Below are 576,716 nucleotides of genomic sequence, written 5' to 3'. Positions count from 1 at the left end.
TCTTGTGACATCTAAGCAGGTAAATGATAAAATGCAAACTGGGATGAAAGCTTTTCACTATCAAATCAGTTTAATTTCCACTAAAATCCCCCATCATCAACCCTACCTTCTAATTTCATTGACATTTAAGATTATTATCTTAATTATACTAAATGAGAAAAATAACTTCCTCCTGGATATTATGGCAATTTATAGATAGAGAATATGAAATCAGAGATATCATTATGCAAACAAATGCAATAAATGAAGATTTCTTGCTCAGTTCCGCATTCTGAGGAATGGCAGAAATGTAGCACGGTGAACTGAGTAAGAAGAACTAAGGAGCCCTGACAAACGTATTCATAAAGTGCATCGTCTACAAAGTGAACAGGATTATAATCACATTGGTTTGTGATGTGATAGTTCCCAATAATCAACCATCTATATCCCCATAAACTTGTCTTCCCATTTCCTCTTTGCACTCTGTATCAGTAATGGCAAGATAAGGCAGCGTATCGAAGATACTGAATTTTCACAAACACAGAGATCAGGGATATATTGTGACACTTCCTCTTGAGGCCTGTGTAGAAGAATGTATGCATTTATAGTTTTGGGAAATGGGAGGTAACATAACAATAGTATTGTAATCATGTATCTATACAATAACAATACTTTTATGAATACTGTGCTTCCACTAAACTCATCTTTTTAAAAATTGCATTAACTCAGGGGTGCCTGGGTGGCTCAGTCAGTTAAGCATCGACTTCAGCTCAGGTCATGATCTCGCAGTTTGTGAGTTCGAGCCCCGCGTCGGGCTCTGTGCTGACAGCCTGGAGCCTGGAGCCTGCTTCGGATTCTGTGTCTCCGTCTCTCTCTACCCCTCCCCCACTTGTGCTCTGTCTCTCTATCAAAAATAAATAAAATGTAAAAAAAAAATTTTTTTTAATTACATTAACTCACTAATTTCACAAAGAAAATTAATTTCAGAAACTTCAGGGAAGGGGCGCCTGGGTGGCTCAGTCGGCTAAGCGTCCGACTTCAGCTCAGGTCATGATCTCACAGTTCGTGGGTTCGAGCCCCGCGTCAGGCTCTGTGCTGACAGCTCAGAGCCTGGAGCCTGTTTCAGATTCTGTGTCTCCCTCTCTCTCTGACCCTCCCCCGTTCATGCTCTATCTCTCTCTGTCTCAAAAATAAATAAACGTTAAAAAAAATTAAAAAAAAAAAAAAAAAGAAACTTCAGGGAAAAGTAATATTGGGTTTAACAACACAAAAAATATTTATCAGAATACATTTGCATTCTATTTTATGAAATCTTTCTTCAACCCTTGCTTTAACTCAACTATCTTCTCTCCCCCAACACCCTGCCTCTTAACCATCCTTCCTTACTTTCCAACTAGTTATCCCATCATTTCCTCCTTCCATCCTAGACAAATGGAAGGGGCATCTCTACACTTATCTGAAGCCAGTCCCATATTTAAACAAACCTTCTTCTCTCCCTGCACCTGAGGCCCTGTTCACCAATTGTCTCCTCTCTCTCCCTACCTTCAGCCCTTTCCTGGCCCTTGGTTTCTTGCCAGTAGCACTCAAACTCACTGACCTACTCTATGCTCTGTTGGAGCCTATATACTCTTTCACTCTTCTCCCAAACAAACTTTGTACCTTCCTTTCAATTAACAACACACAAGCTCAACCATCTCATGGTATCCCTCCTTTGTTAGGTCTCTTAGCAGCGTTTGGCATCAGCTGACTACTCTCTCCTTGAAACAACCCTGCCTTGTCTTCCATGAAGCCATAGGCACCTCGTTTTTCTTCTACTTTTCTTTTTTTTCTTTTTTTAGTGTTTATTTTTGAGAGAGAGAGACAGAGCACAAGCGGGGAAGGGGCAGAGAGAGAGAGGGAGACACAGAATCCAAAGCAGGCTCCAGGCTCTGAGCTGTCAGCACTGAGCCCAACACGGGGCTTGAACGTACAAACTGTGAGATCATGACCTGAGCCTAAGTCGGCCGCTTAACCGACTGAGCCACCCAGGTGCCCCCCGCTTCTACTTTTCTATACTCCTTATCAGTCTGTTTTGTTCATGCTAAATATGAGTCCTGCTAGGTCTGTGTTACTCCTGTTAAATGTTGGTGTCCCACCAAACCCTGTTCTAGGCCCTCTTTTCTTGAACAAGCTTGTCTATTCCCTTTGTGTCAATTACTACCTGTTAGGGCTGTCCCCTCAAAATTCATATGTTGAAGTCCTAATGCCCAGTACCTCAAAATGTGACTACAATTGAAGATATGGCCTTTAAAGAGGTAAGTGAATTAAAATGAGATCATAAGAGTGGTCCTCATCCAATATGATTGATGTCCTCATAAGAAGAGGAGATTCAGGCATAGGTAGACACAGACAAAAGATGATATGAAGACACAGGAGAAGATGACCAAGGACAGAGTCCTTCGTGAGAAATCATTCCTGTAGACACATTGGTCTTGGACTCCCAACCACCAGAACTGTGAGAAAGTACATTTGGCCACTCAGTCTGTGGAATTTGTTTGGCAACCCCAGCAAATTCGTACATGACCTCTGATTAGGCTGTGGCTTTTAAACTCATGATTGTGGTACCATCTCTAATCACCAGGTCATATCCCACTCCTGCTAGATCTCACCACATGTGTGTCTCAAAAATATTTCAAGAACTCACTGCTGGGGCATCTGGTTGCCTGAGCCAGAAAAGTGGTCACTGTGGTGGACCCTGTCTGTGCCCCATGTCAAACCCCTTCGCCCACCTCAAATTCCAGTTTTACCTCAAGTGGTTCTCTCAGCTTTTCTGCCTCAGAGTTTTCTCCAAAAGATTAAGAACTTGCTTAGCAGTTCTCAAGATCAGAAGAGTTATCCCTGGAAGCAACTACAAACCAAAGAGAGGAGAGTCAAGAAATAAAGGCTGGCTCCAGTGGTCCAGAGGGACACTTCTGAGGAGCTTTCAACATGGTTTCTCAGAGGATTCCCCACAAGATTGTATTCCAGATTTTATAGCAATAAACAACTCAGTAATGCACACTTTTTTTGGTTTTCCTCCTTCCTAGAGTTGGCTTTTCTCCTTTTCTGAATCACTCTCTATTCTCCCACTCTTACCTCCTGTGATCACTTCTTAAATAAATCTCATGAACCCCAGTCCTTGACTCAGACTTGCTTTGAAGGGAAACCCACATGAAGACAGTCAACGCCATTCTCTTAGTTTTCTCCTTTATCCATGTTATCTGGCTATTGATTATTGAATTCAGGTGATTCTATCATGCCTTTCAAATTAGTTTACTCTCTCCAAGCCCATTGCCTTTATCCTGGATTCAGGCCACCACCAACTCTTAATTGGAAAATGCTACAATCTTCTTACAAATCTCTTTGCCTTGTGATTTGCCCCTCACCAAATTGTTCTGGACAGGGAAGTCAGTGTGTGCTTTCTAGACTATCTAATCCTACTTGTTCACTCATAAAAACCTTCAAATATCCCCAGTTGTCTCTAGCATGGTGTTCTTAATATGATTTGCAAGGTCTTTTAGTTTTCCTCCATAGTTTCATCTTTCATTTCTCATTTGGTAGACTAGATCTATTAAGCTGTTTTTAGGTCTCTGACTAGCCATGCAATCTCTTGCCTCAGGGTCCTTGCACATGCTGCTTCCTCCTTTTGAAATACTTTTTTCCACCCTTCATCCACCATGACCATTCAACTTTACCATTCCTAATTTAATTGGCACTTACTCTCAAAAACCTCTGATGTTGACTTTTTTATTAGGTGCCTCTTCTGTGTGCTCTCAAGACATTTTATGCTATATTTTAATTGCCTGTTTATTTGCTTATGTCATACATTTAATGACAACTTTTGACGGTTTCTATTTCCCATCATGTCTCAAGTACTTCACAGATTTGAGGTCTTCAATAAATATTGGTAAAATAAATGAATCAATAAATTAAAAACACATTATTCAATGTTACTAAACATTTTTACAACAACATAAAATCTGGCAAACAAGTTTTCAAATCATATAGAAAGGTTGAAGCAAAACAGAAGGAAGATTAATAAATAGAAATTCTATAAAAAATCTAGGATGAAAATGCTATCTTCAGAAATCTTTGATACATTACTGCTGTAACCATGGATACATATCTCCACAGACTTTTTAAACCTATTACTTAGAAAGCAATTTTAAAAGCTTATAATACAGGGGCACCTAGGTGACAGTGTTGGTTAGGCGCCCGACTCTTGATTTTGACTCAGGTCATGATTTCACAGTTCACGGGTTTGAGCCCCAGGCTGGGCTCTGCACTGACAGCTCAGAGCCTGCTTGGGATTCTCCCTCCCTCTCTCTGCCCCTCCATCACTCTCACTCTCTCTGTCTCTCTCATAAATAAATAAACAAACAAACAAACAAACAAAAGCTTGTAATACAAAGCCAACATTTTCAGATGGAAATTAAGTCAATCCCATAAAACAGTAAACTTTGAAATGACTTTTTTTTTTTTTTTTAATTTTTTTTTTTCAACGTTTATTTATTTTTGGGACAGAGAGAGACAGAGCATGAACGGGGGAGGGGCAGAGAGAGAGGGAGACACAGAATCGGAAACAGGCTCCAGGCTCTGAGCCATCAGCCCAGAGCCTGACGCGGGGCACGAACCCACGGACCGCGAGATCGTGACCTGGCTGAAGTCGGACGCTTAACCGACTGCGCCACCCAGGCGCCCCTGAAATGACTTTTTAATGCGATGGTTTTAATTTATGACCTCAATCAATGGAATAATAAGGTGTTAAATAGGACTACCCTTTCCATAAGGCTGAGAAGTAAGGCTTTAACTTTATTTCTCACACTGATAGTGCTCTTTCTCTTCTCACTGCTTCCACCTCAGGTCCATGCTCTAAACTGGAAGCCTCCCTTGTCTGCCCACCACCCTACCCTCCCTACTTCCTGGTGAATCTAAGAGTCTTACTGGATGTCCTGGTGAACCGCCCTTCCCAGTTATCCACCATCTAAATACTGTGTAGTCACTGCCATTCCCTGCCCCTCCCCTTTGTTGGATACAAACAAATGACAGCACTTAAGTGCATGGTGTGCATTTGGGGTCAGCTTAGGGGAAGAAGTTGGTTTTCTGGGCAATCTACAGGGAATCTGTTGCACCTCACCACTCTGGGTAAGTGATTCCCATCCAAGAAAGACTTGAGAAGCACTGCCTGGTCGAGACTCTATCATCAAGGCATTGCTGCTGCCACAGAGGAGTTGTTTCCACGTGATCCAAATACTGTTCCTCAGCCTCTGAGCAACACTGTGCCATTGTTCTCAAGAGACAGGGCAGGGCAGGAACCAACTACCCTTCACCAAAATACCTAAGTTGTAGAAGCACTGTCATCACTAACTATATTTTAAAATAGCCACTATATTTAAAGCCACTACAGTACTCAGTCCCTTAAGACCGCATGATTACTTTGATTCCCAATTTAGCAAGCAGTAACTTTTATTATGAGTAAGTTCTTGGTTAACTCTAAGGAGTTAGGTAATGAAATCATACAAATTTCCAAAATACAATTCTTTCATTGATTCAGCAAATGTTTTTGGAGTGCCTATCATGTGCCTACCAGGCACTCTTCTATGTACTAAAGGGCCTTTGATGAACAAAAGAGTCTAAAATCCTTGCTTTCTTAGAGTTCATATTTTAATAGGAGTAGAATGAAATAACATAAAGTTGATTTATAAAAATACTTACGGGGCACCTGGGCGGCTCAGTCGGTTAAGCCTCTGACTTCAGCTGTCATGATCTCACAGCTCATGAGTTTGAGCCCCTCATCAGGCTCTGTGCTGACAGCTCAGAGCCTGGATCCTGGTTCGGATTCTGTGTCTCCTTCTCTCTGCCCTTCCCCTGCTCATGCTCATGCTCATGCTCATGCTCTGTCTCTCTTTCTCTCTCTCTCTCTCAAGAATAAATAAACGTTAACATTTTAAGAATAAAATAAAAATAAAAAACACTTATCATACAATAAGTCGCTGTGTAATTTTAAATACCATCTCCAAAGAATAAAATTTAAAGATTTGAAAATATGTACACATAATGTTTCCATGTTAAGTGGGAAAAAGACTAGGATACAAAACTATATATATTACATACACATATGTAATATATATATGACATAGCTCTCTCTATATGATTCCCAAGTTTATAAAAAAAATATTAATTAAAGTATATATAGACATAGATATAGCTTCCAAATATAGCTATATATAGATTTAGTGAGAAAAGAGAGTATAGATATACACTAAGAGTTACCAGTTTTATCTTTGGAGTCAAGTGACCAATAACATTTATCTTCTTTTTTATATCTCTTATACTTTCTAAATTTTCATGATGAATATCCTTTTAGTAGTAGTAAATGAATTTGTATTTTTAAATACAAAAAATTGGGCCAAGATAAAACTTGATTCATGATTGCCAAAGTTGGAATCAACCGAGATGTCCTTTAATGGGCGAATGGGAAAACGAAACTGTGGTAGGTCCAGACAATGGAGTATCATTCAGTGATTTAAAAAAAAAAAAAAAAAAAAAAAAGAGCTATTAAGCCAAAAGAGACATGGAGGAACTTTAATGCATATTGATAAGTGAAAGAAATAAATCTGAAAAGCTACATATTATGATTGCAACAATATGATATTCTGGAAAGAGTAAAATTATGGAGACAGAAAAAAAGATCATTGGTTGCTGATGAACAGATCAAAGCACAGAAGGATGAGCAGGCAAGGCACAGAGTGTTTTTAGGGCAATAAAACTATACTGTGTGATGCTGTGATGGTGGATACATGTCATTATATGCTGTTAAAACCCATAGAATGTGCAACACAAATAGCCCCTATGTAAACTGTATACTTTAGTTAATACTAATGTATCAATATCAATTCATCTATTATAACAAATGTACCACACTAATGCAAGATGTTAATAACAGGGAAAACTGGGGGGGGGGGGGGGGCAAAGGAAGCTTATGGAACCTCTCTGTCCTTTTCACTTATTTTACATGCACTTAAAACTGCTCTAAAATAAACCAATTAGTTTTTTTAAAGAAATAGGCTCAGATGAACTCTTACCATATTTACATTCCAGTGTACAAAACACGGCACAAAACAGTGGCTCCCAGATCTTGGAACTTCAGAGACCAGTAACATTTCCCCAGAAGGGTCAGAAAGAGACAGTTTTCCACTTCCCTTTGCTGAGGAAGTACATTAATTACACACATGGGTGCACTCATACATGTATATCCACACTTATTCTACATAATATTCCTTTAAGAGGAAGGACATTTTATCACCTAAAATTTAAAGGCATAGTCTTAAACTTTGAAAAATTCTGTTAAATGCAATCAACTTGGCCTTGCTCACGACCCAATCCATTTTTGTGAATTTTCTCATTTCGCTACGCCTTTGTGAATAACCAACCGCACCATGTGGGCTGGGAATCCCTGGTATGCAGCCCAGTGTTTTATCCAACTACAACTCAGGAAAGGAGAGGGATGTGCTACAAAAATCAGGACTCTTCAGCCTCGTCTTTCAGAGGATGGAGAGCCAATCTCCTGAAGCCAGCCATTCTTGAGCAGTTGGCTGGTTGCACGTTCCATACTGTCCTTAATCATTTATCAGAAAATCGTATCAAATGTGCAAATGCTAACCTCACATAGATAGTGAATTAGTGTTCCAAGGTGGTCATTGTTTGTGACCTTGAAGTTCTCACACCTGTTCCTGTAGACAGAACTAGGAGTGAATGTTCACAGACCAGACCCCCCAGTAAAAGCTTTAGAGTAGGGTTTGCTACAGAATCAATGAAGTGATGAAGGAGTACTGCCAGAGGAAACAGGTGTTGTTACTCACTAAAGAGCTCAAATAGGTACTCCCTGCTTCTCAACAAGAGAGGCTCAGAACTTCCAGCGCTGTGGTCCGCTGCTTCTTCTGTGGGCTCTCATCTGCGCCCCAGGCTGGCGGCCTCACAAGTGTGGCTTAGCAAGGATTCACCTCTATCTCTGTGAGGGAGTAGAAAGCCAGGGGCATTTGTGTTGAGGGACAGAGGTCACAGCCATCTGTTAGTTTTATGTCATTTTACACAATGACTAGAAATGGCCACATTTTCTTTGGGGCACAACATTCAGGGGATTCCTGATCCCGTCATCCAGCTAAATTCTCTTGGTACAAGCGTAGGGCAAATGGGGACTCCATACATACTGCAAGGCTTAGATGGCCAAGTCACTGAAGGTGGGAGGGGATGGTCACACACACCCTTCCTCTTCAATCCCAGGCAGGTAAGAACAGGCCCACATTCTTCCTGTCGCACTGGCACCAGAGACTAGAAATAAAGACTTTGAACTGTGTTTTGGGCTTCTCCTCAGGCACTTGAGTGTTATTCTGGGATGAAAGCAATGTGGCCATATCCTTTTATCTGACTCATTCTCTGCAAATTGATAAAGAGAAAATAGATGAACTCATCTGATTATTCCAGTTCCACAGAAATTACCCACAAATTAAAGAGAAACTTTTAGGTAGAAATCTTGAGGATTGTGTTGCAGAATAATGTATAATGCCTCTATGTATTAAATAAGAGAAAGCTGATCTTTTTTTCTGAAGGTTTTGGTCCTTCCAGAGGAGAGTAGTCTTACACAACTGATAATAGAGACTGTGATAAAATTTAATGCATCGAGGGGTGCCTGGGTGACTCAGTCAGTTAAACATCCAACTCTTCATTTCAACTCAGGTCATGATCTCATGGTTTGTGGGATGGAGCCCTGTCAGGCTCCATTCCAACAGTACAGAGTCTTTGTGGGATCCCATCTCTGCCCCTCCCCTACTCACCTTTGTGTGCTGTCTCTCTTTCTCAAAATAAATAAATAAATTTTTAAAAATTTAATGCATCCATTGTGCTCCTTTTAAATTATTTGACTTCACTCACTCACTGCTACCTGTGTTAAAATGACACCTCAGGGGGCGCCTGGGTGGCTCAGTCGGTTAAGCGTCGGACTTCAGCCAGGTCACGATCTCGCGGTCCGGGAGTTCGAGCCCCGCGTCGGGCTCTGGGCTGATGTCTCAGAGCCTGGAGCCTGTTTCTGATTCTGTGTCTCCCTCTCTCTCTGCCCCTCCCCCGTTCATGCTCTGTCTCTCTCTGTCCCCCAAAAAATAAATAAACGTTGAAAAAAAAAATGACACCTCAGTTTTGGGGGTGAAACTGCCAAGTTCTGTAACCTGACAAAGAGGCCTGGTACAAAATAACCCCATAGGGTTAATAAGTGACCCCTCAGTCCAGACAAAATCCTGGAAATGGAGAACATACCAGCACAGCGAAATCCAAGTTGGTAACCTGGGACTCTGCGACAAGGTAGCCAGAGTCCTTCTCTATACACACATTTAGATGTGAGCCCCAAGTCCCTTTTCCAAAACGATTTTTTTTTTTTCAATCTGTAGAAAAACTAGGAGAATACCACCACCTGCCTCTTCTGTCCTGGACCAATTTTCCTAATTCTCCACGTGTTGATTTGTTTGTACAGATTACTCCAGTGGGGTTTTTAGTCTTGGTGAGAAAAGATAGAGGACCCAGATTAAGCAACTTGCCTAAACCTGAGGAGCAGAGTCACTTTTATTATGGCCCATTGATACATCTTGGCTTGAAAGGGGCAAATGGGACATTTCCCTTCCTTTCCTCTTCTGGTAATTCCAGACCACTCCCTCTCCTGTCCTCTATCTTCCAGCTGTACTGGTGAATACCTCATCTGCATAGTTAAGAAATGACATGCTACTGTCTTGTTTGCCTATCTTGGTTTAACCTTCTCCCCAGATTCTTTCAGAGAAGGAACCACTAAAGTGCTGTGTCAGCGGTAAATATTAATTTTATTTTGTACGTTATGCTGTAACCTCCAGGTAAAATGGGAAAGGTAACATTTTTCTCAGCACTTCTCTTACCTTTCGGCCCTTTCAGGCACACATGTCAGGCTTCCAGGTTTTCTCTACTCTTCCCTCTAATACAACTTGCTTTCCAGAAAAATGAATAAATTGTTGACTCTTAAGTACAAGAGTGGCAAAAATCAGCCCCTTTCCAAAGACGTTTTCTTCAACAGAGAGCCAAAATCTCATTTTTTTTAATGTTTATTTATTTTTGAGAGAGAGAGAGCATGAGCAGGGGAGGAGCAGAGAGAGGAGACACAGATTCCAAAGCAGGCTCCAAGCTCTGAGCTGTCAGCACAGAGCCCAACTCGGGGCTTGAACTCACAAACTGTGAGATCGTGACCTGAGCTGAAGTTGGGCGCTTAACCGACTGAGGCACCCAGGCACCCCACACATATATACTAATATGTGCATTATATAAATGCCTGTCTTATACTAGTTATTATCAAAAAGTGTGAGAGTTACTTGCCCTCTGACTCTAAGTCACTAAATTCTTTTGATTCTTCTTATATAACTTCACTAACATCCAGCCCTGCTTTTCTATTCCCACCACTTTCCACATACGGTGGACTTTCATTTCAATTCTGAAATTCTGCAGTAATCACAAGGCTACATGACTGTAGTCTCACTTGTTCTTCTGGGTTTTTAGGGTTTCCGAAGCACAGCATGCCCCTATTTAAACTCATTTGTTATTTCTCAAACACTTGCCGGACAAAACCCTACTGTTCCTTAGCCTGGCCCTCTACCATCTACCCCATTTTCACCTTGTCAAGGTTTTCTCGTGCAGCTCTCAGACTTGCCCGCAGGCCTTCTACTCCTTTCCCACCTCTGTGGCTGTGCTCACACCTCTCAGCCTGAAATGGCCTCCTTGTTCATTCTCATCTAAGAATCACACCATCTTGGTTAAGTCCTGTCCTCCATCAATCCGCAGACCCTCCAACCTCCATAATGTGTCCACTGACTTCTCAGGACCTCACCTTCCTGGGAAGCCCTACATTGTATTATTTTTAACCCTTCATTGGCCATGTTGTCAGTGTCCTCATATTTTCAGTTATTATTTCCATTTTTATCTTACCTGATCAAAGAGATTGTAAGCCCACTAAAAGGTGGAATCTCAGGGTTTTTCTCACCATCCACAGCACCTACAACAGAGGTCTTGATAAACATGTTTTAATTGATGGACTTCTCCTATCATACACATGATGCTAAGATCACTGTGGCCTAAACTTAAAGAAATTGTATTTGGTTTATTTTTGATATTTGACTGTCCATCAAGTTTCATTTTCTAAATGAAAAGAAATTAATACTTATCATTCTTAAATTACATGGGAGCAATTAATTTTAACTTTCTAGCTAACTGTGCTACTGTGGATAATAATAACCTTGTCTCATTTAACTTGCTTTACCACTCTCTGCAGAAGGCTTTAATGATAAAAAAAAGTTTAGGTCATTGAAACAATAAATGTTCTGAAGTGTTCAGGGTGGAATAGGTGGCCTTGCTTGTATGATAGAGTTTCTTCTCACTAGAGGGATTGAACCACAGGGTTACATACGTACTTAGAAAAGCTAAGTGTAAAAGGAACTCAAGCATGGACGATGGTTGAACTTTGTGGATTTGCAATTCCAACCTTGAAATCCTATGATTGCAAATCCTACTTGCTGACTAAGCAAGTCCTGAACAACCAAGAACTACCTTTTCCTTCCCTTGCACCTTACCTCTGAACTATGTCGTGAAATTTATTCAGATCACAGTGGTTCATTACAGTCACAACAATAAAACTTAGAGTGGATGATAAATTATAAGACAACTAGCTCTTTAGTCTAGCATTCTATATATTATCTTCTGTATTTTTAAAAGATTATTGTATATAATTCTTAGTATCTTAGTCTAGATTTGTTCATACTTTACACAAAATGAAGGATTACTCTTTAAAATCTTAAAGTGTTAAGAATATGAATACCCCCAAAAAACGATAAAGTGAACCCTCATAGGAGGGACTGGATTGAAATCACAGTGGAGATACAGCCCACATTTTATATATCTCTGATTGAAATAGAAGGGTCACCACTAAGGTTAGTAACAAGTTAAGGATGTCTGCTCACACCAGTTCTATTCAACATTGCATTGGAAGTTCTAGCTAAGGCGATTAAGCATGAAAAAGAATTTAAAATATCCAGACTGAAAAAGAAGAAGTAAAACCATTCACAGATGACATGATCTTGTATATAAAAACTCCTAAGAAGTACACATACATAAATACTAGAGCAAATAAATGAGTTCAGCAAGGTTATAGGATACAAGGTCAATATACAAAACTCAATTGCCTTCTTATACATTAGCAATGAACAATCTGAAAATAAAATTTAAAAAAACATTTCTTTTCTTTTTTTTAAGTTTTATTCATTTAAGTAATCGCTACAACCCTTCGTGGGACTCAAATTCACGACCCCAAGATCGAATCACATGTTCTGACTGAGCCAGCCACGTGTCCCTAAGAAAACTATTTCATTTAAAATAGCTGCAAAATGGGGGCTCCCGGGTGGCTCAGTCAGTTAAGGGTCTGACTTTGGCTTAGGTCATGATCTCAGAGTTCATGGGTTCGAGCCCTGTGTCAGGCTTTGTGCTGACAGCTCAGAACCTGGAGCCTGCTTCAGATTCTGTCTCCCTCTCTCTGCCCCTCCCCTGCTCACGCTCTCTCTCAAAAGTAAACATTAGGGGGGGAAAAGGCATTCTTCTATCATAAATAAATAAATAAATAAATAAATAAAACACTTAGGAAAACACAGGTGCAGAGGTTCCTGGGTGGCTCAGTTAAGTTAAATACCTGACTTCGCCTTGGGTTATAATCTCACAGGTTGGTGACTTTGAGGCCCACATTGGCGGGCTCTGCACTGACAGTGACTGTTTGGGATTCCTCTCTCTCTCTCTCTCTCTCTCTCTCTCTCCCCCATCTCTCTCGAGCTTCCATTCTCTCTCTCTCAAAATAAATAAATAAGCTTAAAAAAAAAAAAGAAAAACATTGGTGCAAATCTTTGTGACATGGGATTAGACAATAGTTTTTTTAGATTTAACTATGGAAGCACAAGTAATGAAAGGAAAAAGGGCACCTGGGTGGCTCAGTTAGGTGTCCGACTTCGGCTCTGGTCATGATCTCATGAGTTCAAGCCCCACATTGGGCTCTGTGCTGACAGCTCAGAGCCTGGAACCTGCTTTAGATTCTCTGTCTTCCTCTTTCTCTGCTCCTCCCTTGCTCATGCTCTGTCTCTGTCTCTCTTTCAAAAATAAATAAACATTAAAAAATTTTTTTAACAGAAAGGAAAAAGAGATAAATTTGAATTTCAAAATAAAAAACATTTATGCTTTTAAAACGCTGTCCAGAAAATAGAGACAACCCATAGAATAAGAAAAAAATAGTTGCAAATCATGTATGTGATAAGACTCTAGAATTCAGACTATATAAAGAACTCTTATGATTCAACAGTAAAAAGACAAAAACTCAATTAAAAATTGGCAAAGAATTTGAATATACATTTATCCAAGAAGACTTACAAATGGCCAAAAAGTACATAAAAGGTGTTCAACATGATTAGTCATTAGGGCAATGCAACCCAAAACTAAAATGAGATACTTCACACCCACTAGGATGACTATAATAAAAAGATGAATGGTAACAAATGTTGGCAAGAATGTGGAGAAATTGGAGCCTTCATATGTTGCTTGTAGGAATGTAAAATAGTGCAGCCTCTTTGGAAAACAGTTTGATAGTTCCTCAGAAAATTAAACATAGTTACCATACGATCCAGCAATTCCTACACATATACCCAAGATGATTTAAAACATCTTTTTAAAAAAACTTGTACATGAATGTTCAGAATAGCATTATTCAAAATAGCCCAAAAGTGGAAACAGCTCAAATATTCACCAATGGGTGAATGAATAAACAATATGTGGTATATCAATACATTAGACTATTATTCAGCCATAAAGAGGAATGGATTATTGATATCTGTGAAAACATGGATGAACCTTGAAAACATTACACTAAGTGAGAGAAGCCACAAAAGATCATGTTTTGAAGGAAATGTCCAGAATAGGCAAATCTATACAGGCAGAAAGTAAGTTAGTGTTTGCCAAGGGCTTGGGAGGTGGGGAAATGAGGAATGACTGCTTACTGGCTTGGGGTTTCTTTTCAGGGTGATAAAAATGTTCTGGAATTAAGTACTGGTAGGGGTGCACAGTCTTGTGAATATACTAAAAAATAGTGAAGTGTATATTTTAAAGGGGTTGATTTTACTGTATGTGAACTAAAAAATAATAAAAGAAAAAAAGCAAACCACTTATTATGGTATTCAGAAAATATTTAGGGGTGCCTGGGTGGCTCAGTCAGTTAAGCGGCTGACTCTTGGTTTCAGCCATGGTCATGAACTCACAATTCGTGGATTCAAATCCCACATCGAGTCCCATATCGGGCTCTCCACTGAAGGCACAGGGCCTGCTTGGAATTCTCTCTCTCTCCCTCTCTCTCTGCCCCTCTTCTGCTCACACTGTCTCTGTCTCTCTCAAAAATAAATAATAAACTTTAAAAAAAGAGAAGTCTTAAGTCAGAGATTAATTTGATGACAGGAAACCCATTTATAGTTCTTGATTACCTTTTGATTACCTGTAGTCATTTGGTTACATGTCTGACATAATTTTAACAGGTGCCTCTCAAACTATCAGTAGTGTAAGACAAATTTTTTTAAATTTTCTGTCTGTCTCAGACCAATACTTTTCAAAAACACAACAAAAATAAATTACTAGCAGAACAAAATCAGCACACATAAACTCTCCCTAAATTGCTATGGCATTTCTTAAACATTTGCTCTCAATTGCTGTACTTACTTCATAATAGACTGGGTAAGAAACAGTGTATGAACTGGCACTCGTCCATGACCCACACTTTGGATAGCACTGCTTTAGAATGTATATTCCTCAAGGATGGGGGCTTATTTTATCCCCCTTTTTATCTCCTCAGGTAGGACAGAGTGGGCACAGGTAGCACAGATTGATTGCTAGCTAAATTGGATCAACTTATAGAGAGCAGCTTCAGTTTGAAATAAATAATTCAAACAACCAGGGGTGCCTGGGTGGCTCAGTCAGTTAAACATCCAACTTCGGCTCAGGTTATGATCTCACAGTTTGTGGGTTCCAGCCCCACGTTGGGCTCTGTGCTGACAGCTCAGAGACTGGAGCCTACTTGGAATTCTGTGTCTCCCTCTTTCTCTCTGCCCCTCCCCTGCACACGCTCTCTCTCTCCCAAAAATAAAATAAAAATATTTTTAAATTTTTTTAAAAATGAAAAAATAAAAATAACTCAAACAGCCAGTGAAAAGACTATTAGATACCAAATTCAGGCAACAGGGACTGGCTAAAATCAGCTTAACTAATCAGTAGCTGAAGAGTCATGGTCCATAATGATGGTATTGATTAATCTTCTACATAAATGATAATTATGCTTTTTTTTTTTCATTTCATACGTTTATACCTTAACTTCATTGAGTAGGGTGACATCTTTAGGAGATAAATTACATAATCAGAACAAAGCCAAAAATAGAGACAAAACCATTTTAGCTATAAAATGACAAAGAACTTGGAGCACGTGGGTGGCCCAGTCAGTTAAGCAGCTGACTTCAGCTTGCGTCGTGATCGTGATCTCGCTGTCCATGGGTTCAAGCTTCCCATCAGGCTCTGTGCTGATAGCTCAGAGGCTGGAGCCTGCTTCAGATTCTGTCTCTCCCTCTCTCTCTCTCTCTGCCCCTCCACTACCCCTGCTCGCATTGTGTCTCTCTCTCAAAAATAAATAAATTTTTTTAAATTAAAATTAAATAAACGAATAAATAAATAAAATGATAAAGAACTTCAGTGCTTTCATACACAAATTCATAGATTACTTACAGAAAGTGACTCGTAATGTTGAGGATAGCCCTAGGTTTTTTTGAGGGTGGGGGGCAAGTCGGAAACTTTTTTCAAACTCCCTTACCTGAAATGCTAGCAATTATGCAAGTGGCTACTAGGAGTTTTTATAACCATGAGAATGAGAGGTGTTTGAGAAACGGAATCTGGAATTGGGCTGGGGTGCTAAAGCAGATGTCATAATATAGGTTCCCCCCGCTACCCAAAAACAGAGCGTTCCTGTGAAAACTTTCATAAGCCCAAATGGCCTAAAATGAAAAGTATCACCCAATTTCCAAAAATTCACATTAACCCATTTTGCTTTTATGAAAAGCCGACACTAGTACAGTAATGGCATTTTTCGTAAAAACAAAAATCCTGTTTGGATTTCTTTTACTTAGGGACTCTCATAAAAGCAAAGTGGGGTCATTCAAACTTTTGGAAAGTGGCGAATACCTGTGCCCTTTTATTATTGCATAGGACACATAGAATAACAATTGTAAATCTCAACAAACCCCACCGCAAGAGAGGGTATTAGCTGAATGGTTCCCAAGGACAAGACTTTTTTAGGCTTACGAATGTTCCTAACTCCATCCAGGGCCTGAAAAAATGTGCAGCACTTACCTGATCCCCCTTTCAGCACTGGAGAGTGAACAAAACTTTCTTACAGTTACTCCTCTTTAAAGAAGGGGGGTGGTGGTGTGGGGGTGCAGCCTTAAGGGGAGCCACAACCACTGCGCCCAGGTTACAGTTATGACCCCATGTCCCAAAATGTCTGGTCACCAGCACAGCCTTTCGTCGAAGTACATCTCTTCTTTTTTGTTTTTTGGAGATGAAGTTATTCTACTTCCTGAATGAAAGAAATAAAGTGAGATTATGAGAGTCTGGTCAACTTTAGATTCTCACAAATTAACTCTTAATGAGGTACCTCTATGATTCCTCAATTGCCTTTCTCTTACAATATTTGACTGCCAAGGGATTTATGAGGCAAGTAAAATGGCTACTTAAAATTCCCTATATAAATATAAAGACAGAAACTTCCATAAGGATAGTGACTTAATACAATGTATTATGTCATAGGGCAGATAAAAAGTGGTATCCTGTCTTGCTTTACAGAAAAAATTGTATGTGGAAAGTGAAAAGTGCTAGTTATATTACCCAAAGTACAATTAGTCATCAACATTTTTATTGTGCTAGTTTGTTTCTCCTGTGAGACACACACATACAATGTATCTCTTGGCAAAGCAGCCATTGTTTTTAAGGCTAGCACAATTGCTAGCATTGCAGGTAAGAGAATTTTTTAAAACCTTTTTTAAACTCCCCCCATATATATATATATATATATATATATATATATATATATACTAATCATTCACCTTCAGAGAGGGATAGGGAGCCAATTTCAATTCTTTGCCTAAAAATAGGTAAGTAAAGGGCATGAATCAAAAATAAACTTATCCTGCCTTTCCTATAAATTGTACAGCAGATAACCCAGTAGTAAGGGGAGGAAGCATCTCTTTATAAAAGTATTTCCACTAATAACTGAAAACCATGATAGAATTAGGGTATTATCCTTTTATAACCTTCAATGAATGAATAAGTTGAGGAAATGAGTGTCAATATCTGCTATCACCAGATAAAGAAAAGGAGCCAGACATATGGGCCAGTGGAATAAAACCTGGGTCTGATGAAGCTCCTGGGTCCAGCTGCCAATGTTTAGGAAATACAAAAGACAAAAAAGAATGCTGAACTTCACCATGAGGATGCAATCACAAGAGTCCAGGCTGTAAGACGCTTCATGTTAAGTGGCCTAGGTTCTTCAACAGACAAACTGTAAGGCAAAAGATGCAATGGAGGATAAGTCTATAGAATAAAAGACACATAAAACATATACCAAATTTTTTCGATAGCCAAACTCAACTGTAGTATCTAAAGAAGCATACTGAAATGATACAATTCTAACGAAGGAAGTGATTACCATAAAAGCCAGGGTAGTAGTTACTTTGGAGAGAGGGGTGGGTGTAATTGGAACAGGTAACCTGGAGACGCTTTTGGAATGGCTGACATAGTTTTACATTTTGGCCAGAGTGGTAGTTAAAAGAGGGTTCAGCTTATAATAATTTGAAGCTGTACAATTCTTTGTGTGGTTTTTCTGGATCTGTGTTTTATTTTACAATGAAAAATAAAAAACATATATAAACCTTGTGATTAGAGAAAAAACAACAATTAAACTAATACATTTTTACTTGATACCTCATCATTCGGGGCGCCTGGGTGGCTCAGTCGGTTAAGCGGCCGACCTGGGCTCAGGTCATGATCTCGCGGTCCGTCAGTTCGAGCCCCGCGTCGGGCTCTGTGCTGACAGCTCAGAGCCTGGAGCCTGTTTCAGATTCTGTGTCTTCCTCTCTCTGACCCTCCCCCTTTCATGCTCTGTCTCTCCCTGTCTCAAAAATAAATAAAAAACGTTAAAAAAAAAAAAAAGATACCTCATCACTCACCAGGACAACGCCACACAGGCTCACTGAAATATTTTCCCTGCATGATTTACAGGTATTTCCTTCTCTAGAATGAAGGACTCATTCCTCTAAGTAGAAGTGGAGTTTTAAATTCTTTCCATATCTCCAAAGTATGCAGCTGAAACTGGCCCAGTGGTTAGTTTTCACATTCTGAGTTAAATATCAGCTTTACTAACAATTAAAGATCGTACAAATATTTTACAAAAATTCTGGGTAAAACCCACACATACCTTCCAGCTATAGGCTATAGCAATATACTGGCTTCCCAGCTTCTATTCCCACCCCCGTACAATCCTCCCCACACTACAATCATGACCATTTTTAAAACTCAATGAGCCTGGGTGGTTCAGTCAGTTAAACATCCAACTCTTGATCTCAGCTCAGGTCATGATCTCATGGTTGATGGGATCAAGCCCCAAGCTGGACTCTGTTGACAGCATAGAGCCTTCTTGGGACTCTCTGTCTCTATCTCTATCTCTCTCTCTCTCTCTCTCTCTCTCTCTCAAAATAAATTAAAATAAAAAACTTAAAAAAATAAAAGTAAGAATGACAGGAGCAATTCAAAAAAAGTCTGCTAGTTTCTTGTAAAATGAAATAGATCTACTCTATGACCCATCAGTTGCACTCCCACAGATTTGCCCAAGAGAAATGAAAGTACATGTTTACAGAAAGATTTTTATGAAATATCTTGCCACAGCTTTATTCATAATTGCCAAGCACCACAGACAGCCCAAATGTCCATCAATAAAATAGATACACTGTGGTAATGGAATACTATTCCACAATAAAAAAGAACAAGTTACTGATACTTACAACAACATGGATGAATTGAAAAAAAAGAAACATATTGGATGAAAGACATCATACACAAAAGAGTACATAATGTGTGAATATATTTATGGGAAGTTCTACAACAGGCTTCATTAATCTATGGTGGGAAAAAGTGAGCGTAGTACTTTCCTCTGGAGCAGCGGGTATGAACATTAACTGGAAAAGAGCACAAGGTTTTTGGTGTGGCAGTAAAGGTTTATATTTCTGTAGGGGTTTGATTTGCACAGGTGGAAGTATTTGTCAAAAGCCAGCAATTAGTGCATTTCATTTTATGTAAATTTTTTGCCAAAATAAAAGAACCAAAGACTGTAGCTAACGATATACATACTGAATTAATTAGAGGTAATCTACTGGGGTCTGTAAATTATTATAAAATACATTTAAAAGTCTGATAGATTAATGAATGGGCAAGTAAGTGGGTATGTGATAAAACAAGTTTGGGAAATGTTAATAGTAGAATCTATTTATGGGCATACAGGTATTCAATGTAAAATTCTTTCAACTTTGTTGTATGTTTAAAATTATCATAATAAAATGTTCGCCAGGGGGATCAAATGAGATCATTTCATTCCTTATTTCAAACCTAAGGAACCTCCTCATCTCATTCAGAATAAAATACAAACTCCTGATGCATGGCCTGCACTGCCTTGTATAGGCTAGGCCCTAGCGATCTCTTTGTTCTCAGTCAGTAACACTCCATGATTGTGTCATTCTGCTCCAATGACTTTGGCCTTCTGTCTGTTCTTCAAGATACACCAAGCTTATTTGTCCTCAAAGTACATACATATGTGTCTACCTGGAATGCTTATCTCCCAGACCTGCTCATTGCTACTCTTTCCTGATTACTCCCCGCTCAGCTGTAACCTCAGAAAGACCTCCCCTTACCAACCAATCAATTCTAACATACCTAACATCCCCATATCCATTCTTTCACACTGACCTAATTTATAGTTCACATACCACTTATCCTGATTAAAATTATTTATTCATTTGGAACGGCCTAAGGTCTAGAGTTCTTCCAAATATATGTTTCCAGACACGTAGCTAATATCTCCATGGAAATACTAGGAATTGCCTACATAACTAATCATGTAAGGAATATAACCAGTAGAAAAGAAAGAAATCAAAATGAAAAGAATCTACAACATGAAGAAGAAGTTAAAGTATGTATGATAATTATCCTTAATAATACACAGGAGCACAGTAGTAATAAGAATCAGGAAAAGAAGTCATAGAAGTTGAAGAAATATAATTGAACAAAAACACAATAAACTGGATAAATAGGATGGGTACTACTAGTGAATAAGCCAATAAACTGAAAGAAAAAGTAAAGGATCATCTCCCAGAAATTATCAGAAAAGTGTAAAGGGACTAAAAATATTTTTAAAAAGGGGCACTTGTGTGTCTCAGTCAGTGGAGCATGCAACTCTTGATCTTGGAGTTGTAAGTTCGAGCCCCACCCCATGTTGGACATAGAGATTACTTAAAAATAAAATATTTTTTAAAAAGATAAATAAAAATATAAAAGAAAATCTAAGAGATAGGGAGAACAGAAGTAGAAATGCCAAAATCTTAAAAATAAGATCACAAGGGGCGCCTGGGTGGCGCAGTCGGTTAAGCGTCCGACTTCAGCCAGGTCACGATCTCGCGGTCAGTGAGTTCGAGCCCCGCGTCGGGCTCTGGGCTGATGGCTCAGAGCCTGGAGCCTGTTTCCGATTCTGTGTCTCCCTCTCTCTCTGCCCCTCCCCCGTTCATGCTCTGTCTCTCTCTGTCCCAAAAATAAATAAACGTTGAAAAAAAAAATTTTTTTCAAAAAAAAAAAAATAAGATCACAAAAAGAGAGAAAATATATAATTTCTAAAAATATAATACAGCCTCAATTGATTGAGAAATCAACCCAGAAAACTTAATGATGTAATGTAAACATTGATATGAAAGAATAAATACCCACAAATAACTAAAGTAACTTTGAAAAAAGAGCAAAGGGGAGGACCTCCTTTCCAGATATTAAAATGTATTAGGATGATAGTATGATACAAGAAGAGAAAATGAAACAATGTACCAAAATATACAACTCAAAAATAGATTATTGTATACATGGGAATATGATGGAAATAAAATTAGTGGGGACAATAAGGACTATTGCAGTAGATGCCATTGGAAAGTGACTCACTGTATGGACTGAAGATCTAACACCATATACAACATGAGATCACAGATGGGTTACAGTCCCAAGAGTGAATGATCAAATGGTATGCTTTAGAGAGACTGATGGAGGAGAATGTCTTTATGAACAAGAGAAAGAACTTCTTATATAAAATCCCAGTTGTACAGCCATAGGTTAAATTTGATTAATTTGATTAGATCAAAAGTAAAAGTGTCTTTCCAACAAATAACAATGTCAATAAAGTAAGCAAATGAGTGGCAGATTGAGAGAAATTTGTGAATATTTACAAGGATCTAATATTTAAAATGAGAATTCTTTCAAAAACAAAAAAAGAAGACAAGTCTTAAGTTATGAACAGGCAATTCACAGAAGAAACCAAATTCATTAGCCATTAAAGAAATTCACACAAGGGAATTAAAAGCAAAAATGAACTATTAGGACCTCATCAAGATAAAAAGCTTCTGCACTGCAAAGGAAACAATCAACAAAACTAAAAGGCAACCGACAGAATGGGAAAAGATATTTGCAAATGACATATTGGATAAGGGGTTAGTATCCAAAATCAATAAAGAACTTACCAAACTTAACACCTGAAAAACAAACAATCCAGTGAAGAAATGGGCAGAAGACGTGAATAGACACTTTTTCAAAGAAAACATCCAGATGGCCAACAGACACATGAAAAGATGTTCAACGTCACTCATCATCAGGGAAATACAAATCAAAACCACACTGAGATACCACCTCACACCAGTCAGAGTGGCTAAAATGAACAAATCAGGAGACTAGCTGCTGGAGAGGATGTGGAGAAATGGGAACCCTCTTGCACTGTTGGTGGGAATGCAAACTGGTGCAGCCGCTCTGGAAAACAGTGTGGAGGTTCCTCAAAAAAATTATAAGTAGAACTACCCTACAACCCAGAAATAGCACTACTAGAATTTATCCAAAGGATACGGAGTGTTAATTCACAGGGGCATGTGTACCCCTATATTTACAACAGTGCTTTCAACAATAGCCAAATTATGGAAAGAGCCTAAATGTCCACCAACTGAAGAATGGAAAAAGAAGATGTGGTTTATATATACAATGGAATACTATTTGGCAATGAGAAAGAATGAAATCCTGCCATTTGCGGCAACATGGATAGATCTGGAGGGTATTATGCTAAGTGAAAGAAGTCAATCAGAGAAGGACAGATATCATGTTTTCACTCATGTGTGGAACTTGAGAATTTTAGCAGAGGACCATGGGGGAAGGGAAGGGGAAAAAATAGTTACAAACAGAGAGGGAGGGAGGCAAACCATAAGAGACTGTTAAATGCAGAGAACAAGCTGAGAGTTGATGGGGGAGGATGGGGGAGAGAGAAAAACGGGTGATGGGCATTGAGGAGGGCACTTGTTTGGATGAGCACTGGGTGTTGTATGTAAGTGATGAATCATGGGAATCTACCCCCCAAAACCAAGAGCACACTGTATACATTGTATGTTAACCAATGTGACAATAAATTATATTTTTAAAAAGAAATGTGTATTTAAACCACACTTTATATGCATTATATTGGCAAAAATTAGCAAGCAAGATAATGTCAAGTTTGGGCAGGGATATACAAATAGAGGAACCCCTACGCCCTACTGACAGGAGTGCAAACTGGTGCAGTCTTTCTGGAGAGAAATCTAACAATCCCACAAATTTGTAAGAAACATATTCAAGCATGCTCATCATAGCATTGTTTGTCATAAAAGCAAGTTGTAGACAATTTCAGTCTTCCTTCAAGGGAACTGATAAGTACAATGTGACAGTACACAGTAAAGAGTATTACACAATATTTAGAAACAGTTACATGGATAAATCTTATAACAAGAAACCAAGTTTGTTATTTTTTTAAAAGGAAAAACAAGATGGAGTCTACAAGACAATAGCACTTCTATAGTTTTTCTTTAAAAATGTACATAAAACAACCATACATAATTAGCAAAACCAAACAAATAAATGGATCAAGTCCACATGTAACATTTGCAGGGCTTGGAACAAGAATGCAGATAGAGGTCTGCCTATATTTAAAGATTTAAGAGCTATAAATCAAACTGATAAATTATTAAATAAAATGTTTTATGCTTTTACTCTGACAAATTTACCTGCCTAATGATAAAATTTAAAAGCATGGGTAAAGAGGGGCGCCTGGGTGGCTCAGTCGGTTAAGTGTCCAACTTTGGATCAGGTCATGATCTCAGTTCATGAGTTTGAGCCCACGTCAGACTCTATGCTGACAGCTCATGTTCTCTTTCCAAAATAAAAAAATAAAATAAAAAGCTTTTACCTAATATCAAGGTATCTCTCCACAAATATTTATTAATTAGGAGGAAAAGAAACTTTACAATAGAAAAGCCAGGCAGACACATCTTGATAAGGTGATGAGTATTAACTCCACCAGTAAAGGGACAAAGAGCTACAGTATGTTCCTGATAGGATACAATGGGAAGAACAGAGAATTACTCCTGCAATATTCTGCAAAAATGTAAAACCTGGCTATAATCATGACGACACAATGGATAAATCCCAACTGATTGAATTCTATAAAATAATTAGCTTATTGTGTTGAAAATATCAAGGAGTTGAAAGTGAAGGAAATTTTGAGGAACTGTTCTAGATTGAAGTAGACTGGAGACCTGGACAATGGGGTACAACACATTGTCCTGAACAGGATCCTTTTGCTATAAAAGGTATCACGGTAATGGGAAACTGAAATGCAGTCTCTGGACAAAAGATACAGGGGAGTTCTTTGTAATATGCTTGTAACTTTTCTACAAATTTGAAATAATTCAAAATTAAAATTAAAATAGGTAGATAGACATTTCTCCAGATTCCTTTACCTTGTTAATGCACACAACCTTTCTCTACATGATCAGAAGTATGAATTTGCCTATTTTAGCATTTTGGAGCTAAAAAGATAAAGAAATTAATGAGAGTGACACTTCATATGAATTTTTCTTATTACAAAAGTAATATATGGTTTTTACAGAAAATTAAGATAATACAGATAAACATAAAGATGAAAATCAGAATTATCCAAATCTTCCATCTCCCCCCAACCTCACACACACACCCCAGAATATTAACTTGGAAGTTCCAACTAGAGACCAAGGTACAGAGGTGCTTGGGTGGCTCAGTCTGTTAAGTGTTAGACTTTGGCTCAGGTCATGATCTCATGGTTCAAGAGTTTGAGCCCCACATGGGGCTGGCTGTCTGCTGTCAGCACAGAGACCGCTTTGGCTCCTCTGTTCCCCATGTCTCTGCTGGCCTACACCGGTTCTCTCTTTCTCTCTTCTCTCAAAATAAATAAATAAACTTAAAAAAATATTTTAAAGAATTAAAAAAAAAGATCAAGGTACCAAAGGTATCAGGTATAAAATTGAGTTATGAGACAGATTACTAAGATGAGAATTTCAAAGGAAATCTTTAAGAATTACATCTACAACTCTTGGCCCCCTTCTTGGATCAAAAAGAGTAGTCTGAGAGAAATCTGTGAGGAAAATTGCTTTGGAGAGACCTCCTCAGACAAGAGGCCACAGGCTCAGGGCCATAACCTGCATCACTTACTCCAGCTCCAGGCATGTTAAAAGCCCACAAGTCATTATGATCCATAATTAAATCCCCAATACCAAATTCCTGGATCTAGTACCTTCTTTAATTAAACAGCATGTCTGGACCAGACTAAAAAAAAAAAAAAAAAAAATGGTAATCGCCTCACAGTGACAGCTACTCAGACACTGACTGCTTCATGAGTTCAGCCTCTGCCGTTTGATCCCCACTGGGGTAAATCACTGACTGTCTAGGACAGGATTTTGCTTCGGTTTGTTGTGTTTTGTTTGTTTTTGTTCGCATTTTTGTTTTTGTAGTGGTGGTGCAATGTGGGGAAGAAAGAGAGATGTGAAGCCAAACTTCTCTCTTCTTGACTTTAGCAGGGCTGACAGATGATTTGCAAAACTCAGAGCCCAAGGGGGGAGAAGGAGGCGGTGCCCACATTAATGTGCAGGCAGACAACAGGGAGATGTGTAGGATGGCTTGTGCTTTGCAAAACTCAGCTGTCCCTCTGGCTGTTGTTGTCTGCTCACGCGCTATTTTTTTTCCATTCAGTAAAAATGAGAATAGAGGTAGTCTCCTGCAAGAAGCAAGAAAGAAGAAAGAGTGTTTATTGAGAGCTCTTCCAGGAAGGTTCCGCTTCCTGTTCACTCCCTGGTATAAATACCAGGGATATATAAATACCAGTCTGCATGGATCTGCAGACTTTCAACTGCTCAGAAGCCTAAAATTAGGGCTCCTTAGCTGCCTCACTTTTCTTTGACTATTGATTATTTTTTCTTTCTAGTTTGAAACTATAGTTCAAAGTTCTCTTCAAAGAGAGTATCAGTCAATACACAACCTCAGAATTATCAGACCTAGACTATTAGATAGATATGGTCAAAGGCCCTTCAGAGATTAGACACACATCACCATTATTGGATAGTGAAGTCATCCCATTGACCCTCAGGAATCTTACCTTATTACCATTTTCATGGAAAGCATGCCCTTTCTTCAGATCAAAAATCTTACTATACTGTAAGACCCTGGCCCACAGATTTACAGTCTTCAGGATGAAACATTAATCTCACACCAGCCTACTGAGCCCTTGTCTTACAACGCTCAGCTTATTCTGAACTCCTCAGTGAAGAGACTTTTCACATAAGCCACTGTCTGCCTCCTCTTGAACTCCTTACGGAGGCTCTGGCTTGCCCCCTTATATACTGGAAATGGTGCCACAGTTTCCATTTTACATATGTATCTTCTCCTAATCCTCCAGTTTTTAGGCTTCCCCTCAAATCTATGCCCAAAGTACAAAGGAAAATAGAACTTTATTGTCTCTTAAATAAATGAGAATCAAGTGACCAAGAGCTGACGTCTTTTTCGTGATTAATCATTGTGGTACCATTTCAACATGGGCTTTATTACAAACACCCTGTATCCTACACATACATGCACACGCGCCCACACACACGTATATCTTGGAGAAGGAAATAATTTTGACGTGGGCAGGGTTTTGGCACCTGAGGTAAAGGGCAAGGGAACTAACATGTGGAAAAGGCCTGATATGCGCCAGCTTCACACATGGCATGCCCCTACTTCAGTCCTCACAACAGCACTATGACAGAACAGTGGCCTCAAGGCCTATGGGGCAGGGCAACAACAACAGGCTGTCAACTCTGGCAGGTCTGCTTCAAATCCCGGCTCAGGCACTCGCTTGTGATGATTTCAAGCATATCATTTAACCACTTTCTACCTCATTTTCTCTTCTATTAAATGAGAAAATCATGCTTAGTTTATAAAATTTTAATTTTTTTTAAAATTTTTTTTTAATGTTTAGTTATTTTTGAGAGAGAGAGACAGAGCGTGAGTGGGGAAGGGGCAGAGAGAGAGGGAGACACAGAATCTGAGGCAGGATCCAGGCTCTGAGCCATCAGCCCAGAGCCTGACGCTCGAACTCCATGAATGCAAGATCATGACCTGAGCTGAAGCCAGACGCTTAACTGTCTGAGCCACCCAGGTGCCCCATAAAGTTGTTTTAAAAACCAAAAATAGGAGTGCCTATGTAACCAAGGCCACCTGATTCCTTAATTTAAGAGTCATTCAATGTTCGCTACCTTTTGACTGATACACGTGTGCTTGATTTTGCTTCTTCATGCAAGATTTTCCAAGTAAGGCATGTCAAGGGACAGGACAGGCCATAAGGACAGGATGGAGCAAATACTGTCTGGACCAGGAGATAGTTGCCTTTTATACCTCCCATTTCCCAGTACTTTCTTCCATTCTCATCGCTTCTGGTGCCAAAACACTTTTCCCAGATGCAAATTTTATAACCCAGTCATTACTACAGAACTTTGCTTTTAGGTACCTGTCAATTCATTTCCCCGGAATCTCTCAAACCACATCTACCTCGTTTATGTTAAATCACTGGATGGGTAAGGATAAGCACTGTCCATTGAAATAAAAAAAAAATGAATCCATACCTAACAGCAACAGCAGGTTATGGCAGGAGAGATCAAGCCTCTAAGTCACTACTAAGCATTTCAGGTCATCTTGGAATAAAATAGCACTTACTGGAAGTCTTACGATAAAACCTTTCCTGTCCTTTCACAAATGTGTTCTTCTTGTGAGGTGCTATCTCAGAATCGAGAAATGCAATAAATGTTTACTGAAAAGGCCTGGACCACATTCAGTACTTGTGCAAGCCTCGAAATTCTTAGTTGATTCGGTGTGTGGAGCTTCCACTGTTGCTTAATTGGCACACCCTTTTCAAATTCCTTAGAGACCTGCAAATCTGAAACCATCAGAGAAGGTTTATTTTGTTCAGTCCCATGTGCCAAAAAAAAAAAAAAAAAAAAAAAATTATTTCTCCTTCTTGGAAAATTCACGATCTCCTATACTCTAAGCCAAGTTAACAGGATAACGACCAGTCCACACCACGTGTTTTATGGGCATCTATGGCCTGCCCACCTGCTTGACAGCAATGCCTCCTGCTGCCTCCTCCAGCTCCTAGAACACTGTGCATGAGCTATGACCTCTGCCTCCCCAAAGCACAAAGAGTACAACTTAGAAAAGATGATACAAGCCTGATTTTACCCAGTGAGAAATTAACATAAGAGACTGTAGACACAAATCCCAGTTTGAGGACAGATATGGCAATAAAAACACAAAAAATGCCACAAAAACCACTTGTCCTCACAGTTCTCAGGACTTCTTCCTTGCCCTCGCCACCACCCCTCTCTTTTCTTTTGCACCCTCAGCCCCTGAACTGTATGCCCTTGCAGAGGTAGGAGCCAAATCAGAAGAGCAATTCCATCTGAAGCATCAGACTCATAGAGCATGAGACTCATGCAGGTAAGACGAGCTGCCCAAGATCAAATGAGAAGGTAGTTGCAGAATCAAGAGTTAAACTCTGATTGATCTGACTTCAAATCTTACTCTTTTTTCTGTAAGACACTGAGGAGAAGTGATATGAGAAGGAAAGAAGAAACCGGGCCTGCTCTGTGTCTGGACTTACTCAGGACCAAGTACTTCCAAAGTTAGAAAAGCAAAGTGCTGGTTACTTACAAGTCTTCCGCAAAATATCCATGCTCTTTTCTGATTCCACCTGAATTAGACCTGACCCCTGGGGATGTAAAAACTTCACCCATGCACTAGTCAACAATTATGAAAAATCAAGAATAACAGCTCAACAGTGGAGGTGATATTTAATCTGAGTCTTAAAAATGAGTCAACACTTACCAGGCAGTTGGGGAAAGAACATGTCAGATATAGCACCTTTCACTGGGAAAACACTTTCTGAACACTATTGCATTTAATACTAAAAAATGAAAAGAAAAAAATCGTGAGCCAAATGGGACTGTTATCATTATCCCCATTTTAAGATTAGCAAACTGAGGATGAGGTAGGCTGAGTTGGCACACTGAATACTTTTATGACACATTCGGGCAGTAGTGTATAGGGAACATATTGAGGAGGAAAGCTTTTTGTGTGTGTGATGTTAAAAATGATTTAAGAGGGGCGACTGAGTGGCTCAGTCCATTGAGCGTCTGACTTCAGCTCAGGTCATGATCTCGTGGTCTGTGAGTTTGAGCCCCGTGTCGGGCTCTGTGCTGACAGCTCAGAGCCTGGAGCCTGTTTCAGATTCTGTGTTGCCCTCTCTCTCTGCCCCTCCCCTGCTCATGCTCTGTCTCTCTGTCAAAAATAAATAAACATTAAAAAAAATTTTTTTAATGATTTAAGAAAAACAATTTAGGTGATAAATAAACTTTATCCAACCCTTTGGGAAGCAGGCAGCCTCTATTCCCAAGGATCCAGGGAACTGCAAACTGGGATGGAAACCAGGAAACTTTAATAGGATAAAGAATATGGAACAAAAAAGAGAAAAATAGAAAACAAATAAGGAATGATAAAATAAGTATAGAGTCCAGAGTTGGCTTGGCACACGGGAATCGGCTAACTGGATATACTGTGTTTCTGGCCAAAAGGAGCATTTACAGGGAGCAAAAGTTGTCTAAATTTCAGTGTATGGACGGGGCACCTGGGGCAGGGGTGGCTCCATCTTGGGCATAGAAATGCATTTCAACAATGCAACAATGCATTTCAACAGGTATCCTTCTAAGAAGAGACAGATGGAGGGGCGCCTGGGTGGCTCAATCGGCTAAGTATCCAATTTCGGCTCAGGTCATGATCTCACGGTCTGTGAGTTCGAGCCCTGCGTCGGGCTCTGTGCTGACATTTCAGAGCCTGGAGCCTGCCTCAGATTCTGTGTCACAGTCTATCTCTGGCCCTCCCCTGCCCACACTCTGTCTCTCAAAAATAAACGTTTTTTTAAATTTTTAATTAAAAAAATAAAAAAGAAGAGGGACAGAGACACCAGAGATGTGTTTCATGCATATGAACATGCATGCAGTAAGGATGCAGCCATCTACAAGGCAGGAAGAGAAGTCTCACCAGAAACCAACCTTGACAGCACTTTGATCTTGGACTTCCAGTCTCCAGAACAGCCAGAAATTGAATGTCTGTTGTTTAAGCCCCCCAGCCTGTGGTATTTTGTTACGACAACCCCAGTAGACTAGCACACTGCCTAGCAGTAATCAAAGCCAGCAGAGCACATGGAGCATTATCAATTACAGATACAAAGAGAAACCAGAATACGGAACAGTGATTGCCCCTGGCCCTGCACTTGCAGTGTGGTGCTGTTTCTAGAGTTTATACCATAACTCTGGAAGCCAACTGGTGAGGAAAATGGAGTGGTAGCACAGTTAATTTAACTTGTATCTACTTGAAATGAGCTAGATGTGAGGAATCCAGAGTATAATAGGACAGGGTGTACATGTAAATAAATAAATGGGATGCCGTATGAGAAGGGCTGTAATGAAGGCAGGGTAGATACAACTGGAACCAGGTTAATCTTTCTTTGAATTCCAGTGTTCTTATTTACGCTAACATTATGAACTAGAGTAAATTAACTAACCTCTCTCTCTCCAAGTCTGGATTTCTCATCTATAAAATGAGTTTCATACACACACCCCATAAAACCGTTGTGAGAACAGATGAGATATTTTATGCAAAGCAAATCCAAAGTACATGACATACGGTAGATACTCAATAAAGTATATATATTGTGATTATTGTAATTAGGTACAAGGTCTATCGAGGACAATCATAAAAGGATTCTCACCTCTACATGGATATCTCAAGGAAGTCTTCCCAGAGAGGCTAATATTTAATCTGAGTCTTAAAAATGAGTAGGAGTTTACCTGGCTGGTGGAGAAAATGTATTTGAAAACGTACAAGGAACCACACAGGTAAAGGGAAGAAGATATTGAAAATCACATTGCAAGTTGAGGGAACTGTACTTCATTCAACATGGTTGACCTAGAAGATGAAGAAACCCTGAATTAAGGTATGGTACAAACTGTGCTCAACGTAACAGTGTCTTGAATTTGATAGTTTATTCTGCTCTCACATAAAAGTCTGAGCAAGAATGACACCTCTGCTTGCTAGAAGCATCAAGGTCTCTGTTCCTTTTACCTTTGTCTTTATCCACATAGTTCAGTGTAGCTCCCCACCACGTGCATGTTTCAATCAGTGAATGGGAAGAAAGAGAGGGAAGAGGAGAGAACCTTTCCAAGAACAAAAGTCTGAAGCAGCACACACACCATGTACTCACGTCTTCTTTCGCAAAAAATGGTCACATAGACCCACTGAGCTTCAAGGGACCCTAGAAAATGTGGTCTACGTTGAGATGCCATCTTCCTATGCCAAAGTCTTACTTGCAGATTTTTATGCTCTGTTCTGAAACTGCTCAAAGTTCTGTGTAAGAACTCTGATCAGTAGCATTTCTGATGAGGTTGGCTACCTTTAATACATCCCTAACGTCTGCCACTAATTACTGGTTCCCCCAAAACTGGCTTCTCTCAGCCTGGCCAGAGCTGGACTAGAGCTGTGCCCGCAGCACTCTGCCCCTGTGTGCTCTCCAATCTCAGGCTTACTGTGAAGAGAGGGGGATTTTATCTCATTTAAACTTCAGTGAGAAGAGTAATTTCCAGATTGGGACTAATCTAGGAGAAACTGATAGGAAAAAACAAGTCAGGTTTTTTGAAATCAAAAAATAATTTTGCCCATAAAAATATAAATTTGAGGGGCGCCTGGGTGGCGCAGTCGGTTAAGCGTCCGACTTCAGCCAGGTCACGATCTCGCGGTCCGTGAGTTCGAGCCCCGCGTCAGGCTCTGGGCTGATGGCTCAGAGCCTGGAGCCTGTTTCCGATTCTGTGTCTCCCTCTCTCTCTGCCCCTCGCCCGTTCATGCTCTGTCTCTCTCTGTCCCAAAAATAAATAAACGTTGAAAAAAAAAAATTAAAAAAAAAATATATATATAAATTTGATTTTATCAAATAAAATGAAGAATCTAAATTCCTTTGGTTAAGTGTCCGGCTTCGACTCAGGTCATGATCTTATAGTTCCTGAGTTCCACCCCACGTCAGGCTCTGTGCTGACAGCTCAGAGCCTGAAGCCTACTTTGGATTCTGTGTGTGTGTGTGTCTCTCTCTCTCCGCCCCTCCTCTGCTCATACTCTGTCTCTCTCTTAAAAATTAATGAACATTAAAAAAATTTTTTTAACAAGGACCTCAAACACTCTTTAAGTTGGAACAGAAAGCGGGGTACCTGGGTGGTTCAGCCGGTTAAGCATCTGACTTCGGCTCAGGTCATGATCTCACGGTTAGTGGGTTTGAGCCCCACATCAGGCTCTGTGCTGACAACTCAGAGCCTGGAACCTGCTTCAGATTCTGTGTCTCCCTCTCTCGCTGCCCCCCCCCCCCCGACTCGTGCTCTGTCTCTTTCTCTCTCTCTCTCTCTCTCTCTTGCTCACTCACAAAAACAAATAAACATTAAAAAAAATTTTTTTCAGTTGGGACAGAAAGCCAATTAATAAATGAAAGAACTGTCCTAATTTAATTGCAATACAGAAAATCATCTAATAATATTGAAGTAGATGATCAAGCCTAATGGTCATAAGTTCATTAATTAAAGAAATGTTTACTATATTCAAGACTTTGTGCTCTATGGTAGGTGCTACGAGGAGTAAGAGAAAAACAATCTATTAGGACTGTATTTCTTTCTGTGTGCCAACAAAATTCTGTTTTTTGTTACAGAACTTAATATAGGCCTATCTGCTTAACTCGGTGGTTCTCAATCTGCCCCTGGAATCACCTTGAATGCTCTAAAAATACATATACCAGTACACAGATGACACTCTAGCACCAAGAAAACAGACTTTCTGGAAGTGAAGCGTGACAACCAAGTGTTGCTTATGTGCAGCCACTGTTGGGAACCACTGCCCTAACTGGACTATGAGCTCCTTGAGGGAAAAGACTGTCTTGGTCCTCCCTAAATTCATCACATTGCCTGTGACACAGAGACCCAAATTTTAGGTAAATGGCTGGATGGACAGATGGGTGAAAAGCTAGTGTTTCCTACTTTCAAGGTATTTATTATAAAGTAAGAAAAATACGCCTTGTACACAGATAGTTGAGTAGATACAAGCCAGCAGATGTTGCATGATTGCCACTGTATTTCACAACAGAGATTCCGATCTGGAAGAAAGACTAGTTAAATGCATATAATGGAACACTTTCATTCATAAGCCAAACAGGAAAGGCTTCAATTACACTGCTGATTAAGATCTACTTTTTAAGAAGAAGGAAGCGGTCATCACACAGGTTGTATCAGTTAGAAGGAATAAAAACGAAAATGCTATTAACAGTGAGGGAGTGCAAAGACTAAATCTTGGCAGTGAAATTCAGGGCTCCCATAAGCCCTTGCCCCATATACCTTCGTAGGGCAGACTGTTCGGTTTGACGTGATTTAGTTTGGTTTTAAGGTGACTCTCCTCCACTGTTATGATTATGTCCATGTCACCTGGCTGTTATAGTCTCTTGTACTCTAAAAGCAGTGCTTTCATCCAGCTAGATCATCTAGCATTTGGATATCAATCCTTCAGGGTACTTAGCCAGCATCATCCTGACCTAGCTCCACCACACCCGAGTAAGTGTCACTTAGCATCTGATAAGACCAAACACTACTCACAAGCGACTGGGCAAATTAAATGACTCATCTTAAATAATTGGAGCATTTATAATTAATACAGTGTAAATTAAATGAATGAATAAAACTATGGAAACAAATGATATTTGGACAAAAGTCTTCTCTTCTTGTCAGCTTGTGTATTTATGTTTGGAGGGGAAAGAGAAAACTCTTACCCTTTTCCCAGAGAGGAAGTGATCAGAACAATTTGAAATATTTTCCAGCATAAAATTTCATAACATGTATACTCAAAAACATCTCTAATATAATAGAAAACAAAAATTTGTTTTCTATTCAACCCAAAGCATAAGGCAAATGAAATTCGGGAGCAGAAATGGAAAAATAGGGTTAGAGCTAAACCCTAAGTGTTATTATCTCCCAAGAAGCAATGATTGTGTCTCCCATGCTTTTCAAGGTTTGTAAAGGGGTGTACCATGTTTCTAGAGTCTCCTCTTTCTTGGGAGTCAGACCAATCTGGGAAAGGCTCTAACTCCATTCTGACTCCTGACTGGCCAGAACCAAAAGGGAGAGTCAGAAACCACACGTAAGATCGCCTTTGGTGCAACCATCAGTGGCAACCTCCTAAACCAGCGGAGCTGACAACTGATCCTTATTATATCTTTGTCATTCCATGTGTCAATACCCGACTCTAGCACTCACAGAACTTTGTCCAGCAAAGCAACACTACTCATCTATTTGACCTTTCCTCCCTTCCAGGAGGCTAATCTTTCCTTGGTTCTCCTCCTTATTCACTGATTCCATATGTTTGTTGATTTTTTTCTCCTTTCTCAAATATTTGTTTAATTTTCTGCCCATTTGTCTCCCTTTGGGCCTCCAGAAATGGGTCTCTAGCCCATCTTCTCTCCATTTTTAGATTCATATCAAAGTCTTCAACTGCCTACAGTTCATCTTCACTTGAATATCTAAATATCCAAAACAAAACTTGATACCAGTTTATAAAATGTGCTCCTTTCCTTTTTTTTTCCATCTTAAATTCATAATCTTACCATCCATCAAGTAAGTGTTTCATACCAAATGGGTGGCCAACCCTTCCTGATTCCACCTTAGAATGTTGTAGCAGAATTAACCTCTTCTCTCTGTTTCCTCTTTCCATATCTTCCCCAGGCTCTCATCCCTCTTTGTTCTAATCTAGTCTAATACAATAGTCTCCTACTGATCTCCTGCTACTCTTCTTTTCCTCACTTCCAAGATCATCCTCCTGGGTTTTTCTTAAAGAAAAATCTGATTTAGTCACAAACCTATTATAAGTTTTTGCTGACTTTCCCTTGTATATAGGATTAAGTCCAAACTTAATCAGAAGGGCCATCCATACCAGGCTCTTCCCAATATGACCCCAACCTACTTCTCCAGATTCACTCTGATATGCCTCACTACACTCAAAAATGAATTTCTCTTCATCTCCCAAACTGGCCATGTCCTTGCTACTTTTTGCATGTGTTATGGCTCCTGCATGCAATGTCTGATCTTCCCCCACTCCACCCCCATCCCAACCTGGAAAACTTCTATTTTTTCATGAAGAAAAACATAGATCAAATTTCACCTGATAAAAAAGGCTTCTCTGATTTTCTCAGTGTCTATACCACCCCACATTTGACTAGGCTGGGCATATACTTCCAACAATTCAGGAGATATACTAGAACTAAGCTCCTTACAAAATATTTGTAAGGAATTGTACCTAACCAGCCTACCACTATATCCCCAGCATCTAACATTTTGCCCAGCAGATAGTCACTGTTCAGCTTATATATTAATGAATGAATCTCTTGCCCTCAGGCTTTAGAGCACAGATACAATAAGCAGGGTTGAGATAGGATATTTGGAGGGAAGGGGAGGCAAAAAGCTAGGCAAAGAGACAAAAATACAAGTCAGAACTTAATGCAAAAAATCTGGGCAGAGGGGAAACTGGGTTTGAAGTCTGTCAAAGAGACATCCTAGAAGGCCAGATAAGAGATAAGGTTCAAAGGCTCAGGTGCGGACAGAGAGGTAGTGGTTATTGGTGCTAATCCAGGTGAACACCCAGGCAGGAAGATCTCCCTCTGAGATCACCTAGCTCATTTACAAGTAATGCCTTGTGTTACAGTTTATCTGTTCACATGCCTGAAACACCCACCAAACTGTGTGTTCTTTGAGGGCAGCACCCTACATCGTTCATCTTTATATCTGAACTCCTGGTACCATGCCCACCACTTAGCCATAGTTTTGCCACAAACTTCTTGCTCTTCTGTGAACCCTTGAGTATAATAAATGATTGTGCAGGGCCTGAGTTCCACTGTTGGAACCATCAGTGAAGGCAGATGTGGAGATCGAAAAGCTGACATTATCATTGTGTTGGGTGAGACCATGCAAGTCCAAATCACAAGAAGCTTTTGATCCCAAGAAGCTTTTTTTGGCTCAGCTTTATTTTTAGGGCAATGACTCTGAACTTTGTGACCCAGGCCTATTTCTACCTCAGTATCAGTAGAGCTTTTACCTTTAGAAGAGGTGATTAATAGCTCAAGCTAAATAAAGAAGTTAATGAGGAATTCTTGCCATGATCTAGTCAAGGTCTTCTCTGGCAAGGTGACTTTGACACTGGCACTTATGATCTCTAAGAATATGTCCTGCCTGGTTAGACTCAGAATATACTCAGCTCTATGTTTTATTTTATTTATTTTTTTTTTTAATTTTTTTTCAACGTTTTTTATTTATTTTTGGGACAGAGAGAGACAGAGCATGAACGGGGGAGGGGCAGAGAGAGAGGGAGACACAGAATCGGAAACAGGCCCCAGGCTCCGAGCCATCAGCCCAGAGCCCGACGCGGGGCTCGAACTCACGGACCGCGAGATCCTGACCTGGCTGAAGTCGGACGCTTAACCGACTGCGCCACCCAGGCGCCCCTGTTTTATTTTATTTTTTAAAGTTTTTATTGAAATTCTAGTTAGTTAACATATAGCATAATACTGGTTTCAAAACTAGAATTTAGTGATTCATCACTTACATATAGCACCTGTTGCTCATCGCAAGTGCCCTCCTTAATGCCCATCACCCATTTAGCCCATCACCCACCTACCATCCCTCCAGCAACCCTCAGTTTATTCTCTATAGTTGTGAGTCTCTGATGGTTTGCCTCCTTCTCTTTTTTTCCCTTCCTCTATGTTCATCTGTTTTGTTTCTTAAATTCCACATATGAGTAAAATCATATGGTATTTGGCTTTCTCTGACTTATTTTGCTGCTTCCATCCATGTCATTGCAAGTGGCAAGATTTCAATCTTTTTGATGGCTGAGTAATATTCTACTGTATACACAATAGAATCCTCTTTATCCATTCATCAGTTGGTGGACTTTTGGACTCTTTCCATAATTTAGCTATTGTTGATAATCTTAGTCCTATGTTTTAAACTTTTTTTTTTTAACGTTTATTTATTTTTGAGACAGAGAGAGAGAGACAGAGCATGAACGGGGAAGGGGCAGAGAGAGAGGGAGACACAGAATCGGAAGCAGGCTCCAGGCTCTGAGCCATCAGCCCAGAGCCCGACGCGGGGCTCGAACTCATGTCTTAGTCCTATGTTTTAAAAGAACAACTTTTAGGGGTGCCTGTGTGGCTCAGTGGGGTAAGCACCCAACTCTTGGTTTTGGCTCAGGTCATGATTTGTGGTTCTTGAGTCTGAAGCCCACATTAGGCTCTACACTGACAATGTGAAGCCTGCTTGAGATTTTCTCTCTTTCTGTGCCCCTCCCCCACTCATGCTCTTTCCCTCTCTCAAAATAAATAAACTTTAAAAAAATAAATAAGAGAACAAATTTTAAAAGAGCAACACAAAATTATCTGCCTATTAGCTTTTCTGTATTCCACTTTGATACAAAGCAAATATGAGCTTCTTGGATAACTATTTTACATGGGTACTGTTAGTAGCCACAAAATTTGTACCTGACCTCCCATCAAAAGGTGGAGCCCACGTACACATCCTCTGAATCTGGGTGGGTCCATGATTCCTTTGACCAATAGCATACAGAAGAAGCAATGCCGTGTGATTTCTAAAGTGAAGTCATAAAAAGCTATGCCGTTTCTTCTTTGCTCAGCCTGGGAACCACCTGAGTCACGATAGAAGAAATCTGACTACTTCAAACCTACCATGCTAGAGGGTAGGCAGACAGACAGAGGCTCCATTGACAACTCCAGCTGAGCTGGTTCTTCAGCCATCACAGTCCCAGAGAGATGGGTGATGAAGAAGCTGCCTTAAAAGTAGATCTCCAGCCCTAGTCATTCAAGTCTCCTCCAACCATTTGAGTCATCCTAGCTGAAACCATAGAGCCATCTTTTCTGCGCTCTTTCCAAGTTTCTTACCAGACCTCATTTCACAGCCCAGGCTGCTGTAACACTACTCAATGTCCATAAGAAAACAAGGAGTCCAAGTCTGGGTCCACTGAAAGAAAAGAGAAGCTGAACTCAAGAGTCACGGGATTTCACATGTACATACGTGTAGGTCTGAGAATGAATGAGTATGTAGAAATGTGTGAAAGGATGAATACCAGATTGCTAACATTTGCCACTTGTGAGGATCCAGGGCAACAGGTTGGGGGAAGAGAAGGTGGGAAAATTATTAATCATTCACTTTTTAAATTTATCTTTATAATAAGTCATTCACACTAAACATACCTTACTTTTGCAATTTTTGAAGTGAGATAAAAGTCATTGTTTTAATCATTTTTAAAGCCTTAGAACATGCCAGATTTCTTTTTCCCTCTCCCCTCTACCCACCCTCCTATGGTGATGTCTGTTAATCTACTCTTGAAGTTCTGCATGCTACAGCACCTGAGTTAGAATTAGAAATGATAATAAAGAAGGTGTGAGGTCACTCAGAGGAGAGAAGCCATTCTATGTGACTGAGGTATTACTCATTACATACAAGTTTAGTCACTGAGGGCTCCTTCAACACAGTTTTTTGGTTTGTTTGTTTGTTTGTTTGTTTGTTTGTTTTAGTAAGCTCTACACCCAATGAGGGGCTTGAACTCACAACCCCTAGGTGAAGAGTCACATGCTCTTCCCACTGAGCCAGCCAGGTGCCCCAGCCACATATGGTTTCAGTCCATATCTACTAAGTGGAAATTTAGAAGGTCTCTGAGTACTTATTGTAATTTTCCACCTTTCTTGAGCAGTTGTGTGGAAAATACTAACATTTACAACTTGTTAGTAACTTGTAGACAAATACTCAGTTAACAGTAATCTCATTAAGACTATTAGAAATTGAGAGAAATCAATCCCAACTTTATAATCCACGTATAATTCCCTTTGCAAAAAAAAAAAAAAAAAAATACAAAAACAAAAAAACAAAAATTAAAACTAAAAAGAGAACAATTTTGTGACTGTACTGGACTCCATACACAATCTTCCTACCATGTAAGTCAGAAAGAGTTCATTTAAGGCCAACTACCTCCAAATACAATTCACATTTCTGGCAGATGTCCTCCAAGGTTTAATTGGTTTAAATCAACAACGTTAAACAGCATATCAGTACTTTTTATTAGTATGAAGTACACTTCACAAATACCCCCAGAAGGTTCTCTGGGAAGCTCTCAAACTCAGACATTTCACAAATGGATTTCTAAAATTTTTTTTATGGACAATTCTGCTTTGAAATTTTTCCAGGCTAAAATTGTCAAAGCCATGGTCTACAGTGTAGAACTTTGGAACCTTGTTTATTGATTTGCCCTTATCCTGGAGTAGACCCAGAATTGTTTTCTGAGAAAAATCTTTATACTTTCTACAGCACTCCACAGGCCTCTGCTATGCAGAGGTAGGTCAGTGCCTATTCAAGACAAAGTCTAAGTTCGGCACCTTAATTTTCTTAAGGGGGCATACTTTTTTCTCTTTGCTCAGTTGATTTTTAAAATAAATACTTTTTGAAGGATATGAGTTTTAAAAATTCATGTACTTCAATCAGTAACACCAAATAATTACCCCAAGGCATATGTCAAATTATAAAATGCCTGTCACTGGCCAACTTTTATTAACAAAGTGCAAGAAATAATATTCATGAAGTACTAATTAAGAGGAATAGAGTCCACTCAGCCCAATAAATAGTTTAAATATTTATCCTCAGATCAACCCAGACATTAAGAAAACTTATTTAAATTTTTGTTTGCTTTTTGTTTTTTGTACTATCCGCTTACAAGGAATTGTATTTACTACACGGTGCTTTGGCCCTATGCCCTCCATTTGCATTGAAGGGCACTATGGGAAATAGCTGTACCAAGCAAGCTGTTTTAATTTTAAGGCTGTTGTTGCTCATATTATTCATTCCAAGAGTCCGTGTTCTATTCTTACGCATTCTGTAACCTATTCTCAAGCATCCAAAATACTAAATTTGTGAGGAAATTTTCCTCAAAATTATAAGCAGAAGAATATTAACTTCTTTAGTTTTATCACTTTATTATTATTATTATTATTATATAGACGATATTTCTCTTTACTTGATAATATTTCCCTTTTGATTTTGATGAATCAGAAGTTTGGAACCAAATATAAATATGTGGTGGTTCTCTTATAGAGTTTTGAGGGACCTTGTAGCATATATTTTTGTATATTATTAACTTTTAAAAATTATATCTCAACATTCCATATCTCTTTTTACTGTAAATCAATGTATTTAATTTTTATGTTATTATACTGTGTGTGATCCAGTAAGATATCTCAAATCTTTTTTGAAAGGAAGTAAGTTATAATTTAATAAATGATCATGATCCTGCAATAAGAAATATCTCTAAGTATTTGCACAGTGGGTAGTATTTGGTAAGAAGCAGAATAGATAATGCTGATAAACACAGTGCTGAGCTAATCATAATAGAAATTCCTGAAGATACCACATATTTTTAAACAAATGAAAAATTACTAAAAACCATGATCTGATTTATATGAAAACAGTAATAGGTAGTATCTTAACCTTAAAAGGGAGTCAATTTACAGTTTTAGGAAAACATTTCATAGAAATGCAAGCTGGTGAAGCCACTCTGGAAAACAGTATGGAGGTTCCTCAAAAAACTAAAAATAGAACTACCCTATGACCCAGCAATTGCACTACTAGGCATTTATCCACAGGATTCAGGTGTGCTGTTTTGAAGGGACACAGGCACCCCCCGTGTTTATAGCAGCACTATCCACAATAGCCAAAGTATGGAAAGAGCCCAAATGTCCATCGATGGATGAATGGATAAAGAAGATGTGGTATATATATACAATGGAGTATTACTCAGCCATCAAAAAGAATGAAATCTTGCCATTTGCAACTACATGGATAGAACTGGAGGGTATTATGCTAAGCAAAATGAGTCAGTCAGAGAAGGACAAATATCATATGACTTCACCCATATGAGGACTTTAAGATACAAAACAGATACACATAAGGGAAGGGAAGCAAAAATAATATAAAAACAGGGAGGGGGACAAAACAGAAGAGACTCATAAATATGGAGAACAAACAAAGGGTTACTGGAGGGGTTGTGGGAGGGGGGATGGGCTAAATGGGTAAGGGGCACTAAGGAATCTACTCCTGAAATCAGTGTTGCACTGTATGCTAACTAATTGGGATGTAAATTTTAAAAAATAAAAAATGAAATTTAAAACAAAACAAAACAAAACATTTCAGTCAGTGTCCAGCCAAGAAAACAGAAAACACCCCAGTTATTTCCAACATGGGGATTTAATATAGGGAATTGGTGTCAGAAGACTGAAAGAGCAAAAAGACATTAGAGATAACCCAGACAGTAAAGACAGAATCAGTCGATTAGAATACATGGCTGGCATTTTTGACAGAAAACCACACTAATATTTTCCAATGTGTTAACATGACTGTACTTGATTCCATACAGTCTCTAGGTCTGTGCTGTCTTCTTCTCTCACTCTATCAAATTCTCCTTGTTAACAAATTGAACATTTTTTATTTGAAACCAGAAAACTTTTTTTTTTAAGATTTCATTTTTCTGTAATCTCTACACCCAACATGGAGTTTGAACTCACAACCCCAAGATCAAGAGTCACATGCTCCACTGACTAAACCAGCCAGGAACTCTTGAAAAAAGAAAGCTTTTCACTTATGTATACAAATTTATATCATACAATACTAGAAATATTTTTGTTTTGTTTTGTTTTGTTTTGTTTTGTTTTGTTTTGTTTTAACTAGGCTGCACACCCAACATGGGCTTGAACTCACAACCCTGAGATCAAGGGTCATATGCTCTACCAACTGAGCCAGCGAGGCACCACACCATAATACCAGAAATATTAATGGGAGAATAATGTTGGCTTACTGATGTCTGGTATTACTATAGGAGACCAAAAATATCTCGCTAAATTTATTCACAGAGAGCAATGGTGAGCCGTTGGGGATTTATAGTTAAAAACCTGGTATTTTTTTCTCTGTTATGGAAAGAGTGGGAAGTAGGCCATTTTTTTCTAACTTTTGTTAAAAGCTCACAAAATTTCTACCTGTTATGTTAAATAGATTATCCCTTATGAATATGCCAAGATATTTCCTAGTTTAGACTGGGAATGAAAAAATTTCCTAGTGCCTATAAATGCATACCCTCCGATGGAACAAGGGGCAGGACCACATTTCTGAGAGCAGGAAATGAGAAGACAGAGTCACTGCATCCAAGATAATTGTGGTACCTTTAAAATAGTCCCAGCTCCGGGTGAGGGAAGAGGTGCCATTGAAGATTTGTTCTACATTGGAGCCTATCATAAAAATAAAACCTGCCTTGAAAATCCACCAAACTTTTCATATCTGTACATAATTTCATAATAAAACTGATGATCGAGCAATTCTTTTGCTGAAATTTTAGAAGAACACAATGGTGAGGAAATGCGAGACAGCAAATGATTCTTGTGACCTAAAAAAAAAAACACAACACTACTAACTTAACAATACTAAATTAAAATTGAGGTGGCAAAGATTACCATGGGGTTTTTTTTTACCATGTTGATGTTAAAAGCCATGTAACTTTTTATTAATAGATAAATGCTGCAAAATTATATATAGTATTAACTGGAATTTTAGGAAAACATACAATCATGTAGAAGTGTAAGTATTTATTACAAGATTTTGAGATATAACTTCAGGATGAAATAAGCCTCAGGCCATAAATAGCACTTAAAACAGCTAGTAAAGTTTAAGAAGTGCATCTTCTATCACATCTCCTTAGACCAGATATAACAGATTTTTAATGCTAAGAGCACCAGTTGGTTCCATCATTTTAATTACTTTATCAGCAGTTGTAGTGACAATTCCATCTGCACATTCAAGCCAAATAATCAATTTGCATTTAGGTAGTGATGGGTTAAATATGGCTCATTAGTCAAACAAGTCATTGTAGAGATGTGCAGATGTTATTTCAAGGTATAAAACCCCTTTATCCTTGTTAAAATTTTCCCATTTACTTTTTTTTAATGTTTACTTATTTATTTTGAGAGTGAGAGCGTGTGCATGTACATGCGAGTAGGGGAGGGGTGGAGAGAGAGGAAGAGAGAGAATCCTAAGCAGGCTCCGTGCTGCTCAGCTCAGAACCTGACAAGGGGCTCAGTCTCACAAACCAGGAGATCTTGACCTGAACTGAAATCAAGAGTCGGATGTTCAAAGGTCTGAGCCACCCAGGCATCCCTTTCCCACTTACTTTTACAAGATAAATTCATAAACACAATGAAAAGCCCCTACCATTAGATGAAGAGAAGACCAAAGAATGAGTATTAAAAGTATTAAATACTTTTCCACAAGGTTATAGACTACAGTAGAAAAATAAGAAGCCATTGAAATTATACTTTTGAAGGATATTTAATGATGCAATGTTTAAAAATATGTGAAATCTACATTATGATTCCACGTTTGCTAAAGTGGAATATATATATATGTGCATATATATATGCATATAAATGCATACTCACACAAACACACACATACACACACGTGTGTGCATCTGAAAGAAAATATACCAAAATTTGTATAGTGTGCATCTCTAGTTATTGGAATTAATAGTAATTTTAATGTTCTTCTTTCCAGTTTGTGCATTTTTCAAACATTCCGCAAGGAACATATAATATTTCTTACATAAGGGGGGAAATGTGTTCAAATATAACTCAGTGAAGCCTCCCAACAATATGAATAAATGATATAGAGCAGAATTCTATATAGGACAGCACTGCCCTAGACTCCAGCCAGCAGTATTTTCCTAAAGAATTCCCTGAAAAACCTGATTGCAAAGTTTCACTTTTATGCTATGTACCCTGAAGATTTCAGGTTTGAATTGTGTAAACTTGTTCAAGGTGTAGAGTACCTCTTGTCTTGTTTTTTTGTTCTCAAAACACAGACACAGTTTCATTGCCTAATTTCTAAGGTACTTATGTGATGTCATATCCTAGTCACTGAAAGAAATATTTTAAATTTTCCATTAACAGGACATCCCATATAACACTATTCTATGTATTTTTTTTTAAGTTTATTTATTTATTTTGAAAGAGAGAGAGAGAGCGTGTGCAGGCGTGAACGAGTGAGGGGCAGAGAGAGGGAAAGAGAATTTCAAGCAGGCTCTGCACCATCAGTACAGCTTGGAGCCAAAGCGGGACTCGAACTCAGGAATTATGAGATCATGACCTGCGCTGAAAGTCGGAAGTTTAACTGCCTGAGCCACCCACACACCCCTATTCTATATATTTCTAGATTCCAAAGTTTAGTAAGAATTTAAAATTGAGTGAGGAAAACAACTAGGTTTCAGGGAAAAGGACCCATTATATGATATCATATTGGCTAAGATCATTAAGCTTAGCGAGCTATTTATGTTTTATCCTGGATTAACCTCTGGAGTGATGTGATAAAAACACATCACAGCTGCATTCTATTTAAACCTTTCAAATCACTTAAATATAGAATATCTCTTTCGATTTTCATAATAACCTTATTTGACAATAAAGGCAGAAGTTATTATTTTTCAAATTAGAAAACTGATACACGTGGTAATTAAAACTCTGGAATCCAAATTAAAAGAGTGACTTCAAAAATCAAGTTAAAGCAGAAGAATATTTAGTGAGTGGCTTTCATTGTTACATTTTTATGCGTCTCTGTCGAAGCGAAAAGGCAGCCTAAATGTCAGCCAAATGGTTAAAGAGTAATTTGCTTGCCTGTTAAGGGTAGTACTCTATCTAACAATAGATAATAGAAAGGCCTCTTTTTCTTCATCTATGAAATGATTTTGAACTATTTGATCAAGGGTCACGGCCTGGCGGGATAACGAACAGATTCAGGACATATTTCGTTTGACCTACAGAATCTTGGCTCACAGAAAATTTTACATTAAAAAAATCAGAGCTTTCCAGTTTCTCTTGAAATCTGAATGGTTGGTTACAACGTGACCCCCATTTGTGATTAGTAGCAAGAGTTGAGGTATGACTTCCCCCTTTTCCCAGGGCATGTACTTCTCAATTTCCCATGATCCGTACCACTTCCTATCACTCACACCTAAGCTGCTTCATTTACTTGCAATATTGCTGAAGTCCTATAGATATTGGACTCAGTGACCTCTATTTAATATCACCCATTTTGGCTCATCCATACATCCATTCATTCATTCATTTTATTAAGCAAAGCTTATGCACACAGTATTCCACAAGGTACTTAAAAGAAAAGGGTGACTGAAACATAACCTAGAAGCTCAAGGATCTCACCATTTGATGAGGATACGGATACATAAACAGATGACTACCTCTGTCTTTGGACCTTCATTCATTCCCTTGATACTTTCATTCGGTCTCATGCCTTTGACACCATGTATATGCTGATGCTTACCTCTGGTCTGGGCCTCTCCTCTGAATTCCAGTCTCTTCTAGCCAAATCCCTCATCAATAACTTCATTTGGACATCTACTATTCATTCAAACTGCATACGTATGTCCCGATCATGATCTTAGACCATAAATCCTCATTCCCACCCATCTCAAAGAATGATAATCCCATTCGTTTAGTTGCTGAGGCCGAAACCTTGACTTGAAGTCATCTACAGTTCTTCCCTTTCTCATCTATCCCATCAGCAGATCGTGTTAGCACAGGGAAGGAGCCTACAGGTCTTCACAGGGTGACACCTGGGAATGAACAGGACTCAGCTGGAGGAAAAATGAAAAAAGGAAGCAAAGTGTATTCCAGACAGAGGGGACCCCGTAACATAGTCATTAAAGTGAGAAATTCCAGGGTATCTGGAGGAACACCTCATAATTCAGCATAAATCAAGGGTAACTCATGGGAAGAGAGAAGCTGGAGATAGCTGCCGAGAGGTAGGTAGGGTTGGTTGGGATCGGGGAAGGCCTATCTCATTTCTCCTGTCACCACACGGTGCTGTGTCATCAAAGGATTTTAGGCAGGTAGGAAGGACATTTTTACATAAGGCCACGTGGAAGATGATTAGAACCTGAACTGAAGCAGCAATAATTTGGATTTAAATTAAGTCGGATTGAACATTGGTTAAATGTTGGAGAGGAAAGGCAACAGTGAAGGTGACTCCCATCGCATGGCCCCTGAATGGAAAATACAAGAGAAACGGGTTGAGGAAAGAAGACAACTTGGTGTCAGAAATGTTGAGCTTGTAACTCTGTGGGGCATCCATGGAGATGACTTACTGAGTTATCCATGAAATCTGAAGCTCGGGGGATACAGACTGGAGACGTGAGCTTGAGAATGATCAACAAATAAATGACAGTTCAAACCAGGACAACTACCGACTACATCTCCTTAGCCAAGTCACTTTATGTCTCAGTGCCTCAGTTTCCTAATCTGTAAAGTGGGGATTATCATGCCTGCTTCATACAATTGTTTTGAAAATTACTTAATAAAATTATTATACTTTCACTTAGTAAACCTTGATATATGTTAGATGTTTAAAAACTAAATTAATTGCTAAGATCACCTTGGAAGACCACACAGAACAGTGATTATTAACCTTTTCAGAGACATGAATACAGAGACAGAGAATCTACTATAAATTATGGACTTTCTCACTAGAAAATCACACATAACCAAACATGCAAAATTCTCCACAGTTTCAGGAGATCTGTGGACCCCTGAAGAACCTGTGTTTAAAAATTCTTGATGCCATGGGGCACCTGGGTGGCTCAGTCAGTTAAGTGTCTGACTTCAGCTCAGGTAATAATCTTGCAGTTCATGAGTTTGAGCCCCGTGTCAGGCTCTGTGCTGACAGCTCAGAGCCTGGAACCTGCTTCGGATTCTGTGTCTTCCTCTCTCTCTGGCCTTCCCCCACTTGCCCTCTGTCTTTCTCTCTCTCAAAAATAAATAAACATTAAAACCTTTTGTAATATTTAAAATAATTCTTCATGCCAAATGAGAAGAGGGAAAATCTGAGAATCAAACAAGGTGAAATCAACATTTAAGGAATGAATGGAGTAAGAGAAGACAAAACAGAGATGACCAGAAAACTAAAGAAAACACTGGATGGTCTTAAGGAGGATGTTGTGATAAATCTTGTCAAAGTTGGCAAACCTGTCCAATAAAATAGTTAGGGGTGCCTGGGTGGCTCAGTTGGTTAAGTGTCCAACTTCATCTCAGGTCATGACCTCGCATTTGTGAGTTTGAGCCCCGTGCTTGGCTCTGTGCTGACAGCTCAGAGCCTGGAGCCTGCTTTGGATTCTGTGTCTCCCTCTCTCTCTGCACCTCCCCCACTCGCTCTCTCTCCCTCTCTCTCTCTCTCTCTCAAAAAATAAATAAACACTAAAAAAAAAAAATTTTTTAAAGAGTTAAATGGCCATTGGCAACTTTCACAAATTGTGTCAATCAAGAAACCACAGAGTTTAGTTGAGGAGTGAAAAGTACATGAAAAAAACAAGACGACTCAAGGACAAAAAAAAGGAAGGAAAAGATGGAATGCAAGTCAAAGGGGAATTTCAGGTCAAAAAACAGCTGATTTTTTGTGTGTTGTATCTGTTTTGTTTTTTGGTTATAAGAATTTTTTAAATTGTTTCAGAGGGTATTTTGTTTGTCTGTTTTTTAGGGATGAGAAGGACTTTGGGTTTGTGGACTTAGGATCAGAGCCAACAGAAAGATTAAGGTGGGAAATACAGAACAGAGTAGGAGTGATTGATGAAACAACATTCCAGCCATAGAAATGGGAGGGAGGGATGGAACCAAGGGCTCCAAGAGAAGTTTGGCTCTGAGCAGAAACAGGAGTACCTCATCCTCTGAGGATGAGGAGAGGAGGCAGGGAAATACTTATATACTAGGAAGGGTGGGGCAGGCTAACAACTGATAGGTGGCCACAACTTTGTCGGTTAAGAGACAAGGCTCTCTACTGAGAGCACTGAGAGTCAAATGTGGAGGAGAATCATGGTGATTTGGAATAGAGGCTAACGGGGATGACAAAGAAATCTAATCAAACAAGTAAATTCTTTAAAAAAAAAAAATGAGTATATTTAACACGTAAGGTGACATTAGTTTCATTTGCACAATGCAGTGATTCGACAAGTTTATAGTGTATGCTGTGTTCACCTCAAGTGTAGCTACCATCTGTCCCCATGCATGGCTACTACAATATCCTTGACTATATTCCTTACGCTGTGCCTTTTATCCTGGTAATTTATTCATTCCACAACTGGAAGCCTGGATCTCCCTCTCCCCTTCACCCATTTTGCCCCTCCCCCCACCTTCCTCTCCTGTGCAAACCATCAGTTTGTTCTCTGTATTTACAGGGCTGATTCTGCTTTTCAAACAAGTTTGTTCTATTGCTCTGTGACAACCTGTGGGAACTCATTTCTCCTAAGCCTTTAAAATCTTGATTGTCATTACCAGAACGTACACCAAAGAAATATTTTGGCAGTTAGTCTTCCTGTTTCACTAGCAGCAGTATTTACACAGAATTATTGTAGTTTTACCATTAATATATTAGACTTACAAAATCGCAAAGACTAAACAAGACAATATGGATGTATATGTTTTATCCATATGATGGATAGGTGGGTGGATGGATGGATAGATGACACAAAGTATCAAAATTTTATTTGATGTTTTGATATGTTTGGGTACTGTGTTTATTTTAACCAGTTGTTAGGTTTTCAAACATTGATTTGTTTTATTTCTTGCTTGCATAACCATAAGGGAAGTCAGCTTATTAGAGCAATTTCCTCAAGAATTTTTTTGCCAATTAGAGGAAATGGAATTAATTTCATTTCCCAATGTCACTACTACCAAATTTAACGGTATCAAAAAATAAAACCTGAAGTATGTTCACATAATAAATTATATTAAAGAAAAGCGTTCTTGATTTCTCCGGACTCAAGCTATGGGTCACTTTCTAATGAATTATTATCTCAGGCAGATACTCTTATTAGGAGGTAAATTTTTCCCACTAGATTTAATGCTTAAAACAAGTTATCCCCTCCACCAACACACTTTTTTAAATACAAAAATCCCCTGAAATGGTTTCATCCGAGTTGTTTTTCTTTCTTCTTTTGGATAATGTGGGAAATAGGTTGCATATTTTTGCTTGGTGTTTGTGGAAATGTTTTAGACCTTTCTCCTCATGTAGAAATTGGTTTGGATTACAGTTACATAGATAAAGGGGAGAAGGAGACGAAAAGACAATCTAGTTTGAACTACCGAAAGCCTTAAAACGGCAAGAATCAGGAATTAAATCTGAAGGTGTTCAGGTTTCTCATGACATAGGAGGTTAAGCTCAATGGGCAGCTCCAAAAAAAAGGTCAGATTGTCTTAGAAAACATAGCGCTGTTCATCTGAAAAGGAAAACAGTTTATTTGTCACATTTCACAAGCTCTTCTGAAGATGAAACTAGTACGCAAATGGAGGGCTGTGCCTCCAATGCCCTTGTCCCATAGTGCCACCAAGCGGCACTATCATTTTACGAATATTGCTAAACGCCGGAATTCAGTTATTCTAGGAGTTCGACGCTGGGTGGCAGTAGACTTCTTTTTCAAGCGGCCTTGAAAACCCGCGTTGGAAATTATTCAGTCATATTCAAGGGTAATTATTCATTTAAAAAAAAAAAATGGGATAGCTAGGGGCACCTGAGTGGCTCAGTCGGTTAAGCGTCCGACGTCAGCTCAGGTCATGATCTCGCATTGGTGAGTTCCAGCCCCGACCGAGTTGGGCCCTGTGCTGACCGCTCAGAGCCTGGAGCCTGTTTCAGATTCTGTCTCCCTCTCTCTTTGCCCCTCCCCCACTCACATTCTGTCTCTCTCTCCTTCAAAAATAAATAAACATTTAAAAAAAAATTTTTTTAACTGCAATAGCTATAAATCTAGTTCAAAACTAAAGAAAATATACCACTGGGGTTTTTTTGTTTGTTTTTAAAATATTGCAACATAGTTTGGTCGCCTTTTTTAAAATGATCTAATTCCCATAATTCTAATCATCATACAGGCAAAATATTAAAGTAACTGCTTGTTTCCTTTATAAGCATGTCCACCCTAGATAACAGAATCTCACAAATTGTCTCTATGTCTATCAAAGTCCTGTTGTTAGCACTAAAAAAATCCAGCTGTAGCGACTCTTCAAACATAGTTACTGATTAACACAACTTGACTTAGAGGCAGAAATGAAAATTTTATGCAACTAGTTGGCTTAGGTTCACTTGTATACTGTTTTAACAAGTAAAAAAAAAAAAAAGAAAGAAAAGAAATATGGGGAGAGGGAGGAACCCTGTGACTATCATTCTCCTTCCCTTTTATCCTGCTTCTGCTAAGGACTCTTCTTAATTTCTCCTGTCTGTCAGAAAGGAAAGCAGTTTTGCCTTGAAACAGGAATACAAAATGCATAATTTAGGAGGTCTCCCTAAACAGCAAGTGCCACATAATACCCAGGAGTCCAACAGAGCCATGGCTTTTATAAAAAAATGTCTCTTCCTTAATATAAATAAAATCCAGATCTTCCCAATGGTGCAAAGATTGCCACACAAAAAAAAGGATAGCAGAGGCATGCAGCCCTATCTCAAACTGACGGATGAATTTCTCCTTAGGGAATTCACTTCCTACACCCGTCACCACTAGGTGGATTTGAGATGAGGAGAAAACGCCCTTTCACCTTTAACATCCTTGCCCAATTTTGGACAAAGGCCCTTCGTTTAATACCAACAAGTAACGCTGCAACAGGGCCAGCATATTTAAACAAGATTTGACTAAATAAAAAGGAGGAACGGTAGGAAGCTCCATCAGGGTGAGTGTGTGATAAGATTGAAATAATCCTTTGGTTTTTGAGTAATCACGAGGAGAAAATTAAACCATGTCCCCTCCCCCCACCCCTCCTGCTTATCTTAATTCCCTGCCGGAAAAGACTAGACCTTGGTAATCCCGAATCCTGGTGGAATCCTAGTGGATTCCTTAGGAGGTAGCATTGTAGGGTGGAAGGTGAAGGAAACTGACCTCTTTTTCTGTTTTGAAACTAAAAAGAGGTGGAAGATGTCCTCACTCATAACCCCCACAAATGAAAAAATTAAAAAGTAAGTCAGACTTTTGCTCAGAAGTGATTACATGATTTGGGTAAATTGCCCTAAAGGGGCTGTCACATGGGGTACAGAGGTAAATGTCTGAGCTGAGGTAGGTGAGAGCCCCAACAAGGAGAAGACCAGGCTTCATGTTTCCACAGGCCCCCACCCAGAAGCGCTTCCCCAAAGGTTGGCGGAGCCTCAGACACAGAGTGCACTGTGGGTGCCGGGGCCCCAGTGCTAAGCCTGAGAAACCTCAGCAGAGGCCCTTGTCGCTGCATTTACTACCAGAGCAGAACTCGAAAAACTCTGCCCACTTTGAGTGCCCCGCAGAGCCATCCTGGGTAACCAAAAGGTATACAGAACAACAGACTGAAAACTGCAACCTTCCCCAGATTCCCTGGACTAAATGAGACCCAGGTTTGTTAAGCAATGCAAAACATGTCTTGACAATTTATTAATATTGAACTTGTCTGTACTGAGGAATGGAGGGATGAACCAGGCAGAAAAGAGGAAAATATGGCATTTTTTCCTCCAGGGGTAAAGCAGAGCAAAGTGACTCTTGGCGTAGATGACAGAGCTTGCACACTGTGACAAGTACTCCTTGAAGCCTGGCTAGATCAGCTCCCAGCACTTAAGTGGTAAGCACTGTCTTCGATAAGCCCTACCTCCCACAAGCAGAGGCCAGTGTCTTTTCATGTGTTTAGCCTAGAGACCCAGAAGAGGAAGGGAATTCCTTCCTCCAAACATGTCAGTTCAGTGCCAGTCTGAAAAATCTCCTCTTTCCAGAGTGCCTGATATCAGGAATTATCACCCCTGAGATCATAGTCACCCACCGAGGTGTGGCTTCCCAGACCCCTCAAAGCCTCAAATCACCTTTATTCACACACTTCTTGTCCTAATCTTTAGTTCGTCCTGCAGTGATAATAGGGGAACAGCTGTGGAAAGAGGAAACAAAGCTTCCCTTCCCCACCTCAGCGCTATTAGAAACACATTGTTTTCAGGTTTGTGAATTTCTGGACGCGATGTTCACAATAGTTTCACAAGGTCGCTCTTTTTTTCAGATCTTGGAATTAATACTTCTTGAATTTAACATATGCAAGTATCCTGGAATTACAACAGACCCAGGAATGACTGACTAAACCTGGGAAGCTCTATATGACGAAGCACTTTCTGCTCCCCAGACAAGCCAGGGCCTTCCCAGAGAATGGCCTTCCCATACAATATTTACAGAGTTTAATGTTTCCTTGTGTAATGTGAGCACTGCACCCTAAAGATTGTCCTGAACTCTTCAAGATGCAGGTCCTAAGCCTTTGTAGGGAATGGCTTATTACTACTGTGAGTTCTGGCTTATTAACTATAATAATTATTTTGTTCACCTATACAAAATGTCAAATGTCATCTAATTGCTTAATCAGCATTTCAAGAAATAAAAAGCCATTGCCTGTGTAAGAAAGATTGATCTGATGAAATATCTTGGAGGCACTCCTCAGCACTAATTAAAATAATAGACATTGTCACATGGTGCAATTATTTTCCAGAAAACAGCTGACGTGTACACCCTATGCTTGGCAAAAATCCTGGCCAATTTCGCAAGAATGTTTATTCCAGAATGAGATCATCCTTTTAAAAAAGAAAAAGAAAGAGAGACAGACAGACAGGGTGGGACAGACAGGGAGAAGGGAGGGAGGGTGGGAAGAAAGGATGGAAGAAAGGAAGGAGGAAGGAAGGGAGAGGGGAAGATTTCTTAATAAATCAAGAGAGGATTTTAGATTTTACAGTTGTCTTTCTGCTTTCTGACCAGATACCTATCTAATCCTATAACAATATCTTGTTAATTACAGCAAGGACATTTTAGTACAAATAAACTTTTTTTTAACAGTTTAAAAAAACCTGAAAGTAGTTCAAAGAGTTACCAATATCTTATTTAAAATTCAAAATATAATGTTTGCTATCTATATTTAAATGAAAAAAATTTTAAGTCTTAACAATTTCAAGAAAAATGATACGAAATCATGAAAAAAAAATATAGAACAAATGGTCTGGGAGGTGAAATATTTCATTTTTACTAGAGAGATTCATTAATTTAAAATATTGTAAGCTCAAATTCACATTGAAGATTCATAGCATTAACATTTTTTCAAATTTTAATAATTTTTTTCTAACATAAATGACTTGAAGGGAAATTAATCAAGATGAAGCTATATCTGAAAGGCTCCTGGAAGGGAAAATGCAAAGTGAGTATTTACAAATAAAAACAAGCATTGTGGAAATGCAGAGTCATGGTTTACTCATTCCAGTTCTGTAGATGTATAGACTATATCTGTGAATGGTCTGTTCAGCCTTCATAATAGACTATACTCATACACGAACACAGCCACTCACATACCCATAGCAAGTGGGGCATTGTCAGACGCGAAGGAAACCAGTGCTGATGACATGTTGGTCCCTTATCTGGAAAGAAGCAATCATCAAGTGTTCTTCCTATCAGACTTAATTTGCTCCTGATTTCTGAATCTTACTAAAAGTCAAGAAGGATCATTTTTTTCCCTCTTCTTTTGATTCAGTCTGGAATTTTGACTAAAAAGTGTTTCTTGGTTTTTTTTCATTTTAGCTACCAATCTAAAAGAGGAGGTTATTTAGAATTTATTAGCTGCTCATATTTTAGCTTAATAAAAACTGGTATTTGGGTTTCTTAAGGGAAAGAAAGTTTGTAGCTTGCTTCAAATTTATTGTGGTCCTTGACATATTATTATTAAAATATGTTCACTTTTTTGTTAATTAGCATTCTGTTTTTCTAAATGGCAGGTTCTAGAGAAATATATTTGAATAGCACTCACTACTTCCAGTTTCTTGCCAACAGCAAAGTCAAATAGTGAGCATCCAAGATAGTGGCTTCACTATTCAATTTGGATGATCATATATAGTTTTAAGGTTTCACATATAGATTGCTTTAATTTTTTTTAATTTATTTTTGAGAGAGAAAGACAGAGACAGAGCACGAATGGGGGAGGGGCAGAGAGGGAGACACAGAATCTGAAGCAGGCTCCAGGCTCTGAACTGTCAGCACAAAGCCTGAGCAGGGCTCGAACCTCATGAACCATGAGACCATGACCTGAGCTGAAGATGGACGCTTAACCAAGGCACCCCAGGCACCCCAGGTTTGCTTTAAATGCTCATTCAACTAGCCATGTGCAAAAAATGCAGAAAGAATGCTGAATAGTTGGGTTAAACTGGGGCTTCCTGAACCTCCTACTTTATAGATTCTCTTTCAGAAAGTTTTTCAATTAATAGGGAAGAGATAGTATAGTCTTAATATAAAGGCATGAATATAAAAGGAACAAGCTTTTCTTTTTCTTTTTTATTTTTATTTTAGAAAGAGAGTACAATTGGGGGAATGAGGCAAATGGGGAGAGAGAGAGAGGAGAGAGAGAGAGAGAGAGAGAGAGAGAGAGAGAGAGAGAGAGAGAGAATCCCAAGCAGGGTCCATGCTCAGCATGATGGGGCTCGAACTCACAAACCCCGATATCATGGTCTAAGCTGAAACCAAGAGTAAAACACTTAACAGACTGAGTCACTCAGGCACCCCTTTTTTGTGAGTATCTAGTCTAGAAGATCATAATTGTTCCTGATAACTCTCTTTTAGGACTAAGCAAGATAAAATATTAACAACATCATGGCATTTTCTCTTTGCCATAATTTTATCCATACAAATAGAAACTGAGAAAAAAGAAATCTTTTCATTATATTAGTCAGTTTAAAATCAATCAATTATAACTATACCTTTATTAACCTTTTTTAGTCCTATTATTGTAAAAAAAATGGTTTCAAGAGATATACTTTTGATAGAACATCTTTAAATAATGTTAACCCTTCGATCTAACCATCCTCTTTTTCCCTGCATGAATGTATTTCATCACATTTTCTTATAAATTTTCATCTGTTTTTCTTCTCTGCAAAAAAAAAGATTAGCCCACTAATACTCTTTAAGAAAGCAGTAATAGACTTAAAAGCGTCAATACTAAAGATGCCAAATTACTTTTACACATTTATCTCTTCAGTCCAACAGGTACTGAATGTCTACCACACGCCAGGTGCTCTGTTAGGTGCTGGGGATCGCTGAATCCCCAAGCTGAATAAGATGCATGAGCCCTGACCTCAAGGAGGCAACCGTTTACTGGAGAAGACACCAGCAAACAACTAGAACACAATGCGATCTGTGTTATCCTGGAAGTAGAGCAGTTGAAACTCTTCAGTTGCAAGTGGCAGAAAGCATGTTTCCCACTGGCTTACGCAGTAAGAAAATGAATTGGTTCACACAACCAAAATCGAAGGAGGGACAGTGGTCCGTAGAGCTGGCACATAGTGTATCTCGATCCAGGGATTCAAGTGATGTTACTAGGATTGGTTTGGCTTCTCTCTCAGCTCGACCCTTATCTGCACTGGATTTGTTCTCAAGCTCCAATGATGGCCTGGGGCAACTCCCAGCTCGTTTCTCACTATGTAATATTTGGGGAGATTGCCCTTTTATTACTCAGTATTACCAGAAGGGTTCAATCTGTAAACTTAGTAATGTATATTTTGTGTTTCTCTCTTTCCTTACTGGCTCTGTACTTTGGCTTTCCGGGGTCATGTTTCTAAGTAAACTTCATGGACATAAGCCTTTGCTGCCGGTTCTGCAGTGGAGAGACCCAAGCTGAGAGTGGGATGTTATCCCAGCACACGCCGACTCCCAGTTACCTCTCTGATCCATTACAACAGACTTCCAACAACCATGCTTCCTTCTACTATATAGTCATGGTCCCTTGGTCACTACAACTAGGGACAGATGATAAACTAGGGACAGAAGCTTGATAGACAAGCTGGGTCACTAAGATTTTTTCCCCAGAAGTTGGGAAATGGATTGACAAAAAGTTGTTCCCTCACTCCCGTGAATCACATGTGTTGAAACTTAATGGCTCCCTTCTCTCCCATGTTGTGCTAGAGTGCATGCACAGGACCGATGGTTGAACACTCAGAAATTTTGTGCAGCAGCCTGTTGGGAGCTGGAAACATACCACGATGGAACACTTGCATTACCAAAATCAGCAACTGCGGCAAACCGAGCCTTTCCCCCTCCTCCCCTGCAGAGAGCCAGTTTTTACCAGCACACCACTGCCTTCTTACCTGTTGTCTCACACCTGAGAAATATTCATAAGGGTCCAGTTAGAGAACGAAGAACCGACCAGGCATTGTAGGTCAGGTAAAACCAAATAATCCCAAACAAAGAATTTGGTAACATGCTGGGGCACACAATGTTCAGCTGAGGCCTCTCCTGAAACGAAGACCTCTGGGCCAACAGAGCAGCTCCATTTCATCTTCTCACCCATTAGCAGGCCTAGAACGAAACTGGCCTGCCAGAGACAAGCCTTTGTCTGGCCCAGTTACCACCAGGAGACAAAGGAGACAAAGGACAAGTGGCAACAGAGATCCACAAAGTAAGAGACAAGAGACAAGAGACTGCTAACCACACTCAAGCCATGACTTCACGGCTGGATAAGAAAACTCAGTGTGAACCAGTCATTGTTCCCTGTTGCCAGGAAGGTAAACTAGCTCTCCTTCTATAAGCAGGAACATGCCACAGGAATAGAAAAAAGGATGGAATCGTTTCCACTGATATTGCTCCCTTCTAGAAAGAAAAGAAGGGTCAGCTCCTTGATAAAAATGTGAGCAGCTGGACAGCAGCCATGTTTTCTGCTCAAAGGTCAGAGGAGCAGAGGAAGCCACTGCCAAAGAGAATAATGAAGCAAGGTTTGCAAGATGAAGAGTGCTGTTGCTTTAGGTTCTTGGTGACTTTTGGTTTCTTTTGGAGGCCAGCAGATAAAGCCCTTAACTCAGTGTGGACAATGGTGTTCTATGAGCATTGGCCATTCTGTATTTATTAATGCCAGCCTGCTGTTTGAACAATTTTGTTTTTGAATGTGTTTAGTCAACACCCTACTATTAAATATTAAGGCTGTTTCCAATTCTTTACTCTAGCAAGATAGATAGATAGATAGATAGATAGATAGATAGATAGATAGAGTTAAAGAAAAATTATTCTGACACTTGTTAAAACTAGTAGAGATACCTGGGTCACTCAGTTGGTGAAGCATCTGACTCTCAATTTCAGCTTAGGTCATGATCTCAAGATTCAAGAGTTCGAGCCCCACATCAGTCTCCACGCTGATGGTGTGGAACCTGCTTGTGATTCTCTCTCTCTCTCTCTCTCTCTCTCTCTCTCTCTCTCTCTCTCCCTCTCTCTCTCTCTCTCACAAAATGAATGCACTTAAAAAATAGTAAAGAATTTAGTCAAGACTATTGTAATATGACTATTGCAATAAGAGGGAAAGAATGAGGCTCAATTCCAAATACAACAAGAACAAATGGTAATGGATAGCCAAGAAACAGAGTGAGGGGGTCAGTGAATGGGAAATTACTAAGAGGAGCTATCAAGGGTAGGAGGATTCTTGCTAAACTGACCTCACATGAATCTTGCTAAAGGCAAGCCTAGGATTTATACATCAAAGGTAGGGATGAGGAACTTAATCAGATATCAACAGTGATCAGATACCAAGGGTCAGGGAATTCTTGCTAAAGTAATGCATGCAGGCCCAGCTAGGACAAGACAGACAAGGAAAGCCAAGGTTATAAGGGCCTTAGCTGAAGAGAGTGCTCAGAGGAGCGTGACTAAAGTTCTATCAAAGACAGAGTAAGACTGAAAGACAATGATTTGATTAAAACAAATTCCCAATAATGGACTTCAGTGGAAAGACATGAAATTGTTTGTGGTTCTTTTTACAAAGTATCAATGGCTCTTGGAAAAACTTGAACCCACTTGAAATACAAATACATGAATGTAAAAGTTCCTCCATTTTTTTAACAGCACTTTCTTCTAATGCTTTATATATGTAAACATCTAAAATTCTTTAGCCAAAAGAAAAAGAAAAAGTCTAAGCACAGTCATCTAACTTGTGCATTTTATTAACAAAATGAATGTTTTCCTCATTTCACTGGCAGTGCTTTTGAAGCTTTTTGGGAATTGTGGCCAGCATGTCTATAACAGAGGTCACATATTCTTGTTTTATAAGTACACACTGGACATTATTTCAGATGAGATGGTTTCTACTTTCTAACCACTTGCTCCATTAAAGCCTAGACCACCACCACACACAGAAGAATTAGCTTCCTAGTAATAATGTTCTGCATAACTTTTTTCTATTTGACTCAGTCAGGAACAAGGTAACTTCTTAGGCAGAATCCATTGCTCATGGGAGTTTTCTGCCCGGTCACTGAACCATTCACTAGGTGTTTACCCAGTGAATTTCTTCATTCAACAACCTTCCCACGTGCCTAACATATAATCAAGTTGAAGAGACGCAGAGGATGCATGTTTAATAAGAAAGCCCTTAGTATCTTTGTCAGATAGAACATCTTCAAACCTCTAATAGAAAATGCAAACAGTTGAGAACAGTTATGATGTATAAATATGTATTTTACCCTACACAGACAAATCTAGCATATCACCAAAGGGCTCCACAAAAAAAATTCTGTGGCATGGGAAAACAATGGGTTTTGTTTTTTATTGAAATACTTCTGGTTTATCGTCCTAAAACAGAGAACAGTTGAACTGGGACAAAGGACAAGTAACTCACCCCATCTTGTGCATTCACAATACCTAATAATATTAGTCAACAACTTCTGAGTCCCGTCCATGTACCAGTCTCTAATTTTTGCACTTTTCATGTGTTTACTTTAATATTTTTTGAATTTTTAAAAAATAATTTATTGTCAAGGTAGCTAACATACAGTGTATACAGTGTAGTTTTAACTTCGGGAGAAGATTCCCATGATTCATCACTTCCATACGACATCCAGTACTCATCCCAGAACTTTTCATGTGTTTACAATTCCATGAGTTTAATTCAATTCAAAATTGATTCAAAGTGAGGATCATTAGTATCCCATTGTACAGATGAGAAAACTAAAGTACGAAGAGGTTAAGAATTTTGCCCAAAGTTATATAACAAGTAGAAGGTAGATGGAAGGTTCTAACTTAGACCTGATTCCAGACACCAAGCTCTTGGATATCTCAAGGATAAGAGGTAAATAATAAAGCTAAATTTTCCTCCATTACACATTAGGGATATGTGTCCCTTATCAAACCTTTAAAAATGGATTCATGTCTTTATCCCAATTGGTCTAGTTACTTCCAGTAGTCTCGAATCCGATGTCTAAAACATTTTATTTACAGTTTGGGTTTTTTTTTAATGTTTATTAATTTTGAGAGACAGAGCCAGAGAGAGAGAGAGAGAGAGAGAGAGATGGGGAGGTACAGAGAGAGGGGGAGAAAGAGTCCCAAGCAGGCTCCATGCTGTCAGCACAGAGCCCCACTCAGGGCTCTATCTCATGACCGAACCATGTGATCATGACCTGAGTCAAAATCCAGAGTGAGACGCTTAACTGACCAAGCCACGCAGGCACCCCTAAAACTTTTTGTTTAGACTAAACTCTAAAAAGTTAAATTATTCAAGCTTCAATGGTATTTGGGGATTTGTTTTAAAAGCTGGTCCTACATTTTGTAATGCTTAGATGTTAGGCACATTCAGAGTCAGTTTTGTTGTCCGGGATTGAAGCACCCTCATTTGCTAATAGGCCCTTACACAGCAGTTCCACCATCCTTTTTCCATGTAGTTCTTGGGCTTTCTACAACATCTCTCTATTCTCTTAAGATGCGCTTACTGGAACCACAAAGAATATTACAGACTTATACACAAAGAGGCTTTGTTGAAATGCAGGAAAGCTTTATTTTGCTTTTACTCTGCCTCAAATGATGAATCTTCTTGACCTTTTTAGCAATGGAGATTCAGATAGGCACTTCTTGGAAACCTCTGTCTCTAGGGTCATAATGAAATGTCTAGAAATGTGCTGTAATGGAAAGAACCCTAGCCTATAGGTGGGCAACTCACACCCAATTCCCTGTTTTGGCAATTTATAGACAGATGTGTGATTATAAGGAAACACATACTCAACTTCCTTGCTCACGAAATGGGAAATTTGATAGCAACTTCATTATGGTAGTTAAGAGCACAGCTACTGGATCCAAACTGGTATAAAAATCAATCAATAGAGATTGATATCTAGGAGTATAACCTTGGGCAATTTATTTCACCCTTGGGTTCCTTAATTTCTCATATGTAAATGAAAAGTATAGCCGTAATACCTACTTTCATGAATCAAACAATCGCTACAAACATCCGATGAGTTAATAAACGTAAAGAACTTATAAGCTAGAACATTGTCTGGGACAATGGTGTTAGCGATTGTTATATCATAAGGGTATTATGAGGATGAAGTGAGAAAACATGAATGTGTGGTGCCTGAACTGTAAGCATGCACCTAGACACTTGCATTCGCGCACTCACCTACATTGAGCACTTACAAAACAATCATTTTCTTCTGCCGCACACTTCTTCTCTTAAAAGCCTTCCATTTTGTGCAACTCCTTGGGGCTCCCTCTCCTTGCTAGATGGGATGTTGCCCCCTTCATGAATCATTTAATGAAGCCAATTAGATCTTCAAATTTGCTCCACGGAACTTTGTTTTTTAACACCATTAAACCACAGCTCAAACCTGTCACTGTTAACTCAGAAAAAAAAAAAGTGATCTGGAGTTCTGAGAAGACCCAGGATGTCACACAGGACTTGGGTCTGACTCCAAAGTCCAAGACTCTTTCCAGGACCCTTTACAACCTGCTAGTAAACAGATCATTTCTAAAAAGAGTGATTAAGTACTAGGATGAGACCTGCACTGTGTTTGGCACTTTAATTTTTCCAAATGCGTTTTCTTTCTCTTGCCTTGCCGCAGGTCCTAAGACTTGCATATGGATGGACCTCTCTTCAGGGGAAGGAAGTCCTGGCCCCAGGCAGGCTGCAGCTGCAAGCTGCTTTGTGTGCTGGGGCCAACTTTAAAAATACATACTTAAGATAAGCATCTCATTAAATCGCAAAGTAAAATAACAACTACCGTAAGTGCTTTTTTTATACTAAAAATCTTAGTAACTTTAGGCAAGTTAAAATCAGCTAAAGTTGGGGCGCCTGGGTGGCTCAGTCGGTTGAGCAAGCGACTCATGATCTCACGGTCCGTGGGTTTGAGCCCCACGTCAGGATCTGTGCTGACAGCTCAGAGCCTGGAGCCTGTTTGAGATTCTGTGCCTCCCTCTCTCTGACCCTCCCCCGTTTATGCTCTGTCTCTCTCTGTCTCAAAAATAAATAAACGTTAAAAAAATTTTTTTAATTAAAAAAAACAAATTTAAAAAATCAGCCAAAGTTGTCTTTTTAATAAAAACTAAGTTGTTGAGTGAATTAAGTGAAAAGCAAATAATGAAATGAAATCAAGTAAATGGTCTAACCCCCTCCATAAATTTATACGGGGGCAATCTGGGGGTGGGGGGGAAGCCTAAAAAAAGAAAAAGACCTAACTGACGCGTAATAATTACTTTCTCTTTCAGGAACTGCTAAAATAATTTGTGGCAGGAAGTCTTCCCTTGAATTTGTGCTGGGTCTTCGCCACAGCAAACAAACATTCTTTTACAGAAAAAACTACATAAGCAGCAAAATCTTAGCAGCCATCCATTGGTTCAACCATTTAAAAAAATTTTTTTTAACGTTTATTTATTTTCGAGAGACAGAAAGAAACAGAGCATAAGCAGGGGAGGGGCAGAGAGAGACACAGAATCTGAAGCAGGCTCCAGGCTCTAAGTTATCAGTACAGAGCCCAACGCGGGGCTCGAACCCACGGAACCCACGAACCGCGAGTTGACCTGAGCCAAAGTCGGCAGCTTAACTGACTCAGCCACCCAGGTGCCCTAATCATTTAAAATTTTTAATCAGATCGTCGCGGAAGGGAGTTTCCCTTATCGAAAGCCCCCGATTCACAGCTCAGCAGTAGGAATTCACACAGTTTCTAAGCTTGAGCAACCCTTAGAAAAGAAAGAGGGAAACAAAGATGTGAAAACTTATTTTCATTGACTCAATTAGAAAGTAGTGCAAAGTCTACTCACAAAATAATCTTGTTTAGGAAAACAGCAGTCTATGGAAGGACGAATTCTAGAGCCACGTGGAAAAGAATCATAACAAAGAAGGTGCTTCAAGGCAGTGCTTTTCAGACTCTAATGTGCACATGGGTCACCTGTGGGATCTTGTTAAAATGCAGATTCTGAGTCCGTGGGTCTGGGGTAAGGACTGACCTTCAGCCTTTCTCACAAGTTCCTGAGTGATACCAGTTCTGGTGATCCCAGAAACGTGTTCTGACCAGCAAGAGGTGAAGAGGCCGCACCTGTTGATTGCCATGGCCATACCCACTGCTAAGTTTAAAGAGGATTTTGTAAATTAATCTAAAGAATTCAGGCAGTTTTACATCTGAAAAGGTTAGGAATTAATCACTCATTCAATTAGCATTATTAAGCTTAGTATGTGCTAGGTCTTATGGTGGGTACTAAGCATTCAACAATAACTAAACCAAAACTGCCTTTGAAACACATTTCAACAGATGGAATGCAAAAGCAGATATGAAAATTCGGTCATGTTCATTAAGCCAAACACTAAAGAGATGTGCAAAAATGTAAAACAATGCCATTACATTCATTCACCAAAACATAAAATAATGGTCATTAAATGTTGTTTTGTTTTGGAAAATATCATTATTTTTACAAATATGTTATTTCTACTGTTCAATGGGTTCATTTTTTTTTTTAAGTTTATTTATTTTGAAAGAGACAAAGTGTGCCCCTCCCTCTTTAAGAGGAGGGAGGGGCAGAGAGAGAGAAAGAGAGAGGGAGAGAGAATCCCAAGCAGACTCTGTGCTCATGAACTGTGAGATCATGACCTGAGCCAAAATCAAAAGTTAGATGCTCAATCAACTGAGTCACCCAGGTACCCCTTGAATAGGTTCATTTAAAAATAAATAAATGTTTTTAAAAATTTTTAAATGCCTTTGATAAATCTACTTTTGACTATTCCCCCAAAAGAGCAAAATACATGGATTAGACTTTCATCAATCAATAAATAAGGGATCTTTCTTAATTCACAAATATGTTCCTTGTGTTAACTTTTTTCTGACATATTTCTAGGAATTCTGCTGGTCAAATTGTTTACATGTTGAAAATCATCGGCAATCCATTCCAATGAACTAACATTGGCCTATTTTGAATCAACTAGTGATAAAATTTAAAAACTTTTCAGATGCATGGCACAGTTTACTAGCAACTACATTATTGCGAGCATTAGTGGATTGTGTCAGTTAAAATTAAAGCAAATATGTATAGTAATGTGGCACGAAAATTTTCACCCAATTTGGCTTAGTGCAGCCAAGTGCTCCGGATTAAAGTCATGGCTTCTGCCTCAAACTTCTACGTATAGTATAAACAGGTGGTCATCAAAGATTTCACTTTTTTTCAGTAGCATCAAGTTCTATCCCTGCTGCGTATTAAATGGCAAAATAGAGTCACCAGGTAGGTTTTCAAGTTCCATCAGGTTGAACATACTAGGAGCATAGATGTCCCAATTGAAGTTTTTTTGTTTTGCCATAAGCAGTCCGACATGGATGGCTCTAAGCAAGCATAGAATAAATACAGGAAGGGCCCTGTCTGAGGAGTGCGGTGGCGAATAACAGCTGAACCAAGCGCAAGTTTTGGCTTACCAGATTTCACCTCTTCAGAAGATGCCAGCAGGTGGCAGCATTCATTGCAGTGTGCGTGACTGTAATTAGAGCAGAGGTTCTCAGAGAGAAGTGTCTGGTGCATTTGATTCAGAGGGAGTAGAATAGTGATAAGGATAAGGTGGGGGCAGTCGGTTTAGATTCAAAAGGCACTGGGACAATCTTATACTTAATTTTGTACTCAAAAGTGAAACAAACCTGGGGACATGGGGCGTTCTAACAAAAATCTTGGCTAGTAAGAATAAAAAGAAGTTACTATAGGGGCAGTTGGGTGGCTCAGTCAGTTGAGCGTCCGACCAGCTCAGGTCATGATCTCCAGGTTTGTGAGTTCGAGCCCCGCATCAGGCGCGGGGCTGACAGCTCGGAGCCTGGAGCTTGCTTGAGATTCTGTGTCTCCCTCTCTCTCTCTCTCTCTCTCTCTCTCTCTCTCTCTGCCCCTCCCCTGCTAGCGCTGTGTCTCTCAAAAATAAATAAATGTTGGGGTGCCTGGGTGGCTCAGTCGGTTAAGCGGCCGACTTCAGCTCGGGTCATGATTTCGCGGTCTGTGAGTTCGAGCCCGGCGTCGGGCTCTGTGCTGACAGCTCAGAGCCTGGAGCCTGTTTCGGATTCTGTGTCTCCCTCTCTCTGACCCTCTCCCATTCGTGCTCTGTCTCTCTCTGTCTCAAAAATAAATAAACGTTAAAAAAAAATTTTTTAATAAATAAATGTTAAAAAAAATTTTTTAAAGAAGTTACTCCAATTTTCAAAGAAAGAGGGACACAAGGACAGCACAGATTTTAACTGAGAAACAATGACTGAAGCATGATTCCTGAAATGTCTTCATGAACAACTTGCTTCACACATTATAGTTGTGCAGGATTTAACATAGTATCAAGTACATGGGGCTCCTGGATGGCTCAGTGGGTTAAGCGTCCAACTTCAGCTCAGGTCATGATCTCACAGTCTGTGACTTCAGGCCCCGCATTGGGCTCTGTGCTGACAGCTCAGAGCCTGGAAGCTGCCTCAGATTCTGTGTCTCCCCCTCTCTCTCTCTGACCCTTCCCTGCTTGCGCTCTCTCTCTCTCTCTCTCTCTCAAAAATAAACATTAAAAATAAAATAAAATTTAAAAAAATTTTTTTTTCAACGTTTACTTATTTTTGGGACAGACAGAGACAGAGCATGAACGGGGGAGGGGCAGAGAGAGAGGGAGACACAGAATCAGAAACAGGTTCCAGGCTCTGAGCCATCAGCCCAGAGCCCGACGCGGGGCTCGAACTCCCGGACCGCGAGATCGTGACCTGGCTGAAGTCGGACGCTTAACCGACTGCGCCACCCAGGCGCCCCTTAAAAATAAAATAAAATTTAAAAAACATGGTGTCAAGTACACAGTAAGAAAACTCAATAAACATCCATTTCCTTTTTTGACCCATCCTTACTACTGCAGATTTGCCCTGGGGCAACTGGCTACTTCATCAATTCCTAGGAGTTGCATTTTTGATTCTCATACTTTCCCCATAGAAAAGTCATTAAAAATGTAATAGCCAGGCAAGTCTGGGACATAGTGGCAGAAAAACCTGGCAGAGAGGAAATCAGGAATTAAGTTGTGCTTTCTGAGCAAGGTTTCAGACTAACAATAAGACTCACCATTATTCTATTTATTTTTGAGACAGAGAGAGAAAGAGAGAGAGAGAGGGAGAGAGAGATTGAGATACAGCCTGAGCAGAGGAAGAGCAGATAGAGAGGGAGACAGAGAATCCGAAGCAGGCTCCAGGCTCTGAGCTGTCAGCACAGAGCCCGACGTGGGGCTTGAACCCTCAAACTGCTAGATCATGACTTAAGTGAAAGTCAGAGGCTTAACCAACTGAGCCACCCAGGCACCCCAAGACTGACCATTATTCCAGTTGCCCCAGCCTCAGATCAATGTTCAATTGTAAAGGCTTCTCCTTCTTATCATTCGCTGGTCTCTCAATCTGTGCTCCCATACAGGAAGATATTCACCATGTGCATCATTGCTTTAAATCATAGAGTAACTTAAAAAAAAGAAATTCTTTCTTAACGTAAGAAAGTGGCCTGTATTTACTCGTTGAGATACACTGTGAAGAACTTAAAATATGGAGATTAAAAGCCCTGCTATTCTTCTTTTCCTACAAAATTCTACTTCATCATTAATGTGTAATATTCTTATTAGGAACAGATCTTAAAACTTAAAGACTAAATATATTCTAGGATAACGTCTCCTCTTTTTTGCACCTTGTGAATTTTTCATCTAAAGCAAACCAAAACATGAACAAATAGTGAATCATGCGCAGTTTGGGATGACTCAAATTTCTAAAGAATAGTTGTGCTAATTGTCATATATTATTTCCCAGGAAAAAAATGTGTAAGTTTGTGACCCAAACCACTTTTTAAAAATCCACCAAATTCTACTTTACTAAGGTTCAAAAGGGAAACTTAGAGCTAGAAGAGAAACATTAAGATAATATAATCTAACATTTTTACATGATAGAAGAGAAAACTTAAAGAGTTCAACAATGAAGGTTTATATTTTTAAATGTTAAAAATGTAATTTCGAAATATTCATGGCTATATCTATATATATATGAACATATGTTCATATATATATATATATATGTTCATATATATGTATATTAAAGTATTTGGTTTTGAATTCTTCCTTCTGTTTAGGAAAAAAGGCTAGATTGCTAATCACATTAATGTGAATTGCACTCCACTAGTAAGAGGTTTCATTACTTGAAATGGCTGTTTCATGAAATTCTCTCTGGCTCAGCCTGGCATACACTTAACTACAGCAAACTTAAAAAGAGACAATACCAGCATATATATACCTGTGTAGTTTGAAAAGAGAAGAACATGCTTAGAGTGGCACAAGAATTAAAAAGAGGAAAAAAGATGAAATGGACTATTATTGCATGTTTGTGGCAACACGAAGTACAAGCAAAACCCTTCTATGCCACCTAGAAATTAGAGGGAGGAAAGCACTTCTATGTTTTGTGGGTAACCACAAAGAAATTAAAGAGAACATTTTTCGGGACTTTAGGAAGCAGGTTTAATTTTCCCTAATATGCTTCTTTCCAGCTTTCCATTAATATAGCTTTTCCATGAATATAGTTGGCTTTGTTTTTAAACTTGAAATAGTTCAGTAAACTTAGGGGCGCCTGGGTGGCTCACTTGGTTGGGTGTCCGACTTCAGCTCAAGTCATGATCTCATGGTTCCTGGGTTCAAGCCCACGTCAGGTTCTGTGCCGACAGCTCAGAGCCTGGAGCCTGCTTCAGATTCTTTGTCTCCCTCTCTCTCTGCCCCTCCCCTGCTCCCTCTCTCTCTCTCTCTCTCTCTCTCTCAAAATATAAATAAACATAAAAATTTAAAAAAAAAAAAGAAATAGTTCAGTAAACTTGGAAGACCATATGCCCAATTTGGGGTAAAAGTTTCACTAACATGGTGTGAAGGGAGATGCAGGCACTATACAGCAAATGCTCCCACCCTCAAACAAAAACAGGCAAGCAATCCGGAAGGAGATGGGAACATACTTCAACTCACCTTCTCTTTCCCACGTCAACTAATTATCTTCAAAATGTAATAGCAGAATATATGCACACTCCCCAAATCCATAGAAACAGACTTGTCTAATGCACTCCATCCCTGACTAGACCACAAGTGAGGGAGTGGGCCCCAAAGTGGGATATAAAATTTCAAGGCAGAATGTGTTTGTACATTTCAGTGCATAATTTCTGTAAAAGCGAAATTTGCATTTTTGATTCATCAATGTGCTTTTCTCTTTACGTTTTGAGATACAGGACTTTCACCTTAGTCTTCCCCAAATAGCTGTTACAGGGTTACAAAAGAAATGCAAAAAGAAAACTGGGATAATATCAACAGTTTCATCCAAACATAGAATTTTGTACAAGACAATAAATACCCTTGCAAGTCGGTCACATTATAAGGTTTTACATCAGAAGAAGGAAAGTTCTTCTGGGTGCTGAGGGGGAAAAAAAGAAAGAGGAGCAAGATTTTCATATCATAAATATTGTTGTAATGTGGCTACTAAATTGAATGCAAAAGCCAAAAAACTTAAAGTTGAAACTGGCACATTTCTAAAACTCAAGTGTTAAACCAGCTCCATGAACCTCAGTTACATGAACGAAGTCTGCATTTGAGGTTAGGGAATTAGAGCCAAGGAAGTAAAGTTCTGCTTTCCCAAAGCTTCTTCGACCACATCCCACAAGTGTTAATAGGAAGTGTGGTGAACTTTAAATTTTAGTCACAGAGTCAAAATCATCAGAAATAAAACTTACTTTATTTTTCTGCAAATCAACTTAGTATCTATTTCAAGTTCCCATTCCACTAGGAGCCAGTCAACTCTGGGTTCCCTTCACCCCTTTAACCAAAGTTGTTTATGTAGCACCAAGGTGAAAGGCAGGACATCTCTCTTCAATGTTGACCATCCACATAGGCACCAGCTGAGATGTTCATCATCCAGTCTGGTCCCCAGGGCTTGAACATCATCAGTCCAGACATGGTGACAGTGAGACTTGACGCCACCCTAAGGCAAGGGCACTTGGCGTACTTTCTACGATCCCTGTGGGCCTGGACCCACTCGCCAGTCTTTCCTTCTTTAGGCAGACGCCATTTCCCAGAGCTCTGCTAATAAGATAGGATACAAGGATCCTATGCAGAATTCCAGTGATGATGTCCTCGCTTTCTGATTTTAGAAATATTTTTCTATTCTGAGTGGAGTAGGAGAAAATATCTTACCACCACTATTCAAACATTTTCTCCATATCTCAGTATTTCTCTAAAGACTCTAAGCTTTTAAAAGACAGCTTAAATAACTATAAGAAAAAAATATTATTTCTTTTTATGCTGCCACATCCCTTTCCTGAGCCAAGGAGTGCAGATTGGTCTATATGTTTGCGTGTTGAAACAATGAAGGGGAATAAAAAGAAATATGGATCCAATGGAGAATTGTTTCCAAAATGGTATCCCCATAATAGTAACATTTTCATTTTTTGTTAATCTTAGATTCTTTTTCTACCCTAAGGTTATTGTAGCAAGATTTTTTTTTAATTTTTTATTTACTTTTGAGACAGAGAAAGAGAGAGACAGACAGAGACAGAGTACCAGCAGGGGAGGGGCAGAGAGAAAGGAGACACAGAATCCAAAGCAGGCTCCAGGCTCTGAGCTGTCAGCACAGAGCCCAATTTGGGGCTCGAACTTGTGAAACTGTGAGATCATGATCTGAGCCTAAGGCAGATGCTTAACCAACTGATCCATCCAGGCGCCCCGGAGAAAGATTTTTTAATTTCCATATAAGTCTTTGTATTTCTTGAACCTTTTACAATTAATTTCTAAGATTGTTACATTTTAGAGAATGGGTTCTTTGAATGTTGTATTTTGACAAATAAAGTGAGGTTGTTTTTATGGCTAGTATACTACCTATTTTAGAAAGGAGTACAGTCCATCTCATGTTCAAAGATTATTTACTATAAATCCATTATTAATTATATTATTCTAACTGTCTGAAACCGTATTCTTTCTTGCTTGAACTGTTGGGTTGTTAGGGATCTTTTCATTGCAAATAACAGAAACCCAATTCAAAGTAGCACAACTCATTAAAGAAGTAGTGAGCTAATACAACTCTAATTTCCAAAATGTAAACTTCTTCAGCAAAGGCTGGATTTAGGGGTTCAAATGATGGAACTGGTACTGTCTTTCTTATTCCCTTAGCTTGGCTTGCTTTCCCCATTCCTCAGGCAGGCTACTTGGCAACGAGGTAGCTCCTAGGAAATCCAAGCTTATGTGGTCCTTGCATGCTATAATCCCAGGAATTTCTAGACACTCTTTCATTCTCCCAGCACCATGCCAAGACCAGATAAAGGATTCTGATTGACCCAGTTTAGGGTAAATGGCCCAACTTCAGCCAATCCTTGAGTTAGAAAGATAAACCACTCTGGGCGGTTTAGGTCACCTGCCATCTCTGGTCAAGTGTCACAGGCACAGCTCTTGAGTCAAGAATTCCACTGAGAGTGATATATTAAGGACCAGCATCCAAGAGAAAACTGTAAAGGAGCAGGGAAAACTGCACAGGAAGGGAAAGAAGCCTACAGTTACCGAAGCCAGATTAAGGGAGCTCTGAAGCATAAATTACACCACCAAGTTTGTCCTCCTCAAGCGAAAGGACCGAGACAACTCGGTTCCAATGCCCAAGGGCCAGCCTGTAAGGGGCTCAGGAGCAAAGCCTTAGCAGTTAAACGCACAAAACCTGGGAATGGACTCACGAAACTGGGAAAAAGGGATCCCAGAAGTCCAAGTGGGGCATCAAGCATCTGCCAAAGTTGCCCAGTCCTGTCTGGCCAAGATGCAGCCTCTTGACTGGCTACAACAGAGCATTCTGATGGGTTTGGGGAGCGGTGATTCCAAAATGAAGCGATGTGGGCAGAAAAAATATGTGCCCACTCTATTTTCCAAAGCCTGAGATATGAATGTTAAATTTTCCTGCAACTGTAGTATTTTTGTACATTTCTTTTTTCCTCCTAATAATTTTATACTATATGTGTTGATATCATTTTAGCCAGTGCATAAGAATTTATGACTGTTACAACTTGATTGTGCAGTATAGTCTGCATGATAAAAATTACTTTTTTAATCTTTCAGTATTTTAAACCTTGATATGTACATTGTTTGAAATCATTAATTCCATGTCTTTTTTCGATTTACCTTATGAATCTTTGTCCAATCACTTATTTTTAAAATTTGTGGGGGTTTTTTAGAAGTGCCCCTTGAAAACAGCATACAGATACTTTTTTACAACCTCCTTATTTGGCAAAACTTTGTGTTAATTGGGAAGTATAACCCACTTAAATTTATTATCAGGACTGATACATTTCATCTTATTTTATTATCTTGGGTTGTGCTTTTTTTTCTTCCTCTTGGCAGGCTTTTATGTCACTTCCTCTGTTTTCTGTCATTGCTATTTGGGTTGATTTTATCTTCTGCAGATTTGGAAGATTTCAGTCCTGTTTTAAGTTATATTGCAACTCTATTTAAAAATCATTTTTTCCATTCTTTGCTAACTTTCATATTCGATGTTTTAAAATACAATTAGCTATCTTTTTACTTTCTCCCGTTTAGCATTGTTCTCACTGATTCATAGTCTTCATCCATATTATCTGGACACTTAGGCTTACTTTATTGTGACTTAGTTTTATATATATTTTGGTTTATTTATTTTGAGAGAAAGAGAGCATGCGGGTGTGCGCACTCTCCATGGTGGGGGAGGGGCAGAGAGAGGGAGAAAGAGAATCCCAAGCAGGCTCCATGCTGTTAGTGCAGAGCCCCATGCAGGGCTCAGTCTCATGAACCGCGAGACCATGACCTGAGCTGAAACCAAGATTTGGACGTGCAACCACCTGAGCCACCCAGGTGCCTCAGTTTTATATATAAATTTTACATTATTCTTTTTAAAGAACAATTTCTGACATCTGCATTCATTTTCTATAACCAAACATACAATAAGTTATTTCAAAGTAGTATAATGGCTAATTTTATGCATTAAGTTGACTATATCACAAGGTGTTCGCATACAAAGTGTTTGATGAACATTACTATGGGTGGGTCTGAAATGATGTTTTTGGATGAAATTAACATTTGATTCAGTAGAATGAGTAAGGTAGGGTGTCCTCACCAATGCAGTGAGCCTCATCCAATCCACTGAAGACCTAAATAGAAGATAAAGATTGTTGAAGGGAGAATTCATTCTCTTTGCCAGGCTGTCTTCATGTTGGGATATCAGTCCTCTTTTGCCTTAGGACTTGGACTTGGACTAGAATTTAGAGCATCAGCTCTCCTATTTCTCAGGTCTTCAGACTCAGACTGAAACTCTGCCATGGCTTTCCCGGATCTCCAGCTTACTGATTCTTAGCCTTCATAATTGCATAAGCCAATTTCTCATTGTGTATGTGTGTGTATATATATACATGTGTATATATAATTCCAATTGGTTTTGTTTCTCTGGAAAACCCTAATATACCTACTTTTATGTTTGAATTCTTTCAGTGTATGCTGTAAGTCCATTTATATATATTTTATATAAATGTATACAAACACTTAGATGTGTTTTTTTATTAACTTACAGCCATCTAAAATATGTCCTCAAGTAATTTTTTTTTCAACGTTTTTTATTTTTATTTTTGGGACAGAGAGAGACAGAGCATGAACGGGGGAGGGGCAGAGAGAGAGGGAGACACAGAATCTGAAACAGGCTGCAGGCTCTGAGCCATCAGCCCAGAGCCCGACGCGGGGCTCGAACTCCCGGACCGCGAGATCGTGACCTGGCTGAAGTCGGACGCTTAACCGACTGCGCCACCCAGGCGCCCCTCAAGTAATTTTTTAAATAAAAAAGCATGTGGATAGTGTGTGTTCTGTGCCACTATATACATTTTTAAGTGTCTTCATGTTGCCTTTGCAGATAAACAGAAACTTGAGTCAATATAGAATTCTTGGGGAACAATTTTATTCTTTTAAAATTCTGTAGAAAAGATTACCTTGTAAACTGATATCTACTACTCTGAAAGAAAATTCTCAAGTCTTCTGACTTTTATTTCATAGGTAACATGTTTTATTTCAAAATAATTATACTTAAATTTTTTTAAGTTCTTTTGCTTTACCCTTAAAATGGAAATTTTTGCTGAGATATCCTTCTCTTTCCATTAGTTTTCTTTGTAACGTGGTGTCTTTTTTTTTAAGTTTTATTTATTTATTTATTTATTTATTTATTTATTTATTTATTTTGAGAGAGAGCACAGGGGTGCGGGGGGCGGGGTGGCAGAGAGAGAGAGGGAGATACAGAATCCCAAGCAGAGACTGTGCTGTGGGCACAGAGCCAGACATGGGGCTCAATCCCACAAACCATGAGATCATCACCTGAACAGAAATCAAGAGTGGGATGCTTAACTGACTAAGCCACCCAGGTGCCCCTGTAACATGGTAAGCCTTTTAAACCAACATAGTGTTAGGGGTTCTGCTCAGAAAAAGCATTGCTTGGCGGATTGATCGGTTGTTTTTTTCCTATTTTTAATCTTTGATTTTTACTTCTGATTTCCTACTCTTAAAATCTGTAATTTTTTTCTTTCCTTTTCTTTCTCTCTCTCTCTCTTTTTTTTTTTTTTTTTTTTTTTTTTTTTTTTTTTTTTTTTGTGCCACGAGGTGTGTTTTAATTTCATGAATCATACAAATAATTTGCTATAATATCCCAGGGCAAACTGGAGAATTTGGCAGTCCGATTGGGGGCGGGGGGGGGGGGGGTGGACTCAGAGACCCGCAGGCCGGTGGCATCGGCACGGAGGGCCCGGGTTCACGGTGCAGCTGGTCGCTCATGTCCATCTTGCAGGTGGCTCTTCTTCCTCCACGACGAGGGTGTCTCAAAGATGACAGGGATGGGGAATCCTTTAGGTTCTTAGGAAATTTCGCTCCGCTTCTCCTGCTCAATGGTCCCTTGGTCGGCAGGGTGTTCTGCGTCTCCGTTTTCTTCAGCTTGGTCTTATCCAAGCTGGCGATTTCCCCCATGTCTGGCTTGTCTGCCCTTTTCTTTTTTTTTTTTTTTTTTTTAAATTTTTTTTTTCAACGTTTATTTATTTTTGCGACAGAGAGAGACAGAGCATGAACGGGGGAGGGGCAGAGAGAGAGGGAGACACAGAATCGGAAACAGGCTCCAGGCTCCGAGCCATCAGCCCAGAGCCTGACGCGGGGCTCGAACTCACGGACCGCGAGATCGTGACCTGGCTGAAGTCGGACGCTTAACCGACTGCGCCACCCAGGCGCCCCTTGTCTGCCCTTTTCTTAAAGGGATCCCTGGAGTTCCGCCTCGAGCCCGGCGACTGGTGCTCCCACTCCCGTTGCTGCAGTAAGAGACCTCTTTCTTTTCTTTTTTAAAAGAAAAGCAGACTGCCACACACAGCATGCCATTCAGATATGTCTGGAGTCTTGGAAGCTTCACTATTCTACATTGTCCTACAAATGGACCCTGAGCGCTTGTTTAGACGTTCTAACAGGGGAACGCAGCTACTTGTATGCCCTTGACCAAAGAAAGGTCCTCCTCTGTCAGGGAAGGTCTTCCCCTTAGACCAAGTGTGTAGCTTCTGAAGAGATGCACATGGAGTGGTAAGAGAGGATGGGGACACCTGCCTAGCCAGCCAGATCAGCTGAATTAACCCTGGAGATCAATGGGGTGATAGATGTCACAGCCAGATCACCCTCACATCCTGAAAACCTATAATTTTTAATATGGATCATTGTTCTGTATTCCTGTATACCTACCTTCTTTTCTCCCATATTTTTTTTTTCTGTCTTCACATTCTAGAAAATTTTTTTTCAAGCCATTCTGCCATGTCATTGATTACATTCCCTGTTAAATCAAGTCTGCTTTTATGGACTACACTGTTGATTTTTAGTTCTATTGGATTTCTCATTTTCTTGACAATTTCCTCATCTCAGGCAGCTGATTTTATGTTTATCACATTTTTCCAGCACATTTCACACCACTATCTCTTTAGGCTAATTTTTATTCTCTTCTTCACTTTTATGTTGAAACTTCATAAAGACTATCTTTCCTGGCATTTTAATGATTTTACCAAAAGTTTTCCAAAACATTCTCCTAGTTCTAGTAGTAAAGCATTTCAACATATGCAACCCTCCTGATATTTCCATATCAGGAAAAACAATGGCTTCTCCTTGTCTTTACTTTTCTTTTAAAAGCACATATTAATTTTTTCCCCTTTTTAATTCTACTGAACAAGGAAACTTTTTATCCAGTCCTTATAAATGCCAACAGCCAGAGTCTTACTTGACCATGATCTTACCTCAGTCTCTTCTTTGGAATTAACAGAATTCCCTTCTTGGCTATTTCTGGGAGGCAACTTGATATGCAAATATACTGGTTTTATCTTCTTATAGACCTGAGTTGGAGGTCTTCTGAGACCCAGACTGCCAATTTCTTTGACCTTCTCATCCCACAGAATACACAAAATCCACAACCCAATGTTCTCCCAATCTCTTCCCTAAACAAGTTCATTTTCTTTCAGGGCTATATTTCTTTGTACACGATAAGCCACTATTGTTTTCACTACCTCACTGCCTAACACAATTACAAAACTCCATATATCCTGTCTTGTTGCTTATAAATGGTTATATAAAGATTGCATTCTATAAAGATGGGTACCAATGAACCAGGAAGGAGACTGGGATCAGAATAAGAATCATCCTCTGAATGCCTCAAAAATAATGTCTGGGTTATAGAAGGCCAGTTTTCCTCACTTTTTATCCATTGTTACAAAACCTTTTTTTTTCTTTTTTTTTGAGAAGGGAGCAGGTAATAGGTTTCTCCACTTACTTTCAAGGAAATAAATTTATTCCATTTCAGAAAGAAAAAATAATAAAGAACAAACAAAATAGAGGCACCCACATTGGCCTTGAATGATGAGCATGACTGTCAGTAGTGATTCTTCTTCTTTTGTTTTTAAGTTTATTTATTTATTTTGAGAGACACAGAGATAGCACAAGTGGAGGAGGGGCAGAGAGAGGGTAAGAAAGAATCCCAAGCAGGCTCCACATTGCCAGAGCATAACTCAATGTTAGGCTCAAACCTACAAAGCTGTGAGAGAGATCATGACCTGAGCTGAAACCAAGAGTCGCATGCTTAATCCACTGAGCCACCCAGGTGCCCCAGTTGTGATTATTCTTTCAATACTCTTTTTAAAAAGCTGCAGGCTTAGTTTTCATTGTTATGAGTTTCCATCCTTTACTGTGTCTTCTAACAATGAAGAAGTTCAGACAGTGAGAAATTCAGAGAATTACTGAAACAGTACCTGCTGGCCAGATGCCATTTAAAAAAAATTTTTTTTAACATTTACTTATTATTGAGAGACAGAGAGATACAGAGCATGAGCATGGGAAGGGCAAAGAGAGAGGGAGACACAGAATCCAAAGCAAGCTCCAGGCTCCAAGCTGTCAGCACAGAGCCCAACGCGGGGCTCAAACTCACAAACCGTGAGATCATGACCTGAGCTGAAGTTGGATGCTTAACCGACTGAGCCACCCAGGCTCTCCAACAGATGCCATTTAAATTGAAAACTCCAGGGGTGGCCTGGGTGGCTCAGTCAGTTAAACGTCTGACTTTGGTTTAGATCATGATCTCATGGTTCTTGAGTTCATGGGTTCATGGGTTCGAGCCCCACATCAGGCTCTGTGCTGACTGCTCAGAGCCTGGACCCTGCTTCAGATTCTGTGTCTCCCACTCTCTCTCTCTACCCTCCCCAGCTCGCTCTCTCTCTCTCTCTCTCTTAGAAGTAAACATTAAAAAAAAACTTAAAAAAAATTAAAACTCTTGTTCAATATTTAAGGCAAACTGAAAAATTAATTTATTTTATTTCTTTTTCTTCTTTCTTTTTTTTCTTGTAGAGCCATGATAATAGCCACCACTTGCTGGGTGTTTATTATCAGCGATGCACCGTGGTAGAGTCTTTATGTAAAACTGTCTAATTGTCATGACACTAAAAGGTAATTGCTACTCATCTCACTTTTCATAAAGAAATTAAAGTTCAATGAGTTTGAGTACATTGTCCAAATGACATGGCGAATAAATTGTAACACAAAGGTCCATAATCAGATGGCTTTGACTCCAAGCTCCATACTCTTGGCTTCCATGGTGATGTGCCACCTAACAAAGTATCCTGTAGTTATATGAACACAACCACCACCACCACTGCCCCTGCAACTGGACTTTCTTTGCATGTAAACTTTAGTATAATGAGCATTTTCATAGTAGGCCCACACAAACTGCCAATGAATCTCATAGTAATATATACATAGTAATATATACATAGCAAAATGCGAAAGCAATTGATAGTACAACTAATTAAAGTAAATCAACACAAAATTTTTGATCCATCATTAATGGTTGCGTAAGGATCTGAGCCTGTGATGTTGGTGCTGATGGTAGAGATAGTATTTTTTCAATGCATCACGTTAAATGAGTTATTTCCTGTATTCAACTTCCTTCCTTCACCAGGATTTAAGCTTGTTGATAAAAAGATGTGAACCATTTGAGGGAGTACAGTTTACGATCCACATATTTTCAGTTAAAACCCAAATTTAAAGTTAGAATGATTGAGTCCTGTCTATGAAACTATAAAATAGATTATTTGTGAAATAAGACTTCAAAAGAGCAGCTGTTTAACTCTTTACCACTTCTTTGTTGTTAGTTTTTAAAAATCTAAACTCTAAACAACTTCCACAGTGTGTTGTAAGAGTTTGAATTCCAATCTTAAGTATGTCGTTAGTGCTTTATAAGAGGGAGGCTAGAAATAAATACTCCATGTAAAATGAGAATAAGCATATGTTATTCTGAATCCATTCCATATAGTGTGGTAGGTCTTTAGAGAGAGATAGAAGGGATCTTAACTGGTTAAAGCCTCTCATTTCACCCATGACAAAACTATAACCCAAAAGGGCCCAAGAGATTTATCAGGAATAAAATAGAGATATCACTACAGACTCTGACGATATTGCAAGGTAATAAGGAAACGACTCTACATACATAAATTTGACAACTTAGGTGAAATAGATCAATTCCTTGAAAAATGCAGATTACCACAACTCACCCAGTATAAAATAGTTTGAATAGCCCTATACCTGTTAACAAAATTGAATTCATCATTTTGAAACTTCCAAAAAAAGAAATCTCAAAGCCCAGAGAATTTCTCTGGAGAATTCTACCAAATTTTCTACCAAAAATTGAAAGAGAATACTACATATTTTTTTTTACCAAACAGAAGAGAAAGAAAGATTTCTCAATCTATTTTATGAAGTTAATATTACCCTGATACCAAAACCAGACAAAAACAGTACCAAAAAAAAAAAAAAAAAAAAAAAAAACAACCTATAGATGAATATTTTTCATGAATATAAATGTGAAAATTTTAGCAAGTAGACTCAGTTATATCTAAAAAGACTTATATACCATTACAAAGTGGGATTTATTTCTGGGATCTAAGTCTGCTTCAATATTTAAAAATCAATCAATATAATTCACATATAAAAACTAAAAAGGAGCGGTGCCTGGGTGGCTCGGTTGACTAAACATCCAATTGCAGTTCATGGGTTTGAGCCTTGCGTCAGACTCTGTGCTGACAGCTCAGAACCTGGAGCCTGCTTTGGATTCTCTGTCTCCCTCTCTCTCTGCTCCTCCCCTCCTCATGCTCTGTCTCTCTCTTTCAAAAATGAATAAACATTAGAAAAAGTTTTTTAAAAACAACTAAAGAGGGGTGCCTGGGTGGCTGGGTCAGACAAGCATCTGACTCTTGATTTCAGCTCAGGTCATGATCTCACAGTTGTGAGATTGAGCCCCACATCTGGCTTCATGATGGACGTGGAGTCTGCTTAAGATTCTCTCTCTCTCTCTCTCTCTCTCTCTCTCTCTCTCTCTCTCTGTCTCTCCCCCCTCTCCCTCTGTTTTTCCCCCCACCTTGCATAAGCATGCACACGCATGCGCTTTCTTCCTTTCTGTCTTAAAAAAAATTTTTTTAATTAAAAAATTAATTTAAATAAATAATTAATTAATTCAAGAGGAAAAATCACACAATCATATCAAGTGATGCAGCAAAAAATTTTGGCAAAACTCACACCCATTTGTGATGAAAATTAAAAATAAGAAAAATAGGGCGCCTGGGTGGCGCAGTCAGTTAAGCGTCCGACTTCAGCCAGGTCACGATCTCACGGTCCGTGAGTTCGAGCCTTGCATCAGGCTCTGGGCTGATGGCTCAGAGCCTGGAGCCTGTTTCCGATTCTGTGTCTCCCTCTCTCTCTGCTCCTCCCCCGTTCATGTTCTGCCTCTCTCTGTCCCAAAAATAAATAAAAACGTTGAAAAAAAAAATTTTTTTTAAAAATAAGAAAAATAGAAATTAAGAACTTCCTCCACTTTACAAACAGCATCCATAAAAAAACTACAACTGCTATTATACTCAATAGTGGAAGATTGAATGCTTTCTTCCTCAGATGGGGAGCAGGGCAAGTATCCCATTCTCACCAGTTTTATTCAACATAATGCTAGAAGTTCTACCTGTTGCAATAAAGCTAGAAAAAAAAAGGCATATAGTCCAAAAAGGAAGAAATAAAATTGTCTGTCTTTGAAGATAAGATTTTTTACTTAGAAAATCACAAAGGCCCTAGAATAGAACTCCTATAACTAATAAGAAAGTCCAACAAGGTCACAGAATACAAAATGCATTTTGAAAAATCAATTGTATTTCCAGAAACCAGCAATGACTACATAAACAGTGAAATGAAAAATATAATATGGTTCAGGTCCCTGGATGGCTGAGTCAGTTAAGTGTCTGACTCTTGATTTTGCCTCAAGTCATGATCCTGTGGTTGTGAGACCGAGCCCCATGTTGGCTCTACGCTGGGCATGGTGCCTGCTTGAGATTCTCTCCCTCTCTCTCTCTGTCCCTCTTCCCTGCTTATACTCTGTGTCTCTCTCTAAAATAAATAAACAAATAAATATGTAATACAATTTACAATCTCTCAAAAAATGAAAATTTAAGTGTAAATCTAATAAAATAGGTATAGGATGTGTATGCTTAAACCAACCAGCTGGGGGAGGGGGTGGTTCCTGGGTGGCTCAGTTAAACATCTGACTTCAGCTCAGGTTCATGAGTTTGAGCCCCACATTGGGCTCTGTGCTGACAGCTCAGAGCCTGGAGCTGCTTCAGAGTCTGTGTCTCCCTCTCTCTCTGCCCCTCCCCTGCTCATGCTCTGTCTGTCTGTCTGTCTGTCTCTCTCTCTCTCTCTCAAAAATAAACATTGGGGAAAAAAATTTAAACCAACCAACTGGGATGAAAGATAAAGAGCTAATAAATGGGGAGACACATCATGTTCATGGGTGGAGATTCAACATAGAGCAAATATGTCAATTCTCCCAAAATTAATATAGAAATTTAATATAATTTCTATGAAAATCCTAGCAAAACATTTAGTGGATATAGACAAAATTATCTTAAAATGTAATATAATAGACAAAGAAACTAGAAAAGCAAAAATGGAAGGACAAAGCTATTCTAAAAATATGTATGGGAAGGCAAAGGAATTGGAATAGTTAGAACAATTTTGAAAAAAATGTATAGTGGGAGGAACGAGTCTACCCAATTTCAAGACATTTTATAGCTAAAGCAACTGAGATTGTGAGATATTAACAGTGGTATAGACACACAGAGCAATGGAACAGCATAAAGAACCCAGAAACAAACCACAAAAATATGCCCACCTGAGTTTTGACAAAGGTGCACAGGCAATTCAAAAGAGAAAAGAAAGACTTTTCAAACTGTGGTGCTAGAATGATTAGACACCCACAGGCATAAACAAACAAATGAATGACTAAATCTCCTAAGTTAAAAATAAACTCAAAATGGATCATGATCTTAAATGTAAAATGTAAAATATAAAACTTTTTTTTTTTAACATAGGAGGAAATCTTTGGGATCAGGACTAGGCAAAGAAGTCTTAGACTTGACACCAAAAGCATAACCTGTGAAGGAAACAATGATACATTGGTCCTTATCAAAATTAAAAACCTTTGTTCTGCAAAGACATGGTTAAGAGGATGAAATATCAAGCTGCTACCTGGGAGAATATATTTGCAAACTACATGGGCAAAAAAGGACAAACTATCTAAAATATATAGAGAACTCTCAAAACTCAAAATAAACAATCCAATTAGAATATGGACAAAAGGCATGAACAGAAACTTAACTGAAGAAGATAAAAACATGGCAAGTTAAGCACATAAAAATATGCTCAACATCATTAGCCCTTAAGAATGTGTACATTAACGGACTTCAAGCTGTATTACAAAGCTGTAATCATCAAGACAGCATGGTACTGGCACAAAAACAGGCACTCAGATCGATGGAACAGAATAGAGAACCCAGAAATAGACCCACAAACGTATGGTCCACTAATCTTTGACAAAGCAGGAAAGAATATCCAATGGAATAAAGATAGTCTCTTCAACAAGCGATGCTGGGAAAACTGGACACCAACATGCAGAAGAATTAATCTGGACCACTTTCTTACACCATACACAAAAATAAACTCAAAATGGATGAAAGACCTAAATGTAAGACAGGAAGCCATCAAAATCCTTGAGGAGAAAGCAGGCAAAAACCTCTTGGGCCCCAGCAACTTCTTATTCAACACATCTCTGGAAGCAAGGGAAACAAAAGCAAAAATGAACTATTGGGACCTCATCAAAATAAAAATCTTCTGCACAGCAAAGGAAAACAACCAGCAAAACTAAAAGGCAACCAACAGAATGGGAGAAGGTATTTGCAAATGACATAGCAGATAAAGGGTTAGTATCCAAAATCTATAAAGAACTTATCAAACTGAACATCCAAAAAACAAATAATCCGGTGAAGAAATGGGCCAAAGACATGAATAGACACTTCTCCAAAGAAGACATCTAGGTGGCCAACCGACACATGAAAAAATGCTCAACATCACTCATCATCCAGGAAATACAAATCAAAACTACAATGAGATATCACCTCACATCTCAGAATGGCTAACATTAACAACTCAGGCAACAACAGATGTTGGCAAGGATGCAGAGAGAGAGGATCTCTTTTACACTGCTAGCAGGAATGCAAACTGGTGCAGCCACTCTGGAAAGCAGTATGGAGATTCCTCAAAAAACTAAAAATAGAACTACCCTACAACCTAGCAATTGCGCTACTAGGCATTTATCCACGGGATACAGGTATGGTGTTTCGAAGGGGCACATGCACCCCAATGTTTATAGTAGCACTATCAACAATAGCCAGAGTACGGAAAGAGCCCAAATGTCCATCGATGGATGAATGGATAAAGAAGATGTGGTGTATATGTACAATGGAGTATTGCTCAGAAATGAAAAAGAATGAAATCTTGCCATTTGCAACTATGTGGATGGAACTAGAGGGCATTATGCCAAGCGAAATTAGTCAGTCAGAGAAAGACAAATATCATATGACTTCACTCAGATGAGGACTTTAAGAGACAAAACAGATGAACATAAGGGAAGGGAAGCAAAAATAATATAAAAACAGGGATGGGGACAAAAATATAAGAGACTCTTCAATATGGAGAACAAACAGAGGTTTGCTGGAGGAGTTGTGGGAGGGGGGATGGGCTAAATGGGAAAGGGACATTAAGGAATCTACTTGAATGTAAATTTAAAAAATAAGTTAAATAAAATATAAATAAAAAGAAGCTTAAAAAGAAGGTATAAATTAAAACCACAATGAAATATTATAACACACCTCTGAGAATGATTAAGATAAAAAATAGTGACACTAAATGCTGGTCACAGTGTGAAGAAACTGGGCCACTCAGATATCACTGGTTAAAATGTAAAATGGTACAGCCATTCTGGAAAGCAACTTAGCAATTTATTATTTTTTTTTCCATATATGAAGTTTATTGTCAAATTGGTTTCCATACAACACCCAGTGCTCATCCCAAAAGGTGCCCTCCTCAATACCCATCACCCACCCCCCCCCCAACCCCCTATCAACCGTCAGTTTGTTCTCAGTTTTTAAGAGTCTCTTATGCTTTGGCGCTCTCCCACTCTAACCTCCTTTTTTTTTTTTTCTTCCCCTCCCCCATGGGTTTCTGTTAAGTTTCTCAGGATCCACATGAGAGTGAAAACATATGGTATCTGTCTTACTCTGTATGGCTTATTTCACTTAGCATCACACTCTCCAGTTCCATCCACGTTGCTACAAAGGGCCATATTTCGTTCTTTCTCATTGCCACGTAGTACTCCATTGTGTATATAAACCACAATTTCTTTATCCATTCATCAGTTGATGGAATTTTAGGCTCTTTCCATAATTTGGCTATTGTTGAGAGTGCTACAATTTCTTTAAAAATTAAACATGTGGGGGGGCGCCTGGGTGGCGCAGTCGGTTAAGCGTCCGACTTCAGCCAGGTCACGATCTCGCGGTCCGTGAGTTCGAGCCCCACGTCAGGCTCTGGGCGGATGGCTCAGAGCCTGGATCCTGTTTCCGATTCTGTGTCTCCCTCTCTCTCTGCCCCTCCCCCGTTCATGCTCTGTCTCTCTCTGTCCCAAAAATAAATAAACGTTGAAAAAAAAATTAAAAAAAAAAATTAAACATGTGGGGCACCTGGATGGCTCAGTCAGTACAGCATGCTACCCTTGATCTCGGGGTTGTGAATTTGAGCCCCACGTTAGCTACAGAGACCACATAAAAATAAAATATTTTTTAAAAGTTAGAAAAAATAGGGGCGCCTGGGTGGCGTAGTCGGTTAAGCGTCCGACTTCAGCCAGGTCACGATCTCACGGTCCGTGAGTTCGAGCCCCGCGTCAGGCTCTGGGCTGATGGCTCAGAGCCTGGAGCCTGTTTCCGATTCTGTGTCTCCCTCTCTCTCTGACCCTCCCCCGTTCATGCTCGGTCTCTCTCTGTCCCAAAAATAAATAAACGTTGAAAAAAAAAAAAAAAAATTTAAAAAGTTAGAAAAAATAAACATGCAATTGCCATATGACCTAGTAATGACACTCCTGGGCATTTATCCCAGAGAAATGAAAATGTACCTTCACACAAATACCTATACAAGAATGTTTACAGGAACTTCATTTGCAACAACCAAAAAGTAGAAACAACCCAGATGTTTTCAATGAGTAAATCAACTGAAGCATCTGTACCAGCAAATACTACTTAGCAATATAAAAAATGAAACTTTGACACACACAACTACTTGTATGTATTTCTAGGGAATTAGGCTCCATGAAAAAAAATTTCAAAAGTTCACATACTGTGTGATTCCATTCATGTACCATCCTTAATGTAACAAAATTATAGAAATTGAGAACAGATTAGTAGTTGCCAGAGGCTAAGAAGAAGGGCATGAAGGGAAGAAGAGGATGTGGCTATTAAAGAAAAATAGAAGGGATCCTTTTGGTGATGGAAATGTTCTGTATCTTAATTGTATCAATGTCAATATCTTGGATGTAATATTGTAGTATAGTTTTACAAGATATTACCAGTGTGAAAAACTGGGTATAATAGTACACAATATTCTCTTTTACAACTGCATGTGAATCTACAGTTACCTCAAAATAAAAAGTATAACTTTTTAAGAAGGATAATAAGGAAGCATTATGAACAGTTTTATGATTATAAATTGAACAACTTAGATAAAATTGCAAATTCTTTGCAAAACATCAACTACCAAAGAGAAATAGATAAACTGAAGAGTCTTATAGGTATTAAAGAAATTGAATTTGTAGCTTAAAACCTTCTTACAAAGAAAACTCCAGGTCCAGCAGCCTTCACTGGTAAAGTCTAACAAGCATTTATGAAAAAAAATAATACCTATTCCACACAAATATACAAAAAAATTAAAGAGGATAGAACATTTTTCAACTCATTCTAAAATGTTAACATTGCTCTTAGGCAGTTTGTATGGCATCACACAAAAGAACCCAAATAGCCAAAGAAATCTTGTTTGAAAAAGAAAAGCAAAGCTGGAGGCTTCATAATTCCAGACATCAAGCTATATTACAAAACTGTAGTCATCAAGACTGTATGGTACCAGCACAAAAACAGATGCATAGATCAATGGAACAGAATAGAAAACCCAGAAATGGACCCACAACTATATGGTCAACTAGGCTTCAACAAAAAGAATATCTAATGAAAAAGAGTCTCTTCAACAAAAAGTATTGGGAAAACTGGACAGGAACTATCAGAATCCTAGAGGAGAACACAGGCAGCAACCTCTTTGACCTTGGCTGGAGGAACTTCTTATTAGACACATAACCAGAGGCAAGGGAAACAGAAGCAAAAATGAACTAGTGGGACTTCATGAAAATAAAAAGCTTTTGCACAATGAAGGAAACAATCAACAAAACTAAAAGGCACCCTATGGAATAGGAGAACATATTTACAAATGCATATCTGATAAAGATTTAGCATCTAAAATCTGTAAAGAACTTACCAAATGTTCATCGGCTGATGAATGGATAGAGAAGATGTGATACACACACACACACACAATGGACTATTACTTAGTCACCAAAAAGAATGGTATCTTGCCTTTTGCAATGATGTGGATGGAGCTAAAGTGTATTATGCTAAGTGAAATAAGTCAGTCAGAGAAAGACCAATACTATTTAATTTCACTTATATGTGGAATTTAAGAAACAAAATAGATGAACATAGAGGACGGAAGAAAAAAAGGAGAGAGGGAGGCAAACCGTAAGAGACTATTAATAATAGAGAACAAATTGAGGGTTGCTGGATGGTGGGGGATGGGCTAAATGGGTGATGAGTATTAAGGAGAGCACTTTTTGTGGGGAGCACTGGGTGTTACATGTTAATAATGAATCACTAAATTCTAATCCTGAAACCAATTTTACACTATATGTTAACTAACTAGAATTTAAATAAAAATCTCAAACAAAAACATAAATAGTAGATAAGGTAATTTGATAAACTGATAGCAGGTAAATTATTTCATAATATAGAATATATTCTGTTCTAAAATTATAAGAATAGTAAATGATCATGAAGATCCATTAATAAACATAAAATAAGTAAAGTACTGTGATCACATTACACAAATACCTATAGTATTTAGTATCTGTACAACAAAATGAAGGGGGTGCTGACTTATATTAACTGTCTTATTTCAAGGAACTCTAAAATGACACTAATTGTAAATGCATGATTTTTTTATCTCCTAAGAAAAAAGCTGCAAATTAAACCACAAAAGCAGGGTTACTCAGATAGAAATATATTTTTATACTATACATATTTAAACATCTCTTTTAGACATAGTAAAACATATATACCAATTTATATGCCAATTCCATAAATAAATCAAAGGGAAATTTACTGAAAAAAATAAACATTAAATATTATAAGTACTATTTAAATGTCATTAAAAATATAAATACTTAGGGATAAATCTGACCCCCCAAAATGTGAAAGTTTAAAACACTGAAAACTACAAAACATTGCTGATAAAAATTAAAAGCTTTCTAAATAAATGGAGACAAATACATTATTTATGGGGCAGAACACTCATTAACATACAAATACTCCCCAAATTGACCTGTAAATTTAATGCAATTCAAAATCCTAGTGTACTAATTATGGAAATTGACAAGCTGGTTCTAAAATTCATACAGGAACTCAAAAGACTTAGAATAGTCAAAATAATGTTGAAAAAGTAGAAGAAAGTTGGAAGGCTAGCACTACATAATTTCAAGATGTATTGTAAAACTATACCAGTCAAAAGTGTGGTATTATCATAGAGACAGAAAAAAGATCAATGAATAAAATAGACACTCCAGAAATCGACCCACACACATAGAGACAATTGATTTTTGACAAGCTGTGAAAGCAACTCAGTGGAGAAAAAGCAGTCTTTTTCATAAACAATTCTGGAGAATTGGATACCCATACATTAATAAAAGAAAAAAAGGACTTCAATCCATATTTTGTACCACTATATGTCAAACTTAACTCAAAAGGTATCATAGCTCTAAATTTAAACTTCAAATTACAAAAGTTCTACAAGAAAACATAGAAAATCTTTGTGAGTTCGAATTAGGCAACGAGTTCTTGGATACAATGCTGAAACCACAATGTAGTAAAAAAAAAATTTTCATAAATTAGACTTCATCAAACCTTCTGCTCTTCAAAAGAGGATGAAAAGACAAGCTTTACAGACTAGAAGAAAATATTTGAAAATCATATATGTGATAAAAGACTTCTATCCAGAATATGAAACTAATTCTCAAATTCAATAAGAAAACAACCTACTAAAAATGGACAAAATGTTTGAACATACATTTCATCAAATGGCAAATAAGCACATGAAAAGATACTTGTTACCATTAGACATTAGGGTAATGCAAAGTAAGTCACAGTGAGATATCACACCATACATACCAATTAGAGTGATTAAAATTAAAAAGACCATCCATACCAAATGTGGCAAGGATATGATGGAACTAGAGCTCTTGTAAGCTGCTGGTAGGAATATAACATAATATAACTTCTTTGGGAGAACAGATTGCTGTTTCTTAAAAAGTTATACATATGCTGACCATATGCTCCAGCCATTTCACTCCTGGGCATTTACCCATGAAAAAAGAAAATATATGTCCATACAAACAGTTCTACAGAAATGTTTTAGCAATTTTATTTGTATAACCCCAAACTGTAAACAACCCAAAGTGTATCAACAGAAGAATGCATCAATAAGTTGTGGTATATCTATACAACAGAATCCTACCCAACTACAAAAGGAATGTACTGCTGAGACACAGAACAACACGGATGAATTTCAGGATGATCATGCTGAATGAAAGAAGCACAGTAAAAAAGAGTACATACTGAATGATTCCATGTATTTATAACTCCAGGAAATGCCAACTAATGTATAGTGACAGAAAGCAGATCGGTGGTTGCTTAGCAATGCAGGAGTGAAAATGAGGGTCTACAGAAGGCCATGAAGAAACTTTCAGGGGTGATATATATTGTCACTACTTTGATTGTGGTGATGGTTTCATGGTATATACACATAACAAAACTTATCAAATTGTATACTTCATGTGTGGCTTATTGAATTATAATTCAATAAAGCCATTTAAAAAGAATGTGTGCATGACTCAATTCTGTCCAGTGAGAATCAAAGAAAAGGTTGCTGACAGTTTCTGGGAAAGTTTTTTGATCTTAAAAGAGCCCTAAGAAGTCAGTTTCTCTCTCTCTCTTTCTCCCTGTCTCTCCTTCTCTCTCTCTCTCTCTCTCTCTCTCCCTGTCTTTGTCTCTGCCTTTCTGTCTCAGTATGAAAGAAAGAATGTATGTGTAAGGTTTATAGGTACTACAATATAGGCAATATCAGATGTTATACCCTCCCATTATTTCTTTTCCTTCTTTTTTTTTTTTAACATTTTTTTTCAACGTTTATTTATTTTTGGGACAGAGAGAGACAGAGCATGAACGGGGGAGGGGCAGAGAGAGAGGGAGACACAGAATCGGAAACAGGCTCCAGGCTCTGAGCCATCAGCCCAGAGCCCGACGCGGGGCTCGAACTCACGGACCGCGAGATCGTGACCAGGCTGAAGTCGGACGCTTAACCGACTGCGCCACCCAGGCGCCCCTCTTTTCCTTCTTTTAACTACAGCACTCCATTTTTCCCCTAGCAAACAACCTCTCTGGTACTCAGGTCATGTCCTTCAGTTGAGACTCTCTTTGTTACTAAGACTAGAGGTATGATTCAAAGGGCATTATGAGATGATGGGCAACTGAGCACAGGTCCCTGAAGCTCCCCTCACAGCCCCCTCTCAATTACATCTCCAAACAAGAAAAAAGTTGGAGCAGGTAAGTGGGGGTACCTTGGTGGGTCACCTGAGGTCATGGATTCCAAGGTCTCCTAAAGGAAAGACACACCCTCACTCTCCTTTGTTTGGGGCATGCCTAAAACAAAGTTCTGAATTTCATGGTTCTTAGTGAAAGCTAGTCCTGGGAAACATTAACATTAACACCTTCATTCAAGAGTTACATATATTTATTTATGTGTTTATTTGCTTGGTTGGTTGGTTTTTTGTGGGTGTGAGATTGATCTAATCCAGACAGATAATATGGAGAAGAGCTGTACCCTTGAGATTAGTTGCTCCTGGACCCTGAGGCTAGGAAAGAGTCCTCATTTGCACCCAGGGATATCTGGGAGAGGAAAGACTTCCTTCCAGAGCTTCAGCTGGATGTTGATGATTGTCAGTTGCTTCACTACCAGCCCACAAGAGCGGAAACTTTCCCCCTCACAAATTTGCCACTGCATAAAAGACCCTAACTACTTGACCTGTACTTATAGGTCAGTGTATACAAAGTCTGAGGTCTGAGCAGGAAATGGAAAATAACTACTTGCCCTAGTAGTACCAATAAGCCAGAGAGTAAAACCAAGATAAACACTTCAAACAGGTGTTTCACTGAAATATAACTGTTGGCAGAGTCAGATGAAAACTTTTTAAAACAGTAATAAAGTCACTCAAGAAGATATAACTTAAATTTAAGAGGTTAACAGTTATATCTATGAAAGATGCTGTAACTAGAGGGAAAAAAAATCTATCCTTTACAAAACATGTAATAACTCCCTGTGTTTCTCAGCACTTCATGATTGAGATAACTAAAAGGAAATAACTAATTGAAATACTACATAACATCTTTTAAAAATTAATGCATTGCTGAAGTTGAGTGAAAGTCAGAAATTCATACATTCTCAAAACTAAAAGCAGGAATGAACAGCTGAGAAATTTCCTTTCTAGGCCTTGTCATTGAGTAAAAAGAGAAAAAAAAACTCTCCTGGGAATTCATAACCACTCACACTATATGTGGAGGTCAAAAACAGGGAGTAGTGAATTTAATTTAAGGTATTCCCAAGTTAATCATGTACCCAAAGTATAGGCAAAAAGAAATGTAAATATTCTTTGGAGTGCTCAGTTTGAAGCTTCAAGGAATTTCCAAAGATACAGTTTCAAAAAATGTAAACATTTTGTTATTTTAAACCCAGTTGCTAGATTTAAATAGCAAATGAGATGTGGTTAAAGAAAGAATCAGTGACCTGGAAGATGAATCTGAAGAGAGAATTAGTAAACTGGATGATAAATGTAAAGAAATTATCCAGAATGCACGAGAAGATATAAAGAGATGTTAAGAGATATTGAGACATAAATAACTTTATAATGGTGTTTATAATATTACTAGTAGTTATAACTAGCACATCCTTAATTAAAATTTCTGAAGAAGAGATGGAAAAAATGGAGGAGAGGCAATATTGGAAAACATAATAGATTAAGATTATTCCAGAATTGCCCGAAGATATTAAATTCTGAGATCCAGAAAGTCCTATTTAAAAGGCAATATAGGGGCGCCTGGGTGGCGCAGTCGGTTAAGCGTCCGACTTCAGCCAGGTCACCATCTCGCGGTCCGTGAGTTCGAGCCCCGCGTCAGGCTCTGGGCTGATGGCTCGGAGCCTGGAGCCTGTTTCTGATTCTGTGTCTCCCTCTCTCTCTGCCCCTCCCCCGTTCATGCTCTGTCTCTCTCTGTCCCAAAAAAATAAGTAAACGTTAAAAAATAAAAATAAATAAAAAAAAAATAAAAGGCAATATAATCCAAGTAGGACATATAAAAGTAGAGCACATTTACATTCATCACAAGGAAATCAGAAAAAAAGAAAAGAAAAAGAAAAGAAAAAAATATCAGGAAAGCAGCAATTAGGCTGATCCAGGCTGACTTTTTTTTAAAAGCAACAATGAATATTAAAGAGAGTACAATGAAATCCTTAATATGTGAAGAGAAAGTAACTCCTAATCTAGAATTACATATTCAATGAAACAATTTCTTAAGACAATGACAACCAATGACACTTAAAGAAATTCTAAAGTATAACATTTGCTACTTGAATATAGCCAGATTGCACAATGAGAAGAAAAAGTGATTCAAACTGACGGTGTTACTAACTTAGATGTCACTGTACTTCTATCGCAGAGGTTGAAGGGCTGGTGTTGCTATTTTCTAAAGTGATGTTTGAGCACAGACTTGAAGGACATGAGGGAGTGAACCATAAAGATCATTTCGAGCATGGAAGACAGCATATACATAAGGTCTGGGGTCAGTGTGGGGAGTATGCTTAGTGTGTTCAAGGAGCAACAATGACATCTTTCCTGGGAGAGAGAAAGCCACCAGCAGAGTGGTAGGAGATGAAATCAGAGTCATTAAACAACCACATTATGAAGAGCCTTTTTAGATCATTGTAAGGACTTTGGTATTGTTCTGAGTGATTGAGGAAGTCATTGGAAGATTTTGAACTGAGAAGTTACTTGATCTGACCAGGTGGATGAAATGTTTAGAAACGATTTAGGTTCAAAACCCCCAAAATTATTCTTCCATGGACTAATGTAATCTTGTACTTACGAGACTTTGTACTGATCTAGTTTGTTATAAGTATAGAATTTAAGAGGGAGTAGATAGCACACATGTCTTTTAGGGTATATTCTCTTCCCTATTTATAATCTCCATCTAACAGGCTTTTAAAAGGAACTGGATTACAGAATATTTAAGGTCACACTTAAATAATGATGCTTCCAAGAATTATACCATTCTATGCCCAACAGCTTCTCCTTGTCTCTGTCAGGATTAGTTAATTAGCTAAGAAGGGGTCTGTGTGTACCACTATAAACTGACCAGTTAAATTCTTTTTTTATAATAGTGACTTTGGATTTACATTATGTTCTAGATACTCTGGATTTGCTCCTCCAGATCCCCTCTCTATGTCTCTCCATCCTGCTTTGTATCTCTGGCTTCCATTTGGGTCCTCTTAATGGGAAACACTAGAGATGTGACTTAGGGAGAGAGGTTGGGTAGTATCTTCTATGGGCTCCTTCCCTGCCATGTGGTGAGCTATCCGTGGCCCTTTTCTCCAGTGAAGTGCCCAGCTCTTTTCTAAAACCCTTTTCTTACAGCTACGAGCCCTTTCCTGGTGCTAGGTAACCATTCTCTCGCCTTGATCTTGAAAGCCTAGTAGTGGTAAAGTCTCCCTGTTCTTGTTATCCCTGGGATGCTTTACCATCCCTCATTGGTTTCCCTTAACTTTGTCCCACCTCCGTCAATAATTCCTTCATAAAATTCTCCTTAATGACTCTGTTAAGGTACCATTTGTTTTCTGTCCTCACTCAGACTGACACACAGAGTAAGTTCAATCAGTTATATTTATCAACTTGGGTTTTCTTTTTATAAGCTTTACTTTTTTTAATTTTACGATGTCATATTTGAAAGTTTACATTTCTCATATTAAAAAATAACTAAATATGGACTCAACAATGATTTATTCAGTATAATACAATTCAATACAATGAGCTAAATGCAATGCCCTATGTACTAAAGAGGCAAATAAGAGAAGGATCTTAGGCAACTTTAGAGGTTGGTAAAGACTCCACTGAGAAGGTCAGTAGGACTTGGCCACCTCACTACTCCTTTCAACTCAGGAACTGTGGGTCTCACTGCATGACAGCCTCAAGATAACCAGGGTTAGCTGCTCCCACAGTGTCAGTCCAAACTTTCTTCAGGGCTCCCTTGCTTCAGCAGAGCTAATGGCATCTGCCTGCAACTGTGTGGGCATGCACACACATGCACACACATTTAAACTCAGAGAAGTTTGGCTGTAAGGATTATGTACGTGCTGTTAAAACAATTTGTTTACACGAAACGACTAATTTTAAAGCACACTGAATTGAAAGTTTTAAAAAACTGTTGAAACAGGGAAATGGTCAGTAGATAAGCAGCATTGTTTGAATTTGCACTTTAACAAGTCCTGATGATGCTTTCTATAAAAGTCTTGCTACCAATATGATGACTGGAGATCTATTATAATGGATATTATTATTACAATGAGTTCTGCCATATTCCTATGAAATCATGACTTCTGAATAGCTTTGACATCTAGATATGGAAACTTTCAGGAAATAGAAGCATCCTTCGTAAAAAAAAAATGGAATACTCATTAACCAGTCTGATTTTACTCAAACCAATTTTGTTGGTTTCATGTAGCCTCAGCACTCACCCTAGTTCACTGGGGACTGAGGTGTTCTGGACAAAGCACTTTCTGTACTAGACTCTTCTGCACCAGAATAGTCCTGCGCAAACTCGGATGAGTTGGTTTTCTAGCTCTGTCTCTTCATGCAAATCGATAGAGGATATCTATTGTAGGATGAGTTGTGTCCTGACCAAAATGCACATGCTGAATTCTGAACCCACAACAGCTCAAAATGTCACTATATTTGGAGACATAGTCTTTAAAGAACTAATTAAGTTAAAATGAGGTTATTGGAGTAGTCCCTAATCCACTATGACCGGTATCCTTATAAAAAAAAAAAAAGAGAGATTGGGACACAGATCACTGAGGGACCCATGTGAAGACACAGGGAGAAGACAGTTGTCTACAAGCCAAGGAAAGAAACTTTGGAAAGTATTAACAAAGCTGACACCTTGTTCTTGGACTCATAGCCTACAGAATGATGAGAAAAATTAATTACCACTCAGCCTGTGATATTTTATTATGGCAGCCCTAACAAACTACTATACCCCTTAATAGCTATTCTTGGTTTTAGTTTAGTGCGTTTCAGCTGGTGATTGGGGTCTAACCTCCTCCTAAGCTTCTCTTCTCTTCACTCCCCTCAACACTTGTCACACAGGAAGATTTGTTCCCACCCTCTAATCCCTTCACCTAAACTGTGACCTCCACACATCCCACTTCTCTTTTCTTCTGGCACCTTGCCCCCTTCATTAATCCTCTTTCTCTTATTAACTCTACTAACTCACTAAACTATCTTTCAACCCTTCCAAACTTCCTTTAACCCTGGCACTCCATGAATGTTAGTCAAATAAATGAAGAATCACACTGATTTCTCTTTCTTTCCTTCTTCTCGCTCCAAAATCTGTGAGATTCTTTTGCATTTACTGCCTTCTCCTCTCCATTTCCCACTCACATTTCACCCCCTACAATCTGGTTCTTGTCTCTCATCATTATAATGAAACGATTCCGTAAGGTAACCTAAGACCACAGCCACTGCTATTAGCACCTTTTTGAGAATAAAGTTTCCTTTTCTTTCAAACAGAGTGAGCAGGGTGAGCAGAATACAGACTGGTTTCTTTCCTTAGCTACACAACCATCTCATATAGCCATGCTCGGAATTTCATAATTTCCAAATTCAGTTATCTTATCTCATCCTCACTTTTCAGAACTGACTTCAGTATTTGACACTATGGAGCACTCTGATCCTGGAAGCTCTCTCTTCTCTGGTTTTCCAGGCCTGTCTTCCTGCTTTTGATGGCACCTTAGGCATCCTTAAGCATCTCCTGCCCCCACCCCTCCCAGGGGTGCTCCTGTGCTCCCTGGCATGTACCTGAGCTAGCTGTCGCTCTCGCTCTCTCTCTCTCTCTCTCTCTCTCTCTGTCTCTCTCTCTCTCTCTCTCTCTCTCTCTCTCTCTCACACACACACACACACACACACACACACACACACACTCACACACAGTCATCAATCCCAGAAATAATTAGTCCTCAAATTTCTGTCTTTGGTCTTCTCTTCCAACTCTCTTTGGTCACTAACATTTTAGAAATACTCTCATGATAACCACCACATCTCTGCAGTTCTCTCTTGATTTAGGGCCCCAATTCTATGTCTCTCTGAGTCAGGCTTGAATTCCCATTTGAGCATTAGTCACTTTCACATGGAGATTTCACTGGGTGTATCATACTTAACATATCTAAAACTGAATGTCTCCTATTCCCATAGATTCTTTCCAGGTGTGATGTTACTATTCCAATCACCCAGATTAAAAAAACTCAGAGCTGACTCTCCCTCTCCCTCTCACTTGAACTGCACATATAATCTGTAAACATGTCCTATTGGTCCTATCTTTTAAAAATCTCTTAAATTCTTCTCCTTTTCATTTCATTCGATAAATAGTTTAGTGTAGAGGTTAAGATCATGGGTGCTGGAGGCAAATCAACTGGATTCAAATCCAGGCTCCCCTGCCACATACTAGTTATGGAACCTTAGAACAGTTTTATTTGACTTCTCATCTGTAAAAATAGGAATAATAGCAACCTATCTTATATGATTGTTTGAGAATTAAATAGGTTATTGTGTGTGTAGCAATTCTTAATTATTTGCTCACTCAACCTGGTTCCTCTTTCTGAACACCCAGCCACACTGCATGTCCTGGGTCCCTTACATCTAAGTGGGGCCATGGAATGTGAGAAGAAGTATTGTGTCACTTTCAATTAAAGGTGGTTAGGGGCGCCTGGATGGCTCAGTCGGTTGGGCATCCGACTTTGTCTCAGGGCATGATCTTGCGGTCCGTGAGTTCGAGCCCCGCATCGGGCTCTGGGCTGACAGCTCAGAGCCTGGAACCTGTTTCGGATTCTGTGTCTCCCTCTCTCTCTGACCCTCCCTTGCTCATGCTCTGTCTCTCTCTGTCTCAAAAATAAATAAATGTCAAAAAAAAAAATTAAAAATAAATAAATAAATAAAGGTGGTTAAAGACCTACATTTCCTATGCTCTCTCTCCTGTTTTTGAGGCAACATTGGAAGCAACACGTAACAGTGTTGAAGTCAGATGATGGAAAAGTTCTGAATCTCTGGAGAATAGCTGCCCAGGTGAGACACCCAACCACAAGCTTCTTGCAGTGAATTTTGTGTGGAAGAGAAGTAAACTTTAAAACTTTTATTGTGTTAAGTCACGGAAATTTAGGGTTTTTTTTTAATAGCTGCTAGTATTATTTATTCCAAACATCATACAAGTACACTGGAAACAATGTCACAAATACTAAGTACTCAATAAATGATAGAGATTACTATTTCTACTACCACTATATTAGCTTGAGTCCAAATCATCTTTCACTTAGATTATAAAAAGATCACATAAAATGTCAGCTCTTTCTGGCCTGAGTAGTTCACTTATTTAGGACATACTTTGCTATAAAAGTCTTTTTTTTTGAAGGCTTTGTTTTGCCCAGTTATACGGTTGGTAAATTCCAGAAGGATTATTGTCTAGAAGCAGCAAAAGATTATTATTTTGTGATCTCTATAAAGAGGACAACAATAGATATTCCATTCCTTCTTTACTGCCTCAAGGACAAATGCAAATGATGCCAGGAGTTTCAGACCTTCACAAATTGCAACTTCTTTCCCCGCCACCTGCATCTCAGCCCCCTGCATGTAGATGTCACGTTGACTTAAATTCAAATCCTGGCTGTCCCACATCCTCTCCTTCCTGAGTCTCCCCATGTATAGGATATGCTTTTATGGCCAATTCTTTGGTGAAACAATATGTACTTCCCCTGTTTCCATCAGGCCCTTAGTTTACCTTTTTTAAGAATAGTCTTTTTGAACATTTCTTTATTATGTATGGAACATATTTTAAGTGCTATGAATGTGCTTTAGAGAGTTGATAGACAAAAAAGGTCAGCAGATCAGTGTCTGGGAATAAATCTAGATTTTTTTAATATTAATTATTACAACATGCAATTCTCTTTTAGGAAGTGAGAGTCTTTTTTTTTTTTTTTTTTTACAAACTGTGTTTTAAATTCAGACTTCATGCCTTTAAATCTCACCCTCTCCCCAATCTGTTTTTTTTTTCATCAATTCACCATCATATCTTTTTTTCATATTTTTTTCATTTAAAAACATTATTTGAGAGAGAGACAGACAGAGAGAGAGAGAGTACAAGCTTGGGAGAGGGGTAGAGGGAGAGAGAGAAGGAGAAAGAAAGAATCCCAGTCCAGCACAGGGCTCAACCCCATGAACCATGAGATCATGACCTCAGCCAAAATCAAGAGTTAGACGTTCAACCGACTGAGCCACCCAGGCACCCCCACCATCATATCTTATCCACTATTCCAACATCCACTAAATGCTACCTTCTTCATCAAGTTTTTCCTCTGAAAAAAAATAGTATTAATAATAACAGCCAACATAAATATGAATTTTCTGAGCATCCAGCATGCATCTCATTTGACCCTTACAATACCAGCATGAGGTGGGTATAATTATCATCCTGTCTTACAGGTGAGGAAAAGGAGGCTTAGAACACTGATGTTCCTTTTCCAGGGTCACACAGCTACCCAGGGCAGCACAAGAGTGAATGATTTTCTGGGAAGGACACAACCAAGCACGGCTTGACATTTGAATGTAGCACCTGACTCCACAGCCCAAAAGTATAAGCACCAGGCAATACTGCGAGCATCGTGGTATTTCTCCCTACCTACACCTATGTACTTGATACACCTCCATGAAAACATTCACCATACTCGTCTTATACTATCATTTCAAGCACTCCTTTGTGAACTCTTTGAAGGCAGTTATGGCAGTACATAAATACCCATTGGAACGGATAGAAAAGTTGCTAGTGTCTGTAAGACCAGTGACATTCCTCTTTTAATATTGTAATTTTTAAATTTTATTACTTTTTTAGAATTATGGCACTTTTTTTTTTTTTTTTTTTTTTAAGTAAACTCTATGGCCCAGCTTGGGGCTTCAACTCATGACTCAGAGATCAAGAGTCACACGCTCTACCAACTGAATCAGTCAGGCCCCCCAGTGATAGTCTTCTTTTAAATGTATTGCTGTCTCTATTTCAGTGTGTCTTCATTGCCAAGGGCATAAAATTCTGGATTCCTTATATAATCTTAAGAGGAAGATGATTTTCTTTGTCCTCTCAGGTTGGTTTTGCTCTTAGTGAAATAATCCATTGTACAAATTACTTTTGTCCTGGCTATTCCAAACGGGGTCATTCCTCCTTGCTTCACCTTATGAGTAGAGATTATATCTTCTTTTTGTTTTGTAACCACTTATATAGGCGAATGAGTGTCCCTTCAATAAGACTTGCTAACTGTGCAAGCACAGGACAGAACATGGCAGGCACTTTAATGGTGGTGAAATGAAATACTCCACTATCAGTAGAGAAAGATATTGCAAGGGTGAGTGTAAGCCCACTGTATGTCAACAGTGCAAGTGTTTATGCCCTTTAAACCTATAAGAAAATTAATTTCAGGTCTTTTTTCTTAGGATAAATGCTTACATTTGCACAGGATTTACATTCTTAATCTCCCCCTTGGTCTCTAGAACTTTGTGAGGTAGAATGGTTTATATTATAATGTAATATATATGTTATTGTTGTGTTTATACATCTTAGTCTGCTAACGTGGGCAGCTATAACAAAATACCACAAACTGGATGGCTTATAAACAACAAAAATATATTTCTCACACATGGGGACGCTAAAAGTCCTAGAACAGAGTGCCAGCATGGTCTGGTGAGGACTTTCTTCCAGGTTGCAGACTTTTCATTGTATTCACACATGGCAGAAGGGAGGCGCTAGGTCTCTGTAGTGTCTCTGTCTTTTTATCAACAACATCCAGAAGAATTTAATAATTTCTTCAGTTGTGATATATTTTTTAATATCCCTGAATGAATTGAAGGATAGGAAGTGGGGAGTCTAGCTTTTGTGGTGCTAAAGCTGCGTATTTGCTTTAGGAATCGGTTTATGGATGCCAAAGCATCTGCTTCTGGCACAACTTGTTCTGCAAGTCATTATAATAGCTTTCAAATAATTTGTTGATTTTTTTTTGGCTGGGGTGTGTCTTGTCTGACTGACACAGCTGTCACTGGTCAATTGATGGCCTTTTTGTGCCTCTGTTGACATGGAGGAGCGTGTGTACTCCTCAATGATTTCCCCATCAAAGCGATAGTCACTGGATGATGTACAGTCTCAATAGGTGGAAAAATTGTCCATGCTGTTAAGTTATTTCTGGGCTGTTCACCCAGGGTATTAAAGGATCTGACAAAGGATACGAATCAACAGCCAGATGAAGAGATACAGAGGCTAAGGAATGGGGAAAGGGAAAGAGCTCCCATGCCCTCTCCAGGCACGCCATTCTTCTCCCACCAACCTGGAGCCCCTGGAGTCCCTTGGAAGGGCACTCATCTAATCACGAGAACTATTCGCCTCCCCAAGGCCCCACCTCTTAATACCATTACTTTGGGGATTAGGATTTCAACATAAGAACATTCTAACTTTTGGACTATAGCAATACGACACATAAATGTAAAACATTATATAAAGCTCTTATATGGCACTATTTATAATATAAGCCGTAAATGTTATGTGTGCTGTACAGGTGGAGAAACTGAAGTTCATGCAAACTATTACTTGGCAAAAGTTGTATAGATAATTCAAGGCAAGCCGAGGACTCCACCTCAAGTCTGATTTCAAGTCTAGTGAAACCTTTCCATTTCATCTTGGCTCCCATAACCCAGAGCTGTGATTTGGATGTTTCTAAGCATGTTGAGGTAGCTTCCTGACCTGAAGAAAGTTATGCCCTTTATAGAAATACATTAATACCTGTTGTATCAGCAAGGTGGGTCTTAAGAGCTTGCAAGACTCAGACATACAGATCTGCATTTGTGAATTCCCTTCACACACTGTATAATTTCTCATTGCCAGTGCACACACCATACAGATCTCAACTTCAAAATTCTCTGGACACCAACATTTCCAATACTCAGCTTCATGAGAAGGGAAATTCATGTGATTTCGAAGACTTAATGACAAACATAGTACAACTTGCCCTTGCCAACAATTTTGATGTGTGAAATTCCACATTTAGGCATTTTTTCTTTGTAGCCTAACAATGGCAAATGCCCTCTGACACCTTAGGGTAGATGAATTTGTAAGAAACATTCCCTAAAGCAGGTATGTACAGGATGTAGAGAAAGTGTTGAGAAACAAAGCAGGGATATAGGAAGATCAACCGTTGAGCCAAAAAAGAGCAAACTGGGAGATTTACAGTTTTGCTTACTGTAACGCACTGATTTGTGTCCCCCTAAAAGATAATGTTAAAGTCCTAACCCCAGGTACTTATGAACACAACCTTATTTGGGCATAGGGTCTTTACTAGTGTAATCAATTTAAGATGAAGTCATATTGGATTGGGGTGAGCTCTAAATTCGATGACTGGTGTCTGGATAGGAGAAAGGAGAAAAAGATTTGGATATAAAGACACAGAGGAGACACAGAGAAGAAGGCCATGTGAAGACAGAGATAGATATGGGGGTGATGCCACTAAAAGCCAAGGAATGCTAAGGATTGTGGGAGGCTCTGGAAGCTAGCAAGAGGCAAAGAAAGATTCTTCCCTAGAGCCTTCAAAGGGAGCATGTCAATAACTTGATCTCTGACTTCTGGCCTCCAGAACTGTAAGAGAATAATTTTCCATTATTTTAAACTACCCAGTTTGTGGTAATTTGTTACAGCAGCCTCAGGAGACTAATATACCTGCTTAACACCTCATCCTCTATTTCCAGTGTATTCTGTGACAAAATTTCGAATTTGATCTTTGATTTAATCCTTTTCAATTAAATAATGTTCTTTAATTTTTGTTCTGATACATCATCCTGGCTGTCCCCATCTTTTCTTGCCCCCTTGGCTCTGCTCTTCTAACAAGCCTGCCTATACATTCTTTTATCAATGGGCTACCCTCCTCCTCCCCCACAGCGCACACACCCCTACACCAAGAGTGTGAATGCTCCTATCTGCCCCCTACAAGAAAACTACTCCCCTAACACTTTATTGTTTTCATGAGGTTTGCACTCTTTTTACTCATGTTAGTGGCAAAAATCATTTTACATTACACTAAATATCAACCTACTAAAATATAATATTGGCACAATTTCTAATAATGTCTTAAAAATAACATGGAGTTTCTTAAAAGTCATTGTCTTTAGTCTTTACAAATTCCCCGGATTCCAGTTGTTCAAACAACCTGTGGGAGCTAAATGAAATCGCTTGAAGGTAGATTGTTGGATGATCCCAGAGTCACTGTACAGACTCACCCCAAAGCCAATCACAGGGATCTCTACTCCTTTGCCAAACACTCCACCGAGAACATTCTTATAGCCTTGGGGAGGGAAGGGAGGGAGGAAAGGGGGCTGGGAGTGGGCGTGAAAACAATGGCCAACTTGCAAGGGCAATCAAATGCCCTAGCAACACTGCCTGGTGATTGCGTGATTACTAAGGTTTTAAAGTTAAATTTACGCAGTTGTCACTAGGTCAGTGGTGACTCCCCAGCCCTTGCCTAGCCCAGTGCGTGGCTTGTAAAACCCAAAAGCTAGCGAATGGTGGTCACAGCGGGGCTTAAAGGTTCTAGTAGTGGTCCCTCCAGAAAAAAAGAGAACAACTCCCTTCCCCCCGGGAACAATATTTCGTGATGAGCTGTGAACCAAAACTATTGCTACCACCATCGCTATAATTCTATCCACGGTAATTATCATAAAGGCCTGAGGACACCCTGCAGATAAAAGTTCTGAATAACTGTCATGACCAGGAGATTGAAGACCTCACCAAAAACCAGGTGTTCAGAATCCCCTGGACGGAAGTCAGTTATGACATCGCAATCCCAGTTTACTCTGTGAAGCGATTTCAGTGGAAATGAGACAACTCAAAAGGAATACATAGATGGGATTTATTTTTACACACAGCGTGCTTGGCTCCAGGCCGCCCCATCATCCCCTCCAGATGCTTGGGCCTGTCTTTAGGGGCTCTGGACCGCCAGACTCCAACGGCCTCGCAGCCGCCGCCGCCGCCGCCGCGCCGCCTGCTTCCCGGGACAATTCGGCCCGGCAGTCTCTTCCAGGGGGCGTCCCGGTCGGCTGTAGTCCTCGGGGCTTCGGGAGCGCCCGCCCGGGAGCGGGAGCCCCGCAGGGCACCCTGGCGTCCGGGCTGCCGAACGCGCGCCCCTAGTCTTGCGCCCCGTAGCGGCCCCGAGGGGCGGGAGCCGAGCTGGGCGGCGAGGCCGGGCCGGGGGCGCACGGCGCCCCCAGAAGTGCGGGCTTCCCCCACCCCCGGCGGCGACCCCACCTCCCGCCCCCGCTGCGTGCGCGCGGGTGTCCGTCTGTCTGTCTTCTCTCTCGACGTCAGTGGGAATTTCCAGCCAGGAAGTGAGAGAGTGAGCGAGAGAGAAAGAGAGAGAAGTGCACCAGCGAGCCGGGGCAGGAAGAGGAGGTTTCGCCACCGGAGCGGCCCGGCGACGCGCTGACAGCTTCCCCTGCCCTTCCCGTCGATCGGGCCTCTCGCCGCCGCCGCCGCCGCCGCCGCCCTCGGCCTGCGCCCCGCCGCCGGCCCCGCTCCGAGAGCCCCAGCGCAGCCCAGGCCGGAGCCGCCGCGGCCGGGAAGGCGGCACCGCCGCGGCCCGGCCACCGCGCGCCCTGCGCTTGCCTCCGCCCGCGCTGCGGACATGGCGCGGCGCTGACTGTGGCCCGGCCCGGCGAGACCGCGCGCCCGCTCGCCCGGACCCGACCCGCCCCGCACGGGACCCGCTCCGGCCCCGGCCGGCCGCCGCCTCTTCCTTCCCCAGCCCGCAGGCCCTCGCCTCCCGGGAGGGGAGCCCACAGGCGCAAGGAGGCCGAGCGCGGACTCGCCACCAGGGTAAGCCGAACTCGGGCAAGTGGGGGCCACGCCGGGGACTTGTGGCCCGAGCCCCGCCACCTACCCGCCCCGCACCCCCTAGCCCTGCTCAGACTTCCTCATTCCTGCGCTAACCGCTGGGCTAGACCGGACGCAGGACCAGGTTGACAGGAGTTGAGAGGCACATGGGATTGGCGACAGGGGCGAAAGGCACATCTGGACTTCGCAGGGGCCGGCTGGCCAGAGGGCCGCGGCTGCCCGGGCCGCCCTGTCTCCCCGCGTCCCAGCGCCGGGCGGGAACGGGAAGCAGGGGGGAACTCTTGCAAACTTTTTTAAAATCATCACCCCCACCCCTACCCCCTCCTTGGCGGGTGGGTTGGGGGTTGAGGTGCGCTTTGGAGAGGGGAAGGTGGTTGGTGCAGTGCTGAACCAGATTTCACCTAAGGGCGGTCCATGAAATGAAAGCAGAAGTGTATGTCAGTCCTCTTGACTGGGAAAGCCCTCCCCAGCACCCCCCCCCCCCCAATTGAATAAAACAGCCTTATTCCTTCATCCCCTACTTCAAAAAGAAGCCTCTGCTTCAAACGCACACCCCAACCAGGACATAATATATTCACCTACTATAGGATCTGTACCTTACTTTTCAAAAAATAAGGAGGCCCTGGTACTGACCCTACAGGGCCTGGCATCTGAGAAAAGAAATTACCTACTTAGAGCACTTTTTAGACACCGATTATGTAAAACACTTGGACATCGGCACCGGAGCACCGGGTGTCGTGCATGACCTCCAAAACAAAAATGATGATATAAACAAAGCCTAGCCTAAACACAAGTTTTCCTATAGTCTTTACAAATAGATACCAATGGAGATGTTTGCCCTGATTTATTGGTCTGTAGTGAAACCTAAATGGGACTTGATGACACAGTATTTGATTATCAAGATTTAAGACATTTTCATGGACTTTGTTAAGTAGGGTGTTTCAGCACTGCAGCTTATTAAATAACTATATTTAACTTAAAGATATTGTTATAAAGCCCATAATCTGAGAAAATGACTGTAGTATTACTAAAACATTTAATAACTCTGGCATACAAATGTTCTGTCAACTGGTGATCTTTGGTAAACCCTGAAGCTTGGGATTAAGATGTTCAGTGCTTATTTTTTTATAGCAAAGCATCTCAATTGAATATTCTTGAGTAATTTAAATTGCATAGTGTTTGTTAAAACTAAAAGGGAATCTTGATTAAAATAAAGTTCTTAGCTGAAGTATGTTGTTTTCCTAATTTTAATATTATGCTTTCTAGAGGTGAATCCTTTTACTGTTTGATGCAGTAAAGAAATTATGTAAATAATTTAAAGCAAAGTATTTTTTGAGCTTATGAACTTGGGAAGACAGGAAATACAAAGATTTGTTTCCTGTAGCATTTTACATTTATCGTGTAATTAAATTGCTAAGGGGAGCTAAACATGTATCATAAACGGAAACATGAAATCTCCTGAAACTACTCATCCATATTAATATACCTGCAACTCCTCAATGCCCTCTGGAGCTTGTTTAGATAAAATGTCTTCCTGGGCCACAGCCTACTGGACAAATGTGAACACAAAGAAAGGCTCATTATGTGTAGATTTAATGCTGGCACTGAAATACTGCTTGCTGTGAATAGTAAATCACTTCTAATGTGTTTGAAAGACTTTTTAAAGGAAATGCTATAATCCAATTAGGGCTTGGTGGGTTTGAAAATTAGGGTTTGAAAATCTGTTGTCTTTGTTTTCAAATTTCAGTTTGATCTAATGTTCAGCAGTTGTCATTCAGATGGGCTGAATAAACACCCTGTTTTTCAAATCGAGTTAGTAAATACTGGAGTATGTATACAAAAATAGTCCTTCCCCTTTGTAAGCACTGCTTTGATCTTTGTACTTCCTTCTTACTTCTGCCTCTTAAGCCCATCTGTGATGACTGAGTTGCCGATGGTAAACGCTCAGTCTGAAATAGGCAGAATTTTAGGTTTAGTGATCATATTTCTCGTATTTCTCTTGTCATGTTCCTTGGAACAAACTGAGGCTGGTTTAAGAAACTGGTATTTAGGCAGGTTGTTTTTACTACTGCTTTCAAACTTTCAGATAATTGATGAAATTACTGCCTTGACTTTCAGGGATGGCTCATTGTGGTAGATAGAAGATCTAGATAAGAAATCACAGGCTGCTGGAATCTTGGACTATCATTCAATCAGCAAGATCTTATTTTTTACCTAATTTATGAGAGGTATTCCCCCTGTTCAGAAGAGGTGAAAGTTCTGGCTTCTGGGGGGAAGTGGTTACTTCATAACCTTCAATTAGTTTGAACTTGGGAGAAGTCAGAACAGTATTGATGTTTTAAAATAATAAGTTTGAAAAATATGAGTTTTCGTATGGATTTTTGATAAAGTAGTCAAAATATCATCTTTTTCTTCATCAGAACTTCTTCGTAGATGTGCTGTTCTGAGCATAGAGATAACTGCAGTATAAAGTGTATCTGGAAATGCAGAATAGTTTAACCGACAGAATAAACATTCACATTACGCTCTTCAAGACTTCAGATTGAACAGGAGTCACATTAGCAGGAATGGATGTGTTGGAATCAATGGCTGTACAAAATTTCTCATTAATTTTCTTTTAGTACGGAGATTGATTGGTTTTCTGTTTATAGTATGAATCATCTATGGTGGCGTGATTGTTCTACGTTGTAAGAACAGAAGAAGGAAGAGAAGGAAAAAAAGAAATTTAGTGTTAGAGGACATTTTGAAACGTTCTCCTCTACGTCTACATTTGTGTCGGGTCAGAGCTAATTGACAACTGCTTCTTGGAGACCAGTAAACCACACTGAAGCGATTTATGCTGCTTCCTGAGAATTGATTCTCATTCGCACTCTTGCACCTCCCACAAATAACTGAACTCACCTGTAGTTGTCTCAGAGGTGAGCAGGTAAACCATCAGAAGCATATGCACCCGTATGAATTGACCCTGTCACTCCTTAGAACCCCAACGAGTTGACCATGTCACTCCTTAGAAGACCTTGAGGATTTTTAAGAACTAGAGGCATTCAGTCTTAAGAAGGAATGTTTGGACTTGTGGCACAGTTCTACAAGTTAGTTTGGCTCCTTGACCTTTGTTTTAAACAATAAAGATTAATATTTGAAACCACATAGTTTGGTAGAGTTAATAGAGTAACATAACTGAGACTCCTGTCTTTGTAATATTTCATTAATGAGTATCTAGTGCCTCGCTCTTAAATGAAAAAAAAAAAAAAAGCATTCTTTCCATGATGATAAACTTGCTTTATACTTTTGGTCTCTGCTGTATTAAGAGAGGGTGTTCCTGGGTGCAAATTAATGTCCTGTCTTTCCTATTTCACCTGAGGCTGATAGACCTTCCCTTGAAAATCAGCTAATTGTTTAGAAAATAACTTGTGAAATAGTGTTTGATTGCTTCACTACAAATAATTTAAAGCCTAACAGTTTTACACAAAAGTAATAAAAGATGTGATTTGTTAAAGATTATAGAATCCTCAAGAGTAAAGTATGAATGAAAATATTTGTTTAGAGTATTATTCATAAAAATATCATTGTATTTTAAATTTTAAAAAGAAATCAATTATTCTCCTCATTTTTCTGTAATAACTAATAGATTTAATTATTAGTAGTACAAGTTTCATCTCCTTTAATTTGTTGCCTATTTTTGCAATTAGAATAACAAAATGGATAGTTTAATTCCCCATTACAGACTGGCTTATTACTTTTTATTTATAGTTCACCATTGGGTCAAAAATCTTATAACCAGGTTTTATTCTGGCCCGTACTTTCAATAGATATTAATAAGTTCAAACTATTTATAGACTCCATTTCTTTAAATGGTGAAAAGAGATTCTGACTGGTGGAGCTTTAAAGAAGAAAGTAAGATTCTGTATGGCTTATTAAGAGGCTAATTATTTTTTTAAAAAGAATAGAAAGGAAAAAATAATAGGAAAAGAGCTATCTGAAAGAATCAAAATCCTATAGTTCCAGCTGAAAAGAAAACATATCTAATTTATACTGACAAAGGCCTGTCCGGCATTCAGCATTGTGCTTGTTGGCACATAGTAGGTAATCCGTAACAATTTTTTAGTGAATGAATGACATACGTTTTATTTTGTTTTGTTCAAAAGTAGGGCAACTGTTTTCTGCAAGGAACAAAAATTGCACTATTTTGCCTTATCTTCTGGGAAGAAAGAACCCCAAAACTAATTCTTGCTTCCTAAATACTATATTCTTATCTAAGGAGCACTTGAAATTTACTAGGACAAATAATTTGTTAAAAAGTATCCATCGCCTTCCAAAAGGAAAGCATTTCATTCTGAAAGATGAGTATATGAACTGGGGGAAAAATGGCTTTTAGTTTCCAAATTTTAAAGGCACTTCTGAAACAAGGTAATAAAGTAATTGAAATGATAAAAGATGCTTATGCATGTAAAAAATGTAACTTTTTGGCTACTCTAGAATTTCTCTGAGCTCCACTGAAACTGTAATTTCAATATTAGTATCTCCAAAGAAAGAAACAATGCTATACACACTGCTTTGTAATCCAGAGATTGTTAAGGCCTATTGAAATTAATCAATTAAAAAGTAAAAAAATGTGTTAAGCTATCCAGAATTAAATACTTACCACATATAAAAAATTGGGGGCGGGGAAAGTTACTAGCTGGAAAACCTTTAAGAATGAGGAGGCAGTTAGCAAGGTTTACTGTATTTTCCACTTTAATACTTTAATGATTTTGCAACACTGTAAAACCCAGGACCTCATTGTGTCAGGGTTTTGTTGATTATTTTTCTCTTGTAGCATTTTCAGAAAACTGTCCTTGAAACTCTAAATCTAATCAGCTATTCTGTATGAGACAGTATTTATGAAATGTACCTTCCAGACTAGGAAAGGGCACAAGGCCAACACTTCACAGTTCTGGTGTCCTGACCCCAGGGAGAGTTAGAGCCATTTTATTGGAAATTGCTGATTGCAGTCCACTCTGCTTTGCTGCCCACTTAATTCTGGTTTTGACACTGACCTCTCTTTGAACACTTACAAACATACATTCAGGCTTTAAAAATTAATTTTAAAAATTATTTACAAATATATGTATAATCAGTCATTTTTATTGTTGCCAACAAACTAAGGAAGGAAGAAGCTAAATGTTTACTTATATAACAAGTGCACTGTAAAGCTGTCATTGTTGAACAAAGTACTCATAGTCTGAGTGCCTGGGTGGCTCAGTTGGTTAAGCGTCTGACTCTTGGCTTCGGCTCAGGTTATGATCTCACAGTTTGTGATTTCAAGCCCTGCATTTGGCTCTGTGCTGGCAGCGCAGAGCCTGCTTGGAATTCTCTCTCTCTCCTCTCTCTCTCTCTCTCTCTCTCTGCCCCTCCCCCACTCATGCTGTCTCTGTCTCTCTCAAAATAAATACATACTTTAAAGAAACAAAAGTACTCACAGTGAATGGCAGCAGAGTTTGTTAGTTTAAATAATAAAATAATCCAAGTACTTTTCCTGTAGCTTCCCTGCGAGAAGTCTCTGTGGGAGGGATGAATTCTACTGTGTTGTATTATATAATCGGCTCAGTCTACATCTTCTGGGCGTGAAGAGAAGCATAAACAAAAACACAAAACTGTAATATTGTCCTCTTTATTAGTCAAAAATCTGTGGACAATTCATACACTCTATACTGGAAAATAAAGCTATGGATTTTTTGTAGGTTTGAGGCTCTTGATGTATGAGTATTTGTAGGTGAGATTTTCTTGTTTGTAAAAAATACAAAACCTGCATAAAGTTAAGCATGCCTCTATAGAAAGCATTTAGCATTAAAAAAATTCGATTGCTGTAATAAATGGCAGTCATTTATAAAAATTATTTGTTACTCATTATTGTTTATCATGTGATTTGGACTGAACATATTACACTGTCTTTCAATGTCGGGACATACCTTTCCCTCCAGAAGTCAGCTTTATCTCCAGAAATCAATTCTAACATATATCAAGCATGAAAGAAGAAAAATTAAAAGTGATGACAGAGTCCATAGTCAGTCTACCAATTTATTGGTTCTGTGCCCACGCCTGCAATTCAAAGAGTGCAAATAAATTACTTAATTGTCTTAGAAAATATGCCTTCCAAGATAAGAATTTTAGGAATGATGAGAATGACTCTTTTTTTAACGTTAACATGAATTCCTGACTCATGCTTTATTGATACTGGAAGGGTTTCTTTGTCTAGCAGTTCTTAACTTAGGTATAGGTTTATTTTTTAGGATTTAACCATTTATTCGTGTTTGATCATTAAGACTTGATTTATAAACTTCAGTGTTTTGTTTTTTGTTTTTTTTTAAACAGGGACTAAGAATGGTCGTGAGGTTGAAGGAAAAGAATCCCTTACAATTTATAGCATCTTGTATAATGCTGTCTAAATAATACAAGCACCTTTATGACTTATAAAGTTAAAATAGGAGGCGCCTGGGTAGCTCAGTTGGTTAAGCGTCCAACTCTTGATTTTGGCTCAGGTCACCATCTCACAGTTTGTGAGATCGAGCCCTGCCTCCGGCTCTGCCCTGTCAGCACAGAGCCTGCTTAGGATTCTCTCTCTCCTCCCTCCCTCTCTTCCTTTCTCTCTGCCCCCTCCCTCCTCATTTTCTAAATACATTTTCAAAATACATTTTCTAAAATAATGTTAAAATAAAGGTGATGTGGAAGGATAAGAGTATGAATGGTTTTTTATACAGAGGAAATCTAAGGTAGAAAGGAGCATGAAGAAAGTAAAGAATAAAAATTAAATTAAACTTAATGTTTTTAGTTCTCTTGGATATTGAGGAAAGTACTTAAGGGAATGCAAAAAACTACTGGTCTATATAAAATTAAAATTTAATATAAAATCTAGACAGTAGAAAGATTACTTTTAAAAATGTATTCACAATGCTAATTTCAAGCCAACCAGGAAGACTGGGAAAATACTTTTTGTTGGAGAGAAATTAGCAGGAGCCAAAAACATAGCCAATCTCATACCATAACCATTTATTTCACCTATTTATTATGCTGTTAATACATAGTAAGGGATGTAAGTTAAATACTTAACGTGTGTGTGTGTGTTTAACCTGTGAGTCTTAGAAATTTGGTCAAAATGAAGAATAATGAAAGCATAAGTAAAGTTTAGCAGGAAAGTCCTCCATAAAATTAGGTCCTGATTTTTATTTGTGACTTGAAGATGAACAGGATAAATTCTGTGTATCAGGAGGGGAGGGTCATAATGAAAAGAGAGAGAGATTGAAAAGAACTTTTCAATAGGCATTTCACTGTGGATTATCCTATTTTTGATTAATTGAAAACAATGGTTATCTCCCCCTTATTCTGAAAAAAATTTTAGAAGTCAGTTGTGATTAAGCAAACTTCAGTACACCTGGGAAATTAAAGTCAAAAGCATGGTATTTAGCAATTAAATGTATTTCCTTGCTTTCATGCCATAACATAGCATTCTTTTAATAAAATATCTTTATGGTTTCTTCCATGTGTTTACCGAATTTCCCATTTTAGACACTGAACCAAATTTAAACACACCTTAGAACATTTAATATTTCCTATTTTAAAACAGTACCTTAGGAGTCGCTGACCCTGATGTTCTTTTTTATGATGGACAGGGAAAGTATCCCATTTCTCTTAGAAGGTCTACTATAATAGCCAAATAGGAATTAGTCCACGTTGTTGAGAGTAGTTCAGTCCTGTGTTGAAATAGATGGATGATTTGGGGAGCAGTTGTGCTATAATTACTAAATACTTGTTAAACTGATGGAATCCAGTCATTCAAGGAAACCATAGAAACAATAATTTTATTGCCGAGTCACTTAAGTATATTCACATAGATACCCCCATCAGTATCCCAGTATCAAATCTATCGTCATCCTCATCCACCAAATTGCTACCTTTCCCCCACATTAAGCAATGCACTTGTTAGCCCGCTATGGCCCATTCAGTAGGTTCCCATGCCAGAAATCTAGGAACCTATTCTATATGCATACTTATCTCTTCCAATCACCAAGTTCTATTAATTCAGCCTCCTGCTCACCTCCAGAATCCATCCTTTCCTTATTGAATTTCTAGCTTTCATTTTTATGTTGCCTCCTAATTGTCTCCTTCTGTTCCATCTTTCATTCCAACATAAAGGTCAGCTTTCTAAAGTGCAAGTCTGATGATATCACAGTCTTTATGTTTCTGAAATGAATCTCCGTTGTCTTCACAAGCTGATTCCTGCACAGCTCACCTCCCACCCTTGCTCCTCACCCATCCTCTATTTCTCAAATCATCCACATCAATTTTCAGTTCCCTATCCACTGTGTTTTCACACTTTGAATGTCTCTGCCTGCACCCTCCCTGTGTGAGGAGCGCCCTTCCCTTCCTGGCCAACTAATCAACCTTCAGGCATGGTTCAGGCTTCGCCAATTTTCTCTCTATCCTCTATCCATTTTCTCTGATCTCCGCATAATAATGTGCTCTCAGTCCATGTTCTGACTTCTTATGTTTCCTAGACAGAAAATATCTTGAGGGCAGGGATTTTATGTTACTTCGCATGTACATAATAAGTTTGCTAAATGAGTAAGTAAATAACTAGACAGAATGTCAGCAGATACTGACTAGGTAGCTGTTGATTAAGCTGTGTGGCTCTGGGCAAATTAATTAATTTTTCTGTGTTTCATTTTCTCTCTGTGAAAAAATGAGAGGGTTAGGCTAAATGACCATCTACTTCTAAAATTATTTGTTTCTTTGGTATAATAGTATTATTCGGAAGACTTCAGATTTTCTTGCCTTATTGAGATAGGTCAACTTAAGGAAAATACATGTGAGAAAGTACAAAGACAATTTTTTCTTTTTTTTAACTTAGAGAGAGGGAGCATGCACGAGCAGGGGAGGGGCAGAGGAAAGAGAGAGAATCTCAAGCAGGTTCCACGCTCAGCATGGAGCCCAACATGAGGCTCAATCTCATGACCCTGGGATCACGACCTGAGCCGAAATCAAGAATCATATGCCCAACTGACTGAGCCACCCAGGTGTCCCTATTATTGATTGTCATTGTGGTAATATGAGGAACTGTTTATTTTTGGATTATGAGTTATCATATATGGTCTTAGTCTAGTTTCTTTTTGACATCAGGTGCTTCTGGGGTTACCTCTTTTCATTATAAATTAATGTCTGCTATGAACTTACATTCATATTTCTCCAAAGAAGTTGAAGGCAAGCTTGATACAGAAATTGTATATAAAGTTCAGTATTTTAATTCTGAATGGGTTCAAGTTCTCACTGATTATAACTTTATTTGCAGAAGGGAAAAAGGGGAGTGGTAGTAATGTAAGCTCAATCCTCATCTGTCAGAACAAGAACATAATGTCTAAAATCAATAATTTAAGGAAAAAGGTATAAACATAGTATTTGGAGACATGAAAAGAACCCCAGGAAAACCAAAAAGAGAAAGTTAAGAATGTAAAAAAGTCAGTCATTCTGAAAAGCGGGATTGGAGAAGAGGAGATGTGGGGTAGGGGAATCTGCTTTTTTTTATATAAGCTTTTCTGCCCTTACATAGTTGGATTTCTTTTTTAACCATTAATTCATTTGAATATATGTTGGGTCCTTTCCATATGCCGGGTTCTAGGTACTAGGAATACTGAACAAGACAGAAGTCCATAATTTCATGGAGCTTAGATCATGTATTTTCAGTTTAAAACATTTTCTCTTACATCAGCCTTTTTTTTTTTTCAACGTTTATTTCTTTTTGGGACAGAGAGAGACAGAGCATGAACGGGGGAGGGGCAGAGAGAGAGGGAGACCCAGAATCGGAAACAGGCTCCAGGCTCCGAGCCATCAGCCCAGAGCCTGATGCGGGGCTCGAACTCACGGACCGCGAGATCGTGACCTGGCTGAAGTCGGACGCTTAACTGACTGCGCCACCCAGGCGCCCCTACATCAGCCTTTTTAACATTGGAGAATCACATGACTAAAAGATGGCATTAATCATAAGAGTACAGCTTTAATGATTTACTTCAAAGTGAATACATTTAACTTAGGTGGTGCTCTAGAAAGAACGTTACCAGCATCCCAAAAGCCCTATTTCTGCCCCTTCATGGTCAGGACCCCTACCCTTCACTCTCATTTAAAGGGTTTCAATTAATGACTTTTAGATTATATGCATGTTGATTCCATGAGTCCACGTATGAATTCATCCACATACAATTGAGAATTGACTGAATGAATTCATTACTCCAAGGTGCTAACAATGAGCTTCACACAAGTAAGAACTGTGGTACAGTTAAAAGCCCTAACTAAGGTCAGTTCATTTCAGACTGTAATCACTAAACAAAATATGTTAGTAAATATATAAACCAAATCACATTTGATATTAATATGTCATTTATGAGTTTGAGTGAATATCTTGTTTATTGCCCAGCAGTCAAGGTCACTGACAAAGAGATGTGGGAGAAAGGAGTATTCACATCAGACCTTATCAGACATGGAGGAGAATGTAGTTCACTTTTTTCTTCCTGCTCACTTTATACATTGGCATCTGCATAAATTGAAGGATTTATCTGTGTGAGTGGTCAGTGTGGAAACGGCTTCATAACTAGATTCCAGGACTGAAAGGTCCCTGTATGAGGCCTGATTTTGATGCTTGCAGATCACATTTGTGTGTGGGTAATTGGAAGGTCATTGTTGTGCTCATTTCTTCAAGGAAACCCTTTTCTCCCTCCAGGGCAATTGTCACCTCATCCAGAGAACCAAGTGTTGCTGGTTCACGTAATTAGTCCTTTCCATTTAAAACATAAAGGATGCACTTTTATCAGCATTTGGGGATAAATAAAAATGAAGTCCAAACTGAAGTTGTCATATTCAAATTTAAGAGAACTTGATCAGTTTCTCTATATCTGGTCAAAATATTAATCTCTAATTCATAATTCTTGAGGTCTATTTCCTTTTCAACCTGAAAGTACAAATACTCCAAAATGGTACATAAGACGAAGATCAGACATGAAATTAAAATTTGGTTGCACTCCATTTTTTAAGTTAAGACTTAATTTTTTTTAGAGAAGTTTAAGGTTCACAGCAAAATTGAGGGTAAGGTACAAGAGATTTCCCATATACCCTTGCTCCTATACAAGCAGAGTCTCCCCATTATCAATATCTCCTTTCAGAGTGGTACATTTGTTACAAGGGATGAACCTACATTCACACATTGCAAGCACCCAAAGTCCATAGTTTATATATGGTTCATTCTTGGTGTTGTGTGTTCTGTGGGTTTGGGCAAATGTATAATGACATGTATCCATCATTATGGTTTCATACAAGAGTATTTTCACTGCCCTAAAAATCCCCTATCTTCCACCTATCCATCCCTCATCCCCTACCCCCACCATCATCCTCTATTTTTAGAAAAGAAATCTGTAATAAGTCAAATCCTTTTCTGATGCCACCTGAATGAAAGACCTCATACTTTGAGTAAATGTATTGAATTGGTTTTTATATGGAAATGGAAGGCAGCAGTAGCTCATGAGTGACTTCAGTTATAACATGTAAGGTTTTATCTAATATACTGTAATCTTTAGAGAAGTTCTCTAGCTATACAAATTTACATTCACCATATTTATCCTACTATGCTATTAATAAAAAGCAATTTTACTTAGAATGGAATCTGACATTTAATATATATGAACTCAATTATGATTAGAAAATGTCTAAAACATCTTTTTGATCCTATAAATTTCAGTCATCTAGATTAAGAAAACAAGCATAGGCAAAGATTTGATACTTATGGAACACATTGGAATGCATTCTGATCTTTCTAAGAAAATCCCTGTCCTCCATGGTTACGGAAGACACGATAGAGCAAGAATTTAGATGCTTCTCTCACAGAGTGAAACAGATTATATTTACTATGGTTTATTGATTCTAAGAGGTGCTTTTCTCCCCCCCAGTTTAGCATCTTGACTTAATTATATGTATTTGAGGATTTTCTAGATATCTTTCTGTCATTGGTTTCTAACTGAATTTTATTATGCTTAGATAACCTATCTGTATGCTTTCACTTCTTTACAATTTATTGAGTCTTGTTTTATGGTCCAGCATATGGTCTGTCTTTGTGACTGTTTCATGTACACTTGAAAAGAATGTGTCTTCCACACTCATTGGTGGAGTGTTCTCAGTTCTAATGCATAGAACTAAGTGCTTTTCAAAATCAAAGCATTTAGTTTTATTAATGATGTTGTTCTAAATTTTCTGTATCTTTACTGATGTTCTGTTGATTTGGTTTCATCATTTACTGAGAGAGGAGTGTTACAGATCTTTACTATAATTATAGATATTTCTGTTTCTTCCTTTAGTTCTGCCACTTTTTGCTTCTTGTATTTTGAAACTCTGTTAATATGTGCATACACATTAAGATCATTATTTCTCTGTCATGAATTAACCCTTTTATTCTTAAGAAATGTTTCTCTTCACCCCTGGTAATATTTCTTCTCCTGAGGTCTACTGTATGTGATATTTTAGTATACCCTGATTTTTTATGTTTAGTATTTCCATGGTATAACTGGCATAACTTTCCATCCTGATACTTTTAAACTATTTGAGTCTTTTATATTAAAGTGTAATTCCTATGAAACGCGTAGGCTTGGGTCTTGCTTTTTTTGTCCAGTCTGACTTACCTTTACTTTTCTTTGGGTTCATTTAGTTCATTTCCATTTAATGTTATTATTGTTGTGGTTGGGTTTAAGCTGCCATCTTGGTAGTTGTTAACTGTTTGTGCCATCTGCTCTTTATTCATTTCTTCCTCTTTTCTGGCCATCTTTGAATAAGTTTAGTTCTTACTTGTTTATTTATTTTTAAGTAGGTTTCACACCCAGCATGGAGCCCAATGTGGGGCTTGAACTCATGACCCTGAGATCAAGACCTGAGCTGAGATCAAGAGTTGGACGTTCAACTGAATGAGTCTCCCAGGCACCCCAGTCAAGTTTAGTTTTTAAATTCCATTTCATCTCCTTCATTGGCTATACTTTAAACTGGTTACCTTAGGGATTACAATATGCATCCTTGAATCTACCATAAATTAATGCAATAACATTCCTTACATATAATTTCTTACATATAATGTGAGAACTTGACAATGGTATACTTCCATTTGTCCTTTTCCCTTCCTCTGTGCTATTTTTGTTGTGCATTTTACTTCTGCATATGCTATAAACCCCAAAATATGTTGTATTTTTTTAATAACATATGAAAAAAAGCCTTATACTTACACACATTTTCATCATCTTTGGCATTTTTCATTCTTTCATGTAGATACAAGTTTCTGTCTGGTATCATTTTCCTTCAGCATGAAAAACTTTCTTTAACATGCAGCAGGCCTATTGATCATGCAATTCTCTCAGCTGTTGTTTATTTGAAAAATGTCAATTTCACCTTAATTTTTAAAGGGTATTTTTGCTGAGTATAGAACTGTACACTAAACTTTGTCTTTCAGCACTTCCATCATTTTTGATGAGAAGTCAGCCATCATGCTTATCATTATTCTCCCTTGTCCTTGGATGCTTTTAGTATTGTTTTCTTTAGCATTACTTTAGCATAGAATAAAAATATCTTTATTTTATTTTAGAGAGAGAGCATATGAGCAAGGTAGAGGGGCAGAGGAAGAAAAATAGAATCTTAGGTAGACTCCACGCTCAGCGTGGAGCCTGACTCAGGGCTGGATCCCACGACCCTGGGATCATGACCTGAGCTGAAATCGAGAGTTGGACGCGCAACCAACTGAGCCACCCAGAAGCCCCATCTTTTGTATTAATTTTTATCAGTTTAGTTGTGATATGACTAAGCATGTTTTTATTTGTGTTTATCCAACATGGGGATCTTTGAGATTCTTGGATCTATGGGTTGATTTTTTTTTTTTTTTAATCATATTTGTGAGGGCTACTGGGTGGATCAGTTGCTTAAACATCTGACTTGATTTCTGCTCAGGTCATGATCTCACAGTTTGTAAGTTTGAGCCCCACATCGGGCTTGGTGCTGACAGTGTGGAGCTTGCTTGGGATTCTCTCTCTCCCTCTCTCTCTCTGCCCCTCCCCTGCTTGTGTTCTCTCTCTCTCAAAATAAATAAATAAACTTAAAAAATTATTTTTAAATCATGTTTGGAAAATTCTTGGCCATTTCTTCAAATATTTTTTCTTCTCTCTCTTTCTAGGGCTCTAAATTACGCATATGTAAGACCACCTGATACTGTCTCATAGGTCACTAAAAGTATCTTAATTTCTTTCTGCTTTTAATCTCTGCACTTTAGATAGTTTTTACTGACTATTATTAAAGTTTATTTATCCTTTCTTCTATAGTTTTCAATATGCTGATCAGGTCACCTAGTGAAATCCCATTTTGATCTACAATTTTCCAGGGCCCCTGGGTGGCTCAGTTGGTTAAGTGTCCGACTTCAGCTCAGGTCATGATCTCACAGTTTGTGGGTTCGAGCCCCACATCGGGCTCTGTGCTGACAGCTCGGAGCCTGGAGCCTGCTTCGGATTCTGTGTCTCCTCTCTCTCTGCCCTTCCCCTGCTTGCACTCTGTCTCTGTCTCTGTCTCTGTCTCTCTCTCTCTCTCTCTCTCAAAAATAAACACTAAAAAAAAATTTTTAAGTAAATAAAATTTTCCGTGGTTCTTTTTCTTTTTTATTTCAATTTATCTTCCAGGATTCCCGATCCATATATTATATTCATCTTTTCCTTTATATTTTTGGACATATTGCTATTAATGGTTTTAAAGTCACTGGTTGCTAATTCCACAATTTGTGTCATTGTTTTCTTTTGAGTCATATTTTCCTACTTCTTCATATGTTTTGTCCTTTTTTATTGTCCATTGTGGGTACTACATTGTAGAGAGTATGTAGTTTGGTCTTCCTTTCAAGAGTGTTAAGGTTTTTTTTGGTAATAGGCAATAAATTTACTGGTGAATCACCTGTTTTTAAAAAGATGAGTTTAGAGTAGCCTTTATTCTTGGGTATGTTCTTTATTCCAATAGTATGATCTTTCTGGGGTCAAACCTGAATCCTCAGATTGTTCAGTGATATCTCTTCATCCTGGATAATTGGAACTTCAATGTCTCTTATAGGTTCTCAAAACTTCTGGAACCTCCATTTAGCTCTTAGATCCCTGACATCTATCTTTTTCCAGTAGGCTTTGCAGAGTCTGGTTCTGCACTAATACAGCGTAATATTTATTGATTGACCAGAGGTGACCCCTATGCATATTTCTGAGCCTTTTTTTCTGTGGAAATTCCTCATTTCTGATGCTCTGCCCAGAGAGATTGCTGTTCTGTTTGGACTCTACTTCCTTGTGTCATGGTTTGGAACATACTCAGTCAAACAGTGAATTCGGGGGTGCCTGGGTGGCTCAGTCGGTTAAGCGGCCGACTTCGGCTCAGGTCATGATCTTGCGGTCCGTGAGTTCGAGCCCCACGTCGGGCTCTGTGCTGACCGCTCAGAGCCCGGAGCCTGTTTCAGATTTTGTGTCTCCCTCTCTCTCTGACCCTCCCCCGTTCATGCTCTGTCTCTCTCTGTCTCAAAATAAATTAAAAAAAAGTTTAAAAAAAATTTTTTTTAAAGTGAATTCGGAGCTCACCTCAAGTGTTTCCATTCTCTTGTGGTGTATAGCCCAATGCTGTGTCTTGTCCAGTGTCTTCCATTATTGCTGCAAGTATTTTGTATAGTTTTACAGTTGAGTAGGGCAAGCTCAGTAATTGTTACCCTGACATGACTGAAACCAGAAGTCCACATTTTGACAAATCTGAAATTGCAGTGTTTTCTACCATTTATATAATACTAATTTTTAAAAAGTACTTAGGGGGCGCCTGGGTGGCTTGGTCGGTTGAGGGTCCAACTTCGGCTCAGGTCATGATCTCACGGTTCGTGGGTTCGAGCCCTGCATCAGGCTCTGTGCTGACAGCTCAGAGCCTGGAGCCTGTTTCAGATTCTGTGTCTCCCTCTCTCTCTGCCCCTCCCCTGTTCATGCTCTGTCTCTCTCTGTCTCAAAAATAAATAAACGTTAAAAAAAAAATTTTTTTTAAGTACTTAGTATTACTAATTTGGTGATACAAAGAAGTAAAGCCCGCGTGTCTGCTTTTTAGGCATTTATATCCACTTAAGAAGATTATATATATGTATGTATAGTTAAATTGCAGTAGAACAGTATGTTATCAAGGGTAAAATCACCAGTACACATAAGTGTGATAGCCCTTATGTGGACAACATACCTATAGGTTACAGAGAAAATACAGAGTTTCGGGGCAGAGGTCAGATTTGAGTAGAGGCTTAAGGAGTAGGTGATATTTAAGTTGGGAAGATGGCATTTCAGGATGCAAGGCTACTGTGAAACAAAATACAAGGTGGCAATGAGCAAGCCATTTTTGAATGATCAATCTGCCTATAATAAAGGGTTTGGGTTAGGACATAGTAATAGGTGATGTTTGTAATATGATTTAATGTAATATAATAAGCTGAGTGTTTGAGGGCTTTTGACTTTATCTTGTAAGTAATATGGAAATAATATGAAAGGTGCTTAAGGAAGAAGAAACACCACAATAAGGGAGAATCATAGGGAGACTACTACTGTCATTCAGAAGTGAGGCAGTGAAAGTTCAAGTAGGGTACAACAGTGGGAATGGATAGGAGGGGCAGATACAAGAAATTACACAAGGAAGAAATCAGCAGAAATCAGTTATTGATGGAGTATGTGTGAGATAAGGAGAAGGAAAGGAGGAAATGGTGACTGTGTATCTGAGAAAATGATATACTGGCAGAAATTGGAAAGTCAAGAACAGGGCCATTGCTGCAGGAATAATTAATTTGATTTTAGATATTAGAGAGTTGATAGTATTAAAAGATTGTAATTCGTTTTTGGGGAGCCTGGGTGGCGCAGTTGGTTAAGCATCTGGCTCTTGATCTCAGCTCAGGTCATGATCTCATAGTTTCGAGCCCCCCATTGGGCTCTTGTGCTAATGGTGCAGAGCCCTCTTGGGATTCTGTGTCTCCTTCTCTTTGCCCCTCCTCAGTTTGTGCGCTCTCTCTCTCTCTCAAAATAAATAAACTTAAAAAAAAACTTTAAAATACTATAATTTGTTTGGTTTTTTTTTAATTTTTTTTTTTCAACGTTTATTTATTTTTGGGACAGAGAGAGACAGAGCATGAACGGGGGAGGGGCAGAGAGAGAGAGGGAGACACAGAATCGGAAACAGGCTCCAGGCTCTGAGCCATCAGCCCAGAGCCCGATGCGGGGCTCGAACTCACGGACCGCGAGATCGTGACCTGGCTGAAGTCGGACGCTTAACCGACTGCGCCACCCAGGCGCCCCTATAATTTGTTTTTTAATCGTATCACTGTTTAAAGCTAGCAGCCATGTATTAATATTTACATTTTGTAGGTTTTAACAGTACTAATTTTATTTATGTTTACATCACAGTATTTTTGGCTAATGTACTTGTTTCCTTTGTGTTGGGAACTGAATAAGCAAATACAGTAAAAATGAGTACAAATTTGGGGTGGGGGGGGAGTTGTGAATAGGACCCTAACAAAGAAAATGTAATTACTGAATTACCACAATGACTAACCCATGCCATACACACCCTCCATTTCCCATGACACTTACCATGTTGCATTGGTTTTCCTTATTTGTCTTTCTACTTACTAAGCTGTCACATTAGTTGGCTTTTGCTGTATAAAAAATTACCACAAAGCTAATTAAAACACAAACATTTGTTATTTCTCTCAATTTGGTGGGCTCTGTGGGTCATCTGGTCTGGGCTGGCTCTGCTGCCCTCTGAAGTCTTCTGGTTGCTCATCTGATGCTGTTTGGTCTAGGGGTGCCTCAACCTGGACTGTGCCTCCCTGCCCCACACGATCTCTCATCCTCCAGTGGCGAGCTCAGGCTTGTTCCCTTGGCAGCAGTGTTCCACGAGAGCAAGAATGGTTGTTGCAAGTCTTATTGAAGCTTGCATTTAAAATTCACGCTTCTTTCTCATTCTGTTGTACAGACGCAAGTAACAGGCCTGCCAGGATTCAAGGGATGGAGAAATCGATTTTACCTTTTGTTGGGTAGAGTTGCAAAGAATGTTGGATCATTGTTTTCAGTCTACCACAACTGTAGGCTCTGGGAGTACACTCTTGTATATTTTGCTGTTTTTGGTAACTGACACATAGGAAGCCTAAATATTTTTTTAATGAATGACTAAATTAATGAAGGGAGCAATGCATTCAAGAAATATTTCAATATACTTTAGTTTAGCTTTGTTTTTTTTTTTTTAATGTTTATTTATTTTGAGAGAGTGAGTGGGGGAGGGTCAGAGAGAGAGGGAGACACAGAATCCAAAGCAGGTTCCAGGCTCCAAGCTGTCAGCACAGAGTCTGACGTGGGGCTCGAACTCACGAGCAGCGAGATCATGACCTGAGCTGAAGTCAGACACTCAGCCGACTGAGCCACCCAGACACGGCTCAGTATACTTTAGTTTTAAAGATATACATACTTTTATCATGTCATTAGTGAATTATGGTGTTTCCTATGGACATATTTCAAAAAGAGAGTCTCTTGATTTTCCTTCTATTCTTTGTAATTGAACAAAGGAGATATTTAAAACAAAACAAAATAAAAAGCAACTACTGCTTGAGGTATTATTGTTTGGCATTTTTACCTTCACATTTGATTATCTCAGGAAGAACTCACTTGAGTGCATTGTCACAGTCCTATTCTGCTTTTCGGGTTCTGCTATGAGTAGACTAGCTCCAAACAGAACATTCAGGAAGCCTGCAGCAAAGTGCTGTATTAAAATGAATAAAATTAGAGGTCAAGGAAAAGATCGCATCTGCCTCTTAGGTAAATGAACACATCATAGTCTGTGGAGTCAAATTAGCTAGCATTACTCTGTCAACCTCAGCAAATGACTTACTGTCTGTAAACCTCAGTTTTCTCATCTGGGACCCTATTTCTCAGGAATATTGTGAAAATTAAGTGAAAAATGTGAAGCACCAGCTATGATTCCTGATTTCTGGGAAGTAATCAATAAAGTTTAGTTCTTTCTACATGTGAACCAAAGTCACATGATGCCTTTCATCAGGGTTTCTCTTTCTTGGTATTATTGACATTGAGGGTCAGATGCTTCTTCATTGTAAAAGGCTGTCCTCTGCATTATGGGATGTTTAGCAACATTTCTAACCTCTACACACTAGACCATCCACCTAGTGTGACAGCTAAAGATGTCTCCAGACATTGCCAAATGTCCCTAGTGGCAAAATGCAAGCATTTTATTCAACAGTGGTAAGGATAGGGTTAAGGAGGGAATGTGGCAGTGTGCCTATAAATGTAGAATAGGAAAGAAAAGTACTTGATTCTTCTCAGACAAGATAGAGTACGTTCGGGGCGGCATGGCCGTAGACATTTGATTCTTCTCAGAATGCCTAAAACCTTCACTGTCTCTATTACTCTTCCTTCCTGTAATTTAATATAAACATATACTTATTATGCTCTAACAAAATGGTTAACATTTACTATGTCCCATTAACTATGTTAATAAGCTTTGCATGAGCTAATAGTTGAATGTTGTGTATGTATCTACCATCTCTGTTAGATTGGCATTCCATTGTGACAGGGACCTCACACCGGCTCCAACCGCAATGTGTTTGTACTTATGAGCTAGCACTTCTGCATTGGTCACATAGTCTCACTGCACTCAAATAAAACAATCCAGAGCTGAAGATGGATGAAGGCATGGAAAAATACGGAAAATGAGTTTATATAAATCTGAATGCGGTAGATTGCAAATACTGGTTTTTTTCAAAAACTTTTAAAAATCAGCTATTCTGAGAAAAGCAAACCCACCATTAACTTTTCTTTCATCATCATTAAGCCGATATCTCACAAGAAAGATGTAAATAAAAAGCCCCTTTAAAGTTAACCTTTTTCTATTATATTTATTATGAGGAGGATTCCAGTAGTGCTTAGAAATTTTTCGCTCATTTATACTTCATGTTTTATTCACTATATGTCATTAATTGTTAAAGATGTCACAGCTAAACTTCATGTTCAGCACAGCGTTTGATTTATCTCTTTTTTTTTTCTTAAAAATGTCTATTTCTAATCAAATAAATGAGTTAGAAAATTAAAACATTAGGAATGTATAACTTAGGGAGCAATAGTCTCCATGTCACTATATATGGATCCAAATTATTCTTTTTAACAGTTACATAATATATAAGGTGTGAGTGTAGCATAATTGTAATTAAACAATCTGCTATCAAAGGACATTTAGATTGTTTCCAGTTTTTTTTGTGTGGCAGTGCATATCCTTGTCCTTATTTATTGATTTATTTTTGCACGCTTACTCATATAATTCTTTAGTACAACTTTCTGGACGTGGAATTACAGAGTCAAAAGATAGTCACAGTTGAATGTTTCACATTGTATGTAGCACACATGTGTGTATGTCTTACAGTACACTTCCTCCAAAAAATTCCTCTAAAGAAAAAAACTCCAGGCATGCATGGGTGGCTCAGTTGGTTAAGCATCTGACTCTTGGTTTCAGCTCAGGTCATGATCTCACAGTTTGTGAGTTCGAGCCCCACACTGGGCTCCAAGTTGACAGCTTGGAGCCTCCTTGGGATTATTTCTTTCTCCCTTTCTCTCTGCCCCTCCCCCGCTTGCTCTCTCTCTTTCTCTCTTTCTCTGTCAAAATAGATAAACCAAAAAAAATGTTTTTTAAAAAGGAAAGAAACTCCAGCATAGCCTTTCTCTGTATCAATTTATCATGCAACAGAAAAATGGTGAAAAGTCACTCTTTTTCTTGTCATTCTTCCTCATACCAGGATAAAGTATTAAAATTACACCTAAGTAGTGTCTGTTATAGCTGAATATAAGCTTAAAAATAGAGACACGGGGCGCCTGGGTGGCGCAGTCGGTTAAGCGTCCGACTTCAGCCAGGTCATGATCTCGCGGTCCGTGAGTTCGAGCCCCGCGTCAGGCTCTGGGCTGATGGCTCAGAGCCTGGAGCCTGTTTCTGATTCTGTGTCTTCCTCTCTCTCTACCCCTCCCCCGTTCATGCTCTGTCTCTCTCTGTCCCAAAAATAAATAAACGTTGAAAAAAAAAAATTAAAAAAAAAAAAAAAAATAGAGACACTATCTTTCTGATTCCCACCCACATCCTCTGAATGGCACCTGAAATTCTGTTTTTCCGACTGCAGATTATGACCCATTAGACGGTCATGAAATCAATGGGTTTGAAAAGTTTTGTTTTTTTCTTTTTATGAAATCTAATAGAATAAAAAGAGTATGTTTTCTTACAGTGGGCCCTCAAAAAATGTGAATATATCTGATCCTAGAAAATGTCTCCGGTTATAAGAAAGGAAGTGGCCTTGGCCTTGCTGCCTTCACTAACAACTCTTTGTGCTGGCCTTTGGTGTCAGTGGTGAGGTTGTCACAGATGTGCAGAAAATAATCCATTAGGCATTTCATGTAGCGCTCGTCACATATTCGGAACATAGCCAGTTATAACATTATGCCTCTCGTGTGAGAAATACACACAATTCCCTGGAGAAGCTGTTTTTATTGCTAGCTAGTTACATTTTCTATTTCTCTTTCCACGGTGTGAAAATTTTCCTGAAAGCCTCAACCATTATAGGAGAGAGATGCAGAGCTTAAGCCCATCTTCTCACCAGTCAACCCAATATCTTCCTTTCTGTTTCAAGGTCCTTCCTCAAAAGCACGGAACTGTGCAAAGGGAAAGTGAGAGGAAGGGCTCAGGGAGTAGGGGGGCAGTAGGGGCTTTCCCTGGTCTTTCCTGATCCTTTAGTTCCAAAGACTTATTTGGTATTTCAAAACTTTGTAATAAAACCCTGCTTTTACAATTAATGCAAATAGTACTCAATGATTCATCCTTTCCAAATAATTCTTGGTTTCTTTTGACATTTTATTTTTAAATTATGAATTAACATTGACATCACTGTAGGATTACTATCACCTTAGCTCTTCACAGCGAACTTAACTATCTTACAAAGCTTGTAAAAATTCATATTTTAATCACCACCCGGGTATCTCTTGGGCTGCTGTTGGGCTTTTAAAACTGTGATCTTTTGCCACACATTTGCGCAAAAATCATGGGGACGATGTTGGCAAGAGGACTGTATTTACTTGGGTAGCTTGTCCTGTGCCTACAGGTTAGAGATCTTAATTAAAGTGTTTTTTTTTAATGTTTATTTTTATTTTTGACAGAGAGAAAGAGACAGAGCATGAGTGAGGAAGGGGCAGAGAGAGAGGGAGACACAGAATCAGAAGCAGGCTCCAGGCTTTGAGCTGTCAGCACAGAGCCCGATGCGGGGCTCGAACTCGCAGGCTGCGAGATCATGACCTGAGCTGAAGTCGGACGCTCAACTGACTAAGCCACCCAGGCACCCCTTAATTAAAGTTTTAACTACAGTAATGATCATGATAAGAATGAGTTTTAAAATCAGAGTGAGGGCCACTTGCTACTGAATCTATCCATTCAAAGTTCAGGAAACCATCCACAGATGTATGTACACATCTACACACCCATATATAATCAGAGTAACAGGTACTGAATGGATTCTGTCATTTTAGCAAGCCAACAGTCTCACCTCTGTTTTGAAGACCATGTGCTAAGATTGTTTGAGAGGATTCACGTAGTTAGCTCACCTTAACGGAAAACCTAAAGATAAAAAAAATTGTCTTATTATTTTTCTTGGAAGTTTGGAGTCCTGTAGTGTTCTAAGAATAAGGATTGTTCCCAAGAGTATTATAACTGGTATTAGCACTGTTTTTCAATGTAACACTTATTATTTTATTAGTATTCTTTAAATACCTGAAATTTATTATAGGGATTCTTTTCTTTTAAGTGTTTATTTTTGAGAGAGAGAGAACAAGTGGGGGAGGGACACACACACAGAGAGAGAGAGAGAGAGAGAGAGAGAGAGAGAGATACACAATCCGAAGCAGGCTCCAGGCTCTGAGCTGTCAGCACAGAGCCTGACGCGGGGCTCGAACCCACAAACCGTGAGATCATGACCTGAGCTGAAGTCAGACACTTAACTGACTGAGCCTCCCAGGCACCCCTATAGTGATTCTTGAATATAGATATATGCCTAAGTACATATAAAAATCCAGGCTTACAAAAAGAGTTGTGATTTGTTCTTTCAATAAGCATTTGTTAGCTAACTAACATAACTCCAAGCTCAACAAATTCTACTGTTTTCAAAGGTCCATCCCATCAAAACCTTTCATTTTACATATGAGGAAACAGAGGCCATATATCCAGAGTCACACACCCAGCAGTGGAAGAACTCTGGAATTTTTAATCACTTAATTCCTTTCTATGGTATCAGGGCAATTTTCCTTTTTTAAACTGCTTATCTTAATTGATTACAGTTATTTGTAAATCTTCAGCAGGAAGATTGCATTATAAATCTTTCTTATTTGAGACATATTTCTTTAAAATCTGCATGGAGTTCTTATTCTATAGGATGTAGCCTTTTCCCTTTTGCTGAAGCTGGACACTGCTTTGTATCCCACTAGCAATCCTCACAAGGCTTGTCCACTCCTTATAAGTCACAGAGGTCACTAGCAGGAGAAGATTTCATTGGAAGCCAGGATCCTCTTTGGAGGATTTTGTCCTTACTAGACTGTTAGGTAATGTAGTCATTAGGGTAAAGACTAGACTGTTGTAATGGCGAGACCCCACGATACACGAGGTTAAAGAACAAGGGAATTTATTTCTTTCTACATCACCACCAGCGTCAGCTGCCACTTATCATCATCTATGTGGTAGAGGCTGGGTCTTCTTCACGTCTAGGTCTTATCCAGCAGGAAAGAGAAAAAGAAACAAAACCACGAAGGAAGCATGTCAAGGACCTAGAGCAATAGACCTGGGAATGGCATGCAGTAGTTCCAATGGCCCACCGGTGAGCGTTTCATCAAATGGCCATCCCTAATTCTAAGGAAGTGTGAGGCAGGAGGACCTTCTCGGAGCTTCTTAGCTCAAGCAGCAGGTAGAAAACTTGGACACAGTTCTAGGACCATCACAGAATTCTTGAAAGGTTGGAAAATAATCTGCACAAAGAGCTAAGACTAAATCCTTCAAGTCTAGATGGTGACAAAAAGGAATGACCTAAGAATGTGAGTGTGTGTGATCTTTATGCAGAGGATGGATTGTACCAGACTCTAGGACACTGTTGTGAGCTTGACATAAGGATTTCGGATTGTACATAAGTGTGAATTCCTCGATGGTGCAATTTTCCTGCTGTTAGATTTAGATTCCAAAGAGGAACTACTCTTCTAAGGAAGATGTTCCCCTCCTAAAATCTTTTCAAAAGGATTATGTTTGGTCTTACTGGAATAATAAGGTTTACTCCTGCATGGTGGAATTCTTTTTTTTTTTTTTTTTTTTTTAAGTTTATTTATTTCGAGAGAGACTGTGAATGAGGTTTGGGGGGTGGGGGAGGGAGGGCAGAGAGAGGGAGAGACAGAATCCCAAGCAGGCTCTGTGCTATGAAGGCAGAGCCTGACAAGGGGCTCCATCTCACGAACCATGAGATTGTGAGCCCAGATCAAGAGTCCGACGCTTAACCAACTGAGCCACCCAGGCGCCCCCTACCTGATGGAATTCTTAAGTGTCATTCCATTCTTATAGTTTTGTTTTGTTTTGATATATAGCTCCAGAATGGCAGAAGACGATTCATATTTGGGAGCACATGAACAAGTGAGTATTATAATTTAACTGATAATTTTTAAGAAACGTAATCATATTTTAAAATATATAGAAACAGCCACCATATTTATCAGGAAAACTCTAAAATTGGTAAAAATTTATTTTAAATTGTCTTTGCAGTTTCCTTGTCCCTACATGTAAGGTCAGAGAGGACATGCCATAGAAAATAAGTAACTGAAACCCTTTCATCACACATACTGTTGCATAAAAATTATATATCTACAGATCAAATGATAACTACCATATTAATTTCCTAGGGCTACAGTAATAAATTATCACAAACCATGTGGCTTAAAAAAACGGAAATAAATTCTCTCACTGTTCTGGAGGCTAGAATACCAAAATCCAAAATCAACATGATGACAGGGTTGGTTCCTTCTGGAAGTTCTGAAGGAGAATCTGTCCCAGGCCTCTCTCCAAGCTTCTGGTGGTCACCAGCAACCCTCGGTGCTCCTTGGCTGTGGCTGCATCATTCCTGCAGACCCGCCTTCTTCCCTGTGTCTCTGTATCCAAGTCTCCCTCTCTCTTCTCTGATGCAGTCACCAGTCATTGGATTTAGGGCCCACCCTTCCGTCTGACCTCATCTTAAGTTGATTACTTCTGCAAAGACTCTATTCCTAAGTAAAGTACACAGGTACTGGGGATTAGAGCTTGAATGTATGTTTTGCGGGGGGAACACAAAGTATTTAAAATTCATCTGATGAGAAGGCAGATTAGTGTAGTGAAAAGACCTTGGCCTTAGAATTCGAGTATCTTTATGTAGGTGCTGGCTGCCACTGAACAAACAGCTCTTTAAACTTGAGGAATCACTTACACCTGCCTCCCCCCAGTCCCACTTTTCTTATTTGCAAAGAAATAAGGAATAGGAATGCTGGCCCCCCCCACTCTAAGGGGTGTTGAAAAGACTGAGTGGGCAATGAATGTGTTTTAGGAACATAAAACTGTTCATTATAATTCTATTTTCAATTAAGGGATACCAACTTTTTTGCCCAGCTTTTTACTTTGAAAAATTTCAGGCCTATAGAAATATTGAATACTCAACAAATCTTTGTTGGTTATTAATATTTTGCTTCTTCCCCATCTTTTCCTCTGTCTCCCTCTCTCCTCCCTCCCTCTCTTTCTCTCTGTGTCTATACACACATAGACATGTGTTTTATTTTTTTTATATTATATGTACGTTAGGTAAACCATTTGAAAGCAACTTTCAGGCACTAGGGTAAGTATAATAGCAATATTAAATTTTTAATGTGATGATTTTTGAGAAGTATTTAAAATATTGAGATTTATTCATTCATCAGCTGTTTGTTGAGGCATCACTACATATCAGAACATTGACTAAGGAGGACTACAGAAGTGATACACACACCCTAATATAGCTGCCATTCTAATACAAGGGACAGAGGTATGAACAGTTTCTATATGGTGATAAATGTCATCATGGTATTCTGCACAGAATGAGCCAGAAATGTGGAAAGGGATCGCTCTACTACCTGGAGGGCAGAGCAGGATTATGAGTGACTTTCCAGAGAAAGCCCATGTAAGCTGCGATTTGGAAAATGTAGTTTGCTAGGCGAGACAAAGAGAGGGAAAACTAGGTACCAGGACACCCTAGTCCAAGATTCGTAATCATTTCACATTAAAACTTTGGTGGCTACCACCTAAAAAATGGATTTTCCAAATTTATGCATGCAAGCACTCAGGAAAATAAAACCAAAAGTGAAATAGTTTTTAAGGGATCTGGTATCACTTCTTCAAATAAAATGGACTTGTGTAGCATTCATTACTGTTGATAATGTTCTGATTTATTTAGAAAGAATGGGTGGGCATAGCTTTTCACATTAAGATGCTCCTGTGGAATCTTATTATACAAATGGTGTTAGAGGGATCAATCTAGGAACATTTTCTTTGATTACAGCAAAAAAGGTATTTGGCTACTCATATTATCAAAACCTGTGTTTTACCTTTCACTTTTAATATGCTGTCTCTAACATTTAAAGGCAAACTCTAACAAGCATGTTCTGCTTGGTTTTAGACCATGCTTTCCTGTCTGTACACAGGAAATCTTATCAGCAAGAGATGGTCCTTTATGCCACACAAAAGTAAAACCTGCTGAAAACATTCATTTCGAGAGTTTTTCTTATGTGGGCACTTTTGTGATCATCAGCAACAGGGGTGGGGTATGTTCTGATATTTCCATTTTTGAGGCAAGAGGTCCTTGTAGTATGGGGTTTTTTTTTTCTTGTCTGAAGCTTAATGGCGTATATTTCCTGAGGTTCATGTGTCCTCAGTGAGCTATCCTCAGTGTTTTAATGTATTCTGGAATTTGCTCTCCAACCATAACCTAATATACAATGCAAGCTGCAGGGCACAACACGGCTTGTCTTCCTTGTCAGAAGTGGAATGTGTGTATCTCTCCTCAGACCAGTGCTCTGCCCTCTACTCAGTCATTTTAGCCACCTGCAGGACCCTAAGGACGACATTAGTTGCTAGGTCATCTCTTCTGCTCTGAGACTGCTGAATATTCTCTATACGGTGGGGCCTGTTTTTGCAATAACATGTTTTTTGATTCCTGTATTTCCTTTCCAGCGAACAATGAATAGCGTAGATGAACTTTACTCTTAAGCATTGAAGTGTGGAGCACATTTGCTGTTCCTCAATTGAAAATTTGCATACCTCACAACTGGATCTGAAGTGTTCTTTATTTAAACTCTGTATTTCTTACGTTTCATTTAACTAGGCATACTAGGATCTTAGGTTCCAGGAACCTCTGATATTATACTAATAAAGAAAAGGAGTAAATTGTAATGCTGGTTTTTCTTTTTGTTTAATACCAGCTCTAGCACACTTACTAACTAGTATATCACAAATATGAAATATGGTTTGGTTTTTATGCAGCCCACAGATATTTCAAACAGATGACTTATTTAGGTTGAAACAAATGCTAAGCCCAGAAATATGAATTTTATTTAATTATTTAAAGTTTGTTTATTTATTTTGAGAGAGGACAGAGCTTGAGCAGGGGAGGGGCAGAGAGAGAGAGAGAGAGAGAGAGAGAGAAAGAATCCCAAGCAGGCTCTGCACTGTCAGCGCTGAGCCCAACGCAGGGCTTGAACGCACAAACCATGGGATCGTGACCTGAGCTAAAATCAAGAGTTGGACACATAACCGACTGAGCCACCCAGGAGCCCCAGAAATATGAATTTTAAGTCCTAAATGAACTAAATGGAAAGAAAATTTTCTCTTGGGATAAGTAATTATTAGTAACTTACCAGGATAGAATATATAATTGAATCAACACATGATCCCTGCCCACTGTATAAGTTCTCTGTTGGCTACTGTAACAAATTACCACACATTTAGTAACTTAAAATAACACAAATGTATTCTCTTACAGTCTAAGTGTCAGAAGTCTGAAGTCCAGGTGTTGGAAGGGCTCGTTCCTTCTGGAGGCTTTCCTTTCTTTGCCTCCTTGAGCTTCTAGAGGTTGCTTCCATTCCTTGGCTTGTGACACCCTCATCACTTCAACTTCTTATTTCCGCTGTCACACCTCCTACCTTCACTTCTACCTCCTCTATCCCTCTTATTGGGCCCACTTGGATAATTTAAAAGTAGCTCTCTATGTCCATATTCTTAATTTAATAACATCTGCAAACTCCTTTTGCTCTATGAGATAGCATTCAAGGTTCTGGGGATTAGGATGTAGGTGTCTTAAGGGGAGCCATTATCCAGCCTGCCACACCCACTAGATTTCAGGTACTCTGCACTGTGCTAGTTAAGCAAAGGTGGAAAAAAAAGAAATGAGGGAGCTCAGGGCTCAGTTATATCTGCTGCTCAGACCATAAGTTATATTTTCAGTTTTTCTGTAGATTGTTCCGGGGCTGTTGCCTAAGTCTTACAGGCTTTGAAGTCGTATGGCTAGCGTAGTTCATTTACCATTATCAAAGAAATATTTCTAGGATTTCTAAGATCATATTCTTATGCTCATATTTCTCAGAGAGTACAGGTTTTAAGTCATTTGTTAAAAAAAGATTAAGGGGGCGCCTGGGTGGCGCAGTCGGTTAAGCGTCCGACTTCAGCCAGGTCACGATCTCGCGGTCCGTGAGTTCGAGCCCCGCGTCAGGCTCTGGGCTGATGGCTCAGAGCCTGGAGCCTGTTTCCGATTCTGTGTCTCCCTCTCTCTCTGCCCCTCCCCCGTTCATGCTCTGTCTCTCTCTGTCCCAAAAATAAATAAACGTTGAAAAAAAAAAAAAAAAAAAAGATTAAGGATCCGCTCTGTTTTAAACATACACGGGGCCCGGGAGATATCCTGGTAAGCAAGCTATACTGGGTGCTGGCTTCTCTGGACTTTGTAGCTAGGCCATTCTTCTCAAATCCCTTTGTCACAAAAAAAAAAAAAAAAAATGAGCCCACATGTAAAGTTCTGTACACGTGAGAACTCAGCTAGGTCTCATGAACATATTTTTAAAATACTGATTTGAAATATTTTCAGATTTTTTTCGCTTTAGTTTTTCTTCCAATAACTGGTTTGTGTGTAGCAAATTCAAATATTTAATACGATGTTGGAAAAATAAGGGTCGACTTATTTACATTTTCTTTTTTACAGATGTTTCATTTGGATCCTTTGACTCATACAATATTTAATCCAGAAATATTTCAACCAGAGATGCCCCTACCTACAGGTAAGAAAACTCCTCATCTCTGTTGCCCTGTCACATGTTTTGTTTTTGCTTTTTTTTTAAATTCAAGATTTGCTAATAGCTTGTTTTAGAAAGTCAGTAAGATGCCTAGAAAGGAAATGGTGATTTATGTTTTAAAAAACCAACTTTCACTATACCATACTTTTCTTTTCAAGTTTTATTTATTTGTTTTGGTAGACAGCATGATTGCACATGCGCTTGTGCTCAAGCAGGGGAGGGGCAGAGAGGGAGAGAAAGGATCCCATCAGGCTCCACTCCCCATCAGCATAGAGCCTGACTTGGGGCTCGATCTCATGAACCGTGAGATCATGACCCAAGCAGAAATCAAGAGTTGGACACTTGATTAATGAACTGAGCCACCCAGGTGCCCCTCACTATACTTTTTTGAACTATATTTGCATGAAAATATTCTATCCCATTTACCCATTGTCTGACTTAAATTGTTAGTGATATCTGCCAAGACAGCTCAGAAGGAATTTTTTTACTTGTATCATTTTCCTTTTCACTCAATCTTGTTAGCTCTAGGTTCTATATAACTCCTGACAGAGTGTGTATATATACACACACACACACACACACACACACACACACACACACACACACACACACATATTCTCTGTGTATGTATGTGTGTATGTGTTTATGTTAGGTAGTCTCAGCTTCTCAGATCTATTCCCCAAGCATTTATTTGAGCTCCTATTATGTACCATCCAGTATGCTGGGCACTGGGGAAACAAAGTTTACAAAAATCATAAGAATCATCTCAGTAGAAAAATCATCTTTTAAAAAAGCTTTTAGCTTCACATTCTGACCAATTGGAGAAAACTCATGATAATCATCCTTCCTTCTAATATGACTGCATTATCACCATTGTCAAATTGTTGAATCTCATATGAGTGATTTAAAAAATCAATTCATTTAGTCTCTTTCTGTTAATTGATTTGTATGTCAGCCTTATGTGATGGCTCTTTTTATGTGCTCCTCCAGTCACCAGTGGGACTTAACAGATGTTCTGAGGCAGTGTGAGTAAATTATGGAAGTTGTATATAAAACAAAGAGTTTTGTAACTAGGGCATGTGGCTGGCTTAGTCAGCAGAGCATGTGACTGTTGATCTCGGGGTCACAAGTGTGAGCCCCACATTGGGTGTAGAGATTACTTAAAAATTTTAAAAAACAAACAGAGAGCGTCGTAATCACTGAGATGGACATCAGCTCTTTTCTTTACTGTGGACTTCCTTGTCCTCTTGGGAGACTTTCCAGTTTGTACCATTCTCGCTTATAATTATTGTTGTATTGTAACTATGGTACGCACTTTTCTTTTTTTTAGGTAAGAATGTTTCTCTGCATTTTTATCTCTATTATGTATTTCTAGGCATTCTTGGGAGGGCAAAAGTAAATCTGGTATATGTTCACCTTCCCTAGTAGAAGTTGTATTGCTGAGGCCTTTCTCTTTTTACCCCACAAAACATACTATGCAGGCTGCCGTATCTGAGGTCCCTTGAAGTGCTGTCCAATCTGAGCTCTAGGTCAGCTTCCTGTGAACAAGTAAATATCTTGGTAACTTCTGTGTTTCCTGTGAACTTTTTATTCTGGGGTTCAAAGTATCTTTCTTAGTATCAATGCTTTATTGAAACTCTTAAGAACTTGGTTTTGCCCTGAGAAGACATAAACATTTCCATTTAATGCCCTGTAAATGCCAAACAGTACCCTGAGTAGATGCTTTGTTTTTATTACATCACGTTTATGGAGGTTGAAATACGATTACCAAAAGAAACGTCTCCATAAATATTGTGGTCAGAGCTTCATGTTGTAGAAATTATTTTGCCATAGTATTAGGAAAACTTTTAAAATTATACCTCAAAACCTCATATTCCACTTATTACCTCATCATTTTTACTGCTAGGATTTTCCCTCTTTGTTGCAGTGGCATGGTCAAATTTTTATGATTCAAGATGTATGGATGTTTTACTCACATTTTAAAGGGATAGAAAGGTTATGTAAACCAATATTAACTTGCAATTCTCATATGGACTGTTTTATCTTCTTGAAATCTAAAACTATTATTAGTTCTACCACGTGTTGAAAATTCTGTGGGATATGGTATAACTTTTAAGTCCATAATATATATACTGTAATTTAAATTTCTCTACATAATAGGATGTTACTTCATGGCATTGAAATGTGGCCAAAAGAAAATTGGCATTAAAATGAATATACGCATATCAAATCTAATTTTCTAGTTGGCTCAACTTTTAAGTGTGTTCGCTAAAAGAGAAAAATGGCCCCATTTCACTAATAAAATTCCCAAACCTTGGAATTTCACATATTTAAAGGAAATTAAACCATACAGCAAAAATAATAGCAACACTTCAAGTATTTTTAGAAGAGTTAATAAATGAGAGACTTGAAATTTAATGTAGATGTGATCCAACTCTTCTGTATTTTCCATGACATACAAAAGTTGCTTTTTTAGAGACCTCTCTTCTTGATTTAGCATTCTAGAGGGAATGTTTTTATGAGTAGATTTGTTACGTTATCACGCAGGCTATATTAGTAGTGTGAAAATATTTCTATTGCTAAGCAGTTTTATTTCCTTATCAAAAATTAAATTCTAGGGGCGCCTGGGTGGCGCAGTCGGTTAAGCGTCCGACTTCAGCCAGGTCACGATCTCGCGGTCCGTGAGTTCGAGCCCTGCGTCAGGCTCTGGGCTGATGGCTCGGAGCCTGTTTCCGATTCTGTGTCTCCCTCTCTCTCTGCCCCTCCCCCGTTCATGCTCTGTCTCTCTCTGTCCCAAAAATAAACGTTGAAAAAAAAAAATTTAAAAAAAAAAAATTAAATTCTAGCCAGTTTTTGGAATTTTTAAACTGCAATTTTTTTAGAAGTATTTAAAAGTGTCCAGGGATAAAGTTCATACAGAGAAGAGAAGATAATTTTCTTAAATTACATATACGTTGGCCAGCCACTACCCATTTTTTCCTTTCTTGTGTATATTTTACTAGATTCAGTCATTTTTTCAACTGACTTCCTTGTAAATTTCTTGCCTAATAGCAGGAAATAATTCTACCTTTGTTGCTCCGGTTTTCTAGCTTTATCCTGATTCATCATAATACAGAAAAGATAAAAATAAATTCTCTCTTAAGTTACAGTCTATTTTTAATTTCAACATAAAGGATTAAATCTTCCTTGTAGATGTATTTATCTAAAATAATATGGGGGCTCCTGGGTGGCTCAGTCAGTTAAGTGTCTGACTTCGGCTCAGGTCATGATCTTGGGGTTTATGGGTTTGAGTTCCACATTGGGCTCTGTGCTGACAGCTCGGAGCCTAGAGCCTGCTTCAGATTCTGTGTCTCCCTCTCTCTGTCTGCCTCTCCCCAGCTTGTGCTCGCTCTCTCGCTCTCTCGCTCTCTCTCTCTCATTAAAAAATAAACTTGAAACATTATTTAAATAATAAATAAAATAATGTAAACTTCTGGTATTAAAAGAATGAACTTCAGGCTAAGAGACAGTGAACTGAAATGAGCACAGATGCATTCTCCTAGAATTTTGTTAGTATCAAACATCTTAATTTACAGTCAAATGAGTGAGAAACACCATATGCCTCTATTTATTGCAGAGCTATGGGTTATTATACTATTGACATAGAAACCAGCTGGGGAACTTAGAGACTTTCTCATATTGAACAGTTTGTATTTATACTATCAGAGATTCTGATTTTCCTTTGAATTTCCAAGGCAGGTATAGTCAGGGTATAGATTAAACTTCTAGTTTTCTTTATGTGTTTTTAATAATTAATTACAATGCACCTATCTTCAATTAAATTATTTTCAGGATTTTATAAAATATTTGTGCCATTTTAGAAGAATTCGGCACAGTATTCAGAAGTTGTATACAGACATCAAAAACTATGGATTAACAGGAAAAGTCCACTATGTCTGACAGACCAAATTAGATTTGGGAGGGAAAAGAAACAATCTGGCCAATTGGGAAACAAAGGCAGTACTTAGGGATTCAAATAAGGGGAAGTAACCGAATACTTAGCGTCAGGAAAGGCAGGTAGACTGAGATCATTATCTGTGTATTTCACACGTGTAGGCGCTAGCTTAGCCTCTTATACTTTCACACTGAGCACATTCTCTTTGAGGAATGGAAGTCTGTGTCTAATGATGTGAAGGCAAAAGGAAATGTCATGGTGCCCAGGAAATGGTTGCTGCTTTTAACTGGTATTTGTGTCATTTCAAAAATGCTTTGTTAGTAGACAAGATTGTGAAGTTATTGACATCTTTATCCTTGCCTGACAGACATCTCGCCTTTTCTTGGGGTTCAGCAAATGTTTATTTATTGTGAGTCTCTAGAGATATAGAACTTGTTAAGAATAAATTTGCTCTTCAGTTGAGGAAGGCACGTCATATCATTATGGAATTTTAGCTAAAAAATGAATTTGAAACCTCTATTTAAAGACATAATTTCAGTTTTTACTTGCTTTATATTTTATAGCAAATGTGAGATGGCTCACAGTTTCTTTTGCTTTCTGTTTGTTGTTTTCATGTTCAGCAGATGGTCCATTCCTTCAAATATTAGAGCAACCTAAACAGGTAAGATGATTAAAGGGATGGGACTTCCTCTTTCAATGTTAGATCCATAAGTTTCCTATTAATATCTCAAGCACCGAATAAAATAAGTGAACTTTATGAAGGAAGTAGCTTATCTAGAAGTTCAACACCCAGCCCAAATTGTGTAACAACTTTATTCGCCTACTTCATTAGTCATTCTTCTAAGTGTCCTGAGCCTCAGTACGTAGTTCTGTAAAACCTAGACGATTGTAGATCCTTGGTATCTCACGATCTCCACCACCTTTGCTTACCAGCCACTCCTACGAAAGGCACAGTTGTCTCCATTCATTTTCATGTTTAAGGAGATAGGCTGTTCGTATACACTGAGTTACACCCATCAACCCTGTCCGTGCACACGTGGTACTTCTTAGCCTTCTTCCTTCCTTCAAAAGCTCCAGCCTTTTCTGTTTTGTCTTTGGAACATGTGACCTAAAAGGCTAGAAGTACCAGTAGGGTGTAGATAAAGTATTCGAATGGACCGTTGAGTCCTCTTTTGTCTCCTGTTAGCTTTAGACTCGACCCCTTTGGAGACAAAAGAGGAGCATTTTATTTCATCAGGCTCTTCCTCTCACCACTAGGTTTTATAGAGGATGCCTGGGAATAGAAGTGGCTTCCTCACTGTGCTCCAACTCTGTGGATAAATATTTATTGGAAATTGGATGGGACCATTGCTATGAAAAAGGAGGAAAGAGAATCTTAATACTTCCTTATAGTGAGGAGAGCTCAATTATTAGGGGGATCGGTAGAGGAATAGTATAGGCCCCCACAGAATGAGGACAAAGTCAATAAATCTCTGAATGGATGTGCTTACCACATTTGTGTGACTGGGGATGCATATACTTGCTGTCTTGGAGTTATTACCCAAAACCTTTCTTAATGCTTTTCGTAGCTCCCCTGAGTGAGTGTAACACTTTTGCATTGTGTAACATTAAATGAATGCTAACTAGGTCAAGAACTTAAATAAAGCTTCCATCATGGTTACTGTAATTGTAACATGTACTTGGATTGGGGTCAGAATTTACAGGCTATAACTATCTTAACTATCATGATAAGGCTGACCTTAGGTAAAAGTTTTTGAGGTGGGGACAGGAAAGCCACACGAGACTTGGGAGCGTTATTCTACTTGCTTGCTGTGGCAGACTGACTCCGTGGGCTGCCAGCGTGATTCACCTTTGCTTTACCTCCATGTCCAGTTCTTTAGCGGTGACTTCTCTCAAGAAGTAGCTAAGTCTTTCAAGGACCCTCCCAGTGGAAGTTTATCCCCTAGAAGTCTGCTCAGCAGTCTGGCCACCCAGAAAATTGTCTAGCTTGTAAAATCTGTGTAATCCACGAAAGTGAGAAATCAAGCTAAGATCTGTTTCTCTGCATACCAGGAAAAGCATGTTTTTCAAATGCTATTTTTATAAGCATAGCACCAATAAGAATTTTTAAATGCAGTTCCTTATTATGGGTCCAAGAGTCATAAAAAAAAATGGACACTTATGATTTACCTATGGGGTTGTGTAGTTCCAAAATTCAAAATTTAATTCACTCTATGTAGATGTGTGAAAGCTTGCCTGAGTAAAACAGTGTGTTTGTTTACCAAACCGAAGTTATTTTGATGTCTGACTCCAGTGAAAGTAAAAAGATTGTCTTTAAATCAAACTTTCTGACCGGATGGACATAGCCCTTGCCTTTGAGGTTGATGACTCATTGTAAGCAAATGGAGTTACTAAAATGAATGGCTGTGGATCGACAAACCTCTAATCTCAAAATTTAGAATCAGAAACACATTTAGAACTATGCATGTGAAGACATCTTATCTTCCTGAAAAAAAAAAATAATAATAAATTTAAAGTACACATGTATATGTTTCTCCACCTGTCCTAAAGGGATTTTGTGATTAAAAATAATGAATTTCTTCATTAATTTTTTTTTCATTTTTAAAATAAAAATTAGGAGAATTTTCTTTTTCCTTTGCCACCGTTGTCCCCAGCTCTGACAGAGATGAGTCATAACATAGACTACTAATCTTTAGAATATCCAGTTCGTTGCATATTATTCAGTGCTAATTATCTAATGCTGTTTAAAAACGGAAGTTGTATTTAAATAGATTAGTAGTCAATAAATCTCTATCTTTATGGTTAGTCAATTCTGGAGGCTCATGTTGCACATGCTGTTGCTTTTTCATGCTTTTAGAAAGTTCATATAATTAATAAAAACAAGCCAACAGCCTCTGTCTACAAAAGGTATAGGGCTGAATTTGTAACTTATTTTTTAGTTTAAATTTTGTAAGAAGCTAAACAGAGGAATTGCTCCTAAGGACTAACCTCACCTCAAAAGGTTTCCCTGGTATTAGGTTTGATATCTCCTGAGGAGTCATAGGCAAAAGTTGTTTTAAGTCCCGATTTGTTGAGCTGATTGCACACTCTAGATCCATGTGTGACTTGAGGAACTTTCCCACACTAGGGAATTTACTTCAGACCTTCCTCATCCCATGAAATATGCTTTAAGATTGATCAGAAAATTTTCAGAAAATATAGGGGCAGTTCCAGATGCTTACCAGAGGTTTAAATTAGTTCAGGGCCCCTGGATCATTCAGATTGTTTCAAGACCCTATGATGCATAATGAAATGTAGTGCAATCTAAGGAGGGCAAGAATTTTTACACTGTCCCATGGGCTCAAAGCTGTTAAAATCTTTGCATTTGCCAGGCTTTGCAATTGTTAAAAGAGTATGCACGGTAGAAAGCCCCTACCAGCAAGTGATGGGTGTGCGGACCTCCCGATGGCCTAGTGATCTGGCACTGTTTATATGAAATCAATCCCACTGTAAAAATAAATGAAAGGTGAGGATGTCCCATAGAGCATATTAAGATATTTGAAAAGGATTTGAAAAAAGAAGAACTGTCTGGTTAAGTTTAAACTGTAACACCACTACATATTGATTGACATCATTACAAAGTTGAGTCTTTCAGGAAAAACAATGAAATCTCCCTTAATACTAAGCTCCCTTAATATCCGATCCATTTTCATAACGGTCCTTGTTTTATTCTTCGTATATAGATATGCACAATTATAACTGTTATCTTTGTAAATCATAAAATGCTAGAACTGGAATAGACCTTACAGATGGTCTTGTCTAATCGTCTCATTTGTATAGATTAAAAAAGCAAAACAAAACATGGAACTTCCATGTTTATCAGCCCACAGTAAGTAGTACACATGGCAAAGGCTTCCAGCTAACTCTTCACTGATCTACCATATCTGTAGAATTCTTGAGTTAACCATATTGAAAAGGATTATCTGGTTTTGGATTCATCCAGGTCAGTTACTGTATCAAGATTGAGCTTGATAATATCAATAACCATGAAGTCCAAACTCTTATCTTCTGAACTGTTGCATAGGATGTGTTCTACAACACTGATGCAGTATATTTAACAGGACATTTCTTATTCCCTCTGAATCAACTGTAATCAGAGTAGATAAAGGAATTCCTTTAAGTAGGAGTCAAAGAAGCATAACTCAGTAATATGGCCAAGTTCAGAGCTTGGCAGCAGCAATTTGAGACGAGGAAGCTCTGATTCAAACAAGCTGCAACATGTCGAGTCCGAGGCTTAAACTCTTCAGCAGTTCACTCTCCACATGTGCCCAGCAGGAGAGGCTCTGCAGGGTTAGGGATCTGGCTTCTAAGCCACAGATCAGTGGACAAGTATCAATTCACATCAATGTTCATAATAAGATTATGGGAAAAGTGGTTCTCATTTGCAGAGTCCTCTTTCACAGTTGATGCTTTTCCTCTCTCATTTGATATACACAAGAATTTAAAATGTGTATATAACTTTGTTCCTACAATTTTTAATAAGTATTTCTCAAACTTGTTGGCTCCGTATTCACCTTTGCAGAGAGGATTTCGTTTCCGTTATGTGTGTGAAGGCCCATCCCATGGTGGACTCCCTGGTGCGTCTAGTGAAAAGAACAAGAAGTCCTACCCTCAGGTCAAAGTAAGTTTGTGGTGTCCTTCTCTATCTTTCTGGAAGATTTCATTTCCTAAAAGCAAATGAAAGGAATGCTTTAAGTGTATATAGTCTGCCTTTACTCCTAAGCCATTCACACGGTCATTATAATTTTTAGATAGAAATTTGTCCCTTAGCAATAGAAGTGGCAGATTCAAAAATTCTGTTAGTGTTTTCATTTAGGATAAATTATTTCAACATTAACAAATGTTTACTATTTCTTGATCATCTTCAAGTATTTTTTGGTTAATATACTTCCGGAAATTTTAGTAAGTCTTTGAAAGAGGTGCTTCCCTTCAGCCCTTTGGAGATTTGGTGAAAAACAACAGATGACCGAGGGTGTGGATTATGTGGCATGGTATTTAAGATCACGAACTCAGATCAGGCTCTGTTATTTGCAGTGTGCCTTTGACTAGGTTATCCAACAACACTTCTAAACCTCAGTACCATAATGCAGAAATCTTGATGGTCTATACTTTCATAGAGTCTTTTAGACACTTTTAGACATTAGATGAAAAAATATATATGAGTGTTTCACAGAGAGCCTGAAAGTACTCTAGGGCCTTTATTTGAGCAACTGTGTAACTACATGTGACGGTCCTTGGAACCTACTGCTTCCTGACATGCCTGTAGCGTGTTTGGTCAGGACTTTTACGCATCTTCAGGTTCTTTTTCTGTTTGTTGGTCTAATTGAGAATATCGTTCTCAGAGGTGGTGTGAGTTTTTTATTTTTATAACATGATGCCGTGTTTCTTTTTTTTTTAATATATGAAATTTATCGTCAAATTGGTTTCCATACAACACCCAGTGCTCATCCCAAAAGGTGCCCTCCTCAATACCCATCACCCACCCTCGCCTCCCTCCCACCCCCCATCAACCCTCAGTTTGTTCTCAGTTTTTAAGAGTCTTTTATGCTTTGGCTCTCTCCCACTCTAACCTCTTTTTTTTTTTCCTCCTTCCCCTCCCCCATGGGTTTCTGTTAAGCTTCTCAGGATCCACATAAGAGTGAAAACATATGCTATCTGTCTTTCTCTGTATGACTTATTTCACTTAGCATAACACTCTCCAGTTCTATCCACATTGCTCCAAAAGGCCATATTTCATTCTTTCTCATTGCCACGTAGTACTCCACTGTGTATATAAACCACAATTTCTTTATCCATTCATCAGTTGATGGACATTTAGGCTCTTTCCATAATTCGGCTATTGTTGAGAGTGCTGCTATAAACATTGGGGTGCAAGTGCCCCTATGCATCAGTACTCCTGAATCCCTTGGGTAAATTTCTAGCAGTGCTATTGCTGGGTCATAGGGTAGAACTATTTTTAATTTTCTGAGGAACCTCCACACTGTTTTCCAGAGTGGCTGTACCAATTTGCATTCCCACCAACAGTGCAAGAGGGTTCCCGTTTCTCCACATCCTCTCCAGCACATGATGCCGTGTTTCATAGACTGATAAAAAGTTTTACAGATAAGCCAGTCAGTAATTGCAATTGCACTGTTTATAAAAATTTTATTTGTTCGGTAATTCAAGACTTTGGCAAATGGTTAGCAACTCCTTTCCCACTCAGGTGTGTGCATCTCTCAGGGTAGAACATACTAATACCTGAGTTTTTTTGTTGATTTGCTTTTGTGAATCGGGGAAGGGCAACAGGACAGAGCCTTAGTAAAACTGTGATGTGAAGGAAATTTGCTTTGGTTTTGCCAGCCTTACGTTCTGTTTCCTCCCTCTCCTCCCTCTCCACTTCTAGGCCCAGGCATCTCTAATTTCTTGTCCCTGTTCCAAACAAAAGACAAAATACTGTGATGTCACTCCTTACCTTATGAGTGAAGCTCACCCATATTATATAGTATCTGTCCTACCAATCCCATTTGCATTTGAAGTCTTCTAGCTTCTGTGTGGAATGAAAGTCATTTTTCCCCTTCAAGGCCATCAGGCAGGGTAAATATGATGTGTTTAACTCACAGAAGGAAACCACAGTCTCAGATCCTTTAGAAACTGGATGAGGAAAGAGGAGCAGCAACTGAACAAGGGAATTAGCATGTATGAAGCACCAAAGACTTGCCAAGTGCTTTACATACATAATTTTTTCTAATCCTCATAATGACCCTGGTATGGAAAAAGTAGGTACCTACTTTTTAGGTAGATAGGTAATGTCTGTGAGGATACCGAAGGAGAGAGGCTCAGGCGGCAAAGGGGACTCAGATGGTAGGGAGTCAGGTCTAGCACTTCTCTTTTTAACATATATGTCTGTGTATCATACATATAAACATGTTACATGTTTGTGTGTGTGTGCTTACGCTAAGGATAATTGAAAGATGCATGTTATCAGCATTGATATTGGCTATAACTACTGAAGAATTAACATCAAGAGAAAAACTGGGTTTTTTTCTGGACTGGCTCTATACAAACTCTATGTAAATTATGGTATTTTCATGAACCGTTTACTTGTATTGTCCCAGTCTTTTGTGGCCAGGTAACAATTCTTGATACTAACAAATACATAGCATTACCTTTTATGTAACTTTATTACCTGATTAGAAAAACTTCATATATTCATTTGTGCTTAGTCTTCATACATCCTTCTCAGGTAGTGGTTACTGCCTCATCTTTGCAAAATAATTTAGAAATGAAACAGCCTAGAACAACAAGGACATTAAATATTCTTATCAAATTATAATTGCTGTATCCAGGGAGGTTAATAGTTACTGGGAAATATAGGTATGTAAACAACTAATAATAAAGTCAAAATATAAATGTGTAAGATTGATCATTATTAAACTTCAGTTACAGTGTCATTATTTCACCCAATCATTTATTTTTTATTCACTAATTCAACATGTATTTATTAAGCATTTAGTCCAGTTGTAAGCAAAAGAACAGTTTAGAGAATCTGTTACAAACTGTCACTGTTCTTCTAACCTGTCATTGTTCACTGAGAGTTTAAATGCCTTTGCTGTTCATAACGGTTAAGGGAAGTCATTTTATTTACCTTAAAAGCTCCTAATCAGAGGGATAAGGAGGAGGGAGAGAAAGACACAACCATGAGGTAGTTTTCCCAGACCTCTTCTCCCAATATCACTCTTAATGGAAATAGTAAAAGGGGACCTTTTAGGTTACAAAGGGATTTTAAACCCTTATTCTCTGTAAAATTTAGACAGAGGAAAGAGTTGCCCTCAGTATGTATCTCTTATGAAGAGGATCTTTACAATTGCCCATGTCTTCTGCTGTAGTTAACTAAGTACCCCCTCTGCGTGCGGCTGTAAGGGAAGCAGCGGGCCAGATACAACTTTATCAGGGCTTCTCAAACTCGGCACCACTGACATTTGGGGCCAGAAAACTCTTTGTTGTGGGGGGCTTGCCAGTGCATTGCAGGATATTCAGCAATATCCCTGGCTTCTACCCACTCGGAGCCAATAGCCTCCCTACAATTGTGACAACGAAAAATGTCTCTAGACATTGCCAAAATTACCCTGCTTTGGAACCACTGATCTAGATGCAGGAACCTTAACCTTTCTCCTGTGCATACTTTTCTACTGTAAAGCTGTAGCACATGGATTATATGGAATATATGGAATTGCCTAAATATATTATTTTGCAAACATATGTACTTTTCCTGATTATTAGTAGGTACTTATTTTCAAAATGATGATCACAGTGAGTGTATAATTTCTTCTAGAGTCTCTGAGCTAACATACCTGGGGAACTTACACCTGAGCTAGCATTAAGGAGAAAGAAAAGAGAAGAAAAAAAATGTCTTAAAACAGTCCATATTCTATGATAATGGCATATCTAAAAGCTAACATAGGGTTCTGTGGGCACTCGGTTATGAAGTGTTGCAGAAGAGAAAGTGAAAGTGGACACAGGTTCAGCCAAGGCACAGAACCTGCAGAGCAGCTGTTGTGTGTGAGCAGTGGGAACATTTCTCGAACAGTCCTCATCCTCCGTTCCAGGGGAGGGAGGTATAACCGAGGGTGCCCACACTTACCCTTAGAATCCATTCCGGCAGGAACTTCAGAGGGAGGGCATTTAGATTTACTGCAAAGAATGCTATATCTGAGATTTACATATGCTACCTGCTTATTAAAGTACATTTGTTCAGGTTTAACAGGGAAATATTACAGGCTCTGCCTTTTTCACCTATGGCCTCTTACTGGTCTGCCTCTCCCCTCAGACCTCACTCCCTCTCTCTTCCCATCACCCCTCTCTGTGGGCACACCACTCCCCTGAGATGCCTCTGAAAGGCTGGTGGCTCAACATTCACTCAGTCACATGCAGGCAGCAGCAAAGTGTCGGGAGGCCACCCGAAAGCTATGGGGTTGGCTGTGGCTTGGGGGCTGCAGACCCCTAACTACACTTTATAGAGTGTGTGAATGTAAAACCTGCTTGGGTTACTCTCTTGATGATTGTCCAAATATGATACTTAAGTTAAATCATTAAAAAAAATTTTAATGTTTATTATTTCGAGAGAGAGAGACACTGTAGACAGAGTGCGAGTGGAGGAGGGGCAGAGAGAGCATTTGTACAGAATCCGAAGCAGGCTCCAGACTCTGAGCTGTCGGCACAGAACCCAACGCGGGGCACGAACTCATGGACCGCGAGATCATGACCTGAGCCGAAGTCAGACGTTTAACCGACTGAGCCACGCGGGCGCCCCTCAACTTAAATCATTTTAAAGCAACTCTAGGAGTCTACCCAATCCTCCTTTTTTCTGCTGGAATTTTGTGCCATGCCTGAAACCCTGTTTCTTTTTTTGTTAATGTTTTTATTTATTTTTGAGAGAGACAGAGAGAGAGAGAGAGACAGAGACAGACAGACAGAGAGAGAGAGAGACAGAGAGAGAGAGAGAGAGAGAGAGAGAGAGAGAGAGAGAGAACAGTGGGGGAGGGGCAGAGAGAGAGGGAGGCAGAGGATCTGAAGCTGGCTCTGTGCTGACAGCAGAAAGCCCGACTCAGGGCTCAAACTCACGAACCCGTGAGATCATGATCTGAGCAGAAGTCGGACGCTTAACCGACTGAGTCACCCAGGCACCCCTAAAACCCTATCTCTAATAAGCTGGGTGTAGACTAGGCTTAGACACACTCTTACCATGTGGAGGTAATTTCTAGAACTCTGATGCGGGACCCCCTGGTGCTCTGCGTGCTTCTTTGCTGTCAGAATTCCATTTAGATTTCTAGAGCTTTGCTGTGTAAGTCTTCAGATTCTTTTTTAAAAATTGTTTTAGGGGCGCCTGGGTGGCGCAGTCGGTTAAGCGTCCGACTTCAGACAGGTCACGATCTCGCGGTCCGTGAGTTCGAGCCCCGCGTCGGGCTCTGGGCTGATGGCTCAGAGCCTGGAGCCTGTTTCCGATTCTGTGTCTCCCTCTCTCTCTGCCCCTCCCCCGTTCATGCTCTGTCTCTCTCTGTCCCAAAAATAAATAAACGTTAAAAAAAAAAAAATTAAAAAAAAATTGTTTTAATTACAGAATGCTTCAAGCATAATTCAAAAACATTTAAAAGTTGGTATAACTTTTATACCACATACACCATCTAGATTTAATAGATCTTAACATTCTACAGAATGAACTTCTGATCTCTGTCTCTCTAAAATGAAACATAGTTACAGTTACAACCCCACCCATCTATCATTTTTTCCTTTTTCTTGGTAAGCAAACCACTATTCTGCACTTTCATTCTCTGATCTGCTTTAATATTTTTACTCCATTAGGATGCTTCTATCAATACTGGCATTTTCAAGAAAATTAATTTTTACTGGCTTCCACCCAAATTTTCTATTCTATATCATGGCTCCTTTTCAGGGCAGATAAGGGTTAAAACCTGGGCTCCACTGAAGATCAGTGTTCACTTTGATCCTCCTGATTCTTCTTTATCATCTAGATAAAATTTATTCATTTACAATGTGGAGTTTATTCTGACTCACAACAACAACAGAATAACATTAAGAGAAAAATCCAGGGAGAGCACATATACAGACTGACTCTTAATGTCTCGCCCTTTTTAAAGAAAAGCTTTCCTGTTGTTAAACATTTAATATTCTTTGATACTGTCCAGTAAAGTGTCTCTTTAAAGTTTCTTCAGTTCTGATTTCATCACAGAGCTCCTAATGGGAGAGGCTGGCAGAAAAGCACAAGTACCTTCCTCGGGGCCAAGCTTGTCCCTGCCTGTTTTTGACTCAGCAAGGAGTGCCAAGGAAGGCTCGTTTCCCTCTTTTTCCCGAAAGTTATGCATCAGATTTTTTTTATTAATCAAACTGCTTTCCTCTTCACAGAGGAGGAAGGGTGCCAGTGGGAGCAGCCCCATGGGGCTTCAGAAACTCTCAGTGATGGTCTTCCAGAAACTCCCCGTCCTCAGCTGATAGGATCATCAGCCTCCAGCGGGGCTCACTCTATGCCAGACAGAAATCAGTGTCAGTGACCTTCATTCTAAAATACAAATAGCTCCCCAGTTGGTATTTTTATTTTCTCTTTAGTTATAAATATCGAATGCAGTGGACTACAGCTTGAAACACAGCTGATGTGCGTGTCACTATTTTTAATCACATGTTTTCTGAAAGCTGATTCTCACATATGTGTTCTTTCCTGAGTATTGTACGTTGAACAGAAGGCATGTGTCAAAATGTTTAGGTCAAAACCAGCTTTTTTTGTTGTCCCCTGTGCCCACTTGATTTTTTTTTTTTTTTTTTTAAGTCTCCACTCTGGTGCCTCTCATTTAAAAATCCTAAATGTTAAGTTCTGTCAAGGTCAAATAAAGACCGGCTGATCTGCTGTGGCATTTAAAGCTATCACATATCCTTGCATAATCTCCTTTCCTTTGTATAGACTTGTCTGATCCAGGAGGTTTGCCATTATGAGGATCTAGTTTTAATACTAATTTGGAATAATTTAATCTGAGTTGATCACTAAAAGCAACAGGAAAGAAAATCACCAGTAATCCATTAGGCATGCATATGGAACCTGAGTTTGTAGCATTTATTAAAATTTCCATCAGTAGTTCTTTACTATTTGCATATATATGTTCATGTGGGAAATAATTATATCCCCTGTGTGCAGGGCCCTGTATATTGAAGAGAGAGCTTGTAACCTGGATCCCTTTTAGTGGTTTCAGAGAACTTTGGGACTTCTGAGTTTCTGTGCAGAATTTTATGTAAGCATACATACATTTTTGTGAAGAGATAGCTGTTTATCAGATTTTCAAAGGGATGGGCTCAAACATGGTCAGGAATCAAGGCTGTAGATTACATGTCTTTTTAGCTTTTTGACAGCAGCTAATTAAAAGACTGGTGTGCATATGTATGCATATAATGTCTTTGTCAATTTTTTTCATTTGTTATTTTTGTACTTTTTAATTTTACGATTATGTTTTTGCATTTCTTAATCCATTTTAAGTGAGTCAAAATACTTCAGGCCTCCAACACAAAGCTCTGGAAAGCCTGCCTTCACTTTGGCCATAGGGTGGAAAAGAGGTGAGATTTAGTATCACCAGACAAAAAAGGTGACCGGGCTTCACTGCTTTTTCTCTCTTGCCCTTCCATATTGATGGTGACTCAGCATAAAGTTAACCATTGATGATGGAAGTCAAAAGAGAGAAAATTCATTTAACAAATAGTCATTGAGCACTGTGTGTCAGGTCCTGCTCTAGGCAAGCAGGCAAAACTCTCTCCCATGTGTAACCACAATCTACACATCTAGATAAATTTTCTTTCAGTTAGTTCAGAAGTTTTGCATTTGGCCCCTGAAACAAAATACTACCTTGTAGAATATTTTTAAAAATTGCCCTCTAAATTCACTGTATGTATTCTTAGTCTCTGTTATGAACTAGAGAGAGCTACTCATTAAGGAAACTTCTAACAGAGATCATAGCTGTGAGACTTAACTGTTAGAGATTATCAGGGAAACCACAAATTGTCTAAATTTTAAGTTTTGTTTTTGTCAGCCCTGGCTTGGTGATCTTCCTCTGCTGGCCATTCTCATTTCTCTCCCCTTTACTCTTCCCTAAATACATGATTATCCTGGGACCATTGTTCAATCTAAAGCCAATCTCTGATAGCTTCTAACTAACCAGTTACCAGTTACCAGTCTGAAGATTGTATAGTGTCTCCTCATTCCATTCAGGAACTCAGGTCTCATAAAGTCCCATAGCAGTAATTCTTCTTGCTAAGATGAGAATATTCTGGGGGCACCTGCGTGGCTCAGTTGGTTAAGCATATGACTTAGTTTCAGATCAGGTCATGATCTCACAGTTTGTGAGTTCGGGCCCCACATCAGGCTCCGCGTGCTGACAATGCGGAGCCTGCTTGAGATTCTCTCTCCTTCTTTCCCTGCCCCTCCCCGCTCACACTCTCTGTCTGTCTCTCAAAAATAAATAAACTTAAAAAAAAGAATGTTCGGAAGTACTATAGCCCTTAAATGTATAACACCTCCTCCTCCACAGACAAGCTGTTTCTCAGCCTGTCAGCAGGTCTAGACAGGAGGCTGTAGATGACCCTGCAGTCTCCATCTCCTCTCCTCTGGTCTGCATTTGCCTCTCCTGCAGGTGGGCTGGAAGGTGCATGCGGACTTTCACAGACAGTTCTCTCCCCTTTAGGTCCCCATCCACCCAACAGAATGATTTTGAGAATGGATTGTTATGCTTACTTTCATCATCTCATTTAGTCAACACAACAATCCACGCAAGTAGGTTATCTGATCCTCATTTGATAAATGAGATAATTGAAGCCTGGAAAAGTTAAGAAGCTTACCCTGAGTCTGATAGTCTTTCTGGGTTGGAGTCCAAGATTTCAGTTCAGACAGTATGATTTAAGAGTCTACACTCTTAACCATCATGGGATACTATTCATTATTAAAATATTAAGGGTTTGTCCATAAGAGACTCTTAAATACTGAGAACAAACTGAGGGTTGATGGGAGGTGGGGGAGAGGGGAAAGTGGGTGATGGGCATTGAGGAGGGCACATGTTGGAATGAGCACTGGGTGTTGTATGGTTTATTTGACAATAAATTATATTTAATTAAAAAAAAGATAGAATCCTAAAAAAAAGTTTGAGAAAATGAGAGGAAAGTAAGAAATGATAAAAGATTTAGAGTCAGAGGGAGCAGACAAAAGAAAAATATGAAACATCACCCTTGAGTGATATAAATAATTATCTGAAATGTTTATCAGTCATTATCTAACATAACAATAATGATCTAAAATAAATGGTCTAAATATACAAACTAAAAAAATAATAAAATAAAATATTAAGGTTTTGTCTCTACTCATGGGGGTCCTTTGAATCTATGCTTCTCTGTCATTGGTGTGCATCAGAGTCACCCAAGAGTATTCTAACCACAGAGATGCCTGGGACCCGTTCCACATATGCTAAATCACAATGGGACATTTAGCCAATCTTGGATTCTATGATAAGTTCTAAGGACTTATGTCATACAAGGACGAGATATAACAACAGGTAAATGAATAGGCAAATCATGGTATAACTACAGAATGAAATATGCCACTGCTTTTAAAAACTAACATGAAGACTGCAACATGGAAAACTGCTTAGGAACTAATGTTAAGAAAAAAGCAGGAGTCCAGATTAAAAATATAATCACTAAACTGATTTACCTTAGGAAATGAGTTAAAATCAAGATTAGAGACTGTCGATTTCAAATATTAAATTGAAAAAATAGATCTGAAATAGTTTCCTGGAATATAGCACAGAAAGATGGAAAACTTTAAAGGGTGAGATAAAGAGTATAGGAGAGAGAGTAACAGGTGTCTGACTGATGTCCTAGAAGGAGGTAACAGAGCTACAGATCTCAGGTTCTACACTTACAGGTTCTAGGGCTGGGGTGACATCAGCTGGCTTGTGGACCACACTGTTAGGCTTTAAAGCATTGGTTCTAAAGTCAGTTAGTTCAGGGCTGGGCATGATGTGGATTCCTAGTTTTGCCACTAACTTGCAGTGTTACTCAACTTGGCCAGGCCTCAGTTTCTTCATCTGCAAAGTTGAGACAAGTGTGTGTATAGGATATTTGTATAAATTGTACCTACTGTATAGGATATGTGTATAAATTGAGTTATTCAATGCATGGCATATAGTAAGCACTTAAAAATGACAGTTGCTTTTATTTAGTATACCCAAACACACTAATTTGAGTGCTGAATGGCAACTTTCTGATTGGTTTATGGAATCACGGAGTTACACGAAAGCTTCATCAGTCCACTAATTTATTTGTAGCACAACCTCACTAATTAGGATTGCTTCCAGTCTATTTACACCATGTGCTTCCTTCTATCTGGGGTTAGTAAAGTAGGAGATTGAAAAGAGAAACTATACCAAAAGCTTACTTTTAGATGTAACACATGATCTTTTTTTTAATTTTTTTTTTTTTTTAATTTTTTTTTTTCAACGTTTATTTATTTTTGGGACAGAGAGAGACAGAGCATGAACGGGGGAGGGTCAGAGAGAGAGGGAGACACAGAATCGGAAACAGGCTGCAGGCTCCGAGCCATCAGCCCAGAGCCCGACACGGGGCTCGAACTCACGGACCGCGAGATCGTGACCTGGCTGAAGTCGGACGCCTAACCGACTGCGCCACCCAGGCGCCCCTTTTTTAATTTTTTTAATGTTTATTTACTTTTGAGAGAGAGAGAGAGAGAGAGAGAGTGCAAGTAGGAGAGGGGCAGAGGGAGAGAGATACACAGACTCCAAAGCAGGCTTCAGGCTCAGAGCTGTCAGCACAGAGCCTAATGCAGGGCTTGAACTCATGAACCGTGAGATCATGACATGAGCTGAAGTCAGACGCTTAACTGACTGAGCCACCCAGGCGCCCCTGTAATGTGTAATTTCTTATGAAGATCTTATAGGTAGCAGGATTCCAGAAAGGAATTTATTAAACATTTGTTAGGCTCCTTAACTGTGTTATATTAAACACTATGCACGTGCTAATTTAATTTGCACGAGTATTGTATTAGTTTCCTAGGACCGCCATAACAAATTACCACAGACTGGGTGGTTTAAAGCAACAGAAATTTATTCTTTCATAGTTGTAGGAGCTAGAAACCCAAAAATAAGTTGTCAGCAGAGCCATGCTCCCTCTGAAGCTCCAGAGAAGAATCCTTCCTTGCCTCTTTCTAGCTTCTGGTGGTTGCTGGCAGTCCTTCACATTCCATGGCTTATAGCTGCATCACTCCAATCTCTGCCTTTGTCTTCCCATGGCTGTCTTCCCTCTGTCTCTCTGTGTCTGAATCTGTCTCTCCTTTCCCTTATGAAACATCAGTTATAGCGTTTCAGGCCCATGATAATCCCATATGACCTCATCTTAATTAATTACATCTGCAAAGACCCCATTTCCAAATAAGGTCACATTCTGAGGTTTTGGGTGGACATGAACTTTGGTGGAGCACTACTCAACTCATTACACGGATGTTATGTCATTAAGCTTATAAACTAGTGGCCCTAAAGTATGGGATAAAGACCATTTTAGTTCCATTTTGCACTCAAAGATATTTACATGTATATATAGTGTTCCCTCGTATATCATTGGTATATATTTAGGGAGTAGTAGAAAAGTTAGAGAAGTTTTCCAGTATTTTGAGTAATTTATTTAAGAAAGTAATTTCTATGATATTTTCCCCACTGAGTAGTTGTTGGGCCTTCAGTACAGTTGTGTGCTAGTAAATGTTTAGTAACTGGCTCTCCCGAAGAACAAAACAAAGCCCTGATCTATAGTATTTGTCAGTTTCCTGCATATAAATACTGCCACCATGGTCAACTTCAAGCTGTCAGTGTGAATTACTGGCTTGCAAAATTTCTGCAAATTTAACAATCAACTCCTGTGAGCTGGTCAAACCAATTTCATCCATACCACTGTAAGGTTTCATAAAGAAAACATGAGATCATATCCTAGCTATTAACCCCAATGAGCAATAGTCAGATCAACAGAAGATCATAAATTGCTTCATATGAGGTGCTTTATTCGTGCATTACATGATACCAGGGACTTTGCAGGATCTGAGTAAACCGATTAAGTTGCTGAAGTGAAGACATCTGTCATATAGTAGTTAAATAGGGCTGTGGTCTAGTGAGCAGAATACCATACTTAAAAGCAAAAGCTGGATCTCACTCGAGATTGTGCCACGTATAGGTGATGTGATCTTTTACAAGTCACTTAATGTCTTCAACTTTATTTCCTCATTTATAAGACGAAAATAAAACTACCTACTTTGCAGGAATAGTATTAGGATTAAGTGAAGTAATTGACATGAAAACAGCTGACACATCTACAGCTTTAAATGTTCATTCCAGACATGTTTATGTTTTTAATTTAAAAATCATGAAGATGTCTATAGCATGATTGTTAGTTCCAAGAGGGCAGGAATTGTTTTTCTGTTTTTTGTTTTGTTTTGTTTTGTTTTGGTTTGGTTTGGTTTTTGTTTTTGCTGCTGTATCTCCAGCACCTGGAATAGTATATAGCAGGTGGCCAGTAATTGGATAATGAATGCATCATCAACATCTCAAAGTGCTAGAGTGAGGCTTCCCAAAAGAAACACAAATACTATCATAATGTAGCTAAAGAAGACACCATTAACATGATGTAATAACATGGAAACATCACATCTTAGACCAGCCTTCAAGGCTCTGCTCCGGTTGCTGCTCTATATCTCATTCTTCCCATCTCACCAGCCTTCTACTCCTTTTCCTCCCCTGCCACACCTGACCAGGAATCTGGTGACCCATGTCCTAGTCCCAGTGAGTTGGGACACTATATCTTAGACCTTAGCCGTGTCTCCAACTTTTCTGAGTTGAAATGGGTCTCTTCTGCCTCAGATTCTTCAGTGGACTCTCTCCATAGCAAATCTTTCATACCAGTCTACTCCTCCTAATATCTTTCCCTTCTTGGAAAATGGCAGCTCCATCCTTTCAGTTCCAGGCAAAAACCTTGGAGTTATCCTGAATACCTCTCTTCTTCTTGCACTCCACATCTAAGCCATCAGGCAATCTTATTGGCTGTGCCTTCAGAACTGCCCCAGGATCTCATCACTTGTCACCGCCTCCACTGCTGCAACCCTGGTACAAGCCACCATGCTCATCTTTTTCTCCCAATGGTTTTAGCATCCATGGATGATTCTCTCCTGAATTGATTATTACTAGCGATTGATGATGACCTTGTGATTTTCTATTTATATCATTCCTTTTACCTTTTGTGAGTTAGAATTCTGCTTTAAAAAAAAAAAAAACTTCCTCAAAAAAATAAATAAATAATAAAAAATCAGAGCTTTCTCTTCTTCACATTCCATTAAAAACTTTTTTAGTATCAGGAGGTACTCATTGGTTATTCGTCAATGTATTATAAGCCATTCCTGTCATTATTTATTTTGATGCTTAAATTAGTCCCAGTCTTGGCCAGTGAGAGTCATTCGCACTAGCTCCTCTGTCCTTTTGCTATGTCCCCACTCAATTTTTGAATACTTCCTTATTTCTGAAATAATAGAATGCACTTGGCTCATCCTATACGTTCCCTACGCCAGTCCTGGGGTTCTCCATCTCTTTAAGAAGACCTGGTTCCTTTTACTGGAGAAATTTCCTTAGGCTTTCAGTAGATAAAGCTAGAAAATTCATTTTTTAAAAACAGGTTTGAATTTCTGCTGATAGCTCTGATTCCAGTCTAACACCATAGGCTTCTTTCCTTCCTTCCCCCATTCCATATTTGTATCTCCTTCCTCCAGTAATAGAAACCCTACTTGCCAGTGATATCAGTGTACTTACTCATTTTGCTCAGCCTTATGGCACATACAGAATAGCTTCTGAATTGCTATACCAATGTCAGTACTAGTACAAGCTTACTAACTAGAGTTCAGGCTTTCTTTGCAGTTCTTTTGACCTTCAAATATGTTCAAAAAAGGATATTCAAGTTCAAAAATCTCTTGGATTAAATTTTTATCCTTCTATATAGGTTATGGTATCATTGGGTTACACAGTCAAACTTTTCGTTCGTATTCAGTTTTAAGGATTTCCCATCCTTATAGATTTAATTTTATTTTTTGAATATCTATTTATCAATCTCTTTATCTGTCATTTATCTGTCATTTATAACTAGACTTTTTTAGAAATCATGGTGAAGTCAAGTTTTTTTTAACTATTATTTTTTTGAGAGAGAGAAAGAGAGGTTGTGTGTGAGCGCAGCACATGTGAGCAGGGGAGGGGCAGGGAGAGATGACAGAGAAAGAGAATCCTAAGCAGGCTCCACGCCCAGTGCATAGCCTAACCTGACTTGGGCTCAGTCTCATAACTGAGACCATGACCTGAGCTGAAATCAAGAGTCAGGATGCTTAACCAACAGTCATCCAGGCACCCCTGCTTTATTATTTTTAAAAATAAGAATATAGACAGGAAAGGAATCAGAGTCTTGATATAAATTGTGTTCTGGATTACTAGTTCAGAAACCTGAATCCATCTAAACCTAGAACGTTCCATGTATAGGTTTCAAAGGCCGCTTGGCTGTCCTCCCTTCCTTGCACTCATGTAGTACATGTTTATCTAGTGCAGCCCACATGCCAGTCAGAGTGCTGAGCTATGTTCCATGGTCACACACATGAATGTGATCATTTCTGCCCCCAGGGTTACGTGGAAACAGATATATACAGGATGATAATACAGCTGTTACCCAAAAGTTGCCGGAGGAATGCCTCTTCAAAGGATACTCTGCAGTGTGTGTGTGCGAGTACGCGTGCATGAGTGTGTGTGTGCATGCGTGTATATTGGGGAGAGCTAGGGGAAAATGCAGCCTTACTTGAGATCACCTCCTTGCTTACATACTTACAACCCCCCCCCCCCCATTTGTGACAGAATACTCATGGCATTTGATAGGTGTATTTCCAAACCAGAGGCTAGAGAGCTGGATATCCATCTCAGGCACCTTGGTAAGAACCAGTCACACCAAATGTACCTCTATGCCTTGTTTTACAGGATTTCTAAAGGGGTAAAATAGTGAGATGCTGGTGATCTCTGGATTGGTACTTAAGGGGTTAGCAGTATTTCTCATTCTGGTGATGTCAACCTAGAGGAAGAGTTCCAGCCTTGAGATCTTTCCCTGGCCACTTCAATTTATTTTATCAGTGCCTTCAATGGAGACCTTATCACATTTGCAGGAACATGAAGTGATAGATAACATAATTTAAGTTCAAATTAGTTTGAAAAGCTGGGTCAAAGAGCTAAATTCTTAAGCAGTTACATTTAAAGGAGATGAATGCATCCAGAAAGCAAGTAATTCCCCCTTAGGCGGCATTAACAGAAGTATGCTATATAAGACCAAGGAGGTGGTGGTCTCACTTCCACTCTTTGTTGAAAGAACACACCAGAAATATTGTGTACATTGCTGGGCACCACATTTGTACAGAAATAGAAAGCACCTTGAATGTGTTCAGAGCAGAATGGTGACAGAACTCAAACCTTCTTCAGAAGGGAGTAGTCATTGAGCCTGAGATTTATAGCCTAGAGAATTCGGCTGTCATCAAATATGTGAATGGCTATCAAGGGAAAGAAAAGATGAGCTTTATCCTGTCCATCACAAGAGGAGGAAATAAGGAGCCATGAATGGAAGCCCCAGGGGAAAGAGGTTTCCTTGTCACTGGGAGTTAGAGCAGCTGCCTGAGGGTAGAATGTATAGATAGCCTCAGGATGAAGTTCATGGTCACTGGATTGGTTTATAAATAAACTGGAAGACTACAGAGCAGGGAAGCTAACTCCTGTTAAGATCCTTTACAGGTCAGAAAATTTCCTTTTCTTTTTTTATTTTAATGCCTTTAGAAAGATTTTTTTGCTTAATAAATTAGTAACTATATAATAAAGGAAATCAGGATTTGGTTATAGGGCAGTTACACTTTTCTGGCAAATCCCTAAAATGATAGAAATTAAGAACTTGCAGAACATTTCATCCAAGCATCAAAGTGTATGATTTCCTTCATATGCTTTGTGTTTCAGTTACTTTATACAGACTGAACAATAGGAAGTTATCACATTGAAGCGTTTTTTTGCAGGTTTAAAGTCCTGCCATTTTTCCATATTCCTGGCTGATGTTATTTTAGAGCTTGTTAGAAATTTTGGTGTTTCCCCCTTCGTCCTTTGCTTACATCATAGTATGTAGATGCTACAACATGTTGGTTAACCTCAGTCTGACACTTAGGTCGCGTTTTCTCTTTTGCTCCATCAATGTCTGGGATGTAAATTAGCCAATAAAATGGCAACAAGAAATCAGACAAAGAAAATTTCCCAATTCTACTCGCTCGTAATTCTCCTAATTTAGTAGGGGTTTTCCACAGGAAATCACGGAAGAAGAGTTGAAATGCCTTATCTTATGTACTTTCCTTCTGAAGAAAGGAGCCGTTAATTGTCTTCTTCCCAAAGTGGTCCACATTTTTGTACAGGCAGCTGTATTTATTCCAGTACAAATTAAACATCATTTTATGATGTCTCTACGTACTTTCAGTCATTGAGAGCCAAATCATTTAATTACTTCTTTAACCAGTGGGTTTCCATGAAAGTGATAGAATAGCTTTTCTAAGCAAGAAAAATATATCATGAGGATGGTTGTATGCCTTTAAGAGGAAAGAAAGGAGTGGTTATCTAATCCCAAATAAATCTGAGTATCAGAATCAGAAGATAATCTTAATGATCTTAAATCAAGTTTGGGTCAAAAACAATGTGTTGAGAAACTTTATTTAAAAACAATGTTAACAACTTTGATTAATAATCTCTATTTTCAAAGAATAAATAAATCAGAAACCTAAAATTATGGTTGGTCTGATCCTTCTGATTATTTTTATGTAGTGTGTATGCATTAAAAGAAAAAACTTTCGTAGACTAAAATTTCTCCTTCTGACCTTGTTTTGCTTGTCTGTTTTTTCCCCTCCTTTGTGTAACTGAAGCATTTCTAACATATCCCAGAAAAGACAGATCTTTATTATCAGGACTTGACTGCCCAAGGCAGCGCCTTCCTTGAATTAACTGAAAATAAATACTATGGGTACTCATTTTCAGTTTTAATGACAAAAGTTGAAATCTTTGCCTAACATAAAGGTTTTCTTTGTCTCTGAATTTTGATTTTCCATGCTATCAGAGGCCCCAATGCAACAGGTAATTTGAGTGTTGATTGTATGTTTTCTCAGTTTGTAACTGTGGTGAAATGTTTTTAAAATGTTTGCAATTTTAAAATTAAGTTTATCTGTTAGGTTCCTTCCAACTCAGAAATTCTGTGATTTTAAACTTTTTTTTTTCTTCAGTTTGAAAATGTGATCTTTGGGTGTTGTCCTGTGTGTACTTTACATATAAGAAAGAATCATAGAATTTTAGAGCTGGAAGATGTCTCAGACCTTATATAGTAATTCTGCAAACAGAGAATTCCGGGCCCAGGAGAACAGGTAGTTAACTCAGGGTCGCAGCAGGAACTGATGGCTAGAACCCTAACTGCTCACTGGAGCACTAAAACTCAGCACCAAAAATTAACCCAGACGTACTTCTCTGAAAATTCGCAGACTTCAGGAGAACATTCTTCCACCAATCTACAAATTTGGAGGCATTTCCATTAAGCACAATTTATTCATACTCTACAAACTGTGCCAGCATCCCTTTTGTTTTCTCCCAAACCCAGGGTCACACTTGAAAATAAGTTACAGCTTTAGATAGGTTAAAGTTTCCTGATTTTGCACTTCTGGGATATTTTTCAGTGATTCGACAGCATAAACGGACACGGTAAAGTTAGGGCGGCTTTCGGGTGGGAGGTGCCGGCGTGTCTCTGGGATGCTGGCCCGGAGAGCCCTCCTCTGTCACCGCACTGACAGAGTGTAAGCAGGGCTGGTGAGTGTGAGGTTCACCACCCCGATCTCACAGGGCCTGTGGTCAAGGCAGTGCTTCCCTCCTCCCGGTCTCACTTCTGTTTTACCAGGAACCTACCCTGCTGATTGTTTTCCACCCATCCCACCACGTTGGCCGAGCCCCCGCACAACTGGGAAATTGCACGTCAGGGTTAAATTTCACCTGAGAATTGAACTTATAAAAATGAAAGATGTAGCATCCCTGCAGCCGGTCTGTGTATAAATGGCAGTTATTTTTCTCAGTGGAAAAGCCTAAGGGAGTCCGAGTGCTTCAAAAAATAGTCTTCTAAGTAACGAAGATGGTGCCAGGGGTCCATGGCCCAACTGTGATTCCAAGCCAAGGAGTTAGTAGCGTTAGGAGAATTTCACAAGTTTACTGGCCTTTTGTTGAAACTTTTCAGAAACTCCTCAGGGTGATCCCGCATGGTTGTGTTAGTGAGACAGACCCTATCACAGGACAGTAACACCTCTGTAGAGACCTCCCAGACCTCCCAGACCTCAGAGTGAGACAGCTTGCTGGGCCCTGTGTCAGCTGCCTCCAGTCACTGCTGGCCCAGGGCGGTTGAGCACTTTGCTGCTCCTTCGTTCTCCGGGTAGCCTGAAGCCAATGATTTATTCAGTCGTTAGTTCTTTTGTTTATTTTTTATTTAGTTAGTTAGTTAGTTGGTACTGAAACCCAAGATGGAACCAGAGTCATTAGTTCTTTTAAGAAGAACTTAAAAGTTTCTGTGCTGAGGGTTGGGGAAATAGAAAGAAGAATTAAGTAGCGCCTTTGTCCTCAAGGATCAATCAGTTCACAGAAGAACTGAGATATGTCCTTAAAGACCTGAAATATGAAAATATTGTGTTTGTTCTATTCACCACTACATAGTCAGCACCTGTGACTGCCATGTAGAGACTGTTGAATAAAGTTGTTTAGGTTTTTGTTTTTTGGGTTTTGTTCTGTTTTGTTTTTTTGAATGGAAGAATGAATAACCTGATGGCCCCAAGACAGACTTGTAAGAGCCAGCTAGTTAGGTTGGTCATAGAAGACTTTGAGGCAGAGGTTTTGGCCGGAATCTTGAGGGAAAGGTAGAAATGCAAAAGTAAAGATCTAGCTCGAGGAAACAGCACAAGCAGAAAAATCCGCAGCAAAGCCTCAAAAGTAGAAATCTGAGGTTGAATGGGAATAGTGGATAATTCTGCTAGCATGAAGAGTACGTGAAAGAGAAAGGTGGGAATAAGGTTAAAGAGGTAGGACAGGGCCAGGTTGTGTATCGCTCAAGAATTTAGTCTGGGTTTTGTGGGAAATGGTTAGATTACTATATAAGTTTCAGTATAAGACTGATATGCTGTACTCAGCATTGTGCTTTAGGAATACAAACTTGGTAGCAATGTGCTCAGGGACTTTGGAAGGGAAAGGCACAGGGACACCTGCTAGAAGAACTGCAGTGATTCTTCAGGAGTTAAGCTCAGAGTTCAGGCTGAGATAGATGAACTAAAGCAATGCAAATAAAGAAGAAAGACAATTGCCAGAGATTCTAGAGGTATGACCTGGTCGAAATTTGGCAGCTGATTAAAATGTGAAGGACAGCAGAAGAACCTAGGATGATAGGGAGGATTCTGGTGCAATTGTGTGGAAGGTGGTGGTTTTGTCTATCGGCCAGTAGAGTAGGTTCGAGAGCAAGGGCGATTAGTTCAGTCACGGGCAAATTGAGTTATAAGGATGTCATGGACAGGAAGATGCTCAACAAACAGCTGAAAGTGTTACAGATGCTTAAAAGGAAGATAAGCACATGGGATTGAAATTAAGGAGTTATCTGACACAGACAATTAAATCTGGGAAACTAGATAAGAGTATCAAGAGAGTGATCGTGGTAAAGATTAGAAGTGGACCAAGGGCTGGATCTCTGAAAAGACTTCTCTTTGGAGAGGAAGGAGAGCACCTTAGCAGAAGTGTCGAAAAAGTGATAGGGGGGGCAGTTTCTAAGAAGGAACAGTAACACACACATCCCAGGTTTCTGAGAGGTTACACTGGATGAAGAATAAGAAATGGCTGTTGGGTTTTGAAACGTGGAGTCAATCGTGACCTTGACGCACTTTTTCATTTGAGGGATAGGGGATTTAGTTAATTTACAAAGGGCTACAGATTCAGTAGGCTACAGAGGAAGTACAGCATGGGTGATCAGAGCTCTGTTTGCATACTTGGTAAGGAAAAAGAGAATGGCACTGAAGCAGGCATATAAGTACCTTTTAAGAACCTTTCTCACTGGGTTATTAAAGAAGATGAAATTAAAGAATCATTCTGTATTTCTTGGTGTGGTGCCTGGCCCATAGATTTGAATAAATGCTAACCTTTACAGTTGTCATCATCATTATCAGGAAAGGGATTTTTTAGAATATGGAAAAAGATTATACATGTTTTGTGACTAAGAGGAAAGGTCCCCTTGAGAGGAAGACAGAGGTAATTCAAGGACGTCTGGCATAAGTATGGCACTAGGCAAAAACAGAGTGGTCAGCTCTGGAAAGGGGAACAGACCTACCTTTCTTGGAATTAGGAGAGGATATGTGAAGTAATAGGGACACTTTGAGCCTGGGAGCAATAAGGAGAAGGGAGGTTAAAAAGATTCTCATGCAATGGCTTCTACCTTCTCAACAAAGTGAGAGGAAATCTCAACTGAAGATAAACTGCTTAAAACAGGAAGACACAAATAAGAATCACTGTCCTAGGGGCACCTGGGTGGCTCAGTCAGTTAAGCGTCCGACTTCAGCCCAGGTCATGATCTCACAGTCCGTGAGTTCAAGTCCTGAGTCGGGCTCTGTGCTGACAGCTTAGAGCCTGGAGCCTGCTTCAGATTCTGTGTCTCCCTTTCTCTCTGCCCCTCCCCTGCTCATGCTCTGTCTCTTTCTATCTCAAAAATAAATAAAACATTTAAAAAAAAATCTTTTTAAAAAGAACCACTGTCCTTTATTTTGTGCCTGCCACGTATCAAGAACTGTACTAGACCCTTTAAATGATCTTCTTTAATCCCTGTGAAAATTCAGAGATTATGTATTTGTATTCACATTATCCAGATGGGAAACCCAGTCAAAAAGACTAAGTAAACAGGAGCACACAGCTAGGAATGGGAGGAGCCAGGACTCAGAGCCAGGTCTGTCTGACTCCAGAGCCTGGTGCTGTTTGTTGAAAGGGAGCCCAGTAGATTGAGATCTTGCAGGTGTAACTGTACTGTATCATGATAAAGTCCTGCGGGTGGTTATTCCTGTCAGTCACCAGAGTGAACATCAAAGAGCTTTCTCACAAGAGAAGGAAGGGACGGTGAAATTGGGGTGGACCAGAAATGCGAATTCTGGGTCCCTGAGGGCAATAACAAAGCAAAGAAGAGTGATTTGAGGCAGGTGCTAAGACTCCAGCACAGCAAAAGAATGCCTTATGGGCAACAGCAGTTAGGATGAAGAGAGGAAAGTATGCGGGGGGGTGTCTTGGACTTTAAGAGCTGCTAGCTTGGTTTTCCCAGGGAAATGATTTAAGAGTGACCTTCCCTTCACTTTCCCACAGCTGCCTGAATTCCTGCCACTCAGCAGTTACCATCCTCTCACCATCCTGGGGTTCTACAACCCCTACCTAGACACCCTCCTACCAACTTAGGCTAATGTTCTGGTGTATAATAATCATGTTCTAATTTAAATAGCCTATTTGAGAGGTGACACCAGGATCTAGCCATTTTATTTTTTTGAAAAGAAAAAATAACAAGAGAAGGAATATAATTGCCTTATTTCCACTTCCTACTTGATACAGCTCTTTATGTTTTAATCAGTTGCCTTCCATGGATAACATTTTAATTGTATCTTAATTATTTAATCGTGCCTTCACTAGACAATTAATTATTGAATGCTGACAATGTGACAAATATTGCAGGCACTGGAGATTTACCCAGGAAGGAATCAGTGTCCCTACTCTGATAGAGCCTCTATTCCAGTCGAGAAAATATAAGTGAAATGTGTAGTGAATTAAATGGTATTTAGTAGGAAGAAAAAGCAGAAGAAAGGTGCAAGGAATGCAGGGATTGGAGTGGTCAGGTTTAGACAGGGGTAGGGTGAGCAACGAAAGTCCCCCTGAGAGAGTGGCATTTCTGCAAAGCCTGAAGGAAAGCAAGAGGACATGCAGGTGTCTGGGGAAAGGGCGTTCCAGGCAGAGGACACAGCAGTGCAGAAGCTCTCAGGCGGGAGCTGAGCTGGCCAGGTCAAGAACAGCCCGCAGGCCGATGAGGCCGCCTGGCTGGGAGCAGTAAGAAACAAAATCAAAGAGGAAATGGAGGTGGGGGTGTCAGTTCACTCGGGGCTGTTAAGATGGAAAGACACTGGAGGGCTTGGAGTTGTTTTTCTTCAACTTCTTATCATGGAAAATCTTAATCATATATACTTGGAACAACGTAATGAGTCCCCTTGTGCTAATCACTCAGCTTCAACAGCTTTCACTTTGGGAGGACTTTGAGCAGAGGAGTGACAAGACTTGGCATGACCTGACTTGAGCAGGATGGCTCAGGAGAATGGGCAGTGGAAAGTGGGGCAGGCATGGGAAGGAGACAGATCACGATGGCTTTAAACCAGGGAGCAGCAGCGACGGTGGTGAGAAGTGGTCAAGAGTCAGGATATCTTTTCGAAGGATGGGCTAGATATTATATATTTCATGCTTTGTTCAACAACAACAAAGAATTTGAGAATGCACATAGTGCAGCGAGGAAAGTAAGAGATGTAGAAAAGAAATGGTACCAGAATGCCACTATTTCAGCCTAAACCCAAATCCCAAAAACTGGCTTATAAGTGAACATTTGTAACATAATTCAACCCTAAGTTACGTATCGTGTGCTCCTCCCGTGTTCTTTTGCAGCCATGGATAATTGGGCCATATGAAGGGTAAGGATTTATTTGTAATTTGTTAATGAGGTAACGACACCTGTTGAGGTACAAGTCCTAACAATTCCTGAAGAAAAGTGTTACTTGATTCTCTGAAAGAATCATGATTTATAAGCAGCTCTCTTAATGTAATAAAGCTGAAAATTAAAATAGAACAGACAAAAAAATTTTTAGGTCAAAGTATGGCAGAAAACTTAAAGTTTTAAAGCAGAAAACTCAAAGTTTTATGTAGACAGAGATTTTATTCCTCTCTCTGTGTTGTGGATAACACCCTCTTAGCATGTTTTGTTGTCTTAATGGCATGGTTTGTTTGCCTTTCTTATCCCAGCCTAACATGTGAGTCATATGTGTTGTTGGTCAAACAAGTAGGGCAATAAACAAAGTAAAAGAGTGTGACTGAATCAGGGCAAAGCCAGGAGCATTGTTGGAGAAACAACCCTGTCATCACCAGTGAATGTGTTAAAGAGTATATTTTCACATTATCCTACCTAAGAACACCTCACTTACTTCACGTTCAGAAGACATGGGACGAATTCCAAGGTCCTTCCGTGTCTTGGCTGTTCGACCTTGGGTTACGTTGCTTGTTAATCTGTCTGAACCTCTGTCTTCTTATCCGCAAAATGAGGATGATAGTGCCATCCCTGTCTACCCAAAAGGGTTGCCGAGAGACCTAAGGAGAAATGGGCCCTTTATAAATAAAAGAGAAGGAAAGAAACTGGTGCCTCCGTGGTACCGGCCACGTGCCAGTACATCACAACAGCCATCTGAGGTCACATCATTGACCCGTTTTGTAGATGTGGAACGTGAGGCTCAGAGAGGTTGCCTAACTTATGTAAGGCCACATGGGTAGAAGAAGAAAGAGCTGCGATTTGATCCCAGATTGGATCAACTTTAAATCCCTTACCTGAAAAAGAAAGAACTAACCTTCCCAAGCATCTTCCTACTCTACGCCGGAAACTGTGTTAGACGTGGTTGTGTCCTGTTTCCTTTGATACAGGTTATTCGATACTCCCTGGGTGCTCGACAGATAATAAAGAACAATAACATCGATTTGTCATCACTGAGAGAAGACATATTATGAAAACTGTTACTGTCCTTTTTCTCCCCCTTTTCCTCCTCTTCATGCTCCTCCTTCCTCCCTCTCCCTGTGCCTCCTCCTTCAACTTCTTGTTTTACAATCTGACTTGCAACCGAACAGGGGAGAATGAGGGCATGGTTGAATGATGTCTGTGGCGTGATTTTTTTAACGCGGAGCCTTGCAAGAGGACAAGTGTACTTCTGCCACCTCACTACTGACCCTGAGACCTCCTTTGTCACAACACACACCAACAAAACCAAACGAACAGGTTATTCAGGAATAGCTGTCACGTACCAGCACCGTACTAGGCAAGGGAGAGCTGCACCACACTGGGCAGACTGGACACACACAAAAGAGAAAGTCGTTGAGCCAGCAGTAGCCAACGTAATGGAAAATGTGAGTGGGCTGTGGCTTTGGACAGACGGCTTCAGAAGGCTTCCCAGCACTCGGGTTATGGGAATGATGGCGGTTCGATTCACCTTAATGTGCCTCACTTCCCTCAGCTGTGGAATGGGATACCTCTACTGACCCCACAGGGCTGATGTGAAGATTGGCTGAGTAAACATACTCCCTTCCCTTTCACGAGAACAGTATGGTAGGAGGTATTGGTGTATGTGCTCTGGGAGTTTAACAAGCAAGAGAGATAAGCCAGTAACCCTTTAGTTGCCAATTGGTGTTACCACCTTCTTGTAATCAGTTGATTTGGTGTTCCTGCCCCACTCCAATCACATTCTCCCCAAAAGGGGACAGTAGTGGATTTTTGTGGGTCAGAGCGGTGAGGAGAGTGCCATGGAAGATTCATATTTAGGTCTTACCTTTGAGGAATGAGTGGTTCTAAATAAGAAAGAGAAGGGAGGGACACCCCCCGAGGTAGTAAGGAGTATGGTTGGGGAGACAAAGAGGGGGACTCTCACCACAGTGCCTTTGTACATCCTGTTCTCCCCACTGGGAACACTCTTCTCAGCTCCTTGTCTCCCACCCACACCTTCCTTTGTTACACTGTTGCCCTTCTTTCAGAGCTCAGCCGTCATTACTCCCTCAGGAAGCTTTCTCTGACTTCCTGATCAGGTCAAATCTCCATTATGTATGTCTTTTGTAAGGGCTTCACAGTTAGGCATTTACATTTCTTTGTGGGATTCTTTGAGTAGTATCAGCCCCGCTCTTTAATTCCCATAAGAACAGAAGTTCTATCTGTTTTGCACTCACGTTGTATCCCTTCACTTCCTGACCTACTGCATGCAGTGCATGAAACTTAGAAGGAGCCTAATAAATACTGAATAAATGGGTACATTTTTGGTTATCAGTGAAGTAATAGCCTGGAGAGGAGAATGGGTTTATCCTTGAGTTTGCTAATCCCATTAGGTGCCAAGGGATGTATTCACTCACTTAATCCTCAAACAATTTGTGAAATCAACTGCATTGTTCCTTTCATTTTAAAGATGGAGAAATTGATGTCCAGAGATGTTAACCATCTTTCCCTGTTGGCCCGGCTCTGATAAGTGGCAGCAGAGGGATTTGAGCCTGGCAGCATGACTTAAGAGCTCTTGGATTTAATCACATTGCTCTGCTCTGCTGCTTTAGCAGTAGAGGACAAAGTATGCAAGTAAAGTTAGCGTAGATTTCTGTTTGAAAATTGTGGATGTTTTTCCTCCTTCTTCCCACCAATTATCATCATCACCATCATCCCTTCATGAGAAAAACTAAGCAGAAAAGACCTACTTCATGTGTCACCATCATACATTCATGTTGACTCTTCTGCCAGAGTGATGTGGTCAAATTTACTTAGTAAGTAAACTGGACATTTCAAATTCTAATTCCAAGAAAATTTCAGCCTAGTTAATCACCTCTTAAGAACCAGTATGAACTTTGCTAGAGCATGTCAGAGTAACTTGAAATAAAAGGAGGTGATTTGACTCAGTTTGGTATTATCTGCGACACTAGGTTTCTGGTTTTTACTCAAAAAGCCCGTGGTCATCAGTAGGTATTGAGTCATAAAGCTCCTGGAAGAAAGAGCACCTCCAAGAATGATAGCTGTTACTGTAATAACACAATTATTATTAGAAAATTAACAAAGCCCAATAAAATATGTCACGTGAGGGGTGGGGGGGGGATGGAGGGGGAACTTACCCTAGGAATAAAAGTGGCCCGAATTGGTCTTTTAAGACAGAATTTTTAAAAAATCACCTCAGGGCAGGTGTATCTAATATCTCCAGGGAGGGGAGTCCATTACAGGGATCGAGAAGATAATAGTTAACACTGTATATTGCTCTTATTTGCTGGGCCATGTTCTAAAGACTCTAACATATTTAATCCTTACAACGAGGAACCAAATAGTGCCCAAGGTCACACAGCTAGTAAATGGTGAAACTGTCTTCAAACCTAGCCAGTCTGCCCCTGGAGTACACGCTTACAGTGTCTCTCGGTAGCTGATTACTCACATTTTCACCTTTGTCTCCCTTGCTTTCACTGAAAAGCTTAACTTATATTTAAGCTCTTAGCATTTAAGACCCTGCTATGTTCAGACTCTTTCAAAAATAAACCCAGCCTTCCTGGCAGATACAGTTGCTTTCTGTAAAGGTAATTTTCAAGGGAACCACTATTCAAAGAAGTAAATGGGAGGCTGAATAAAAATAACCAAATTCTCTGTAGAAGACACGAATTTCTGAATCAGTTGCAAATAGCTCTCAGTCATGGTGGCATTCTCTGAAACACACCCTCCTCTAAGGTAGAATTCCATTTTCTTTATCTGCCACATAACCTGAAAATAGTATCATTTTTTTTCTGTCCCCGCACTTCAGCTTTCTTCTTTCAGTCAGTATTTTGGAAAGTCCACAAAACCCAGGGGCCTCCCTGTCGTTGCCCTGTGGTCGATGTAAAAACCAGATGATGCCATGCTGACCTGAAGTCTTTCAAATGGATCAAACTGCACATTAGTCACTGGCAACTTTTTCAGGTCCTTTTACCTCAGAGACTACTCAGTTCCTCATTCTTGCCACCCTTCGCTCATGAAGTAATAGCAAGAAAAAGATGTGAGTACTTTTTGAGGACACCTCCCACTCTTTCCTTCGGTGCTTGTGACTGATTCCTTCCCAGTGGGGACGTTGAAGGGTCCCACTATCCAGAGCGATGGGGCTCTGATCGCTGGATTCCTTCCGATGTTCTGCAGAGGTGGAAAGCCTCCCTGATTTCACCCAAGTGAAGCATTTCATCATGCCTTACACTGTTGCATTTCTGTGCTCCATGCACTTAGAAGTGCAATTACATGGTCTATTTAGTGCTTTTCACTGTTCATTTACTGCTAAAGAAGTCCCTGTAGAATATGTCATCATAACAAAGGCTGATCTCACATGTTGACACCACGGCCCTGAACTGGCATCGGCAGTCCAGGGGGTATGCAGGCACAACAGCCAGTTTTGGAGCAAACCCAGAACTTTTCATCCCCTGTCCTGTCCTGTCCTGTCCTGTCCTGTCCTGAAGGACAGAGGCTTTCTTCTGCCTCTTTTAAAAGGGAAAGCAACCAAGTTCATAATTATTTGTATGCCCAGAAGGCTTTTTTAAGTGCTGTACCTATTTAAGAAATTATTTATTTGTGCTTTGAGCTGGTGGTCAAAAACGAATTTAATCCTTAACGTTCTTTGTGATGAGTTTCCTCTGCAAGGACAGAAGGCCACTTCTTGGGAAGGAGCATTACTGGGTTTGAAAGCAAACTTTAGCAGCAGCTCTGGGCCGAAGTTCGGGCAAAGAGGCCCTAGGGTTTTTGAGGGGAGCTGCACTGTTGATTAGAAAGGATTCTGTCCTTTGCTCAGGGCAGGAAACTTCTCTCCCCCAAACCCTCTGCCAAACGGTCCCAGCCCTGATCAACTTCTTCTCAACTCTTGCAATGAGAGATTGGACTGCGGGGAAAAAAAAATCCATACTGAAAAAATCCTAACAAAACCTTGCCTCAATGGAATATGGATCTGTTTGATGGTATTTATAGAAGTAGACTGGTTGAAAGGGATTCTGTCTTTTTCCAAGAAATTTAATTGGCAAGTGTAGGTTCTTCCTCAAGTTTATGTCCGAAAGACTTACATCAAGGATTCGTGGCTAGATGGGATTCCTGTCCACTTTCTTTTCCTTCCAAGCTATGGGCTGCTTGTACAGATTAAAATATCTCTAATGATCATATGGTTGGGAGATCCTGGGTTTAGGTTCACTCACTCCCTCAAAGGGAGAAAATATGAGCTAAGGAAATAGGGTGACGAACTCTTCCCAGTGTTAACCTGAAAGCCCTGGGAACCCCACCCCCCACCCTGTCCCAGGCAAACCAGGGTGCCTGGTTACCCTTTGAGGAAATATAGTGCATTTCCAATAGTTTGGCTGAATTTATCACAGAATTCTGCCTTGTGGGATTCAGAAAAGTAAAAATAAGGCAAATTGGTCTATTCTGTTAGTATGATTTTAATATTGGGGCTTTCTCAAGGGAGGAATCTGTGGTCTACTTGCTATAGGGGGCTGGAGGACCAACTAGAAGGGGAAGGGTGTCCAAGCTGTCTTTGCTTTAAAATGCCATTTTCTCCAGGCTACTTCCTTTTTATTGCTATTGTCATCATTTTAAAGGCATAACAATTAAAAAGATGAGTTATCTTAAGTGGAAAAATACGGTTTTATAAGACAAGCGCTAAGTAAGTGTCAGATCTAAGGATTTGCACGTAGGAAGTGCATTTATTTGAATTGACGTACTGCGACCCGGATATACGTAACTCAGTTGTCAGAGCTCATAGCAGAGAGCGCTGCCAAAGGCTGATGTGTCCTGACCGAGGACATTTCAGAGCCCCTTCCCTGGCAAGACTCCACCTCCTGCCTAACCTCATGGCAGAGACTTGAGGTACACTGTTTCTACTCCTCTCTCTCCTTCTATTTCCATCAATCCATCAGTCCCAAATCCCTTCTCAGGGATCTTTTCCCAACACTCATGGCTGGCCGTTGTGATGAGGGTGCAGATGAAGTGTGTTCTTGGTTAGTAGGAAAGGGACGCTTCATGGCTACACAGCAGCAGAGATGTGCTATTCCAACTTTAACAGTACATGCAGCATTAGAAATGGCCTGCTGCGGGAGTGTATCCTCTCCACACACAACTAACAACCGGCATTAGCATTTTAATTGATCTCTATCCCACCATTTGCTCCTCACCTAGTTTGAAAAATGGAGCTGTGGTCCTATATGTATAGGTATGCCTAATATTGTATCACGTACTTTTTATACTTACTGGTTTGTCTTAAGTGTTTTTCCACGCTGCAGTATAGTCAGATGTACTAACTTTTTCAATGTGCTTCTTGTATAGATCTGCAACTATGTGGGACCTGCAAAGGTTATTGTTCAGTTGGTCACAAATGGAAAAAACATCCACCTGCATGCACACAGCCTGGTGGGAAAACACTGTGAGGACGGGATCTGCACTGTAACCGCCGGACCCAAGGACATGGTGGTCGGGTAAGTGAGGGTGGATGATACCTTGGAAGGTATGATCAGATAAACATGGCACCCGAAGACTTGGAACACACCCCTTTCATTAGGAACCTGCCCAAGATCCTCAGAGGGCCTTAAAATGAAAAGGTGAGTTCTCACTTGAGCTCCCAGGAGAAAGATTACCCACATGTCTGGGTTTTCCTGACTTTGTACCTGTGGTCCTGGCCAAATTATTTATAGCACCCCCTTTCGAAAGTGGCCCAGAGGGGGTAATAAATTATGGTTACTTCATGTATGAAGCGTTTGTACCACTTTCAGCAGTATCTTCCTTCTGGAGATAAAGATAAGGACTAATTAGAAGAAACCTAACTGTGGCAAAAATAAACACCTTGATGATTCTTTTAATGAACTAATGAGTTTGGATTTATAGCGTGAACATTTTAACCATGAAATAGATAGATAAATATTGTTTCAGTTCTCTGCTGTTTAGAAAGTGTGCTCAGATTAAGAAGCCAAGGAATGCAAATTTGTTTTGGCATTCATTAGACTTGAAATGTAAATACAAAGGGACATACTCATTTAAGAGTTAGACAGATAGAACAAGGAATTTTAAGTGAATGAAGTATTACAAAATAAATTCAGCCCAAAAGGAGTAAGAAATTTTAAATTTTGTTTAATTTTTAAGAATGTCTTCTAGGGTGTCCTACTGCTGGTTTAAACAGTTCATGATAAAATCCCAGTTAATCTGGACTATTCACTCAAAAGAAAGGAATTATTTATATCAACTGTAATTAAGTCGATGGTAGCATTTCAGGCTTTGAATTCCGATCAAGTTTTAAGTTGGTTGTTATTGGGGAGGTTGAACTTTCATGTTCCTAGGTATTTCTTTGTTTGACTGTGAAAATATTCAAGTGTGAAAAACCTAGAGAGAGAGCTTTCTTTTAAGTCACTAAAATCTGATTCTTTTGATGTTAGGGGAAAAAAAAGACTCTAGATTGGAGGAAGAAGTTTAAATTGATTTGAAAAATTCTGTTGTGCTTTATATGAACTTGTTTCAACATTCTCTTGAAAGACTGGCCTGTTTCCTGTTGTATGTCACAGTTGGTTCCTCGTCTGTTTTGGACTACTCTTTACAGTTCCTGACTGACCTAGGAGAGCTTTGAAATGCAGGGTAATTGTCAGAGTTTCAGACTAATTGATCACTTAGTGTTTCTGCGGATTTACCCCAAAAGGCTGCTGTCAGTTTGAAGTGTTGGTTCTGTTTAATCTGTGTGATAATCACAGCCTTTAGAGGAAATTATAGATGAAGTTCCTTACTAATAATATTTGTTATTATAAAGCTGCCAGTATGTTGTCTATAATTTGGTGTTTCTGTGGCTTGGCTTAGTAATCTTCCAGGGTTTTAGAAGGAACTAATGGTTATTTAGTTTGAGACCTACAGCGAGCAGGAGTAGAAGTTCCCTGTTTCTAAGGAAAGGGAGGAAATCCTTTCCTCTCTTGTAATGGAGTTCCGTAGTTGGGAGAACTCATTCATTCACTCATTCATTCAACAAACATTTTGAGCATCTACACAACCTAAGTTTGGTTATCAAGATGTCTCATCATAGTGATGCGGGATTCTGTGACCCTATACAGTTTCACTGAGAAATTTAGTCAAGAGGATGCCACTTAAAAGTTACAATAGATTCAGTAGACTTTCCTTTTCAGAGTGTTCTATGAAACACTGGTACTCCTTTTATAATCGATTTTTAGCTGAGAAACTTATGCTTACAGTGTTTCCTAAAATACAATATTTCCTTCATGATTTATTTGTCTCTCTTACTTTTTAATTTTTTTTAAGTTTCCGATGTCAGAACCTGTTACATGTTAGTAGAGAGAATATCAGGCTAGGAGTCTGGAAACCAGAATTCTGTTTTCATTTCTGTCACACTCAACAGTAGGATTGGGGGCAATTTGCATGACTTCCTGAGCACTTTAACTTCTTCTCTTATACAATATCAGCATTGGGTTACATAGTTTATCTCCAGGCCTTTTACCTCTCACAAATTCTAGTCTGAACTATTAGCTAATACTACGAAATAACATGAGCAGACTTGCCACATACTTATTTATGGAGTGTCATTGATTATTATTATTTGGTTCTAACTTGTAGGTAAGAATAGCACAGAGAGAAATTTAGGAAGATAGCCAGAGTTATTCCTTAGATTTGTCAATACTAGAAATGGAATCAAGATTACCTATTTTCATTAATATAGCTTAGGTTAAGAGTATATATTCACAAGCAGGGCACCAATCCAGCACACCAAAGAGGATCTATAAAAAATGACACTGAGGAGATAAATAACTTTTAAATTATCAAAGCCAGAGGGGTGATGGGTAGGGGATGGGTGAGATGGGATTAGGAGTACACTTACCTTGATGAGCACTGAGTAATATATGAACCTGTCAAGTCACTATATTGTACAACAAAACCATATGTTAACTATACTGAAACTAAAATTAAAAAAATAAAAAAAAAATTAAATAAATTATCAAAACCAAAGAATTAATTTTTCTTTAGGTTTATCAATAAAATTTAGTTTCTATTTTCAAATATATTTTGCTATCCATATTAAAATACTCATTTTTTGATGACTAAGGCATGATTGGAGGTTTGAGTGCTTAAATCTGTGGGGTTTTACCTTAAGACTTTTTTTTTTTTATTTAGCTTTCATTTTGTCTTCGTATTTCTTACTCATTTGTTTAGTTAGCTGTTAGTGTCTGTCCTCATAAAAATAATTTTAATTTGGCGTTTTATTTTTGACCTTGAAGGTCAACAATGTGTTTCAACAACATTTTAGTTCTCTGAAGTTTTCAATCAGTGGAAACTATCTGTTACTTGACTTTGCTTTAAGCCACTTTCCTTACCAATAATCACCACACCCTCTGTTTCCTGGCAGCCCTAATTTAGAGAGATGTGAAGTCTTTTTTTTTTAACTAATATTTACAGCATATACCAATTGTAAGCACTAGAAGTAAATATATAAATATAAAAGAGAAACAAGGCCTCCGTCAATGAGCTATTAAATTGGTGGTTTTGTAGGTCCAAAAACGATTACTAGCAGTTTCATAATATTAAACCTTAATACACAGAAAAGATGCTGTTTGGAGAAAATGGACAAAATATGGAGTGAAATTGGAAGTGTCCAAATTCCAAATTAAAGTACATATTGTGAGTCAGGGGTGCTTTTGAATCTTGTGCCAGCTATAAATCAGTGTTTGAGTCCTGACAGGTAGAAGGGCCAGATGGAAGGGCCACTGTAGAATGCCAACCTAATGACATGGGGATTCAAACCAACCCAGAGGGCAGCAGTAGTTCTCAGATGATGATGATGATGATGATGATGATGATGATGATGATGGAAACATCTGGCACAGTGCAGAGGATTTCAAACCTGGCTGCTAATTAAAGTCACTTTTGGTCATTTTATATTACTTTTTAAATTTTTTTTAGTTTTGATTTATTTTTGAGAGAAAGAGAGAGAGACAGAGTGCGAGCGGGGAAGGGCAGAGAGACAGGGAGACACAGAATCCGAAGCAGGCTCCAGGCTCTGAGCTGTCAGCACAGAGCCTGACGTGGGGCTCGAACTCACAGACTGCAAGATCATGACCTGAGCTGAAGTCAGACAATCAATCGACTGAGCCACCCAGGCGCTTCTAATATTAACTCTTTAAAGTGTACAGGTCTATGAATTTTGACAAGTACTCAAATAAGAATCACAGTCAAGGAAGGTATAGAATAGTACCATTGCCCCCCAAAATCCTGTGTGCCCCTTTAGAGTCAGCTCTACCTTGCAGTCCAGCCCATGGCAACTCCTGATCTGTCTTCTATACATATAGGAATGTTCCAGAATGACATACAAATGGAATCATGCAATATGTAGCCTTTTTGAGTCTGGCTTCTTTCACTTAGCATCATGCATTTAAGATTCCTCCAGGTTGTTGTGTGTATCAGCGGTCTTATTCCTTTTCATTACTAAGTAGTATTGCATTGTATTGATGTATCACAGTCTGTTTATCAATCCACCTGCTAAAGAACATGAAGTTTATTTTCCATTTTGGATGAGAGAACCACTTTTTGTGTGAACATAAGTTTTCATTTTTGGGGGGCTTGGGTAAATACAGAGGAGTGAAAATGAAGGGACACATGCTAAGAGTCCATTTGTCTTGATAAGAACCTACCATATTGTTTTCCAAAGTGGCTGTATCATCTTGAATTCCCATGTATTAACATTTATGATTCTCGATTTTTTAAGTTGCATGTGCTGTTTTTTAATACAAATGTCCACTTTTGTTTTCTTTTACATTTTATTCTATAAATTTTCAAACATACACAAAAGTAGAAAGCATAGCATAATGAACCCCCATTGTACTCATCACCCAGCTTCAACAATTAATTACTACATCTTCATTTAAATATACCCCTGCCTAGATATCTTTCATTTATGGATATCTAATTTAATTCAGTACTGTTAAGAGGATACTTTGTATGATTTCAGTCCTTTTAAGTTTATTGAGACTTGCTTTATGGATCAGAATATGTTATGTCTTGGTAAATGTTCCTTGTGCACTTAAAAAGAATGGCTAGTCTAATCAAGTTGAATGCATGTTCTAAAATGTCAGGTCAAGTTGTGTGATAGTGTTGTTCAAGTCTTCTGTATCCTTACTGACTTTCCCACTACTTGTTCTAGAAATTATTGACAGATGGGTGTTGAAATCTCAGACTATATTTATAGATATATCTATTTCTTCTTCCAGTTTGTAAGATTTTGCTTCTTGTATTGTGAAGTTCTTCTATTAGATACATAAACATTTAGGATTCTTATGTCCACTCAATGAATTGATCCCTTTATCATTATGAGATGACCCTCTTTTATCCCTGGTAATATTTTTGCTCTAAAATCTACCTTGACTGATACTGTTTTACCTATTTCAGCTTTATTTTGATTAACCTTAGCTTGGAACATTTTTTTTTTCCATCCTCTTAGTTTTAAGCTGTTTATGTCTTAATATTCAAAGTAAATATGCACCGCATATAGTTGGGTCTTATTATTTTTATTCCATCCGATGCTCTCTGCCTTTTAATTGAGGTGTTTAAATAATCTGTATTTAATCTGATTACTCATAGAGCTGAGTTTCATTCTACCCTCTTGCTATTTGTTTTCTGCTTGTCACATCTGATTTTTGTTCCCCTTTTCCTCTTTTTTCTGCCTTCTTTTAGATTAATTATGATTTTATTTTATCTTCCTTTTGGTTTATACCTCTATAGTTTTTAGAAGTTGTTTTACAGCTTGTTACACTATATACATCTTTCACTTATCTTAGTCTCCCATTGAGTAACACTGTGTGTCTTCATATATCATATATGAACAACGCTTCAGTTTCCCCTCTCGGCCCTTGTGCTATTCTGTACTCTATTTTACATCTATATATGTGATAAGTTCCACAATATATTGTTTTTTGTTTTTAATGCTCAAGTATCTTTTCTTTTTTAACATTTATTTATTTTTGAGAGGCAGAGAGAGACAGAGCATGAGTATGGGAGGGGCAGAGAGACAGGGAGACACAGAATCCGAATCAGGCTCCAGGCTCTGAACTGTCAGCACAGAGCCTGACATGGGGCTCGAACTGGTCAACCACAAGATCATGACTGAGCCAAAGTCGGATGCTTAACCAGCTGAGTCACCCACCCAGGTGCCCCTATGCTCAATTATCTTTTAAAAGAAATTTTTTTTTTTTATTTTTTTTTTCAACGTTTTTTATTTATTTTTGGGACAGAGAGAGACAGAGCATGAACGGGGGAGGGGCAGAGAGAGAGGGAGACACAGAATCGGAAACAGCCTCCAGGCTCCGAGCCATCAGCCCAGAGCCCGATGCGGGGCTCGAACTCACGGACCGCGAGATCGTGACCTGGCTGAGGTCGGACGCTTAACCGACTGTGCCACCCAGGCGCCCCTAAAAGAAATTTTAAATAAGGAAAAAAGTATTTATATTTAAACATGTATTTATCATTTACAGTGCTCATCATTCTGTTTCATAGGTCAAGATTTCTATCTGGTACCATTTTTTTCTGCCTGAAGCCCTTCTTCTCCTTTTTCTTCTACTGCTGGTCTGCTACTGATCAATTCTTCAGTTATCAAACGTCTATAAGCTCTTTATTTTGTCTCTGTTTTAGAAAGATATTTTTGAAGAATATAGAATTCCAAGTTGACAGAGTTCTTCTTTCACATTCTGAAAATATGCTACCCCATAGGTGTTCTGGCTTTTGCCTTGCTTCCATCAAGAGGTCTGCTGCCCTCCTGATATTTTGTTCCTCGTCACATCAAGTGCCATATCTTCTCTATCAGCTCTAGATTTTCTCTTTATTAGTTTTTCCTTTCTCCTCACTAATTTGAAGCAGTTTGATTAAATGGGCATTAATGTAGTTTTCTTCATGTTTTTTGTGCTTGGGTTTCATTGAGATTTTTGGATCTCTGGGTTTATAGTTTTTTAAAATAAATTTTAAAAGCTATTACTTTTCAAAATATTTTTTCCATCCACTCCTCATTTTCCTCTTTTTCTGAAGCACCAATTACATGTGTATTTGGCTTTTAAAATTATCCCACAGCTCACTGGAGATCTGTTCTTTTTAAAATTTGTTCTTTTTCCTGTGTTTCATTTTGAACAATTCTATCACTGTGTTCTCAAGTTCACTAATCCTTTTGTCTGTAGTGTCTAATCTGTTTTTCATTCCATTCGGTATATTTTTCTTTTGAGACATTGCAGTTTTTTCATCTCTATAGGTTTGTTGGAGGTCTTTTTTTTAATATCTTCCATGTGTCTCCTTAATATTCTAAAGGTTTTTATTATCTTGACCCTATACAATATATCCATAATAGCTATTTCAATGTATGTGTCTTTAAATTCTGTGTTCTGTCTCACATCTGGATCTGTTGCTATTGATCGATTTTTATCCTCATTATGAGTTGTGTTTTCCTATTTTTTGCATGCCTGATAATTTTTGATTGAATGGCAGACATTTTGAATTTTGGATTGTTGCATACTGTCCTTTTTCTTTTTCTTTTCTTTCTTTCTTTCTTTCTTTCTTTCTTTCTTTCTTTCTTTCTTTCTTTCTTTCGTATGCCTTTGAATATTTTTGAACATTGATAGAAATTAAATTTGGGAGCAGTTTTATCCTTCCTAGACTTACTTCTAAGCTTTGTTAGGGAAGCAGGAGCAGCCTTTAGGGTTAATTTGACACCATTGCAAAGCCAGTAACTTTCTGAATATTCATGCTGATGATTTATGTATTACAAGATTTCTTGAACTATTCCAGCCCCATGTGTGCTCCAAGAAATCTTTGTCTGCTTCTTTCTGGGTTGTTTTTTGTTTTTTGTTTTTCTTGTTTTGTTTAGATTTTTCCTCAGCCTTGGGTTGTTTCGTCACACACATCTCCAATCAGTACTTAGTTGAAGACTCAAGGCAAAACCTGTGTACATCTCTGAGTATCTCTCTGTGTGTGGCTCTTCTCTGGTTCCCTGCCTGTGAATTCTGGCCCCTTTGGCCTTCTCAAATTTTTAATTCAATCTCCAAACTGAGGGAAATGGCCAGGTCTGTTTAGAGTCTCCCTTCCTATGCTGCAATCAAAAAACTCTAGGCATTAAACCAGCGTAATTGTAGGATTCACCTTAGTTGATCTCTTAAGGATCAGTGTCCTGTGCTGCCATTGTTCAGTGTTGGAAAACCATTTTTTCATATGTTTTATGTTATGTAAGGTGAAAGACTCAATCTGGTCTCTGTTACTCCCATCATTATCTGAAACAGAAGACTGGCTTCTATATTGTTCCATTTATTACCAGAGTAAATAAGTTATTCACATAAGGATGATGCCTTTTTCACGGGAATTAGTTAAATAATGTGCATGAAAATCACTTTATATGTGGTAAAGTGTAACAGATGTTTGCCAGTGTCATTACCTATATGGAGGTACATGTTGTATATAGGAGTCCAGCCTAAAAGGCCAAAAGATGGAGGTGTTGTTTCTATTAAAAAACTACCTGTGCCTCCAGGCATGTCATCATGTCCCATTGCACCTTTTCTGTGCTGTGCTAATTCATGCATTCATTTATTCAACAGACATGTGTTAGACACCCATATGTCAGGCACTCTTCTAGGCACCAGAGATCTCTGCCCTCAGGAGTTTATATTCTTTTGGTCTGTTTTCTTCTCTGTGTGTCTCAGCTATTCTACTTTTTCTTTTTTAGTATAATTGACACACAATGTTTACATTAGTCCCAGGTGCACAGCATAGCGATTTAATAAATTTATACATTATGCCACGATCATGTCCTACTTTTTTCTATCACTGTCTGGACACGTGTCTCATTGTATGGACACGTGTCTCATTGTATCTCTGGACCTCTGTATGAGTGCTCATCTCATTCTGCCTTCACCTTCTATATTTTCTTTGCCTGGTTCATCTGGTCTTCCCACACCATCTTAGTCCTTATTATTTTAGACTATTTTTGTCTTTGTTTCATCTAGTCCAGTTGTTACAATATTTCTGTCTTTCCCTTACTAATCTTTTTTCTTTCTTTCTGAATAAAAGCCAGAGCAAAAGAAAAGTCTTGGCAAAAGCTTACAAGGCTTTAAAAGATCTGTGCCCCCACTTTGCTCTTTGAACTTTTCTTTTTGTTTTTAAGTGTTTATTTATTTATTTTGAGAGGAAGAGAGAGATCAGGAGATGGGCAAAGAGAGAGGGAGAGAGAGAGAGAATCCCAAGCAGGCTCTGCGCTGAGCATGAACCCAACATGGGGCTTGATCTCCTGACCATGAGATCGTGACCTGAGCCAGAATCAAGAGTCGGATGCTTAACTGACTGAGCTGCACAGGCTCCCTGGCTCTTTGAACTTTTCACTTACTACTGGCCTCTTGCTGATTTTCCTCCAGCAGCATTGGCCTCCTTGCTATTGTCTCCCGAAAACACCAGTCATGGTCCTCCCTCGGGGTCTTTGAACTTGTTACTCTTTCCACCTTGAATACTTTTCCGTATATCCACATCTTTTCCCTCACCTGCTTTCAGTCATTGCTCACTTCTCATCATTTCAGTGACGCCCTCTCTGGCCTATCCCTACTTTAAAGCATCAGGTCTTCTAAGTGTACCTTTCCTTTTCTCCATTCCCACCTTATTTATTTATTTTATTTATTTATTTCTTGGTACTCTTAATGCCTTCTCAATTATACCGTAAAATTTGCTTCTCTATTTGTTTCTTCTCTCTGGTTACACTAGCACATAAATTCTATGGAGGGAGGGATTCCTGAGTGCTGACAGAAGCATCCAGGACACTGCCTGGCACTAATAAGGAGCTGAACAAATATTTGTTGAATGAATGGGTCTCCTTGGTAAAGTACTTTTTTGTTTGTTGTATTATGTTTATTGAATATACTTTTTTGTTTCATGAACTTTAAAAATTAGTGGCTGGAGTATTTTCTATATTTTCTTTAAAATCCCTTAAATTGCTTTATTTAGCTTATTAAAATGTTTTGTCCTATAGGTATGTAGGCTTCATGAGATAAAAGTGCTCCATCCTGAAAACATGGAGAATTCGATGGCATTCTAGTGGTAATAATTGCAGCCTCACAGATCACCCAACAGAAGATGGGACTCCATGTAGACTTTAAATCCTATCCAGAAAGCCAAAAGAAAAATATTCTTCAAGTTATAATATTATTCTTATTCTTTAAAAAAAATTTTAGATAAGTTAGTACTGTATTCAGAATTTGAAAAAAAATTTAAACAACTGTCCTAGAAAATTGTTTAAAATGAGTCTAGGTAAAACTTCCTTAGTAGTGTATACATATATGTATATGTATGTATACACACACACACACACACACACACACACACACACACACACACACGTATACCCTACTCACTTAATCATCATTTGAAAATCTAATAAACTCTGAAAACCAGAAGATTTTGCTGAGTTCGCCACAGACTCATATGGTGGCAAAACCCAATCTGACCCGATGTATGGTGGTTTATAGTCTTTATTATTCCTTGGTAAGTCTACTCTATATGTTTCACTGTAGAAATAGTAATGTGTTTGATTACAGTGTGGGCTCCAGTGATTGAGGCCTGTGTGTTTTTTAAAAGCCATTTTGCTAAAGTGAAACCAGATTCTAGTCATTGACTCCCTAACTTTTAGTGCTTGTTGTGGCTGTTTCTGCCTTTTTCTCCAGCTTTGCAAACTTAGGTATACTTCATGTGACAAAGAAAAAAGTATTTGAAACACTGGAAGCACGAATGACAGAGGCATGTACAAAGGGCTACAATCCCGGACTTCTGGTACATCCTGATCTTGCCTATTTGCAAGCAGAAGGCGGAGGAGACCGGCAGCTCACAGGTGAGTGCCATGCCACCAACCTTGATCCTTCAAGATCAGGCTCTCCTTTGCTTGTGTGTAGACCAGGTGCTCCTCTGTGTGCCTCATGTTTCTCCTTCTCCCAGACTTTAGTGCCCCCCACCACCACCACACCTTCCCTGCTCAGAAACCTTTTGACGGCATCCTGCTATTTTCTAGAATAAAATTTGTATCTCCCTAGCTTGGTACACAAAGCTCTCAGTCTGGCCCCAGCCACCTTTCCAGATTCATCTCCAGTTCCATCATGTACCCACCTCTCCCCATCACTACCCCCCGATAAATGATGCATATTCATACCTCTGTAGGTACCTACCTAAAACATCCCACCCTGCCTTTCCAGCCTGTCAAACCCAGTTCATAGTTCAACACCTAGTTCAGAGAACACCTCTTCTTCTGCCTTCCCCCGCTCACCTTATGGTAAGGAATCTCTTTGGGCTCTTCAGGCACATCATAAACTATTCTCTTTCTCATACAAATGCTATGATTTTATGTCTTCCTGCTTTTACCTGTATTTTTCTCTTTCAACTCCAATCCTTGTCCTACCACACGTACAAAAGTGTCTGCTTTTAAACCTTGTCCATTGGTCTGGTAATCCTGTGATCACCTCCTACTCCGGCAACCCCAAATCGATCACTGTTTTTCCACTGAACATGTTCTGACATCCAGACCCAAAACCTTCCCATCACCTCTGAACCCTTCTTGCTTGTGTTGCATCTCTAGTCTGTGGCCCTGCTCTTCCGTGCTCTCTCGCACACTCCACTCCTCACTCCATTTTCCTTGCTCTGCTTCTATCCCTCCCCACTTGTGATCCAGTGTATACCCTGTGACCAGATGGGTCTCACAAAAGCCTACACCTCACCACCGCTCAGTATTGCCCTGCTGCCTACAAAATCCCAATTCTGTAAGTTGGCCCCAGTCTGCGTTTCCAACTGTTTCCCACTGCATACCTTCTTGTCAAACTGAGTTATTCCACAGAGGCACCATGATTTCTCACTTCCTCACCATGGCACATTCTTTCTATTCTTGCTGCTCCCTCTTCCTGGAATGCCTTCCTTTACTCTCTTCATGAGTTCAAGTTGTACCATCCCTTCAAGATTTAGAACATACATCTCCTCTGTTCCAAATCCTCTGGATGCTCCCCTCCTTTGCAATTCCATACCTCTTCATCTGTAGCTCTTTTATAGTACTCACCACTTGAATTATCACCCCTGATGATGTAGTAAGTTAAATATGACTATATCCATCAGCACAAAAGCTCCACCAGGAGGCAAAGGAGGAGTCAAATGCAGTTGAGTCATTCACTTTCTCCAGAAGCACTTTTTGAGTACCTGCTATGTGCCAGGCACTGTGCTGGGCACTGTGGAATGAACGTAGTCCCTGTGCTCACAGAGCTTTTGGAATACTTAATTTTCACAGCTTGCAATACAACTGATGTGTAATCAGCTTGTTGCATTCCATTATGTCACATCTTTTCTGTCTTTAACTATAATTGTAGGGAGAAAAAGGAGAAGTCAGGGGAAGATAAGAAAGAGGAGGGGCAATTTGGGGGCACCTGGGTGGCTCTGTCCAAGGGTCCAACTCTTGATTTTGGCTCAGGTCATGATCTCACAGTTCATGAGATCTGAGCCCTGCCTCAGGCTCTGTGCTGACAGCGCGGAGCCTGCTTGGGATTCTCCCTCTCCTTCTCAGTGCCCCTCCCCTGCTTGTGCTCTCACTGTCTCTCTCCCTGTCTCTCAAAAATAAATAAACTTAAAAAAAAAAAGAAGAAGAGAGGTAATTTGATACACAGAGGACAGTTTTTACTGTAATCCAGAGAAAATCCAGGTCTTCTTTTGATGCCTTTAATATGGGTGATATAAATGAGACAATTTTTAAAATTTTATTAGCAATACAAATACTTGCAAAAGAAAAAATAGAGTTATTTTAACTTCTGTTCTTTATTTGGGCTTTACAAAAGCATCTCATCTAAAACATGCTCACTTTACTCTTTCCCTGGGTATGAATGCACGGTGCTGTATGGTCCTAGATCGGGAAAAGGAAATCATCCGCCAGGCAGCTCTTCAGCAGACAAAGGAGATGGACCTCAGCGTGGTGCGGCTCATGTTTACAGCTTTTCTCCCAGATAGCACCGGCAGCTTCACAAGGCGCCTGGAACCCGTGGTATCAGATGCCATCTATGACAGCAGTGAGTCCTTGAATTCTAACAGGAGGCAGCTTGGTGTAGCATTAAGCACCGACTTCTAACCCTACCCTTGGCAGTTACTTACTAGCTCAAAGTCCCAGGACAAGTAATTTAATCACTTGGAGCCTCACATTTATTGTCTACAAAATGGGAATGCTAAATTCTAGCTTAAAAAGTTAATGTCTAGGCACGCCTGGGTAGCTCAGTCGGTTAAGGGTCCAACTCTTGATTTCAGCTCAGGTCATGATCTCCTGGTTTATGGAATCGAGCCTCTGTGTTGGGCTCTGCACTAATAGCAAGGAGCTTGCTTAGGATTCTCTCTCTCTCTCTCTCTCTCTCTCTCTCTGTCTCTCTCTCTCTCTCTCAAAAATAAATAAACTTGGGGCGCCTAGGTGGCTCAGTCGGTTAAGCGTCCGACTTCAGCCAGGTCACGATCTTGCGGTCCGTGAGTTCGAGCCCCGCGTCGGGCTCTGGGCTGATGGCTCGGAGCCTGGAGCCTGCTTCTGATTCTGTCTCCCTCTCTCTCTCTCTGCCCCTCCCCCGTTCATGCTCTGTCTCTCTCTGTCTCACGAATAAATAAAAACGGTAAAAATAAATAAATAAATAAATAAACTTAAAAAAAAGTTGATGTCTAGATTAGAAGTGAATGTTATGAGGTGCCCAATAAATATGGTTATCCTTCCTCACATGTACATGTTGGTCTCTTACATGCCATTTCACAACGGTAAATCTTTTATTATTTATGAATCCCTATACTGTTGGTACTCTCAGATAGAAAAATATCTCAATATTTTTCATTGAGGCTCTAAAGAGATGTTAATGAAAACAACTGTTATTCTAGTCCATCTTCATTCTTACACAGTACAGCTTTTATCAAGATAGGAAGGTTAGCTGAGTGAGTAGCATAGATAGTACATGGCTTCAAAATTCTATGTCAGTCTGTACTTCCTAGAACTTTTTAAAAAAGTTTTACGATGGTCTTCAACATTTACCATGCAGATTTCTTGTTTGCTATGTACAGGATTTATTGAACAAAGATTTCAAAAGAGCCTGCAAGCATGATATTTAGGCTCACTGAAAGTTTATAGAGTTTGGTCTAAGTAGAAAACTCCATGCCTCTAGTACAACAGCTAACTGATTTCTCTAATTTCAACAAGTTTGAAGGGAAGTGAAAGAGTTATAATATGATGTAGACTTGTATACTAAAGATCACCTTAAAATGCAGCTGTGGGAGCAAAAAGAAAAAAAAAAAAGGAAGCTTTGTACTATTACCACAAGAAACTTTTGCCCCTAACCACACAGAATTCTAATTTAGTCTGGGGAAAAGAAATATTACAGCTCCGTTTTTCTTTTCTGTAAAATAAAGATGTATAAATAATTTAAGAAAATTGTGCTTTTTCTACATTTTTAAGACTCTTATAAATAGTATATCAGTATCATGGAAATAATTGAAGGTCTTGACCCAAATGAAATTCCACGAATCCATTGGTTTGGAACTTCCTGAAACATCAGAAAAACTCTTTCTCTTTCTGTATGAATCTTTCTTACTGTGTTAGTAGAAGAAACAAACACTGTTCTTTCTGCCCCATCTGTTTGAGTGGTAATGAATGATCCATGCTCAAGAAGTGAAGACTTCTGAAGACTTGCGAAGGTTTTTTTGTTTTATTTGTATCCTTGTTAAAGCGATATGAGTGAAAGCATCTATTTGTTTTTTTAATTAAAGCATAATTAACATACAGTGTTATATTAGTTTAGCATGTACAACATATTGATTAAACAATTCTGTATATTAATGCTCGTCACAATAAACTATTTAAACTTTCTTTTGGTTAATGTGTGCTAAGAGCAGGATTCCCCATAAGAGACTGGCTTGTGAAGCTGAGGATAAACCATGATGTTTGTTGTTTTTCTCCTGTGGACAGAAGCCCCCAATGCGTCCAACTTGAAAATTGTAAGAATGGACAGGACAGCTGGATGTGTAACTGGAGGGGAAGAGATTTACCTTCTCTGTGACAAGGTTCAGAAAGGTAAATATATGCTCCAGTCTCAAGGTGTGAAATGTAATTCTGCGTGTGTCTGTGAGTCCCTTTTTGACAGTAAATCCCATAATATCCCTCTTCTGCCATAGAACTCCTTTAGAAAATTTACACATTTCACCTCTTCCAAATATGTCTGTGTTTTTTTAACCCAACTAATTCATTTAAAAAATTTTAATAGTAGTGGGACACCTGGTTGGTTCAGTTGGTTAAGTGTCTGACTCCTGCTTTTCGGTCAGGTCATGATCTCCTGGTTCACATGTTTGAGCTCCACATCGGGCTCGGGATTTTCTCTCTCCCTCTCTCTCTGCCCCTCCCCACTCATGCTTGCTCTCTTTCTCAAAACCAATAAATAAACATTAAAAAGATTTTTTTTTCAATAGAAGTAAAGAGAATTAAGAAAATAATGACAATTGTAATCAGTGACATTTAAGTGTTTCTGTACTTTAAATTTTGCTATCTGAACTTAGTTAAACTAAAATAAATGAGTAATAATAGTTCATGCTTCACACTCACACACACACACACACACACACACACGCACACACACGCATGCACATGGACACAGAATAAATAATGCTTTACATAGGATAAAATCGTTTATTTTGTTTATCTTGCGCGGTTTTGTTGCAACACTGAGAGAAGCTGAGAGAGCTTCTCCAGATACTTTCATGTGACGCTCTGATGTCATTAAGAAAAAGAAAGAGAATAGGAACCGTGGGGAAATTCTCAGAGCATGTGTCTCAGAATTTTCACTTTCAGAAAACATTCTTGGCATTTACCTTTCATTAGCTATGATACAAGATTTATAAACTAGCAAAAGCTGAAGGAGATTGTGTTATTTTCTCAAACAACTCATTTTTAAAATACAGTGATAGAATGTATGGTGTAATAAAGATCTACTCACTACAAGATGATGAGCATTTTCAAAGGAAGGAGTGCGTAACCAAAAATATAGCTCCTAAATAAAAGAAGGATGACTTTAAAAAAAGAAAATTCTCATTTGAGGCGAATGGCCTGAGGTTAAAAAGTCAGAAAAAATGGGATCAGATTGTAAGGTAAAGGCGTATATCTTTATCCAAAAAATGTTTACACTTTCTGTGCATATCCTGGTATTAGTCTTTTAACCCATTGTATCCAAGTAATATGCATTTCCAAATTCTTGGTGTGCATACAGTGAGTAAACACAATCTGAGTACCTTTATTTGTAAATGTGATTCTTAATCATTATCATTACATTACATCTCTTATTAAAAGAAGTGTTATAGCTGCCTGACTTAAAGCATCTTAGTAACTAGATTTAAGGGAGTCCTACCTGAAAGAAAGGGAATCAACCGGGAGATAGTGAGATGTTTTATCCACCTCCAACCCCAACATTTCTAAAATTCTGTGGGTGTTTTTGGTTTTGTTTTTTTGTTTTTTTGTTTGAGAGAGCGAGAGAGTATGAGCAGTGAAAGGACAGAAGGAGGAGAGAGAGAGAATCCTAAGCAGGCTCCACGCCCAGGCTCACAAGACCATGAGATCATGACCTGAACCAAAATCAAGAATTGGATGCTTAACTGACTGAGCCACCTGGGCATCCCTAAAATTCTATTTAAATAGAAATATGAACTTAGTTTTCATGAGTCAGTAGTGCAGTCCCTCCTATAAAATGGGAAGTGAATCCAGAGAGATGTCAATCTGAGTTATATTGTCATATTTCTGCAGAAGTAGAGTCCATGATGCAAGTGTGAAATTTAGGCAGTCTAATCCAAAGGGACTTGACCAATATAATATTTGTAACAACTTCTCAATGTGGACTGATAAAGTATTATAAGGAAACAGCATAGTAGAATGATCGTGAGCTTGGATGGAGTCTGTGTTCAAATTCTGGCTTCTCCATTTACTAGCTGTTCAACCTTGGATGAGTTACTTAATCTCTTTGCACTCCAGTTTCTCTTCTGCAAAATGAGGATATTAATAGTACACCTGCATTTCAAAGTTATTGTGGGGGTTAAGTCAGTTAATGTATACATATAATTCACTTAAATTAGTGCTTGCCATGCAGTTAACTTCATGTAAGTTAAATATTATTATGTAGATCTATAGGGAGTTTGAACCACCTTTTGGGGTTCTGATATTCCTCAATATCCTTCATGTTCCTCAGGAATGATTTGGGTTAGTGATGGAGAAGTGAGAAAGGCAAAGACTGATTAAGAGAAAAGTCAGACTGAATAGGTAAATCTAGTATTCTCTCAATGTAAATGAAACTCAGGGTCCATTACTGTGGTAACTAATAAACAAAATTTCAGTAATTTTGAAAATTTCAAATGATTTAAAAGTCTGTTTCTTAGTAACTACTTTTTTAAATGTTTAAGTACATTGTAGGTAAAATCTTGAACCAGCTGAAAGTTTAGCATGTTGTGAAATATTATTATGTGAAATTAAACACCTGAATGTGACTGTTTGCAGATGACATCCAAATTCGATTTTATGAAGAGGAGGAAAATGGTGGAATCTGGGAAGGATTTGGAGATTTTTCTCCCACAGATGTTCATAGACAAGTAAGTGGATGATGATAATGCTGATGATGATGATTTTGCATTTTCTGTCTCGTTGAAATTCAGTACTTAATTTCCATATATGAAAAAGGAAAAATACTTAACTTTCATAAAAGAGTACTATTTTTAAGACTCTTGCAGGTCTTCCAGAAAAGTCACCTACCATAGAATTATGAGCAAAGCCTTAGTCCATTGGCTCTGAAACCATGTCAAGACATTTCATTTGGGTGTCTGATCACCTAACCATTAAGGCAGTGGCCCTTGGGTCTGTTAGTGGAAATATTTTAAGTTTTTGTATTAGACTGCCCAGACTGCCATGACAAAATACCATAGATTAGGTGTATTAAACAACAGAAATTTATTTCATCACAGTTCTGGAGGTTAGAAGTCCCAGATCAAGGCCCAACAGGGTTGGTTATTGGTTTAAAGCTCTCTCCTCCTGGCTTGCAGACAGCTGCCTCTGGCTCTGTCCCCACATGACAGAGAGAGAGAGAGAGAGTAAGCTCTCTGGTGTCTCTTCCTATAGGAACATTAATCCTATCCAATCACAACCCAACCCTCATGATCTCATTTAACATTAATTATTCCCATAAAAGCCATTTCCCCAAATAACGCCACACTAGGGGTTAAGGCTTCAAAATACGAATTCTGAGGGAACACAATCAGTCCATTACGGTGTTCTACCAGAGTAATTATGACAACACTTTTGAAAAGGTTTTCTAATGAAAAGTATTGAAAGGAAGAGTCTTCTACTATAGGCTGATATCATCATGATAAATCAAGATTTCCCAGTGACAACTGAGTGTATGACTAAGATATAGAAATGCTATATCCCCGTCTCCATCACTCTGAGTGATTTTCACACACACAAAATTGGAAACAATCCAAATGTCCACCAGTAAGTGGCCAGTAAATAAATTATGGTGTGTCTGTGTGATGAACTATTACGCAGTTATTAAAGAGAATGTGTAATCTCTGAATATGGAAAAAATCTCAAACATACAACATTAAAAATTTTTTAAAGATATAAAACCAAGCGATGTCAGAAAGATTGAATGTTCACATTTGCATATGCATAAGGAAACTATGGAAGAATACAAAAAGAATTAATAATTTCACTGTGTTTACCTCGGGGGACAGGCACACAGTGAGGACCACCTAGATGGGGGACGGGAGTTGGCAAGGAGAATTTTCACTATATGCCATTGTATACCTTTCTGTATTTTACAAAGTCTTGAACCTTGTGAATACACCACATAGTGAAAAAAAAAAATCAAACAAGAAACTGTAAAAATGCCTAACTATTGTGGCACTGACAGAAATTAATGAGGAGGTTGTCTTAGAGGTGTTACAGAATGCCCTCTATCCCTAGAGCGTTGGCCATCCTCCCTTCAAAATACACGGACCCTGTTAGGATGTCTCTGCAGGATTTAGCTTCCTCTTCTCATCAGCCAACCTGTGGGCTCATTGTAGTAGCACATTCTTCACTCTCTCTTTCCACAACCAGTCTTTCTGATGTTGCCTTGTAAATAATTTTGGAGCACTTTAAGGCTGATTTAGAAGAGAAGAAGGAGGTGTATGCAATGCATTTTACTCACATGATTATTTTCTTTTTTTTTTTTTTTAATTTTTTTTTTTCAACGTTTATTTTTTATTTATTTTTGGGACAGAGAGAGACAGAGCATGAACGGGCAAGGGGCAGAGAGAGAGGGAGACACAGAATCGGAAACAGGCTCCAGGCTCTGAGCCATCAGCCCAGAGCCCGACGCGGGGCTCGAACTCACGGACCGTGAGATCGTGACCTGGTTGAAGTCGGACGCTTAACCGACTGCGCCACCCAGGCGCCCCTCACATGATTATTTTCAACTGGAAGGCATTTAAAATATTAGACAAATAAAAATAAAGATTTGCAAAATATTAGCATAGTCTCATTTTGAATTTTTTTTAACGTTTTATTTTATTTTTGAGACAGAGACAGACAGAGCATGAACGGGGGAGGGGCAGAGACAGAGGGAGACACAGAATCGGAAGCAGGCTCCAGGCTCCGAGCCATCAGCCCAGAGCCCGACGCGGGGCTCGAACTCACGGACCGCGAGATCGTGACCTGGGCTGAAGTCATATGCCTAACCGACTGAGCCACCCAGGCACCCCTAGCATAGTCTCATTTTAATTCACAGTGGCAATTTAATCACAATGTATGGGTATAGAATTCTGAGTTTGTAACGTTCTCTAGGATGCTGTATTTTTTAGTTTAATTAAACATAATTATTAATACGTTTAATGAGTAGCATTCTGGAAAAACAAAATGTAGGCCTACCCTAATGTTTGGGTCTTTGTATCCTGCAGTTTGCCATCGTCTTCAAAACACCAAAGTATAAAGATGTCAACATCACAAAACCGGCTTCTGTGTTTGTCCAACTTCGGAGGAAATCTGATTTGGAAACTAGCGAACCCAAACCTTTTCTCTACTACCCTGAAATCAAAGGTAATTGGGTTACTTACATTCTTGTGACTGTTCCCATAGAAGGACAAAGCTGATTAGAAGAGATTAGTTGTTCACTTCCTTTGAATGGCTTCCTAGGAACTTGCCCCTGGGCCCATGGTACTTATTTTTAGAGAAGAGAGAAGTAATATACAATTTGGGGGTCATGGAATTGAGTCCAGCCTTTCAAAATAATCTTATTTTTACCAAGCTTATATGCGATTTAGACAGTTGAGAATTTGTCTTTGAATCTGAGAATCTGTCATTTATTGAAGATCTCGGGGTTTGGGCAGTTGAGATGGACCTTATGATAAGGCTTGCTGTTCAGGAGATTCAGCCCCTCCATCATCTGGCCTCAGGCGATAAAACAGGATACTCAGCCACCGTGCAGTGCAGAACCATAAAAATGAATAAAGCACCATTCTTTTCCTCACAAAAGATACCCCGAGAAGGGGAGATAGTCTCCTTACATATTTATAATGTGATTTATGATTTTGATAAGCTCCAAAAGGGAAGCATCTACAAACACCTATGAGAATGCCAAGGAGAGAGGACCCTTAATTCTATAGAAGCCACCAAGAAGTAGGCTTCTTCAAGGTCCTTCAACCTGGGGGTGTATTTCAGTAGTTAGGTGAGAAACAAGGAAGGAAAGTGTTTCCTAGGCTTGGAAACTTGAGGAGCTGAACAATTAATGTTAGTTCAGAGAGAAGTGAGCCTTTTGGGCATGGAGATGGACCACTGAAGACCAAGACAGGTAAGGAAGGCCAAGGCCAGGCTCAGAAGTGCTGTGATTGGCAGCTGAAGAATTCTGATTGATCTGGATAAGGGAATTACCAGGCCTATTTGGGTTTGGAATGATGGCTCTGACTTCCTTATATGGACACTGCGGGAACTGTGTGAGCAGCAGATGAAGAGTCCGAAGAGTAATGCAAGAATCCAAGTGAGAAATGGGGAGGTTCCTAAAGGTATTAGTGTAAGGAATGCAAGGAGACAGTGGCGTTAAGCCCCAGATGCTGGTTGAGGTAGGAGGTGAAGGAGAAATTCAGGAGTCATAGATGGTTCTAGGAATCCCAGCCTAGGAAGGTTGTTACGTGGTTGAGTTGGTGAAAGAATCCAGGGAGCAAAAGTATATTTGAGTGGACAGAGAGGGAGCTCAGTTTAAAACATGTTGCATTTTTGGTTCCTCTGGCAAATTCCTAATAAGCCAATCAAAAGGCAGGACTGGAACTCAAGAGGGCAGGGTGGGAAATTCAGCATTGAGTGTATTTAATAGGCCCCTAAATGGGAAAATTGCTCAAAGATATTTCTTAACCTGGAGTCCACTGACCCCAGGAGGTCCAAGGATAGAAATGGATTTTAATATAATCAGCTTTTTTTGTAATTTTACATATTGATAGGTATGATTCTAAGAAAAGATCCGTAACACTTCACAAGACTGGAAAAGGGGTTATGGCACAAACAAAATCAGAAACCCTTGGATTAGAGGGAAGTGAGACCATTGTGGGAGGTCAATGAAATGATCGTCACAGAGCACCCAGGTCCTGGCTGATGTCTGAAGCCACAAAGGTGCTGCAGTGATGATCCACATGAGTGTTGGATCCTGTGGTAGCAACATGTGGTGTGTGATCCTTGAAGAGGGCTTCTTTGCCTGTAACTCATGTTGTGGTGGGAGCATTTAGAAGATGATTCCATGAGGTCTTGTTTCTTTTCAGAGATCGTGACCTGTTTACTGATGGTCCCGATTCACAGCATTCCATTACTGTGGTGTGAAAACATTATCAACAAAAGAGCCTTTTTCCCCCCAGTCCACATAAGATTTCATGCAGAATCCCAGTGCATACACCTGACAGGCTCTGGTTAAAGTGGAAGTGGAGGGGGTTGCCTGGGTGGCTCGGTTGGTTGAGTGTCTCACTCTCGATTTCAGTTCAGGTCATGGTCTCACAGTTCATGAGTCCGAGCCCCATGTCAGGCTTTGCGCTGGCAGCTTGGAGGCTGCTTGGGATTCTCTCTCTCCCTCTGTCTCTGCCCCTTCTCCACTTGCTCTCTCTCTCTCTTACTCTCTTTCTCTCTCAAAATAAAGAAAAAGCATTAACAAAATTAAATAAATAAATAAATAAATAAATAAATAAATAAATAACTACAGTGGAGGTGGGGAGCCCGCCCACCTGCCCTCACTTCCCCACCCAGCGACAACCTGAGGTCTTCCAAATGCTTCAGTCTGCATAAAGATGAAAATCACTGCTTTTGATTAAACACACTTTTTTAAATAGACACAGGAGAGAAATTTTTGGACTTTCTGAGGGAAAAAATTAATTTCTTCTCCTAAAATATGTCTTAACATAATGTCCATTTTTTTCAACACAGAGAATTATGTTTAAAAAGGATACCCAGATTACCTACACATGTATGCATCGAGAAACATTCAAAGCTGACCTTGGTTTCTAGGCTGCCAGTCTACCTTTTCCAGTGGTATTTGTTCATCAAAAGAGTGAGATACAGCAAGGGCATGTTCAGGTGTTCATTCATAATAGGATCTATCAGATGCTCAGGTTAGAGAATGGGGTCTCCCGAAAGTTCAAATTCCTACCTGTATGCTTCAAGCACTTCCAGGCTGTCATTGACTAAAAGCTCCATGTATACAAACAAGTAAGAAGAATCATCTGGAAAAATAAGAGTTAGAAGTTGAGCTCCACAGAAAGAATGGCCACCATCTATTGTGACATATATTTATACATTGTGAGATTGGAACTGTTTTATTGAAGGTAACAAATTACCTTGGTCAGTAAAACTTTCTGGATTGTAAATCCCAAAATGAAATAATCACAAGGAGAAATAATCACACCAGACATATAACCAGAAAAGTAGTGGGCCGGGGAGCCTGGGTGACTCAGTCAGTTTAATATCCAACTCTTGATTTCAGCTCAGGTCATGATCTCACAGTTCATGAGTTCAAGCCCCACATCAGGCTCTGTGCTAACAGTGTGGAGCCTGCTTGGGACTCTCTCTCTCTCTCTCCCCCCCTCTCTGCCCCTCCCCTGCTCTCTCTCTCACTCTCTCAAAAATAAATATTTTTTAAAAAAGAGAGAGAGAGAAGTAACAGGCCATTTAATATAAGAGTAAGTGGGGGCACCTGGGTCGCTCAGTTGGTTGAGAGACCGACTTCGGCTCAGGTCATGATCTCATAGTTTGTGAGTTCAAGCCCTACGTCGGGCTCTGTGCTGACAGCTCAGAGCCTGGAGCCTGCTTCTCCCTCTCTTTCTGCTCCTCCCTCACTCATGCTGTGTATCTCTCTGTCTCAGAAATAAATAAACATTAAAAAAATTGTTTAAAAATAATATAAGAGTAAGTGTATGAAAATGAATTAAAACTATACAACCCAGGGAATCTTTGTGTACATTTCTCAGAGGTCATTGAACACACCTTCCACTGCCCCAGCCCCTGCAGTCATTCCCTGTGTCAATTTTGTGTAGTTCATTATTTTTATCAGTAAGCAAAATTGTCCTATCAATGAATTTAGGTATCTATTGTCTTCTTCCACCCTCCAATAGGAAGAATATTATTTAGTTCATAGATTTGGTCTTTCATGTTCATTAGTACATTTCCAACATCTAGAACAGTATATGTCATATATTTTATTTTGTTTTAAGTAGTCTCAATGCCCATGTAGGGCTTGAACTCACGACTCTGAGATCAAGAGCTGCATGCACTGCCAACCGAACCAGCCAGGCGTCCCTTAGTAGATGTCATATAGGAGATGCTGAGATATATCTGAGAGCTGGCTTTTTTTTTAAGTTTTAATTTTAATTCCAGTTAGTTAATACACAGTGCTATATTAGCTTTAGGTGTACAACATAGTGATTCAGTAATTTTATACATTACTCAGTGCTTGTCATGATAAGTATACTTTTGATCCCCTTTACCAATTTCACCCATCCCCCACCAGTCTCCTGGTAACCACCAGTTTGTTCTTTATATTTAAGGGTCTGGTTTTTTGTTTGTCTCTTTTTTCTTTGTTCATTTGTTTTGTTTCTTAAATTCCACAAATGAGTGAAATCATATGGTATTTGTCTTTCTCTGACTGACTTGTTTTGCTTAGCATAATACTCTGTAGCTCCATCCATGTCATTGTAAATAGCAAGATCTTATTTTTTTTTATGCCATACACACACACACACACACACACACACACACACACACAGAGATATACATATATATATATATATATATATATATATATATATATATATATCACATTTTCTTTATCCACTCATCAATTGATGGACTCTTGAGCTGCTTCCATACCTTGGCTCTTATAATATGGGAGCTGACTTATTGACTGACCAACCAAGTTGCCATCCTTATCCCAAAGGCTGTTAATTTGTTGGGTGCCATCAAGGAGGACATCAGACAAAGAAATATAACATATTCCTTTCATTGTACAGAACCATCTATTCCAGAACTCGACACCTGATATAGTTATTGACCTTGTACCTCATGAAAATGCCATGGAGATGGTTGGGCTTAGGGAAGACAAGTTAAATAATCGAGAGAGGGACAATTGGCAAGGGAAGAAGATAGTTGAGGAACTGCTATATGAACGGCAAAAAAAAGACCATGTGATTTTTCAGTCTGAAAAAGTGGAGAATCAGAAGAAACGGAATCATAATCTTTAAATTATGAAAGGAATGCTTAGGATAGATGCAGACATCTTTTACTAGCACACTAGAACCCAAAAAAACGCGAATGAGGTACTTTTGAAGGCATACGCATATCAAAACGAGGTGGATACTAAAAGTTTATCTACATTTGTGAACTAGACTCTTATCTGCAATCACCAATTATTAAAGGAAGCAAAGACATTTTGGAGTGTTTCCCAAAGAATGGCAGTCTAATAGAATGGAAAGCTCACTGGCTTTGAATCTCATCTTCACTCTGCCCTGACCTCTGACAAGTCCCTTAATCATCCTAGCTTTTGTTTGCTCTTCTGTAAAAGGAGGGACCACTTAGGTCCCTTCTAGAATAGGTTGATGTTTCATAGTACAACCCATGCTGCCACTGTCAAAGGCAGACCACAGGGATACATGAATGTGATGAGACTATCTCCATGTTCAATTCTGGGGAAATTCAGGCTGGTTCTTTTATTTAAAAACTTGTCGTAATGAAATATTCTGTATCAGTTTCTTGTCGTTGAAATCTTAATGGGTGTATAATAGTTAATATTTTTAAAGTGACTGAAAAATTACCATTTTATAGTAAAATAAAACCATTGAACATCTCTGTTTTATAAAACAGAAAAAGTACGTAGCGAGTACCAAATGATCTCTTTGGTAGAACACATCAGCAGATAACATGTACTCCTGAAGATGAATAAGTTGTCTGCTTCCTTCTTGTGTTTCATATTTCTAATGAACTAATATTCTATGTGAGATCCCCAGTTTATAGGATGAGTAATAAGTATGACTATTAGTTGGTTATAGTACAACTGATGGAAAATTTTTATAAATCTGTTCAAAACCTTTGAAAAGGAAATTTGTAAAGTTTCTCTACTTTGAGGCCAACCCTTTCTAGTAGAAGCACATTCTCTTCAAAGTTGACCCACATTGGCTTTCTTCCTAACAGGTCTGGACATGATCCATTTTTAAAGGATTATTTTAAGGGTACTTTGCTATCCTACTTTTCCATGTTTCAGTCTTCCAGCTGTGCTCAGGTGACTGCAGTAATCAGTAAAAGCATTCTTTCGAGCCCTGAGATGGCTGAAATAACCACAAAATTAGAAATAAGTAGAGATCTTTCTGGACATAAGCAATGGCCAAAACTAACATTGAAGAATTGGAAATAGGACAATTGTTAAGTATCAGGCTGCTGATTGAAAAAAAAAAAGAATACCACATTGCCTGTTTATGTAAACAGAAATTTTACATCACCCTTTCAGTCCAAAAGAGAGAAGGGGGAAAAAAAAAATACATGATAGGAAAATGAGAGAAGAGAAAGGGAAACAGAAAGAAGAAACAAGAGCTCAATAACGGACCACAATGGCGGTGGGCTGGGGAGAACAGATAGTGAGAAGCAAAAGAAAAACTACAATGACACGAGGAATGAGGAATGATAGTGTAAATGGCATCTAGACCTGGACAGCCAAAAATCTCAGAGGGCATCACTGTGTTTTAAGTCAAGTCTTTAGACTTTCGGCCTCCTGTATCTCCTCAGTCACCAATGACTACCAATCCCTCTTTCATTGCATTCCTGGGGTCCACCCATTTGTATTATCACGGTGACCACTAAGGAACAGCCCCATTCCCTTCCGTTTGCACCGTCTCTGCCTCTCACTTTGACTCTTTGTTTTGTCCTACGCACCAGTGGCAGATGAATCTTCTTAAACTAGCACGCTCTACACATCATCCCCCAGTTCAGAAACAACCAGTGGCCCTCCTGCTTGTAAACCCCTTGGGTTCACAATCCAGGAGCCTGACAGTGTGGTTCCAGTCAGCCCCACTTCTCAAGACTTTCTTATGCTAAACTCTCACTTCAGCTAGACTGATCCATAAGCACACAGTGCGCATTCTCTCCTTCATTATTTTGCCTCTACATCCCATTTCCAGCTCATCCTCCCATTGCCCTCTCCTGATATAAAGTGGATTCTGGAAAGCTTTTCCTGAATTTTCCAGCCCATAGGTACTTCCTGGAAGTTCTCCTTTGACCCCCTGGAACACTGCTTTGCAACCATAAATTTAACATAGAGAGCTTTATGATGCTATCTCTCCCAAGTCTTTCCCCCACAACCTTTCAATTGTATTGGAGGGTTCTTGACAGCAAAGACCTTGTTCATTCTTCTCTTTCTCCTTAGCACTTAGCTCACAGTAGATGCATTACAAATGTTAGTTGGTTGGTAATAGTGGTTTGTATGACCAAATGAAAAGCTCAATATTGTTTTTCTTCTCCGGTATCTCTAGTATCTTAATAATTGATGGGAAGTCTAGTCTTTCGCTAATTTGAATGACACTGGGGACTTCAGAAACTGTTGTTTCTTAACTGTAGAGAGGATTTGGGTGTGTACTGTTCTGTGGTCTCTCTGAGGCTGGTTCTCCATCTTCATAGCCATTGGAATAAATATAATGCTTCTTGAAATTTGGCATCTCTTCCTCCTTGGGTGATTTCTGTTTCCCTTTAAGATGTTTAAAAATACCATCAGAATCAATATTCTTTCTGTGGCTGGTTGTGGAATTGAATCAGTCTTTTCTCCTTTGGTTTCTCTTCCTTTAACTACAGATAAAGAGGAAGTGCAGAGGAAACGGCAGAAGCTCATGCCTAATTTCTCTGATAGTTTCGGCGGCGGTAGTGGTGCTGGAGCTGGAGGTGGAGGCATGTTTGGCAGTGGCGGTGGAGGAGGGGGTGCCGGAGGTACGGGTCCAGGTACGAATTGAGTCTCCTCTTTCTAAAGCTTTTCCCGTTGGAGAAGCTAGAATTGTCTTTCCCTAGATTTCGCAGATGGTCTGTGGGTTGAGTGGCTGTGACGTTACTGAGTGTGACATAGGAAATTAATTAGAATTTTAATAAGTGTATTTTTTCAAGAAATGCATGTTCATTTGGCAATATGTAGATAATACCAAAAACTCTAAGAAGAAAAACAGTCACTCAAGTTCAGTTATATGAAGAACGTGTCTATTAACGTTTTGGTATATTTTCTTCCTTTCTTCCTCCTTCCCTCCCTTCCTTCCTTCTTTGCTTCTATACTTGTCTTGGTTTTCTTTGGCAACATTAAAAAGATTTCATGTTATATATACTAGCATTGTAGAATATCTGAAGACACATAAAATCCTGCCATCGAAGGTTAACTTCTTCTAATTTTATTCTGTGCAAACGTCACAGTAGATATTTTTTGCATTTTCATGAGTACAGCTACAATCCTCATAATGCATTGTATTTAATCTATTTACCTACGTTAGTTATTTATTATCATAAATGATTGTGTATATGGAGTCATATATGCTGCTTTTCCCTAATGGGTTAACATAAGCATTTCCTCCATGGTAATATTATGTAAGCATAATTTCTTAAGGATCATTTTAATGACTCATATTTCACCAAGTGAATATTCCATAGTATTACTTACTTGAATGCGTTTCCTGTTTTTCATTGTTTTTACTGATCTCCTTTGTCCACGTTGTTTTTCTTTTATTCCAGACTGTTTTTGTAAATTAGATTCTTTGAAGTAAAATTACAATGTCAGAGAGTATGACCTCTAATTTTACGTACGACTTTTTATGCTTCCACCAAAAATGCATGAGCATGCACAGTGTGGTCATGTTTCCTTGAGGACTCGGTAGTTTGTATTTTGTTTGGTTCAGTTTTTCCTGCCAGACATTATTTCAAGGCCCTCTGTGTCAGCAAGTCTGAGTTTGGGTGGTGAGCACTCCCACACAACAGTGGGAGACTTTCTCCAGCGTGAACTCCTCCATGCTGCCCCAGGCCTGGGCATTGTCTGAGTTGCCAAAATGTAAACTTGGTCCGAGTGGAATTCTGATCATCCATGATCCCCACAATGTGTCTTACTAACTCACAATGGCAGCACCATGTCGGGCACTCTGCCCTCCCACACCAAAGCCTGTGCTCACCTGAGGGAAGGACACCAAACTTTGCTGACTCTTCATAAAACACACACACACACACACACACACACACACACACACACACACAACCATCATGAGGTTTCATTTGTTTTGCTTGCCATTTCAGGGTATGGCTTCCCCCACTATGGATTCCCTACATACGGTGGAATTACCTTCCATCCTGGAACCACTAAATCTAATGCCGGGATGAAACATGGTAAGTAATACAGTTTTTTTTCTAATAGTGAAAAAAGAATAAAAAATTAAAAGTTTTTTTAAAAATTTTCTTTTTTTTTGAACGTTTATTTATTTTTGGGACAGAGAGAGACAGAGCATGAACAGGGGAGGGGCAGAGAGAGAGGGAGACACAGAATCAGAAACAGGCTCCAGGCTCTGAGCCATCAGCCCAGAGCCTGACGCGGGGCTCGAACTCACGGACCGCGAGATCGTGACCTGGCTGAAGTCGGACGCTTAACCGACTGCGCCACCCAGGCGCCCCTAAAAAATTAAAAGTTTTATATTATTACTCATCACATTGTCATCTTGAAAAAAATTGATAAATGCAGGTAAACTGAGAAGATACTTTTGCATAAAAAAATGTTATTTCCTGTGGCAAATATAAATTCTATTTCCAATCTTATGTTTCTACTTATATATTTACTTCTTAAGTGACATGAACAAGGGGAAGAAAAGAGCATTAAAAAAGGACATATGGAGACACTTGACTAAAAAAGTCACCAAACTTAACTGTCCTCTCCTGTTTTCTTCTCAAATGCTACACTTTTGAAGACATTTTGAGTTTTATAGGGATGGCCTTTCCCCTCAAATGCATCCCTTCATGTGCACTTGTCACATGCTGTGTTCGTAGCTTGTATTACATGTCCATTCTAGTGTACCCATTGAAGCAATAATACAATAAAGTCTTCCCATGTATTGAATGCCTGTTTGATGTCAGGTGCTATTTCTACATGTTTTAACTGTCATCTTCATGATTGCTCTAAGGAAAATAATAATGCCTCCATTTTATGGACAGAGGACACCAACGTTCAGAAAGGTTCATTCACTCACTGAAGACACATATCTGTTATTGGCAGAACCTGGATTTGAACCAGCTCTGCTCACAAAACATAGGTGCTTACATAGTACCTGCCAGATAATATGGTCAGACTGGAAAGAGCACAGAAATGGCTTACCAAGTAACTCCCACACTACAGAATGTGACTTGATATTATGTCTTAACAACTTGCTTGGTTAATTAGCATTAGGAAAAAAATAATTCCTGTTTGTTTGGGGTGTTTTGAGAGAGAGAGAGAAAGAGAGAGAGAGAGAGAGAGAGGCTCTAGGCTCAGTGAGGAGCCCCACATGGGGCTCGATCTTTCAACCATGAGATCATGACCTGAGCTGAAATCAAGAGTTGGGTGTTTAACTGACTGAGTTACCCAGGCACCCCATAACTCCTGTTTCTTTTTTTATTGTTATTATATGTTATTTAAAAAAAAGTTTTTAACATTTATTTATTTTTGAGAGACAGAGCATGAGTGGGGGAGGGGCAGAGAGAGGGAGACAGAGAATCTGAAGCAGGCTCCAGGCTCTGAGCTGTCAGTGCAGAGCCTAATGCAGGGCTCGAACTCACAAACTGTGTGATCATGACCTGAGCTGAAGTTGGAAGCTTAACTGACTGAGCCACCCACGCACCCCATAACTCCTCTGTTTCTATTTAAACTTTAAAAATTCCACTTCCCTACAATTCACAGAAGAGCTTTATTTCATTTTTCTCCTTTACAAATAAATAGAATGAAATGTAAGTTTTTAAAAGTGTATATGAAATTTTTTTTAAGATCTTGAAAGTTCTTATCACAAAAAAATTGTAACTATGTGCGCTGACTAATGGTAACTCGACTTACTGTGGTGATCATTTGACAATATATACAAATATCAAATCATTATATTGTACACCTGAAACTAATGGAATATGTCACATATAACTCCGTAAAAATGTGTCTTTTAGACGTGAGAGTTTAAAATAGCTCCAAAACAGGTTACCTATGATATGAGTATTTTAAAAGGAATTTCAAATTATTGTTTTTCTTTTCCCTTTGCAGTAAACTTGCCTATCTTTTATCTGACCTTCGCTGAAACAGGGAATTATCACTTAATGGAATTTAGTGAGAAAAATCTGATGTTTCTGCTTTTATCTTAGGAACCATAGACTCCCCATCTAAAAATGACCCTGAGGGTTGCAGCAAGAGTGTGGACAGAGACGCAGTGAGCCTCTCTGGGAAAGTAACTGAACCCACAGAACAAGATAAGGAGTCTGGCACTGGAGAAGATGAAGTTACCCTGACGTATACAGTAGGAGTAAAGGAAGAGAATTCTAGGTTTCAGGGTAAGTGAGTACACATGTGATTGCATTGTATTGACTGGTGAGGGGATAGGTTGGTTCCAGGTGTAGAAGCTATTGTCAGAAGACCGGTTTATTTTCTGTTAATCTAAAAATGATATATCAATATCTTGTTTGGTGTGCTCTTCAGAGTCCTGTATGCCTCTTGAAAAGCATGTGTCAGAGCATTTAATTCACACTGAAATTTCCATTTTCCCTGTGTTATCTCTGAATAAAGTACCAGAATATGCATATGCATTCTCCAGTCATAATTATGCAGTTTTAGGATATCGTGGGAGATAATCTATTTCATTTCCACCACAGATAATAGAGACGTTCCCATAACTTCAATAGTCTTCTTCCTCTAGACCGTAGTTGGACCATCACACTGAAGTAGAACTTTGCCTCAAAATGAGAACTTTTCCTTTTACCTTGATGCCCTCTTTGAACAATTAGGATTAAGGGGGACAGCGCACTTTGCACATAATTTGAACCAGTACTCATTAGAGAAAAGAGAAGGGAAAGAGAGCAAATATTTCAGCTTAGTGGCCTCTTATGGTCTCTATCACATATTCTTTTTTTTTTTAAATACCACTTTAAAAACATACAAAGCATGGTTAGGTAGGGGACCGTATAAAAACAGGCCACATACTGGTTTTGACCCTCAGGTCCAAATTTGCCTTTTCCTGACCTTGAAGCAAACTTCACAAGAACACGGATGGCTTAGGGAAAGTCTGTCTGTGGCAGAGACTGTGGTTTTTGACACTTTGCCTAACGAGACAGTGGTTTAAGACTCCAATGAAGGATTATTTCATCAAGAGATTGATTATTTACAGTATAGTCAAGCCAATCAACATTATTTGGAGACTGATTGTTCCCCCTGAAATATCAGACCTATCTAAATTTCTTTCCCCTGACAAACCACAGACAGAGTTTTCAGATCAGCCTCTGTATTTGTCAGTAAGCCAACGTGCAATTGTGCTTTTGCTAACGAACGCAACCCAGGAGCACCGAAAGGAGCAGATGCGACTAAAACGATGTGTGTCGAGGTATCAGAACACTGGTGTTGATGGTTTTGGCCCCAGGCATGCCATACCCGTAGAGCAAGTATAGGAAACTCCACTGTGATTGTGCTCATTGCCTTGCAGATAACCTCTTCTTAGAGAAGGCTATGCAGCTGGCCAAGCGGCATGCCAATGCCCTTTTTGACTACGCAGTGACAGGAGATGTGAAGATGCTGCTGGCTGTTCAGCGCCATCTCACTGCAGTGCAGGATGAGAATGGGGACAGGTAAGTCAGGACTTTTGCAAACAAAGCTTGTTTTAGGGTAAGGAAGTGAGAAAATCATCGTATGCATACTGGCTAGGGATAAAAAGAATTGTTTAAAGGTATTGGGTCCTGTAACTGGAAGACTGTCACGGACAGTCCTGTGTCAGTGAGGTTGAATCCATAATTTGCTTCTCCGGTCCTGTGGTTCCCACCTGTTGGACGTTAGAACATTTAAGCCCCCATCTAAGAGTACATCAGGCTGGGCAAGAAGGATAAGATATGTGCGGGGAATGGTACGTTTTCAAAAACCTTGCTTTATTTATTGGGATAACATTTGGAATAAAATTTAACAAACACGTATTTATTTATTGGGTTAATAACATCTGCTTTATTTACCAAAATGAGATGACAATAAATGTGGTCCAACCAAATTCCTAAAGCGCTGGTTACCCCGGCTGCACAGTTCTCCTGGTAGTAGTCTCAAGAAAAAGCCCAGTAAAGGGGCGCCTGGGTGGCGCAGTCGGTTAAGCGTCCGACTTCAGCCAGGTCATGATCTCGCGGTCCGTGAGTTCGAGCCCCGCATCAGGCTCTGGGCTGATGGCTCAGAGCCTGGAGCCTGTTTCCGATTCTGTGTCTCCCTCTCTCTCTGCTCCTCCCCCGTTCATGCTCTGTCTCTCTCTGTCCCAAAAATAAATAAACGTTGAAAAAAAAAAAAATTAAAAAAAAAAAAAAAAAAAAAGCCCAGTAAAGACAGCACAACAACAACGGTAACAAAACAAGTAAGAGATCATTGTCATTCTTTCCCAGTCATTCCCTGTGAGGGCCTTCCCTACTGCCTCTGCTACTGGTTACCAGTCTGGGACTGGATCAGACTCCTGTGGCAGCCATAACCCACACTGTGTGGGAGTCCAACATTCCACTCAGCATGCCTCCGTTTCTGCTGTTACTGAGCTTATATTTGCAAAGCACCTGGCTTCTTTCTAAAACAGTTCTCGGAGTCCTCGCATCGAGACTCCAAAATGATCTCAAAAGCCGGTGAGAATAACAAGAGACAACAGCCCTCATATTCGAATCAAGGGCCTTATCTAAAACTTTCCTAAAATAGTGTCAACACTGAGAAACCCTTTTCTGTAGAGGAGTTCCTGAGTGCTATGTTTTCAACCTCAGTTAAAAAACTGAATCAAACACTTTAGGAAAGTGCCAACCTCAGGGTTTCAAACAGAGACCTTTGTTCTCATTCCTTGCAACGTAACCAAGGATGTGGTATAACCACTGGCCTTGTTATACAGTATGAGAGGAACCGGTACAGCCTTCCTCATGCGATGCTGCGAACAGCAGAATGCTTTTACAGGGTTAAAGAATCCAATTAGCACTCAATAACATGGAACCACAAGAGAAAGCAGTTAACCAAGATAGAACAACAGGGTTTCAAGTGATATTTTCAGGGACCTGCTGCATTGATGAGCCTGAGAAAGATGAGCCCATAGAAGCTAGGAAGGGCTGCTGATATATGAAGGGAAGGTTGTGGAAAAGATTTCGGGGCACATGCATTCAAGTGGGTGCATTGAGGGGAAGATGCACGCATTCCCCTCAATGCACCCACTTGAATGCATACGCCCCGAAATCTTTTCCACAACCTTCCCATCATATACCATACACCACGCATGTGTAAGGACACATATGGAGGGACCAAGGAGGTGACCTTCCCCACCCAGCAGAACATGAATACTTAGAGTCCCCTCCTAGGACCACAAACATACTCCTCCTGCAAGCAGTGTCTCGGGGCTTGCCACAGATAGAGGGCAGAGACGAGTGATGTGGAGAGACCAAAGAGGAGCCCTCATAAGAATGCAGACAAAGGAAAACCATTGGTCCTCACAGGTCAGGTCTCGTTTTCATTGAACTCGTCACGCTCAGCTAATAATCTGAATCCTGTAACCATTAGTCATCACAGCATACACAATGAAGAAAAGAAAAGAAAAGAACTTCTGGTGTTGGGGAAATTCCCATGAGGGTGTGAGGATTTAAGGGGGAGAGAGAATGTACTTCTGCTATGAAATGCTGAGCTGCGCATGGAAATTTCTAGGCAGTTTTGAAGTATGACCTTTTACTTGGTATGTATGCGTCATGGCTGCATCAGATTTGAAGCCCTTTTTAGAAGTCTTCTTCCAGTCTCACGTTTCAAGAGTCAGTAGTGACACCTTGACATCATTTGCTCTCTCAAGTAATGAAGTCAGAAGTTAGTTTTTCAGGCCCTCCTGTGCCAATGTTAATCCCTAGTAAAATTTTACACTTGCTCTTGCTAAGAAAGAGGTCTGAATAAAGTGACACCGAATATTTTTCATTTGGAGAAAATCGAGGCTGTGCCTCAAATCCCAGCTGTCCTGCCACCATGCGATACTTTGAGTGTGCTCTGTATCACAATCTGTCCATACTTTGGAATATTCATTATCTCAGGTGTCCATCTGTGACTCCACAGAGCAGTGCCCATGTGCCCCCTCAGCAGGGTGGCTTAAGGGATTAAGAGATGACTTTGGAGCCAGGTGGACCTGGGCTGGCCTCCCAGCTTCACCACTCACTAGTTATATGACCTGACTTGAGTTCTCTTATACCTACAAGTCCAAGTTTCATCATCTGAAAAATGAGGATAATGTTAACCTACCTCACAGGGCTTCTTGTTGTGATTACATAAGATCACGTATGTCAACTGCTTATGATGGTCTGGCAAATAGAAGCTCTAAACAACGTTTATTGTTGTTAGCGTCGCATCGTTTCAAATTAATTTTAATAGGAAGTTGTTTTAACAATTAAAACATTGTGTCCCTAGGAGTGATGCTTGGCACCTGCCAATATTTTCGACCTCATTAGCATAAGGTCCTAGTGCTTAAATTGTGTGCCTAAATTTTAGTGCCTAAATTGTGTGCCAGGGCTTGAGGCTGACCCAGGGAGAACCAGCCCTGAGGTCACAGGTCAGAGAGGGAGAAAGGCATACGAAAAACTACAGTTGCATAACAAGCAGTGAACTTGAGTGGAGACAGTGTGGTCCGCCTAGGAAGGTCGCAGAGGAGGTGAGGTTTGAACTGGAATGTGAAGGATGGAGTAGGCATTGTCTAGGCAGAGAAGAGGAGCAAAACCATTCCAGGCAGAGGGAATATTTGCAAGGGAGAAATGTAATCACATTGTTCCTTCAGAAATTTGCCTCAAGAATCTTCTCCCAGTAGTTAAAAGCCTGACCCTATCCTCCCCTCCTGGGGTCTGGAAAGATCTTTAAAAAGACACCACACTGTGTTTTAGAGGAGGCTGGCAAGGCTAGGTGAAGTAACTACATTTTTCTGAATAGTTCCAAGTGCTGGGCATTTTCCATACATGATCTGTATGTAAAGGGAAGCCAGGAAGAGGCTAGAGGAGAAAATACACCAAAACCACTGCAGGGAGACAGAGTTGGGATTTGAACTTAGGCCTCTCTGCCTCAAGGCCCAGATCCCTTTATACCTCAAAGGGTCAAACCAAAATGCCCCTAGAGGCCAGGCAAGCATGGTAAATGAGTGTAGCTGCCTGGATAAGCAACAGAACATCCCCACCTCATATTCAAGGCATTTGGGGCCCAAATAAAACTTAAGTATGAGAGCCAGGTTCAGTCTGCAAGTCTGATCGTTTCTTGGAAATCTTTTTTTTTTTTCACTAACACTTCAGCTGATTATTGCCACTTTTTTTTTTTTCCAGTGTCTTACACTTAGCAATCATCCATCTTCATGCCCAGCTTGTGAGGGATCTACTAGAAGTCACGTCTGGCTTGATTTCTGATGACATTATCAATATGAGAAATGATCTCTACCAGGTAAGCAGAAACACCAACTGAAGAAAACTTCACCGTTGGTGCGTGTTTGCACATGTGCGTGTGCATGTGTATATGTATTATTTCTAATAATGTTAACAGTAGCGAAAATACAGTGCATTGTTGTATAAGTTATATCCTAAAAGCCCATTACTTGGGAATATTATTTATGATTTAGGATCCTTTAACCTATGAATGTAATAGTGATCACTCCACGATAGAAATCCCCCACTCATGCTGGGGGAAGACAAAGTTTACACTTTAGAAATCTGTCAAAGAGTTGATCCATTTTTTTTTTCTTTTCTTAATTTGTTGTGTTTTTTTCATTATACTAAGTATACTCTTTAATCCCCATCCCCTGTTTTCCCCATCCCCCCACCCACTTCCCCTCTGGTAATCATTAGTTTGTTCTCTGTAGTTGAGCCTGTTTCTTGGTTTGCTCCTCACTTTTTTTCCCCCTTTTGCTTGTTTGTTTTGTTTCTTAAATTCTACATATGAATGAGATCATATGGTATTTGTTTTTCTCTGACTGACTTATTTCACTTAGCATTATACTCTCTAGCTCCATCCATGTTGTTGCAAATGGCAAGATTTCATTCTTTTTTATGGATGAATAATATTCGTGTGTGTGTGTGTGTGTGTGTGTGTGTGTGTGTGTGTAACATCTTCTTTACCCATTTATCTGTTGATGGACACTTGGGCTGTTTGCATAGTTTGGCCATTGTAAACAATGCTGTTACAAATATAGGGGTGCATGTATCCCTTTGAATTAGTGTTTTTGTATTTTGGGAGTAGATACCCAGTAGTGCAGTTACTGGGTTTTAGGGTAGTTCTATTTTTAATTTTTTGAGGATTCTCCATACTGTTTTCCACAGTGGGTGCAACAGTTTGCATTCCCACCAACAGTGCAAGAGTGTGCCTTTTTCTCCATATCCTCGCCAACACTTGTTTCTCATGTTTTTGATTTTAGCCTTTCTGACTGGTGTGAGGTGATATCTCATTGTAGTTTTGATTTGCATCTCCCTGATGAGTGATGTTGAGCACCTGTTTTTCTTCTCTCTTTTTTTAACTGAAATATAACTGACATATAGCATTGTATTAGTTTAAGGTATATAGCGATTTGATATTTGCATAAATCACAAAATGATCACCAAAATAAGTTTATCATCCATCACCACCCATAGTTACAAATTTGTTTTTCTTGCAACAAGAACTTTTAAGATTTACTCTCTTAGCAGCTTTCAAATATGCAGTACAGAGAAACCTAGAGTAATACATCATATTTGTCAAGAAAAATACAACTGAAAAAAATTAAGTTGGAAAGCCAGTAATTTATAAGAATTTTGACGTCTGCTAAAACACATTTTTGCAACATCTAGATTAAGTGTGTATCAAATAAAGTGTCTTTCAAAAACAGAAAGACATCTCAAATTGAGGAAAACAGGGAACACCAGAGTTTTGCCCAGATCAGGTTTGAACAGGAATTCAGTGGGCTCAAAAGCAACTCGAGGAACCCTGGTACAGAAGTCTGCAGATATGGCAGAGACAAGGTAGCTGGGACCCCATGAGGCTGCCTGATAGGCACATGCAGAGATCGAAACTTCTGCTTGGCGGAACCAAAGCCTGGATGCTGGCGTCGGAGCCGGTCCCTCTGGTTAAGGGGCACGCTACCATCGGGGCTGTTCCATTTCCTGCCCAGGAGCACAGTCTCCTCTTAGCTTGCCTTTGCCCCAGCCCACCTGGCTTTGGTCCCAGTCTCCTGGTCTGGCCCCTTCTCATCTTTCCCATTTTCTCCCTCCCTTCACTGCACCCAAAGTGACTTCCCAGCCCTTGCTGGCCTGGATGGTGTGCTGGTCCAGGCATATCTGTCACTCTAAAAATGTGGACAACAATCATGTGCAGTTAATTGCACAGTAAAGTACCTGTTCCCGTTCTCAATTGTTAAAGCAGGTGTTGTGGATCATTTTTATTTCTTCAAAGCAAAAGAACTAAAATGTTTACATGTGGCTGTCACTAGATTTTTATCTGTGCATAGGTGTTTCCTGAGAAGGGAAGTAAGTTTCCCATTTGATGTAAGGCTTTAGGCTCCTTCCCTGGCTGTAATGCTTAATGTCAAAGGAAGAATGAAGTTGGGGATTCTTCACTGACTCAGAATATAAAGCAATGAAAGTGAATTCTAATTTTAGGTAGACATTTAAAGGATGTCTTCAGATTCTCATACCATCTTGGGGGCTGTTGGTGTTTGGAGAGTCATCTGGCCCGCAAAGCTTGATTCTCTCGGGCTTTAGGACGGATTGTTCCTCCCAACCATCACAAGTTTACAAATAAAACTGGGAACGGGACACTGTCACTTCTCGGTGCTCCTCTCAAAGACTGCTTAACGTCACTGCCTGTAGGTCAGATTCAAGGAATTACTTGTTTTTCTGTTTATAAATAGGCTCTGCAAAGGACACCACACAGCAGGATTAGTAGTTGTGATTTATTATGTGCTAACCTCCTTACTGTATCATTTGGTTACATATATGGAGACTCTCTCCAGTAGGCTACACACACAAAAATCTCAAAACCACCACCCTTGACACTTTCACGCCTTCTGATACAGGGACTCTCAGGAGACCATAAGTCCATTTTTCCCCCAACTTACCACTGCTCTCATTTATGGGCAAGGATTCTGGATCCCCTGGTATGCCTTGTATGGCTCAAACATATACCAATCGCAACTTTACTCTGAGAACTAGAAAAGGCTAAAAGTTGGCTGCATTTATCTTTGTAAAGTTTCTCTGTTAACTGTTCTTGATGGAAAAATTATAGAGTTCTCTAAGTAATTTGGATTATTTGGCAATTGTCTTAGACAACCTCCCAAAATACCATTCACTAATCTTAGTACATTTCTGTGACCATCTGTCATGATCAGATCGCTCTCCCCACCCACTCTCTAGAGATACACTCAAAATAATCCAAGTGTATAGAGTTAGGAGTCTTCTGAAAACATTTCTGAAATCTGTTGCCTTTAAACCCTTCCTCTTCTTCTCCCCCTGACCATAGACAACCACTCTAATGTGTTTGATATGGATTGTTTTGTTTGCATACATTCCCATGTAACATTAGTGGGGGGTTTTGTGCATGTGGGGTTTTTTTCTTTTATATTTTTAATTTTTATAAATATAATATATGTTCATGGTTCTTTAAATGGTACATAAGGAAATATACTAGAAACTCAAAAGTTGCCCTCCCTGGCAATATACAAGTCTCCCAACTCCATTCCCAAATACAACTATTACATTTGTAAGTACTTTTCCATATATTGGTTACATAAACATATATACTTGAAATATATAGACATTTTAGTATACTCTCACATGCAATCCACACTACATTCTGTAATTCTGGGGTTAAAGATCTACATCCTGAAATCTCATAGAAATTAAGAAATTGAAAAATTGGTGGTACTAGAGGAGAGAACTTAAAAAAAAAGCTTATCATGGTAACAGAATTTGTATAACATGAAAAAAATCGTATTAAATCTAGAGATAATTGCTGATTTCTGAATGGTATAATATTTTGTAATTTCAGATCTTTTTTACAGTCTCATTCTCTTTCAGACTTTTTTCATCTCCCCCAAATAGCATTTTAGATTAATAAATGCAGGCTTTTTTTTTTAACATATTTATTTTTTGAGAAGAAGGCTCTTGGCTACAGTATCTAAAGTTTTGAGGACATCATTCTATTTCAAGCTGTAAAAGATGAAAGACATAAAAGAGAATGGTAATTTGGCCGAATAGCCTGTCTTGTTTGTGTTGTATGAGATCATCACTGTAACTGAGACACGGCCACGGGAGCATCTTTCAGCATCTCCTGTGCTGTGGTCGTCCTGCAGCCAGAGTGCTGTGGCTCACCTGCTGTCGCTGCTGTGGCCAGTGATCGCTTACTGAGGGAGAAAAGTTTAGGCAAGTTGTCACTAGACAGACTGGATTTCACAGACTTCTGTGAAATAGACTGATTTGTTTAAAAATACACTGCCGTTCTCTGTCGGTGACCTCAGTTCTTTGAAAGATACTTTCCTGATTGTGTTTGTCTTGCTCATTTTGAAAACACTCAGTTTGCAAAACATCTCATTTGCATTCGCCGAGGCACTACTTCGTGGGCAGAGTTAAGTCAGATGGCTGTTTATGCACCTATTAGGTGCCGGCACTTCCACTTGTTTGTTCATCCGAGCCCTCTTAGTGAGATAGTTCTATTGTCCTGGTGGAGACATTTAGAATTCTGTGGCGCCTGGGTGGCTCAGTCGGTTAAGCATCTGTCTGACTTCAGCTCAGGTCATGATCTCGAAGTTCGTGGGTTCGAGCCCCATATCGGACTCTGTGCTGTCAGCACAGCCCGCTTCGGATCCTCTGTCCCCCTCTGTCTCCGCCCCTCCCCCAGTCATGCTCTCACTTTCTCAAAATAGATTAATTAATTTAAAAAAAGACATTTAGAACCCTTTGACACCTGTTATTAAAATGGAGGTGCCAGAGTTCTATTGATTTGCCTCATGGAGCCAGTCCATGGAAAAATATTTTTTAACTTAGCAAACTCATTTTCCATGTTAATGTAGAATCATGGCACCTTTGTTAATCGGTTTCTATTGAGTAGTTCATTTCAACTTCTTCAGTAAACTTGTAGCCTTGCTTTGATTTGTTAACATACAGAATTATCAGCTGAAGATAGATTCCTACTAGAAATTCAATAAATTTAAACTTATTATTAGAAGAATTCACATATTAACAATCAGCGGGCTGTAATGAGAAACAAGAAAGCTGTTAAGAATTTTAAATATAAAAATAATTTTAATTATTGCACGGCTCAATAGCAGTCCAGCATACACACTCCATTAGCACAGGATATGGAACATTTGCGGTAGGGAGGCGTTAATCTGGCAATGGGAAATGGCCCCAAGGGATGACTCCACCTATTGTAGTGGCAGCTACCAAGCCCATGGGTTCAGGTGCTTGCCACTGACCAGTGTATCTCCTGCCCCTTCTCCACTTGCCAGACACCCTTGCACTTGGCCGTGATCACCAAGCAGGAGGCTGTGGTGGAGGACTTGCTGAAGGCCGGGGCTGACCTGAGCCTCCTGGACCGCTTGGGTAACTCTGTTTTGCACCTAGCTGCCAAAGAAGGACAAGATAAAATTCTCAGTGTTTTACTCAAGCACAAAAAGGCAGCACTACTTATCGACCACCCTAATGGGGAAGGTAAGAGACAAACACACATTATGGTATAACCTTCTCTGTCTGCTCTCTAAACAATTGGTAGCTATTTGATAAATGTGTGTAATTTGATTTGCACCCCAAAATGCTTTCCTTAGACACCTGGAATTTGTCATCTCGTGTGAGAATTTCTGTTGCTCACCATAGCTAGCTAATTTCTTTAAAGATGGTTTGGAATAGTTAGTAGGAGGAAAAAGCAGAGGCCTGAGCATAGAAAGCATCATTTATCCAGAGATTGTTTATTTGCTCTGTTTCTCCTGAGAACATACAAGCAGACTGCAGGTTTACATGCAGAACAACAGACTTACAGCACCTTTTAAGGCCGTGTGGAGTGGAGACACGAGGCGTGCTGAAACTTGACAGCATTCCTTCCATAGGGTCCAGTTTTGCCATCTTGTGAGCAGCCTTCCAGCTCCATGACTGTCCCTGTGCTTGGGCTGCAGGTCTCACCGCCATTCACATAGCCGTGATGAGCAACAGTATGGCGTGCCTGTTGCTGCTGGTGGCCGCCGGGGCTGACGTCAACGCCCAGGAGAGGAAGTCGGGGCGCTCGGCACTGCACCTGGCTGTGGAGCGTGACAACATCTCCCTTGCTGGCTGTCTGCTCCTGGAGGTAAAGGACACACGTATTTGCCTCGGCATTCAATTCCCAAGAGGGAATTGAGACCATCTTTTCAAGGAAAGATGTCAGTAACAGGTTGTCTCCTTACAGTACCTCTGTTTATTCAGTATCTACTCAAGGCTCCACAGTAGCAGCTTCGGGCATTCCTGACACCATCTGCCCAGTATCTCTAATTGGAGATGTTTTCAGTGACAGAGTCTGCCCCAAATAGCAACTGGGCTAGTAATATGACCTATTAACATGACCTAAGGGTCATGCTGACAGGAGAAGGTGGGGACTAAACCGTGAGAGAACCTTCCACTAACTCTTTCCTGTGTTGGCTGGATTTTAGGGTGATGCCTATGTAGACAGTACCACATATGATGGAACCACACCCCTACACATAGCAGCCGGGAGAGGGTCCACCAGGCTGGCGGCTCTTCTCAAAGCAGCAGGTAAGGCAGCCTGGCAGTTAGTAATGGAAAACGCTATCAGGAGTGCAAACCCAACCCCAATTCAGCAGCCATGTCATCTTCTTTAAGCCACAGAGCTGCTGCTGAAAGGCATGAATAAATACAAATCACGCTTTAACTGCCGTAATGATGCTCTTTGGACTAGTAATCCTGGGCTTCATCCTGATGGGCATGTCAATCTTTACTCTCTACTTCATCTGTTTGTTTTGGGTGTTCGTGGTTTAGGTTGACTCCCACGACAGGAGATCTTCTTAAAAGTTGAATTTGATTCCTTAAAGAACTCTGAGCAGTACCAGCCTCAGACATTGTCAGAAGTCTGCAGAAAAAAGTTTACTGGTATATGACATAATTTTAAAATTTCCTTTGGCAAGAGAGGTCTCTTAGAAGTTGAAATAATAGGAAAAAACAAATGGGTCACGTATTGAGTACGACCTCATATGCGAGGCACTAGAAATGGCTAGCCTTTATTGACCTTACTGTGTACCAGGCATGTCACACGCATGGTCTCATTTAATCTGCAATAACCTTTTGAGGTAAGTACCATTATTATTTTTGCCATCTCACAGCCAAGGAGGCAGACTGGAGAGGCCTGTGGGTACCAGTCCCAGGGTCCCAGTACGTGGCATACCTGTGAATCACACTTGGTCCTCTGAACCTCCAGACGCTATTCTCTCTACTCTGTTTCACTCTCCTACTTTGCTCAAGGATTTGCAGGTGTTACTCCGTTCACTTCTCTAGTCCTGTGAAGTATAGAAAATTATCGCTGCTCACCCTTGAATCTCTCTTGCCTTGTATATTTAGACCTCAACAAATGTTTAATGGAATTAGTATCTCAGACCTTCTCTGGCATATCTGATTTACTTTAGAGATTATTGAAACCTTTTTGGGAAGTAAATGTTTCATAAATTTAAGAAAACAGAGTGAAGTAAGTACCTTCTTTCAAAATTGAGTCCAGGAAGATGTACAAACTTTTTATTTGAGAGCCCCACATTTTTCTAGTAAACAAAATCGTATCCAAAGAAGCAATAGCCTCTTCTTAGCCTTTGTCAAGTTGAACTTTCTCTTGGCAAGACACTCTGATTGCAGTTATGTATGCATAGTTTGGGTAGTCACTGATTATAACTAAGAAATGCCTTCAGACAAGAAGCTATAACCCTTTCAAAAATGCTTTCCCTTGAATTCTCAGTATCCCATGAAAGGAGTAGCAAGTAGCAGTTTCTCCACTATATAAATGAAGGAACTCAGATGCAAATCCTAGTCCTGAGCTCAAAGTCCTGAAGAAGGTCACTTAAGGAGGAGAGATATAGTTCAGCTCCTCCAGCCTTCTCCAGCCCATACGTTGTTCCTCTTAGTTCCTCCACTGTTTCCATGGTCACGTGGCATTGCCTGCCTTCAAGATCAGGCCAGGCCTGGGAGGAAGAACTAAGAAACAGCATGAAGATCCTTCTCTGACTTTCATTAGGCCCTCTCCTATTATTGAAGTTGGCACAAAACTAACGTTCTCCCAGCAAGATAAAAACAAGTTCTTCCCAGAAGGGTGTTCTGAACTTACTACCGTTTTGTTAGACATCAGACTAAACAGTCCCATAAAAACAGTCTCTAAGCCTTTAAGAAGTAACTCTAGCTCTAATCTCTAAGTGACTTTTGGTGTTTTCTTGCTACACGTTAAGAAGCAGACTGGATTTTTCCAAGAGCAGCCCTAAAATTTTCAATAACTGTACCTCCTAAGAGAAGGTTTTTTTGTGGTGTCTGTTTGTTTAAGGATCGGGACCCTGGCAGTGCTGTACCCAGGAAGAAAACTGAGCATGTTGTCCCTATACAGCAAGTTTCTTTGTTCTATTGAGCAAGTGGGAGAATGGAGTGAAGAGTGTGCAGTGGTGGGCACAAACCTAAACAGAAAATTAGGACCTTAATGCTGAGGGCGCACCCCAGTCCCTGTAAACTGCTGCCATTACCCCTCAGATGAAAGGTGCATCTTTCAGTTGAAAACCGTCCTAGAGACTTAAATGTGAGGGTCAGGGTACTCCACGTCTTTTGTTGTTGAAAATGTCCGTGGCTATATAGGGTATCATCAGACATATTTACAGTCAAAATAAATTAGAATTTAAAAGAAGCTCTCTGAATATTTCTGTAGAAACATGTTTTATGTATTAAAAAGTATCCAGGTGGGGGCGCCTGGGTGGCGCAGTTGGTTAAGTGTCCAACTTCAGCTCAGGTCATGATCTCATGGCTCGTGAGTTTGAGCCCCATGTCAGGCTCTGTGCTGACAGCTCAGAGCCTGGACCCTGCTTTGGATTCTGTCTCTCTCTCTCTCTCTCTCTCTCTCTCTCTCTCTGCCGCACCCCCCCAAAAATGTATTTTAAAAATAAAATGGAAAAATAAAAATTATCCAGGTGTAATTGCCTCTAGTAGCTATTGTGTTTTGCCTTTGGAAACCTGAGCTCTGCAAGCAGTTCAGAGTCAACAAGATCTGGGTTTGCCTAATGCTGTGTAACTTGACTTCACAGGCGCAGATCCCCTCGTGGAGAACTTTGAGCCTCTCTATGACCTGGATGACTCTTGGGAAAAAGATGGAGAGGATGAAGGAGTCGTGCCTGGAACCACACCTCTAGATATGGCCACCAACTGGCAGGTGAGTGTGGCTCCAGGCTATTTGATGGCAGCTCCAGAGGGAGCTAATGATTCAGGAATATAAGAACAGATGGTCTTCCTGGGTCTTTATTCCCCAAAGCACATGCCTTTTATTTTTAAGAAAGTCTGCTTGTCAAGAGACATATTTATCTTGAAAAGCCTATCCATGAAAGATCTAGGTCAGGAGAGTTATGAGTGTAAAAGCATATGCCTAATCAGATCAGGGTTCAGTTGTGAGAGAGGGTTCTGCAGGAGAAAACACACAACTCACGTAAGAGTTTCCCGTTCTGAGCTCACACCAGAATTGTTCCCAGCTGCATTTCTGAAGCTAGGATAGATGTTCCAGTTGTCTTAGAACTATGGTAAGTGATTCCTTTACATAAAAAGAACCCGGGGAGTCTTCTGAGGACTTTAATAAATATAAACATAGTAAATAGACTTCATCTCTTCCTCCAAACTCTAGTGACCTGAAATCTGAAGGTGCAAACAGTTGGTAGGTCTTTACGGCCCAGGAAGAAGAACCAGAGGGAAGCTGGCCCTCCAACCTGTGTTGATCTCCAACACAACAAAATCGACTTTCTTAGGGGCAAGCGCTGCTCCACATCCAAAAACTGCTTGTTGGCCTCTTCGCGGCCCGTGGTGTTGAGTTGACTGACCCTGGCAGAGACCACACGGTTCCCCTTTTATGCTGAGCACCTGGCTTTCCCAGAAGCCTCACCACAGAACACAGAAAGATAACCCACTTCAGTGACCCCATGTTGTCCTTACCTAAGTCAGCACGCCCAAAGTGACTGCAGAGAACACAGAAGGGTCTCCGTAGCTATGGAATTTATTTTCCCTTTTAACCTGAGACCTTTGTGTCCCCTCAATTTAAAATGTAGATGGTGCTGGAAAGAGAACATCAGGCCTTGTGAGCATTACCATACCTGTTTGAGCAAGTTTACTAAACTCATTCTCATAAGGCTTTTATGAGGGCGGGGGGGGGGCAGCAAAGAGGCACAGCTTCACAGCTCTGAGTAAGCTCAGCCCTCACCCTGGCTCCCAGGGAGACATCACGTCCCAACACATGGCTGATTTGGTGGCCTGGATGGTGTCCGTCCCTCAGAAGGACTGTGGTCCTGGCTCTCTGCAAGGTTGGTTTGGGTCTTCGTACCCACCTCAGAGGCCCCTGTAGAGCACAGCCTCCTGGCCCCAGAGCCCCCAGGACTTTTCTTTCCCCAAAGGGCATTGTCATGACTTCATGGGTCAAGGTGTTGACTCCTCCCCATTCCTCCACCTTTGGGGTACTAGGCCCTCCTAAGGAGGACGCAGTCCTCGATCATAAAGAAACTGATTCCCCTCCTGGCGCCTTTAATGTGTAATGTTTTTCCATGATTTTCTTCCCAACAGGTGTTCGATATATTAAATGGGAAACCATATGAGCCAGAGTTTACATCCGATGATTTACTCGCACAAGGTGAGCGCTTAACCAGTGTCCTCTCCACACTGTCATTTAAAGGGGTGAGGGAGAGCCAGCATTATCCAGGCTAGACTGTGAAAGGCACAGTGGCTTGTTTCAGAATCAGAAGATCCTGGACGTATGCAAGGGGGAATATCCAGCTGTAATCTACCAAAACGCGTATAATGCTGCTACTCAGCAGGGCTTCTGCCAACTGCGAGGAGAGGAGCTTCTAGAGGGCAGCCGTGTGGCCATGGTCAGTCCCTCCAGAGTGACTCTGGTCGCTTAGGACAGCCGTGTTTCTTCTTCATTCCTTCAGGAGACATGAAACAGCTGACTGAAGATGCCAAGTTGCAGCTCTACAAGTTGCTAGAAATCCCTGATCCAGACAAAAACTGGGCTACCCTGGCACAGAAGTTAGGCCTGGGGATACTAAATAATGCCTTCCGGCTGAGTCCCGCTCCTTCTAAAACTCTTATGGACAACTACGAGGTAACACATCACCTCACATTTTTATTGGACCCTCCTCTGTTAACATCGCTGACTTGGGCCTGATTCCCTCCCCCCTCCCTTAACTCTGAGGAGGAAAATCAGTCACTCATGGCTCATATCCTGGGAGGGTGACCCAGGCCAGGGTGGAAACCCGCTTTTGTAAGAAGACAGCTTTCAGATACCTTCAGGTGTTCCCTATTTTCAAATACCTTGCGATTTCCTGCAAAAATCCTACTTAGAGGGAACTTTGACCCTCCCCCCGCCGAACAAACCTGACAGACTGTGATTCATGTGCGTTATCTTCCTGGCCCCAAGAACATGCCTTCATCCTGTGGCAGGACATGGAGTCAGCTTTCTGTGAGGGGAAGGGTTCTGTGAGGTGAAATTATTTTCTACTGAAGATTTCCTTGTTAGCTCTTGTTTCTCAGTGGTTTTCAGAGCTTCAGCCCAAACAGGGATACGGCGTGACCTTCGCTGCAGGTAGAGTTTCACTGCCTCAGCACTTCTCTCCCTCTCTGTCCCCTGTGCTTACTGGAAGCCACTTCTCTGTGATTTCCTGAGTGGTCTCTGAGCTGAAACAGGAAACTCCACTCGACGACCGTGTGTCTCCTTCTCCGCTCTTCCCTCTGACCCCTCCAGTGCCGCCAGGCTCTCTCGGGGGTTAAGGGGGGTGGTGCGTGTCATGCTGACAGCCTGCCCACTTGCTCCTGGCACCGGGACACACTCTTCCTGTCTTCCTCACAGGTCTCTGGGGGGACAATTAAAGAGCTGGTGGAGGCCCTGAGACAGATGGGCTATACCGAAGCGATCGAAGTGATCCAGGCCGCCTTCTGCACCGCGGGAACTGCAGCCCCCAGCCCAGGGAAGACCCTCTCACTGCCCCTCTCACCTGCCTCCACAAGGTCACCAGTAGGTAAGGAAACAACAGGACAGCTGAGATCATCTCTGCTCCCCAGACTGTGTCTTCAGTGTCTTGGGATATGGCTGTCCTCCCTGCCATCGTTCCCTGAGTACATGGTCCAGTGTGTCTGTCTTCCCCCCTGCAGCTCACAGGTTCTGCCCTCTGCCCCTCTCCTGCTGCTACCAGTCAGGTGGGGGGCTGTCCCCAGGAACAGTCACATTAATCTGTGAGTCACTTCAGTTCCTAATAAATATTAAAAACAACATGATGTGGCTGGTTAAGGCAAATAGTGTTTCTCTCACTTCTTAAAATTAAAAAAGAGAGAGGGCACCTGGGTGGCTCAGTCAGTTAAGTGTCCGACTCTTGATTTCAGCTCAGGTCATCATCTCACAGTTTGTGGGATCGAGCCCCATGCTGGGCTGTGCGCTGGCAGTGCAAAGTCTGCTTAGGATTCTCTCTCTCTCTCTCTCTCTCTGCCCCTCCCCTGCTCTCTCTCTCTCAAAAAAAAAAAAAAAACAAAAAAACACAACTTTAAAAAAGAGAGAGAGAAACATACAGAGCAAGGCTTATAGAGCCAGGACTGGCCCCAGTTCCCACCACAGCACCCTAGCTCCTCACCTCCACCCCTGCAATGGCTTCACCTTCTCTCTTCGCCTCCTTCCAACCCACAGCACTGACCCTTACCCACCCCTCCATCACTCATCTGAAACACATAACATAACAGACTCCCAGCACAGCCCAATAACCCTTTATTTCCCTGTAAATGGGTTCTTGCCCTCTCTCAGCAACCACTCCGCACTTTCTGTCTGGACCCCCCACCCCCCTTCCCTCTCCTGACTCATCCAGTGTCCTCGGCTCACACGCCACTGAGAACATAGCAGCAACTAGAATTTGCTCATCTTTGAAAGATGAACAGTTGGCCATGTCAGGCAGAAGCACTGCCATCCTCCAGGTTTAGACAAAAATCTGAGACTTTGCCCACGGACACTTGCTGCTAGAAACCACCTCACACACAGCCCAGTCCTTGCTCTGAGACAACCACCCTTGTCCACCCGCCCTCATTTTTTGCCCCACTTCCTCTAGCGGCTCTTCATCGGTCTCCCTGCTTCCAGGCTGTCCCCCTCCCTTCAGTCCACTCTCAACACAACAGATAGTGAGATTCTTTTTAAAAATTAGTGCTATTAAAAAAAGGCGAGAGGCACCTGGGTGGTTCAGGTGGTTGAGTGTCCAACTCTTGATCTCTGCTCAGGTCATCAAGCCCCGCATCAGTCTCTGTGCTTAGGATTCACTCCCACTCTCTCTCTCTCTCTCTCTCTCTCTCTGTCCCTTCCCCACTCGCTCGCTCCCATTCCCTCTCTCGCAAAATAAATAGTTTTTTAAAAAAAGGAAAAAAATAAAAATTAGTTGCTTTTATGTCACTCCCGTTTTATACCTTCCAGTTCATTCATCCATTCACCAAATCTTTATTGAGTGCATCCTGAGTGCCTAGCCCAGTATAAGGCTTTGAAGATAGAGCAGTAAGTAATAAAGGCAGTGCCCCTGGGGACCTGGGTGGCTCAGTTAGTTAAGCAGCCGACTTCCGCTCACAGCTCATGGGTTCAAGCCCCACATCGGGCTCTGACAGCTCAGAGCCTGGAGCCTCATTCACATTCTCTGTCTCCCTCTCTCTGCCCCTCCCCAGCTTGTGCTCTGTCTCTCAAAAATAAATAAACATATTTAAATAAATAAATAAAGGCAGTGTCCCTTTGTCCATTCTCTCTTGTAAATGCTTTCATATGCCCTTCCTCCTGCCCCACCACCCGGGGCCCCCCACCCGCAACTGTTCTGCTCACAGGTCTGAGCCAGTCTTAAGACCTGAACCTTCTCTTTCCCTTCCCTACAAAGATCCTCACCTGGTGGTTCCTTCTTGCCTCTCAGTTTCAGCACAAGTGTCACTTATCAGGGCCCTTCCTAGGAGAGTAAGGACAGATGTTATGTACTTTAGAAAGGAATAATGTGACTACCAGGAAAATAATCCACATCTCCTATATCCTGACCTGATGCTCCTTTGACACAAAGAAACAGGAAAATACTTCTATCTTTTTTATTTTTATTTTATTTTATTTTATTTTATTTTATTTATTTTATTTTTTGAGAGACAGGGCACAGTGAATGAGGGAGAATGGAGGAGGGAGAGAGGGAGAGAGAATCCCATGAGGGGCAGACAGAGAGAGAAGTGGGTTCTCACCCTGAGTGGGGCTCATGCTCATCCTAAGCGGGGTTTGATCTCACCTGCTGTGGGACTCAAACTCACAAACGGTGAGATCATGACCTGAGCCAAAGTCAGATGCTTACCGACTGACTGAGCCACCCAGCACCCAAAAAATACTTATATTTTTGAAATTTTATTTGATTTCTGACTTGTAGTTATTTTTAAAATACCTTGTACTAACTGGCACATAATAGAAACCCAATAAAGAGGGGTGCCTGGTGGCTCAGTCAGTTAAGCGTCCGACTTCGGCTCAGTTCATGATCTCGCAGTTCGCAGGTTTGAGCCCTGCGTTGGGCTCTGTGCTGACAGCTCAGAGCCTGGAGACTGCTTCGGATTCTCTGTCTCCCTCTCTTTCTGCTTCTCCCCCACTCATGCTCTGTCTCTCTGTCTCTCAAAAATAAATAAACATTTTTTAAAAATTTAAAAGAAACCCAGTAAAGACTGGCTCATTGGATAACTCAACAAGTCAATTAGAAGACAATAGCCGTGTCAATGCCATTAAGGTCTTAATATTTTAATATTGGAATTGAATATACAAGAAGGTATCATTTTGATTTGTGTATATTAGACTTGTGTTTCTTTGATCACTTCCTCTCTATGGGGAATAACTCAACACTGTTCAGATCTCTAAAGACACTTCTCAACAAGGAGGATTTGACCTATTGTTCAGTACAGACTCATTTTCATCATAATCACCTTATTTTCTTTGCTACCAGAATGTTTTGGACGCAACATACAGCGTTCACTAGCACGTGAAGCCCCGGAGAGATGTCTCATCTCCACCTCCTGCTTCTGTCACCCATTTATTTTGCCAGGGTTCAGCAATTTTCCCAGCTATAAAATAGGTAATATGGTGGTTGGAAAAATACACCTGATTTCTAAGAAAAAAAAAGTACACTGTGAGTTAGGAGAACTCAGAAAGGATTCTGATAAACATGATGGTAAAAAAGAGATGTGAAAGCATTTGACTAATTTTGATGTCTTCACAGTTTTTATATTCTCAAGGTTCTCCCTCCTCCCCTCACCGTGCACAGTAGCGACAAGCAGGCAGCGCGGGCGGGGAGGCGCGGTGACTTGGGGAACCCGATAGGCAGAAGCAGCCCACGAGCCTTGTAGATCCAGACCCCGAGGCCGGCCAGAATGGAAGGTGTACGAGAGCTAAGGCTCTGCCTTTGCCCAGCCGCACCCCAGTGAATCTGTGCTTCTTCCCCCAGACGAGGTCCGGGACGACAGCATCTGTGACAGCGGCGTGGAGACCTCCTTCCGCAAACTCAGCTTTACAGAGTCTCTGACCGGCGGCGGCTCCTTGCTGACTCTTAACAAAGTGCCCCGTGAGTACGGGCGGGAAGGACCTATAGAAGGCAAAATCTAGCCTGCTGGCAGCGCCCCGCACCATGTAAAACCAAAGCTCTGAAATTCCACCGCACTGTCCAAAAGAAGGAGGCGAAGGGCATCCAGAGGTGCTCAGAGGAAAACCAGCCTGCCTGAATCACTCGGAATTTAATTCAAGGCCTTTTGAAGGTGGCTTCCTTTCTTGGTTCTCACATGAATGTTAGTCCGGTCCACTTCCAGCTGCTCCAGCGGTCACGGCGAGCTGGGCTGGCGCCTCCTTGTGGGCGAATTAGCTTATTGAGCTTTACCGGCTGCTTTCCATGGTCACTGCTGCTGTCCCCTTGCTGCGCTCCCACTGTCATTAAAAGGTGTCCCAGTGTCCACCTGGTGTTATTTCTGGCCGTCCACAGCACAGGCGTGCACTCAGATTAAGGATTAAGAAAAGGAATATTTTTAAATGAGAGTCACACGGTGTATAATAAAAAAGGCTTACTGCTTTTTCTAATGTGGTTATCTATGTGATTTGAAAAAAAGAACCTGTACATGTCAATATTTAAACATGGTTACAATCAGTGCTGAAAATGGTATTTTCCCCCTTTTCTGCATTTTGCTATTGTAAATATGTTTTTTAGATCAAATACTTTAAAGGAAAAAATGTTGGATTTATAAATGCTATTTTTTATTTTACTTTTATAATAAAAAGAAAAGCAAATTGATGACCTCATCTTGTTTGATCTCCAGAAACACTTTTCTGAGATGATTCCCTGTAATCACGGGATCGTTCCACAGCCCAGTTATCACATTCACATTCCCCTTCAGAGTCAAGTTTTTGACCCAGAAATGAACAACAAAAATAAATGATCAAAAGAGAAGTGTTTTAAGATGAGATGAAGGCTCTGGGTTTGTCGAATCCTTGCTTGGCTCGTTTCATTTAGGCTGTATCGCCTCACCTTACTCCACCTCGTGCAAAATCATTCCTCCTCACACCTCGGTGCGTTCCCAGTGCCTCTGTGATGCATAAAGTACTTCAGCCGCCTGCCAGAGGGCTCGGGACAGGCAGCCTTCCAGCGTGAATCTCTGCCGAACTGTTCATCACTCAGAGACTTGGAAATAAGGGAGAGGAGAAATGAAGAGCATTTGAGTGAGGGGCTGTGGTGAACTCTGTGACAGGCAACCAAGAAAGCCTCTTTACCAAAGGACACGTCCACCCGGCCGCTGGGAACACACTTAGCAAAAGGCTTCCACCTGTCAGTTCCTTTGGGGGTTGCTTCAGCCTCAGAGAGCCACCTCACCCAGGTCACACTCGTTTCGCTGATGGCCCCCAGTAACACTGATTGATGCGGCGTACAAATGCTGGTCGGCCCAGGACAGTATTGAAGGGCTGTCTGTGCTCGAGCCCCTTCTCGCTGGCTGGGCTGGTGCTTGGGTCCGCGTCACAACACAGGTCTTCCCCCTGCCCAGTTACTGCCTCCTCCCCTGCCCAGCCACAGGCATTGATCTTAGGGCACCCCCAAATAAACATCACGCTCATGAAGCTCCATCTCAGAGCCGGCTTCCAGAGAGCCCAACCTGCACAGGGCTGGGAGCTAATGGTCTCCGCTTTTGCACAACACATGAAGTCATGCAATCTTGAAAATGACCCAGTCAGATATATACAATTATCCCCAACTTACACAGAAGCAAACTGAGGCCCAAGAATTCAAGTAGGCAGTGGCTAAGCTGCTTCTGAATTTAGATCTGTCTAGGTCCAGAGCTCACGGGTTGGAGAATTATCTGAGTGTAGGATATGAAAGTAGATTAAAATAATGGAGTCCAGAAGTAGACCCCAAAATAGGAAGTTAGGATGTGATAAATTTCAAATCAGTAAGGAAAAGATGGTTAATCAGTAAGTGTATGTTCCAACTGGTTAATCACTTGGAAGAAGTCAATCTGAACTCTGAGTTCCCTCCTTTCATCAAAATGATTTCCAAATATATCAAAAGTTAAACCACAGAAATACTAGAAATCATGGATGAATAATCTTGAAATAGAGGAGGCCTTTCTAAGCAAGACTTTGTTGTCTGGTGTAAAACCAGTTTGGGTTCTTCGTGTCACCATGTGTCCCAAATAAAAATATATTTTTTCAATTCTACTTCTGTTTTCTCTTACATTGTTATTTCTCCACATGCTCCAATCCATTCTTCCAGTGTTTGAAAGTTGTACTTGAAAGTAAAAGAAAAAGTAGCTTGCTCTCCTTACTTTTCCAACAAGCCCATGCCTCCATTCCTCCACCCGTTCCTCTCTGTGGCAGACGGTCATTCTCCACAGGCCAACACAGGTCTCCTGTCTTACGTTGTGGATGCTGACACTCCTCCCACTAAGGGGAGGGGCCTACACTCCTTCCCTGTCAATGGAGGCCTACAATAAGGGTAGAAGTGATGCTAAGTGACTTCCGAGGTTAGGTAGGAAAATGCAATGCAGCTTCTGCCCAGGCCCCCTCTTGGAACCCAGTCAGCATGCTCTGAGGGAGCCAAGTGGCCACATGGAGAAGCCACATGTAGGTGTTCAGCCAATGGCTTTCACTTGAGCTCACAGCCAGTGCCAGCACCAACCAGCAGATGCATCAGGGAAGGAAGCCTCGAGACGATTCCAGTCACCAGCCATTCGTCACACCCGTCTAACCTTCAAGCTGCCTTAGCCCGTGCTGCTCAAGTAGAGACAAGCTGTTCAGCGGAGCCCTGAGCAAATAGCAGGTTCACGAGTAAAATAACGGTGGATATTTTAAGTTCTCTGTGTGGAGTGTTACATTCTCCAGGTCTCTAACCTGACAGCTCCCATACCAGAGAGTCACTTTAAAGAGAAGCTGACTCCCCAGAGAACAACTAAAAGCAACTCATGCCGAGACTAAAAATAACATTCCCCTTCTTTAATAAGAAGCCCTGTTTCTCTTCTGTTCCAGAAACTTCCTCTTTCTCCTCCCAGATCTCAGTGCTGGCCTGAGCCCCTGCGTGGTGCTTGAGCAAAAAGGCTATCAACAGCCGACTGCCTCTGAGGAAGGAGTGTCTCTCATATTGTACCAGCAGATGGGGATAAATACCAGAAGGATTGTAGGAGATCAGGTGGAAAGCTACAATGGGCCGGAAATAAACCTTTCCAGAAAGCTGGTCTTTCAGCAGGAAGCCATTTAAAAATAGCTTTCTCAGAACTTTGTGATCTTTACTCTGCAGGCATAACCTAGACTTTTGCAGGCTGGGCAGTCTCACGACCCCCCTGAGTCCTCTGCAGTAACTTTATATGATGTGGATATTCCTGGTCACCACCGAGTGCGGCTTCACAAACCAGCCGAGGGTCTTAGCAAGATGCACCTTCGCAAGACAAAGGAAAGGAAGGAGCCAGGCAAATTTATGTGCAATCCCTTTGGCAACAGGACATCTCTATGAGGTGCATACTTAACCCCAATTTTACAGCGAGGGAACAGATAATCTGAATATTAACTAATTTACCCAGGATTCAAATCTAGGTCTGTCTGATCCCTGAGGTTACTCTTTAACGATGTCTAAGTCCTCTGAAGGAAAGATGTTATATTTCAAAGAGAAAGAAAAAAATCCATACAAATCTGTACAAGGAATTTTTGATCCTGTTTATGATCCTCACTGTCATTTTTTTATGTTTAAAAAAACATAAACCTGCTGCTTCATTTTTTTTAATGTTTATTTATTTGAGAGAGAGACAGAGTGCAAGTGGGGAAGGGTCAGAGAGAGAGGGAGACACAGAATCCGAAGCAGGCTCCAGGCTCTGAGCCGTCAGCACAGAGCCCGACGCAGGGCTCGAACTCACGAGCTGTGAGATCATGACCTGAGTCAAAGTTGGACGCTCAACCGACTGAGCCACCCAGGTGCCCCTAGCCTGCTGCTTCATTTAAACACCAATCCCAGAGACTATAAATTCTTGTCCTTTGGTTGGGGAAGACACTAAAAAGGGGCTTGAAATTAAACAGATGTCATCCTCCTGTATTACGGATTCCATGATACCTACAATAGGCTACTCCATTCCCCTGGACAAATGACTAGTTCCTCAGATTGTCCAAGCTTCTTAAAACAGAGGGAGGAAGGGGCTGAAATATCATTTTTTCATTTCCATCAACTAGCTTTTCCATCTTGATCTCTCTGTTTCCAAAATGACAATTTCATTGAAATATCACAACAATCCTCCAGGAATGAAGATACGTATTCAACAAGGATTTTGTGAGCATCTGTTACGTGCCAGGCACTACAATGGGTGGCCATCATTCATTAGTGCTCATATTACTTGTTTAAAAACCTTGTGAAGTGGGGCGCCTGGGTGGCGCAGTCGGTGGGGCGTCCGACTTCAGCCCAGGTCACGATCTCGCGGTCCGTGAGTTCGAGCCCCACGTCAGGCTCTGGGCTGATGGCTCGGAGCCTGGAGCCTGTTTCCAATTCTGTGTCTCCCTCTCTCTCTGCCCCTCCCCCGTTCATGCTCTGTCTCTCTCTGTCCCAAAAATAAATAAAAAACGTTGAAAAAAAAAATTTTTTTTTAAAAATAAAAACCTTGTGAAGTAAAAAATTTCGTTCCTGTTTTACAGATGAGTAAACTAAGGCACACATAAAATATTTAACAGCAAGATCTCCCAGTTCCAGTAAGGCAGTTTAATAGCCACACTTGCAGCAGGGACAGGGGGTAGGTAGGGTGTCTCTCTTCTACTTTGTCATGAAAGGATCCTGGCTGACAGTCACTCTTCCTCCAGCCCATGGCTCCCAGGGTCTTGCTGGGGAGTGACAGTCCCAGATAGCTGGAAGGGGAAAAGACTGTGGAGAAGTACGTGTGGGAGTTTTGAATGGAATTTTGGAGGGTTTTTTGTTTGGTGGTTTTTTTTCTTTTTAATGTTTATTTATTTTTGAGAGAGAGAGATTTTTTGTTAGCAGAGGAGGGGCAGAGGGAGAGGGAGACAGAGATTCCCGAGCAGGCTCTGTACTGCCAGTTCAGAGCCCAATGTGGGGCTCAAACTCACAAACCATGAGATCACGACCTGAGCCGAAATCAAGAGTCAAAAGCTTAACTGACTGAGTCACCCAGGTGGCACTAAATGGGAGTTTTGAATACACCAGTCTCATGGCCACACTAAGAGCAGGGAAGCTATAGGGTGATCAACTTTTGTTCCCATTATTAGGAGTGGGTTGATTTGGGTGAACTGATCCCGTGTGTGGCACAGATCAAAGTTCTTTACCTAACTGATGGAGGAGGCCAAACCTGGAAGTTCTTTCTAATTCCAATGTATATGCAAACACTCACTCACTCTGAAAGTCCCCCTGCAGTCATGGTCAATGGCCATCACCAAACAAAACCATTTCCCAGGATTAAGAATGAAAGACGCACTGTAAATTTCTCTTCAGGAAATCCTCACAGAGGAGCAAGGGTATCAGACCTGGTAGGATGGGGTAAAGGTACAGCCAAGTCTTAATGCTCTTGCACTGACTCGAGGAGAAGCCTGCTCTCCACCCTCTGTGGTCTGTAGTTCCTTCAGTGCCACACAAGAGACTTTGGGCTTGTTGATGCCAAGATTAAGGGGCATCAAGGGGCTGTGGCCCTTGGGATCCTGCCCAAAGGAGAGGGGCAAGCAAGTTTATCCTCCTTGTGATCTGCAGAGAACAGTCAGGGCCTTGATTCCCATTTCTGCGATGAATGGAAAAGGAACAGGAGGGAGTTCTAAGTGAAATAATATTCTCTCCAGGCCACAAGAATAACAAATAAAACAGAATTCTGGAAACCTCTTCCCCTGAGGTTCCTTCTTGGGGCCCAGGAAGCAGGCTGGTGCTGAAGACGGTGAGATGAACCCTCTAGGCCCATGATGGGAGTGTATGAGGATCAGGGTAGGTCATGAATTGATGCCAGATACTAGACAACCAAGCTGCAAGGACTATGCTCTGGCAAGAAGAACTGTCGTGCTGTTCCCCCTTTCCCTTCCTAAGGCAAGAATCCCCAAGTTATTTTGTTTCAGAAATTCAAATAACTTCATGTTACGGGCTTTTTTTTTCTTTCGCGGGACATCCTTTCATCACTGTGTTCGAATGTAAATGTTCTCTTTTGCTGTTGAAATAAATTTCCTTTTGTAGTTTTGAAAACAAAATCAAAGTACAAAAGCTGAAAACTTTCATTTACAAAGTATTTTCAAATATTTATTCTCATAACAATCTGAGAAGTAAACAGGGAGGGGTTTTAATTCCTGCCCATTTTTTTGCAACATGACAAAGCCCCCGAGGTACCTGGAGGTTCCTGGTCTAGTGGAAGCAGCGAGGTCTGGACTCGGCCTTCAGTGCTCACACGGCACTCCTCGGCCTGGCTCTGCAGCCCATCACAGAACGCGTGACTGCTCCGAAAGGGAAGGTCACACAGACAGGGCTACGAGAAGGAAGGCGAAGCTGCCAAGAGCAGGTACTGAGGGCTGGCAGAGCAGCGGGAAAGAGGCGTCCCATCGGCAGCACACGTGACAGCACCCGGCGTCCTCACTGGTCCCTGCGAGCAGCCCCCCAGGAGGGGCCACGCGCTCAGGCCGGTCTCCTACCCACTGGCCTTCCGTTCCCTCTCACCGCCTTTGCTTCGGGGTCCTCCACACTCTGCCCGGTTCTGCCACTCTGCCCGGTTCTGCCAGTGCTTCCCCCTCCTCTTCTGCCAACAATTCACGCCAGGCGGGGCCTCCAAACTCTCCCGAGGCCCACGTGTTAATATGGAATCCCGCCCCAGGACCAGAAGTCCCAGCCCCGTCAAGCTCCACCGCCGCTGCTCCCCGAAAGTCCCCGGCCTGCACCCCTCCCGCCACGCCTGAGATCACCGCCACGGGGACACAGGGACGGGACCTCTCCAGCAGGGGGCAGGGCCGCCCCGGAAATGTTCCCGCGCTCCTTAGCGACCTTCTCCCCAGTTTTGATCTGGAAAGGGTAAAGCCGCCCTTTGGCCCTGACTTCTTACCCCCAGAGCGCCTCTTGAGTGACGATCAACATATGCACACTTACAGGAGGAGCCAGGGACCATTTTAGATCTGAAAGGCAAAGCAACCCAGATTTAAAGTTTCAAGAAAGAATGCGTGGGCCTCGTGTCACCCACATGCCCGCACTCCCTCTGCCTCACCAGGTTCCTGCCTTTCTTCAGATGACGCCTGAACTCGGGTTTCCGTCCCTCGCCACTGCTCCCACCCTTACGGCGCCTTGTAAACGCTCGTCTGACTTCTCCCTCATCCGTCACCTCTTCTGGAGGCTTTGTGCCAAGTTCTCATCCACCCACAGTAATCAAATTAGGATTAAAAATCATAATCCCTCCACCCTCCCTCCCCATCCATCTTTCCTTTTTTTCCTCCCTCCGTCCCTTCTCTCTCTGCCTCTCTTCCTGTTTCTCTCGCCCTTTCTCCTTCCTCTTTCCCTATCTCTTTCTCACTCTCTCCCTTTCTGCCTCTTTCTCTTTCTCCCCCCTGCTTTCTCCCTCCCCCAACCCCCTCCCTTCACTTTCTTTCTTTCCTTGAAGAAAGACTTGCACATTTGGGCGGCACTGGCATCCGGCATTAGGAGGCCCTGCAAACTCTTCCCCAGCCCCTCCTTCCTGCCTTATTCAGGGGAAGCCTCCTGGAAACCAGTGTGGTGGCCCACGGCTGTCCCCTCCGCTGTCCCCCCTCCACCACCCCGCCAGCCTCATTTCCTGTGCACAGGAGGCCTCTGCTGGAAGAAGCAGAATTTTGCACAATCATGCAACAGCTGGCGTGCCTCTTGCTACTCGACTTTTTTTGCTTCAATAAAAATGGAAAGAGGCCTACAAGAAGAGGGAATTAGAAACTTCTTGGGCTTTCTGCCTGAATGCTTTTCCTTCAATTCAGGTCACAGAAGCCTGGTGATTATTTTTCCTTAGTAGAGAAGAGTTAAATTGTTTTTTTCTTTGGACAAGAACAGTGTAGGCTCCCGTAGGCCTGATCATTCCAGTTAGGGCATTTCCTGCTCGCCCCTGCTAGGCACTGTACCTGCTGCACCGTCTTCAATCCTCACAGTCTTATGAGCTAGTTATTACTATTAAGCCCATCTTAAAAGATAAGGAAACAGAGGTGTGGAGCTTAAGTGATTTGTCCAAGTTCAGTCCATGTTGGAGCCAAATTTGCATATCGGAAGTTCAATATCAGAGCACGCGCCCATAGCCACTGCACTGCATGCGGGCCTCATTTGCGTACATACTCATACACACACGCACACACACGCACGCACACACACGCACACACACAATCTGGATCTTTAAAAGGCCAAATCTAGTTCGTTGTATTTGCAAGTTTGATGAGCTAAAAATCTTTTTGTTCAAGCAAAATATGGATATGGAAGCATGTCCCTCACCCACCTTGGGCTGGCTTCCCATGATAAATGAGCAGGGTTCTTCCTTCACCGCCCCCCCCCCCCCCCCCCCCCCGTTGGAGGATAAGTCAGGCCTCCACAGACTTCCCTACTAGAGACATCCAAGTACAGGGAATTGATGACCAGGAGTCCCTCAACTGGGAGAAAACCCAGGTGCCCACACCACCCTCTCCAAGGCCCAGTTATGTCTGACCTCCAGGCTCATGGTCTGTATGTGTTTGAATGCTTCTAATTACAAAATAAAAATAACTGTGAGTGGATTAAGCAAATAGTGGTTTTCTTTTCTTATATCATTACAAGATCAGAGATAGATAGATCTAGATTTTAAATGGAATGTTCCCTTTTAAAAAATGCTTATGTATTTATTTATTTTGTGTGTGTGAGAGAGAGATGGTGAGCAAGGAAGGGGCAGAGAGAGAGGAAGACAGAGAACTCCAAGCAGGCTCCACACTGCCAGCACAGAGCCAGATGTGGTACTCAAGCTCACAAACCATGAGATCATGACTTGAGCCAAAATCAAGAGTCAGACACTTAACTGACCGAGTCACCCAGGCATCCCAGAATGTCCCTTTTTTAAATGGTAACAAATAATTCTACTTAAAAAAAAATTTTTTTTAAGTTTATCAATTTATTTTGAGAGAGAGAAGGAGAGGGGCAGAGAGAGAGAGAATCCCAAGCAGGCTCTATGCTGTCAGTGCAGAGTCCGACATGGGGCTCCATCTCACAAACCGCTAGATCAAGACGTGAGCCAAAATCAAGAGTTGAACACTTGGGGCACCTGGGTGGCTCAGCCTGTTGAGCATCTGACTTCGGCTCAGGTCATGATCTCGCAGTTGGTGAGTACGAGTCAGGCCCTTTGCTTCCAGCTCAGAGCCTGGAGCCTGTTGCAGATTCTGTGTCTCCCTCTCTCTCTACCTCTCCCCAGCTTGCACTCTGTCTCTGACTCTCTCAGAAATAAATAAATGTTAAAAAAAAATTTAAAGAACTGGACACTTAATGGACTGAACCACCCAGGTGCCCCAAGTAATTCAACTTTTAAAACCACTCTTTGTGCCAACAAAATCATCTGCTGGCCAAATATGACCTGTGTGACCTCACCCTCACTTTCTACGGTTGTAACTTCAGAATGACCAAGTAGGGTGATGAGCTTAAGGCTCTGGGAAGGAATCAAGGTGCTCACCACTCCCCCTTCCAGGTCCCACTGCTGCAGCCACTCACTCTCAGCAGCTCCCCTGGCTGGTACCCAACCATCACCCAGTGCTTAGTCTTCCTTTGATGATTTAACACAGAGGAAAGGATAATCGTGATAGCTAACATTTGTTGAATAGTTATTGTGTGCTATCCGTATGTATGCATCATCTAATTAAGCCTTCACTATTATTAGTATTATTATTATCATCGTATTACTCCAGTTTTAAAGATAAAAAAACTAAGGCACAGAAAAACTCAGTAACTTAATTTTTTTTCTTTTGTTTTTTTTTTCTTTTTCTTGTTTTTCAACGTTTTTTTTTATTTATTTTTGGGACAGAGAGAGACAGAGCATGAACGGGCGAGGGGCAGAGTGAGAGGGAGACACAGAATCGGAAACAGGCTCCAGGCTCTGAGCCATCAGCCCAGAGCCTGACGCGGGGCTCGAACTCACGGACCGTGAGATCGTGACCTGGCTGAAGTCGGACGCTTAACCGACTGCGCCACCCAGGCGCCCCAAAACTCAGTAACTTAAATACAATATCGAACAGCCTATTAGTGGGGGTTCTGGAACTCAAACATAAGTTATGTCTGATTTCAAAGCCCATACCCTTAACAGCTATATCAAGTCACATGCTTTGGGTTATAAAATCAGAATACCTGACTACAACTGGATTAAGAAAAATAGGGCCTTATTTTTCGTAAGAAGACCGGAGTTAGATTACAGGGTTCACTCAACAGTTCAACATCTCTGACACTCCCTCCACCGCCCCACCACGTCAATAATGTTTCCTCAAGCTCACAAAAAAGGCTGCAGCAGCTCCAAGTATCAGGTCCTCACACAGCAGCTTCTCAACCTCACCCAACAGTAGAGTCCCTCCTCAGGTCCTCAGGTCTCTTATCTGGCAGGAAAACCTACCCCTCCCCCCGCTCTGCTGTCTCAGCAAACCCTACATGAAATGCCACCTTGTGTTTCATTCGCCAGAATTGGGCCACGTGCCTCACCTTAGACCAATCACTGGCAAAGGAGAATCCAATTAGTATAACCAATTGCAATTCAGTCTCTGAGACAGGACACAAAGTCACCTCTATTAGCAGAGAAGAGGGGACAACAGCTGTAGGGGGGCCCACCAATAATGTCTGCCCCACCTATTAGAAATGTGAATTGGCTCCCAAGATCCAGTAAATTTTACAAAAGCCATAATAAGTAACAATAACAGAATAAGAACAAGAGTATTGTTTTCACATGGATGATGAACCAGGAATGATTTACTAGTTCCTAACCAGAAATTTCCATGATCCCGACATCCCATTTCCCAGGAATTTGGGGTCACTTAGGTGTTACTGTCATCCTTTGTACAGGTCTGTACATTGTATTATGCTCATAGCATAATGTGCCACAAATTGTTGCTCAATAAATCCTGTGTAAAGGCTGAGATCTGATGGAAGGGATTAAGCTGCATTATTGTTGCAAACTTTTCTTTCATGGCAGGATTCAGTAACCCATGTCTACAGATATAAGGAGAGATAGTGATAAAACCTGACACAGTGATGCAATACCCCTATTTCTGCAAAACCCATTCACTATTTGGCCCATATTCAAGGGCTCAAAGACATCCTGGCAGGTTAGCTCAGCCTCAGCTTAACAATCACAAGCTCAGAGCCCAGCCCAGCCAACTACCTGGTATTGTCCTTTTTCTTCCTCAGGTATTTACAGTGAAGGTTTTTGTGTGTTTTTTTTTAATTTCTGGCTTCTCTTTTTATTCTTTTTTAAGTTTATTTATTTATTTTGAGAGAGAGAGGGAGGGAGGGAGGGAGGGACCGAGAGAAAGAGAGAGAGAGAATCCCAAGCAGGCTCCTCGCTGCCAGTACAGAACCTGATGCGGGCCTCGAACCCATGAACCATGAGATCATCACCTGAGCCTAAATCAAAAGTCGGATGCTTAACCGACAGAGCCACCCAGGCATCCCTACAGTAATGTCTTTTAAGACTCTTTTCTCAGTTGAAAAACTTTTTTTTCATTTGTTTATCATAAACTTTCAAAAAATTTTTCCTAAAGTGTTGAGCAAGATGGCTTTATCTAACATTGCTTTCCCATCACTGTCACAGTAACCTTATAGGACTTGTCACCAGCTGAAATAGCCTTGTCTACTTGCTTATTGTCTGTCTCCCCCTGAAACCACTTAAAAGCATGAAGTTGAACAAAAATCAAAATGGCTGCACTAATGCTTCAGCAGAGCTTGATTTTATGTAAGTGATGAATCACTAAATTTCACTCCTGAGATCACAATTACGCTATATGTTAACTTTTTTGAAAATTTATTTTAATGTTTATTCATTTTTGAGACACAGAGAGACAGAGCGTGAGAGGAGGAGGGGCGGAGAGACACACACAGAATCCCAAGCGGGATCCAGGCTCTGAGCTGCCAGTACAGAGCCTGATGCAGGGCTCAAACTCACCAACCGTGAGATCATGACCTGAGCTGAAGTCGGATGCTCAAGCAACTGAGTCACTCAGGTGCCCCTACTATATGTTAACTAACTTTTATTTAAATAATAAATAAATAAATCCTAATACACTGACAAAGTAATAATAATAAAATAAAGTAACCTTTTTCTTCTCATCTGCAAAGCTCCCCTCCTTCCGCTTAGCCTTTTGCTTTAGGAACCTGATACCACCCTGAAAACGACTAACTGGACTAAGGAGGCTGGCAGCATACAGAATTCCTGTCGAAACCGGCTGGATGCTGTATTTCCCTATAAAACCCCCCAGCCCTTTCCTGGGGGTGGAGGGGCTTGCAGGTTTTGAAGGCCAGAGCCTGCTGCAACCCCCTTTGCCTGGCTATTGTTCCCCTTTATCCCAAACTCTGTGCGTTATATTTGGGCTCTGAAGCACAGAGGTTGGTTTTCGAGGACACCTGTACAATGGACAACCCAGGAGGGCAGAAACTGGTCTGCCTTTTTTCATTGCAATCCCCCCAGGGACAAGGACAGTGCCTGATGCTCAGAGTGCTCCTCGATAAATGCTTGCTAAATGAACAAATACATTCTTAAGTCAAATAGTCCTTAGAGTCAGAACACAGATGTGTCTTAATACCGGATCTGTCCGTGACTTTTAGGGGTTTGTACAGTATCACACGGGTTCATGCCCTCTGATAAGTCAATTAGAAAACAAGAATTCCCTCATTCACTTGAGAATATTAAATACGTTTTCTGCACAGCCCTTTAGATTTTATGTGCTTATTGAACCGATAAGATTACATTCACCGTCAAAGCAGACTCTGGGCATATTTTGAAATGCTTTGGATTTCATGCACAAATAATATCTACTTGTTTTTCTCCCACAATTTTTCCAAGTTGGGGAGTAAGTTTCATCTCTGAGAGCCCAAGAGACCACTCTTTCTGTCTAGGTCTCTGTCACTTTGGGAATGCGTGGGAAACACAGCTTTATTTCTCCTGCGCTCCAGTTCACTTTCATTCCAACAGAGAAAACAATCTTCCTATTTATTTTCCAAGTGACTTCCCATGGTTTGAAAACCCCTCACAATGAAAAGTCAAGTAAGAAAAAAAATAAAGAAGAGTTACAGTGAATGTGAATGAGAAAATTACCATTTTTATTGTCCTCTTCGTTCTCAGACCAGAAGATGGAATCTTGTGAACCGACCTCTCTTCATCTCACACTCTCCGGAATGTGCTTTGCATCCAGTGCAGCAGAAGGACCGGATCCTTCCATTCTATTAATGTTTGCAGAACTACTAACAGAAAAGTCTTCTCAAACCCAAAGCCAAGAGTGAGCACATCAGACTCTAATCCAGTAAATGTGGCAAAATAAAATCTATTAAGATGGCAGAAATGACTAACCACAGAGCCACACATGAGGTGGAAGAATGTTTCCATTGTTACCGTTCTCCTACAGAAATGATGTGTATGTAGCATATTTCTCTCCTTTCAACAGTTGTCAGCTTATATTTATGTCTGTTCATTAATTTTTTCTTCCTTTACAAAGTCATTCTGTTCTGATGTCTGTTTCCCCTCTTAAAAATACATCTGGAAGACATCTGCCTTTATTTGCTTCAGTTTTACTCTTGCCTTGTGTATTAATTGGGTAAAAATGATTACGATGTTAAAAAAAAGTAAAGCGCAACCGCCATTTATTCAGCATTTATTTTGCTCCTGTTGTTTAGTCCACAGAACTACCTTTGAAGGTTAGAGATTATCTGCATTTTACAGATGAGCTAAAGAGCAGGTGAAGTGGTAACCCCAGGTTATACAACCATTAGGCCTCAGAACCTGGGGTTTGCAACCCATGTCAGTGTGGCTGGAAACCCTGCCTTCTCTCACATCCCAGGATGGTGCTTCCATTTACAGAGCCCTCATTACTTGCCAGCACTGGGCCTCGCCCTCCAACTAAATTTAAAACTTATTCTTCAAAACAAAGGTACAGGGTGAATGTAATTATTCCCATGTCACCACAAGAACACTGAACACAGAAGTTAAGTAACTTGATTGAGTGAGTAAGGGCAGAATTGTGATGTAAATTATGGCTCATGCATTTCAAAGCCTACCTCACAGAGCACCCGGCCCAGAAAATTCTTTAGTTTGATACGGAAGAGTGTCCCTGTCCTTCAGCAACTGTTTGATAAAACAGAATTTCAACAGTGACAAGAAAATTATATATTTATCAAGTAAGAAGTTTCTGAGTTGCATCCCCAAATCCAGGCCTTCATAAGACTTTTTTTTATATATATATATTGAAATAACACATTGAAAGGGCGGGCCTACGTCAGCCGACTCCATCTTGTTCTGTGTCCTTCACCTTGACCACACCTCCTCCCCTTGAGTAACCCCCCCTCACCTGCCTAACAGGACTCAGACCCTTCCCCAGGACCCTTCCCCAGCCAATCGGATGAGGCCATAGCCATTACCTCACCAACTGCCCCCAGGCCCCAATAAAACCTTTGTCCTTTTGAAACTCACTCTCTTTCCCTGGTATCTCACCGCTGCCTCGGTGCAGGTAGGGGATTGAGCTCGAGCTAGCTCGAATAGAGGCTCTTTGCTTTTGCATCGGACTCGGCTCCCTAGTGGTCTTTGGGGATCACGAATTCTGGGCATAACAACATAAAATGAGGAGACTCCTAGATAATGAAGGAGAGGCCAGGTTGTCTGCATTTATTTTCTTCTTAGTCACTGAACTGTGGCCTAAATCTTCTCACATCTTAAAACCAATCTATTATCTAATTAGTCTTCATTTTATTATTTTTATTTTTTAATTTAATTTTTTTAATGTTTATTTATTTTTGAGAGAGAGAGGCAGAGCACGAGTGGGGGAGAAGCAGAGAGAGGGAGACACAGAATCTGAAGCAGGCTCCCAGCACCCCCGAGCTGTCAGTGCAGAGCCTGACACGGGGCTCGAACTCCTGTGCCAAGCCATGAGATCATGACCTGAGCCCAAGTCAGTGGCAAAACTGACTAAGCCACCCAGGCACCCCTAATTCGTCTTGATTTTAAAGCCAGACTCTCACCGCCAGTCCATTCCATAACCAATTACATGATTCTTCCCAGAGAAAACCCTTCAGACATCTTAATTTAGATTCTTTAAACTCTGCCAGTTTATCAAGTAGAATAAAAAGTTGCTGAGAGCTAAAGGGAAATTCATGCCCAGCACAATACTGGGCACAAATGAATGTTTATGGAATGATTAAGCCGCAGATGAAATATCATGTTGTCAGTGCAATTTATGTAACTTTTAATTTTTGATGTAGTTTCAAACTTATGGAAAGGTTGCAAAAGCAGTCCAAAAGAATTCCTACACACCTCATCTATTAACATTTTGACCCATTTGTTTCATTATCAATATAATTTATAAACATGATCATGTACAATAAAACAAATTTACAGCAACTTACAATTAATCAATATTAATATAAAATGATTGAAACCGAAGCTAAAAGAAACACCACTTTGTTGCCAGGGTCAACAAATATAAATCTAACTCACAGCCTTTGAATTGGAAAGTTCATTGGATTTAGCCACATCTACAACCCATACATAATTACAGGTGACAGCATATGACACGCAGAAGTTTCCAGAGTGACCACAGTGATGTCCATTTCAATGTGAGCTTATTTTTCAAAGGAGAATCACTCTAAATGGCCTTTGAAAAAAAGAAGCTGTTATTGTCAAAACAATATTTTATAACAAAACCCACAAAGGAAAAAAGAACCCTACCCAAAAAAGTAATCAAATGGCGACAGTCAACACCCCAAACTTTCCAGCAACAAAAACAACAACGTGGCTACTACCCAGAAATCTCTCTCTGTTGTGACTGTTGAACCTCCATTTCCTCAGGGAATAATAACAAAGCAGCTTCACTGTGATTATTCATTATTTTTCAAAGCTAACTAGGAGAGGCCTACGTGACCTCACAACCTTCCACAGATACCGCAATGGTCATGTTCCTGCGATTCCCTGAGAGGACTTTATGTATGGACTTCCTCTCCCGGGTAGGAGGAGGTGGCTGGGTTACAACTGGGTCATAACTGGGTCATGGCTTTGCTAAAGCTGTGGGGGCAGGGATAAAACTACAGTCCTGGCACAGAGGAACACCGATGCACAGCCTTGCTGGAGGATATCACCTGAGTAAACAACCTTTCCCGAAAGAATGCTCTGTACAAAGTCTTCACAGAGCGATGAATCAGATGTGTGGCCGCAAGCAGACACATTTCTCAGCCTCTTCAACTTGTCTTCAGCTTCGGCCGGTGCCTTCGAAATGCTTTATTCCAGAGTTCGCTGAAAATACAACCTGTAACCCCTCAGTAAGTATCAGTCAGGGAAGTCACGTGAAAAGATTGCTCCAATTCACTCTTGCTGGTGGGTTTCCAAGGGTAAAATAATATAGTCCGTGTCTTTTCAGTCATGAGGAAACCATTGTCACTGAATCTCCCGGGGATGCTTCCTACATCTAACCAAACAAAGGGAGCGACAGCCGAGGTTTCCAGATCAAACACAAATGTGTCACCTTGCTGGGAGATGTTGGCCTGAAAGAAAAAGATAAATTAAGTGAACGATGAGGGGAGATCTATCTATTCTACACACAATACCTATCGGAACATTTCTGTGGCCCATCAAGGAGCACATTCGCTACAACTTTGGTCCTGCAGTTGCCAAAGTCTTATATTCCATGCACTGTATCAGATACTAAGAAAAAAAACATGGAAATTTATTTAAGGCTGTGGGAAATTACCAAATTGTAATCTCAAGCCAAGTGTAGAAACATGCAGTCTCTAACTATTAAGGAGAGTGGTTCACAAGAAGCTCAAAGCATTGTGTCCTTCACAGTTTTTCTCAGGGGATCAAGGGAGGAACGTTTTTGCATAAGGGCCGGGAAGCTGAAATGACTTTCTCAGGATATATGCGGCGCTGGCTGCAGAGCACAGCCATGAAGCTTGTCTTCTGAAAAGATCCAGCAATCTAGACAGCCGCCTGCCAGGCACTTACAAAAGCTCTACCGTTGAAGTTTTCTCTCTTTCATTGCATGGTCCCATAAAGTCACATCATTAGCACGTTTAACATGTGTGAACCCCACACAATATCAGCAAAGGACAGTGCAGTTTCAGTCCTGCCATGAACTAGCCAATTAGCACATGCTAAAGTGAGGCCAGGTTGGGCTGTGCCCCGAGGGTAGGGGTTTGTGAGGTTCTCAATGTGAGCCTGCAGCTGAGTGTGATCTGGTATTTAAAGCTGTGCATTTGACATGAAACATGACTCCTCAACATGCACATGTGCCACACGGTAGGGCTGACGTTACATACTATATGTGGCATGAAGAATTTCAGGGCACTGTTTTTACTATATATCATTTTGGCCTTACGTATCATGCAGAGTCCTGAGTTATAAACAAGAAACCATACTTTGGAGAAAACAGAAAAGAAACTTAAGATGTTTTAGGTATCTCTCAGAGGGTCAGAGATTCAGGACTGAAGCAAGAGGTTACATTCCCAAATCATGCCGCCCAGCTGTTCGGTGAAGACCCTAAAGCAGTCAGTCCCAGGCATGCAATTCACACGGCTGGCCCCACATCCGGCCCACACAGCTGCCAGGAGGCCCCGGCTACTGCTGCTCCAAAGCCAAAGCCAGAAGCCACACTGGTGCCTGCTCCCTCGTATTGCCTTCTTCCAATCAGAAGTCGCATCTCAATCTCACTGCAGAGTCCAGGTTCGAGCTTGTACCCTGGCTTCAGGGAGCCATGGAAAACAATTTCCCAGCATCCTACTGGGTATAGGGCACCCAAGCGTCTGGCCTATATTAAGCGGGCAGCGAATGTTAGCTATGGTTACTATTATTACATCCCTTTAGGAAGGGCAGGTCTCATTGAAATCCAAATGAGGTAGGACAAAGGAACAAGTCCCACTTTTCTCTCACACCCACTTGTCCCAGGCTCATGAAGGCCTGGCTTAGGAAAGAGAAAGAAATTTCAAAATCCTAAGTCTAGAGATTGCAAATTTATCTGCTACATATTTTTTGGTTTTGTTCATTTTTTTTTCTGGAAAGAAACTACATCAAAGTATATAATTCCCTTCATAGCTGTTCCACATCAGTTATTATAGATAATTTGCATTTCGTTATGTGAATATTTCGCTATTAAGAAAGATATGTTTTCAGTTCAAAGACTGAGTTTTTATATGATTAAGTAAATGCGTGACGCCCGGGTGGCTCAGTCAAGCAGCTCAGTCATTTCTCCGAAATGAAACCACTCTTCATTTCGGCTCAGGTCGTGATCTCATGGTCATGAGATCAAGCCCCACGTTGGGCCCCACACTGAGTGTGGAGCCTGCTAAGATCCGCCCCCCCCCCACCATGCTCATGCAATTTCTCTCTCTCTCTTAAAAAAAAAGTCTTAAGTAAATGCAAAAAAACCCTCTCACTAAAGCATTCTCAATTAAGTAAAGGTGTAAAACAAGCTTAAACTTCACTAAAATTAGAGAATAAAACTTTCTTGAAGAATACATTTAATCACTGTGTGTGGGGGAAAGGGTAGGAAAGGTTTTAAATCAACTATACAGATTCCAACGTCTCCAGCTGCACAATTTTTATAACAACACATCCTGGTCATCCCATTTTCTTCTTGGCAATTATAGATTTGGTGATTAAGCTACTTTGAAGCAGTAAATCAAAGAGAGTAGAGGGAATTTCTTTTTTCTATTTTCGAGAGGGGGGAGGGGCAAACGGAGAGAGAATCTTAGGTAGGTCGATGTTGGGCTTGATCCCATGAACCATGAGATTATGACCTGAGCCAAAATCAAGAGTCTGATGCTCAACCAAATAAGCTACCCAGGTGCCCCTGAGGGGTGTTTTTAAAAATTGATAGACTCGGGGCGCCTGGGTGGCTCAGTCGGTTAAGCGTCCAACTTCAGCTCAGATCATGATCTCAGGGCTTCTGGGTTCGAGCCCTGCATCAGGCTCCGTGCTGACAGCTTGAAGCCTGCTTTGGATTCTGTGTCTCCTGCTCTCTCTGCCCCTCCCCTGCTCACGCTCTGTCTCTGTGTCTCAAAACTAAACATTAAAAAACATGCATAGACTCTACTTAAAGACTCAAAATCAGCATGCTTCTCCTGGGGCTTCCTGGCTGCAGCATGTTACTCCTCCCCTCTACACAGGTTTGCTCCAGTGTCAATGCAGCACTTCATACTTCAGGCAGGAATGAGGCAGCAGAGCCCCGGGGACAGAGCCTGGAATGCAGTCAGTGCAGGAGCCATCGGAGGTGATGACTCCCAGTGCCGCTTCCTGCCCTCTGCTCCAGCCCCACTCCGGAGGGGCCAAGGGATAGCAGGATGGCAGGAACCCTAAACTTTGACAAACACTGAGTTCGAAAAAAAGTCATTTGGTCTTTGCTTCTAGTAGGAAGAGGCTGACCTTTCCCAGGTCCCAGGTAAACTCAGCACCCAGGAGAAATTTTGCAAAATGCAGAATGCAGCGTGCTTGCCCCCAAAGCAGGGCAGGTCTGCAAGGCCACCGTGACCCCAGGCCACTGGTACTTACGGTGATGTGTGCCTTCTGGAGCCCCACGGTCTCATTCAGCGAAGACAGGAAGTGATGGTTGGTTGGGCTCACAAGTTGGTTGTCCGTTGAAAGGTAAAAGGAAACCACACAGCTTTGCCGGGTACAGTTCCCACAACGCCCCAACAATGCAGGCACCTGCTCCTTGTATAGGAGAATGGCCTTCCCTGCTTCCATGACAAAACGCTCGGTCTCAGAGGAGCACAAGGGCTCCAGGGAATTCCACGTGTGGACTCTCACCTAGGGAGACACAAGACAGAGCAAAACCAAACATTCTTGGTTACTTGGTTACTATTGTGTTTTTTGTTTTTGCTTTTGTTTTTGTTTTTGTTTTGTTTTGTTTTTTTTAGAGAACACCAGTAATAATAGATGCAAGTCAGAACAGCAGAACTGGTTAAGAGCCTATGAACCTGGGTTGAACAGGGTTCGACCAGTCCTACTATGTATTACCATGTAACTGAGCAAGTGACTCGACTTCTCGAAGGCTCTGTTTCTCCACATGTAAAATGAGAATAATAACAGCACTGGCTTCACAGGCGGTTGTGAGAATTAAACAAAGTAATCCATGGAACACACACGACCTGGTGTATTGTTGTTATTCTATAACTGGCACCTATTCACAGTGTCCTCCAAATTGCAGCCTCCCAGGACTGCTTTGAGGTTTTGTTTTTTTTTTTTAATTTTTTTGTTTTTAGAAATTTTTTTAACGTTTATTTATTTTTGAGAGACAGAGACAGATTACGAGTAGGGGAGGGGCAGAGAGAGAGGGAGACACAGAATCAGAAGCAGGCTCCAGGCTCTGAGCTGTCAGCACAGAGCCCAATGCGGGGCTCGAACTCACGAACTGCGAGATCATGACCCGAGCTGAAGTCAGATGCTTAACCAACTGAGCCACCCAGGTGACCCAGGACTTCTTTGAGGTTCTACCCTCTCTTTTTGCCTAGCATTTTTTTCTCTTTTCTTTTTCCTGCAAGAGCTATAACCAAATCACTCAAGAAATAATCAAAAACTCTCCATCTTAAAGAGAAAAAAAACCAAGCAACTTACAGTGAGCGTCGCTTTACAGTCAGAGTGAAGGTCTGACACACCATAGATGAAAAACGCATCTTGATCCTCAAATCCCACTGGCAACAGTGGAGCGAAGAAATGTCGAGCAAAGTAATGAAGCATTTTCCACTTTCCTCCATATTCTAAAAATAGGAAAGTTAAGACACAGCCAGGGTGAGACAGTCAGGGTTATCCTGCCCGTGGTCCAGCTGTGTCTGACTTGTCAGGATTCCAGGGACTGGGCACAGGAGGGAGAGTCCACAGGGACAGGAACGCACATTTGTTGAGGGCTCGGAACATTCTGGACATTACCTCATGGCATTCTTACATCTTTAACATCTACCTTACAAATGAGGAAACGGAGGCTCAAGCCATTAAATCAAACATTTAATTGTAATCAAACACTTAATCAAACATTAAATCAGGCAGTACTTTGAGCCCAGACCTGACTCCTAGGTAGCACTTTCTCATACATAATTCTGCCTCCAGGAGCTCAGTGTACCAAAGGTCCTTTTCACTACATACACATGAAGAAGGAAATCAGTAGGGCGGCAATAAAAATGTTACATATATTAGTAATCGTAAGAAAATGTTACATTGTATCAAATATTATAAATATTCATTTATAAGAGTTATGGAGAACACAGTCAATAATATTATAATAACTTTATATGGTGACAGATCGTAACTACACTTAATCATGGTGGGCACTTTGTAATGTACACAAATGTCGAATCACTACACAGTACACCTGAAAAAAGCATAGGACACTGAAAAAAATTTAAAAAGTAACAGAAAGAGTTATTTAAAACTCACAGTCTCCTTTTCCCATACACACAAAATCCTCTGAGTGAAATAAAACCACCATTATCACAAATACCTCTGGCAAATGTAGACTGGAGAACACACAGATGACAATTCATGGCAGTTGCTCAGATACAATTAGAAGCTTTTGAGAATCTATTATTTCTGTGCCCTGTTGGCATGTGTGGTATGCTTAATCCACAAACTAAAATATACGTTCAACATGCCTCTACTTCGGAAAGAAGATCTTTCCCCACAAAGCACTGCACTTCTGAACAACTTCAAGAGAGATGGCAGGAAGGGAAGCGGGGAGGAGGGGTGAGGGGGTGGGGTGTGGGGGGGGAGATGTCATGTCCAGAATTCACAGTGCACGCTGCTGACATGTAGGAATGTGGTTTGAAGTTCAAATAGAAAGAATTTCTTCCAATTTTGCAAATTTCAACTCTCAACCCTTCAGTCACAACTCATAATAGTTCCCCTTAAAAACAACAAACAGGGAGGGGTGGACAGGCCTTTCCTATTAGATCTATAAAATGAACTAGAACTTAACACAATTGACCTTGAATGATATGGGGGTTAATATGCACCAAACCCTGTGCAGTCAGAAATCTGTGTGTAATTTTGACTCCCCCAAAATTTAACTACTAATAGCTTACTATTGACCAGAAGCCTTACCAATAACATAAACTCAACTAACACATATTTTGTGTATTGTATATATTATATTCTGTGTTCTTACTATAAAGCAGGCTAGGGAAAAGAAAATATTAAGAAAGTCATAAGGAAGACAGAATACATTTATAGTACTGTACTGTATTTACCAAAAAAATCCTAATATTACTGGACCCACACAGTTCAACCCCATGTTGTTTAAGGGTCAACTGTATTTGGAAAGCTTTCTCATAAATGGAAGATGGCTCAGACCTGAGGTGACTTGCACACTCTCACATGTGGTATCCATTACAGGGGAGACCTCACGTGCACAGTTCTAACTTCATGGTCACACGCAGAATACAGGAGAACAGCGATGGAAACAAAAGGTCTCACTAGGACACACACTAGTTGCTAATCAGTGACAAAGTATGGATACCAATATAATATCCTACATAATCAGCTAAAAATGCTATGTGATTTCTGGCTTTTCCATTAGCTCTGTAACTGTCCAAGTTGATGAGCCAAGCAAAATACAATGTCCAGGTGGATTTCTATATTTGCAAAATTGTAACTAAAAATGAGGCTTATTTTTTAAAAGGAAATATGTAAGAATCTTTCGGTTCCAAGCAGCTATGATACCTTTGAGGTATCGCTATTTCAGGTGATAAAAGGTGACACATACTTTTCCCTACCCCACCTGCACACCAGATTTATTGAGCCACTGAAGCAGAATTAAACAGAGGCAATGAGGCTGCCCACAGCAAGAACACACACAGCATAACCTGTCACACCTTCTCCCAGGCTCTTGCTTTCAGTAACGGGTAGAAGATGGTGAGCCTCTCCATGGAGGCACCATCCTGCAAGAGTTTAGAAAACAAATTCTTGCTCTGCCATCATACACCTGTACTTGGGTTTAGTCACCCTTTCTAAAGAACTCATTCAAAGAATCTGCATGCAGTCGTTTAAGGGAAGAGTTACAAACACTGGACTCCTCCAGTTCTTGAACTAAACTCTGCTCCAGGAGTCCACAAGCTCAGCCACATACAGAAGGCAGGGTCAGGGTCTAAGTGTCTCTGAACAATATCTCTTTGTCCAGCTTTAAGCGTCCCAGAAAGGCTACTCCCCCTGCGTCTACCCCTGATTCTCATTCAATACTCTTTTATCTGGTTGGTGTTGATAAAGACTTTGGTCAGAGAAACTGGATCAAAACTCCAATTTCCTGCAAGAGGTGATTCAGCACTAATCAAAGCATGCAGGCAATGGTCTCGTTTGGATTTACTTCTACAGCTAATTTAAGAGCCTCCCCCAGCAAAGTGGCTTTTTTACTTTATGGCCTTGCCTCATTTTTGACCCAAAACATTTGTTTATATTTCTGACTGAACTTTGCTTCAAACCACCTCTAGTGAACGCCAAAGAATCATTATTACTCCATACTTTTAAAAAATGTATCAAAACAGAATAATTCAACTGCAGGCACCATGCCAGTCATATGTGTTGCCAACTAAAAGGGTTCAACTGATAACTCTTCCTACTTGGATTTCTGACTCTACTACCTTTCTCCTAGAGATAAATAAGGCAAAAATAAGACCTTGGAAGTCTTAAGTGGGGGGGGGGGGGGGGGGGGGGCGGTGCTTAAAGGAGAATCTAGGAAAAGGATATTCTAACACTTACTTGGGCCAGCCTTCCACATGGTTGAATTCGTCTAAATAATTTAGAAGAAAAGATTCTTAAGTAAATACTTCTTTTGCTTGGAAAGTCCTCCTAATTAAATTCAAATTTTTAAGCAATAATGATGAGACACATGGCTGAGATCTTCATGCATGAATCTACCCCCTGGATTAGCCCGCTTTTGTGACTTTGCACAGCCCAGAACTCAAACCGGGCTGCCTCTGAGGCTCCCCTGAAAGACTAGGAAGGGGGGCGGGGTGGTTCATAGGCTACTGGGGAACCTCCCCTCCCCTGCGAAGGGGTTCTACTTGGGTTAATCTGACCCCTCAGGCCCTGTGCTTTCTCAGTGCCTCTCCACACAGGTATTGCTTTCTCTCACATGCACAACGAATGCTGAAACACTTACCTAGGGAAGCCCAGGAGGGAGCCTGCCAGATATCATTCAGCTGCCAATAAAGTGCGCCCATGGTGTGTCCTTTTCCATCCACTATCTCGCTGCGACTGCGGCGGTAGAATTCAGTCTCTATTTTGACACACTGCGCCTGCATCACCTGATTCAGGGGAGAGCATTGAAGCACAGGTGTTATTGTTCGATGTGAGTGTTTAGGTCTGAGAAAACAGCAGGCTTGAGGGTGTTTTTTAAAGTTGTGCAAGCGTTTTATTTTTTGAGAGACAGAGAGAGACAGAGCACGAGCAGGGGAGGGGCAGAGAGAGAGGGAGACACAGAATCCGAAGCAGGCTCCAGGCTCCCAGCTGTCAGCACAGAGCCTGACGTGGGGCTCAAACCCACGAACCACGAGATCATGAGCTGAGTTGAAGTCAGACGTTTAACCAACTGAGCCACCCAGGCACCCGTTCCCTCTCTCTCTTTCTGCCTCTCCCCGCTCCTCTGCCACTGCCCCTGTCTCTCTGCCCCTCCCCTGCTCGCTCTCTCTCTCTCTCTCAAAAATAAATAAACATTTGAGAAAAAGGAGAAGACAAAAAGAGAGAGGACAGAACCTAGCAGCCAAAGAGGATGCATGTAGTGAGGGGAAAATGCACAGGCCCAGAATGAAAGGCCAGGGTGGCCAGAGAGCAAAAAGCCCGGAGCAATGGAAGAGAGGCCAGTGAGATTCCAGGATCAGACCTGGGAAGATTTTGGTGTGAGCCCTAGAGGCAACTGGAAGTCACGGAAAGCCTGTATGCTGACAGGTGAAGTGACCAGATTTGCATGCCCACAAGAAGACACTACTGACTGAAAGAAGAACGGACTGCAGGGGCTAGGAGTGGGAGACCATTCAATGTGGGACTGGACTCTTTCCTAGGATCCACATTTATAAAGTAGGAAAGAAGTAAAATAGGAAAGAGGTTAAATAGGAAACAGGAAAGATAAATAAGAAAGAAGTAAAAACAGAATTCTGAAGTGGGAACAAAATATCAGTGTATAACCAGAGTAGGAAATTATCTCTTTCCGGCAAAAAAGAAAACTTCTAGGACAAAGCCATAACCTATGAAATAGTCACGCTTGTGCTTAACTGGATCGAATTCAGAGGACACCTAGATATTGTACTCATAGCCTTGGTAGCGGTAACTTGGATTTTCTTTTTCTTCATGGTGAATTTAAGCTTCTTTTCAGGGGGAAAAAAAATCTCGGGGCATCCAATTATTTACATTGCTCCAAATTCTTTTCCAATCTTTGTTAACACATGTGGTAACATATACATTTGTAACTTAGTGTAACTTAGTTTTCACATGTGTACATTTCCATGCCCCACACTGGCTAGCATCGCTGTGCTTTAAATGGCTATACAGTTTTACCACTGTGTGATTAATCATTCCTCAATTATTAGGCTTTTGAATGGTTTCCAGTTTTGTTTCTTTAAATGCAGGAGCTAAGAACATTTTATGTTCTTGTGTTCTTTATGCAACAAATGTTGGACTCCTTATTGCATATTGCTATATTAGATTCCAGTCAAGAGTTGCTATAAATTGGTGGCCCCCAAGCTGACCTTTGCCCCACACAGATTTTAATTGGCCCAGAGGCAGGGGTTCTTGTTTTGTTTTTTGTTTTGTTTTGTTTTGAAGCAGGTGTTTTTTGTTTCTTATTTGGATGTTATTTAATGTCTTAAGTCAGGGTTTATATGTTCCATTTTGCCACAATTCCCAATAGCCATACTCCCATGCATTTAAAATACCTGCCTGGTCCCCCCAAACATCTGAATTTCCAGTCTCTATTTCAATTTTCAGAACTATACTTGCAAGATATATTTATCTTGGTCTATCTATTCTAACAATTTCCTCGCTGTAGTTTATCTTTTCTGGTTTAACAGGTAAATATTTACAATCTTTGAGAATTTTTAAACTTAAAAACTTTGTTTACAAGCATGCAGGATTGCCTACCCCTTAGGGCTAGCAACGAAAGGCAAATGGCACTAGGCAAGCCCTAACTAGTGGCCTGTCACATCTGAACTTGGTGTGAAGGAGGATAATCGAGACTCTAGTGCTCCGGCTCTGGCACAGTGCAGTGGACACCACAGGCAGACGGTTTCACGCTAGTATTGTGGATCTGGGTTTACCCAAATCAGTGGATGCCGATCAGGGCTAATGAATGACACCTTTGTTCATAAAGATGCAGAAGGCCATTGCCCACTATGCTTCTTGACGGGACGTTGTACAATCGCACTTCCCTAGAAAATCCCTGGAATTGCCTCTTTCCTTTTCAAAACTGGACCTGTATGTATATACTCCTGCATCCTTCCCTAAAGAGGACAGCCTTTGCACATAAGAAGGATAAATGCTTAGTCATTTCCTAGGCTACTCAGTCCCTCTGTTAGCAGACAAATCTTATTTTAGTTTCAAAAAAGTCTATTTTCAGCAGCTTGCTTGATTACACTTATGAAATCAGTCTCCTTGGAGAAACAGATGGTAGGGTAAAAAGAAATTGGACCAGGACACCGAGACCTAGGTTCCAATTTTGCCAGCTTTGCCACTGTGATGGAGATTGCCAACTGTTTACAAAAACCCATTACCCCTGTCCTCCAGGGTGACAGAGCTGTAGGAGGGCTACATGCTTCAGAAGCACACCCCTTGCCCTTGGAACTAGGGGTAGCCATGTGACTAAGCCCTCCTCACAGAATGTGACTTATATTCTTTATATACTTAAAAGTATCCTGAGGATAAGAATCTTCCAATCTAGCCATGTTATAAACTGATACAATTTATACCATACAATTCCCCTGTGTGTTTTCCAATTCGTTGGCTTATAATGTAGGCACAGGTTGTGCACTCCCGCCACTACCTAATTCCAGAATGTTATCACCCCAAAAGGAAACACAGTACTGTACTGGTTAACAGCCACTCCTCATTCTCCCTTCTCCTCCTTATGAAAACTACTCATCTCCTTTTTGTCTCTATGGATTTACCTATTCTGGACATTTCATATAAGTGGGATGATACAATATACGGCCTTTGTGACTGGCTTTCTTCACTTAGCATAATGTTTTCAAGGGTCATCCATGTTGTAGCATGTATCATTATTCAATTCCTTTTTATTGCTGAGTAATATTTCATTGTATAGGTATGCCACATTTTATTTATCCATTCACGAGTTGATAAACATGTGGATTGTTTTAACTTGTTGGCTCTGAAAAATGCTATGAACATTTGTGCACAAGTTTTTGCGTGGACACGTGTTTCAATATTCTCAGATATATACCTAAAAGTAGAACTTCTGAGTCCTATGGTAACTCAATGTTTAACTTTTTGAGAAACTGACAAGCTTTTTCACAGCAGCTGCATCACTTTACATTCCCACCAGCAACCATACGAGGGTTCCAATTTCTCTACATCCTTACTGTGATGGTTAACTTTACGTGTGAACTTGACTGGGCTAAGGGATGCCCAAATGGCTGGTAAAATGATTTCTGAGTGTACCTGTCAGGATGTTTCTAGGGATTCAGAAGATTAAATAAAGAAGATCCATCCTCACCAATGTGGGTGGGCATCATCCAATCAGTTGAGGGCCTGAATTAAACAAAAAGCAGAGGAAGACCATTTCTCTTTCTTTTTTGACTTGGGATATCCATCTTCTGCTCTCAGACAATGGGGCTCCTGGTTCTTGGGCCTTTGGACTCCAGAACTTACACCAGTGGCCCCTCAGTTCTCAGACCTTTAGAGTCAAATTGCATTACACCACTGGCTTTTCTGGTTTTCCATCTTGTGGATGGATTGTAGGACTTCTCAGCTTCCATAACTATGTGAGCCAATTCCCACAATAAATCTCATATATATTTGTTATTGGTTCTGTTTCCCTGGAGAACCCTGAACAATGCACTTACCAGTAATTCTTTATTATTAATATTATAGATATTCCAGTGGGTATGAGTGGTTATCTGTGGTTTTGATTTGCATTTCCCTAGTGACTAATGATGTTAAGAATTTTTTCATGGTACTTACTGGTCATTTTCTTTGGAGAAATGTTTATTTGAATCTTTTGCTTGTTTTTTAATCTAGGTGTCTTTTTCATTAGTGAATTTAAGAGTTTTTATGCATATTATGGATCCTTATTACATATGACTCACAAAATTTTTCTCCCATTCTGTGGATTATCTTTTTGCTATTGTGATATTGACCTCTGACACACAAAAGTCTCTAATTTTGATGAAGTGCAACTTACCTATTTTTTCATTGGTTGCTTGTGTTTTAGGTGTCATATCTAAGAAACTGTTGCCAAAGCAAAATTCACAAAGATTTACACCTATGTTTTCTAAGAATTTTATAAATTCAGCTCTTTTTTTTTTTTTTTAGTATTGATTTATTTTTGAGACAGAGAGAGTCAGAGTGCAAGCAGGGAGGGTCAGAGAGAGAGGGAAACACAGAATATGAAGCAGGCTCCAGGCTCCAAGCCGTCAGCACAGAGCCCGATGCGGGGCTCGAACTCACAAACTGCGAGATCCTGACCTGAGCCGAAGATGGACGCCTAAGCGACTGAACCACCCAGGCACCCCTATAATTGTAACTCTTATATTTAGATCTTTCATCCATTTTAAGTTAATTCTTGTATATGATATGAGGTCGGGCTCCACATTCATTCTTCTACATGTGGATATCTTTTTCCAGCACCATTTGTTCAAAACACTATTCTGTCTCCATTTTATTGTCTTGGCACCCTTATAGAAAATCATTTGATCATGGACTTATTTGTTTATTTCTGGACTCTGAATTCTATTCAATCAACCTACATGTCTGGCCTTAGGTCAATACCACACTATCTTGATTACTGTAGCTTTGTAGTTATGTTTTCAAAGCAGGGAATGTGAATCTTCCAAATTTGTTCTTTTTCCAGATTTTTTTTTCCATTTTGGATACCTTGCATTTCCATATGTATTTTAGGATCATTTTCCCCATTTCCCTGAAAATGGCAGTAGGAATTTTGATAGGGATTATGTTGAATCTGTATATCAATTTGGGGAGTCCTGCCATCTTAACAATATTAAGTCTTCCAATCCATGAACACAGATGTCTTTCTATTTCTTTAATTTCTTTCAATAATGTTTTCTAATTTTCATAGTGCAAATCCTGTTATCTATTTGGTTACATATATTCCAAAATATTTTATTCTTTGTGATACTATTGTAAATGTTATTGTTTAATTTCATTTTCAAATTGTTCATGCTTAGAATATAACTGATATTTGTATATTGATCTCCTACCCTACAATGTTGTCGAATTAACTTATTTGCTCTCCTAGGTTTTTAGGTGGATTTTTTTATGTTTTTCCATACATAAGATCATGTTATCTGCAGACAGAGATAGTGTTATTTCTTCCTTTCCAATTTGGATGTCTTTTATTTGATTTTCTTGCTTAATTATTTTGGCTAGAATCTTCAGTACGATATTGAATAGAAGTGGCAAGACTATCTTGCTTCTTATCTTAGGAAGAAAACTTTGTCTTTCTGTCTTTCACTATTCAATGATATTAGCGATGGGTTCTCCATAAGTTGTCACACCAGGTTGAGGAAGCCCTCTTCTTGTCCTAGTTTGTTGAAAAAAAGTTTTATCACAAAAATGTATTGGACTTTGTCTAATGCTTTTTCTTCATCTACCAAGATTATCATGTAGTTATTTGTCCTTTATTCTATTAATATGGTATATTACATTGATTGACTTTCACATGTTGAACCAATCTTGCATTCTAGGATAAATCCCACTTGATTATGGTATATAGAGTATAGTGTATAGTGTATATACTGCTGGATTTGGATTGTTAGTATTTTATTGAAGATTTCTTTCCGTCTATACTCATAAAAGATAATAGTCTCTGTTTGCTTTTCTTATATCTTTGTCTGGTTTTAGTATCAGAACAAAACTGGTTTTGCAGAATGAGTTAGGAAGTGTTTTCCCCTCTTCCATTTTTTGGGAAGAATTTGTGAAAGACTGGTATTAATTCTTCTTTAAATATTTTTTTTAGAATTCACAAGTGAAGCTATCTTTGTAGGAGGAAGTTTTTTTATTATGAACTCAATCTTTTCAGTTGTCATAGGTCTACTCAGATTTTCTATTTCTTCTTGAGTCAGTTTACATAATTTGTGTCTTTCTATGAAAAGAACTTGCTGTTTCATCTAGGTTAAATGACTTACTGTCATATAATTATTTACAGTATTCTCTTATCAATCTTTTTATTTCTTTAGGGTCAACAGTAGTGTTGCCCCTTTCATTTCTAATTTAGTAATTCGAATCTTCTCTTTTGTTTTTCTTGGCCAGTATAGCTATAGTTTTTTCAATTTTGTTGAGCATTTCAAAGAACTAACTTTTGGTTTTATTGACTTTCTCTATTGTTCCAATAAGGCCTTTTTTAATGTGCCAAATTTCTGATGTCTGCTTTATTTAATTGCTACAAATTCATGTTATAATTCAACCGAACACCTCAGTAGTTAAAGAACTTTCCTTATCTTAATTGTGAAGGGATATAATATTGTAGTTTAAAAGGCAGAAACTTGCTGCATTCATTGCCTGAGAACTTGGGCAAAATACTTAACCCTTCTGAGCCTGTTTACTCAACTATAAAATGAAAACAGTAACACAGATATGTTGTTAGGATTACATGAGAAGATATACAAAGCATCTCATGGCCCAGGGCCAGTCATGTAGTAGATACCCAAAGAATTCTGACAGTCTACTAGCCTGCTAAATTACATGTTGCAAATATATTAGTATGTAATGTACTCTATTAATAATATCACATTCATTCCCCATCTTTACCCATCCCATTCATCTTAGAAGCTCAGCATGGCTTGGATCTTCTATCACATCTCAGTGCTGCTTACCAAACAAATAACTGTTCCAGGGTGGCAAGTATCATCAACACCTGGGCCTACAACATAGAATGCCTTTTTTCTCATTCTTGTGATCAAGTTACATGCAACACAGGAATATAAAATGGACCCTAAAGAATATGAATCTCTTGAGGTGCCTGGGTGGCTCAGCTGGTTAAGCGTCCAACTCTTAGCTGAAAGCATGATCTCACAGCCTGTATCAGGCCCTGTACTGGCAGTGCAGAATCTGCTTGGGATTCTTTCTCTCCCTCTCGCTGCCCCTCCCCCACTCATTCTGGCTCTGTCTCTCTCAAAATAAATAAACTTAAAAATATACATATGAATCTCTTAAGGATATCCCCAAGCATCTAGCCTTCATTGCATGCTCAACAAATATGTGAAGAACAAATGAAGGCACTAGAGGGAGCTATAAGCTAAGGGGTTAGTAAAGACTATCTCCAGCCCAGCTTACTCTCTGAGTCTTAGGCTAGTAAGAGGCCATGCTGGCAGAGTAAGTTGCCTTAACAGTTCAGAAGTGTTAGTACAGACAGTCCTCAAACAAGGCAGTGAGGCCTGTGTGACACAGCTTAAGAGAGTATGCCTAGGTGAGTAGGCTATTTGGAATACAATATAACAGGATAAGGTAGGAGATGGAAAAGTGAGGCAAGATTATTTTGGAATATTAGAAGAGTTAAAGAAGTAAAATCCTAGGTTACTTTTGCTGTTAGAAGATAAGATAGGGACAGATCTAAATGTGAAGGAATGTACTGCATAGCTTTCTCAGCCAAGATTTTTCTGAAAGTTGCAAAAAAAAATGCTTAATAGAATGTCTTAAAACATGGTACACATGCAGGTACCCTGTTCTTCAGAACAGTAGGACAGACAATGACAAAAAGAACAGGGTGTGGAAGTAGGAACAGAGAAAATGGACCTAAGAAAGGTTTTTATTTCTTTTTTAAATTTTTTTTAACGTTTATTTATTTTTGAGACAGAGAGAGACAGAGCATGAACAGGGCAGGGTCAGAGACAGGGAGACACAGAATCTGAAACAGGCTCCAGGCTCTGAGCCATCAGCACACAGCCTGATGTGGGGCTTGAACTCACGAACTGCAAGATCATGACCTGAGCCAAAGTCGGACGCTCAACCGACTGAGCCACCCAGGTGCCCCAAGGTTTTTATTTCTAATGCACAGGTCAAAGATGATTGTTCTGAAGTCAAATGAGCAAGGGGAGAAAGAACATTTTACTCTAACATTTCCTGTCTATCTTTCAGTCAAGAAAATCCAACAATAAAAACAAAAAAAAAATCATAATTTTAATTTTTTTCATCTCAGATCCCACCTAGTACATCAGAAGCTTCCAAGGTAGAACTAATAAGGACAGATCCAATTCCAAGCCAATGCCTGATAAGACACCAGTGCTAGTTTTTTTTTAAGTTTACTTGTTTATTTTGAGAGAGAGAGAGCACATGCAAGCAAGCAGAGTAAGAGAGAGAGAGAGAATCCCAAGCAGGCTTCATGTTGTCAGCGCAGAGCCTGACTTGGGGCTCAATTCCATGAGCCATGAGATCATGATGTGAGCCAAAATTAAGAGTCAGATGCTTAGCCAACTGAGCCATCCAGGTGCTAAATTATCAGATGAAAGCCATCACCAACAAAAACCAGCTCCTAACTATGTGCCTCTGATGCTAATGAGTTCAAAAAGAACAATTATTTCTCTCAGTTCTCTGAATGTGGTTTTGAGGAGGGGGTGCCTGGGTAGCTCAGTTGGTTAAGCATCTGATTCTTGATTTCACCTCAGGTCATGATCTCACAGATCGTGAGATAGAGCCCTGCATTGGGCTTTGTGCTGACAGCATGGCACCTACTTGGGATTCTCTCTCTCTCCCTCTCTCTCTCTCTCTCTGCCTCTCCCCTCTGCTCGTACACACACTCTCTCTCAAAAAATAAAAGATAAAAAATAAAAATTAATTAATTAATTAACAAACTTAAAAAATTTTACCTTGAACGTGGTTTTGAGGAAATAGAATAAAGTAATAGTAATAGTAATAAAATGAACAGCTGGGAGGAGGACAGCCAGCATGAAAAACAGCAGCTGAAAAGGTTCACATGTGTATACACACAAATAAGGATCATCCTATTTCATATACCAAAACTGAGACACTTTTATAGAATAGTGGCTGTGAAAAGCTAATCATGATGAACTTCAACACTTTAAAAGGGACAGATATCAACTTTACCTTTTAACTTGTATTCTGTGAGGTAAGTTCACAAATTACACATCACACTGGTAAAACTTCCCTAACTGATAAGCTGATGGTTAAAACAATAAAATTCTCTTTATCGGTTTATCACCTTCCAAAAAAGAGGGTTCTTTTGGCTAACAGTTTTCTGCTTCAGCTTCCATCCAGAATTTTATGTTTTTATACAGGAGAAAACTGATGAGGGTGAGCAAGAGTCTGGATAAAAACTGGCATATTTTTAGGTGTTAAGATGCAAAACTTGGGGCGCCTGGGTGGCGCAGTCGGTTAAGCGTCCGACTTCAGCCAGGTCACGATCTCGCGGTCCGTGAGTTCGAGCCCCGCGTCGGGCTCTGGGCTGATGGCTCAGAGCCTGGAGCCTGTTTCCGATTCTGTGTCTCCCTCTCTCTCTGCCCCTCCCCCGTTCATGCTCTGTCTCTCTCTGTCCCAAAAATAAATAAAAACATTGAAGAAAAAAAAGATGCAAAACTTAAAATGTGATCATATTTAACAAAAACCTCTAATCTACTTCAGATCAACTCATATGATTGGGATTAGGCTCCCGCCTTATCTCTCCAAACTTGAAACAAGTATGGAAAAAACATCAGATTAAAAAAGCAGTGGCTTGGAGCGCCTGGGTGGCTCAGTTGGTTAAGCGTCTGACTTTGGCTCAGGTCATGATCTCATGGTTCATGAGTTCAAGTCCCACGTCGCACTTTGTGCTGACAGCTCAGAGGCCAGAGCCTGCTTCACATTCTGCGTTTCCCTCTCTCTCTGCTGCTTCCCCACTCACACTCTGTTTCTCTTTCTCAAAAATAAATATTTACAAAATTTTAATAAGTAGTGGCTTTAATACAGTCTTACAGTTTTGATAGTTTCTTACAAAGTTGAACATAAATTTACCATATAACTGAGCAATTTCACTTGTGTATTTCAACCCAAAGGAAATGAAAATACGTGCACAAAGATTTGTATGCAAATATTCATAGTAGTGCTATTCATAAGTCAAAGATTGATAATAATCCAAATGTCCACCAACTGATGAATGTATATATAAAACATGGTATATCCATTACAACAGAATGCCATCGAGCAAGAAAGAGGAATGAAGTACAGGTACACGCCACAACATGGAAGGACTTCAAAAACAGCGTGCTAGGTGAAAGAAGCCCGATGGCTGATGCAAACATCACACATTGTATGAGTCTAGTTATATGAAACGTTGAGAAAAGGAAAATCTATAGAGACAGAAAGGAGATTAATGTTTGCCTGGGGCTGAAGGTGAGAAAGGAAAGTAACTGCAAATAGGTGCAAGAGACCTTTTTGGAATGTCAGAAATGTTCTAAAATTGGATTATGGTCACGGTTGCATAATTTGATAAATATACTACACTTAAAATGAGTGAATCTTGGGGCGCCTGGGTGGCGCAGTCAGTTAAGCGTCCGACTTCAGCCAGGTCACGATCTCGCGGTCTGTGGGTTCGAGCCCCGCGTCAGGCTCTGGGCTGATGGCTCGGAGCCTGGAGCCTGTTTCTGATTCTGTGTCTCCCTCTCTCTCTGCCCCTCCCCCGTTCATGCTCTGTCTCTCTCTGTCCCAAAAATAAATAAAAAACGTTGAAAAAAAAAATTAAAAAAAAAAAATGAGTGAATCTTATGGTATGTCAATATCTCAATAGAGCTGTTTTAAAAAATAATCCAGTAAAGTGAATAATGTAACATGTACGCCTCAGTGATTTTTATCATGTGTATACACCCATGTAACCAGCACCCAGATCAAGATATAAAGCTTTTTTTTAGCACTCCAGAAAGTTTTCTTATACCCTTTTCTAACCATAATTCATCACGCCCTCCACAACAGGGGTTACCACTAATCGATTTATCTAGTCTATACTGAAATGTCAGTGTTTCTTTTGCTCAACATGTTTGTGAGAATCATCCAAATTGATTCTGATTTCAGCAGTTTATTCTTTTGTATTGCCGTGGAGTATTCCATTATAGAAATATACCATAGAATATATTTCTATGGTATAGAAATATACCATAATTTGTTTATAAATTCTTCTGTTAGAGAACATTTAGGCTGTTTCCACTTTGGAGCTATTATGAATAAAGCTGCTATGAACATTATTTTAGATGTCTGTTGGCAGACATATGCACTCATTTTTCTTGGGTATATAGCTAAGAGTACAAATGCTGATTCAAAGAGGAAGCAAATGTTTAGCTTGGATAGAAACTGCCATAAAATTTTCCAAAGTGGTTAAAAAAATTCTATTCCTACTAACAATGTCTAAAAGTTCCAGGTGTCACACATCCTCACCAACAGCTGGTATTGTTAGTCTATTTAATTTTAGCCATTGTGCTAAAATGACATCGTGTGCCTTGCCTAGGGGTACCCTGGCATGATTTCAATTTGCATTTCCTCGATTAAGAATGAAATCGAACACATTTTCATATATTTACTGACCATTTGGATATCTTCTTTGGTGAAGTACCTGTTCAAGGTTTTTGTCCGTTTTTAATAGGTATGTCTTTTTCTTGTTACTTTATAGAAGTTCTTTATTCAGAATACAAATCTTTTATCAGATACATGTATTACAAATATGGTTCCCCAAAATGTGGCTTGTCTTTTCCCTCTCTTAATTGTGACTTGATTTACAAGAGTCTGTAATTTTAATGAAGTCCAATTTATCATTATTTTCTTTCATAGTGATTTTTTTGTTTGCTTGTTTGCTTTGTTTTTTTAGAGAGAGAGAGAGACAGAGAGAGTGGAGGAGAGGAGCAGAGGGAGAGAGGGGGAGAGAGAGAGAGAGAGAGAGAGAGAATATTAAGCAGGCTTCACACTAAGCACGGAGGCTCAATCCCATGACCCCAGGATCATGACCTGAGCTGAAATCAAGAGTCAGAGGCTCAACCAACTGAGTCACCCAGACGCCCCTCATAGTTAGTGTTTTTTAAATGTCCTGTTTACGAAATCTTTAACAAGATCATGAAAATAAGTTTTTTTCCTAAAAGTGTTATTATACTACCTTTCACAATTGAGTCTTTGATCACTGACCAATTAATTTTTGTATATGGCATCAAAGTTCATTTCCTTAAATTCTTATAAAGATACCCACTCGATACAGCACTGTTTATTGATAAAACTATCCTTTCCCACAGAATTGCAGTGGCATCATCGCCATCAGTCAAGTAACTATATTACACACAAGTCTGTTTCTGGACTCTATGGTGTTCTATTGTTCCATTTTGTCCTTGGGAAATGCTATTGTCTTAATTACTAAAACTTTATAGTAATCTTGAGCTAGGGAACATTTGAATGCACAATTTGTTGTAGAGCTTTGTGAGCTGTTCTTTGTAAGAGAGGCAAATGCCAAGAATGTGTAAGAGAGGCGAATGCAAAAGCACTGCATGTCATCATGTACCTATTTTGAAGAAGATAATCTCCTCAATTGGCGAAATAAAAACGTGAGTATTTTTTCACCACATAAGGCTTACAGACTCTACATGATCCCTTATGTTAACTGAAGGAACCTGTTGAACTCCAAAATGAAAGTGCCTTACCTGAGTAAGGTAAATGGTATCTTTGAATGTCTGTAATGGATCTGTGTTTTTTGGGAGTTTGAAATGAAATCCAATCTGAAGCAGCATTTCATTATTTCCACCTGCATGATGTTGTCGATGAAGTGAAAATTCGCTGTTGTAAGACCAGTCCTTTTCAGATGAAACCTTTGGAGCAGAGGATAAGAGGTACAAATTGGGAAGTTAGGAGTGAAACAACATTTCTGACAAACTTGAAAAGTATTCTACATACTGGAAAAGAGCTCAAGGTTTGTTCTGCGACTCTAATTTCACAGATGTGAGATGTTTTTGCCATCATCCTTATTATTGGTGAAAGACTAGCCCTGTGCAAAGCTGAATCACAAATCCAGGACTTGGCATCTACACAGTCCTCTTACTCAAACCTTTAGAAAGTTACACTTTGGCATTTCTGTCAAAAGTCTTGTCTTCTCAAAACATTATTCCTGTTTTTAAAACATTTATTATGTTTAGTTTTCAATGGCATTTTATTTATTTTTTATTTTTTTATTTTATTTTTTTATTTTTTTTTCAACGTTTTTTTAATTTATTTTTGGGACAGAGAGAGACAGAGCATGAACGGGGGAGGGGCAGAGAGAGAGGGAGACACAGAATCGGAAACAGGCTCCCGGCTCTGAGCCATCCGCCCAGAGCCCGACGCGGGGCTCGAACTCACGGACTGCGAGATCGTGACCTGGCTGAAGTCGGACGCTTAACCGACTGCGCCACCCAGGCGCCCCTATTTTTTATTTTTTTAATGTTTATTTATTTTTGAGACAGAGAGAGATAGAGCATGAATGGGGGAGGGTCAGAGAGAGGGAGACACAGAATCTGAAGCAGGCTCCAGGCTCTGAGCTGTCAGCACAGAGCCCGACGCGGGGCTTGAACTCACGGACCGTGAGATCATGACCTGAGCCAAAGTCGGGCACTTAACCGACTGAGCCACCCAGGCGCCCCAATGGCATTTTATTTATTCAGGTAAATAAATTGTCAAAATTGAACAACGGACTGAAATCAGCATTCTGTTAAAACTGTCAATTCTTTAACAAAAATAAAATATCACTGCTGCGATGGTAAATGCTTTGCAGTCACTTGTTTGTTTCTCAGTGACTAGTAAATATATTTGATCTATACATGTGTTTAATTTTTATATAGTTGAAGACACAAGCCAAACAATGATATTCTTTTCCCCTAATAATAATTTTTTTTTAACTAGGCACAATTTATACTATTTATTCCTTCATCTCTTGGAGAAGCTATCATCAAGTCAAAGTAAAAAACAAAAACAAATACCATGCATATGTTAATACTGTACCTTTTACAGAAAAATAGACCATAATTCTGACTTTGGGGCCTATGATTTAATGCTCTGTTAGCATCTGAGAAGGATAGAAGACAATTGTTGCCTACATTTGAAGACATCAGTTTTAATCCAAGTTACACAGAAACTTTGAAAAAAATAGTCTACCCCACCCTCAAAAATCCTTGAAAATTAAAAATCTTGGGGCGCCTGGGTGGCTCAGTCGGTTGAGCGTCCGACTTCGGTTCAGGTCATGATCTCACAGTTTGTGAGTTCGAGTCCCGCATCACGCTCTGTGCTGACCACTTGCTCGGAGCCTGGAGCCTGCTTCAGATTCTGTGTCTCCTTCTCTCTCTGCCTCTCCCCCGCTCATGCTTTGTCTCACTCTGTTTCTCAAAAATAAATCAATGTAAAAAAAAAATTAAAAAAAATAAAAAATAAAAATCTTATCCCTGTTCACAAAATATGACTTTTAATTCCCTATAATCATGCAATGCACGACCAGTCACCTTCAAGGAAAAACATTCTTTAGGAATTTATTTATACTAAAATGTAAGTAGTATACATTAGCCATGTTTAAAGTGGAAGTTTTTCCAAATTATTATTTTTTATTATTATGTCTATTTTTCAAAACTATTACCACCAGTTTAGAGAACGCTAATTGCTTCAGTTTCTTAAAATACAGGTATTAGTATTTACAGTCATCTTGTACACATTTGAGACGTACACACCTTTACCAGCCTTCCCCTGCTTTCAATGTTTCTTCCTTTCAAAAGCCTAAAACACACCTTCAGGCTTCTCAGCCCTATGATGGGTAATGATTTGAATGTATCCCACAATTGGTAAACCTGATCTGTTATGCAGAAAGCTTTCTAACTTGTAACAGCCACGGTTTGAGAGTCTTACACATTTCAGCTCTAACAATGTTATCAAAAGGAATTAGAAAGTGCCAGGTAGGGCTCTAATTGTTTTAAGAATATCGATTCATTTAGGGGCAGCTGGGTGGTTCAGTTGGTTAAGCATCTGACTGTTGATTTCAGCTCAGGTCATGATCTCACAGTTTGTGAGTTCGCGCCCCGCATCGGGCTCCTTGCTAACAGCACAGGGCCTGCTTAGGATTCTGTCTCTCTCTCTCTCTCTCTCTCTCTCTCTCTCTGACCTTCCCCTGCTCTCTCTCGCTCTTTGTCTCAAAATAAATAAACTTAGAAAAAAAAAGAATATTAACTCATTTAATCCTCATAACAATCTATGAGTTGGTATTATTATCGCTCTGTTTTAGAGATGAGGCTCAGAAAGGTTCAGTGATTTGCCCAAGTTCCTAAGTTACTTGGCATAGTCCAGCTCCAGCTTCTAGTTCTTTAAACCTAGATGGCTCTGGAGAAAATAAAACTTTCATACAAATCCTATGGCTAGAATGGATTATATCAATACTAACAACAGCTTACACTTTATGGCCTGTTGCTATGTGACAGGAACTGCTGCTAAGTGCTTCAATGTATAAATTAACTTAATCTTTACATGTGATCACATGCACACACGAGTACCTGCATGTAGAAACACACAAACACATACACACACATTCTTTTTCTCTCTCTCTCTTCCCCCAACCCTCCCCTAAGAGGTATTTTAACTACTATTAAACCCAATTTACAGATGAAGACACTAAAATTCAAAATGATTAACCAATTTGTCCAAGGCAATACAGCTAGTGAGTGGCAGTTCTTAGTATTCAAATCCAGATCTGTTTATTCCATAGCCCAAGCTTTTAATCACTGTGCAATGTTGATAATGGCCTGTTGAAAACATAATTATTTTACAAAGAAATGATGCATCCCAAACTAGAAAGGGACATTTTAATTTTTTGTTAAATATATGAAAAAACTCTAAATAAAAGAACCTAAGCTTTATGTAAAGTTACTCTTTTGGTTTCCTTTATTTTCCCAATTACCCAATTCAACCTCAACTGAGCAATGTAACTCAAAAAGAGGTAATAACTAAATCAAGGATTCATAATGAACAGAACTTATAGAACTTGGCTTCACCTTTTCCTATTTTAAAACATAGTGTTTAGTATCTTTGAACAACATCAGGCATTTCACAAAAACACAGCAATTGCATTATTGTCAGGACATAAATAGAAATGTTAACAGATTTAAGAAAAAGGTTTAGCAATTCATAACACTCACCTTCCTGAAATGTAGTGAAAGGAAAATGGATCAGCTCTGGTGTTAGATAATAAGTCTGAATCCACATATGCTACTTGCTGTCTGGGGATAATGATGGAACTCTCACCCTCTAGTACCTTCATTTCCTTCTTGGTCTCAAAGTGGGGGTGTGGGGGAGATTATTGTTAAACGAAACAATGAGTCTCTGGTACAGAGCATCTGCTCAGTAAATATTTTTGCCTCTTTCATTCCTTCCTTCCTTTTCTTTTTTTTTTTTTTTTTTAATTTTTTTTTTTTCAACGTTTATTTATTTTGGGGACAGAGAGAGACAGAGCATGAACGGGGGAGGGGCAGAGAGAGAGCGAGACACAGAATCGGAAACAGGCTCCAGGCTCCGAGCCATCAGCCCAGAGCCCGACGCGGGGCTCGAACTCACGGACCGCGAGATCGTGACCTGGCTGAAGTCGGACGCTTAACCGACTGCGCCACCCAGGCGCCCCTCTTCCTTCCTTTTCTAATACTTGTTCCTACCTGACTCAGGACACTCAACTCCATCCTCCTTCATTTTGAAACAAGAGTATTCATTCCCCCAAAGTCTACCCCATAATATAGGAGTAATAAAAAAAAAGGGTAGATCTAAGGTGATAACATTATTTATTACAATTAAAAATACAACGTAACTTCAATGTGTAGAAGCAAATATAGTTGGGTTTAAGTGGCAAAACTGAGGGAGATTTTGAAATTGTCTTAAAATTTTGGGGGGTTACTTGACACAAGTGATAGGTGAGGGGAAACAAAAACTACAGGCACATGATTATTTCAGTAAATGAAGAAAGAACACACTTGACAAAATCCAACACCATTTTTTTAAAAAATAATTTTTTTAACATTTACTTATTTTTGAGAGACAGAGATGGATCATGAGTGGGGAGGGGCAGAGAGAGAGGGAGACACAGAGACACAAATCTGAAGAGGCTCCAGGCTCTGAGCTGTCAGCACAGAGCCCGACGCAGGGCTCAAACCGACAAACCATGAGACCATGACCTGAGCCTAAGTCAGATACTTAACTGACTGAGCCACCCAGATGCCCCACCAATACCCTTTTATGATACAAGCACTCAACCAACTAGGAATAAAAGAGAACTTGCTCAACCTGAAAAAAGGCATCTACAAAAAACTTAGAGTTAACATCTTACTAAACAGTAAAAGACTCAAAGCTTTCTCTCTAAGATAAGCAATGAGACAAAGATGTCTGTTCTCACCATTTCTATTCTACGTTGTACTAGAGGTTCTAGCCAGGGCAATTAGTCAAGAAAAGTTAATAAATGGCATCCATACTGGAAAGGAGGAAGTAGAACTAATTCTATCCACAGATGCTCTTATACACAGAAAACTCTAAAGGATTCACAAAAACTAAAGATAATAAGTTCTGCAAGGTTGCAGAATGTAAGTTCAATATAAAAAATCAATTGTCTCTTTATATACCAGTAATGAACAATTTGAAAATAAATTAAGAAAATAATTCCATTTACAGAAAGAATAAAACACTTAGGAATAAATTGAACTAAAGAAGCATACACTTTGTACACTGAAACTATAAAATTATGAAAGAAGACATTACATGTTTGTGGATCAGACTTCATATTGTTAGGATGGCAATACTTTGCAAACTGACCTACTGACTCAACACAAACCCTATCAAAATCCCAGCTGACTTTTTTGCAGAAACTGGGAAGGTGATCCTAAAATTGGTATGTCAGTGGAGGGCACTCAGAACAGCCAAAACAATCTTTAAAAGAAGAACAAAGTTGGTGGACTCACACTTCCTGCTTTCGAAACTTACTACAAAGCTACAGTAAGGATGACAGTGCGTACTGGCATAAAAGAGACAGTTCAATTAGAAACAAATTGAGAATCCAGAAATAAACCTTAAAAGTTATGGTTAATTGATTTTGACAAAGGGGTCAAGACAAGCAATGGAGGAAAGAATAATGTTTTCAATAAATGGTGTTTGGATATTTGGATATCCACATGCAGAAAAAAATGAACCTGGATGCCTACCTCATACCACATAGAATAATTAACTCAAAACAGATCACAGATCTAAATGTAAGAGCTAAAACCAGAAGACAACACGGGAATATAACTTTGTGATCTTAGATTAGAAAATGGTTTCTTAGGGGTGCCTGGGTGGCTCAGTTGGTTAAGCCTCCGACTTTGGCTCAGGTCATGTTTTCATAGTTCGTGGGTTCAAGCCCCACGTTGCACTGTGTGCGGACAGCTCAGAGCCTGGAGCTGCTTCGAATTCTGGGTCTCCCTCTCTCTGCTCCTCCCCTGCTTGCACTCTGTCTGTCTCTCTCTAAGAAATAAATAAACATTTTAAAAACCTAGAAAGGAAGAAAAATACCAAAAGCACAAGAGATAACAGGGAAGATTGGTAAGTATTTTGGATAACTTGAAAATTTAAAACTTTTGTGTCTTAAATGAAACCATCAAATAAGTAAAAAGAACATCTACAAATTAAGAGAAAATATTTGCAAATCATAGATCTGATATAAAACATACCAATTAAAAAATCAGCAAAGGATGTGAATAGACACTTCTTTAAGGAAAATATACAAATGGCCAACAAGCACATGAAAAGAGGCTCAACATCATTAGCTCTCAAGGAAATGCAAATTTCCTGTAAATGCAAATTTCCAGGGAAATGTGAAAAAGGGGGGGGGATAAGTGCTGGTAAAGATGTAGAGAAATTGGAACCTTCATACATTTTCTGGTGGGAATGTAAAATGGCACAGCCATTGCAAACTATGGGAAACAGTTTGGCAATTCCTCAGAATGTTAGACAGTTACCACATGACTGGGCAATCCACTCCTTAGGTATATACTTAATAGAATTGAAAACATATGTTCACCAAAAAAAATGTATACAAATGTTCACAGCAGCATTATTCATAATAGCCAAAAAAGTGGGAATAACACAAATGTACATCAACTGATGAATGGATAAACATGTGGTATATCCATACGATGGAATATTATTCAGCAATAAAAAAGAATAAAAACTAATACATGCTACAACATGGATGAATCTGGAAAACTTTATGATGAGGGAAAGAAGCCAGCCTACAAAGATAACATATTTTATGATTCCAAAATATGAAATGTGAAAAACAGGCAAACAAATTAGACAAACAAAGCAGACTAGTGGTGCCTAGAGCAGGGCAGGAGGGACTGAGAGAGTGGGGAGTGACTACTAATGGGAACAGAGTTTCTTTGGGGTGATGAAAATGCTCCAAAACTAGGTCGTGGTGATGCTTGCACAACTCTGTGAATATACTGAAAATCATTAAAGCATATACTTTAAATGGGTGCGTTGTATGGTCAGTGAATTATATCTCAATAAAATTGTTCAAAAAAGAATACACACAACTCTGAAATTGAATCCATTTGTGCAACTGAATCTGTAGGAATAAGGAAAGTGAAAATCAAATACAGCAACATGAAATAAAAAGAGGAGGAAGTGGAGGAGGAAATAGAAGAGGTAGAAGAGGAGATGAAAGAAAAGAAATAATATGATCTGATAACATTAAATGAAAGTTTATTTATCATATTATTTTTTCTTACTGTAGCAAACCATCCAATTCTGAATAGCTATAAATGATAAAACAGGTGTAGGCTAGGGGTGCCTGGGTGGCTCAGCTGGTTAAGCATCTGACTCTCAATTTCAGGTCAGGTCATGATCTCATGGTCCATGAGATCGAGCCCCACGTGAGAATCCCCCCTGCTTGGGATTCTCTCTCTCCCCCTCTCTGCCCCTTCTCACAGACACACGTGTGCTCATGCTCTCTCTCTTTCTCTCTCTCTCTCTCTCTCTCAAAATAAGTAAATAAGCTTTAAAAAAAACAGTTGTAGGATGTAGGGAAAATAGCAAGTAAGAGTTACTTTCATGCATGATAAGAAGTCAGGCTTAAGCAACCCCTGGTTCCCATTTAATTTTTAAGTGTCTGTGAAGGAACCTAATTAAAAGCAATATAGAAAAGTATTAACCCCCAAAATGATGACTGCAAGAAATTTAGCTTCCCAAAGTATAAACAAACAAAAGTTCTATGATCTTCCTTTCATTTAAATAAGAAGTAGATTTTGGGGCGCCTGGGTGGCGCAGTCGGTTAAGCGTCCGACTTCAGCCAGGTCACGATCTCGAGGTCCGGGAGTTCGAGCCCCGCGTCAGGCTCTGGGTTGATGGCTCAGAGCCTGGAGCCTGTTTCCGATTCTGTGTCTCCCTCTCTCTCTGCCCCTCCCCCGTTCATGCTCTGTCTCTCTCTGTCCCAAAAATAAATAAACGTTGAAAAAAAAATTTAAAAAAAAAAAAATAAATAAATAAGAAGTAGATTTCATTTGACTTTCTGAACCACTGTTGAGAAAGTGACATAGGCCCACAGCCTACCATTTTGAATCATTGGGAAACCAAAAGTGGCTTACCTTTTCTAATGTACTGAAGGAAGGCCAGGACTGATATCCATATTCAGATACAAATCGAGCTTTGGGGAAAATTTTCCAATTCCAGCAATCATTGCTATAGTCATAAAAATGTACGTCACCAAAATTCTTGTCATAGGGGTTGGCAGACAGCCAGCCTTCTTCAATAGATTCGGCCCCATTTGTAGGACTGGATATGATAAAAGGACGAGTCTTGTCTCTCTGAGTTCAGAAATAAAATGGTTTAAAAGGCATATTCACTCAGTAAAATACAAACCATTTACCTTTTTAAATTAAGTTTTTATTTTAATTCCAACATAGTTAACATACAGTGTAAAATTAGTTTCAGGTGTAAACTCTAGTGATGCAACACTTCATTCAACACCACCCAGTGTTCATCATGACAAGTGCACTCCTTAATCCTATCACTAGTTCATCCATCACCCCACACCCACCTCCCCTCTGGTAACCATCAGTTTGTTCTCTATAGTTAAGAGTCTGTTTCTTGGTTTCTCTCTCTCTCTATCTTTCTCTTTTTTTCCTTTACTCATTTTTTTTTTTGGTATTTTTGTTTTTGTAAACTCCACATAAATGTGAGATCATATGGTATTTGTCTTTCCCTAACTGATTTATTTCACTTAGCATTATACTCTCTAGATCTAGCCACATTGTTGCAAATAGCAAGATTGCATTCTTTCTTATAGCTGAGTAATATTCCATTAACAATGGAATATTATGTACACACACACACACACACACACCATCTTCTTTACCCACTCATCTATTGCTGGACATTTGGGCTGCTTCCATAATTTGGCTATTGTAAATAATGCTGCTATAAACACAGGGATGCATGTATCCCTTTGAATTAGTATTTTTGTAATTTGGGGGCAAATATCCAGTAGTGTGATTACTAGATCCTAGGGTAGTTCTATTTTTAGCTTTTTGAGGAAACTCCATACTGTTTTCTATAGTGGCTGCACCAGTTTGCATTCCCAACAACAGTAGGCAAGGGTTCCCTTTTCTTCACATCCTCACCAACACTTTTAGTCATTCTGACAAGAAGGAGATGATGTCTCCTTGTAGGTTTGATTTGCATTTCCCTAATGATGAGTGATGTTCAGCATCTTTTCCTACGTCTGGCCATCTGTATGTCTTCTTTGGAGAAATGTCTGTTTGTGTCAGACCATTTATTTTTTAAAAAAATATTGTCAACTCTCCGAAATGCCAAGTGGCTGATAGGAAAAAAAAAGAACCATTTGCCTTCTGCATTCAACAACCACCAGCACCTTTCTGCTATTCACCAATCCTTTATATCCTGTCATTAGTAAAACTCAGCTTATTCCTCAGCACCTTCTCCTAATCTTTTCCCATCATGTCATGCCTTTACATTACCTTCTACCAACATGGGTAGTACAAAGTCTAGTGCAGAATTTCTCAACTTTGGCAACACTGAAATTTTGGGCTTGATAAGTTTTGGAAAGGGGGCAGGAGGGGAGTGAATGTTTAGCAGCATCCCTGCCCTTCTCCTACTAGATGCCAGTCGTACCCCTACACACACCAAAAAATGTCTACAGACATTGCCAAATGTTCCCCTGTCCCTTGCAGGACAAAATTTCCTCCACTTAAGAAACACAGGTATAGTGCTTAAGAATAAGAGGCTAAGTTGCAGGATACAAAATTAGTACCCAGAAATCAGTAGTGTTTCTATACACTAATAAAATGGCAGAAAAAGAAATTTAAAAACAATACCATTTACAATTACACCAAAAAAAAGAATAAAATACCTAGGTATAAACTTAACCAAAGAGGTGAACAATCTCTTCTCTGAAAACTATAAAACACTGGTGAAAAAAACTGGAGATGACCCAAACACATAGAAAGATATTCATGCTCGTGGATTGGAAGAATCAGTATTATTTAAATGTCCATACTACTTAAACCAATCCACAGATTCAATGCATCCCTATCAAAATACCAATAGCATTTCTTACAAAACTAGAACAAATAATACTACAATTTTTATGTAACCACAGAAGATCCCCAAACAGCCAAAGACACCTTGAAAAAGAAAAACAAGGCTTGGAGGTTATAAAAATTTAACTCAAGATACACTACAAAGCTGTAGTAATCAAAATAGTATGGTACTGACATAAAAATCAATACATAGCTCAGTGGAACAGAATAGAGAGCCCAGGAATAAACCCACAACTATACAGTCAATTAATATGACAAAAGAGGCAAGAATATGCAGTGGGAAAAAGACAGTCTCCTTAATAAACGGTACTGGGAAAACTGGACAGCTATATGCCAAAGAATTAAACTGTACCACCTTTTAACACAATAAACAAAAATAGACTCAAAATGAATTAAATACCTAAATGTGAGGGCTGAAATCATAAAAATCCTAAAAACCATAAAAAACACAGGCAGTAATTTCTCCGACATTAGACATAGCAACATTTTTCTAGATATGTCCCCTCAGGCAAGAAGAACAAAAGCAAAAATAAACTATTTGGAGGACATCAAAAAAAAAAAGCTTTTGCACAGCAAAGGAAGCCATCAACAAAATAAGAAGACAACTTACTGAATGGGAGAAGATACTTTCAAATGATATATCTGATAAGGGGATATATATAAATGTATATCCAAAATATATAAAGAACATATACAACTCAACACCAAAAAAACCAAATAATCCAATTAAAAAATGGGCAGAGGACTTGGACAGACATTTTTCCAAAAAAGACATACAGATGGCCAATGAACACATGAAAACATTCTCAACATCACTCATCATAATGGAAATGCAACTTAAAACTAAAATGAAATATCATTTTACACCTATCAGAATGGATAAAATCAAAAAGATAAGAAACAAGTGTTGACAAGGATATGGGAAAAAAGGTAACCTTTGCATACTGCTGGTAGGAATGTAAATTGGTGCAGCCACAGTGGAAAACAGTATGGAAGTGCTTTGAAAAACTAAATATAGAAATACCATATAATCCAATAAGTCTACTACTGGGTATCTACTACCCAAAGAAAAGGATCACACTAATTCAAAAAGATATGTGTGCCTCTGTGTTTATTGCAGCATTATTTACAACAACCAATATATTGAAGCAATCTAAGTGTCCATCAATGGACAAATGGATAAGGAAGATGTCAGATCTATATCTATATCTATATCTATATCTATATCTATATCTATATCTATATAGTGGAATCTTTCACAGCCAAAAAAAGATGAAATTGTGTCATTTGAGATGGACCCAGAGGGCATTATGGATGGATGCACCTAGAGGGTATTATGGTAGGTGAAATAAGTCAGACTGAGAAACACAAAATAATATATGATTTTATTCATAGTGGAATCTAAAACAAAAACAAATGAATAAACAAAAAGCAGAATCAGACCTATAAATACACAAAACAAACTGATGGTTGCCAGAAGGGGTCGGGTCAGCAGTTGGGCAAAATGGGAGAAGGGGAGCGGGAGATACAAGTTCCTGGAATGAACAGGTCATGGGAATAAAAGGAACAGCAGGAGAAAAAAAAAGAAAAGAATAGAGGCCATTGAGTCAGATGGACTGAGTTTAAATATCATATCAGAACCTTATTATTTTTGGACAGGTCTAAGCCTCAATAGACTTATCTGCAAAATGGGGATAATAACTACTTCTTCATAGGACCACAGTAAATGGTAAATAACCCATGTGTGGAAGATATGGCTAAATGTCCACCAAAATTCATGTTCCCATTTCCATAATACAGAGCTGTTCCTAGGAAGTGGTTTCCTAACCAATTTGCACCACTATGGGGCCACATGCCTCATTCGCTTCCTCTTGGAATTATAAGCTCTCAACCACTGAGCTGCAAAATGAAAATCCTCAAATATTAAAATCCATTTCTTAAATCCATCAGATATGAAAAATGTAATACCAACACTATGAGAAAAAAGATTATAAAATAAATGTTCTATAAATATTAATTAAAGCTTATACCATCACCATTTGTGGATAAAAAAATTCTTCATGACACATGACTTAGCATATCAGATAAGCTAAAAAAATGTGAACCTAAGTTTTTCATGAATTCTCACTGAAGTTTCTTCACATAAATGAAGAGTTTCATGAACTGAACATATTTGGGTGCCAAAATCACATACTATTCTTTTAAATATGTCCCTTTTTATGTTGGTTCAAGAGATACCCAAATATTTAAAATATCTAATTATAGATCAAAAAATTATAAAGACAATCAGATTACTAAATCACATATTAAACATTAAAGCTTTTAAAAGTTTCATCTTTTGAAGTTACATTACTATAAAAAATAAAGTGCTACTTCCTCTCCCTGCAAAAAAAAAAAGCTAATTTATATTATTATATAATGTTTATGCATGTAGTAAATACAAGTATAATATGCCTACTAGAAAGCAGTAATGCAAAAAGAACCACCGTAAGGAAGGGCTCTACAGTGAAGTTGGGAACAAGCTCTTTCCTCTCCCTTTTCCCTTATTTCACCTATGAACATATTCATATATGATATATATCAAGTTCTGTTTTAGCATTTATAATTATAGAATTTTAAATGACACTTTAGACCAGATGGACTTAACAGATAAACACAGTACATACCATCCAAAAGCAACAGAATACACATTCTTCTCAGGTGCACATTGAATGTTCTCCAATATAGATCATATGTCAGGCCACAAAACAAATCTTAACAAATTTGAGAAGACTGAACTCACATCAGGCAGATTTTTGGACCCCAAGGGTATGAAACTAGAAATCAATTATAAGAAGAAAGCTGGAAAATTGACAAATATGTGATGATTAAGGAATATGCCACAGAACAATAAATGAATCAACAAGGACATCAAAAGAGAAATTAAAACATACCTTGAGACAAATGAAAATGGAAATACAACATACCAAAAATTATGAGATGCAGGAAAAGCAGTTTAAGAGGAAAGATCAGAGAGATAAATGACCATTTCAAGAAACAAAAAAACAAAAATTTGGGGCGCCTGGGTGGCGCAGTCGGTTAAGCGTCCGACTTCAGCCAGGTCACGATCTCGCGGTCCGTGAGTTCGAGCCCCGCGTCGGGCTCTGGGCTGATGGCTCAGAGCCTGGAGCCTGTTTCTGATTCTGTGTCTCCCTCTCTCTCTGCCCCTCCCCCGTTCATGCTCTGTCTCTCTCTGTCCCAAAAAAATAAACGTTAAAAAAAAAACACAAAAATTTCAAATAAAGAAAGAATCTAACTTTACACCTTAATAAACTAGAAAAAGAACAAATGTTGCCCAAAGTTAGTAGAAGGAAGGATATAACAAAGATCAAAGGAGAAACAAATGAAATAGAGACTAAAAAGACAATAGAAAAGATCAATGAAACCAAGAACTGGTTCTTTAAAAAAGATAAACAACGAGCGCCTGGGTAGCTCAGTCAGTTGAATGTCCAACCTCAGCCCAGGTCATGATCTTGCAGTTCACGAGTTCGAGCCCCACATCAGGCTCTGTGCTGACAGCTCAGAACCTGGAACCTGCTTTGGATTCTGTCTCTCTCTCTCTCTCTCTCTCTCTCTCTCTCTCTCTCTGTGCCCCTCCCCCACTCACACATTGTGTTTCTCTCTCACTCAAAAAAACCCAAAAAACAAAAACATTAAAATAAATACATTAATTAATTAATTAATTAATTTTTAAAAAGACAAACAAAATGGCAGAACTTTAGCTAGACTTGCTGAGAAAAAAAAGAGAAACGACTCAAAATCAGAAATGAAAAAGATGTTAAAACTGATACCTCAGAAACACAAAGGATCGTAAGAGACTACTGTGAACAACTATACACCAACAAATTGGACAATCTAGGAGAAATGGATAAATTCCTAAAAACATACAACCTTCCAAAATGGAATCATGAAGAAACAGAAAACATGAACAGGCCAATTAACTAGCAAGGAGATTGAACCAATAATCAAAAACCTCCCAACAAACAACAGTCCAGGACCACACATCTTCACTGGTGAATTCTACCAAACATTCAAAGAAGAATTAATACCAATCTTTCTGAAACTTTTCCAAAAAACAAAAGAGGAGGGAAAACTTCCAAACTCATTTTACAAGGCAAGCATTATCTTGATACCAAAACCAAATAGAGTCACCACAAGAAAATTACAGGCCAATATCCTTGATGAACATAGATGCAAAAATTCTCAACAAAATATTAACAAAGAAACTCATATACGTAAAAAAAAATTATATATCACGATCAAAAGGAATTTATTCTAGGGATACAAAGACAGTTCAACATCTACAAATCAATCAAGATAATACACCACATCTTGTATCATTAATAAAATGAAGGATAAAAATCATGAACAGGGTGCCTGGGTGGCTCAGTTGGTTAAGGGTCTGACTCTTGATCTCAGCTCAGGTCTTGATCTCAGGGGTCATGAGTTCAAGCCACACATTGGCTTCCTTGATGGGTGTGGAGCCTACTTTTAAAAAATCATATTAGGGGCGCCTGGGTGGCTCAGTCGGTTAAGCGTCCGACTTCAGCTCAGGTCATGATCTCGCGGTCCATGAGTTCGAGCCCCACGTCGGGCTCTGTGCTGATGGCTCAGAGCCTGGAGCCTGCTTCAGATTCTGTGTCTCCCTCTCTCTCTGACCCTCCCCCATTCATGCTCTGTCTCTCAAGTAAATAAACGTTAAAAAAAAATTAAAAAATCATATTATCATGTCAACAAATGCAGAAAGAGCATTTGACAAAATTCAACATCCATTTATTACAAAAAGTCTCAACAAAGTAACTACAGAGGGAACATACCTCCACATAATAAAGGCCATATATGACAAGCCCATAGCTAACATCATACCCAATGGTGAAAAACTCAAAACTTTTCCTTCTAAAATCAGGAACAAGACCAGGATGCCCAGTCTCACCATTTTTGTTCAACATAGTACTGGAAGTCCTACTCAGAGCAATTACACAAGAGAAAGAAACAGAAGGTATCTTAATTGTAAAGGAAAAAGTGAAGCTGGCACTGTTTGCAGATGACATGATATTATATGTAGAAAATTCTAAAGACTTCACAAAAAACTGTTAGAATAAATGAATTCAGTAAAATTTCAGGACACAATATCAATACACAGACATCTATTGCATTTCTGTACACTAATAATTAACTATTAGAAAGAGAAATTAAGAAAACCATCTTATTCACCACTGCATCAAAAAGAATAAAATATCTAGGAATAAATTTAACCAAGGAAGTGAAAAACTGAAATTATTATTGAAAATTATAAGACACTGAAGAAGACACAAGTAAATGGAAATATATTCTGTGCTCATGGATTAGAAGAACTGATATTGCTAAACTGTCCATACTATTTAAACCTATCTACAGATTCAATGCAATCCCTATCAAAACTGCAGTGAAACAGAATGAATAATCCAAAAATTTTTAGGAAACCACAAAAGACCCAGAATAGTCAAAGCAATCTTGAGAAAGAAGAACAAAGCTGGAGACATCATGCTTTCTGACTTCAAAATACATTATAAAGCAAAATTAAAACATTATGGTATTGTCATAAAAATAGACACATAGATCAATAGAATAGAACAGAGAACCCAGAAATTAAATTCATATATGCATGGTCAATTAATTTATGACAAAGGAGATAAGAATATACAATGGGGAAAGGACAGTCTCTTCAATAAATGGTGTTAGAAAAATTGGACAGTCCCAGGCAAGAGAATGAAACTGAACAACTCTCTTCAATCATGCACAAAAATCAATGCAAAATGGATTAAAGACTTGAATGTAAGATCTGAAATCATAAAACTCCTAGAAGAAAACACAGGTGGTAAGCTCCTTGACATTGGTCTTGGCTTTGATTCTTTGGATTTGACACCAAAACAAAGGCAACAAAAATAAACAAGTGGGACTACATCAAACTAAAAAGGTTCTGCACAGCAAAAAAGACCATCAATAAAATGAAAAAGCAAAATACTGAATGGGAGGAAATATTTCCAAATCATACACCTGCTAACAGGTTAATATCCAAAATACATTAAAGCACTCATACAATTCAATAGCAAAAACCAAACAATTCAACTAAAATATGAGTCGAGGATCTAAACAAACATTTTTCCAAAAACATACAGATAGCCAATAAGTACATGAAAAGGTGCTTAACTAATCATCACAGAAATGCAAATCAAAACCACAATGAGGGATCACTCACACCTGTGAGGATGCCTATCATCAAAAAGATAAGAAGGGTGCTTGGATGGCTCAGTCCATTGAGCATCTGGCTCTTGATTCCAGCTCAGGTCATGACCCCAAGTGGTGGGATCAAACCCCATGTTGGCCTCTGCACCGAGTTTGGAGCCTGCTTGGGATTCTCTCTCTTCCTCCCTTTGCTCCTTTCCCCCAGCTCGTGCTATGTCTCTAATAAAAAAAAAAAAAATGCTGGAGCACCTGGGTGGCCCAGTCAGTTAAGTAACCAACTCTTAGTTTCAGCTCAGGTCATGATCTCACAGCTTTGTGGGTTCAAGCCCTGCATCAGGCTGTATGCTGGCAGCACAGAGCCTGCTTGGTATTCTCTCTCTCCCTCTCTCTCTCTGCCCCTCCCCCACTTGTGCTGTCTCTGTCTCTCTCAAAATAAATAAATAAGCTTTAAGAAAAAATTCTCAATATAAATGAGACCCAACATCCATTTTCCTATTACCACAGTCCCCTCTTCTCTCTGTGAGCCTCATCTACTCTACTTATTTTTTTTTTAAACAAATTTGGCTCCTCTAGGCATTTGAGTTTACAATTCTTACCACAGACCATATTTTGCTCATGAATATAAATTTTTAAAGTCTAACTAAAATATTAGCAAACCAAATCTAACACAGAATACAAGAACAAGAAGTTGTAACTAAACAGAGCTTATACTAGAACTAGTTTATTATTAGAAAATTAATTCCCAGAATTCACCATATTAATATATTGAGGAACAAAGAGAAAGAAAGAAAAAAAGAAGTGGCATATCAGTAAACCATCTAAAGTAGAAATTCTCAACCTTTGGGGTTCCATGGATGGGCTCCAGAAAGAGTCTATGATAATCTGCAAGTATAAACACAATATTGGTGTATGTGTGGTGAGTTCCATAGATAAGTTAATTCCTAAAGACGTCCATAACCCACGAGCCCATTCACATGCTGCAGCATTATAATCCATTCACATGCAGCTCTGTATTAAAATGATAATGTTGAAGGTTGCCCTAAAAAAGGACACAAAAGTATACTATACCAATATTCAAACCGATCCACTTTCAAAAGAGTTTCTTAAATTCTACTGCATGAAAAATCATTACTTACTGCCAAAACAATCTGTCGAATATTTTTCACATACAGAACCACATAGTCATTGATGTAGGTATGCAGCTCACTGGTGTGTATATTAAACCAATTCATCATCAGCGCTGCTTCATTTTCATTATTTCCACCCCATATGATGATGGAAGGATGAGATTTCAGTCTCCTGATCTAAAATTTCAAAAAACATAAAATAATTTTCAAATGACCAATACGAAAAAAAAAAAAAACCTCAGAGTTATAATTATTCACAAAAGTATAGCCATTGCATTTCTGCACATAAATTCTTATGTGTCAGAAAACTCATTAGAAAATGGCTTGTAACATTACCTGTAGGGATACATTTTAAGCAATCTCTGATTCTTTTTGCCTAGATTTTATAAACACCAATAAGATAGGGTTCTTCTCCTCTATTGTATAAAAACTGAAGAAAACATAGTCCCTTTTATTAAAAAAGAAAAATAAATCAAGCTCATCATTATCTGACTTGCCACAAAAAGGTTCTAAGAAATACAAAAGGCAGGAGACATTATATTACAGAGGAGTTTCTCAAGAACAAGTTGGAGTTTTGTGTGAAGAAACAAATGAGGTAGAATGACCACTTCTGCTGAAAGAGGGATTGAGGTTGTCACAGTCTCCCCTGAATTCAGAAAACCACAAAGACAACGAGAGAGGGTTTCACAAAGCAAGTGAGTCCCAGAGATATTCCATAACTTAAAGACAAATATATGGAATATTCCAACGGAAAAAGGATTTGGGCATCAAGAGGATAGCTCCAGAAATAACTATCAATGTCATGCCCTGAGAAATCAACTAAGGTTATGCAAGTTACCGAATATATCCAAACACAGAGGAAGAAATCAGCAATCTATCTGAAAATCCTGCCAGCCTTAAGAATTGAACCTGCATGAACTGGGCTCTCTGTGGACCAGCCCTACATAAAGGTGGAAGGATCCAGTTCTTCTGACACACTAGAAGATGGACTCCAGCAAAAGAAGGTAATGAAATCTCTTTGACAGCGGAGTGAGTCAATGATCAAGAGAAATTCCTTTGGAACTCATTTTAGCAATATAACCTCATTGGTATTTATAACTTCTCTTCCATGTAACACATGGTTACAGTGATGGATCCCAGCTGATGTTCTCCGTGTGGCCTCTATTCAAGATGCTAAGTATCTCCTATATGAAGCAGAGATGCATTAAGGATGCATTAAAGAGATTTATCTCATTCTCAAAAACTACAGTCTTGTGTTTTTCTCAACTAGCCTTATAAATACTATTTCCTTTATTTGCCTTTGCGCATCCCCAGGAAGTGAGGGCTGCTACCAACTATGAATGGCATGTTTATGGTGCTACTGAAAACACAAATACTGAAGAGGCAAAAAGCTGCAGTGACTCTGTGCTACACATACCCTTCAAGCTGACCTAGAATTTTGTGGCAAGCTCTACTTTAAAATTTTAACGAACTCTGCAAAAAAATGTTCTCCTTCTCTTTAATAATACATAAAAGAACAGAAGGCACACTGATATCATATTTTATTTATTTGTATGAAAAAAGTTTAAAAAACTGAAATGTTTGCAACCTACATAACTATAATTAATATTTCTAAAGTTCATTCATCCATCTATCTATGTTCCTGATAAATAACCCAGCTAGTGGGGATACACAGAGGAACAAGCCCCTGGGCCTCAGGGAGACTACAGTCTTGCAGGGAAAACAAAACATTGAACAAGTAATTCAAAGTGTGATATATGTCACAAAGGGCAAATGATATGATCCAGACTTGCAAATATAGAAAGGCTTTCTTCCCAGAGAAAGTCATGCTCAAGTGTGCCAGAAAAAATTGAGAGGTCCACAGGGAGAAAGTACTCCAGAGCAAGGATGGCACAGGAAGAGAATGTTTAATGGGGCCAGGAGGCCGGCAGAGACAGGATAGGGCATGATGAGGATCTTTATCTGGAGGGCTCGGAGCAAGGGATGATTCATTTGTACTTTCTAAATCTTTTTCTAAAAAAATAAAACACAGACATAAAAAAAAATTATGACACAGTGAATTATTATAAGGCAATCAGCCTTGTAATCACAAGGTAGACCAAGAAAGAGAAACCCAGAAGCCCTCATGCACCCCTTATATTTATTTTTTTAAGTTTATTTATTTATTTTGAGAGCGAGAGAGAGGGAAGGAGAGAGAGTGAGCACAAGTGGGGGAGGGGCAGAGAGAAGGAGAGACAGAATCCCAAGAAGGCTCTGTGCCATCACCATCAGTGCAGAGTCCGAGGTGGGACTCGAACCCAGGAACCATGAGATCATGACCTGGGCTGAGATCAAGAGTCAGACACTTAACCGACTGAGCCACCCAGGCACCCCCCTCATGCGCCCCTTTTAATTACAATGCTTTCCTCCTTCCAACAGTAACCACTATCTTGAGTATTGTACTAATCACTTCCTTGCGTTTCTTTTGGTTTTCCACACAAATGTACATCCACAGACATTATAATGATGAAATCATGGAATTTAACATACTTGATGGATTTCAATCCACTGACGTCCTTATCCTTATTGAGCTCAAATTGTACTGCTATTGGTTGGTGATAGCCTTGTCCAAGTTCTTTTTGACATATCTTTGATAGTTTCCTTGTTATCTTATGTCAAAATATTCTGGGATTATCTAGTATATTTGCTGTCTCAGATCCGGAATCAGCCATTTCTCTAAGAAGCACTTTTCTTTTCTTCCTGGACCCTTGGGGTTCAAAGTCCTTTGGCTTCAACACTACTTTGTTTGAGAGATGAGGGAAGTTTGGATCCCCCTACTTCTCTACCATGTTGGCCCCTCCCCCAAAGCCCTTCTCTTAATAGGAAAAATTATTTCAATAAAAGGATACTCAGTATTATTAGGTTGTTCATTGTTTCTAGTCCTTTTCAGTGGACAGAGTTACATTACAATCACTTCCTTGCACTTACAGATCTATAAATATAGGTGTATACATATGGAATGCAGAAGAAATCAAGGAGTCAAGAATCACTTTAACTTTTTGACCTGAGACTTGCGAAGACCGGCTTTGCCATTTATTGAGGTGAGGAAAACTGCAGGAAAAGCAGGTTTGGAGAAGGTAATGCAAATTTGGTTTGGACATGTTACATTTGAGAGGACTCTGAAACCTACAAGTAGAGGTGCCAAGCAGGCAGCTGGATAGAAGAACCAGGAATTCAAGCAGAGAAGTCAGAGCTGGGGATAAATCTGAGTGTTAGCAGCATGTAAGTGATGTTAAAGCTATTAGACCAGGGAAGTCAATTATATGATTGTGATTTTCATGGGATTTAGTAAAGAGAACAACAACCAAAAAAGAAAGAAAAGGAAAAAGAAAAGAACAGAAAAGAAAAGAAAAGAAAAGAAAAGAAAAGAAAAGAAAAGAAAAGAAAAAGAAAAAACGAAGAGAGTTTTAATAAAAAGCAAAATGAAACATAAGCATTTTCCTTCTGCTTGGAATGGTAATAGCATACCTGGTGAGCAACTTCTGTTCTCACTGAATCCAGGAAGCCCTGATCAGTCGGATAAAGAGCACAGGCAAACATAAAATCCTGCCATACCTATCAAATAAAATAAAAGGCAATGAAGCACTTCCATAGATTTTATTACACTGAAAGAAATTCTTCATTTAGAACTTTGGGAATTATCCTTCAGGAAAATGAAAAGTCAAGTTAGCCTGATGAGTGGGATCATTTGAGCAATACTGCGATTCAAGCAGTGGGAAAGGCTCTCATAGACCGCACGACCTTCCAGAATTGCACAAAACTGGGGGGGTGGGAATCTGAGAGGAGAAAGTGTTAAGTAGGGAGAAAAGAAAGTGAAGAGAGGGGTATTCAACTCAGGAAACAGTGAGCGTGTTGAGAGGAATATGAAATTCAAAAAAGAACCTCCCCCCTGCCCCTCCACACTGCAATACTCTAATTTTCACTGGGAATTTGATATCGAGAGATGGACCAGACTGTTAAGAAACAGTCTTTGTTTATACAGGAATTAACTTTTCATGGCCAAAAGGATTGCTACATGGACATTTTCATAACGAAACCACATAAGTTCATTTCTAGGGAGGTTGTTATGACGCAGTGGTTAAAAGCACAGGCCCCAAACCAGTCAACCTGAGTCACAACCTTGATTTCAGGTTATTTAACCTCTCCTCCACGTGTCAGTTTCCTTATCGTTTGTTGGGGATGGAGAACAAGAGAAATTACTTCGTAGGATAGACATGAATATGAAATAAAATAATAAATGCAGAGCCCTGAGAACAATGCTTGACATTCAATAAATATGATAGAATATTGCCATATTATGACCATCAGTATTATCAATATTATTATAATTACTATTCCTCTCTGGAGTGCTTTCTATGTTAGACCTGTAATACTAGAACTAAAAGAATGCATTTCCTTTGCTTAACCCTCACCAATGCAAAACATCCTTGGGATACTTAAATACAATATGAAACATAGCTTTTCTTCATTTATTATTTTTCTTCTCTATAGGTCTTGCTGGATCTCCTTAAAGTAAAACATTTTAATGGATTTAATCATACCCTCATATCACAAAGACAATTACAAATATATAAATATATAGAATGTCTACCACTTAAAAATAATTACATAATTATGATATTCGCCATCAGCTATGGTTCAGGTCTTGCAAGATGCCATTTATTCCTCTACAAAAAGTGGAATATCATTTCCAGCTCTGAGAAAAGAAGGAACGAGCAATATCACCCACTTAGAACACAGGAGGTCCAAGTGAGGATACAGTAACATATCAACCAATAAAATGCTGTCAGCTACCCACCATTATTCCCAGTTCATCACAGAGTCGATAGAATTCATCTTGCTCATATATTCCTCCTCCCCAAACCCGGAGAGTATTCATGTTAGCATCCACAGCAGACTGCAAAAGGAGCCGTAGCCTATAGAAGAAATTTTAAAAAACAAATGTTAATTTGGAAATCTGGGGGTGTTAAAAAAATACTTTAAAAAACACATCCTGGTTGATAAATACATTTCAAACCTCTGTTAGAAAAACACATTTTGAAATTTTGATGGTTTGGATACAGTGCTAAGTGGAGAAAGTGGAAATTATATACACATTAACTGTAACCACATAAGCAAATCTAGAAAAATTATGGGCTATACCTTTTCTCTGCCTTCTAAATTCACAGTTATTATTATACTGTTTTTAAAATAGTTGTAAAACCTTAGAAAGTATGAGCTAATTTTATATAACCATTGCAAATTATAAGACAAAAATCAAATTTTGCATATTAGTTCCTGGCATGACTTTTTTTTTAAGGTTATTTATTTTGAGAGAGAACACAAGCAGGGAAGGGAGAGAGGTGGGGGGGGGGGGGGTGGAGAGGGAATCCCAAGCAGACTCTGTGCTGTCAGAGTGGGGCTCCATCTCACAAACCATGAGATCATGACCTGAGCCAAAACCAACAGTCGGACGCCCAAACGAGCCACCCAGGCATCCCAGTACCTAGCTTACTTTTATCTCTTTTTTTCAATTCTTCCAGTCCATATCTTCCTCAACTTATGATGGGATTATATCCCAATTAGCCCATCATAAATTGAAAGTATTGTTAATTAGAAAATGAATTCAATACACCTTAACCTATTGAACATCCTGGCTTAGCCTAACCTACCTTAGATGTGCTCAGAACACGTACATTAGCCTACAGTTGGGCAAAATCATCTAACACATAGACTAGTTTATAATAAAGTACTAAATATCTCCTGTAATTTACTGAATACTATAGTGAACATGAAAAACCAATGGTTACATGGGAACAGAAGGATCGTGAGTGTATCGGTTGATCACCCTCAGTGTCATGTGGCTGACTGGGAGCTGAGGCCACCACCACGGCCCAGGATCATGAGAGATTACTGTTCGACAGATCACTTGCCCAGGAATAGATCAAAATTTAAAATTCAAAGTATAATTTCTACTGAATGTGTATTACTCTTACACCATGGTAAAGTCAAAAAATCATGCTGAACCATCATAAGTAGGGCACCTGCTATGCTTCTTTCTCTAGTAAGTTTCCTTTCTCATCTTTCCAATTCCTATTCACATGACCCACAGGGAAATCTAGCAATTAACAGCTACTTTAAGAACATCTACCTGCATTTCCAGAACAGAGCCCAGGGAGGAACCAAGAAGCCCAATAACTGGCTGACCAAGGACCCAGAGCATTGTGCTTCAGCAAAGGCATCCATGGGCAGGTTCACTAATTGGCGTAGCTATGGTGAACAGCCACTGCCAAAGCCAGCTAGGAGAGGAACTTTGAAAAGCAAAAGAGGCAGTAAATTATCTGTGTCTATGTCTGGAGAATAATTTCACTTTCATATGAAATTCAAGACGATATACACAGTTCATTTTTGTTTGTTTGCTTGTTTTAATTCTTTTTTAAGTTTATATTTAAATTCCAGTTAGGTAACATACAGTGTAATATTAGTTTCAGGAGTAGAATTTTGTGATTCATCACTTAATACAACACCCAGTGCTCATCACAAGTGCCCTCTTTAATACCCATCACCCATTTAACCCATCTCCCACCCACTTCCCTCCATCAACCCTCAGTTTGTTCTCTATAGTTAAGAGTCTGTTTTAGGCTTTGCCTCTTTTTTCCCCTCCACTTTCATCCGTTTTGTTTCTCAAACTCCACATATGCATGAAATCATACAGTATTGTCTCTGACTGACTTATTTTGCTTAGCAAAATATACTCTAGTTCCATCCATGTCATTTCAACTGGCAAGACTTCATTCTTTTTATGGCTCCTTAATATTCGATTATATATATATATATATATATATATATATATATATATATGTACACATACACACACACACACACACACACACACACACCCCACTTCTTTATCCATTCATCAGTCCATAGACATTGGAGCTCTTTCCGTTATTTGGCTATTGTCGATAGTGCTGCCATAAACATTGGGGTGCATGTTTCCCCTTCGAATCAGTATTTTTGTATCCTTTGGGTAAATACCTAGTAGTGCAACTGCTGGGTCATAGGGTAGTTCTAGTTTTAACTTTTTGAGGAACCTCAACACTGTTTTCCAGAGTGGCTGCACCAGTTTGCATTCCTACCAGCAGTGTAAGAGGGTTCCCGTCTCTCTGCATCATCACCAACACTTGTTGTTTCCCATGTTCTTAATTTTAGCCATTCTGACTGGTGTGAGGTAATATCTCATCGTAGTTTTGATTTGTATTTCCCTGATGATGAGTGACTTTGAGCATTTTTTCATGTGTCTGTTGGCCATCTGTATGTCTTCTTTGAAAAAGTGTCTATTCACGTCTTCTGCCCATTTCTTAACTGGATTATTTGTTTTTTCGGTGTTGAGTATGAGGAGTTGAGTTTGATAGCAGATTTTGGATACTAACCCTTTATCAGCTATCTCATGTGCAAATATCTTCTCCAATTCCAAAGGTTGCCTTTTAGTTTTGCTGATTGTTTCCTTCACTGTGCAGAAATTTCTTATATTGATGAAGTCACAATAGTTCATTTTTGCTTTTGTTTCCCTTTCCTCCAGAGATGTGTCTAGTAAGAAGTTACTATGGCCGAGGTCAAAGAGGTTGCTGCCTGACTTCTCTAGGATTTTAATGGTTTCTTGTCTCACATTTAGGTCTTTCATCCATTTTGAATTTATTTATTTTTGTGTGTGCTATGTCCAGTTTCATTCTTTTGTATATTGCTGTCCAGTTTTCTCAACATTATTGGTTGAAGGGACTGTCTTTTTTCCATTGGATATTCTTTCTTACTTTGTCGAGGATTAGTTGATCATACAGTCGTGAGTCCATTTCTGGGCTTTCTTTTTCTTTTTTCTTTTTGTATACATTTTTATTGAAATTCTAGTTAGTTGACATACAGTGTCTTGTTAGTTTCAGGTTTATGATATAGTGATTCAGCACTTAAGTACAATACCCTGGGGCTCCTGGGTGGCTCAGTCAGCTAAACATCTGACTTCAGGTCAGGTCATGATCTCACATTTCTTGATTTCAAAAATAAATAAACATTAAAAAAATTTTTTTTAATTATAAAAAAAGTACAACACCCTGTGCCCATCACAAGTGCCCTCTCTAATACCCATCAACTATTTAATCCGTGAGTCCACCCACCTCTCCTCTGGTAACCAACCATCAGTTTGTTCTCTAGAGTTGAGAGTCTGATTCTAGGTTTGCCTTTCTCTATCTTTTTATTTTTTATTTTTTTGTTTCAAGTTTTTATTTAAACTCTAGTTGGCTAACATATAAAAGAATATTGGTTTCAGTAATAGAATTTAGTGATTCATCACTTATATATAGCACCAGTGCTCATCCCAAAAAGTGCCCTCCTTAACATCCCTCATCCATCCAGCCCATCCTCCTCCCCTCCAGCAACCCTCAGTTTGTTCTCTATAGTTAAGAGTCTGTCTTACAGTTTGCCTCTCTCTCTCTCTCTTTTTTTTACACAGTTTAAAGTAAAAGCAAATTACTACAATTTTTGGCAAATTCTAAACACCGAATAATATGCTACAATGCATACGTATCCATATGTAAGTAAGTTAAATGTGTTTATTCTCACTTCACAAAGTTCATTTTTACTATCACAAAGCTTATAATCACAATCAGGAAATATTTTCTTGTAAAGTGCTATTCTCAAAGCTTCAGATAAACACTTTACTTTTTTTTTCTAGATTTAAATTTGTAAAGTTTTTAACGTTCTTTTTATTAAGGTAAAAGTAAAAGAATATGCAAAGAGCTCAGAATGAAGAGGTAAATATGGGTTTCCATTTTTTAAAAAGAATGCACAGAAATATTTAAGGTTTTTGTTTTTTTAAAAAAAGCCAAATTTAATCATTTTTTTTCCAGGAACTAACTATCCAAAATGTGCACGAGACACTTTCTTGTTCCTCCAAAGGAAATATATAATAGTTTTTTAAAAATTGGATGGTTTCAGCAGTCTCTAGTAGTTTAGCTGTTAAGACTATCTATAGCTCATGAGAGTTGAATATATGATTTAAAAATCCTTTCCATTCTAAAGTTTCCACCATCCCAGAATTCTGTCTTTTCTCTGAGTTCCTTTCACTGGAACCAAAGAAAGTAAAAAATGAGTAACTCTTTAGCTTTGTGGGACCATTAATAAAAAGAAAAAGAAGAAACAAAAAAACAATAACTTACAAGTCAGAGGTTACTCGATCCTGGAACGAATCTGCTGGGATCCAGTTTGAGCCTTTCAGAAATATGGGCAATCCATTAATTTTGAAGTAGAAACTCAGACCTTGAGACCCTTCAATGGACTCTTCTATAAGTTCCACTGTCCTAAAATAAACCTATTATGAACAAAATTAAATACTCAATATCAAATTGAAAACATAAGCAAAAGAGGATTTTGGAGGGTTTTTTATGTTGATTTTATTCTTGAGAGAAAGAGAGAGAGTGGGAGCAGGGGAGGGGCACAGAGAGAGGGAGACACAGAATCTGAAGGAGGCTCCAGGCTCTGAGTTGTCAGCACAGAGCCTGACGCTGGGCTTGAACTCACCAATCATGAGATCATGACCTGAGCTGAAGCTGGATGCTTAACCCACTGAGCTACACAGGAGCCCCAAAAGAGATTTTTTTTGAAAAGGAAAGCAAACTTTTGAACAATTTACATGAAAATAATTTACTGTTAATTTCCTATTTGCTACGAGGCACTTAATGTGGAAATGCACATTTCAGAAAAAAAATATATAATATATATAATAAATTATCACCAGATTCTATAAATCTTTTAATAGAAAAAATATAGAAACTATTAAAGAGGAAATACATTCTAGTCTTCCTCATGAAATAAGCATTTGTAATTATATCAAAAGAAATATAAACAAAAACATATTTCACAAAAATGGGGGAGGAAATCCCACCAGTTAAACTGATGCATCTTTGATTGAAAAACATTCTCAAGCACCTGAGCGTCTGACTTCGGCTCAGGTCATGATCTCGTGGTTCATGGGTTCGAGCCCCACATGGGGCCCACTGCTGTCAGCACAGGGCCCGCTTTAGATCTTCTGTCCCCCTCTCTCTCTGCCCCTTCCCTGCTTGTGTGCTCTCTCTCAAAAATAATAAATAAATCTTTAAAAAAATGTTTTAAAAAAGAAAGAAAAACACATTCTCATTTCAGTGTTGTTAAAGTGTGTCCAAATGTGCATCTTAGAATCAAAGACATTCAGCACAAGGTATTTCACAATTTAACAACTTTCCAATCTTAATGGCACATTAGTGCACATTAGTAGTGATTTGTTAAAGGGCAATGTAATTGTAACTAATTATCACATTAAACCCAATGTTTGAGAGAGCTCTGGAGATGCGCAGTTCCAACCAGAAGACGGAACAGGAACACACCCTGCAATGTTATAATTGCAATGTGAGAGGAAGCTGAGACCTTTGTCCCTGTGACACTTTAGCCAGGTTTTCCCATAGTTAAGCTGGAGCAGTAATACCGTAGATAGGGAAGGTTGATGTTCTCATCCAAATCTTCATTCCTTCCAGTCATAAACTGGATCAAGGAATGAGGAACTTGATTCTACACCAACAAAGTCTAGCCTTGAACCAAGATTGTGTATTTCCTCTCTAATTTTAATTAATTAATTAATTTCATGAAATAAAAGTGCCCACCATTCTTCCACTTTCTTACCCTTGCCATTATTAATATGACATGACAAAGTGATGAGTTAACTTTATGAGAAGACATAGAATAAGTCTTGGCTGAGGAAGATCTTGATGTGGAATTACCAATACCTGCTTTAGGGTTGCAAAATGTAAAAAGTGTACAATGATTTTCACAGATAACTTTTAACATAGATCCAAACATCTAGAACTGTAGTTCTTTACATGTGGCCAGGGACAAGGGGATCCCTGGGCATCTTGCAGGGGGTCCTTGTGTTCAAAACGATCTTCATAGTAAACCTAAAACATCATTTGCCTTTTTCACTGTCACTCTCTTTTGACTGTATGATGGAATTTTCCAGAAGCTATATGTGTGTGATGACATCATCACTCTGTTGGTCAATGGAATGCATGCTTGCATACTCTGGTGTGTTCTAATTCTACAGTAGAGGTCTAGTATATAAAGTGTGTTTTGGGGTGCCTGGGTGGCTCAGTTAGTTAAGCATCCAACTCTTGATTTCGGCTCAGGTCATGATCTCACGGTTCGTGGGATCCAGCCCTGCCTCCAGCTCCACAGTGACAGCACATAGCCTGCTTGGGATTCTCTTTCTCCCTTTCTCTCTGTCCCTTCCCCCTTCATGCGTGCACACGCACATGCTCTATCTCTCTCAAAATAAATAAAAAAACTTAAAAAATAAAACTCATTTTAAAAATTAAAAAAAATAAAAAGATGTGTTTTCAGAGATTAACTCCATTTGTTCTCAGCTTCTACTGTGTTATTAGTAGTGGTGTCTGGTTATTTCTACTATAATCTCTGTAACCTACTGTCGTTCAATAAATTCTTCTTTTGAATCTCAAAGTTTCCCTTGCAAGCTACACGGAAATGCAAAAGGATTAGGTACCTTTTTAAAATTTATTTCACAGTGGTATTTTAAAATTTTCAAATGAAAATAAATTTTAATTGAAACTCATTTTAGAGTTCAATGTTTTATTTTATTCTAAAAAATTATTTATAATACACTTTTTCTTAAGGATGAATTGAGATTAGACAGGAGAGTCTCTTTTTGTTGTGCCCTAAAATGTGCAGATAGCACAACCAGAAGTTAACAGATTAAAGTTTACACCAGCAGAGCTATTTGGTATTTTTGTAACCAGAGGTGTATTTACTGTAACTGATAGAAGACAGAAACACATTTTTTTTAATGTTTATTTATTTTGAGAGAGAGAAAGAGAGACAGTATGAATAGGGGAGGGGCAGAGAGAGAGAGAGAGAGAGAATCCTAAGTAGGCTCTGCATTGTCAGTGCAGAGCCCCACGTGGGGCTCAAACTCATGAACCATGAGATCGTGACCTGAGCCAAAATGAAGAGTTGGACACCCAGGCACCCCAACAGAAACACTTTTGAACAACCCTCCTCTTCTATATGACAAAATGATTTTCAGTAATAATAACGAAATGAAATAGTGATAATATCCAAAACAGAAATGCAGATACTAAAAGTTTTCTTTTATTTAATTTTACATGAACAATCATGCCATTTTTAAATAAAATAAATATTAGAGTATAAAAAAGGAAAAGTAATGGATTCATGTATTTGATTATGTTAATGTGTTTTTAAAAAGTAAATAACGTATCTGTATATTGGTTCATTATAGAAATGAATAATATTTGCCATTTTGAGTCTTAACTTCTAAACATGTCAAGAACTTTGTCGAAATTGATCTTCTTTGTATGTATATGTTTTATAAAGACTATAGCCAGATTTGTCAATCTATCCTTGCATAGTTGATAGAAAAACACCTTTTATAATTTAATTTAGAAATGTGTTTTCTTTTTTTAATTTTTAAATTATTACTATTTTTTTTATTTGAGAGAGAGAGAGAGCACAAGTGGGGGAGAGGGGCAGAGGAAGAGAGAGAAAGAGAGAGAGAGAGAGAGAGAGAGAGAGAGAGAGAAAGAGAATTTTAAGCAGTCTCCACACTTGGTGTGGAGCCCAAAACAGGTCTCAATTCCAAAACTCTGGGATCATGAACTGAGCCAATATCAAGAGTCAGATGCTCAGCCAACTGAGCCACCCAAGCACCCCTAGAAACATGTTTTTTCAAATGAAGCCCAAAATATACAAATATTTTGGGAAAGTATTAGACATAAAGGCAAGTTTGACAGAGATTCATAAAAGTTCCACTTCTCATTAAATTCCAAAAAATGCAGTAGTACCCATGCCTTTGTTTATTTAGATCCTCTCAAAGTGTTTACAAATGCTTCTGGAGTGAAAAATTTCCACTTCCCAAGTATGTCTTCTGAAAGTAACAGAATTAGAGAGAATGGCTGAATGATAGTGAACACAGACATTATTTGATCCATGGCTTTAGAACAACTGTCCAGTTCTTGGTGAAAATGATTGGGCTAGGGGCACCTGGGTGGCTCAGTCCGTTAAGGGTCTGACTTCAGCTCATCTCGCAGTTCGTGAGCTCAAGCCCCACGTCAGGCTCTGTGCTGACAGCTCAGAGCCTGGAGCCTGCTTCAGATTCTGTGTCTCCCTCTCTCTGCCCCTCCCCTGCTCGCTCGCTCTCTCTCTCTCTCTCCCTCTTTCTCTCAAAAATAAACATTAAAAAATTTTTTTAAAAGAAAAGAAAATGATTGGGCTATTCAACATTGTTATTTTGCTTTGTAAGACTAGAATCTTTTGTTGTTTCTCTTGACACTCTTCTTCAGAATTTGATTTTTTTTTCTATGTAAATGTTCATTTCCTTGCATTTTTTTTGTTGCATAGTAAATAGGCTTTGCCTTTCTGTGCACTCCAAAGAAAAGTTTGAAAGCTTGGTATTTCACTGTACATTGTTCAAGGCAGATTCTGGCTATCTGAAAATATGTTTGTATCTGATTAACCTCATCTAAACTTCTATACGGGGGTGGGGGGGTGGGGGGTGGAGATGACTGAAAAGGGAAAAACTGCGGTAGCCAAGAACATAATCTGAGCTGATTCTCATTTGTCCACATTTCTTTGTGTCACACAGTACTTCCAAGTTGAGATCAACTTTTCAAAATTTACTGTGCCCTAGCTTCATAATGAGCATTCCATCTTGTCTAGGAAAGACTTTCTGTAGCTTTTTCCAACAATGAGGTGAGATTAAAAAGAATGAGCAAAATTTTTCCAAAGTTCCAGAAAACATCACACATGAAGAAATCTTTCCAAAAAAAGAAAATTCCACAAAGTTGAAAGAATGATTTCCAGAAGACAGAAATAAGATCTGAGATCAATCTATTTGATTTTTGTATGAATTCCGCTGTGAATACTGGCCAGATATGCAGCACTCTTATTTTGCTGACCACAACAGAGGTTTATGAAACAACCATCCAGTTGTTTCAAGATACCTTCTGTGAGTTCAGCTGCAGTCTTTCCAGAAATAGAAGAAGGACTTCTTTACTTCAACTCTTACCACCTTTTACACAGCAAATCTGATTACCTGACATATTTAATTTCTATGAAACATCTGAAGTGCTATCAACAAAGAAATCCAAGGTATGTGGGGTTTTTGTTTAATATCTGCCACAACTAAAGCCACCACTGGTGTCATGTTTCACTTTGATTCTTTCTTTAATTTTAAAACAATTAACAACAAATCAAGAATTTCAATTCCAGAGACATTAAGATTAGTAAAATATTTCATATATGAATTCAAATATGCACTTACCGAACAAAATATTACATACTGCACATCACAGTTCACAATGTCCTCTAAGTTTTTTTTTTTTAAACATAGGTTATTTTTTTAGAGCAGTTGAGATCCCTAACAAAATTGAGGGGAAGGTACAGAAACTTCCCATATCCCTCTTTGCCCCCAAAATGCACGGCCTCCCCCATTGCCAGCATCCTCCACTACAGTGGTACATTTGTTCCAACTGATGAACCTGGGCTGACACATCATTATCACCCAAAAGCCATACGTTACTTCATACTTCACTCGTGGTGCGTTACACTGTATAGGTTTGGACAAACGTGTAACTTGACATGTATGTATCATCACGGTATCATACAGAGTCTTTCACTGCCCTCACAATCCAGTATGCTTCACCTATTCATTGGTCCCTCCTCTTCACAGCCCCTGGCTACCACTTATCTTTTCACTGCCTCCAAAGTTTTGTCTTTCACAGAATGTCATATACTTGGAGTCATACCATATGTAGTCTTTTCAGATTGGCTTCTTAAGGTTCCTCCAAGTCTTTTCAGGGCTTCCGAGCTCATTTCTTTTCAGCATTCACTAATATTCCACTGTCTGGATCCACCAGGTCTATTTACCACCTCACTTACTGAAGGACACCTTGACTGCTTCCAATTTTGGGCAATTAGGAATAAAGCTGCTGTAAACATCTATGTACAGATTTTGTGTGGACGTAAGTTCTCACTCATGTAGGTAAATACTGAGCAAACTGATTGCTGGATCATATGGTAGGAGTATGTTTAGTTTTGCAAGAAACTACCAGACTGTGTTCCAAAGTGACTGGCTGTACCATTCTGCATTCCCACCAGCACGAATGAGAGTTCTTGTTGCTTCACATCCTTGTCAGCACTTAGAATTGTTAGTGTTCCAGGTTTTGGCCGTTCTAATAGGTGTGCAGTGCCATCTTGTGTTAATTTTCATTTCCTGATGACATGTGATGTGAATAACTTTTCATATACTTATTTGTCATCTGTATCTCCTCATTGGTGAGGTTTCTGTTAAGGTCTTTGGCCCATTTTTTAATTGAATTATTTTCTTACTATTGAATTTTAAGAGCTCTACCTGGATATATTTTTAAAGTTTGTTTGTTTGTTTGTTTGTTTGTTTATTGAGAGAAAGAGACAGAGCACGCACCCGTGCAAGTGGGGGAGAAGCAAAGAGGAGAGAGAGAATCCCAAGCAGGCTTTGCACTGTCAGCACAGAGCCTGATGCGGGGCTCAAACCATGAACTGTGACATCATGACCTGAGCTGAAATCAAGAGTTGGATGCTTAACCAATTGAGCCACCCAGGCGCCCCTTTCCTGTATTTCATGTAACAAGATATATCTTTTACAACTATTTTCTCCCATCTGTGACTTGTCTTCTCATTCTCTTGACATTGTCTTCGGCAGAGCAGAAGTTTTTAATTTTAATAAAGTTCAGCCTATCAATTATTTCTATTTACAACTTTAAGCATAAAAATAAAACTCCAAAAAGGTCACACTAAAGTAACCCATGCTGAGTTTTTTCTTTTTTATAATCACTATGCTATTGCTGTTTCTAATCTACTTCTAAATGCAATATGTAATAAGACAGGGACTGAGGGTGTAAACTATGTGCACAACAATTTTAAACTGTTATAAACTTACTTTCAAAATGGCTATGTGCAGCAGAGTCTCCATGAACCTGGGGACAACTATATAACTAAGAGTTCTCCAAATTTACTTCCATGTAGAATATAACATTTATTAAAGGGTTAATAATAAAAATGTGCTAAATTGAAGCATACATATATGTTATTGAAACTCAAGAACAATCGCACAGATGGGTAAAACTTAGACCAACAAAACATTTTGTGGGGAGGAGTATTTAATCACTGACATTATATAGAATTGTCAGACATACTACTAATAAAATATAGGCCAATCTGTAGTCTACGCATAGTGTACCCACTTAACTGCCTGCAGATAGTTAGCGGGGCTAACTGCTTCCATTGCCCAGCTTGGATAAGCCACTGCCCATAACCATTTTGGAAATGTTTAACTAAAATTCGACAGGAAGAAAGACAAAAGGGAAATGTACTGAGATGAACAGTGTCCTTCAAAATTCCTGTCACTCAGAAATTCAGAATGTGATCTTATTTGGAAATAGGGTCTTTACATATATAATTGGTTATTAAAATGAAATTTTACTGGATTAGGATGGGCCTTAATCCAATGGCTGGCATCTATGTAAGTAAAGCAGAGACACACATGGAGAGAAGGCCATATGATGACAGGGGCAGAGATTGAAGTAACGAACGCATCTACAAGCCAAGAAATGCCAAGGATTACCTACAACCACCAGAAGCGGGAAGAGGCACGGAAGGAACATGGCCTGCCAACATCTTGATTTTGGAATTCTAGCCTCCAGGATCGTGAGAAAGTTATTTTTGTTCTAAGCTATTCCATTTGTTATGGCTGCCCTAGGGAACAGAGGACATACAGAAGGAGACACACTTGACAATCTCTGTGAATTCTCTGTATTGATCAGAAGTACAGAGCGGTCAGAAATATAGCGTGATTATTCTGATTTCCCTATTTTTTTGGCTATGTACTTTTAAGGACTTTAGAGAGCCAAGAGCAGCACTTAGAAAGAAAAAGAAAGAAATCTCACTGGCATTGTGCTCTCTTTCTGCCCTGTAGATACTGCAAAGATGAAACTGGGAACTTAAGAAACAAAAAACAAAGCAAAGTTTGAAAAAAGAAGAGAGAGGAATAAATTTCCATTATTTTTCTAATTATACTAGCTAGAGGCAATCATTAACCTCTTCTTGCTTGGGAAATATGCAATGCAATTTCTAATTGTGGAATACATATTATTACATTATTTTTTCTATTTCCCTACAATAATTTAATTGGAGAATCTTGATGCCCGGTCAAATACAAACAACTACCTTCTGTTGCTTTTAGCAAGAAGATTTAGTTTTGGGGGCAAATACATGGGGGAATCTTATAAAATACAGTAAAATCTTGGTTTGCAAGCATAATTTCATTCTGGGAACATGCTTGTAATCCAAAGCACTTGCATGTCAAAGCGAATTTCAAGAACCATTGGCTCAGTTGTGATCATGGGACATTTGGCATCACGTACTGCTCGTATCGCAAGGCATCACTCGTTCATCAAACTAAAATTTATTAGAAATGTTTGCTCATCTGGGGGAATACTCACAGAACAAGTTACTCACAATCCAAGGTTTTACTGTAAATTACGCTAAAGAGAAATATCAACTAATTGATTTCCTATTTTTCCAGAAAGGCAAACCATGGTAGCCCTTCAAAAATACTTATTGTGCCTTTAACACATATTAGGTAGGTAATTCAAGTATAATCAATTTGTAGGATAAAAATAATCAATTAACCTGGGCATAAAATGGCAAAACAGTGATTAGGAAGATTTTTTTATTCCATTTACCCCGAGCAGCCTCCCCCACTACACTTTTACACAAAACTTTCTTTGTTAAAAGAAAGCTGATTCCACCAGACTTGCATTCTAGGGTCCGTTTGAAAGGACTTGTTGGACAGAATTTATAATATCACAACACTTATCTTTTTATTTTTTAATTTATTTTTAAAGGACCTGCTACTTTTTTTTATATTACATACTTACAGTATGTGCCTCAAAGTTACTTATTTCAACAATGAAAAAATTTTTTTTCAGTCATCAAGATACACTTACCTGTTCACAAAGAAATGTAGTCCCTTCTTTTTTTTTTTTTTATTTTTTTTTAACGTTTTATTTATTTTTGAGACAGAGAGAGACAAAGCATGAACGGGGCAGGGGCAGAGAGAGAGGGAGACACAGAATCGGAAGCAGGCTCCAGGCTCTGAGCCATCAGCCCAGAGCCCAACGCGGGGCTCGAACTCACGGACCGCGAGATCGTGACCTGAGCTGAAGCCTGACGCTTAACGGACTGAGCCACCCAGGTGCCCCGAAATGTAGTCCCTTCTTACGAGATCCAGTCCATCTCTGCTGCATTGGCCGTATCCACAATTTGTAACTCCCCCAACACCTTTTGCCTAAGTCAATTGCGCTGCTGTCTTGGGACATACTCAGTAAATAAAAAATTAAAATGTGTATGTCTAACCTCAATGGAACCGAGACAAGAAAGATATAAAACTAAAGCAAGATAGATTTCAATGAGATATTTTAAAAATCGGAATAGTTTTACATAAGGTAAGCCCAGGATACAAATGGAACCATCAGAATATAAGAGTGAGAGAGGTGAGATAAGGAGGAGCCAATAATGAGAAAAAAAAAAAAGTCCTGCTACAAAAGCTAGTGTTGGGGAGCATGTGGGCACGTGGAGTAAAAGTGAAATATAAGCACTCTGGAAGGCACGTTTACATGCTCGATCAGAGCTGACCTACACATGCCCTATGATCCGGTGATACCACTTCCAGCAGAAATGCTGTTGGAAGCATATGGGCTCCAACTGATAATCAATAATGTTCATAGTAGCATTATTCAGAGTAGCCAAAATTGGAAACTACCTAAATTTCAAGAGCAGAATGTATAATACAATGAAATATCATACACCAATATAAACAAACTATAGCTACACACAACAACCTAGGTAAATGTCACAAATATAATGTTGAGCCAAATTAGCCAAACACAAAAGAATACACGCTATGTGGTTCTATGTACACAGGCAGACAAAAATAAACTATAGTGTCAGAAGGCAGGACAGTGGATCTTTGGGAAGGAGGAAGGGGCAGTGATTGGAGAGGCTCACAGAGGGTGGGGGGAGCTTCTGAGGTGCTAGCAATGCTCTATTTGTTGATCAGGATGACTGTTCCTTTTCTAATCATTCATTAAGCATTTCACATATGTTCTGTGTATTTTTCTATATATGTGTCATACTTCACGATAAATAGAAAATAAAAGAAATTCCAATCCGACAGCATGGATGGACTTAGAGGGTATTATGTGTGTTTTTTTAATGTTTATTTAATTTTGAGAAAGAGAGAGACAGAGAGACAGAGCACGAGCTGGGGAGGGGCAGGGAGAAAGGGAGACTCAGAGTCTGAAGCAGACTCAAGGCTCTGAGCTGTCAGCACAGAGCCTGACATAGGGCTCGAACTCACCGACTGCAAGATCATGACCTGAGCCAGTCAGAGGCTTAACCAACTAGGCCAACCAGGTGCCTGGAGGGCATTACGTTAAGTGAAATAAGTCAGATAGAAAAAGACAAATACCATATGATTTCACTTACACGTGGAATCTAAAGAACAAAGCAAACAAAAGCAGAAACAAACCCGTAAATACAGAGAACAAACTGATGGTTGTCAGTCAGGAGGGGGTGTGAGGTTGGGCAAAATGGGTGGAAGGGGAGTGGGAGGTATAGGCTTCCACTTACGGAATAAGTATGTCGTGGGCATAAAAGGCACAGCATAGGGAATATAGTTAATGGTTTTGCAATAGTGTGGCAGATGGTAGGTACACTTGTGAGCATATACACCTAAAACTAATGTAACATTGTGTGTCAACTATTCTTCAATTAAAAACAAAGGAGAAAAGAAAAGAAGTCCCACTCTGACATATTCCCACCACATAAAAGCTGGGAAGAAATAAGACTAAGAGATTCCTGCCAAGACACAGATAATGATGGCAAGTAGCTATCAAATTCTTTGCTTGTTGAAACACTGGTAAGTCTGAAACCATCCGAAAACATAAAGAACTTTAGGACTGGCAAGATACCAAATTCCCTGTAAGAACTACCCTGGAAACAAAGGTGAATCAGGTATTATCTCTCACTTACCAAATCTGTCACTAATCTATACTTACAATCTAAATTTCAAAAACAAACGCCGATTCCTGAAACTTCCAAAGAGCTCAAATTTTTGTTTCCTTCTAGTTTCCTCTTTTGAGCAAGCACAGAATTGTGGGGAGGCACAAAGATCATCTGATCCAACTTCTACCTTCCAAGCCAAGTGAACAAATAGACATAAATACTCTTCAAAGTCCCCACTGCAAATGGATGCTGAGGTGTTTGTTCCTCAGTTGCTCATTCTAGCGTGCACAACCTTGACCACCACATAACCTCTCCTGTGGGTGACCTTGGTCTCACGTGCTCTACCTTAAGTTTGCTTCGTTCTCCACCTCTATCCTATTACAGTGAATGAAAAATTTCATAAATAACAAGTTACAGAATTGGCAAACATGTCCTCAGCTCTACTACTCTTCATTTTAACGTTCAAGTATTCTCAGATTTGGCCGCCAGGAGCACATTAAACTGGTTCCTGGGTCCTTCTGACTTATCCCATCATTGTTGAGTACCTTCTTACTTTGTAGTGCAGCAAGATATTTTAAGTGCCAGCCCCAGCATTACTCAGCTCTCCAAAGAGCCCTGATCCCTTTAAGTAGACAGCTTTACCAAGATCTGAACACTAGCTCTGTTGATTGTTACTATAGCACCACTGTTACAGTACCTGTGGGAAGGCCTGGAAAGAGCTAGGAAATGTGTGTGTGTGTGTGTGTGTGTGTGTGTGTGTGTGTGTGTGTGGTGTGTGTGTCTGACTGAAAATAAACACACACACATGCATTTACATCTGTATTTATTTCTATTATTATCTATGTATGCTGAAAATCATGAGTTTACACTATTAGCTCCAATTCCAACCCATTCTAGCTTTTCTCTTTTCTGTATCTATACCACCTTCCTCCATCCATGAAAAAGCTGGATCTCAGTAGTTCAATATACCTACTTATGTGCACACTCTCCTGTATGTAACCAATCTTCTGACCCCAACTGGCCATCATTAACACTTGGCTCAGGTGTGGGTCCCACACCATTTCTAAGAGTCTCCTATACTCACTGGCTCTACTTCCTCACCTTGAGTCATTTTTTGACCCACCGCAATCTGACTTCCATTCTGGTCAGGTCTTGCAGTCATTTCCTTATTACCAAATCCAAAGAATATTTCTTACTCCTTTTCCAACTTGAGTTCCTTATAGCATTTGACACTCTTTGAACATACTTTCTTCCTCTGGCTTCTGTGACTCCCCCCTCAACTGGTTTTGCTTCTACTTCTTTGGTCATTTCTTCTTCAATTCCTTTATGGGCTTCTTTTCTCCTCCCACATTTAATTACCATGATTCCCTGGGGTTTTGTCTTAGCACTCCTCCCCATGCAGTCCCCAAGTAGCTCATCCCCTCCCATGGCTAAAATGAACTTATTCTGTTGACTTATACATCTCTGTCTTTAATCCACATGTAATTCCTAAGATTCAGACCTATATAATGAAATGCCCATCAAATGTTACTCCTTGGCTATCTCTCAATCGCTCCATACAAAACACATCTAACACAGAAATAATTTCCACTCCATCCCATCTCTCAAACCTCTTCTTTCTGAGTAATTGAGTTCAAAGAACATAAATACAACCTGTTCAGTGGGCCAAACCAACGACTTAAGAACTATTCTTTATTTTTTTTTAAGTGTATTTATTTTGGAAGAGACAGAGACAGGGAGAGAGGAGCAAGAGCAGAGAGAGAGAGAGACAGAGAGGGAAAGAATCCCAAGCAGGCTCCACACTGTCAGCACAGAGCCCAAACTGTGAGATCATGACCTGGGCCAAGATCAAGAGTTGGGAGCTTAACCAACTGAGCCACCCAGGCGCCCCAAGAACCATTCTTAATTCATTCTTCTCTCCCATTCCCACATCAACAAGTCTGATGGTATCAACTCCTAAATCCCTCTCAAACTTATTTCCTCAGCAATTCTGTAGACTGAGACATCATCATTTTGGGCCTCAATCACCATCACAGTCTTCTAACTGGCCCCTCATTCTTGGCATTCTTCCAATCTGATCTGCACAATCTTTGTAAAACAAATATCATCATGGCTCTTTCCTTAAAACCCTTCAGAGAATTCCTACTGCCCTGAGGGCAGCCCAGTTCCTTCACATGGCTTACTAGGCCCTACGTGATCTTGCCTTAGCCTACCTTTATGATACCATCTCCTGTTCTACTTTAAACACAAATGCAGCCATATTGAAATGACTTTCACCTCCAAAAACACACAATATTCCTTTGAGTCCCTGGGCCCTGACATATTCTTGTCCCTCTGCCTCTTTGCTACATTGCTTGGTCAAATTCTACTCATCCCTTAGACCATAGACATTACCTTCTCTGGAATCTCCCCAGAATGCTCCTGCTCTGTGCTTCTACAGTACTCCATATTTCTCTAGAATCCTTATTACACTTTATTGCAATTGCTTGCTTACTTATTTAATTTCCCAACCAAATTATTAGCTTTATTAAGGCTTCAGAGAGAAATGTCTTATTCGCTGCTCTATCACCAGAGCCTAGCAAAGTGGCTGAAACACAGTAGATGCTCCCTAAGTTTTTAGTAATGAATGAGTCTCAAAAGTAACAAACTCTATAGCAGCCACAACCAAATGGTACACTTCACAAACACACATTAACACAGGCATGGGGAAACACATCTTCCTTCACTCCTGTTGCTGGTCAATTTAAAAAATGGCATCTTTAAATGTAATAAACAATAATGCAACCATACCAGATTGAATGAAAAGAATTACTTCCCACAGTTAGAAAAGCACAGAAGTTCCTTTTCCTTCTCTAAAGTAAGTTGAAATGACTCATCATTTTTCACACTTTCGTGAAAATAACACACAACAAACTCAACATTTGAGGGAGCAGACATCTTCTACCAAAAGGGTTAGAATAAGCATGAATGTTTTGGCCCTTTAGACAGCTCTAGGACATTCTCCCTATCTACGCTACAGACACACGCGCACACACACTCACATACACAGTGTCACAGGAAATATAGAGCATGATTAAACAAAGGAAAAATAGATAATGAGCCTTTAAAAGGTATATTTCCAAATTTAGCATGGTGTCTGGCCCAAAGGAGAAGTAACACCAAATGTGAGAGATGACACCAGAGCATAGCCCCAGCCAACTCCAAACACCAAAAGTCGATGTTGGGGAAAGGAGAAAACCTATGAAGGGGATCAAGATTGCTACTACTTACTATACACTATTATAAGCCAGATTCAAGTAACTTCATCTTCACTGTCCTATTTTATATATAAAGAAATGGCACTTAAAGGACTAAATAAGTAGCCTACAGCTAATAAATACCAAAGTGTAGTTCTTTCCAGTCCTTAGTGCTGAAACCCAAACCAGGCAGGACCTAGTCATTCCTTTAAAGTCAAATTTTCTTTTCAATATCCTCTAGCCTCTACCATAAGGCTTATTCACAGATTTAGAAATAAAACAGATGGTTATGGCTTCAAGGGGAAATATTTTTATTGTATTTTTTTAATTAATGGTCCCTGACAGATGGGGGTGGGCAAGATTTCTCTCTACAGGTACTTTGATTGCAATACGTTGGAGTACAGGGGCTATTTTTCCCCATTGTCCTCTCTAAATAGCTCCAGTTTCAATCTTGACTCAATTTTGGAATTTTTAAAGTGATATGGAAAGGCATATAGTATGTGTGTGTGTGTGTGTGTGTGTGTGTATACACCCATATATATATATAAATATATATGACCAATATAAGGTATGATGTATATGTACATATAATGTATGTATAATGACCTATATAAGATGTTTTGTTGTTTTTTTTATTTTAGAGAGATTTTATTTTATTTTTTACTTAGAAAGAGAGGGAGGGAGGGAGGGAGGGAGGGAGGGAGGGAGGGAGGGAGGGAAGGAGGGCAACAGCATGAGTGGGGAAGGGGCTGAGAGAGAGGGACAGAGAGACTCTTAAGCAGATTCCATGCCCAGCAGGGATCCCCATGTGAGACTCCATCTCACAACCATGAGATCATGACCTGAGCTGAAACCAAGAGTCAGATGCTTAACTGACCAAGGCACCCAGGAGTCCCTAATATGTTTTAATTCTAAAAGCAGAACTCAAGTACACTGCTTTGGAAAAGGGATCCTGAGGCTCACCTATCATTTTGCCTTTCAGAATCAGAGAGGCTTGAAGATATAAAGCACACTGCAAAAGGGGAAATGGATGAAAATGTATGCTCAATGGTCAGAATTTTAGTCCCCTTCTGCCACCAGACTCCCTGAATGGTAACAACCAATCTTATATTCCTCAGGCAAGAGGGTGGCAAAGCTAAACACACACACACACACACACACACACACACACACACACTCACGATCTATAGCTACTGACATGTGGGCACCACTACAAGATAAAGCTGGGTTTCCACCTATATAATGAATATCGAACCTCATCTAGGATTTCTTATCTGCATTTTTGTGACTTTATCTTCAGAATGAATGGACACCAAGACAGAAACCAAAACAAATAAGAAAAATAAAGAAATACGGAAAACAAAACAATGCAGAGAAAACTTCAAAAATACTTATAGTAATAATTAATATTCCAAGAGAAATGAGAAAATATTATAATTATAAAATTAAAATAGGATGCAATTTAAAAATAAAAAACCTTTTTAGAAAATTTTTAGGTGATAACAAAAATAAAGTATCTAATTTTAAAAACTGAAAATAAAATTAAGTAAATCTCCCAGAAGACCAAATAAAAAGACAAGATGGAATGCGGAAGGGCAAACCTAAGAATATTGCTCAATCCATGAGGTCCAATATCTGATTAACAGTTGTATCAAAAAAAAAAATAAATAAAACAAAGATAATAAATGAAAAATTATCAAAGATATAATAAAAGAAAATTTCCAGGTTGAGTTTCTAGATTGGAAGTGCTCACAAGTATAACTAGCATAACAATAACAACAATAAAATCCACTCATTTTCAAATTTTTAAATTTTAGATTATCAGAAATAAATCCTAAAAGCTTCCAGAAGCAAACAAAAATAGTCCTATACAAGAAAACAACAATTAGAATGTAATTACATTTTATTTTATTTTTTTTTTAATTTTTTTTTTCAACGTTTATTTATTTTTGGGACAGAGAGAGACAGAGCATGAACAGGGGAGGGGCAGAGAGAGGGAGACATAGAATCGGAAACAGGCTCCAGGCTCTGAGCCATCAGCCCAGAGCCTGACACGGGGCTCGAACTCACGGACCGCGAGATCGTGACCTGGCTGAAGCCGGACGCTTAACCGACTGCGCCACCCAGGCGCCCCTGTAATTACATTTTAAAACAAAATATTAAAAGCTAAAAGATAATGAAAAAATGTTTTCAAGATTCTGAAGGAAAATGATTTCCAACCTAGACTTCCATACACAGCCAAACTATCAAGTAACTGTGAAGACAGACTTTATGTATTTGCATGCTTACAAGTTCTCCAAAATGTTATCTTCTACATACCCATTCTCAGGAATCTATCGGAGAAAGTGTATCAGCAAAAGTGGAAAGTCAAATTAAAAAAAAGAAAAACATGGGTCCAAAGAAACAGAGTTCCATATTTAATCCAGAAGAAAAAAGAAGGGAATACTTAGAATTCCTAGAAGACAGATGAAGAAAATTCCAACAATAATAATAAAAGGAAATTCCAGGTCAACAGCTAAGTAGAAGTTCTAGAGAGTGACCAAGCAAGATCAGGGAGATGAAAAAAATGGCTCTAGGAGAGAGTGTTTTGGGAGATAGCAAAAATTAAAAGAATAATAATAGTAACAATAAACAAGGGATAGAACACCTAGTGAGTGTGACTAAATGTAAAAGGTATTTCAAATATGTCAGAAAGTTTGTACAGGATTTAGAGGAAGACAAAAGAAAAACAAAGCAACCGGTACATGAAGCAATTACTACTCTGAGTAATACAGAAAGTTGTACAAGAAAGGAAATATGATTTCAGCATACCATGTGATTCAGCTTTGAGTAGTATTTTCATAATATAATAATGTAAACACTGAATACTGAGTTAACAAAAATGGCCATTGGACAACACTGCGAGGGCAGAGGGAGGCAAAAATGTGTGTTTGGGGGGCAAGCAGGGGTCATCAGAGAGAATCATGTAGAAGAGAAATATCCTCATCCTCTAGGTTTGAAGTCAATAAGCAATACATCAAACTGCAAAATTAGAAAACATCAGTAGAAGCATGTTATTTGGGAAAATAAAGGTAAATAGAAGAAATAAGTAAAAGTTAAAAATGATTGATTCTGAGGAATAGAAAATAGGAATAGAAATAGGAAGAGCTGGGCAAGGGATTCTATTACTTTCTGGTAATATCTGACCTTTAAAATCATTCATATGTGGGGCACCTGGGTGGCTCAGTCAGTTAAGCGTCCGACTTCAGCTGAGGTCATGATCTTGTGGTTCGTGAGTTTGAACCCCAATTTGGGCTCTGTGCTGACAGCTCAGAGCCTGGAGCCTGCTTCGGATCTGTGTCTCCCTCTCTCTGCCCTTCCCCCACTCATGCTCTGTCTCTCAAAAAATAAACATTAAAAAAATTTTTAATTAAAATTATACATATGTATTACTTTGATATAATGTGCAATTTAAAAACAATAGAATATTTATATATTATATAATATTTATATTAAAATAATTTGTAAAGTCTAATCCATTTATAAATATATAAATATACACACAGAGAAGTTTTGGAATGCATATAACTGTTACTAGTGACTCTCTCTGAGTGATAAGGTTATAGAAGTTTTGCTGGTTTCTTCTTTTCCTACAAAGATTTGTATTGTTATTTTAACAAGAAATACACTTTTTCTTGACAAAATATTTTAAAGTATTTGCTTACCTTAGCTGATTTTTCAATACTTAAGCCTCCATCCAACTTAAAAAGAACTGTCATATTATATCCAGTCTGGTTTCCATGTCCATGAGGCCACCAAGTTTCTACAGTAGCATTCTTTCAAGAAACAATTTAAGTCATTCTAAGTAATCTGTGGCATATTTTCAGCAAAATAATATAGTCATTCAGAACATTATATCAATGTATCATAGAGTCAAGCACAGAAATTCTAGGTTCTATGTTATGCCAAATTATACCAACCCATAGATAATACTTAAAAATCAACAGGCTAGGGGCGCCTGGGTGGCTCAATCAGTTAAGTGTCCAACTTTGGCTCAGGTCATGAACTCAGAGTTCATGAGTTCAAGCCCCGTGTCAGGCTCTGTACTGACAGCTCAGAGCCTGAAGCCTGCTTCAGATTCTTGTCTCCCTCTCTCTCTGCCCCCTCCCCGCTCACGCTCTCTCTCTCAAAAATAAATAAACATTTTTAAAAAATTTAAAAAAATCAACGTGCTAGGTGTTTAGCATGGATTAATATACCAAAAGGGAAAGGAAATAACAGAATAACATGGGTTATCAGAAAAACAATTCTTTTCATTTCTAATACTGAAGCTTATTTTATTTTGTATTCTTAACATTTAGAACTGGACTTTGAGGTTGACTCTCCTTTTAAGCCCAGAACTAGAAACTGTTTTTGAGTTCTTACTGTATCCAAACAGTAACTGAATGTTGATTTACTCCATCCTATTCGGTTCACAATGATCAATTCCAGTAATAACAAAAGGAAAAAGAAAAGGAAAAAAAAACAGCCCACTTTTACTGGTGAAAGATCATGAGTTTAGAATTAAAATTCTGTTTGTAAAATAGCGCCAATATTCAAAATAATTTACAAGTACCAATTACAATCACTGTGTTTAAATATAATGCTTAGTATGTATTTTGGATTCAGGATGCCACAAACAGTGCAGAAAAGTTAAAACACAACACACTTGCCTTCTTGAGAGGAAAGGATGTCAAATCACATATTCTCCATTTTCTTAATCTTAAAATTTGGAAAAGTCATTCCTTAGCTCATAACACACACACAAATATGAGAGGTTAAAAGTGAAGGAAAAATGGGAAAAGTACATTTTTCTTTCATACTCAGTCCCTTCTTTCTAGTCATTTCTTCTGAACAGTATTGCTCTTCATCTAGTGGTTCTGAGGAAGTACCATCATTCACCTTATTAATTTTCACAAATAGCTCAACAATCCTTTCCCCAGGTTGAAGTTCAATGCTGTACGTCTGCTGTGTTTGCAGTTTAGGAATGGCTACTATCACTTGACCAGAAATTGGCTTTGGGCTGACAACATCAAAAGAAGACTCTATTTCAAGATTCCACCCTTGGGTATGGTTATCTAAGACATAGAGAAAAAAAAAAAAGAAAAGAAACATATATATATATATATATATATATATATATATATATATATATATACACACACATACATATATATAACACATATATATATGAATATATATATAAATAATATGCTAAGCATTATTGCTGCACTCCTTAGGATTCATTGAAGAAAATACTAAAGCAGCTTCTAAACTAGTAAGCATTCCACAGATGCTGTCATGATAAAAAGTTCAGTGGAAATTCTCATTTAATCTTCATTCATTCAGTTTTGGTTTTTTTCATCATTCATTTTGAAGAATAACCAAAATTATAGATTTTATAGATACCTCTAAAAATGTTACAATCATAAGTCATAAAAAACTTTATAAATAGAATGTCACAAATGAAAATATAACATAAATTTTCTAAGACTGATACATGTTTGCTCCTTTTTATAAAGTAAAAATACAGAGTTTCTTAAGGCATATAATAAGGTATAAACTTAGATGTAGTAGAATTAACCAAATGTGAAAAAACAGAGATACACAGTTGAGCCTTGAACAACATTGGTTTGAACTGCATGGGTCCACTTATATGAGGATTTTTTTCAATAAATATATTGGAAAATGTTTTTGAGATTTGTGACAATTTGAAAAAACTCATAATTGAACCACATAGCTTAGAAATACAAAAAAAGTTAGGCATTATTGTAAGAGTACAGTATATAATACATATACAAAATATGTTTTAATCAACTCTTTATGTTATTGGTAAGGCTTCTGGCCAACACTAGGCTATTGGTAGTGAAATTGTGGGGGAGTCACTGGGGCTCCTGACTGGCTCAGTCAATAGAGCATGTGACTCTTGATCTCGGTGTTGTGAGTTCAAGCCCCACATTGGGCTTAGGGATTACTTTTAAAAAAAGTTACACGTGAATTTTCAACGGTGCAGGGGGGTCAGCACCCTAGTCTCCATGTTGTTCAATGGTTAAGTGTTATTTAATCAAGAAATATTTGTATGTGCCATGTACTCTGCTAAGTGATGAGAATTAAATGGTGGCCAGGATAAATATGGCCCCTGACTTCATGTCTAATGGGTCTTCATGTCTTAGACTTCATGTCTTAGACATGTCTTTATGTCTAAGAGTCTAATGGGATATAGACAAGTACAATGGTGAGATTATACCAGGATGGGAGAAATATGAGGTTATTCTGATAAAACATTCACAGGAAGAAAGGTCACCTAACTTACAGAGGGTGAGGGAAGGCCTTTGTGAAAAAGCAGTATGTAGCAGAGCCCAGAAGTATGTCAAGTTCAGAGGCAGATGACAAGTATTCTAGGCACTATGAGAAGCAAGGGTGAAGAGCCATGAGTGAGGAAGAACAATCATTAACAAAAACTTGAGCAATAATGAAACTGGTAAGGGAGATCAGTGTGACTGAGGAAGTAAGCAGGGTCCAGCTCATGCTGGGTCGTGTGAGGAGTTTGGGAACTTCACCCTAGATCAATGAGGACCCACTGGAGATTTTTCATCAAAAAGGGTAACACGATCAGATCTGCATTTAAAAAAAATTACAATGAGGGGCGCCTGGGTCGCTCAGTCGGTTAAGCGCAGGACTTCAGCTCAGGTCATGATTTCACAGTTTGTGAGTTTGAACCCCCTGTCCGGCTCTGTGCTGACAGCTCAGAGCCTGCAGCCTGCTTCAGATTCTGTGTCTCCCTCTCTCTCTGCCTTTCCCTCGCTCACACTCTGTCTCTCTCTCTTTCCAAAATAAATAAAACATTTAAAAAAATCTTTTTAAAAAATGACAATGATACAGCAGGATAAAAATGGAAGAAGCAGAGAGACATGAAATTTCTATCTGTGCAAAAGGGATAGAAAGTGCCACTTGGAAAATCTTGGAATAGAGACGAGGAAAAGAAAAAGAAAAGGTAGCAAGGCTGAAAAGGAAGGTCATGGGGAGAAAAGATGAGACAGCTGCCCTGAGGAATGAGACTTAGGGAGTGGAGTCTGAGAATGGGTTAGAATGTTTCAGGAGGTTTCGAAGTAGCATGTTATATTATGTGCAATATAACACCTTCTTCTATCATCCATTAAATTCACATTGTTTAATGTCTCCAGAATTGAATCTGTGCATTTTAAAATAAGACAGTATGCCAAAGCAGGGTTTGGGTGAGAGCAAAGTAGAAAAGCAGACCCATATTTTTTAGGTTACACAGGAGACACCAGGGATGAAGTACCCAAAAAGCCTGGATAGGCAGGCTGTCAGAGCCACCAACGAAAGTTTTCATTCCTTCCTGCCACAGAAAGGGAGGACGTGACTGGTACAGATGCAATTAGCTTTCTATGATCTATGGCAAGAGACTGAAGAAGTTCCTGCTTAAGGGCTTCCGTTTTCCTCTGTGAAAAAGGGCCAGGAAAAGGTTATCAGCTGAGAAATATCTTAGAGACCCTTCTTCCACAAATAAGGAGGAGGGTTCGATAATCATGGCTCTGCCACAAATGAAGAAAAAACATGTATGCTGATCAATGACCAAAGACTTTATAACTGACATTCTTTACAAATGTACAACCACACTAGACCTATTGTAAAGATTGTCATACATATCATCTGCATCTCATATCAGCCAAAAGTACAGATGGGTTGGATGTGCACAAAAGTAAAACTAATCCTGGACTTAAGAACTATTTTTACTTATTAAATGATTCATTCTTAGGAACATTACTCAATGAGCCCTGAATTAATTTGTTCTGATCCAGCCAATTCTGTAGTTTACACACCCACAGCCTCCAAGTTTTTCTAAGATACAGTAAAATATATCAAGACAACCACGCTTATTTGTTAAAGATACTTTTCTCCTACCAAGAACACATGAAGTCTCTCAATTTTCCCTTTACAGCACCTTTATTGTTTTTAAACAGAACCACACACTACAATCTTATCTGAATGTATTGATTTTCTAAAATATCCCTAAATCTTTGACAACTACATGACCTCCCCATCGTATTCCGTCTGGCTTCCCTTACTATCTCTTATTTCAGGAAATAATAATAGAGAACATTGACCCAGAACTTCCTACGAACTAGGCACTGTTTTATGCTCTCAACACGTATTAACTTATTTAAGCATCACAACACTGCTATAAGGTAAACTCTATTATTATAATCATTCTATAAATGAGAAAACTGAAGCACAGAGGAGTTAAGTAACTTGCCCAAGATCACACAGCTAGTAAGCTGCAGAGCTTGGATATGGACAGTCTGAAACTGTCTGTATAGAGAGTCTATATAGAGACTATATAGTTAACCTCTAAGTTATGCCAATCATATCCAAACAATTTCCCCAAAAAACATGTCTTATTGGTGTTCAAGATTTTTACAGTAGGGAGGAGGTTTAATTATATAGCGGAGCATTTGTTTTAATGATGTCAAGTGATGATAGCAAATATATCTTTTGGTGAGTCTTTAACCATAACAGCACAGATTCATAAAACTTTTGAACTAGAAATATGTTGACAGATCACCTAGTCTACTTTCTGATTAGTGTTTGATTCCCTCTAGACTACCAGCTGGCAAATAACTGGTCCTTGGGCAAAATATAACCTACCTCCTATTTTAATAAATAAAACTTTATTGGACTGAATTGTGTTCCCCACCTCCCCAAAATTCATAGGTGGAAGCCCTAACCCCCCAATATGATTGTATCTGGAGGTAAGGTCTTTAGGAAGTAATTAAGTTAAATGAAGTCACAAGGCTGAGGACCTAATCTGATAGGTCTATGGCCTTATAAGAGAAAAAGATCTACCTCCTTCTTGTCCTCCCTCCATCTCTCCTTCCTTCCTTCCTTCCTCCCTCCCTTCCTTCCTTTGTTTTCCTTCCTTCATTCCTTCCTTCCCTCCTTCCTTCCTTTTCTTTCTTTCCAGCACCCCAATCATGTGAGGACACAAACCAGGAAGAGAGCCATCACTACAAACCCACCAGCCAGCACCTTGATCTTAGCTTTCCCAGCTTTCAATGTCTTGTTGAGGCCACCCGGTCTATGGTATTTTGTTAAGACAGGCTAAGCAGGCTATGACAATAGCCACGCTCATTTGTGTACATGTTGTCTTCTGTTGCCTTTGCACTACAATGGCTGAGTTAAGTAGTTACAACAAAGACATTTGGCCACCCAAAAGACTACAACATTTACTATCTGAATCTTTACAGAAAAAGTTCACCTAAAATATTTCCCCCAAAAGACTATTCTAATCTAATATCTGTAATGAAAAAAAAAAAAAGCCTCTGCCTCACAAAATAGCCTTCCCTTTTGCTAGCCTTGACTATTGTAAAGTCATTCTTCACATTGATTTGAAATCCCCTTTTCTTTTTTTTTTTTTTTTTTTTTTAACGTTTTTTTTATTTATTTTTTTGGGACAGAGAGAGACAGAGCATGAACGGGGGAGGGGCAGAGAGAGAGGGAGACACAGAATCAGAAACAGGCTCCAGGCTCTGAGCCATCAGCCCAGAGCCCGACGCGGGGCTCGAACTCACGGACCGCGAGATCGTGACCTGGCTGAAGTCGGACGCTTAACCGACTGCGCCACCCAGGCGCCCCATGAAATCCCCTTTTCTTTAATTTCCACCTGAAGATTTTAGTTCTGCCCTCTAGGTACCTCCTACCAACTAATAACCACCAAGTTTGAGCTGACTCCTTGGACATTTCCTATTACTTCCTGTTCAGTGGAAAATCAGCTGCTTGTAAGGGCCTCTGACAGGAAGACAAATAGTGTAATTCCCAAAGGTTACTGGCGGTCTCTATTGCTTCTAACACAGAAAGCTCTAAAGTAAATCATCAGTTCTCTGGGGCTCATCTAGTTAAGTTCCTTAGGTGCCACTAACTGAAAAAACTAAGGCTGCAGAATGTAAAAACCCAATATGAAGACTTACAAGCCTATCGTGTTATCAGCAGATACACTATACTAACATATTTTGCCCTCTCCTCTTCTTACAAATGGAATACAAGCTTTCCTTCCAGAAGCCCTGGAGAATTTAAGTAATTTAGCTTCACAAAGCACATCTAGAGTCTTAAATCATCATTAATTTTCCTGGTATTACCTGGTCACTTCTTTTTACTTGCTACTTAAAAAAAAAACTTTTTGGGGCGCCTGGGTGGCTCAATCGGTTGAGCGGCCGACTTCGGCTCAGGTCACGATCTTGCAGTCCGTGAGTTCAAGCCCCGCGTCAGGCTCTGTGCTGACAGCTCGGAGCCTGGAGCCTGTTTCCGATTCTGTGTCTCCCTCTCTCTGACCCTCCCCCGGTCATGCTCTGTCTCTCTCTGTCTCAAAAATAAATGAACGTTAAAAAAAAAATTAAAAAAAAAAACTTTTTGGGGCACCTGGGTAGCTCAGTCAGTTAAGCGTCCGACTTCGGCTCAGGTCATGATCTCACGGTCCATGAGTTCAAGCCCTGCGTTGGGCTCTGTGCTGACAGCTCAGAGCCTGGAGCCTGTTTCCGATTCTGTGTCTCCCTCTCTCTCTGCCCCTCCCCTGTTCATGCTCTGTCTCTCTCTGTCTCAAAAATAAATAAACGTTAAAAAAAATTTTTTTTTAAAAAACAAACTTTTTTTTAAATGTTTATTTGATTTTGAGAGAGAGAGACAGGGAGCAATCAGGGGACAGGCAGAGAGAGAGGAAGACACAGAATCCGGGCTCCAGGAGAGCAGGCTCCAGGCTCTGAACTTTCAGCATAGAGCCCGACACGGGGGCTGAACCCCCGAAATGTGAGATCATGACCTAAGCCAAAGTCAGACACTTAACTAACTGAGCCACCGAGGTGCCCCTACTTGCTACTTTAAAAATACATAATCCTGTTTCTAGTTTCTAGAAACTTTCTAGTTAAGGGGAGCTCCCTTTTATAAACTAAGACCCATTTTTAGGGGCACTTGGGTGGCTCAGTCATACACATATATGTACAATGGAATATTACTTAGCTATCAAAAAGAATGAAATCTTCCCATCTGAAACAATGTGGATAGAGCTAGAGTAAATTATGCTAAGCAAAATAAGTCAGTCAAAGAAAGACAAATATCATATGATTTCACTCATATCTGGAATTTAAGAAACAAAACAGATGAACGTAGGCGAAAGGAAAAAAATGAGAGGGAGACAAACCATAAGACATAAGAGACTCTTCCTTTTTTTAGTGTTTATTTATTTATTTTGGGAGGAGGGCAGAAAGAGAGGAGGAGAGAGAATCCCAAGGAGGCTCCACACTCAGTGCAGAGCCAGATGCAGGGCTCAATTCCACAACCCTGAGATCCTGACCTGAGTCAAAATCAGGAGTTGGACGCTTAGCTGACTGAGCCACCCAGACACCCCAAGACACTAACTATAGAGATCAAACTGAAGGCTGCTGGAGGGCTGGAGGGGAGGTGGGCGGGGGATGGGCTAAGTGGGTGATGAGCACTGGGTATTACATGTAAGTGATAAATAATACTCCTGAAATTAATATTACACTACATGTTAACTAATACTTAAATAAAAACTTGGGGAAAAAAAACTTGGAAAAATAAATAAAAATAAAAAGCTTTTGCACAAAAATAAAAAAGCAAGCTACTGAATGTGAAAAGATATTCACAAATGAAATCTCCTATAAGGGGTCAATATCCAAAATACATAAAGAACATATGCAACTCAACACCAAAAAGGAAGAAATAATCCAATTAAAAACAAGCAGAGGACCCAAACAGACATTTTTCAAAAAAAGACATACAGATGGCCAATGGGCACATGAAAAGATGGTCAACATCACTCATCACCACGGAAATGCAAATAAAACACAATGAGGTATCATTTCACACCTGTCAGAATGGCTAGAATCAAAAAGACAAGAAATAACAAGTGTTGGTGAGGATGTAGACAAAAAGGAACCTCGTACACTGTTGGTGGGAATGTAAATTGGTGAAGCCACTGTGGAAAACTGTATGGAGTTTCCTCAAACAGTTGAAAATATAAATACCATACGATCCAATAATTCCACTACTGGGTATTTACCCAAAGAAGACAAAATCACTAATTTGAAAAGATATATGCACCCTATGTTTACTGCAGCATTGTTTACAACAGCCAAGATATGGAAGCAATCTAAATGTCCACTGATGGATGAATAGACAAAGAAGAGACTGTATACATGTGTGTATAATGGAATACTACTCAGCCACAAAAAAGAATGGGCCTAGTGGGTACCATGCTAAGTGAAATGAATCAGACAGAGCAAAACAAATACTGTATGACTTCCTTTATATGTGGAATCTAGGGGCGCCTGGGTGGCGCAGTCGGTTAAGCGTCCGACTTCAGCCAGGTCACGATCTTGCAGTCCGTGAGTTCGAGCCCTGCGTCAGGCTCTGGGCTGATGGCTCGGAGCCTGGAGCCTGTTTCCGATTCTGTGTCTCCCTCTCTCTCTGCCCCTCCCCCGTTCATGCTCTGTCTCTCTCTGTCCCAAAAATAAATAAAAACGTTGAAAAAAAAAAAATTTATATGTGGAATCTAAAACACAAAACAAAAGGCAAAAACAGATACATGAATACAGAGAACAAACTGATGGTTCCCAGAGGGGCAGGGGTTCGTAGGGGGGGTTGCAAAGTGGATAAAGGGGAGTGGGAGATACAGGCTTCCCATCATAAAATGAGTAAGTCACGGGAGAAAAGGTACGGCATGGGAAATATGGTCAATAGTACTGTAATAGTGTGGAATAGTGGCAGATGGTAGCCACACTTGTGGGGAGCATAGCACAACATATAGACTTACTGAATCACAATGCTGTACACGTAAAAATAATGTAACATGTGTGTCAACTATACTTCAATCAAAAAATAAAATAAAAAATAAAACAAAAATCAACAAAAGAAGGAGACTAAAAAATGCCGAACGATGCCTATGACTCCCCAGCTCTCCTGAAGTGGAATGCAAATAATTCCAAAAACAGAAAGTACCGGGATGGGGACAGTTAAGAAGAAAAACTATTAACTGCCTCCAAATCAGGTCTCCTTCCCTATCACACCAAGTCAGTTGTATATCCTCTCCTCATCCTGACGAATCAACTCTGGGCCCAAACCATAGGGGAATTCTATTAAAACAGGGTAGACAGGCAAGACTGACCTGTTTTCTCTACAACTTGAGGCCTCCCCAGGCCGAAAGACTCAGTGATGCCCTCGCTGATGTCCTGCTCCCTAAAGAAGAGACTGCAGTCTATGGTGTGTTCCATGTAACCTCAATCAGGCAGGAACCCAGAGGATGGCAGGCAGTGTGGTTCTGGCCACTGCCTCATTTTCAAATTTTTCCAAAGCTGATTCAGCGAGGTCTCTTTACCTTTTTATTGTAAGTTTATTTATTTATTTTGAGAGAGAGAGAGAGAGAGAGAGAGAGAATGAGCAGGGGAGGGGCAGAGAAAGCGGGACAGAGAGAGAATCCCAAGCAGGCTCCATGCTGTCAGCACACAGAGCCAACGCAGGGCTCAATCTCACAAACCATGAGATCACGACCTGAGCAGAAACCAAGGGTCAGATGCTTAACTGACTGAGCCACCCAGGCGCCCCCGGGGAGGCCTCTTTAAAAACAAACAAACAAACAAACAAACAGGGCACCTGGGTGGCTCAGTCAGTTAAACGGCTGACTTCAGCTCGGGTCTTGAGCTCATGGTTCAGGTTCGAGCCCTGCGTCAGGCTCTGTGCTGACAGCTCAGAGCCTTGAGCCTGCTTCTGATTCTCTGTCTCCCTCTCTCTCTGCCCCTCCCCCATTTGTGTTCTGTCTCTCTCTCTCTCTCAAAAATAAACACTAAAAAAAATTTTTTTAATAAAAAAAAACAAACATGAGTCTGACTTGGGTGGAAATTTGTACAAAGCATAGGCAGCTACACACCCAGAATGATGCGTGCTGTTTCTTCATGCAAACAACCTTCAAGACAACTCCAATTTGTGTAAATGTGGCCAATACGTTAACCTTAAAATTCTCTAAAATATGCCAGCTCCTTTTTTTTTTTTTTTCAACGTTTATTTATTTTTGGGACAGAGAGAGACAGAGCATGAACGGGGGAGGGGCAGAGAGAGAGGGAAACACAGAATCGGAAACAGGCCCCAGGCTCTGAGCCATCAGCCCAGAGCCTGACTCGGGGCTCGAACTCCCGGACCGCAAGATCGTGACCTGGCTGAAGTCGGACGCTTAACCGACTGCGCCACCCAGGCGCCCCTGCCAGCTCCTTTTATATTCCTATATGGTCTACTTCTTTGTCAAGATGTGGTCAGAAAAAAAAGAAGACAGCTTGGGTTGCCTGGCTGGCTCAGTCAATAGAGCGTGCAACTCTAGATCTCAGCGTTGTGAATTCAAGCCCCTGTTGGGTGTAGAGATTACTTAAAAATAGCATCTTTTTTTTAAAAAAAGCAAGAAAACAGCTTTATTCACAGTTGTCTAAGAGGGAAAAAGAAGTATAACACGACATGGAAGTAGAAAAATAAGACATAGCTGGGGCGCCTGGGTGGCTCAGTTGGTTGAGGGTCCAACTGCAGCCTAGGTCATGATCTCCTCGTTCCCGACTTTGAGCCCCACATTGGGCTCTGTGCTGACAGCTCAAAGCCTGGAGCTTGCTTCAGATTCTGTGTCTCCCTCTCTGTCTCTCTGCCCTTCCCCATTCATGCTCTGTTTCTCTCTCTCAAAAATAAATGAACATTAAAACATTTTTAAAAAAAGAAAAATAAGAGATAGCTGAGTTATTTTAATTCAAGTGCATACACAACTACCAAAAATATTCTCAAACCATATCCTAAACTTTAACTGATTATAATTAAGCCACAAGTATCAATGTCTTTATGTAGTCATGTGTCTAGCTTCAAGAAAAACTGAATTCTTCCATACTTATACCCTCACTTGGTTGTAATTACTGCCATAACTTACAAATCACAGGAAAAGAACCATGGAATGTCAAAGGCAGAAGAAACCTGGCAATCTCCTCATCACTTTGTAGATGAGGTTCCTGAGACCTGTAGAACCTAGCTCAAAAGCTCCAGAGCCAAAGGACAAATAGAGGGCCCATGTTTCCTAGTATAATGTTCTCCACCTTGCATACATCTCTCACAGAAACACCTGCCAAAGAGAAAGACACTAGCAGGCACGCACGGATTGAAATCTGTATATAAGCAATGAGGAAAACCAAAAGCAAAAGTACTTTTATGATCCAGGAATCACATTACTGGGTATTTACCCAAAAAATACAAAAACACTAATTCAAAGGATACAAGCAACCCTATGTTTATAGCAGCATTATTTATAACAGCCAAACTATGGAAGCAGCTCAAGTGTCCATCGACAGATGAATAGATAAAGAAAAGGTGGTCTCTCTCTCTCTCTCTCTCTCTCTCTCTCTCACACACACACACACACACACACACACACACACACACACACACTGGAATATTACTCAGCCATAAAAAGAATGAAATCTTGCCAACTGCAACAACATGGATGGAGCTAGGCACAATAAGTCAGGCAGAAAAAGACAAATACCATATGATCTTACTCATATGTGGAATTTAAGAAACATAACAAGCGAGCAAAGGAAAAAAAGAGAGAGAGAGAGAGACAAACCAAAAAACAGACTCTTAACTATAAAGAACAAACTGATGGCTACCAGAGGGGAGGTGGGTGGGGGGATATGTGAAATAGGTGATGGGGATTAAAGAGTACACTTATCATAATGAAGAAAATAAAATAAAATGATAAAAAAACAAAGCAAAGGCCTTTCAGAATCTTAAGTCAAAATATAAGGTACATTCAATGTGAAACAAAGCATTTGGGGGAGAATGTAACATTAAAATGTTAGCCTCTTAATAAAAAAAAGGGTCTGTGAAAAAGAACACTGAAATCTACAAACATAGAGAATGTGTCTGACCCTCTCCTAATTCATAATTACACGTTGCCACAGTTTCTTCATTTGTCAAAATACCATCTTTGTGGGGCGCCTGGGTGGCGCAGTCGGTTAAGCGTCCAACTTCAGCCAGGTCACGATCTTGCAGTCCGTGAGTTCGAGCCCCGCGTCAGGCTCTGGGCTGATGGCTCAGAGCCTGGAGCCTGTTTCCAATTCTGTGTCTCCCTCTCTCTCTGCCCCTCCCCCGTTCATGCTCTGTCTCTCTCTGTCCCAAAAATAAATTAAAAACGTTGAAAAAAAAAATACCATCTTTGTAACCTAAACTATCTCATAAAAGCATAACAACAGTTATGGGAGCATCAAACAGTAGAAGTATATTTCTTGAATTATGTACTGTCTGTAAACCTTGACAGGCCCTATAAATTATACCCCAACCAAAAAATGCAAGATGGTAAACCTACTTAGAGGAACAAAATATATCCAAAAGTCATGGTTAGGAACACACGATGGCATCTGGGGGGTTAAGAACTAGCAATGAAATGGAAGAACATTCGGGTCAGCATGGGAAGGATCTGCAAAGGATGATAGGTTGCTTATGTAAGATGAAAAACGATGCTTCATCTCATTGGGGGGAAAAAGCTATTCAAAGATAGCTGCCTTGATTAGCTTCACCCTGCTGAGCATCTAACAGCTCCTCCTTCTGCCCGCTTGCTCCTTACATCTTTAATAGGTGATGAAAAGCTGCAGTGAAGAAACAGTAATGACAACAAGCTGAAATGACCAAGCCACCGAATATTTAAATTCAAACATAGGATATTTTCCTGTGTTCCTGCTAGGATTATAGGACAGCCTTCCGCAGCTGCTTTTCAAAGAGCGAACAGCTTGCATTAGCCAGAAAGGCAGGCTCACAGTTAGTTACAACAGCTGTCTTCCCCTTCTTTACCAAGCAGCAAGATCTCCTTGCTTACTCAGCAGGACAAAATCCTCAAAGAGGAAACTAAAGCAGAAGAGACGCAAAGCAAAATCTCCCCCAAACAAGGATAAATTGGTAAATTCCAGGGCAAAAAATCTACTCAGGCAACAAGGTAGCTAATCACAGGAGAGATCATTCAAGCAACCTACCTACCCATAAAGATATTTTCAAGGGTAAATGCTGTTATTCGATGAATGAAGTAATTCAAAGAGGAATGAGAAAGTGATGCAAAATGAATGCATTCAAAAAGATTGCATTAACCAAGATTGACAAATCTTTGCTTTATTGCATTATATTCACTATAGGCAAAGGGCTGCAATGACCTTCAACACAGGCTTCTGCTGGGCAGGCCGAGGTCAAACCGAAAGCTAAACTCACCTCTCCAACTCACAGGCTAGGTTTCTGAGTTGGAAGGAGTGGGTGCTTTAGGCTGAGGCAGCAAGTATATTTGGATAGGGTGGGAGATGACAGCATTTCTGGGTAGGATGGAAGCGCCTACACACAGGTCAAAGATGTACAGCTCACCTCAGCTCAAGAGGAGGGTTCACATACTGAAAACACCTCTGTGCTGTTTTTTTTTTTTTTCTTTCTGACTGTGGTAATGAAAGATTAAACAATGTAGCATTTCATCAGAACACACTTACATAATTTGGACTTAATGTGTGTAAGTAAGCTTATGAAAAGCTCGTAAGACCAGACGATCATCCTTGCCTAATAAATTTTGGGGCATAATGGGAACGATTCACAAATATTACAAATATGATTACACATATGAAAGACCTAGCATGGAGAAGATGATCAACAAATGAATATATGTATCTCTTTCTCTCCCCCTCTCTCACTTTGTCTCTGGGTCTCTCGCACAGACACCACCACCAGCACCCACCGCTGCCACGCAGGGCGTGCAGTTTGGGCCACATCATTCGCTTATAAATGTCCTAATCTTTGGAATTGGGGCATCCACCCCTACCAGCTATCTTCTCCCTAACTCTCCTTCCCACAGCCCTTGGAAACCCAGGTCCAGCCAGACTTTCCCCTCCCCTCCCCCAGCAGGGCATTCTTCCACCCCCTTCCCTAGAGAGAAGAACAGGAGAATCTTGCTGGGTTTCTACACCCAGTAAAAAACATCTGAGCTTCCCTTTTCTGCACCAGAGTCAGTCTTTCACCGTCCAGAACACTGAAAATGTGGGTGCCTAAACAGCTACTGCTATTTAAAAGCTGAGTTAGAGGGGCTCCTGGGCAGCTCAGTGGTTGAGCGGCCGACTTCAGCTCAGGTCATGATCTGACGGCTGGCTCATGGGTTCGAGCCCCACATTGGGCTCCGTGCTGACAGCTCGGAGCCTGGAGCCTGCTTCTGATTCTGTGTCTCGCTCTCCCTGTGCCCCTCCCCTGCTCACACTCTGTTTCTCTCTTTCTCAAAAAAATAAACATTGAAAAAAATCTTTTTTAATGATAAAAAAAATAAAACCTGAGTTAGAATATTTCAGGGCTAAGGAGGAATTATTCAAATAAATATTTTCTAATAAGGTTTTAAAGAAAGTCACATCAATGAATTGGTATCTTTAAATATCTAGATAAATGGCAAGAGTTAAGATATAACAGGAGTAATTCTTGCTTTCCTTTGACCTCAGTATTTTTTTCAAATATAAATTTGTTCTTACTATGTTAAAAATTAAGAATATGTGAAAATCATTGAGGAAGCTGAGGTTAGGGCAAAATCAAACAAATGACTACAGAATACTGAAAAATGAAAAGTTTAGAAACCTCCATCATAAGGACTGAGAATGCAGAGAAGGAAAAAATATATATATAATGATACATTTATTATATACATAAAGTAAACTAACTCACAAGAATTTGAAGTTAATTTTCAAAAAATAAAGAGCCTTTTTTCTGCACACAATTAAACTGGGGAGTGTGGTTGGTCATTTGCTCTTCAGTGGTAAACTCACCAATTTTAAATTCAGAAATGATTTGAACATTTGGAGAAGCAAAAAGGTGATCTTTTTGTAGCCTCAGCAGGGAGAAAGCAGAAAGTGCCACACAGTCAAATTCATTTAGCCTTTCCTAATGAGTTGGCTGAAATTACTAAATAGAGTCTCTTAACTGCTTTCTTCCCTTAATACAGAAACAATATAAGCTCAGCATAGAAATCTGGAAAAGACAGTTGAGCAGAAGAATAAAATACAAACTGTGTGTAGCACTATTACCCAGAGATAGCCACTGTTTGCTTTGGTTCTGACCAACCTCATTTCATGCTTAAATTTTAAAAATTAAAAGATTTGATTTTAAAGAAAAAATACATGTATCTGGTTTTAACTACAAACTAATCCTTTTAAGAAAACTTGGGGCGCCTCGGTGGCTCAGTCGGTTAAGCGTCCGACTTCAGTTCAGGTCATGATCTCACGGTCCGTGAGTTTGAGCCCCTCTTCAGGCTCTGTGCTGACAGCCCAGAGCCCGGAGCCTGCTTCAGATTCTGTCTCCCTCTCTCTCTGCCCCTCCCCGCTCGCACTCTGTCTGTCTCTCTCTCAAAAATAAAACATTAAAAAATTAAAAATAAATAAATAAAAAACTTTTAGTGCCTCTCACAATGCCTGCCTCAAATTATGTACCAAATAAATGCATAAAAATATTAGCTTATTCTCTTTATTATTTTCCAACTTTCTCTTTTTTTAAACGTGTTTTTTATTTTGAGAGAGAGAAAGTGTGTGTGCATGAAGGGGGGGGGGGGGCGGGAGGGCAGAGAGAGGACAGAGGATCCCAGGCAGGCTCTGCACTGACAGCAGAGAGCCCCATATGGGGTTCAAACTCACAAACCGAACCGTGAAATCATGACCTGAGCTGAAGTCAGACACTTAACCAACAGAGCCACCCAGGCGTCCCATTATTTTTCAACTTTTAAATATCTATTGATTTCAGGGATGATTGCTGTCTTTCAAAGAAAAATTGAAAAAAAAAATTCTGGAAAAAATTCCTAAAGGAAGTTCTTCATCTCACTTTTTTTTTTTTTTTTAACGTTTTATTTATTTTTGGGACAGAGAGAGACAGAGCATGAACGGGGGAGGGGCAGAGAGAGAGGGAGACACAGAATCGGAAACAGGCTCCAGGCTCTGAGCCATCAGCCCAGAGCCTGACGCGGGGCTCGAACTCACGGACCGCGAGATCGTGACCTGGCTGAAGTCGGACGCTTAACCGACTGCGCCACCCAGGCGCCCCTCTTCATCTCACTTTTACGTGTTTATGCTTCAATTGTCTTTATTACATCAAATAACCAAATTGAAGTCTATAAAATTAATCAGAAGTATAAGAATTACTGCTTGATATGCACAGGGCATATCCTATGAACAGGAAACATTTTTCTATATGTTAAGTATGAAATATACTGCAGTCACAAAATAGGAAAAATGTAGTTGACACGGGGAATTGATTACACTGAATCTAAATTAAATTTTAAACCTCATTTAAGTTGATTTAATCCAGACAAAATTCACCCAGTCACTAGTGACTAATAAACTGAACTGTAATGACTCATACTCAGGAAGAAATGTTTAGCTTCATATTCAAAATTTTAAATTAAACTAGAGCAGTGTTATTCAAATGTTTTCAGATATCAGGGTATTTAGTATTCATAGCACTTCTTGCAAACCGCCCAAAACACTGATTAAGCTTCAAAACAATGAAATAAATAACTTCTTGCGAAATCAGACCTCTCCTCACACTGGATTTTATTATATACCTGAGAAAAAAATATTGGTGGGGATGGGGAAGAATGAACCATCCTTTGATTTTAGTAGCAGAACTCAGTTCAAGTCATACCTCTGAATACTTTAGAAGCACTAAACTAGAGAGCTGTGGGCAGCCACATTTGCACACGCAATTTAAACTGCGTCTTTTCATGCCTTTTTAACATTTAAAAATGCCAGCAGCACCTAACAACCTCAATTATCAACCATCTCTGATTTGCTTTTTTTTTGTCTTCTGCCTTTACAAGACTGATTTGGCTGGATGGAACAGCAATGTCAGGTCACCAGGACTCTTACACAGACACACCGCCACATTCTTGCTTGCTGATTCCATCCAGGTAGGCCTGCACGTCACTGGACCGAGCCTCGCAAGGTATCACTCAAGATCCCCCTTCACCGATTTCCCTGACTTCTCAAATCCTCACTGATCTTTGATCTTCTGAACTACCAGCGTCCCACCCCACAAGGTTATTACACAGTCTTGTTTGGTGTAACTGTTCATATCTTCCCTCCCTTATCTCCACCAATGTGCAGGCACGAGTATACTAACTCTAGTTCCTTTCTAAACAAACAAACACACACACACAGTGCTGGGCAAACAACTCAACAAAAATATCTGACCGGCTCTTCATGGATTCGTGGACCTCAGTGAAATTTCTGACAGTTTATTCAGTGCTCCTGTCTTGGGAATCATTCCTTTGGCTGAGAAAGTAGTTTTCTTTATCTTACAAAATTTTCTGTATGCTCTGTGTGCGTTCCGGTTTATTTTCAACTCTTAACAAGGCTAGCGTGGCATGGCCTTCAGAGGAGAAAACGCGCAGTGATCAAAGCAAATCAAGACCTCGGCACAGTGAAGTTCTCAAAGCGGGGACAGAGGCCGCAGGGAGGAGCACAAAACAGCAGGCCTTTTAGAAGGTACACTTAGCTCAGAAAAACCCAGAGCTACTCTGGCTTTCTCTCATCTTCTTTTCAAAATATGTTTAAAAGTATCTATCTACCTCCTTCCTGCTTTATACTGTAAATTTTCATGACAAATCACAGTCTGTGTGTATTTTTCACACATAGAAATTTAATGTCCCCCCCAATTCTTTTTAAATGAACTTCTGGAAAGTATACCTATATCTTCAGATTATAAACCCAATGCTTATAACATAGAGGAGGCTCAAAAAAGACAAACAAGAAAGCACATCTCTTAGCTTACCGTAGATAGGAGAAAACGTGAAGAAGTTCAGATGACAAACATTATAGGCTTCGATTCTGACATCTTTCCAGATGCCCTGGGTAGGGAAGGACGGCCCCCAGTCCCAACTAAAGGAACTCTGCTCCTGTAATTTCCAGGGGGGGGGGGGGGGGGAGATGCATTCCAATTACCATGACATTTAAACAACTGTGAAAAGCTTTTTCTTTTAAAATATTATATGCATGCATATTAGTTTGCTAGGGTGGCCATAACAAAATACTACAGACCAGTGGCTTCAACAACAGAAATTTACTCTTCCACCGTTCTAGAGCCTGGCAAATCCAACATCAAAGTGGGGGAAGCTTTGGTTTCTTCTGAAGCCTCTCTCCTGGGCTTACAGAGGGTCACCTTCTCACTGTGTTTTCACAGTCTTTTTCCATGCACACACACACACATGCATTTCCTCTTCTTATAAGGACATTATTCATACTGGACTATCTCCCACCCTAAAGGTCTCACTTTAACTTCATCACCTCTTTAAAGACCTTATCTCCAAACAAGGTAGATTTTCAGCCACTGAGGATTAGTACTTCAGCATAAAAACTCAGGGGAGACATACAATTAAGTCCATACTCTGTGTATATGTGTGTGTCCCATATGGAGCATCTAAAATGGCCTACAACTGGGGTGCTCGGTGGCGCAGTCAGTTAAGCGTCCAACTTCGGCTCAGGTCATGGTCTCACAATTTGTGAGTTTGAGCCCCGCATCGGGCTCTGTGCTGACAGCTCAGGGCCTGGAGCCCGCTTCGGATTCTGTGTGTGTGTCTCTCTCTGGCCCTCCCCCCTCACACTCTGTCTCTCTCTGTCTCTCAAAAATGAATAAACGTTAAAAAAAATTTTTTTAATGGCCTACAATGATTCCCTCCTGGTATTCATGCCCTATGCAATCCCCTCTCCTCGAGTATGGATTAGACCTAGTGAATCACTTCCAACCAAGAGAATACAGCAGAGGTGATATCGTTTCCAAAACCAAGTTATAAAAAAAACTGCAGTTTCTGTTTTAGGTGCTCACTGTTGCTCTCTCCTAGCCATGAGGGAAGTCAGCTGCCATGTTGTGAGGCAGCTCAGTGGAGAGGCCCACATGGCGAGTTTAGAAGCCAATCTGAGGCCTACTGATTACCACATGTGTGAACTTAGGCACAGACACTTCAGACCTAGTAGAGCCATGAGATCACCACAGCCCTGGTCCTTTCTTGGCTTGACTGTAACCTCATGACTGGCCTTGAACCAGAGGCACCCGGCTAAGTCACTTTCAGATTCCTGACTGATAGAAACTATGATTAAAAATGTTATTTTAAGGGGCGCCTGGGTGGCGCAGTCGGTTAAGCATCCGACTTCAGCCAGGTCACGATCTCGTGGTCCGTGAGTTCGAGCCCCGCGTCAGGCTCTGGGCTGATGGCTTGGAGCCTGGAGCCTGTTTCTGATTCTGTGTCTCCCTCTCTCTCTGCCCCTCCCCCGTTCATGCTCTGTCTCTCTCTGTCCCAAAAATAAATAAAAAAAAAAAAAAAAAAAAAAAACGTTGAAAAAAAAATGTTATTTTAAGCTGGTAAGTTTGGGCATAATTTGTTATACACCAGTAGGTAACTAATACAATAACTCATATAGGAACCTATGCAACATAGTTAAATTTGGCAGAAATGTTTTAAGAACATAAAATCTGATTATGTACATTTATTCTTCAAAAGCATATGATACTGAAGCAACACAATTAGTCACTCTTTAAACTTCTCCAAAATATCTCTGAACTTAGCATTGTATTTAAATTTAATACCATAAAGAATATTCTATTTAAATGCAATAACTATAAAAAATGAGGAAACATTTAAAAATAAAGATAATCAAATATGTGAGGTTATGAGCTCAGCTTTTAAAAAGGAATAAGCACACCTGTTGAGATGAGCACTGGGTGTTGTATGGAAACCAATTTGACAATAAATTATATTTAACATAAAAAATGTAAAAAAATTAAAAATAATAATAATAAATAAAAAGGAATAAGCACCAGAGGAAGAGGGAGTACTGAGATTTTTCTGAATGGAACATTTGTAGAACAGAGCCCGAGGAATTGGCAAACTGTTCTCATTTAAAGTATTATTTGCTGGGGCGCCTGGGTGGCTCAGTCAGTTGAACATCCAACTCTGACTCTTGATTTCAGCTCAGGTCATGATCTGAAGGTAGTGGGATCAAGCCCCATGCTCAGCACTGAGCCTCTTTAGATTCTCTTTCTGTCTCTGTCTCTGTCTCTGTCTCTGTCTCTGTCTCTCTCCCCCTCTGCCACTCTCCCCCTGGCTTGCGCCCTCTCTCTCTCAAAAAAAAAAAAAGTATTATTTCATAAGATCTGTATTTATCTAAGAGAGAGATAAATTAGTTTCCACTACAGAGACAAAGAATTAAAACTACTTCATAGCATCCACATTTGTATCAGATTCTCATGTTTGGAATGAAAATCATCTTGGGGTTATTTACTGAAGAGTTTATAAGTTCATTCAGGTACACAATTCCTTTCTTAGAGACAGGAATAAGGAGGAGGGCAAAAACATTCAACATCTTATAAGGCAGACTATTTTCCCCACCAAGGGCTACAAATCACTCCTATTCATACAACTTCTCCAAATAAAAGTTTTCACTTATTCAAAAAATGTTTGTGAACTGACTTCTTTGTTTCAGGCTGGAAGTACATCAGTATACAAAACAGACAGTCCTTCTGTTTACAGTGTTCACAGTACAGCAGGAAACTCAGGTACTGAACAAACAATCACAAATGCAAAAGACGTCGACAGGGGACAGTATAATGGCGGGGGGTGGGGAGTGTCAGAACAAGTTTCCCTGAATAATAGTGACTTTTACATGGTGATCTGAAGGGTAAGTACCATTTGTCCAGTGTGTTTAGGGGAGAAGGAAGTAAAAGCATCCTTTTCAGAAGGAACAGCATGTACAAAAGCCTTGAGGTGCAAGAAACTATGGTACATTGCAGGAGATGAAGAGGGAATGATGGGAAGAGACAGAGAGAAAACTGGAGAAATGGGCATAAGCCAGACAGAACTAAGACCCATTACTTTAGCCTAAAGGCAATGAGAAGCTGTTGAAGCGTTTTAAGAAGGAAGTGCTGTAATGATTTTTGTCTGAAAAGAACATTCTGGCTGTTCTGTAGAAAATTAATTGGAGGAAGGCAAATGAGGTTGCAGGATACCAGTTAGGTGGTCAGGGCAATATTTCATGCAAGAAATTATTATAGATTGAACTCAAGCATGGTAGTAGAAATACAGCATGGGAAGATTTAGGAACTATTAAAGTCATAATGTCCACATGGTCAAAATGACTCAGTGGTGTGTTGGAGGAGGGAAGAGAGAGAGAGGGAGTTACCAAAAATAACTCTTAGGTTTCTGGCTTTAGCAACTGTTCTGGATGGCATTCCATTCAGCCAGACAGGGAGCCCTGGGAGAAGGGTTTAGATCCAAGCACAGTGTTGGACATCCTGAATCTTTAGGTCCCCAGGAATCGGGCAGGTGAAGATGCCAGATAGGCAATCCAGTATAAGGTCTGGAATTGAAGAGAAGTCTGGACTGAAGATACAATATTAGAAGTCATTAGAAATTCGACTGGTTATTGAAGAAGTGAAGCTAAATGAGATAGTCTAGACAGGATATAAAATGAGAGAAGGGAAGTGCCTATAACAGAAAGAAGCATGAATAATATAACTTCCGGGAGGTGGAGGTTGATCTGGATAAAGCAACTTAGAAGGAATGTCCAGAGATGTAGGTGGAAAACAAGGAGGATGGTGGAGAATATAGCTAAGAGAGTAGCTGAAGTGAGAGGTCACACCATCCAGGCAGGACAGAGAAGGAAGCAGAGACAAGAGGGGGTTTGTGCTGATATCTCTACCCCACTAACTGCATATAATCAGTTACACACTTATAAGTCTATAATTATAGAAATAAGTCTCCAAAATAAGTAATAACACCACCCTACATTTTGTTTTTTGTTTTGTTTTGTTTTTTTAATTTTTTTTTTCAACGTTTATTTATTTTTGGGACAGAGAGAGACAGAGCATGAACAGGGGAGGGGCAGAGAGAGAGAGAGGGAGACACAGAATCAGAAACAGGCTCCAGGCTCTGAGCCATCAGCCCAGAGCCCGACGCGGGGCTCGAACTCACGGACCGCGAGATCGTGACCTGGCTGAAGTCAGACGCTTAACCGACTGCGCCACCCAGGCGCCCCACATTTTGTTTTTTTAATGTTTATTTACTTTGAGAGAGAGACAGAGAAAAAGAGAGAGAGAGAGCATGCTCTTGAACAGGGGAGGGGCAGAGAAGAGCCTCAGTGAAGAGCCTGACATGGGGCTGGATCTCACAACTGCAAGATCATGACCTGAGCTGAAATAAAGAATTAGATGCTTAATATACTGAGCCACCCAGGAGCCCCCTCCCACTCTACATTTTGAATAGCTGTATAGCACTCTACAGTATGCAAATTGCATTCACATTATTATTTCACTATATGCTCTTACCGACACAGTCAAGAAGAGAAGGGATTAGCTCCATTCACAAACGATGGACTTCCCTAAGATCTTTATGGGTCATAAATCCAGAATTCAGATCTAAGATTCCTGCCTTGCTCTCCCAATTCAGGCCTCTTCCCAATGGACCATGTCGGTATAGCCAGAAACAATAAGACACAATTCACTGTTCTGGCAAGTCTGCCCCAGGGTTAGTGCTCCACACACTGTGAGGGCAGAGTCATGGGTCTGATTCTTGATTTCAGGGACGAGGGCTTTGTTCTATCAGGATAACCTGAAACTGTGTTTTAAATGCCACAGATTGAATGGGGGGCAGAGGAAAAATACTACACGGATATGTGCATAACATATATATCATTTTATTGAAGACATGAAAAGTAAATTAGGATTCAGGAAGTCCTCATTCTGATAGAAGATGAGAGATAGAAGAGGAGAGAGAAAAAGTGCAAACTTTAGTATTCAAACCATTGTGCCATTTGACGCCGAAGACCAGAAACAAGAGATGAATTATAAACAGAAGTATAAGTACATAGTATTCCATTGAATACCTGAGTGTTCAGTTACAGATGATTCCTTTATAGTAACAGGAGCAAATGCTTATATTAAGAGACTGATACTACACCTAAAACAGTCAAGCAAATTGCTACCAAATATTTGAAGTGCTTAAAGAAAGACCATATAAAGGTCAGAACTGAAATTTAAAAGTGTCCTTAAAGACGGGATACAGGTGTGCTCTTTCAAAGGGGCACATGCGCCCCAATGTTTATAGCAGCACTATCAATAGTAGCCAAGTATGGAAAGAGCCCAAATGTCCATCAATGGATGAATGGGTAAAGAAGATGTGATATACACACACACACACACACACACACACACACACACACACACACAATGGAGTATTACTCAGCAATCAAAAAGAATGAAATCTTGCCATTTGCAACTAGGTGGATGGAACTGGAGGGTATTATGCTAAGTGAAATTAGTCAGTCAGAGAAAGACAAAAATCAGATGACTTCATTCAAATAAGAATTTAAGATACAAAACAGATGAACATAAAGGAAGGGAAGCAAAAATAATATTAAAACAGGGAGGGGGACAAAACATAAGAGACTCTTAAATACAGAGAACAAACTGAGGGTTGCTGGAGGGGTTGTGGGGGGAGATGGGCTAAATGGGTAAGGGGCATTAAGGGGGACACTTGTTGGGATGAGTACTGGATGTTATACATAGGGGATGAATCACTGGAATCTACTCTGGAAAACATTACTGCATTATATGCTAACTAACTTGGATGTAAATTTTAAAAATAAATAAATAAAAATAAAAAATAAAAAAAAAGGTACTGACACAACTTTAGCAAGAGGGGGTATAATTTTGACCTTAGTACTTATATTACGGAAACACAACCTAATGATTAATCCATCCATTCTGAAGAGAGCCACCTAATGTAAATAATCAGAATTTATCAACTGAGGTTTTTGCTAACAAGTACCGGAAAAATACAGTTTGTATCTTCACAATGAAACCAAGGATTATATTTGTTGTTAAAACTACATGCCAATTTCTGAAGAAGTTAAAAATAGAATTACCATACACTCCAGTATCCCACTTCTTGGGATATATGCAAAAGAACTGAAAGCAGGGTCTCAAAGAGACCCGCGGGCACTGGGGCACCGGAGGCTCCAGTGACCCATTCCATAGAATGGAATATTATTCAGGCTTAAAAAGGAAGGAAATTCAGACACATGCTACAACATGGAGAACATCACACTAAGTGAAATAAGCCAGGCATAACAAGTCAAATAGGATTTGTGTGACGAATAGGACAGTATGATTCCACTTAGATGAGTAGTGAAACTCACAGAAACAGAAAGAATGGTGGTTTCCAGGGGCTGGCTGGAGGGGAAAATAAGGAGCTGTTTTTAAATGGGTATAGGCTTTCAGTTTTGCCTCATGAAACAATTCTTGAGATCGGTTTCACAGCAAAGTGAATATACTTAATACTAGTGAACTACACAATTAAAAATGGCTAAGATGGCAAACTGTGTGGTGTGCGTATTTTACCACAATTAAAAATTTCTTAAATAAAATTAAAAACTAAATGCCACAGGGAAGCCCGGGTGGCTCAGTTGGTTAAGTGTCTGACTCTTGGTTTCAGCTCAGGTCACGGTCTCACAGTTCATGAGTTCGAGCCTTGAATCGGGCTCTGCGCTTGGGATTCTCTCTTTCCCTCTCTCTGCCCCTCCTCCACTCACACTGTCTCTGTCTCTCTCAAAATAAATAAATAAACTGTAAAGAACAAAAAAACAAAAACTAAATGCCACATAGAAAATCCAACTACATAATGGAATAAACTCAAGTCATTTAAAGTCAGATGAAACTCAAAAAAATAAATAAATAAATAATCACCTTGTGGATTTTGTCATTTTTGTTAGATTATATGAAAACCTAGCACTAAACTGCTGGAATATATCAGCAAATATATTAATATCTGCAGAAGGCTTCCAAGTAACAAGAGTCACTAATACATATGAACCTCACATTCTGGTGAAAAGTTTGATAAACCTAAATGTTAAAAAATACTTTGTGCACTTACAGTATCAGTCACCTATTTTTCTTCTTTTTCTGTTGTTACCTAAGTTCTGAAGCATGCTTCAGGATGGAAACCTAGGAAGGCAAAGATTCTCCACAAAAATTCATAAATCTTCTGGTTCTGATTTCAAGTTTTCAATCCCATGAAGCAGACAGGAAAGAGATGCCCAAATTCTGAAATATGACGGTGTCTTCAAACAAGCATTTTCCACATCGGCACCTCCCATCATCAAGGCTAAAGCCCCCTCCATTGGCAAGACTGTTACCTTTCGAATGAAGTTGACGTGGCATTGGCCCTTCTGCACAGGCGGAGGGCAGTCTGGAGGCACCCAGTAGCTAGTGTGAGCTTTGCTCCGCTGCGCCGCATACAACACTGGGGACTGGAAACGCAGCTCAAGGGAGTTCACATTTCTAACCACAGTGGTAATATCAAAGCTCTGCATTAAAGGAAAGAACAGATGTGGAAGTAGGCCTGTGTGTAAAACTTTAGATATAGATATGCAAAAATGTATGAAAGATGCATAAAATAATTGAAATCTTTAGGGTTAGCCTTTTTTGCAGAAGAAAGCACTTCACTGAAACAGTGTAACTTAGTTGCCTGCTTACGGTTACAACTGAGCACATTCTCCTACCCAAAAGTAGATTTCTAGGTTTCTCCTTCTATTTTTACTGACAGATGATGGTCTTAGGCAAAGAGAGCAAGCAGAAAATATCTTTAGCCCTGGAATGTCTGCTCTGGCTATTTACATATGGCCTTGAACTGCCAAGGATTTCCTAGATGCTTCAGGACAACCTGACTCTCTGGTATGAACAGCATGTATTTCTAAGTCATAAGTTATTTTTGTTTTGAAAAGTTGACCCTTGCAGGGAGATGAGAACATGATATCTTAACGTAAGCATTCCAGACAGGATGGAGCATTTTCTTTTTTAATAGTTTGTCAATTGTCAATTCTCATGAAACTCTGGATCACCAAATAACAGAGAAGGGAACAGCATTTGTTGAACACTTCTCACGTGCCAAGAACCAAGAACTGTGCCAATCATTTTATATAATTAGCTTATTAAATCTTCACAACATTATAGGGTCTGTGGTGTTTTCATCATTCTACAATGTGGCAAGTGTGAAGGTAATTTACCCAGTGCTTCAAAGAGCTTGTACCTACCTGCACGGGCAATTAATTATGCACTTACCTTTCTCTACTCACAACAATTAACACACAAACACATACAGGGAGGTTTCTTTTAACTTGATGTCACTGTATACTTACATATCTTTTGAACATGTTGTCTGTTTTCCCAATAGGAACACTATTTAGCAGGATTTTTGCAACTGTATCAACACCCTCAAAAATCAGGTTTACTTTGTGCCATTTGCTAAAAAAAGAGAAAAAATTTTAAACAAGATGTGTAAAACATTAGCTTAGATAAATCTTTTTTTTAATTTTTTTAATGTTTATTTGTTTTTGAGACAGAGAGAGAACATGAGCAGGGGTGGGACAGAGAGAGGGAAACACAGAATCCAAAGCAGGCTCCAAGCTCTGAGCTGTTAGCACAGAGCCTGACGCGGAGTTCGAACTCACGAACCGCAAGATCATAACCTGAGCCAAAGTCGGATGCTTAACCAACCGACTGAACCACCCAGGTGCCCTGATAAATCTTTATTAGTTAAAACTAAAGGTGTAAATATTTCACAGAAAATAAACATTCTTTTTTTAAAAAATTTTAATGTTTATTTTTGAGAGAGACAGAGCAGGGGAGAGGCAGAGAGAGAGACACACACAGAATCTGAAGTAAGCTCCTGGCTCTGCACTGTCAGCACAGAGCCCAAGGCAGGGCTCGAACTCACAAACCATGAGATCATGACCTGAGCCAAAGTCAGATGTTCAACCCACTGAGCCATCCAGGCACCCCTGAAAATACACATTCTTAAAATTCAATTTCCAATGAAATTTCCATAAGTATTGGTTTAATACATTTTTCTGTTGAGTGCTCTGGTTTATCTTTCTCCATAATGTTTCAATTGCCTTATAAAGTCATGAGCATAGCTTATAATTTCCGAATGCATTGACTTTTTTTAGGACTTCACAAAGTACTTATGAGAATCAAGTTAAATAGTAGACATAAGACATTTTCACAGGAGCATCTGAGTGGCTCAGTCGGTTAAGTGTCCAACTCTTGATTTCTGCTCAGGTCATGATCTCGCGGTCCATGAATTCGAGCCCCCCATCGGGCTCTGTGCTGACAACACAGAGCCTGCTTGGGATTCTGTCTCCCTCTCTCTCTGTCCCTCCCCACGCTCTCCCTCTGTCAAAAATCAGCATTAAAAAAAATTTTTTTTCACAAACTATTACATTTACTGACACTAAGAGAAAACATTAACCAACTAACAAGTATCTATGAATACCTATTATGGGCTCGGCACTCTGCTAAGCTTTACAGGGAACTAAAACACTCTCTGAATTTAAGGAATCTGCAGTCTAGTTCCATTCAAGCCAAAAACACAGGAAAAAAAAAGAAAATTTTCCATCTCTTCTGGTTTATAGTACAGTCTTGTTGGACAGACTATATGTGCTATCGGAGCTTATGTCACAAGGAAAGACTTCAAGAAAGAAACAAGAACTTAAAGAAGAATAGGATAAATGTAGTATAACCATGCAATAAAATATTATTTAGCAATAAAAAGAAATAAAGTAGTGGTGAATGTGACGACATGGATGAACTTTGAAAACATTATGCTAAGTGAAAGAAGGAAGTCACAAAGGTCCACATATTGTATAATTCCATTTATATGAGATTTCCAGAAGAGATAAATCCACAGAAAATAAATTGGCGGCTGCCTAGTGCTGGGATAGGGATGAGGGGGTGGGGACGTTGGGAACAGGGAATGACTGGTAATGGGTATGGCTTTCTCTTTGAAGTGAGGAAAATTCTAAAACTGATTATAGTGATCAATGGTGGCACAACTCTTTGAATATACTAAAAACTACTGAATTGTATACTTTTTTAAAAGGTTTATTTATTTTTGAGAGAAAGAGACAGCACAAGTGCGAGAGAGGGAAAGATACAGAATTCAAGGCAGGCTCCAGGCTCTGAGTTGTCAGCAAGTGTCCGACACAGGGCTCAAACTCACGAACCGTGAGATCCTGACCTGAGCTGAAGTCAGACACCTAACTGACTGAGCCATCCAGGCACCCCTGAATTGTATCCTTTAAAAGGGTGAATGTATAGTGTGTGAATTAGGTCTCAATAAAGTTGTTCTTTTTTTTTTTTTTAATGAGTAGAAAATGTCTAGGTAAAAGGTAGACCCCGGAGGAAGAGCAAACTCAAAACAAGGAAGTGCAAACGACATCAACATTAAGATAACATGGTAGGTGCAGGTGCAGGACTTGTGCTAGAGCGCTAAAGGGAGAAATCTGGTCAAGTCAGCAGGGCAAGAGGGCAGCAGGGCACAGGAAGTGGAACAGGAATAGGCAACATTAAGCAGTATTTTCACACACAAGCAAATAAGATTAAACTGGCTTTGCCAATGAAAAGAAGACACTGTCGTTCTTGAGCAAGAATGTCATGGGCAAAACCAATATGTGGGGAAGATGAGTCTAATGTTTCTATATACAAGAGTGAAGAATAAAAAGACAAAGCAAGAAATTTAGTTATGCAGCTTTGGCCTAATTGCAGGCACTTACTAACAAAGGCCTAGGCAAACATGGTAACTGGAAATGAGGAGAAAGGGGCTGAATCAAGAAAAATGAGGGACACCTGGGTGGCTCAGTCGGTTGAGCATCTGACTTTGATTTCAGCTCAGGTCATGATTTCAGCCAGGGTTGTGGGATCGAGTCCCAGTCAGGGTCTATGCTGAGCATGGATCCTGCTTAAAATTCTCTCTCTGCGCCTCTCCCCTGCTCACTCTCTCTCTAAAATAAATTTTTTTTTTAAAGATGGGGTCCCTGGGTGACTCAGTCAGTTAAGCGTCTGACTCTTAGTTTCGGCTCAGGTCATGATCTCAGATCATGGGTTTAAGTCCCACGGCAGGCTCTGTGTTGCAGTGCAGAGCCTGCTTGGGGCTCGCTCTCTCTCTCTCTCTCTCTCTCTCTGTGCCCCTGCCCTGCTCACACTCTGTCTCTCTCAAAATAAATAAATAAACTTAAAGAGAGAAATGATAGGCAGAAATTAACAGAACACAGAAGAAGATTGAATACAGAGATGCAAAAAAGATATTATAAGCCAAAAACACCTCAGGCATAGAGGATCAGAAAAGCGTTGTTACATTAAGAGAAGCAATGAGACTGTTAGAATATAAAGGAAGCTTTAAGTGGGACAGTCAATTGCTTACATTTGGAAGTGCTGAATTCAAATGAAAGAGGACCCTTAACAGAGATATTTTAAGTATTATCTGCAAACGTGAACATGGAGCACAGCAATATTGATGTTGAGCACCATATTCTGGTTTTATTTCTCTTTTAGCAGGCTGTTAAATAATTACCCAAAAAAAGTCATACAAAAGGGACAGAGGATTTTTTTTTATTTAGCAATAATGGCGGTAGATATAACTGGGTTACATTCTGCTACGTGGAACGCTACTGAAATTATACTGTTTTTCCTCGTGGCTTCACAACATAATATAAGGCCAATGCCACGGCCTTGATGGCTGGTTAACACCACATGGAATAAATGATGGATCTCTGATCCTACTTGACAAATTGTAAATATACACATTCTATTGATTATAGGGAGGGGAGGGTACACATAGAAGGAAATGCAAATAAGAGAACTGACTAGGTGTAGGTGACTCCATTAAAACCACTGAACAAGACATAATTTCATGACTAATGATCAGTGGCACCATTATATACAAATCAAAATATAAATTATATATTCACTTTTATAGGACAAGGCTTTAGTCTGACAATTCTCTTACATGCAGCCTAAACAAACAAAAGATTATTCCAGAGACAGAAAGAAGGAAAGCTCAATAACAATAACTAAATAAATACAGATGTAGATATAGACACATACACATACATACCTAATGTTAAAGGGGATTTGAAATTTCTTGCTATAGGTCCAGTTATCCAAGGAGATCCATCTGTACTTAAGGTCATTAAATCTGTAGTAAGGATCCTGGTGGATCAAAATCATGGCAGATGATTAAATATGCAAAAATAAATAAACATGAAATAAATTATTAACAATAGCTATTTGCCACCTAAAAATTAATGAATCCTGGGCCTAGGAGTATGCATTTGCAGGCACATCTCATCCTCAAGGTTAAAAGCTCCATCCATTTAAGAGACCATTACCCTTCCAACAAAGTTAACAACATTCACATAACCAAAATATACCAAAAAATGTTTTTTAAAAATGCCAACAAAGGGGCGCCTGGGTGGCTCAGTCGGTTAAGCGGCCGACTTCGGCTCAGGTCATGATCTCGCAGTCCGTGAGTTCGAGCCCCGCGTCGGGCTCTGGGCTGACAGCTCAGAGCCTGGAGCCTATTCCAGATTCTGTGTCTCCCTCTCTCTGACCCTCCCCCGTTCATGCTCTGTCTCTCTCTGTCTCAAAAATAAATAAATGTTAAAAAAAAAAATTTTTACAAAAAAAAATGCCAACAAAATGCCTCAGTGAAAGTTCTTAGAGATAGAAATCATATAGTTTCATGATCAATAAGAACATGTGTGGAGATTAAGACCGGCTGCCTTTGGGGGCGCCTGGGTGGCGCAGTCGGTTAAGCGTCCGACTTCAGCCAGGTCACGATCTCGCGGTCCGTGAGTTCGAGCCCCGCGTCGGGCTCTGGGCTGATGGCTCGGGGCCTGGAGCCTGTTTCCGATTCTGTGTCTCCCTCTCTCTCTGCCCCTCCCCCGTTCATGCTCCATCTCTCTCTGTCCCAAAAATAAATAAACGTTGAAAAAAAAAAAATTTAAAAAAAAGACCGGCTGCCTTTGTTAAAACCAAACACAGAACCTCCAAGGCATTCGCAGAGAATGAAAGTCAGCACTTCCCGAGTGAGGCCCTCAGTCTCTCATAGCCCCGTCATCGTCGCCGCGCTCATTTCTGCCACTATCCCAGCTGGCCTCCAGGGGGAATGCTTCTCCTGTACTACCCAAACCTCGGCAAAACTCCCACTCCTTGGATTCACCTAGCATTTCCAAAGTTATTTTCCACTGAGCTTTACCAAGTGAGCACAAAAGGATCTCTGCAGAGAATACGCAGGCAGCACAGCCACCGTCACACTGACCAACTTCAGGTTGCCTATATTTTCCTAGACAAGGTCAGCAAACTACAACCCATGGGTCAAATGCAGCTCACGGCCTGATTTCGTCTGGCCAGGGAGCTAAGAATGGACATGTGTCAATAAATGAAGTTTCATTGGAGCACAACCATGCCCATTCCTTTACAAATCATATATGGCAGCTTTCATGCTATAATAGAGTTGAGGGGCACCTGGGTGGCTCAGTCGGTTGAGCGTCCAACTTTGGCTCAGGTCATGATCTCATGGTTCGTGAGTTTGAGCCCCACATCGACAGCTCAGAGACAGCTCAGAGCCTGGAACCTGCTTCAGATTCTGTCTCTCTCTCTCTCTCTCTCTCTGCCCCTCCCCTGCTCACACTCTGCCTCTCTCTCTCTCTCTCAAAACAAATAAACATTAAAAATAAATAAACATTTAATTTTTTTTTAAATTGCCGAGTTGAGTAGGTGTGACTGAGGCCATTTGACCCATGAGGCCTAAAATAGTGTCCAGGCTTTTACTGAAAATGGTTGCCAATTTCTCTGCCCTAGGCGACTGGCCTGCCGGGTGTTCAGAGATACTGTTCTGGCTGAGTGTCCAGCCCCAGGTCCTTCCTTTTGTAATACTTAGGTCTTTCTTTTCCTACTCATTTTCCACCCTTTATCTCCCAGACGAGGAGGCAGAAAAGAAAGTGGCAAGTGAAGCTTTTCAGTCATCTTTCTGTGAACAGCATCACAGCCACCTAGATGGAAACAGTGCGGTCTTCTCCAACTGGGACAGGGCCAAGTTGCACTGCAACTCCAGATAGAGAAAGAAAAGCCAATTTTGCCTAACTTCCACCAATGACCACGTTGGGTTAGCAATAGTCGGTTGGGCACTTGCTCGGAGCACAAATCTGTAAGACATACTATAAAACGGTGGGGTGTATATCAAGATGGTGGGGTGTGTATCAAGTCAGAAATTGCTCCTGACTGGAAGAAATGTTTTAATAAGCTACTAGGGGAGGGTGTAGTTGATGAGATTTAGTAACAACTGATATCGCCAAGCTGATTTTTAAGGACTGATTAACAGTGAGTTTTATCCTGTTAAATGGGCTGTGCCGGGCCCAGCCAACTTGCTTCCTTTTCTGTCTTCCCACACACACACACCACTCAGCCTCTCCAATGAATAAGCATGGAATAAATATTTAAGGACACAGGTTTGAAGAGGTACCTAATCATTAGCTTGTCCATGTGTCTCCACCCAGCCTTATTTATAACTCTACACTGTGGACTTAGTCCAATATAGTTAAAAATATCATGAGAAGGAAGGTGTGAAGGCGAATGTGGTTGCAACATGTCAGCCTGCTAAGCCTTGGAGCCGGCTGACGATCTGGTTTGCAGGGCACAATTCCCCTTCCTGTCTCCCAGCCCCTTGAAGGAAACTGCCTATTGAGTTCGAGAAGGCAAGCTGCTGAGATATATTTTTTCTAGACAAACAGAATTTAAATGTTTATTTTGTTTTTTGAGAGAGAGAGAGAGAATGAGCACATGCGTGCGCAAGCAGGGTAAGAGCAGAAAGAGAGGGAGAAAGAGAATCACAAGCAGTGTCTATGCTGACGACACAGGGCCCATCCCATAAACTGTGAGATCATGACCTGAGCCAAAAACAAGAGTCAGACGCTCAACCGACTGAGCCACCCAGGCACCCCTAGACAAACAGAATTTAGAGGTTAAAATTTTTCTTTTACTTGAGGGGCGCCTGGGTGGCACAGTCGGTTAAGCGTCCGACTTCAGCCAGGTCACGATCTCGCGGTCCGTGAGTTCGAGCCCCGCGTCGGGCTCTGGGCTGATGGCTCAGAGCCTGGAGCCTGTTTCCGATTCTGTGTCTCCCTCTCTCTCTGCCCCTCCCCCGTTCATGCTCTGTCTCTCTCTGTCCCAAAAATAAATGAATGTTGAAAAAAAAAATTAAAAAAAAAAAATTTTTTTTCTTTTACTTGAAAGAAGCCAATCTGAAAAGGCTACAGACTACATGATTCCAAATACATGGTGTCCTGGAGAAGGTAAAACTATGGTGACAGTAAAAAGATCAGTGGTTGCCAGGGATTAAGGGAGAGAGGGGTGAATAGGCAGAGCACAGAGGATTTTGAAGGCAGTGAAACTTCTCTAAATGATACTACAATAGTGAATACATATCATTATACATTTGTCAAAATCCATAGAATATGTAATACCAAGAGTGGATTCTAATGGAAACTATAGACTTTGGGTGATAATGATTTGTCAGTATAGATTCACTGATGATAACAAATGTACCACTCTGGTGGCGGGGGCAGGGGGTGTTGATAATGGGAGGGCTGTGCATGTGGGGTGGGGGTGATATATGGGAGCCGTCTGTATTTTTCTTTCAATTTTGCTGTGAACCTAAAATTGCTCCAAAAAATAAAGTCTACTAACAAAAGTTCCTCTTACCAAGGGAAAATATTTTAACCTCCCTAAAATAAAGGTTGCAAAAGCTTATATTATCTTTATAATCATTATTCCAAATGCTAAGCAGCCAACTTAATTTGATTCTAGAATGGTTTGACTCCCTTCGTTCATAAGCTCCTCGATGGTAGCTGTTCTTCTGGTCCTTTTGCTTAATTTGCAGTACTTGAACTCATTGCCATGTCTTCTGAACAAGGGACGCTTTTTGTGGAAGGGCTCAACTTCAACTCTGATGAGCAGACTCTGGAAGACCACTTCAGTAGGTTTGGTCCTATTTCTGAGGGGGTCGTTGTCAAGGGCCGTGAGATTCAGCGATTCTGGGGTTTTGGTTTTACCACCTTCACCAGTCCAGAGCATGCCTCAGATACCATGGGAGCCATGAATGGAGAGTCTCTGGATGGTCGCCAGATCTGTGTGGATCACCTGGGCAAGTTAGCCAGGGGAACTGGAGGCGGTGCCTTTGGGGCCCATGGGCGTGGTTGCAGCTACTCTAGAGGTGGTAGGGACCAGAGCTATGGGAGTGGCAGATATGACAGCAGCCTGGAGGATATGGATATGGATGTGGAAGGCCCAGAGACTGGTGGTAGAAGCCGGGTGGTTATGACCACTACTCAGGAGGAAACGACAGAGACAATTTTGACCTCCAAGTTCAGGCATGTGCATCTAATGTAGTAGCTACACAAGGAATAAAACTTCTGATCCCGGATCATCCCTCCAAATGGCTGTAATTATAAAGATTTTTGGAGCTGCGCTGAAACATCTATGTTAGTGCATCAACTTCTATTTTTAAACTGAGCTCCCAAGGTAGCCTGTTAAAGACCTTTTAGAAAGCTTCATGTGTTTTTTAAAAATCTTCTCCCACTTAAAGACAAATCCTAGGACATTTATTGAGTTTGGGTATTTTCCTTTTACCACGTTTTTAGTTTGGGCTCTCAGGATTACTGATTCTGGCAAAAAAAAAAAAAAAAAAAAGTTTGGCCAGAGTGCTTTTTAAAAAAAATAATAATAATAATGTACACTTAGAGACATTTTAAGAGCCTGTACACAATGTTTATCATGACCAGGAAGCAATTTCCAAATGCAACTACAAGAAATCAAGAACATGATTAGAGGTGTTTTTTAATTCAAGGTCACCATCTTAACTACATATAAGTTTCTTTAAAAAATGACATTTGTGAATGTCATTTTTTTTTAATACTGGAAGAAAAAAAATACTCTGTTGTGTCTTATCCAGCATCCAGGATATCCTTCATGGAACTTATTAAAAAGTTGAAACCTGGGGGTGCCTGGGTGGCTCAGTCAGTTAAGCGCCCAACTCTTGGTTTCGGCTTAGGTCATGATCTCACGGTTCGTTAGTTCTAGCCCCACATGGGGCTTCTCGATGACAGCGCAGAGCCTGCTCTCTCTCTCCCTCTCTCTCTCTGCCCCCACCCCCCCACCCCCCGCTCATGCTCACTCTCTCTCTTTCTCTCTCATTATACATAAATAAATAAACTTTAAAAAGGTGAAACCTGAAAACAAACAAAAATTAAATAAAGTAAAGCTAACAGCAGTTCAGTGTTACACCTGATGACTAAGAAACCACGTAAGTCACTGAGTTGTTAGGCAAACCCACGAACCCTAAAAAACAACAGAAGTATCATTTGTTAACCGAGATAGCCACTCACATGCTTTTGTCTTCATAACCAACACATGCAGTACATTTACAGAGAAAGAAACGAAAGTTCCAAAAGATTCCTCTCCTGAGGTCCCCCAACTAAGCAGTACATCCAGGAACTAAATCAAGGCAGTCTAACGTTTTTTCAACTATTCTACAATGCCTCATGCCAAATACACCTACACTTTTATACCAGATGATCACAGCAACAATAGCTGATAGCTACCCTAGTGCCCATGACCCAATGGAACAGGTATTATCTTCATTCCCCTTTACTAACAACGAGTCCAAAGCTCAAAGTCAAATGGCTACGAAGTGGTGCAGCACTGATTCAGACCCAAGACATCTGGCTCCAGAGTCCACACACTCAATCATTCCCTAATACTGCCATTAATGTCACAAATGTCGTCAACAGTTACAAAGTCAGTGCTACTACCAAGTGGGAACCAGGGGATAAACATGCTATGTAGGGCTGGTTATTTATCATTGCCATTTACCATACCTGCTGTACATCAACAGACTATGTGGCCCCACGCCATGCAAACAACATTATCCGTCCCATTTTCTCTGTAAGCTTCTGAACTTCATCTATTACATCCATTTAGAGATACATAAATTCCTTAACCAGGTATAGCGTTTCCACTCCCCAGTTCTGCTTCAATCCAATGCCTGATTCCATCCCAGACGTAATTACTTCAAATGGAGTTAAATACAGAAAAGGAAGTCTTTGCAACTATTTCACACACAGATATATCCTTGGACACTTAGGCAAAAAAAATAAATAAAGTTTAAGAAAACATTCATTTAAAAATAAGCAAAAGTAACCAATATATTAAGATACACAGATATTTGGGAGCGCCTGGGTGGTTCAGTCAGCTAAGCATCTGACTCTTGGTTTCAGCTCAGGTCATGATCTCACAGTTTCGTGAGTTTGAGCCCCACGTTGAGCTCTGCATTGTCAGTGCAGAGCCTGCTTGGGATTCTCTCTCTCTCCCTCTCTCTGCCCCTCCCCAACTCGTGCTGTCTCTCTCTCTCAAAATAAATAAACTTTTAAAAAAGATACACAGATATATAAAACCTTAATTTGTAAAAAGCAAGAAAGTGATAACTCAGAATAGCGGTTACCTTAGGGGGAGGCAAGTGATAGGATTGGGAGAGGCAAGGTAACTGCAATAGTGTTGGCACTGTGCAGGTTCATAAACTGGATGGCAGGTGCATGGGCCTTCATTTAATCATAGGCTTTAAAAGTCACAAATGCACATGTGCATAAAACTTTCCATGTACTAGATACCATATAATAAAAAGAAAAAGAAGAAAAGACTTCATAGGAAGCTGATCTACCCTAACCCACATAGGGATATTGATTTGTTCCATTCAGAAGAAGCTGCACTCTCCAAACTTGTTTATCCATTGTCAAAATGAGCTCATCTATGATTCTTACTTCAGCAGCTTCACATATACAAGAGATCCCAAATCCCTAAGTCAAAACATGTTTTTAAGTTGATTTATTTTGAGAGCAAGAAAGTACACATGCGAGCAAGGAGAGGGGCAGAGAGAGAGAGGAGAGACTTCCAAGCAGGCTCCGCGTGCTATCAGCATAAAGCCCAACGTGGGGCTCCAACTCACGACCCTGGGATCATGACCTGAGCTGAAATCAAGAGTCGGACGCTTAACCGACTGAGCCATCTAAGCACCCTCATAAGTCAAAACATTTTGATTGGCCTTAATGTTATTTTTGCTTAAAATCCTTAAACTAGTAAATACTGCTTCACATCTAACACAGCTCTAGGTAAAAAGGGGTTGTGAGTTAAGGAAACTCCTTATTTTCTGACCAAAGAGTATTAAAAGGGGAATTTAAAAGGAGAAACAAAATGATTTTCTTAGCCCACTCCACAGTGCAGGGTAGAACTCATGAAAGATTAGCATAAATGCCTGGAGAGAGATTCTTGACTGACATGAGGGTCAGAGGAGTTGGAAATCACACTTGCTCAGGAGCAAGGGTGGGCAGTTGAACAGCTGCGCAGCCATAGTTCTTGCCTCTGGGACGAAGCTAGGGGTGTGGATGGAGCTGACAGGTAAGAGCAGCAGTGGGGAGCAATCTTGTTCACATGAGTTCAAGCCCTAGCTTAGCCCTAATACCTGTGGGAGCTTGTGAAGCTCATACAACACCCCTATACTTCTGTTTTCTCAGTTCTAGAACAGAGATAATAATAGTACCTCCCAGGATCAGGATGAACATTGCAAGAGGTAACATGTGGAAGGTGCTCAGAACCATTCATTACTCACAGCAAGCATTCAACAAATGATAGCTGTCATTACTGTTATACGTACAGATCTGAAATGACTTCTATGAGATGTCAAGTGAAAGAAAAAAGTCAGTACCAAACAACATACACAGAATGCTATCCTTTATGAAGGGAAATACAGATAACTCTATATGTATATAGACATATATCATAAGATACATGAATATACACAAGAATCTGGTTAACTGTAGTTGTTTCCGTAGAAGGGAACTAGAAAACTAGGAGACAGGGACAGAAGAATACTTGCTTTGATTATGTTTCCCACCTGTAATTTTTTTTTCTTCTTCTTTTTTTGTTTTTTTTTTTTTTTTTTTTTGACAAAGAGATCATGCACACAAGCAGGGGAGGGGGAAGAGGGGGGAGAAAGAGAGAGAGAGAGAGAGAGAGACAGGGAGGGAGAGAGAGAGAGAGAGAGAGAGACTGAATCTAATGCAGGCTCCATGCCCAGGCCAGAGCCTGATCCCAGGCTTGATTTCATGACCATGAGATCATGACCTGAGCTGAAATCAAGAGTCAGACACTTAACCGACTTAGCCACCCAGGTGCCCCCTACCTTCAAATTTTTTTTATCATTACAGTTAACCCTCAGGGGTACAGTTAACAGTAAGTGCTCCTAAACCCTGCATGGTCAAAAATCTGATTAACTTTTGGCTCCCCAAAAACTTAACTACTAATAGCCTACTATTGACCAGAAACTTTACCAATAACATAATTAACATATTGTGTATGTTATATGGATTATATACTGTATTCTTACAATAAACTAGGCTAGAGAAAAGAAAATGTTAAGAAAATCATAAGGAAAACACATTTATAGTATTGTGCTGTATTTACTGAAAAAAATTCATGTGTAAATTCAAACCCACGTTGTTCAAGGATCAATTGTATTTCCTTTATCTGTTTCTAAAATCAGTTGACCTCTTTTTTAAAAAGAAAACAATAAGCAAGGTTGATAACAGTACAAATGACTTGGCCAGAATGGTTATAAGATGTTGTTGTAGGCTGGACCTACAAGTTGCACAAGTTGCAACATATGTGAGAAGAAACAAAAATGGCATCAAAATTCCAGGCCTCATTTACTGAGAAAATGTTGGTGCTCTTATTAGAAATAGGTAGAGGCGCCTGGGTGGCTTAGTCGGTTAAGCATCTGACTTCAGCCTAGGTCATGAGCTCATGGTTTGTGGGTTTGAGCCCCACATTGGACTCTGTGCTGACAGCTCAGAGTCTGGAACCTGTTTCAAATTCTGTGTCTCCCTCCCTCTCTCTCTCTCTCTCTCTCTCTCTCTCTGCCCTTTCCCCACTTGTGCTCTCCCACTCTCTGTCTCAAAAATAAATAAGTAAACATAAAAAAAAAGGAGATAGATAAAAGAAGAAAAACTAAGGATTGGGAGAGTTGAGAGAAGAGGTATCTGCATATATCGAGTTTCAATACTCCATGAAGACATTCAGGTAGAAGAGTGGAGCCAAATCTCCAGACACAAATCAGGAGGACAGAGTTAGAGATGAAGGCACCAGACCAGTTGTGGCACAGAGGTAATGGCTGAAACTAAGAGACTTCTGAGTCACAGAGAAAAAGGAAGTGATGTGTGCACTGACCCTCAGGAATTATTGCATTTATCAAGAACTTCTGGCAAATGGGATGCTTCTAGTGATATATTTTGAACAGTAGTATGTTGTGCTCATCACTGTGTTTACTGGACATCTTTAAATTAAAACAGTAATTATTCTCTTTGCTTACTATTTATTCTTGCCAACAGGCAGCGTGGGCCATGAAAAGATGCGGGTTGAATCCTTGTCCCACCATTTATTAGATGCATGATCTTAGGCCATAACTTGTGTGAGCCTCAGTCAGTATAAGTAATGATACCTTCTCCGCAGGGTTGCGGTGGGAATTATGTGAACAGGTGCACCTGAAAGGGTCAAAGAGAGTGCATTGCACATGGAAAATATTACATAGTTATTACATGCAGATGAATTTCACAGTCTAGGTTGACTATATACACCTATGGGTGATGAAGACCAGCCAGCCTAAAGATTGAACTCTCAGATGATGCTTTGATTCCCAGTGTTGGGCCATGAGAAGCAAATCCTCCTATGCCCTAAATACACCTGACAAGGCATCAAACGAAGAAGCATGTGTCCAGGTTTAAGGATCAGGATTTTCTTTTTTTTTTTTTTTTAAGTTTATTTATTTGAGATAGAGAGCATGAGCAGGGCAAAGGCAGAGAGAGAAGGAGAGAGAGGATCCCAAGCAGGCTCTGCTCTGTGCTGTCAGTGCAGAGCTGGATGCAGGGCTTGAACCTACAAATTGTGAGACAAGAGTGGGGTGTGCAACTGAGCAACCGAGGCACCCCAAGAATCAGGATTTTCTAAAGCTATCTTTAAAAAAAAAAGGCTTGGGGCACCTGGGTGGCTCAGTCAGTTAAGCATCTGACTTCGAGCCCACATCAGGCTCTGTGCTGACAGCTCAGAGCCTAGAACCTGCTTCGGATTCTGTGTTTCCCTCTCTTGCTCTCTGCCCCTCCCCCACTGTGCTCTCTTTATCTCTCAGAAATAATAAATGAATAAACTTTAAAAAAAGGCTTAAAAAACAAAAGAAAAAAGGCTTAAAAACCTTGTGATTTTCTCTTCCTCAAAACTGAATGACTATTTCTGCTCAAATTTAAACTTCAAATGCAGAGTCCTTAGCTAATTTATCTCCTCAATGCCACACGTTGTTTAAGCAGTCGAACTTCTAGAAACCCTATAGATCTTTAAATGATTCCTTTCCTAAAAGATTTTGAAATCACTTCACATAAAATGGTCCAATAAAACCAAGTATCCCATTTTTAAGTCTTTTGTAGAAGGTGAGTATGGCAACCAGAAAAAGTACCTCTTCTTTAAAAATAAATTTATGTTTGGCCATTTTGGACCATCATTGTGACACCTCCTTCTCTGAAACACAACAAAAATATTAAAATGGTGATAATGGTATTATAGTTGGAGACCCACAGTGAAATGTTTGAGAATGAAATGATGTGATATCTGGGACTGCTTCAAGTAAGGGGTAGTATAATGACTGGACAAAGAAACAAAATGGACTGTGCTGAAGCCAGGTGATGGGTAAATGGGGGTTCACTGAGTTACTTTTTTTTTTATTTGTTTGAAATTCACCATAACAAAAAGCTTTAGAAGTATATTCACATGGCAATTGCCTCTTGGCTACTTTCAGAGTACAAGAATATACAAAATCTTCTTCTCTGACCATCTGTCCCAGTTACATTATGAAGGATAGAAGGCAGTAATAAAATTTAGAGAAAAAGTTCTAAGCATTTGGTGTCTACCATTTTTTAGTACATGTAGATATTCATATATTTATAATATATTTTCTTCTATTTTTAAGTGTAGATTTAAGTGTAGAACACATCAAAATGGAATCTATATAGTTATTAAAAATTATTCTAGATCTATATTTATAGACACTTGTGGATGGAGAAAGATGTTCACCATATATTTTAAATGAAGAAGTACTTACAAAACTATTTCAGAAATTGATTTAATTTTTATATGATTGTATTTGTATATACTTAGAAAAATCTGGAAAGATACACATGAAAAATTTTACAGTGATTACTCCTGCTTTGTAGTATGCTTTTCATTATTTTTTCCTTGTTCTTTATATTTTATATTTTTGTGCATCAATTTTGTTGTTGTTGTTCAATAAGCATTAAATATTTGGAGTGTCTGGGTGGCTCAGTAGGTTAAACGTCTGACTTCGGTGCAGATCATGATTTCGCAGCTCATGAATTTGAGCCCTGCATCGGATTCTGTGCTGACAGCTCAGAGCCTGGATCCTGCTTCAGATTCTGTGTCTCCCTCTGTCTCTCTGCCCCACCTTGCTCATGCTCTATCTCTCTCTCTCTCTCTCTCAAAAATAAACATTTAAAAAAAAATTTTTTAAGCATTAAATATTTATAATGCTTTAAGAAGTAATTTTAAAAGAGGGAATGAGAAAAGTATCAGTATATGAGAATTTCATACATGAAAAACTAATGTTTTATATCAATGAACAAAAGAGAAATTGTTAAATTATGGGATATAGAAAACTAACCATTTGAAAAAAATTCAAATGGATCAATATTTTAAATATGAAAAGGAATTATAAAGTTACAAAAAAAAATATTTGTAAATATTTATTTAATTGAGAGAGAGGGAATTACTTTCAAAGCATAATATCAAACAAAGAAACAATCATAAAAGGAAAAAACCTTATAAGATTTCAGTACATAAAACTTTAAAACATCTATGTGATAAAATACATCATTAATGAATGGGACATTTTCGAAAATATGTAACAAATAAAGAGGTCTAACAAATCTATATTTTAAAAGATTAATAGCTAATAGAAAAATAAAGAACATGAATAAGTAACCGCAAATCACCAATAAACATGATAAAAATTGTTCAACCTTACTACAAAGTAAATTGTTCTTGTCTTTTATTTTTTAAATATTTTTTAATGTTTATTTATTTTTGAGAGACAGAGAAACAGCGAGAGTGGGGAGAGGCAGAGAGCGAGACACAGAATCTGAAGCAGGCTCCAGGCTCCGAGCTGTCAGCACAGAGCGCAAAGCCGGGCTTAAACTCGTGAACTGTTGAGATCATGACCTAAGCCGAAGTTGGCCGCCCAACTGACTGAGCCACCCAGGTGCCCCTGCTTCTGCTTTTTAAAATAATATCCAAATCTAGCACTTAAAATGAGCACTGGGATAAAATGATAATGGGAGCATAAAACTGTTACAATTTTTATTGAAAAAAAACTGAGAAGTACATATTATAACACTAAAAATGTGCATACCCTTTGAATCAGCAATCGCACTTCTAAGAATTGTCTAAGAAAATAAGGATATACACTAACTAAAATTTAGCTAAAAGGATCTTCACCAAAGAATAGAAAAAAATCAAGTAAGATAACAATCCAACAGTAAGTGACTGATTATAAATGGTAGCAAACGTACACAATGAAATAAAAAAGAGCCATTAAATATGGTTTGTTAGAAATATGTTTATTGTATGTAAAACTATCAAAAACACTCTATACAAAAAAGTTGTTAAACTGTAAACAATTATCAAAAGTGTATACAGACAGAAAAATTCTGAATGGATATAGTACATTTAAAAATTTTAATAGTTATCTCTGAAAGCCAGGTTTCCAAGTTTTCTTCTTCTTACTACCTATATTTTCTAATTTTGGCACAGACTCTCTGATTTGAGAGTATCTTTTATTTAAAAAGGAAAAAAAAAGCTTTTCAAACTTGCGCTACTGAGGAATTGAATAGGAAAGCTGAGACCTTTCCTAACAAGAGTCCCCTTATCTAAGCACTTATATCTTATCATCTGCCTCACAAGAATGTGACCTCCTACAAAATAGGAACTGAGTCTTACTCATTTCTTTTTTACTGTAATGCATACTTTAGTGTGTGGTATAATAGTAGGCTGAATGAATGAATGATAACCTTTAACAGGAAGCTCAAAAGACTCTCCAAGACACCTAAGATTTAGATTCTGTATAGGAAATACAGTCACCTATGAAACACCCATGCTGGCCACAGGAGCCTCTCAGTAAATATGAATTCCATTTAATCAACTGTTCAGACCGAAAAATCCTGAACTTTTCCTTGACTCCTCTTTCACACCTTATGCCCAATCCATCAACAAATCAAACTGAAATAATCCTACTGGTTCTACATTTAAATGTGTTCTCATGGCACCTGGCTGGCTCAGAGAGCTAAGCATCTGACTCTTGATTTTGGCTCAGGGCATGATCTCACTGTTTGTGGGTTCGAGCCCCACATCGGGCTCTGAGCTGACAGTGCGGAGCCTGCTTGGGATTTTCTCTCTCCCACTCTCTCTGGCCCTCCCCCATACTCTCTCTTTTAAAATAAACTTACAAAAAATATATACATTTATACATATATATACGTACACACATATATATACATATACATGTATACACACACACACACACACACACACACACACACATACATATATATAAAATGTATTTTCACAATCCTCAAAAAACTAAAAACAGAACTACCCTATGACCCAGCAATTGCACTACTAGGCATTTATCCACGGGATACAGGCGTGCTGTTTCGAAGGGACACATGCACCCCCATGTTTATAATAGCACTATCAACAATAGCCAAAGTATGGAAAGAGCCCAAATGTCCATCGATGGATGCATGGGTAAAGAAGGTGTGGTATATATATACAATGGAGTATTTACTCGGCAATCAAAAAGAATGAAATCTTGCCATTTGCATCTACGTGGATGGAACTAGACGGTATTATGCTAAGTGAAATTAGTCAGAGAAAGACAAAAATCATATGACTTCACTCATATGAGGACTTTAAGAGACAAAACAGATGAACATAAGGGAAGGGAAACAAAAATAATATAAAAACGGAGGGGGACAAAACAGAAGAGACTCATAAATATGGAGAACAAACTGAGGGTTACGGGAAGGGGTTGTGGGGGGGGGGATGGGCTAAATGGGTAAGAGACACTAAGGAATCTACTCCTGAAATCACTGTTGCACTATATGCTAACTAATTTGGATGTAAATTTAAAAAAATAAAAAATAAAACAAGTTATGAAATGCAAAAAAAAAAAAAAAAAATGTCTACACTCATACAAGCCACATGTGTAAACAGATAAACTAAGATTCTACACCAAGAAAAAAAAAAGTGTTCTCCCAGGATTTCTCACCAGTTTGCTGCTGCCACCTTGGTCCAAGCAGGAAGTTATCTCCTGTCCATTCAAAAGTAATAGTCCTGTACTTAGTGTCCATGCTTTCATTCTGCGGCAGTCTTCACATAGCCAGAATGATTTTCTAATAGGCAGATCCATTCATGCAAGTCTAAGCTCAAAACTCCCAATAAAGTCCCATCATATGCAGAATAAAATCCAAGGTGTTTCCCATAGTTTATAAGCCCTGCATGGTCCGCCCTTGATGCCTTCTTTGAACACATTCCCTTTCTCTCTGGCTTACACTGGCCAGCTCACTAATCCTGGAACTTGTGGAGCATGCTTCCACCTCAAGGCCTCTCCCCTCTCCACTCCGGCTTTTTTTCCCTCTTTGCTGAGAATGCACTTCTTCTTAAAACAGACCTTATCAAAAAGATCTCTGTTTAAAAGTCACTTTATCAAAATGGCTATCTTTAACCACTTTATTTTAATAGGAATCCTTCCCAACCAGCCTCCTATGCTCCCTTCCTTTAATCGGCTTTATTTCTCTTAGGTGCACCACCCGACATTATGTTACCTATTAATTTGCTTATTGTCTATCTCCTCCACTAGAATGTCTATTGGCACAGAGTTTGTTTCTTCACCACTCAATTTCAAGCACTTTGAATAGTGCCTGCTATGTTGGAAGTACTAAATAAATACTTATGAGATAATTAGGTAAATGAATAAGTAAATGACTTTGGCAAGATATGTTTCAAGTTCTTGTGTAAACACAGTATGGGGGCCACTGCCTGCTCTAAACTATAGAATATTTCCTGAGGGCCAACACCAAAAAAGGATGGCAATGTTGTAATAAAGCAGGTGGAATAAAAGTAGCATATTATTCAGTAATAATACTGATGTTGCTGATGATTAGGCTTGGAGTTCTCCAATTCCCAAAAGCCTTCCCTATTTCTCATCCCACTACCATTTAAAACCCACATCCAGGGGCGCCTAAGGTGGCTCAGTCAGTTGAGCATCCAACTTCGGCCCATGGTTCGTGGGTTCAAGCCCCACATCAGACTCTGTGCTGACAGCTCAGAGCCTGGAGCTTGCTTCAGATTCCGTCTCCCTCTCTTTTTCTCTCTCTGCCCCTACTCTGCTTGTGCTCTCTCTCTCTCTCTTAAAAATAAATAAACAGGGGCACCTGGGTGGCTCAGTCGGTTAAGTGTTCGACTTCTGCCTAGGTCATGATCTCGCCATTCCCAAGTTTGAGCCCTGTGTCGGGCTCTGTGCTGACAGCTCAGAGCCTGGAACCTGTTTCAGATTCTGTATCTCCCTGTCTCTCTCTCTCTCTCTCTCTCAAAAATAAAATAAACATTAAAAAAATTTAATAAATAAATGAATATTTAAAATAAATAAAACCCACATCCACCTTACTAAACTTAAAGTTCTTCTACGAATTTGAAATATTTGGCAAACAATGTATTTTCAGGAGGAAAAGTCCGTTATTTCACACTGTGAGCAACCTCCTTCTCATTAGCTGGTAACCAAACATTGTTTCTTAATATGTAGCCTCATAAAATGGAACAATCATCCTACTTGCTAAAACCACTATTTCCCATTGCCTTAATTTTATCAGTGAAATGAGGCAAGGAGAGACCCTGCCAAATAGACACAGGAATTCTCAAGATATATGAGTGAAGCCTCAGGGTACCAAGGTAGGCTGTGGTCTACGTCACAAGCAGTTTGTTAACTAAAAATAGTGGAAGTACCTAAATTTGAGAATTACTTGTTTTAAAAAATAAACTGGACTGTGGTCAGTGTCATTCATTTACAACATTCACTTCCTTTCTGATACATATTTCTTGAAAAAAAGCTAATGTGTACCAGATCATAAATTTTGCATAACCCCAGTTGACAATCGCGTCATTTAAGTACACTGTTAATGACACTCCTGAAAGTCAACCACAGTGCTTCAAAAACAATTTTTCAAAACACTGCGGTAAGAGTAGCACAGTTGAGAATCCAGGCTACTACGGAACGGAGTCAGGCCAGCCTGGGCTAGATTTCTACTTCTGCCACTTAATTGTTGTGTGATCTTAGGTAAATCCTCTAACTTCTCTGGGCTCCATAACTCCCTATCATCCATAAAATGCAAATAAGAAGATCTACTCTGTAGAGTTGTTATGGGGACTGGGACAATGCGTCAAGTACATCTTGTCCCAGGTAAACACGATTGAAAGATATTCATCAAGTACATCTTTTCCCAAGCAAGAACGATTTTAATTTTTTAAATGTTTTTATTTATTTTTGAGAGAGAGCGAGAGCAAGCAGAGGGAGGAGTGGAGAGAGAGGGGGACAGAGGATCTGAAGTGGGCTCTGTGCTGGGCTCGAACTCACCAACTATGAGATCATGATTTGAGCCCCCCAGGCGACCCTCTATCAGAGCAAGAACAATTAAAGAATGGGAAAGCCACATGCAGCTGACGGAACCATAAAAAGAGCAGAGGGTGGAAAAGTTGTTTGCAAACCTCTGCACACAACAAACCTCTTGTCCTCAACAAGTGGTCTATAAATTGGACAACTATTAAGACACACTCACACACGCATCACATGCCCTAAGAAACATCTTTCTTCGTATCCCAATCAGCCTTAAAAATTATTTAGCCTTTACACTAGCACTAGTAATCCAACCTTACACTTACTTGTACATCTCATTCTCCTCACCCTACATGCTGCATCATTCCCAAATCTGACTCCCTGAGGCCTACAAGCAAAAGAGAAAAACTGAGACATTACTCAATATAGTTAACAGTTGGCAAAACTATTGTCCCCTGAAGTGTCCACACAGTAAAACAGGAATCCCCTGCCTTATGCTTTGTCAGTAACAGGACCTTTCTACACACTCTTCAGTGGACAGCTATGGCAATAGGAAAACCGCCAGTAGAAATACTGTTTGCCCTGTACGAACTTCCGCTTTCCAGAATCATCGACGTGCCTGACTGGCTCCGTCTTATTTCCACCAAGCCCGGAAGCCACCGGTGCTCTCTGCCAACAGAAGGCAAACTGCTTCAGCATTTCCCTGCCACAGACCAGAAGAGGCAAAAGGAAAGTTAGATCTAAACCCGGGGAACAAAGCCCAAGGCTTGGGGGCTGCCAAGCCGTTCCTTGGCCCCTCTCACCACGAGGGGCACGCGGTGCTGGCTCCGGCGGGGCGGCCGCACGCAGTACCTGGATGAGGCCCCGCTGGAACAGGGCGCTGTGCACGCAACCGGGGACCCTCCCCGGCAGCTCCAGCGAGCCGTTCCCGCTGCGGATCCTCCAGCTTCCCCGCAAGCTGAGGCTGCGGGCTGCGGCAGTGGGCCCCGCCCCGCACAGGGCGAGCAGCAGAAGCAGGCGGAGGCGCATACCGCGAGCAGCAGCCGCGATCCCTAAACAGGAGGCCGCGGAAGCACGGGTCCCCTCGGCAGAGGCCGGGGCTCTGGCGCTCCCCCGCCCGGGCCCCGCCCCCAGGTCAGCTGAGCTGTGGGGACCCGCCCCGGCTCCCACGGCAACGCGGGTGGGCGGAGAGCGCAGATCCCCTGCAGACCGGCAGAAGCCGGTCCTGGGCTGGTACCTCTGCAGTCTGAGCACTGCTCCGCGCTTTTACCCGCCGCTCCAGTGTCTTAACGAGAGGCGAGAACTGTGCACGGTAATTGGGACACCCAGTTTCCTGGGCACAAAGTGGTGCGCAAAGCCTCGGAAAGCTCAAGAACACAGAGTAGGATGACAAGACACAGCTAGAGAGGCTCCTGACTGCTTCAGAGAACCGAAACACCGAGACACTCACCACCTCATTCCCCCCAAACTTCCCCAGACGCTCATCCACGCTGCAGGTGTCTTCCTGGAGGTGGTAACGCTCACCTCCTGCACCTCCATAGGTTGGTCTCAGGGCGTACTCCCACCCTTCGAAGAGTAAACAATAACTAAAATTGCCTAGGGGCACCTGGGTGGCTCAGTCGGTTAATCGTCCGACTTCAGCTCGGGTCATGATCTCGCGGTCCGTGAGTTCAAGCCCCGCATCGGGCTCTGTGCTGACCGCTCAGAGCCTAGAGCCTGTTTCGGATTCTGTGTCTCCCTCTCTCTCTGACCCTCCCCCGTTCATGCTCTGTCTCTCTCTGTGTCAAAAATAAATAAATGTTAAAAAAAAATTTAAAAAAATAAATAAATAAAATTGCCTAATTCGTAGGGTCATTGTGAGAGCTGAGAAAATCCGTGTACAGCGTGCAGCATAAAGCCTGGCCCAGAGATAGAACAGCACCTTCGTTAATGTTAGTGGACTACGACCCTCTGTTTTATAAAGCCTCACAGAGGCGGCCTCCTGAGGTTTCAGAAACCTGCACTAAATGTGCAGGCAAATGTAAAATCCTCTGCTGCTCACCAAGTGTGGGACTTCAACTGGAAAGTGTCCTGAACTAAAAAATGTGGACAGTGCACCTTGTTTTCAGGTTGTTATAAGCATAAAATGAGTTGACATGTATTCGAGGACTGTGGGAGAACTTAAAAACGTGGAACAAACACTTCATTTGAATACCAGAAGGAGAGGAGCCATAATGAAGGTAACAGTAAAGCCTTTAATCACTTACTGTGATGGTATAAACAAAAGGCTAAAAGAGACCAGATGTCAACTCCCCCCTGCTTCATTTCCCCCATAAAATGACATGCCAGTTGAGGGTCAGGTGGATCAGCAGAGATGTGGGGTTGTCTCACTGTTGAGGGAACCCTGAACAAAAGGCTCTGGCTGCTGTATGGACCCTGTAGATGACGAGGTGGAGGAAGGGTTAGGAATAGGAAGTAACTGGGTACTGAGCCTGAGTAGGAATAAATGTGTTCAAGGTTTCCCACTTGTCCTGCCCGATAAGGAAGGAGATACGAGCAGAGTCACCTGAACAAGATCTCTGCCCAAGGCCTCAGATAAAGAGACCTTGGAATGACTAGGAATGATGTTACTGGAGCTAGGAATGTAAATATGTGAAGAGCATGAAGAGCCAGAGGGACATCAGTCCTTAACTGCAACTTCTTTTAGAGATTGTAATACTTTAGCTGTATACCAAGCATGGGATGAAGGAATGGCTTTTTCCCACAACGCCTGTGTCAGGTAAAGCCTTTGTAATTGCCTATAGTCAGACCTGAAAAATTACACTTACGTCATGTGATCCAACAGATCTGCTAGTGCTAGAGATTTATCCATGGAGGTTATATAGAGTTTGGGGCAAACTCCAATAGAAGAGTCACAGTACAGATCCTTATATCCTAAAACAAAGCTATGCAATTCACCATAAAGAACTACTCTGAAAAATAGGTCCTAGTATGCTACTAGGTCTTAACAAAGACCAAACACCTGACCGTGGTACATTAAAGGACTATGAAGCCTCAACTGAGGATTATCAAATCAACCAAGTCATAGAACTGGGCAGGGGCACCAATGTCCCATTGTATGTAGGAAGTGATATATTCAAACTCGAGCAAAGCCCAGAGGACTCGAGTAAACTACAATAGCCTTCTACATCATGAATCAGTGCTGCACTGATGACCTCATGGGGAGTCCCTTATGATCAACTGATAGAGGCCTGATTCACATGTAGGCTGGTGCAATATATATTGGAAATAGCCATAAAAGGTTAGCTGCCACATTACAGTCCCATTCCGGAATGGCCCTGAATGACATTTAGTGAAAGAAAATCTCAGCACACAGAGTTAGGAGACTTATGTTTGATTTTTCACCTCATGTGAAAGGAGAGGTAGCCTGAGATACAGTTATATATTGACACCTGCGTAGAGTCAAGTCTTGCTTAAAACAGCCTTAAAAGAAATGAGGATGGAAGATGGGGGATATGGAGGTCTGAGTAGATAATATGTGGATGGACCCTGTAGGAGTGGACACAACATATGCAGTTTTGTTGTGTCTCACGTTAAGGTTCACAAGAGAACATGTACCACAGAGGAGGGTCTTGACAATCAAGTATATAGAAAGACTGGTCCTTTCTATATACTTGATCCACTCTGGTGGATTTTAGCCAGCGTGTCTGTGTACCACTCCAGTATTTGGCATTGAGCACATGAGGAAAGTGTCCACAGTAGCAAAGATGAAAGGCATGCACGTACCTAGCAACATGGGATTTCTTTCACCAAGGACGATCTTACTGAGCTCTACACAGTAAACTAGAGTAAACTACATGAATAGGTGGTCTAGCCTTCTACATCCTTTATCAATGTTCTTTGCTGAGCTCTGGACAATGGTACCGGCCAGCCACCTGTTGGCAGATTGATTACACTGGACCCCTTCCTCCTTGGTGGGGCCATCAAATTGATTTACTGAAACTGATACATATTCTGAAAATGTTCTGCCTTCCTTGACTGCAGTGTATCCACTAGCACCATCCTAGAGTTATAGAATTCATTCTCTTGAAATGGTATCCCTACAACATTGTCTTAAACAATAGACCCACTCAAAAAATAATTAAATAAAATAAAATAAAATTTAAAAGGAAAATAGATCCACTCAATGTCAAAGGAAATGTGAAGATGAGCTCACGAACTTGAGAATCACTGGTTTTACCGAGTACCCAATTGCCCAAGAGCAGCCAACCTAAAACAAAACAAACAATAACAATAACAACAAAACAGTGCAATGGCCGGTGGAAGTCTCAGCTTAGATGTCAGCTGGAGGGCGGCACCTAATGGGGTTGGAGCCCTTCCTTTAGAATGCAGTATATGCACTAAACTCTGGCGAATATAAAGTGGTGTGTGCCCCAGAACTAGAGTATACAGGTATAGGAACCAAGATGTAGAAATAGCCGTTGCCTCTCTTGTCATCATTATCAGTGACTCACTAATGGAATTTGTGTTTCTTATCACTGAAACTGTTGACTCTGTTAGGTTAGAAGTCTTGGTTCCAGGGGTTGGGGAATATACAAGGTTCCACCCAATTGGAAGTTGTGACTAGTATTTTGGAGTCATTTTGGGTTCCTTATTCTGTTGGACAAACAGATAAAAAATGGAGCTAATGTACTGGCTGGGGTAATGAATTCTGATTACCAGGTGAAGCTAGAGTTGCTACAACCTAATGAAGGCAGGGAGGATTATGTTTGGAACCTTGAGTAGTCAGTGGAATATCTTCTACCACTTCCATGCCCAATATTAATTATCAATGGGAAATTACAGTAACCATAATCCAACAGAACCAAAACAGCCTAGCATGGCAACCCACATGGGCCTTGTAGCCCCAGGACTGAGGCCAAATCCAATCAGTCCCATGGTTATTCTGGCCCCTATCATCACTTTAAATCTCAGATGAGACATCATGCCACAGAACCTAGCATCAGACTTTCCCAGCATCTGCCCAAAGGTACTTTCCCACTGTCTCTGACTCACTTCCTTTTTCCTACACTCTCACTATTCTGGGATTGTACCTCCCTGCAAAACATTAACAGTTAAGCTTTGCCTCCATGTCTGTTTGCTAGGGAACTCCAACAAGGACAATATTCTCTCCCAATTTCTATTCATTAGATTACTCAATCATTCCAGGGGGTCCAATGAAAATTAGACATCCAGAGCTATTCAATAGAAATATAATGGGGCACCTGGGTGGTGCAGTCGGTTAAGCGTCCGACTTCAGCCAGGTCATGATCTCGCGGTCCGTGAGTTCGAGCCCCGCGTCGGGCTCTGGGCTGATGGCTCAGAGCCTGGAGCCTGTTTCTGATTCTGTGTCTCCCTCTCTCTCTGCCCCTCCCCCGTTCATGCTCTGTCTCTCTCTGTCCCAAAAATAAATAAACGTTGAAAAAAAAAATTTTAAGAAATATAATGTACAACTCATAAATAATTTTACAATGTCTAGTAATCACATTTCTTCTTTTTTTTTTTTTTTGATGAATTTTTATTTTTAAGTAATCTCTACATCCAAACGTGGGGCTCGAATTTACAACCCTGAGATCAAGACTTGCACGTTCTGCCAACTGAGCCAGCCAGGTGCCCCTAATATAAGGTTTTAAAATCTTTTGTGCATTTTATAATTACAGCACATCTCAATTTGAATGCTAACTTTTCATCTGTATTCAATTTCCTATGTTTTACCCTGAAAAAAAATTCACATACCAAATTTGTTCTGAAATATTGGGGGATGATTCTCCATGGATCTCATATTTCTGAACATCTTATGAGCAATGGCACTGGATACTTTTGTTTCTGGACTATCTTGGAAAGGATATTTGTATTTCAAACAGCCTTGGAAGAAGGATGCCCATGTCTTAGCTCAGGTAGTCAGGCAGAGAGCAAATTCTCCCTTCCTCTGCCTTTTTGTTCTATTTAGGCCCCCAGTGGAATAGATGATGCTGATTGAAATCCAGGAGGACAATCTGATTTACTTAGCCTACCGATTCAAATGCTAATCTCTTCTGGAAACATCCTCACAGACATACCCAGAAATAATGTTTAATCAGTTATGTGGGCATCCTGTGGCCTGGTCAAGGTGATGCATAAAATTAACCATCACAGTTCAGTGAGTTGGGCAAATGTATATACTTGTATAATCACTACCCCCATTAAGATATAGGACATTTAATCCTGGAAAGTTTCTTTGTGCTTCTTTCTAATCAAATGCTCCCCATCCCAGGTAGCCACTTTTCTGATTTCTATCACCATAGTTTAGTTTTGTCTCTCTTTGAATGTCTTGCAAATGGAATTACACACTATATATATATATGTGTGTGTGTGTGTGTATATATATATATATATATATATATATATATATATTTACTTCTTTTGTTCAATATGATGTTCTTCAAATCTATCCATGTAATTCATTCTTATTCTTGAAAAATCTTTTTCTTGGTATAGTCTTCTAGGGTGATAATTATCTTTTCTCAGTGCATTGAAGATAATATTCCACCATCTTCTGTTTCTAAGATTTACTGAGAAATCTTTCATTTTTGCTCTTGAGTCAGTCTACTTATTGTTTCTTTGCAGTAATCTACTTTACAACAGAGGGAGTAGCAGCTCTGTCTGGACCCCTGGACCACAGGGGGGATGCACACAGGCTGTGCAGAGACTTGTAGAAGTGAGTTCTGGTGTATGACCCTCCAGGACACAGGAAGCTGCGTACAGGCCATACAGAAATATTGGTTTCCATGTCAAGAGGCCTGCAAAAAGATCATCACTGGCCAAGGCTGCAAGGTCACGTACGAATTGTTTCTAGCCCTGTGGACCTTCACTGAATGTCTTCACATCCATACCAGCCAACCACCAGCCCACACCAGGAATTTCTAGAGAGCCTCTTTTTTCCCACAATATCCCTCCAATACCCTCTACTGAGAAATCTTAACAACATTTTCATTTTAAAGGAGAAATGCTTAAAGGAACTCAGTTAGTTATCACCGCATACCTCAAAGATATTGTGGGTTTTGTTCCAAAACACCACAATAAAGTTAGTATCTCAAGAAAGCAAGTCAAATTAACTTCTTGGTTTCCTAGTGCATATAAAAGTTATGTTTACACTATGCTGTAGTCTATTTTATATGCAACACTATTATATCTAAAAAAGCAATATATATACCTAATAATTTTAAAATACTTCAGTGTTAAAAAGACTAACCATTATCTGAGCACCAGTTTTCATTCCCACCAACAGTGCACAGCAAGTCATAATCACTGATCACAGCTCACCATAACAAATACAATAATAATGAAAAAGTTTGAAATATTGCAAGGTTTACCAAACTGTGACATGGAGACACAAAGTGAGCAAATGTTGTTGGAAAAAAACGGAGCTGATAATAATGGCTGCTCAATGTAAAGTTGCCACAAATTTCAATTTGTAAAAAATGCAATATCTGTGAAGCAATAAAATGCCTGTATGCCTATATGTTGAAAAGCACATTTGGAGCCTAGAGGCAATAAATTGAACTCAAGCTCCAATTAGACATTTTAGACTTACTTATGTCTCTTTCCATGTTTCTTAGACTCTGTCTTATTTTAGATCTCTCTGTGCTACATTCAGAATTTCTTCATATTTTCAACTGCTCTAAATTTTTTCTTCAGCTGTGTCTATTGGGTATTAAGCCTATTCTTAGAGTTTCAATTTCAATTACTCTGTTTTTCTTCTGCAAGTACTGCTTTTTATTATTTTTTCAAATCTGACTTGTCATTTTATAGTCTCTTGCTTTTTATATTTCATTTTTTTCAATATATGAAAGTTATTGTCGTATTGGTTTCCATACAACACCCAGTGCTCATCCCAAAAGGTGCCCTCCTCAATACCTATCACCCACCCTCCCCTCCCTCCCACCCCCCATCAACCCTCAGTTTGTTCTCAGTTTTTAAAAGTCTCTTATGCTTTGGCTCTCTTCCACTCTAACCTCTTTTTTTTTTTTTTTTTTCCCTTCCCCTCCCCCATGGGTTTCTCTTAAGTTTCTCAGGATCCACATAAGAGTGAAACCATATGGTATCTGTCTTTCTCTGTATGGCTTATTTCACTTAGCATCACACTCTCCAGTTCCATCCACGTTGCTACAAAGGGCCATATTTCATTCTTTATCATTGCCACGTAGTACTCCATTGTGTATATAAACCACAATTTCTTTATCCATTCATCAGTTGATGGACATTTCGGCTCTTTTCATAATTTGGCTATTGTTGAGAGTGCTGCTATAAACATTGGGGTACAAGTGCCCCTGTGCATCAGTACTCCTATATCCCTTGGGTAAATTCCTAGCAGTGCTATTGCTGGGTCATAGGGTAGGTCTATTTTTAATTTTCTGAGGAACCTCCACACTGTTTTCCAGAGTGGCTGCACCAATTTGCATTCCCACCAACAGTGCAAGAGGGTTCCCGTTTCTCCACATCCTCTCCAGCATCTATGGTCTCCTGATTTGTTCATTTTGGCCACTCTGACTGGTGTGAGGTGATATCTGAGTGTGGTTTTGATTTGTATTTCCCTGATGAGGAGCGATGTTGAGCATCTTTTCATGTGCCTGTTGGCCATCTGGATGTCTTTTCTTTGGAGAAGTGTCTATGCATGTTTTCTGCCCATTTCTTCACTGGATTATTTGTTTTTCGGGTGTGGAGTTTGGTGAGTTCTTTATAGATTTTGGATACTAGCCCTTTGTCTGATATGTCATTTGCAAATATCTTTTCCCATTCCGCTGGTTGCCTTTTAGTTTTGTTGGTTGTGTCCTTTGCTGTGCAGAAGCTTTTAATCTTCATAAGGTCCCAGTAGTTCATTTTTGCTTTTAATTCCCTTGCCTTTGGGGATGTGTCGAGTAAGAGATTGCTACGGCTGAGGTCAGAGAGGTCTTTTCCTGCTTTCTCCTCTAGGGTTTTGATGGTTTCCTGTCTCATATTTAGGTCTTTTATCCATTTTGAGTTTATTTTTGTGAATGGTGTCAGAAAGTGGTCTAGTTTCAACCTTCTGCATGTTGCTGTCCAATTCTCCCAGCACCATTTGTTAAAGAGACTGTCTTTTTTCCATTGGATGTTCTTTCCTGCTTTGTCAAAGATTAGTTGGCCATACATTTGTGGGTCTAGTTCTGGGGTTTCTATTCTATTCCATTGGTCTATGTGTCTGTTTTTGTGCCAATACCATGCTGTCTTGATGATGACAGCTTTGTAGTAGAGGCTAAAGTCTGGGATTGTGATGCCTCCTGCTTTGGTCTTCTTCTTCAAAATTCCTTTGGCTATTCGGGGCCTTTTGTGGTTCCATATGAATTTTAGGATTGCTTGTTCTAGTTTTGAGAAGAATGCTGGTGCAATTTTGATTGGGATTGCATTGAATGTGTAGCTAGCTTTGGGTAGTATTGACATTTTGACAATATTTATTCTTCCAATCCATGAGCACGGAATGTTTTTCCATTTCTTTATATTTTCTTCAATTTCCTTCACTTGCTTTCTATAGTTTTCAGCATACAGATCTTTTACATCTTCGGTTAGATTTATTCCTAGGTATTTTATGCTTCTTGGTGCAATTGTGAATGGGATCAGTTACTTTATTTGTCTTTCTGTTGCTTCATTGTTAGTGTATAGGAATGCAACTGATTTCTGTACATTGATTTTGTATCCTGCAACTTTGCTAAATTCATGTATCAGTTCTACCAGACTTCTGGTGGAGTCTATCGGATTTTCCATGTATAATATCATGTCATCTGCAAAAATTGAAAGCTTAACTTCATCTTTGCCAATTTTGATGCCTTTGATTTCCTTTTGTTGTCTTCTTGCTTTTTATATTTCAAATTTCTTTTTTTTCTGGCATAATGGTCAAGAGGTAAGATTCTGGAATTTGATTACCTGGACCTAAATCCCAACTTCTGTTATTAGCTGAGTAACCTTGGGTAAGTCATTCAGTCTTTTTGTCACTTAGTTCCCTCATCTATATAGCAGGGGTAAGAATATAAATATATTAATTTATAAATAAGTATATAAGTTTATTGATAATAATGTAAGTATATAAATAATAAGTATATATTTTCTATGAGAATTAAGAATTAATATATTCAAAGAATTCAGAATACATACATATATATTCAGAATATATGTATTCAGAATACATATATATATATATATATATATATATATATATAATATATATATAATTGAGGTAAAATTCACATAACATAAAATAAACCATTTCAAAATGTGCAATTAGCAGCATTTGGTACATTAACATTGTGTTGTGTATCCATCACCTCTATCTAGTTCCAATTTATTTTTGACACTCACAAGAAACACACCATATCCATGAAGCAGTTACTCCCCATTCTCCACCACTACCCTCCATGCCCCTGGCACACATTAGTCTGCTTTTTGTCTGTAGAGATTTAACTATTCTGGATGTTCATGTAAGTGGAATCATATTAAGAAGTTATTTTTTTGTTTGTTTTCCCACATGCTTATTTTTAAAAATTTTAATTCCAGTATAGTTAATGTAGTGTTAAATTAGTTTCAGGTGTACAATATATTGATCCAACAATTCTGTACTCAGTGCTCATTGTGGTAAGTGTAGTCTTAATCTCTTTTACCTATTTCATCCATTCTCCCACCGACCTCCCCTCTGGTAGCCATCAGTTTGCTTTCTATAGTTAAGAGTCTGTTTTTTGGTTTGTCTCTTTTTTGTTGTTTTGTTTCTTCTTTTGTTTGTTTTGTTTCTTAAATTCCATATATGAGTGAAATCATATGATATTTGTCTTTCTCTGACTGACTTATTTCACTTAGCATTATACTCTTTGGATCCATTCATGTTGTTGTAAATGGCAAGATTTCATTATTTTTTATGGCTGAGTAATATTATACACACACACACACACCATTTCTTCTTTATCTATTCATCAATTGGTGTACACTTAGGCTGCTTCCATAGTTTGGCAATTGTAAATAATGATGCAATAAACATAGAGGCGCATACACATTTTCAAATTAGTGTTTTCATATCTTTGGGTAAATTCCCAGTAGTGGAATTACTGGATCATATGGTAACACTATTTTTAATTTTTTGAAGAATCTCCATACTGTCTTCCATAGTTTTGCACTAGTTTTCATTCCTGCCAACAGTGCACAGGTTCCCCTTTCTCCACATCCTTGCCAACAATTGTTGTTCATGTGTTTCTGATTTTAGCCATTCTGACAGCTGATATCTCATTGTAGTGTTGCTTTGCATTTTCCTGATGACTACTGATGTTGAGAATCATCTCTTTTGAACATCTATATGTCTTCTTTGGATAAATATCTGTTCTTGTCTTATGTCTATTTATGTCTTATGCTCATGTTTGAATTGGATTATTTGGTTTTTGGTGTTGGGTTGTATAAGTTCTTTATATATTTTGGATGCTAACCTTTTATCAGATATGTCATTGCAAATATCTTCTCCCATTCAATAGGATGTCTTTTAGTTTTGCTGATTGTTTTTTTCACTGTGGAGAAGCTTTTATTTTGTTGTAGCTCCAATAGTCTATATTTTTGTTTTTGTTTCCCTTGCCTCAGGAGACATATCTAGAAAAATTTTGCTATGGCCTATGTCAGAGAAATTACTGCCTGTGCCCTCTCCTAGGATTGTTACAGTTTATGGTCTCACATTTAGGTCCTTAATCGATTTTGAGTTTATTTTTTATATGGTATAAGAAAGTGGTCCATTGTCAATTTTCTCCATGCAGCTGTCTAGTTTTCCCAGCACCATTTTTAAAAAGACTGTCTTATTCCCATTGCATCTTCTTGCCTCCTTTGTCAAAGATTAATTTACCATATAATTATGGGTTTATATCTTTCTAGGCTCTCTTTTCTTTTTTTAATTTTTTTTAAATTAATGTTTATTTTTGAGAGAGAGACAGAGTGTGGGTGGGGGAGGGCCAGAGATAGAGGGAAACATGGAATCCAAAAGCAGGCTCCAGGCTCCACACTGTCAACACAGAGCCGGACACAGGGCTCGAACCCACAAACCCATGAGATCATGACCTGAGCTGAAGTCAGACGCTTAACTGACTGAGCCACCCAGGCTCCCCTCTAGGCTCTCTTTTCTGTTCTCTTGACCTATGTGTCTATTTTTGTGCCAGTGCCATACCGTTTTGATCACTACAGCTTTGTAATATAATTTGAAATCTGGAATTGTGATACTTCCATTTTCATTCATCTTTTTCAAGATTGTTTTGACTATTCGGGGCCTTTTGTGGTTCCATACACATTTTAGGATTGTTTGTTCTAGTTCTGTGAAAAATGCTGTTGGCATTTTGATAGGGATTGCATTAAATCTGTAGATGGCTTTGGATGTATGGATATTTTAACAATATTTGTTCTTTCAATCCATGAGCATGGGATATCTCTCCATTTGTGTCATCTTCAATTTCTTTCATCAATGTTTTATAGTTTTCATTTTTTTTTAATTTTTTTTAAAGTTTATTTATTTTTGAGACAGAGAGAGACAGAGCATGAACAGGGGAGGGGCAGAGAGAGAAGGAGACACAGAATCTGAAACAGGCTCCAGGCTCTGAGCAGTCAGCACAGAGCCTGACGCGGGGCTTGAACTCACGGACCGCGAGATCATGACCTGAGCCGAAGTCGGACGCTTAACCGACCGAGCCACCCAGGCTCCCCTATAGTTTTCAGAGTAAAGGTGTTTCACTTCCTTGATTAAGTTTATTCATAGGTACTTTATTGTTTTTGGTGCAATTGTAATTGGAACTGCTTTCTTAATTCTCTTTCTGCTACTTCATTATTGGTATACAGAAATGCAACTCTTTGGATCCATTCATTGCTGTACAGAAATGCAATCAGATTTATACTGATTTTGTATCCTGCAACCTTACTGAAATCACTTATCAGTTTTAGTGATTTTTTGAGGAGTCTTTAGGGTTTTCTATATATAGTATCATGTCATTTGTAAATAGTAAAAGTTTTACTTCTTCCTTTCCAATTGGGATGTCTTTTATTCTTCTTCTTGTCTGATTGCTGTGGCTAGGACCTCTAGTATGATGTTAAATAAAGGTGGTGCAAGTGGATATCCTTGTCTTGTTCATGATCTTAGTTGAAAAGCTCTAAGTTTTTCACCATTGAGGATGATATCAACTGTGGGTTTTTCTTTTTCTTTTTTTTTTTTAATTTTTTATTTTTGAGACAGAGAGAGACAGAGCATGAACAGGGGAGGGGCAGAGAGAGAAGGAGACACAGAATCTGAAACAGGCTCCAGGCTCTGAGCAGTCAGCACAGAGCCCGACGCGGGGCTCGAACTCACGGACCTTGAGATCATGACCTGAGCCGAAGTCGGACGCTTAACACACCCAGGCGCCCCAACTGTGGGTTTTTCATATATGGCTTTTATTATGTTGAAGTATGGTCCTTCTAAACCTTCTCTGTTGAGGGTTCTTACCATGAATGGATGTTGTAATTGGTCAAATACTTTTTCTGCAGATATTGAAATAATCATATGGTTTTTATCCTTCTATTGTTTTTTTTTAAGTTTCTTTATTTATTTTTGGGAATGGAAGGGGCAGAGAGAGAGAGAGAGAGACAGAGAGAGAGAGAGAGAGAGAGAATCCTAACCAGGCTCTGCACTTTCAGTGTGGAGCCCAATGTAGGGCTCAAACCCACAAACTGTGAGATCATGACCTGAGCTGAAATCAAGAGTTGGACACTTAACTGACTTGAGACACCCAGGTGCCCCTATCCTTAACCTACTTGAACCACCCAGGAACCCCTATGCTTTTTGTTGTTGATGTGATTGATTTGCAAATATTGATTGCAAATATTGAACCACCTTGCATCTCAGGAATAAATCCCACCTGATTGTGGTGAATGATTTTTTTAAATCAAAATATTTTTTTTTCAGAAATAGATTTAGTGATTCATCATTTAAATATAACACCCAATGCTCATCCCAACCAGTGTCCTCTCTAATGCCCCTCAACCCTTTAGCCCTTCCTCCACCCAACACTCCACCAGCAACCCTCAGTTTCTTCTTTATATTTAAGAGTCTCTTATGGTTTGCCTCCCTCTCTGTTTTTATCTTATTTTTCCTTCCCTTCCCTTATGTTCATCTGTTTTGTATCTTAAATTGCATATATGAGTGAAATCATTTATTTGTCGACTGACTTATTTCACTTAGCGTAATACACTCTAGTTCCATCCATGTTGTTGCAAGTGGCAAAATTTCATTCTTTTTGATTGCCAAGTAATATTCCATTGAATACTTTTTTGTGAGTATGTGAGTCTCTTCTGTTTTGTCCCCCTCCCTGTTTTTATTATTTTTGTTTCCTTTCCCTTATGCTCATCTGTTTTGTCTCTTAAAGTCCTCATATGAATGAAGTCATATGATTTTTGTCTTCCTCTGACTAATTTCACTTAGCATAATACCGTCTAGTTCCATCCACGTAGTTGCAAATGGCAAGATTTCATTCTTTTTGATTGCTGAGTAATACTCCATTGTATAAATATACCACATCTTCTTTCTCCATTCATCCATCGATGGATATTTGGACTCTTTCCATACTTTGGCTATTGTTGATAGTACTGCTATAAACATGGGGGTGCATGTGTCCCTTCAAAACAGCACACCTATATCCCGTGGATAAATGCCTAGTAGTGCAACTGCTGGGTCATAGGGTAGTTCTATTTTTAGTTTTTTGAGGAACCTCCATACTGTTTTCCAGAGTGGCTGCACCAGTTTGCATTCCCACCAACAATGCAAAAGAGATCCTCTTTCTCCGCATCCTCGCCAACATCTGTTGTTGCCTGAGTTGTTAATGTTAGCCATTCTGACAGGGGTGAGGTGGTATCTCATTGTGGTTTTGATTTGTATTTCCTGGATGATGAGTGATGTTGAGCATTTTTTCATGTGTCGGTTGCCGTCTGCATGTCTTCTTTGGACAAGTGTCTATTCATGTCTTTTGCCCATTTCTTCACTGGATTATTTGTTTTTTGGGTGTTGAATTTGATAAGTTCTTTATAGATTTTGGATACTAACCCTTTATCTGATATGTCATTTGCAAATACCTTCTCCCATTCTCTCGGTTGCCTTTAAGTTTTGCTGATTATTTCCTTCACTGTGCAGAAGGTTTTTATTTTGATGAGGTCCCAGTAGTTCATTTTTGCTTTTGTTTCCCTTGCCTCTGGAAACGTGTTGAGTAAGAAGTTGCTGGGGCCAAGATCAAAGAGGTTTTTGCCTGCTTTCTCCTCGAGGATTTTCATGGCTTCCTGTCTTACGTTTAGGTCTGTCATCCATCTTGAGTTTATTTTTGTGTATGGTGTAAGAAAGTGGTCCAGGTTCATTCTTCTGCATGTCGCTGTCCAGTTTTCCCAGCACCACTTGCTGAAGAGATGTCTTTATTCCATTGGATATTCTTTCCTGCTTTGTCAAAGATTAGTTGGCCATACATTTGTGGGTCTATTTCTGGGTTCTCTGTTCTGTTCCATTGATCTATGTGTCTGTTTTTGTGCCAGTACAATACTGTCTTGATGATTACAGCTTAGTAACACAGCCTGAAGTCCAGAATTGTGATGCGTCCTTCTTTGGTTTTCTTTTTCTGTATTGCTTTGGCTATTTGGGGTCTTTTCTGGTTCCATACAAATTTAGGGTTGTTTGTTCTAGCTCTGTGAAGAATGCTGCAGTTATTTTGATAGGAATAGCATTAAATATGTAGATTGCTTTGCATAGTATCAACATTTTAACAACATTTGTTCTCCAATCCATAAGCAGGTAAATGATTTTTTTAAATGTATTGTTGGATTTGGTTGGCTAATATTTTGTTGAGGATTTTTGCATCTATGTTCATCAGAGATATTGGCCTATGGCTCTCTTTTTTGTAGTGACTTTATCTGGTTTTGGTATCAGGGTAATGCTTGCCTCTTAGAATAAATTTGGCTGCTTTCTTTGCTGTTCCACTTTTTAGAAAAAATATGTATTAACTCTTTTTAAAATGTTGGGTAGAATTTCACTGTAAGGTATTTGGTCCTGGACTTGTGTTTGTTGGAATTTTTGGTTACTGATTCAATTTCATTGCTGGTAATTAGTTTAAATTTTCTATTTCTTCCTGCTTCAGTTTTGGTGGGCTATATGTTTCCAGAAATTTATCCATTTTTTTTCTCGGTCGTCCAATTTGTTGGCATATACTTTATCATAATATTCTCTTATAAAATTTTGTATTTCTAGGGTATCGGTTGTTATTTCTCCTCTTACATTTCTGAATTTGTTCTTTTGTGTTCTCTTTTCTGTTTTTCTTAATGAATGTTGCTAAAGGTTTATCAATTTTGTTCCTCTTTTCAATGAACCATCTCCCAGTTTTATTGATCTGTTCTATTGGGTTTTTTTTTTTAGTTTTTATTTTATTTCTATTCTAGTATTTATTATGTCCTTCCTTCTACTGGTTTTGTTTTTCTTCTTTTTCTAGCTACTTTAGGTGTAAGGTTAGGTTGTTTGAGATTTTTTACTTGCTTCTTGAGGTAGGTAGGTTTGTATTGCTATAAACTTCCCTTTTAAAACAGCTTTTGCTGCATCCCAAAGATTTTGGGCTGTTGTGTTTTTATTTTCATTTGTCTCTAGGTATTTTCTGATTTCCTGTTTTATTTCTTGGTTGACCCATTCATTGTTTAGTAATGTGTTATTTAACCTCTATGTATTTGGTTTTTCCCAGGGTTTTTTTCCCCTTGTGATTGATTTCTAGTTTCACAGTATTGTGGTTGGAAAAGATGTATGGTATGACTTTGATCTCTTTGAATTTGTTGACATTTGTTTTGTGGTCTAATATGTGATCTATTCTGGGGAATGTTCCATGTGTACTTGAGAAGAATGTGTATTCTGCTGTTTTAGGAAGGAATGTTCTGAATATATCTGTTATATTCATTTGGTCCAGTGTATCATTCAGAGCCAATGTTTTTGTTTGGATGATCTATCCATTGATATGAGGAGGTGTTAAAGTCCCCTACTATTATTGTATTATTATTGATCACTTTCTTTATATATTTTTTATTTTATTTTATTTTATTTTTATTTTTTAACGTTTATTTATTTTTGAGACAGGGAGAGACAGAGCATGAACAGGGGAGGGTCAGAGAGAGGGAGACACAGAATCTGAAGCAGGCTCCAGGCTCTGAGCTGTCAGCACAGAGCCCGACGCAGGGCTAGAACTCACGGACCGTGAGATCATGACCTGAGCCAAAGTCGGCCACTTAACCAACTGAGCCACCCAGGTGCCCCTCTTTATGTTTTTTAATAGCTGCTTTGTGTATTTGGGTGCTGTACATAAATATCTACAATTATTATATCTTCTTGTTGGACCGTTTTATGATTTTATAGTGTCCTTCTTTGACTCTTATTACAGTCTTAGTTTTAAAGTCTATTTTGTCCAATATAGTATTGCTATCCCAGCTTTCTTTTCACTGTGCTTTGCATGATAAATGCTTTTCTATCCCTTTACTTTCACTCTGGATGTGTCTTAGGTCTGAAACGAGTCTCTTGGAGACAGCATATAGATGGGTCTTGCATTTTATCCATTGTATCACCATATGTCTTTCTATGGAGTATGTGGTCCATTTAACATTCAAAGTAATTATTGACAGGTATGTAGTTATTGGTATTTTATTATTTGTTTTATGGTTGCTTTTTTAGTTCTTCCCTGTTCCTTTCTTGCTCTCTTTTCTCGTGGTTTGCTGGATTTCTTTAGTGATACACTTACTTTCTTTTTATTTTTTTGTATATCTATTAGTCGTTTTTTTAATTTGTAGTTAACGTTGGGTTTGTATGTGACATCTTATGCATATAACAGTCTATATTAAGTTGATGGTTGCTTAAGTTCAACTCACTCTTTACTCCTCTCCCCACCCCTATCTTAAATATATAGTGTCATACTTTAAGTCTTTTTATTTTGTGAGTCCCTTCACTGATCTTTTTGTGTTTCCTGTTTTTTTTTTTTTTAAAGTTTATTTATTTATTTTGAGAGGGAGAAGGTGAGCATGAGCCAGGGAGGAGAGAGAGAATTCCAAGCAGCTTCTGCACCATCAGCATGCAACCCTATGCAGGGCTCTATCCCACAAACCTTGAGATCATGACCTGAGCTGAAGTCAAGAGTTGGACACTTAACTGACTCTTTCCTATTTGCCTTACTGTTACTTATGGTTTTTCCTTTCCATTTCAAGAGTCTCCTGTAACATTTCTTGTAGGGCTAGTTTAATAGTCATGAATTCCTTTAACTTTTGTTTGTCCAGGAAGCTCTTGATCTCTCCTTCTATTCTGAATAATAGCTTTGCTAGATATTCTTGGCTGAAGGTTTTTCTCTTTCAGTAGTTTGAATATATCATGCCACTCTTGTCTGGCCTGCAAAATTCTGCTGAAAAACCAGCTGATACTCTTATAGGGTTTGTCTTGTATGTAACATTTTCTTTTCTCTTGCTTATTTTAAAATTCTCTCAAAAATAAAATAAAATAAAATTCTCTCTTTATAATTACTTTTTGCAAATTGTTTACTATGTGTCTTGGTGTGGACCTTCTTGGGTTGATATTTTGTTGGGGGCTTTCTGTGCCTCCTGGATCTAGATTCCTGTTTCCTTCCTTAGATTCAGAAAGTTTTCAGCTTATTTCTTTAAATTTATTTCTTTATTTATTTCTTTAAATAAAATTTCTTCCCCCCTTTTTCTGTCTCTTCTCATTCTGGGATCCCTATAATTGAATGTTATTAGGCTTGATGGTATTGGTATTGCTAATTCCCTAACTCTGTTTTCCTTTCTTTTCCTTTTTCTTTTCTTTCTTTTCTTTTTCTTTCTTTTTTTTTTTTTTTTTTGGTCTCTCTCATGTTCATCTTGATTGCTTTCCATTCTTTCCTCCAAGTCACTAGTCCATTCTTCTGCTCCTCTAGTTTACTATTTATTCCCTCAAGTGTATTTTCAATTTCATTTATTGACTTCTTCATCTCTGATGGGTTTTCTGTTTTCCATCTCTTTGTTAAAGGTCTCCCTGAAGTCCTCCACTCTTTCTTCACATCCAGTAAGTACTTTATGACCGTTATGTTGTATTTTCCATCAGGCCTATTACTTATCTCCACTTCATTTAGGTCTCTTGCTGTGATTTTGTCCTGTTTTTTCATTTGGGACATATTCCCCTGTCTCCTCATTTTGTCTGTGTCCGTTTCTGTGTATTAGGAAAGTCAGCTATGTCTGCTCCTCTTGAAAGTAGCAACTTTATGAAGAGGTTCTGTGGTGCCCTGCAGTGCAATGTCCTCTGTTTATTGCAACCTGGCACTTTGGGGGTGTCTCCTATATGTGTTGCACACACCCTGCTGTTGTGGCTGAGCTGTGTTTGCCTTCACTTCAGTCATCTGCAATGGATCTCTTTGCCTGTTATGGCCAGGATTTGGTCCTTGTGTTGTTAGTGGGACAGTCTGCGGCTGTCTTGGGCTTCAGTCAGACCAGGTGTTTGCCAGAGATGCAGTACCTCTGCTGTGGGAAGGGGTCTGGAGTGGAGGCAAGGTAGGTAGTGAGTGTTGAAAACACTCTGGTTCCTGCAAGTGGCCCGTATGTTTATGGTGGTGGATGAGGGAGGGAAATGGTGCCCTCCGGCTCCTTTGTTCCTGAAGAAGTCTCCCAACGATCCTTGCCCCTCCAGCACATGCTCTGAGATTAGTAAACAAATCTCCCTCCTGTGTACTCCAAGCATTTTTCAAACTGCTGCTTTTATGGTGTATCTCTGTGACACTGTTTTTGTGCTCTCTCTTGAAGGCTTGGGACTCAGTTTCCTCTTGCCCTCCCAGCTCTCTCACAGGCCTCCTGATTTTTTAAGTTCCAAGTTTTAGGCCTCTCTGATTGTAAGAACTTGTGCAAGTCATTCCTCTGGTTTTCAAGGCCAAATGTATGGAGATTCATCTTTCCAGTGTGGGTCTCCCATGCCTGGGCTGGGGTCTGCTCTTCTCCCTTTTTTGTGCCCGGGGCATTCCTCCCTCCTGTGGATAGTCCTGTGGGTCTTTATCTTTCGATCATGTCTGTGTTTCCTACTCTCTTTGATGTGGCCTCTTTTCTACATTTAGCTGTGGAGAGTCTGGCTGCCAGTCTTTGAGTAATTTTCTGGGTTGTTCACACTGATGTGGCTGTTACCTAGTTGTATCCATGGACTGAGATGAGCTTAAGGTCCTCCTACTCTGCCATCTTCCCTGGAAGTCAATATGTAACTTTTCATATCCGGCTTCTTTCACTTAGGTTTCCAAGGTTCATCCACATTATAGTATGCATCAGTACTACATTCCTTTTTATGGCAAAATAATATGCCATCCTATGGATACACACAATTTGTTTATTCATCCATTGTTTCCACCTTTGGCTATTGTGAATAATGCTACTATGAATGTACAAATGTTTGTTTGAATTTCTGTTTTCAACTGAAAACTAGGAGTATATATCTAGGAATGGAATTGCTAGGCCATGTAGTAATTTTGTATATAATTTTTTAAGGAAATGCCAACCTGCTTTCCGTAGAAGCTGCATCATCTTACATTCCCACCAGCAATGTAAAATGGTTCCAATTTCCCCAAATCCTCCCAACGCTTATTTTCCATTTAAAAATTATAGCCATTCCGGGCACCTGGGTGATTCAGTCAGTTGGGCGTCCAACTTTGGCTTGGGTCATGATCTTGTGGTTTTTGAGTTCAAGCTCCATGTCGGGCTCACTGCTGTCAGTGTGGAGCCTGATTCAGATCCTCTGTACCTCTCTTTCTCTACTGCCCCCCTTCCCAACTCGCACGTGCTCTCTCAAAAATAAACATTAAAAAAATATTATAGTCATTCTAGTAGATGTGAAGTGGTACCTTATTGTGGTTTTGATTTGTATTTCTCTAATAACTAATGGTGTTGAGCATCTTTTTCATGTTTGTTGGCCATTTGTGTATCTTTTTTTGAGAAATATTCAAATCCTTCGCCCATTTTTAAATTGGGTTACTTGTCTTTTTGTTGAGTTTAAAGAACTCTTTATATATTCTGCAAACTAGACACTTATCAGATATGTGATTTGCAAATATTTTCTCCCATTACATAGGTTGTCTTTTCACTTTGATAGTATCTTTGGACATACAGAAATTTATAATTTTGCTGTCCAACTTATCTGTTTTTTCTTTCATTGCTTTTGCTTTTGGTATCATATCTAAGAATTTGTTTCCAAGTCCAAAATCATGAAAATTTACTCCTCCTTTCTTCTAAGAGTTTTATAGTTGTAGATCTTACATTTAGGAATTTGATCCTTATTGAGTTGATTTTTGTATGTGGTGTGAGGTGGGATCCAAATTCATTCTTTTGCATGTGAATATCCAGTTGTCTTAGAACTGTTGAAGAGACTATTCTTTCCCCATTGAGAGGTCTTAACACCCTTGTGGAGAATCAATTGGCCACAGATATGTGTGGGTTTATTTTGTACTCTCAGTTCTATTCCATTGGTCTATATGTTTATCTGTATGCTAGTACCATACTCTTTTAATTACTGTAACTTTGCAGTAAATTTTGAAACAGGAAATGAGTCCCCAAAGTTTGTTCTTTTTCAAGATTGCTTTGTGCTCTTTTGTAGTTCTCTACGAATTTTTAGATCTTCCATTTGTGCAAAAACAGTCATTAGGATTTTGACAGGATTGCATTGAATATGTAGATTGCTTTGAGGATCATTGCCATCTTCACAATAAGTCTTCCAATTCATGAGCACAAGATGTCTTTCCACTTATTTAGGACTTTTCTCTTTCAGAAATGTTTTGTAGTTTTCAGTGTGCAAGTTTTGCACTTCCTTGGTTAAATTTATTCCTATTATTTTATTCTTTTAGATGTTATTGAAAATGAAATTGCTTTCTTAATTGCATTTTCAGATTGCTCATTGCTAGTTACAGAACTGCAATTGATTTTTGTGATTTTTGTATTCTGCAATTATGCTGAGTTCCATTTTTAGCTCTAATTTTTTAAATTATCATTAAGATTTTCTAGATTGTGTCATTTTGCTAATATGGTTTTACTACTTCTTTCCAATTTTTGATGACCTGATATTTTTAATGTCTGAAAATTTTGCAGGTCACATGGCTCCCACTCATGGTGCTATGTTCCTTTGTATTTTGTTTTTTTCTGATATTTAACCGTGTATTGAGTTCCTTTAGAATATTAGTTTCCGCCAGTTCTTGGTTGCTCTGATTTGGAACTACTTTAAAAATTAATTCTGCTTGAGTTTTCTGGGACCACCTATGTAGTTAAGATTTAAGGGCTGCAAATCTTCACAAAGGCCAAACTATGACTACAGTTTCTGAGAGAATATTCTCCTGTTACAGAGCACCAAGGTTCAAGATCTGTGGACTCCTCACTGTTGTTTTGGGGATGGGTTTCTCTTATTTGATACCACTCTTTGCCAGGGTCACTTGGTTTACAGGGAACTTGGGTTACAGTTCACTTGGTTTTCAAGTGTTTTTGAGAGGAAGGTTGGCTTCTGTTTATATTCTTTTTGGGTTCCTGGCTTCAATATATTTTGGCTTGTGAGTACTCCTTTCTTGACTGATTCACACATTTAAAAAAAATTGTTTTTCCCATGTTTGGTTGCTTTTTCACAAGAGTCAGTCAGGATAATCATCCATACTAATAGGAACTGAAATGTCCATCTACTGACTGTGGTGGTATTTTACTTACCGTAGTCAGAAAGTGAAGAAGGTTCATTACACTAGTCCTCCTGATCTGTGGAGGATATGTTCCAAGACCTCCAGTGGATGCCTCAAACTGATAGTATTGAACCCTCTACTATATATTTTTCTATACATACAGATGATAGAGTTTAATTTACAAATTAGGTACACTAAGATTAACAATTGCAACAATATACTGTTATGACAGTATAATAAAAGTTATGTGGATGTGTTCGCTTTTTCTCAAAGTATCTTCTTGTACTCTGCTTACCCTTCTTGTGATAGGAGAGGATAAAATGCCTCCATGATGGGATGAAGTGAGGTAAATGTGACAGTTAGGCTACTATTTACCTCCTGATAGTGTATCAGGAGGATGATCTGCTCCTGGACCACAGTTGACCATGTATAACTTAAGACTGTGGGTAAGGGAGGACTACTATATTTTTTCTATAGTATACTGTAGTTTTTGTTTTTTGTATTTTTAAACATTTGGCAAGGAATATTTTTGGCAAAGTCTACCATTTAACTTTCACTCATCTATTAAATACTTGGCCACCTAACAACGTGCCAGGCAGTCATCTAGTCATTAAAGAATATAGCAGAACAAAACAGACAAAATCCCTGTTCTGGGATGGGGTTGAAAAAACAGTATTACATGCGAAGGTAGAGAATACAGAATATGCCATGGAACACTCTACAATGCAGGGCTATGTGGGTATATTATGTATAATAATAGTTGAGGAAAACCACTCTAAGTTTGACATTTGAAACAATTAGGGAAGGGAGAGCCATATGACTTGAGAGAATTCTAGTCAAAGAACAAGGGCAAACATCCTAACATCAAAGTCCTCAAGTCTCACCTGAAGCCTGTTAGAGTTTGAGTTGGGGAGTGGTTGAGCAGTGTATTAGAGGTGATGGGAAGTCGTTACATCCTTGAGCATTTGTTTTCACTCTGAAGGAGACAGGAAACCTTTAGGTTTGGAGCAGTGATGACATGATCTGACATGGTTTAGGAGTATGCTGGGTGTTGTGTGTGGGGCAGATTGCTGCAAAGTAAAAAGCAGGACCACTGAGTAGGCTATTATATACAGTGATCCAGGAGGTGATCAAGCTTTATACCATGGTGGCAGCAGTGACTATGGTGAATAGGTAAGTTCTGAATAAAAATTAAAAGAACTGACAGGACTGCTATGAGAAATCAAGGTTGATGCCCAAGCTTTGAGCCAGTGCTACTCAAAGGAATGTTTTACATTTACCAAAGCCAAAAGAGGTAGGGGTGTGTGCATCTGTGTAGAAATCAAGTAGGTTTTAGACATGTTTAGGAGAGATGGTTGGGAGATCAGCAAAGGACAATGGTTAACTATGTACCTGAGTAACTAGGGCATGAAACTACTCCACTGTTTGGTCTTGACACTATTCAAATGTGACACACCAATAAGGAATTTGAGGTTATTTAAGAGGCTCAGACAATATAGTATGCAAAATGAAAGTTATTTCATAAAACCATTTTCAATACAGGAAAACTTCAAGAGGGCTCTTAAAGATACTCATCCAGCAACAGCGTACAATTTGGAAAGGTAACTGACAATGGGACCTTAACTAAAACAAATACCATGTTAAAAGAGCAATTACTAGAAAGTTTGCCAGAATTAAAATCCTAAAAAATTCTTCAAAATGAGGCAAGAAAGGAGCAAGTAGTTATAAGATAGCAGGAAAGAATACAAAATTGTGGTAATTACTGGGGACCTAAAGAAACCAAAATCTTCTAGTCTTTCCAGAAAACATCATAGTATCTAAGTATCTTAGTTTTGATCTTTTACATAGTTCCCCCAATACACTATTTTTGGGGAATGCGGATGCAGAGGTAATCAGGTTTTTAAAATCCTGTCTCTAAATACCTTTACAATTTATATTACATTGGGACAACTCAAAGTTTTCAATAGCTACTTTTGAGCTATTTCGAATTATGTTCTGACATATGCTAAATCCAGTGAACATTACAAACATCCTAAACATGAGGGCTTACCTTGTCACTCAAAAACAAAACAAACAACAGACTTAAAGGCCACATGGTAAGACATGTTCAAATCCTGGACCTAACCAACCTGGACTTTTATACCTGGTTACTTTTTAAATATTAGTTGGCCATTTGCTCCATTATGTATACATGAATCAAGTTAGATTTTTGTTATGAATTTGAATACCACTGGAAGATGGTTAGTCAAATTGCAGGATTTTAGATCATAAGGAAATGTGTGGAACCTACACTATTATTTATAATTCAAAGTACTACAACTTGTCAGATATGAGATAGCAATGTAATGCTTGGGAATACAACTGATGTCCTCTTATCACCAATGAGACAGTAACAGGTGTCAAGTAACTAGCTATGGGGGCTCAAGGATTGCTGCTATGGGTTGTTAGATCTAGGAGCAGACTTCAGAATCACCTGGATGGCTTTTTAAAACAGACCACTGGAGGGATGCCTGGGTAACTGCTCAGTTAAGCACCAGCTTCGGCTCAGGTCATGATCTCACAGTTCATGAGTTCAAGCCCTGCCTTGGGCTCTGTGGACAGCTCAGAACCTGGAGCCTGCTTTGGACTCTGTGTCTCCCTCTCTCTACCCCTCCCCTGCTTGCACTCTGTCTCGCTCTCAAAAATAAAATAAAACATTAAAAAACAAAAACAGACCACTGGATTTTCTCAACCAGTAGGCCTAGAGTGTGGTCTGATAACTTCTGTTTTAATAAACTTCCCAAATGATACAGATTATGTCTTGGGACCACACTTTAAGAAGGTCTTAATTCTTTATAGATCAGTTTTGTAACTGCTATTTTAAGAAGTTCAAATTAGAACTCACACATAATATTAGGTTTAAGTGTGGATTTCATGTTAGCCCGAATTACTGAGACCGAAGTGTCTTTAAACACAGACTTTAATGGTAACAATTCCTTTAAGCTCAATTTTATCTTAGCTATTACAAGTGTTATGCAGATGTCACTATTAAGACAATATTAGTGACTTGTACTGGTTTCCTCAAAATAGAAGACAAATTCACTTAAAAAGTAAAATCAACAATCATTTAACAGTTTTGTTATGCCAACACAAAACACGGCTAATTTGAGTCACCTCCAAAATCACTAACACAGCATGATCAGTAACTGAAGCATATTTTAACTAAGCCATTAAAAAAAAAAAAAAAAAAAAAGTGAGTGTTTCACTACCCCTGAGACCACTATTAACTGTGGTTCATACTTTAAAAAATTGTGAGCACACCCACACAAGAAAGCAAACTAACAAGCTTTTTAAAAAAAATCTGGTACCACATTGCAAACTTGCCCAGGAAAAATGAGTCACTTAAAATATAATTTACCATTAACAGGTCAACTGGACTGTTAATTCTCAAGAAACTCAGCATTAAAAATTTGACTTTATGCATTAAAAGATATAGGAAATATAAAGAATCAAAACCAATTTTTAATCGCTAATATGCATCCAGTCCTACACATGGCACTGGTAATGTATATAGGGAAAAAGGGCAAATTCTTGGGATTCTTTTGAAGGTTTCATTAGAGATGATCTCAAGTCCAGTGTCCATACATTCAAAAATGTTGGTTTTCCAGGTACTTTACTGTTCTCTTAAACCTGGAGAAGCCTCTATGGCTTATTCCCTTAGAGTGACATTAGAAATGTTGTAGAAAGCATCAAATCAAAGATACAGAGAACTGGACACATCTAATAATTATGACAACAATTTCAGTCATTCTCTATAAATACTTCAAGGTTGTCTATGGCTAAAAAGGTCAACTTGAAAGTCAATTAGCAATTCAGAAGCTCTGACAAAGTGCTTATTCACGACGGGCTTTCAAGAAATAATATGCCTACTAAAGCTATTTTGAGTTATCAGAGAATCAGAAGTAATTATTTTGAAAAAAGAGCAAAAGAACAGGATCTCTTACCTTATGGAGCAGGTAGGTTACTAATTTTTCATTTGTAATTTGAATCCAAAATAGCATTAACAATATGACATCTACCTTTAAGGAGTAATTTTTTTTAAGTAAAAGATGAAATGAAAAAAATTCACTCGTTGGAAAATTGTATAGCTGGGTTGATATTTCTCAATGAAATGTTTAAATTACAGAATTAACAAAGCCAGAACATCTTCGGAAGGCATGCATTTCACTTGCAGTTTAGAGAAAAATCTTAAGTCAATAAACCATGTCCAAACTACATATTAAAATGTTTATAAAAATCAAGCTTTAACATTTATTTTATATCTAGCTTTCCACATCTGTGTGCAGACAAGGGATAAGATTGCACATAAGTGTAAGCAGTGCAAAAATGTGGAAGTGGAGAAAAGTCACAGATGTGCTAAAAATCAAACACAAGATTTTAAGAAAGCAATGGACAAATCAAAACCAGGAAAAAAGTAAAACTATAGCGTCAGGATTAGGAAGGGTGAAGAATGATAATGCCCTTGTTACTACAGAAGTTAGTGGCACAGATAGCACTTGTCAAACAAAAAATAATCCAATAGCATTGACTTTTATTCATTCATGTTAAGTCACCTGAAATGATATCTGTTGCATTTAAATGCTCATTAATGTAAATGGCTGAACAAATCCATTTCAATGGATAGTCAATATCCCACATAGTTAAGTCACTTCAACACAGCCTCATGACAACTCCCACACCAGAACAGTACTTTATTTTGTAAATTTTGACCCATTATTACTCCCATGTTATGGTTTTTTCAGCTGTCAAGTGTACAAGGTGAAGAAAAAATTTAGTTAGATGGGGGTTGCACCTGGAAAATAAATTTCTTAAACTCCATATACACGTTTCAAAACTGCTGGGTCCCAAGTCCATCTATGAACTCCAGGGCTGCCAGTATCATGTGCAGCATACTAAAGCTACACTATCCGAATAGCTTATTAATTCTGCATAAATCAGGTCAATCAATGTGTCAACCTGTAACAGACTGTGCACTTTTAACTGAACATGGCAAAATATTCACTCTCTTGAACTTTACATCATTATTTGATGTCAAACAATGAAGCAAATCCCAACAGTATATACAAAAACAGCTTTGCATTTACAAAAGATTGTTTCCCATACTGATTAATTCAGGCAGCTAACTCATTGGTTTATGCAACTTTATTGAAGAAAAATAAATCAATTACTAGCAGAGCTATTAGTTGATCACTCATCCATTGACAACTTGCATCATTTATTCAGTGCTATATTAAACAGTGTATTGGAAGATAGATTAACTAATAGCTCCAAGCCTCCTAACAATTTAAATGAGAATTACAAAATGTTTGAGACCCTATTTTGGAATACAAAGGGTGTTTGACTTCCAATTTCCATTCTCTGTAGAACAAGAACAGGTCATTCCTTTATTGACATGCATAAAATACATCACATTTTCTGTTCTGCTGATGCTATAAATTCAATACCAATTCTCCAGCCACATCAGTTATGAGCATAAAGTATATCATGTAACCTCAAATCTCTAACAGTGGAAGGCTTAAAAAAGACTGGATGCTAGAATAATGCTGCTTCCTTTGATGTGACAACTGAGCATCCATCTCCCTCCCCCTCAGATGATTTCTTCAGCATGTTAGAGCAGTGAGGAATGGTTTTAGTCTCATAACCAAGTTAGAGTGAAGACATTGGCCACATAATACACATGCTCCATTTTTAAAAAAATTCAGAATCTTGGGCAACTGTTCTCTTGTAACTACTTTACAGTTTCTAAAAGCAGTTATTGTCCAAAGCTGGAAGAACTTAAGTCTTCTCAGATGAGCATGTGAATGAATGGAGGGAGGTAAACAAAAAATAAAATTAAAAAAGATGAGGTCTGAAAGGGGAGCAGCCGGATAAGAAAATCAAAAAAGGAACAGTAATTTAAAGTTTATTCCAGCTATAATGCAGGTTATTCTGACTTTAAGGTAGCATCACATGGCATACTTCTGAGTCCATTCCCGAGATATTCTGTTGTACCTGCAAATAAAGAAGATGTTACTTAAAAAGTTAAAGAATTCTTAATATTTGAAAGGAAAGATTTCTATTTTACCTCCAAACTCATCATGGAGTTATCTCTTATGGCTATGATTAGAATTAAGCCAACAAGGGAGAAATAGCATTGGTACTCAAAGCAATGTGGGAAATGGAAATCTTATGCTTCCACTAGAATGTTCCAATAGACTGAAAATATTTTCATAAACACAATAAGGTGGTATTGAGATTGGGGACGCTAAGAAAAAAAATAATCAAAGACCTTTTCTCTTCCCTACCACTGAGTTAAATGTTCTATTAGAAAATCCTATAATTAGTATTCACTTCAACTAACTGTAACATTAAAAAAATTATTTTACAGATCATGGACTTATGTCAGAACGGCACACACAGTCTACAGAAATTTCCATCAAAGTTGGAACCAAACAATTTTATCTGAATCCTAGACTTTGAGAAATTGGTAATACCAGAAATTACATTTGAGATTTAAAGCACAGGGAGAAGATTAGACATTGGGGAAGGAGGTTTTGAAGAAAGGACTTTTCAAGAGAGGTGGGTGTGAGTAGCGTGTATGTGTTAATTGGAACATGTATGTGTTACTTTTAGAAAGTGTGACTGGAGCTAACAAGTCCCACTTGAGACTTAATGAGAATCTCTAGTAGTACAACTCGGGGGCATCTTTGTTTAAAAAGATCAACAGGTAACTCACACACGAGCAAGGTTATTTATTACTGAGGATTATCATTCATATTGATAAATGCTATCAATTTCTTCCTGTATTACATCCATGCCATAAATTACTTACCAACAAAAAATACAGTGATAGCCTTAAGAAATGAATATAACATCAAAGGGTATAGGAGAACTTTTAGATTTCTATTTCCAGTTTGAACTTTATGCAATATTAACTAGCTTCATTTCAAACCAAGAACTAAACATGGTTCAACCACTTTTCTAAACTTTAGCATATAGAAGTTCTTTCTACCATTCATGGTTACCTCATTTAAGGACACCCTCTCAAAAAGCCAGCACTTTAAAACAAAGGTTTCATTTAGCATACAGGGAGCCACAAAGTATAGCTGATATTAATGCATGCTTGTCAGTAATGAACATTTAGTTTAGATGCTTGGAGGCTTTATTAAAAGTGTTTTCCCCTTATATTATGATCTCTTGGCCAAATTTTAATTAAATCACCACATTCCATAAAGTACTGGTAATAAAGGTTAAAATATACCAACTTTAAAATTTAAATACCATGGTAGTTTGAAAAAGATACTATTTAAACTTTCATTTCTTACTAGTGCTATATATAACTGCTTTGCCATGCAAATACTCTCAAGCAGTAATGACTATTGGGTATACTTTCACGCTAAACAGAGATCAAGCAGTTAAATGTACAGTTTTCAGAAAACTGTCACATGTTACCTTCGGTTAGTTAAGACAGTGCCTTTAAGCATGCAGCACTCAAGTGCTGGCAGTACCATGAATAAGCGCACCATAGAGTGCAGATCCTCTTACCCTACAACATAGCGTATTTCTCTGTCCACTCTCTTGCTAACCTATTGTACCTAATTGAACAAGTATACTTAGCATTAATCATAACATACAACAAAGTTATAATGGTGAAGTAGTACATAAAGGTAATTCAAATATCTGAGGAATTTAGACCACGTTTTTATAATAGTACCAGTTATTTGTTTCAAAAATGTAATTGGGACAAAGAAAAATCTTTCTTTCCAAAAACTTAGTAAGTGACAAAGCACTGAACATGTTGGGAAATTAAAACGTTTTAGAGGGAGCTATTCATTGTCACATAAACTAAAACCTATTAAAAAAAACTCACATTTCAAAAACTAGCTTTCTGCACATCTTATTATCTTACCAGCAGTAATCATCAAGTCTTCTTGGCATTGCCACAACTTACAGCAGAGTGTAAGCCTAACTCATTAAAAAAATAAAATCACTTTTCTACTATATACTTACTTATCTCTGTCTGTTTTATAGATCCGTGCAATCTCTGGCACTAGGGGGTCATCTGGGTTTGGATCACATAGCAGTGAACAAATGGATAAAAGAACTGCAAGAAAAAAAAGTGTTACCTAGCATTGGAAATTTAGATAAAAATGTATTTAGAAACATGTATTAAAAAAAAAAAACACCCAATCCTCAAAAGATTTTTTATTAGTTTGTATCTTAAGGTCAACGAGACACAGCTTTACAGACATTTTGCTTCACAGGAGACAATAAGGAATGTCAAAAATAGAACTTTGTTGGCATCAAGTTTAGTACTGACTAGCTATGAAAATAGTGCCAAACTCAGGAGTTCCAAGATACTCAAACAATGCGGTAGTAGTTTATTATCCTTTTCATAAAGTTTAAAGTTAAGTGGCATTAGTAATAAGCTGTGGAGTTCTTGGTACTTTGAGGGGGGAAATCTATAAAGAATAATGTGGGGAACATTCTTCGTGCAGTATTATTTTCAGCGGTTGGGCATAACAAAAAAATCCATTCTCAGGGTGTCTAGCTAGCTCAGTCAGAGGAGCATGAGACCCATGATCTTGGGTTTGTGGAGTTCAAGCCCCATGTTGGAGGTAGAGTTTACTTATTAAATAAATATATATATATTAAAAGAAAGGGGGCACCTGGGTGGCTCAGTTGATTTAGCCTCCAACTTCGGTTCAGATCATGATCTCATGGTTTGTTGAGTTTGAGACCCACATTGAGCTCTATGCTGAGTGCTCAGAGCTTGGAGCCTGCTTCAGATTCTGTATCTCCCCCTCCCTCTCTGTCTCTCTCACAAATAAACAAACATTAAAGAAAATAAAAAGAATAAAAAAAAAGAAATCCATTCTCTTCCCTGCCCTTGGGGGAGTTTCACATAAACTCCCAACTGCTCCATTGTGTTTCGTCTCCTTGAATTTATAAACTAAGAGTACTGATTAAATAAATGCTGAGATCTCCATTACTTTTTTAATAAAAGATTTTATTATATACATATATGTACATACACATATATTTTTAAGTAGGCTTCACGTCCAGCGGAGAGCCCAACGTGGGGCTTGAAATTACAACCCTGAGATTGAGAACTGAGCTGAGATCAAGAGTTGTGGACACTTAACCGACTGAGCCATCCAGGAGCCCCTGAAGATTTTATTTTTAAGCAATCCCTACACTCAACATGGGGCTTGAACTCACAACTCCAAGATCAAGAGTCATGCTCCACAGACTAAGCCAGCCACGCAGGCACCTCTCTATCTCTATTACTAAACGAGCCTTCACAACTTTAGTTCTTACTCTGACCTGTTCAATTCATGAACTTGGATGATACCAAGCATTTCAGAGCATGTATCTAATTCATTTTGTATGCCTATTATGTGGCAGACACTGCAAAGTGTTATAAGGGATTTTCTTTCTTCTCCAAAACAGTGATTTTAGTCAAATACAAGTCTGGGAGATGCTACACTACCTTTTTAGTAGATACAAATTCACTGCACAATCCTATCTGAAACACTGTCTTAATTAGCAACATTAAAAACCTCATTTTTTATACCTTAAGGTATGCTAAGCCAACACCAATACCCAAAGGTTACTACAGGGTACACTTCCTTCCCATTGAGTAGTCACTCTGTGGTAGGTGATTTCATTTGTGGGGGAGAAGTGACATAAAAACCACCACAGTCATTCAAAATGGAGAAAGATGGAGGAACTCCATCTCCATCTGGGATATTCTTGTGGAGACTGGACAACCTATTAGAGATGTCATATAATAGATCCCAACTGAAATTAGAAGACCAGAATTGATCTAGAGACCTTTCCAAGACTATGAATCTGAGCAGCTCAAGACTTTCTCTGAAAGTATTTTACCTTTAGAAATAGTTAAAGCAGGAGACCACTGTGATCTTAGAATATCGAGACAAATGCTGCCATTACTGTTAATATTTGGATGATAAATTCTTGTTGTAAATGCAACCTAAAATAAATTAAAAAAATTTTTTAGGTATCTTTTCCCCAAGTAAAAATAAGCATCCTAATCTGAAATAAAAGACTTTCATTTTTAGCAAGGCTTAAAATACTGTCCTGCTCTCTCTCTCTCACACACACACCCATACACACAATCAAATGGCTAAAACCTACTTTACATATACAGTAGGACTAAAAATTACAGAAACTCATCTGATATTCTGATCAAGATCTTTCAGGGGATCCTTCTCTTTCATTAAAATAAAATGTACTCTTTGGGGCAAAATTTTACTATCAATGATATGATGGGATATTCTGAAGGTTAACTTTCGCTCTACCATGTCATGAGTATCAAGAAGAACATTGTGAAGGCTAATTAACATTCATTAATAAATAAAGGAACTTCAGAATGTACACCAAATTTATAGACCAACTCATTTAAGGTATCAAGTTACAAAAAGTATGTTTTAGTGTGCGTTTCCATAGTACATAAAATAACTTTAAATATCACAAAAGTGTTTCATCTGAAGTAACTGTCATACTACACCTATAACATGACTGCAAAGATGGCTGAAGTGCCAACGTTCTGCTATTTTCTACAGGTATTCATATAGATTGGATTTATGTTAATTGCTCTGAAAAGACAAGGATCAAATGCTTTTAATAACTGTAAACCAGTCACCTTCGTGCATTAAGCAACTATAAGCTTTGATAGATTTATTGTTATATATGCAAACCCAAACCCCTAAAAGATATAGCCTGTCTAAGCCCTAACAAACATAGCCTAGGCTGCAGCAACATTTAATATGCAAATGAATACAAAGCTGAATACCTGAAGTCTACTACTTTACAGAGGTTAATAATCCAAACCTGTACGAGCACAATAAAGGGGGGGAAAAAAGCTTCCACATAATGTATCAGAGCTTTGCAACATTGGATAAATCCTTATCTCCATTTACAAAAGTTCAAATCCAGGTCTAGCTGCTCCTCTAACTAAAGATTAAGAGCATTCTGTATTATATATTTAGCTTATGTATTAGCCTCAATATGTATTTAACCTAAATTATTCTTACTCCCTACATATACATGCCAATTACCTTGAATTACATTGAATCTTAATTTCTAAGAATACTCTATTCCTTTGAAATAAAACACTGATGTATACTAATGGATTTTGGGGATAAATACTTGCCTTAGGTGGTTTGAAGGGGTAGTCTGTAGGAAAATGAATTGTCAAAAAGAATACACCACCTTGATATGGGCTGTCATTCTGTGAAAAGAAAAATTTGCTTAACTCTGATATTTAAAATATTACTGCTAAATAATCCAGGTAACATTTCTATTTTCTAAATAAGCATTTAATATGGACCCAAATTACCCACTGTTTACACTGCAATAGAATCTAAACTATTCCACAATTTAGTTCATATTACTAGAAAATACACAATCAAAATTTACTATAGAACAATGAACCCTTATTTACTTAGATCCCATTTTACGTAGGTCACCAAAGAACCGAAAAATTACCCAAAAAACTAAGTGTTCTAGATCCCAACTTTCACAAAGGAAAAGTATACTTAGCAATAAGGTCTATAAAAGTATTATACATCAAACATGAATTTGAAAATAAGGTCTTATATTTATTTCTTCTAATGAAAACCATATATACAACACAGAAGGCTTTGTACTTCAACACACCACTTTGGCTACTGGCAAAGCAAAATGCTGAATTCACAACCCTGGGATTAAGAGTCACGTGCTCTTCTGACTGAGCCAGCCAGTAACCCCTCAAAAATCCTCATTTAAAACCAAGGAAGTTTTTCTTCAAAAGCATACTAAAAACCCCACAGCAAACCAACACACAGCATTACAATATTTGGAAAACAATGTAGAATATTTGTTCTTCCACTTCAAAAGAAAACAAAATTTCAAGCTATCGCATCACTCTTCCTCCCTCGTTTTGATTATAATTTGAGTACGAAGGACTCTTAGTAAATACCTATCAGACAATGTTAGTATGAAGTAATTTTTGGGAAACACTACTTGCTAGAATTTTACATTTAATTTAACCAATATCAGGAAAAAGATATCATTGTTCCCATTTTATGGACAAATATAAAGGGACTTGAAGAAATAACTTAGGTGAATGGTATAGGATAGAACCAAGATTGAAACCCCAGGTCTTGTGAAGACTATCAACAATGGAACAGAAAGTGAGGACAAAAGACAGTGACTTAGTAAAAACCTTTAAGGTAAAAGGAAAATATAAAACTGCTTCTAGATATGCTAAGAGCCGACCTGAAGATGTATTTCAAAGTTTATAGTGAGTTATTACCAACATCTATTTCTCTCCATTAGAAGAGTATGTACATAGTGCTAATATAAGCCTTTTACTATGCTCATTCTGGATATCAGGCAAATAAAAACTTTTCCAGATCTGTCACTTTTATAGTGTTCATTTAATCCCCAGCCCGCTGTAAAATAAACAATAGCTTAATTAATTTAACTCCCTTCTATAGATCAGGTATGTAGAAGGGACATTGAGAACAATTTCTTATCTTGATGGGCTAACAGTATGGCAAAGAGACATATAATGAAATGTTGCAGGTATTATGAAAAATGAATGGGATATATCTGCGAGTTGAAGGAAAAATGTCAACTTACTGATGATAAATGAAGTTCAAAGAAACATACAACTAGTAAAATTAAAAAAACTACAGTTTGAATCCTTTCATAATGCCCAAGTCCTTTCTTTTCATATTGTTTACAAAATTTTAATTTGAAAAAATACAACTGCAAAGCAGCATTGTGAAGTATAGACAAAAATCAAAGCAAGGTACCAGAATACGATCTGAATTTACCAGATTAATGGATCTTTAACAGCTACATCAACAGGGAGTAGATGCTTCAAATGGCATACACTTTTATAAGACTAATACTGAAAATGTTTGTACAGTGTACAGTTAACAATTTACAGTAATCCTAAACAGTAGAATTCTAGGAACACCTGAGTGGCTCAGTCGGTTAAGCATCTGACTCTTGATCTTGGCTCAAGGTCACGATCTCAGTTTGTGAATTGAGCCCTGCACTGGGCTGAAAGTGTGGAACCTGCTTGGGATTCTCTTTCCTTCTTTCTCTGCCCCTCCCCTGTTCATGTTCTCACTCTCTCTCAAAATAAATTAAAAAAAAAAAAAAAAAAAAAAACAGAAAAAAAAGAAAGAGAAATTCTAAATTTTCATACAATCATAAGTGCTGTAATCTCACTGCTTCTGAATAAAGGCAACCTAATCATAAGATTTAAGCAAAACCAAATTTCACTTCACTTGTTCAAAAAAAAAAAACTTATGGGATGAAAATATTTCAATGTTACAATTTAACACTACAACTCCATCAACTCAAAAAGGAAAAACTGGTAAAATCTTAAGATCCAGGGGTAACCCAACCAAACTATGCTATCTAAAGATTGAGGCTCTATATCAAAGTTACTATAAATAGAAAACAAACAGAAAAGAAATTAAAACAGGAATATTTTGATTATAAACTGACCCAAATCCAGAATTTATACTTGATCTCTTTATAAACCTTCTACACCTTGGATTTACTCCAATTAGTTCAAGTGGCTCCTCTCAGTGTCTGTATTCCTCCCCTAGGGCAATCATAAAGTGTTGGTATTCCCAAAGATCCATCTTCTGCTTCTATCTCCTGATCCGCACTTATTCTGGTAACTCTGGAGTCCTTCTCTCTCTCTCTTTACATATATATTCAAATGCTCATGAATGTTTATTCTTGGATGTCTTGTGTCCAAAACTCAAACCACAAACCATCAGGGATCAAAGCAGTTATCAATCTTAAAGATCCTTAAATTCTCTTCAACTAGCTGCTTCTCCTTTAGGTCCATTGCCACCACTACCTTCGTTCCAGATCTCACATCTTTTTTCTACATTATGGTAATGGTTTACTACTGGTATTCCTGTCTTCACTCTGGCTTTTTCTTCTAATTTATCCCTCACCCTAATTCTGAAGTTGTCTTAAGACACAAGTTGCGGGGCGCCTGGGTGGCGCAGTCGATTAAGCGTCCGACTTCAGCCAGGTCACGATCTCGCGGTCCGGGAGTTCGAGCCCCGCGTCGGGCTCTGGGCTGATGGCTCAGAGCCTGGAGCCTGTTTCCGATTCTGTGTCTCCCTCTCTCTCTGCCCCTCCCCCGTTCATGCTCTGTCTCTCTCTGTCCCAAAAATAAAATAAATAAACGTTGGAAAAAAAAAAAAAAAAGACACAAGTTGCACCCCTGCTTGAAATCCAGCACAGATTTCAAGATAAAGTACAAACTCCTAAGCACATAAAGTGCTTTATGAACTCATTCCCACTAATATAGCTGGTCTCATCTTCTACCTAGTCTCCTAAATGTGCTCTTTACTGCACATAAAATGTTTCACATCTCCTTTTTCTATTATTTCTTTCTTTCTCTTCCTTGAAATATTCTTTGAAAAAAAAATTTTTTTTTATTAGAGAGACAGCATGTGCGAGCGGGTAGGGGTGAGAGGGGCAGAAGGAGAGAGAATGTTAAGCAGGCTCTACACACAGCGTTAGCCTGACACAAAGCTTGATCCCACGACCCTGGGATCATGACATAAGCCAAAAATCAAGAGTCAGAAACTTAACAGACTGAGCCACCCAGGCGTTCCTACTTGAAATATTCTTATCTGCATCTGTATCTTTATCTCTAGGATCCTACCTACACTATAGAATCCATCTTAAGCTTAAATGTCCTTAAAAAGATAATACAGCCTTTCCTTTAGTTCAATCCGCTTGTTGCCTTTCTTCTGTACTTTCTGTACATTTACTATTATCCAACATATTTATAACTTACTTATATTTTCCACTTCCTCTACTCTTCCTCTGGACTACAAAGCTCCTTTTAAAAGGTCATGAAGGGAAGAGTTTTCATGTATCATTAACCTTGGCAGAAACTGACATAATACACTTAAAATAAGTTGAAAAATAACCTTTATGGACCAATAAGACAATACCTATGAACCAATTATTTGACTTCAGATGGGTTTTGTAGTTGATTCTGCTCAAGCTGCCAAAGATGACGTTATATTATTCAAATTTGGTACTTTCTTCCTTGGCTGTATCATAGATTAGGTGGAAGTTAGTGTGGTTCTCCAAATAATTTCAAAATTATCTTTCTCCCAGCTCCATTTCCAATTAGTAATCAAGTATATAAATACCAGAAATAAGTAAGGAGTTAATTTCTCCTAACTTTTCCAATTGTTAATGGGAATTGTCCTCAGTACAAAAAACCCAGCCACCACCAAAGTTTAAGAACCACATAACCAGCAATGCTCTGTCATTTCTTTCAAAGGTTTAATTTTTATTAGTATTTGTGCTTCCAAAGTATCTTACCTTAAGAAAGAATAAGCCAGTTCAAATGGTTATTAGAAAGCATTTTGCCTCATAAATTTAATGATCAAGAACATTCCCAGACTGTAATACACTAAAACTGAATAGTTACTCTGCATCAAAAACTTAAATTAGATGCTCCATTCCTTAGTCAGGAACCTTTAGTTATGTGGCACTGCCAATCACTTTACTGACCTAGGAAGTACTCCATAGCAATTTTGTAACCATTTATTCTTTCAGCAAATCTGCAAATACATGGATTGCTATACTACCAATGTCCCAACGTTTTAGCTCATTTTTCTGCATGTCACACAGCTAGGCATAATAACAAAACAAAGCAATTATTTATCTAATCAAACTGTGATGTTGTATCACAAGGATGCAATCAAAAGCCAAAATAAGAACATGAGTTGTTTCATTGTTGACGCTATGGTAAAGATAATTGCTAACTATTTCCAAGTTGACACCCAAAACCGGTGTTTACTAAAATACAGTTTCTGCAAATTTTGTTCATTAGGGAATATTTAAATAGTTCTGAAAATCAAGTATTTGTTTTTAAAAGCAGAAAACTGTCATTGATACAATTAACAAAGTTTTCTGAAAATAAAAGCAAATAAGCAAGCAGCTACAAAAAAAGGTCAGGATAAGCAATTTTCTCTTATTCTCTAAAGAATTACTGGCATAAACTACTCACTTATGCTTCACTCTGATTTACTCTAAGTATATTCCTCACCTTTTGGAAACAAAAGTTCAATAAACAGTGAAGTCTCAGAGTCCAGCAGAAAAATGTCACACTGGTGTCAAAGAGCTGGTTTCTATCATGCACACCATCCAATTAAGTCTTGAGATTACCAACTTTTTAGTGCTTTATTAATACTGACAACTAATTTTTATAATGAGACCATCTTAAAGCACCCTCTGGATCAAAGATGAGCTTTTACTTGGTAGAAATGGTAAGGCATTTTACTGAACACTCTGCTTTAAGAATTGGTGATCTATAATGACAAAATTCTAGAAACAGCAAATCCATGTGCCTACAGAATCTAGGGAGGCAAAATGAAGTGGACAGGAGTGTGAGACACAAACCCCATATAAAAAAAGGGAGGTAGCTGCTAAACTCCATCCCCAGTCGCTACTGCTATGGAATGAGGGCCTCGTCAGGGTTTTAATATGAAGACTGTTAACTTCTAAACTGTTTTGTGGACCAAACTGGGTAAAAGCCAGACTAGTTAACTATGTTCACTTAAAATAAATAAACCACAATTTTGTTACAAAGTAAGTATTTTTAAAGCAAAATAAAATTTACAGTAGTAAGAATAGTCCTTGAGATAACTGGAAGTGAACAATTCTGACTGTTATTTTTTTTTCCCTATTAGGATAATACAGATATGTTTCAGATTATTAAGATAAATATCCCCCCCTCTACCAACACCACCAAGTTTAACTTAACTCACAGTCTCCCTACCTTTAGGTCGTAACATTTCACAATTACTCTAACTCAATCATCCCTGCTATGATTTCCCATAAAATTTCCTATCTTATACACTTGTTTTAATTGCCGGTCTCTCCCAGATTTTAAGTTCCCTAAAGAATGAGAAGTATTATGTCTATCCTTAATGGCTGGCATACAGTGGGGGACCACAGGGAGATGGAAAAAAAAAAAAGATTAAAGTTATCAAAATCAGAACTACGGAATAAAAACTTATTAATCCAACCCATCAACTGGCTAACTTTTCCAAGAGCATTTCTCCTTTTAGAATAATACCTATTTATTGACCGTTATCTCACCAAGTACATTATTGACATTTATGTTGAGATTAAACCACCAAAAAGGGGGGGAAGAAAGCAGATTAAGACATACATAGAATAGAAATCCTAAAGTGCCTTCCAAGTCAAAAAAAATATTAAGTATTGTGCAAGATACAGTCTTACCCCAGGTTGTTTTACTGCGCTCTAATTCTGTGAAATTCTTAGATGGTATCCATAATTCTGAATATTCAATTATCCAGCATATACAGTTTCTTATCTACCCAGGATAGAAAGGAATTTTGCTGTATTCAAAATATCACTTTCTACCTAAAAATATTCAAATTTTGTAAAAATCTAAAGTTCTATACAAACATCAAATACAATAAAAACTTAGATTTTTGGCAGCAAGAGGAATTAGGTCCATGGTAGAGCTAATAAATTAAATGGTCTATAAATAACAGGAAGCTCTGCAACAATGCTTTACATTACTACAAAAGAAAACTAGGATAAAGTGAAAAAATATTTGATAGGTCATAGAGATGCTAGACTCTAGAACCCGAATACAGGGACAGACACATATAATATATGTAAACAAATGACTAATTCATTAAATTTTTAGGGCTTTCAAAAGCTGTACAACTATGGCAGTTCCAAAACGGCATTACAAGGTTAATAAAATAAATATGAGACTAAGTTAAATATAACTAGGTCAATGTTGAATTTTTAATTAAAAGCAACAATTTTTAATTCTTAATACTTACAGGTCCCATAATTGTGGCTTGCCAATGAAACACTAGGGAAAAACAAAACAAAACTGTTATCTAAAGATGTACAAGCTTTTTTGAAATTAGCCATTCAAATCAACTTCAGAGTTACTTACTGTCATCCCCAACTGGACCTGCAGAACATTGTGCTGGAGGGTCACGGGCCAAATCACTAAGTTCCTACACCAAAACAGAACATGATGGGTCATATAACCATAACAACAAACAAACAGAGTCAATGGTTTATCTTCACCCCATTCTTTAAGGGACACACAATCATAGTTCACATTAATACATTCTAGTAAAAGAAAACATTAAGTTAACCATAGTCCAGATCGTGGAACATAATAGGCACAGACACAAAAATTCTTGTTACATCAACAAAAGCCATCCAAACCAGAAAAGTTGTATCAGATACTTTCACAGCTTAAGAACTGAGACAGTTCTCAACATTCATGTTGTTTGCTTAACTTTCAGGATATCTCAGAAGCCCTTATTTCTACTATCCTAAATCCTCTGTTGTATCTGAAACCACACTATCCACAGACCTCATTTCCACTTGAAAAATCTCTAATGGGGCTAGGTAGGTAGGTATCCTTTTTGATTTGGTCTTATTGCTGCAACTCAACTGTGTTTATTACCCTGGAAGAAACTGAAATTTGCTCTTAGTAAAACATGCAGTTTCCAAAATTCCATCAGACCTTATATTTATAAATATGTACTTAGCCTTTCCAGGACTTATATGTAACAAATATGGATAATTTAGTCAGAAAATAAAGTTGTTTCTTTTTTAATTTTATTTTAGAGAAAGAGAGTATGTGTGGGGCTCGATCCAGAGCAAATATATGCCTCTCTCACATGGTCCAAATACATTTCAGAAAACAACCAACTGTTGCACAGTGATCAATCTAGATTCACTCCATTTAAAAACAAAACAAAACCCCACAATAAAGAAGAATTGTCCTTGTGGTAACTGTTTCACAAAATTCATAAACCATGACATTGTAGCTCTAAAACTAAAAATGTCACAAATCAATTATACCTCAGTAAAACTGGGAGTTGGAGATTGCTCTGATACACTGCCAACTTGCTTCTCAAACTCACACATCTGTTTTTAAGGTTATCAAAACAGCCAGAAATCCCAGGATACACAACTTAGGATAACGGAAGATCAGATCAGACCTTTATGCTTGCCTAAATAAATATACCTTCTTATGTTCAATATATTTAAGAATGGGAGAAAATTCATTCCAACCACCATGGATCCTGATCAGTAGGAATTACAGAAACTCTGAACAGAGATTTAAACAACTGGTTAAAAGAAACTATGTATGGGGGCACCTGGGTGGCCCATTTGGTTAAGCCTTCTATTCTTGATTTCAACTCAGAGATCATGATCTCATGGCTTGTGGGGGTTTGAGGCCCATGTCAGCTCTGCGCTGTAAGCACAGTCTGCTTGGGATATCCCCCCCTCTAAGTAAATAACTTAAGAAAACAGAACAAAACTATGTATGGTTTTAACTTAAAAACAAAAACAAACACTGTTACAAATTATCAAATGATTCTGAATCAAGTATTTGAAGTTATTTTTTGTTTTGTTTTTTCAGGCTTGATGTCCAGGGGGGAGCCCAACATGGGCTTGAACTCACAACCCTGAGATCAAGACCTGAGCTGAGATCAAGAGTCTGACACTTAACCGACTGAGCTACCCTGGCGCCCAAAACTACCAATTTTTGAGTAAAAATAGAAACATACTTGAATTAATTGACTACCCATTATTAAGCAAATGACTTTTTCATAGGCCAGATTAGGTTTCATATGGCAATTATTTACATCCCATAACCAGCCACTTTTGTTATGATGAGAATCTACTTTAACACCATCTCAAAGCATTAAAAACTTCATTGTTGGTAAAAATCAAGTAGTCTAGTCAAACTGACACGACCAGAGAATGCTCCCATGTTCCAAAGCTTATGTAACAAGTTCTGTGTAGCTGGCCCACCAAAAAATACAAAAAACCAAAAGCTAATTTATACAGTTTAATTCTCTTTCCTTAAGGAACACAAGGGTTCAAAAAAAGGGGTCTATTTTAAGGTTAAAAACTTACTTGTTCTAAACCATCCCCCCCTCCTTTTCCATAAAAGATTTATCTCGTTTCTTACATTGATCTAGCCCAAATTATGTCCTTAATAAACATGTTTTGAATACAGATTTGTTTATATGCCAGAAAAAAAAGCAGTTATTTTTAAATAAAACCAATCTAAACGATGGCTGCTCTAAGTGACCTTGAAACAACTTCATTATAAATTTCAGGAATCTATAAAGTTAACCTAGAATATACCAACACCCTATTTAATGTTAAAGAACATATTTCTTACAGAGGAAACAAGTTTTTATGCATAATATTTATAAATTAAGCCTTTATAATACTGGCATTATTATTCTAACTTTAGAGTGAAGGTCTAATTTCAGCTCTTCCCTCCCAAAATTTCAGGCTCTTATTACTCAGATTTCTGAGTGTCTTATTTTCTAAGTTCTCCATGACCAAGATGTCTCTGAAGTAATAATCAAAGATCTAAAATTAGGCCAATTATCTTACATACTAAAATCTACTTTAAATACAACATTGAAAAAAAAACCAACCTATTTTAGGGATCAAAACAGGTCTTTCAAATCATGTACCAGTGTTCATCTCTAAGATAACAAGTAATTCTCATGACATTATTATGCCCATAGCATAAGCAAATGAGAATACATAAGAAAATCTCAGCAAGAAAAATTATGAGAAAGCACAGTAAGAAGTCACCTCAGATGCTCTTAATGTGTAAGAACTTTTATCTACTCAATAAACTATCTATCTTACCCTGCTTTCATGGAAATGCTTTTCCCTTACTCCAAAACATGTGATTGTAGTGTTAGGTTAATGGTGGCTGATAACCACCCATTACTCAGGGCTAATCATAGAATTTTGTTTCTTTAGCCTCAGTGATTAGCTCAAAGGGCTGGAAAGTAACCTAAGCCAAGCCAGGACCTGACCTAATCAGGTCCATCCATCTCTGCCTGGTTTTTCATATTGAAGCTGGGAAGACTTCTTCCTTCTCTAACTGTAAGGATGTGACCTAGAGCTATTGGCAGGCATGTGCCTTGAAATTACATGGTGAATCCAGAGAAAAAGAGACCACATTGGGCAAAAGAGATAATAAGAGCTGACTTGGCATAAAGATATGCAATTTCAGTCCCTGAGGTTGTAGCTTGCTCTGGTTCCTATAGTTATTTCCTTTGATTGTTAACTGCTCCAGTTTCCTTCTAACAAATCCAAGGGAGAAAAAACGCCAAGAGTGAGGAGAGACCCATTCTAAGCAGAAAGTTCCTGGGAACCACGGCCATTTATATAGAGCTTATCCCACTAAAGCACAATGTAATGCTCAAGTCTTGTTTTTTGAAAAACATGTAAGAAATCTAAATCAAACAGTCTCAAAATCAAGCTAGAGGGAGCAGGGAGAAATCATGTATTCTGTCTAGCAACTTTTAATCTAATCACAGAAACTAGAAGTTAATTTAAATCCATTTCTAAAATGAAAAGTAGTATTTGCTATTAGCTAAAGTTTCACCATCATTTATTCACATACAGGAAAAGTGCATATTTGGTGTCAAGCATGTTAGGTCTGAATATACCGAGATAAAACCTGAATCCCTTCCCTAATAGACTGTTAATATAAAGTAGGCACAATGCAGAAACAAAAAACTACATTTCAACAACTTTAAGTGCTTAAAATAAAGACATTTAAATGCTTTGTGAATCCTGAAAAGGTAACCACTAACCTTGCCTGGGTTTAAAAACAGTGACAACTGAGCTGAGTCCTGATGGAGGGATAAGCATTCCAAGCAGAGAACCTTATTCAAAGTCAAGGGTATGAAAGAACAGTCTACAAAAATTTGCTTGTAATTCTGGTATACCAACCAGAAACACAAAAGAGTAAAGGTAAGAAGGTAGCACATGTGACCAGCAAGGTTAACCATGGCTTGATCTTTCAGTAGCTTTGAATATATCAAAGACCATCCCAAAGGCAATGGGAACCACAGAAATTTTTAAGCAGGAATAAGGCAAATCAAATTTGGGGTGTTTTTAAAAAAATGTACAGACAATAGTACACTAGAAAAAACTTTCAATTTTTAAAATTACTAGGTCATATCCTAAAAGTACCCCTGAATCTGTGTACCCAGGCTGACAAGTAAAGCTGAACATTTTTACTATATTTCCTTCATATTAAAAATAAAATGCTGCAGAGAGGTGCCTGTATGAATCAGTTGGTTAAGCATCTGACTCTTAACTGGCTCAGGTTCTCATGGTTTGTGGGATTGAGCTCCACACCGGGCTGCACACTGAACATCACAGAACCTCCTTGGGATTGTCTCTCCCTGACCCCACAAAATGAACTTAAAAAAAAAAAAAAAAGCTATAGGAGCACCTGGGTGGCTCAGTCAATTAAATGCCCAACTCTTGGTCTTGGCTCAGGTCATGATCTCAAGGTTCAGGAGTTTGAGCCCCACATCGGACTCTGTGCTGATAGCAAGAGCTTGGGATTCGATTCTCTCTCTCTCAAAATAAATAATTTTAAAAAAATGCTACAGATATACCTGAAGCTCCCTCACGTACTCCCCAATTCCACTTGCCCCTCAGAAGGTTATTTGAAATTTGGTTTCCACTACTTCTCCCCATTTTTATACACTACTAGATATGTATCTCTTAAGAATATATAGCATTGTTTTGCAGGACTTCAAATTTTAACTATATATATAGACTTGTATCCATGTGTATTTCTATAGGTATCATTCAGAACATTGGCTTTTAAAAATTTTTTTCTTTTAGAGAGAGAGAGAGAGAGAGAAAGAGAGGGAGGGAGGGAGAGAGTGAGTGAGAAAAACTTAAGCAGGCACCACACTCAGCGCGTAGCCCAACATGGGGCTCAATCCCACGACCCTGGGATCATGACTTGAGCCAAAATCAGGAGTGGGACCCTCAACCAACTGGGCCACCCAGACCCAGGCACCCCCAGAACACTGGCTTTTAACACTATTTGTGACAAGCACTTCTAAAATTAACTATTAGAGTTTCTATCCCCCATATACCCATACAAAAATTTAATCTGTGGGTATCACAGACTCATCTCCGTATTGTAGGAATCCCTAATACAAGGACAGAGAAGCAGTAACTACATTAAGAAGCATTAGCAGTAATTCAGGTGAGAGTAGAACATGAACTAAGTCATGGAGGATTAAAAAAAAAAAGAAAAAAAAAAAGATCTTAAATACCAAGCATTTTACCCTTACAAAAATCTTACGAAAATAGGCCTGATTTCTATTTTACATCAGAGGAAAGACTGCATGCAAGTGTAGGATATACTAAGCTTTAGGATGTGTAGGAAAACAAAAGTAGTGTATCTACTAGACACTTGAAAATTAGAGATCTAGAAACAGATTTCAAAATGGCTGCTTTTTAAAAAGGGTGTCCTTACATCAAAGATGCATTTAAAAAAATTTGATACGGCATTTGGCATACTGAAGAAAAAAATTTCAATTGCACTAAACCAACTCTCCACTGTACTTAAGGAATAAATGCCCTAGATTGAACAGGATATGGAAAACTGAGGTTTTCATAGGATCAGTTTCTCCATAATCATTCAGTTAGTTTGCATCTTATTATTACACTCAGTGTGAATCTAGTGTTACCTATTTTTTAAGTTACACGGCCTTTAAATTAAAGCCAACCGAGAAAACAATTATCCATTCCACTGCAAGAGGAAACTCTATTTACTGGACTGAGATCAATCTTCAATGAAGCACTTACTCAATGAATTTCCAAAAGTAATTTTGTCTTTGGTAAAATCATACTAAGTACTGAAACTGTTAGCTCTTTGCTCCCTAGTAGAGAGGAACGTGGAAAGGACCAGAGAACAGCTCACATATAGCACCTGGGAAGTCTTCATATGATGACCATTCCTTTCCCCAAGAATAGCATTACTAAGGTGGGCTCTTGCCCAACTATTTTTTACTAAATTTTTTTTTTTTAATGTTTATTTATTTTGAGAAAGAGTGAATGGGGTAGGGGCAGAGAGGGAGGGAGACAGAGAATTCCAAGCAGGCTCTGCACTGCCAGCACAGAGCCCAACATGGGGCTCAAACTCACGAACCATGAGATCATGACCTAACCCCAAATCAAGAGTTAGATGCTTAACCGAGTGAGCCACCCAGGCCCCCCATAGCCAACTATTAAACCACTAAAATAGAAAAGAAGTTGTCAGGGGAGACTGGCACATACTAGGAGTTGCTTAAAGGCTCCACTCACACTGAAGGGACACTAAAATGGATCAAGGGCATACAAGGACATAAAACAAACAAACAAACCTCCTCACCAAATTTAAATATTTTTTTGTCATGGTATGTTCTTCTGGAGGAAATTTTTTTTTTTTATCATCTTCCTCTGAACTGCTTCCCCTGAAACCTTCCTGCATACTTAGCTAGTATGAAAATCCAGGCCTTTTCTCACTTAGAAATATGCTTCTCTATTCCATTTAAAAGCCTAAACAGGGCACCTGGGTAGCTCAATCGATTGAGTGTCTGCTTTGGCTCAGGTCATGATCTCGCGGTTTGTGAGCTTGAGTCCCACGTTGGGCTTGCTGCTGTCAGCACAAAGCCCGCTTTGAATCCTCTGGCCCCCTCTCTCTATCCCTTCCTTACTTACTCTCTCAAAAATAAATAAATAAATGTTTAAAAAAAAAAAAAAAAAGAGCCTAAACAGACCCATAGGATAAGGAGTCAAGCAAATCTCTCCAAAAGGCAGCCAAAAGGTACAGCTTAAGACAGTGAGTTCTCAATTGTAGGTACATGATTAAACATTAAGAAGTATGACCATTCCTTCTGTGGGGCTCCTACAAGAAAGCCCAGCTTATCTTTAGATCTTTGCTTTGATCATTATAGCACACAGGATCTCTTTGAAAGTTGACTATTAGAAGTAAAACATGAAAAGACCTAAAAGTCTAAACATACTGCTAAATATTTGCTTTTTGCTTCTCTACTGTATCTACATCTTACTCATTTTAGAGGTGAAATGACTAACCAGACTATGAAGAAAAAGCCAAGGCATTAAATGCAAAGGCCTAAAGAGATGATGGGAAGTACAAGAAATGGTCTCTGCCATTAAAGAATTCATAAGTTGGAAATACAAGAACTATTTATGAATAATGAAACTACAGAGCAGCCATATCAATGAGTGTCCAGTAAGATTTAATGCCTCTAGTAATAATCGTTTAAGCATCCTGAACTTTCTAATGACAACCACTACTTACACATTAGATCAACATAACCAAAGTCAGCATTTATGAAATTACTGTGGTAATGCCAAGTTCATGGGTTCCATCCCTGAGTACAGTAATTATCATCACCATGTTCACAATCATTTGTTATCCCATACTCCACTATCCATCATGCACATTATCACCCAAAGGTCATAACGATAGCAGTATAGATACAATTCCTATCATAACTTTTGGGAAAACTTAAAAGGTTCATGCCATTACTGACAGGCAATTTCTTGTATTTTACTCAAGAGTCCACTTCTTTCAAAACTTTTGACTTAGAGACCAGATTTGTAGAACTACGTGAATCAGCACTATAAAGACATCTCTTGCCTCTTAAAACCTATACTGAGCAGCAACATAAAATACTGCTTTGGGGTCTGGATGAGATGAGGCCATGAAGTGGAAAGAAGAGTGCCTTTAAAGAAATTGAGAGAACTCACCCTCACCAAGCCTTTACAACCCAACAAAATATAAAGGTACATATTCAGATAAGTGATAGGACAAAATGCTATGTAATTATTGCTCGATGAGAACTGCTCTAATTGTTCTTATAAAGATCAGGTTTACTATGAAGTAAACAAAAATTTTCTTACTAACTTTAACATTGTGAAATTTCTATATACTGTGTGTAGACACAAATAGTAAGGAAGAAAACAGCAAACATTTCAGAAATGTATGCTTACCAGAAGTTATTTCAAAAGAAGGAAACCTGGCAAAAATATTTTAGGATCTGAACACTTTCATAGAACTGCAGACTTAAAGAATGAAAAGAAACAGTCACTTTAAAATCATTTTAGTTTGGAATTTACAATTTATGTGAAATCCTAAAAGTTTCTTTTACTTTTAAGAATTAAGAGGTAGGTGCTACAAACCATGTCTCATTACATCACTGACAATATAGTAACTTCCTGTTTAGCTGTAATTACAGGTGAGACAGTGTGCTTGCTCATTACTCAAGATATAAAGAATGTCTTGAATAATACTACAATTTTCTTTCTTTAGATCACCATTTAAATCACTTAAAATTATTCAAAGCTGTTCTTTTGTAGGCATTATCTAAATGGGCAAAACAGAAAGCCAAATTTAGGTTCTCAGCTTTGATACATGAAAACACACAAGGCATTTCATAGATAAGAAAAAACAAAAATTAACAGCAGTCCTGTGGTTGAAAACATCCAATTATACATTAGCTTTGAAATGATAACAAGACTAGGATGAATGTGAACAAGTACTCCATCCTAAAAACGAACAAGTAACCAAGTAGTGATTCACAACTGAAACCTACAAGGCCAAATAAGACAAATCTAGCTATGAAAAGTTGTCAATATCAATGATACAAGATTATACTGAAAGTACTGTTGCAGATAAAAATCAGATGTTTAGGTAAAGTATAAAACACTTCATCGAATTTTTCCCTTTCACACATAATAAGGCAGAGGATAGTTCTGAGAATCTTATCTAGCCAGATAACTTAGCTAATAAGATATTCACTAAATGCATTCATTCTTAATTACACTGTTCAATTTCAAATAAGATCATGCCATTGGTAGTAAAACCCAATCAACAACATAAAATTTTCCAGTAAAGTAACGAAAATCAATCTTGCTGATTTCAAAATACTACTGGTTTGACAGAATTAGGTATAGTTATAAAACCCACCACAAAACGGCAAAATATAGCATAAGCAAATTATTTAAATAATCTTTTTTTTGTAATTTTTTTTTTAGCATTTATTTATTTTTGAGACAGAGAGAGAGCATGAACGGGGGAGGGGCAGAGAGAGGGAGACACAGAATTGGAAGCAGGCTCCAGGCTCTGAGCCGTCAGCCCAGAGCCCGACACGGGGCTCGAACTCAGGACCGCGAGATCGTGACCTGAGCTGAAGTCCAACGCTCAACCAACTGAGCCACCCAGGCTCCCCTAAATAAACTATCTTTAATAATAAGTAAATCTGGGGCACCTGGATGGCTAAGTCAGTTAAGCACCCGACTTTGGCTCGGGTCATGATCTTGCGTTTCCAGAGTTCAAACCCCACACTGGGTTCTCTGCTGTCAACTCAGAGCCCTGTTTCAGATCCTGTGTCTCCCTCTCTCTGCCCCACCCCTGCATCTCTCTCAAAAAAGGTAAAAAACAGTAATGGGTAAATCTGATATAAAACCAAAGATTTCACCCCCCTTTTAAAAAATTTATTGTGACAGAGAAAGAGTGAGGCAGAGACAGAATCCCAAGCAGGCTCCACGCTCTGAGTGTGGAGCCCAATGTGGGGCTCCATCCCACAAACCTTGAGACCATGACCTGAGCCAAAATCAAGACTCAGAACTCAACTTATAAAGATCAGGCACTCCCCTTAATTTCTTTTAAATAAGTGTTTCCCATACTTAGATTCTTGGAAGTTAAGTTGTACAAGGTGACAAACCCCTATTCATGTGTTTATATGCTTGTTTCTTCCACTCAAAGCAGAGACTCTCATGGGTAATGACAAGGCTTCCTCATTTTCTATCTCCTGGGACTAAACTACTGTGCCAAATGGAGTAAAACTTCCCTCAGTTAAGTAATGGTTAAATGATTACCCCGATGTTTGTGGATCTTCACCAGAGGGAGGCTTCAGAATCACCTAAGGGACATTTCAAAATCATGCGTGTTCCCAGAGAAAATGAAATGATTCCATATATCTGGCAAGATCCTATACACTATATTAAGAACTCTGCTCAATTTCCTGATATATAAATGCAACTCATGTCAAAACCCACGAACAAGAACGTATATTACGGAATGCAAAAGCCAACCTAAGATTTGAAATCTTAATCTGAAAACATTTTTATGTCAGCATTAAGAACCTACTGTTTTCTTTACTAGAAAGGGATCATTACAGTAAAAGTATTTGGAAAAATTGCAAGAATTTACTGTATCTTGGATTAACAAGGTGCACGGAATCCATGAGTTAAATTCACATATAATCTAGTAACAGATATATTGTAAGTAGCTTCTCCCCCAGTGCTAGTAAGAGTATTCAAGTTTATATTCGTAGGAATAACAAAAACTAGAATTAACACTGCAAAAGAGCAGGATGATGAAAACAGCGTCAAGGTAAGTGCCTCTTCATAAAATAAACACCAAGGTCACCATGATCAGTATCCATGAGTCACACAACTGTCCCACAAATTTAGATGGCTACAGAAAAGCCTTGAGGATCCTAAAGAAACACCTGCAAAACTGTGTATCCAGCCTATAGGCTCTTTGGAGACAAGATATTTTAAGATACCCCTAGCAATTAGTTGGAACATGGCAACTCCCAGTCCTTTAAGAGATCAACCAAAAAGAACATTCACTCCCACTGTCAAAACTTAGGTTAGTGAAGATCTTAATTCACATATTAACTATGATCTAAGAATAAAGTGAAGTTCCCATTATTGAAAAGTGAAGTGGGAGAGGAGAGCAGCAGCTTATTGCAGGTAGTAAAACTAAAATGACATTCATTCACCTGATAAAATAGAAACAAATGGTTCAGAACAGCAGTACACTATGGAGTTCAAGAGCTTAAGCTCTTGAGGTAGACTGATCTGAACCTCAGTCACTAGCTGTGTAGCAAGTAACCTCTGTGTTGGTTTCCTCATGTATAAAACGGAATGATAAAGAGCATCTCACAGAATTGTGAGAATTAAATAAGCTGATTTCCATAAAGGGCTTGGAAATAGTTTGGTACACAGTAAATGCTAAGTCCTCGCTATTACTAGCAGCAGAATGATGCAAAAGAAAACCTTTTTGAATACTAAAAGCATAAAGGATGACATAACAGTTAAGACACAGAATGGAGCCAGACTGTCCAGGTTCCAATCCCAATTCTGCTATCAGAGACGAAGGGTAGGTTTTTGTTTTGTTTTTTAACCTTTCTGTGCTTCAGGTTTCTAATCTCTAAATGGGGATAATAATTTAACTGTACCTACTTCCTTGAGTTGTAATATTAAGTGAGTTAATACAAGGGTTTCAAACAATTCTGACACATTGCAAACCCTCAAAACATAAGTTACTCTTCTAGGCTTGGCTCACATTATATTTTATGTGAAGTTCTTTTTAAACTTCCCCAAAATACAAGCACTGTAGTTACCTGGTTTAATGGGAGTAGTATAATTGCCTATGGTCCTCAAACACCACTAATCAACTTGGGAGTTCCCATTTTTCATTTTTGTTGTTTAATAAATAGCCTTGTAAAACCATACTACAGCTTATTAAATAAATAATACAGCAAAAAACAAGTAAGATTGTTTGAAAAAGCTGCCTGGTCTAAGAAACACAATATATTTTAACGTAAGCTTTAGAAAAAAACAAATCCAAAAGCTTTATCAAATGAATACTGGCCAAAAATAATCCAACAATAAGCATTTCAATAAAGCATCAACAAAGAATGTAAGTATCTTAGTATTTGGAATTTGGGGGCTCCAAACAATAAATTAAAAAAAAAAAAAAAAGAAAAAAGTGCGTAACACAAGAAATACCATACTAATAGCGATGCCTACTTGACCCTGTATTTCTAGAACAGAAATTAAAACCATCCCCCATAACTATCACTAATACTCTTTGGATCTGGGATTTTTTTTTTTTTGAAGTTTCACCATGTGATTCTGACAGTAACAGCTAAATACCAAGCCACATGCCTTTCAAAAACTTTCTGTACATTGAATCAACAGTCCTACATAAATATTGTTTTTTCCAATTTGGAAAGTATTATGTCTAGTTAATATATCACGCATATCTTCAAAATATTTACAACAGAAGGCAATCTGATGTTAATGAAGAGTACTAAACTACGAAAGTTCTTTAAGAAGATTTTGAAAATTAAAAAGTGATTAAAATAGCAGTAATAATCTGAATGCCATATGCCTGTTCCAAGCCACACACTAACCTCTTTAATCCTAAAATAAATGAATAAACAAATAAAATCTAGGACCCTAAATCTGTTTTGCTCACTACTGCAGTCCTAGCATCTAGAACATACTAGGCACTCAACTATTGTTCATACGTAACAAATACTCATTTTATAGAGGCATACAAATAACTTGCCCAGTCCTAGAATTCTAACTGGAGCATTTCTGCTCCAAAGTTCAAATTCTTAACCATTATATTGCCTCTCTAGGGCTTTTAAATAATTAAAGTGGTGTCACAGCAGCTGGGTATCACCTGTAAAAGAAAAAAAATCAATGAGACCTTCCTTTGAAGTTCCACATGCAAAAAAGCTATGGGTTTGAAACTATTCCACATCTTAGTAGCCTGAACTAATTCTCACAGATAAAGGTTTTGATTCGTATTTAATGTTATATTCTTTGTATTAACTATGCTTTTCCAATGTATTGCTGGCCTTCAAAGTGGTCAAAGAGATGCTTAATCCTTTTTGCTTTAAATCTTAACTCTTACAAAATTTTTCCTCTCCTCTTCCATCCTCTCAAAATCACAGAGATTTAAGTTTATATTTCACATAAACACACAATGACAATGCAATGATGGACTAAATCAAAATTCAAAATTTCAGCCTCGATACATTCCATGAAGATCTGAACCTTCATCTTTCATAATATCAGTGTTGTCAAATAAACTCCAAAGTCATACGTATTGAATAAATCAAAATTAGGCAGCATCAGGTCTACTTAGTAAAGCCAAGTCCTTGTCATTCCTTCCATGCAGAACCCCTTTAAAAAAAGTAACCCATCAAAACCAAAGTTTCTAACCCACAACCTCCTCTGTCTCCTAGTTTTAGTAAGGCTGAATTTATTCCATGACATTTTTTTCAAGTTAGCTGTAAATACTCCACCCTCCTCGATTGTGCAAGAACCAAACACACCACACATACACAAGTTACAAAAAAGGGAAATACAGTCTGAGAGTTTGAATATAGATAAAGTCTTGAGCAGGACGTCTTAAGAGCTATGTACAATCTGATGTAAAAGTTAACATTTAACAAAGAATATCATTTTATTTTATTAGGAAAGGAGATGCCGGAAAGAGCCTGAACCAGTTAAAGCAGCCGCCATCTTAAAATGCGGGATAGAAGTTAGAGCAAGAAAATGAGACTAAACCTCCGGAGGTGGAGGTTCCGTTCACCCCCCAAGCCTCGAAAAATCCTTTTTTCACCCCAATTTCCAAGTATAGTTTAGTATCAAACCACATTTTAGGTGGCGAAACATTGTTCCCCGAAAGTGTTATTAACAGAGCCGAGGCAAAACTAGGTACACCTAGCCTTCCCTTACTGCCATCACACCCCTCGTCCGCCCCCCTCCCCCCCCCAGCCAAAAAGAAGAGAGCTTCCAGAAGCCTTTTACATCAGTTGCCGGTGTCCCTCAGATAAATAGCTTCGGGTGAGAAGCCTCAACTACAAAACATAGGAAGCGGTAACATTGTGTCAGCCCATCTCCTCTCAACCCCACTTACTCTTGTGTAACCAACCTGCCCCCAGTCGATTAAGTTTGACTAAGCTCATTCACTACTTTTCAGCCACTAAGAGACTTCTACACCGACCCCCAAAGAAGTTCGGGGCCCGCCAGATTTACACGTTCTTCTCCCCTGAGTTTCCAATGATTCTTCCCGTAGAAAGCCTAAGATCCTTGATCTTACAATTGAAGTTTTTAAGCACCGAGAATAGGAAGCGCCATGACATCTGCTGGAGCGTCTCTCGGCAATTCTGACCTCAAACAAGACTCTTTAGAAGCAGAACCGAGGCGCCTGAAATCACTCTCCCCCACCCCTAATTTGCACCGATTCCACTGAAACATACACAAGATAACACCTCACTCGCCACAAGTGCTGTTCTTTAGCTTGAACATTCACTTCTTTAAAGTAGATCTGCGTTTCCCTTCCCCCAAGAGAAGTGACCCAAAGAGGGACGTTTTCATAATTATACTTCCTCCCCACCCCCACGCTTTCCTCTGGTACTGAACCTTCCTTTCCTCCTACGACCCCATTCCCTTTAGCCCCAAGGGTTACCTTATTAATCCGTTTCAGCGCCATCGTCTGTGCTTTTCGTCTGGCTCCTCACTCTCCCGGTGTGTGCTCAAAGGTCCGGCCAAAACTCTTGATTATCCGGGCGGCAGGGAAAGATGGATCTCTTCGTCTCACACCGGCTCTGCCAGACACAGGCGCCTTTTGCAAAAACGGAGCAGATCAGCACTCGCACAGGCCCCGAAGAGACCCTGATGAATCCAGGTCCCTTAAAACGGTCGCGATCCGGGGTGGGTGGGGTGGCGTGGCAAAGCCACCAACAGCCTCTATGCCGTGCTTCGGCCCGAAGAGGAGGCGAAGGTGACGGGAAGAGCGGAGGGGCGGCTACAAGTTTGACTTCCCGGCCTCTCGATAGGAAGAGACCCGGGTGGGAGAGGAAGAGGCGTAGGAAAAAGGGGTGGGTGCGGGGCAGGGTCCGGAGCCCAGCAGAGGAGGAGCCGGGGCCTAGTCGGCGCTATGCCGGCGTCACTAGGGCAAAGAAAGGCTAGGGGGGAGGGGGAAACAGGAGACTCCGGACTTCTTTCGGTTTCTGCTCAAAGATGCGGCCAGGGAGGGGAAGGAAATAAAAGAGGGAAGGCTTGATATGTGTTGCCGTCCCCGCAGCTAGGGCTATTCTGTGTCGGCCCCTGACGCCACCGTACACTCCGCCTTCCAGCGCGCTCCCGCACGCGCCCGCCCAGCCACCGCCACCACGCGCCCGTGCTGCCCCAAGGCTCTGGCTTAGGCGCGAGGACGCGCCCATTCCCCCACCCCTTAAGCAAGACAGGCCCCGGCTTCTCCAGCCTTCCCACCCTACCCCACCCAACAGACTGGTCACTCAAGCCAACCAAGGCCTGTATTTCCCCTCTTACCCGGCCGGCCAGTGGGCCGGCCTCCCTTCCCATCCCCTAGCCGTCCACACCCACGCGTACAGAGGGGCCGGGGCCTCCCTCAAGCTGCGGCCTCGGCCTCCTCCCCGCGCGGCAGCTGGTGCCTCCCCGGCCCTACGGGGCTCACGCGCACGACACAGCCACAAGATGTCCGCTCTGACGGAACTACTGCCAGCTGCCACGCTCCGCCCCTCCCCCCTCCTCCTGCCTCTTCACCACCGCGTATCAGTCCGCCAACACCGCCGTCGCGAGCACAGGACGAATCTAAGGGTGAAGGGGGACGGTTTACTTCCTACGTCCAGGGTTGAGTTTATCTATGCTACCCCCTTGTCCTTTTTGGAACAGCACCTTCTTACTAAACAGATCGGAGGTTGGACTGGGAGGGCGGGGGCCGGAGGCGGGTCATGGGCTGGGGGGAAGGGTGGACGAACGGCGGAAACCCTCAGACTCAGAGAAGCATCGAGAACCGGAAGGAGACCATGGGAGGAAGGTAATGGAAGCGGCAGCTGCGCGATTGAGCCCCACGCCCCTCCCAGCAGCATCCCCCAATTTCCTCACTTGGTATTGAGGCGGCGGATCTCGCGAGAACCTCGTGGCTGGCTAACAGGAGCTATACCTCTGCAATGACTTAAGGGCAGTTTTGTGCGCGCTTCCTGCTGGGGGCCCCGCCCCCAAATCCACAAATTCTCGCGAGAAGCAATAAGCACCGGCTCGGGTTGGGGCGGGCCGTCGCCGGGAAGCACCGCCCCTGAGTGCTTATGCTGGTGGGAGGGAGAGGAAATGGAATTCCCCGGACTGGTTAGAGCGCGCGCCGACACATCCGTCTCTCACGCGCCCAATCAGGAATGTGCTGTGGGAGGTACCACGAACTAATTACTAGATAACTTTAGCCCAGGTTGACCCGGGCTTTTGAAGTTTTCGGGGAAGCAGGTGAGCAATATTTTACTCGCCTGCCCATCCGGGCCGGTTAACCAATGGGAGGAGGCGCCTCTCAAAATGAAACAGTCATTTTAAATAGAACCAGGCGAACCGCTGATCAGCGCTCTCACGTGCCAAAATATAGCGCATTTCTGGCCTAGAGGATCAGTACCGAGAAGAGTGGACTCATACACTCGTTCCCAGAATGACAGCGGCCTAGAAATCAAACTCAACAGTGAATTGATTAACTTGGGGGATAGGGGCGGACTAGTTATTTGCCTTTCACCATCCGCCAAGGTTGAGGTAGGAAAATAGGCTTAATACCTTTTTCTTCTTCTTGCTGTGTTTCAATTTCTAGAGCCACAGAGTTGCAAAACACAAGAAATCAGTTTTGGGTCATAAAAAGTCATGAAATATCTGGTGGGGGAGGAGGCACCTATAAGGGTAGGATCGGCCTGTTTTAATTTAGGTGTTGTAAAATATAGAGAGGGTGGTTTTACTGTCTAGTGCATCCTTCAGGTGAAGGGTAGTACATTAATTTTTAAAAGGAGTAAAGGTAAGAGCTGACGTGTTTTAAAGTTTTCCAACATTCCTAAGTGAAGTGGATATTTAAAAAAATTTTTTTAACGTTCATTCATTTTTGAGAGAGAGCATGAGGGGGGAAGGGGAGAGAGAACTGGGAGCAGGCTCCAGGCTCTGAGCTGTCGGTACAGAGCTGGAGGCGGGGCTGGAACTCAACCAACCATGAGATCATGACCTGAGCTGAAGTCCCACGTTTAACTGACTCAGCCACCCTGGGCGCCCCATGAAATGGATATTTTAAAGAATTAATATAAATATAAACTTGGGGCGCTTGGGTGGCGCAGTCTCTTGATTTCCATTTGGGTCTTGATCCCAGAGTCTTGGGATCGCGCCTGTAAAGAGCATGGTGCTTGCGTGGGACTGTCTCTCTCTTCTCTCCCCCTCTGCCCTTATCCCCTGCTCGTGCACGCATGCACTCTCTCTTCAAAAGAAGAATCCAGGGGCGCCTGGGTGGCGCAGTCGGTTGAGCGTCCGACTTCAGCCAGGTCACGATCTCGCGGTCCGTGAGTTCGAGCCCCGCGTCAGGCTCTGGGCTGATGGCTCAGAGCCTGGAGCCTGTTTCCGATTCTGTGTCTCCCTCTCTCTCTGCCCTTCCCCCGTTCATGCTCTGTCTCTCTCTGTCCCAAAAATAAATAAACGTTGAAAAAAAAAATTTAAAAAAAAAAAAGAAGAATCCAAAATGCTGTAAAAAATATGTGTATGTATATAAACTCATTTTTAGAATATACTCAAGAAAAAAATCAAGTTCTTACTTGTTACAATAAAGTATTACCTAATAAAAACAAAAGTAGGTCTGTGATGAATGAGCTAGCTTATACTGTTTAAGTGACCAGAATGAGTGTCACTAGAGCAACTAGTGAAACAGTGCTTTTCAGACTAGTGTCTGTGTGAATCACCTAAGGATTTTGTTCAGAATGCAGGTTTTTTTTGTTTTTTTAAAAAATTTTTTTTTTTAATTTTTTTTTTCAACGTTTATTTATTTTTGGGACAGAGAGAGACAGAGCATGAACGGGGTAGGGGCAGAGAGAGAGGGAGACACAGAATCGGAAACAGGCTCCAGGCTCTGAGCCATCAGCCCAGAGCCCGACGTGGGGCTCGAACTCCCGGACCGCGAGATCGTGACCTGGCTGAAGTCGGACGCTTAACCGACTGCGCCACCCAGGCGCCCCCAGAATGCAGGTTTTGATTTAGTAGGCCCTGGTGGGGCACGAGATTCTACAGTTTTAACAAGCTCCCAGGTGATATAGATTATTCTGGGTAGAGGACATGAGTAGCAGAGTACTAAAGTGCTCATCATGTGGCTTATTTCCCTTCTCCCAGAATAATCTTCGTTCTCTGTTTTAACCAGTCTGATATGGTAGAAACACAGAATTAGGCAGTTGGGGTGGAGGGAGAAATCCAGGTTTGCATTCTTGCTCTATTCTGATGTGTGTGATACTGTGTGGCTACTTACCATCTTAGTTTCTTCAACACTGAACTATACATAATGATAGCTGTCCTTTTTCACAGGTTTATTGTGTGGTTCATATGTCATAATGTATGTGAAAGGGTACTGTAGACTACAGTGCTGTGTAAATAGAAGTTATTAATGTAACCAGCCAGACATTAACTGGCTGTAATATGAAACAAATGTACAAGAATAATCATAAATATAGGTAACGTTTATGCAACATTTGTCTTGTGTCAGGGACTGTGCTTATTAACCTACTTTTACAAATAAACTGATGCACAGGGAGATTTACTATCCCAAGGTCACACAGCTAATAAATGGCAGAAGTAGAATTTGAACCCATGCAGTTAACTTCAGTGTGTTCATCAGGTGGAGTTTCATATTGTCTCTTTTTTTAGAAAGTAGGAGAGTAGGATGTTGTATATTTCTACTTTCAGTGTCCTCTGAATCTAGTTTTATTTGACTTATTTCTCCCTCTGTTTTGTTCTTTCAGAAGCCAGTATACAAGAGTGGTAGGAAACATTCCTATTGACCCAAAGGGAACTCACAGTATCCAGGAGGTCCCTTAAGAACAGTCCCAGATAAGCCAATTTGTATTACCCTGATCTAAACAAGCTTCAGTATGAAAGTATAAAGGAACATGTTAATGCTCTGAATTAACAAAGCACAGTGGAGTGGGACAAATTTGAGGTCAGAGTTCCTTACTTTTTTTGTGCCACAGACCATTTTGGCAGTCTGGCAAAGCCATTGACTCTTCTCAAAATAATGTTTTTAAATGTATAAAGTAAAATTCATAGCAATAGTTGTAATGTGATATAAAGTATCTCATTCCTATTGGTGATACAGACATATGTATAGCTATTTGCTGCTTACATTCAAAATTGAAGGAAATACTACATTTCAGTTTGAGATTAGTAAAAATAAAGCAGTAATTTTTTTTCCCCAACTGAATTCACATACTTCCTATATTCTATCCATGAACTTCATGATAAAAAATTTTAGGTAAAGTCAAGTGGGCTTATTCCTGTTGGTAAGCCTTGAAAGGATTGTGAAATGTTATCATTCAATTATAACTTATATTCATAACAGTAGTGATTCCTTAATCACTAAAATTCATTTAAAAAAGCTTAATTACTACCAGTATATTCTTATTAAGAATGCATGGAAGTACATAATAGGTTTAGGAAATAGTTTTATCCTATTCGTTGATTTTTTTTCTATGCGTATAAATGTACCCTATGGAAAACTTACCTATCCAGATGACCCATTTCCCAAGCATTCTGGTAACTTAGGTTTTACTGTATCACTTTTATTTATTACACGCCTTTGCAAATAAGATGTGGTGGAAGAACTGCAAAATTAAAATAATAACCTACAATGAAATTAAAATACTGTGTAAATTTCTTAAAAATAAGTGTTAATAATTGTTACTTGAAGCACTATGTATGGTGTCTCTTAATTCATTATCTCATCAAATACCCGTTATATAGATGAAACACTCAAGCTCATAAAATTATTTAGTAGTAGAGTCAGGATTTAATACTTGTGTACTTCTGTACCCCCACCCCCACCCCCAGCCCCGCCACAGGATTCCTGTGTGTCTCTTTATTTTTTTTAAATTTTTTTTTTCAACGTTTATTTATTTTTGGGACAGAGAGAGACAGAGCATGAACGGGGGAGGGGCAGAGAGAGAGGGAGACACAGAATCGGAAACAGGCTCCAGGCTCTGAGCCATCAGCCCAGAGCCCGACGCGGGGCTCGAACTCACGGACGGCGAGATCGTGACCTGGCTGAAGTCGGACGCCCAACCGACTGCGCCACCCAGGCGCCCCCTGTGTGTCTCTTTAAACACATAAAAATTCCTTTGCAAACCTCCTTTATGCTTAACCCCCAGTATATGTTGGCAGTTATACTCCAAGCATATGGCCCCTGATATACATCTGAAGGGTCTCATGACTGAGGTTTTACTAAATAGTAATACATGACGTTTTCCTAACAACTAGCCCCTCAAGGTCCTGGAAACCTTGCTTCCAAAATTCCTTAGAGCCTTATGCTGTCCCTAACCCATGCCCCATCTGAAGGTATATAACCAGTCACTCTTCACAGTCCCAGTGCAGCTCTTTCTGCCCTGTCCCTGTGCCTTAATAAAATCACCTTTTTGCACTAAAGACATCTTCAAGAATTCTTTCTTGGTTGTCAGCTCTGAAGCTCACCATCACCCCAAAACCCCAAAACTAATATGTGAATGTATCATTGAAGCCATATAATTATTAAAACCTCAGTACCAGGGTTAATTAAACTTTATGTGTGAATAAATATATTTAATATAGATTGGTACATATGTTTATTAATGTTGAGTCTGTTTTCAGATTTTTGTAACTTTATCATGGAGTTTTATAACGTGTTAGGGATACTGGCTGTAACACAGTGTATGCCATTTTATTAGCTTAATTAAATTGTAAATGTTGTAGTCCAGATTTTATATTCAGAATGTATGTTTACATATTCTGCTTGTAATAGGTGATTTGGAAACCAAGTCAACCAAATGTTACTTCATATTGTTCGCATAAAAATGAAATTACTCCTCTCTATACTTTGTTCAAAAACATCAGGCTCTGCGCAGAGCCAGGAGCCTGCTTCAGATTCTGTCTCCATGTCTTTCTGTCCCTCCCCCACTGGTGCACACTCTCTCCGTCTCTCTCTCTGAAATATAAGTAAATGTTAAATTTTTTTTTTTAAGCGGGTGTTTGGTACATAGTAAACCATGCACAAATGCTTGAGCTAAAAATACATTTGAGCATTTTCACATAAAAACTTGTATATGTGAATCTTCAGAGTAACATTATAATAGCTAAAAAGTGGATACGACCAAAAGTCCCACCAGCTGATAAATGGATAAATAAAATGTGGTATATCCTTATTATTGAATAGTATTAATAAGAAAGAACAGGGGCGCTTGGGTGGCTCAGTTGGTTAAGCGTCCAACTTCTCAGGTCATGATCTCACGGTTTGTGAGTTCAAGCCCCCCCACCCCCCACCATTGGGCTCTGTGCTGACAGCTTAGAGCCTAGAGCCTGCTTCAGATTCTGTCTCTCTCTCTCTCTCCCCCTCCCTACTTGCTTTCACTCTCTCTCTCTCTCTTTCTCATAAATAAATAAGTAGAAACATTAAAAAAAAAGAACAAAATACCGATACATATTTCAACATGTGTCTTGAGGCTTGAAAATGTGAAGTGAAAAAACCCAGAAACAAAGGCAACATATTTTATCATTCCATTTATAGGAAATTGCTAGAAAAGGCAAATAGAGACAAAGTAGATTACTGGCTGTAAGGGGCTAGGGGCAGGGGGAATGGGGAGTGACTGCTAAATGAATATAGGGTCTTGGGGGGAGGTGATGAAATATGTTGAAATTGGATAATGATGATGGTTATGCAACTCTATAGATATGCTGCAACTCACGGAATTGTAGACTTCAAAAGAATTTTATGGTATGTGAATTATTTCAATGTAGATTTTTAAAAAGAAATTAGATGGGCGTCTGGGTGGCTCAGTTGGTTAAATGTCTGTCCAACTCTTGATTTCAGCTCAGGTCATGATCTCAAGGTTTGTGAGTTCAAGCCTCACACTCTCAGTGTGGAGACTGCGTGGGATTCTTTCTCTCTTCTCTCTCTACCCCTCCCCTGCTTGTGCACATGCTCTCTCTCTCAAAATAAATAACGTTTTAAAAAATAATAAAAATATTAATTAGAACCAAATGTGAAATCACCCTGAAAGCTTATTACTAAATATTTTTCAATATCTCAGCGCCTCTCAGATTACTGATGATAAATGAGATACAGCAGCCTTGTATAAGGTGAAAAACTTAGTCAACAAGCGGTTTTTCCTTCAATACAGTGTAATTTAGATTAGATTTTAATATAATAATAAGCCTTTGCTGTTAATTAGTTTTTAATTTGGTGGTATTTTCATCAATCTTATTTAATAAAACAGTGATTAAAAATTAATTTATAATTAATTTTGTATTTCCTTGAAATACATTGTATTTCCTTGAAAATAAAACTTCATAATTATGGCCAGAAATTACAAATAGTCTAAATAGATAAAAATTTTTCTTTAAAATTTCAAATCAAGTTAGGTTGAAAATTGGGTAAATCGTCTAGATAAGGATTTTGAGGATTAGGTAGTATCAAATGAGAACACTAAAACAGTTTAGTAACAAGTTTGATGTCCTTATTGAAAGGAAACAATCCATGGATTGGGGAACATACTACCCCCACTTCTGAGAGGATTTTGGGCAGGAGCCAGTTTTACAAAGTATTAGAGCAGCAAGATGAAAATGGCATGATTGGCTAGGAGGTTGGGGATTTCCTTGTAAGGCTAACAGGTCCTGTGTTCTAGGGTAGGGTAAGCTAGAGCTAAAGCTGACTTGAAGGATTGTGATTGGCGTATGCTAGGTTTCCCTGACAGGTGTTTTTCGTAAATGCAGACTGGTTTAGGTTTACATTTGTGATGTGGGCTGGGCTACTGAGGTGGTCTCCATTTTGTGGATCCCAGTACACAAATTAACTTTATCAGTAGTTAAAATATGTAATTTGAATTAATATTAACTTCCCAACAATAACTGTAATCTTTGTTGCTTCAATAACAATGTAAAAAATCTAAAGGCAACAGGTGTTTTTGTAAATGCAGACTGGCTTAGGTTTACATTTGTGACGTGGGCCAGGCCACTTAGGTAGCCTCCATTTTGTGGATCCCAGTATACAAATTACAAATTAACTTTATCAGTACTTAAAATATGTAATTTGAATTAATATTACTTCCCAACAATAACTATAATCTTTGTTGCTTCAATAACAATGTAAAAAATGCAAAGGAAACAGAGATAGAGTGTGATTTAGACCAGAAATGATCAGTGTTTACAGTATTGGATTTGATTATTTAAATAAATCTATGTGAGAATTCTTTAAGAAGTTAATACACTCTTATTAAAGAATTATGCTGTGCATAGTGGTTCTGATGGATCTGATCTATATCATATCTAAGTGACTTAATGGAGCCACTTATGTGAGACTTTTAGGTCTTAATACACATTATCTAGTACCTGTTGATTTTTCATTGCACAGAAACAGTGACTTAACATGACTTAACATGACTTAACATTGCACAGAAACAGTGACTTAACACTAAAAGAATGAAACTTATTAAGAAACATTTCACTACATCTAAAAAAAACCTTAAAGAATTTGGCTTATTTGGTGTTGAAGAAATGTGACAGTTTCAGAGATATCCCATCATCAAAGCATATTTAATCTCAAAAGTTAACAATAATGAGATTGGGCTTTACCATATACATACTTTATAAGAGAACAGTATGAGACAGGTTTTCCATAGAAAAGTGGGAAGAAAAATGTCAAAGGCAAATTAAAACTATTCTGAAGGAAACAAGAAATAAGGATATATTTTTTTTCTTTTCCTCTTTGTTCAAGCACTGTAAGATCTCCTGCCCTAGAGCACAGAATTCCAGCTACTACCATGGTGGTTCAGTTTTATACAACTTCATTGCCATTTCTGTACTTGCTAGCTTGAAACTTAGTCACTGTAACATTGTTCACATGATAGTACATTCTGCCTTCCAAAAGCCTTCTTATTTATAGCTTTAAAAAAACATCCATTTATAATATGGGACTGCTTTTGATGTAGGTTGAGGCAAGACTGAGACTCCTACAGTTTGTCAGTCAGTGATATTTGGATTTGACTGGGCCAAGTGGGGAGGTTTCTCCCTAAGTGAAGGTTTAGGCTGAAGAATGTTAATGCAATAGAGATCTATTGATAAATTACTCCCATATTCCTGTTAACTTTTAAAAATATATTGAATGCCTATTATATGCAAGGCACTGAGCTAGATGTTGAAGATACATAGATGAAAGATCCAGATGTCACCTTTAAGAAAGTCTTTTAATTGGGGAGACCATTAAGGATCAGATAGTCACCATAATGTGATGACATAAAAAAATGCATGCATAGAGTAATTTTAATGTATCTAATTTAACTGGGGGTGCTCAGGGAAAATGTCTATATGTAAGAGAATTGTTTTTAAACAAAATCATAGCTGGGGGGGAAAACAGAGGAAGTCACCTACACAGAGGGAACAATGCAAAGTCTCAGAGAACTTGACCTGGTAAGTTTTGGAAACTACAAGTTTGGCAAGTACTCTAAGGGGTTTGGGGAGGGCAGAGGAAAGAATGAATGAGAAGGGGGGGCGCCTGGGTGGCTCAGTCAGTTAAGCCTCCGACTTCGGCTCAGGTCATGATCTCGCGGTTTGTGAGTTTGAGCCCTGCGTCGGGCTGTGTGCTGACAGCTCATAGCCTGAAGGCTGCTTTGGATTCTGTGTCTCGCTCGCTCTCTGCGCCTTCCCTGCTCACACTCTGTCTCTCTCTGTCTCAAAAATAAATAAAACATTTAAAAAAAAAAAAAAACCTTAAAAAGAATGAATGAGGAGACAAAACAGTTGAAAGATAAGGCTGGATATATTGAGTGCCTTAACATATCATGGTAATGAATTCAGATTCTATTCTGAAGGGTAAGGGATGGGAGAATTGAATTTTAACATAAAAAAGTCGTGGTCTTTTAATCACAAAAAGATAACTATGAGAGCAATGTGAAATATGTAACTAAAGTTACATATTTGCTGCAATGGGGTGGAGAACTAGAGGCAAAGAGACCACTTGGGATGCTATTGAAATATCTAGATGAGATGTGATTGTGGGAAAGACCTAAAATAGAGTATTTGCACTAAGGACCCATAGTACATTTAGTGTGTTTACTGGGCAGAGCTTACCTAAAGAAAAAAAACAAATTTTTGAGTTTCCTCCAGTTATCTTTATAACTCTTAATATGAACTCTTTATGCTCTTACCTCTTCATCTTGAAACTAAAATTTATATACTAAATGTAGAGATATAAACTAATAAAATTAGTATCTATGTGCTACTTGATTTTTTTTCTTTTTACTTTTTGCAAAAATTGCTTCTTGAAACAGAAATACAGATCTGCCACAGTTTAGGTTCTTCTAAATTTGGCCTGTCTGTACTAACTGTTGTGTTCCGTATATGATGGCCAGTTTTCTCTACTAGACCTTTAAGAGATCTTGTTCATTCTTTCACTGATGTCATTTGACTTTCATATGGCCAGAAAGAAGCATTTATTACCTATTTCTGTTCTCATTTGCCTGAGACACAAGTGCTATTACACAGTACCAACAAGATCATAAAATCTAAACACAGCACAGGCTCTGGAATCACATGGCAGTATTTAGTTATAAGTGGCAATCAGGGTGATTTGGACTATGATTATATTATTATAGATTAATGAAATAAATCACAAAATGGGAAAAGTCTGGTAAAGAATTCAAAGATTCTTGTTTGAGAAAAACTGGTGTAGAGGTTGTAAAAATCCTTTTGTCACATCTAAAGTCACATTTGTTGAGTCTGACTTTGTGACTCTGAGTAAAGTCAAGAAATGCTTAGACAGGTAGGACAGATAAATAACTTGATTTTAAAGTGAAAGGGGTGCTGGTTGGCTCAGTTGGTTAAGTGTCCAACTCGTGATTTTGGCTCAGGTCATGATCTCACTGTTTGTGAGTTCAAGCCTGGAGTTGGGCTCTGTGCTACAGTGGGGAGCCTGCTTGGGAGTCTCTCTCTGTCCCTCCCCTGCTTGCACACGAGCATTCTCTCTCTCTCTCTCTCTCTCTCTCAAAATAAATAAATAAAGTTTTAAAAAGTTTAGGGAAAGTAAAAGGAGAAAGAAAGGGCGTAGGTACATTTTAAGGTTCACTCCTGTTCTGGAACTAAGAACACAATATGCAATAGGAAAGTAATTTTGTCTCCAGAATTACTATTAGGGCCATTCTCTAAATCCAACCTCTGTATATGTTTTATGTTACTATGAGAAAATATTCTATAGAGTTTCAAGTTGATATAGCAGGAGTGATCTCTGCCCATCAAAATGAGGCATCCTACCTTTCTGTTTTGTTAGTAAGTAAGTCTCCTACCTTCAAGTAACAGGAGTTAGTTACTTCCTATAACTTAGGGCAGGAACTCAAACAGATCAGGAATAATTGGACTGAAGGTAAAATCATATTGAGTGGTTGGATGAAAGCTTTAGAAAGTTGGAGATTGGTAGCCAACGAATCTATATTTAACCTTAGATGTCACTGTATGGTTTGGGTTGGCTCTGGGACCCCCTTCTTTTCTTTTTCTTTTTTTTTTTTTTTTTAGTGCCAGATTGGTTTGCCCACATTTTTCTCCCCTGCTATTATCAATTGCTTCCTAACAGAAACCAACAAGCTTTCTTTTTCTATCCTCACTTGGGAAAGAATACAATCTTACATTATCCTTTTTTTCCTTATACCTTTTTTTCCTGAAGCAAGTATGCACCCTGTTAAGTTTTCATAATGGTTTTAATTCTGGTAATAGAATGTCAGTATTTATATATGATTATAAGCAAGTATGGAGATCAACAAGAGAGTAGTTGCAGTGATAAAGAACTCTTATTTGAACCTGGTTTCCTTCCTATCATCACTTCCAAGCCCCCACTCAATAGATCAGAGTCAATAGAAAAAGTCACAAGATTCAACTGTACTTTAAAGGAAAATTAGAAATAGTTATTGTAATACTGTTGATACAACAAATTACTACAAATTTAGTGGCTTAAAAAAAGTTATCTTAGATATTTGGAGGTCAGAAGTCTGAAATGGGTCCTACTGTTCTAAAATCAAGGTATAAGCAGAGTTGGTTGCTTCCTTGAGATTCTGAGGCAGAATCTCTTTTCTTGCCCTTTCCAACTTCTAGAGGCTGCCGGCACCTTGGTTCATGGTTCCCTTCCATCTTCAAAACCGGAAGTGGCTGGTTAGTCTTTTTCACATCACATTAATCTGACACACTTGTCTGCATCCTTTCATTTATAAGGATCTTTATGATTATATTGGGCCTACATGGATAATTGAGAAAAATCTACCTACTGGAAGGCCAGATGATTAGCTACTTTAATTCCATCCACAACCTTAATTCCCCCTTGCTATATAACATATTCAACGGTTCCAGGGAAACTGGGATGTAAACATCTTCAGTGGGAGTAGAAGATCATGGGGAGGCATTATTCTGGCTACTACAACTATTTATAATTCCTTGGGTACTCAAGTTTAAAAGCAACTTTTCCCTTCCTTCCATCAGTTCCTACTTTGTTCTTCTAAATATATTTGACTACTACTCAAAATATGAAGTGTGAAATGGTACAGAAAGTTAAATATACTAAAGGTTAGGAACTTGTCAACTACATTTTGTCACTGGTGACTCAGTTTTATTGAGGTAGTGTTGACATAATTTATATTTAAGCGTGTTGTGAAGTGAATGGAAAATGAAAAAGTGCAGAGCATGGCCATGAGAAGAAATTAGAAGATAGAGTATTAGTTTAGAGTAACTCAGGGTCAAAGGAGGATATTTTTTTAGAATGGGAGAGGTTTGAGTATATTTATAGCCTGGAGGAAATCCTGAGAGAGATGAGATATAGAACAGAGAGATTAATAGATGAAGTCATTTTTTTCACAGGAGATGACTGTGGGTCAAAAAATTGAGTATTTGATTTTGAACAATGGGTAAACATCAGACTCTAGAGGGAAGAAGATTAGAATGGGTAAAAACAAAGATAATTTTAAATGGAAAGAGGCAGGAAGTTGACCATTAATACTCAGTTTTCTCAACTTAATTGGAAGGAGGACTTTATCCATTCATCTATTGATGAACACTCAGGTGCTTCCATATCTTAGCTATTGTATATAATGCTACAATAAACACAGCGTTGCGTAATCTTTTCAAATTAGTGTTTTTATTTTCCTGAGTAAATACCCAGAAGTGGAATTACTGCATCATATGGTATTTCTATTTTTAATTTTTGGAGAACTCTCCATACTGTTTTCCATAGTTGTTGTACCAATTTACATTCCCACCAAGAAAATGGTTCCCTGTGGTGCCTGGGTGGCTCTGTCAGTTAAGCATCTGACTCATGGTTTCAGCTGAGGTCATGATCTTGAGGTTCGTGAGTTCGAGTCCCACATCAGACTCTAAGTTGGCAGTGTGGAGCCTGTTTGGGATTCTCTCTCTACTTTCTCTCTGCCCGCCTTCCCCCCCCCCGCCACTCGCAGAGTACCAACAAGATTATAAACCTAAACCTGTCTCTCAAAATCAAATTAACTTTAAAAATCCTTTAAAAAATTAAAAAAAGAAATTCGTCCCCTTTTTTCCACATTTTTGCCAACGCTTATTATTTCTTGTCTTTTTGATACTAGCCATTCTGACTGCTGTGAGTTGATGTCTTACTGTGGTTTTGATTTGCATTTCCTTGATGATTATTGATGTTGAGCATCTTTTCATATGTCTATTGGCCATCTGTATGTCTTCAGCAAAGTGCCTATTCAGGTCCTCTATTTTTAAATTTTATTATTATTATTACTATTATTATTATGTTGAATTGTTTGCGTTCTTTTTACATTTTGGATATTAACTCCTTCGCAGATATGTCATTTACAAATATCTTCTCTCATTCAGTAGGTTGCCTTTTTGTCTTCTTGGTGGTTTCCTTTGCTTTACAAAAGCTTTTTAGTTTGATGTAGTACAAGTTGTTTATTTTTGCTTTTGTTTCTCTTGCCTGAGGAGACAGATCCAGAAAAATATTGTTTAAGTCTGAGTTTACTACCTATGGTTTCTTTTAGGAATTTTATGATTTCAGGTCTTATGTTTAGGTCTTTAATCCATTTTGCATTATTTTTGTGTATATTGTTAAGAAAGTGGTCCAGTTCCATTCTTTTGCATTTAACTGTCCAGTTTTCCCAACACCATTTATTGAAGAGGCTATCTTTTCCCCGGTGTATATTTTTGCCTCCTTTGTTTTAGATTAATTGACCATATAAGTGTGGATTTATTTCTGGGCTCTATTCCTCTCTATTGATTCTCTGTGTTCATTTTTGTGCTAGTACCATATTCTTTTGATTATTATAGCTTTGTAGTACAGTTTGAAACTGGGATTGTGATACCTCTGGCTTTGTTCTTTTTTCTCAAGATTACTTTGGCTATTTGAGGTCTTTTGTGGTTACACCCAAATTTAAGGATTGTTTGTTCTAGTTCTGTAAAAAATACTGCTGGTATTTTTTTTTTTTTATCATACCTTTTTTTTTTTTTTTATTTATATATGAAATTTATTGTCAAATTGGTTTCCATACAACACCCAGTGCTCATCCCAAAAGGTGCCCTCCTCAGTACCCATCACCCACCCTCTCCTCCCTCCCACCCCCCATCAACCCTTAGTTTGTTCTCAGTTCTCAACAGTCTCTTATGCTTTGGCTCTCTCCCACTCTAACCTCTTTTTTTTTTTTTTTGTTCCCTTCCCCCATGGGTTTCTCTTAAGTTTCTCAGGATCCACATAAGAGTGAAACCATATGGTATCTGTCTTTCTCTGTATGGCTTATTTCACTTAGCATCACACTCTCCAGTTCCATCCACGTTGCTACAAAAGGCCATATTTCATTTTTTCTCATTGCCACGTAGTACTCCATTGTGTATATAAACCACAATTTCTTTATCCATTCATCAGTTGATGGACATTTAGGCTCTTTCCATAATTTGGCTATTGTTGAGAGTGCTGCTATGAACATTGGGGTACAAGTGCCCCTATGCATCAGTACTCCTGTGTCCCTTGGATAAATTCCTAGCAGTGCTATTGCTGGGTCATAGGGTAGGTCTATTTTTAATTTTCTGAGGAACCTCCACACTGCTTTCCAGAGCGGCTGCACCAATTTGCATTCCCACCAACAGTGCAAGAGGGTTCCCGTTTCTCCACATCCTCTCCAGCATCTATAGTCTCCTGATTTGTTCATTTTGGCCACTCTGACTGGCGTGAGGTGATATCTGAGTGTGGTTTTGATTTGTATTTCCCTGATAAGGAGCGACGCTGAACATCTTTTCATGTGCCTGTTGGCCATCCGGATGTCTTCTTTAGAGAGGTGTCTATTCATGTTTTCTGCCCATTTCTTCACTGGGTTATTTGCTTTTCGGGTGTGGAGTTTGGTGAGCTCTTTATAGATTTTGGATACTAGCCCTTTGTCCGATATGTCATTTGCAAAGATCTTTTCCCATTCCGTTGGTTGCCTTTTAGTTTTGTTGGTTGTTTCCTTTGCTGTGCAGAAGCTTTTGATCTTCATAAGGTCCCAGTAATTCACTTTTGCTTTTAATTCCCTTGCCTTTGGGGATGTGTCGAGTAAGAGATTGCTACGGCTGAGGTCAGAGAGGTCTTTTCCTGCTTTCTCCTCTAAGGTTTTGATGGTTTCCTGTCTCACATTCAGGTCCTTTATCCATTTTGAGTTTATTTTTGTGAATGGTGTGAGAAAGTGGTCTAGTTTCAACCTTCTGCATGTTGCTGTCCAGTTCTCCCAGCACCATTTGTTAAAGAGACTGTCTTTTTTCCATTGGATGTTCTTTCCTGCTTTGTCAAAGATGAGTTGGCCATACGTTTGTGGGTCTAGTTCTGGGGTTTCTATTCTATTCCATTGGTCTATGTGTCTGTTTTTGTGCCATACTGCTGGTATTTTGATAGAGATTTCATTGAATCTGTAGATTGCTTTGGAAAGTATGGACATTTTAACAATATTAATTCTTCCAATCCATGAGCACAGAACATCTTTCTATTTATTTGTGCCTTATCCAGTTTCTTTCATTGGTGTCTTATAATTTGCAGAGTACATTTCTTTTATCTCCTTGGTTAAATTCATTCATAGGTATTTTATTCTTTTTTTGATGCAGTTGTCAGTGGGATTGTTTTCTTAATTTGTCTTTCTCATAGTTTGTTCTAAGTGTATAGAAATGTGGCAGATTTCTGTATATTGGTTCTGTATCCAGCAACTTTACTGACTCCATTCATTAGTTCTAATAGTGTTTTGGTGAAGTCTTTAGGGTTTTCAATATGTAGTGTCACGTCATCTGCAAATAGTGAAAGTTTTACTTCTTCCTTACCAATTTGGATACCTTTTATTTATTTTTCTTATCTGATTGCTGTGGCTAGGACTTGTAGTATTATGTTGAATAAATGTGGTGAGAGTGGACATCCTTGTCTTGTTCCTGATCTTAGAGGAATGCTTTTAGCCTTTCACTGCTGAGTATGATGTTAGATGTGGATTTTTCCAATATGGCATTTATTTTGTTGATGTATGTTCTCTCTAAACTCACTTTGTTGAGAGTGTTTATAATGAATAGATGTTGAGTTTTGACCAGGGCTTTTTCTGTATTTTTTGAAATGATCATGATTTTTATCCTTCATATTGTTAATGTGGTATATCATGTTGATTGATTTGCAGGTATTGAACCTGTAATCCCCAAAATAAATCCTACTTGATTGTGGTGAATGGTCCTTTTAACATATTGTTGAATTTGGTTTCTTAAATTTTGTTGAGGATTTTTGCATCTATGTTCATTAGGAATATTGGTCTGTACTTCTTTTTTTGTAGTGTCTTTGGTTTTGTTACCAGGATAATTGTTGCTTCATAGAATAAATTTGGAAGCATTCAATCCTCATCTGTATTTTGGAATAGTTTGAGAAGGATAGGCATCAGTTCTTTGAATGTTTGGTAGAATTCAGGGCAACCTGGGTGGCTCAGTAGGTTAAGCGTCGGACTCTTTGTTTTGGCTCAGGTCATGATCTCACTGTTCATTAGTTCAAGCCCCACATCGGGCTCCGTGCCGACAGGGCAGAACCTGCTTGGGATTCTTTCTCTCCCTCTCCGCCCCTTCCCCACTCGTGTGCACATGTGCGTATGTGCTGTCTCTCTTTCAAAATAAATAAACTTTAAATGTTTGGTAGAATTCACCTGTGAAGCCATTTGATCCTGGACTTTTGTTTGTTGGGAATTTTTTTTTATTACTGATCCCATTTTCTTAGTAGTAATCAGATTTTTCCTCCTTCAGTCTCAGGAGACTGTATGTTTCTAGTAATTTATCCATTTTTTCTAGGTTGTCCAATTTGTTGGCATATAATTTTTCATAGTAGTCTCAATCCTTTGTAGTTCTGTGGTGTCAGTTGAAACATCCCCTTTGTTTCTGATATTGAGTTCTTTCTCTTTTTTTCTTGATGAGTCTGGCTAAAGGTGTATCAATTTTAGCTTTTCAGAGAACCAGCTCTTTCTTCTTTTTAAAAAAAATTTTTTTTTGGCATTTATTTATTTTTGAGACAGAGAGAGACAGAGCATGAACGGGGGAGGGTCAGAGAGAGAGGGAGACACAGAATCGGAAACAGGGTCCAGGCTCTGAGCTGTCAGCACAGAGCCCGACGCGGGGCTCAAACTCACAGACCGCGAGATCATGACCTGAGCTGAAGTCAGACGCTTAACCGACTGAGCCACCCAGGCGCCCCCAGCTCTGTCTTTATAATTGATCTACTACCATTACTATGTGTTTGCTTTTACAAGTGGAATTTTTTCCTTTTACAATTTTCTTCTAGTTGTGGCCTTTTCTTATTTGCTTATGGAATTCCCTTTAACATTTCTTGTAATGCTGGTTTAGTGGTGAACTTTAACTTTTGTTTATCTGAGAAACTCTTTATCTCTCCTTCAATTCTGAATGATAACCTTGCCCAGTAGAGTCTTCGTGGTTATAGGTTTTTTCCTTTGAGCACTTTGAATATATAGTGCTGCTCCCTTCTGGCCTGCAAATTTTTGCTGACAAACCAAGTAATAGGCTTATGAGGTTTCCCTGGTATGTAATTATTTGCTTTTCTCTTGCTGCTTTTAAGATTCTCTATTTTTAATTTTGGACATTTTATTTATTTGAGAGAGAGTGCATGCATGTGCCTGAGTGGGTGAGGAACAGAGGAAGAGGGAGACAGAGAATATTAAGCAGGCTCCATGCCAGCATATAGTCCAGTGCAGGGCTCAGTCTCATGACTCTGAGATCATGATCTGAGCTGACATCAAGAGTCAGACGCTTAACTTACTGAGCCACCCAGGTGTCCCAAATTTTGGACATTTTAATTATGTGTCTTGGTGTGGACTGCCTTGCGCTCACTTGTTTGAGGTTCTCTGTATAGCCTAGACCTGGGTGTCTGTTTTCATCCCCCTTAAACTTAAGGAGGCTTTCAGCTGTTGTTTTCTCAAATTGTTTTCTGCCCCTTTCTCTTTTTCTGGGGCCTGTATAATATGAATGTTAGTATACTTGACGTTGTCCTAGAAGTCCATTAACGTGTCTTTTTTTTTTTTCTTAAATCTTTTGTTTTTACTGTTCGGCTTGGGTGCTTTCCATTACTCTGTCTTCCAGATCACTGATCCAATTTTCTGTATTCTCTAATCTGCTGTTGATTCCCTCTAGTGTATTTTTCATTTCAGTTATTGTATTATTTAGCTCTGATTTTTTTTTGAAGTTTTTGTTAAAGTTCTCACTGAGCTTAGGGGCGCCTGGGTGGCTCAGTTGGTTAAGCGTCCGACTTCAGCCAGGTCACGATCTCGCGGTCCGTGGGTTCGAGCCCCGCGTCGGGCTCTGGGCTAATGGCTCAGAGCCTGGAGCCTGTTTCTGATTCTGTGTCTCCCTCTCTGTCTGCCCCTCCCCCTTTCATGCTCTGTCTCTCTCTGTCCCAAAAATAAATAAAAAACGTTGAAAAAAAAATTAAAAAAAAAAAAAAAAAAGTTCTCACTGAGCTCATATACTTCTCTCAAATCTGGTTAGCATCTTTATGAGCATTATTTTGAACTCTTTATCAGATAGATTCCTTATCTCTATTTTGTTTAGTTCTCTTTCCCAGGTTTTGCCTTATTCTTTTGTTTGGAACATATTCCTCTGTCTCCTGATCTTGAAAGTAGTGGTCTTATGTTGAAGGTGTCCTGTGGGGCCCAGTAGCACAATCCTCTCTGGTCACCAGAACCAGGTAATCCAAGGATGTCCCCTCTGTGGACTGCATTCACTCTCCTGTTGTGACTTGGCATGACTGCTGCAGGCATGCTAGTGGCCAGGTCTGGCCTCCAGCCTGGCTGGCTGCAGTGATTAGCCATGACTACTTATGGGTGTACTGGTGGGTAGGGGTGGACCCCTGTGCAGCTATGAGATCTGGCTGTAGTGGGTGTGCTGGTAGATAGGGTTAGTTCCAGTGTAGAAGTCTAAGAGTCTCACCTCCACCTTTGGTGGGCATGCTGGTGGGTGGGGCTAGCACTCCACCTCCCTGGGGCAGAAGTTGCTCTGGAAGGGCATTGGTAGTTGGTAGAGCATGTGACTTGATCGAGGGGTTGTGAGTTCAAGCCCCATGTTGGGTATAGAGTTACCCAAATAAAATCTTAAAAACCAACCACCAACCAATTAACAAACCCCAAAAAACAACTGAGGCTGCTTGCCAGGTGTGGTGCAGATTGGACCGGACAGGTCTGTAGGGAAATGCTGGGGAGGAACAAGTAGTGTTCTCAGGACAGATGGAGAGTATCAGAACTGGCTCACACAACCGTCGTCCAGCTAAGCTGAAAGAGGGCAAGAAAAATGGTGCCCACCAGTACTGCCCTGCCCCTCCAGAACACCCTAAAATTAGATTTCCTTCATGTATAACCCAGGTGCTTTCCAAACTGCTGCCCCTGTGCTGGGTCTCAGACTAAGTGATCTAGTGCTCTGGCCTTATGAGTGGCGTCTTTGTTTCTTATTGCCTTCTGGCTCTCTTAGAGTTATGGTAAGTCCTACTGATCTTCAAAGGCAGATTTTATGGGGATTTATCTTCCCTGTGCAGGTCCCCACAGCCAGAGGTGCCTGATGTGGAGCCTGATCTCTTCGTTCCTTAGAGAGGAACTCCTATGATATCCCTCCTACTTGTGGGTTGCCAGGCCAGGGGTTTTGGTTCTCGACTGAGTCTCTGCCCCTCCTACTGTAATGAATGTGGCTTTTTCTTTATATCAGTAGCTGTGGAAAAGTTGTTCTGCTAATCTTCAGGTTGTTTTCAGAGTGAGTTATATTAAATGTAGTTGCAGTATGGGTGTGTCTGGCGGGGGTGGGGGGTGGAGGTGAGCTCAGGATCCTTCTGTTCTTCCATCTTCCTTGCAATCGGTACCTTTCTTAGTGTAAAATCAATAGCAGTTCTCAAAAATTAATACTTCCACCTCAAGAAACTCAGATGACAGAATAAATGTTTATGTGCCACGTGAGAGAGGGAGTGCAGAAAGAAGCGAGAGTGCATTTTATTATTTTTATTCCTTTAAATATTTTTTGTTTTTGAGGGAGAGAGAAAGCACAAGCCAGGGAAGGGCAGAGAGAGAGAGAGAGAGAGAGAGAGAATGAGAGAGAATCTGAAGCAGACTCCAGGCTCTGAGCTGTCAGTACAGAGCTGGACGAGGGGCTGGAACCCACAAACGATCATAAGATCATAACCTGAGCTGAAGTCGGACCCTTAACTGACCGAGCCACCCAGGTGCCCCATGAAAGAATCATTTTAAATTTAATCAAGATCCATTTGGCAGATATTTATTGAGCAACTGCTATGCATTAGCTTCTGGGCTTAGCTTGTAGAAAACTTAAGAGGTGATTTTCATACTTTTTCCCCTCAGGAGCCCTTAAGTCTATAAAACAAAGAAGCTGCCTGACTTGGAGGCTAGAGCCTTGCCTACTGAGAATCTTTATCATTTTCCCTCCATTTCCAATCCTCACACCCACTCAGGATACCTCAGATGGTTCTGTGAGTATCCCTCCCTAGTGTTCACTAAACAGAATCTGAAAAACCAATTGTCTAATAAATATTAATACCAAAGCCTCACTATAATAGTTATGAGAAAGAAATAATATAAAATATAGCAGAGATAAGTATAAAATGTGTAAAGAAGTAAAAAGTATAAAGATGAAGAGAATCTGGCTTAACAGCAGACATGTGATAAAAACCTGAGCATTTCAGTTGCTCAACTTCTCAGTATAAGCCAGCAATGTGGTCAGGGCTTGCCTAAAGAACCTATACAGTTTTACTCCCAAAGATAGAAATGTATTGTCCAGCACAAAGCAGTTGCCTTTTCCTCATCTTCATTGGCCAGACCATAGTTTTAAAAATTTTTATGGGGCGCCTGGGTGGCTTAGTCGGTTAAGCGTCCAACTTTGGCTCAGGTCATGATCTTGCGGTTCGTGAGTTTCAGCCCTGTGTCAGGCTCTGCTGACAGCTCAGAGCCTGGAACCTGCTTCAGATTCTGTGTCTCCCTCTTTCTCTGCCCCTCCCCTGCTCACGCTCAGCTCACAGCTGTCTCTGGCTGTCAAAAATAAATAAATGTTAAAAAAAATTTTAAAAAATTTCTTATAGCTTTATTGAAATATAATTGACATACAGTATATCACATATATTTAAAGTACACAATTTGGTAATTTGACATATGTATACACCCATGAAACAATCACCAAAATCAAGATAATAAACATATGCCTCACTACAAGTGTCTGTGTAGTCCTTTGTAAACCCTTTCTGTTCCCCCAACCCAACCCCTCTTCCTTGCACCCACTTGAAGCCAATGATCATTTTGTCCTATAGCTTAGCTGGCATTTTCTATAATTTTATTTAAATAGAATCAAACAGCATGCCCTCCGTGACTTTTTTCACTCAGCATAATTATTTTGAAATTTACCTATGTTGTGTCACTCAAGTTTTTTGTTTTTTTTTACTACTGAGTAGTATTCTTTGTATGGATATGCCACAATTTCTATATCCATTCACCCATCGGTGGACATTCTGGTTGTTTCCAGTTTTTGTCTATAACAAATACTCTTGTGTAAGTGTTTGTATGGACATAGGTTTTCTTTTTGGTAAATAGGTAGGAATGGAATAGGTGGATTATGATAGGTATACATTTACCTTTTTAAGAAACTGTCAAGCTGTTTTCCAAGTGGTTGTACCATTTTACATTCTCACTAGTTATATACTGAGAATTCCAGTTCCCCCTGACCTGTTATGACCAGTCTTTTTAATCAGCCATTCTAATAGGTATGTAGTGGTATAGCTCATTGTTATTTTAATTTGCATTTACCTAGTGACTAATGATGGTCAGCATCTTTTCATGTGCTGTTTTGCTGTCTATATTTCTTCCTTGAGGAAATGTCTCTATTCCCATTGTTTATGGAGTTCCTTTTGTTTGTGTTTATTTACAAGTGACAAATTAAACATTTACAGCTGGCTCAGAAGATTTTAAAAAGTAATAAAGTCATAACAAGGTATCATATACATGGAGGAATATGAAAAAGGCATGAAGGATTCAACTCATATTAGCTATTGCCTAAGTCACTTCCAAAACTAAGAGTGCAGAAAGCAGTATATGCTAGAGCTGGCTTATACTGCTTTATGAGTACATTTAAACATTTTTAGAAATTTTGCAGGCTGTTAAACACAGCCTTTATGAAGAATTAACTATGTAAGCTGACAATTATGTTAAAATCCAATATATAAGAATAATAAATATTCAAAATTCATTTCCTCATTTTACTATTATCCATGTTTTTGTGGTTATGGTGATCATATCTGTATTATAGAAATATTACAGTTTGATAATATATACCTTCTTCTAATTCTGTGTTCTGTGATGTCCTGTGGTAGCCTGAAATGAGCCACAGTGGGATATTTACCCCCAAGAAATTTGCAAACACCATAATCAAAGCTTTTTTTTTTTTTCTTTCCTGGTGAGCTAGTTGTCAAACATTTACTAGGCCACCTGTAATGACAAGGACCTTCAAACTGCACTGGGTTACTGTCCACGATGAATAATTGAAGCCTTAGTCACATGGAGAACTCACCTTTGTGAAGCACTTAATTCCTTAAGAACAGATTGATATTTTTGCTGCAGGGTAAAGCTTACCGATTTTCCTTGCTGCTCTGTTTTTTTTGTTGTTGTTGCTTTTTTCACCTCCAGATTTGGGCATGCCAAAATCTACTGGATAAGAGAGGATGCCAATACATTATTTCTGTAGTCCCAAGTAAAAAATACAAAATATTTTATTTGGAGTAGAACTAGAAGGGCTGTTAAATACAGAAAACTGTAATGGGCAAAAAAAAGCAGGAAAGGCAAACAGCTCTGTATAACCAAATTTCTACTCATGTAAGAATAGGGGAAACTAGACAAAAATGAGAGGGAACAAATGAGGATGTAAGAGGAATGTTTGGTCTAAACCCCCAATCAGCTTTCTAATCGTGGACAAAGCATTTTTTTAAAGTCTAAACTTACTGAAGATGTTGGATGTTACTGGAAATGTAAAGTTACAGATTCAGTAACACACTACAGCAATCCAGAGATAATCAAATTATGGGGGACAAATTCCTGGGGCACAACATAAAGCTACTGTTATGGTTGAGTGTCCATTACAATTTAATTTTAAAAACAATTAGGAGAAACTAAGGATTTCAGAAGGAACAGAAACCATCTTAAAAGTTCACAGTCTAAATTAAAGGCATATACATTTAAAATATAAAAGAAACAAACATGGCATATGACTTTCAGTAAGACATTTGTTATGTCTCACATGAAATTCAAATTGAAGTTAAAGTGTTTGCCTGACATGAAAAGATGCTCAACATCGCTCATCAGGGAAATACAAATCAAAACCACACTCAGACATCCCCTCACGCCAGTCAGTGGCCAAAATGAACAAATCAGGAGACTATAGATGCTGGAGAGGATGTGGAGAAACGGGAACCCTCTTGCACTGTTGGTGGGAATGCAAATTGGTACAGCCGCTCTGGAAAACAGTGTGGAGGTTCCTCAAAAAATTAAAAATAAACCTACCCTATGACCCAGCAATAGCACTGCTAGGAATTTACCCAAGGGATACAGGAGTACTGATGCATAGGGCACTTGTACCCCAATGTTTATAGCAGCACTCTCAACAATAGCCAAATTATGGAAAGAGCATAAATGTCCATCAACTGATGAATGGATAAAGAAATTGTGGTTTATATACACAATGGAGTACTACGTGGCAATGAGAAAGAATGAAATATGGCCCTTTGTAGCAACGTGGATGGAACTGGAGAGTGTGATGCTAAGTGAAATAAGCCATACAGAGAAAGACAGATACCATATGTTTTCACTCTTATGTGGATCCTGAGAAACGTAACAGAAACCCATGGGGGAGGGGAAGGAAAAAAAAAAAAGGTTAGAGAGGGAGGGAGCCAAAACATAAGAGACTCTTAAAAACTGAGAACAAACTAAGGGTTGATGGGGGGTGGGAGGGAGGTGCGGGTGGGTGATGGGTATTGAGGAGGGCACCTTTTGGGATGAGCACTGGGTGTTGTATGGAAACCAATCTGACAATAAATTTCATATATTGAAAAAAAAAATAAAGTGTTTGCCTGGGTTTTAGTAAGGTACAGTACCTTAAAGTACTAATAGTGATAAAGATTTAGAGTGATGCACACTGAAGAATAGCAGTTTGGTATTAAATTGGAAGGAACAAATAATCCTTAAACCAGGCAGTACCCCATGTAATCACTTTACTAATAAACTGGACAAAAATAAATGGAACTTTTATCAAACCAGCAGGTACAAGCTTTATTTTTTTTTAATAAATTAAAATTAAATTAAAATTAAATTAAAAATGAGGTGCCTGGGTGGCTCAGTCGGTTAAGTGTCTGACTCCTGATTTTGCCTGGGGTCATGATCTCTGGGTTCCTGAATTCGCAGCCCGCCTAGGGCTCTGTGCCAGGTCAGTGCAGAGCCTGTTTAGGATTTTCTCCCTCTTTCTCTGCCCCTCCCCTGTTTGTACTCTATTCTCTTCCAAAATAAACAGATAAACTTAAAAAAAAAATGAGGAAATACATATTCCCAAGGAGATATCTTCTTTATCTCCAAACTTAAAATTTTATAAAGGAAATTGAGTAATCTCACATGAAAATACCTAACAATATATGAAATTAATAGATACAGTAGAGAAGTGCCTGCTAAACATTTCCACAATTAAAATGAAATAAATCACTGTTTTTTCCCTCGTCCTGATTCCCAAAATCAGTTCCTCTTTTTTTTTTTTAAGTTTATTTATTTTGAGAGAGAGAGAGGAAGGGGGTGTAGAGGGGCAGAAAGAGAGAATCCCAAGCAGTCTCCTCACTGTCAGCGCAGAGCCTGACACACAGCTTGATCCCAAACTGAGATCACGGTCTGGGCTGAGATCAAGAGTTAGATGCCTAACTGACTGAGCCACCCAGGCACCCCATCAGTTCCTCTTTTGACTGACTTATGTAAGTGATTCCATTTTCTAGTCACCAGGATTCACTATACTTGAATAATCTTTTTCTTTCACTCTTCTCTTTCCTTATCCGTCTCCACTTTTATTTCTTTAGATCTTCAAATGCATATTACACCTTAAATTTTATAATATGCATTTTAAAAGGTTTTTATCATCATTATATTTGTATAACCACTCTGTGAGTTAAGCAAAAGTTATTAACATTTCATCATTCTATTAAAGGCCTCCAAGGTGACTGGCATGTAAATAAGCAGAATCACACAGGTTAAATGACTTGCCCAAGTTGACAGGACCAGTAATTACAAGTCCTGTGATTCTAATGTCAACATTCTTTTCATTACACCATGAAGTCTCTCATCAACAGCTCATATTTGGTCCATTACTAAAGATTCCTAGTGGGTTTCTCTGCCTGTATTCTTACTTCTTCAGTCTATCTTGCATGTCACTACCGTATTGAACACAGTTTTTATGAAAAGATACCACAATAGGGGTAGCTCAGTCAGTTGAGTGACTTCCGCTCAGGTCATGATCTCATGGTTTGTTAAGTTTGAGCCTCGCTGTGGGCCCTGTGCTGACAGCTCAGAGCCTGGAGCCTGCTTCAGATTCTGTGTCTCCCTCTCTCTCTGCCCCTCCTCTGCTGACACTCTGTGTCTCTCTCTTCCTCAAAAATAAAAAAAAAATTAAAAAAAATTTTAAAGATACCACAATAAAGAAATTTCCAGTGGTTTCCTATTATATAGAGAATAAAAGTCAGACCTTTATCCCTGCTTTCATACATCAAATCTCTTAATCAAACTGGGCTCATGTTCCTTCAAACATCCTTCTAACTTTGCTGAGACTATGCCTTTGCTTATAGCAGTGTTTCCCTTGAGTTACAAATCCCTGAGTAATAGTTATTACAGGGGACTTGGACATAATGATGTGTCTATTTTTCTTATATATTTATTTATAGTTTATATGCTAAACATGTATGACTAGTACCTTGTGTGTTTTGATAGGGGGCAGGGGCATCCAGTAAAATTTTTGACATTAAAAATGTCACAAGTCACCAAGGACTTGGTGTGTCTGGTTGGCTCAGTTGGTGGAGCATACGACTGACTCTTCATATCGGGGTTGTGAGTTTGAGCTTCACATTGGGTGTAGAGATTACTTTAAAAAAAATGAGTCGTCTGCAGTTCCACTTCTAATAATAAAGAACTAGGTGGGTTTTGATTATGCTTTAGCTGAGAATAACTAGCAACTAGAAAAGTGGGCCAAGAAAAAGAAAACCACATTTCTTTAAAGGCACTAAAAAGCTACCAAACTGGTGAAGATTGCAGGGCTAAGATCTAGGAGAGGGAGACACATCGGAGAGATACTTGAGTATTTAGGGCTCCCTTTCTGCTAGAGACATCTGACTCTATCAAAAGCAACTGAGAAAGTGAACACAGATTTTTGCAAACTCACAGGCCCAGGAGGGGGCAGGGAGGTTGAAAACTGGAGTTTAGGGCTCACAAGGAAGAAATAAACACCTCAGCCTTTTAGCTGAGGGTAGACTTTCACAATGGGTAGACTTAGTAGTCAATTATATGGAGTTGAGGACAAAATTAGGGAATTGGACAAAGTTCAGAAGAAAATATGCAGATAGATTTACAGAGACAAAAGGAAGAAAATGGTAAAAAATTTTTTAAAGGTAGAAGAGACTTATAGTGTAGAATTTTAAAAAGTCTAATATAGTTGAGACCCAGAAGGAAAGGAATGAGAGACCATAAAAAAGTGATACTTGAAGAGATGTCTAAAATAAGTAAAAGGCATCATGCCTCAGATTTAAGCAGCACTATAAACCTTAAGCAAGAAAAAGGCAAGGAAAATCACACCTAAGCACATCATCGTAAAATTGCTGAAAACCAAAGAGGAAAAATTTACGCATCCAGAGGAAAAAGACAAATTACTTTATTAAAACGAATGACAGTAAGACAGCTGCTTTGCAACCAAAATGATGCTATCTTTAGAGTACCAAAGGAAAATACTGTCAACTTAGAATTTACATTCAAACAATATAACTTTCAAATAGGCAAAATAAAGTTTTTTCAAACAAACAGAAATTGAGAATTTGACACCAGCATTTCTGCCCTGTAAAAAAGAGTAGACTTTGGGCAGAGAGAAATGATCTCAGATAGCCACTCTCACATTCTGGAAGAGATGAAGAGCAATGAAAGGGAAAAATACATAGGTAAATCCCAATAAATAGTAAGTTTACAAAACAATGCTAATATATCATGTTGTTAAAAACATACAGATTTAAAACATAATAGCACAGTAACTGAGAGGCGAAGGAAAATAGTCTTAAAGTGGTCTAAAGTAATCACATTGTCTAGGAAGTGGAAAACGTACTAATATATACTAGGCTTTTAAATGTCATGGATGCACATTCTCATTTCTAGAGTAACTAAGAATATTAAAAGAACATAAAACCACAAAAAATCAAAAGAAGAAGATGAAATAGAAAAAACACTTAATCCCAAAGAAAGTACAGAAAAAAGAACAAAGAATAGGTGAGACAAAAAACAGCAGGATGGCAGCTTTAAAGCCTGTATATAATAGTTATACTAAATGTAAATTGATTATCCCAATTAAAAGACAAAGACTTGGATTTATAAAGGTATACTTTTAACCTGTTTTCAAGAGACAAATCTTAAATATGAGAATGCAGAAAAGCTTAAAGTAAAAAGGTATATCATGCAAAAACTAATAAAGATGGTGTGGCTATGCTAAATCCAAGTAGATTTTAGACAAGAAGCAATTCAAGAGATAAAAAGTTCATGTGTCCAGGGGCGCCTGGCTGGCTCAGTCAATAGAACATAGGACTCTTGATCTCAGGGTTGTGAGTTCAAGCCCCATGTTGGGCATGGTGCCTACTTAATTAAAAAAAAAAAAAAAAAGTTCATGTGTCCAAGAGTCCTAATAGGAAACAAATGATACATTCAGGATCATTTAAAGAAGGTTTATTTACAAAGGGACTAATTACAATTGTGTGTGTGTAGGGTATAAGAGAATTACAAGAATAGGTTCCAAGAGACAGAAGAACTTAATCAGAATTTGGAGGGAGAGAGAATTGTGAAGAGTTCACTGTGAGACGAGTAATGACCTGTGGTCAAAGTATAAATCCAGTTCAAGTAAACCTCTAGTGGAGGGGAAGAAAAGATATGCTCACCTCACTCTTTTCCACTAAGCAATCTCTTCCCATCAGTTACAAACTCATCCTGGGGTGGTGTAAATCAGCTCTGGAACCATAAACATTAGCACCCTAGAATTCTTCATATATGGTAGGGGAGAAAAGAAGTTACAAAACATAAACATAGTCTCTTAAAACCTGCTTTTTTAAGCTGGTCATGAGGCCTAGATTCATAAACATAGCTGTTTTCTTTCACCATCCATTCTTTTTTTTTAACTTTTTTTTTTAATGTTTATTTTTGAGAGAGAGAGGGAGTGAGAGACAGAGAGCATGAACAGCTGGGCAGAGAGAGGGAGAGAGAGAATCTGAAGCAGGCTCCACGCTGTCAGCACACAGCCTGATGGCTCAAACCCACAAACCATGAGATCATGACCTGAGCTGAAATCAGATGCTTAACCAATTGAGCTATCCAGGTGCCCTATTCACCATCCATTCTTGGTTTCTCTCACTTTTTTTTTTTTTAATTTTTTTTTTTTTCAACGTTTATTTATTTTTGGGACAGAGAGAGACAGAGCATGAACGGGCGAGGGGCAGAGAGAGAGGGAGACACAGAATCGGAAACAGGCTCCAGGCTCTGAGCCATCAGCCCAGAGCCCGACGTGGGGCTCGAACTCACGGACCGTGAGATCGTGACCTGGTTGAAGTCGGATGCTTAACCGACTGCGCCACCCAGGCGCCCCGGTTTCTCTCACTTTTTGTTCGTACCTCACCTGGATGGGATTCTTACCGGGTGGGATACTCCCAACAGTCATTCTTGTAAGATGAGTCCTAGCAGAGGTCCTTTTTGGGTTACCCTAGTTTTTTACTGGACTATTGGCTAAGAGAATACGAACAAGCTTCTCAGAGAATACTGTTACAGTCCATATACAGTCATATTTATTCTGTATAGCAGCAACGCAATTTCCCCGTTAAAAGGGATCCCTCACCCTGCCAGTAGAGTGATTTCCTTCTCTCTTGTTGGTTAGTGACAGAAAAAGCCCAAACCTGCCAGTGAACAGTGTCCACTTCTAATTTGTTAAAGTATTAGGAAGCATTCCTCTCTTTAGTACCAAGACTACCAAAACCACTAAGTCCAAAGTTTCAGGGACCAAAAAATTCTTCAAGTGGGTTTTTAGGTATAATAGAGAACCTAACAAAAATGCATACATGTGTACCCCAAAAGACATACAAAAGAATGTTCATAGCATCAGTCTTTATAATAGCCCTAAATGGAAACATCGCCAATATCTATCAACAGTAGAACGGATAAGTAAATGGCAATATATTCATTCACTGTATAACAATGAAAATAAATGAACAACCGATCCAGGTAACAACATGGATAAACCTCACAATGTTTTCTTTAAAGATTTTTTTTAATGTTTGTTTATTTATTTTTGAGTGAGAGATGAGTGAGCAGGGGAGGGGCAGAGAGATGAACCTCACAATATTAAACAAAGGAAGCCAGACACAAGAGAATACAGTTATGTATTCAATATATATAAAAGTTAACCATTGGCAAACCTAATCTTTGGTGTTAGAATTTGGGAAAGTGATTACCTTTGGGAAGAAAGAAGAATAATGACTAAGAAGGGGGCATGTTAGTGTTGTAGCTATTGATGTGGGTGTTGATTACACAGTTATCTTTACTTTGTGATAAGTTGTGCTAAATAATTATATTTGTGTACTTTTCTACATGTGTGTTATGCTTCCATTAAAAAACTTTTAAAAATTCATATAATAGCCCTCCTGTGTGTGATGTGCACTTTTTCTGAATGCTTTTAAGATATTTTTCTCTTAGTTTTGTCAGTTTGACAATAACACGCATTGGTAATTTTCCTACCTGTGCTTCACTGAGCTTTGTGGATCTGTAATTTCATGCTTTTCACCAAATTCAGAAAACATGCTCCCAGTATTTAAAAAAAATAGACATACAGAAAATAGAAGGACCATGCTCATCTCCTACATACCTTCTGGGAAAGATGGCACTACATATTGGTTACTGCATTTAAGCATAATACTTTATTCTGAAGTCCGCATCCTAAATTTGGAGGTTATTGTCTCCTGGTTGGCTCCATAAACTGAACCAGTTTTCTAATTTGTTCTAAGTTCTTGTCCAGCCTGTCGACTCATAAGCCACTCACAATGAACCACTCTATACCCTTACCTCAGGCCACATCTCCTAAAGTTCTCAAGGAAAGGATTTCCCTTTACTGTTGTGATTCAGGGCCACTATTGAGCGATGGTGTTGTATAGTGACCACTCACACCCAGCTATTGCCAGCTCATTGCAGACCCTTTTGTGAATTAACAAGACCTAAACTTTTTTCCTTCATTAATTGGTCAGAGGGAACCCCCTTTGAAGCCAGTGTATATGGATTGAGGGAGAAGTGCTGAAGGAATAGGGGCAGGTACTAATAACAGTAGTCTGAGTCACCTGCTTATTCAGTTTAGTTGTGGCCATGTACCCAGTTTTGTAGGGAGTGAACTGCTGTTATGCCCATCCAGTTGTATGATTGGTGAATCAGATAACACCAGTTCATGACGAGTAGTAGTTCGATCATTCACATAGTCACTTGATGTCCCATGGTCAGGAGTTCCATCTCTATCAGGTACCAGCAGCAAACCAGGAGCTGCTTTTCAAAGAAACAAAACAAAACATTGGTTGAGGAAGATAGATCTTTACTCAAAAACCAAGGAATCTTGTGATTCTCCTATTGGCACTTACCCTCAGAGACTTCATATAGCATCTCTACCACATGAACTTCCAATACCATTGTATCTGCCTAACGATAAGGCCCAACTGGCAAGACAGTTTGCTCTGGGCCCCACTCAAAATTACAGTTACCCATAAAACAGGTTAGGTCACCCAAAAGTACTATTTTGTTGTCTCCAGAACCTAAAAAGGCCTGCCACACATTTTGCCTTTTTCTTTACTGTGGTGGTGAAAAACACAACAGTCACTCACTTGAATGGATAACCTAACAGGTCTCTGGCCACTGAATCCCATGTGGCAGGTCCCTGAAGTTTTACAGGGTATTTCTTGCACCTTCTGCTAAGCATATGTCTTACCAAAGCATGTAGAGTGTTTACTACTTCCTGCTCTTTGGGCTCATTTAACGTTCATTTCTATAATAGACCAGTGTGATATTCTATCGCATAGAAAGATGATCAAGGTCCCTTCAGCACAGAATAGAAAGGTGGCACAGTGCTGAGACAAGACAGTAAGGGCTTACTGTTGTCTCTGTCAGTTAAACACAATCTACTTCTGATTTCCCTGAATAACTGGAATGGGAAATGAGGGGGCACTTCCAGAGCAATACCTATATATCATATCAAAGTCTGTATTCATTTCCTCCAATGAAGATACCACGCCTATAACAGCAACTACAATTGGCATCTTTGCCTGATAAAATCTTGCAGTAATCCAGTCATTCTTTACTACCCATTTGGTTTTTATACTGTCATTCCCTATGACCCATCTGGTGACCACAAAGGGAAGTTAAGTGGGAATGTGGTATGAATCACTATGCCAGCATGGTGGCACTAATTTCTGCAAGTTCCCCAGGGATGCAGTACTGCTTTGGTGAGAGACAAGCAGTTATGAACTTCTACATAGGCCTTCCTACCATAATAGCATTCACTCCATTGGACAGGAAACTAAAATGAAGACTGCTTCAGTTATTAAAATATGTCTATTCTTACTACACATTAAGACTGGAGAAATAACCCCAATATGGGTCTCTCTGGACTCACTGTTAACCCAGATGCAGGCCAAGACTCCATCTGTCACTTAAGTTTCCTAGGCCTCCTATTTTAACCAGTTGTCCAGGATTAGGTTTTGGGTCTCTAGGTATTAATATAAGTTAAGAGACAGTATCTAATAAGCCTCAGGAGGTCTGGTATTTTCCTTTCTCCAGGAAATGGCCACTAGAGAAGAATTAGGGCAGTGATCCCGTAATTTGCTCACCAGGGGAGCTTCAAAAAATATCAATGCCTGGGTCTCACTCCCTGAAATTATGATTTAATTGGCCTGGATGTTCTTGAGAATTTTACGGTGGTCTAAAGTACAGACACATTTGGGAAGCATGGGATTAGGGGAAGGTTCATGGTTATACACCTGTGGCAGCATTGCAGGATTTTTCTTCAAAGGGACCCAATCTTTCTCCATCATCAAAGAGTTCCAGGTCTGTGAACTGGATGAGATGCTTCAAATTTCATTATGACAACACAAGTTAGTTTAGAATTTTCCCACCTATATATGTCAAGCAGCAAATTAGTAGGCTACTTAATCTATTACTTAATCTGCTTCCTTTCTTGTTATCCTTGAACCATTTCCACCTTTCCCTGAAAGTCAAAACACTCTGATAACGTATTATTATGGTAATTGTGCCCACCATGTCTCTGATGGTTATATGCCATCACGTGGCCTCTACCAATTTGAGATTATCTTATTCTGAGATCAGGAAACTCAGTTCTACCACAGCATTTATCACCATCAATCTGACAAACAGAGGGCAGCCACTTCAGAGCTCTTTAGGGATGCTTATACTTCTATCACCAATGCATCCTTAATGACTTGGTAAAAATGGAGAATGTCTAAGGAGCCCTTGTTTTCTCTTCTTTACAGTATGCCAGAGTATTTCTGGGATTCTGAAATTATTACTTCAAATTTCATTTGTAGGTCATTTATTATTTGTAGATAATACAAATACTGTTATTGAGCCCATGCCTCATCCTAGCAAACTATTAATGCCAATATATGAGATGTTGATTCTCAGGTGAGTGCACCCATGCTAATAAATTTGCCATGATAAAACCTTGTATTGATTCCCCCTTGGTGTAACATCCTTAGAACCCACTTCTATATATACTCCTCAGGTTTCTGCTGATCAACATGGTAAGGTCTTTAACTCCTGTGTAGGTTATCTCATGCCATAGCAGGCCACATACTTCTCTGATTAGGTGATCTTGAGATTTATCTAGGGATACTGTGAGGTGATGAAGGTACGTTCTGAGAACAGATACCAGCCTATGAGAGAGCTGTTCCCAGTGCAGTCACCGAAAGCCTCTATGCAGAGGAGGCTAGTTTCCCCAGAGAGCCAAGGAAGTTTGGGGGATATGCAGGTTCAGCATTCTCATCTTCATTCTTGTCTGCTCAAAAGTCTCCATTCTGTCTTAGGGCCCCACATTTTTCTCACCAATGCTCTACCCTTAGACTAAGAAAACTGGAAGAACTGAGTATTTTATTGGTACTACAAATCTACCTTTTCTGCCCACTGCTTATAGGAGATGAAGGACTCCTTCAAAGCTGTGGTGGAGGAGTTCTGACACTCTCTATGCATTCTCAGCTACATAGTCATAGTTTTTACATTTTTCTTTTTCCTGTGTACATTCTGTTTAGGTTCGTAAGAGAGGCCTGGTGGATCCACAATCTTAAATCACTATGGTTACCACAGTGATACATTCTCACCTTCACTCCATCCCATGCTATTAATAGTAAGTATAACAGTACCTTAAGCCATGGATCACTTGTGGTCCCTTTGTCTATAGCAATGAAGTTATCCCTGTGATTGATTTTACGTGTGTGTGTATTTAATTCAACCTCAAAGGGTCCATCTCCTGTAACAGCTCTGGTACTAATTACTCTTTCAGTCAGGGTTATAAAAAAAATTGAAGGCACATGTGAAATAATTTAAGAATGAAAAAGATTGGTGAAAATAAATTACACTAATTTCAGGAACTTTGTTTTTTCAAAAGATGCTACTGAGAAAATGAAAAGACAAACCATACTATGAGAAAGGATATTTGGTATATATATGTGTGTTCAAGAACTTATATCCAGAATAAAGAAGTCCTAAAAATCAGTCAGAAAATGACTGACAACCCAACAGAAATATGGGCAAGTGACTTGAACAAGCACTTCAAACCAGAGGATCTCTAAATGGCAAATAACATAAAATGGTGCTCAGTCTCAATCATCACCAGTAACATGCAAATTAAAGCTAAAATGAAATGCCACTACACACCCATCAGAATGGCTAACATTAAAAACAGTGATGATACCAAGTGTTGCTCAGGGTGTGGAGACTGTGAAACTTTCATATACTTTTGGTGGGGATATAAATAACATAAACTTTGGAAAACTGTCATCTGTATACAGTGTGAACATACCTCGAGACCAAGGAATTTTAATCCTAAGTATTCTCTCAAAAGAAGTCTTCCCATTCACACCAAGAGACACATAAGAGAATGTTTATGGCATCATTATTGGTTAATAGCCCCAGGGTAGAAAAACCCAAATATCAACAACAGGATGGATAAATATATTTGGTGCAGTCATACAATGGAATATAGCAATGAATGTGAACTTTTCCAAACAATACAGAACAATCTCATATACATATGAAATGCACACTTAATACCATTTATGTAAGGTTGAAAGTGAGGTAAAATTGGTCTATGGTTAGAAATTGGAAGAATGATGACATTGGGGAGAAAGGCAGGATAGTTATTGAGAGGTTGTATACTATGTAAACAGTAATACTCTATTTTCTGAGTGGTGGATACAGTGATATTTTTACTTTATGATAGATACTTCATTTATTTCCATAGTATTCTATATTTTGATTTTTTAAAAGGGTGGGCCTAAAAAGACTGGAACTATTTGTTTATGCCTCCATGCCCCTCTCCACTAATTCAAGTACTTCTTCCTTCAAGGTCCAGTTCAGATTCCATATCTTACATGAAGTCCAACCACTCCAGATAGAGGCAATTTATCTTTCTATATGGTTTTTATTACATCCCCAGGGAGGCAGTATATAACAATAGAAATATGGGCAAAGGGGTTTGGGCTTCAATCTGTAAGGCAAATAAAAGTAGGATAGTGACATGGTCATATCTGTATCTGCATACCATAAATGTGTTTAACCAACTTTACTTATACATATTTCTTTGAATATGTGGGCAAATATAAAACTTTATATATACCTGTAAGTATGTAATATGCTACACTGTTATAATATTTGTTCCCAATGAATAATTCTTTGGTTTATGCCTTTTTGCAATATGCCTTTGGAGGAATAGAAAATTTGGGGGGGTGGGGAGGAAGTCTCTTTCTCTTGTTACCTAGCTCACCAATTAATCTAGTCTCTCAATGTCCTTTCTTCTTCCTTCAGTATTAGAATGCCCAAGTTTTAGCTTTGTACATTGCCACATAGTTAAGGACTGTATTTCCTAGCCTCCCTTGAAAGTATGGCCATATGACTATATTTTGGCCCGTGACTTATAAGTGGAAATGACGGCTGCAACTCCTATGGCATTCCCTTAAGAAAAGGTAGCTAGAACAAAGGTATTTGTCATTTAAAATATTTTAACACAGATTGCCAGAGTGCTTTGTAAATAGGTTGAAAAGTTCACATGTATACCAGCAATGTAAAACAATACCCTTTTACTTGGATCCTCACTAGCAAGAGGGAATTTAAAATTTTGCCCACTCTGAAAAGATGTTTCATCATACTCATAACAGGAGAAAAACATAATAAACTAATACTAATATTAAACATTTTCACTTTTCAATCTCAAATCCAAAAGTCTGATAACATATTCTAATGACAGTGCTACACATTCTCAACTGTTCTTTATACAACACTTATGGAGGAAAATTTGGCAATATCATCAAAATTACACACACACACACATATGCACAACTTGATCTAACAATCTTATTTCTGTAAATTTATACTACAGATATCTTGAACATGTGAGACAAAACTATGAACAGGATTTTTCATTACTACATTGTTTTTAAGAGCAAAAGACTGAAAACAATGCAAATATCCATCACAGAAGTTTGCAAAATAAATTCTGGCATTCTTTTTTTTTTTTTTTTTTTGAGAGAGAGAGAGACAAAGAGAGCGTGAGTGGGGGAGAGTAGGAGAGGGGCAAAAGAGAGAGGGAGAGGGAGGGGAAGAGAGGGGGAGAGAGAGAGAGAGAGGGAGAGACAGAGAGACACACACAGAGAGAGAATCCTAAGCAGGCTCCATGCGCAGCATGGAGCTCAACCTGGGGCTCCATCCCATGTCCCTGGGATCATGACCTGAACTGAAATCAAGGGTTGGATGCTCAACTGACTCAACCACCCAGCTGCCCCAATTCTGGCATTCTTGTAGTACAAATACTACGTGGCTGTTAAAGAATGAGTAATCTTATTATGCAGCTGATTAAATACCTCCAAGATGTATTGCAACCAGAAAAGTGAGATGTGGAACATAGTGTACATTATGATAAAATGTTTTTTAAAAAGGAGAATATAAATTTGTATAAGAAAGCTCTGGGAATTACTTCAAATCTATTAGAATGGCTGTTATCAAAAAGACAAGAAGTAACAAATGTTGGTGAGGATGTGGAGAAAAGAGAATTTTTGTGCACTGTTCGTGGAATTATGTATTGGAATAGCCACTATGGCAAACAGTGTGGAAGTTCCTCAAAAACTTAAAACTAGAACTACCATATGACTTGGCAATTCCACATCTGGGTATTTATTCAAAGACAATGAGAATGCTCCAAAGGATATATGCACACCCATGTTCATTGCAGCACTATTTACAATAGCCAAGATATGGAAACAACCTAAATATACATTGAAAGATGAATGGATAAAGAAAATGTAGTAGATATGGAGTAAGTCATGGAAATAAAAGCCACAGCATAAAGAATATAATCAATGATATTGTAAGTGTTGTATGGTGACAGATAGTAGCTACACTTGTGATGAGCATAGCATAATGTACATTGGTCAAATTAGTATGTTGTACATATGAACTAATATAACATTGTGTGTCAACTACACTCAAAAAAAAAAAAAAAGAAAAATTCATGATCGAAGTTTAGAGGGAAAAAAAAGAAAAACATGTCATACATATTTAGAATGGAATATCATTCAACCATAAAAAATAACGAAATCTTGCCATTTGCAACAACATAGACCACGTGGGCATAATGCTAAGTGAAATAAGTCAGATTGAGAAAGACAAATACCACATGATCTCACTTGTATGTGGAATATAAAAACAACCAACCAACCAGCCAAGCTCAGAGATAGAGAACAGACTGGTGGTTGCCAGGGGTGGGGTGGGCAAAATGGGTGAAGGGGGTCAAGAGGTACAAACTTCCAGTAATAAATAAGTCATGAGGATGGAATGTACAGAAGGTAACTATAATTAATAATACTGTTTTGCATATTTGAAAGTTGCTGAGAGTAAATCTTAAAAAGTCCTCACCATAAGAAAAAAAATTCTGTAAGTGTATGGTAACTAGACTTATTGTGATGATCATTTCACAATATTTACAAATATCAAATCATCATGCTGTACACCCGTACATATAAAGTTTCATGTCAATTATACATACCTCAATTGAAAAAAAAGAATACCATGACAAGAAAGACTGCAAAAGAAAGGGAAAAGAAAAAGAAAAAATAAGCTCTAGGAAGATACATGAGAAAATTGTAAAAGTAGTTGTGAGATGGATGGATAGATGGCTGTGGCATGAGAAATGGTGGAGGGGATATACATGTGGGAAATTTCAAAACATAAGTCTATTTATACACACGTGCACACACACACCATTTGAATGAATTACCTACTCAAAAAGAAAAGAAGTTTCCATGTGGTGAATTCCTTAGTTTCCTTTATGTGATTTTTGTCAAGTCCATTTACCCATCTGATTCTTCTACTGTAAATCAGGGGTAAGATACATGTCATAGTACTTTGTGAGCACTTATATGTGTGCATAGTTCAGTGCTGGTTACATAATCAGCATTTAATGTTAGTTGAATTAAAACAATAGTTTGACAGTCTGTTAGGCCTAACTGGCATTTCATTATTATTTTACTTTGCATGCTCCTGATTTCTCCTGATTCTGAGAATCTTTTCACATTTGGAGTTACTCTTTGTTGAGTTCATATTCTTTGCTACCCACTTTTCTGTTGAACTACATGTTCCCTTAATGTGAATTTCTAAGAGGGTTTTGTGTATTACAGATGTTAAACCTCCTCATGAATATTTTTCAAAATTTATTGCACATCTATTAACCTTAATTGTAACTTTTCTATGCAGGCTACTTTTTAATAATGACAAGTGTCTATCTTTTTTGAGAAGAATGTGTATTCTGCTCTTTTGGGGTGAAGTATTCTATAAAAGTCAATTAGATCCAATTGACTGATGGTAATACACAGTTCAACTGTATCCTCACTGATTTTCTGCCTGCTAGATCTATCAATTACCATAAGAGGGGTGTTGAAATCTCCAACCATAATAGTGATTTGTCTATTTCTCTTTGTAGTTGTCTACTTTTGCCTTAGCTATTTTAATGCTTTGTTGTGAGATATGCACATTAAAGTTTATATCTTTTTGGAGAATGGACACCTTTATCATTATGTAATGCTCCTCTCTATCCCTGATAATTTTCCTTTTTCTAAAGTCTGTTTTCCCTGAACATAGCAACTATAGCTTTCTTTTGATTAGTATGAGATTGGTGGGTCTTTCTCCATTCTTTTGCTTTTAACCCGTATCTTTATATGTAAAATAGATTTCTTACATGATTCCTGAGAAAATGGGGCACTACTAATGGCTGTGGGCTTCCTTCCTCCAAACAAACCCTAGGTAACTACAGAAATAAAGGAGCAAGGGCTTGAGGAATAAGATAAAAAAACTGAGAAAACCCTGGTAAGGGTCAGGAGTAAGTTTTTAAGTATTGTTCCTGGCACTTCCCTTCACTGCTTTGGGACAATCAGTCCAGACAACTGACTGCTACAGATACCATTAGCAACTGCTTCCCAGTATAGAATAATACAAAGGGTCTGTTGAAGCGAGTTGCTGATGAAAAAGTGTGTGGGCTGAACAGATACTCTAGAAAATTGAGACATTCACTCTCCAACTCCTTCCCCAAACCTCTAGGGTTTTGATGGATTACAAGAGCCTTCTGCTAGATTATGAGTTTCAAGTTAAATCCTCACCAGAGGAGTTTTCAGAGGAAACAATAGCAACAGAGATAGAACACTATAGCTCCTCTGTGGTGTCTGGAGCTCTCTGCTCTCTAATCCTTAAACTTGTGGGAAGGGATAAAAATTAGGGTCTGCCCTTTTGCTCTTCCTCAATATCCATTATCAGAACAGAAGCTTGTGAACCAAGTATCTAGACTCCTAGGAATATGATCACTATGTAACACAACAAGTTACACAACATATACCAACTGAAGCAGAATTATAGGAATAAATGTAGACATTTAATTTAAAAATTTTTAAAGAATTAAACAATTAGTCATTCAACAAAAAGTTTACTGAGCACCTACTAGTGTCAGGCACTGAGGATCCATCATGAACAAGATAGACAAAAATCTTTATTCTTGTACATTTTATTTTCTAGTGGTGGGAAATGGCATGAGGGACAGAGACAAAAGCATACAAACAACTTATTATCTAACTAAGGAATAAGCCATTTTAGAAGGTAATATTTGCTATAAAAATAAGGCTGATTGGGATTGTGAAAAGGGTCACGATTTTAAAATGAAACTAAGCCTAAAATAGGAGTGAAGAGGATGTTGAGTGGGAGGTCAGTAATGTTTGAAGAAACAAGAAATCATAAAAAAAAAGCCATAGGAGAATATTAGGTATGGAAACGAGTTTAAAGAACATCATAAATAAATTAAAATTAAATTAAATTAAAAAAAAAGGAACATCATAGATGGATAAACAGGGTTGATCAGATTTTAAGTTGCTTTTGAGGTACAGAATTTTAATATTTTTATGTAGTTAAAACCTCTAGATTTTTTACCCATGTGGTTTCCTGTGTTTTCATGTTTGAAACACCGTCATCCAGAGATTTTTTTTTAGCTTTATAATTGCAACATTTTAAATTATAAAATAGTATTTGTAGATGGTAAGAAATTCAAACAAAATAGAAGGATAGTAGAAAGTAAAAGACCTCATTAACTCTCCTCCATTATCCTTTCCATAGGGGTAATCATTTTTCTATGTATCTTTTCAGAAATTTTCTATGTATAATCAAATATGTATACATACATGATTTAAAAAATTTATAGCAGCTTGCTTTTTCATTTCCCAATATGGATTGACTCCAGAGACTGAGGTTTTAAATGACAGCAGAATTTCATTTAGGAGGCATGATTACAGAGATAATAAAACGATCACTGGGTGGTCAGTGGTTGGGGGACAGTAGGGATGAACAGGTGGAGAAACACAGGGCATTTTTAGGGCAGTGAAACTATTCTGTATACTATAATTCTGGATACATGACATTATGCATTTGTCAAAACCTACAGAACTGTACAAAACAGAAGGAACCTTAATGCAAACTATGGACTTTAGTTAATATTAATGTATCAATATTGGTTTATCAATGGTAACAAATAAATATACCACACTAATACAAGATGTTAACAATAGGAGAAACTGAGTGTGTGTGTGTGAGATGTGGGAATTCTGTATCTTCTGTCCAGTTTTTCTGTAAACTTAGAACTGCTCCAAAAACAATCTATTAAAAAAACCTCATTTAGAAAAACTATTTTGTAAACTATTTTTGTAAAGCTTTGTATAGGATACTTTAGAGATGGAGGCTAGAGGTCAAATATCAGGCAGGTTGTTGCTATGGTCCAAGCTTAAAATGATTAGTACTAAGGTAGCAAATGAAATTAGTTTGAAAAGATTTGCTAATACTTAAGAAAATTGCATCTGAGAAGTCTTTTTTTTTTAAAGTAATTTTTTGAGAAAGTGTGTGCACACGCATGAGTGGGGGAGGGGCAGAGGGTGAGCGAGCGAGCGAGTGAGAGAATCTTAAGCAGGCTCCACACCCAGTGCGGAGCTCAACGTGGGGCTTGATCTCATGACCATGAGATCATAGCCTGAGCCTAAATTAAGCATTGGATGCTTAACCAACTGAGCCACCCAGGTGCCCCTGCATTCTTAGAAATTTTAAGTAGAATTTAAAGTTTGTGATTTAAAGAGGTAATAAATAAATAAAAGGTCAAAAATATTATGTTAGTCAGGAACAGCAAAAAAACCCCACCAATATGGGCAAGAATTATGAGAACAAAAAAATATGGCTGAAAAGATGTGAATAGCCATGACTGACATGTTGACTATTTTTTACCTTAACACGACATGGAGGAATAAGGAAGTTATTCATCCATTACACTTGGTGTTACTCATGTTCTTAAATTGTTCATTTCCATATTTTTATAACTTACCTTTAATTTCTTTAACAAATCAGTCATTAACAAGACATTATTGGATGCTTTCAATCTAAATAGCACTATTTCATACAAAATGCAGCTATCTCAAATTTATTCTATGCACAACACAAAGCATTAGATTCCTGCTCTCTTTAATGCCTAATTCATCACACTTGGGAGTAGGCCAGTTCCATAAATTTCTGAGTTAAATAAGAATCTGTTCTAATATTTTGAATGATTACATATGAAGATTATAGTAAGTATGGCATTTCTAAGGCAAAAAGGTAGCTTCCAAAAAAGAAAAGGAAACTTCAAAGATCTACAGAATTAAGCTTTTTGTTATGTATGTATGCACATATCTATGTACGTATTTACTTCTTAACTGTAATATTTTTCTAGTCAATGACTGCAAAAGTGGCATCTCAATACAGATGGTCCCTTGTGATGGTTTGACTCATGATTTTTCAACTGCATGATGGTGGGAAAGCAATATGCATTCAGTAGAAACTGTACTTCAAATTTTGAATTTGGGTTTTCTTTTGGGCTAGTGATATACAGTATGATACTCTCTAGTGATCCTGGGCAGTGGCAGCAGCCACAGCTCCCAGCCAACCATGAAATCACCAGCATAAACAACCAATACATTTACAACCATTCCGTAACAATACAACTCTTCTGGTTTTCACTTTCAATACAGTATTCAATACATTAGGTGAGATATTATACACTAGGTTTTGTGTAAGATGATCTTGCCCAACGATAGGCTAATGTAAGTATTTCTAAACATGTTTAAGGTAGGCTAGACTAAGCTATGATGTTCGTTATATTAGCTTTATTAAAGGTGCTTTTGACTTAATATATTTTCAACTTATGATGGGTTTATTGAGGCATAACCTTATTGTAAACTGAGGAAGAACTGTATACACTCATAGAATTATGGGGTAGAGGGGCTGTTTCAAAGCTCACTCTATTCCACTACATGTCTCTAGAAATTTCCTACTAGGCAATTCTATATACTGCTTGTTTTTAGTACCAGAAGTATTATGGAAGATGATTTTAAAATAGCTTTACCATATGTTATTAATTCACCAATACCAGTTTTGTTTCTCCAATTTTGCTTTTATTTCCAGTTTGCTGCATTTCCTCTTAAAGCTGTGGGTAAGGCAAGGCAGTTAAAATATGGTTCCTCATAAAGAAAGGGGAAGTATAATGTGAGAACACCAAACACCAAAATCAAAATACTCTTTTTAATAAATTTTGTTTATCCCCTTAAAAATGTTTCAATAAATAAGTTGATAGGTTTAATAAAAGTTCTTTTTAAACATCTGCTTAGTTTCTCATGTAATGATCATTCATTCAACCCCAAACTATAGCCCAGGAGGGTAAGCCTGCAAATAACTTTCAGACATACAGGCATACCTAAGAGATATTTTGGGTTCCGCTCCAGACCACCACAATAAAGCAAGTATCTCAATAAAGTGAGTCAAATAAATTTTTTGGCTTCCCAGTGCATGTAAGTTATTTTATACTATACTATAACCTATTAAGTGTACAACAGCATTATGTCTAAAAAACCCAATCTACAAACCTTAATTAAAATCCTTTATTACTTGGGAATGCAAGCTGGTGCAGCCACTCTGGAAAACAGTATGGAGGTTCCTCAAAAAACTAAAAATAGAATTACCCTATGGCCCAGCAATTGCACTACTAGGCATTTATCCAAGGGATATAGGTGTGCTGTTTCGAAGGGACACATGCACCCCCATGTTTATAGCAGCACTATCAACAATAGCCAAAGTATGGAAAGAGCCCAAATGTCCATTGATGGATGAATGGATAAAGCAAATGTGACATATATATACAAGGCAGTATTACTTGGCAATCAAAAAGAATGAAATCTTGCCGTTTGCAACTACATGGATGGAACTAGACGGTATTATGCTAAGTGAAATTAGTCAGTCAGAGAAAGACAAAAATCATATGACTTCACTCATATGAGGACTTTAAGAGACGAAACAGATGAGCATAAGGGAAGGGAAACAAAAATAATAAAAATAGGGAGGGGGCCAAAACAGAAGAGACTCACAAATATCGAGAACAAACTGAGAGTTACGGGAGGGGCTGTGGGAGGAGGGATGGGCTAAATGGGTAAGGGACACTAAAGAATCTACTCCTGAAATCACTGTTGCACTATATGCTAACTAATTTGGATGTAAATTTAAAAAAATAAAAAATAAAACAAGTTAAAATAAAAAAATCCTTTATTACTAAAAATGCTAACCATCATTTGAGCTTTCAGTGAGTCACAGATCACCAAAACAAAAAATGAAAAAGTGTGAAATATTGTGAGAATTACCAAAGTGTGACACAAAGACACAAAGAGAGCAAAAGCTGTTGGAAAATGGTGCCAACAGACTTGCTCTGCAGAGGGTTGCCACAAACCTTCAGTTTGTAAAAAATGCATTATCTGCGAAGCACAATAAACAAAGCTATGCCTGTGTTAGGTGTTCCATTAATTTCATCTTACTGTTTCAATTCATCAATCCACAACTCCTTTACCTCTCTTTTAGTTTGGGTTTCATATTTCCTTAATCACATGCCCTACTTTTTCTTGGTTTAATCCTAACTTAGGTTGTACACATTCTCCATTAGCTTAAGAAAAGATGTACAAAATGTGTATTTTCTGAGACCTTTTAGGTTTGAAAATAACTTTATTCTAGCCCCATAATTAACTTACAGGTTGGCTTATTCAGAATTCTAAATTACAATTTTTCATCAGAATTTTCAAGCACTGCTCTATTATCCTTTTGTTTGCAGAGTTGCTACTGAGAAGTGCAGCACATTAACCTTTGTGTACATCACATGAAACCTGTTTTTTTTCTCTCCATAAACTTGTACAATCTACTCTTTGTTTCTGAAGAAGTCCAGAAGTCTGTGTGGGGTCCCCTTAAGCATTTTATACTTACAGCAATCTTAATAAGATACCCAAGAGCCACATGTGATTAGCACTGACACACTGCACTATCAAACTGACCATGCAGCCCTACAGCAACCACTGTGAAAAACAAAACAAAGTACAGCTATAATAAAAAGATGTGCTAATAGTGATATAAATAATTATGACAATGATAAAAGATAACACAACTGTGCATGTATATGTGCCAGGTGAGTTTAGTTGCTTTATATGTTTTAATCCACTAAATTTCTACATACAGTACAACCTTAAGAGGTAGGTTTGTTCTATCTATCTATCCATCCATCCATCCATATTTCTTAAACTAGCTTAAAACATTTTTTTTAATGTTTACTTATTTTTGAGAAAGAGACAGAGAGACAAGAGTGTGAGCAGGGGAGGGGCAGAGAGAAAGAGAGACAGAATCTGAAGCAGGCTCCAGGCTCTGAGCTGTCAGCACAGAGACCGACGTGGGGCTCGAACTCAAGAACCACGAGATCATGACCTGAGCCAAAGTCGGACACTTAATTGACTGGGTCACCCAGGCACCCCAATACTATCTACATTTTGAAAGGTTACATAATTTACCTTGGCAGAGCCAGAATTCTAGTCCAAACAGTCCAGTTCCAGAGTCAGTGGTCTTAACTGTTATGATATACTACCTTCCAGTAATAAGGGGCAGAGGGTTTTTTTTAATTTTTTTTTAAATGTTTACTTATTTTTGAGACAATGCGAGAGACAGAGTACAAGCAGCAGAGGGGCAGACAGAGGGAGACACAGAATCCGAAGCGGGCTCCAGGCTCTGAGCTGTCGTGTCGAACTCACAAACTGTAAGATCATGACCTGGGCTGAAGTCGGATGCTTAACTGACTGAGCCACTCAGGCACCCCTAATGGCAGAGGTTTTTTTGTTGTTTGTTATATTGCTTTTATTTTCTTTTCAAGTTTATTTATTTTGAGAGAGAGAGAGGAGAGAGAGGGAAAGAGAATCCCAAGCAGGGGATTTGACGTGGGGCTTGATCTCATGAAAAGTGAGATCATAACCTGAGTGAAACCATGAGTTGGATGCTTAATGGACTGAGCCACCCAGGCACTCCTTAAATTTATTATTAGTATTATCATTATTATTATTATTATTTTAGAGAGGGAGAGAGAATGCAAGCAGGGAGAGAGAGTCAGAAAGAGAGAGAATCCCAAATAGGCTCCACATTCAGCACAGAGCCCGATGCAGGGCTCGATTCCACTACCCTGGGATCATGACCTGAGCCGAAATCAAGAGTGACTCTCAACTGACTGGGCCAACCCAGGGCGCGCTGTTATACTGCTTTTAAATATATTTTCTTGACAAAATAAAAAGTTGGGGAACCTACATTTTTGCAATTAAAAAACTTAATAGTTGGTGAAATCTAAAGGCCTGAAGATCATCAGGTTCTGTGGCCAGTAGAGATCAAGAAAAATGAAAATCTGAGGAAATAACTGATGAAGCAAAATCTTGGAGGATGAGCTCCAGAACACAGAGTGCAGAAGACTAGGAGAGAAGGGCTGACGCTAGTTATAGGAGGAATTATAGCTATCTTCAGAGGTGCTGGTGAGGAGAGCTTATCTGTTAACTAGAATTCAAGGTCATCGAAGCTCAAAATAAGTCTGGTAGTAATAATTAGAAAGCTTAATAAATAAATAATGTAAAATAGTGAAGATTTGGAGGAATGGAAAAAGTAAATAAATCCAGGAATGGACTAACAGACTAGAATAACAGAGATGGTTTCAACACTAAATATCTTTAAGTCAAAGAATAAGTTTCATAGGAGTAAGGGAGTAGAAGATGTATAAACAAATATACAAGGTTGTGGTCAGAAAGTAGTATTTCTGAACTTAAGATCTCAAAGCCAGAGTAAAGACTCATTCATTGATGATGATACTAACCATTCATTATACACACAAAACAATTATACCTAGTCATAACAACCATTAATAAATATCCTATTACAGGGGTGCATGGGTGGCTCTGTTGGTTAAGCATTTGACTCTTGGTTTTGACTCAGGTCATAATCTCATGGTTCATCATGGTTCACAATCTCATGGTTCAAGCCCTACATCAGGTTCTGTGTTGGCAGTGTGGAGCCTGCTTGGGATTCTCTCTTTCCCTCTCTCTCTGCCCCTCCCCAACTTGTGTACATACACACTCTCTCTTTCTCAAAATAAACTTAAAATATAAATGAAACAAGATTTAAATTTTATTTTTCAAGATTTAGATGTATTTTTTAAAAAAACGTTTATGTTTGAGAGAGAGAGAGAGTGCACACGCATAGGAGTTGGGGAAGGGAAGAGAGAGAGGGACACACAGAATCTGAAGCAGACTGCAGGCTCTGAGCTGTCAGCATAGAGCCCAATGTAGGGCTTGAACTCACAAACCACAAGATCATGACCTGAGCCAAAATTGGATGCTTAACTGACTGAGCCACCCAAGTGTCCCTAAATTTATTTATTTTTTTTAATGTTTATTTATTTATTTTGAGACAGCGAGAGAGAGCGTGCACACGTGCCAACTGGCGACAGAGAATCCCAAGGAGGTCTGAACTGTGGGGCCGGATCCCATCAACTGTGATCATGACCCGAGCCAAAATTAAGAGTCAGACATTTAACCTACTGTGCCACCCAGGAGTCCCATAAGATTAAAATTTTGTTTAATGTTTATTTTTGAGAGAGAGAAAGAGAGAGACAGAGCGTGAGAGGTGGAGGGGCAGAGAGAGAAGGAGTCACAGAATCCGAAGTAGGCTCCAGGCTCTGAGCTTTCAGCACAGAGCCCGACGCGGGGCTTGAACTCACAGACTGTGAGATCATGACCTGAGCTGAAGTCAGACGCTTAACCGACTGAGCCACCCAGGTGCCCCAAGATTTAAATTTTAAGGTAAAAAGAATCTAAGAAACTATTCCCTATAATACACAGTAAGAATTTTATTGATTCGGTTAGGAACTATCTCCTTTTATAGATGAATGTAGTTCATGTAATGCATCTTCTCTAAATTTTAAGATGAAAGAAAGAAAGAAAGGAAGAAGAAAGAAAAAAAAGAGGCAGGAAGGAAGGAAGGAGGAAGGAAAAAGGAAGGAAGAAGAAAGGAAGATCAATGGATGAGAGACTTCTACTTACTATATTTCTTCTACTTGGAAATAGCAAATCAGCTATCTACATCAACTGCTCAGGGAACCCAGTCACAGAACTACATACTGTATAATTCCTTTTATATGAAGTTAAAGAACATTCAAAGCAAGGCAGAATAGTGGTGGTGGCAGCAGCGGCGGTGGTGGTGGTGGTGGTAGGGGGACCAACCATGGTTGGAAAGGACCAAAAGAAGCTCTATTGCTTAGGTGTTGGACACATGATTCTCTATATATTTATCTGTGCAGTGGTCACACCAAATTGCACCTTCGGCACCTCAGCATTTTACTATGCTGTATGTCTTAAATGAAGTATTTATTTTTTAATTCCTTTAAAGAAAAACTTCAGAAGCCTAAAGAATCTCACTCAACACAGCTTGTTTTGCCCTTGTCAAGACCACAAAGCCTTTAATTGAGAAACAAATATTTAGTGGCTGTCTCCAGGCCTTTCCTCCCTTCATTTCCCTCACTCCCAACACACTCCTACCGCAATCATCTCCCCAAGGGTATTTCTACATATGATCAGCAGAGATTATTAAAGATAACCCCTAACAGAACAGTCCAGAGGACAAGGATGTTTGAGAATATTAAATTCAGAATAAACAAACTTCAGGGTCCTTCTTTCACTAAACCAAAAGCAAGTTCCCAAAAAGAAATGGAAAGGAAATCCTAATGTAAACAACCTTTTGATCATCACTTTGTATATAACCTTCTATATTGCTCTAGCTCATGAACCTGTATCTAAGCATTTTCATAGAATTTCCAATGTAATTGGATTTTGAACAAGGTAAAACAATAGAAAATTGGTTTATCTAGATCTGAATTCAACTAACTCTCATACGGTTATTTTTTTTTAGTGAAAACCCATCACAGATATTAAAAATCAAAGAGTCTAGAGAACGAAAAGTTACTTTAAAAAATGGCTTCCTTTCCTCACTTTAAAATGAAAATAACAAGGGAAAAAATAAAGAATAAAACGTATTTATTACAACTAGCTGTTAACATTAAGTCACACAAAACGAAATACCGGACCATGATCAGTTCGTTGGTATTATATGTTAATAGTCAGGTGGAGCTCAGAACTGTACGGAGGCACCTTATTAAGATATCACACCACATACACAACACGCAGTCACCAAAGGCATTACTAGGGATATTTCACTTTGGTAAAAATAGGAAACAAAGTCATGTCAAGGCAGGTGTTGCAAGGAAGTGAAGCGGTCTCCTTCCACTCTTCAGTTTTTAAAAAGATATTAATAAAAATAAAATCTAAAGATCTTCACGGATACTTTAGCTTATAGTAGAAATCCTGCACCATATAAGTCGCTTTAAAGGTTTATATTCCTTTACACTTTCCTAGTTTTAGTTAACCGAAAAAAGAACTGATCATCTGCAGAAGGAACTGAAAGTATCGAAAGAAGGAATATCACGGGTCCTATCTAAGCTGCAAAAAACAAAACAAAACAAAACAAAACAAAACCCTCAGGGTTGCACAAAACTGCCGAGTGGCAAAGCTTAATTTAAGCAGTTCGTAGCTCAGGTATTTTAACTTAAAAACAAAAACAAAAACCTGGCTTGCAGGGGCGAGGGAACGGAGTTGGGCACCGCAGGGTAGACGGGGAGGGTGCTCTTAGAGGAGTATGCAATGCTAGGGCCAAGGTACCCAACCAGTTCCAGGAAGAAGGGGTCGTGACGAGAGCGGCCGAAGTAAAAAGCGACGAGAAGAGCAACTCACTTTTGAAAGGCACTTTCCGGTTACAAAGCACTCTCACATGCTTTACCTCATCGCACACAGTATCCTTTCTCCTGGCCTCCACCGTCTACAGATGTGAAGGGCCCAGCGTGTACGCAGGCCCTCTTCAAAACCGTGTTTCCACGGAGGGCGGCCCTACTCATCCATTCCCGCGGCTCCGCACCTCGCGGCCGCGCGCGCCCCCTCGGCGTCCGCGGGGCGCGCACGTCACTCGCCCGCTGCCAATCGGCGCCCAGAAGGTCACCTCTCCCCCGTGGGCCCCCAGCGCCGCCCCCTCCTGCAGGCCGCGGGACCGAGGCCGCAACGCCCGCCGGCCGCTTCTCCTCTCGGCGCAGGCGCGGCAGCTTGGCCGGAGAGCGGCGCGGTCTCAGAGGGGAGTGGACGCTGCTCGCGAGGATGGTGCTGGAGAGCGTGGCCCGTATCGTGAAGGTGCAGCTCCCCGCCTATCTAAAGCGGCTCCCTCTCCCCGAGAGCATTACCGGGTTCGCCCGTCTCACAGGTAACCCTCGCCTTCAGTCAGTCCCTGTCCTTGCAAGTTTCTCAAGGTGGGAGTCGGGGGTGGTCTAAACATCCTCGGGCTAAGGGACGGGGCGGGGCTTGGCGAGTGGCCCGTTACCCCGTGACCCTGCGCGCAGAGGGCGGGGGCGAGCGCTGGCGCAGCCGCCGTGGAGCGCGAGTGATTCCTCCTGTGGGTTCTTGGGGGCTTCCGTCCTTCCGTCCTTGTTCTGGTGGCTCTGCCGTGTTCTTCTGTGACGGGGGGCCAGGGTTTTGCAGAGGAGGTGCTGAATTTGTGGCGGGCCCATATTTTTCATCTCCATCGGTCACTGCAGTGTGCTTTTTATTTTAAAGTCCTAGCTATCTAAGGTGCTGTGAATTAGGCATTTCCAGCTCTCGGCGCTGTTTTACCCACAGCTTGTGTGTGCGTGGGAGAGAAACAGGCACGCAATATGTGTATGGCAGTTTTATTTGGTAACAAAATTGGAGAGTAGCCTCCATTCCCATAGGGAAGACTTGAACTACCCCGGGGCATTTTAGGCCAACTCCGTTACTATGGGTCTGGAGGCAACTTGAGGAAAGATCAGTTAGCCAAAAGGGGTTCAAAGGCTAGTATGATGGACCAGATTTTAGAAAGTGAAATTTAATGAATATATATAACTTTCTGTACTTAGATCCCTCCTGTACAAGAAAAGAACCCACAATTCAGGATTTCACATCAAAAGGACGAAAATTTCTAGAATGCAGTCAACACTTGGGAGACATTGTTGGGAGTGTTACTTTGTAAGTGGAATATTTGTAAACCAGACTGAGACTGATCAGGGTGGTGAGAGAAAAAAACAAAAACCATATTGATTCGGCAAACTTTGAACTCATACGTCTTCAATGTCAGGGAATGAAACATGATTCATGAAGACAATTTTGAGATAGAGTTGTTTAGCCTGGAGCAGTCTGGAGTTTTATGGTAGCTGAAGGTTTACTGGTGGAAGAATAACATTTATTCTGTGTAGACCAAAAGACAGAACTAGGACCACATCAGTGAAGATTATTGGGAGATGAATTTCACCTCCTAATACAGGGAAGGTTTTTGTTTGGTTGTTTTTTAAGAGAATACTATCCCTAAAAAAGGATAGTATTAAAAAAATGAGGTAGTCCAGTAATAGATTTAGATGGGGTGAACTGGGTGACATTCCAAATCTAGAGATTGTTTGAATTACGGTTTGATCGGAAGCATTTTTTTTTTTTTTTTTTTTTTTTTTTAGGTTTATTTCAAGGGGGAGAGGGAAGGGGAAAGAGAACCAGAAGCAGGATCCACACTGACCTTAGCCAGATGTGGGGCTTGAACTCACAAACTGTGAGATCATGACCTGAGCCAAAGTCGGATGCTTAACTGCTTAACCAACTGAAGCACCCAGGTGCCCCTGAAAGCATGTAATTAAATAGAAAGTATAGTAACCGAATAATTAACGGTTATTAAGAAGAAATATCTAAACATCGAAAGCCGCATAAAACTAACATAAAGTGAAAAAATGTGTGAAATCAAGTATTTATAAACATCAAAGTCTTCTTTTATCCTATTCTGATGGATTTTCGTCAGTTATATACAATTTTGGCTTTTTAAAACCCTTTATCATTGCTTTTACTGTAGAACTTTATATATTTTAACGTGTTCTTCATCTTCTAACAACTGTATAGTTTTCTTTTAGAGTAACATCATGGTAGGCTTAACCATTCCCCTGCAGTTGGAAATTTGGAATGTTTGCGTGTATATATATTTTATTTGTAATATTCAGTGGTTAAATAGCCCTATACCAATTGTTAGTTTTTCTCCTTTTATTATACCCTTGAATGCATTCACCAAAGTAGTAATAAAGAATATGATCATTTTGTGACATTTGGTTTTATATTAGTTTCAATTTTTTTGTGAATAGAATATAGTTGGAGCAGATAGAAAGTATGATGTTTTATTTAGTGGCTAGATTTTAGAAGTTTTCTTTGTTTTTATTTTTGCCTTAAAGATTTCCACTGTCAACAAATATTTAATTTCTATTAAAGGCATTAAGGAAACTCAAACCTTTTCCCCCTTAAATCAATAATACATAGTAACTTCTTCAAAGCTGTTAAATATTTAAAGTGAGGACTGATTCTCAGAAGTAGTGATAACTCTGATAAGTATCTTAAAAACATATATTTAAGTTCCATTACAATGTGTCTACACTTTAGTTCTCATTGTATTGTTTATTAGGAAACATTAACATGTTTGTAATAATTGCTCTATGAAAAATTGAGATATTCTGTTTCATACTGGATGGTGACAATATAATAGTTGCAGAATCTGTTTTGGAGCACTATGGAAGAAAATTTCCAATGACCAATTTCTGCTTTGAGTCTCCCCTTCAGAGTAGATTTTAGTAGCTAATTACATCTGTCTTGATTGAGCTACTTACAGAATCCATACTTAGACTTCTGTTGAGTCAAAAACCTGAAAGGTAACTTTTCAGCAATTGTTAAAATGTCTAGGAGACCAGGGGTGCCTTGGTGGCTTAGTCACTTGAGTGTCGGACTTCGGCTCAGGTCATAAGCTCACGATTGGTGGGTTCGAGCCCTACATCGGGCTCTGTGCTGACAGCTCTGAGCCTGGAGCCTGCTTGGGATTCTGTGTCTCCCTCTCTCTCTCTGACCCTCCCCACTCACACTCTCTCTCTCTCAAAAATAAATAAACATTAAAATAAAAAAAAAAAATGTCGAGGAGACCAAAAGTGTTTGCATTTTCTATCTGTGAAAACTAGAGCAAACAAAGTTACAGTTTATATTATTTTTGCCTGTTTTTTCTTCCCTATTTAGATCTAGTGGTTTTTTAAAGCAATAGACTGTCTCATGATGACTCTGCATTTTTAGTAAACACTTGGAGATCCTTAATCACCATACACTATTTACAGACAGTCCTTATCTATCAGAAACAACTTATCTATTTTTATTTAGGCCACATTTTAAACAGAGAGGCTTTTAAAGTAAGTTTGTATATTGCTTGGAAGTATAGTCTATTCCAATACTTTGACCTTTAAAAAAAACTTTCCCTGTTGTGTAAACTTTTAAAGCATGACAACAACAATAAAATCTTCCTATTCGAAAGTCAGAAACAGTTTGCTTCTGGATTTAAAAGCTTGCTATGAAACTTTGAACATATAGCTTTGCCCTTCTTGACCCTGTTTGGTTCTTTGAAAAATAATGGTTTTGCTCCTAAAGACAAGGCAATGACTCCCAAGACCATCATAATATTCTTTCCAGAGTAACACAAACATGTCAGAGCTGACAGCATCAAAAGCATTAGTTCTGTTTATCCAGAAAGGGCCACTTTTGAACAAAGAATTTAGAAGTGGAACAGAGTTGAAAACCTATATCCACAAGAACACTTCTACAAGCATGTTTTATAGTAGCCTTATTTATAATAGTTCCAAACTGGAAGCAACCCGAATATCTGACAACAGGAGAGTGGATAAACAAATTATAGTATACTCAAAGTGGAATACTGGTTAGCAATAAAAAGGAATGAATTACTGTTCCACTGGATGAATCTCAAAAACTTTTAAGTTGAGTGAAAAAGCTTTAGTGATAGACATCAGTGGTGGAAGGATAGACTACAAAGGGCAGAAGAATACTTTCTTGGGTGATGGAGGATTTTGCATGTTTTTACATATTTTCAGTAGAGGCTGCTGGGGTATATTTGTCACAACTGAGAGCTAAACACCTGAGATCTGTTTATTTTCTTGTATGTAAAATGTATCTCTTTTTTTTTTTTTTTAAAGAAATGAACCAAAGGTGAGGTTTCTCAGTAGGAATGTATAAGAAATAATAAAGTTCAAACTAGAAAGTTGCATTTATTAATAATAACGTAAATAATAAAAGTTATTTCTGAAAGATTAAAGAATTTTAGAAAACTGTTTTTGAGAATTTGGGAAGATATTTACATAGTTACTATAAGTTACAAAAGTTTTTTCCCCTCTTCCTAGTTAGACCAACTATATTTAAAAGTTAGTGTAATTAAAGATTTAAAGATTATACTAGGCTTTGTGGGGAACAATTTCAGCCTCATTAAAACATTTTCTGCCATCTAACTACCTTGCAGTGTAAATTTTCTCAGGTCATCAGGTATTTATTGAGGACTTGGTCCAGGAAATGTTCTGGACACTGAGACACTGTTCTATTCATAATAATGAATGTAAAAAAGATTTTTAAATTGATCATTAATTTCATTCTATTGGATTTTGGTCCTGAACAGTCTGTATTAGGTTTTAAGTGGTAATAGTAAAACCATCCATTGAAAAGATTTTACTTTTCTCTTTTTACAGTCCAGAAATAGAAATCATTTCTGTGTCTTAACCTATAAACGGTACACAAGAAAATCTGTTATTAAAGTATCAGCAGCCAAGTTGCCAATATTATTTTTATAGTATCATTACATGCCACATTTTGAAAAGGGAAAAAATTCTGTCCTAGTTTCTTAGAATATAATTCCTCATCGAGAGCCATGTGTATCTATATTGTACTTTTACAAATGTTTTTTATCATAGTATTTGATTATATATCTTGGTCAGGAATAGGGTGTAATAGGTAGCCTTTTTTTTTTTTTTAAAGTTTATTTTCAGAGAGAGTGTATGCAAGTGGGGGAGGGGCACAGAGAGAGGGAGAGAGAGAATCTTAAGCAGGCTCAATTCCCAGCGCGGAGCCCTACATGGGGTTCAGTCTCAGGACAGCAAGATCATGACCTGAGCCGAAATCAACAGTCTGATGCTTAACCAGCTGAGCCACCCAGGAGCCCCTGTAGCCTGTCTTGAATCTGCCCTGTCTTAAGCCACATTCTGTTTCTCTAAGGAGATACTATACCTTCTTTTAACAGCATTTAAACTTAAAAAAAATTTATGTTAAAATTGCTACTCAGGTTGCTTTGAAATGTTCTTTTCTGTGTACGTTTTGTTTGTCTGATGGTACTGGTTCTTTTACTCTACCTTCTTAGTCTATTTGTTGTTTGTCTTAATAGTGGGAAATAGAATATTGAAAAATGCATATTAGAATCCTGCTTGGTATTTTAGTATTAGTGTGGTTTTTTTTTTAATGTTTTATTAATTATTTTTGAGAGAGAGACAGAGACAGAACATGAGCGGGCAAGGGACAGAGAGAGAATGAGACACAGAATCTGAAGCAGGCTCTAGGCTCTGAGCTGTTAGTACAGAGCCTGACGTGGGGCTTGAACTCACAGATGGCGAGATCATGAACTGAGCCAAAGTCAGATGCTTAACCGACTCAGCCACCCAGGCACCCCTAATTTTTGTTTTTAACTTAGAAACAGGTGATTTTAAAAAAATTGGAAATAGGAGAAATTCACTGGTAGAGGAAGAAAATCTTTCTGAAGTGAAAAATTTGAAGTAAAAGAAAAAATTTAAGGAAATTCAAGCCTTTTACATTCAAATGAATAATCAAAATGTTGCCTAACTGGGTACATTTTTAGTGGATTGAATGTTGAGGTCAGCCATGTCCTTGATTTAATTACAGCCAAAAATACTTACCCCACCCCATAACCCTTGATCTTCTCTCACACTGTTATCTTCTATTCCTGGCTTGTCTACTTTTTTTATTAAAAAACTTTTTTTTTTTTTTTTTTTTTTTTTTTTTGAGAGAGACAGAGCACAAGCAGGGGAGGGGCAGAGAGAGAGGGAGACACAGAATCTGAAGCAGGCTCCAGGCTCTGAGCTGTCAGCACAGAGCCCGACGTGGGGCTCGAACTCATGAACCGTGAGATTGTGACCTGAGCCAGAGTCTGACACTTAGCAGACTGAGCCACCCAGGTGCTCCCTGGCTTGTCTACTTGATAATTTTTCATATATGCACCTCCTTACCCTAAATGAAACAAAGCTATCCCTTAGTAAACCACTTCCCCTGTAGGTCTCTCAGTGATATCTTTTCTTTATCTTTCTTGTCTTTCTGGCAGAGCAGAGAGAGTTGGCATCTTTTTTTTTTTTTTTTTAATGTTTATTTTTGAGAGAGAGAGAGAGAGAGAGAGAGGTAGGGGTAGAGAGAGGGAGACAGAATCCCAGGCAGGCTCCATGTTGTCAGCGCAGAGCATGACATGGGGCTCAATCCCACAAACTGTGAGATCATGACCTGAGCTGAAATCAAGAGTTGGATGCTTAACCAACTGAGCCACCCAGGTGCCCCGAGAGATGGCATCTTTTAGGCTCTGAAGAGCAACTTCCACATTAGACTATTTCACTGTTTCAAAGAAAGCTATGACTTATGCAGTCCTTCAGTATTCCTATTTTTTTGCTGTTAACTGTTGACCTTTAGTCTCTCCCTTATATTCTTTAAGGAATATTTTCCTTCATATTTTTCCCTTTCTTCTACAACACTGCACTGGTCTCTTGCTGCTTAAAACTGCCCTTGTTATGTTCTGTTTTGTTTTGTTTTTGAATTAGAGACCAGTATCTCCATTCATCCAGATAATGAAACCAGAAATCTGGGAATCATGAAGGACCCTCACTTCTTCCATTTATGCTCCATACTTGATCACTCACCCAATCCTATTGATTTTACTACTTGAGTTAGTGGTTCTTAAGTTTCAAGGTATGTGAAGATTGATCACAGACCTGCTCTGTGATCCCAGTAAAAGCATCAGACTGTCTCCTCAAAAAATGCATGCACACGTACACTGTTCAGGCAGTTTTGGGGGTTCCATTTGTCCTCTGCTTTAATGGCTACTGCCTTAGTTTAAACTTGCATTATTTTGGGGGGAATTATTTCAGTGGAATTCTAACAGATTGTCTTGCCTCTTGCCCTCCCACTAACATCCCTTTCTGCCCTTCCCTCTGTCTCTCCACTAGTCCATCGTCCATCTGATACCTTAATTCCATCTGATTTCATAAATGAACAGCTTTCCAGTTATATTAATATGCAGTGATATTCTCAATATCGGTGGTTTACCTTTTATGTACAAGGTAGATTATTACCTACCTATTGATTTTTATCATCTGGCACCTGACCACTTCTACAGTCCCTCTCCTATTTCATCATATTCCAGCAATATTGTTGTGCTTACTTCCCCCAACTTTTCATGCACATTGTATCTCTGTGCCTTTGTTTATGCTGTTTCTTCTGTGTGAAAGGTAGCTCCCCCTCCCATAAGCCTATGGACTCCTATAGTCTTTTATAAAAAATTTTTCTTTGATGTTTATTTATTTTTGAGAGAGAGAGAATGCACGCAAGTGGGAAAGGGGGGAAAGACGGAGACACAGAATCCAAAGCAGGCTCCAGGCTCTGAGCGGTCAGCATAGTGGACTCCTATAGTCTTATTCATCTTTCAGAAACCTGGTTAGGTGCCAGCCTCTATGTAAAGCCTTTGCTCATCCCTGCAGAGTTAATCATGTCTTCTGTATTGCTTATTTATAATTGCACATACCATACAGTACTTAATTCTTTTCTTATAGATCTGTAGTCCATACTAGGTGAAAAGCTTCTTCGGGGTAGGAACTGTGTCTTGTAATTTTTGTATCTTCACCTGTCTTATCACCTGATCTGTCTATGAGGTTTTATATTTCTTGAGGATGCTTAAAGTTTTTTTCTTAAATATTTTAAACAGAATTCTTATCTGTCACCTTACACTGTTATCATTCATAGGCCTTGAATAAAGGCAAACAAGTGCATACCTAGTAGGAGTTATCTTAGGGGCGCCTGGGTGGCTCAGTCGGTTGAGCGTCCGACTTCGGCTCAGGTCATGATCTCACGGTCCGTGAGTTCGAGCCCCGCGTCGGGCTCTGTGCTGACAGCTCAGAGCCCGGAGCCTGTTTCAGATTCTGTGTCTCCCTCTCTCTCTGACCCTCCCCTGTTCATGCTCTGTCTCTCTCTGTCTCAAAAATAAATAAACATTAAAAAAAAAAAAATGTCAGTGTAATGGAGTACAGACTCAATTCAGTTAAAATTAATTGAAGTCTTGGTTTATATAAGTCTCTGTTAGAGGACAGGGAGTTGGGGAGGAGACAGATATTTACATAACTGTAGTTTCAGGGCAGAAGGTATTAGTAGCTTTCTTTCACATAGTGTTCTGTAGTTTTTCCAGTGGTTTCCAACTTCATTTGCTCCTCCCAACAATCCTGTGAAGTTGGAAGCTTCTTTTACATATACTCTTGTGCCTTGAAAGTTTTTTTCTCAAGTCTTTGAGCCCCCCACCTTCTTGTCTTTAGGTCTTGACTTAAAGATCTTTTTTTCCTTCCTGACTTCCTTACCGAAAGTTGGAGTCAACCTATCCTGCTTGGTCCTTAGGATAATCTTTTTCTTTCTTTTATCATTCTGTTTGTTTCCTTCATAGCTCTTATTATAATCTAAAATTATCTTGGGGCATCTGGATGGGTCAGTCAGTTAAGCATCCAACTCTTGATTTCTGCACAGGTGATGATCTCCCAGTTGGTGATATCAAGCCCCACATTGCATCAGGCTCTGTGCTAACAGCGCGGAACCTGCTTGGGATTTTCTCTGTCTCTCTCCCTCCCTCTCTCCCTCTCCCTCTCCCTCTCTCTCTCTGTCTCTCTCTCTCTCTCTCTCTCTCTCTTTCTCTTGCACATGTACTTGCAATAAATAAATAAACATTAAAAATTAAAATTTTTTTCTTTCTTTTTTTTTTTTTTTAAATTTTTTTTTTTCAACATTTATTTTTGGGACAGAGAGAGACAGAGCATGAACGGGGGAGGGGCAGAGAGAGAGGGAGACACAGAATCAGAAACAGGCTCCAGGCTCTGAGCCATCAGCCCAGAGCCCGACGCGGGGCTCGAACTCACGGACCGTGAGATCGTGACCTGGCTGAAGTCGGACGCTTAACCGACTGCGCCACCCAGGCGCCCCTAAAATTTTTTTCTTTAATAGTTAAGTGTAAGAACAATTATATTATAGTCTTACCAAGAGAAGGACAGATGAAATTTTAAATTTGTTGGATTTTATTTATCATGATTGAGAAGTAGACTGGATTTGTTGTCCTGGACTAAACCTGCTTATGGAGCTGCAGTTTACTCACATGAAAATGGGAATAATAGTGGTACCCTCCAAATACAGCTGTTTTAAGCTAACACAGCTTAACAGAGTTAAATAAGATAATACAGTGGTACTCTTAGCATAGTCTATTACTAACATTAATTAGCATGCCTTGGCACATCTTTAGTTTTTCTCTCTTTCTTGACTAAGCAATTTTTACGTAGTGCTGAGCAAGATATCAGGTAAGTACTCAGTGAAGATTGTCAAATAATCACATTTAAGAACAGAAAGGATTCTCTACAGAGCCCCGAAGAGGGAGGGCACTAGCCAACATTTGATGAGTGCATGCTGAAATGTTTATCTTGGTTTCCTTATGTGTTTGTCTTCATAGACATAGGGACCATTTTATTTATATTACTTAATATTCCCTGACCCTGCCCTCCAAGAAAGTACTGAGTGCTCCACAAGGCATTTAATGAACACTTAGGGAATAAGAGGTATCTAATAATGAGAACATTCAGTGTATGAAAATTTTAATTAGTTCTTTAAAATAGTAGCTTTTATTTATTTATTTAAAAAAAATTTTTTTTTTCAACGTTTATTTATTTTTGGGACACAGAGAGACGGAGCATGAACGGGGGAGGGGGAGAGAGAGAGGGAGACACAGAATCGGAAACAGGCTCCAGGCTCTGAGCCATCAGCCCAGAGCCCGACGCGGGGCTCGAACTCACGGACCGCGAGATCGTGACCTGGCTGAAGTCGGACGCTTAACCGACTGCGCCACCCAGGCGCCCCGAAAATAGTAGCTTTTAGATAACATTTCTTTAGGAATTACTGTGTCTTACCAAAAATGTAAATTAAAGCATTGAAGACATGTTCTGTCTTCATGTTCAGTTGGTTGAGCATCCAACTTCAGCGCAAGTCATGATCTTGTGGTCCATGAGTTCAAGCCCCACATCAGGCTCTATGCTGACAGCTCAGAGCTCAGAGCTGCTTCAGATTCTGTGTCTCCCTCTCTCTCCTCCACCTCTCACGCTTTGTCTCTCCCTCTCAAAAATAAATAAACATTAAAAAAATATTCTTGGGTATTCTGTTGTATGATTTTAGACATGGTGGAAATGTTTTCTAAACCTATAAAATATATCACACATTGAACTTTGTTTGTAATTATGATGATTGTTATTCCTGAAATAAAAATAAAGATAAACACAAATATACTTGGTGTTCTCATTGTTAGATACCTCTTATTACCTAAGTGTTCATTAAATGCCTTGTGGAGCACTCAGTACTGTCTTGGAGGGCAGGGTCAGGGATAATGAAATAGGATACTTGATATAAGATACATTTCTCAAAACTTTGTGTTCCAGTTTCACAACTCTTCAGTTAGCTCACAAATCAGAGTGGTGGTCTTAGATATAGGTGGCTTGACTTTGTTATTTATTCATAGACTTATAGGTAAGAAATTAATGTGAGAAGTAATGTGAGAAGAATAGGTAAAGAATAAACTTAAGCATGACACGTGCTGTTTGAGTTCTATTACAAGAGTGCTGCAGACTGTTAAATCTGTACGTGTTTAGTTTCAGAATGGCTTCGGTTATTGCCTTTCCTTGGTGTACTTGCACTACTTGGCTACCTTGCAGTTCGTCCATTCCTCCCGAAGAAGAAACAACAGAAGGATAGCTTGATTAATCTTAAAATACAAAAGGAAAATCCCAAAGTGGTGAATGAAATAAATATTGAAGATTTGTGTCTCACTAAAGCAGCTTATTGTAGGTGTTGGCGTTCTAAGACGGTAAGATGTCCGCTTGCACGTACTCTGAAACTTTGTGCAGTTAGAATTGTTATGCTTTTTAAATCCTTAGTTTTGAGGTTCTGTGAGATGAAAGATTTTTCCACAGTATTCAGTACTGAAAATTTATATTCCTAAATTAAAGTTTGCATTTTATGGTGGATACTTACCTACATTAGAAAAGGAAGAATAGAAATCTGATGTTTTCAAAACTGATTTCTGCCCCTTACAGTATGACTTCGGTTGGGCAGGTTACTGAATCTTTAATCTCTGATGTTTTAGGTTTTTGTTTTTTTGTTTTCTGATAATATATCAATATCACAGACATTTTTTAGGATTTAGTAGATGCTATGTACGGGGCCTTATATATAGATGAGCTAATAAATGGCAGCTATAATTATGGATGATTTTTAATGTGGAAATAATAACAAGTATGGAGTGATGAGAATTATAAGTAGCTGGTGAGATCTGTTTTCTTCGAGTACTTTGATCATAGGTTATTTGAAGTTTTAAGCATAGTAATGTTCATCACAACATTTATTGTAATAGCAAAGTTTTGGAAATAATCTAGGTGTCCGATAATGGGAATGTGATTAAAGAATGGTATAATACAAATTATGGGATATTAGGAAGCCATTACAAGTAATGTTTTTAAAGAATATTTTAATGACAGGAGAGCATGATGTAATTAATAAAAGCACAGTACGGTATGACCCCAATTTTGTTTTTTAAAAAAGAAATACACATAGTAAATGCAGAGGAAAAATTATATAAAAATCTTGATTATTACTTATGAGTGAATATTTTTAAATTCATTTTAAAATTTTTTCAAAAATTTTACAATATGTGTGAGTTTCATGGTAAGAAAACATGAAATAATGTATTTTGAATTTAAATTACAGTTGGCCCTTGAACAACATGGAGGTTGGGGCACCAACCACCGGCACAGTCAAATCTGGGTATAACTTTTGACTCCCCCCAAAACTTATTAGCTTACTGTTGGCCAGAAGCCTTACTAATGACATAAACAGTCAACATTTATCTTGCATGTTAGATATATTACATACTTTATTCTTACAATGAAGCTAGAGAAGAAATGTTAGTAAGAAAACAATAAGGAAGAGAAAATTCATTTACAGTACTATACTGTGTTTATCAAAAAAGAAAAAAATCCACAGTTAAGTAGACCCACACAGTTCTAACCTGTGTTGTTCAAGGGTCAACTGTACATTCTTTTCAAATTTAAATAAGTGAAGAGTTGAGCTCTAATTTGGTGCTCCACAGAAAACAAGAGATTATTTTGATCCCCCTTTAAGCCTGTTTTATTGACTCTTGGAATAACCAATCCAAAGCTTTTTATTTAAAATATTTATCAAATAATAAATTAACTGTTTAAAGTTGTTAGATTTGCTGTGATATTGGAATGCAGTTGGGTTAGGTGTAGAATATACATTACTTAGGAAAGCTGTCTGGTGATTTGTTTTTCAAAGTAATGTGCTTTCTTTATAAGAGCATTTCACAAATATTTCTACTTATTGAATCATTTTTAAAATAATACTTGTAATTCTTTTTCCTTTCTAGTTTCCTGCCTGTGATGGTTCACATAATAAACACAATGAGTTAACAGGAGATAATGTGGGTCCACTAATACTGAAGAAGAAAGAAGTATAATAGTAATGAATTAGGATTGAGTTCAGTTGTGTTCTGTAAAATCTCCTAATAATACTTTTTCATTCTTTGTGTATAGAAGATCTTTCAAATGGTGGTCTTAATTATTGCTATTGGTTGAGTAATTATTTCTACCAATTTATTTTCTTGCTACACTACTGTTTATATTTGATACTTTGTATATTCAAACAATCATTTATATAGAAATTAAATTGTATAACCCTTTCATTCTTACTTCAAAGACTTAATGTTATTTTCCTAAATAAATCAACACTCTTGGTTTTAATGGAGAAAAATCTAAGTTTTTGGCAGTGTGTCCAAAGCTATTCCTTTGAATATCAATATTTTCAATAGAATCTACAGTTAGAAATTTTCTCTGTGCACTATTAAATATATTGTTTTCCAGTCCTCTTCTGTGATTTTTCCTCTTTGGCCTTCCACACTCTGTTCTTTTTAGATCAGTAAGAAACATGTTGCTCTCAAGAATTACTTGAGTTTTCAAAGAGATAAATGCTTTGCTTTTATAAAGATTGTGTCTAATAAGTGTGAATATCCCAGTTTCAGAAAAGACTTGAACTGGATAAAGAAAGTTCCAAAAAGGAACAGTTATTTACATTATAAAAAATGTGTTTACTTTACAAAAGTCTTGTTTGTGTCTGTTTAGGTGTGTGTTTTGTATATGTATCTTGAACTCTTTGACTCAATGACAGGATGGGATGGGGTGGCAAGAATACTTATACTAAACTCATGAGCTGCTGCAATTTGAAGGTCAGTTAGAAATAAACATAAAGCGGGGCGCCTGGGTTAAGCGTCCGACTTCAGCCAGGTCACGATCTCGCGGTCCGTGAGTTCGAGCCCCGCATCAGGCTCTGGGCTGATGGCTCAGAGCCTGGAGCCTGTTTCCGATTCTGTGTCTCCCTCTCTCTCTGCCCCTCCCCCGTTCATGCTCTGTCTCTCTCTGTCCCAAAAATAAATAAACGTTGAAAAAAAATTTTTTTTAAAAAAAGAAATAAACATAAAGCATATCTGAATTCATAGTAAAATGATAAACACTTCAGTGTTCAAAATGGTATACATTTTTCTCTTCAAACAGTCTAAGCCAATAAAACATAAAACACAAAAAGTTTGCAAAATAAACTTACTGAAGAATCTTTAAAACTTTTGTAATTTTTCAGCCTAAGAGTCTATTTTGTTTTATTGTATATTACAGTTCTTCTATTAATAGCTATCCTTAAGTCTATTAAAGGTCCTGTCTATTACAGTCTATTACAGTCCTGTCAGTTTACTGTGTCTTTTTTATATACAAAGATATGCTAATAGGTAGCACATGTATGTACGTGACATTGCACTAAGTCTGGTACCTAGATTTGTAATTTATTACTTGTAACGTCAGTAGATTCTATTGTGTGATCTTGCCTCTGTGACCAACAGCAGGAATTTTAAAACCTTTTTTTTTTAAGTTTTATTTTTATTTATTTTGAGAGAGAGACCGAGAGAGAGAGAACAGGAGAGGGGCGGAGAGGGAGGGAGAATTCTAAGCAGACTTCTTGGTATCAGCACATAGCCCCACGCGGGGCTCAAACCCAGCAACTGCGAGATCATGAACTGAACTGAAATCAAGAATCGGACGCTCAACTGACTCAGCCATCCTGGCTCCCCAAAAGCAGGAGTTTTAAAGTTAGGGTTAGAAATGTAGTTGTGGTTTTGAACAGTTTTACAAGGTATGTGTCCAAAATTGTTAATCTTTCCTCATGTGTGAAGAGGGAGAAGTCTACCACTGCCGTCACTATGGCTCTGGGTGTTCTTTCCTAAAACCTTCTCTTCAACATTCTTGAGGGGCTTCCCTGTCAAAGTAAACAATTATTTCTCCATAGATGATCACAAGATTTTGGGAAAAATCTTCCTTACCAAAAGTTTGAATATCCATGATCTGTGGCTGTGAAATGCTTTTCTTTAAAATAATTTACTGCAGCACAGCAACATGTATATTCTAGTGGTTCCCATACTTAAAGTTTCCTAAAAATGTGGAGACTAAAATGAAATTATCAACTTTAAGTTTTGTCAGCTAAATGTATATAAAGAATTGAAAACTAATTATTTCATAGAAGGTAATTTTAACACCCCAAAAGTATGAGAGCTGTACTCTCAGAATAGTTTGTGCTCCCCACATTTTTAAAGAGCTATGTCCAAATATTTTCCTACGTGTGCAAATTTTTCAAAAGGGGCTGAGGCTGGTAGCAAGCTGTTTTTTTAATGACTCCCTTTACATAAGCATTATTATCAGTTGCCGTCACTTCCTCTTGTAAATTTATAGAATTCCATCATGTCTGTTTTAAAAGATGAATATCTGATAACCAGCTGCTTCTGAATTGTTACAACAGAAGATAACAGCTCTTGAAATACATACCTTGGTTTTCTAGAACTTTAAAGAAAAAAACTCTCATTGTCACGTGATTGTTTTGAGGCTTGCTTCTCCTTACTCATTGCCTTACTCAGCAAATGAGCACACCATTACATAAATATCAGGTATCCAAAACTGTTGAGCAGGCTTGAGGTATTAATGATTCATTCATATGGGTAATTAAGCAAGTGGTATTATGAAAGCACATGACAGTTCAACTTTGAGTTCAATGCCTCATATGATGATTCATTAAATTGCTTTTGTATTTTGTAACCTAATTTGTTAATAAGTTGATGGGAAGCTACGTAAGCCAGTTGCTGATCTATATAGTTCTGCCTTCCTTATTGTGATTCATATAGTTTTCCATTAGAAACATGCTATCAGACTCTCCCTCTGCAAAGAGAGTTTTAAAATCTGCTCAATAGGGTTCTTAAATTATGGTGGATATTTTATTAACTACCTACTAGAAACATCTAAGAATTGAGTGCCTCACAATAAAAAAGAATGAAATCTTGCCATTTGCAACTACATGGATGGAACTGGAGGGTATTACGCTAAGCAAAATTAGTAAGTCAGAGAAAGACAAACATATGACTTCACTCATATGAGGACTTTTAAGATACAAAACAGATGAACATAAGGGAAGGGAAGCAAAAATAATATAAAAACAGGGAGAGGGACAAAACATAAGAGACTCAAATACGGAGAGCAAGCAGAGGGTTACTGAGGGGTTGTGGGGGGGGGGATGGGCTAAACGGATAAGGGGCATTAAGGAATCTACTGAAATCGTTGCACTATATGTTAACTAACTTAGATGTAAATTTAAAAAATAATTACAAAAAAAAAAGAATTGAGTGCCTCAGGTCCCCATCTTCAGAGTCTGCTTATTACTTCACAACTAATTCTAGTTAGTTTGGTTATCTGATTTATGCTCCTGAAAAAAATCGCAAGTATCAACAGGGTCCTGCTAGTGTCAGGTAAACAATAAAATGTAACAGCTGATAGCAGGGGGAGGAAACTAAAAAGTAAATTTAATGTGAACATTAAAAGTATAGCAGCTTAAAATTTAACGTAGGATCCTGCAATAACGTAGGATCCTGCTCCCTGAGAGCATCCCTGTGATCAACTTAATCCAAGTAATGTTACTGATGAATTCGAATCAAGATGGGTAGTACGTGGCATTTAAGAAGGCAGGATATGTGTTGCATTTTGTGATACCAGTTTCCACTTCAAATAGTTAAAAGTTTAGCACTTTGAGTGGTATATCCAGGTGGAAAATTTATGCAGAAAATACCTTGACTCTCTTTTTGATATTTGGAGAGTTCTCATGGGAAGTTTTTCCATTTAACTGAAAGATTTTTCAAGTTTAATGACTATAATTCACTACATAATTTAATTTGTTAAAGTATGAGGAAAATTAAAGGAACATGGTTTGTCTTGCTAGCCAGGGAATCCCTTTGCATCAGAGGCTGGACTTTAGAAGACTCAATGGCTGTTTTGTTTTGTTTTGTTTTGTTTTGTTTTAGCTATACTGCATCATCTGAAGTTGTGATTTAGTTTGTGATGATCTTTTCCTGGAAGCTCACTTTATCTTACATTGTTCAGATAGTGAAAAAATTTTTTTAATTTTTTTTTAACGTTTATTCATTTTTGAGAGACAGAGACAGAGCATGAGTGGGGAAGGGGCAGAGAGAGAGGGAGACACGGAATCCGAAGCAGGCTACAGGCTCCAAGCCATCAGCACGGAGCCTGATGCGGGGCTGGAACCCATGAACTGCGAGATCGTGACCTGAGCCAAAGTCGGACGCTCAGCCGACTGAGCCACCCAGGCGCCCCCAGATAGTGAAATTTTTTATCTTCTGGAGAAATCCAGTTTAGTAGAGTCATGTTCTAGCAAGCAGTATTTTAATATAAAAAGTAGAAAATCCATATTGTAAGCAATTGTATTATGTCATTTTATATTAGTTATGATCTTGAAGGACATTGAAAATCTGTTCAGAGAGGCATACCTATGTTGTTAGTCAGAGATGACATCACCCACTAATTGTCCTTTGGTTTAAATATTTGCTTATAAAAAGAGTGTATCTGTGACTCTATTCTCTATTGTCAAATTCAATATTTACTGTTGTCCAATAGATCAGCCACAATGTTAGCAAATTCCTGATCTCTATTATAAGGCTGTAATTTCCCAAAATGATACAGAAATGAGGAAAAGGGTAGTAAATTGCATAATTACGGAGATGAACCCTGTACTAGAGGGAAAATAAAAAATGTCAAGAAATCACTAAATTTTTGAATTTCCTGTAATTTTCCATTAGTATCTGTCATACATTCCTCTGCCTCATAACACTGAAGATAGGGATCAACACCACCCATTCAACAGATTTAAGGAACTCAAAAACAGGGGCACCTGGGTGGCTCAGTCAACTAAGTGTCCGACTTCGGCTCAAGTAATGATCTCATGGTCCGTGGTTTCGAGCCCCATGTCAGGCTCTGTGCTGACAGCTTAAAGCCTGGAACTTGCTTTGGATTCTTTGTCTCTCTCTCTCTCTGCCCCTCCCCCACTCATGCTCTCTCACTCTCTGTCTTTCAAAAATGAATAAACGTTAAAAAACCCTCAAAACTTAGAAGTACAGTCTTCAATTATCTTGAATGCTGCCAAGCAGCGAAATAAGATGAAGATCTAGAAAGATGTTCACTTTAAAATGCTGCATACAGGGGCATCTGGGTGGCTCAGTCGGTTGAGCGTCAGACTTCCACTCAGGTTATGATCTCATGGTCCGTGAGTTCTAGCCCGGCCTCTGGCTCTGTGCTGTCAGTTCAGGGCCTGGAGATTGCGACCGATTCTATCTCCCTCTCTCTGTGCCCCTCCCCCACTCAACGCTCTATCTCTATCAAAAAATGAATAAACGTTAAAAAAAAATGCTGCATACAGCTGTATAAGCAACACATTGGAAAACCTAGAGGAAATGGATAATTTCCTAGAAAAACATAAATGACCAAAAGCACCCAAGATGAAATTTAAAATGTTAGTAGATTAATTATCAAATGAGAACATAAAAGTGAGGCTTTTAAATTTTATTTATTATATTTTTTGAGTTTTTAAGAGCACACAGGCACATGCACACAAGCAGGGGGAGGGCAGAAAGAGGGAGAGAATCTTAAGCAGGCTCTGCACAGTGGATCTCACAACTGTAAGATCATGACCTGAGCCAAAATCCAGAGTCAGTCACTTAACTGACAGACTGCCAGGCACCCCAAAAGTGAGGTTTTTAAAAAGGAGAGTTTTGGGGCACCTGGGTGGCTCAGGTCATGATCTTGCGGTTGTGAGTTAGAGCCCCGCATTGGGCTCTGTGCTGACAGCTCAGAGCCTGGAGCCTGCTTTGGATTCTGTGTCTCCCTCTCTCTCTGCCCCTCCCCTGCTCATGCTCTGTCTCTCTCTGTCTCAGAAATAAATAAACATTTAAAAAATTTTTCTTTAAATAAAAAGAGTTTTTTAAATTTTTGAAATGTTTATTATATTTATTTGGGGAGAAAGTGTGAGGGAGGGGCAGAAAGAGAGGGAAAGAGAGAATCCCAAGTAGACTCTGTGCTGTGAGCATGGAGGCCAACACAGGACTCGATCCCCCAACCCTGGGATCATGACCTGATTCAAAATAAAGAGGCGGTCACTCAACTGAATGAGCCACCCAGGCGCCCTTCTTAGTACTTTTTAAATTATGGACTTAAAAACTCACTTTAGGAGTGTTTGGGTGAATCAGTCAGCATTTCTATGTAGTAGTGGTAAAAAGCAAGATGCAATATAGCATGTTTAATCCATCTTTGTGTGTATGTATGTATATATGCACTCTTATTTGGGGTCATGTATGTGTATATAATTTTGCATAAGATCTTATGAGCATGGAGAAAAATGGGGATAAAATCTTCTAATGAGGATGACATTTTTTGTCTGGAGAGGGTAGGTGGAGTAAAGATGGGAATTTGGGAGAAAGGAGAGGATGAGCAAAAAAGGGAAAGTAAAGTATTAAATTCCATGTATGATATCCCATTTTGAATTATGTAAATTACACATGTGTATATGCTATAAGAAAATGTAAAATATTAATTGGAACTGATAACATGAAGGTCATTGATGACCTTACTTAGAGCAATTTTAGTTAAGTGGAAGCAAAGAATGAAGTAAAATTCCTATTACAGCAGTTTTAATAATAAATACGTGGTAAGATAGCAGACTGCAATAAACTGGCACTTCACTAAAATAATACCAATAAAAATAAACAAACCTAGGGGCGCCTGGATGGCTCAGTGGGTTAAGTGTCCGACTTCGGCTCAGGTCATGATCTCGTGGTCCGTGAATTTGAGCCCCGCGTCAGGCTCTGTGCTGACAGCTCAGAGACTGGAGCCTGTTTCAGATTCTGTGTCTCCCTCTCTCTCTGACCCTCCCCCATTCATGCTGTCTCTCCCTGTCTCAAAAATAAATAAATGTTAAAAAAATATTAAAAAAAAATAAACCTAAAAATCAAGTAAAATATAATAACAGTGAGCAAAAAAACAAAAACAAAAAACAAACTGATGAGGCAAATGAGGCTTCTGTATATTGGCCCTGGGTTGTTTATTAGCTCAAAAGCCCACTAATACCATACCAAAATTTTACACATCCATTTGTTTTAAACATAGCTTAATCAGATTTTTAGCTACTTAGAGCTTGACTCCTTAACATACCCTGTGCAACTGTCTAAAATCTGCTTGCCACAGATACAATAAGTCTTGGGCTATAAAGACCCTAACCTGCTGCTGCTCTTTAGAATTCTTCAGTCTGACCCAGAGACTCTCTGCACTCAGATGCTGCTTGCTGAGTGACATCATACAAAAACCACCTAGACACATAAGCCCTCTTTCTGATGCCTTTCTCCTCCAGGAGTTCCCTCACTCTCTTCCCCTTCTGAAGGATGGCCTCCAAGCCTTAAGTCTCTGGAAGGTCTTCCCTTAGGGCTTTCCCCAATATGCAAATCTTCAAAGCATCCCCCAAATAAAGCTTGTGTGTGCTACTGCCACCTCATGGCCATATTTGTCCCCCCATGATCAGCCTTGAAATGCTCAAACTCCTCTCCTTTCACTAGATAATAATAAAAGTAAAAATCCACCAGGAAGATATACCAGTTCTAAAATTATAGATACCTAATAATACATCTTCAAGAGTAAAAAAGGCCAAAATAGAATTATGGAGAGAAATTGATAAATTCACAAATACACTGAGAGATTTTAACACATCATTTTTAGTAACTGACTAAATGCACATAAACTTCATAAAGCTATATATATGATATAGAACTATAGTCAACAATTAAAGAATCCCCATTCTTTTCAAGTAAACTTGAAATATTTACAAAAATGGACCAGGTGTTAGGCCTAAAGTTATAACATTTTATTTTTAAAAAATTTTTAAAGTTTGTTATTTTGAGAGAGAGCATGAGCATGAGTAGGGTAGGGGCAGAGAGGAAGGGAGAGAGAATTCTGAACAGGCTCTGTGATGATACAGCATAGAGCCCAATGCAGGGCTCAAACCCATGAACCATGAGACCATCACCTGAGCTGAAATCAAGAGTCAGATGCTCAACTGACTGAGCCACCAAGGCGTCCTTAAAGGTATGACATTTTAAAATTCAGAGACAGACAAAAAAGCACTAGTATTAGAAATCAGTAACAGGGAATGCAAACTGGTGCAGCCACTCTGGAAAACAGTGGAGGTTCCTCAAAAAATGAAAAATAGATCTACCCTATGACCCAGCAATAGCACTGCTAGGGATTTACCCAAGGGATACAGGAGTGCTGATGCGTAGGGGCAATTGTATCCCAATGTTTATACAGCACTTTCAACAATAGCCAAATTATGGAAAGAGCCTAAATGTCCATCAACTGATGAATGGATAAAGAAATTGTGGCTTAAATACACAATATACACAATGGAATACTACGTGGCAACGAGAAAGAATGAAATACGGTCTTTTGTAGCAACGTGGATGGAACTGGAGAGTGTTACCCTAAGTGAAGTAAGTCATACAGAGAAAGACAAATACCACATGTTTTCACTCTTATGTGGATCCTGAGAAATTTAACAGAAGACCATGGGGGAGGGGAAGGAAAAAAAAATAGGTTAGAGAGGGAGGGAGCCAAAACATAAGAGACTCTTAAAAGCTGAGAGCAAACTAAGGATTGATGGGGGATGGGAGGGAGGGAAGGGTGGGTGATGGGTATTGAGGAGGGCACCTGTTGGGATGAGCACTGGGTGTTGTATGGAAACCAATTTGACAATAAATTTCATATTAAAAAAAAGAAATCAATAACAAAAGGTTATTCAAAAGAGATCCATAGATTTTAGAAATTAAAAACAATTCCAAATAATTTATGGAAACAAGAAGTAATTATAATAAAATTAGAACATATTTAAAATTGGATAAAAATGAAAAGATTACAGACCAACAGGTGTGTAATACAGCTGAAGCAGTACTTTAAGGGAAATTTACCAGAAGCAATTCACATGCATGAGAAGGACGAGAACATACATTTACAGTCTTGCCTGAAGTCTATGGTTAGCTTTTCTACCCTCTGTCATAATACAATCCAAAAAGACCTGGGCTGTCTGGACATTCTGTAAGAATATCACATTTTTCCATTATATTGATCAGTTAAAACAGACTGGGGGGATAAGAAGTGGCAAGTATGCTGGACATCTGGGATACATGCATCCCTGAGAGTAAGAGAAAACCCTTTGAAGGTTAAGGGACCTAACACATCAATGGAGATTTTCAGGGCCCATTGGTCTGAGGTAGGTTTAAAATACAGGACAAACTATTGCATCTTATATTCCTACCATGAAGAAGGAAGCACAATGCCTCATAGACCTCTTTGAGTTCTGGAGGTAGCATATTCCAAACTTAGGAATACTGCTCTGACATATTTGCTGAGTGACACAGAAGGCTGCCAGCTTTGACAGGAGCTTAGAATAGGTCCAAGCAGCCCTACCAGTTGGGTCATACAACCAGCAGATTCTGGCATTAAAGATATATGCAGTGATGGGGGAGGGCGCCTGGGTGGCTCAGTTGGTTGAGCATCTGATTTCGGCTGAGGTCATGATCTCACCGTTCATGAGTTCCAGCCCCACATCAGGCTCTCTGCTGACAGCACAGAGCCTGCTTGGAATTCCACCCCGCCTCTTTCCCCTCCCCCTACTTGTGCTTCTCTCTCTCTCTCAAAAATAAATAAATATTAAAAAGATATATATGCATGCAGTGGGAAACAGGATCATATATGCTTAAAAAAAGATCACATGTCAAAAACTGGATAAAAGGAACATACGGTATTCTGACAGCTATTAGCCTCTTCATATCTCTTTACATAGTTCAGGTAAATGTTGTAGTATCTCAGAGAAGAGCTATTTAGCCTTTTGTATTTAGATAGTTGCTTCTAGCCTGATCGTTCTTAGTAGTTTACTACTGGGTGATACAATTTTGAGTTTTGCCAAATTTCTTTTTTTTTTTTTTTGATTTTTTTTTCAACGTTTATTTATTTGTGGGACAGAGAGAGACAGAGCATGAACGGGGGAGAGGCAGAGAGAGAGGGAGACACAGAATCGGAAACAGGCTCCAGGCTCTGAGCCATCAGTCCAGAGCCCGACGCAGGGCTCGAACTCACGGACCGCGAGATCGTGACCTGGCTGAAGTCGGACGCTTAACCGACTGCGCCACCCAGGCACCCCGAGTTTTGCCAAATTTCTAATTAAAGGGGCTGTAGTGCCACTATGTTCTTGGGAACCGATCTAGTTGTCTGCCACAAATAAAAAGCATTTAGTATCTCTAGTCTCTGAAGCTGAAAGAAAGGAACTCAGTCTTTGTTTAATCACAGCTATGAACAGAAACCAGTTATTTTTTTTCTTGCTGTAAAATACAACTTTTATATACTGGCCTGATCAAGTTCTTGGTAGATACGTTACACAGCAGTACCTTGTGTGCCTTATTTGTGCTCCATCTGTGTATGTTTACCAACTGTTTAATTATATATGTGCTACACTTGCAAGATAAGACTCTAAAATTTTGGTGATCAGTATGGGTAGGAACCACCGGTGTTACAGCAATGTTATTTTAATGAGGAAGAATATTAAAAGTGAAGAAAATGGGCTTTTGGCAACCCAGTATTAACCATATTTTATTATAGAATTGAGTTTAAATTCTCTACAATAGTGATGCTTAATATTTTAATGTATCTCAACACTGTACAAACAATAGAGAAAAAAAGATATATGCAGTGGGAAAGACACCATGTGAAGCAAACCACAAGAAGAGGAATCGCAACATAGTCCTATGGGGTTCTCTAGCAAGGCCATGCTGTCTGCTGATAATTATACATCATATTGAATAGCATAATTATACACCTTAATAATACTGGATTCACCTGGCAATGGGTATTGAGTTACCATGTGACTAGAACTTCCCATTATGAACTTGGTTTTGTTAGACCTACCGAGTCATAAGGGTAACTTGGTCCAACAGTAGCCCATCACAAGATGGAAGTAGCACATTAAAGATCAGGCATAAGAAGCACTACAGGTCACAGATAAACAGTATAAGCAGGAGGTTCAGGTTCCCATGTCATCAAAAACTGTTCCACTAGTTTCTCTCCCTCAGCTTGCAACTATGGTTGTGTGGGCATTCCCATGTTGCTTGGGGAGGAAAAAGGTTAAATTTGGTTTATTGAAGGTTTAGCTCAAGATGTGGCTGGAAGCCAAAATTATATGGCTGCTTACTTTAGCTCTGGAAAGATAACAAAAAGACAAAATCCTCCCAGTAGTCAGAACTCTGGACTGGTTCATTCATTTCACATGTATAGAGAGGTGGCCCAAGGTAAGAATGTATTCAGATTCATGGCCAAATGGTTTGGTTGGTAGGTAAGGAGCTGGAGGAGAAGGCATGGAAGACTGAAGACAAAGAAATCTGAGAAAGAGGCATATGGATGAACCTATGGGAATAGATACAAGATATGAAGATCTTTGTATCACAGTTAATTCTTACAGAGGGTATCTACCAACAACCAAGGTGACAAAATGATTCAGCCAATGGATGTCAGCCAGCCTCTTCCATTGGCCACCTAAGTACTGCCACAATTGGTGCATAAATGTAGTGGCAGTTATAAAGAGGCCCAAACAGTAGAAGTTCTTACTGCTGCTGCTGAATGTCCAACTTGCTGGTAACAGCAGAGAACAACACTGAGACCTCAATATGGCACCATCCTTCCATGAGACCGTATAGTAACATAGTGGCAAGTTGAAGACATTGAATCCCTCCCATTTAGGTAAGAGAACAATTAATCTTGATTGGAACTGAGACTTATTCTGAGTATCAGTCTGTTTTTCCTGCTCATATGGCCTCAACCAGCACCACTACCCAAGGGCTAACAGAATATTTGATAACCAACAAGGAATCCTGGTCATCATTACATTGGAGCAAGGAATACACTTGATAGCACAGTAGTTGGAGCAGTGGACACATGACAATGTGCATCAGTAATCCCATCAAAAATCATATAAGCACACCAATCAGAACCTGCCAAACTGATGAGAATGATAGAAAAAGCTTTAGAAGACTTTTGAAGCTACAAGGATGGGGCGCCAGAATACACTCTAGATCAATGACCATTACGTGGTCCCATGTCTCTAGCAGACAGAAGATCAAGGGTGGAGAAAGAGTAGCACATTTACCATCATTCACAGTGACCTGTTTGGGAAATTTTTGCTTCTAATCTCTCAGTGGTGTTACAAAATGGAAGGAGAGAGGAATGTGGTTGGCACATTCCAAGTGATCCACTGGGGGATCTGTATGTAACAGATATGTAATAAGGAAATCTCTTATTCAATTTTGATGGCTCAATTTAAGTAGACAAATGTAGTACCATGGCTAAGCGTGGCATTCTATGTTCAGTAGAGGACAAATGATGACCTGGGCTCAAGCACCTCAGGATGATGATTTGGGTCACCTGCCAGGTAAGTGACAGAGACCAGTACAGGTACTAGTTGAGGGTGAGAGAAGTGTAGAACAGATAGTGTGTGGATAGTAGGTGAGAGCGATGATCAGTTGAGGGTGCAAGACCAGCTGCGGAGGTAAGGGGCTATAGTTCATTCCACTAATGTTCCTTTCATAAATTTCCCCAAGAAAAGAAACCAGCCAGAATCCTGGAGGAGTTTTTTCCCAGATGGAGTGAAATTATATGAAGCAATAGAGCCAAAGATCCAAATGGCACAAGGGGTGGTGATGTGTAGCCAATATCCCTCTTTCAGGACTGAGGCACTCATTCCCCTGCCTGCCTTGAGTGTTGTCTGTTGAGGGATCACAACTAAGACCCTCCTTAGGAATTGCCCTCATATAGGGGCGCCTGGGTGGCTCAATTGGTTAAATGCTCTAATTCTGCTCTGGTCATGATCTCACAGTTTGTTAGTTTGAGCTCCACGTTGGGCTCTATGCTGACAGCTCAGAGCCTGGAGCCTTCTTCAGATTCTGTGTCTTCCTCCCCTCTTTTCTGCGCCTCCTTTGCTTGTGCGCGTGCTCTCTCTCTCTCTCAAAAATAAATAAACATTAAAAAAGAAGAGAGAGAGAATTGCCCTCAGACAAAAGGAACTATATAGCAGGGCGCCTAGTGGCTCAGTTGGTTAAGTGTCCGACTTTGGCTCGCTCTTGATCTCACGGTTTGTGGGTTTGAGCCCACACAGGGCTCTCTGCTGTCAATGTAGAGCCTGCTTTGGATCCTCTGTTTCCCTCTCTCTCTGCCCCTCACCTGCATTGTCTTTCACTCTCTCTCAAAAATAAATAAACATTAACAACAACACCAAAAAGGAACTACGTAGCCCAATTACACTACCTCCCTGGGGGCAGTACACATCCAATGACTACTTCATTACTTCATCAGAATCATATTAATTATTGCCAGCAATATTTTAAGTAATATGTTGTCAGTGAAAGAAAAAATAAAACTTGAGATGAGCTGAAATGGAGTGGAACTATTAGAAGATTGTTAGTAAGACCAGAGGAAATAATGACGATGTGGCCAGTGTGGGCCACTGATGTTCAGAGGTTTAGCTGAGCAGAAAGCAATGGAGAAAAGGGAGATTTGAGGCCCAGACTTGGACACTGAGCAGTAATAATAAATCTGGGTTTCAGTTTTCTCATCTAGAAGATGAGGAAGGTGGGGCGCCTGGGTTGTTCAGTTGGTTAAGCTTCTGACTTCACAGCTCAGGCATGATCTCATGGTTCATGAGTTCAAGCCCTGCATCAGGCTCTGGGCTGTTAGCGTGGAGCCTGCTTCAGATCTCTCTCTCTCTCTTTCTCTCTCTCTGCTACTCCTTTGCTTGCTCTCTCTCAAAAATAAATTTAAAAATTTATTTCTCTCAAAAATTTAATCTCTCAAAAATTTAAAAAAAATTTTAAAATAAAAGATGAGGGAGGTTAGATTAAATGATCACCAAGTGTCTTCCTGCTCCTGTATCCTGTAATTCTAAACTTCTCTGCCTGACATACAAACAAACAGCACTGGAGGACAATACTTTAAACCTATAACTAGCTTACTAATAGAAGATTAATCTTTAATACAAATAACAAATGGTTATCGAAAACCTAGAGATTCCTACACCATGAAGTAATTCTTATGTGTACATTCCAATTGACAATAACTTCTATAAATTCCAATTGACAATAACTCCTATAAATAAGCACAACAAAAATATTGTTTTTATTAAAAAATAATATGGCATTAAGAATACTCTCACCAAGGGAGTATAATGTACAGTAGAAATTAATGTAGTATCTAGGGCATTAAATACAACAGTCATTCCTTTCCTTAAACAAATGAAAACCACTTAGACATAGTCTATTCAGTTCTTTCATGAAAAGCATTTATGTTCTCTGATCCACACCCTCCTTCTATGTCTCTCCTTGTGCTGTGAATGTTGGATTGAAAACTTTACCACACACTGCTATACTGTTCTCGAGATGTAGGCAGAGTAATATGCAAGAATTATGTTCTGCATTTACATAGTCATCTTAAAGTTCATAAGGAAAATTTTTAAAAAAGCAAGGAAAGTCCTAGGGAAAAAGGAGCATTAAGGTAACTAGCTCTACCAGATATTAAAACATAATATAAAGCTTCTAAAATTAAAATATTCTGGTATTAGAAGGTGAATTGATAGATCAGTGGAATAGGATAAAACTCCAGAAATAGACTCAAATATATATGGAAATTTAATGTACGATAAAGACATCTTGAATCACAGAAGGAAAACGATAGTTATTTTAATAAATGGTACTTATTACGGGTTGTGTTCCCCCAAAAGATATGTTGAAGTCCTGAACCTTAGTACTTCAGAATTATTTGGAAATAGGGTCACTGCCGATGGAATTAGTTAAGGTGAGGTCATACTAGAGCAGGCTGAGCCCCTAATCCAATATGACTGACACCCTAAGAATAGGAAATTTGGACACAGAAACAGACATGCACAAAGGAAGGATGATGCAGAGACACATCAGGAAAATGCCATCTAAAGGCAGAGTAAGAGACTGGAGTGATGCATTTACAAGCCAAGGAACTACCACCAGCTGGAAGAGGCCAGGAAAAATCCTCCCTGGGAGGCTTTGGAGGGAACATGGCTCTGTTGACACCTTCATTTTGGACTTCTAGTCTTCAGAACTATGAGAAAATAAGTTTCTGTTGTTTAAAACTACTCAGTTTGTGGCAATTTGTTTTGGCAGCTCTAACAAACTAATCCAGGGTCAGATAACTGGAAAACCATTTGGCAAAAGATAACATTCAATCCATGTAACAGAATAAATTCCATGTAACACACCATGTAACAGAATAAATTCCAAATGCATCAGAGAAGTAACAGTGAAAAATGAAACTATACAAGTGGTAAGGGAAAAATGAGTGAATTCCTTTCTAACTGTGTATCTAATAGCATAAAGAAAAAGATTCATATATTCAACTATATGAACAGAAAACTCTTTTACTTAAGGAAAGAAGTACCACTAGCAAAATCAAAAGAAAAATTGGAGAAAAGATCTGTAATTTACATCACAGACAATTGGTTAGTCTCTCCTATGTAAAGATCTTTTTAAAATAGAAAAGAGAAATACCAAAAATCTGATAGACAAAGGACATGAACAGATAGTTTGCAGAAAAAGGAAGGCAAATGGCCTTTAAATCAATGGAAAAGATGCCCACTCATTCATAATCAAAGAAACTTAAAATTACACTGAAATTCTATCTCTCATTTATCAGACTGGAATAATCCTGAGGTTTGAAAATATATGCTCTTGGTGTGATCCTAGAAAAGACTCTGCCCAAGCACACACACGTGCACACACACACACATAATCACACACAAAATACAACCCCATGTGTTCGTTCATTGTGGGATTATTTATAACATCAAAAGATTGGAAAGAACTTTCGTCAATAGAGGAATTCTCAAACTAATGGGACATGGCCATAATATAGTACTATTCAGTGGTTAACAGGAACAAGGACAATTTCTATGCACGGACACTGGACAAAAAAGTGTACAAATTATGCTCTATTTGTGTAATCGGAGAGGAATAATTTTCAACAATAAATATCCATTTGCTTATATTTACTAAAATATATTTTTTAAAAAAGGAGAAGCCAGAAATTAAATAAAAGAAAAAGAAAATGGGCTCAATTGTTAAGGGACAGGAAAAGAAGCAAGAGTTTCCAAAAATACCTTTTCATATAGTCTTGACTTTTAAACTATATAAATGTTTTATATACTCCAAAATTATATGTAAATCTTATTTAAAGGCAAATCTTGGAACTAAAAGCAAATAGAAGTAAATAAATCTGTATATCAAAGTATATATATTATATAACTATATATATAATTATATATAGAATTTCAAGGATTATTTCAAGAAGCTTTAGAATTTAGTACTTTTAGTGGACGTCTTTGGTGAGACATAGTCTAAGGACAAAAGAACTGCAAAATATCTTAAACTTAGGGGCACATGGGTGGCTCAGTCAGTTGGGCAACTGGCTCTTGATTTGGGCTCAGGTCATGATCTCATGGTTCATGAGCCAAGTGTGGAGACTGCTTGGGATTCTCTCTCCCCCTTTCTCTGTCCTTGCCCCTCTTGCGTTCTCTCTCTCAAAATATATACATAGATATTAAAAAAATAATCTTATAAGTCTCCAACTCTTGATTTTGGCTCAGGTCATGACTTCACAGTTCATGAGTTTGAGCACCACATTGGGCTCTGTGCTGAGAGTACGGAGCCTACTTGGGATTCTCTTTCTCACTCTCTTTTTCTCTCTCAAAAATAAATAAACATTAAAAAAAATATTAAACTTAATTCAGTAGTTTCTTGTAAGTAATAATATTGGTATTGCTCTCTTGAAATTTTTGAATATTGGAAAATAAAGTTAATAAATACTATGCTAAATATTAAAAATAAATAATACGTTAATAATATTAGGAACCAAGATATTAAGTGTAAGTGAAAGAAGACAGAAGTTAGGTAAAATCCCTATAATAGTTATATTTGATTTAGAAATAGCAACTGATCTCATGTTTTTTATAGTTTTATTTTTTAAATGATTCAAAAACTGTGATAACTTAGGAAACTTTATTTCAAATATTTAGTTATCTTATAGAACTTATGTCCTATAATTACATTGTTTTATATAACATTTACTTTTTCTCCTCATTAATCAGCACTGAAGCAATTTTGACTACATATAATCTATGCTATGAATTGTATTCTAAAATCACCAATAATAGTAAAAACAACACTGTTTTTACTTTAAAACATGTACTTCCTGATTTCTAAAACTTGTATTTTTTAGCAATGCTTACTGAAAAGGTCTAGAAGCAGTGATACTCCAGTTATAGTTAGCATTCCTAACCCTTCAGATTTTGGTTTTAATATGCCCATTTTCATGGAAAGATACCAGTGTCTTGTGGAGAATAGCTGCTTCCAGGTCTGGAGTAGGAAAAATGCATATGAATCTGGGACAGCTTGTTAGTCCTGCAAGGAAGAAAGCATTCAAACACTATGGCATCATGTCCAGAGAGTACAGAAACGATCGTGAAGGGTACCCAAGGGCCATATTTGGGACAATTTGAGAATCGAAAAACAAATTAAAAAAAACCCTAAATTGACATAAAAAGAACACAGGAGGCTTCTGGCTCTGGTGACAATACAACAGCTAGTATTGTACTTCATCACCAGCTGCAAACAACTACAGTACCTGGATCCACCTCCTTCAGGTCACTTCACGGCAGCTACCCTGTAGACTCAGAACCATGCTGCATACCATCCTCTTCACCAAATTGCTCAACTAAGACCAAGTCCTCACTGGACTGCTCAGGGTTCCAGACCTCATCCATTCCAAAATATGCCTGGTGCTATCTGCCCAGCTGTTCCTAGACTACCATTTAATATTGAGCCTAGCTCCTTTATAGGTTCCACAAGTCATGTCAATGGTGTGTTGGTAACAGCACAGACAGTGGGCCCAACAACCTCAGCAGCTGCTGCTCTATTCCTGCTGTCAGTACTCTTCCACAGTACAAATATGCTGGGGAGTTTGCTATCCTCAGCATCTTAATGTAAAGCCACAAGTTACTATGTAGCAGCCTGCTGTTAATGTACAAGGTCAGGAGCCTTTGACTACTTCCATGCTGGCATCTGCACCACCTCAAGTGCAAAAGCAAATTGGGATGAATGACTGATTCCTTTTATTCAAGCCATGCACCCTACTGTTGCTGATAAAAATCACTGATGTGTTGATGGAGACTGATAATTCAGAACCTCTTCATAGCCTTGAATCTCCAGAGTCTCTCTGTTCTAAGGTTGGTAAAGTGTTGCTGTACCACAAGCCTACCAAGCTAAAAAGGCTGCCCAGGAAGCAATTAACAATGTCATTGTAGTCCCAACTCTTTAAAATTGATCAGGGACCATGAAGAGAAACTCATGTTTCACCAAAGAAAATTATCTAAGCACCAAAAAGCTTAACTATCAAGGGGAAATAACTGCTAAATGTAAAATAAATGCAAAAGAGGAAAAGAAACTATGAGCCTTATGTACTGATCAAATGCCAGGTGTAGCAAACATAATGTTGGTTCTAGATTACTTCCTGATTCAAACACACACACACACACACACACACACACACACACACACACACACACGCAATCTAAAAACTGGTGTTTTATAGATCCTGGGAAAAACAGTTTTCAGCAAAGTACAAAAATTTAAAGCATTTCTTTAATTTTATAATTCTTTACTTTGGAATAGCTCAGAATGTCATTTCAGTTTTAAATAAGAGAAATAATATCTGAACTAGGAAATGTACTTTGGATTACAAAACTCTTCCTTTAATAAAAATTTCTTAAACAGTAAAAAATATTAATAAGTAAACAAGGACATACTTGATAAGTTTATAAGGAACAATATTCTTGTATTTACTTGTTTAAATACTATAAACACTAGGATATTGTACACATGGTTAACTGGTTGTAATTTTATTTTTTATTTGAGAGAGAGAGAGAGCATGTGCCAGGAGAGGGAAGAGGAAGAGAGAGAATCTTTTTTATTTTTATTTTTTTTACATTTGTTTATTTTTGAGAGACAGAGAGAGACAGAGTATGAGCAGAGGGGCAGAGAGAGAGGGAGACACAGAATCAAAAGCAGGCTCCAGGCTCCAAGCTGTCAGCACAGAGCCTGACATGGGCCTCAAACCCATGAACTGTGACATCAGGACCTGAACCAAAGTTGGACGCTCAACTGACTGAGCCACCCAGGTGCCCCTTGGAAGAGAGAGAATTTTAAGCAGGCTGCACTCTCAGTATGGAGCCCGATGTGGGGCTTGATCTCTTGACCCTGGGATCATGACCTGAGCTGAAATCAAGAGTTGGTTGCTCAACCAACTGAATCACCCAGGTGCTCCCAGTTGTAATTTTAAAATGACATTAATGAAGTTAGTTTTTACACACAGAAACTTTTAAATTCAAATTAAGTCTGATGCCTGCAATACTATCTTAAAATGTAGAATGTTTTGGTCTAATGGACATATAAATATTAAATTTAATACTTAAGAAAAAAAATCTATAAATCACAAAAATGATAGTTTTCTTAATTAAAAAAACCCCATAGTTCGTCATTCTGAAAATGATTTATTGTACCTTTCTCTTTTATTAAGATCAACTTCCTATTTTAAAATCTAATTATCTTATAAATGTAAAATACTATCTTGTGAATATAAATATATTTTCATTTACTTACTGGTAAAATGATATGTCCTTATGATTTAAACATTAGTGATAACATTGCAGAAGTTTAGAATTTTAAATTTTTAGAATTTTAGTATTGGAATTTAGTTGAAAATGAGGCACAAAGTCTATGCTGAGTTGTAAAAATGTACAAGAAAATGCTACTAGAATAGTAGTTATTTTATCTCCTCCCAGAGTTATCTAGGTGTGTTTGAAATTTTGACAGTTTTAGTGTTCCATTTTGTGAAAGGTCCCAGTTTTTATTTTTTTTTTTAAGTAATTGCTACACTTCACGTTGGGCTGTACCTCATGTCCCTGAGATCAAGAGTTACATATTCCTCTTCCTTTCCGCACCCCAAAGGTCCCAGTCTTAATAGGAATAAATGCATAGTTTTGGTTGCCTTATAGTTGCTTCACTTTGCAAATTTATGTGTAAATTTCACATTCTGTGCTATTTTAATACCTTACTTATTATATAGAAGAGGGAAGAGAGAAACCAAGTAATGACTAGTTCCTGCATTTGGTTTTTGCCAAAGAAGTCTGAATGATTTCTAAGAAGGCTCCACTAAGGCTATTTGAGAAGATTTTACATGACCCTTCCAACTTTAAAATAAAGAAACTTGAAATAAACTGAAACTGCATTTTGCTTGTGATGGGTTCTATATAAGCATAGCTGACTTCATCAGACAGAATTGAAAGGAGATTCTGTATTACTAAGGAAAAGAAAATCTCACATGGACAAGTCTATCAGTCTTTCATTTCTGTAGGCTGACTTTAATCCTTATTTTATTCTAGTTGAAAAATCATGGTTTATCTCCATTTGTGATTTAATTTTATACCTGTAAATAAATACTACAATATTTCATTTAAAAACTATTAAGAGGTGCCTGGGTGGCTCAGTCGGTTAGGCGTCCGACTCCCGCTCAGGTCATGATCTCACAGTTTGTGGCTTGAGCCCCGAGTCGAGCTCTGTGCTGACAGCTTGGAGCCTGGAGCCTGCTTCGAATTCTGTGTCTTCCTCTCTCTCTGCTCCTCCCCCACTCATGCTCTGTCTCTCTTTCTCCTTCAAAAATAAACAAAAACATTACAAAAATTTAAAACCAATTAAACTTGCAGGGCGCTTGGGTGGCTCAGTTAGTTAAGTGCCTGACTCTTGATTTCAGCTCAGGTCAGGATCTCACAGTTTGTGGGTTGCATGGGGCTCTGCCCTGACAGTGAAGAGGCTGCTTGAGATTCTCTCTCTTCTCTCTCTGCACCTCCTCTCTCAAAATAAATAAACTTAAAAAAAGAAAAAAGATTTAAAAAAAAACTATTAAACTTGTCATTTTAAGGATACTGCAGAAGTAATATAAATTTAATTTTTTTTTTTTTTACTTAATATATCACTTATTCAGATAGTCACTAAAAACAGAATATAGAATACATATTGTTGACCCACTTAAAGTTGGTAGATTTATTCCTGGCATTTTCCTTTCCTGGTGATCTTTTTAGTGAATGAATTACTAAACTGACGATAAGTTCTACTTCTGTTTGGAAGCTTAGATTCTTACCTTTCTGTCATTAGGTTCATTTAATTTTTTATTGTATTTAGTTTGTAATATAACAGCAGATTCAGCCTGATGGATTGCTTTAAATTTTCCTAGAGTATTTACAGATTTATTTTGTTCTTGAAATATATAAATACTAAGAGGTCATTCTATTTACATTGCTTTTATTAAATTAATCTTGGAATAAAAAATCATAGGAAAGCTCTGTAATGAAATTACACATTTATTAAATCCTTGGTTCTATGTACAATCTCCACACACTTGTATGTTTTAACTTTTCTCTCATGTAAGATAATTTATTAAAAGAAGCAGGCAGGTGATGGCAAATAAACTTTTTAATGAAGATCTAATTTTGTCAATTTCACATTGATTTTGCTTGGATCATGGCGTGCAAGTACTTTGGGACCCAGTATGCCAATAATTAGAGCTCCATTTGGAGCTGTGATCAAGATGGCTAAAAATGCTATTGTCATCACATCCCTTGAATATGGTTCCAAGTGGGGTGCGCTGATGCTTGCTGTTTCTAGAGCCAGGGGACCTAATACAGCCTGCATTTAGAGGGCAAAAAGATGAGGCATAAAGAAAAATGTTAAAATAGTTATTATATGATAAAAGTTAATGGTTCTGTTAAAACAAACAAAACCTAGTGGTAGGCTATCAGAAAAGAGATGAGCCTTAAAGTGCTGAGGAATTTTCATGAATTACTCATCAATTTTATGTTCTCCCTAGTAAATATATCTGGACGAAAAGTGAAATAGTGACAAATCAGCGTGCAGACATTTGGGGGCTGGTTTCGTATTCTTATTATCTCAGCTTTCCCATTTAAGTATCTTTTTTGAGTGCTCACATTACTCGTAGAACCTCAGGAGTTTTAAACGAAGCAGGGTTTTGCTTATTTGCCTTTATCATGGATGATTAGTTTCTTGGCTGTAACAAGACAACACAAAAAACTAAAGTTTCTTATGGTTCTCTAGGATTTTGTTGCTTGTCTTCTCCTTGTTCTTCCTACTTGGGAGGCAGTGTGTATTGTAAAACTGACAAGAGGTGTGGAATCTACAAAGTGGGCACTGAGAGATTAGGAAGTAAGTTGCCTAATGTTATAGGCAAGTAACATGGTATTCAAAACAGCCAATCTTGCCCCATGGACCTGCTTTTTTAATCATGACACAGAAAATTTTGTTGTATGAAAATTCACAACCTTCTGTGGTGGAGTAACAATGGAAAAAAGAATCTCTGGAAATCAAGACATTATGCTGTTACGTTAAAAAGTCTAACAATAAGTAGCAACATCTTTGAGTAGGAACAGAATATCATTAAATCAGAGGGCAAAACTACAAGGTCTCCCTTTTCATTCATTCATTCACCCTTTCATTCATTCACTCACTCATCATTCATTCTTGTAGATAAGTAATGCTTACGGTATACCTCCTGCATGCCAGGCACTGTGTTAAGGGCTGGGGAAAATATAATGGAAGGAAACCAGACACTATTCCTTGTCTTTCCCAGATAGTCTGGTGGGGAGATTTAGTCATTAATTAAAACCATACAAATTAAATGCATAATTAAAAATAATATATGTGCATCCATGTATGGTGGAGTGGGTGGCAGGGGTAGGAAAGATATATTTTTAAAAGAATGTGTTTCTACTTTAAAGTTGTAACAGTTAGCTCTACAATATTCAGCAAAATGTAAACATTCCAGTATTCAGATATATTCTTAGTTTATATTTTGGGAACATAGGGAAAAAATGTTTCAGAAGTTTAGGAAGTATTTGTCATTAAAAGTATACTTTTTAACTTCAGAAGAATTGCTTTTAAAACAGATTTTAAAATATTACATCATTTTCAACAAGTAGTTGTGATCAATGAAGCTTTTTAAAAGTAAGGCTAGTAGCCCACATTTTGTGATTAAAGTAACATTATTCATTTAGGATTAAAAAGTCATAAACATTAAAAATTATTGGGGCGCCTGGGTGGCGCAGTCGGTTAAGCGTCCGACTTCAGCCAGGTCACGATCTCGCGGTCTGTGAGTTCGAGCCCCGCGTCGGGCTCTGGGCTGATGGCTCAGAGCCTGGAGCCTGTTTCCGATTCTGTGTCTCCCTCTCTCTGCCCCTCCCCCGTTCATGCTCTGTCTCTCTCTGTCCCAAAAATAAATAAATGTTGAAAAAAAAAAAAAATTATTAAAATGGCTTAATATGTTCTTACCTGGACTGTAGCTTTGGGGATCCACGATAAAGCAATAAATATTTTCTCCTTAAAACTAAAACCAGCAAAACACATCAATAAAAAAGTACAAGAAATTCGAACCAATAATGCCAAACTCATGGTAACAACACAAATGCCTACAACAAATAAAAACAAACATAAATAATAAAATATTTGGGAAGAAATGGTTCTTTATACCTAGAGATGTGATTTGCAGAAGTACTGAAAGCATTTTAAGACTATTGCCTCTTTATGTCTTCATTTTCTTAAGTTAAAATAATAATCATAAAAAATAAAAATATGATTGAAGCTTCTATGTAAAGTGCAAGAGATGATCTTGCACTTTAGAGGTACCATGAAAGATAAGATAGACTACATTTATTTAATTCTGAGTTAATAGACTTTGAACTTTCACTATAAAATAAAGTATTCAAAAGGTGCTGATGGTATGTAATATTTTTTGTCAGAAATGAATTCCAGCCTGCATTTCCTCAGGTCACTCAGGAAAAGATATTCAGGGCTGTCTTTGGTAGCAAAGAGCACACGGGTAACATAAGAGCAAATATATGTTATTAACTGTGTCAGTATGAGTTTCTGAAGAAGGTTCTCATACCATTCAAAGACATATTGTAAACAAAATAAAAATCATTCATAATTTTCTTAAATATTTTCAAATCTTATATTTTTTGTGCCTCTAATTATTCTTACCAATAGCATTTGATTTAAGAGATGTAACAGATACTTCTGATCCAACCAAACCAAAAAGAAGGGGTTGAAAAATATACCATACAGTTTTAATAACTCTTTGGACTCTAATCTGTAGAAAAGAACAATATATTTTTAGTTATTGTAACACATGAAAATGATTACATTTTAGAAATTAAAGTCTTAATATTTATTGAACTTAAGATATCTTATTTGTAGATGAAATGTTAAAGTTTAATAAAAATTGAGTAGGTGAATTGTTTTAGTCAAACACTTAAGTAGAATTTGGTTAAAAAATCTACAAAGCTGATAGCAACATTATTTACAATAGCCAAGTTACGGAAGCAGACCAAGTGTCCCATCGATTGATGAATGGATAAAGAAGATGTGGTATGTATACACACACACACACACAAACACACACACACACACACACACAGGAATAGTATTCAGCCATAAAAAAAGAATGAAATCTTGCCATTTGCAACGACATGGATGAAGCTAGAGAGCATAATGCTAAGTGAAATAAGTCAGAGAAAGACAAATACTGTATAATTTCACTTGTGTGGAATTTAAGAAACAAAGCAAATGAGCAAAGAGAAAAAAGAAAGAGAGAGAGAGAGAGAGAGACAAAGAAACAGACTCTGAATTATAGAGAACAAAGTGATGGTTATCAGAGGGGAGGGGAGTGGGGGGTGGGTGAAATAGGTAATGGGGATTGAGGAGTATACTTGTGATGAACGTTGAGTGATATATGGAGTTGTTGAAACAGTATATTGTACAACCTGAAACTAATATAACAACTGTATGCTAACTAACTGGAATTAAAATAAAAACTTTAAAAAAAGAAGTAAAATAGAAATAAATGTTCCTTGAAACTGGAAAAAAAACTACAAAGTTACTCAATAAAAATATTTGGTAATCTTGTCATGAAACAAATAAGGTTTTGGAGTTCCAGACATGTTCTGATGTTTCAGTAAGAACCCTAGCTTTTGTTTGTAAGGTAACGGAACAAATACAGAACTAGCACTACCTCATGCCTGGTAAGAACGTACTCAAGACTATGCAAACATTTCAGCTCTCAAAAGGGAGTTTATAAGGCCTCCACTAACAATTATCTTGGGACCCAGGCCCATGAAAGTGAATCTTGATATGTTCTAAGCTACTAGGCAAAAAATGTCAGTAATCTGTCAGGCCTGCTTCCAAAGGACACATGTTGAAAACTTCAAAGTCATTTTTTCCTGAAAACAAAACCAAACCCATATAATACAGACTCTTATTTGGTTGCCTGCCTGGCTTTCCTTTCTGAGAATGAACCCTTCCCAGGGCTACTTCTCCAGTTATGTGGTTACAACAAAGTCCCCTACTGATGCAACAGTACCCTGGCTCATTTCAAGGAATCTGGATGAAGAGATTTGAGTTTCAGTCTGGGCTTATCTTTTTTTAAAGACACATAAAACCTTCATATCCTTTGTATTGGGTATAAACTATATTCCTAACTATTCCCCTTATGACTGGGCTTTCTGATTTATAAAAGTAAAGTTTAAAAAAGGAAAAAAAGAAAAACAATTTTACTCTTTCTTCTTGGTGGCACATTATCCTAGTTGTTACTTTTAATTTTTAAAACATATTCTTTACTGTTTGATTTCTTTTATCATATAAAAAAGAATTTTAGTAATTTTCATTTTATTTATTTAATTGTAACTTATTATTAACCATTTAATTTATTTTACAGTTATGATACTATTGCAATACTAAACAAAATGTTAATATAATTTTGGGGTCAGGAACTTCTCAAGCTGATTCTAAAGTTTATCTAAGAAAGAATTTGTGTAAGAGCAGTCAAAAAATACTTTAATCCCATTTACAGTTGCACCAAAAACCATAAAATACCTAGGAATAAGTCTAACCAAAGAGGTGAAAAATCTATACGCTGAAAACTATAGAAAGCTTGTGAAAGAAATTGAAGAAGACACAAAAAAATGGAAAAAATTTCCATGCTCCTGGATAAGAAAAAAACTATTATTAAAATCCCAATACTACCCAAAGTAATCTACATATTCAACGCAATCTCTATCAAAATAACACCAGCATTCTTTACAGAGCTAGAACAAATAATCCTAAAATTTCTATGGAACCAGAAAAGACCCCGAATAGCCAAAGCAATCTTAAAATTTTAAGAAAACCAAAGTAGGAGGCATCACAATCCCAGACTTCAAGCTATACTACAAAGCTGTAATCATCAAGACAGTATGGTACTGGCACAAGAACAGACACTCAGATCAATGGAACAGAATAGAGAACCCAGAAATGGACCCTCAAACGTATGGCCAACTAATCTTTGACAAAACAGGAAAGAATATCCAATGGAATAAAGACAGTCTCTTCAGCAAGTGGTGCTGGGAAAACTGGACAGCGATATGCAGAAGAATGAATCTGAACCACTTTCTTATACCATAAACAAAAATAAACTCAAAATGCACGAAAGACCTAAATGTGAGACAGGAAGCCATCAAAATCCTCAAGAAGAAAGCAGGCAAAAACCTCTTTGATCTTGGCCCCATCAACTTCTTACTCAACACGTCTCCGGAGGCAAGGGAAACAAAAGCAAAAATGAACTACTGGGACCTCATCAAAATAAAAAGCTTCTGCACAGCGAAGGAAATAATCAGCAAAACTAAAAGGCAACTGACAGAATGGGAGAAGGTATTTGCAAATGACATATCAGATAAAAGGTTAGTATCCAAAATCTATAAAGAACTTATCAAACTCAACACCTAAAAAACAAACAATCCAGTGAAGAAATGGGCCAAAGACATGAATAGACACTTCTCCAAAGAAGACATCCAGATGGCTAATCGACACATGAAAAAAATGCACCACATCACTCATCATCTGGGAAATACAAATCAAAACCACAATGAGATACCACCTCACCCCTGTCAGAATGGCTAACATTAATAACTCAGGCAACAACAGATGTTGGCGAGGATGTGGAGAAAGAGGATCTCTTTTGCATTGTTGGTGGCAATGCAAGCTGGTGCAGCCACTCTGGAAAACAGTATGGAGGTTCCTCAAAAAACTAAAAATAGAACTACCCTATGACCCAGCAGTTGCACTACTAGTCATTTATCCAAGGGATACAGGTGTGCTGTTTCGAAGGGACACATGCACTCCCATGTTTATAGCAGCACTATCAACAATAGCCAAAGTATGGAAAGAGCCCAATGTCCATTGATGGAAGAATGGATAAAGAAGATGTGGTATATATATACAATGGAGTATTACTCAGCAATCAAAAAGAATGAAATCTTGCCATTTGCAACTACGTGGATAGAACTGGAGGGTATTATGCTAAGTGAAATTAGAGAAAGACAAAAATCATATGACTTCACTCACATGAGGACTTTAAGAGACAAAGCAGATGAACATAGGGAAGGGAAACAAAAAATAATATAAAAACAGGGAGGGGGACAAAACAGAAGAGACTCATAAATATTTAGAACAAACTGAGGGTTACTGTAGGGGTTGTGGCAGGGGGGGATGGGTTAAATGGGTAAGGGGCACTAAGGAATCTACTCCTGAAATCATTGTTGCACTATTTCCTAACTAATTTGGATGTTAATTTTAAAAAATAAAAATTTTTTTAAAAATTAAAAAAAAAGAAATACTTTAAAAATAAGTACAATGGGGGCGCCTGGGTGGCTCAGTCGGTTAAGCGTCCGACTTCAGCTCAGGTCACGATCTCGCGGTTCATGAGTTCGAGCCCCACGTCGGGCTCTGGGCTGATGGCTTGGAGCCTGGAGCCTGCTTCCGATTCTGTGTCTCCCTCTCTCTCTGACCCTCCCCCGTTCATGCTCTGTCTCTCTCTGTCTCAAAAATAAATAAACGTTAAAAAAGTTAAAAAAAAAAAAAAGTACAATGAGAGGGAATCTTCCATATTAGATTTTGAGACATAAAACTATAGTGATTTAAAATAGAGTGGTACTGGCAGAGAACTAGATAAATAGGATTGAATAGATTCCAGAAATGAACTTATATGTGTGTGTGTATATAACGTGAGAGTTTAGCTCATGGTAAAAGAGGCACTTAAAAAATTATTGAATAATTAATGGATCAGTCAGTACATAATTTAGCAAAAAATGCCTGTCCAGTTTGTGTGCATATATATGTGTCCGTAGATATATAGTATATGTATATGTATACATATTTATAAACACACACACATATATCCTTAACAGCATTTAAAAAAATAAATTCCAGATGAATTAAAGAACCAAATGCAAAAATAAAACAAATAAAAACTAACAAAATATTAGATGATAATATGGAAGATATTGTGTATACAATCTTATAATCTTGGGTGAAGATATCCTTCTTAAACAAGATATAGCATCCAAAACAAAAAAGAAAAATGGACAGGTTTGACTCTACAAAAGACGTAACAAAGTTGAAAATAAGCAAAAATTATATGCAATATATGCGTAACAAAGGATTAGCAGCATTAAGATATAAAGAAACTATAAATTAGGAACAAAAGGCAAATAAATCAATTAAAAATGGTCAAAGAAGATGAATAGGTAGTTAAAAAAGAATATATAAAGAGAAGTTTACTGCACTACTAATGTGAAAAATGTAAACAAAGAATAAGAATGTTGTATCATTTCTTACCCATCAGATTGTTTAAATTCTTTGAAGGAATATTTTGCACTACCCATCAAAATAGAAATGTTCCATTTCTAAATTCTGCAATTATGTTTCTAGGAATCTATTTTTATGGAAGTGCTTGCATATTTGCAAAAGGACACATGAACAGGATTGTTCATGGCAGCACTGTTTATAATAACAAAATGGAAATGATCTAAATGTACAAATAGGGAACAGATTAAAGGAAATGATTAAATCTGGGAAGAGGGGTATGATATTTGGGAGTGGTAGGGGAAAAGGAGTCTTATATTTTATTATATGTGTGGGCCTTTTGTATTGTTTTAATCTTTTACAAGCATTTTTCATGTATTAACTGTATAAAATTTTAATGAATAAATAATAAAATAAAATAATTAAATACATAAATAAAATAATAACACTAAATTAAGTAATTTAAATAATTTAAATTTAATTAAAGAAAATAAATTAAATAAATAAAAGTTATTTAATCATATCGCATAAAACTTGGGTAAAAGAAAGCAGCCTGATGTGATAGCTCAACTTATGATTTCATTTTACTGTATTTCCAGGTCCCTTTCCTAAATATTTTATTTCCTTGATTGATTTATACACTTTCTTGAAGACACAAACTTCTGGAACATCTTCCAACTAGAACAAAGAGATTTTCTAAATGTCTATTATGATGTAAAAAAAAAACCAGTTAATTTATCTTAAAAAATGTGTTAAAAATATTCACCTTTTCCGTGGACCAATTTACCCCAGCAACAAAAGACAACGCTAGTGTGAATAATCCTCCAGCTGCATGTAAACCAATATGATGGCTGCCCAAGACAGCGGAAACACACATACTCAAAATAAGGAATGCTCTCTTCAGTGAAAGTTTTGTCTAGAATTAGATATTTAGAAATTAATTTACATTTAATACATAATACAATATTTACATCTTCTATCATTGATTATTGATCTTTTGATATCATGTCTCTATATGTTATATTAAGTAATATCTAAAATTTTTACATTCTTCACCACCAAATATTTTAGCAGATTTGGTACCAAGTGAAAAAATTTGTAATTATTACATTTTATCCTCTGCCACATCTCTGATACTAATGTCAGTAAAATGGCTATAATACTTTAGCTGTAAGTGAAGAAGAAAGGAAAGAGACCCTTATGTAGTTCTATATATTTTAATATCTCTTTAGCTAAGACAATTGTTAAGGGGAAATTAAGATGGAAGTTACAGAAATACAAGAGTAATGGCATATCCTTTGGCGGAGGAAAGGGTTGAGTTTAATACAGTTGCCTTAGCCAAAGGAAGTGGGAGTGAATTTAAGTTAGAAAACATGCAGAGATAAATGGCAATCTATTTCCCCAAAAATGTTCAGTGGAAAATTGGAGGGAAAAATCATTAGGGAAAATTGTCAGGGGTCAACAGGCAATTCAATGAATAAAGGGGTGGTGGAATTGAAAAGGTACTCTGGGTTAAGTACACTTTTCTGATATTCTTATTTGCCAAATTAGGAAGCAGAGACTCTAGTCAAGACCATTGACTTGTATCAATCACAGCTGTGCTCCATTTTAAGCAGAGAGTAGGCATTGGAGGCTATTTTGGGGAAAGGAGAATTAAATGTTACATTTAACTGTTTATGGCTCTTCCAAAAGTTCAAATTTTTAAAAGAAATATCTAATAGTATACTTCTAAAAAATAAACTTTTTATTTACCTGATCTTCACTTGGAAAATATCGAACAAAAATTCCCAAAACAGCTCCTGCCAGCACACCAATAAGTATGTCCCGGAAAGAGGCAAGGATATTTTTAAGTACACTGCCTGTAAGGACACACAATAAAGGAAACATTTCATAGAGAAATATTTTCACATACTTCACATATCAGAGGATCAAATCTAGGTGGTTTCATAAAGAAAGGCACATATTTTCCAGAACAAATATACAAAAATGGTCCTTTAATATTCACATACTTGAAAATATATGATTTGTTTGATAAATTATATATTGTCAAATAATTTAATAAATACACACAATTCAGAAATGTTCATTGAAAATATAGGCCAGAAAACAAAGAAGTAATAAGCCATAATGTGGCTCACCTACACATACAACCTGAAAGACCAAGTGAAGTGGAAGAATGGACAGAAATGGACAAAGGAACACTTCTGGCACCTAGCACATGTTTCTTCTCCAATATACTATTATGACAAAGAAACAAATGACTTAAAAATGAAAAGAAAAATTTAACAACAACAGAAGATTTATTACAGGATCAATCCTAGGAATATTCGAGTCAGGAGTCAATTGAGTTTCTAATATATTTTATGTACCCATATCTGCAGTTTAGAGTAATAAGTTTTAAAAAAGATCCTGAGTCACAAAAAAGTTGTTATGCTATGTGTATTTAGCTCAATAAGGTGTGTGTGTGTGTGTGTATATATGTGTGTGTGTGTGTGTATACATTTAGAAATGTTCTTTATTAAAAAATTATAGAAATGCAGGGTGACAACAATAAGATAGTAGATTGGGAAGCCCCAGAACCTTGTTCCCTCACAGAGGCATCAATTTAACAACATACAGTCCAAAAGCCTTAATGGAACTCCACAAACCAATTAAGAAGTTGCAGTAAGAGAAAAGTGACTCATCATGTAGAAGGAAGCTCCTGGAAGATTATCAGAGGATTTCAGAGTGGAAACCTTAAAACGACCAGAAGAGGGTGGGATGATAAATTCAAAGTGCTGAAAGAAAAAAAAAACTGCCAATCAAGAATATTATTCTACAAAATTACCTTTCAAAATGAATAAAAAATTAAGACTTAGATAAACAAAAGTTGAAGGAGTTCATCACCACTACACCTGACTTACAAGAAATGTTAGAGGGAATCTTCAAGTGGAAGTAAAAGGATGTTATCAATACAAAAGCACACAAATATAAATCTTTGGTAAAGGTAAATACCATAGATGAATTCAGAATCCTGTAATACTGTAACAGTGGTGAGTTAATCACTTTCAATCCTGTTATAGAATTTAAGATAAAGACATGAATATAACCGTAAGACTGTTAATGGATATACAACATAAAAAGATTTAATTGTGACATGGATTACAAAGTGAAGAGGGTGAGATGTAAAGGATTAGAATTTTCATATGTGATTGAAATTATCACTTTGAGTTTTTATAAGGATAGAAAAAGATATTCCATGCAAATGGTAACCAAAAGACAGCAGGGTGGTTATACTTATAACAAAATAAAATTTAAGTCAAATACAAAAAAGTCACAAGAGATAAAGAAGAACATTATATAATGATAAAAAGGCCAACTGACGCAGACCTAATAAGATGAGGTCTCCATATCTACGATATTCCAAAATATAGACGTATTGAAGATCTAACGTAAAAATAAAATCCTGAAAGCCCTTAACATTTTAAGTGACAGTTTATACAGTCATGAGTCAAGAGAAGATTTTCTAAGCATGTAACTGCTTGGTTTTTCACTTTTTCTGTCCTCCTCAAATTAGGTGTGATCTCCTGTAGCATGCTGTGTAGCACCGCAAACTATCTACTATTTATCACATTTTGTAATTTTTTGTTTAACACAAACTCCTTGAGAACATGAGCCACATGGGCTTCTCTGCTGTGTCAAATAGTATAGAATAGTACTTAAAAGTGTGGGTATGGGGTTGCATCCCAGTGAAAACTGGGTTTCCAGTTTTGGGTCTGTGACTTTGACCAAGTTACTTAACCTCTGTTCCTTGGTTTCCTATTCTGTAAAATGAACATAGTACCATTGTGACTATTAAATGAGTGAAAATATCTGTGGAACTTGGAGCAAGTATCAAAGCAATTACTCAACAAAAGCTAATATTGTCGTTCAGTGTTTATCCTCAGTATTTGGCACAGCTGTTGGCACAATGGAAGAGGAGCACAAAAAAATATTTTTTGAAAGAATTACTGATACTTGTCATGAAGGTAAAGATTTCCAGATTTGACAATAAAAATTTTAAAATTCTGAATTGCAAACAAAAAAAAGATAAAGGTTAAAGTAAAATTACAAATGTCGATAACTATAGAGTATAGGTTATCATTCCTAATTTTATGCAGAATCTTGACAAATCAAAAAGAACGAAAGATGAACACACCTGTAAGACGAAAGCAAAGGATTTCAAGAAAAGCAATTTATAAAACATTCCAAGATGCCAATGGCCAATAAACTTGAATATTTTAAAATACCACTAGTATTCAAAGCACTCCATTTAAAGAAGCCTTGCTTTTCACCTATCAAATTAACAAAGGTATAAAAAGCTAGTAATACCTAGTTTTGAAGAAGGTGAAGAGAAAGTAGCAAGGTTTTTTACCCTGCTAGGACATGATATTGTGGTAATATATGTCAGAAAGCTTATAACTATATATACTTTTATCTCAACAATTCCACTTTTGAGATTATGAAAATATTAAGATTAGGTACAACTATTTAGCTATAAGACATTCAACCATGCATTATTTTAACAGTAAATATTGGAGTCAACTTCAATTTTCAACAGGTTAAGTAAGTATGATACAGCCAAAAGAAAACTACACAACCATTTAAAAGGTCATGGAAATATATTTACTGAAAAGAAACTTGTTAGTGATATACAGCAAAGTGCAAAACAACTCAGGTTACAAGAAAGTATGGCCAATTCTTATAATTTTATAAGAATATTGGGATGGAAGACAGAGAGAGAAAGAGATAGAGAAAGGGAGAAAGAGAAGTCTGGGTGGATTTATATCGAAAGAGTTATTGTAAGTCAGTCAGAGAAAGACAGAGAAATAAATGATTTCACTCAGGTAGAATTTAAGAAACACAACAGATGAACATAGGGGAAAGGAAGGAAAAATGAGAGAAAAACAGAGACAGAGGCAAACCATACGAGACTCTTAAATACAGAGAACAAACAGGGTTGCTGGAGGGAAAGTGGGTGGGGGGGATGGACTAAATGGGTGATGGGCATTAAGGAGGGCACTAGTTGGGATGAGCACTGGGTGTCATATGTAAGTAAGGAATCACTGGGTTCTCCTCCTGAAACCAATACTACACTGTATGTTAACTAACTTGAATTTAAATAAATTAATTTTTTAAAAAGAGTTATTATTCCTGAGGATATGCTGCAGAGTTTATCTTTTCCTTTTTTTCCCTTCTTATTTATTTAGGTCTTGATTTTAAGATAAACTGTACATATTACTTTTCAACTTAAATATTTTGGTGCTTCAATAAAACAGAAGACTGAATTTCAAACATTGCGAATAACTAAAGCATTACTAAACGTGGAAACATTTACTTTCACAATTTGTGCAGAGTGACATTCAAGATCAAATATTACCTTGGGATTCAGAAGTGCTGCAGATCTTGTCCTACCACTACCAAAAAGGCACACAGTTGTCCATACTCTATATATTTAAGATGTCTTAGTAATAGAGCAACCAGCTATTTATAATGATGGCCCAAAAGGTACATTTGAGAAATATACATTAAATATATTAGCAGTACTAATAATATTGCTGCTTAAAAATTTCTATTGAAAACTGATAAAATTTCCAAAGCAACATGAACGGAAAAATGATAATATGGGTTGTCAGATTAATTTAAATCTATGGTTATTAAATAGTGTTTGTATTAAATAGTGGTTTCTCAGTCCATTGAAGTTTCTTCCCTGCTCTAGAATGAACTTTCTATGAAGAACAAAAAGACGATACATGTAAAAATAAATAAATTTTAATAAGGAGGAAAGCCAGAAGTCTTGTTTAAAAGAACCAGAAAAGGCTGTGAATGATGTGGCAGTTGTATTTTGTTTACCTGAGGAGAAGGCTATGCTCAAGCACGCACTGAATCCAGTGATTGCGATGATGTCATCCAAACTGCTAGCAGCTATTAGTAAGGTTGGAATGCCTTTCTTAATACCATATCCATTTTCTTGCAAAAGTAGCATGGAAGGGACAACAACAGCAGGAGAGACAGCGCCTACTACAAAACTAATAGAAAGACTTTGAAAACCAATTTTAAAACATCATTTTAACAAAAGTGTTTTATATTAAATTTTACAACAAATATATTAGCCTTTACAGATTTACAATAACTTCAAAAGTAAAAATTCTGCTTTTGGGTCAACGTCATTTAATAGTGGTAAAAATTTTTCACACATTTTTTAGTGCTGCCTAAAAGTTTATAGAGATTTCATTCAAGATGTTGGTTTGAGCACAAATTGTCTCTACCTTCACCCCTAAATCCTTTGAGATGAAGATGTGAAAATAATAGGAAAACTCATAACCTAACTAGAAAGAAAAAAAAAAAAGGAAGAGAATCATCAATGGACAAGGAAATACATATAGTCCAGGAAGATAAAAGACAGTTTAAGATTGAAGAAAGAAATTATAAGCCAAGTGTGTGTGAGTAAACATTGCTACAAAAGATATGGTATACTTGAAAAAAATTTTTTAATGCTTACTTATTTTTTGAGACAGAGAGAGAGAGACAGGGCAGGAGCAAGGGAGGGGCAGAGAGAGAGGGAGACACAGAATCTGAAGCAGGCTCCAGGCTCTGAGCTGTCAGCACAGAGTCCGACACAGGGCTCAAACTCACAAACTGTGAGATCATGACCTGATCCGAAGTTGGATGCTTAACTGACTGAGCCACCCAGGCACCCCGATATGGTATACATCCAAAAATGCTCCAAGCCCAGAAACGGCAGATGCTAGGAGCAGGAGGGATCTCTGAAGAAATCCAACAGGTGATTATTTGGAATGCCACTGTAACAATGGCCAGACAAATGTACTCTCCATCCTACTTCTAATTCTTGAGCAAGTCAATAAAGAACAGAGATGCCTGCCCCAAAGAAGGAACAATGAGTGTGGATGATAACATGCATGAGGAATGGGGAAACTCCTGCTCAGAACATCTTTGTTGGTATATCCTATTTAGTACTTTACCTCATCTCTGCCACATTAACTTTATAAGGACTGAAATATATACCTTGTGTAGAGATGTTCTTGGTGTCCCAGCAGAAACCGTTTACCAGGCCAATGCACACATCCCCCAGCTGCTGCTGTTGGCTGCTAACCCCCAACACCTGCAGCTTTCTAGCAGCCTTCTCCTGCTTAGAAGAGCTTACTTGGGGGTGCTAAGGAGGTTTACCTCCCACTCCTTCTTCCAGACAGCTCCTGTCAATCACTGACTGATGTGAGGGTCTGACAGTTTAGTGCCTTTGCCTCTGACTGTACAGTCTTTCCGAATGAGAGAGCCTAGAATTCTCTGAAAACTTATTTGCCTAGTTCAGTTGTTTCTGAACTTTCCTGCACATTTGAATCACCTGGTATATTATTTATCTGTAGCTGCTCAACAAATTACCCCCAAATTTCATTGCTTAAAACAACAAACACTTATTATCACACTTCTGTGGGTCAGGAATCTGGGTGTGGCTTAGCTGGATGCCTCTGCATCAAGGTCCTCATGAAATGTGTAGAAGATCTGCTTCCAATTTTACTCACATGGCTGTTGGCAGGCTTTCAATCTTTTGTTATGGGAGCTTCTTAACAGGCTACTCACAGTATGGCAGCTGGTTTCCCCCACGATAAGCAATTAAAGAGAATGGAAGAGAAAACATGCAAAGTAGAAGCCATGGTCTTCGCATGACCTAATTTTAGAATTGACATCCTATCATTTCCATTGTATTTTGTCCATTAGAAGCAAGTCAGGTAAGTCCAGCCCATATTCAAGAAGAGGGTATTACACAAAGGTGTAAAATATTAGATAGCAGGGATTACTGGGAATAATCTTAGAAGTTGCCTACTATGTACTTGGGTACTTTTAAAAACACTGATGCCTGGCTCTCATTTTTTTTTCTTTGTTTATTTTGAGAGAGGTTGCACAGGTGAGCCGGCTGGGGGGCAGAGAGAGGAGAAAGAGAATTCGTGCTGTCTGCACAAGCCTGATGAAATGATTCATGTGGGGCTTGATCCCATGAACTGTGTGATCATGACCTGAGGCAAAATCAAGAAGTGGCAATTAACTGACTGAGCCACCCAGGTGCCCCTGCCTGGATCCCATTCTAAGACATACTGATCTAAGATCAGTCTTTGACCTAGTACTAGGATTAAAAAAATGTTTTTAGTTGTGGCAAGAAACACATAAAATTTACCCTCTAAACTATTTTTAAGGCACAGTTCAGTACTGTTAACTATATTCACATTGTTGTATAATGGATCTCCAGAACTTTTTTGTCTTACAAAACTAAAACTTTATATCCATTAAATAACTCCCCTTCCTTTCTCCCTCACCCAAGTCCCCGGCAACCATCATACTACTATCTGTTACCAGGATTTTGACTACTCTAAACAGATCAGTGGAATCATACAGCATTTGTCCTGGCTTATTTATCTCAGCATAATGTCCTCAAGGTTAATCTATGATGTAGAATGTGACAGGATTTCTATCTATATTTTACAGGTAAATAATATTCCATTTTAGGTATGTACCACATTTTCTTCATCCATTCATCTGTCAGTGTGGGCTGCTTCCACTTCTTGACTTTGTGAATAATGTTCCAATAAACATGGATGTGGAAATATCTCTTTAAGATCTTGCTTTCAATTCTTTTGTATATATACCCAAAAGTGGGATTACTGGATTAGATGGTAATTCTATTTTTGTTTTTTTTTAAGGAACTTCCAACCTGTTTTCCGTAGCAACTGCTTGTTTTATATTTCCAACAACAGAGCACAATGGTTCTCATTTTTCCACATCTGTGCCAATCTTTATTTTGTGTTATTTTCTGTTTTTTTTTTTAAGATTTTAAGTAATCTCTACACCCATTATGGGGTTCGAATTTACATCACCAAGATAAGGGTTGCATGCTCTTCTGACTGAGCCAGCCAGGTGCCCCTATTTTGTTTTTGTTTTTTGATAATGATCATCCTAATAGGTGTGAGCTTATATCTCATTGTGGTTTTGATTTGCATTTCTCTAATGATTACAGATATTGAGTACTTTCATATGCTTGTTGGCTATTTGTATATTTTCTTTGGAGAAATTTCTATTCAAGTCCATTGCCCACTATTAAGTCCATTATTATTGTTGAGTTGTAGGAGTTGTTTATATATTCTGAACATTGACCTTTTCAGATATAGTTTGCAATTATTTTCTCCCATTCCGTGTACTCTTTCCATTTTGTTTCCTTTGCTGTGTTGAAATTCTTAAGTTTCATGCAGTCTCATCTATTTTCATATTTGTTGCCTGTGCTTTTTGTGTCATATTCAAGAAATAATTGCCAAATTTAATGTCATAAAAGTTTTACATGTGGTTTGCTGAATATAGTATTCTTGATTGGCAGGTTTTTTCTTTCAGCATTTTGAATATATCATCTCATTCTCTTCTGGTATAAAAGGTTTCTGCTGAGAAATCCTATTTTATGGGTGATCTTGCTTTTCTCTTGACACTTTAAGATTCTCTGTCTTTTTTCCCCTCTTTATGTATTTTTTGACAGCCTGAGTATGTGTCTCAGTGTGGGTTTCTTTAGTCTTATTCTAGTGGAAATCCTTTGAGCTTCTTGAATTTGTATATCTATTTCCTTACTCAAATTTGGAAGTTTTGGCAACTATTTCTTTAAGTAGGTTTTCTGAACATCTCTCTCTCTCTTCTCCTGGAGCTCTCATAATGTGTAGATTAGTCCATTTAATAGTATCCCTTAAATCTCTTAGGATCTCTTCACTTCTCTTTTGCTTTTTGCTTCTCTGACTTGTAATTTCAAGTGACCAATCTTTTAGTTCACAGGCTCTTTCTTCTGCTTGATACAGTGTGATTTTGATCCTCTCTAGTAAAATTTTCAATTTAGTTATGTATTCTACAGCTCCAGAATTTTTATTTTTGTTTGCTTTTTACAGATTCTTCATCCTTGTTGGTATTCTCATTTTGTTTATGCATCATTTACCTAATTTATTTTAGATTTTCTGTGTTCTCTTTTAACTCATTAAGCATCTTTATGATGGTTATTTTGAATTATTTGTTGGGTAATTCATACATTTCCATTTGTTTAGGGTTGATTTCTGGAATTTCATTTCATTCCTTTGTTGGAGCCATCATTTGGATACTTGAAAAAACAGTCAGTTCTTCCTGTCTTTATGAACTGTTTTCACTAGAGAAAGTTCTTCACAAATCAGCTCGGCTAGAGATTCTAGGGGTCTCTCAAACATTTCTGGGATGCATCTTCTCAGGGTTGGGTACATTATCGCCAGCTGAAAAGTTTTGCCTTTTTCTGCTCCAGAACACCCCTAATGTCTGTCTGCAGTACTGCAATATCTCAGGAGCTAGAGCAACCCACAGGACTCACCTTTGTTTTCAATGTGCCTCAGTATCCAAAGTGTGCCACTCTTTTTCTGCCAGCACTCTGAGTTAGGTGAGACAGAAACCTGTCCCTTGACTCAAAATGCCAGAATGTAGACACATGTCCCAGCTTCTTTCTTTCCTTCCTGATGGATAAGCCAGGGGTTGGGAGTTTTCTTTTGATTTCCTCTGCTGTGCAGGGAGGGGATGAGGTATGGTGGGTAAATACAATGAAATGTCTTAACTACTCCAATGTGTCTCTTCTTGACCTTGCACTTGGACTGGACGGTGCAACCTCTCAAGTGGTTTCTGGAGTTCTCACAAAGGTAATTTGGTTCTTATGTTTTTTTTGTTTTTTTGTTTTTGTTTTTTTTTTTTTTTAATTTTTTTTTTCAACGTTTATTTATTTTTGGGACAGAGAGAGACAGAGCATGAACGGGGGAGGGGCAGAGAGAGAGGGAGACACAGAATCGGAAACAGGCTCCAGGCTCTGAGCCATCAGCCCAGAGCCTGACGCGGGGCTCGAACTCACGGACCGCGAGATCGTGACCTGGCTGAAGTCGGACGCTTAACCGACTGCGCCACCCAGGCGCCCCTGGTTCTTATGTTTTTAAGTCAGTAAGTGGGAGAAGAAGAGCCTGGGGCTTCGTATTCTGCTATCTTGCTGACATTACTCTTCTGATTGTTGGGATTTTCAAAAGCTCCCAAGGTGATTTTAATGTACAGCAAAGTTCGGGAACCACTGATTTACCCCATAGTCTATCTGGCTTTCTTCACTCAGAAGTTTCAACTGAGACTTCCCTCAGTACATTACTGCATAAGAATCTTAATCTCAGCCTGAGCTTCTAGACACCTTGTTTGGTAACATTATTGGGCTATTCCCTGCAAGAAGGCAAAAGCCAATAGATAAAGCAATAACAAGTTAATAGGAAGTGTAAAACACAAAAATGAGCCCCCATTAAAGTATTACAAAATATTTGGGGAATCTATCACTTTGAATTGAGGAACCACATTCATTAAGTGGAAAAAAAAATTATACCTGAGAAAAGAGATATACTAGGAAGAAAGCAACCAAAACATGATGTCAGAATAACTATAAATATCCTCTGAATCATGAAAGTATATTGCATCTATCCATAAAGTTTTGATGATAGTTCCTAGAAATTAACAATAAATTCTCCAAATTAAAAAAACATAGGTATAAACATAGCTAAAGAGTGACTTAATAAGCTAGAGAACTGTGCAGAGAAAAATTTTCCAGTGTGTACTGCAAAAAGGTAAGCATATAAAAAGTATAAAGAAGGCTTAATAGGTATGGAGGAGGGAGTTACAAAAGGACATAATACAAGAGAACTGAAGAAAGATAAAGGATACAATCAAGACCTGGAAAAAAATAGATACATATTCTTCTGATTGAAACATCACACCAAATATTGAATAGAACATGTTAAGACTCATCTGATTACATTAAGGGATTGTTGTTAATTTAGTTAGAAAAATGCTGTTAACTTTTAGAAATGCATTCTGTAGGATATAGGGGTGAAATACCATTATGCATGTAATTTACTTTAGGATTCCTTAGGGGCTATTAAGTTTAAATTAAGGATATTTGGACGTTTGTTATTTTGTTATTATTCTCTCTACTCTTGTACATATTTGAAAAATTTCACTAAGGAAAAAAGACTTATCTGAGACTGTTCTTTTAAAACTTTAATATGAAAACAAATAACATAAGAATCTCATTAAAATGCAGATTAATTTCAAAAGGCCTGGGATAAGGCCCAGGAGTCTACATTTCTAACAAGCTTTTAGGTGATACTAATGTTGCTGTCCAAGGAATGTACTTTGTATAGCAAGAAGATTTTAATTGGAAAAATTCAGGAAACCAAGCCTCCAAAGGAAAAAAAAAATGATTGGGTTAGATTACCTAGGAAAGAAATTAATAATTAGCTTGATAAAATATTCCTCATGGGCAAAACTAATACAAAGAGATAACACTGATCTCTTTAAAGTACTGAGGGAAAATAATTTTGAATCTAAAATTCAATACTGAGTCACACAGAAGTTATTTTCAGACATTCCAGGATTCAGTTTATCATCCACTGATCAGTTTGAAAAGAACTAGAAGATCAACTCATCAGGAAAAATATTTAGTACAAAATAAAGGGGTTTAAAAAAAATAAAAGAGTATAGGCAGCATAGTGTAGACATTAAGAATAAAGGCTCAAAAAAAAAGACTCTTAATAAAAAAGGAGGGTACACCTGAGGTGGCTCAGTTGGTTGAATGTCTAACTCTTGATTTTGGCTCAGGTCATGATCTCATGGCTCATGGGATCTAGCCTTGCATCAGGCTCTGGCCTGATTGCATGGAGCCTGCTTGGGATTCTCTCTCTCTCTCTCTCTCTCTCTCTCTCTCTCTCTCACTCTCTCTTTTTCTCCCTTCCCCTGCTTATGCTCTCTCTCTCTCTCAAAATAAATAAAAATAAACATTTAGAAAAGTTGCTTAAAAAAATAAATTCTCTAGACATAGTAAAAGTTCTGGATCTATCGGGGCGCCTGGGTGGCGCAGTCGGTTAAGCGTCCGACTTCAGCCAGGTCACGATCTTGCGGTCCGTGAGTTCGAGCCCCGCGACAGGCTCTGGGCTGATGGCTCGGAGACTGGAGCCTGTTTCCGATTCTGTGTCTCCCTCTCTCTCTGCCCCTCCCCCGTTCATGCTCTGTCTCTCTCTGTTCCAAAAATAAATAAACGTTGAAAAAAAAAAATTAAAAAAAAAATTAAAAAAAAAGTTCTGGATCTATTTAGTCATCTGATGTTAGGAAAACCATGTAACATCTCTTTGTCTCAGTTTGTATGCAAAACAAAAAAATGGTAATAATAATAATACCTATTTCACAGGACTATGTGAAGATTAAATTATCAATTATCAAATACTACACAAAGTGCCTGACACATGGCAAGCACTATATAAATGTTTGCTATTATAATTATTATATTAATTATTATTATTATATTATTATAATTATAATCACAAGACATAATGATGAGCAGTGAAAATCATTGTTAAATCTATAGAAGTACTCATTGTAAAGAAAACATAAATAATCTTAGACGAAAATTCTAGATTATATCAACTGGTGGGGAAATATATGAGGGAGTGGAGAAAACTGAAAACATGCTACAATTTTAAGATGCTTTTTACAAAATTATAGGTAATCACTAGGAGAATGAGTTTGTAATTTCTAAATATTAAAGGAATAAATGAAAGTGTAACAAAGAAAATGCTGGTAATCCAACAAAAAGTAGGAAAAGTGAAAAAAGAATAAAACTTACAGGAATGTGTAATATTTTAAAAGGTGAAATAAAAGCAAGGTTAAGTCAAAATTGACCTACAAAGAATCAGTTGGATGGACCTGTTAAGACATAGCTTTTCTGACTGAATTTTAAAAATTTAGTTCTGGGATGCCTGGGTGGCTCAGTCAGTTAGGTGTCCAACTTCAGCTCAGGTCATGGTCTCGCAGTTAACAAGTTTGGGCCCTGCATGGGGCTCTGTGCTGACAGCTCAGCCTGGAGCCTGCTTCTGATTCTGTCTCGCTCTCTCTCTGCCCCTCCCCCACTTGTGCTCTGTCTCTCTCTCAAAAATAAAGAAAAACATTTTTTTTTTTTTTTAATTTTTTTTTTCAACGTTTATTTATTTTTGGGACAGAGAGAGACAGAGCATGAACGGGGGAGGGGCAGAGAGAGAGAGGGAGACACAGAATTGGAAACAGGCTCCAGGCTCTGAGCCATCAGCCCAGAGCCCGACGCGGGGCTCGAACTCACGGACCGCGAGATCGTGACCTGGTTGAAGTCGGACGCTTAACCGACTGCGCCACCCAGGCGCCCCAAGAAAAACATTTTTAAAAAAATTAAAAAAAAATAAAAATTTATTTCTGAGTTGTTAGTAAGAAATATACCTAAGACAAATGGTACAAAAAAGTTGAAAATTATAAGTATGATGAATAAATTGAATCAATTTCATAAATGAAAATTTGGTTTACATTAGAAAATTAACATAATTCACTAGAATAGAATTAACAATTCATAGTATTTCAATAGAAGCAAAACAATTATTTGATAAAATTTGACACCCAATTACAATAAAAACTTAGCAAACTAAGAATGTAGGGAAACTTCATTAATCTAATTAAGGGTAGCTACAAAAAACTTATGACAAATACAGAATCAAGACAAAGATGTCTACTATCACCACTTCTAATCACCATTATATTGAAGAGCCTAATAAGTACCATAAAGAAAGAAAAATAAATTGTATACTTATTGGAAAGAAAGAAGTACAACTGTCTTATTCACAGATGACACAGCTGTACATGCAGAAAAACCAAGGCAACCTATAGATAAATTTGAATTGATGAGCACAGCAAGGTTGCTAGAGACAAAAGCAATATGGAAAATAAATAATATTTCTAAATACCAGTAACAAATATTATTAAAAATGTAAAAGTACTATTTATAATTGTATCAAAAACCATCAAATGCCTAGGAATAAATCTAATTAAATATATACAGGACCTCTATGTAGGAAATAAAAACACATTGATTAAGAAAAATTAGGGGTGCCTCAGTGACTCAGTTGGTTGGGCATCTGACTTCAGCTCAGGTCATGATCTCTCAGTTCGTGAGTTTGAGCCCCTGGCTGTGCTCTGTGCTGACAGCTCAGGGTGTGGAGCCTGCTTCAAATTCTGTGTCTCCCTCTCTCTCTCTGCCCCTCCCCTGCTCACGCTCCTGAGAAACTTAACAGAAGACCATGCGGGAGGGGAAGGGGAAAAAAAAAAGTTAGAGAGGGAGGGAGGCAAACCATGAGACTCTTAAAAACTGAGAATAAACTGAGGGTTGATGGGGGGTGTGAGGGAGGGGAAAGTGGGTGATAGGCATTGAGGAGGGCACCTGTTGGGATGAGCACCGGGTATTGTATGGAAACCAATTTGACAATAAATTTCATAATAAAAAAATAAATAAACATCAAAAAATTAAAAAGAAAAATTAGAGAATACCTAAATAAATGGAGGGGAAGACCATGAGCATGAATTGAATAACTCAATATTATAAAGGTATCAGTCATCTCCTAATTGATAGAACAATATAATTTCAATCAGAATTTTTTGGTAAAAATTGACAAACTGGTTCTAAATTTGTATGGAAATACGAAGTGTTATGAATCATAAAAGTGATTTGGAGATCATAAAAGTGAGAGTTTTGTTCTACAAGATATAAAGACTTACTATAAAACCATAGTAATTAACACAGAAGATAGACCATTGGTTAAGAATAGAGAGTCCAGAAACAGAGCCATACTTATCTGGACACATTATTTATGACACAGGTTACATTATAGAGCAATGTGACTGGAGGAAGTGGCTTTTTAAATCCATTGTGCTGGGTCATTTGGATATTCCTAAGTTGACTGCAGAGAAGCGGGGAGAAAGAAGAAACCTGACCCTATCTCATACTAGACATAAAAATCAATTTAAGGTAGATTATGGATTTAAATGTGAAAGGTAAAATAGTAAAATTACTAGAAAATAATATACAGAATATCTTTATGACTTTGAATATGGAATGACTTCTTAAACAAAAAGTATTAAGAATGAAGAAAAAGAATGACAGATTGGGCTACATTAAAATGAAGAATTTCTACCCTTAAAAGAGAGAATGGGTAGTTGATGAATGAAAAAACATATTTGTAACATATTTAACACAGGACTAGTATCAGAATATGTTGAACTCTTACCAATAAATCAGAAAAAAACAACCACCAAAAACCCATTAGAAATATGGGAAATAACAGGTACTCTTCAGACTTATTAGAAATCAGGGTAATAGAAATAAAAATCCCAATGAGATATCACAACATACCCATATGAATGGTTCAAATAAAAAAGACTGATGATTCAAATGTTGGCAGGGTTTGGAATAAGAGGAACTCTTACATACTACTGGTAGAAATGTAAATTAGGAATTCTCAAAAAATATTTTGACATAATCCAAAGTTTTAAACATATAGTTACCCCATGAACCAACAATTCAACTCATAGTTAAGTACCTTTAGAAAACCGTGTACCAACAGTTATTTACAAGAATGTAAGAGCATTAGTAATAACAACCCCAACTAGGAACAATGCAAATTCCCACTGATAATAGAATGCACAAATAAACTAGTATATTCATACAATGATATACTATACAAAAAAGAAAGTAAACTATGTTCACACACAATAACATGGACAAATCTCAAATATAATGTTGAGTTAAAGAGCAGACACAAAAAAATATATACTATATGGTTTCATTTACATAAAGTACAACTACATGCAAATTAAATTATAGTGTAAGAAATTAGTATAGTGGTTATCTGTGGAGAGGATGGAGAGAAGTGATTAGGAGAGAGCATAAGGACACTTCTGGGGTATTGGCAGTGCTATACTTCTTTACTTGGGTGATGGTTACATGAATATTCACTTTTTAAGTATTCAAGGAACTGTACATTCATGTACTTTACACTTTCTGTATCTGAGTTAGACTTCAATAAAAAGTTTAACAATTCAAGGATGGAGAAATTCATTCCAAATAGGGTACCCACAACAAAGCAGGAAGAGAAATATTAATATCTGACAAAGTAGAATTCAAGATAGATAAGGATTACAATGAGTGAGAAGGATATGCTGAGTGTAGAGATTACTTAAAAATAAAATCTTGAAAAAAAGAATAGCAGATGTGCCATTATATAAATGATAAATATGGCACAAAAACAGACACACAGACCAATGGAATAGAATAGAAACCCCAGAACTAGCCCCACAAACGTATGGCCAACTAATCTTTGACAAAGCAGGAAAGAACATCCAATGGAAAAAAGACAGTCTCTTTAACAAATGGTGCTGGGAAAACTGGACAGCAACATGCAGAAGGTTGAAACTAGACCACTTTCTCACACCATTCACAAAAATAAACTCAAAATGGATAAAAGACCTGAATGTGAGACAGGAAACCATCAAAACCCTAGAGGAGAAAGCAGGAAAAGACCTCTCTGACCTCAGCCGTAGCAATCTCTTACTCGACACATCCCCAAAGGCAAGGGAATTAAAAGCAAAAATGAATTACTGGGACCTTATGAAGATTAAAAGCTTCTGCACAGCAAAGGAAACAACCAACAAAACTAAAAGGCAACCAACGGAATGGGAAAAGATATTTGCAAATGACATATCGGACAAAGGGCTAGTATCCAAAATCTATAAAGAGCTCACCAAACTCCACACCCGAAAAACAAATAACCCAGTGAAGAAATGGGCAGAAAACATGAATAGACACTTCTCTAAAGAAGACATCCGGGTGGCCAACAGGCACATGAAAAGATGCTCAACGTCGCTCCTTATCAGGGAAATACAAATCAAAACCACACTCAGATATCCCCTCACGCCAGTCAGAGTGCCCAAATTAACAAATCAGGAGACTATAGATGCTGGAGAGGATGTGGAGAAACGGGAACCCTCTTGCACTGTTGGTGGGAATGCAAACTTGTGCAGCCACTCTGGAAAACAGTGTGGAGGTTCCTCAGAAAATTAAAAATAGACCTACCCTATGACCCAGCAATAGCACTGCTAGGAATTTACCCAAGGGATACAGGAGTACTGATGCATAGGGGCACTTGCACCCCAATGTTTATAGCAGCACTCTCAACAATAGCCAAATTATGGAAAGAGCCTAAATGTCCATCAACTGATGAATGGATAAAGAAATTGTGGTTTATATACACAATGGAGTACTACGTGGCAATGAGAAAGAACGAAATATGGCCCTTTGTAGCAACATGGATGGAACTGGAGAGTGTGATGCTAAGTGAAATAAGCCATACAGAGAAAGACAGATACCGTATGTTTTCACTCTTACGTGGATCCTGGGAAACTTAACAGAAACCCATGGGGGAGGGGAAGGAAAAAAAAAAAAAAGAGGTTAGAGTGGGAGAGAGCCAAAGCATAAGAGACTGTTAAAAACTGAGAACAAACTGAGGGTTGCTGGGGGGTGGGAGGGAGGGGAGGGTGGGTGATGGGTATTGAGGAGGGCACCTTTTGGGATGAGCACTGGGTGTTGTATGGAAACCAATTTGACAATAAATTTCATATATTGAAAAAATAAATAAATAAATAAAATTAAAAAAAAACTGAGAACAAACTGAGGGTTGATGGGGGGTGGGAGGGAGGGGAGCGTGGGTGATGGATATTGAGAAGGGCACCTTTTGGGATGAGCACTGGGTGTTGTATGGAAACCAATTTGACAATAAATTTCATATATTGGAAAAAAGATAATAAAAAAAATAAAAAATACGTAGATATGAGTAAAAAAAATAAATGATAAATATAAATATATGAAATTAGAAAAGAAAGATGGCATACTCAAAAAAATAATGAAAGTAAATTCCCTTAATTAAAGACAAATGACCTTAAATCTAAAGAAGAGATCACACAGGAAACAGAATAACCCATATCTAAATAATTTATAGTAATATTTAAGAAAATTAAAACAGGAAATTCTAAAAACATCCAGCGAGAAAGGTTATCAACAAAAGAATAAGAATTAGTTTGACACCAGACTTTTCAATAGCAAGGTTAGATACAAGGAAAAAGCAGAACAGTTTTTAAAAGTTCAAGGAAAATAATTTTGAATATTTACTTATTTATTCATTCATTTATTTATTTAAGATTTTTTTTTTAAAAGTAATCTCTATGCCAAACACGGGGCCTGAGCTCATGACACCAAGATCAAGAGTCGCATGCTCTGCTAACTAAACCGGCCAGCCAGTCCAGATGCCCCCATTTTGGACATTTTAAAATCAGTCCAATAGTCATTCAAATTAGGTTTTATAATACTGTGAAAATATTCACAAGCATACAAAGCTTCAAAAGATTTGTCACACAAAGACCCACGTTCACAATCATTTTGGTGAAAGTACTCAAATGGGAGGAAAAATGAATCCAGAAGTTGTTGCAACAGAAATACAAATTAAGGATATTCACATATCTTAGTAACTTCTACACTTATCTTTATTTTAAAAGGAAAAAAAAACTAAGATGAAAGAAAAGAAAATTTATATCGATTATTTAACTTGCATTAAAATGCTAGGTATCAACATGAAGGGATTTGAGGCAGTCATAGCAAAATAATAACATGATCATAAATAAGGCAAAGATAGGTAGGGGTTGGGGGTAGAAAAAAAATAAAAATAAGGCAAAGATAGCATAAGAAAATAAGCCACAGTTCAGTTTCATTTATGATCCTAAATAGGAGCAAACTGAATACATCAGTTTATTAAAAGAATAAAAATGCTGACCAAGTCTGTAAATGTATGGATGGTTCTGCATTAAGAAACTCTGTCAGTATAATTCATAACGTCAGATTGAAGGGAAAAAAAATGATAGTATTTTTTTTTATTATTATTATTAAGAGGCAACCTCTTGACAAACAAGATTCAGGAAACTTTCCTTAACCTAATAAACTGCATCTACTAACACCCTACAGTAAACATCATATTAATGACAAAGCATTAGAATTCTCATTAAAATTATTTTAAAAATAGAAACATCTATTTTTTTCCATTACTAATATTCACATTGATGGGATATTCAATTGAACACAGTAAAATAGAGATAACAGTATAAACACTGGTAAAGGAAGTGACAGAAGTTTAATTATTTGAAGACAGGAAGTTTATATAAGAACTAAAAGTACCGATATGAACATTCATCAGGATAGTCATATATAAAATCAACCTTTAAAAATCAGAAGTAAGACATCTGCTTACAGCTGTAAAAGAATATAGGTTCTGCAATTACCCTCCTGCTGAAAGCACCTGGAAAACCAGACAAAAAATTTCAGACACTGAACAACAGACAGTACAGAACTGTTACAAATGAGAAAAGGGAAACAAATGAATTAAACTTCACCATTGCCCAGGTTTTCTGCTTGGGAACAATTTCAAGGCTGTGGTGGAGAGAAACCAAACAAAGCCCAACAAACTTGTTGAGTTGAGGAGAAAAAAGTCTAGGGAAGCCAAGGCAGCTAAAATTTTCAGAGCAGAGTACCTGAGGGAAGGAAAGACATAAAGAAATTTCCAGAAATTGGCATGAAGGGTTTCCTGTCTTTGGTTGAATACTACTGAGACCAGGCATAGAGTAAAACCCCACAAATGTGGACAAGTACAACTCATAAAGAAAGATTACTGACCATCAGTAAGATGAATAATTTCTAGAGCTCACAGAAGGCTGGGAAAACCTTTGGGTTCCCACCAACTAGAGTGGAGATACCTCATCAAACACATAGGGCATTCAGTAGACTCAGAAGGGCCACATCTTAGAAGCCCTACAGTAAGGCTACTCTAGATAATCCCTAAAAGATCTTAAAACCAAGACTTGAAAGCATCAACTAACTCACAAATAATTTAATGCTGCCTTCTGGGACAAAGTCTAACACTCTAAAGAAAAATTACAAAATCCAGATTTCAACAACGTAAAATCTACAAAACCCAGCATCTGATCACTAGACACATGAATAGGTAGGATAATGTAACCTACAACAGGGGGAAAAATCAGTTAATACATATAGATCCACAAATGACAGCAACAAGGGAACTGGTAGATTAATATATTGTCACAGTTGTTATAAATATGTTACATATGGAACGTATAAATATGTTCCTTAAGAATCTAAAGGAAAACATGAACATAATGGGGGGGGGGGAAGCAGCAGACAGAATAAAGAACCAAATGGAACTTTTGGAAATAAAAAATGTAGTATCTGATGGAAACAACCTAAGTTTCTGTCAATGGATGCATGAATAAAGATGTGGTATGTGTATGTGTGTGTGTATGTGTGTATGGTATATATATATATGTGTGCAATATATATGCAATGGACAAGTATTCAGCCATGAGAAAGAAAGAAATCCTGCCATTTACAATATGGATGGACCTTGAGGACATTATGCTAAGTGAAGTAAGTCAGACAGAGAAAGACAAATACTGCATGATCTCACTTATGTGTGGAATTTAAAAAAGCTGAACTCATAGAAATAGAGTAAAATGGTGGTTACTAGGGTCTGGTACATGGGGGAAATGGGGAAATTTTGGTCAAAAGAGTATAAACTTGCAATTATAAGATAAGTTTTGGGATCTAATGTACAGCATGGTGATTACAATTAATAATACTGTATTATATACTTGAAAGTTGCTAAGGGAGATGATCTTAAAAGTTCTCATCACACACACAGAAAAAGGCAAGTATGTGATAAGATGGAGGTGTTAACTAATGCTATGTTGGTAATCATTTTGCAATATAGAAGTGTATCAAATCAACACATTGTATACCTTAAACTTACAAAATGTTATATGTGAATCATTATCTCAATAAAGCTGGAAAGAAATGTAAGATGGCTTATGACCAAAGAAATGCAATATCTGAATTATTAAAAAAATTCACTGGATAGGACTGATAGAAGGTTAAACACTGCAGAAGAAAAAGATCAATGAACTTGAAGACACAGCAGTGGAATATATCCAAAATGAAGTATAAGCAGTCCAAATGTCCATCATTAGATGAATGGAGAAAGATGTGATATATATACATATACACATATATATGTATATATGTGATATATATACATATATATGTGTATGTGTACACATACACATGGAATATTGCTCAGCCATAAAAAAAGAATGAAATCTTGCCATTTGGAACAACATGGATAGAGCTAGAGAGTACAGTGCTAAGCAAAATAACTCAGCCAGTGAAAGAGAATACCACGTGATCTCACTCATATGTGGAATTTAAGAAAGAAAGAAACAAACAAGCAAAAAATGAGCAAAGAAGAGAGAGAGAGAGAGAGACAAACCAAGAAACAGACTCTTAACAGAGAGCAAACTGATGGGATTATCAGAGGGGAAATGGGAAGGGGGGCTGGGTGAAATAGGTGATGGGGACTAAAGAATACACTTAACATGATGAAAACAAAACAAAACAACAAAAACAAACAGAAAAGGGCAAATATGGAAACAATAGACATGGAGCAAAACATGAGTTAGGTCCAGGGTAATGTTCTTTCTCTTTTGGGGGGGGGGGGTGGTGTTGGAGGGGTGATTTAGAATGGTAATTTTTAATGCTTTTTGATGATTCAACATTTGAAACCCCAAATTATATATACAAAAAAGCAAAACATCTATGGCACCATCATTGAAAGCCATTAGGTACAAAAAAGAAAATGCAATATGCTCAAAATATACTTCCTAACAGGGACATAAAGCACTCTAGTAGTAACCTATTAAAAGCCAGCTTCTCTTAAACAAATAGTGCTCTGTTTATATAAAATGGGAATAAAATCAGATACTGTTATGTAATTACATGTTTGCCTATTTAAAGAATAAAAGAATTCATATTTTTATAAAGAGTCCAATGCTAATAAAGAAGTATTCTGAGGAAAAAGACGCAAAATTAAGTACAGAGAGTAACATGAGTAAAACAAGTTAATAGAGTACCAGGGACCTACATAATAATATCAAGCAGTCTAATACATGTGTAGTTGTAGTTCTAGAATAAGAAAGAGGGGCAAAATACTTAAATAACGGCTGAAAAATTCTAAATTTGATGAAAAACTATAAAACCACAACTTTATTGTTTTTCTCAAGTTTTTATTAAGATTCCAGTTGGTTAACATACAGTGAATATTAGTTTCAGGTGTAGAATTTAATAGTTCATGACTTACATACAGCGCTCTGTGCTTATCACTACCAGTACACCCTCCATAACCCATCATGCATTTAACCCACCCCCATACCTACTCCCCCTTCACCAATCCTCAGTTTGTTCTCTATAGTTAACAGTCTGTTTTATGGTTTCTTTTTTTCCCCCATGTTCACGTGTTTTGTTTTTTAAATTCCACATGAGTGAAATCATATGGTTATCTGTTTTTTTCTGACTTATTTCACTTAACATTAATACTCTCTAGCTCCATCCATGTCATTGCACATGGAAAGATTTCATTTTTTTTATGGCTCATATTCCATTGTATATGTGTATGTGTGTGTGTGCCCCATACTGTTTTCCACAGTAGTTGTACCAGTTTTCATTCCCACTAACAGTGCATGAGGATTCTTTTTTCTTTGTATCCTTGCCAACACCTATTGTTTCTTGTGTTGTTGATTTTAGCCATTCTGATGGGTGTGAGGTGATAACTCACTTTTGTTTTGATTTGTATTTCTCTGATGATGAGTGATAGTAAGCATCTTTTCATTGGTCTTCTAGCCATTTTTGGAAAAACTCTATTCATGTCTTCTGTGATTATTTGTTTTTTGGGTGTTGAGTTTTATATGTTCTTTATATATTTTGGATACAAACCCTTTATCAGATATGTCATTTGCAAATATATTCTGCCATTCCAAAGGTTGCCTTTTAGTTTTGTTGATTGTTTCCTTTGCTGTGCAGAAGCTTTTTATTGTTTATTGTTTATTGTTTATTTATTCCCTTGCCTAAAACTATAACTTTGTACGACTACACATACAACTAAAAAATGTTCAATTAAGGAGACACTATGAAGTATTGGAGAGGATGTGGATGGCCTAGAATTTTATACATTATTGGTGGGAATGTAAAATACTACAATACTTCGGAAAATTTTTGGCACTGTTTATTTATTTACTTATTTTTAAGTAATCTTTACACTCAACATGGGCTCAAATTCACAACCCTGAGATCAAGAGTAGCATGCTCTACTGACTGAGCCAGCTAGGCACCCCATTTTTAAAATAAAATTAAATAATATCTTACCATATGATCTAACAAATCTACTCTTAGGCATTTCTCTAACAAATGAAAACAAATGTCTTCACAAAGACTTGAATGCAAAAGTTCATAGCAGCTTTGTTTGTAACAACTAAATTGGAAACAATCTAAATATCCATCAACAAGTGAATGAATAAAATTGGTGGTATATTTCATACAATGAAATAATACTCTGCAATAAAATGGAATGAATAATATGGATGCATCTCAAAAACAACTTGCTGACCATATGAAACCAGAAATAAGAGTACATACTATATAATTACATTATAAAACTCATTATAAAAAAACTCATTGAGATGTTCACTAAAAATGAGTGCTTATTCTATGTGAACTATACCTCAATAAAATGTTTTTTTTTTTTAATTTTTTTTTTCAACGTTTTTTATTTATTTTTGGGACAGAGAGAGACAGAGCATGAACGGGGGAGGGGCAGAGAGAGAGGGAGACACAGAATCGGAAACAGGCTCCAGGCTCCGAGCCATCAGCCCAGAGCCTGACGCGGGGCTCGAACTCACGGACCGCGAGATCGTGACCTGGCTGAAGTCGGACGCTTAACCGACTGCGCCACTCAGGCGCCCCAATAAAATGTATTTTTAAAAATCAGTAGTTTTCTTATACATCTGCAAAAACTAATTCGAAAATGTTATGAAAAATCTATTAATAACATCAATAAAAAACATAAAACACCTGAGAACAAAACTATGAAGATAGACCCAGATCTCTCTAAAAATTATAAACATAGAACTTAATATAACACCTAAATAATGGAGAGATATGTCATATTTATGGGTAAAAACTCTTCAATATTATAAATGTGTCATCTCTCCTCCAAATTAATTTATTAATTCGTTGCTATGCCAATTAAAATATTCTCAGGATTCTTCATTGAACTTGACTAGTTGATTCTAAAATTCATTTGGGAGAATAAGAGCTTAGAATGAAAAACCAAGTCGATGTAAAAATGAAGATACTGTTTTAGTAAAGGCAAGATAGTTAAAACCATGTAATAATGACATAGAAATAGACAAAAGGGATTGGAAGAAAAACAGAACACAAGTATAAAAACAAATCTCTGTGGTGTCTGGGTGTCTCAGTTGGTTAAGTGTCCCACTTAGGCTTAGGTCACAATCTTGCAGTTCTGTGCTGTCAGCTCAGAGCCTGGAGCCTGCTTCAGATTCTGTGTCTCCCTCTCTCTCCTCCCCTCCCCAGCTCACACTCTTGTCCTCTCTCTCTCAAAAAAATAAACATTAAAAAAATTATAAAAAAACACAAATCTCTGGGGTTTGTTACATGACAAAATCAACATTTCAAATCAAGGGGGAAAAAAAGAACTTTTCCATAAATGGTGCTGAGGCAACAACCTATTCACGTGGAAAAAGAATGTAGCTAGATCTCCACACATAATAAACTCTACTGTTTTAAAAGAATTTTTTAAAATGTACTTAAAAGTAATAATAATAATATATAGAAGAATATATTTATGACCATAAATATATGGGTAAAAAGGATCTTTTGAATGACACATAGAAAGGCATTAAACAGAAACAGAAGTATTGATCAATTTGATTACATAAAAAAGCCCTTTGTTATATCAAAAGTAGCTATATTCTTCCTCCCCACGCCCTGGTTTTTCTTTTTGATTTTCAAGGTCAAGGAATGGTTTTATGTATTTGCTCTTCTATCTGTTGGAAATAATAAAATACCCTTTTTAGATTAAAAAAAAAAGTCATCATAAGCAAAGTTAAATATCTAGTGGTATGTTAGGACATGTATTTGCAATACTTGTACCAAAGCATTGATATAATCAATAAGAAAGAAAAGAATAACTCAACAGAAAAATAGAAAAAGGTCTGAACAGGCTCATATAAAAATACTGAAGCTCATTAATAATCACATACATGCATATTAAAACAACAAAGAAATAATCAATTTTTGTTCACCAGATTGGAAAATATCATAAAGTTTGATAATATCAAGACTTGATATTATAATTTGCAAGGATTTGAAAGAATAACAGCCATTTTCATACCCTGCTGGTGATAGGGCAAATTGGTACGTGTTAAAGGCACTTTGATAGTATCCATCAAAACTGAAAATGCGCATAACTTAGGTAACTATTCTAGGAAAACTCACATTTATGCAAAGTGAGACAAACAAAATGCTATTTGTTGGAACACTGTAAGTAAAATCTGGTATTATCACACAATATAACACTATACAACAATTAAACAAATGAGCTACATATTTCTAAGTGTATAAATCTCAAGAATACTGTTGAGTAAAAGAGAGAAAATCGCAAACATAGTGATACACTCTTTGATATTATTTATATATTATATATGTATACAGTAGATAAATCCTTGGAAAAACAGAATATTATTTTATCTATTTTCATATAAATATATATTATATATATGTTACATATATATAATATATATTCTTTAGAAGTCTGGACTGTTATTTTTAAAGGTCTATGGAATAATAACATAAAACTCATAAAAACTGTTACTTTGGGTACGGGTATAGGCACTAGGATTTGAAGGCATGGTTAAAAGACTTCTTAGTTTTATCTGTAAAGTTTAATTTTTCAAAAGTAAAATGCATTTGGGTTATTACTTTTATAATAAAAAAGAAATTTTAAAAAATCCATTGGATTTGGCAGTAAGTATATAATGGGTGAACTTTACATTCAAATGGAGGCAAAAGGTAAATATATTGAAAAATGAAAAGGGGTTGAGCATCTAGAGAGAGTGATTATGGACTATTGTTTTGAGGAATTTGGACATGAAGAGAAAATGGATAGTGGGTAAAAATAGATGGGACATTGGATACAGGGAAAGAGTGTTTTGGTTATAATATCTATATATAAAATCTCATATATATGTATATAATATATACATACAATTTATAAGGAAGAGGCCACTGGATGGGTTAAAACATAGAAATGGAAAACGATATAGGAGAGAAGGAGTAAATTGATGAATTATCTTGCACTAAACATTCAGGGACTGCATGTTTGCTAAGGATATGGTAGATTTAGGATATGGCTCTGCTTCTGACCAACACATTTCCAAGGTTTTCTACCAGTGTGAAAAGAATTTTTTTTAATGTTTATTTATATTTGAGAGAGAGAGCACATGAGCAGGGGAGGGGCAGAGAGGAGGGTGGCAGAAGATCCCAAGGGGGCTCCGAACTAATAGCAGAGAGCCCGATGTGGGGCTTGAATTCACAAACCATGAGATCATGACCTGAGCCAAAATCAAGAGTCGGACCCTTAACCAACTGAGCCATTGAGGTACCCCAAATGACTTTTTTTTTAAATTTATTTATTCATTTATTTTGAGAGAGAGAGAGAGAGAGAACATGAGGTGGGAAAGGGCAGAGAGAGAATCCCAAGCAGACTCCATGCTGTGAGCAAGGTGCTCGACGTGGGGCTTGAACTCAAACTGTAAGATCATGACCTGAGCGAAAGTCAAGAGTGGGATGCTAAACTGAGTCATCCAGGTACCCCCACTGTGAAAAGAAGTTTAATGAGAAGCTTGTCTATATAATATTCTGAATATTTTGATAATTTCAAACCAAGCATTCTTAACCGAATATTTTCATAGAGAAAAATGAGAAAAAGTTACCCCAAAAGAAATCCCCATTGCCAGGGAAAATTCATAAGGAAGTGGGAAATAACAGCAGTTGAACATGCCTCTACGAGGCATGGACCTAGAGCCAATCTTAAACAAACTCTCTTCAAATGCTTCAAAGCCTGAAATATAAAAATAGTCACATTTAGACAACTTACAATGGTGAACAAGAAAGTTATTTAAGTAAATTTTGAGATAGTTTTTTTTTTTTTAAGTAATTAGTTTTTATTAAGCTAAATCTTCCAGATTGTCTCACTGGACTTGAAATGCTAATACAGCTCATTTTAAATTAACATCACAGATTGGGTTATATATAAAGTACTTCACATTTTATAAAATACTGTTGTATCTAAATAATTTCAAAAAATCCATTTCTCTGTAATTAAATAATTATTTCTACCTTCCTTAATCTTTCTTATAAAGAGTATAATAAAAGTATGACCTATAGGTTTATTTCCATCAGTTAACTTTTAGAAATGACCTGTTTGGTTAATTTAATAATTATAATAGAAAATATCAATGTGCCAAAAGAGAAAAATCACTTAAAAACAGCATAATTCACTAAAAAGGAGAACTTTAGAATTTTCTCATTGGTTCAAATTTTCTACTGGAGCTTATAATAAGTTGTCACTGTCTTTATGCTTTTGAGATATTTTCACTAAACTCATACATTTGTTGTTTCAGTAGCTGTTATATTTATTCATGAAGAGTCACCTTTTTAAAACCCAAATAGATTTATGATTCCTAGATTGTGATCTTTTAAAAGATTAGCTTCTACAACAATGCACAGATAATCAAGAACATACATCTGTGGGGGAATAAAGTCATTAAATAAAAATGTTACTGAAATTCTTAATCTCTTTGAAAAACAAAAGAAAAGTAAAAACCTTTTAGGAGTGGACCTTACCCTTTATTTATTTTTTAAAGTTTATTAATTTATTTTTGAGAGAGAGAGAACAAGGTAGGGGCAAGGAAAGAGGGAGAGTCAGAGAGGGAATCCCAAGCGGGCTCTGTGCCGATGTGGGGCTGAATCTCATGAACTGTGAGATCATGACCTGAGCCAAAATCAGGAGTCAGACACTTAACCAACTGAGCCACCCAAGCACCACAAGTTTACTATTAACTGAAAAGTAAATAGTTATCCATAGAAAAGCCACAGGTCCCAAACAAAACAAATGCTGTACAAGGGACATTTATCTCTATGAAAATAATTAAAGATGATTTCTAATAGAGATCTTACATGACACTGATTTCTCTTCATATCAGTAATAATGATGACCAGAAGTAGAAATTATAAGATGCCAATATTTCTGCAAAATCTTTGTTCTTTATCTTAGTTTTGCTTACAGACTTCACTTGGAGCAGCTGTAACAAAAATTTTGCCTCTTTTGCTTTTCTACCAGCCTCTAATATTTAAAATATCTTTATTCAAGATATAGTTGCAAATCTACCTGTGGATCGAGTCCAAGCCCAGCTTGTATTAGGATAACGGTAAGGGCAGTGTTTCTTAAAGTTGAAGACCATGTGTTATTAATATGGATGTAATCACTGAGGAATGGAACATTCCTGATGGTAAAACCTGCCAGTAACATCCCTTTAAAAAAAAAGAAAAGAAAACATGTCTGATTCAGTTCATTTTTCTAAGTTAGAAAAGAGAAATGTTTAATTTCCCTTCTCTAAACACACTACATCATTACTTTGGTGAAGGACAGATTACATACAAGTAGAGAAGGCAGCATAAGTAAAGGGCTGGAGATAAGAAATGACATATCTCAAAGGGCTAAAACAGGTAATTCAGTGTTGTTAAACAAAAAAAGGGCAAGGACTGAGTGAGAGAATGGGCGGGAGATAATATAAAGATAATATAAAGCTAACCCCCCTGCAGCCTCCATTCCCACCGCTTGCTTTTCCAGAGTAATGTACCATAGGAAAAGTTTTAGGAGGGAGAGACATAGTGCATCTTGTATTTTCTATGTGATGGTTTTGATGAGTTAGATAGACATAAAACTACAGGAGAGAACAATTAAAAGGCTCTGCCAAAGTCCATGGAAGACTTGGAAAACAAATAGCCTAAGCTAGGGTAAGAGTAGAAGTTTTGGAGAGAAAAAAAAAGATTCAGTGAATACTTAGCAGGTGCTAAAAGGGTGTTGTGGACATAGAAAGGGTATTAGCAATAGGATGGAGCAATTATCTCTACTCACAGTGTACGGAATATTTGGGTGTATTGAATACTTAGAAGATATGAGACACCACTGATAGAAGTTCTTCCACTAATTTTCCTCTGTCCAAATGGAGAGTTATATAATAATGGTAATGAAGAAAGAGGATGTAATACTGGTTAGGCAGATGACGCATCCATGAATATACATAGTGGAGATGCCCAAACAGCTTAAACCATAAAACTTTCTGGTGCCCTAGTCACTACAGTATTTGAATCTTATCATTGTATTTGAGTTAGGTTATCTACAGAAAAATTCAGTCTTTTCCAAATGTTTCATTTTCTATAATATATTTCAAATTAATTTTAAAATGTCCTATTAAACAATAAAGCAACAGGAATCATATATTGAGTATATTTAAATTGTTTCAAAAATATTTCAGAAAAAATATGTGTGCTTGTATACAAAGAGAATAAATACTTCTATAAATGAGCTATATCCACACATATATAGTAAATATAAAAAGAAGCTATAAAGATCATATTACATTGAAATATTTCTATATTATATGTATTCTGACTAGAGTATGTTCATAATTTGCATACAGCAAAAACAAAGAAATAAGAGCTAACTGTACACTTACCAAGAAGAGGTGGAAGTTGAGGCACTGAAGGTATTCTAATGAGTTCCAAAATTTTCCCCCCAATCATGGCACTATAAAAAATAATTAATAGTCCAAATAAATTTCCACCAGGGAGAACTTCGGGGCCTGAGAATGACCAGGCTACACACCATAACATAAAAAGTGCAACTCCTGAAATATAAAAAAAGCATATATCTATATATCTACATAGACATAGATATATACATACAAAAGATGATTCTATTTTATCAAATATCATATTAATAGCCAGGCCTATATAATGATACATAACATAGACTAATGTTGCTTGCTAGTATGGTTGAAGAAATATCTGTTTAACATATATTCCAAAGTCCCTGTCAATTTATGGCACAAGTTTTTAACAAAGTGTTAGTATTTTAAAAAATATTTTAAGGGGTTCCTGGGTGGCTGAGTCAGTAGAGCATCTGACTCTTGATTTTGGCTCAGGTCATTATCCCAGGGTCATGGGATCAAGCCGTGCATCAGGCTCTACACTGAGCATGGAGCTTGCTTAAGGTTCTCTCTCTCTGTCTTTCTCTTTCTCTCTCTCTCCTTCTGGCCCTCTCCTGCTCATACATGCTCAGTCTCTCTCTCTTTCTAAAAATAAAAATTAAAAAAAAAAATAGAAGTATATGTGAGTCCTTTAAAGTGCTAAACATTTCTCACAATATATGACATTTAAAAAATTCCATGGCAATATGATGAGCTTTACTTCATTTTATATTTTAGAGTAGCCTTTGCATCATGAATAAAAAGATAATTGGTTGTGATAAGAATTCTCAAATTTATAGTAGATCACAGTGGTAGAGTGCCAACTTTTTAAAACAGGACCAGAATAAATCTTTGTGCTGGAAGGATACTTCAGTTGATATTTGGCATAAATTATTAAAGGGATTTAATGGCTAGAAAAAAGTGAACTTGGTCTTTGGGAGAATATAATGTATCTTAGGTTATATGTAGGAAGTACAGGTAAATAGTGTGAGAAGGATAAGTTAGTAGATATCTTCTTTCTGGCAACTAGATTCTCAGGAAAGGCCCTACTCACCAGGGAATCCATAAGTTTCTGCAAAGGACAAATGATTACACTGTAAATTGCCACCTGCATATTAAACATTTAACATATTTTACTATAAATCATAATTCCTAATACTTAGAACAACTTAAGTGTATTTTTTAGCTGTGACCCCTTTTTGGCCCCATAAAACTGGCAGGATAGAAGAGGAGGATTTTGATAAACTCAAGGCAAAAAGTTAGAACTAAGATTCTTGTTCCTCTGCTCTGACTGTTGCCATCCACAAAACTGGAACACTTGAAGGACTAAACTCTTACTAAATGGACCAGAAGATACTATTCTACTGACAAAGGGAAAAGACAGGGCAGTTTGTTTGTCTTAGCTGGTCTCTAGTTGGCAAAATCACCTCTGGGAATTCATATATAAAATTAGGCCTCAACTAACTTAAGGCTAAGTCTCAAATTTACATGATTTGCTTGGTTTGGGAATCCCCAAATCCTAAACACAGCATAAAAAGTATCTGCCCATGGAACTAGGCCTTGAGCAATTAGTAGATTCTAGTTCAAAATATCCCCAATAGACACTCCTGATTCCAAACAGTATAAACCCCACTGAATCTGAATTTAAGATAAAAATTATAAAATAAGAAGTAATTCCCAATGATTTGGACACAGGAAGCAAAATGATTAAATTATTTTAGGATTAAATTAAAATAGATACTTAGACATAATGTTGAGAAACCACAGACCACCAAAGACAAAAATAAGGTCTTAAAGAATCCAGAGAGAGAAAGATAATCATAAAAAAATAAACATTGGAGCAGATTCTCAATTCTCAATAGCAATAATGGAACATGGACAATAATAAAGTCTTCAAAGTGCAGAGATAAAATATTCAATGTTGAATTCTGTAGCCAGTTAAACTATCATTCAAACAAAAAACAAATTAAAGATATTGTCAAGTTAATATATATCTAAGAACATACTCCATTTTCACTGAAAACAAAAACTATTGAAAGATATGTTTTAGGAATAAGGACATAAGAACAAAAAGAAAGATGTAGAAAGAAATTTGCAAACATGTAGGTTAGTCTATACAATTTTAGAACACATTACTAATCAAAATGGCTAATCAGGGTATATAAAAGTAAGTGGGGAAGGGGTTGTCAATAATGATGACCTGCAGAGATAGGCAATTTATCTCAACAAAAAAATCCCTCCATGTAAAGCTATAAACAACAATAACAACAACAACAACAACAAACCAATAATTGTAGGATCCTGAAAACTGACTAATGACAGTTACCAAATTGAGAAGCATTTATTAAAAAAAAAAAAAGATGCTAGGGTTTTAGGTAGGACTGGTTAAAGTCTGAGGCCTTCCTGCCTGGGACTGCTATCATTCCTCCCCTCATTTCCTCACTTACTTCATTTAGGAAACACTGTAGTTTTACCATCATGGAGCTAGCTTAAAAACCAGCCACTTTGTTGTGAGGGGAGGTGGGATAGATATGGAGTGGAGGGAGAAAACCCATGACTTTGCTGGGTAGAAGCGGCAGATTGGTTTCAGAATAGGCAGAGGAAATATGCTGTGGTGCCAGTTTGAGGTTGCAGCTCAAGCTGAGGTGAGTGGCAGATATGGTAAAAATTTAACTGGGAGATGCTGGATATGACAGAATCACAGAAAGGTTGAGGTAAGTTCTCCACATATGCGTGGCTGATTGGATGTATGTGTATGCAACCACAGAGAAGACTCCTGAGAGTATGGCAAAAAGTAAAAACTGATGTGAGATTTGACTACCAGCAGCAATTTTGAATACATTCTTCAACCCACTTATAGGATCACTTGGCAGAGGGTGGAAGCCTAACTGGCTTGAACACAATGTCTCCCCCAAATCATTAGGTGACTCTTAAGCTATGCAGACAAATTAGAAACCCCTAGGAAGATAGGCTAAAAACAAATAAACAAAAAGTAAGACACCAGGTGCTGCAAAACCATGGCACAGAATGATTCCACAGCTTAAGTACATGCAAATTACCCAAACAACAATAATGAAAACCTTAAAAAAATAAAATTGAATTCAAAGTTGCCATATGTGTAACTAAGATGTTTAATTTTCAGCCCAAACTTACTAGATATGGAAAGAAATGGGAAAATACAACCCACATTCAGGACAAAAAAGCAGTCAATAGAGACTGAATGAATAAGTCCAGGTGCTAGATTTCCAAAGTTTTCAAAACAGGTATTATAAATGTATTCAAATAATGAAAATAGGACAATGTGTCAATTAATAGGGAATATCAATAAAGAGATAAAATTTATTTAAAAATGAAAATCTGGAAATGAAATGTATAAGACTTGAAATGAAAAGCTGACTAGAGAGGCTCAACAGCATATTTGATCTTGTGAAAGAAAGTATCAGTGACCTTGAATATAGATCAATAGATATTAATCAATCTGAGAAGCAAGGAAAAAAAGAATAAAGAAAAATGAACAGAGCCTCAGACACCTATAGGATACCACCAAGAGTACTAACATATGCATAAAAGAAGTCCCAGGAAGAGAAGACAAAGACATAAAGGGGCAGAAAAATACTTGAAAATATAATGTCTGAAAACCTCTCAAAGTTAATAAAAAACATTAACTTATAGATTAAGAAGCCCAACAAATCCCAAATAGAATAAGCACAAAAGATCCACACCTAAAGACATCATCACCATCATCAAATTTCTGACAACAAAATACAAAAGAAAATCTTGGAAGTAGTAAGAAAATGACTCATTATGTACAGGGCAACAATAATGCAACTAACAGCAGCATTTTCATCAGAAAAAATAAAGGCCCAAAGGCAGTGGGGTGACATTTCAAAAATGTAGAAAAAAACCTGTCAATTAAGAATTCAATATCTAGTAAAACCATTCTTCAGGAGTGCCTGCATGGCTCAGGTGGTTAAGTGTCTGATTCTTGATTTCAGCTCACAGTTGTGAGACTGAGCCCTGTGCTGGGCTCTGCATTGGGCATGGAGCCTGCTTGAGATCCTCTCTCTCTCTCTCTCTCTCTCTCTCTCTTTCTTTCTCTCACCCCTCCATTACCCCCAGCCTCTGTGTGTGCACTCTCTCTCTAAAAAACAAATAAACAGACACCTATTCTTCAAAGTAAAGTTGAAATAAAGACATTCTCAGACAGATGAAAATAGAAAAATTCACCCCTAATGAAATACTAAAGAAAATGCTTTAAGTTGAAAGGAAATGACACAAGATGGTAATTTGGACCAATAAGAAGCAATAAAGTATACTGGATATGGTAAATAAATACCTAAGTATAAAAGATTATAAATATATTCTCATTTCACCTCTTCATTTAAAAAAACTAAGATTATTAAGAGCAGTAAGAATAACAAAATATTGTTGAGTTTATGGCATATAGAGGTCTATTGGCTCAAAGCTGCTATATAACACAGGAATTAAGTGTTGGAGATGATTATTAGAATTCCCAGAGAAACCACTAAAACTAAAACCTCTAAAACACAGCTAAGAAGTCAATAGAGAAATTTAAATAGTGCTCTAACAATACTTCGTTAGCACAAAAGAAGCATTAACAGAAAAACAAAAGACATGACACTTATAGAAAACAAGGAACAAAACGGCAGGCATAAACACAACCATATCAGTATTTATGTTAAACTTGAATGGTTTAAATTCAAAAGGAAGACTGTCATACTGGATTTTTTTTAAAAAAAGCAAGATCCAACCATATGGTTTCTATAAAAAAGATACTTTGTATGAAACAGATAAGCTGAATATAAAAAGATGAAAAAGATATACCATGCAAATAGTAGTCATGAATCAAAGAAGTAATAACAAGAGAAATATATCTTAATGAAAACAAAGCATTTCAGTATTAATGGGATGTGTTGTGCACAGACGGAAATGTATAAGCTTTAAAAAATATTAGAAAGAAAGAATTATCTAAAGTTAACAATAAAAACTTCCACCTTAACAACTTAGAAAAACATAAATAAATCAAACCAAAAGTAAGTAGGATGTATGAAATAAAAAATAAGTGGAAAACAATTAAATAGAAAAGAGAAAAACATTAGAGAAAGTCAATAAAATAAAAAAATTGATTGTATTTAGCTAGACTGACAAAGGAAAAAGAGAGAAGGTACAAATTACCAAAATCAGGAATTAAAGAGGAAACATTACTTTAGACCTTACAAAAATTAAAATGATGCTAAAGAAATATTATAAATAATTTCAAGCTAAAAAATTAGACAACTAGATAAAATAGACAAATTCCTAGAAAGATACAAATTACCAAAACTTACTCAAGAAGAGAGGAAAATAGAAATTCCACTTCTGAGTAAAGAAAATAAAAACAGTAATTCAAAAGATACATGTACCCTCATATTTACTGTAGCATTATTTTCAATAGCATAATATAATATAATATAATATAATATAATATAATATAATATAATATAATATAATATAATATAAAAACGGAATATTTTTCAGTCATAAAATAGCCAGGGTGCCTGGCTGGTTCAGTCAGTGGAGCATGCGACTCCTGATTTTGGGGTTGTGACTCTGAGCCCCATGTTGGGTGTAGAGAGTACTTAAAAATAAACTCTTAAAAAAGAGTTACTTGAGACAATGTGGATGGACCTTAGAGGTATCAATGTAAGTGAAATAAGTCAAAGTAAAACAAACACTGCATGCTCACTTATATATGACATCCAAAAATCAAACAAACCATAAAACCAAGCTTACATATACAGGGAACTGGTGGTTGCCAGAATGGGGGGTTGGCAAAATGGGTAAAGGGGGTCAAAAGTTACAAACTCCCAGTTATAAAATAAATAAGTTGTTGGACATAATATACAGCATGGTGACGATAGTTAAGGCTACTGCATTATATATTTGAAAGTTGCTAAGAGAGTAGAACTTAAAATTTTCATTACAAGAAAAAAAGGTTTCTATGTATGATGATGGATATTCACTAGACTTATTATGTTGATCTTGATCATTTTGCAATATACACAAATATAGAATCATTATATTGTGCACCTGAAACTAATATAAGGTTATATGTCTGTTATACCTCTATTAAAATTTTTTTTTTTTCTAAATTTTTTTTTTCAACGTTTATTTATTTTTGGGACAGAGAGAGACAGAGCATGAACGGGGGAGGGGCAGAGAGAGAGGGAGACACAGAATCGGAAACAGGCTCCAGGCTCCGAGCCATCAGCCCAGAGCCCGACGCGGGGCTCGAACTCACGGACCGTGAGATCGTGACCTGGCTGAAGTCGGACGCTTAACCGACTGCGCCACCCAGGCGCCCCTTAAAATTTCTTTTAAAAAGACAATTTCAGACAAATAAAAGCTAAAAAGAATGCTAGAAGACTTTTACTACAAAAACAAAACAAAACAAAACAACAACAACAACAAAAACTACAAGTTTTTTAGAGTGAAGGGAAAGAATTCCACATGGGAACCCAGAATGCCAAAAAGAAATGGAGAGAACCAAAGAATGTAAATATGTGGAGAAATATGAAAATTTTTTTAATGAAAAAAAAAGACTTTTGGCTTTTTTTAAAGCAAATGTAGCAGTAAAAAATATATATATATATATATGTAAATGTAGAAGCAAAAATAAGAATGTAGAAGTAAAAATATATACAATTGCAGAAGTAAAATAAGAATGTAGAAGTAAAGAACATATATATAAATCTAGCACAGAGGGCAGAGGAGGAATAAATAAAGTCATACTGCTGCAAGACTCTCCTACATTATCTTGATGTGAGGGATGGTTACAGAGCTGTATACATTTGTCAAAATTCATTGAGCTGCACATTTAAGCCTTAAGTTAACATTGTGGTATGTTAACTATATTATAATTCAATAAGGCACAGTCAATAACAAAAAAAGTTTATAAGATGATGGAGAGGTTTGGGGGAAAAAAACAGGGCAAGTGTTAACACACAAAAATTGGCAATTATGAACAAAACTGCTATAAACACCTATGTGCAGGTTTTTGTGTGTATAAATTTTCACCTCATTTTGGTAAATACTGCCAAGGAGCATGGTTGCTGGAGCATACAGTAAGAGTATGTTTAGTTTTGTAAGAAACTGTGGAACTGTTACCCAACGTGTCTGTACTATTGGCATTCTTACTAGCAATAAATGAGAGTTCCTGTTGCTTTACATCCTCACCAGCATTTGGTGTCAGTGTTTTGGAATTTGGGCATTCTAATAGGTATATAGTGGTTTCTTATTGTTGCCTTAATTTGCAATTTTCTAAAGACATATGATGCTGAGAATATTTTCATATGCCTATTCGTCATCTTCTTTGGTGAGGTGTCAAAGTCTTTTGCCCATTTTAAAATCAGAGTCTTTCTTCCATTGCATTGCCTTGTCTCCTTTATCAAAGATCAATTGACTGTCTTTGTGTGGGTCTATTTCTGGGCCCTCTATTCTGTTCCATTAGTATATGTGTCTGGTCTTGCACCAACATCACACACTCTTGTTTATTGTAGGTTTATAGTAAATCTTGTAATGCTTATTTATTTTTGACAGAGAGAGACAGAGAGAGAGAGAGAGACCGAGAGAATGAGGGGGGAGGGGCAGAGAGAAAGGGAGACACAGAATCTGAAGCAGGCTCCAGGCTCTGAGATGTCAGCACAGAGCCTGACGTGGGGCTTGAGACCATGAGAGCATGACCTGAGCCGAAGTCAGATGCTCAACCGACTGAGCCACCCAGGTGCCCCTATAGTAAATTTTGTACTTGGGTAGTATTAGCTCTCCAACTTTTAACTCAGTCTTTTGCCTCTCTATATAAACTTCAGAATGAGTTTATTGGTATTCACAAAGTAACTTGCTGGGATTTTGATTGGGGTTGTGTTGAATCTATGGATCAAGTTGGGAATGATGTTTCTTTGTCAAGTTGAGGAAGTTTCCCTCAATTCATAAATTGCTGAGAGTTTTTATTATGATGGATGTTGGATTTTATCAAATGTTTATGCTACATCTATTGTTATTATCATGTGATTTTTTCTTCTTTAGCCCACTGGTGTTATGGATTACAAGAATTTGTTTTCAAATATAAGTCAACCTTGCATATCTAGAGTAAATCCCACATGGTTGTGATGTATAGTTATTTTTATACATTGTTAAGTTTTATTTACTAATATTTTGTTGAGAATTTTTGCTTCTGTGTTTATCAGAGATATTGGTCTGTATTTTTCTTTCCTTGTAATGTCTTTGCTTTCGGTATGAGGCTAATGCTGACCTCATAGAATGAGCTGGGAACTATCCCTTTGCTTCTATCTTCAGGAAGAGAGTATAGAGAATTGGTATAATTTCTTCCTTAAATGTTTGATAAGATTCACCAGTGAAGCCATCTAGGTCTGGTGCTTTTTGTTATAGGAGGTGATTAAGTATTGACTCAGTTTATTTAATGGATATGCCTATTCAGATTGTCTATGTCTTCTTGTGCATATTTTAGCATATTGTGTTTTTCAAGGAATTTCTTCTTGGCTATCAAATTTGTGGGCAAAAACTTGTTCACAGTATTCCTTTAATATCTTTTTAATGGGATCTGTAGTGATGTCTCCTCTTTCATTTCTGATATAATTGATTTGTGTCTTTTTTTTTTTAATTAGCCTAGCTAGAGGCTTACTGATTTTACTGATCTTATCAAAGAACCAGCTTTTGATTTCATTGATTTTTCTCTGTCGTTTTCAGTTTCAATGATATCTGCTCTGATTTTTGTTATGTCTTTTCTTCTGCTTACTTTGGGTTTAATTTGCTCCTTTTTCAGGTTTCCTAATGTGGAAGTTTAGAAGATTGATTTAAGATCTTTATTCTTTTCTAAAATATTCATTCAATGTTGTAAATTATCCTCTAATTTCACTACTTTCACTGCATCTCACAAATTTTGATAAGCTGTATTTTCATTTTTATTTAGTTCCAAACATTTAAAAATACTACTTGAGGTTCTTTCTTTGGCCCATGTGTTGTTTAGAAGTATATTGTTTAATCTCCAAGTATTTTAGGATTTTCCAGCTACTTTTCTTTTGAATTGTATTTTAAATCATTTGTGGTCTGAGGGCATCCATTGTGTGATTTCTATTTTTGTATGTTTATTAAAGTGTTTTTGTATGTGTATGATAGAATGTGGTCTATCTTAGTGAACGTTCCATGTCATCTTGAGAATAACGCGTGTTATGCTATTATTATATGAAGTAGTCTATAATTGTTCATTACATCCTGTTGATTGATGATATTGTTGAGTTCATGTCCTTATTAATTTTCTGCCTGCTGGATCTGTCCATTTCTGAGAGATTGTTTAAGTTTCTAACTATATTTGTGGATTCATATATTTGTTCTTGCAGTTCTTCCAGTTTTTGCTTCATGTTAACCCCATGACACATGTCAACATGTCTGTTGTCAGACACATATACATTAAGGATTATCATATGATCTTGGGAATTGACCCCTTTATCATTATGTAATACCCTTCTTTATCTCTGATAATATTCCTTACTCTGAAGTCTGCTGTCTGAAATTAATATTTCATCTTTCTTTTGATTAGTGTTTACATGGTATACCTTCTCCATCCCTTTATGTCTAATTTATGTGTGCCTTTATATTTAAAGGTGGCTTCTTATAGATCTTGGTCTTTTGATACACTCTGACAATCCGTCTTTTACTGGTGTATTTAGACCATTCACATTTAAAGCTATTATTAATATACTTAGATTAACATCCACCATGTTTGTACTGTTTGCTATTTATTGCCCCTGCTCTTTGTTTTTATTTTTGTCTTCCCTACTTTTTTTCCCTTTTGTGGCATTAACTAACCATTTTATTTTTTTTTAATTTTTTTTTAAACGTTTATTTATTTTTGAGACAGAGAGAGACAGAGCATGAACAGGGGAGGGTCAGAGAGAGAGAGGGAAACACAGAATCGGAAACAGGCTCCAGGCTCTGGGCTGTCAGCACAGAGCCCGACGTGGGGCTTGAACTCACCGACCGTGAGATCATGACCTGAGCTGAAGTCGGACGCTTAACCGACTGAGCCACCCAGGCGCCCCCAACATTTTATTATATACTTCTATTTTCTTTCCTTTATTAGTATATCAGTTATATTTATTTTTTTCATTTTCTTTTTAGTGGTTGCCCTAGAGTTTGCCACTAATCCAACTCCACTTTCAAATAATACTGTACCACTTCATGGATAGTGCAAGTACTTCATAAAAACAAAATATTCCTGGGGCGCCTGGGTGGCGCAGTCGGTTAAGCGTCCGACTTCAGCCAGGTCACGATCTCGCGGTCCGTGAGTTCGAGCCCCGCGTCAGGCTCTGGGCTGATGGCTCGGAGCCTGGAGCCTGTTTCCGATGCTGTGTCTCCTTCTCTCTCTGCCCCTCCCCCGTTCATGCTCTGTTTCTCTCTGTCCCAAAAATAAATAAAAAACGTTGAAAAAAAAAATTAAAAAAAAAACAAACAAAATATTCCTGATTCTTTCCTCCTGTTCTTGTATCATTGCTTTCATTCATTTCACTTATACATTAGCTATCATTAGTGAATATATTTTTGCTATTACTGTGAACTGGTATCTGTTCAATAATTTAAGAATATTAAAAACATTTTTGTTTTACCTTCACTTATTCCTTCTCTGATGCCCTTCCTTCTTTATGTAGATCTGGGTTCCTGACCTATATCGTTTTCTTCTCTCTGAATTTCTTTTAACATTTTGCAAGGCAGGTTTACTGACTCAATTTTTGTTGGTCTAAGAAAGTCTTTATTTATCCTTTACTTTTGATGATGATTTTTTAGGATACAGAATTAGAGTCTGGTGTGTTCTTGTTGGTTTTTGTATTAACACTTTAAATACTTCATTTCACTCTCTTTTTGCTTGCATTGTTTCTGAGGGTAAGTCAGACATAATTTTTATCTTTGCTCCTCAATAAGTAAGGTGTTGTCTTCCCCTCTGGCTTCTTTCAATATTTTTTTAATCTTTGATTTTCTGTAGTTTGAATATGATATACTTAGGTATAGTTTGTGTGTGTGTGTATGTGTGTGTGTATGGTATTTATCCTGCTTGGAATTCTCTGAGCTTCCTGGATCTGTGGTTTTCTATCTGAAATTAATTTGGGGGAAACTGTCAATCACTTGCTTCAAATATTTCTTCTGCTGCTTTTTCTCTTCTCCTTTTGCTATTCCCATTTCTTTTTGTAGTTGTCCCACAGTTCTTGTATTTTCTTTTTTTCAATATTTTTCTCCTCTTTACTTTTCAGTTTTTGAAGTTCCTATTGACATATCCACAAGCTCAGAGATTCTTTCTTCAGCTATGTACAGTCTAGTAATGAATCCATCAAAGCCAACATTTCCATTAGGGTTTTTAATTTCTAGCATTTCTTTTTGGTTCTTAGAACTTCTATCTCTCTGCTTACATTACCCGTCTGTTCTTACACGTTTACCTTTCTATTGGAGCCCTGAGTATTTTAGTCATAGTTGTTTTAAAATCATAGTCTGATAGTTCCAACATCTCTGTAATATCTGGGTCTAGTTCTGATGCTTTGTCTCTTCAAGTTGTGTGGTTTTTTTTTTTTTTTTTGTCCTATTTTTGCTTAAAAGTGAATATGATGTCCTAGGTAAAAAGGCCTTTAGTAATATAGTGGTAAGTTGTGAGGGGAGGAAAAGAGTTCTTTAGAATTCTTAACCAGTCTTTAGTGAGCCTGTGCTTCTGGGCTGTGAACCTCACAAGTGCCTCTCAGGTTTTTTTTTCCTACCCCATTAGGTTATATAGGATGGCTAGTGGAGATTATATTAGAGGGGGCAGGAGTTGGTTATTTCTCTTTTCACAGATCAATTTGGCTCTGATAAAATCCTCATAAGTTAGGTTCTGACAAAACATTTTATTTGAGGGACAATACAAGAAGAACAGAAAACTGTCATACTGCACATGATTACTTTCCCCCTCCCCTTGCCAGATGGCTCCTGGAGGTAAAACTCATGAAAGTCTGTCTCCCACACCATGACTGGCCTCCCTCAAACTTATCCACACTGAGTTTCTAGCCAATTTGTCAATAACAATTTTGGTTTTCCTATCCTAGCACTGGTTCCTGCTGAGGTTTCTACTCTGATAAGCTATGATTCTCTGTATCCACTTCCTGTTTCCAATTTTAGGGATAGTTATTTGCCCTGTGACCTTACTTCTTTGATAGAGCTAAGAACAGTTGTCAATTTTTAAGTTTGCTTAGCTTTTTATATGTTGGTAAGATGGAGTGATGATGGTGGACCAGAAACTGGAAGTGTCTAGGATATTATTTTTGAGCTCTAAACTCTCAAGACTGCTTCCTTCAAAAAACTGATGATAACATTTTAATGGAGAAATTCTGGCCCTAAGATTATTTGAAAATCATAGCTGGATGTATAATCAAGCTTTTCTTTCATTTATTTAAAGGCAAAACAACTTCATAAAAATAGTTATAAAATACCTATTATTGAAAATAAGGTATCTTTATTGAAAGTAAACCTAAAAGAAACAAAAATGGAGTAATAACCTAAACCTAAACTATTTCCATACAATATCCATTTCTTTGGAACTAGGCAAGCTACCACCTGAGTAGAAGACATAAACTTGATTAAAAGTGATGAGACTGATTTTTGCATGTGGTTGAGAGTTTAGATTTCTTACTTAATTGAACTTATATACACTATGGGATTGGTGAATTAAATATGATTTGTAGAGAAACTGTAGCTCCATCTCTATTATCTAGAATATATGCTATTATCTAAAATATTATCTAGAATATATATGTTTTAAGAGTTTCTTTAGTGAATGTAGGGTGTGTGTGTGTGTGTGTGTGTGTGTGTGTGTGAGAGAGAGAGAGAGAGAGAGAGAGAGAGAGAGAGAGAAAGAGAGGGAGACAGTGAGAAAGAGACACAAACACACATAAGACACAGACAGATAGACATGGAGACAGAGAGACAGAGACAGAGAGACAGGAAAAGAGAATATAAGAATATACACTCCCCAAGATAGAAACATGGAGGAAGATCCTTTTCCTATAAATTACTCTAAATTTGAAAACTCAAAAATTAAAGAAAACAAAGGGGAAAACTGGTTATAGATCTAGGTATGTATGTTTGCAGTCTCAATACTGGTGTTTATAAAACTCCTAAGTTAGTTCCTGAGCAAACTGCAGTCCTCAATCTCAATGGAAAATCTTTGGTGATCAATACATTTTCCACTCCTCAGTGCCCCTGACCCTACTCCTAACAAGTGCTGTATAGACACTGCTCATGATATAAGGTATAGGGCCATGGGAATGTGCATGTAAGATCTATGTGTAGAAATTATATTTATAAAGGAGTCCAATCACTTATACTATCAGATGTTCAAATTTAGATTCAGAACTTTAAAAATACTGATGTTAATCTCAAACTTTAGCCTGTACTACAAAGCTATAATCATCAAGACAATATGGTATTGGCACAAAAACAGACACATACACCAATGGAACACAATGGAGAACCTAGAATTGGACCCACAAATGTATGGCCAACTAATCTTTGACAAAGCTGGAATGAGTATACAATGGAAAAAAGTCTCTCTAGCAAAGGGTGCTAGGAGAACTGGATAGCAACATGCAAAAGAATGAAACTGGACCACTTTCTTACACCATACACAAAAATAAACTCAAAATGGATGAAAGACCTAAATGTGAAACAGGAAACCATCAAAATCCTAGAAGAGAAAACAGGCAACAACCTCTTTGACTTCAGCTGCAGCAATTTCTTACTCGACACATCCCCAAAGGTAAGGGAATTAAAAGCAAAAATGAACTATTGGGACCTCATCAAGATAAAAACCCTCTGCACAGCAAAGGAAATAATCAACAAAACTAAAAGACAACCCACAGAATGGAAGAAGATACTTGCAAATGACATAGCAGATAAAGGGTTAGTATCCAAAATCTATAAAGAACTTACCAACCTCAACACCCGAAAAACAAATAATCCAGTGAAGATATAGGTAGAAGACATGAATAAACACTTCTCCAAAGAAGACATCTAGGTGGCTAACAGACACATGAAAAGATGCTCAACATTGCTATGTTACATAAACTTTTTATAATTCTTATATCATATAAAAATTATATGATAATGAGATGCTTTGAAATTTTAATGGGAAAGAAAGTTTTATACACTTCTTTACAAGGCAGTAGTTGTTTTAAAATTGGGGTCCTAAGAGGGTGGGTGATGGGTATTGAGGAGGGCACCTTTTGGGATGAGCACTGGGTGTTGTATGGAAACCAATTTGACAATAAATTTCATATATAAATAAAAAAAAAAAAAATTGGGGTCCTAATTTTATTAAGAACCTTAATATTGCTAGGAGTATAATATTCCTTCCAGCTGACTTAAAATTAAATACCAAAAGTATGTTTTAAATAAAAATCTTTAATCAATGCTGTTTCTAATCCTCAAGATTTAACATAAAAAGTCATGAAAAACATTAAAATATATACCTGTTAAGCAATTACTATTTTTTGACAGAGTTAAGGAAATATTTCCTCTTTGTCCACATATTGTTTGTAATAGAGCTGAAGTATACAGCCGATTTGATCTGGTTTATATAGATTAAGCAGTGGCTTTGTTGGTTTGTGTTTTAATATTTATCAAATATACCTCTCATTTTCTCTCCACTTACATTTCTTATTTCACATACCGTTTGTAATAACTTTATTCACATTTCCTTGTGGAGGACAAGAATACTTCTTTTCCTTCTGTGGTTTTGTTTCCTCTGTTTGTGACAAGACACTTTCCTTAGTTTCTTCACGTTCACGAATACTACTATCTTTGAGGATCTGAAGTAAAACAAGGAAATCTTTTCAGACATACTGTCCATACTATTTTATGAATGTACAAAACCACCGAATCTCATAATTAAGTTCATATTATTACTGTCATCATGGAGAGTTACACATATAAGAGAATATTCATGCATTATATCATTAGGTATTTGGGGATGTCACAGGAGTGCACTTTGTAGAGCACTTTAATTTAGCTTTTATAGACTTGCCCCTGCCATTTTCATTTGTGGTTTATGCGTACTGGATAAATGAGCCTATAGTATAAGCAGAATAATTAAAAGTGTCCCTCTTCAGTCTTACTTTCAAAGATTATTCCATAAAACTTTTGTAGAATGCAAATACAACTGAGTTGGAAAGAAGGTGAAATATAATTCTACTTGGACTCATTTCATTTGAAAAATTATATAACTGGAAAAAAATGAGAAAAACAGTTCAAGCTTTCAGAAATTCAAGGCTCATGCTTCCACTGTTAATTATAGATAACATCCTTAGGTAGTTCATGAGTTTAGACACATCTTCCAGGCTTTAAATGCTGGTTAGTCTAACTATGAAACTGCCGATTTAGAAAAAAAAAAAAAAAGGACACTGTAGTTTGTGAGAATATTAAGAGGCTTCTTCCAAGGTAAACAAAACAAGATAAACAAACAAACAAACAAACAAACAAAACAGAATAGAGTTAACCCTAAAATAAAGATCTTCAGATTTGCTTTACTGTCATTATGGTGCATGCGTGCGTGCGTGCGTGTGTGTGTGTATGCATGTATTCGCATGTGCACAAACAGGCCAACACTGTAAGTGTATTGCTAATACTTTGAGTGCAGTGGAGAGAGATGTGAGCCTATAGTGTAAGCAGACGTGTCTCTCTCCACTGCACTCAAATGAAGAGAGTGCACTGTCACAAGAAATGGTAACAAAGGCTAGAGGCATGGACAGATTAAGGAAGGGAAGAGGAAAGAAACATTTAGTAACTAGGGAGACAGAGGCACCACAGCAGCTGATGTAAATGAATTATGTGGTTCTTTAATAGCAAACTTCTTTAAAATTAATCATAATTAATCTGTTGGGAGTTCTGGTATAGAGACTTTTTGGAAAGTCTGTCACTATACAAAAGGGCCAAGAATAGACACAAAGGTGAATTTTGATTAGTTTGGGTGAAAGTGCATATACAGTAAGACCATATTATTTTAAGTTTTATTATTTCAGAATGTATAATAAATTGATATAGACCAGGATGAAGTCTTTACAGATAAATAAAATAGAGTCAATGACAAATGTTTTATATATTTAAAAGAAGACTTTTTGAGCCCTTAAGAACTATAGAAACCTCTTCCTATTTTAAAAAGTAAGCAATTTTGGGGCGCCTGGGTGGCGCAGTCGGTTAAGCGTCCGACTTCAGCCAGGTCACGATCTTGCGGTCCGTGAGTTCGAGCCCCGCGTCAGGCTCTGGGCTGATGGCTCAGAGCCTGGAGCCTGTTTCTGATTCTGTGTCTCCCTCTCTCTCTGCCCCTCCCCCGTTCACGCTCTCTCTCTGTCCCAAAAATAAATAAAAACATTGAAAAAAAAATTAAAAAAAAAAGTAAGCAATTTTTAAAAAAATAATTTATAGTTCTAATTGTGAGCAATTATTATGTAGTAAAACTAGACCAACAAAACGTCTATTACTTACTCTATACACTTGGGAAAATAAAAACTTGGTTCTCTTCAAATATACAGGACAGTGTTTTAGTTAATTTAGATTTGTCTTTACCTCTTGTAGTTTAAATTACTGAGTTTTTCCTAGACGTGGCAAAAAATAATAAACCATATTTACATTATTCCTAAAGCGTGCCTTTTTTAGCCCCAAAATAATCTTTAGTCACCCCTTTCCATCTTTTCGTTCATTTTGCTCATTTCTTAGGACTTATTTAAATTAGTTATTTTCAGGGGTGCTTGGGTGGCTTTGTCGGTTAAGTGTCCAACTTCGTCTCAGGTCATGATCTCACGGTCCGTGAGTTCGAGCCCCACATCGGGCTCTGTGCTGACAGCTCAGAGCTTGGAGCCTGCTTCAGATTCTGTGTCTACCTCTCTCTCTGCCCCTCCTCCGCTTTCACTCTGTCTCTGTCTCTCCAAAATAAATAAAGATTAAAAAATCTTTTAAATTATTTTTAAATGACCACTTCTCATTTTTTAACCAGACATATAAGAGAAACTTAGTAAGTAAACTTTAAAAATAAAATCTAAGATCAGATTGATTTTTATGTCTTATATTACAAAATAGTTTTAGGTTTTCACCTGAGGAGTTGTAGATGATGGGGTATTTTTATCCTCCAAATGTTCATTTTGTGGTTCTGTGGTGTACATGCTAATATTTAAAAGAAAAATAATTTGAAAAAAAAAGTACTATAAATCCATCTGAAACAAACATGGTTAAGTGGGATTAATATTTTAATGATTTTTTATCATAAAGTTGTATCACAGTCAAGTCAAATACCTTTATAGCTAAGACAGATCCAAATATTCATTGTAAAGTTATTAAGCAAAATCATGTGCATAAATTTTAAAAACTTATTTATCACACAGAAATTTAAAACTTCTCAGTGGTTCATAATGTTGGGTCATATCTTAAGAGCAATACATCAGAAAACTCAGTTCTTTATTTTATGCACTGAAATAATTTCCACCATTGATTTACTCTATGTTCAGTTACATTCCTGTCAGAAGAGAGTACAAAAGTTTTTAAAATATGATCAACTACATTAATACTTACATCTATAAGTTACTGATACATACTGTCTTTATATGTGGTCCATTTGAAAGATCATCCTTTACCCATTGCATTCCAGTGTGTACCTTTGTTGTAAATCAGGTGACCACATATATGTGAATTTATTTTTGGATTCTGTTCTGTTCCACCAGTCTATTTCTCTATCCTTATGCCAACACTACACTAGTACTTGTATAATAGGAATTGTTATCTGGTGGTGTAAGCTCTCTAGCTTTGTTCTCCTTCAGAGTAGGATTGACTCTTTCTCTCTTTGTGTTTCCACATAAATTTTATTTAATTTTTAAAAAAAAATTAATTTATGTATGTATGTATGTATGTATGTATTTTGGAGGAGCGGTGGAGAGAGAACCTTAAGCAGGCTTCATGCTCAGTGGGGAGCCCGATATGGGGCTGGATCCCACTGCCCTGGGATCAGGACCTGAGCTGAAATCAAAAGTTTGGTACTCAATCTACTGAGCCACCCAGGTGCCCCTCCACATAAATTTTAGAATGAAGTTGTACATTCATACACATACACACTCTCTATATCTAGTGGAATTTTGACTAAAATTGCATTGATTCTGTAGATCAATTTGGGGAGAACTGACATCTTAACAATATTGAGTCTTGTAATACTTACACATTGTATACATCTCTCCATTTATTTAGATTTTCTTTAGTTTACCTTAATATTTGTGGTTTTCAGTGTAAAGGTCTTACATATCTTTCATTAGACTTATTCCTACATAGTCTTATTTCTAGGTAATGATGTTTTTTGAGATGTACCAAAAACAGTACCATTAAAAAAAACCTGTTGCTTGTTTTTTGCTGGTATACAGAAATACAAGTAATTTTTATTTATTTACCTTGAACCTAGACCTTAATAAATTCACTTTATTCTAATAGTCTGTAGATTCTTTTGGATTTTCTAACTATACAAGCATGTCGTCAGCAAATATCTTTTAATTTCTTCCTTTCTCAATTTTATACATTTTTTTAAAAGTTTATTTATTTATTTTGAGAGAGAGAAAGCACGTGCAGTGGAGGGGCAGAGAGAGGGGGAGAGAGAGAGAATCTTAAGCAGGCTCAGCACTATCAGCACAGAGGCTGAAGCGGGGCTTGATATCACGAACCATGAGATCATGACTTGAGCTGAAATCAAGAGTCGGAGCCTTAACCAATTAAGCCTTTTTGTTTTTAATATGAAATTTATTGTCAAATTGGTTTCCATACAACACCCAGTGCTCATCCCAACAGGTGCCCTCCTCAATGCCCATCACCCACTTTGCCCTCCCCCCATCAACCCTCAGTTTTTTCTCAGTTTTTAAGAGTCTCTTATGGTTTGCCTCCCTCCCTCTTGAACTTTTTTTCCCCCCTTCCGCTCCCCCATGGTCTTCTGTTAAGTTTCTCAGGATCCACGTAAGAGTGAAAACATGTGGTATCTGTCTTTCTCTGTATGACTTATTTCACTTAGCATAACACTCTCCAGTTCCATCCACGTTCCTACAAAAGGCCATATTTCATTCTTTCTCATTGCCAAGTAGTATTCCATTGTATATATAAACCACAATTTCTTTATCCATTCATAAGTTGATGGACATTTAGGCTCTTTCCATAATTTAGCTATTGTTGAAAGTGCTGCTATAAACATTGGGGTACAAGTCCCTATGCATCAGCAATCCTGTATCCCTTGGGTAAATTCCTAGCAGTACTAGGGCTAGTATCCAAAATCTATAAAGAACTCACCAACTTTTTTCTTTCTTTATTGCACTGGTTGTAACCTGTATTTACAGTTGTTTTATACCTTGCTGACCTTGGTATTGTCTGTATTTGTTTTAACATAGATCTGTTGGTAATAAATTCCTTCATTATTTGTTTACCTTAAATGTATTTCACCTTCACTTTTGAAAGGGATTCTCACTGAATACAGAATTCCATATTAGAAGCTATTTTCTTTAAGAATTTTAAAGATGTTCCCCTGTATTCTGGCTCCCATAACTTCTGTTGAGAATTTAACTGTCATTCTTACTATGGTTCCTTTGAAGATGATATGTCTTTGGCTGATATTAATCATAGTTGTTAATTTTTTTTTCATTGTGGTAAAATATACATAACAAAACTTTACCATTTTAAAGTAGACAGTTCACTTGCATTAAGTACATTCACATTATTAAGCAACCATCACCACTATCCATCTCCAGAACTTTTTCATCATTCCAAACTGAAATTCTGCATCCAACTCCCCATTCTCTTTTCTCCTAATCCCCTGGCAACCACATTCTACTTTTCATCTCTATGAATTAGACTACCTCAAGTACCTCCAATAAATGGATTCACAATATTTGTCCTTTTGCATCTGGTGTATTTCACTTAGCATAAGGTTTTCAAAATTCATGTATCAGAATTTTGTATCATGTATCAGAATTTCCTTCCTCTTTATGGATGAAAAACATCCCATTGGATGTATATATCACATTTTGTTTATTCATTCATTCACTTATGGATATTTGTGTTGTTTCTACCCTTTGGCTATTGTGAACAATGCTAAGAACATGGGTGTGCAAATATCTGTTCAAGTCTCTGCCTGAAAGATGCTAGATCTTATGGTAATTGTTTCCTTTTTCGAGGAACTGCCATACTGTTTTCCACAGTGACTATGGCTATACCATCTTATATTCATACCAGCAATGCACAAAGGTTCCAATTTCTATATATATTTGTCAGCACCTGTTATGTTGTTTTTTGATAATAGCCATCTTAATGGGTTTGAAATGGTATCTCATTGTGGTTTTCATTTCCATTCTCCTAATGACTACTGAGCATCTTTCATGTGCTTATTGACCATTTATATATCTTCTTTAGAAAATATCTGTTCTAGTCTTTGCCCAGTTTTTAATTGGGTTATTTATTTTTTGTTTTCAAGTTGTAAGGGTTTTTTATATATTCTGTGTATTAATCACTTACCTGATACATTATTTACAAATATTTTGTCACCGTGGGTTGCCTTTTCTCTCTGTTAATGGTGTTTTTCAATACACAAAAGTTTTTAATTTTGATGTAGTCCAATTTCTCTCTTTCTTTTATTGCCTGTGTTTTGGCTATCTTATCCAAGAAACCACTGCCAAATTCAATATCATGAAGTTTACTCCCATATTTTAAGAGTTTTATAGTTCTAGTTCTTGCAGTCATAGTCATTTTAACACCTTTGTTTACTAACTGCTAACTAAAAATTCTGAGTCAACTTTGAATCTGTTCCTATTTTCAATTTTCTATCTTGGCTGGTAGTCATATAGTATTGTCTAATAGCTAGCATGGCTAATAATTTGTATTGAAAACTTGACATTGTGTATAAAAATTCAGTCTCTAGATAATATCTTCCTCCAGACAGAAATATGTGGAGTGGGGACAGTGTTAATCACTAAGCAAATCAGACACTGAGCTTGGTTGAGACAGCTTTGCAACTTTCAGTTTTTATCTCAATGTGTCCCAATTTCTGGGGAATAGTTCTCTAAGAATTTTGCCTTAGATGATGTACTCCCCAAATTATGGTAGCCTCACATATTTTCCACAGATCAGGATACCTTACCACTTCCCCTTTGGTTTACTCCTTTTGTTCTTGCTTTACTATCCCAGAATAGCTGAATAAACTTCTCCACGGTGACATAGCTATAAATAAGGAGTTAGGTGGGGCCAGAATCAGGCAGCTGGTTCCAGAGCCTACACTTTTTTTTTTTAATATAATTTATTGTAAAATTGGTTTCCATACAACACCCAGTGCTCATCGTGACAAGTGCCGTCCTCAATGCCCATCACCCACTTCCCCCTCTCCCCCACCCCCCATCAACCCTCAGTTTGTTCTCAGTATTTCAGAGTCTTTTATGGCTTGCCTCCCTCCCTCTCTGTAACTTTTTCCCCCTTTGCCCCTTCCCTTCCCCCTCCCCCATGGTCTTCTGTTAAGTTTCTCAAGATCCACATATGAGTGCAAACATATGGTATCTGTATTTCTTTGGCCTGACTTATTTCACTTAGCTTAATACCCTCCAGTTCCATCCATGTTGCTGCAAATGGCCAGATTTCATTCTTTCTCATTGCCAATTAGTATTCCATTGTGTATATAAACCACAATTTCTTTATCCACTCATCAGTTGATGGACATTTAGGCTCTTTCCATAATTTGGCTATTGTCGAAAGTGTTGCTATAAATATTTGGGTACATGTGCCCCTATGCATCAGTACTCCTGTATCCTTGGGTAAATTCCTAGCAGTGCTATTGCTGGGTCATAGGGTAGTTCTATTTTTAACTTTTTGAGGAACCTCCACACTGTTTTCCAGAGTGGCTGCACCAGTTTGCATTCCCACCAATAGTGCAAGAGGGTCCCATTTCTCCACATCCTCACCAGCATCTAGTCTCCTGATTTGTTCATTTTAGCCACTCTGACTGGTCTGAGGTGGTATCTCAGTGTAGCTTTGATTTGTATTTCCCTGATGATGAGTGTTGTTGAGCATCTTTTCACGTGTCTGTGGCCATCTGATGTCTTCTTTAGAGAAGTGTCTATTCATGTCTTCTGCCCATTTCTTCACTGGATTATTTGTTTTTTGGGTGTGGAGTTTGGTGAGTTCTTTACAGATTTTAGATACTAATGCTTTGTCCAGCATGTCATTTGCAAACATCTTTTCCCATTCTGTCAGTTGCCTTTTAGTTTTGTTGATTGTTTCTTTTGCGGTGCAGAAGGTTTTTATCTTGATGAGGTCCCAATAGTTCATTTTTGCTTTTAATTCCCTTGCCTTTGGGGATGTGTCAAGTAAGAAACTGCTGTGGCTAAGGTCAAAGAGGTTTTTTCCTGCTTTCTCCTCTAGGGTTTTGATGGTTTCCTGTCTCACATTCAGGTCCCTTATCCATTTTGAGTTTGTTTTTGTGAATGGTGTAAGAAAGTGGTCTAGTTTCAATCTTCTGCATGTTGCTGTCCAGTTCTCCCAGCACCATTTGTTAAAGAGGCTGTCTTTTTTCCATTGGATACTCATTCCAGTTTTGTCAAAGATTAGTTGGCCATACATTTGTGGGCCCAATTCTAGGGTCTGTGTTCTATTCCATTGGTCTATGTGTCTGTTTTTATGCCAATACCATACTATATTGATGATCACAGCTTTGTAGTAGAGGCTAAGGTCTGGGATTGTGATGCCTCCCGCTTTGGTTTTCTTCTTCAGTATTATTTTGGTTATTTGGGGTGTTTTGTGGTTCCATACAAATTTTAGGATTGCTTGTTCTAGCTTTGAGAAGAATGCTGGTGCAATTTTGAGTGGGATTGCATTGAATGTGTAGATTGCTTTGGGTAGTATTGACATTTTAACAATATTTATTCTTCCAATCCATGAGCATGGGATGTTTTTCCATTTCTTTGTATCTTCTTCAATTTCCTTCATAAGCTTTCTGTAGTTTTCAGCATACAGATCTTTTACATCTTTGGTTAGGTTTATTCCTAGGTATTTTATGGTTCTTGGTGCAACTGTAAATGAGATCAGTTTCTTTATTTCTCTTTCTATTGCTTCATTATTGGTGTGTAAAAATGCAAGTGATGTCTGTACATTAATTTTGTACCCTGCAACTTTGCTGAATTCATGTATCAGTTCTAGCAGACTTTTGGTGGAGTCTGTCGGGTTTTCCATGTAGTGTAACATGTCGTCTGTGAAAAGTGAAAGTTTGACTTTATCTTTGCCAATTTTGATGCCTTTGATTTCATTTTGTTATCTGATTGCTAATGCTAGGACTTCCAACACTATGTTAAACGACAGTGGTGAGAGTGGACATCCCTGTTGTGTTCCTGATCTCAGGGGGATAGCTCTCAGTGTTTCCCCATTAAGGATGATATCAGCTGTGGGCTTTTCATAAATGGCTTCTATAATGTTCAAGTATGTTCCCTCTATCCCGACTTTCTTGAGGGTTTTCATCGAGAAAGGATGATGTATTTTGTCAAATGCTTTTTCTGAATCTATTGACAGGATCATATGGTTCTTAATATTTTCTTTTAATAATGTGATGTATCACATTGATTGATTTGAGAATATTGAACCAACCCTGCAGCCCAGGAATGAATCCCACTTGATCATGGTGAATAATTCTTTTCATAGGCTGTTGAATTCAATTTGTTAGTATCTTGTTGAGAATTTTTCCATCCACATTCATCAGGGATATTAGCCTGTAGTTCTCTTTTTTTGCTGGGTCTCTGTGCGGTTTAGGAATCAAAGTAATACTGACTTCATAGAATGAGTCCAGAAGTTTTCCTTCCCTTTCTATTTTTTGCACCAGCTTGAGAAGAATAGGTATTAACTCTGCTTTAAATGTCTGGTAGAATTCCGCTGGGAATCCATCTGGTCCAGGACTCTTAATTGTTGGGAGATTTTTGATGACCGATTCAATTTCCTCACTAGTTATGGGTCTGTTCAAATTTTCTATTTCTTCCCGTTTGAGTTTTGGTAGTGTGTGGGTGTTTAGGAATTTGTCCATTTCTTCCAGGTTGTCCAGTTTGCTGGCATATAATTTTTCATAGTATTCCCTGATAATTGCTTGTATTTCTGAGGGATTGGTTGTAATAAATCCATTTTCATTTGTGATTTTATCTATTTACGTCCTCTCTCTTTTTTTTGAGAAGCCTGGCTAGAGGTTTATCAATTTTGTTTATTTTTTCAAAAAACCAACTCTTGGTTTCATTCATCTGTTCTACTGTGTTTTGTATTCTATGTTGTTTATTTCTGCAGAGCCTACACTTTTAAAAGTAAAGTTCCTATAATATGCCAGAAACTGTGCCAGACACAGATGAAAATTTTCACAAGGAAATGGCCACAATAAATCCATTTTCAAAAAGAGAGAAGAAAAATCTATCAAATATCTAACTTTTTGGCTTTTCCATTTTAGAAAAGAAACTATTAAAAATAAGGGCCCTAGAAAAACTTCAAAATAGAGCATAATGAGTAAGTTATAGGGGCTCCTGGGTGGCTCAGTCAGTTAAGTTTCTGACTCTTGATTTTGGCTCAGGTCATAATCTCACAGTTCATGAGATTGGATTCTGCGTGGGGCTCTGTACTGACAGTGCAGAACTTGCTTGGGATTCTCTCTCTTTCTCTCAAGTAAATAAATATTTAAAAGAATAGTAACAGAAGGCTAACATTATTTAGAAATAGCTCATAGGAAATCAATTTATAAAAGTGTTACAATCCCTAGCCATCATCTCATTGCCTGTCATCCTGCCCTCTACATGCCCCTCACCTCCCAAGCCCCTTCACCGAGTACTCTGGAACTTCTGCTAGACTATTATCAAACTCTCAGCCTCTTACATTTTCAACCTATTTTCAGAGCATTTTCTCAAATTCTGTGTTCTATCTGAAACCAAGCACTTCCCTTAAGGACACTTCTTCCCCTATGGTTCTCTTACATAATATGTTTATTTGCTACCATTCTTTCTGACACCCTACTGCTATTTCTAAACATTATTATTATTTTTTTTTTTTTAATTTTTTTTTCAACGTTTATTTATTTTTGGGACAGAGAGAGACAGAGCGTGAACGGGGGAGGGGCAGAGAGAGAGGGAGACACAGAATCGGAAACAGGCTCCAGGCTCTGAGCCATCAGCCCAGAGCCTGACGCGGGGCTCAAACTCACGGACCGCGAGATCGTGACCTGGCTGAAGTCGGACGCTTAACCGACTGCGCCACCCAGGCGCCCCTCTAAACATTATTATTAAAAAAATTTTTTTAAATGTTTATTTATTTTTGAGAGAGAGAGAGACAGACAGAGCATGAGCGGGGGAGGGGCAGAGAGAGAGGGAGACACAGAATCCGAAGCAGGCTCCAGGCTCCGAGCTGTCAGCACAGAGCCTGATGTGGGGCTCGAACTCATGAACTGAGAGATCACGACCTGAGCCGAAGTCGGACACTCAACTGACTGAGCCACTCAGGTGCCCCACTAAACATTAATTTTAAAAACCTTGCTGCTTTGAAGCTTGTGTAATTTGACAACACCACCTTCTCTCTCTTCTAATCTCTGTAATTTAGTGACCTCATCTTGGTCCCTTTCCATTATTCACCAAAAGCATGAGCACCTCAAATTTGTAATGCTTGTGAGTCTTAAACATACACTTGGATAATTCAGCTACTACCTTGGTTCCTCAGTTCTTTACTTCCTTTCCAATAAAGGAAAGGCCATACTAGACCCTTCCATAATCTGAAATGTTCTATAATCAATAATCACTAATTTAAACATCTACTTCTAAAAATATTACCTTATCTTCTTTCAGTTTGCTTGTTCAATTGCATTTGCTTCATCCCTACCAATTAATCTTTAACATCAGGATGTGTAGTGCAATGATACTTCTAGTTCAGACTTTAGCCCTTTCCCTCATTACTTCCTTTTGTATTTGATGTGTGATCTACCATCTCCAAAATATTACTAATATCCTAGTCTCCTGAAATATGGTTATTATTGCACCTTTTTAGAAAAACCTTGATCCTGCACCAACCCTATTATCTCATATTTTGATTCACTTATATGAGCAACTGAATACTGCCATAGAAAGTTACACTACAGTAACCTGGCATCACTATAAATTCATAACCAATAGCCTCTAGTGGGCCTTTAAAATGTACCAAACCCAACGTATACATTCTGTCAACTCATTTTCCCCAACGACTATTCCAAACCTTTTCCACTCTTCTCAAACCATAGATCCTCCACATATTCCCCTTAATTCTCAGTAGATAACCTTACCTCCAATTTCCATATATAAATCTAGCTTCCTCTCTTCTTAAAGGAAGTGTCCCTCCTCCTAAGGCAATCAGAGCATGTGCATTTTAGATTATATTCCTTCCTATATTCTCAAGAATTTTATAATATCAATGATCTTTCTCTGCCTGTACCAACGATCCCTCCTCTTGTACTTCCTTTTAACCAGATCCTTCCCAATGACTTTTAAATGAGTTCATCTTAATAAAAGTTTCCCAGAAATCCATCTGCCCATTTAGTTACTGCCCCATCTGTCTCTGTTCCTTTACCAATAAACTTTTTGGAGAGTCAGCAGTTCTCAGTCTTTTTTCCTCCATGAACTACTCACCCCTCATTGTTCTCTAGTTGAAGATTCTACTCCTTTCACTCCAAAAAAACAGTTCTAGCAAAAATCATTAGTAATCTCCAAGTGACCACATGACATGATAAAACACTCTTCTTTTGGTTCTTGTTAAACCACTCTCTCATATCCCCCCCTCCCCGCCCCCATACCTTTCTTCTTATTCCTTCCCTGTCTCCTTTACAGATCATCCTCAATTGCTAAAAGTTGGGAATCCTGAAGTTTCTGTCTCTCAATCCTCTACCAGTTCACTGGCTTTAGGATATAGATAAAAATATTTAACACGATTGTCTTAGTTCAGATTACCACAACAAAGCACCACAGACTGGGTGGCTTATAAATAACAGAAATTTATTCCTCACAATTCTGGAGGTTGCACATCCCAAATCAGGGTCTCAGCAAGTAGGTGGAAAGTCTTCTTCCAGGTAACAGACTGCCAACTTCTGTTATATCCTCCCATGGCAAAACGTGAGGCAGAGAGCTCCCTGGGGTTGCTTTTACAAGGGTATTAATCCCTTTATAAGGAATCTACTTTCATGGAACTTCCAAAGGTCCCACCTCCTCATACTATCACATTGAGGGTTAAGATTTCAATATATGGGCACATCTGGCTGGCTCAGTTGGTTAAGCATCCAATTTTTGATTTTGGCTCAGTTCATGACCTCATGGTTCGTAAGATCAAGACTTGATTAGGGCTCTGTGCTCACAGCAAGGAACCTGCTTGGGATTCTCCCTCTCCCTCTTTCTGTCCCTACCCTGCTCCATGCTCTCTCTCTCCAAAAATAAATAAACTTTAAAAAAGTTTCAGTATATGAATTTGGGGAGAGACACATTCAGTCCATTGCAATGACCTATAGGATTCTGCACAATGTGGTCCCTGGCTCCCTCTCTAGCCTAATTCATACCATTGCCCATCCATTTTTCCCCCACTCTTAGCCACTCTGTTTTTTTCAGTTCCCTGAAATTGCTAGGTTCCTTCTGTAGGGCCTTAACACTTACTTTTCTCTCTAATTTGAAACACTCTCTACCACCAATCTCCCTTTCATTTGGTTAACTCCTTTTCATCCTTCAGCTCAAGGAACATATCCTCAGAGAAATATTTATGACATCACCTCTGCCCCTAGCTAAGTCAGGTCCAGTTATTATATGCTCTTACAGTATCTTGATCATTTTCTTCAGAACATTTATCTCAGTTTGTAATTGTGTATCCATTAGTGATTGTTTAATGTGTTAGCCTCATTAGGCTATAGACTCCATAATAGTGCCCATTTTATTTTTCAATTTTCTGCTCATTTTATTTTTCAATCTCTTTATCCCATTCTGTTCCTCAGATAAGATAGTTTCTATTTATCTATCAAGTTCACTGATTTTCCCTCATTCATTTCCATTCTGCTGTTGAGTCTATCCAGTTAATTTTTATTTCAGATACTGTAGTTTTTAGTTTGAAACTTTTTGTTTCTTTAGTTTCTATTTTTCTGCTATTAATGTGTATCTTCCCATTCATTACAATCATAGTTTACCACAACGAAACAGTTATAATAATAGCTGCTTTAACCTCTGTCTGATAATTCCAATATCTGTGTCATTTTGGATTGGCATCTATTGATTTTCTTTTCTCGTAAGACATTCATTTCCTAGTTCTTCATATGTCAAGTACTTTTGGAGTATATCCTTGACATTTTGCTGTGTAGACTCTGGGTCCTGTTAAAATCCTATGAAAAATATTTAAATTTGTTTGTCTCAGTAGGTAACCAACTTGTTCCGGTGCAGATCATAAGCTCTCTCTTACTTTCTATGGGCACTGGTTCCAATCTCATTTGTTTTCAAAGCCTTTGCTTTGCGGTTTTTGGTGTGTTTCAGCATGAACCACTCAGGGGTTATTCTGTGACTTGGGCAGTGTTTTTTCCCTCCATATTTATTTTAAATTAAAAATTCTTTATCTTACTTTAGTTCTTAAAGCCCTTGCAATGCTGCTTTAGGCCTGTCTCCCGCATGCACAGCTGGAGGTGACCCAAGGCATCTTGTTGTGTTCATATACAGAACTAAGGAACCTCATTCTCCAGCTTTTCCCTCTCCTAAATCTGTACCCTGCTATATCTCTCAAAGTCTCTTTTCCTGGTTTCTCTGGTCAGAAGATGGGTTTTTTTCCTCTGAGTTATAGCTGCCCATAATGTCATAAATAGGGCCTGCCCTTGGGAAAAAAACCACAAAAGGAAAACAACAACAACAACAAGGATTCTTCACATTCTCTTCAAATGATAGAGTTCATTTTCCCAGATCTTCAGGCCATAAAAATAGGTTTCCTATTGTACTTTTAACCTTCTGTGCTGTCCTTGCATGGTTTTATCACTGAAGCCTGTCTTCAGGTCAAAGCTGCAAGAGGAAAAGAAATTCACCGTGTGGTTTTGACTTTCCACAATCCACCTCCTTCTGTTTACTTTTCGATCTCAGGTAGTTGCTCTTCACATTTTGTCCAGAGTTTTTTTATTGTGAGCAGTAAAAAAAAGAGGTTGCAGTAGACCTATTACATCTTGGAGAGAACTGGAAGGCTATATGCTCCACAAGAGAGAGGGACAATATCTGGTTTTACCCTTGATCTACATAGTGCCTACCACATGGTAGGCCCTCAAGAAATATGTGTGCAATAAATACTGAGTGAACTGAGAATTTTAAATGCCAGATATTCAAAATGACAACAAAACCAAAAATATTTCTGCGTGTTAACAAAAAAAGGCATCTTTTGTAGAAGAGTAAGATGTCCAACACCAAGAACAGGCTTTACAAATACGATATGAAAAAGGAAGCAAATTATAGAATGACGAAGATCCTTAATGACTATGCCGCAAAGACAGGCAGGAAATCAACAGGACAACTTAGTAAAAGGTTCTGTTCCTATAGAAAAAGACTAAAGAGTAGAAGTTTTGAAGAACTAGGTAGGACCCTGGCTAGGATAGATTTTTGATACAAAAATGGAGGAAGGTAAGGAAGAAAATCCAGATACTCGAGTAATATAGGGATCAGAAGCAGGCTAGGCAGGGTATTTAACCCTTAGCTCTCTCCCTATTGCCCTCTTCTTTTTTTTTTTTTTTTTTTTTAACACTGTGCTTATCTCCTTTCCTCTTTGATCTAGATATCTCCTTCTATTTTCCTTTGGACTTCTTGCTTCCCCTAGGACCTCTTTATCTATTACATAATCAAATTTTCAAAAGTCAATTTCCTTAATATAATACAAATTTTATAATTTAAAATGTAGTTCTCCTAATAACATTCTTAGGAGTCAATTTCTTGACAGAAAAAATCTGTTCAACAGCTCTGTGCAATTATGTGAAATAAATTTGATATAAGCAAAAGCCTACCTGTATAAATCAGAAGTAATTGTGGTAATCCAGGTGTCTAATGATTACAGTGACTGTATTCTGGTACGAGTCCTCTCATTATACGTCTGGATAGCTGGCATAATGGAAAGAATGAGGGCTTTGAAATCAGAAATACACTAGTTGTACGATCTTGGGGAAATTATAGTATCTTGTCATCTTTTAATGAGCATAGTACTATCTACTTTTCTTACTTTACACTTACAGCTAGAGAAAGCAGAACAAAATTTGAGACAAGTCCATCAAATTTGATTTTACTAGACATCAGGGCATGCTTTTTTATACTAACAAACAGAAGACTTCAAAGTGGTTTACATTTTAGTATCTTATATTTATGATCACCTCAATTTCTTTTTAAATTTTTAGGCTATTATTTATTTCAATAAGGTTCTTAAAAATCTCATTTGGAATAGGCAGAAATAAATAAATATGTGCCACATATCTTGCTATCATGGGGATAAAGTAAGATATTTGTATAGTTCATAACAAAAGCTATGGTAATCAATTAATTATTTTTATTATAAATAGGAACTGTTATCATATTGCTAAACTTTGCTTTTAAAGTAGTGGAAAATTTGGGGTGCCTGGGTTTCTCAGTTGGTTAAGTGTCTGACTCTTGATTTTGGCTCAGGTCATGATCTCACTTTGTGAGTTCAAGCCCTGCATTGGGTTCTGCACTGACAGTGCAGAGACTGCTTAGGATTCTCTCCTTCTCTTTCTGCCCCTTCCCACTCATGTGCTCTCTCTCTCTCTATCTCAAAGTAAATAAATAAACTTTAAAAAAACACACACACAAATTAAAAAAAAATAGAGCAGTGGAAAATTTTGATGGATTTAGAGGTTCTAGTTTTATTAGAATGTTTCTTTGACTGTAAATATTAGTAACAGAAACAGTGTCGTATTATAGAATTGGGAATTCTAAGCTTCCTGCTTTTAATCTGCCACATAGCATTGAGTAAATTTCTTGTCACTTCATCTCCCTGTACCTCATTTTCAAATTTATAAAATGAGGTAGAGATGAAAGATGTTAGATGATCTAAGGTCTTTATCAGTTTTCTTTCTTGCTTTCTATTCTCTTATGGACCTACTAAGAAACGGCGTGAAAGAATACCAACACATGTTGGTTGGGAATTACACATCTTATATAAATATCATGTATGTATGTGTGTGTGTATGTATGTATATCACATAACAGAAATTAACTGTCTTTCTCTGGTGTGTGCTCTTGTTACTATACACTGTTCTTTGGGTTTATCATTTTGAAGCAATGCTGTGCAATGGCGACATCTAGTGAATATATCATATGTCATTCAGCAAAATTTATGGCCAAAGAATAGTCCTTAAATATGGATAATTCACGTGGTGGTTTAGCTACATACTTTAAAATCATTTCTCATCTCTCTCCCCAGAAGATTTAAGAAATAACAATTAAGTTTGATAGTAGCGTTAAAATTGGATACATAACTGGAATTTCTTTCAAAAATCAGAATACTTACAGAGGTAAGTATAAACTATTCTAAGTGAGATTGCAACTTGTTTCCTTCCATTGAAAGCAGAGCTGAGATTTGAATTCATGTGTGTTTCAATATGTAGTCCATGCTCCGAGCCACTATGCATTACTGACATATAATGGTCATTTAACGTGTATTTATTACATGAATGTTTGGTAAAACATATGCATCATTATCTGCTTATATGTATTGTTTTAGGATCTTTGGAACTCGTGTTGTCCTTCATACAAAGAAGTCTTTGTGACTGTACATCAAAGACCATTAAGTAAAAACTATAATATAAGCCTTTCCAAACATATGAATTTGAAAGCTATATCCACAAGGAGAATATTCTTTATGCAGAGCATTCAAATTAGATCAGGGTTTTTTTGCTTGGCTTTTTTTTTTTTTTAAAGATAATGACTAGCTGGCATATTATTTAATCAGGACAATACAAATCTGGGCTAAACTAGTACTCCAATTCAAATTGACTTTGCCACTGTTAAAATTCCTATGGGAGTTAGTGTTTGTTCTCAGTAATCAGATGTTATCTTGAATTTTTATTCTTTTCAGATGCCTAGATCTTGTTTCCACAATAAAATAGTAAGGTATTCCAGGGTTCAGAGCATGATTTATATCCTTGACTTTTTGTTAGCCCCACTACAATGGTTTTTCTCACCAAATAATAAAGTTACCAACAACTTACCCAGAAACCATGGTTTTCCACAAAATGGCATCAAACCATCATGGCTTTCTCTCTAGTCCTCTTGACCCTACATTTCAGTCATACTGAACTATTAATTGTTCTCCCGTGCATTTTTGTTTTCTTTGCTTAGAATACCTTCCCACTGCATTTCTTCTTTGTAAATGATACCTATTGCTTAAGGGTCATTCCAATAGAACTTCCTGCAAGGTACAGCACAAAACTAGAAGTCATCTTCCCTTTTTGAATTCTTACATCACTTTGTCACTTGTTCTACCTTCATTCTCTCTCTCTGGTTGTCCTTGGTCTTCTTTTCATCTATCCATCCTTTGAAAGTTGGGGCTCCTCAGCATTCTTCCCTATGCCCTCTTCTCACTCTATATACATTTCTTAAGAGACTTCTTTTACTCTCATGGCTCCAATTATGACCAATATGCTGATGAATCTGGCTTAGAGAAGCTCTGTTGAGATTCTAAGTAGTGTATTTAACAACTTATTGGATATCTCTACTTCATGGTCTTTACAAGCATCTTAAGCTCAATATATGTACAACTGAACTCAAGAGCTTCCCCCACTAAATCTGTTCCTTCTTCAGAGAATTTCCTATCTCAGAGAATGAAACCACCATCCACCTACTTGCTGAAATTAGAAACTGAGGACTCATTCCTTCTCTTTCCCTACTGACATTCAGTGAGTTACTAAATCATGTTAATACAAGCTCCTAAATTATTGAAAATTTTGTCCACTTTCTCTCAGTATAAATTGCCACTGTGCCAGCCCAGGCCATAAGCACTTTTCCACATATGCCCTGTAACGGCCTTCCAACTGTTCTCCCCATGTCCAGTCTTGGTCCTCTGCTTGTAATCTCCACAATGCAGCATAAACTAAAATGTAGCATGATTACGGCAACTTCCTGCCTAACATTCCTCAATGGCTTCCCATAGAAGAAAAAAGTCCAAGCTCCTTAAACTCATATTACAGAGCTCCCTTTAATAAGGGCTAACCTTGTTCCTGTTTATCTCCTCATTTTTTAAACTTCAGCCATGCTATTTTAGTTCTTAAAACTTGCCAAGCCTCATATCTCTGAGACTATACATTCTGTATGCTGTCTTCCAACCCTAAACCCTTGTTTTTTGCACAACTAACTCTATATCAGTTTAGAAGTCCTTCATTTAGAAGTTCTTCTAGGAGGCATCCTTATCATAGCATCCATCCCTTATCACAGCCTGTATCCCTATTATAATTACTGGTTTAACTCTCATCATTTTTTATTTGACAAATATTCAGCAAGAGCCCACCATATAACTGGTACTGTATTCATTTTCCTTTGTATATAGAATTTAGTCGATACCGGGTATTGTGGAAGCAATTATTGATTTAACTATTTTAATTATAATTATAAATACTGGTTTAACTATTATAATTATATTATTATATTATATTTATAATTACTGGTTTAACTATCATCATGCTTTTATTTGACAAATATTCAGCAAGAGCCCACCATATAACTGGTACTGTATTCATTTTCCTTTGTATATAGAATTTAGTCAGTATAGGGTATTGTGGAAGCATATATAGTATGTTGGAAAGGGCCCAAGAAATGCTACTTGGTGACTTGCATTTTCCCTACTGGATTAAATCAGTGCTGATTTTGTAATCATTTCTGAGTTCTCTACCTAACACAGTAGATGGCAGGTAATTATCTAATCTCATTAACTGCTGAATTTTAAACACAAACAAAAAGTTTTTAAACTGTAAAAGGCCTCTAGCCAGCCATTACTTTCTACCTAGCAGAGTTTTTTGTTTTTTGGATATTACTTTGGATATAATAGAGGGTAAAAAGCAAAGAAACAAACCACTATGGTAAAAAAAAAAAAAAAAAACCCCAAAACCCAAAAAGCAAACAAAAAACAACCATGGGATTTTGTCAGAACACTGTGGTTAATAATTCTGCCACTTACTCGGTATGTGGCCTTGGTCAAGACCCTTAACCTCTTTGAGCCTCAGTTTCCTCATCTGAAAAAGGTAGTTATAAAATCAAATGAGATACAAGAAAATAAAAACATAGCACAAAATGTAAAAGGCTACCCCAATGCTATTATTATCATTATTATTATTATTAGCGTGAATACAGATCAATCAGGTTTCCCTATTACTGGTCATCCCAGCTCTACAGGCAACAGGATTTCCAAATTTTATTCTTCATCTTTACTTTGCCACTTAAGAGGTAGGCTTTTGCAATTTAATAAACATACATTGATGGAAGTGGTTAAAAAAAAAAAACTCACAAAGAAAACAAGCCAAAAAAATTAAATATTAAAGGAATAAGAGAGACAAAAAAAATTAAATATTAAAGGAATAAGAGAAACAAAAGCAGCAGCCTATCTAGAATTTGGATATATGGATCAAAAAATAAATCAGATCACAATTTTTTTTTTAACTTTTTTATGTCAACTGGAAGGATAGGTGGTACAAAAGAGTAATGCTATGAGCTACTTCTCAGGAAAACTGTAACCTACTGAGTGGGCAGTCAGGATATTTGGGTTGAAGATCTCACTTAGCCACTAGAATATCCAGGTAAGCCAACCCTTATGGTCTTATGGCTCCTTGATCTCCTTGGCTCCTATGATCTTTTCCTCCACCCTATCTCAGCTACCCACTTACAAGGCTACAAATCTCAAATGGGCACTTGATCCTGCCTAGCTATGCTACTATGCTTCTGTAGTATTGCTATAGATGAATATTTGTGTCCCCTCACAACTCATATGTTGAAATCCTATCCTCCAATGTGATGGTATGAGGAGGTAGGGGGTCTTTGGTAGATGATTATGTCATGAGAACAGAACCCTTAGGAATGGGATTAGTGCTCTTAATAAGAGTTCTTGGGAGCTCTCTAATCCCTTTCGGCTTTCTATGAATCAGAAATAAGGCTCTCACTAGACACTGAATCTTCCAGCACCTTGATCTCAGACTTCCCAGCCTCTACAACTATGAAAAATAAAATTGCTTATAAGCCACCTAGTCTATGCTATTTTGTTACAGCAGCCCAAACAGACTAAGACAAATGACTTTCTTCCATTCTCTAAAATGACTATTTTATGCCTTCTCTTCCTACCCAAACATTCTTTCTTCTCTCTCCTTACTGATCTTGCCTCAGACTTTCTATTTTATTGAGAAAAAGAGAATCACTATCAGGCAGAAACTCTTTCCTGAGATCACTAGATCTACTCATTTATCTGCATCTCTACCTATACTCACTGCCTTTCTTCTTATTACTACAAATTTTATGTTCATGTTCCTGAGCCAACACTGCTACATATTCCCTGGATCCCATTCCCTCTTGTTTTCTCAAAGACTTCACTCTTAAAATATACACATTCTCTCTTACACTATAATTTTTTTTTCTTCTCTGCTGAATAATTCCCATTAGCCTAGAAACATACTTAAGTATCCTTATCTTTGAGAATTCTACTTTGACTCCACATACTCCTCTATTATCTACATTTCTCAGCTCTTCTTCCTGAAGTATCTTGAGATGTCTATAGTGGTGTATCTATTCTTCACATTACATTTTCTCTTCATTGTCCTTGTCAAGACACATAACCACTACATGTTGCCAAAATCCAATGATCAGATATCTTTACTTTATTTGACTTTTCAACGTGTTTCAATAGCACTGGCGTGCTTTGTTGTCTTGACTTTTAAGTCACCGCACTCTTTGGATTTTCTTCCTACTTCACTGGCTACTCCTTACCCAATTCCTTTGCTTGCTTCTTTTCTTCTGCTTTACCTCTAATCATTGGAATCCTCTCTATGAATACACTTTATCCAGATAGTTTTTTCTACATGCTGATGTTCCTCAATTTTGTATCTTTGGTTCCTTACACAGAACTCAAGACACCAGATTTACTTTAGATTTCTAATAAGCATAGATCAAATTTTAGGTGAACAAAATAAAACCAACCTCTTCCCAATGCACATCAACACACACACACACGCACACACATGTACTTTTTCTTCTTTAGTCTTTTTCATTTGGTAAATGTCACAACCATCCACTCAAATTCAAGACAAAAACCTAGGAGATTCTCTTTTTTTTCTCACCCCCTACATTCATAACATCACCAAATCTGTAGGTTCTGCCCCAAATATACTTTATATCCATCCACTTCTATACTACTTTAGCCCAAACTATTGTCATTCCTTCCTGGATCACAATCGTCTTCTGCTACTAATCTTGTCACCAACCCTATGATCGATTAACCACATAACAGGCAGAAAACATCTGTTTTCAATGAAAATCAGATTATATTACTCCCTTCCAGGAGAACTTCCTGCTGGTTTATCATCATGCTTTAAATGAATTCCAAACTTATTCTATGGGTAGATCCTCATGACCTATTCAAAGCCCTGTATGATTTGGCCCCTACCTATCTCTTCAAGGTCAAGTTGTACCACTTAATCCACATTGAAGCTAGAGCAGTCTTTATGGTGTTCCTTGAAAGAGTGAAGCTCTTTCCTACTGTAGGATTTTTGCATTTGGAATTCCATTTAACTGCAATGCTTTGATCCTACTATTTCTGTGGGTTTTTTTTTTTGTTTTTTGGTTGTTTTTTTTTTTAGATCACTGAGGTGTTAGCACACGTCAGGTCTTCAGAGAGCCCTTCCTTAACCAATCAATCTAAGACAACCTCTTCCCCAGTCTCTCTCACTTCATACTGTTTTACTTCTTGACTACACTTAACATTATCCAAAATTTCCTCATTCATATCTTGCTGCTTTGCTCACTAAATCTTAAGTTCCATGAGAATAGGAATCTTGCCAGTCTTTCTTACCATTGTATTCAGAATAACTGGCAAAACAGATTTCCTAGAGATATTTAATGAATGCCTGTTCCTGAGTGAATCACTCACTCTATCTGATCTCTCACATTTGCAGACTTGCTAGTGCTAGACTTAGCTCTGGGTCCAAGGAATACAAAAACGAATAAGGCATGGCTCCTTGAGGATCTCATCCGTTCGTCTCTTCAACAAATATTTACTGAATGTATATTATACTAAGCTCCAGGTACTATTAAATCTGTTTAGTGAAAATATGAAAATAATGTACAACATGAGATGCACCATAAACATGTTACTTTAGATGGTACTATTATTGCACTTGCCTCTTCCCTCTTGTTAGGTAATGGGCAGGAGCTCATGACAAGAGACAGCCAACTGATAAAAATGGCTAATATACATTTTGGTATTCACAGAAGGCAATAAATATGAATGCGCTCTTCATAGGCACATAGTGACTAAACCCTTTGGGGTCATGAATTCTGTAGCTGAGATAGTAACAAGTGTTAACTTTCCACACTGCTCTTGCACAAATTACAATTTTATTTACGCTTATGGAGAATTAGGGAATACCCAAATCAATTGCTCCTCTCCATCTAATTTTTCAGGGACCTGGTATGGGCCTGCAGAGCTCTTGTAACTCCTGAATGCTGTGTACTGGACACATGGTACCTGTACAACAGTTGCTCTTAGTCTCTTCAAAAGCACTGAGCTAAAGGGCTTGTCCAGTGTAATAAAGCCAACAGAAACAGGCTGGGGAGGGGGAACTGAGAGGTGGGTAGGTTAGGGAGGAAAGCCTTCCCAGGATAAGCTACCAATCCTGGAACACACGTCCGGTCACAAGAGCACGTTAAAGTTCATTTGCACATATTCACCCTTTGGACAACAGTCTACCCTTAATAAAACTAATTTTGCAGTCAGTCTTGACTGACAGATCTTTTTTCTTACTTGTGAGTTATCTGTAAAATGAGAGGAACAGAGAAGGAAAGGAGAGAATAAAGAAGACAGCGATGTGGGATGAGGGAGTAAAGAAACGAGTCAGGGGGAGGAGAGAAAAAAGGTCTGTTGCTGTTTCCCCAGCTTCTGACAAAGGAGCCCACGTCTGCTCCTGAAGCGGGAGGAAAGGAGCTCCACGGGCCTACAGGAAGGGAAGGACGGCGCGGGATGAGGGGCCAGTGCTCAAGGGCCTGGAAAGGGTGAGAGTTGAGAAAAACGGACCGTACCTACAATTCCTTCAGCATCCCTCGCTACCCCGGGAGCGGTCCTGGCGCCCAGCAACTGCCGCGTAGACCACGCGCCGCTCTGGGGGAAAAGCCGCCAAGGCCTGAACTCCGCGCGGGTGCTGGGGCCAGACTAATGGCCGCAGGCTCAGCCAAGGGCGGCGGGGCGGGGTCTGGGTGGGGTCTGGGCAGGGCTGGCAGCAGTAGGGCGGGGCTAATGGAGGCCCTGCGTTTAAGCGGCCTGCCGGCTGCTCTGGCCTGCGGAGGCTCGGGTTTGGGGGTTCCCGGGGACGGCGTGGTGTGCTTTCAGTCTATTCGATCCTTTCCTTCCCACGTCTCTTGTGAATGGTGACTTATTGCGTTGTCAAAGTCCAGGTACAGAGTTGACATCACAGGGTCCTTAAGCCAAAAAGCAGCGCCAGGGGCTGCACGTGTCAGAAATGACTTGTCAACTCACATCAGTGTCCCCTTAAGTCAACTTAAATATAGTACAGTTGTAAAAGAGAATAGTCTCTGCGGTTAAGACTGGACTCAAATGTCAGCACTGCCACTTTATAGCTACGGAACTACAGGCAAATACATAGCTTCCCTGAGCTTCAGTTTTCTCTTCTGTAAAGGACATGGTTGGCGGTGGTGCGACTAAATGACAAGTGTCTGGAACAGGGCTTGGTACAAATAAACACTCAAATGTCCTGTTATCAGCATAAAACCTTTGTGTTTTTGCCCACATGAGATCTTATGTGGAGACCTTCATATGAAACAAATAAAAGCAGTTGAGGGTGGGCCCCCAGAAGCTTTGGGTTCTTAGTTCTGAGGCTCCTCTAATGGACTCTGCAAGCTTCCTAAATAATAGACGAAAAACAACTCTTATTTCTCCAATAAGAATTACAAACTTCTTATAGAGACAAACTGCCCTTTTCTAATTTTGCTCCCCATACCGCAAACAACTTTGGTCCCTGCACACACCATATCCTTTTTTGCCTATGTGTTTTTTCTCAAGTTTTTGGTTAGGACTGTTTTCTTTCTCCTTTTCTTATTGCTCAGGATATGATTTAAATTACAACTCTTTCTTGGGTGATCAAATAAAAAAAACTCTCCTTCACCTTTACCATGATGTAGACATCTCAAAAAAGATTCAAAGTTATTTTCTCCCTTGTTTCAGGAGAGTAGATAAGATTTCTGTGATTGTAGGGTTAGGGAAATGCTTTGTTCTCATGGTAGGGAAGGGAAAAGCAGGATACTGGTGCAAAGCTCTACAAATGGTAGAGCTGGGAAGAAAGGCTTTTGAGAAGAGTCTGAACAGGGCACTGCTCCAAATGCAGTGAAATACTGGAGAGTTTAGTGCTTTAGGGTCCATCTAAGGAGGATGGAGGACACATAAACAAGTTCTGTTCTAATTGGAACAGAAGGCTCAAGCCAGATTTAATTTGGCTTAGTCCACTAAACCTGTATTATTTGCTCCTAAAATGGCATGAAGCAATTCCTACCTGTTGGAAAGAACTACGTAAGTTATTCATATAGAAATAAACGTTCTGAAACATTTCAAAAACTATGTCCTTCATTTATTTGAAGATAACATGATGAAAATTTAATAATGGTTTAAAAAACATCTAAAAAACACCGATGTCTTCTCTTGTAAAAACTTAATAGAAACTTAAAAAAATAAGTCAGTTATATTTGCAACCATGCCATTGAGAGCAAAACACTTTTGAGGAACAAGGATGACCTTATTAATGACTGCATTTTTCACTAAATTTGATATGACAAAAATAGCTGAAAAATATCTTCTATATAAATCGCTCTGGGAGAAAAACAGGGAAGATGGCGGCGTAGGAGAACACTGGGCTCACCTCGTCCTGCTGATCACTTATTTCCACCCACACCTGCCTAAATAACCCAGAAAACTGCCAGAAGATAAGCAGAACGGACTCTCTGGAGCAAAGCGTAGACAAGAGGCCCACGGAAGAGGGTAGGAAGGGCCAAGAGGCGGTGCACACTACATGGACTGGTGGGAGGGAGCTGGGACGGTGGAGGGGCAGCCTGCCTGGCAAGGCAGAGTCCCTGAGTCTGATTTGCAAAAGCGGAGGGACCAGAAGCAGAGAGTGCTGACAGCCAGCGGGATTTAGCAAGCACCTGGAATGTTATAAGTCAACAGCTCTGCTCGGAGAGCGGGAGGGCAAGAGGACACCGGGAGGGAGAGGTATTGAGCTCTGGAAGACAGAGCTCAGCTCAGCAGGGAACAAAGATGCTGGCCAGCACCATCTCCCTCTCCCATCCCCCAACCAAAACCCTAAAGGGAACCAGTTCACCGAACTTGCTTGCATCGCACAAACACCCAACGTTGTGCTTCTGTAGATCCATCCCTCAGACCGGGTCAGCCTCCCTCCCAGTGCTGCAGGGCCCCTCCCGCAGGGGACTACCGAGGGCAAAATGAGCTGAGCCTGCTCCTCTGCCCCTGTGCACTTTGTGGATCCACCCTGGCTAATATGCCAGATCCCATCAAAGCAGCACCACAAGCCTGGCAGTGTGCAAGTAACCCAGACAGGGACCACACCACTCCACAGTGAGTCCTGATCCTGGGAGAGGGGAAGATAAGGTACACGCCACTCTGACTGTGGTCCCAGTGGTGGGCTGGGGACAGACATCGGGTCTGACTGCAGCCCTGCCACCAACACAAGTTACTCCAGACACCACAGGGGAAGTACCCTGCAGTTACGCACCACCCCAGGGACTATCCAAAATGACGAAACGGAAGAATTCTCCTCACAAGAAACTCCAGGAAGTAGCGACAGCTAGCGAATTGATCAAAAACGATTTAAGCAATGTAATGGAACAAGAATTTAGAATAATAGTCATAAAATTAATCGCTGGGCTTGAAAAAAGTATAGAGGACAGCAGAGAATCTATTGCTACAGAGATCAAGGGACTAAGAAATAGTCATGAGAAGCTAAAAATTGCTATAAATGAGGTGCAAAATAAAATGGAGGTGACCAGAGCTCGGATTGAAGAGGCAGAGGAGAGAATAGGTGAATTACAAGATAAAATTATGGAAAAAAAGGAAGCTGAGAATAAGAAAGAGAAAAAAATCCAGGAGTATGAGGAGAGAATTAGAGACCTAAGTGATGCAATCAAATGGAACAATATCTGTATAATAGGAATTCCAGAAGAGGAAGACAGAGAGAAAGGGGCTGAAGGTGTACTTGAACAAATCATAGCTGAGAACTTCCCTGATCTGGAGAAGGAAAAAGGCATTGAAATCCAAGAGGCAGAGAGAACTCCCTTCAGACGTAACTTGAATTGATCTTCTGCATGGCATATCATAGTGACACTGGCAAAGTACAAGGATAAAGAGAAAATTCTGAAAGCATCTAGGGATAAACACGCTCTAACATATAAAGGGAGACCCATAAGACTAGTGGCAGACTTATCTACTGAAACTTGGCAGGCCAGAAAGGAATGGCAGGAAATCTTCAATGTGATGAACAGAAAAAAAATGCAGCCAAGAATCCTTTATCCAGCAAGTCTGTCATTCAGAATAGAAGGAGAGATAAAGGTCTTCCCAAACAAACAAAAACTGAAGGAATTCATCACCACTGAACCAGCCCTACAAGAGATTCTAAGGGGGATTCTGTGAGTGAAATGTTGCAAGGACCACAAAGGACCAGAGACATCACTACAAGCATAAAACCTACAGACATCACAATGACTCTAAACCCATATCTTTCAATAATGACACTGAATGTAAATGGACTAAATGCTCCAACCAAAAGACACAGGGTATCAGAATGGATAAAAAAAAACAAGACCCATCTATTTTCTGTCTAAAAGAGACTCATTTTAGACCTCAGGACACCTTCAGATTGAAAGTGAGGGGATGGCGAACTATCTATCATGCTACTGGAAGTCAAAAGAAAGCTGGAGTAGCCATAATTATATCAGACACACTAGACTTTAAATTAAAGGTTGTAACAAGAGATGAAGAAGGGAATTATATAATAATTACAGGGTCCATCCATCAGGAAGAGCTAACAATTATAAATGTCTATGTGCCGAATATGGGAGCCCCCGAATCTATAAAACAATTAATCACAAACATAAGCAATCTTATTCATAAGAATGTGGGAGTTGCAGGGGACTTTAATACTCCACTTACAACAATGGATAGATCATCTAGACACAGGATCAATAAAGAAACAAGGGCCCTGAATGATACATTGGATCAGATGGACTTGACAGATATATTTAGAACTCTACATCCCAAAGCAACAGAATATACTTTCTTCTCGAGTGCACATGGAAACTTCTCCAAGATAGATCACATATGGGGTCACAAAACAGCCCTTCATAGTATAAAAGAATTGAGATCATACCATGCACACTTTCAGACCACAATGTTATGAAGCTTGAAATCAGCCACAGGAAAAAGTCTGGAAAACCTCCGAAAGCATGGAGGTTAAAGACACCCTACTAACGAATGAGTGGGTCAACCAGGCAATTAGAGAAGAAATTAAAAAATATATGGAAACAAACGAAAATGAAAATACAACAATCCAAATGCGTTGGGACGCAGCGAAGGCAGTCCTGAGAGGAAAATACATTGCAATCCAGGCCTATCTCAAGAAACAAGAAAAATCCCAAATACAAAATCTAACAGCACACCTAAAGGAAATAGAAGCAGAACAGCAAAGGCAGCCTAAACCCAGCAGAAGAAGAGAAATAATAAAGATCAGAGCAGAAATAAACAATATAGAATCTAAAAAAACTGTAGAGCAGATCAACGAAACCAAGAGTTGGTTTTTTGAAAAAATAAACAAAATTGATAAACCTCTAGCCAGGCTTCCCAAAAAGAAAAGGGAGATGACCCAAATAGATAAAATCATGAATGAAAATGGAATTATTACAACCAATCCCTCAGAGATACAAACAATTATCAGGGAATACTATGAAAAATTATATGCCAACAAATTGGACAACCTGGAAGAAATGGACAAATTCCTAAACACCCACATTCTTCCAAAACTCAATCAGGAGGAAATAGAAAGCTTGAACAGACCCATAACCAGCGAAGAAATTGAATCGGTTATCAAAAATCTCCCAACAAATAAGAGTCCAGGACCAGATGGCTTCCCAGGGGAGTTCTACCAGACGTTTAAAGCAGAGATAATACCTATCCTTCTCAAGCTATTCCAAGAAATAGAAGGGGAAGGAAAACTTCCAGACTCATTCTATGAAGCCAGTATTACTTTGATTCCTAAACCAGACAGAGACCCAGTAAAAAAAGAGAACTACAGGCCAATATCCCTGATGAATATGGATGCAAAAATTCTCAATAAGATACTAGCAAATCGAATTCAACGGCATATAAAAAGAATTATTCACCATGACCAAGTGGGATTCATTCCTGGGATGTAGGGCTGGTTCAATATTCGCAAATCAATCAACGTGATACATCACATTAACAAAAAAAAAGAGAAGAACCATATGATCCTGTCAATCGATGCAGAAAAGGCCTTTGACAAAATCCAGCACCCTTTCTTAATAAAAACCCTTGAGAAAGTCGGGATAGAAGGAACATACTTAAAGATCATAAAAGCCATTTATGAAAAGCCCACAGCTAACATCATCCTCAACGGGGAAAAACTGAGAGCTTTTTCCCTGAGATCAGGAACACGACAGGGATGCCCACTCTCACCGCTGTTGTTTAACATAGTGCTGGAAGTTCTAGCATCAGCAATCAGACAACAAAAGGAAATCAAAGGCGTCAAAATTGGCAAAGATGAAGTCAAGCTTTCACTTTTTGCAGATGACATGATATTATACATGGAAAATCCTATGGACTCCACCAAAAGTCTGCTAGAACTGATACATGAATTCAGCAAAGTTGCAGGATACAAAATCAATGTACAGAAATCAGTTGCATTCTTATACACTAACAATGAAGCAACAGAAAGACAAATAAAGAAACTGATCCCATCCACAATTGCACCAAGAAGCATAAAATACATAGGAATAAATCTAACCAAAGATGTAAAAGATCTGTATGCTGAAAACTATAGAAAACTTATGAAGGTAATCGAAGAAGATTTAAAGAAATGGAAAGACATTCCCTGTTCATGGATTGGAAGAATAAATATTGTCAAAACGTCAATACTACGCAAAGCTATCTACACATCCAATGCAATCCCAATCAAAATTGCACCAGCATTCTTCTCGAAACTAGAACAAGCAATCCTAAAATTCATATGGAACCACAAAAGGCCCCGAATAGCCAACGTAATTTTGAAGAAGAAGACCAAAGCAGGAGGCATCACAATCCCAGACTTTAGCCTCTACTACAAAGCTGTCATCATCAAGACAGCATGGTATTGGCACAAAAACAGACACATAGACCAATGGAATAGAATAGAAACCCCAGAACTAGACCCACAAACGTATGGCCAACTCTTTGACAAAGCAGGAAAGAACATCCAATGGAAAAAAGACAGCCTCTTTAACAAATGGTGCTGGGAGAACTGGACAGCAACATGCAGAAGGTTGAAACTAGACCACTTTCGCACACCATTCACAAAAATAAACTCAAAATGGATAAAGGACCTGAATGTGAGACCGGAACCCATCAAAACCCTAGAGGAGAAAGCAGGAAAAGACCTCTCTGACCTCAGCCGTAGCAATCTCTTACTCGACACATCCCCAAAGGCAAGGGAATTAAAAGCAAAAATGAATTACTGGGACCTTATGAAGATAAAAAGCTTCTGCACAGCAAAGGAAACAACCAACAAAACTAAAAGGCAACCAACGGAATGGGAAAAGATATTTGCAAATGACATATCGGACAAAGGGCTAGTATCCAAAATCTATAAAGAGCTCACCAAACTCCACACCCGAAAAACAAATAACCCAGTGAAGAAATGGGCAGAAAACATGAATAGACACTTCTCTAAAGAAGACATCCGATGGCCAACAGGCACATGAAAAGATGTTCAACGCCGCTCCTTATCAGGGAAATACAAATCAAAACCACACTCAGATATCACCTCACGCCAGTCAGAGTGGCCAAAATGAACAAATCAGGAGCCTATAGATGCTGGAGAGGATGTGGAGAAATGGGAACCCTCTTGCACTGTTGGTGGGAATGCAAACTGGTGCAGCTGCTCTGGAAAGCAGTGTGGAGGTTCCTCAGAAAATTAGAAATAGAGCTACCCTATGACCCAGCAATAGCACTGCTAGGAATTTATCCAAGGGATACAAGAGTACTGATGCATAGGGGCACTTGTACCCCAATGTTTATAGCAGCACTCTCAACAATAGCCAAATTATGGAAAGAGCCTAAATGTCCATGAACTGACGAATGGATAAAGAAATTGTGGTTTATATACACAATGGAATACTATGTGGCAATGAGAAAAAATGAAATATGGCCTTTTGTAGCAACGTGGATGGAACTGGAGAGTGGGATGCTAAGTGAAATAAGCTATACAGAGAAAGACAGATACCATATGGTTTCACTCTTATGTGGATCCTGAGAAACTTAACAGAAACCCATGGGGGAGGGGAAGGAAAATAAAAAAAGAGGTTAGAGTGGGAGAGAGCCAAAGCATAAGAGACTGTTAAAAACTGAGAACAAACTGAGGGTTGATGGGGGGTGGGAGGGAGGGTAGGGTGGGTGATGGGTATTGAGGAGGGCACCTTTTGGGATGAGCACTGGGTGTTGTATGGAAACCAATTTGACAATAAATTTCATATATTAAAAAACAAACAAAAAAAAAACTGTAGAGCAGATCAACGAAACCAAGAATTGTTTTGTTTTGTTTTGTTTTGTTTTGTTTTTTTTTAATTTTTTTTTCCCAACGTTTTTATTTATTTTTGGGACAGAGAGAGACAGAGCATGAACAGGGGAGGGGCAGAGAGAGAGGGAGACACAGAATCGGAAACAGGCTCCAGGCTCTGAGCCATCAGCCCAGAGCCTGACGCGGGGCTCGAACTCACGGTCCGCGAGATCGTGACCTGGCTGAAGCCGGACGCTTAACCGACTGCGCCACCCAGGCGCCCAAGAATTGGTTTTTTGAAAAAATAAACAAAATTGATACACCTCTAGCCAGGCTTCTCAAAAAGAAAAGGAAGATGACCCAAATAGATAAAATCATGAATGAAAATGGAATTATTACAACCAATCCCTCAGAAATACAAGCAATTATCAGGGAATACTATGAAAAATTATATGCCAACAAACTGGACAACCTGGAAGAAATGGACAAATTCCTCAGCACCCACACAGTTCCAAAACTCAAACGGGAAGAAATAGAAAACTTGAAGAGACCCATAACAAGCAAAGAAATTGAATCAGTTATCAAAAATCTCCCAACAAATAAGAGTCCTGGAACAGATGGATTCCCAGGGGAATTCTACCAGACATTTAAAGCAGAGATAATACCTATCCTTCTCAAGCTGTTCCAAAAGAAAAAGGGAAGGAAAATTTGCAGACTCATTCTATGAAGCCAGCGTTACTTTGATTCCTAAACCAGACAGAGACCCAGTAAAAAAAGAGAACTACAGGCCAATATCCCTGATGAATATGGATGCAAAAATTCTCAATAAATACTAGCAAATCGAATTCAACAGCATATAAAAAGAATTATTCACCATGATCAAGTGGGATTCATTCCTGGGATGCAGGGCTGGTTCAACATTCACAAATCAATCAACGTGATACATCACATTAATAAAAGAAAGGATAAGAACCATATGATCCTGTCAATCGATGCAGAAAAAGCATTTGACAAAATTCAACATCCTTTCTTAATAAAAACGCTTGGGAAAGTAGGGATAGAAGGAACATACTTAAACATCATAGAAGCCATTTATGAAAAGCCCACAGCTAATATCATCCTCAATGGGGAAAAAGTAAGAGCTTTCCCCCTGAGATCAGGAACACGACAGGAATGTCCACTCTCACTGCTGTTGTTTAACATAGTGCTGGAAGTTCTAGCATCAGCAATCAGACAACAAAAGGAAATGAAAGGCATCAAAATTGGCAAAGATGAAGTCAAGCTTTCGCTTTTTGCAGATGACATGATATTATATATGGAAAACCCGATAAACTCCACCAAAAGTCTGCTAGAACTGATACATGAATTTAGCAAAGTCATAGGATAAAAAATCAATGTACAGAAATCAGTTACATTCTTATACACTAATAATGAAGCAACAGAAAGACAAATAAAGAAACTGATCCCATTCACAATTGCACCAAGAAGCATAAAATACCTAGGAATAAACCTAACCAAAGATGTAAAAGATCTGTATGCTGAAAACTATAGAAAGCTTATGAAGGAAATTGAAGAAGATTTAAAGAAATGGAAAAACATTCCATGCTCATGGATTGGAAGAATAAATATTGTTAAAATGTCAATACTACTCAAAGCTACCTACACATTCAATGCAATCCCAATCAAAATTGCACCAGCATTCTTCTCAAAACTAGAACAAGCAATCCTAAAATTTGTATGGAACCACAAAAGACCCTGAATAGCCAAAGTAATTTTGAAGAAAAAGACCAAAGCAGGAGGCATCACAATCCCAGACTTTAGTCTCTACTACAAAGCTGTAATCATCAAGACAGCATGGTATTGGCACAAAAACAGACACATGGACCAATGGAATAGAATAGAAACCCCAGAATTAGACCCACCAAAGTATGGCCAACTAATCTTTGACAAAGCAGGAAAGAATATCCAATGGAAAAAAGACAATCTCTTTAACAGATGGTGCTGGGAGAACTGGACAGCAACATGCAGAGGATTAAACTAGACCACTTTCTTACACCATTCACAAAAATAAACTCAAAATGGATTAAGGACCTGAATGTGAAACAGGAAACCATCAAAACCCTAGAGGAGAAAGCAGGAAAAAACCTCTTTGACCTTAGCCACAGCTATTTCTTACTTGACACATCCCCAAAGGCAAGGGAATTAAAAGCAAAAATGAACTATTGGGACCTCATGAAGATAAAAACTTCTGCACTGCTAAGGAAAAAATCAACAAAACTAAAAGGCAACCGACAGAATGGGAAAAGATATTTGCAAATGACATATCGGACAAAGGGCTAGTATCCAAAATCTGTAAGAGCTCACCAAACTCCACACCCAAAAAACAAATAATCCAGTGAAGAAATGGGCAGAAGACATGAATAGACACTTCTCTAAAGAAGACATCCAGATGGCCAATAGGCACATGAAAAAATGCTCAACGTCGCTCTTCATCAGGGAAATACAAATCAAAATCACACTAAGATACCACCTCAGACCAGAGTGGCCAAAATGAACAAATCAGGAGACTATAGATGCTGGAGAGGATGTGGAGAAACGGGAACCCTCTTGCACTGTTGGTGGGAATGCAAACTGGTGCAGCTGCTCTGGAAAACAGCATGGAGGTTCCTGAAAAAATTAAAAATAGAGCTACCCTATGACCCAGCAATAGCTCTGCTAAGAATTTACCCAAGGATACAGGAGTGCTGATGCATAGGGGCACTTGTACCCCAATGTTTATAGCAGCACTCTCAACAATAGCCAAATTATGGAAAGAGCCTAAATGTCCATGAACTGACGAATGGATAAAGAAATTGTAGTTTATATACACAATGGAATACTACGTGGCAAGAGAAGGAATGAAATATGGCCTTTTGTAGCAATGTGGATAGAACTGGAGAGTGTTATGCTGAGTGAAATAAGTCAAATAGAGAAAGACAGATACCATATGTTTTCACTCTTATGTGGATCCTGTGAAACTTAAAGGTTAGAGAGGGAGGGAGCCAAATCATAAGAGACTCTTAAAAACTGAGAACAAACTGAGGATTGATGGGGGGTGGGAGGGAGGCGAGGTGGGTGATGGGTATTGAAGAGGGTACCTGTTGGGATGAGCACTGGGTGTTGTATGGAAACCAATTTGACAATAAATTTCATATTAAAAAAAATCTCTCTGTAGTTCGGGGAGCAATAAATAGAAAGATGGTCAACTAATACAAATAGAAGTGTGGTCAATGATCTATTTGGTATGATTTAATTGCCAATAATTTTTTTTTAATGTTTATTCATTTTTGAAAGACAGAGAGTGCAAGCAGGGGTGGAGCAGAGACAGAGGGGGACACCGAATCCAAAGCAGGCTCCAGGCTCTGAGTTGTCATCACAGAGCCCGATGAGGGGTTCAAACTCACAAGCTGTGAGATCATGACCTGAGTTGAAGTCGGACACTTAACCAACTGAACCACCCAGGCTCCCCTAATTGCCAATTTTCTTTTCTAGTCCTACCTGTCACTAATTTTTTATCAACCCTAAGTGTCAAATATTTACTGTATACCAGGCTTTACTGTTTCAAATTTTCCAATATGCTTGTCCTTTATCTAGTTGTTTCCTTCTTCACCTTACTCTAATATTAATCCATCAATTCAAATTGAAGGTCCAATTCGCGTTTATCCTCCTTTAATTTTCCCCACTGAGAACACTATTGAATCATTATTTGTATTACAGCTATTTGTACATATCTTATTTCCTTGTAAGATTTTTGAAGGCAAGTATGTGTTATTCGTATTTGTATTTTCCACAGTGTCAATTTCCCAGTAGAATTTGAGCTCTATTAAACAGGGCTCTCACACATCTTGGTCATCATTGTATCTCTTGGCATTGAGCATAATGTCTGGCACATAGCAAGCATATT

General features: G+C 38.7%; 5 protein-coding genes, 4 long non-coding RNA genes and 2 pseudogenes across 30 annotated transcripts; 4 read left to right on the top strand and 7 right to left on the bottom strand.

Annotated features, from left to right (window-relative positions):
• Positions 1–8,125: 8,125 nt before the first annotated feature.
• Positions 8,126–18,396, bottom strand: LOC147581847 (uncharacterized). The gene is made up of 5 exons (XR_015249770.1): positions 18,345–18,396; positions 16,515–16,696; positions 13,023–13,185; positions 10,990–11,056; positions 8,126–8,433 (listed from the first exon to the last, which is right to left on the bottom strand). It is a non-coding gene; the product is annotated as an uncharacterized LOC147581847 (long non-coding RNA).
• A 54,466-nt stretch (positions 18,397–72,862) lies between these two features.
• Positions 72,863–73,291, bottom strand: LOC147581846 (thymosin beta-10 pseudogene; annotated as a pseudogene).
• A 28,398-nt stretch (positions 73,292–101,689) lies between these two features.
• Positions 101,690–221,060, top strand: NFKB1 (nuclear factor kappa B subunit 1). 3 transcript variants are annotated; one of them, XM_086704500.1, is made up of 25 exons: positions 126,567–126,612; positions 131,225–131,300; positions 132,797–132,863; positions 135,870–135,910; positions 139,811–139,909; positions 157,018–157,034; positions 169,069–169,217; positions 179,457–179,620; positions 181,665–181,823; positions 183,743–183,847; positions 186,308–186,399; positions 188,743–188,881; positions 196,145–196,288; positions 197,612–197,701; positions 199,685–199,870; positions 201,013–201,154; positions 204,857–204,971; positions 210,001–210,202; positions 210,661–210,830; positions 211,171–211,273; positions 213,799–213,923; positions 215,312–215,378; positions 215,680–215,852; positions 216,597–216,765; positions 220,219–221,060. In XM_086704500.1, the coding sequence occupies exons 6-25, from the start codon at positions 157,026–157,028 to the stop codon at positions 220,374–220,376; spliced, it is 2,661 nt and encodes an 886-aa protein (XP_086560626.1). In that variant the 5' UTR covers positions 126,567–126,612; positions 131,225–131,300; positions 132,797–132,863; positions 135,870–135,910; positions 139,811–139,909; positions 157,018–157,025; the 3' UTR covers positions 220,377–221,060. The 3 variants fall into 3 exon arrangements, with proteins under 3 accessions (XP_025777166.1, XP_025777165.1, XP_086560626.1); XM_025921381.2 differs by lacking the exons at positions 132,797–132,863; positions 157,018–157,034 and adding an exon at positions 101,690–101,823 and having other exon boundaries at positions 135,873–135,910; XM_025921380.2 differs by lacking the exons at positions 132,797–132,863; positions 157,018–157,034 and adding an exon at positions 101,690–101,823.
• Positions 221,061–224,008: 2,948 nt separating this feature from the next.
• Positions 224,009–227,763, bottom strand: LOC147581845 (uncharacterized). 4 transcript variants are annotated; one of them, XR_015250326.1, is made up of 4 exons: positions 226,597–227,763; positions 225,630–226,006; positions 224,884–225,125; positions 224,009–224,635 (listed from the first exon to the last, which is right to left on the bottom strand). It is a non-coding gene; the product is annotated as an uncharacterized LOC147581845 (long non-coding RNA). The 4 variants fall into 4 exon arrangements; XR_015250324.1 differs by having other exon boundaries at positions 224,884–226,006; XR_015250325.1 differs by having other exon boundaries at positions 224,884–225,758.
• Positions 227,764–235,620: 7,857 nt separating this feature from the next.
• Positions 235,621–349,830, bottom strand: MANBA (mannosidase beta). Of its 4 annotated transcripts, none has more exons than XM_025921823.2 (17): positions 349,590–349,829; positions 332,019–332,113; positions 328,264–328,369; positions 327,262–327,432; positions 319,850–319,973; positions 302,879–303,054; positions 301,663–301,773; positions 283,778–283,929; positions 279,388–279,505; positions 278,058–278,144; positions 274,560–274,727; positions 265,186–265,404; positions 257,224–257,388; positions 244,539–244,683; positions 241,007–241,149; positions 239,942–240,199; positions 235,621–236,940 (listed from the first exon to the last, which is right to left on the bottom strand). In XM_025921823.2, the coding sequence occupies exons 1-17, from the start codon at positions 349,764–349,766 to the stop codon at positions 236,716–236,718; spliced, it is 2,640 nt and encodes an 879-aa protein (XP_025777608.2). In that variant the 5' UTR covers positions 349,767–349,829; the 3' UTR covers positions 235,621–236,715. The 4 variants fall into 4 exon arrangements, with proteins under 4 accessions (XP_025777608.2, XP_086560614.1, XP_086560613.1 ...); XM_086704488.1 differs by lacking the exon at positions 349,590–349,829 and adding an exon at positions 341,382–342,984; XM_086704487.1 differs by lacking the exon at positions 265,186–265,404 and having other exon boundaries at positions 349,590–349,830.
• Positions 335,804–336,352, top strand: LOC147581844 (RNA-binding protein 3 pseudogene; annotated as a pseudogene).
• A 26,181-nt stretch (positions 349,831–376,011) lies between the features above and the next one.
• UBE2D3 (ubiquitin conjugating enzyme E2 D3) lies at positions 376,012–405,277 on the bottom strand. Of its 9 annotated transcripts, none has more exons than XM_086704491.1 (9): positions 405,155–405,277; positions 403,713–403,868; positions 389,499–389,562; positions 389,380–389,432; positions 382,659–382,736; positions 381,371–381,476; positions 379,490–379,583; positions 379,025–379,074; positions 376,012–377,491 (listed from the first exon to the last, which is right to left on the bottom strand). In XM_086704491.1, the coding sequence occupies exons 2-8, from the start codon at positions 403,734–403,736 to the stop codon at positions 379,026–379,028; spliced, it is 468 nt and encodes a 155-aa protein (XP_086560617.1). In that variant the 5' UTR covers positions 403,737–403,868; positions 405,155–405,277; the 3' UTR covers positions 376,012–377,491; position 379,025. The 9 variants fall into 9 exon arrangements, with proteins under 9 accessions (XP_086560617.1, XP_086560618.1, XP_086560622.1 ...); XM_086704492.1 differs by lacking the exon at positions 405,155–405,277 and adding an exon at positions 404,945–405,080; XM_086704496.1 differs by lacking the exon at positions 405,155–405,277 and adding an exon at positions 404,816–404,952.
• Positions 405,278–406,766: 1,489 nt separating this feature from the next.
• LOC147581843 (uncharacterized) lies at positions 406,767–408,348 on the top strand. Its single transcript, XR_015250322.1, has 2 exons — positions 406,767–407,016; positions 407,276–408,348. It is a non-coding gene; the product is annotated as an uncharacterized LOC147581843 (long non-coding RNA).
• Positions 408,349–408,762: 414 nt separating this feature from the next.
• Positions 408,763–454,329, bottom strand: LOC112858627 (uncharacterized). Of its 6 annotated transcripts, none has more exons than XR_015250320.1 (5): positions 454,092–454,329; positions 435,435–435,633; positions 427,426–427,500; positions 412,719–413,982; positions 410,807–412,679 (listed from the first exon to the last, which is right to left on the bottom strand). It is a non-coding gene; the product is annotated as an uncharacterized LOC112858627 (long non-coding RNA). The 6 variants fall into 6 exon arrangements; XR_015250317.1 differs by having other exon boundaries at positions 435,435–435,630; XR_015250319.1 differs by lacking the exons at positions 410,807–412,679; positions 412,719–413,982 and adding an exon at positions 408,763–408,918 and having other exon boundaries at positions 435,435–435,630.
• A 146-nt stretch (positions 454,330–454,475) lies between these two features.
• On the top strand, positions 454,476–467,481 carry CISD2 (CDGSH iron sulfur domain 2). The gene is made up of 3 exons (XM_025922070.2): positions 454,476–454,608; positions 465,194–465,408; positions 466,987–467,481. The coding sequence occupies exons 1-3, from the start codon at positions 454,506–454,508 to the stop codon at positions 467,074–467,076; spliced, it is 408 nt and encodes a 135-aa protein (XP_025777855.1). The 5' UTR covers positions 454,476–454,505; the 3' UTR covers positions 467,077–467,481.
• A 21,180-nt stretch (positions 467,482–488,661) lies between these two features.
• Positions 488,662–565,138, bottom strand: SLC9B1 (solute carrier family 9 member B1). Its single transcript, XM_086704489.1, has 13 exons — positions 565,011–565,138; positions 556,736–556,829; positions 543,795–543,864; positions 541,379–541,517; positions 526,606–526,776; positions 525,255–525,397; positions 523,798–523,925; positions 501,763–501,938; positions 497,644–497,750; positions 496,658–496,807; positions 491,257–491,365; positions 490,549–490,685; positions 488,662–488,892 (listed from the first exon to the last, which is right to left on the bottom strand). The coding sequence occupies exons 3-13, from the start codon at positions 543,861–543,863 to the stop codon at positions 488,680–488,682; spliced, it is 1,542 nt and encodes a 513-aa protein (XP_086560615.1). The 5' UTR covers position 543,864; positions 556,736–556,829; positions 565,011–565,138; the 3' UTR covers positions 488,662–488,679.
• Between the last annotated feature and the right edge of the window lie 11,578 nt (positions 565,139–576,716).

This window comes from Puma concolor, chromosome B1 (assembly GCF_028749965.1).
Source record: "Puma concolor isolate L17-30 chromosome B1, mPumCon1.1.hap2, whole genome shotgun sequence".
Taxonomy (NCBI): domain Eukaryota; kingdom Metazoa; phylum Chordata; class Mammalia; order Carnivora; family Felidae; genus Puma; species Puma concolor.
This window is presented reverse-complemented; position numbering and strand designations above follow the sequence as displayed.

Excerpts from the sequence above, each read along its gene's own strand:
- NFKB1 (XM_025921380.2), top strand. The coding sequence starts at position 126,574 with ATGGCAGAAGACGATTCATATTTGGGAGCACATGAACAA. Across the intron at positions 188,882-196,144 it reads CTACTACCCTGAAATCAAAG|ATAAAGAGGAAGTGCAGAGG; the intron begins GTAATTGGGTTA and ends CTTTAACTACAG. Across the intron at positions 197,702-199,684 it reads TAATGCCGGGATGAAACATG|GAACCATAGACTCCCCATCT; the intron begins GTAAGTAATACA and ends CTTTTATCTTAG.
- MANBA (XM_025921823.2), bottom strand. The coding sequence starts at position 349,766 with ATGCGCCTCCGCCTGCTTCTGCTGCTCGCCCTGTGCGGGGCGGGGCCC. Across the intron at positions 283,930-301,662 it reads GTATTGAAAAATCAGCTAAG|GTTTATTTTAGGACAGTGGA; the intron begins GTAAGCAAATAC and ends TGTTCATAATAG. Across the intron at positions 236,941-239,941 it reads TCCAGAAGGCACACATCACC|GCCAACATCTCCCAGCAAGG; the intron begins GTAAGTACCAGT and ends TTTTTCTTTCAG.
- UBE2D3 (XM_086704491.1), bottom strand. The coding sequence starts at position 403,736 with ATGGCGCTGAAACGGATTAATAAG. Across the intron at positions 382,737-389,379 it reads AAGCCACAATTATGGGACCT|AATGACAGCCCATATCAAGG; the intron begins GTAAGTATTAAG and ends TTCTTTTCACAG. Across the intron at positions 379,584-381,370 it reads TGCTTTAACTATTTCTAAAG|TTCTTTTATCCATTTGTTCA; the intron begins GTAAAATACTTT and ends TTTTTCTTGCAG.
- CISD2 (XM_025922070.2), top strand. The coding sequence starts at position 454,506 with ATGGTGCTGGAGAGCGTGGCCCGTATCGTGAAGGTGCAGCTCCCCGCC. Across the intron at positions 454,609-465,193 it reads CGGGTTCGCCCGTCTCACAG|TTTCAGAATGGCTTCGGTTA; the intron begins GTAACCCTCGCC and ends GTACGTGTTTAG. Across the intron at positions 465,409-466,986 it reads GGTGTTGGCGTTCTAAGACG|TTTCCTGCCTGTGATGGTTC; the intron begins GTAAGATGTCCG and ends TTTCCTTTCTAG.
- SLC9B1 (XM_086704489.1), bottom strand. The coding sequence starts at position 543,863 with ATGTACACCACAGAACCACAAAATGAACATTTGGAGGATAAAAATACC. Across the intron at positions 526,777-541,378 it reads GAATAAAGTTATTACAAACG|GAGTTGCACTTTTTATGTTA; the intron begins GTATGTGAAATA and ends TTTATATTTCAG. Across the intron at positions 496,808-497,643 it reads ATTTTCCAAGTGAAGATCAG|ACAAAACTTTCACTGAAGAG; the intron begins GTAAATAAAAAG and ends ATCTAATTCTAG.